General features: G+C 43.7%; 19 protein-coding genes and 1 long non-coding RNA gene across 30 annotated transcripts; 13 read left to right on the forward strand and 7 right to left on the reverse strand.

Annotated features, from left to right (window-relative positions):
• Positions 1–24,699: 24,699 nt before the first annotated feature.
• C1QL2 (complement C1q like 2) lies at positions 24,700–26,866 on the reverse strand. Its single transcript, XM_086751005.1, has 2 exons — positions 26,150–26,866; positions 24,700–25,503 (listed from the first exon to the last, which is right to left on the reverse strand). Exons 1-2 carry the CDS (start codon positions 26,810–26,812, stop codon positions 25,324–25,326), a joined length of 843 nt encoding a protein of 280 aa, XP_086607131.1. The 5' UTR covers positions 26,813–26,866; the 3' UTR covers positions 24,700–25,323.
• A 29,133-nt stretch (positions 26,867–55,999) lies between these two features.
• Positions 56,000–82,314, forward strand: STEAP3 (STEAP3 metalloreductase). 2 transcript variants are annotated; one of them, XM_086750728.1, is made up of 5 exons: positions 56,000–56,162; positions 69,994–70,477; positions 70,944–71,471; positions 73,026–73,190; positions 78,887–82,314. In XM_086750728.1, exons 2-5 carry the CDS (start codon positions 69,995–69,997, stop codon positions 79,175–79,177), a joined length of 1,467 nt encoding a protein of 488 aa, XP_086606854.1. In that variant the 5' UTR covers positions 56,000–56,162; position 69,994; the 3' UTR covers positions 79,178–82,314. The 2 variants fall into 2 exon arrangements, with proteins under 2 accessions (XP_086606854.1, XP_086606853.1); XM_086750727.1 differs by lacking the exon at positions 56,000–56,162 and adding an exon at positions 59,033–59,073.
• A 7,441-nt stretch (positions 82,315–89,755) lies between these two features.
• C6H2orf76 (chromosome 6 C2orf76 homolog) lies at positions 89,756–100,909 on the reverse strand. Of its 4 annotated transcripts, XM_086751112.1 has the most exons (7): positions 100,890–100,905; positions 100,241–100,403; positions 99,039–99,191; positions 97,325–97,375; positions 93,196–93,233; positions 92,977–93,058; positions 89,756–89,941 (listed from the first exon to the last, which is right to left on the reverse strand). In XM_086751112.1, exons 3-7 carry the CDS (start codon positions 99,169–99,171, stop codon positions 89,865–89,867), a joined length of 381 nt encoding a protein of 126 aa, XP_086607238.1. In that variant the 5' UTR covers positions 99,172–99,191; positions 100,241–100,403; positions 100,890–100,905; the 3' UTR covers positions 89,756–89,864. The 4 variants fall into 4 exon arrangements, with proteins under 4 accessions (XP_086607238.1, XP_086607239.1, XP_086607237.1 ...); XM_086751113.1 differs by lacking the exon at positions 100,241–100,403 and having other exon boundaries at positions 100,893–100,909; XM_086751111.1 differs by lacking the exon at positions 100,241–100,403 and having other exon boundaries at positions 100,890–100,909.
• A 243-nt stretch (positions 100,910–101,152) lies between these two features.
• On the forward strand, positions 101,153–104,457 carry DBI (diazepam binding inhibitor, acyl-CoA binding protein). The gene is made up of 4 exons (XM_086751115.1): positions 101,153–101,310; positions 101,434–101,551; positions 103,333–103,395; positions 104,165–104,457. Exons 1-4 carry the CDS (start codon positions 101,302–101,304, stop codon positions 104,236–104,238), a joined length of 264 nt encoding a protein of 87 aa, XP_086607241.1. The 5' UTR covers positions 101,153–101,301; the 3' UTR covers positions 104,239–104,457.
• A 9,250-nt stretch (positions 104,458–113,707) lies between these two features.
• On the forward strand, positions 113,708–115,320 carry TMEM37 (transmembrane protein 37). The gene is made up of 2 exons (XM_086750929.1): positions 113,708–113,728; positions 114,318–115,320. Exons 1-2 carry the CDS (start codon positions 113,708–113,710, stop codon positions 114,888–114,890), a joined length of 594 nt encoding a protein of 197 aa, XP_086607055.1. The 3' UTR covers positions 114,891–115,320.
• A 6,573-nt stretch (positions 115,321–121,893) lies between these two features.
• On the reverse strand, positions 121,894–140,883 carry SCTR (secretin receptor). The gene is made up of 13 exons (XM_010126769.2): positions 140,839–140,883; positions 136,802–136,928; positions 133,790–133,900; positions 130,000–130,103; positions 129,611–129,708; positions 128,499–128,631; positions 127,118–127,271; positions 126,974–127,034; positions 126,360–126,429; positions 123,545–123,636; positions 123,311–123,449; positions 123,088–123,129; positions 121,894–122,070 (listed from the first exon to the last, which is right to left on the reverse strand). The coding sequence occupies exons 1-13, from the start codon at positions 140,881–140,883 to the stop codon at positions 121,894–121,896; spliced, it is 1,353 nt and encodes a 450-aa protein (XP_010125071.1).
• A 7,430-nt stretch (positions 140,884–148,313) lies between these two features.
• On the forward strand, positions 148,314–169,893 carry CFAP221 (cilia and flagella associated protein 221). Of its 2 annotated transcripts, XM_010129607.2 has the most exons (23): positions 148,314–148,476; positions 148,927–149,027; positions 150,050–150,136; positions 150,242–150,337; positions 150,754–150,854; positions 152,787–152,890; positions 154,923–155,082; positions 155,609–155,732; positions 155,819–155,930; positions 156,152–156,260; positions 156,845–156,932; positions 158,634–158,723; positions 159,670–159,765; positions 160,993–161,083; positions 162,786–162,913; positions 163,352–163,432; positions 164,489–164,596; positions 164,737–164,913; positions 166,352–166,510; positions 166,915–167,009; positions 167,557–167,643; positions 167,846–167,965; positions 169,435–169,893. In XM_010129607.2, exons 1-23 carry the CDS (start codon positions 148,338–148,340, stop codon positions 169,556–169,558), a joined length of 2,577 nt encoding a protein of 858 aa, XP_010127909.2. In that variant the 5' UTR covers positions 148,314–148,337; the 3' UTR covers positions 169,559–169,893. The 2 variants fall into 2 exon arrangements, with proteins under 2 accessions (XP_010127909.2, XP_086607160.1); XM_086751034.1 differs by lacking the exon at positions 148,927–149,027.
• A 21,986-nt stretch (positions 169,894–191,879) lies between these two features.
• On the forward strand, positions 191,880–223,781 carry ESYT3 (extended synaptotagmin 3). 2 transcript variants are annotated; one of them, XM_086750793.1, is made up of 23 exons: positions 191,880–191,935; positions 198,067–198,108; positions 199,319–199,453; positions 200,014–200,090; positions 204,236–204,302; positions 204,927–205,016; positions 206,040–206,095; positions 208,871–208,991; positions 209,959–210,132; positions 210,661–210,743; positions 211,201–211,249; positions 211,913–212,002; positions 212,865–212,927; positions 213,017–213,085; positions 214,342–214,407; positions 215,760–215,846; positions 216,671–216,820; positions 217,348–217,790; positions 218,955–219,044; positions 219,615–219,746; positions 221,235–221,340; positions 221,940–221,989; positions 222,902–223,781. In XM_086750793.1, the coding sequence occupies exons 1-23, from the start codon at positions 191,903–191,905 to the stop codon at positions 222,936–222,938; spliced, it is 2,310 nt and encodes a 769-aa protein (XP_086606919.1). In that variant the 5' UTR covers positions 191,880–191,902; the 3' UTR covers positions 222,939–223,781. The 2 variants fall into 2 exon arrangements, with proteins under 2 accessions (XP_086606919.1, XP_086606918.1); XM_086750792.1 differs by lacking the exon at positions 191,880–191,935 and adding an exon at positions 192,094–192,378.
• Positions 223,782–224,271: 490 nt separating this feature from the next.
• Positions 224,272–235,827, reverse strand: CEP70 (centrosomal protein 70). Its single transcript, XM_086750848.1, has 16 exons — positions 235,668–235,827; positions 235,086–235,185; positions 234,804–234,927; positions 234,326–234,506; positions 233,842–234,011; positions 232,567–232,626; positions 231,848–231,947; positions 231,362–231,450; positions 230,928–231,002; positions 229,730–229,832; positions 228,798–228,968; positions 227,994–228,140; positions 227,293–227,461; positions 225,915–226,029; positions 224,877–224,956; positions 224,272–224,479 (listed from the first exon to the last, which is right to left on the reverse strand). Exons 1-16 carry the CDS (start codon positions 235,674–235,676, stop codon positions 224,418–224,420), a joined length of 1,755 nt encoding a protein of 584 aa, XP_086606974.1. The 5' UTR covers positions 235,677–235,827; the 3' UTR covers positions 224,272–224,417.
• A 145-nt stretch (positions 235,828–235,972) lies between these two features.
• FAIM (Fas apoptotic inhibitory molecule) lies at positions 235,973–245,012 on the forward strand. 2 transcript variants are annotated; one of them, XM_086751313.1, is made up of 5 exons: positions 235,973–236,022; positions 239,030–239,165; positions 239,537–239,765; positions 241,225–241,274; positions 242,738–245,012. In XM_086751313.1, the coding sequence occupies exons 2-5, from the start codon at positions 239,055–239,057 to the stop codon at positions 242,885–242,887; spliced, it is 540 nt and encodes a 179-aa protein (XP_086607439.1). In that variant the 5' UTR covers positions 235,973–236,022; positions 239,030–239,054; the 3' UTR covers positions 242,888–245,012. The 2 variants fall into 2 exon arrangements, with proteins under 2 accessions (XP_086607439.1, XP_086607438.1); XM_086751312.1 differs by lacking the exon at positions 235,973–236,022 and adding an exon at positions 236,960–238,373.
• Positions 244,915–255,503, reverse strand: PARP9 (poly(ADP-ribose) polymerase family member 9). Its single transcript, XM_086751310.1, has 10 exons — positions 255,411–255,503; positions 254,847–254,886; positions 252,224–253,056; positions 250,636–250,863; positions 250,338–250,556; positions 249,298–249,373; positions 248,470–248,844; positions 247,507–247,658; positions 247,029–247,203; positions 244,915–245,813 (listed from the first exon to the last, which is right to left on the reverse strand). Exons 1-10 carry the CDS (start codon positions 255,423–255,425, stop codon positions 245,506–245,508), a joined length of 2,421 nt encoding a protein of 806 aa, XP_086607436.1. The 5' UTR covers positions 255,426–255,503; the 3' UTR covers positions 244,915–245,505.
• On the forward strand, positions 255,493–263,972 carry DTX3L (deltex E3 ubiquitin ligase 3L). The gene is made up of 5 exons (XM_086751311.1): positions 255,493–255,729; positions 255,975–256,207; positions 258,116–259,657; positions 260,399–260,616; positions 262,930–263,972. Exons 1-5 carry the CDS (start codon positions 255,555–255,557, stop codon positions 262,997–262,999), a joined length of 2,238 nt encoding a protein of 745 aa, XP_086607437.1. The 5' UTR covers positions 255,493–255,554; the 3' UTR covers positions 263,000–263,972.
• Positions 263,973–265,166: 1,194 nt separating this feature from the next.
• LOC104477778 (protein mono-ADP-ribosyltransferase PARP14) lies at positions 265,167–287,212 on the forward strand. Of its 2 annotated transcripts, XM_086750486.1 has the most exons (19): positions 265,167–265,359; positions 265,484–265,590; positions 265,673–265,706; positions 266,631–266,690; positions 268,368–268,565; positions 269,598–269,885; positions 271,767–272,003; positions 272,916–275,170; positions 276,573–276,806; positions 277,072–277,293; positions 278,288–278,378; positions 279,672–279,812; positions 281,271–281,333; positions 282,374–282,541; positions 282,877–283,083; positions 283,177–283,770; positions 285,379–285,524; positions 286,069–286,243; positions 286,468–287,212. In XM_086750486.1, exons 1-19 carry the CDS (start codon positions 265,167–265,169, stop codon positions 286,755–286,757), a joined length of 5,703 nt encoding a protein of 1,900 aa, XP_086606612.1. In that variant the 3' UTR covers positions 286,758–287,212. The 2 variants fall into 2 exon arrangements, with proteins under 2 accessions (XP_086606612.1, XP_086606613.1); XM_086750487.1 differs by lacking the exon at positions 266,631–266,690.
• Positions 287,213–288,731: 1,519 nt separating this feature from the next.
• On the forward strand, positions 288,732–310,483 carry LOC104475880 (protein mono-ADP-ribosyltransferase PARP14). The gene is made up of 17 exons (XM_086750489.1): positions 288,732–288,930; positions 290,037–290,176; positions 290,268–290,301; positions 292,525–292,785; positions 293,399–293,635; positions 294,684–296,971; positions 298,554–298,790; positions 299,024–299,242; positions 299,708–299,771; positions 300,756–300,905; positions 301,605–301,667; positions 302,999–303,166; positions 304,450–304,656; positions 304,745–305,353; positions 305,901–306,046; positions 307,352–307,526; positions 309,128–310,483. Exons 1-17 carry the CDS (start codon positions 288,732–288,734, stop codon positions 309,415–309,417), a joined length of 5,487 nt encoding a protein of 1,828 aa, XP_086606615.1. The 3' UTR covers positions 309,418–310,483.
• Positions 310,484–310,626: 143 nt separating this feature from the next.
• Positions 310,627–327,768, forward strand: LMLN (leishmanolysin like peptidase). Of its 2 annotated transcripts, none has more exons than XM_086750491.1 (17): positions 310,627–311,173; positions 312,267–312,364; positions 312,453–312,483; positions 313,181–313,263; positions 313,741–313,858; positions 314,716–314,894; positions 316,352–316,457; positions 316,712–316,806; positions 317,686–317,803; positions 318,867–318,974; positions 319,738–319,814; positions 320,450–320,560; positions 321,292–321,424; positions 322,037–322,196; positions 322,948–323,078; positions 323,811–324,021; positions 325,193–327,768. In XM_086750491.1, the coding sequence occupies exons 4-17, from the start codon at positions 313,241–313,243 to the stop codon at positions 325,285–325,287; spliced, it is 1,665 nt and encodes a 554-aa protein (XP_086606617.1). In that variant the 5' UTR covers positions 310,627–311,173; positions 312,267–312,364; positions 312,453–312,483; positions 313,181–313,240; the 3' UTR covers positions 325,288–327,768. The 2 variants fall into 2 exon arrangements, with proteins under 2 accessions (XP_086606617.1, XP_086606616.1); XM_086750490.1 differs by lacking the exon at positions 310,627–311,173 and adding an exon at positions 311,628–311,968.
• Positions 327,769–329,459: 1,691 nt separating this feature from the next.
• On the reverse strand, positions 329,460–345,867 carry LOC104473240 (glycerol-3-phosphate dehydrogenase 1-like protein). The gene is made up of 8 exons (XM_086750492.1): positions 345,674–345,867; positions 339,938–340,115; positions 337,843–337,983; positions 336,468–336,606; positions 334,737–334,849; positions 333,170–333,403; positions 332,913–333,019; positions 329,460–331,579 (listed from the first exon to the last, which is right to left on the reverse strand). Exons 1-8 carry the CDS (start codon positions 345,712–345,714, stop codon positions 331,483–331,485), a joined length of 1,050 nt encoding a protein of 349 aa, XP_086606618.1. The 5' UTR covers positions 345,715–345,867; the 3' UTR covers positions 329,460–331,482.
• Positions 345,868–358,728: 12,861 nt separating this feature from the next.
• On the forward strand, positions 358,729–398,410 carry OSBPL11 (oxysterol binding protein like 11). 2 transcript variants are annotated; one of them, XM_086751180.1, is made up of 13 exons: positions 358,729–359,075; positions 376,269–376,337; positions 377,430–377,605; positions 378,293–378,372; positions 379,390–379,572; positions 381,721–381,922; positions 385,157–385,302; positions 385,732–385,872; positions 387,834–388,332; positions 389,932–390,118; positions 394,297–394,479; positions 395,094–395,247; positions 396,707–398,410. In XM_086751180.1, the coding sequence occupies exons 1-13, from the start codon at positions 358,921–358,923 to the stop codon at positions 396,782–396,784; spliced, it is 2,253 nt and encodes a 750-aa protein (XP_086607306.1). In that variant the 5' UTR covers positions 358,729–358,920; the 3' UTR covers positions 396,785–398,410. The 2 variants fall into 2 exon arrangements, with proteins under 2 accessions (XP_086607306.1, XP_086607307.1); XM_086751181.1 differs by lacking the exon at positions 358,729–359,075 and adding an exon at positions 359,412–359,500.
• A 3,175-nt stretch (positions 398,411–401,585) lies between these two features.
• Positions 401,586–433,133, reverse strand: LOC104478544 (TGF-beta receptor type-2-like). Its single transcript, XM_010118916.2, has 7 exons — positions 432,995–433,133; positions 414,743–414,893; positions 411,288–411,490; positions 407,450–408,258; positions 407,204–407,345; positions 405,927–406,054; positions 401,586–402,088 (listed from the first exon to the last, which is right to left on the reverse strand). The coding sequence occupies exons 1-7, from the start codon at positions 433,044–433,046 to the stop codon at positions 401,876–401,878; spliced, it is 1,698 nt and encodes a 565-aa protein (XP_010117218.2). The 5' UTR covers positions 433,047–433,133; the 3' UTR covers positions 401,586–401,875.
• Positions 424,025–433,120, forward strand: LOC147600175 (uncharacterized). Its single transcript, XR_015258972.1, has 4 exons — positions 424,025–424,342; positions 424,689–424,754; positions 430,560–430,672; positions 432,997–433,120. It is a non-coding gene; the product is annotated as an uncharacterized LOC147600175 (long non-coding RNA).
• Positions 433,134–442,397: 9,264 nt separating the features above from the next.
• Positions 442,398–478,966, forward strand: SNX4 (sorting nexin 4). The gene is made up of 14 exons (XM_086751089.1): positions 442,398–442,584; positions 443,643–443,758; positions 455,746–455,884; positions 455,961–456,110; positions 457,228–457,275; positions 461,216–461,271; positions 465,786–465,858; positions 467,432–467,493; positions 469,010–469,075; positions 473,149–473,238; positions 474,390–474,489; positions 475,044–475,189; positions 476,586–476,700; positions 477,020–478,966. The coding sequence occupies exons 1-14, from the start codon at positions 442,486–442,488 to the stop codon at positions 477,065–477,067; spliced, it is 1,308 nt and encodes a 435-aa protein (XP_086607215.1). The 5' UTR covers positions 442,398–442,485; the 3' UTR covers positions 477,068–478,966.
• Positions 478,967–501,005: the final 22,039 nt, after the last annotated feature.

Here is a 501,005-nt window from a genome sequence, read left to right on the forward strand (position 1 = left end):
TAGCCTATTATATTTTAGCACAGGCATAAAATATTGTTCAGACAGTATGGTTAGTCTGAAAGAGTAAATCTAACTGCTTTGAAATGGCCTATTAGGAGATGAACTCCCAGTTTAGCTGCAGGCAGAGAATTAATCCAGTGCTTTTCTTAGTTCCTCAATGGCAATCTTCGCCACTAACTAAACGCTCTTTATTCAGAGGGATGTAAAAAGGGAGTAATCTTCAGAAGGAGAAGGGGCAAATTAAACAGAAATCAGAGGGGAAAACATCATTAAGAGATTCTGACACATGACATTGTTAGAGGACTTGTGTCTGGACTCTCCTTCCGTGGCAGAAATGGAGACGGGGTCAAATTCTGACTTCAGTCCAGGGAAGCGTTATACATACCACTTACTCAGCCTCCTGCATGCCGTAAAACACAATGCCTGCCTCTGCCCTCTGGCTTAGTATATTGTAAATATTCAGTTATAAAAAGGGACACCCCGGGGCACCCCTTCCCAGGGCACAGCAGCTCCTGAGTCCTGGGGGGGTGCCAGGGTGCCAGCCCCCCTCCCACCCACATGGGCTCCGGCTCGTTCAGCAGAGTGCTGCCGCTCAGCGCTTCTGACCGTCCCTCTGCTTAACCTCCAGCCATGGGAGTGGTGTGAGCCTGTGTTTGGCTGCAACACCCTCTCACGCCTGTGCAGATATGTGGTTTTTAATAAACAAATGGTCTCAGCTGCTCCAGAGGAATTCATTTCTATTCTCCCTCTGAGCCACTCCTCTCTCTAGCACCTGCCTTTTTGGTGCTTGCCTTTACTTTACAAGTTTAATGTTTGTCTATTTAATGTCTGCTACTCAGCAGTTACTTCTCTTGCCACTGATGCATCACTTGGCAACTTCTGCAGGACAGGACCTGAAATTAGAGCCACACACGTATTTACAAGGCCCAATTAAACACCTTCCAGCAACTTGCTGCCTTCCAAGTGTGTGATGGGGGATTTGCACAGGTCTCGACTCATCCCGGAGACATCACAGCTAGGGAGATTTCCCACCGAGCCTGGCCGACGTACATTGGTGCGGTAGTGGCGGCACCCCAGGGAGATGAGCAGCGGCAGGGTGGGTGCTGAGATGCTGCAGCGTGGCCAGGAATGCTGCCAAGAGCCACCCCAAAGCGCAGCGATGAGCAGAAACACCCTGTGAAGTTGAAGAGATGCCAAGCTGGAGGTGCCACCTCCTGCCCAGGGTGCCCCATAAGCTGTACCCAGAGGCTGTGCCCGAGCCCCCAGCAGCGCTGGGTGCCCAGGGACCCTCCGGCCTGGGAGTTTTGGCTGCTCCCCAGGAAGGACGTGTGCTGCAGCAGGACCAGGCTGCTGTTGGTGAAGGCAGGCATTGCCACCCTGTGGAGAGAGAAGAGGAGCGGTGAGCTCGGCTGAGGAAGGCTCTTGGCATCACCTGGCACTGCCACCTCCTTGGGACCCCACAGCTGGAGCCTTCAGCTGCCCCAAAATGCCAACATGGAGGAGGCTCGCAGGCCTCTGTCATGGGAGGGTTGGGGTCCTGCACAGCAGGTCTCTCCCCCCATTGCTGGTGCCGCAGGATAGCACAGCCAGGCACCCAGCTGCTCCCACCAAAATGTGCCCTTGAGCTTGGTCAGCCTCTGCATCCCCTGGTTCAGACCATGTCCCAGAGGAGATGTGGTCAAACAGACGCCCACTGAGGTTCCCGAGGTTCCCCAGAGAGCTGAGGAAGAGCGCAGGGTAAAGCATGGGGTCCCAGCAGTTCCCCAGGGCAAGAGCATCCCATGTTTCCCTTTGTGGCTGCCCCGGGACAGGTACATCCTCCAATGACTCCAGAGGCTGACAGGACCCGTGGTACATCTGAAAAAACAAACTGCAGATCAAATACCTGAGAAACAACCACCTACCGGCAGCACCAGCACTTGCTGAAGCAGTGTCTGGAGCCTTTACATATCTCCTGTGACAAATCTCAACACCATTTACCATGTGGCAAATCCACCTCCATCCCCCTTGTCCCTGGATGATGGTGAGGCTTAAACTCTTCTCTGCCTCCCACATCGAGAGGTCACTTCTTACTAAAACACATTTATTGTCTTGACGGCTTCTCTTTGTGTAATTATCTGTTTATCAGCCACCAGCCTACTCTTACTAACGTGCTTGCCCCTCTTCTTTTTCATTCATTGTGCCTGATTAGTCTTGAAGACAGATGATATCAGGTTAAACGAACTTCCTGGGCCAATCAATCAGCTCTGGAGATGGCACCTTGTGTTGCTCGATGAAACTCCTCGATTGCCCTACCTGCGCAGGGTGATTACCTCCCCCTTCCCCCGGGACTGCAGCAAAAGGATCCAGGAGGCATTTGTTTTGCTTTTTTTAATTGAAAGGTGAAAACTCTCCTAATTAATGATCTGACTACAGGGCCTCATTGTGTCATTACTCCTTATTGACGGAAAAGAGCTAACAGCCATCGGATAAATTAGGGCAGGCATGTTCGGACTGTCACGGTGCTCCTAAATTACACGTGTTGTCTTGTGAAGGACTGAGCATGAAGGGGCTCATAAAGAGTGGCTTGGTGACAGAAAGGGACACCAAAGATTACTGTCCCCTCCTATCACATGTGTCTGAGTTACACGTCCTGGTGGTAAGCCAGGAGAGCTTTATGTCCTTCCTCATGTCCTCTCAGGAGCCGTTCCAGAATTTCTTTTGCTGGTAGGCAGGAAATTTTGACATCACCGCTCCCATTCTTCATGGTTATATCCATCTCTTTTCTTACCCAGCATTTTCCTCTAACTGCTACACCACCATGTCTTTGTCAGAGGGAGCACTCAAAGACAAGAACTCCCATCCCTGCTCACCAAGCACTCCCAGCCTCCTCTGTAGGATAAGCTCTACCCTCCACTCTCTCTCAGTCGTTCCTGTAGCTATTCCAGGATGAATTAATCTTTCTTGAGGATGTGTGACCCAAATATGCAGTATTCCAGGCAAGGACTTATGCTGGTAATGATATCTGACTTTCCTGTATCTGGGGAAAGTCTATCCCATCCTAAGGTCACAGTTGACTGTTAAATACCTGGAGCAAACAGTTGTCCTCGCTAGCTCCCAGCCCCTAGCATGTGCCACAAGCTCCCAGCACTCTTGAGTGCCCAAATGCAGGACCTGGCACTTCTCACAACATTTCATTCAATTTCTGCTGGTTCTTGAACAAAAATACTGTGATTCTGCTCTCCACTGACCAGGTCTCCTAAATGTGTCTCAATGGCTAATGTAGTAAATACAGTTTTGGCTTTTTGGGCCATTAAAGAACTGTCATTAAAAAAAAAATCTGTCCCATAACCTACCTTTCAGAAAAGTCTTTATTAAGCTCCTTGCTTGCTGTTGTCCATCTGTAAATCAATTCCCTATCAACCTTATATGTTCACCTTCGAGAACCAACTTTTCTAGTTTCACCAACTAAAGTACTTGCAAAGTACTTTCTCAAGAGTACGTTTCCAGGGAGGAGATTTACTGCCTTTGTGTTGAGGGTGTTTGTTAGGTTAGCCAAAAAGACAGAGAGAACTCAGGTTAATCTGGCATGAACTTTCTGGCAGCACCTTGCAGGATTTTGCCTTGCCAGCCTCCCTTTTAAACTGTTTGGGACTCTGATCCCTTGTCTACAGAAACCAAAACTGCCTTTTGTACTGTTTCAGTAGTCTGTGGACCAAATCATCCTTCTGGCAGCAGCCTCTGAAACATCAAAAAACTTGCCATGTTCAAATCTTTCCCAGATATCTACCCTGTGTGGTGCCACTTCCCACTCCAGCCTTGTTCTCCCCCTAAAGACATTGAGGACACTCAACCAGTCTGAGGATAAGAGGAAGAGACAAGGAAATAACACTTGCCTTTCAAAAAAAAATTGTATTTGAAGGGAAACTTTCTCCAGTTGCATGAAATCCCCCTTCACGCAGAAAACTGGAGGGTTTAAAGACTTATGCAGACCTTTCCACTGGAGGATCAATCCACCGGCACATGCTGGGCAAGCACCCCTGTAGTTGGCATCTACTACTGGGTGCTCACACTGTACTGTGCAAGAGGCATCACGGGAGCACAAACAGTAATCACGAAGGTGTCTTCAGGGCACATGAGCTGTATACGCATACACACAGCTATTTAAGTGCATTATAAAACGTCTCACCTTCTGAACCACTCCAAACCAGCCATGGGGATTCTGCAAGCCAAGCAATTCTGGGGTAAGGAGATCCAGGAAAGACTGGCGTTTTTATATAGGCAATAAATCCTACTTCATGAAGAAACATGTTGAGGCAAAATTGCCAGTGGCTGTTTTAATAAGTATTTATGATACATAAAGGGATTTGATTCATAAACACAGTAATTATGTCTTTACTACAAAGCAGTACAAATATACAGCCTCCTACCTATTACATTGAAACTGTAATTGCAGCTCATTAAAGAATATAAGCAAATCAAAATTAAAAACTTGGAGGTGGGGGAGAGAAGTGCTACCCAAAATCTTGGTGGTTAAACATTACGGGCTTTGTGTTGTGCCATTCAATCAGCCTAAATACCTCCTGAAACAGAGTGAAGCCCTGAAGATCTGGGTGGTGTTCGGGCAACCCAGAAGAAGGCTTTGCTCACCTAGGACTGAAGTTTCCAAAGAGACCTATTGACATAAAAGGCTTAAAAGAAACCTTGGCTTTAACCTCAGGCGAGTTCAAACTCTACCAATGCCTTCCACACAACTGCAATTGCACCACCCCAGCCATGACAGAGCCAGAAAGGAAGGTTAAAGCCTTCCTCATCCAAACACGGCCAAGTAATAGACTGAAATAAGCATTTTAAATCCTATTTAAGTGCAGACGCCTGAAGACAAAGTCTTTGCATTGTGGCAACAGAGAGGTGTAACATCACTCTATTCCCCTACTGCAGGTAGCAGGTATGTAGAGGGTGAATTAACATCACATAGAGAAATAACAGCACTGGGGTCCAGGCACTGGTCACAGAGGTGCAAGAGCTTACTGAAATCCCTGATGGTTTCATAGAATCATGGAAGGGTTTGGGTTGGGAGGGACCTTTAGAGGCAATCTAGTCCAACCCTCCTGCAAGAAGCAGGGACATCTCTGACCAGATCAGGTTGCTCAGAGCCCCGTTCAACCTGGCCTTGAATGTTTCCAGGGATGGGGCATCCACCACCTCTCTGGGCAACCTGTGCCAGTGTTTTATCACCCTCACCATACAAAATTTTTTCCCTACGTCCCTCTCCAGTTTAAACCCATCTCACATGGCCTTTACCAGGACTCCTATGGGTTCCTCGCTGGGATTCCTTCAGCATCTCCAGAATTTTAGCCCTTTCCTCTTTGCCACGTTCACTTAATAGGTGTGATTTTGGGGTGAGGGGGTCTGCCTCCTCCCAGCTGCAACTCATTCCTGGCTAGTTTGGGTCTCTGAAGGCATTGGCCTCCACTCACTGTGTTCAGGATGAGTTCTTTGTGGTCCAGTACAGCTCTCATTGCCCCAGGTCACTTCAGTCCCAACACCCGCCCACCTTGGTGGCCAGCCTTGCTACCAGAGCATCTCCACAATGCACTGGAGCACCACTGGAGTTGTTGATGCAACTTTCCTACCAAACGTTCTTTGGTTTAATCGTGTTCTTAAACTACACAAACAAAATCTCTGCACCACGATCAATTATTTAACAGAAAATGATGCATTGAGTTAGAAACTAAATACCATTTAATATGCTTCAGGAATTCTAATCAAGAGATTTCACTGTATTGCTAACAAAAACTTTAACTTTGCGGTGTTTTAAAATCTTCCTTGAATATAGATAAGCCAATATCTATATAGTTTATTTTAATGTCTGGAATTATTTTGCCATTTTAATGTAATCAGTCTTTCTATTTTGAAGAGGGTGCCCTTGTAGGTTATTTGTTTTCCTTCTGTTTTGCAAATTGTTCCCTTTTCAAGATTGTTTGTTTAGTGTCAGGAGGTTATTAAACAAACCAAGCACAGTCCTTAAACTAATCAGCTGAAAGTGACAATAGAGATCAGGAATAATTCAATATTAAAGGGGTTACTTTTAAAATTGATCTGAAAATGTAACGTATTGAGGGGGAAGGGGAAGCACACGCACATCTCTTATTAAAGTTGAAAAGATGAGCTGGAGGGACCAGACACCTGAAGAGCATGAGCCAGGAGTCCCCGCTGATGGGAAGAGTTGAGCTCCAGTACACCACAGCTGATTTCCACGTTCATCTATATGCTCCCCATGAGAATGACTCCAGCAAAAACCCCAGGGGCCTTGCGAAATGAAGGCAAGGGCTGCCTTTCCACCAGCATTTGCTTTCAGTCGTTAGTGATCTTCAGGATCTTACCCCAAGTAGTTCATGTGCTGCCATGGCGCAGGGTGGACCCTGACTCACGAGCTCAACACTACAACTGGTCTTTCTAAGCAGTGAAGGCTGAGGGATTTGTAAGCCTGTCTCCCTCCAACAGGCTGCTCATTAGCTAATTAAACAAATCACTGCAGGTTCCTGCCCACGTGACTTTTCACAGCTTTTCTCAATGCCCCCTTTGAAGTACTGGGAAGCGCATTGCCTCAGGCGTAGTGATGTTCTCCGTGGTTTACTCACTTTCTCATCTCTCTCCAGTTGCTGGTCAAAACACAGAAGGGGAAGGAGGTGAAAACCATCCACTAAGGGACTTTCTGAAGGACTTTTAGTCTGAGTCACTTTGTCAGGGTACTAATACTCATGTAGCAAGGACCAAGGATCCAGCAAACTCCTAGCACTGTAAGTGGCATTTTCTATCCCAAGGGCTTTACATCCCCTCCACTGACTTCTGCTTGGAGAAGGCAGTACAGGCACAGGACCTCTGCTGACCAGGTGTCCTTTCACAGAAGAAGTTCATCCCAGACCACCAGTAGGTTGCTGCGGCTGCCAACCTGGTCTGCAGATCACCTTGGTGATCAAGCTCAGCAACCCACAGGTAGGAACTGGGTTTGTCAGCAGTTACAACAAGAGTCAGGCCGTCGCTGAGGATTTTCAAACTACCCAGCCGGTAGGTCATCCTGGACCTTCCCTAATGGGACATCTCTGTGGTCTCATTTGGTACCTCACCAGAAGGTCACCGCCCTCATGGCTTCAAAGCGGGGTTCCTCACCCTGGCTGTGTCCCCACCATGCAGAGCATTGCCTCTCCTTGTGCAAGAGGACACAGTGAGCAGTATGTGAAGCACCTAGGAGCTACCTGCCCAATACTGCCCATACCAAGAGCCTTCGCGCCCACCAGCCAGCTATGAACAACCCTCGCGTTGCCTGATGTTCAGTTTAATCAGCTTAATGCTCCTGATCAAGGCAGAGTACAGAGCTCTGGGGTCCCTGGTTTCCAACACAGCTTGCAGAGAAGCTGACATGTTGAATTAACATAAAATCACCCTCCTATCATCATTTTGGGCAAAAGGTCCTCCAGCCAGGCTATTTATTCCAGAGACACGCAGCACAGAACATGGCATGAGTCCTCTGCTGGCACTCGCTCCCAGTGCTAATTGTTTGGGAAGTGTCACCAGGACTGTCGCTCTGCTCATGTTATGACCAACTTCGGGGAAATTAATTTAAAGGGAGCAGCTGGTAACAGTCCTGCGCTTCCAGACGCGGCTGTGCCGAGCCTTACAGTGCGTTTCTGTCTCGCATGAGGATGCAACAAGCAGTGGCAGAGTCCCTGTGCATGGGACTTGGTTTTTGTGTCTTTAATAAAGAGTCAACACCTAAATTTTTACCTCTGTAGTTCAGGAGATGCCTAGAAATCCCCCTCTGCCCCCTCCACGGACCGGCAGCTGCTGCTGCGGGAATTGCTGGCTGGGCACTTTCATGATGCTATAAGTGGGGTTTGGGGATTTGGGGGCTTTTTTTTCTTCTTCTTGATGTCACTTGAAACTGGATGTAAGCTGAAGTGAACAAAATAAGCCATTTGTAGGTGGTGATTCAGTAAATGTCCTGGTCTTGTTGTAACTTAAAACTTCCCTGTTTATTTAAAGCAGCTGAGGGGAAGGAAGGAAGGGTGGAAGGGCAAAATCTGGCAAGAAAGCCGCTTTTGTAAGCCTGGGCAGTGAGTGCTGCTGTCTTTATCGCAGAGGGGGGCTCTTAAATGCAGAAATGATATAACCACTGAGCCAACCATCAACTAAGTGCCACTTTCCTTTTTTAAGCTATTCTGGTTACAGTTGTCTTCAGAAAAGGGAAATAAAATACGCATTAAGAAAGACCCACAATCACAAATGAGGAATAGGACACTGCGACGAGGACAAACAACACAATCTAAGTCACTTTCTTTGTTACAATCCTGGGATAAACAAAGCTGCTTAATAAATATTGATATTGTTTGTACACCCTGCCTTTGGAAATGAATTGCAGAGCGATGCTCTAGCCCCTTTCCCTCTCCGGAGAGACACAAAGCTCAACACACGTGCGTGAATATGCACCCCAAACTATTTTTCAAAGAAAGCTGGAAAACAAGTCCAGAGCACCATTAAAATATCCATAATGGGTTTTGGAAGTATTTAGCTGACACCATCCTTTACTCAACTGTCTCTGTAATGCCTAGGAAAATCAAATTTTCCCAGCACAGAATAATCATGGCAACTCTTATGCTGGGACCAAGCAGTTGCCCAAGGAGTTAATGCAAGGTGGCTCCAAGTGTCCCCTTGGATAATCCCCTTTGGCTGGACAGGGCTGCTCCCGGGCAGGTTGCCCTGCTGTAGCTCTAAAGGCTCCCTGGTAGACCTGAAGCTAGTTTGTTTTCCATCCCAAATTGGTCTTTGCTTTCCTTGGGAGAAAGCCTACCAAGTTAGGTCTTGGCTTTATGTTTCAAGCTAGTATCACAGAGCCGAGCATCACTTTTTCTCCTGTGTCTCCCACCTCTGTTCCATGTAAAAGCTCATCCATTGCTATGGACTCAGCTTCTCTTCAAATCGCTCAACACCGCTCCCAAAAGAGCTCTGTGCCCAACAGCCAGTCCCCCACGCTGGCTCTAAAAAAGGACACAGTGACATTCCCACAGCGGTGTTTGGTCTCGCTCATTCCAGCTGAAGCTTTTTAAACAAGTGCCGATGTTTATGTAAATATTGAAACAAAGCTCCAAGGCTGGGAGGCCAAGTGCCTCCCCTGCAGTCACGGGGCTGGGATGCAACGAGCTCCCGCTGACCAGGCCACCCCACCCGGCATCCTAACACAGCGTCCCTTAATTCACAGCACGACCAGGAATACACAGAAACCACCACAGCGATGGCAAAGGCACAGTTAAATCGCTTCCGGGCTCCCTTCCTGCTACCGTCAGGAGCCGTCAAGCCAGTCCTAACTCCGGCCGGCATCTCCAGCACAGCCGTGGGGAGCAGCGGCTTTTTTCCCTCCCATCTCCGCAGGCAAGGACGATGCTCCCCCAGCACCAAGGGCACCGCTGCCACGTCAGGCGGCTGACTGTTGGCCAGACTCTGCAGTTTCCCCCATCCTATCTTCTGCAGAGCCACTGCAGTAGAAACCTGCAAAACAAGAGGCCAAGGCGATGTGATGCCACAGCTTATTCCTATGGATGAACTACTAATTCCTTCACGGATTTAAAAATAATGGCCATAACCCTGCCAAAGTCCGTAATCCCAAATTGTGATGATGTGTTGGATTTGGTGAGGTCCCAGCCATTTGGCCCCAATGCAGCACCCCAGTAACACACAGCAGATGGTCACCAACAAAGTCGGTCTACTCCTCCTTGCTGGAGCAGATGAGGAGGCTTCAGTGAGTTTGCCGCAGGCTACCAGCACTCCCACAAATGGTCAGCCATTTCAAGCCTCACCAGGAGCTTATGCTGCTGGAGCTGAACGTGACTGTCTTTGGTTTTGGCTTGAGATGGAATTCCAGACCCTTGTGCACATTCCCATGAGATGCTCTCCTCGGAAATGCTCGAGTTCCCCATGGTCGAGCTGGAGCAATTTAACAGCTTTCCAGGCTGGGTTTGAGGGCAGCTGCCCCTTCAGCTGGAAGTTTCCTCTTCACAGCTGATGGGTGGTAGCCATGTGCAAATCCTCTTGTTGCTGTAAAAACTCAAAACAGCCTAGCTTCAACTCACTTCAGTAGCTCAGACCTTGAGAAAACTACCTTCCCTGGAGGTTTAAGATAACACATTTGCCTTCTCAACTCAATAAAGCTGGCCATGAGTGGAGATCTCCCAGCTGAAGGGACAGTTGCTTCCTAGACCACCCTGGTTTGGCTGCTTGCAATCACAGGCCCATGCCTTGGCCTCCATCAGGCAGTTACACCTCAGCCGTCGGCTCCAGTATCCACGCCATGATGGGCTCAGCCACAGCAGCTGCATGTTTCGGGCTCTGTCTGACCGCTCTTCACCAAGCACTGACCCTCATCACAGGAGAAATGTGGCTGGTGAGTGGAGGTGCTTGGGACCACAGACCCAGCTGCCCTCTGCACCCTGCTCCGATGGAGGGAGAGCAAAGGGGTGAATTACACCCACCAGAATGGGGAGGGAGAGCAGAAAGCACCAGCCTGAAACAATGCTGACGTCCTTGCACAAACGCAACGCATATGTGGACCCACAGCCAATGCACCTTCCATAGTCGTCATGCAAATGCCAGTGCTGGGAAGTGGAAGCGTTGGACAGGAATTCGATCTTAGACCAAGAATAAACCCAGTGGCACCCACCTGCCCCTGCCAAGGCTTTGCTGGGTGCTGGAGACACCGGCAGTCCCTCTCCCCTCCCCTTGGCAGGGCTAAGGATTAATTTGTGAAGCTACTCCATTGTCCCCCCATATCTTTTTTTTAGTGCATGCCGCAGCTGTTTGTTTTCTCTGCTAGTCAGATGATGACAGGAACCACTAAAAACCATCTTCTAAATGTGCATGTCTTGTTTAAACTACCTGGAGGTGTTTAATTACGGCTTAGCTGTAGCACACACTGCCGCTGCTGCTGCATCTTAGTTTATATAAGCGCCTGGGCGAACCCCAAGGCTCTGAGCCCTCTCCTGCTCTACACCGCAGGGATTACATAGGGATAGAAAGGATATTTACAGTGCCCTCCGCCCCCCTCCCTGGTCTCTCTAGCAAAACACATTGCTTAGCATCATTTATCCTGTGTATTTTTTACCATCACCTTACCAGCTTCTCTGGTGGTGGAGAGGCAATTTGCATTTAGCAGCCTCCCTTGAAGACAAGAAAAAAAATTAATATTCAAGTGTAGATAGTGCAAGAGGTACGAGACAGTGTAATACTATTTGCTCTCACACTGACCATGCATCATCCCCCCCCCAGGTTTTTGTCCACAAAGCCTCTGCAGACTCAGTGTGCGGATTTCCCCTAACAGAGCCGTTTGGGGTGAAACCATCCAGGCCAGTCGGTTCACGCGCAAATCACTACACAACCAAGCCCGGTGGGGTCTGCAGTAACAGATAAGGTTTGATGCGCTCTTCTTCCCTTTCCCCATCCATGCACTCCTTACGCACAGGGCATTATTTGCTTTAGACTCTGATTTTTTTGCAGGTCACAGGCCCCACTGCTCTAATCTCTCCAAATCATGCTGCTTTTCCTCAAGCTTGATGTGTTTGTTATCCCTCTAATTTTGGGTTGAGATCCAGGATTAAATCACACCTGAGAGATCCCCACCATGAAGTAAAAGCACTCAATACAGGGGTGGGGTTTTTTTTCTGGTTTAGCTTATTGGGAATATTTTTAAAAAGCTTTACCCTGAGGATTGCTATTAGCAGATATTTCTCCACCTTGCACCAAAATTTGAGAATCACAAGGCTAGGACAACAGCATCAAATCCTCATCTTTTCTCTCCCTCCCTGCTCCATGCAATGAAGAACAGGCTAATGTTGGCTTGAATTAAAATAATTTAAATCAATAGACAATAGAAACCCCTTTTGAAGTAGGTGGGGGTTCTGCCGGGGTTTTGCCCGCTCTGTTTGAAGCACAGCCTCACCTCCCCACCCTCTGCCTACAGGGACTTCCACTTCCCGCACAGGCTAAAATAAAACCGTCCCGTGGAGATCACACCCCCGCGGCCGCGCCTGGACTGCCAAGACTGCACCAAAAAATGCAAATTCGCAGCGTGGTTATTTGGGGCTGAAGATGCTTTCACTTCTCTATTCCAGACAGGCACTGTTTATAGGAGTGTTTACAGGAGGGATCCCTGAACGCAAAGCAAAGTGACTTGTGTTGCTCTCCGTGTCGATGCTTACAGGTCCCCTTTTCTCCATAGGAGTTGAAGGAGGAGAGCATAGAAAAGCTGGGAAAGCCCGCAGGCAGGTGGCCATGTCCCGCGTACAGAAGCAGGGAGCAGCTAACGAAGCAATGGGGCAGCAGTGCGAATGGAGAGAAAGAGGAATTGCCGTGCACAGCAGAATTCAAATCTGGGGAACTCATCACTGCAGGAGGACAGTGTGGACACCAACACCACACGTGGTTTGGAAAGCAGACAAACTCTGCTGTCCAAGATGTGCCAGCAGTGCAACCCTTTTGTGACAGAATGAGGGGTAATGGATTTAAAATAGAGGGAGGAAGATTCAGGAAAGGAAAATTTTTTTTACACTGAGGGTGGTGGAACACCAGCACAGGTTGCCCAGAGAGGTGGTGGATGCCCCATCCCTGGAAACATTCAAGGCCAGGTTGGACAGGGCTCTGAGCATCCTGATCTGGTTGGAGATGTCCCTGCTCCTTGCAGGGGGGTTGGACTGGATGGCCTTTGAAGGTCCCTTCCAACCCAAACCATTCCATGATTCTAACTTCTGCAATTTTTTTTTGTTAACCCTGGACTGTGGCCCCACCACACACCACACAGGCAACAAACACAAAATCATCCCCCTCCCTGCTGTGAGCAGAGGACAAACAGCACGGGATGGAGACAGGGACCAAGGGGTACGGGTAGGCAGCAGAAAGCAATGGCAGTCAGCTGGGCACCCCGACTCCAGCCACATTTTCATGGACACCAGCACACAGAGGACAAAGACAGCATATTGTGGAGGAGGTGAGATGAGTGACCCAGCCAAAGAAAGGGTGATTCTTCTTCCTAGACACACATATGGATCATGAAGCGAGAGGCTTCCAGGGGAGGCTGGAGGAGGAGCCCCCCAGCAGGCAGGAAAGGCAGGCACTGCCGGAGCTGCGCTCTGCTAGCCCACTGTGACTCCACCAGCCTTGAAGTGTCACCCAAGCTACACAGCTAACGCCAGATTTTAGTCAATATTACTGCTGGACCATATGGACCAGGTGCCAGGGGGCAGCACAGCCCACTGTTGGCCACCACAAGCCACAGCAAGTCTGTGCTGTGCAGGAGAAGCAGGAAAACCCAACGCACTATTTCCCTGTGCCAAGCCCAGCTCCATCTTTCTGTCGATCACTTTACTGACGTAACTAGTAAGTTCACAAATCCAATCAAACACCAGGGAAGAGCCAAACATCACAAAACCACCAGATGAGGAGCCAAAAAGAGGAAAAAGAAACTTTTTTTTTTTTAATTTAAGCCCAGAGTCAATCTGGGAGAGATATGTAATAAATATATTAACTGGGTGTGTAGTGAGCCCAGCAATGGTCTGCTAGTTCCGCAGTACCTCTGCCAGCTTTATCTGACATGAATTTCTAATGCAATTGAATCTGATTTCACTTCCCAATGATCTCATTTCAGCCACCGTTGCATATCCCGCCACCGCCCCGTCGCGTGAAGCCGGTGACGCCGGCTCAGCCGAATGTCGAGCCAGCGGTGGCTGATAGTGCTACAGCCTCCTCCGACGGGCTCAGCCCGGCAAGGCGCTGGGCTCTGCCCAGTTTGGCTGCGAGGAGCACGGGTCCTGGCTGTGGCTGATGCATCACAGGAGTCACTGTTTGTGACTCTTAATGCAGCGTGAGTCAGCACCGCCACTGTCAACTGTGTCCTGCGGAGGCTTAAATATAGAAACTCCGGCCCAGGACGGAAATGTGGATAGTCACACTGTTGTGAACGAAGTAAAAGCAAAGTCAGGCTGAGACTTGAAAAGTGTGAATATTTTTACAGTAGCATTTTTTTTTCCTTTTGAACAAAGTTAACATTTTTTTCCTTTGTGATCTCAGCAGACAGGAGGGAAAAACAAAAAAAAATCCACAAGCAGGGTACTCAAACTATGCTGTTTCCTCCTTTCTTTCTACATTACAAAGCTTTTCTTGCAATGAACACTACGTTTTCCACACATAAAACTGGCACACCTGGAAGAGCACTAGGATTTGAAGAGGAGACCTCAGAAAGCCCCCCTGAAAAACAGAGATGTGGGGCAAAGCGGCTACAGGAACAGGGAAATTAAGTGCCAGGGATCCAGGGAATCAGAGCTTTGAAATAAACCTCTGCATCACTCACACACGGCCACTGATGGTGAATTACACGGGGGAAAGGCTTGTGGTTGCGTTGGTTGTTTTTTTAACAGACCACACAGATAAAAAAAAACAGTGAAATGTTCCGAGGCACCCTCACTTTGCGGGGAGGCACGGCGGTGGAAGCAGCTCCCCTCGGGCTCAGCCCCATGGTGCTGAGCTCCAGTGCACCAGGCACACGCAGGCAGGGCCCCCGCAGCTCAGAGGTGTCGGAGGTTCTCATATCCCTGAACTTCAAAGGGATCGGAGCGCTAGATGCCTTTGGAAACCCAAACAGCAGGTCCAGGTTTGCATCTTCTTAGTGTAGATGCAAAAATGATGTGCTCAGGCAGATTTGTAGAGGTAATGCCAAAAAGGGATCCTATGTGGTGATAACACCTTTGCACCATCACTCAATAGGATTTGGGGAGATCCCGGGCAGCACGAGCTGTGGCAGCCTGGAGCTCTGAGAACGGGGATGATGCAGGGCTCAGCTCCAGGGAAAAGCCCTTCCACCAGCACCACCCTGCTCACACCCCATCACCCCATGCACCTCTGTCTCCTCCTCACCCCAAAACCCCTGCACCTCAGAGCCTGTAAGGGATGCTGTCTGCCACTTGTCCCTGCTGTGACACCGCAGCAGGCAGCAGAGCAGAGCACCCTGCCTCCATCCCCCCATCGCCAGCCAAACTGGCCATTCCTGGGCGCCGCACGCCCTCTCTTGGGCAGTGACCCATCCCCAAAAGCATTGCCTGCAAAAAAGTAACCCTGTCCAGAGGGGAGGCAAGCTGGGAAGACCCTAACAGGAAAATCTAGCCCTCTCAAAATGGACCCTACAGAGATGTAGTCACTCCAGTGTGCAGTGACAGCATCACCTGGCACAGAGAAAGGCACCACAGTTCCTTTGTAGAGGGCTGTATGACAGACGGGCAGGTGGGCATATATATAACCCTGCAGATAGGCAGGGAAAGAAAGGGTGATGGAAAATCAATAATGCATATGATCTTGAGGAGTCATCTGGCTTGGCTCCTCATCCCAACACAGCTATGCTACAGCCAAATCTGATGGATGTCTAACGCACTGAGACCTGTGCTGGAGATCCACAACCTTCCCAGGCAACCTGCTCCAATGCCTCACCACCCAAAAGCATCTCTTTCTGTCTGACCTTGCTGCTGCTTTTCAAGGCCCTCACTCTCCTACCCAAAATGAGCACAAAGAACACATTTCCCTTCCTCTCCTGCCTTAAGGACCATCCCTTGTGCCCCCTACACTAGGCTGCATTTTCTAGATTGCCAGACTGGAAAAATGGTTTTCTCCCAGCCATCTCACACCTTTCTGGTGGCAAGATGCCCATGAGTGGAGACGGCTCCAGGTGAGATCTTCCCAGAGCCCAAGAGAATGGATTTTCTTCACGTGCCTTGCAGGCTCTGCTCCAGTTTGCACATCTCAATATGTACGCTGGCCTTTTCCACAGCATACTCAGTCACCTCACGTTTAGTCAGGGGTCTCCCGTATCCTCTCTGAGAAGCAGCTCACTGGCTGCTGTTCTCAACCGTTCCTTCTGCTCCTCTGATTTCCCGCCACATGTCCATGCCATGGACTGCCTCCAGGTAGAGGCACCTCTTAAATTCTCTCCTGTTTTTCTTACATCCCTTTACTCTGTTTTGTCAAGGTCATTTTGAATTTAACACTCTTCTCTGCCTTCAGAGATTTCACAGACAGGTCTTCTACTAAATCAGTCCCAGCAGTAAGGACGGCACTGGACAAGGCAGAGCACAGGGCACACTCCAGCACTGTCCCACACAACACTGATTCTCCTGGCAATGCATCATCCATAACTGGTCCCACGGTACGTTACACAATGGCCTCTGAAATCACTGTATAGGAGATTCATCTAGGACCAATATTTGCAACATTGCCACAACTGTTTTGAATGTAATTTGCTACAGTTGTAGATCATTTTGTTATTTGTCAGCAGCTTCGCATCTGCTAAATACATGGTTTTCTCTGCATTACCTGATGCTGACTCTGATGCATGCCCAAGGAGTTGCTACCAAGAGAGAAGCCTGTGGAGAAATACATGGGAAAACACCAGGCCACTCTGCCCCAGAAGACGTTTATTTGTGCCTTGTAGATACAGTGAGTTTAAAATGTCTGAGGGGACAGTAACTGACCTCAGTTTGCAGATAGGAAGGATCACTCAGTCCTACCCCAAAAACCTCCATGAACCACAAGCCATATTCCTCTCACTCCACTCCCTCCAACCACCAGTCCGTGACAGCTAAGACAATTTTTTAAAAACTCAGCTCTGCCATTGTCCATACTTCCACTAGACAGCACAGCTCATGGATTTGTCAGGCCAGAGGGGACTCTTATATTCACCTCGTTTGACCTTCTTAACCAATCCAGGCTCTTGTATCTCACTCAGAGAGCAAATCAAGTGACAAACACTTGCAGATACCTCAAAATTTAGCTATTGCAATGAATCCCTGCCTACCCGACAAGTTTGCTTTTCTATTGCTTGGAGAAAGTAGTCTGAGAAATCTAGTATGAGAAGTAAGCTCCATTTTTCAATTTAAAGTCTGCTGGAACACAGAGGTTTCCGGTGGCTACAAGCTGGCCTAAATTCATTCCCCAGACACCTTGCTTCCATGAAACAAACTGCTTCCAATTTAAGACCCAGCTAAGAAAGTAAAACTCAGCAGTCCTATTAGTCCTCTAATAGAAAATAAAAAGTAGAAGGACAGCTTATGGTTAGTTGTAGGTAGTTAGTTAGTGCACTAACTCAAAGAAAATTAGCTTGGACAAGCTATGAAGAATTTCGCTTCATCGTTGTGCCTGAAATCAAAAACACTATCTCTGAAATCAGAGATAGCATCTTGTATATTGTTCATCTTCCATTCTGTAAAACCATCACACAGCCTCTGTATACACAGGGATCATACCACTCTACAGTTGCTCCAATTTTACCTCTCTGGCTTTTTTTTTCTTCTTTGAAAGGATGGTAGTGGGAAACGAAAGAGGAAATCTGAATTGCAGCTGTCAGAAAACACCAACCACAAATTAATTCAGCAACTATGTATTTGATTTGTGCTGTTCTGAAGTAAAAGCACATCCATCTCCACAGGCTTCAAAGACTGTACATATCAATACAGAGGCTTCTTGATTATGCCAAGACCAAATGGAATAACTTAATGAGAACTGAGAACAGTAACAAAAAAGACCACCATCACAAAATCCCAACCAAAGATTAAAGCTAACCTCGATCCTACCCTATTAAAGCCACTGAGCAGCTGCCTGCCAGCTTTGACAGGGACCAGACCAAGCCCATAGAGGACATCCAGTGCACCAGCCTTTTCTTGAGCCCTTCTACCTGGAGAGCAGAGCTGTTACAAATCTAGGGAGGCTAATGAGTTCAAATGTGAGGAAAAACAGGTAGCAAAACCTCACGTGAATGGCATTTTCAATTAAGTATTTTGAGACTAAGAGGCAATTATTCCTTACAATGCCCCTCTCATTTTTCTGGCTTAGGGAAAGACGTTGGAAAAGATTCAAGCAGAATTTATCTGGATGCTGCAAAAGGCAATTTTAGGCAGCGAGTCATTGCAGGGTTCAGCAGTCATGGACTCTTGTCCTGTTTTAAGTTGCCAAAACAAGATTCCCCTGGAAGAGGGAAAACATTACATCTCTAAGCAGCCTTCCTGTCCCATCTCCCTGCTCATAGTTTTGAACAAACTTTGTTCGAGGAAAGAGAAGAGGAGGCTCCGGGGAGACCTGATAGCGGTCTTCCAGTACCTCAAGGGGGCCTACAAGAAAGATGGGGAAAGGCTGTTTAGTAGGGCCTGTTGCGATAGGACGAGGGGTAATGGTTTTAAAATAGAGGGGGGTAGATTTAGATTAGAAATTAGGAAAAATTTTTTTACGCTGCGAGTTATAGAACACTGGAACAGGTTGCCCAGAAAGGTAGTGGATGCCCCATCCCTGGAAACGTTCAAGGCCAGGCTGGATGAGGCTCTGAGCAACCTGACCTAGTCAGGGATGTCCCTGCTCCTTGCAGGGGGGTTGGACTAGATGACCTTTGAAGGTGCCTTCCAACCCTAACCATTCTATGATTCTATGATTATTTAGATCACCCAATCAGAAGTGAATTAAACCTAAGACCTGACTTGCTTTGATCCAAATACGTGTTTCCTTTACAATCAGTTTCTCTTTGCATCAGTTTGAGCCTTTCTTAAGGATCAGCTGGAACATCTTTCCACCGTAATTCTGAAAGCAATATAAAGTGTGAATAGCCTTTGAGACACAGCGAATGCCCAACAAAGACATGCTTCCGTGCCATCCTCCTACCCCCCACCGACAGCCAAGGCTTTGGGAGAACCTGATGCAGCACCACAACTTGCCCAGCCTGTAATGGTCTAACTGGGATCACAGCAGCACTCTAACTATGCACAGCAGTCTCCTTTGGAGACTTCACAGCTCACGCCATCAATGTGTAATAACACCATGCATCGTGAATTATGGAGTTGCTGGAATCGATGGGATTTTGCATATTAATTGCAAACACACCCAAAAAGACAAAGGAATTTATTGGCTTAATTAGTGTTTCAGCTCTAATAACGTTCAAGTTTCATCCTCATGCAAATTGATAAAGACCAGCACCGTGTTACTCCTCGAGGATGCTTTGCCTTTTGAGAGGGGATGCTAAAGTTCCTGATCCAAACTCTCTCAGTTGCAGTGATGCACTCAGCAGGGTCCTGGCGGAGCTTCGCTTCGCAGATATTTGACACCTCTCTTTCCTAGGTAGGCTGCTAGATGCTGGCAAAAGGAGCTACCACACCCTCCCAGCAGATGCTAATGGTGTTTTCCCTGAAAGGTATTTATGTAGTGACACTTACTGGGCAGGACACAAAACAGACCTGGATCGTTTCCATCTCCAGTGTACAAAGACTGAGATTCCTTATAATTCGTCCCCAAACACTACATAACAGGAAACAGTTGCCACACCGGCAATCTGAGGGTAGCTACATGCAATGCACTTAAGGATTGATTCTGACTCCTTGGATGGTGAGAAAAACTAAGTTTGAGAAGAATTAGATCAGTGTACCTGCGAGCAGACTCCGGCCCTTGGGCTCCCAGCTCCCAGGAAGGACAGCTCTATGAAACGTGAGGTGCCAGGAGAATGAGAAGCAAATGACAAGAATTCAACTGTATACCAAAACAAAACAGAGAGAAACCCACCTGGATCTGATCTCCATCACCTCATGCATTCACATGCTGCAGCACAGCACGGCTGATGCAAAGTTTCAGGAACAGCATTACAATGATGAGAGATGAGCAAGACACTACCTGAAAAGTAGTTTCCTCCCCAAGGAGTGAAAACATTTTCCACATTATCATACCATCAAAATTGCATCTTAAGACTAAGATCGGACAAAGAATCATTGTTCATAAAGCCTGTGCAGAGGATAGCTCACATCTTCAAACAAGTTATTCTCCCGGGCATGTTTCCCCTCCATTCTCAGCGGCAGATCTCTCCTCGTTGGGATGGGGATCACATCACAACACTTAAGCAACAAGCAATTTGTTGACAAAGAGAAATGGCACCAAGAAAACATTTTAGCTGCATTCAAGACTGGGCTTGGGTATTTTTTTTTGTTTATTTTTCTAGACATGATCTGGCAGCTGCAAGCAAGAAGAAGAGCCAGGATCATGTGAACGTCCCCGCACTGGGAGGAGCGCAGCCAAAGGCTGCAGGCAAGCCATGCTCTCCGTGTCACCGTGCTCACAGCACACTGGAGGAAATAATCCTGCATTAATAGGGCAGCAGATCAGAGGGATCAAACAGGCCTTTTCTGTTTCTACCCTAGCTCGTGCCAAAAAAAAACAAAACAGGAGAAAACGCAACACAGAGCAGGATATGTCACCAGCCGCCTGTGAAGAAAACCTACTCCCATTTATTAGAATACAGAATTGTGCCACACAGGATAATGGTTAATTGAGGCTATTTTATAACTGGAAGAACCCAAAGAAGATGGGCATTTATGGCTTTCTCTACAAGAAAACAGGGCCATAACTCCCAGCTCCTTCAGAACTATGCTCTGCCAAACCTTGCAAGCGAGAGCCCGCAGAGCACACTGTGCCAGGGACCAGGACGCAGTGGTGGCTCGGCACCTGACCTGAAACCACCAGGCTCTCCGGGTTTCAGCCTGAAACACAGGGGGAAAGAGGGGAATTCCGATGTCTGTTCAAACCTAGGACATCAAATCACACCGCAGCCCCAGCTTCTGGCGTACCTGGGAGTTAATGCCACCATCCTCCAAGCTATTCCAGGGAACCAGCACTGTCCTCCACTGGCCTCTTCATAATTCATCGTTAAGGCCAGTAACAAACAAACCGATCCTAACTTAGGAGGAGTCGGAAGGAGCTCAGATCTCTGCTTTAATCCCCCATGCAGCCTTCAAAATCAAGCTTGCTCAAGGGCGAGTAGTGGGCTCAAGAAATAGTCTAGCATCTCCCCCACTTCTGCTGTGGCGCCTGCTACGTGACCAAGGGATTAACTTCTGAACTGGCACGGGCTCAGTCTAGAAAAACAGGCCCCCATTTGCATGTTAGCCGTAGCTTATCGTGAAGCTGAACCGGTTTCTGCCATTACACATGAAACCAGCTGAGAGCAGGCTCTCACCCATAAGTGTCAGGGTGTCCACAAGGTAACAGGTTACCTCTCTCATCTGTAATTAATCTTCCAAGCCTCTGCACGACGCAGGCATTCATGGTAAAAAGGACCCAACTCCTTGCAGTCTCAAAGTCAGTGAAGATTCAGTTAGTCTTTATTTTATTCTAACAGGCTCCTTTATCCCAGAGACAATACTAAGACACAGGATCTTATCAGGAATTTTTTCCAGAGTTCAGTCCAATCACAGTAAAGAAATAAAAACAGCATTTTACCAAAGAAAAAGGTATTTAACACAAATATATTAGATTTAAAATAGGTTTATATGCCATTTTGCTTCTGTCTGCCACAGACTCCTTTAATATAATTAGTCTGTGGCATAAGCAGAAAAAGATCGCTCGAGCATCCACCAAACCCACCTCCCTACTTGGAGTTCACAGATTAAACCTGTCCAGGCACCATAAGCCACTGAAGGAGCCAAGCAAGGAGATAAGCAAGCATTAAATCACCGAGAAAAATGCCCAGAGTGAGTTTCAAAAGCAGTAAGCCCGAGACCAAAGCGTGGCTCAATGCACCGGTGTAACGCCACAAGGCACAAAAAGCAGCACTTTGCTTTTCTAACAGCAAAAGGGAAAGAGGAGAACCCAGAGAAGAGGCTGTCCTGCCCCGCTGTGGGCCAGCCATTGCTCCACAAAGGGATGAGCATCGAGGAGAAAATCTGCAAGCCCAGATCCTGGAAAACACAGACCTGGCACCAGCTTTTGCACGGGACAGCAGACACCCACCTGTTCTTGCAGCACAGGTATCCTCAGCAAATTCCTCAGAAAACAGCATCCCCATCACCCCTCCCACCATGTTTTGTGTGCTTGGATGTCTCCCTGCTCCCCTTTTTTCCAGAGATCTCTTCCATAACCAGTGCTGCCCAGGCATGGTACAAGGGTCAAGGATTCACACCAGCAGCGCAAAGATCAGGGATCTGTTGCTGCAACATCTAAGTTGCTTTGAGAGCATGAACACCTGTCTTTTTTATTTTAATCTTAATTTTTAAATTATCATTTTAACTTGAGCATGCAGCTGGGCACAAAACAGATGTACCCTTTGTCTAAAACTCTGACCTTCCACACCTTTCAGGGTGGTTTCCCTATTCGCATCACATCTGATCACCTCACAATTTTTAAAAGCATTTCGTTTTCTCATCAAGAAAAATAACACTTCTGAGGGGTCAGACCTCCAGAGCAGACACTGGACAATGGTTGTCTGAGATGCCAGTATCATTTCGGAAAGCGAGTCCCAGAGAAAGCTGAAGCCAGCCTCTGAGTACATACTAATTCTCTTCCTCTGATCCAAACCAGGGGACCAGGGTATCCCCGCTACAAACAGCCCCTTCTCTTTGTGCCATGAAATATAAAAGCATAGAACTCAGGGACCACATCTGAGGGGAGGACTCAGTGGGAGCCCATGGGGTGGGAAGCCCACCACAGGTGACCCTGCTCCCACCCACGGCCACCCACAGCACAGGGACTGCCACCTCCATCTGCAACCCTGCCTCTGCTCCTCTGGACAGCTGCACCACCGAGCACTAAAGTTTTTCATCTCCCAATTGCTTTTCTGTGTGTTACTTCAGAAAAAAAAAAAACACAAACCAACAAACAGATCACCCAATCCACACACTGGGCTCCTACCACGACGCCTAGGATGGAGGAGCCTGTCCAAGCACCAGCACCACAAATGTCAGGTGAGAGCCATCAACCCCCCACAGAGGCAATCTTGGGGGTCCCTGCGATGAGGAGAGGAAGCAAAAAAAGCCTGCGAGCAGCCTAGAGAGACGTTCACTCTATCGATTGTGTAAACTGTCAGTGGAGCGGCAACGAGCCTCTTTTTTTTTTGTTTCTATCCCGGGGAATAATCCAGCCTGATAATTAGTACATAAGAGATAAGTGGAAAATGAGACATTTAGCGAGGGTGGTTCGAGCCTCCTCATGACATTGATAATGTGCAGATACATAGATCACTGTCGGGGCAAACCGCCACTGTGAGCCTGTGTCTTCCCATTGCCTCATCAATCCATCATCCGCTTAGCTACTGACACCTTGGCAGGCACACACCGCCAGCCCTGCATTTGAATTGCGAGGAGCAGGCTCCACCAGGGAATACAGATTTAAAAATCTAAGATTCAGATTTGTTTAAGTATTGTGAACAGCAATTCCCTTGCAAGGCATCTTCATTGCCCTTTTGCCAAGGGGGAACAGTTGGGTCTTTGTTAGAAGTACAAATTGCTTCTTAATGCAAAGGATAAAGCAGAGCCCAGGCACCTCCTTAGAATTCCTCCTGGCTCCTGCTAATGCTGCTGCATGTCAATTTTAATTTTTTGAAATTTAAACCGAGAGCTTTGTGTCTAAGCTCCATTTCATCGGAGGGGAGGGGAGGAATAGTCAAAAAGGATTACGGATCCGGGGAGAATTGAGGATCCATAGCAATTATACTTCATTTGGGTCTCAGACATTGGTTTTAATCATATTCTAAATAGTACAAATCGACAAGACATTAGAGATTGATAAGTGCCTAACACATGTACCTGGTTATGAACTCTGCTTCCCTCGGCTGGGGGGTGTTTGAGGACAGGGCGAAGGCAGGAATTGCTTTCTCTCTCCAACCCTCCTCTTCCAGCCAACGAGAAGACAATGCCCACCAAGGACTAGGTAGAAGACAGAAGAGACTGTAAGAGCTTGGTCATCACCGGGCTGCCCCAAAGCGGGGCTGGAACACGTTCATCCCGCCTGTGGTTCGCTTTCCTCCTGCACAGCCAGGGCAGGGGCAGAGCAGTCGCGGGCTGGCTCCTGTCTCTCTTACCTGTGAAACCACACTAATGCTGCAAAGGGCGGTAAGCTGACCGGGAGGTAAGACCTTCAGGAGGGAAAAATTAAATGACAAGACAATAAAATGGAAGTAAGAGGTCTTATAAATCAGCTTAGCTCTTCTAGCTTCAGCAGCACAACCCCGCTTTACCCAAATGGAGGAGGTTACCCACTGGGGTGAGGATGAAGATGCACCTCCTCCACCAAAGGCTCAGAACCGCACACACTAGCTATACACCCGCGCACTTTTAAAAGGGCTAGGATTTACCGAGGGCCAGCAGGAGAAAATCTTTCCAAGTAGTCTGAATCTGTTGGTCTTCGCTCAGCTTTCTCTCACTGCCCATCTCAGGGACTGTGCAGAGCCACCTACGGTCAGGTGCGGTTTCCAACCCATCCACGCACAGACTCTCTCCCCTGCTGCCTCCTTACATTTGTCAAGCGTGTTACAGAAACATGGCTTTCCATAATCGCTGATTAAACTGCTTTTCCTGTACTTCACTAACCTCTAGATCTGGCTCAGACCCAGTAAATCTGTTCAGGAGATCCGCTCCACACCCCCACTTTCACCTCTTGATGACTGTGTGCCGCCTTTTTACGAAACTGCGCAAAGGTGAAGCTTTTTTATCTCTCCCTCTGCATCTCCCCAGCCTCCTTGGACCGTGATCAAGACCCAGCCAAGGTGCCCCATCCTAAATTTAAATTTTGCTGCAAACCTGAAGGACTGAAGCGACCCCACCCCTTACCTCCCACCCTCCCATGGGACCACCACAGCACTCTTTTGCAGCACTGGAAAAGACAGACAGCAAGAAGGCATTGTCTAAAAACATAATTTAATGTGGTATTTTGGTGATTGTGGTCAATGACCAAATTCTTTTGCAGACAGGAACAGGTTTGACGTTAATGACACCATCATTCACATGAGCATTGCATTGCACAGAAAAGAAAAGTCTACACTTGACCCCATACAAATAAAGCAGCAGAGGAAAAACCAGTCATGGTCCAGTCCCTCTTCATGAATAGTTGATCTGAAAATTCATCATAATAATTAATACTCATTGACAAAAAAAACGTGACCAGTTCAAATTCCATGTGCGGCACAGTCCGAACTCAGGGCACTCTTACATCCCAGGAACCACTCAAGAGTTTGAAGCTGCCGAGTTCCTCGTGTGACACACAAAACACTGAGGCTGACAAAGGGAGAGGGGGATTCAGAGCAAGTGGGGAGGAGTAAAGAAGGGGACCGCTTTGTTTCACTTCTATTTCATTTCCACAGGGGTGAAAAAAAAAAAACTATACAAACTGATAATGAAGCTAAAGTGACCTGTGGAGACAGCAGACACCAGCAGGAACAGTGGCACGGCAGGGTACAGAAACACAGACCAGCCCCACGCGCACTGGTGGCAGGGCCAGTTGCGTGGCGTCGCTTGTTGTGTGTTAGTCGGGGTACAAAAGAAAGCCAGAGAAAGTGCTGTACTTATTGTTGTTGCCTCCGTGTGCTTTGCCCCCGTCCAGCTTGACATACACCTCGTCACCGGAGTCCAGGTGCAGCACCACGCTGTTGCTGGCGTAGTCGTAGTTCTGGTCCGCATCTTGGGCGATGGCACTGGCCCGCACCTGCCAGCACCACCATGGGGTATCTCAGCCCCCCAGCCCCTCTTCCCCAGCCCCCTGAGCCCCTCTTCCCTAGCTGTTCCACCAGCCCCCCCATTCCCTCTTCCCCAGCCCCTCCATCAGCCCCTCCATGAGTCCCCCCAGCCCCTCCTCCTCAGCCACATGAGCCTCTCTTCTTCAGCCCCTCCACCAGACCCCCCAGACCCTCTTCCCCAATCCCTGCATCAGCCCCCAAGTCCCTCTTCCCTCGCCCCTCCATCAGCCCCCCGAGTCCCTCTTCCCCAGCCCCTTGAGTCTCTCTTCCTCAGTCCCCTCAGGCCCTCCCTCCACCAGCCCTCCAAGTCCCTCTTCCCCAGCCCCCTCAGCCCCTCCACGACCCCCGTGCCCTCCCTCTCGCCCCCCTCCTCGCTTTTCCTTCCCCCTCCCCACGCCCCTAGCCCGGCAGGAAAGTTTAGAAGCCGGGAGTTCGGAGTTTGTCGCGCCTCTAAAGCCGCTCCCCGTCGGTTTTCCCCCCCACCCCGCGCCCCGACGGCGGGGAGGATGCTCCGGCTGCTCCTTTCCCCGGGAGCGGCGGCGGCCGTGGGAAGGAGGGGACACAAACAGACACACAGCCGACTCGGGACGAGGAGGAGGAGCGGCGAGGACCCACCTGCCCGTTCTTGCAGAGGTCGGCCCACATGCTGGTGCCGTCGCCGCCGCGCATGAGGATGTGGTAGGTGAAGAAGTAGATGCCGCGCACCTGGCAGGTGAACTTGCCGCTGGTCGGGTCGTAGTGGTTGCCCAGGTTGGTCACCACGTCGTCGAACTTGAGGACCTCGTAGCCCTCGTGGGGGCTCTTCAGCCCCACGTAGAAGGCGATGCGCGGCCCCCCGAAGGCCGCGCTCAGCCCGCCCGCCGCCTCGCCGCCCGCCGCCGCGGCCGCCGTCGCCCCGCCGCCGCTCCCGCTGCCGCCCCCCGGACCCGCCAGCGCCAACCCGGGCAGCCCGGGTTTCCCCGCATCGCCCCGCTCCCCCGGCGGGCCCCGCGGACCGGGAGGACCCGGTTCCCCGGGGGGTCCGCGGGGTCCCGGTTTGCCCGGTCGGCCCGGTTCCCCCTTGGGTCCCTGGACAAAGGGCGGCGGCGGGGGGGGGCCGTTGGCGCCCAGGTCCTGCAGAGCCTCCACGGCGGCCGTGCTGCCGGGGCCGGGCGGGCGGGCGGCGCTGTACGGGTCGCAGATCATGCGGCAGGTGCCCATCATCTCGTAGTGGGCGCCGGTCCCGGCGGGGGCCTGCAGCAGCAGCAGCGGGACGGCGACGAGGAGGGCGACGGCCATGGCCAGGGCGAGCCCGGCGGCGGCCACCAGCCGCCTCCTCCGCTGCCACAGCCGGGCGGCGACGGCGAGCAGGTCCTCCTTACCGTGGGAGGCAATGGTGGGGGGGGGGGGGGTGTGAGGGGGTGTGGGGGGCCGGCCGCTCTCTGCGGGGGACGGCAAGACAAGGCGGTGAAGCCCCCGCCGCCTCCCCGCCCGGCCCCCCGCCTCAGCCGGCCGCTCGCCCCGCCATACCGCTGCCGCTCCGAGGGGACGCGGAGCCCCCGGCCGCCCGGCGGGGCTGGGACCGGCCGAGCGGGAGCCCGGCTCTGCCCCTCGCTCCCGCGGTGCGGACTGGGGAGGGGGAGGAAGGGGGAACGGGCCCGCCCGCTGCCGTCGCCGCCCCGACGTGGGGGGCGCGGAGCCGGGCGGAGCTGGGCGTACCCACCTGCGGAGCGCGGGGGGCCGGGGCGGAGCTGCCGCGGGGTGGGGGTGCTCAGGGCTCCGCTGCCGCTGCGGCCCGCGATGCGCCCGGCTGCCAAGGCTGGCCCGCACGGCCCCCCCGGCGGGGCGGGCGGCGGGGAGGGCAGAGGTAGAGAGGCGTCCCGCACACCTCCGGGCTCTCCTGACCCCGACGGCTGGCACTGGGGAGGGGAGATGGGAGGAGTCTGCCCGCCCCAGAGGCACTGACATCGGCGGGGTCCCTGTGGGTACCGCCCAAATTGCGCCCCGCTGAAACCGGGACGGTCGGGGACGAGTCGCATTGCCCCGTTCACCTGCCGTTCGAAACCACTTCCTCCCTCCATCCCTCATCCCTCTATCCATCTCTCTATCCAGCCCTCCCTCCAGCCCTCCATCCACCTCTGCATCCCTCCCTTCATCCCACCATCCCTCTCACCATCCCCTTCTCCATCCCTCATCCCTCCCTCCATCCTTCTCTCCATCTCTCCCTCCATCCATCCCACCATCCCTATATCCCTCCATCCCTCCCTGCCCGCAGCTGGGGAGTGAGCCGGGAGTGAGCCACCGCTGCCGAGCCCCACCGCTTTCTGCAGGAGAAGGTCGCAGAAAAGCCCCATGAAGGCAGCAGGTTGCCCCAGCGTGTTCCTTGAGCCTTCCTCAGCCTCCCCCTGCTCAGGTTCGGCAGCCCAAAGATGAGCAGGACAACATCGCAAGTGGATCGTGCTCCTCAACACATCCAATTGTAATTAAAGTTCATTACACCCGTCCCAATTTCCCAAAGGCAGACAGGTGGAAGGGGAGCCCTGGGAAGAAATATCTTTAGCAGAGTTTATGTTGGGTTACAGCACAGTTTTTTTGTAGGTTCCCCTGCCTAATGATGGGTCCAAATCAACTGGGTTTTCCCCCAGTCGAGAAATTGTGATGAATTGCCTTTGATTTTCTGAGTAAATGGCAGTGGTACAGCGGGAGCTCCCGCATCATTCACTGCCTGCAGGGATGTCCCCTGGGGAGAGTAAGTTGTGATCTTACCCCCGCATTTCATAGCCATGGGTTAAGCACCTTTCCCAGAAAAAAAAAAGCAGAGAGTGGCACAGTGATTACATAGATTTCCTAAGGGCAACATTTCGGGGTCCTCTGCTTCCTTGGTGCACAAGAAGGGTGAATTTCCAGTGGGTTCACCAGAGCTGAAGGCAGCCTGTTTTGTCTTCAAACAGACAGAGCTGGAGGTCGAAGGAACAGTCTGATCCAAGCCTTGATGAAGCTGATGGCCTGAAGGCATCATATGCAAATGGTGACATCCAGGTTTCTTCCAAGAATGGCAGAAATGCCCTAAAAGAACTTGGGACTCTTTTGTTAGCTTTCCTTGAAATTTAAGGAGGGGACATCAAGGCTTTCCCATCTGGAATGCATGCACTTCAGGACCAGATCTCATCTCAGTTACATCCCTGTGGGTGTCTCGTGTTTTTTCCTGGACTTATTTGGGCTTTGCTGAGATCAGGTTCCAGCCCTGCCCCTCCAAACCTCTCTGGTTTTTATTTTTTTTCAACATTTGAAGCTGGAAGGGAAATTAATCTTGTAAATGAAAACCTTTCCCTGAGAATTGCGTAGTCATATTAGAGTAACCGTGTCTATTACTTAGCACAATGCAGCTACATGTTTTAAGAAACGAGATTGTGACAAAGATGTAAGTCCTTTTCGTCTCCTCTGAATTAACAGTTGCATCCCACAGTGTTATTAAAAGCCCCTACCCTTGTCTAAAGCCTTGTAAAATGATTTCTAGTAGTTGTTTCTGTTACAGCCCTAGGATAATTTCCCATATATTAACCGTGGTAAACACAAATAAATTCACAAATAAATTATGCTGCTTTGCCAATCATCCCTACTTAAGCTTCTATTAATTTCCCTTTTGTTCTGGTATTTGTCACTAGCTCGGCTCCCCCCCAGTCTGTGAATTCTTGCTATTCCCCCGGAGCTCTGCAAACCCCCCTAACGTCGCTTTTTAATCGCCTGTTTTCCAAAGGCAGCAGCCGCACTGTCGCTTTTCTAACCCTTTTCTGAATAATTAAGTTCCTGTATCATTTGGGCTCTGTTGCAACTTCCCTATTTGCATTAACTCGCTGCTGTAATGAGGTGACCGGTGCTGGGAACTACGTTCCAAGTGGAAGCTCATGAGCCCCTTCTGCAAAGCCAGGATAATTTTCTGTGACGGGATCTGTTACTCACACGGATCAACAAGGACAGATGGAGAAGAAGAAATGTGTTCTAACTTTCAGCAGGACAAAACTGGCACAGTTCTTAATAAGGACAATTGAGCACTTGAAGAAGCGGGCGGAGAAGATTACAGAGATATTAGAGTTAGGATAGGTGTCAAATTCTAGCAATTTTGTGTGGGAATAATTTAATTACTCCTCTGTGATGCAGTGATATGGACTGATCACCTAGTTAAACCCTCCATCAGACTGCTTTAAGGTAAACACAGTGTGACTTTAACGTGTGCCTCCAGTAGAATCTACATTCCTGAGGACCTGCAGTTCTGGGCTGACCGAGGTGATGTGCCCCAAGAAGGAGCACTGTCACCGATGATGCTGCTGGTGCCACCCACTGATCCTGTGCTAGTTGTCAGGGATGTAGTCACAAAAAGGCACGCAGCAACACTCAGCTTACAATCTTCATACAGGCTGCTGCTGCACTGTTAGGCGACCGCGTTCTGCATGCGGTGGGATGCACCACAGCAGTACAAGGAGCAGGAAATGACCAAATCAGCTAATCAAGCAGTGTCTGACGTGCAATCTGCCCTGCAAGGGGGTTCCTTTCTTCATTTGAGGTGATGAGTGCCAAAGCCCCTCGGTTTGGTTGAAACCCAGCCGGCAGCCAAGCCCCACACAGCCACTCACTCGCTCCTTCACAGTGGGATAGGGGAGAGAATCGGGAGAGTAGAAGTGAGAAAACTCATGGATTGGGATAAAGGCACAAGCAAAGCTACTTCCCATCGGCAGGGAGGTGTTCAGCCATCTCCAGGAAAGCAGGGCTCCATCACGCATAGCGGTTACTTGGGAGGACAAGTGCCATCACACCAAATGTCCCCCATTTCCTTCTTTTCCAGCACAAATCCAAAACATAGCCCTATACTAGCTACTATGGAAAAAATTAACTCTATCCCAGCCAAAACCGGAACACCCTCTTAGAGTTATGCACTTCACATCTTTCAAGAAGTGAATCAGGTCAGTGATCTGTTGCAGGCTGCTCAGGGCTAACAGGACTCTGGTGCCTTTGGGTGTGCCAAGGGAGAGAGATAAAGGCACCCACAGATCATCCCTGGTGAAACGCAAAAGGTGCCTGGACCTTGGCATTAGATGATGGCCAAGCAGGAGCTTTGGTAATTGTTGTTGTTGGACAAAACAATAGTTTTAGCACCTAAAAGCTTGCATGGATCTAACTCAAAACTCCATTTTCAGAGATGGTGCAAGGACTCAGGAGCCTGGCTGCTCAGGGAAGTGTTTGACAGGTCAGGCACAACTCCCAAATGTCATGAACCCAGACACTTTGCATCAAAGCTCCAAAGTTCCAAGGACACATAAATTTCCATCAGTTACCTCCTCCTTAATTTCTGCTTCAAGGCACAGCCACCCAGATCAGGATGCCAGTAACTCTCAGATGTTTTTGCTCCATCAGATCCATCTGCTCCATCAGCTTCACCTTCCACAGGCATTTCCAGAGGGTGCCTGCTGGATATGGTCGGGCCTCTCACTGCTGTCACATGCTGCTGCATCCAAGGTAGTGGTCAGGACACCAACCTGGGATGTGAGAGACTTGTTCCAGTGTTTCACCCATTACAAGATTTGGAGCAGGTTTTTAAAGCTATCTTTCCTGTCTTCCAGGAGAATAGCCTCAGTCTTCCAGCTGCGGGGTGTCGTGAGCTGGATATTCTTCAGCTTGTTCTCTAGGATTTATTCTGCTGTAAAAATAGTGAAATATCTGGGGCTGAGCTCTCAAACCACACCTGCCCCCACAGCTGAGCCACCCTACATGGTACCACCAGAGTCTGTCCATCCAGGAGGCAAACAGGACACTCCTCCAGGCTGGGGCTGGCCGGCTGTGTTTCACAGGGAGGTTGTCAGCAGGGTGACAAGGAAGAGATCTGGGTTCAGCTCGATTTGCTGCCTGAGAAATCCCAACCTGTGTTCCCTGGGAGGCTGCCACAATCCTGCAGGGTAGAAGCTACCCAGGGGAGATGGGGAGGGCAGGGAGGAGAGCACCGCATGCCCTTACCTTGAGTCTGCTCCTCTTTGCATAAAAACAATTAAAGATTCATTGAGCTAGGAGGAAAGGAAGACCAAAGGTGAGTATGATTTTAATTTAGTGGTGCGGGCACCTAACTGATCTGGAGTTTAACTCATCCTCCAAGAGCTGTTTGTGAATTCCAGCCAGGAAGGTGAGGTACAAATGCCATGAGAAAGAGAGCGGGTGGCTCTGGCCCACTCCCCGTGGCACGCACAATTCCCCTTCCTGAAGTACCATCCCAACTGCTGAGCTAAAGACTCTTCTGTGCTGTCTCACTTTCCTCTCCGAAGGTTTGTTTGGTTTTTTTTCTTCCTTTTTTCCCTTTCTCACCCACACATCCTCAGCACAAACTCCTCTCACGAACAGAAGCACATAGTTTTCTCCACAGCCAACAAGAGCTGGGCCGTTCCCTGACGAAATCTGTAACCCCAGCAGAACCTGGCAGGACTCAGTCCTACTGAGGTGGTGGAGTTCCTGGGCACATGTGCAAGTTGACCATTGTACACTGGAAATTCCTGGAGACTGAAGGTAGATATCTCCCCAGTTAGCTGCCTCTAGGCTTGGATAGAAACTGAGGGAACATTTTCATTTCAAATTTAGGTGCTTAAATTCTGCTTTAATCCCTTCTTTTGGTTCCTTTCTGGATTTGGCTCTTAACTTGAAAATGTAAGAAGAGCTGTACCAGCTCAGTCCTCTTATTTAGCAAAAATGTCAAGATCAAAGTAAGTCTATGGTGATACTTCCTTGGTATTTTCTCTCAACCTCCAGCAATCCATGGCTTAAGGACTTTCTGAGCTGTAGTAAAATACTTTTAGAAGGTGAAATCAAGATTACTGTGAGTAAAGGTGCAGACCTTGTGTCAGTACCCTCACCCATCCCCATGAGTAGCTTTGTTTTGACATCTTTTGTCATGATTGATGGAAGTTATGGATAACATTACCTTCTGTTCCTCTGAAGTGCTTCATTCATTGCCTTTCTCACATCACAAGACTCACAGATATTTCTCATTGGCAGAATTAACTATCTGAAACTCCGTGTATTCAGCAGCTAGTAAAACATAATATACATAGTCCTTATGCTAAAATGTTCACATTTCTTGCTGAAAGCAAATTTGAATCTGTTAATGTTCAGAATGTGTACAATATTATTTCCATTCACAAAATATAAAAGATAAGGATACTGATTATTTTTGCTTAATGGAGGAATAAGTTTAGAAATTGTTAGGTTTATTGTATTAACTGCCATAATTCCCCACAAATACTGTGCACCTCATTTTGACCTAAACTGGGATTTCTGACAGTACTGGTCTTAAAAGGACAATGCTGGTCACTTCCATTTGATGGACCCAGTGGGTACCTGGGGTCCTGCACAGCAGAAAAAGCATTTTATCACATAGAACAAGGACAAGAGCTGGCTCTTGTCTCACTGTCTGTAAGGCAGAGTTGCAGTAGCCCACAGAAGCTTGTGCTGCTGTAGCAAGACATAAAATTTGGTCCATATAGCCAGAATCAGGCCCCCAATACTGGCACAGCATCTATTACAGATCCTGCCCAAGGAGAACTTCACGTACAATCCCAACGGACCTCGCAGTTGGATGGGCTTTGTCGTATGTATCAATCATGGTGAGCTGCTGCTATTTGCACTTTACCATATCCCCTTGCTGTATATGGAAGACAAAATCTGCTGGCTCTCTCTCTGCGAGGAAGTGTTTTGGCAAATACGTTTAGCTGTTTGTCCTGGTTTCGGCAAAGCAGTGTTGTGGTTTAGCCACAAAAGAGCAGTTTGCAAACCCCAGACCTGCCTTCAGGGCGCTGCTTGGAGAAATACCAAAAGGGGTGGAGAGAATCAGGGAAAGCCAAATGCCTTTGTATCCCCAAAACAGGTGCTGTTCACCAAATTCAGGAGAACTCAACTTATATTTTCCAGAAAAGATCAATCAGAGTGACTGAGCCTTGCTTCCCACTTTTGACTCAGTGGGAATTTTGCCTTTGTCTTCTCTCAGAGCAGGATCACACCCTGAAGTTAATTTATCAAAGCTTAGACAAATTCTGTGGGAACAGAGAAACCTCAGATGACGACTGAAGCTGGTGCTGAAGATATCTGGTCCAAACATACATGGCTGCTCATTTTCCCAAGAAGCTGTTAGGAGCTGTACCGGAGCAGCAGCTGATACCCGGCCCCGGCAGCCGAGGTGATGGAGGAAACACTACAGGAGCTCCAGGCTGCTTGGGAGCTCCCCGTTCCCAGAGCAGGTCTTCAGCTGAAGCTAAAGGAGGTTTAGAGAGAAATAAATCTGTCCTTAACAGAAGGCAAGATCCAAGAACCACCACCCATCAAACTATTGGGTTTGAATGATGTCTTGCTTAAAAACAGTCAATTAAAATGCAGCAAGAGGCCGCGTTTGCTTGCCCTTAACCAGCTGAAGGCTGGCATTCGGGTCACAGCGAGAGCAATTTCAAGTCTCCTTTCCTAATTCTCTGCTTCTCAGTGTGTGTTTACAAACTGCTTGAGGAGAAACAGGTTGGCCCTAGATTTGTCTTGTTCAATTTGTCTCCTTAGATAACTAATGCTTTTCCAGTGTGACTGTTGGAATAACTCTGCAGTAGCTATACAACCCAGCATCTGCTTTTTAAATTGAGCTAGGGCTCCTTCCATACAAAATACAAAATAATGACATAATAATTAAGCACATTTATGGTAAACATAAAAGTAAGCCGAATTTGGAAGTCTAGCAGAAGAAGGAGATCCTCCCCTAGCCTTCTGAATTTACCATGTGTGCACTTGGCCAAGCTGCTCAGCAATGTGTGTCTGTATGAAACCAAACCCCTGGCAGCCTTTCCAGCTGGAAGTCACCCATCTCCCCTCCAAACCCGCTGAAATGCCCGGCAGGACTCAACTCTCAAGCCGTCATGACTTCAGAAGAGGGAAGAGGGAGGCTGGAAGATCAGAGCGCTAAAATCAGTCCATTTATGCAGATCCCTTGTCTTAATTTAGCAAAATTTCCAAACCCAACCATGAGGCTGATTATTTCTACTCTGTGAAGGGAAAAATTGCTGCAGGGAGTTGATGTGCATGGGCAGCTGGTTTCACTAGGATGAAAGACACATGTTAAAAATGCTTTTGAAGTGCACTTGGGCTTCCCTCTGGGAGTTTACTAAACCTGCAGTCAGGTACCAGGGAGAATTTGTCCCCTGAAGGCAAAGACAAGAATAAAATCAGTAAGAAATAATAGCCAAGAAATAATAGCCAAACCCACAGGTGTGACAGATGGCGTCAAATGGACATCTGTTGGAATAACATTCAGTTACTATGATAAACTTTTACCTTACATCCCCTCAAATTAAACATGTTCCTCTGCTAATCGCGTAGCATGAAGAGGAAGATGTGAGGACTGGAGACCCAAAGCTAAGGACATCAGGAACTGGCTTTATGCACAGTGAGCAGGGTGCAAGGGCTGGAGGAAGGCACCTGGACAAGGTGAGGCAGATGCTCCGGCTCCGCGATGCTTTGCTCTGGTTTACTGGTGCCCAGTGGAGAGGAGTCATTCAGCTGAGCAGAGGCAGCTGTAAGTTTTGTGCGGAGGCAAGTTGCTTTGTTACGTTCAGATAAACAGCGCCAGATGAAGAGGTTTGGGCTCTTCTGGAGTGAGGGTGAACTGGGGGTGTTGCCAGAGAGGAGACAGAGAGCTGGAGGAAAAGGGCAAGGACAGTCAGTCCCAGCGCCACGGCATGGATCAGCCAGACGAGGTCACGTACCTCTGGGATACTCAGGGAATCAATAACCAGACTAACGGTGAGAACCGTTTTTGAAAAAGCCTGGTTAACATGAGGGAAAGAGTAACTGTGAGAGAAAAACATGGATTTCTGTAAAAATGAAGCTTTAAATAAGCACCAAACCAAAGTAGGCAAGACGGCTTTGTGAGATTAAAAAAAAAATGTTTGATTAAAATATGGTGAAATTGTCCCAAAATATGTAGCCATCTATGATGACTCTTCAATATAAAGCCAAATTAAAAGCCTGACAATGGGCTTTATTTAGAAACATCCTGACCTTTCTCGTATGACTCTTGTCCTGCCTTCTTGTTACTTGTCATTCTCAGTCATTGTATCTTGCTTAAATGAAAAGTGTAAGCTCTCCAGGGCATAGGACTGCATCTCTATTTTTTTTATCTGCTCTGTACAACAATGCATGCAGCAGGGAGACTCTTAAAACTGTTAAATAAAACACTTAATCTCCAATTTTGCAACTTTACTGAATTTCTTCATGAGAAAAATATAAACTTGCTAGTGTGGACATTAGTAAGAAGTTATTTGCTCACATAGGTAAAAGTTAGGCTAGACAATAACCACAGAAAAGCAACGCTGTCCTTGGTAATGATGTTCATGAAATTGCAGGACAGTTTCTGGAGGCGAGCAGTGGAAGCCCATTGCTGGGGATTTTGAGAGCATGGTTGGGCAAAGCCAGAGACCGCACTGCAGGGCTCGGTGCCCTGCTGGCAGGAAGACGAATGAGAAGCCCTAACAGTCTTCTCTGTTTTGTTCTTCTATGATCCTTATAAGAGAGATTGATGCTGACAGCATCCAGGTGGTGCGTCCATGACTCAGCTGTCACGTCACTGCTTACGGCTTGAAGCCAGTGAGTCAAGGAATGAAAAACAGGTGGAAGGAGGAGGAGAGTCCTCCCAAAGTGCTCACCTCCAGCCATCTCTCGCTAAGCAAGCGGGGCCAATTGCAGACCGCAGGGACACGGAAGAAGGAGAGGCAATGACAGAAGGAACGGCTGGTCACCTTCCTCTAAGGGCAGCAGGGTTGCAAGCCATTCTCCACGCCTTACGTGGTGTGGAAGAAAAGCCTGGTGTGAGTTAATGGACTTCTGCAAGCCAGAAGTGTCCACCCTATGGGGTAGGGCTGAGGCCTGCTGACTCTCTTAACTCTGCTCCATAGGCAAAGCTGTCGATGAAGTAAATATTAAATCCATTGAGTTTCGTTCGTGTGAGACAGAAAAGGTAACATCACAAATGTCTGGCCATGTATTTTCATCAATACAAACTTTACCATTATGGATCTGATTTAAAGTGTCACCCTAAATCCTGTCCTGAGAATGGGTCCTCAATGTGCTAGTGACTGTGACAACAGACTCTATTTCTCTGAAAAGCAAGGAATCCTAGAAGACAGAAACAAGACTCCTTGGAGGCAGACTCCCAGGTTCAGGTAGCTTCCGAGACACTGTTTCCTGTCTGGAAAGGTTCACAAAATAAATCCGTTAGGCCTGACGTCTAAACCTGAATCAACTTTTTTTTTGCCACTGCCTTGATTGCAAGGCCAGCCTCTTGTAACTCACAGCAGCAGAAGGTCAATGGCATCTCTAGAAGGTGGATACTCCACCACCGTCTCTACCTTTGGGCACCACCAATGTCTAACACATGGAAATCTCTCCAGGGTGGGAAGCTCCACAACCTCCCCAAGAAACCTGTTGCAATGCTCCATAATCTCTACCATTCACAAAACATTTTCCAGCATCTGACCTTAATTTCTCTGCTGCAGTTTAAGCCTCTAATACCTTCTCTTATCCATCACGGACAGAGAGAGCCAGTGTCTCCCTTCCTTTTGGTGGTAGCCTTTCATGCACTTGCAACTGCTACCTTGTTTCCCCGGTCAGTCTGTGCTTCAGAAGCTCAGTCCATTCCACCTTTCTTCATCACTGTTTTTTTTCCAGAGCTCTATTCATTCCTCCTGCTCCCCCTGGACTTTCTCCCATGGTCTACATGTTTTTTTGATGTGCAGTGCTCAAGACTGGGCACAGGAGTCTTTGTCCAAACCTTTCTATTCATCTCTTTCATAACAGCACGTCACTGTCAACTGGTATCCAGCTTGTGATCCCTGTCTCTCACAAACCCTTCTCCAAAGAGCAGTCTGTGCCCTCTACGTCCCTGAATGCGTCACCTCCCGGTTGTCCCTGCTAAATGACATTCTGGTCTCCTTCCCATGTGATCCTTGATTTACAACTGTTATTCGGACTTTTCAGCCTCTCCTTCAGCCTGCCAGCTGTCACCACCTGCTTTTAAGTTTAATAAGTGTTCCCTAGCCCATCATCGGTGCCTTTACCAGCGGCATAAATAGTACGAGTCCCACCTTACCTTTTGGCAGTGACCAGCTGATACCTTCCCTGTCCAGCTCTGTTTTGTAGCCATCCTACAGTGTTTTGGATGTTAGTTCCCTTACAAGAATATCATGTGTACCACGGTTAAAAGCTTTTTAAAAGTTGAGCTGTATGGCAACTACTGCTTTGCTACACACACACAAAGGAGAAAATTTTATTGGTGTGACACGACTGATTCTTGCCAAAAAGAAAAGTGTGCTGGCTATCATTTATCTCTTTATTACATGACTATTGTATGTTTCGGTAGCTGCCTGGAAGCTTGTCATGCATTGGCATCCTCTTGTGCAAAGTGCTCTGCAAACTCAGAACCAAAAGGTGGATCTTGCACCAAGAAATTTACAATCTAATTCATCTGAATTTTTCCCCAAAAAGAAAATGCCAGCTCCTTCCTTATCAAACTTCACATCGAAACATCTAGGAAAAGGATGATATTCAGTCTGCAAGGAGTCCCAAACAAGTAGTTATTACTGGCAGCATCAAGACCCATATCTAAGTCTTGATTTTAACCACATTACGCCTTGCTTGAGGCTAAAAGACACAATCTGTCTGCATCCCACTCACTGTCTGCTCCCTCACTGTCTGCTCCACCTAGGACGCGAGTCAGGCAGTTCTCTGGTTTTCAAACCTGACTGCTTCCAGTACGAGTGACACATCTTATGGTGACACAACTGCTGCAGGGTCTGCAGGAATTGTCTGAAAGCCAAGAGCTCTGTCCAAAGGAAGGAAAAATGGCAAGGATATTGTTATGTGAAGTGAATGAGTAAAAGGCAACTCCAAGACTGCAAGGCACAGTGAAAACACGGCATTTTGCACTGTGCAAAGTAAACCAGTTTTTAAAAGCGCTAAATCATGGCACCGGTTGTGGTGAGCAATGAAACTTTATCTTATTTTATGGAATTTTGAACTTCACAGACACAAGGAAGATCATTATCAGGCTGAAGTATTCCAGCCACGCAGTCCCTAACTGTGTGTTGGCAGAGCACTTGTGACAGCAAAACGTGAGCTCTGCTGTTGATTCTGGAACCAAAGAGTTAGTAACAACTCATGTTGTTTATACGTGCAAAGCATTTGGAATTAATTACAGTTTGTGCTCTCTTTAAGTGTGCTTTTAATTATTTTTGATTAGGATAAAGAGGATAATTTTCTTTTACCAAATTTCAGGATATTTAGAACATCTGGAAACTAAAGCAATACTTTGCACACTGGGTTATTAGTGTAAACTCCAACATTTCCACAGAAAATGCTCTGTGAGTGGGGAATGGCTGAGGCACCTGGCATGACATGGATGACTGGAACCTTGGTGCCACGGAAATGGCTGGACATGCAAACCTTTCCAGGAGACAGACATGATCTGTTGCTCAACCACACACGTTTGCCCAAGTTTCAGGTGTTTAGAGGTCACAGTGCCAAAAAGTTCAAATTGGAAACACTTATTTTACCCATCCACCTTGCCTCCTCCAATGCAGCAGCTTTCTGAGATGAAGTGCTCATGAGCCTGCCATCAGCCCTGGCTGGTCTGTTCTGGCTCAGCGTAGCAGGTGCCCATGCAATGCAGGTCATCCTCCATCTGTCTCGCAGCTCTATTAAATCAAGGCTTTAAAGGCTGCCATTCAGGGCCCTCTTCCCGTTCTGATGGGGACTTTGCTGAGGTGGACCCCAGCCTGCCTGAAGATGGAGCTCACAGCTCTAGCAGCTGGCAAAACCCATCTCCAGAGAAGAGGCGGAGGTCATCAGCCCGGAAACTGGCCAGTGTGGGTGGCCTCATAGTGCCTTGCTCAACTTTGCTGTCACACCCACAGCTCTAAAATCTCCCCTCTAGCCCTCATGGCACATGAAGCACACACTTTCATGAATAATGTTATAACAGTTCTACTTCTCTGTGGGATGAAGGGCAGAGAGAAGAGAAGAGAAGAGAAGAGAAGAGAAGAGAAGAGAAGAGAAGAGAAGAGAAGAGAAGAGAAGAGAAGAGAAGAGAAGAGAAGAGAAGAGAAGAGAAGAGAAGAGAAGAGAAGAGAAGAGAAGAGAAGAGAAGAGAAGAGAAGAGAAGAGAAGAGAAGAGAAGAGAAGAGAAGAGAAGGAAAAGTCAATGCAATAAGTCCAGCATCTTCGTCATGGGACCACAGCAAGTGTATCAGCTTTTATCATGGAAGGACCGTGCTACAGCCAAGGATGAAGCCTGAGCAGGCTGGTTTTGCAGTTGAACGCTGCCCTAAGGCTCCATGCAGGACCTCTCACCATGTTGCCCCAGATCCATGCTGATGGAATTGGGAAGCAGGCACGGATGGATGCCAGGGATTTACTGGGAGTACAGGAGGCTGCTTTAATATATGGCACATAAGCCATGAGAGTGTTAATGGAATTTATACTGTAAAAAAATCATCTCCACACAAAGTATGGAATTACTTGGGAGGATTTATTCAACAGACATAAAATCCAGTGGAAACAGTCTAACCTTTCTAAGGCTTATTGTTTTCTCTCTATTTATGGAAATGTCTTAATTTATGCAAGGTGAATGCCAGAAAAAAATCCTATAGATTTAGTCAGAACCTAGCTCTTGCTATTTATAGATTTTCACAGCTATATTCTGCTCTTGTTTACATCAGGAGTAAAATTATTTTAAGTCATTTGGCCCAATCCAAAATCATCTACATGACTGTGTTGAATGGGTACCAGCACTGTGGTATCAGTTGACCTCAAAATGATCACAATAATGAGCAAAAAAATGTGAAGAAAAAAATGTAAGTAACAAAGAACATTAAAATAATGCTTTATATTCTGCTTATCCTTGTTGTATATTTTACGTTAAACATATATCAAAGTAACACTCTCCTATCCTTGCCTGTGCGCAAGCAGTAAAGGCAGGACTCCCTGAGGACAATGGGGTTTCCCTGGGGCCCCCAGGAGAAGATGGTGCTTACTCCTTGGTGGCGAGGACGATCTTTAGCCAGGTTACTAAAGAAAAGATGACACTTTTCCATACTGTCTCTCCATCAGTGCTCATCCCATACCCACAGTTTCAACCAAACTGTGACAATGTCCTTCAAAAAATTATGTTCCTACAAGAGCCGTGAAAATCAGAGATGCATAAATTGGTGCTCTGGTGAGAGGAGATGGTCTCCCCAAGGGTTACACCATCTCTGGCAAGACTGGCCAGCCGTCCTTCTTGACTTCCAGCCAGTCACCAGGAGTGTCACACGCAGGGTGACATTGGTAGCACAGAGGGAGGAGGTGGATGGAGGGGGAAAAACCACACAAATCCATCGGAAAACAGGCTTCTGTTCTTCATCAGCTAACACATCTTATTCAGTGCATCTAAATCCTGCACAAATTTCATCCTGTACTTTTCCACAGCTGTATAACTGAAGCATCTTAATTTCTTACAGACACTAACGAATGCAACCTTAAAATGCCCTCCTGAGGTCAGCCGGGGTTATTAACTGGAGGTGACAATAAATGAGCTCCAGCAAATCTTGCTCTGGTGGGTTCCAACACCATCACCCCACTCGTCTGCCTGAGACTCTCCCCAAAGTCACTGATGCGCAGCTGGCAGGGGGGAACCAGGGCTGGCCCCACAGCTCCTCCAGCTCCCAGCCCACATCCCAAAACCGGGAAAAACAGCACCAACAGAGACTGGTGTCTTGTAAAAGAAACTTGTAAGTCGACATCTCCAAAGCGCAGTGCATAATGGAAATGTAGGAGGAAATCAAATTACATTGGGCAGAGAATCTCTGCCCTGGCCTTTGGAGACCTTGCCCCTGGAAATGAGTTTGAAGTGAAGCAGTGTGTCTTTTCCTCTGATTTTTAAAAGTAAATGATTTTTAATGCTCCCTGATGAGGAACTGTCCTCACCCCATGGGGCATGGGAGAGTCCAGGGTAGGTGCAGGCAGCACAAGGGGAAATTTGGGGCTCAGAACCCAGATTTTGCCACTCTGGGTGGTGCTGAGCAGAACGTGGTGCATCCTGCTGGAGAGCCAGCCCTAGGGAGGCACAGACACAGGCTTTCTCAGCGGGTTTCCCTGCTCTCTCCAGCCAAGGCCAATGAGGGTCAGCTCCCCAGGCTTCGGAGGAGCACTCTCTACCAGGCTTTTGGAGCATCTCCTCCACTCTCACTAGCACCACTTCTGCTTTATTTGTTGTTACCCCCCATCCAGTGCCATTTTCCCCACCTGCGCTGTGTCTCACTCCTGCCCTCCCTTCTCCATCTCTGCTCCACCTCCACCTCGGTTCCCTCATACCCCAGCTCCCATCCCAGCTCTTCAGGCTCTACACCTCTCCCCACTGTGTCCAAATCCACTCATTTGCATTGCTACATACAAGCAAGTATAAAACGTGTATGTGCCAGCCACAAGCTGAAAAACTTTCATGCAAAGAGCTAATTTTTGATAAAGTTATAATCAAATTAAAACCATACTCTTATCATGAAAAATTTTAGAATTCTTAACTGTAGAGGTCGCAGTCTGTATTACTTACAACAGGACATGGACTAATTTCTACAGCATTCTGTGTTATAGAGAAATCTGAAAACAATGTTCATATTTCTTTTATTCTTCACTCCATTGAAACTTCCTTTCAAATCCAATCAATGTTAGCTGAAAGTAATGTTTTGCCACAAAAAAAAAGGACTTTCAGATTTGTTCTGCTTCCATCATTTCAGTTATACTTTTCACAATTATTTTGAATGATGCCCTGCAAATTCTACTTTGTGCTATGAAATCGCTTCAGCATCTCCCATCTCTCTGAACTCATCTGGTTTCCCTTTGCTGTTATCTCATCAAACTGTGCAACATGGTCATCTCTGCCTTTTCCATAACACAAATCAACCCAGAATAGATAGAGGGAAAATATTAGTAAACATGAGTCTTTTCACCAGGATCTTACACATGCTCTCTAAACGCTATCCGATGTAGCGCGTATGTAGATCTGCCTTTGAATGCATCATTTAGGGGAGATGCCTGGAGGATTCCCATCCTTCCGAGCTTGCCAGCGCTGCCGGCACTTCACTACAAACACATTTAGACAGATGGGTGGGCAGGACGGCTTTTACAAACTCCCAGTCAGGACTTTTTGCAAAAGCTGCTTTTGCCTGCTTAACAGTTATAAAAATGGAAAAGAGGAGGGTGGAAAACGTATCAAGCGGTTCGTCTGCATTACTGAGCAGTTTTAATTGCTTGTGCATCGCAGCTGGCACAGTGATGCAGCCCCGCACAGGGACGGAGGGGGCTTGTTGCTGCAGGGGCACCGTCCGTGAACCCCACAGAGCCACCACGAAATTCCACCTCAACTCCTATCCCCATTAACAGTAAAATGCGTAGAACAAAGGTGCTGAAAGGATATAGTGGGGTGCCCAGGGAGCCATGCCTCCTGCACCACTGCCATTCCCACCGCACGTCCCCAGTGCCCATGGCAGGGCCACCGCAGGGATCCCAGCCCCACATCCTCCTTTCCTTCTCCCCATTTCCCATAAGAGATGTTGGCCTTAAAACAATGCTGACTTAAATGTTTTAATCACTGGTACATAGTTCCTCCTCCTGGTTTTGTTATTTCATTGACAATTTGGGATGGCTTTGCATATTAGCATCAGCACTACCTTATGCAGTGGCCATCAGAGGTTGAACTTGTCACAGCTGCATCCCAGTGTCACACCAGTAATCCTTTTCTAAGTTAATTGGCCCGGGGCATGCCGCACACACTGTTGCATAAAGCTCTGGTTTTACCTCTCCGGCAGCGTGAACCAGAAGCCAGCTTTGCTCTGGGGCCAATGTCCTTACTCTGGCAGCACAGAGCCTCCCAATCTCGCGTCAGACACCCCAGCACAGTCACACCAACCAAGCCTGGCACTGTGCAAGCAGCCTGCAGGTCTGGGTGTCAGGATGAGTGCACACAGCTAAAAATAGTTCGGAAACTGCAAAACGGGAGCATCCACCTGGACACCACGAAAGCGACTTTCTTCCTTCCGGGGATCCCACGCAACCAGTGTCTCTGCAGAGTCAGGGCCCCGCTGCTGGGCCTCTCGGGGATTGCCCAGGGGAACTGCACCCCTCCTGGGGTCTGCTGCCGGGGTCCCCGCTGCCCCGTGAGACCTCCCTGCACTGCGTGCTGTACTTCGACGTCACAGCTCTCCCCAAATCACGCTCCATTTCCTCAGTGTCCTCAAATCCATAGAGTGCCAGGCAAGCTAATGTAAGGTTTTAAGTGTCTGCCAGAAATAGTTTCCTCCTCCCTGCCCTCAGCTTTGCTCCTCATATAAAGACACAAGATGGTATATTTTGAAGACACTAATGCACATCTATAGATGAACTGTATATTATCCTATAAATTGGGAATTAAAGATCTCTAACTCTTCCGATAGCACCGAGACAGCAAATCCATGAAGAAATGTGTCCTCTTTTCTGTTTCTCAATAGGTCATGCCTGCTTGAATCCCCAAAAATGCCTGGTAATCACCCCAGCCGTGTTTCCAGTGGTACCAGCATGTAAAACGTGGGCTTATAAACCCACAGAGCTGGGCTTCCTGGAGCTCCAGATGTCCGCAGAAAGACTGACCGACTCCCTGCTGCTTGGCTGAGCAGTGACGTGACCCGCTGGCTCTGCCAGGGTACTGCAGGGCTGAAAAGGGCTACATGGCGTCCCATCCCTCCCAAACCCATCAGGACCTCGAGCCAATCCCATGATCCCCATCAGTGCCGCGAGAGTTGGCACAGGCAACCAAGAGCTATAAGAGTGGCTTCAGCTGCTCCGTGCTCGTGATGCTCAGCCGTGGACGTCCCAGACAGCACAGGTTCATGGGCTGCCCACGTTTCCTAATCCTCATGAGCAAACTCTTCCAGGAACGATTACTAGCCCCCAACAAAGGTCGTGCTCTGTCAGAGCTCCCTGTTTGTTGCACTGGGATGCGTTTTCTTTACACTTGCATGTCGCTGCTGAGGCTCCGTTATTTCCATGGGTTTTATTTCTGACAAAGCATTCCCATTGGTAAATACCCACTGCTCGCTGCTGAGCACAGCTTTCAACCACTGTCCCTGCAGCCATGGGAGGGGAGAGGAGGGGTGAGGAAAGGAGCCATCTAAATCCACACGCAGCAACCTGACTGAGTGGTTTCCACAGACATTGGGAACCCCTGGACCTCCGAGGAGAGGACCCAGAGGAGCTCAGCCCGTTCTCAGATGCAGCATCCCATGCAGGCAGCATGTGCACTGACCCTGCTATCTGCTTGGGCTCTGCTTGATCTAGTATTGGGAAGCGGAATTCATCAGTGTATTGAGTGGTTTCAGTTCTGAGCAGGTGAGGCTTCAGACGAGCAATCAGGAGGAGAAACAATCTTTTAAAATTGAAAGCCAAAATGAAGAAATGAGTGCTTTTCAGTCGCAGTCTGCAAAGCCCAGCACTGGGGTGCCAGGACACCCGAGGGACCAGGACGGCTCCTCTCCTTGTGCTCGTGCAGCTCCATGAGCAAGCGGGGCAGCTCCTACCTAACCTGCCACTAACCTCACCCGCTCTGCGATCATTTTTCCAGGAATCTCTATTACCTCCCTCATCATCTTCCTGTCAAGTCTCTTCCCTGTCTTTTGATCCTCCTTTTCCCTCTCCTGGCTTCAGAACAATGCTTTCCCTCTTTGCCAGCACAGAGGCCCGGTTCTCCGGCAGTCGCCTAGCTGCTTGTGTGGAGTGCTGGTGACATATTGTGGCTAGGCTGGTTAATCACACATATTCTCAAGAGCTATCAAAGCTGGCTGGACCTGAGATCCCATCTAACACAAAATACTCATGCTGCACCCCCAAAACCTACACAAGGCAGCAAGGGCTGTGGTTATTCGCCTGCTATAGGCCCAGCCTTTGCCTGGTACAGTTAAAGGTTGAAGTCTGAAGGATTCTGCACAATTGATCTGTAATTACAATTATACACACGCATGGAGTATATATCTTGACCTCAAAAATGTTCTGATTTAGGCTCAAACCTGATTATATTTACATATAAAATTCTCAGCTTACCGCTGCTGGCAGGCCCTACAGTTCAGTAACACTCTTAATTAAGGCCCTGACGGGGCTCGGTGTTTAAGGCTATGCTTAAATCTATTGATTTAATAAAATTAAATATGCTTAACTATTTATTGCTGACTAGTGTAGATAGGTGTGGGTAATCCATTCCATTCACCCTGCCCACTTCTAGGGGCAGATGCTGGCTTTGTGTTTAATTTGTGCATCGTCAAACAGGATGGTGGGGCCAGGCTCTTTGGCACTACAAATAAGATAATTATTTAACTGACATCGTTATGTTGATTTAAGGCAAAAGGACTTCTTGCATACTAAAGCATGTGCATAAATTTTTATCAATTTATTTACTAATTGTTATCAATTGTTCGAGCCTGTGTTTATGAACTTTACCAACCCAGAGCCTAAATATACCCCATGTCAGCAGGTTGAGGGCAGCCCCAGCACCTTCTGCTTCCAGAAAAACAAGTTCAGGCTACAGCATAGATGCACAGCGGTACCCAGAAAATATTCAAGTCCTTCCCTGTGCCCTCGTGCCAAACTGACATTTCAGAACTGCAATGTCAAGTCATTTAAATACTGCCAGTTTATGCAGCATCTCAGTTATCCTTTAACAGTATACCTACTTTTTCCTCAGAAGAGAGCGGTGTCTAATCACGTCAGGATTTTCTTAAGTAATTCTGCCTCAGGGTAAAGAGTATTTTTTTATACAACAGCGATGGATCTATATGGCTTTAAGAGGCAGATTCTCCTAACACTCAGGGCCTGGCTTAGAGGAGGCTCCTGAACTGATTCTGTCAAAAAGCGTTTGCATTTTCTCCAGGGTGAGTTAGCAAGGGGAAAAAAACTAAATGCGTTTTGACATTTGTATTTCAAGTGTTATCCATCAAATGTGCCAGGACCAGATCACAAATTTCCTAAAGATTGTCATGGCTATCCAGCCTATCAGTAGCAATCTGGAGCTCATATACGATCCGGGCAGAAAGGCACATTGATAGAGTGCAATGACAGATTTCACATTAGGGCAGGGAGGAATAGGGCGCAGCTAACGGCATCTTTAAAATTGCACATGGGTCTTCTTGGTCAGTGAGGTCTGACAGGCCAGTTTGCAAAAATCAGAAAAGAAACAGAAACCAGAAGGTTGCCCAAGGCCATGGCCATGCTACCTAGAGCTGATCAGTGGTTTCGTCCCGAGTCTTTTGTCCCTTACGTTTTCTGCTGCTGTGGGCAAAATTACTCTATAGGAAGCCTTGACCTTTCACTTCCTATTTATCTGTTATTTTCAAGCAACGAATATCTTCCAGTACCCATTTCTCTGAAATCAGCTAGGGGCAGAGGGACTATGCAGGGAAAGGCAAGCAATGCCACTGGGGACTGAGGGATGCTGAGAAGCGGAGCTGGCCCAGGACCCACATCTCCACAAGGGATGCAGCTGAGGCTGCAGAGCCCCAGCTCTGGGACTGCTGGAGCATTGTCCTGGGTACCTGCTCCATCAGGACAAATGGCACTTACGGAGGACATCGAAGAGCAGCCTTGCATATGCCCGTTCAAAATCAGTGACAGCAGAGGACACAGGCTGCTTAAATTTTACATTGCTTCATCTATTTAGTCCCCCAGATTCATTATTGATTCCACCTGTGACATTACACAAAAGCCCCCATCGACCACAGGACCATTTCAGATGATTTCTGATACTCCAACAGCATCAAATTAGATCTGCTTCAAGGTGATTTGCCAGCTCTGCCTCTCCATCACCCAGCGCGCGGCTGTTTCCTAAGCACCCGATTCTAATGCTCCATTTTAATACCATGCAGGGAGGAGATCTGCAGGTCCCGTTATTATATGAAATTAAAATTCATTGCGCTGCTTACATTCCTAGGTTTAGTGTATTGGTACCGCTAGCAAAACAGTGAGAGCCCACTGAACACAAGATGTCACGCATTGTATCAGCTACACTGATTTGTAGATGAATGCACAAATTGATGGCACACTGTACTCTAAAATTATAATGAAAACACCAGTGAAATGTAGTGCCGTGTAGAGAGATACGAGTTGTTCCTGGGGTATTAATGGTCAGGTCGAACTGGGGGAAAGAGGTGTTGGTGTGTTTGTTGCTGAATGTTCTTGAGATCCCGTGTGGTAAAGTGATGCTGGCCTGTTTGACCATGGGTGACCGTGTTCGTCCCAAGGTTTTCCAAGAATTCTCAATATCCAGAGTCCTGCTACAGATGCTGTCAACCATTTAATTATGGATGCTTCATCACTTGTGGTGGGTTAGCTCCTAACCTCCTCCAAACACAAGCATGTACTTTTAGCAAAACCTGAGTTTCAGAGCCCAGGCAGTGAGCTCCCAGGTAGCTTCGATTTCCCGTAAGGTTGTCCCTGCACAATGAATACCTCTCAGTTACAATCCAGGTGGATGGAAACAGGTTTCAGCAGTTGTTTGTTTCAGAGCCAGGGCAGGGTGTGCCCACATGAAATGTTCTGGAGTGAACTCCATTTTTTCAGGGTTTGAGAGATCACTTGAGTACCCGATGAGCTGAGGACCAGTTCAACAAGCAGTATTTGCAGGAGGCACCACAATTCCCCCCGTGCCGTATGACATGGAGCATACGCACCATAGGCATCTTGCATCCCCCAAGGTTTCTGCGAAGGATGCTCTGCAAAGCACTGAACCTTAAAACCAGTTGACACTGAGAAGCAGCCCCTCTTTTCCCTCCCAGTTTAATTCCAGCCTGATTCTGGTAGCTTCTGCCCCTACAACCTCTAACTTACACTGCACACAAACACTAAGCTTTTGTAATCCTTCCTCTCCAGTGGGTCAAGATATTAATCACTGACACCACAAACAGGAATCATTGGCCACCGCAAGATTGATGGAGTCCCTGGAGCCCAGGTGGGATGGCGAGGTGGCACACAGAGTGACTCTTAAGATACAGCTACCATCCATTTCAGAGTATTGATAGATTTCAATATCAGCTGTGTACCTGCTATGAATAGTTTACAAAATTTAAGGGACTTTTAATACTCATGTTTTAGCTGTAATTTCACTTTCCTAGCAAAATCTAATGTCTTCTGAATCCAGGGCCACTGCTGACATAAACAGCTCCTGCTTCTCCATTCAAAAGAGGCAAAAATAACCCACCAATAATAAGGAATTGTCCAGTCCTGGCTAGGCTAGAGTTAACTTTCATGGAGCTGGGAGAGAAGCTGGAGCTGGTGGCACCTATGGCCGGGGACATAGCTGGGACAGGTTACTGATTAGCCAACAGCTGGGACAGGTTACCCAAATGAGCCCCAGGGCTGTTTCACATAAAGCGGGCATGGTGCTGAGGGGCAGGTTTTGCTACTGGGGAGGGAGCTGGGCATCAGGATACCCTGTGAGCTGTTGTACTGTAAGGTATGTGCTTCAATAATTTCTGTTATTGTTTTTGTTGTTTGGGGTTTTTTATTTTTATTTTTATTTGTTCCCATCTCTGTTTTCTTTTCCTCTGTTCTCTTAAGCTGTTTTTATCCCAACTGAGGAGTTTTGCCTTTCTTTCCTGATTATCCTTCCTGTCCCACTGCAGGGGGAGCGGCGGGTGAGGGTGCAGTGAGTGAACAACCGTGTGGTATTTTAGCTGCTGAGTGGGGCTAAACCGTGACAGGAGTGTAAAGGGTAGATTCATTTTTTAGCATCGCCAGGATACAGAGACAGATGTGAGTACTATGATACAGCCTCATCGCCTGTGCTCCTGGCAGATATCACTGCAGAGCAGAATAGAAACATTTCCCTAGTTTGTTATTTATTATTATTGTGGAATCAGAGGGCTTTACAGGCATCATAACCACTGGGAATAAACTGTACAGTGCAATAAGGGGCAGTTTTGTGAATTGGCAGGAACAGCCCCAGGAAGCAGCAAGCATGCTTGCTGGAGCAGTAAGGAAGACAACCCTGGGCAGGAACAGCCAGAGCATTCAGCCCTGGAACAAAAATCAGCACTTCTGCTCTGAAACGTCTTCCAACTCATCCCAGAGCAGCCAGAAACTCCTGACCACCCCTGCACCTCCAGCAACAGCCTCTGGCCTCACCCAAACAGCCCCGAGAGATGTGTCAGCAGTGGGGAGTGCACTGACAGCCTAAAGGAAAAATCAGGGGCAGGGCTGAGCACTTCAGGAGATCTTACTGTCACCATACCCAAATACCATCTTCTTCAGCTGCAGAAATGTCCCCTTGCCCGGGATCCCAGAGCATAAACACCAAGGAGCAGGACTGATCACATGACTTCAGGAACTCCCCTCCATCAGAGCATCAGCCAGGCTGAAAATGATGCTGAGCACTGTAAATGCCCTGACCATCCCTCTGTCCAGCAGCAAATCCATAATGCAAGTTCCCTTTGGAGATGAAATCAAGCAAATAACTCCAGAAATCCTCAGCCAGGTCATCCCAGGACACACCATAACCAACCCTAATGGGTTAGATAAATATTTAAGTCACACATTAGCTTTCTCACCAGCTACTTGTAAGGCATCCAGATCAGTGGGAGCCTTGGGCTTTGCAGCCCACCAGGGAGATATGAACCTGCTGGAGAGCACAGAAATCACTCCTGCCAGTGAAGAGAAGGAACAGGCACCGGAGGGGACGAAGGGGCGTCCAGCAGCGTGCCAAGAGCTGCACCTCATGCTGGTACAGGACCAGCCTCTCGTGGTTCCGGTCTGCTCTGCTATCGCTGAGCTGAGCCAGAGACTCAGAGGTATTTTTGGTATCTGCTTGAAAATACATTAAAGCCCTTCCTTTTGATGGACACATTTGCAGTATAAATAGTTATGTCCTCTTTATTTCACTCTGAGGTTTAATTAATATATAAATCAAACGCTTATAAAACTCACAAATGCTTGGGAAGATGTAAAATTTAATTAGTTTGCCCACACAACTCCATATGTCAACTGTTAGCTCAATTACTCTTTGCCATGAAATACTGACTGTGCTTTCCCATATTAGTAATTTCCCTCTATCTCGGAGTCATGGTTAATCAACACCCTGAACTCAACACACACACTGGTGTTAAATTAAATATTGAGCACAAGGAGCAAGAGCCTCCTTAATGAAATCACAGCTGAATTTTGCTCAGAAACGAGATCCTCGTGCAATATTGGGGCAGATTATAATCTCTGGGATGTGGGGCAAGTTATCACCCCACTCCAGGATGTGCTACAGGACCAGCTTGTGAGAGGTGCACCGCCATGCTTACACTCTTGCACGGAGTGCTGGAGGAAATACATCCCTGTCTGGATTTTCTCGGAATGGGAGAGGGATTGAGTGGATGCTGGTCATGCAGGGACCAGAGGAGATGAAGGAAGGCTGGGGATGAAGCACATGGCAAGGCTGGGTGGGGAGGGGCAGGCAATAGATACGCTGTGATCGGCTCACGCATGTGCCAAGTGTGGGTGTGCAGCAGTTAAAGACGGTGACAAGCTACCAGTGTACACATTAAACACATCAAAAGCACGTTTAGGTCAGCCCCAGTCTGGCAGTGAGAGCCAGTACAAATAAACACCACCACCGTGTTAATTCCTGTTTCTAAATTGTCAAGTGATGACAAAATTTCAAAATTGTAATTTGGAAAAGGGACAACAAACTCACGCCGTCCCCAGCACAAAGGCTCCCTGAGAGCCCCTCGGCTCGTTCGCCGCAGGGCACAGCACGGGTAGCACAGGTCTGTACTGAGCTGTGCCGGCTCGCACGCCCATGGCTTTCTCCCTGGACGGCCATCCCGCGGGGTGACTTGAAAGTGACCTTTGCTGGCTCGGCCACGGTGCCCAGCGCACTTGGCTGCTCCCAGCACAATAGCTGGCTGATGGCATCACATGGGCTCCTGGCAGAGTCCATTCCATGGAGGCTGGATCCTGCCCACCCACGGGAAGCAGGGGGACGTGGCTGTGGCACCACGGCTGCCATTGGGTGGGGAGGAGGATGTTGGTGGCTGGACAGGCTGAGGGTGCAGCAGTCTAGTGGAAATTAAGCAAGCTGGAGGGGAATACACTAAAGCATTTCTCCACCTTCAGGATATCTCCCTTGGAATAAAGATGCCTCGAACTCTAAAAAAAATACTTTAAATTAAGCTCTTATTCTTCCTATTTGTGCCACTTGCCTGTATATAATTTTCCTGCTTGTGCTGTGAATACAGACTCTTCGTTTTCCCTAAAATTTTTTTCTTACCCATTTTGCTTTCAAAAGGTGGTGCAGAAGCAGAGCCCAACCGTGGCCACCATGCACGAGTTGCCAGCGCTGCCTGTCCCCATGTCTTCTGCTCAGAGCCATTTGCACTGGGCTTTTACAGTCCTGGAAATGTTCCCACTCGCTTTCCTTCCAGGGGTGAGAGCCTGCTTGTCACTAACTCCCTGATTTGCACACAGGGTTTGCGTTTTCCTCCCCTCTCTGTAAGGCAGGAGCTGCAGACCTCACCGAGATGATGCTAGGAAGCCGTAAGCCTTGGGTCAAGCCCTCCAGTTTACCATACACCGTTCACATCTCCCCTAAGCCCATGAGATCAGGTGAGAGACCCATTTTCCTGTGTACTTACTGTGACCATCTCAAAAAAAAATTTATAATTTGAAGTGTGAAACCACTTTAGGGTGGTGGCTGTTGGGTTTGGTTTTTTTTTAAAGCTGTCATGATATAAACAGAACTGAAACCCAGATGCAAAATAAAATAATTTTAATCTAACTTTTTTCTTCAGGCAATCTGCTTGTTTCTTTAATTCAAATTAGCTCTTCATATTCAAAATATTCAAGTCTCATTTTATTTAATCTTCTTTTTCAATTAAATTCAATTGTCTGTGATCTTCTTAACTTCCTATGCTTCCCTGCATTTCTAATACAGACAAATTTTGCATTTGTTCCTTTCACTATCCTTTTTTTTTTTTTTTTTTTTTTTAACTTGTGACGTTTTGCGTTACGAAACCATCTTCCAGCAGAGACGACCGGGTGAGAGCAGAGCCACGGCGTGCTCTGATCCTGAGGCATGCCTGCATTGCCTGAACAAAAAAAACCACTTAGCAATGGCTACTAAACCAGCACTACTGGGAGGGGGAATTTATTTTCCGCTGTCCGGCTGCCTGGGCTTGATATCGAGGGGTTCATGCTCCCCATGGGCAGGGAGGAAACCCAGAGCTGTGGGACCGTGAGGCTGGGGTAGGCTTTCCACCTTCACCAGCCAGCACTGGGTTAGAGGAAAAGGAGCATCCCTCTGCTCTTTGAAGTGTCCCTTCAAAACCCAGCCTTTATGTCTTTAGCCTTTCTAGAGGGATAAAAGGAAGTTTTTCGTGCACAGCATGGTGTTAAACATGGCTTACAAGCACCAGGGGAGCTCACACCAAGTCAGACTCCTGGTTTCAAGTGTCCAATATTCAATGCACGGCAATTCCTGCAACAGAACTGCAGGGTAGTTCCAAGCTATGCAGAATATGTTTTTTTCTTAATAAACCTTATCACAGAGCCTTGCCCAGGATACCCAACACTCCAGACACACAAACACAGCCCGCTGCCCCATTTCAGGTCCAAACTTGTCCCTCCTACAAGCCATGCACCAACTCTGAAGTCCCACCTGGGTCGCTGCATTCAGACCCTACCCCTGGTCAGACTAGGGGGACCTGAGGAGAATTGGGACCATTCAACAGAGAGAGAGAGAAAGCGGCTGTCAGCAGGAAGGAGAAATGTTGGGATGGTTTTGTCTACAGCTGTGAAGCACTCAGGGAGTAGAGTGGGGAGGGGATGCTGGAGGGAAGGGGCCAGGATGGTGGCACTACCACCCTTGGAGGTGGTGAAGGTGTCACCCATCAAGACGACTGCTGGCAGTGAGCAGATGTCAGACAACACTTGTAAAGGGAGAAACTCATGAAAGCTGCAGCAGCCAAAGGGTAAACCTCAACATATAGAAGTGATGTATATTGCCAGCCACATCTTGATCCACCACTTCTCCAAGTAAAAGGCAGCTGGGAGCACCCTGCCCCGCCCAGTGGCCACCAGACCTGGCATTTGCGGTGAAGATGCTCCTGTAGGATTTGCTCAGTTATTGCACTGTGGGTGTTTTGCTGCCTTTACGCAGTAGCAAACCCTGGCTATTTCACCATCAGTGTCGTCACAATGCTTTCAGCTCTTCTGGAAAGGTTATGGGAACCAGAGGACCAGTGATCAGGTGAGAAATTCAGTTTCCACTATCTTTTTTAAATACTAATAAAAGCCTAGTCTCTCTGGTTATGATAAAAAGCTGAAAGCAGCCCCCAAGTGTATTTCAAAGATGGAAAGACCAGAAGGCAAAGAAAAAAGGCCCCCAAATTTATTATTTTGTATAATCAGAGTATAATTGGAGAGCAGACGCTGTCTGCAGCATGCTGCCATTGGAGACTCCAGATTTTTAATAAGAAATCCATGGGGGAATTAGATGCTGTTTCGGTGGTGCTGTGGCTGATTTACAGAGATGCACCTGCAGCCAGAATCCATGCCCCAAGTCACAGTATTTCACCAAAAGCAAAAAAAAAAATGTAGGTGCTGTTTGTAAATCCCTGCAAAAACTGGGTCTGCAGTGGAAGCAGTGATAGCCCCTTAATTATAGCAGTGCTTGTGGGAGCTGTGATAATTAGGAGTTTCTGGTGTTCTGGAAATCAAAGTGGTTTCTATTCTCTTCTTTAATTAAATTCAGGCTTTTATCTATGAAAGTGAAGATGAATTAAGGTTCTGCTCTGGGCAAAGTTCAACGATGCCTGTGCAGCCCCGGCAGGGTGAAGCCAGCAGACCCCAGGACTTGGGCAACATCCCTCACACTGCAGCATCCCTGGTTCTTGATATTTTGGGGAAAATGAAGAGGAAAGGCCACAGGGAGATGTGCCCCAAGCAGGACTTGCCACGTCACACGTGTATCGCAGGGACCTGCTGTGTGGGGATGTGCATCCGTGTGTCCGTGGCAGAGGACAGATCGCCTGCCAGGGGGAATTCGTGCTCTGCAGATAACGGACACCCAGCACTATCACCTCCCCGCACTGGAAAGGGCAAGCCAAGCTGCGTAAAAATCATAGGATTGGTAAAAAAATAATGATTTTTCATTTGTTCGTTTAAAGCAAATTAATGTTATAGGTCTTTTTTATTTTGCCCTGTAAGGGTTTGATTTTTGGGAGGTTTTGTCCAGCAAACCCCTAGGGCTGGGAAATCACACTGAGAATCCATGTGACTCTTAGAAGATGACGACAGCAGTACAGGATTTGTGGTAAAATCATGCGATGTGGCCAAAGCGGATGCCCTCACAATGGGAAATCACACATGTATGGAGGGCAGAGAGAGGTTTTTAGCTGTAAGTAAAGCCTCAGGCTTACAGGACGACCTCCGTACTGGAAACAGGAGGGTCCGCCAGCCACTGGAGCTGACGGCAGCAGCCAAAGCCAGTGTACTGCAATTAACCCACACAGCTAATTAATTCAATCCAGCCCTGACAATGTTATCAAAGAGCCGCCTGGAAATGATCCCTTATGTCAAAGTTTATTTTTATATCCAGTAAATCAGGGCTCATCCCGGACAAGCCACGCTCTGATTTGGGGTGAGTTCACAAACCACGGGCTCAGCACTAGAGCCATGCCCCAGAGCAGCTTTGCGTTGAATAAAACTGCATTTCAACATCCACTCTCTTTCATTTTTGGTCTTTTTCTCCTTTTCCTACTAGATGGCGCCTGCATGACAGGCAGGGATGAACACAGCAGCGCAGAGCACCTCTACCGAGTCTCCTGCATGAAGAGCTGATAAATGACATTTTTCTCCGAAAAGCCAGGCAGTTGCAAAAGCGATAACCTGCCAGGAGCCGATTAGGGGAACGAAGCCATTTTCTGGTAGCACCACGTTAACCATGCTTTCCAACCAACCTCCCTGAATCTAGGGTACCCTGTCTAAGTTCTGTATGGACGCTTCCAGCCTGAGCATCCTCCTGAGCACCCTGGCAGCACGTCCGTGCTGCCAGGGTGCTCAGGAGGATGCTCGGGCTGGAAGTGTCCGGCACGACTGCGCAGCCACCCGCACTCAGCCAGGATACAGCCAGCTCTGTCCCAAACCACTTCTTCACCCAATGAAGATGCTGTTTGCTCACCTCCAGCTTCACAGAGCCATGGCAGCTCACCCCACTCCCATTTCTGCAGACCCCGGCTCATTCCCCCTATGTATGCTGTTTCACAAGCGCATTGAATTCATTTCAGGCCTCGGCTTCCTGGCAATAATTAACCACCCGTTATCAATTTCACCTCCCCTGCATTGGACATGCAGCTCTCCAGCTTCTCTGCTCCGGAGCACCATCCCGGTGAACCTGCCTGACTCTCCTGGGGTGCTTATAACCCAATTCCCCAAGCCAAACTGTATCATCAGGTCCCAAGGAAGCAGATTCCAGCCCAAAACACAGCTCTGGAAAGGCCAGAGGAGCAGCTACATTTACTGACCCTCCTGTCAAGCTCAGTTTGATTTGCAAACGGTAAGTGCCGCTCGCTGCTTCTGGATTTTGGGAGAAAGCGAAGCCATTCCCTTGCTGTGACAGAGAGGGTGGCAGGCTGAGACAGTGTCCCCGAGCTCTGCTTTTGTCATGGAACTTGCTCAGGTGCAGCCACTGCTGCCCAGCACTGCTGCATCAGCGGTGGGCTGGGACAGGAGGTGAGCTGGCCCGGTGCACCCCTCTGTATGCCCACCTCACATGGCTCGAGCATCCCAGCGAGAGCCCCCGAGACACAGCATGGGAGGTGGAGGCTCCCCACGGCTCCCTAGCCCAGCAGCCAGGAGCTGCCGAGGTTCATCTGCTCACCCGTGCCACGCTGTGCTGGCACATGGGCACCAGTGGAGCCTGCCAGCCCCGGCCCTGGGCAGATCCAAAGCAACTGCCCAGCCCCATAGAGGGGAAGGATGGGGAGGAGGGGACGGCGGGGGCACGGCCAGCTGGGCACAGGGATGCAGATGGTGCTGCTGGACCACTGAGCGATGGGCCAGGAAAGATGAACGCTGGGAGAAGAACAGTGCAGCTGACACAGGGAAAATACTTGCTCAGGACCAGCAAGGAGAAAGCAAAAAGAAAAAACAAAAAACATATAAACCCACAAACACCAGTCAAGTCCAGCACAAGCCCCGCACATTGGGTATCTCCAGGTAGAAGAGAAATAAAGCTGCCTTGCAGGCCTACATCAGGTCACCTCGTCAGAAAGACGATTCCCAAGGGCATTTCTTGAGCAACCAATACAGCCAGTCAAGGACTGGGAGCTACCGACTGAGATGGCTGTAGGGAAAATGGAGCTGCAGGACTCAAAATTCTGTGAAAAGGAAGTGAAATCTCAATAAAGAAGTAGATTTCAGTGCTTTGAAATAAAGGAACCGCAGAGGGCTGGTCATTCCCCAAGGAAATTATCATAAACCTGTAACAACAGCCTTGCCCCGCGCAAGGGAAACGTACGCAGGGAGACCCACAGGGTGCAACTGCGGCTTCACAGAAACCTGAAAGATCAAAGAGGATTCATGTAAAGTGAATCGCAATGACCAAGGCAAACAAAGCAACAATGGCAGGTTCTACAAATAAACGAAAAGGCAAAATTTGCCCTTTACACAATGCGGGAGTGCAGGTAACAAGACACGGAAAGCGCAGGCAAGTCCAACGGTTTCTTTCCTTCAGTGTCCAAGCAGGGCTGATCGTGGCGCACAAATTCAGTACCATTAAGACACGCGTGAGGAGGCTGGCGCCACAACAGGGAAAAGAAGGAGGTGAGGAGTCATCTGGGTCTCTTGGCTGCATTCAGCCACAGATGGACTTCATGGAGGTGTGATGAAGTACAGATATCCCAACGATCCTCCTCGCCCTAACCATGCCAGTAGGTTTTCTCACCTCTCCAGTATCGCCCAGCACCCAGAGCACTCGCAGCATCTCCAAGCCTCTGAAATTTTCTCTTACCCAAGGTCCCGGTGCCAGGAGCCACCAACGCAAGCTTTCTCCAGCAACCCCACATCTTCGACACAGCTTCTGTACCTCACCCCATGGATGCGAGAGGTGGTGGGTACCCCCCGTGAGCCGGGACAGCCCCGGCTGGCAGCTGGCCCTTTTTGTGGGCAGCACAGAGGTAGGAGAGGGGGGACACTTGTGGAGGACAGCAGTGAGAATGGGCTGAGATGGTTAAACCACAGCCTGCCCAGGAGAGGGGAAAGAAGTGGGGTTCGTTTCATCACAGGAACACAGAACCCATGTGCGAGGTGGGCACAGAGGGGATGGCAGTTAGGAAAGATCAGGAACACCTTCCTAACTGCAGAGGCGGTGAAGGATGTCAGGCTGGGTTCAGAGGCGCTGCACAGGCTTCAAAAACGGATCGCACCAGCATCTCCCCAGCTACACCATGGTCCAGGGATGCATGGGACAAACCCTCCGGATCCCTCCCGTCTGTGCTCCTTTCCTCTACTGAGTGAGTGAACAAAAGCTCCAGAGGGGTTTAGGGATTTTTTTTTTTTTTTTTAATCCCTGTGGGTTTGACCCAGTGTTTTTGCCTGAAGACGCTACTTTTAGTGGCAGCTCTCGGCAGCCGAGCAGCACGCTACTGCCAGCGTACGGGGACGGGGCTGCACGGCTGTGAGGAGTGGTTGGAACAGGACAGCTCTCTCCCGGCGCGGGGGTAAGAGCCATTATCTGCTCCACACCCCGTGGCACGGCTTTTAGGAGCAAGTGCGCAGCCCCTGATAGCAGAGGGAGAGGCGCGCTAAGCCGCACCCTTCCATTAAAATGAAACAGTGGCTGGCTGGGAGACGCAATTGTAAATAGAGAATTAAGGTCTGCCTGCGGCTGCTGGCTGAAATGGACCCCGTGTCTGCTGCAGCCCCGGTGGTGATGCCCTCCCGTCCCTGCGTGTTTAACCTCGGCATGGCACTGCCACCCGAGCGGACCAGGGCTGGGCCATGTGGTCAGCCCGGCTGTGCCGTGCCAAGTTGGGCCAGGTTAATGCCAAGCCGTGCTGGCCCACACTCAGTCCTGCTGTGCTGGGCCATGCAGTGAGCCTGGCTGGGTGGTGTGGGGCCGGACTGTGCGGGGCCATGCCGGATCGGGCCGGGCCGGGCTGTGTGGGGCCATGCCGAGTTGTGCGGGGACATGCCGGGCCGAGCCGAGCCGAGCCGAGCCGTGCCGGGTTGTGCGGGGCCATGGCGTGCCGCGCCGAGCTGGGCCGTGCCCGGGCCGGGTGGGAACATGCCATGCCGGGCCGTGCCGGCCCGTGCCATGTCGGGTTGTGCGGGGCCGGGCCATGCCGTGCCGTGCCGAGCGGCGCGGCGGGCACATGGGCAGGAGGGCGGAGCCCGCGGCCTGACATCACCGCTGCCGGCTCCCTGCTACCGGACGGCTCCGCTCGCCCGCCCGCCGCCGCGCAGAGGTGAGCGCCGCGGGGGGATGGACACAGCGGGATTCGCCTTTGCGGGGGACAGCGGGGCGCGGCGGGGCTGCCCCCGCCACCGGGGCCTGGCGGCACCGGCTGGGCTCGAACCGGTAGCCCTGGGGCCGCGCCGGGCGTGCGGTGCGGTGCGGGGGGTGGCTCGGCCCGGCTCGGCGGGGGGGTGCCCGTCCCGGGTCTGCGGGGGTTCCGCCCGCCGCGCTGGGTCCCGGGGCTCCGTCCCGCCGGGCCCCCCTGCGGCTCCGGGACACCCACGGCGGGGCTGGGGAGCGGGGACCGGTCCAGCCGGGGCGGGGGGGCGCGGGCAGGGCGGTCTCGGCTGTGGCCTTCTGGGTGCGACTGTTGGGTTTGGGGCTGGGGCCAGGTCCCGGCCAGAAATGTCCGAGGGGACCGGTGTGTCCCAAATCCTGGGAAGGGGCTGGTCGGACGCTGGTCCCCGGCGGGTCCGGGGAGCTGCTGGAAGGGCTGTGCCGTGTCTGTCGGACACGTCCGTGCAGGTACGGGAAACCCCCTGGCACCGGGCACCAGCCCGCCTGAAACGGGGCAGATTTCGCAGTTGGAAGCAGAGCGGTGCTTCGGATGGAGCGGGCGGGTTTGTGTCCCTCAGACGGCACTTTGCACTTCGGCTTCGCTTCTTCATTCTCAGTTCTTCAAATGCTTTGAGGAGATGAGTGGCTTCTTCCAGAAGTCAGCACTGAGATATAAAAAGCACTGAGATATAAAAAAAAATCTTGGGAGAAATCTTGGCCGGGGCCCACGGTCCCCAAGAGGCGAGCAGGGACCAGGCGTGGGGTTTCTGTGCCGGTGTGAGGGCTTAGGAAAGGTACGGGGGCTGGATCCTCTGTGGGGGGGACTTCAGCATTTGGTCCGTGTAGGGGTAAGGAAGGACGAGAGCTGCGAAGGAACTGGAGAGGTGGCTTTGTAGTAAGACCACCCCACAGGTGATGTGACGTGGGGTGGGACTGTCTCCATCCTGTGACCCCTGGCTGGGGTGTCACCTCTGCCCAGGAGTTGCGGTGGGGCTGCAACGGCCCCTTTGCTCAACAGCAGGGAGATTGGGGGAGAGTTGGTGCTCGTGATGTCTGTACCCCGCTGAGGCGAGCGGAGGAAGGATGGGTACTGAGGACCCCAGATCACTTCCCTTAATGTATTCTAAATAAAACCAATGCACAGAAAAAATGCCTCCCGTGGCAAGAAACCAAAACTGAGAGACAGCGGGAGAGGAAGGCCATCGCCTACAGCATCGATACCTCTGTGAGCTGAGGAGATGGAGGACTAACAAGATTTAAATACGATATCAAGCTTAAGTTTTCTCCTCTTTTAAAATTACATTTGCTATGAAAAAAATGTACAGTAATACAAGATCCCATAGTTAATTGCACATATTTGATTTCCTCCATAATTGTACAGAAGAAAATGTTGATGACTCAACAAGTCTTTGTTTAAAAAAAAAAGCACAGCAAACCCCAGGAAAACATGCTTTTTGAAAGCATAATTTTTTGTTGTTGTTGTTTGCTTTGCTTTTTATGTTTGTTTTTTGTTTGTTTTGCTTTTTATTGTTAGGAACTATGCTTTGACTGTGACCTTGTAACATCACACCCATAAATAGAAGCAGGTTTAGATTCAGGGGAAACACATTTTTTCCGATGGTGGAAGAAGTAGGCCAGCCACGCCGGCTCGCGAGAGATGCGGAAGGCAGTGGCAGCTGTCTTAAGACTTGTCGCACACCAAGAATTAAAACCCACCAATTGATTATCTGTAAGTTTACTGACACTGATTAGAATTAGTTTTTTGTCAAACCCACGATGGAGGCAAATGCTGATTATATCCAAATTTTAAGTTACTGCTTCTTCACAGGACAGTTTTCCCTGCAGCCCTATAGTGGATTAAGCAGCTTCCCATCTTCATCTAAGTTTAAGTGAATGTAGCTTAACTGAAAGGATAAAACGTTTTGAAAGCATGTCAGTGACGCGGGAGCTTACGTCCCGTTTCCAAAAGCCCTTAGGTACTTTGGGGCCTAAATCATTTGAACATTTTGAAAAATTTGCCCAGGGTTTAAGGGACTGAGACAGAAATTCCTCCCATCCTTTTTCCAGGTTCTCAGATTTTCAGTGAGTCTCTGTAAAGCCTTCATTGTGGTAACATTTGCGTGTGCATTTCCATTTTAGTTTGTATGAATACCTTTTGGAAAAAAAATGTCCTAAGAGCTCCCCATGGACCGTAGGCTTCCAGAATCAGCATCTGTAGATAACATGTCCACCACAAAAGTATGGTGGTGCCAACTACTGATCATGTGCAAGCACTAATAGATACCAGCAGGCATTGCTTCAGGTACTTAAAATAAATTGACTTCTCCCTGCGAGGGTGTGCTTGCCAAAGGTGGGTGCAGGAGGCAGTGCTCCAGCAGAGCTGGCTTTAAAAAACACATTAAAGACCATCAAAGAAGGATGCTGCCTTCTCTTGCTTTTCCTCCAGCTCCTGCCAGATCAGTAACATTCCCTCTTCTTCCTCCTCTCCCTCTTCCTCCTCACCTGCTTGAAGGAGCGAAGAAAAATAGGAGAGAAATGTAAAATAGATGGCCAGAACGGCACACAGCAGACGTTAGCAGCTCGGTGTTTCAGCAGGAGGGACCAGGTGAATTCGCCTCCCTGGGCTGAGCAGCGAGAGCTGGCTCTGCTCTCCGGGGTGCCAGACCAAAGACATGTTTCTGGCAGACACAGGCAAACAGCCGGGGGCAGGACGGGGAAGGCAGAGTGCTGTGGGGTCCCAGCATCTCCGGGCTGTGAGCTGACTTGCGGTGGAAAGCATCGCTCACCCACCCATCTGAATCCCCCAACAGGGCTACCGGTTGCATTCGCCCTGCCTCCCAGGAGCTGCTGGGAAAGGCAGAAGAGGTAGAGTGTGGCCCTGCACCAGTTTCCTTGCCTTTCCTGGGCAGAGCACCCCGTTTTCACAGCTGTGCGTATTCAGGGCTGGCCCAGAGCTACCTCTGTGTGCTGCGTGCTCGAGAGAGGAAAGCAAGAGATCAGCATGAGTCGGGCTGACCCTGTGCCGGAGGTCGTGTCTGCCCTCCACCCCAACCTGCCTCCTGGGCCGTCTTCTCTCCCTGTGTGGTCCTGTGAATCCTCGGAGTCACCGTGAGTGGCAAAATCAGAAAGGCGAGGGAGTGCTGATCTTGGAGACCCTTCTAACAGGCGCTGCGGCGCGGGAATAGCCAATCCAAATATTTTCATGCACACGCAGCGCAATTCCTGTGCGTCTTTCCTGGACAGAAATAAAGAGGTTTTAAGCAGCTGGAGCATGCCAGCTCCCTGCAGTGACTACTGTCAGGTCTCGCCATCTCCGAAGCCCTCGAGCTCCCAGCAGAACAGCACACGCTGCCCGGAAAAGAGCTGAAGAGATTTTCCCCAGCTCGGTTCGGGCAGGAGCGCGTCCTCCCATCGTGTCTGGCCGCAGGGCGTTATTAGATCTACCTGAGAAGCTTCCACCACCTGGGCTTTTGGCTGCTTCCCGGCTCTCCCTGCGCTTTAGGAGCAGAAGGCTCAGAAATGGGTGAGTCGCTGTGAGATGCTGGTTAACTTGTTAAGAGCAGCAAGCAAATTAAGACCCCAAAAGAAGGCAAGAGAAGCCATGCAGGACTTCTTTACAGCACATGAAGTTGTTGTAAACCATCCCTTTATGTCACTTGAGAACTGTGAGACGATAAGCAGGGAAAATAAGCTTCTTATTCAGAGCCATGTCAGCCAAAGTCACGTGTGCTGTGGCAGCATCAGCACTGCTCTACCAAAACCCTGTCTTGCTTCAGATCTGTGCTCTCCACGGTCTTATGACGAAACCTCTGGGCTTCCCAGACTTTCAGATTCCCATTTTATAACATTTTATTACAGGGCAAATCCTCCTCGGGCCTTTCATTACCCTATGGACACGGCAGGTACAGGCAGCAAGATCTTTGAGCAGAGGAAGCTCTGCAGACAAGGACTTTGCTGCAGAGAAGTGGTAACTGCAAAGGGAGGCCTTTGCCTTCAGAGAAGAGTTTGGGAGAGGAAAGTTTGGAGCAATCTGTAGCAGAACCTGTTGGTAACTGTGCTAAAAAGTACATAGCTTGGATGAAAAGAGCAAGCCAAAAGTTTGTTTTCCAGTTCCGTATTGTAGGCGGGTGGTTCTTCTGCTCAGCATTAATGTTGCCCATTTAATCTTGGGAAGGGAAATTGTCCCTGCAAAGTGACCACAGGCTAATGTATTTCTAGAGGAAAACTGTAGCCAAAATGTCTGAGCTTGTGTGGGAAAAAGAGACTGTTTGCCCTGGTGGGAAATTCCGGTAGCCATTTCTCCTCCGCTTTCCCCTGTTTTGAAAGATGTTTTTGAATTTTGGTCACAGTGAAGAACATCCCGTGGTCAGGGACGTGCCTTTGGCTTCACCACTGGCTTCCAAAGCCAACATCCTCAGTATTTATCAATGTTTAAACCACAGGGCGTACGGAGTGGGGAGGGTCAGTGCCTGTCAGCCCATGTTTTCATTAGCGGGTGATGGAGTCGGGTGACACGTCCTGCATTTGTAGGTGACACTGAGCTGGGAGGGACTGGAAATGTTTTAGAGGAGGAGAGACTAAGAATTAATGATTGTGACAAGTTGGAGAGATGATCTAAAGAACCAAGGCACATGTTACGTCCTGTGTGGTGGGACCGACTGACCACGTGGACACCGGGTGAGTGACCGGCCAGGCAACGGCTGTGGGGAGCCAGAGGACGAGGTGATGGGCACCATGGCCCATGAGTCAACAGTGTCACACAGTTGTGCAAAAGCAAACAGTATGCTGGGATGAAGAAAGAGAAGTGGCACATTGGGGAAGTGGTGTCTGTGTTTTGACCGGCAAATTTTAGGGGCTTGATTGGAAAATGCAGTTCTGGACGTCCTTCAAGAAAAGTGAGAGCAAAGAAGAGAGGCTGTTTTTGAGTAGCTATGTAGAAAAGAGTTGGGTTTCACTCTTGCAGGAAAAACTGAAGGGAGACATGACATCAATTCTCAAAATGCAGGATGTGTCTGCAGAGAAGGAGGGGACAAGTCGTTTGCCGTGTCCTTTGGGGGTAAGAGAGGAAGCAGTGAGGTTAATTGGATCGAGAGATAGAGGGGAGGAAGCTGGGCTCTGCAGGAGCTCATGGAAGTGGTTGTAACAGATAAACGCCTGATAGATGAGATAGTTGGATAAATACCTTCCCCGGGGACATGCAGCAACCCGCGGGAGCCCACGGTAGGTCTGGGGTCACAGCAGCCCCACGCGTCCCACAGCGGGCCTGGGGTCACAGGAACAGCCTCAGCGCCCAGCGATGCCTGCTGAGGGCAGGACCATCTCCCCTCCCTGCCCTGCGCATCCCGTGGGCAAAGGGACCCAAGGACGGTGGCGAGGGGAGCCTGGCTCCTCGTTTCCTCATTTTCATGGCCTGGCTGGCGTCCCGGGTCGGTTTGCAACATGGCTTTTCTGGCTGAAGTAATGCCAGCGACGGGTTATTTATTCCTTTTGCCAGTTCCTGGTTTGCGCCATCGGGGAGTTAACTCTGCTTTGGAAGAAGAGCGAGGGAAAGAGGCAGCGAGCCTGGTTTATGCCCCTGCTCCTTCCCTCACCTGCAGAACAGAAGGGTTATTTCCAGTCAGCCTGGGCAGGATGGAAAAGTCTCTCGAAATGTGGATCAGAGGTGGGGTCAAAGCAGCTTAGGATAAGCCCTTTTCTTACTTAAATCTGTTCCAGTCCCAACAGGTCCATGGTACTTGCTCTGCTCCTCGGAGGGACACTCTGGGTGTGAGAATGAAACTTAAATGTTTTATTTTCCCTGGAAACAAAAGAGCTGTAGCCAAAGAGTGAGTATTTCTGCTCACAGCAAGGCCTGAATGGAGACTTCAGACGCTGAATACTCCCCTTGAGGGTTAACGCAGCAGGAGATGCCAGCCCTGCTCTGCAAACAGAAGTTGTAGGGTTTCAGCTTCATGGTTCAAAGGTCCCTTGGTGCAGACTGAAAATCCCCTGGGGGCAGAGATCACCCCTGTCCCTCCGGTGTGTGTGTTTGTGGGACCATGCTCCATGGAGGGGCTGGGATGGAGAAAGAGAAATGGCACATTGCCCAAAGGGACCGTCCCGGTGCAGAAAGCAGGATGTTCCTCTGCAATGACTTGACCAAGGGCTTGGTACATTTGATTCCTCCTGCGGCTTGCTGGTCTTTCGACCCACGTGCTCATTAGGGGATGTAGATGATAATCATGTGCTTTATCTCAAATAACCCCCAGCGCAGAAGCTGAAGCACAGAGGAGGCTGTGTGATGACCTGCACTGAGTTGAATCCGCAGCCACTCGAGACTCAGCTGTGGTCGGTCTGAACAAAACCTGACCTCGGGGGAAGACACAAAAGCAGTTCTTTTAGCCAAGGCACTGCTGGCTCAGGCTCAGAGATGAGCTTTAGTACAAAGAGGAACCAGTTTGGTTGCACTGGACAGGACCATTACTTGGAGCTCCTTATGAGATTGCTGCCCTGTTCTTCAGCACAGTTTGACTCAGTGATATGTTAAAACACTGCTTTTTTAAGTAGAGTTATTGTAGAACTAAGTCATCCTTTATCTGATGAATCTGAATACCAAGGCAGTGAAATGGGTCTTGATTTTTTTGACCAGAACTGCAGTGAAGGCCATGCCTTGCCACCACAGGTCCATCCTTCTTCAGGGTTTGCAGCTCAAACACGGCCAGGCTGCGAGTTACAGGAACCAGCTGGGCTATCCTCCTGTACCAGAGGAAAAGAAAGGGGCCCAAAAAGATGGTCTTCTTGTTAAAGGCTTGGTCAAGGATATCAGAGTCTTCCCAGGCAAACTTGCTGGAGTCCTGTTATCGTTAGTATCTTGGTCCTCCACGTCTGTTGAAAGAGGATAACGGCAGAACCGGCTCCCCGTTAGTGGTGGGGGATGCTCTGCTCGGCAGATCAACTCTGCTGTGAGCCCAGAGACACCTGAGAAGGCTCCTACAGCCTGGCTCCGTCCAGGACGGCTGTCCTGCTGCAAAACACGAGCAAGGCTGCTCAGTGTGGGCAGAGAGGCAGAAAAACCTTGTTTGCCTGGCGCTGAGCCTAAGCTAACAGCCTCTGCCAACCCCCAGGTGGAAAATACCTTGAATTATCTGCGTTTTTCTTCTGTGAGAGCCCCTCCCTCCCTCTGCCTGGGCAACAGAGATTTGACTGCTTCGTTTCACCCAGCTTTTGTCTGTCTGATCCCATTCTTTGCTGCAGGAGTGGCCTTCTGGCCAGTTTTGGTAGAGTGCCTGGCAGAGCGGAGCTCCTTGCCCTGCTCGTTGCTCATCACTGCTGTTGTCCTGCGAATAAGCGCAGTAATTGCAACGCAGTGGTGGAACTGCACACAGGGACAAGCATGCTAGAGCTGGACATTGCATCCCTACCCAGTGATGCATGGGTGTCTTTAATATTCTAGCTGAAGGACAGCTTTGCATTGTATTAGATATATTAATTAGGAAACTGCTTCCTGGTTAGGATTGAAGATAATTTACTTCCTCTGGGCTGTGCTTTACATCATCTGGTAGCTTCCTCAGTAAGAAACCGATCTCCTTGAATTGCACGTGCCATAACTCAGCAGGGGTAGAGAGTTTCCGTGCTAGGGAAGATCAATACGTGAGGTTTATCGGAGGCTGCAGGATGCTGAAGATGCGCCCGAGCGCTGTGGGATTCACTCTTGGCCTCCTCAGCCTCCGGCTGACTGCACAGCATCCCGGCCACGGTGCTTTGGGCTGGCTTTAGGTGGGTTGACCTTGCGATGAAGAATTAGCTTTGGAAGGGTGAGTTTTAAGCAAGTAACACATTGTTCATAGGTGCAGAAAAAGCAGCATGAACGGGGTAAGTCAGGGGAGGCGGTGGGAGAGGGAAGGTCTGCGTGCTCCACAGAGATACAGAAGTGAAAAAAAACTGTTGCCTAATCAGACACTCCATTTCCAAGCATCTGTTAGGCAGAGACCACGGTGTTTGTCTCGGTGAAATGCATTTACGGTGAAAGAGGGATTTTTCTCCTCCTTCCTTGGGAGGCTTTTGGTGCATGGCAGTGATGGCAATGCGACCCACGGCCACCGGCGACAGGGACCAATACTGCTCCAAAACCCCAGCAGTCAAAGTACAACTAAAATAATCACACCAAAATCCGTGGAAAACATTTTGAGGCTCCTTACTTTTCAACTATCCTGCTGACTTCAAAGGCCATTTAATTCTGTCATCCTTTTAAATCAAAATAACTGGAGACAGCAAAGCTGTTTATCTCCAAACATTGCCAACATCTCTCTACATGTTCTGTGGCAGTTACAGGGCTGAGAAAACACACTACAAGAAAATTTGCTTGCAGCAAGATTTGCATCCCTGCGGGAGCACAGAGAGAGCTTTTGAGGTGCTTCAGATTGATTACAAAATGAATCTGCGGGTAACAACCACTTTGTCACCCTGAATGTTGATTTCTCTCTCCTTGGCTGAGAGCCAGGGATGCGTCTCTCTGTTTCGGGATAACATTTTTTGCGTGCAGGTAGTGGAAAAGGAGGCAGGGGTGTAGGAAAAAAGCTCATTAGGCTGAACAATAGTGTTGGCCCTAGAACAAATAGTTCTGCTCCACGAATAAAGGTGGAGCAAGAAGATGTGTAAAAAGTAAAGCAGTGAGCTTTTGATAAAGCATCTGATAGGAGGAAGCCAGAAAAAAAAAACAACAAACAAAAAAAAACCAAACAAAAAAAACCAACATCTTTTCAGATTGAGATGCTTTACTTTACATTAGGGGTTTTGTGGTACAGCTGGTTGTGGACTGGTCCGTCTGTGTTGCTCTCCAGTGTTCCTGTTCCCCTTGTGAGGTTGTTCGTCACCTCAAGAAGTCCCAGACATTCCCTTCTCCTTCCTCACCAACGTGTTTCTTTTCCAAACTGACAGCCCTTGTCATCTCTCTCACGCTTTCCCTATCACCCTCTTGCAGTTTTATTCCCTCTCACACTTGTTTTCTCCTGAGAGCACTTCTTCCATGAACATGTGTCTTTGGTCTCTGGGACAGGGGGTTCTTGGTGAGAGGCAAGGAGACCAGGCACACCTCTGCCTTACAAACAGTGTTGTCACCATAGGCACAATTTTTTGTATCCAGAACAGTGAATTGTAGTTTCGCCGTCCATCTGCTGAAGGTGTTTTGTAGGCTTTCCAGGACGAGCAGGACTGAGAGATCATGGTTGCTTTGTGAGAGGTCTTCTCTCCCAGTAACTCTAACTCTGTTTGATGCCAGGGAACATGAAGCTGATATTTTGAGACTGTGACGTTCAGATCTTTTTTTCTGAGTGGTTTTAACAAATTTACAGCTCATTGAAGTATACGTATAGTTGGGGGGGATTATGCCCGTTGGCAGCTCTCACCATGTGCCAGTAGCAAATTTTGGTGCTCTGGCACTTTGAGTGAGGAGAACCTTCTGCAGATTCTTTTCAGTAAAGACTGACTTCCTAAACAATCATTACCCACAGGCTCCATCTTCTCAGTATTCACTCCTTTTCCCAGATCACTTATGAGCATGTTGAAAAACACAGATCCTCAGGGAAATCCCTTGATAACCTCTTCCCATTATGAAAATTATTTCTTTCTTCTTACCCTTTGTTTCCCATTGGTAACTCTTCATGCAGAGGTGCCCTTCCCCTTTGCACCACTTCTGTTCCAATCCCAAAAAAGCCTTGGGTGAAGGCTTTTCCAAAAGCCAATGAAAAACACAGCCTGTGCCAGGGACCAGGTCACCCCGTCAGAGTGGTCACCTTCACTTTGAAGGAACTTGACTGGCTATAAGGCAAGACCGCCCACCACCAAAACCAGGTTGTTTTGGCCCCAGCATATCATTAGTTTGTTAATTATGGTGTTTATTATAATCTCTACCAGTGTGCCCAACACAAAAGGCAGATGTCCCAGTGTGTAAGTTCCCTGGGCCACCTCCTGAGTCCTTTAAAAATCTGCCCTTAAGGATTCAGCCATTCCTTAAGGGCAAATTTGCCATTCCTTAAGCTGGGAGGCAGATTTGAACCGCCGGTGCCACAGCCCAGGAGCAGCCTGGCCATTCCCTGCCTGAGCTTCATCTGTCCTGCGGGGCCAGCCAGTGTGCAGCCCGTGAATTTATTGATCTGCTTAAAACCTTTCCGTGGCCTCAATATCTAATCTGTTTCGGAGAGCAGAGTGTTACAGGGCAAAATTCATTAACGGGTTGTAAAGCTCATCAAGATCTTTCATGAGCAAATCCCATCATGTTTTAATATATTTTTTTAAATGTCACGAGTAAGTTCTCATTACTCACTGAAGAGCTGAAGCAAACAGCGCTTGCCAGACCCAAATATTGGAACAGGCAAAGGCTGCGACTCTCTTCATTTACCACTTTTAGGGCGCTTTCATTGCAGCTTAAACTCCCTGCCTTGATCCTGCTCCTCCCAACCAGAAGCCACCCTCCTAGCTCTCCCAAACATGAGCTCAGGGATCCCCATGGACCCCTGGCCCTGGGCTTTTCAGAAGATGCCTGCTGGCTCCTTGGGGCTCTGAGAGCTGCTGGTCCTGCACACTGTTAGTATTGAAGAAAAGCAAAGGATGGATGAACACAGTCTCGAGGTGCTGGATCTCACCAACACGGGAAACCTTCCTAACCCCCTTCGCCTCTGACCCACCATGGTGTTTTGTCCCCCTCCAATGGTGCTTGTACATTACTGCACACTTGCTAGTGGGTTTGGCAGATGGGTCCTGGGCTACTGGGACCAAACCCATGTGCACTTCTCTACAAGTGGCCCAAGTGGCATTTTTCCCCATGACCAGAGATGTGCTCTGGGTCTCTGTAAGAACTGCATAATAAACTTGCATTTCCCCTTGTTTTTCCCGCCAGGATGTCCAGAGGAGACATGGCCAAACCCCTCTTGGACCACCGGAGCATGGAAGGTGACCGCAGCATCACGCCTGCGGCCGGCCGCACCATCGGGGTGCTGGGGAGCGGGGACTTCGCGCGGTCATTGGCCATCCGCCTGGTGTGCTCCGGGTTCAAGGTGGTGATCGGCAGCCGCAACCCGAAGCGCAAAGCCGGCCTCTTCCCTTCTGCAGCAGAAGTCACCTTCCAGGCTGACGCGGTGAAGAAGACAGACATCATTTTTGTGGCGGTTTTCAGAGAACATTATTCCACCCTCTGTGACCTGGCTGATGTGCTGGTGGGCAAGATCCTGGTGGATGTTAGTAACAACACCGAGATCAACCATCACAAAGAATCCAACGCTGAGTACTTGGCTTCCCTGTTCCCAGCCTGCACCGTGGTCAAGGGGTTTAACGTGATTTCTGCGTGGACGCTGCAGTCAGGTGCCAGGGATGGAAACAAGCAGGTATTGTTTTCTTCTGACAAGGGCCAAATCCCTCCTGTTTCAGCAGCTGAGGTCCAGCAGTATCAGCAAATGGCCTTCGGCTCCAGGAGGGGTCTGAGTGCTGGCTGTGACATCCAGAGACCACCCATAGCTTCTGCGTTTCTTTGCTCAGAAATGAATGAAGTACCCCCACTTACTTCATGCTGTGTAGTCTTTGGAGCCTCTGCCTAAATGAAAAGTATTATTTAATTGTCTATTTATCTAAACATCGCCAATAACAGAAACTGGTGGTGCACACAGGAAAGGAAACCTGCCCAGGAGAGAAGTCTTTGGCAGCCATGGTAGATCCCCACCAGCAAACCTGCCAGGAAGCATGATGCTCAGTGGAATAACGTAGGCTTCCTCTAGCACAGCATCCCTCTCGACGCACTTGTTCCCAGCAGCCTGATCTCTCTTTGCCCTCTGTGTATCTTTCTGTTCATTGCAGGTTCCCATTTGCTCAAATAACCAAGAAGCCAAGCGCACTGTAGCAGAAATTGCTCAAGTCATGGGATTCACCCCTGTGGACATGGGCTGCATGTCATCAGCCTGTGAGATCGAGAACATTCCCCTGCGACTCTTGCCAGCCTGGAAAATCCCCATCTTTTTGGCTCTGGGGCTCTTTCTTTGCTTCTTCACATACAACCTGATCCGGCAGGTCATCCACCCTTACATCAGGGAGCAGAAGAACAAGTTGTACAAGATCCCCATCGAGGTGGTCAACACAACGCTGCCTTGCGTGGCCTACGTCATGCTGTCCCTCGTCTACCTGCCCGGCGTGCTGGCAGCCTGCTTGCAGCTCTACTACGGCACCAAATACAGGCGCTTTCCTGACTGGCTCGACCAGTGGCTCCAGCACCGAAAGCAGATCGGTCTCCTCAGCTTCTTCTGCGCGGCTTTGCATGCTGTCTACAGCTTCTGCCTGCCCATGCGCCGCTCCCACCGCTACCAGCTAATCGAGACAGCCGTCAAGCAGGTAATGTGGGCTCTCTTCAGGTCAGCTCCTGTAGTAATCTACACACATCCAGGTGTTGGGTAGCAGGCTTATTGGCCTTTGTATTCCCTTTCCAAAGAATGTGTGGGACAACGGGAATAAGCTGTTATCTGTTTGAGCACTTCTCCCGCGAGGCAGTGGCAAGTGCCCATCTGCACCTCGGACCATCCATCTTAGCAGGGTGTTGCCCATGCACTTACAGCCAGGGCCAGGATCAGACTCCCCCACACCATTGCTCCCCAAAAGCACAGACAAGCCTTCGAAACCAGCCTTGCCTGGCACCTGGTGTGCCTGAGGCTAGGGCAGAGACAGGAAAAATGCTAGGAGGGGAGAAATCCCTCCTAGTTGAGTTCCCCTCAACTTTTCTCCCTAGATTTTGGGAGATCCCCGTTTGCTTGCACTGACGTTCACAGTAGGTGCCTGCTGGAGTGACCAAGTCATAACCCAGAGGGTTTGTGTTGTAGAAGGTGTGTCCTCACCGCAGTGTGCCTCCAGCAGTTTAACAAAATGCTGGTGAAGAGCTGGTCGTAATCTAAGAGAACGAGGAAATGGAAAAGGACTTTATTGCCTTATTGAGACTCTCGGCAGCCATTATCCAGTGTGAGATTGCTGCCCTCGGGCAATTCAGCCAGCTCTGTAACTCGGCAGTGCCACGGGAAAATGTGATTCTGCCCTTCTCCTGCCTGTGGCTTCTTGCTGCTCCACCCTGCTCCCTCCTGGGACGGCGCAAGCTTCGTGCAGCGGAGTGGGGAGCCTGATCAAGGCATTGCCCCATAACCAGTCTGCTCGCTGTGCTGGGGTATTTGCCCGAGTGTTTCCAAATGCTCGTCCCAAGGGAGGGAAGGGGCCATGGGGGCAGCAGGGAGCAGGACGGCTGGTTTCAGCAGCAGTGCTTGTTCAAAGCATCCATCAAGCATCTCCAGCCTCTCCACTCCAGCCTTGAGCAGCTCCTTCTAGATGGCCACAGTCGAACATTAATCTCAGGCAAGCATCCTGTGTTCATTTCCCCTCTACCTCCTGTTTTCTAGCAACATCTTTGTTTAGTAAATTAAACCCATTTAATGGGCTAAAGAGGACGGTTCTAAATGTTCCTCTTTGCCATGCAGCATAAAACCCATCTTCCCTTCCATTAGGATGAACAATTTCCCCCCTAAATGCACTTAAAACAAAGGTTATTAGGAGACTACTGCATATTCAAGCATCTATATTTGTTTTCATGGCTTTACACTGACTTCTCATTCCAATTATCTTTCCAAATGCGACTTTGGGGCTTGCTGCTGTGGTTACAGGCTGTGGGAGCTAAGAGCATTCAGCGGTTCTTCCCAGCAGGCTCCAAATCTGGTCTAGTTTGGCCAAAAAGCGGTGGGATAAATGAGCATTTCCAGACCTCCCAAATAGGCAAGTAGTGCTGGAGGTGTGACCAGGACCCAGTGTTCATCCAGGAAACCTCCTTCCAAAACCAAAATGAATACACATAAAATTCAGTTCCTCTATTTCTAAGCGCTCCGTTTTAACAAACCTTCATTGTCATGCCAGGCTATGGAGAAGAAGATGAATATCTGGGTAGAGGAGGAAGTCTGGAGGATGGAGATTTATATCTCCGTTGGAATAATTGCCCTGGGCTTGCTGTCGTTACTTGCCATCACTTCACTTCCATCCATCGCAAACTCTCTCAACTGGCGGGAATTCAGTTTCGTTCAGGTAAAGTTGACATTTGCCGATGCCAGGGAGTGATTTTGCAGTCACAGCCGTGGATCCCCCCGCCTGGGAGGTGACACAAGGGCAGCGGGATGTGCTGTGTTCCAGGGGCTGCTCTCGTGCAGGGCTCGCCCCGTCTGCCGAGGGTGCCGCTGTCTCGTGGGGAAGGAAGAATGTAATGTGTCAGGGCATCCACGTGAGGATTAGCAGCAGGCTCTGCAGGAGGGACTCTAATGTCTTGGCTGAAGTTCTTTCTCACCCTGCATTTAGCAGCATTAGAGATCCTGAGGAAAAAACAGTCTGGGCCTTGCCTGCGTGACACCCCCCTGCAGAACCCCTTCCCCTTGCTCCGTACCCGGGAGCAGAGCTGCCGTTCACAGCTAAAAACCTCCTGAAGTCACGCAAGGCAGAAAGCCTCAGGGTCATTTGGAGAGGGGGCAGGATTGTCTGGAGCTGCTGCGGAGGGGAGACAGCTGGATGGGGGATGCAGATCTGCCCTCCCATTTCAGGGAGAGTGAGCTTCTGAAAAGTTAACAGTTAGGAAAGCACCTGGGAGGACAGCACAGGGAAAGGTCAGGTTTGGCAGAGCTTGCTTGTACCCAAATATTGAATAGACAGGTTCAAAAATCCCTAGACTGCTCTATAAAAATGCCAGAGCTCAAGAAGCACAGAGAACTGGGTGGGATTTCAATGAAAAGTCCATGTCTGATTCTAAAAAGTTAATTAGGAGTGTAATTTTTCTTTCTCCAAAGTCACTCAGTGGTTTAGGAGCCTTCTTTCCCCTTGCAGGGATGTCCAGGCTCCCAAGGGCCAAATTCCCATAGGGACCTGAATCCACGATGTGGGACATTCACAAACCCCAGGCTCGGGGGCTGCAGCGCTCTCAGGGATGCGCTTGGAGCCAGGCGTAGGGCTGACTAATGGGGACAGCAGGGAATGAACCTTCAAGTGTTCCCTGCACATTAGAGCTCAGATTGAGGCCAAACTCCCCAAATTCCACTCACCATCTCAGTGTCGTATCCCATGGCCTTGAAACCCCTTGTTACTTGTGTTTCCTACATCGCTACTGCATGGCATGCACTGAGTTTCAAGTCCTGCTGCTGTGCCCCATGTGGCACCCTGACAAGCATGACCCCCCCATGGGTCCCTGTGTCCCCCCGCATCCCTCCTGCAGAGCCTCCCCCGCGTGTCACATCTAGCCCTTCAAAAGGGGAGGGCAAGGTTTGGGGACACGGAGGTGAATATTTATCATCCAGCCTCTCCTGTTGGAGCTCTTCGGCAGCATATAAATAATTCAATAGTCATTAGAGCAGGAGTTTGAAGTCTGCTCCCCCACAAGTGCCCCCATCACCAAGCAAGCAAGTCAGTTGGCTTTTTTTTTTTTTTTCCTCTCTGGCTGTGGGCTAGCGAGTAATTATTTACACTGAGTAGAAGAGCTTCTCCAGGAGAGCTTGACCCCAGGAGATCGTCCCTCGGGGAGGAGAGAGACCTGGCTTTAAACCTCTCCTTCGGATCGGACAGCAGGAGCATATTAATTCTCACCACTGCGTCTCAGGGGAGGGCTGCAGCCACTGGGACATAGGATAAATCGATCCTGGCGTAGGCATCTCACACCAGGAATCCCAAATGAAGGGAGGTCTCTCCTCGCAGCCTGGGAGGAGGCTTTGAAATCCCCTGCATCTCCCTTTGGCTCCGCGGGCAGCCCGGCAGCTCTCTTGGAGGGTGCCAGCGGTGCGTCACGGAATAGACACGTGGTCACGGCAGGCAGCACTGCCGTCTCCTACCAGTGTACAGAACACGACTGGCGCGTCTGCCCTTCGGGACCCCTTCCCGCATCTTTCTAGGGGTATGTCAGCACTGGAACCAGACCAATACGTGATGCTCGGCTCCAAAATAGCTCTTGGCTGCCCCACATGGGAACCAGCTGGCTTAGTCCATGGAAAGATACTCACACCTATTTCTGTCCGCGTGGGATAAAGCATGACAGTGTGATATGATGTTAGCTTCTTAGCTTCCTTTTTTTTTTTAATGAGGCCTCTTACAAATGATTCACTCTTCAGTAAGTTGGTGGTGCTTTTCTTGAGGAAAGAGGCTCCAGAGGCTAACATTCACACGCCACAATGTGATCCTCCCTGAATTAATGCACACTGGCACAATGTAAATACAAGGGGTGAGGCGCACGGCTGCTTTCTCAAATATTTGGGATGTCTAGCACTTGGCCCTTTTACAGCGAAGCAGAGGCATCGCGGCTTCCCGTGCCTGGGAAAAGTGAAAGACAGGGAAAATGGGGAGCGCAGCTACCCCAGCCAGATGTCTCCCAGAAAACGCAGGAATTCGTTGCCGTCTCAGTTGAACTGGCTAGTGTGTTTGAGAGACACTCTACCAAAAGCCACATTTGAGAGAGGGTTGGGGCTTGTTACAAATCCAGGAGCCACTTCAGTCCCCTCCTTAGCCGGAGCTTCCCAATCTGACATTTTCCAGCAGCAGTGCGTGCATGTGTATCAGTGTCACGGGATACTGCCACGCTCTTAAAATACAGATCTGTTGCCTGACGGGCCAAAAATCCCATTTGTATTGTTGCTAAGGTTTTAGAAAAAGAAATGGGCAATTTTTATAGTAGTTCCTGCACACATACAAATTTCAATTAAATATAGGTAAACTGGCTACACAGTTCCCCTACCATGTCCAGTTCTGATTAACAGAAAACGTACAGAATCTAGGCACTGGATAGCAGGAATGATTCATGTGTAATTCAACTTATAGGAGACATTTTTAATGTTACCTGGTGATTTACAAATCAACTCTAGTTGGCTGAGAAGTAAAAATGTGTATGATTGCCTTTACCTTCCCACCCTGAGAAGTCCTGCTGGAATCTGAAGGTTGACTCGACCTGGTTTCTTTCTTCGCTCATGTATCGCAAGATCCGAAGAATCTGTCATCAGACCTTTTCTAACCCCGCTGTCAAAGAAGTGAGAGCCAGAGCCGCTTTCACAGAGCTAATGACTTCATGGGACTGACGGCAGCAGAAGTCAGGAACGTATTTGGGTCAGGAAGGGGCTGTTTGCTTTGGATGCTGCCCAGACATTGCTAAATAAGCCACACGCGACTGAATCACCTTCGCTGATGCATTACAGGGAGCCTCGCAGACACCAAGGCAATGGGGGGATACAAGAGTTAATACAGAGCAGAAAATAGATGCAAAACCTGCATTAGGAACTTCATGCAGGCATCTTTCTGAAGGCTTTAATACTTCACATGGGTGGTGGTCCCATATCCCCCATGCTGTGATGGTGAAAAAAAAAACCCCTGCCACTGTTTAAAACAAACAAAAAAAAAAAACCAAAAACCTTCATAGCCAGAAACTGCATTGAGAGGATAAATGGGAACAGACCTTCAAAACTCGGTGCTGTGTGAGGGCTGAGCACGTTGGCAAATGGGCCCCTGTGGGGTGCTCAGCTGGCTCTGCATTGTACTGTACTGAGGATGTATTGAGCTGTATATCCTCAGCTAAGCTGCCATCAGCAAAACTTTTGTCTTTCATGCACTTAGAGATCAACCTCTGCCTGGCTGACAGCTTGTCTGGTGGGTGCAGCCATGGGGCCCTGCTGACCGCAGGTCCTTCAGCCAGCCGATGGCATTGGGACTGCGCCCGGGCACCCCCTGCCCAGCCCCAGCACCCAGGCTCTCACCAGACAGCCCTGCGTTTGTGTTAGGAGCGGATCAGCCCATTGCTGCGCTCCGAGGAGCTGCCAGTGCTGTTTCCAGCCACCAGCAGCTTATCCATGCGTTTTTCTGCCAATTAGCTTTTTTGTTTCATGTGCCTTGACAAGATCAGAGTTGGGGGATGACAGATAAGCTATGGGTCAGGTCCTCATGTTAGGTTCAACTGCAATCACAGTGTATTCCAGTGAACTCCTCCTTAATTTTCCAAGTAAAACCAATCTGCATCCTGTTGGGTTTGCTGCTGGTTACCACTTTGGCTTAGGAATCTAATGTGGCTTCTGGTAAGAAGAGTGGCTGTCCCTGGAAGAAAGGAATGGTGCAGTGATACACGCTGGACTGAAGATCAGTTCACAGGTCTGCTCCTGACTCCTGGCACGACCTTAAGAAATGTTCAGCTGTAACACAGAGAGAAGAGTTCCCTAACTTGGCAGGGTGTCCTACGGGTGAAATCTTGGCAGGACTCAGTGACACCCACATGAGTGCCTGATAGGTGCTGTAAAAGTGAAGTGCCCAGCTCTGGTAGCACGTTTTAGAGCTCTCCTTCCCTTCCCTGCCCTGTCCTCTCAGCTGCCTAAATGACTAGCTCTCTAAGTTAGAGGATCTTTGGTCTAGTTTGTTGGTAACAACCTTTTAAAAAGTTGACTGGGCTTTTAAATAATTTCCCAGAAATCAAAACTAGGAAGGGATGCTTTGAATTGAGTCGTTTTCCAGCTGAGATTACTTTTTCAAGAGAAAATTGTGAGAGCTCTTCCTCCTGTCTTGCCCTGGTCCCCTATTTCCCTGCTGTGTCCTCTTTCCCAGACATACCTTCAGGAAGACTGCTTCTTGCTGATCCCTGACTAGCTGCACCATATCTTGACTTGTAAAGGCTTCCTTCTCTGAGTTAGGGACATCAGCAGCAAAATTTTCCCTGTGTAGGCATCTTGAAATGTGGTTGTTATTGCAAGCTTAGACCAAGCATTCAAAGTAGGGCAGCAGAGCAATATGCTACACCCGTACTTTTCTTTGAAAATACAGCAGCAAAGGCTTGTACTGGAGATGCTTTCAGGAGTGAGAGCCCGGCCCCTGCTGAGTGCCAGCAGGCAGCGGGAGCTGGCAAGCTCGGAAGCCACCACCTCCGATGCAGGCAGGAAACCACCCATGAGGGGAGCACAGTTTAAAACCCCTCCTGAGAGCAACCCTCAGAGGGAGCAGAAAATACGCATGCAAAGTGCTTGGGAGCCATGATCTCAGCTGAAAATGGGGCAAGTGCTTGCCTGCAGAGCGGGGACTGGGTCCTTGCTGCCTCCCCAAGTGGATAAAGGGCTCTTGACTCCCATTTCAAGGACTTAGTCCATCACAGCCTGACAGTCTGGCTCACGAACGAACACAGATCTCTAGGACAGAGAAGGAAACCCTTCAGGGCTGTTGCTTACCTCAGACCAGAGCATTTCTGTCTCCGCAATCTTATTTTCCTGTAGATGACAGCAGTTACCTGAATGTGTCTTTGCTCTGTGCCAGGCTGCAGCCTCACTGACTTCTGACAGTGCCAACTGCTGGTCCAGAGCCACGATGCTGATGCTTCACCCCGCTGGTCAGCAGCCGCTCACCAGCCATGAACCAGCACGCAGCGGAGCCGGCAGCTGCGGCTCGGGAGGAGAATTTCTGACCTGCCTGTGGTTACGTGCTTGGCAGGGGCTGGGGGCTGCTTCGCGTGGAGGCAAGAGCCCACCCCTCAGCCGAGTTGGCAGCATCTTCCAGGAAACTCCTGCTGAGTTTCTAATATCACACTTAACCTCTGATTAGAAAAAGAAAAATGCAGTCTGGCATGCGACCCGAAAGAGGTTTCCAGTCGCGTTTTATTCTGTCCAAGAAACACAGGAATACTCATTGATTTCTCTGTGCCGTGTACGCTTACAGAATAGAGTTTAAAAATACAGGAAAACAGACAGGCACGAGGTCCTCTACTAACTAGCATGTGTTTCTCTTCCTTCTAGTCCACCCTTGGATTTATTGCCTTGGTAATCAGCACTCTGCACACACTCACGTACGGATGGTCGAGAGCCTTCGATGAGAACCAGTACAAATTCTACCTGCCTCCGACCTACACCCTCACGCTGCTCGTCCCATGTACTGTGATCCTAGCAAAAGTCATCTTCAACTTGCCCTGCATCCGGCACAGACTTCTGCGAATCAGGAGAGGCTGGGAGAAGGGGAGATACGTGAAGTTTGTCCTGCCCAGTGCAACGGGGGAATATTCAAGCGGGGAGACGTCTAGCAATGTCTAACAGACCCCGGTTGTGACAGAGGATTTCAAAGCACTATCAGCATTTCTATAAAGGTGTTTCTTTTTCTTAAATATGTGTATGTTTTGGTATAATTGTATTGTGGGTAAATAATAAAATTTGGTGACTTTAGAAAATGGATGACCATGAAACTAGTTTAGATAGTAGTAGTTAAATTATATGCCGATTTTCTAGGACAATTATTGCCTTAAAAATGACCATGAAAGCCCAGCTAGTAGCACTCATATTCATGGGAAACTGATGTACTCTGTTAGTCAGATCAGTCACTTGAGGTACTGGCTGGCAGCTCCTCAGACCAGTGTTTCTCGGTTGCTTCCCTAGCTGCTCTCAAAAATTTCAATGCCTTTTTTTTTTTTTTTTTAATATGAAGTAGCACAGATTTTTCTGGGTTTTATGACAGCAAAGATATCCTGCCTCTTGAGTGTCTGGATCAATCAAGGCAGTGAGGTTTAGAAAGATGAATCGTCTCTGGTTTTGGTCTCCTCAGTGAACAGCATGGACAAGTAAGAACAGCAGTATCCATGTTATGTAGCATCTGCAGATTTTAGTAAAAGCATCCAACCTGACAGCAAGTCCCAGTATCCATGTTCTCTCAGATACAGGCAGCACTTCTGGTCCTGTAAGCTGTGCCTGGTGCATGTTTATAAGCTACAGAAATGAAGCACCTTTTCCAGCAGTATAAAAGCATTTTAAGAGAGAGATGTCCCTAACATCACACATCTGGGCTGCACTGCTCTCTCCGAGATGACAACTGCTGCTGCTGCATGTTCTCTGTTTTACTAAGCTGAAGTTTTAGGCAGTATTTGGTGGAAATAGAGCGAAGATAATTATCAGAAAGACCTGCTGCTTCACAAAAATTACATGGCGAAAACCAAGGCCTTCCAGCTGGCCTTACATGAAATAATAGGGTGAAGCTTTTAGAAGTCATTGTAACCTGAACATGCCCATTTACGGAGATAAAAGAGCAGCTCTAAACCCATTAGTTTCAGTAGCAATGATAAGATCTTCAAATGGTCTTGCAAAGGGATCAGTGAGTCTTGACCACAACGGGAAAGTACAGCAGTTGTACATGTTGAGCACAGTCCTTCATTGCCTTGCACCTTAGAAAGTCACGTCTAGATCACAAAGCAGGTCTCAAATGCTCTTCAGACTTCACACCCACTTTGGACAGGGTACAGGGCAATGAAGAATTCTGTCCTAATTTCATTTTCCACCTGTCACTTCCTATCCCTTCAAGTTCTTGCTCTTTATCAGAATAATTCTTTAGGTTTTGGACATCCAAATCACCAAACAGAGAATGGACAGCCATTCACAAAAGCTCATTTAAAAGCAAGCAATCGAGATGACACAAGAAGACTACCTCAGCAAGGTCAGATACGAGGACATGGCTGGAATAGCCTCATTTTCCTACAGTTAAGTAAAAGAGACTCCGTGTTCAGTATTGCTTTGAAAAACGACAGCTGAGGTATGGTTTGTGGGATAAGAAAGTACTTGTTTTTAGACCGGTTAATATAAATGGTGGGGTTGGGGGGAGAAATGATCAACTTTGGGGCACATAAGCCCTTCTACAAGCCAACATTGCTTCTGTAACCTGACTGATTTCTACAGGGACAGAGGATCTTAAGAATTCCCTGTTTAGCTCAGATAACCAGAGTGAGTAATATTCTCCAAGTGATGATACTGAGGGATTTCAGTTCTTGCCTAAGGCTTACAGTAAAGTCTCCAAATGCCACTTCTTTTCACTGAATAGAAAGAAATGAGGGAATGCCCAGGTTTCAGAATCAGCTGGGTTTCTTATTTATTTATTTAGGCAACACAAGGAAGGTACCATTCTTTCCCACTGTCCCCTTCAGAAAGCTGTAGTTATTCAGGTTTCCCCATCCACCTCCACAACCAAACTCAGATCAGCCCCTGATCAAATCACTTACAAAGCAGATTGATTACCTGGCACTATTTATTTGTGTTTGAGTGGTGGGTTAAGTTTCTGCATGGATTTGAGACAGCTTCACCTGAGTATAATCCCACCCACTCCAGTTTAACTCGTCCTTGAGGGAAAACTGGATTCAGCAAGCTTGTTCTAGTCTTCTCTTCCATTCATCATCAAAGTCAACATAAAAGCCTCAGTTTACACTGGTTATAACAGTGTATTCCAATGCCTCTTTTTCCCACCTAAGTTTCTTTTCACATCTGTAGGTCAGGCAAGACTACTGCTTGGTAGCAAAAAAAAAAAATATTAGAAAAAGATTAGGAGGCAGGTAAAGAACATTACACAGGCTTGCAGGCTTTGTCTTCAAGGGGAAAGGTGTGGGTTTATTGTGAGTCATTGCAAGGTTACAGACTCACCTTTCTGCCCAGCTGAAGTAAGGTTTACACCTTTGCTTTGTCTACATGACCTTCACGCCCACGCACCCTTTCCCACTGATGGCAAAGGGACAGTTTTCACGAGCAGAAGCAGAGACAGGCACCCAGACCTACCCAAGGAGCTGACTCCATTAGTGAGTCACCACGTGCTTTTCAGACGGACCCAAGCCCACATGGACAGATGAGCCAGTTCAAAATCCCCACAGCTACCACAGCTCCACAGCATCCAAAAAAAAGGGTGGTCAAGAATTTCCAGGTAGTGCCTGTGCCAACACACTGTCCAACCAGTCACCATCCCTTTGAAAGGCTGAAACCAGTTCCTGTAAATGAGAACAGCATTTCAAATGGTGCCCTCTGTAGGCGTCTGGTCCTCACAACCTTGGACACAACAGTTCGAGTAATTTCTTCTGATTCTGGAACTCTGAAAAGTAGTTTGAGGATTTTTTCAATTTATCTTTTCCCTACACATTTTTTTTTATGTGGATAGGGGGTTTAGTGAGGTTAGCTTAAAATGTACCAATTAACTGGTTTTGTACTTGGAGTTTCTCTCTGTATATATGTATACACACACACATATATATTACTGCAGAATATATAGCTGGAATGTAAATTCTTTATATTTTTATTTTCTGTATTGCCTACTATGTGCCTCTGGGATATGTAAGAACCAACTGAAAAGCTGTAAGAGTGAGGCCAGTTTTAATCACTGGCATCTGTGGTTATATTAAAGACATTCTGAACAGTTCTACGTAATTGTATCAGAACTCGTTTGGGTCTTTTTTCCCTCCTTCCCCTGAACAATACCATTACTTTCATGGCAGTAGTAGAGAGTAATATAATTATCCAGAACTTAACCACTAGGAAATAAAACCTACTACAGCCACCAGCTGTTTAGAGTCTCGTTATCAAGGTAATAAGTGAAAATGATCACTGTTGTGACCCAGTGCATCGGAGCCTCTGTTACGGAGTTCCCGTGCACGCGGGAGGGCGCGAGTGCGTACAGACATGCATTTCATTACAAAACGCTGGTGATACGACACAGCAGTTGTAACACAGGATCAGACAAGCTTAATTCACGAGACAAAAAGTGCTGTTGATACGGAGCTCAAGGAAGACGGCATTCCAGGGTTTATGGGGCTGGAAAGAAAAAGGGAGTTTTAATACTACCAATTTGTTCTCCATTTCTTAAGTCTTCTCCGGAGAAGTGGCATGCCAGATCAACCAACTTCTGGACCTGCAGTGTTGCATTTTAATAAGCTAATTTGTAAGTTGATTTTAATGAGTTCATTTAAATTCCTGTGCTGAAGATTAACCTCTGAAGGTACAGTTCTCCCACTCCTTCTGTTTTATAGTATGAGGCTTTTAACAGTGCAATTGGGTTCTTGCTCTTCAGGGATTTACTTAGAAAGTGATGTATCACACTACAATTAAATTTTTACAGGGATGCACTTGCTTCAGCACCTCTATGCAATATATTTCCTCCAGTCTCTCCAAGATGGCCAGTACAGCTGTATGACCTGCTACAATCAGCCACAAAAGTCTAGTGTTATCCTTGAGCTCAAAATTTCACACACAAAGCTAGTGGGATCTGCGGACGGTGCCTCAGGTTTGAAGAAGATTTGTTACACTAGGACAGTTTTCTTTTATCTTTTTATTGTGCCTTAATAAGCAGCATCAGTTTTGCAGAATTTCTGCACAAGGTTTTTTAGCGCAAGTCAGAACCACGCTTATTTTAAAGTTGAGCATGCAATACACGGCAGGAAGATACCATCTATGATTAGAGACAGTTCTCGTTAGCAGAGCGTGTGCAGGACTTCCATCATCAAAGACTGAAAATAACTGTTGTGTGTGGCCAGTCAGGAAGATCACATATTACAAGCCACAGTATTGCAGGAACCTTTCAAAGACTTAAAGTGGCACTACTGCAGTCCTCCTAGAGAGATAATCTGCTCTAGATTTAGAAACCTCAGCACTGGAGGATCCACTACAGCTGGTGTTCTCCTGGTTAGTTACTCTCCTTACCTGTTTCCCATACCTGATCTGCAATTAGGTAGCCTCAGCTGCTGCTCCAGCATGCCAGCCTGCCAGCTTAAAGAGATATCTATCATCAGGTGTCCGCATTTCAGTAGCAGTTTTATTCAGCACTCTAGAAAACAAAGTTACTGTGCAGGATTCAAGTCTGTTCTCTGCAAAACCAGGTTTATTTGATTTGGGAGGGATGGGGCAGTGGAACAGGGTGAAGAAATTGCCATGATACTAACTGCTATGATCCGAGGCTTTCATTTCTAGACTGCTGCTTTGGTTCTAAAACTAACTGATGTCCTCCAGTTGGACGGACACAAATACATGCATAAAGCCAAAGGTGTGACCTTAAAGTAGTGTGACAGACAGATACCACACCTTCCATTTTAAAAATCTCAGTTCACTGAAGAAAAGGGGCTTCCCAAACTGGCCTTAAAGAATACGTTCCCTGGGCTTCAGGTTAGAAAGCAGAATTAAACCTTCTCAAGATGTGAAATGAGAACAGATAACAATAGTTCTTACAGTGATTGCTGACATTCCTGGTACACAACACTAAGTCACTTGCCAGAGATCAGAAATGGAAATACAAAGGTAAGTTCTTATATCAATCTGTCATACCGAGCTCCTGAATGTATTCACTACCAACTGAATCTCACACTCTTCTGGCTAGCTGCTCTCCACTGCAAAGGAGAGAATCTATTCCTATCAGACAGACGATGCTAGCAAACAAAATTTACAATCCATATCTCATCAAAAATACCCTATCTACAGGAAGATGACAGCTCTCTCCCCCACTGCATCACCAGCCCAAACACCCACCTTGGCTCTCAGCTATCTACCAGGCATGCCATGCTTCAAGATAAGGTCCTGGTCCCCAGCAAAGCAGAACTGGGTGCTGTGCAGAACAAAGAGAACGGAGAATAACACCTCCTAACAAGCTGCACCACTATGCTGGCTGCACCCATGCGCACAGTAGTCTCCCCCTGCAGACAGCACAAGACTTCACAGCTGCAATCTCCCATGCATCACCTCTGGATTGTGAATGGTTACTGAGAGCTATAGCAATAGTTTGGAATCAGTAAGCAGTTCTCATACACAGCAAGCTGTGGTAAGCTCCTAGCGTGACACCAGTGCTACGAGGCTAGAAGAAAGGAACTAAAGCAGCAACCCAAAACAGAAGGAAGGAAGAATTTTGGTCACCTAGGCTCTACCTGTCACTTAACTTCCTTCTCTTTGATAGTGTCCCTGGCATCTGCAAGCTGCTGCTAGAAAAGTGATAGGAATCTCAGCAGAAATCTCCATTGCACCTTGTCCTTGTCCAACAATTCAAATTTACCCTTTTAACCAGGCAGCATCGATGCACACTTCAATCACTGACAGCATAAAGCTGTGCACAGTGCTTGGGTTTCGGCTCTGCAACTCATATCCCATCTCAGCTCATCGCAGCTCAGAAAGCATGGCCCAGGGAACGCAGGGCCAGGTTCTCCTCAGCCCTTGCACTACATGGAAGAAATAGTAGGAGCTTAGGGTCAGAAGCATGGAGGATACATTTGTTGCATGTTTAAGCTGTATTGCTGAAGATGTTTTGCTCTGCTTTGTGTGTGTGTCTGTTCTGGGTGGCTTTCCTTGTGTTTAAAAAAAAAAAAAAAGGCATACTTAAAGCCTACCTTACAAAACCTCAGCAAATTAACATTGATCTTTTCCAGACAATTCTTCAAATTAATGTTCTGCAAATGCCTCCTCACAGCATGCAAAGGTTTAGATACGCTGGAACCGGCTCCGCAAAGGATGCTCTCTAACAAGAGGACTTTAAGCGCTGATACCAGTTCAATTTGCCACTTCTTGATTTTAATATAAAAAGAAATACTCTCTGCAAGGAAGGATTCAGCTTTCATCACCAGAACTTTAGTACAGACTTTGCAGGCTAAACCAATTCACAGATAAGCACTTTTTATAAACATTACATATTTATTGGCTTACATAGGTTCTGGAGAATGAAAGAACAGGCTGTGCTGACATCTGGTGGCTTTCTCTGCAGACAGTTTATGACAATAGGTTTTGGCTTTGCGCTGGACTTTTTTTTTTTTTTTTGCATTCCCATTGTAACTTCTCTCGTTTCCTACCAAGATACGAAGTATTATGATAAAAGCATTTCTGTTTCCACTGACCAGTGGACAGTGTTGTCCTATGCAAGTCCTCCTGTAAAGCAACAAAGCATCCTTTGTTGTGCACTATTACCAACAGTGTAGGAAAGGTCTCCTCTCTATTTCTCCAAATAATGTACATTCACTGCCACAGGAAACGCTGCTGTTGCATATCAGATGATGTGCAAATCTAACCATTAAAGCGCTGCAAATCAGCAGAGGTGGCAACAAGAAGAAAAGGGAAGTGGCTGGGAAAACATGCAAAGGAGTGTCTGTGTCTCTAACTCAACAAGAAAGGTAGTAGGAAAAAGTCAATATCCTGATAACATGAAAAGTAGCAAAGCTGTCTACTGGGCATTGTTGCTTGACACATTAATCGTTTGCAAATCTGTGCCAAGTGGTACTATGAAAAGGAAGTAATGCAGGGAGGATCGGGTGCCAACCAGCAAGCGGCGGAGCTCAGTCTAAACAATAAGCAAAAGTGTGCACTTGCCTTAAGCATTTGTAATGCCTCCAGCCGGCTGAAGCTCCTCTGAAGCCAGGATCATGCCAGTCATATGAGACAGAGAACAAACGAGTATCGCATGTTCTGTTTTCTCAGTCTTCTCTGAAAATCTCTGAAATCTCTGGACAGTCAGGATTTCTGCAGTTATTAGCTTGCAAGGACAGGACCCACGGATGTCCTGTCACGGCTGTGGTAACTCTTGGGCTGTTACTTGCAAGCTTGTTTTTAAGTAAAGAATCCGTCAGAGGATGTGCTGAATACTCCCAGGGAGTGAAAGAGAAACACCACAGCCTACAACTTATCTCCAGATCACCTCTAAGGCAGAATGTTTACATCAGATAAAGCAGTTCCCTAACTTTAAAGGTGGTGCATATCAGATCTTGATGACTTGTCAACACTTAACTCAGCTAGAGCCATGTCAGCAGTTTTCTTAGCTCTTGCTTCTTCAAGAGGCAACGTAACTACCGCTGGACAGAAAAATACACAAAAATTGTCATGTGCAAAAAGCATAACATGACAGAGCCAGAAAAAGCAAGATGCCTATTCCATCACTTTATGAGTTCAATTCCAAAAATGAGTAAAAATGCACCATTTTCATACCTTTAGTGGTATAAAAAGCAGCACTACTCCAGTATTTCTGTGCCAGGAGTGTTGCGCATTCAAGATTTTGTGTGTTTATTCAGTTACACTATTACTTCTTCTTCATGGTACCTCCTTCCCTAATTTCCCCTCTTCTCCTTCAGTAGCTATTCTTCCACACCTCCTAACCAAAACTCTAGTCTCTCTGAAGCGATTTTCTTTCTCCAGCACCCAAGCCCACACACTCCCCCTGGCTTGCAGTTTGCCTGCCTTTCCCTGCTACAGTGCAATAACCTTAGTAGCTGCATCTTATTTCAGCGTCCACTTTGGATGCTGTTCTTTTTGTTTAAAAAAAAAAAAGGCTAGTGAAAGGCTCCAAGGACAGTATACAGAAAGAAGAATCCTTATTAACCCCAGGATGTCTAAGAACACTAGCAAAGCTGTATGATTTACCCTACTGCACATTATGCAGAAGCTACATTTGATTAACAGTAAGTGTAAACCAGTGCAGTTCATTATCTCTGCCAGGTTAACAAATCATGGTGCCAACTTTGTAGGTGGTTTCCTTCAATAGAAAGAGAATTTCACAACAACATGGGCAAAGACGCCTCAGACTTTAGCAATTTATTACCCGGTGTTCACAGATTTCATTCAGTACTCAGTGATCCTGGGATCAAACCCACTTTGAGACGAGGCTTTACCACACCCCACTGAAAAATGCTGCAGCAGCATCTATCTTAACAAGTTCTCAGTTATTATCTATGGTTTTGTGGGGTTTATTTGAAAGAACCATTATTAAAGGTCCAATTTAAAAAAAAAAACACAGTAGAAAAACACTTCAAGAAGAATCCAGTTTAGAAGTATGGCCATTGAGAGCATTACAAAAGGCTCTACTGTGCTGCTGCAGAAAGGAGCCAACCAAGTGCCATTGCCAAACTGAGCTCACAAAGCAGTAGCTTAACTCTTCCTTTGGAAAGAGAAGCTAATCTGGAGTGCCAGACACATCATTCTGGAATATTTGCATGAAAACATTTACCATTTTCTTGTTGATGTAGAAGTGCTCTTTCACTGTGCCACACTCGATGTGGCACTGAAGGTTTGTAACTGTACTAGCCCAGAAAGGACAATTGTTACAATTTAGTGGCTCTTTCAAACATAAATGCCTTAGAGAAAAGGGATCACAGAAACAATCCAAATCTGTCTGAGAGGGCTGGAAGCCAAATTCAAATCCCCAGAGCAAGAGGAAGAGAATGACAATGTTTGCTCAGTCTGAGAGCCTGCGTGTGCTGACGGACATCATCTAGAAGCCTTGGTGGGACAGTCTGAGACATTGATCTCCCCAGTATGCCATTTACTTCTTACAAAGTTACAAACATGACAGACTGGGTAAGAAGGTAGCTGAGACACGGGCCCATGTTTGAGGAGCAGATGCCAGCAACAGAAAGGCGGCCTGGACAGAACAAGCAGAGAAGTGGTAAGTTCTCCCCACAAATTCATCAGAGCATGTATAAGAGCGCCTAAATCCTAAGAGAACACAGGTGACTTCAGTGACACAGGACTCCTCCTTACAAGATAAAGATACAATCATCACCCTTTTAATCATAGATGACAAAATGGTAGACTGCTGTCACATGAGAATAAAACTGCTGGAAGCAAAGCTGTTGGTGAGTAACACCAGCTACCGAAACCAGCCTAAACCAAAGAGTTGTCAGGAAGGATAAAGAAAATGAAGTGAGAACAATACATAGAGGTTTCTTTGGCCCTACATCTAAAGCAAAGGGAACCTATATTTAGATACTTTGGAAATCGCACATCTGCTTTCACTATCACACGTCAATTAAAAAAAAAATCATCAAAGCTCTCAGAAACAGTAAGCTTACTTCTCTGGAAAGTCTCTTGTGGAAATGGTGTTGTCAGCTCTCACCCAGAGCTGAGGGTAGATGTGTGGCTCTAAAGCAATTGCACATGAGGTCTCATTTAATTTAGCAGAGCCTATGCGCAGAAAGTCTGCTAAGGCAGAGAGCCAGCATCACTTCTGCTTCAGTGAAGAGAGGTTTAAAGGCACCGTATCCCGTCCTGGTACCCCCTAAAAAGTAGTTTCATAAGCAGTATCTAGCTAAAGGTACTTCATTGAATGCATGATTATTTTTTCTTATTCTTGATTTGGTTAATGTAGTAGGACAGCCTGGAATTACTAAGAACTAACATAGTCACAGAGTATTTGGCTCTTGGAAAGCAGGAAAGAATAAATACCAGTCTTGAAGACATGTGGCTCACAGAGTGGGGCTCTCTTCGCAAAAATGCAATAATTCAGGTCTTATTCTTAAAACCAAAACCATGAGCTTTCATTCCATTTGGAAAAATGCCCAGTTCCTACTTAGGGACAGTGATGTCCTGGCAGAACCCAGGTTGCTACCTCTTACATGAAGGTGTCTCCATGAAGTAAAGCTAGAAACAGGCGAGCTGGTCTTTGAACACAAAAGCCTCCCAACAGCCGTTTGTCCCTTTCAGCATGCTAAAGGGGGCTGGAAGAGAGTATAAAGGAAAGCATCCACCAGTGAAGAGCATGAAACACTTGCCAGTCCGCACCACTTGAACAAAAGAGACCTAACATAAAATGAGAGAAGTAAAGCTATGACTTGAAACGGAGAGATTTTCTTCTCAAACTCTCTACAATATCCAGTGATTTGGTCACGTTTCCATTTTCATTAGAAGTTAGTACCGTGATGGAATCTTACTGTGCAATGTATAATCTCCATATGTAGCTAGTGTCTGCTGTAGGCTCTCACCAAGAACGTGTGTCACAGGTCAGAGATTGTTTGCACTGCCTGCATCGGAAGAGGCAAGCAAAGGAAAAAGAAAAAAAAGTAATTTCTGTCCCTCAGTTTTCCTTCTCTCAGTCTTAGCATATTGACAGAAATTAGTTTCTATAGGAAGGGAATTGCACTGTTTGCAAAGCAATCCTCTAGGATTTATTGATCTTTAAGAAAAATCTCATTAAGCAGAATAACAAAAATGTACAACAGGTATGGGAAAACAAAACAATCTCTTGGGATCTTCACCAGGCCGAAACAGGATTAGCTTTGTAGTTTCTGTAATCTTCCTCACAGAAGAATGCTAATTCGGTCTCATTTGCTAGAACAAATAAAAAATTAAATATTTAGCACACCAGTAAATTAAGCACCCAACAGCCAGCTATTTAGAATTTTCAAAGACAATTGGCAACTTTTTGGTCAAAGACAATTACAAATCACCACACACTTTTTTTTCCCCTTCATATTTTTGCAAAAAAAGATTCCAGTATTAAAGACGTTGTTGAACCTTGTTAAAAAGAAAAAAAAAAACCACACAAAAAATTCAAGAACCTGAATATATAGAAGTAAATACGCACACAAGACCCCTCAAGATTTGTTTAACACAGCCTTCAGAATTGTTTGTATAAGCATTCAGCAAATTAAGCAATTGTATTTCTAACGCCTTCAAAAGCTAGAAAAATAAAGAAGCATGATTTTCTCTTTTTTTTTGTTCATTTTTCTGTCAGGAAAGGGAAAAAGAAACTATTTTTTCCATTAAATTAGCCTGTAGGTATAATAATTTAATACTTAGAGGATCAGTAGAATATTTTACAGATCACTTTACATTCTCCCTCATGACCCATCAAAATATGTGTCTGAAGAAGTTAATTTTTTGCCCTGCTGATGATTAATTCATGAGGCTTCAACAATATGCAAAGTGAAAGACACAAATTGGCTTCTCCAGCAATACCTTCAAATACCTCTAATTATTCACAGGGGATATGGCAGAGCTAAAGGACCCACAAAGGTTCAGAGCAGTCACAATTCTTTCAACCCAGTAGGTCAAGGACTTCCTCTTCTAAAACAATAAGTCAGCAACATTACTAATTCAGAACAGAGACAAATCTGATGGAAAGCCCTCACAATTATTAAACATGGAATTCTTTAAGGTGCTGAGCCAATAAGTTCCACATTCATTTTTTAAATTAAACCTGAAGTTAATGAAGTCTGCCTGTCTTGTAAAAAAGAAAAAAAAGGAGCAGAGGGGTTTTAGAATCTCAACTAGAAAACAGACAAGACTGTTTGCAATGAATACTGAACACTTTATTAACATACACCCTGCTTTTAAAAAAACAGGCAAGTATTAACTTTGCTGACTAGATAATAATTGTAATAATAATCACTACCACAGAGGCTTTCCTGAAAATACTTATCTAATGTCCTCATAATTTATAAGTCTCTAGCTCAACCCTGTAAAGTGCCAAGGGCAATCTACTGCAGCTTAGAAAGATGTTCTGTGTGTCTCAGAATTTCTTGGATTTTCTAATAGCAATTCCCTGTTTCATTCTAGTAAATCTCATCCAGAATAGATATTGGAAGAATGCAGTATGTCAATAGGAGACTTGAAATCTTCTTACTGATTTAAGTGAAACTGTACAAAATGAGGACTAGTGGTATATGCTATCATACATCACTTTTTTGCTTTACTCTTTTTCACTTCTTTGTTGAAGAAGGAGGACTTCTGCTGTAGTAACAAAGATCTCACTTCTAACTTAGCTAATTTTCATATCAAGATACACTGGAATGTCTCAAAATTCAAAATGGTATAATGGCATGGTGCATTTTACAAAGCAGGAGTTTTCCTTTACTATCACAAATACGCACGATATGCTAGTGACTAACTGCTGTTAACTATTCTGAAAAAAAAATTAAAAGCAGCTTTAAATTGTTTTCTGCCCTGAATAAGCCACCCCTCTCTTTGTATAGAGACACAGAACAGGCTGGTCTATTCCCATTTCCTTTCACTATAACATTTACTCTGATGTTTTGATATCTTTTTCAAGATCACATCCAACTGTTTCACTGCTGAAGCCTCCAAGCTAGTTTCAAAGATGGATAATACATACCAATATTTATCAATACCTTTATCAAAGAAGGCAGCTCTGAACAATTTAATTTCTAATTCAACATTTGGCACTGTCATCAGTCCCTCTCCTGAATTGCATTGCCTCTTATGCTTTAGGTAGATAAAAATCATGCTTAAATGAATCTTCTGCTAAGTAAATTACAAATCTATAAGACCTGAGTGCCAGTAATCCTCCTTCCTGAGGAACCTTTTTTTTTCCCTTCCAGATAAAAAGACCTATTTTGTTACAAAGAGCCAGAGAATAACTATAATTCATATTACAGGAACACCCAAAGACCTTTAGGAAAGGTATACTGAGGCCAGTTGCAGTGCACCCCAGAGAAAACCATTAAAGGGACATCCCAAGTCACTTAAAACCAGAAAGTAAATGGCAGGAAACAAAAGAGCCCAGAAACCTATGAGAAAGAAATCCTATTCACTAGCTGGGGAGCGATCAGAGGGCACCAGGAACAGGAGGGAGTTTTCTCTGCGACACCCCTGCACTTAGAGCACAGGCAGTTATGCGTTCCAGCGAGGCAAATCGGATTCAAATGAGTGAATGTCCATATCAAGGTGGAATGCAACTACATCCCTTAAGTACTCTGCTGCCACAAAGTCATTCAGCCACGTTTATGAGAAGCCCAAAGGACATCCAGGGACCATCAATTTTATCATGACAGTCATTTCTTTACATTATTACTAAAAGACATGCCCTATATGTAGTCCCCTGTCAAAACGTGAGAAATCAGGTCAAGTTTCAACTCTTTGCTATGTTCAGCACATTCTCTAAATGATACTGCTTGAGCTTTCCTGAGCAATCTGGCTATCAGGCACTCTATGCTGCACATTAAACAAATCTAGTCTTATTTCATTATTCTGTGCTGGTTCCACTACTTACATTTCTAACCAAAACATCAGTTTAAATGTTACTGATAAGACTAAGCAGACACGGTACTAATAACCTACCTGTCAATCATTTAAAATTACTCTCAGCAGAATTATAAGCATACCCTCTAAAAATCACAATTTGCATTCTGAACATTTGGAGTGCAGATACCTGCTGCCCTCAGTTCAATGATTTGAATGTACATTATCCCCCCTCTTCTTCCCTGAATAATTATCAAGTAGTGTAAAGAGCATGAGGAATAGCATTTACTTTTCAGCAGGCTATCCAAACATAATCAACCAGTTATCAGTTTAATAACAACCACAATGAACAGCACCTTCAGTCAATACAAATGTACTCCTACCTACTCCAGCTGCTTTCAGCGTACTGTCTTCTTTCAAAATCAGTTTGTCATCATCTTCCAAACTCACTACAAGTTCACCAGTCTACAAATCAGAGAACCAGAATACAAAGATAAGAGTAAGAATTTAGCGAGTGTCTCTGCCCCAGTCTTGTTTCACAGTGCAGAGATCTGCCTTCATTAAAGCATGTGAAAGGGGAAGAATACAGCTAATAATCATACCTTAGATTTGTGTGCCTGGTGAATAATCTTCATTGTATCTGAAAGAAAAGACAATGTTTTCCTAAAATAAGGCTTAATAGGCAGGTAACACTGAAAGCTGTACTGGGGGAAGGAGAGACAAACAAAGGGGTAAGGATCAAAATCTTTTATTAAGAATCATTTGTGTATTCAGTCTAAAAGAGGAGAAAACATCTTAATTTCCCAGTCCTGCAGCCACAGTCTTAAACCAGTCAATCCAGCATTAAGGTACCACATCCTACTGGGCTTCTGTCTGCTGGCTGAATTTACAATAAGTAACTAATGACCATCCCAATAACCAGTCAAAACACATCATTTTAAATGCCAGTTAGGGTGTTTTAACCTAACAGGTTTTACACATGCAACTGGGGCAGGACAAACAGCATTTATGCACTGTCAACTACTATAGTTAAATTGATAGGCAGCAAGTGATTAAGACACAGTAACCTGACCATTTCAGATCCTTCCTTGAAATTTTCTTTCTCAGGAAGAAAGCACTCACGTAGAAATTTTGTTAAAGCAAGTCCATTTTCCATGAGCACGTACAGCCTCTCCTCTTTTTACTGCCATACCCTCTTCAGTAATATTTACCTCCAATATGTTTGTGCAGTGTAGCACTTTAAGAAATTATGCTATACAAAAAAAAAATATCACTTTCCTCTGGCAATGGGGGGAGGGCTTTGTTAACAGAAGGGGAAAACAGAGGAAAATCATGTGGTCACTAAAGCAACCAGATGGGTGCAAAGATCCAGAGTGAATGGAAGTCAGAAGGTGCCCGTGCAGCACAAAAGAAAAAAAATTAAAAAAAAAAAAAACAAAAATAAACTCCAAAGCCTCTGTGTTTGAAGAAATTTAGAATAACACATCAAACCCTTAGCAGCAAAGAAGCAAAAACCAGTTCTCTTTGTCTGCTCATTTTCTGTTCTAGTCTGGTTTTGTGTGTTAACTGAACGCTACATGTTGAAATAGTCTGGTAAGAAAAGGATGCAAGAAATTTAAATATAGGCCAAAACAACTTTCAAACTACTGAGAGCAAGTATTCAGATGTTCAGAATAACAGAGATAACATTCCCATTCAGAAGTTTGCTTCCATACCACTCTAGCCCATTTTGAATGTTTTATTTAAAACATTACAGAAGGTGAAAACTACTCAGTATTCCCACTGCAGAGGTGACTGAAAAGGTAGCCTTCGTATGCTGTGTCTTTAACATGTGTCTTGCTTCTAATGCTGAAATTAGTAATTGCAATATTAGAAGCAAGACACATCATAAATTGCAGTTCCTGGATCCATCTTGCATAGAAGCATTGCAAAAAGACCAAGCAATCACAGCAAAAACATACTGCAACCATGAAACCTTTCTACCACAGCAAATACAATCCAGCCTCTGCCTGTTAGTTTTAAGCTTCTCCATCTACTTTGTCAAATCTCCTTTTCTCTAGACTTTGCCCAGTCATTCTCTGAACTATTGTCTCAATTTTATTTCCTCACAACTCCACCACTGGCATCCAGCAGTTTACCGTGTCTTTATCCAAGCTATTAAATGGTTTCCCTAACTCCGTTACAGAGATCAAACTACAGTCTTGTCACATTCTAGCTAAAAAGCCTTCTCAACTGCCTTCTCTATTTCATCCCAATTTAGTCCCACATTCAATTATATTTTTACCTTTCCTTTTCTGGTAATAGATCTTCCATGACAACAGATAAGAAATCACTTTCTAAGTCTGATTCTGTGACGTTCCTACCATATTGCTCCACATTCATAGAGGGAGGGGCAGAAATAATTGAGAAGCAGCTTATAAGACAAGTTGGCACCCAGAATGCCATCATCAGTGAAAAGATGGCAATGACAGGGTAGGAAGATGAGAAGATTGACTGAGGAGAGTTCTAGACCAAGGACAAGAACGATGTGTACAAAGAAAGGAAGAGAAAATGAAAGTCATAAGCTTTGAGATGTGAGTTAGAGCACCAAGTCAAGAGGAAAAATGTCATGGCATTATATATGATGTTGAGGGAACAAAGTGGTGCTGGATTCTGGAGAGAAGGAAGCTGAAGTAGGCACAAGGTGAGACAGCCAGGTCCAACTGAGATTTCTGGCACTCCCAAACAAAGCAGAAGGAAAAATCTGACTCTTACTAGCACTGTTCTTACAGAAGTCTCACTGCTGTTTCATCACCAAAATACAAGAAAGACAGTTGAGTACACAAGACACGCCAAAAACATGAACCTGGATGATTCACAGCTTGAGGGGAAGGTGAGGAACTTGGCTTTGAAATTTTCTGTGTGAAAATTTCCACACAGCTAGCACCATCCCACTAAAAGTAGGCCCCCACTAACTGGTGTAACAGGTTTTAAAGTTCTGCAGTGTTTATCACCCACGTTATGCTCAGTCCTACACAGCACAATCAGGTGCTCAGCCACAACATATGCCTTGGGAAAAACTACACCAATGCTCTAAGTGATGAAAGAACTAGCAGCAGGGATAGGCAGCACCAGGAATACAAGTGATAGCAGCAGTCCTAGACAGGAGACTCTCATCTAGCCAAAGCCACAGACATTAGGAGGAAGAAGGGCACCTCCAAATTCAAACTTACAGTTACTTAGATTTTAAGACCTTAAATAATGTATTAAAAATCATAGAATCATAGAATGGTTTGGGTTGGAAGGGACCATTTAAAGATTACTGAGTTCCAACCCCCCTGCCCTGGGCAGGGACACCTTCCCCTAGACCAGGTCACTCAAAGCCCCATCCAACCTGGCCTTGCACACTTCCAGGGATGGGACATCCACAGCTTCTCCAGGCAACCTGTTCCAGTGCCTCACCACCCTCAAAGTAAACAATTTCTTCTTTATATCTAATCTAAATCTGCCTTCTTTCAGTTTAAAGCCATTACCCCCTGTCCTATCCCTACATGCCTTTGTCAGAAGTCCCTCTCCAGCTTTCTTGGTAGTCCACTGTTACAAACTAGAAGGCTGCTTTAAGGTCTCCTCGGAGCCTTTTCTTCTCCAGGCTGAAGAACCCAGCTGTATAAATGATAACATATAAAATAATAAATAAATAATTACAACGTTCAAGTCCTTGCCACTGATGTTTCATAAATCTTAATCCGTAACTTATCTTCTGCTTTCATTTTGCACAATCTGTTTTACCATCAGCAGGAACACAGAATTAAATGCTTGGCCTTTTTTTTTTTTTTTTCTAATAGGCAAATAGAGTCTATTGCCATTCACATGTATTAGGTAGGTTCCTCGTTTGATTCTTTGAACTGCTGTAGAGGGAGGAGTTTGTCATCTCCAAGAACATAGGAGACAGAGGATCACTTGCAGCAACCCTCCAAGGGAACTTTCAGAATTGCCAAGTTTAGGAAAAGATATGTTACTGACATCCGAGTTAACAAACTCCAAGAAAGGAAGTAATTTAGTCTATTTTGAAAGTATATTCTGTCCCAAATAGATTAATGGCACATGTTCATGCCAATCTTCACAAAAAGGAAATAGACACATAGCTTTACATTAAAGGATAGAGTCAGCCTAAATTTCATACCAGGCTATTTCACTCAGTCAGCTTGTATTTAAGAGCTTTCACATCTACTTTGAGAAAAGTTCCCCTGCTTATCTTGTATTGTGTAAATTATTTAAGTATAGAAATCTTAATCACTGTCCATTTACTGCACTCAGCTCCCACTTCACCATCCTTTCTGACTTCACGGTTAGTAGATACTGAAATACATAAGCACAGAGAGAACTAAAATTTCAAAGGGTCTAAGATCACACAGAGCTCACTAGAGTAAAAAACAGAGTTAAAAGGCACTTTAAAAAGTAATAAAAAATTAATACCAAAAGCCATCAGTATCAATTAGCAAATAATGATAACATGCAGCCTAATTCAAAGATTAAGATAGAACTTCAAAATAATGGTCAAGTTCTGTAGACATGATCCCAGTGGCATTACCCCAGCTACACGAGCTGGACGGAGTTGCAAATGTAGGCAGGCACTGCCATCAGCATGAGTATTCTACAGCAGCTGTATTTTAAATTGTATCAAAACTGGTATAAAAGATTATGTCTGCATTTTACAGCAATCAAAGCAAGAAAAGAAAAAAACACACCTACCATACTTGTAATTTTTAAAAGGAGGAGGAAGTCCTGTTCTTGAAGGCACATCTATTAAAATAAAAGCACCAAGTTAAAACAAAGTTATCTTTTTTATTTCCAATATTTTATTTTCCATTATTGTGCAATGCATCCTGGACATCCTTTACATCAAAACAGATCTGCAACACAGGAGACTTGTTTGAGCATAAAATACAAAACCGCAACCTTTGGCTCAGATTCTGCCGTTACCCGTATCTGATTAACTTTATCTGGGCATGAAGTCCCTCTGAACAAAATGACCCATGAGGACAGAGAGTCAATGCAACTAGGATATGACCATGGAAGTCTGATCCTTCAGAAATCTGCCAGGAACATCCTGTTAATGGTTTGCACAGCATCTCTCTCTACCTTACATAAACAGCTGACAACTGTCATTCACAACCGAATTGTTCAGTAAGCACAGGCATGTGAACCAGCCACAAAAAAAGGAAGCCAAACTGTAGAAAATTAACTCTTTAGCCACACGCGGGACAACGCTCAAGTAACTGCAAGAGCCAGTGTTCCCAGAGACACCCAGGGATTTAACCAGGGCTTTGAAAGGCCCAGACACCTGCAGGGTGGCTGAAACCATAATTTCATCAGTAGTTTAACAATTTATCTCAAATTTCCCCTTCAAAACAGACTACAGTAAGAAAAGAACATGGCTGTTCCTGGAACAGCACTATCCACCTGTGGAATGAGGTTCCAAAAAGTCTTGTTCAAGACACTAGCTTTGAGCTGCAATACCGCACACATCAAAAGCAAGTTTCTTAGCATTATTTTTTACTTTATTCTTCATAACAGCAGCTGTACTGTATGTTCTGAAAGTGCTTGTAGTTTTCTAAAAGCATCCTAAGATCTTACCATGTCAACCACTGTCTACAAGCATGGAAGTTGCTGAAAACACAGTACAGCTGTAAGGCCCAGGGCAATGTCCTAGGAGTTGCTCAAATGTTATCAGCTAAAACAGTTTGAGACTTGTTTAAGCTGACTTAATGAAAAAAAAAAAAATCAAATGATGTTATTCTGTACCCTTTGAATGTCTCCATTTGGTGTGTAGAAACACACCTGCAAGAGTAGGGTAACACCCTAACTACTGAGTCGCTGTGTGGGCTGGTCTGCATTAATTAACTGTGAGACATACTGTCACTTTCAACCAGGCTTCTAAAACATAAAGCCCAGAGTTGAGTAAATCTGCACCACAAAGCTCAAGTTGGAGACAGAAACTCAGAAGCAAACATGCACAGTGTCAAAAACAATATTTCAAGATCCTCTCTTCTCACAAATAGCAAACAGACTTGCGTTCCCACATTCCACATATTGGTGTAGTTCCTATGGATCTCTCTAAATTCTATTAATTTACTCCTGTTAATTTATGAATAGCTGCCTGACAGCACCACTCAAGGAGCCTGAGGCGCTGAGCCAAATGCAGAAATCCCCTCATCTCTTTTTGACTAAACGTGGGGATTTGGGCAGGGGGAGCAGTCTTCCCAAATTTAGGCATGGCAAACTGACCATGGAAGCTCTTATTAACTCCAGACCTCTCAGCCAAGGGAGGAGAGCGCACAGGGGATGTCAACACAAATCTGGCATCACTAACAAAGCTGCAGAATTCCCATTCATTTGCTCCCCTCTTGTGCAGGGACGGCAACACATGGGACTGAAACGAATTAATAAGACAATCGCCCCTTACCCTTCCGCACAAAATTAATGAATTGCTTTACTGTCTGATCCAAGTTAACTCCATGATACACCACAGGTCTGAAGTTCCGGTGTTCAAAAGAGCGAACAAGACGGACTGTGATGGTTGAGCTTTCTGCTGACATGAGAATTAATTCTGAATAACCTGGAAAACATCAGAGAGAGGAATTATTGCCTTTCCTCTGTGTACAAGCACAGCTAGAAAACAAGGCGCAGGCGGGCCTCATGCAAAGATTAAAAAATGGAAAGAAATTCAATAGCATTATGTCTTTCAGGACTTCACTTTTAGTATTTCTCCAGAAGCAGTAACAGGATCCCAAAACAAACAGGTTACCTAGGATATCATTGATACTGCACACCACATAGTCTGGTATTTGTACCTGTGCTGTGTATTACAGCACCAGACTCCATATTAAATAGACAAAAACGTTCTGGATAAATGCAAGTATGTTGTTTGGGTTTTAAGTGACTGAAGACTACCTGCTGGGTGAGTAACCTTGTGCTCTAAAAGAATGTACTAACGTGAACAAAACCAAAACCTTTTTAATACACTTATGTTGTAGAGAGCATAATACCCTGAAAAATGCCTAAGCTCTTACACAACGCTGATTTTCACCTCCCTACAGAAAGTGGAAAAACCTCCCCCGCATGCACATGCAAATAATTGTCCCGGTATACTACAGCATAATTAAGGGCTTTAATGTAATTTGTAATAGTAGGTCTCTAGAATGGCTCTACAGAGCTTTTACCACTTTTAACAGAGAGCAGAGCCTACAATGGAATTGCCTCACCAAGCCGAGCCCCTCTCCAAACAAGCCTACGCATTGTTCTGTTGGGTTCTTTCTCTCCACAGGAAAATGAGCTATTTCCTACCTTGGTACCCTTCTCTATTTTTGGTGCTGGGTATTCCTCAACAACCTTGCTTTCTGGTCACACGCTAAACCGCTGTGGCTGCTGCAGCAATGAACAAAGACTGCAAAGTGCTGCAACATCAGTCAGGGGCACAAGACGACCTCTGCATCTCCTATCCTTTGGCAGCCATTTCAGTCACCGCTTCCAGTCCTGCAAGGGATTTTCTCACCTATTCATCCCTTCATGTTGGTTTTATTGTGTGGCCTTTTTTTTTGCCTTTTTTTTTTTGCTGGTGAGGGGAGATTATTTAAGCACCCTGCCATTATGCAGGTATCCAGATACCTGCCACTTTCTGCTGTATCCTGGCAAATTAAACTAGCAACATTTTCTTCAAATGCTTTCTGCAAATGGAAACACAGATCTTCTGCATCACAAGGCAACTTGCTTTTACATCCTCTTGGCTAATAAATCACAGAGCTCCGATTCCATTTTCATTGTAAATAAGCTGCGATACACAAATAAAAGATGCCAGTCAGGAAAAGCATAAGCCTCTGCATCTGAAAATAACTATATTAAACAGTGAAGACAGATATTTTCTTGATGCCATTCCACATGAAGGTCAGGATCTGGGGGGCACAGTACAGAGTAAAGAAAATGGAACAGTATTCAGTTCACTTTCTCCTGAGCAGCACGGAAAGTTGTAGAAATACAGATTTGGGAGCACGGACAATTAGAAATCGCCGATTTTCACATTTACTGCACAGACCCAGCAGGCTGGCCCACCCTATGCAGGGCTGAGGCTAGGCACGGGGGACAGCACGGCAGGCTGCCCCCAGGGCGCTGACCGGACCAGAAGCACCGATGCTCAACGCCTCTCGTAAGGAGGAACCTCCCGCGGGCCTGCCCGTCCCCGCACACGTCCCCGACACCAACCGCCCCCGCCCCGCCCGAAAGGGACCGTTAATGGCCCGTTAACGGCCCTCCGCCTTACTACCGACTCCCCTGCCGACACTTCCGGGCCTCTCGCCTCACCCCGCTTCACACCCGCCCCACCAATCACGTCCTTTCGGTGCCACCCATCGCGCCGAGGGATTGGCCGAGGGATTGGCTGCGAGACGCTGCGAGACGCCCCGTCCCCTCCCCGAGCCGGCGCGGGGCTGGGCGGTGCTTCCGGCGGCCTCGCTCCCCCAACGGCCTCGCTCCCCCAACGGCTGCCATCCCGCGCCGTCTCCGCATTGGCCCTTTGCCTGGCTTCTCCCCGCCCCCGGCCGGCGTCGATTGGCCCCGCGGTGCCCACGGCGCTGGGATTGGCCAGCAGACGCTACGGCGAGGGGTGAAACGGCAGAGAGGCTGGGGCGGTGCGGCAGACCTTAGGCGGTCGGGATCGTGTTGGGCTCGTCGCCATGTCTGAGGTACCGGCTGCGCCCCTGGGAGGGCTGTGGGCAAATGGGGCGGGTACCTCCCTTTCCCCCTCTGGCAGGGGCAGCCTGCGGGTGCTCACCCCCGCCCCACCTTGGGGCTTTCCTCTCGCCTAGGCTGCGTTTCAGAAGGCCGCTGAGGAGGTGAAGCAGCTCAAGTCCCAGCCAACGGACCAGGAGATGCTGGACATCTACAGCCACTACAAACAGGCCACCGTGGGCGACGTGAACACGGGTGGGTTACCGCCTCGATCCGGGGCGGGGGCCCTGCGCCTCCGTGGCCGGGCCCGCTGAGGCCGAGCTGGAGGCGCTTCGGGAGGCAGAGCCTCTCCCGTGTTGCGCGCCTCGCTTCGTGCAATCCCACGGTTTGGCAAAAATGACTCGGTACCGACTTGGCAGGGGTTTGTATGCAGGCAGGCGTAGGCTGACCTGATAAGGGTTTGTGCAACTTGCGGTTTTTAGATTAACCCGGCTGCAGTCGTCTAAATCGTATAGCGATGGTCTGAGAATCCTTTGTGATAGCTTTGTGCAAATACTAGATTTGGAATTTTCTGAGTAAGTAGTTACCTAGGTCATGGGATGCTGCTTTAATAAGAACACTTCTCAGTTAAGCAGGCTTTAAGAACAGGGCAAGCTATCCAAGTGTGGAATTGCAATACTTAAGTGAGGAGTGGTTAGTTAAACTGAATTAATTGCTAAAAATAATATTGGAAAGCCAAGATAGAAGCCAAAAACTATGCAGATATATGTAACAGACAAATCTTTTCTAGGAGCTGCAACTAAATTTCATGTCTTGGAAGGACTGTAGCAGAAATATCTCTGTGGGTATGCTGTGCAAAATCTCTCCTGCTACTTCTAGGCTACGCTTCTGTCACTGGCAGCTCAGCCTAGAAGGAAGTCTGTCTCTTGACCTTGCGTAAGGCTTGAGTAACTAGAATTAGAAAGGAAAAAGGTCGTTTGTTTGGAGCACTGGCCTCCTGACCCAGTTGTTGGTGAAGTTTATTGGGTGTCAATTGAACTCCCAGCTGGCAGTGAAGTGTACAGGAAATAGTAGGTATGGGTGCTTGCAGTCTCTTTTTCCCAAGATATAGGCATAATGGAAGGAGAAGAGAATTTACTTTGGTTTTAAGATACAATCCTTGTGGTGTGGCTGGACCTTAGCTTTATTAATGTTTGCCAAGGTGAAGTGGTGCTATAGAGCTGTTAATATACGAACATTTCTGTAAGTTGCTGCATTCTTGTGAAGCAACAGCTGACAGGCATTGGCTAGAAAAGCAATTCGTGTAAGAGTGAGCTAATAGGGTTCTTGTTGGAGAGAAGTGGAGCTGCCAACTAGCTCTGCAGGTCACACTGCCATGTGAGCAGTGTAAGGGTATTTTTGTGGCTGATGTACAGGATACTGTCCAGTTCCATTTGTTAGTCCTAAGAATTGTCTTTAAGAAGACAGAGAGGAAGCAAAACCAGAGGGGATTTTGTGTGAAAAATAACCATATACACATCCATATCTCATTCATTTCTTCTCTATTTGGCCACAATGTAGCCTGCAGTGAAATGAGTTAGAATTCAGAGCTTATACCTCTTGATGACAGAACAAATGAAGAGCTATATGTTAAAAACATACCATTAACTTGATGATAATGAGTTCTAAGCTGTATGCTACTAGCTTTTGTTTTCATGTAGTGGACCTTAGGCCACTTTTGCTGTACTTGAGAGCTGATGTTCTTTAATTTGATAGCTGTCACGTGACAGCAGTCTCTTTAGAAAGTACGATAAAACCAAATCACACTATTTGGTACTCTTCAGTTCAAATGCTGCTGTCTTAAGGGAACTTGACAGGTAAGATCTCTGCTGCCACTAGTAGTGTTCTGGCATGCCCCCTTGAGGTCAGCTCTTGACTACAGATTAGTAAGTAATAGCTGGAAAGATGAACCATTATATTTTACCATCGTTAAGAGCTAAATAGCTTTCAGGAAATGAGTAGGTGAAGTAATTCTACTGTTATCCTGTCTCTCTCAGAACGCCCTAGTGTGCTGGACTTGAAAGGCAAAGCAAAGTGGGATGCTTGGAATGCATTGAAAGGTGAGTTTCTGCTTAAAGAAATAAAAATGAATAAATAAAACCACAGGCAAACTAGTCAGAAAATTGTATGTGGTTCAGCAAGAAATAAGTGTTGCCTTGTAAGACAAGACTTCTAGAAATTCAAAGTGCTGTGATAATAAACTCTTGCTTTTGATTGCCTCTGCAAGGTGGAAATAATCCTGAAAAATGTAGCCTGTGTGAAAGGGAATTAAGATGCAAAATGTCCTGCTGGCCCAAGATGTTGCACAAAGGAGAGAACTGTAGCAGCAGCAGAAACTTTAATCTCTGTTTTCCAGGTCCCAGCCTAGTACCCCAGAGACTGAGCTCTCCCTCCAGTTGCTGTGTTTCTTCTAAAGCTTTCCTAACTGGAAGATGTGCAACTGGGCTCTCTGCTCTGAATGAGGAGCTGCACAAGTGATCTAATCTATGAAACTGGAATTTTTCTGGTGTTTTAAGGAGCCAGCACTACATCTAAATGCAGCCTAAGTTGACTGAATAGCTTTCCTGTAATAGTGAAAGCCGTTAATAGAACTAATATACTGTTTGGTTGCTGTTTGTACAATTGTGACTTGCTTCAAACCACTATTTTCTCATGATTGCTGAACACATTTGATTAAAACTTTAATACTAGATTCACAGCCAAGGGTCCTTCTTAGCTTCTTTGCTCTCTGGTAGTGTGCTGCTGTGTGCAGCAAGGAATTGACTTGCATGCAAAAGGTATTTTAATCTGTAAGAGGTCTCTGACTGCTTCCTGTGTTCCATCTTTCAGGAATGTCCAAAGAAGATGCAATGAAGGCATACATAGCAAAAGTGGAAGAACTAAAAGGCAAATACGGCATCTGAGGACTGGATATAGCAGACACTTGCACACCTGAAACTTGCCTTACTTCTAATACTGTGGAAAACTTGTTTCTGAGAATAACTTTAAATGCCTAGTATGTCATAGTTGGTTCTCACACCTGTAGTTCAGGGGAGGTTGTGTTCTTGCCTAATGTACTGACATGTCATAAATTCCTTCTGGGAACAAAATCTGGAACTCATTAAAGTGCATTTGTTAATTTAGCTGTTGTGATGGTCATCCCTTTGAGATTATTCTGAGCTTATCCCTTCATTGCTGTGTTGCAGCTATCAAACACGGCTCTGTAAGGTGCCAGCCAAGCTCTCTGGTCCTTGTGCCACTAGAGGGGGCTCAGTCATCTGTGTTTCCTGCAGTGCAGACTTCTGTCCAAACCAACCCGATGATATCTGATACTGCTTTGCCTCCTTTCTTGTCTAGGTAAGCAGCAACACACAAAAGCTGGAGGACCACAAAGATTATGTGAAGAGGCTGGGTCTAATGCTGTGTGTACCAAGAACAAGGTGCTTGATACTTGTTGCCCAGGGCTTTTAGAGACTTAGTCAACAACAATTGCCAAATCGTCTTTCATAAAACACTTCTTGGAGGTGTTATTCCCCAACAACTATGTTCTGTAGAAAAGGCAAATATCTGACAGCTGAATGCAAAACCTTCCCTGTGGAAAGAAAGGGTTTTGCAGACAGTGGAGGTGTTGATGCCCCTGATGCTGTGCCACTGTAAATATGAAGTACTGTGCTGCCATGCTGTGAGGTGCAGTGAGAGGGGAATGGAGTACAGAGTGGCTTAACGCTGACAGGGCTGTTCAACCAGGAAAACTTACAGTGGTCATCAGCAAAAGCTGTATTACAAAACCCACGGTTGTGACCACATCTTGTAGGCATTTAGCTATTTCTGTCTGCCTAGCATAGTCTGTTAGAGTTGCTGAGGCCAGAAAGGGAGACTTTGTCTTTAAAATGGGACATTCAACTATTCCAGTGAAGAGCATAAGAGAATGAAGTCCCAACCTGGTATGGGAATAAGGCATTCTAATCCCCGCTGTACTGGCTAGCATCTGAACAGGTGAGGGCTTCAAATCAAACTGCCTTCAGATAAGCAATTGATTTACAGAAATACATAAGGATTAAACCTATCATTACATACCTGTCTAGGTAAATACATAGTTCTGTAGTAAGTTACACAGACCTTGCAGTCTGTAGTATCTAACTTGCATTTTCTTATGCCCCTGGTAAGAGATGGAGATAACTTTACTCACATGCTATGAAAAACTATAACTTCTATCTCTGCTGCTTTTTGTGAGGAATGATTTTGGAGCTACTTGTTCACCCTTTAAAATGCGTTAGGATAAAGAAGGGTTTGCTCCCTGTTCCCAAAAGGAAAAACGTTTATTGTTCTTCTGGGTAAATAATATAAGCCTTTGGGGTTTTTTACCTCCTCTTGTATCCTTTGTTACTTATTTGAGATTGTGCTAATTACATTCACCTTGTGAAAGAGGGGTAAGAGCAGCTGTTCAGCATAAGAGATGATTTTAGCTCTTTCCCAGCCCTCAATTCTGCAGCCAGCTCCATCTTCACAGCTGTACTTTGTGAAGCATGTTATCCTTGGAGGATTCTGCCAACTTGTAGCAGAATGTAAGTCGTACTGGCAAATGCTCACACTTCTGCTCTGGTTTGCTGAAACTGATGTGCTGTGAGCATGCTGTGCTTTGCTAACATGCTTTCTTTTAAGACGGGTGTTTTCACAATTTTTGACCGCTAAAGCAGTGGATTTGGATTCTGTCTAAAGAGTGGGCTGGGATTAGCAAGTTCTATATCCTAGTCCTCATTTGGCTATATTCCCCCCGTGAGACTTAACTAATAGTTACGCTGCTGCTCTACTTTCTCATACCTGTCTGGCATTAGGAAAACATCGCTATCTACATGGTGCTTATCCCAGAGAGGACTTGGTCTTGGCCAGGCTTTTATACATTGCCTTACACTTAAAAATAATGCTGTTTGCCAGTGACAGATCTCGACCTTGAATGTCTCTATTCAGGTACTTTATTTTTACTGTAGTAACACGTGCTTCCTGCTTGCAGCTTCACCTTCCTTAGGAACATAACATCAGTTACCTTACCGTTTAGCTTGCCCTTGGCAACAAATCTCCCCTTTGGCAATCAACTGTGCATCTTGGGAGTAAGATGAAAAATTCAAGTTGTGGAAGTAAGAGCTATGCAGTGAGAGACTGCACAAAAGGCACAGAGGGAGAAGCAAAGGTACTGATGTCTGTGCACAGTGTTTGTGACAAGCAGCAGCACAAGAGTTGGCTGCACAGCCATTAACTGTGGGGGTACTGCTACTGCAGGAAGAGTACTGAAAAAGACTGGGCTGAGTCAAGGGGCTGGTTTTTTAGCAGCAGGGTGAATGTAAATTTATGGGATGTTGGGCTGTCTGAAAACATTGCTAACTTACTGACTGCATAGTGCATGCTAGTATAGAGTATGAGACTCCTGGGCTGCATAAATAATCCTTTGGCAGTAGCGATGCTAGAGCAACAGTGCTTTAAGGACATCTGCAAACAGATTTGTAGGTAGAGGTAATTGCTTTTATTAAACTAATAAAGTGGTAAAAATAGACAACCATTAACATATATAGCCTTGAGATTTGAAACAGGAGCAGCAAGCCTCAACTCAAAGTAGAACTTCGAAACCATTGCTCTGTCTGCAATAAGGTTTTCTTCATGGAGGAACAGATGTGTTTTGATGGCTGGGCAGTGCTGCAAAACAGGGGATTGTTCTGATACCTGTGCAGGGAGTTGTTGCTATTTCCTCTGTATTAGATCAAAAAAAGGCCAGCAACATCCTGATCCTTGCAGTGTCTGAGAAGGGGAAAAGACGTGTGCTGAAACAAGCCTGACATGCAGGAGGTCAGAGGCCAGCTGGCACTCAGGCTCTCGGATTTGGTTTGCTGAGTTTGCAGAGTGTGCTGGATGGAATCTGGACTTTGGATATCGCAATAATAAATGTTAACTTGCGTCTGTGATAAGACAGTGTTCCTTCTATCGCGCCCCTCCTATTAGTTCTTGCAAAGAGAAACTAGTTGATTGGCACACAGTGCAATTAGAGATAAGCTGAAAAGGCGATGTTATTTTCCTTGGGTTTTTTTTCTTGTAGATTTTGCTTGCTCTCACCAAACATATGTGAAGGTGCAACACCCCTAGCACAGATTTAACAGATCTGTATTGGTGTGTTGCTTAAGGCCTGTAACAGATTTTTCAACCCTGCAAAGTTAAATCTTCTGTTTGACTAAAGAGCATTCTGAGGCTGATTGCAGCGTGCAACTGTCTGTCAAAGTGCTTCAGTCTTCATCTGGAGTGATGCTTGTTTCACAATTCAAGTATTTTAAACTTTGCACTTATTTGACCCTGATGATACTGCTGAAAACAAATGGCAGTTGTATTTGCTGTTGTTTAAAATATTTGTTCTGCCCCCTGAGTGTCCAGAGCAAACAATATTGGGCAACACCACTTTGGTGTGGTTGGGCATTTAAGTCATCTTGAGGGATTGATTATAAATTGGGGGAGAGAAAAAAAGAAAATGTATTTTGGCTTGAATAGGTTTCTAAGTACCACAGCTGTCACCCAAAAATGGTTATGCAGTCTTCCGAATTGCCAAAACTGCTTAGAGGTAAGACAGGTTGATATTACGTAGACATCACACATTTGAGCGCGACTCACAGTAGTAAACTTGGAAGTGTAAAATAGGGCAAAAGACAGAATCTGATTCTTTCTTTTCCCCTACCCACAAGTATTTGAAGTATCTTCAGACTCAGGTAACTGGTTTATAATTAGCCAGTCTTCATCTGCTCATTTTATAATTAGCCAATCTTCATCTGCAAATAGCATCGATCCATTCTAGGTATGAGTCTGTCCTCATCCCTTGTGGAATGAGCTTGTATTTCCTCTAGAACCAGCAAATCTGTGAAAGTTAAACGCAGCTTGGCTGGGTTATTCTAGAAGAAAGAATTCTTGCGGAGCTTGGCTGCAATGGTCTTTTAATTTCCATTCACCTTTTCACCAGTGGCTACTGGATTTTTGGTTAGTCCCAGTATGCATATCTTCATTTTCCACGGTCTGCTGTTCCTAATACTTGTTAGAGCTGATTCATCTCTTACAGCCATCCTGTCATCCAGTGTAGTTTTAGAGCAGTCCTTTGATGTCTCAAGAATACCTGAAGATGTACAGAGCTGTTCTCAAAATCATTCAATTTGCCTTGCTTCTGATGTTTCAAAGCCTTCCTGTACTTTAGACTGTGGAGAAGCCATTCAAAAATCCAGTCTCGTTAATGAGCATGGGCCTGGGGAGGAACAGCAGGTTGAAATTTCTGGAGTTTGATCAGCTTATGAAAGAGGTGATATGAAAAACTGCCTGGAGGTGGAATCAGTGGCTCAATGAATCCCACCCAGTCCTTATGTTAGCAAGGATTACTGTGGCTCTAAGTACTGCCACTGCCATGAGAAGCTTCTATTGTTACGTAAAAGAGCCCAAGCACTGGGATACTGTATGATGTCTCTGCCCAGGCCCTTCTAAACCAGGGGTTTAGAATGTTCTGTTTGCAAGCCTGGATTGCCTTGGGCAGGTGATTCCACATCCTGGGAAGAATTAAAATGACATTATGTGGCTAGTACAGCCAGGGAGACACCTCGGTTTGCCTCCACCAAAGTCTGCAAGACACTGACTTGTACAGCGTTCCCCAAAAGGCTGAGATAGTGGTATGCCATCTCCTCCTGACAAACACTGCTTGATTGACTACGTTCTGAACCTGAAAGGTGGACTCACCAGTTTAACATGCTTGATATTTTAAAATTTGAGTATTTAGCTGCATTAATCTGAGTTCTGACTGAGAGATGATGTGTACATATGACAGCTGGGAAACTGAATTATTTCCCTCAGCTAACATAGTACTGAAATATGGACCCACATTTTTCCAGTAGTGCTAAAAAGGCTGAAGCTTTATTTTTTTTATACTGGGTGTGTATTTCAAAGCATCAGTTTGTTGCAATGGACAGATGTAATACTTTGAGGTATGTCCTAAGCCAGTGTAACAGTTGCCTGAGGTCCCTGAAAAGGGCTGAATCCAGAGCAGAACGAGTAAGCACCCAGTGTTGGGTCTCTGCAGTATGATGCTAATGTAGGTCCAGAAGTTGATCAGAAGTGGAAAAACAATGCTTTCCAGGATACAAAATGTATTCCTTTAAGCCTGTCCTGCTTGAAGTCTCTTCTTATTCTTGGAGTTAGTTAGGTTGGGCGGTAAAGTCAGTAATGAACTGGCACATTATCAGCGTGTTTCTAACCCAACTGTGAGTGCCTTAACAGGTACAGTTTGATTCGGATGAACGACAGGATCCTTGGTGTGAGCATTATTGCCATGTCCAGCGGCCCAGGTCTGTCGCCCACGTCCAGCAGTGGGTGGGAGAGCCTGAGGCTGCAGGGCCCCACAGTAGCCCCAGGCTGGGTGGGCACGGTCTGCCTTCCATTGGCACTGAAGAGGTGTCCGGGCAGGAGGCAAAGTGAAACCATCTGGCCCCAGAGCTTTCTCCTCTGTACATGCTTAAATACATCTCTAGGGTGAGGCTGTCCGCTTGGCTGCCGCGACCTGCAGTGATGGGAGGAAAATCATGAGCTAAAGTAGTTGTGACAAGGGGTTGGTCCGAGCTGTATGGGCCTCGGTACAACCCAAAACCCCCTTATGTTACATATGCTGCCTGGGGCACTGTCCGCCGAGGATGACTGTGCCCACGTTCCCAGAAGCTGTGGGTCTTGAGCAGCTTGCTGGCAACTTGCTGACTTTTTGTTCCATTCCAGCAGCTCTGTTGCAGCCCAGCTAGATTGAATCCAACCTGAGCTGAATGCAGCTGCTTCAACTTGGAGATTCAGTTTACTGCTGGAAGAAAAAAAAACCTGCAAAGGAATGGTGACACAAGACAGCTAGCCTCTTCCTTTTTCCTCATAAAATTTTCTCCATGCTCACTTTTTGGAGAAGATACAAAGAAAGCCATTTTGCCCCTCATAACATGCCTTGTGCATCTCCCAAAGTCTCAGTCTACAAGACCCTGAAGATCTAATTGCCTACAAAATCAGGTCAACTTCTGTCTGGAAAGATGCTTTGAAATAAGGATCTGATGAAAGTGAGGGTTTAAATGCCTCGCCACATCAGTTGCTATGCCAAGAATGAAAGATGTGATCAGAACGAATTTTACTCAGAGAAAAGCATTTACAAAAGTAACCAACTTTGAGATTAAGTGAACCTGATTAGATGAACCTGGACTGGTGGTGACTCAGTCACTTGTGTTCTGCTTTACCTCAAAGTGAAATACTTCATTGGCTAACCGTTCCCTAAGCCCCTAGTGACTCTCAGACTTCAGTCCTGAACCTTCTCTGCGCTTCTGCGGTAGAAAAGCTGGAACAGATTCTTCACTGTTAAACTTCTTATGATTTTAAATGAACCAGATTAAACTATGTCGATGTTTTCCAGCAATCTCTGGTAATTTCCATTATTTATGAACACATTTCCCTGAAAACTTTCTCTCCAGGGATAGGATGTGAAATACCCACTTAAACAATAGAGAAAAGGGACTTTCTAAACAAAATAATGAAACTGGCAATATACCAAGAACTCTACATTAACACAGCTGAACCAAAAATACATCTGAAATGCTTTGAAGGTCATTTACCATGTTATGTCAGTAACATATTTTTCAGGCAAAAAAAAAAATTACTGTTTTTCCTTTCAAAGTACAGAGCTTTTTATTGTAAAACACTGTTTTCACATACAATTTTCCAAAATAATACTCTTTGAGGCATTCTTCCACAATTTGTCTTTTCTTCCGTCAATTCTCTTATTTTATATTGAAAAGACAGAAAATCTATTTGGCTTGTTCTGTTATGAGACAGTGAAGATAAACTCATTTTTCCTGTTGGACAAGGGTGCACAGTTCTAGCAGGCTTGATAAACCCAGACATCTTTACCAGAAGGTATCTCCAGCCAAGCAACAGCAGAAGTAAAGAGCTCATAAACTGTCAGCAACTGTTTTATTAACACACCTGGTCGTCTTCCCCTTGGTGACTTCAGTGAAGAGTGAATCTGAAGGTACCAATTTAGTGCTGATACTAATTACATGTCAAGTTTAATTCTGGTTTGTATTTTATATTTGGGGAAACTAAATTAAGTACAAAATATTAAAGCAATTTTGTGTTTGCAGCAAAAGTACCATCCGCAAACCGTCCTTTTCCTCAATGAACCAGCTTGGCAGATAACTGTGTATCTACTACAGCATCCAAGAATGACAGGGAGCAGTTTTGGTTTCAAAAGTAACCACTTTAAATTCCCCATTTGACAAAGCTTTTTCTGCACATGTTGACTCATGTGAGCCTTACCACGGGCTTTTACAGAAAAATGTTGTCTTGTTCAGCAGGATACACCTCACTATTATTATTTTTAAATTGTGAAAGTCATTAGGAGGACTCACATGTTTTAAAGCCAGATCGATGCTTGATAATTTTGCTAATTAGAAGCCAAATTGCCTAATGCTTTGCAGGATTGAGCCTGTGTTACAGAAAGCGTAAGTCATGTGAGGCTTTTGCCAGATAAGCTTTGGTGTATTTTGTCTGGCCCAAGCCTGCGTTTGCTTAGTGCTGTATGCAAGCAGCACACAGTTAGTGCAGAAAATGCATGTTGTTCAGTTCATGCAGAAAATGAGACAACAAGGCCTGTTTGTGCTTTTTAAACCAAAAATACATACATATTGTTAAATTTGGAACTTCAAAGTGGAAGGGTGTAACAGCAAATGTGTGTGATCGGTGTGAACACTGCGATATGGAAATGCTGTTTAACTTGTGGAATAAATAGCCCAGGATGTTCATAAAACCATTCTATCATCTGATCAACTGAGAATGAAAGGGATGTGGCAAGCATCAAGTTTGCTAGCTTGGATAACATGTTCAGAAAACAAAAAATGTTGCAGACCACAAACCCACAAAAGAAGATTTAACAACAGGCCTTGCAAAAATTTGCCATGTCTTGCAAAAGTGGAAAATCCCAATTCAGTGTTTGACAGAAATATAATCCAATCATGTATACAACTTTGAAGAGAAACAATTAAACAAAAGATTTTGCAGGAAGAGAGAGAGAAAAAGGTCAGAATTTATCACTAAAAGTATGAAAACTGAGGTAAACATATTGTTCAGAACACTCATTCTTACTACAAATAACGTTACAGAAAACACCCTCAGCCCAATCAGAGTGGATATATGTGTATTTTTAAAGGAAGCTTAGAAAGCCCTTGGAAAACTGTTTAGAGATTGAAATAATGAGACAATCTGTATAGACAACAGATCTGTTCAGAAATGGAAGCTGGAAGAAGCGTAAAGCTATGATAACTGTCACCCCATGATGGAGAAGGACACCCTTCCAGCTCCTTTCGGCTAGAAAGGGAAGGGTCAAATTCTGGACCTGGGTACATATAGAGGAGGCCAGGAACAACGACCTGAGGAGCACATCCACTGGAGCCTACGGAGCAACTGCAGACTCTCTGCTGGAATCTAAATCAGAATTTGGCAGTAAACAAGAGTTTCTGATGACAGCAAAACCCAACTTCCTTGGGCTTTTTTAAAAGCTGTTTCGGACACTCCTTGCAAAAAAAAAAAAAAAAAAAAAAGCAAAGCAATCAGTAACTCGCCACAGGATGGCAAAGCATGAGTGAGAAAAGGAGCAAAGGCATAAAACTTTATGAGCAGGGACATTTTTGCTGACGGTACGGGTAGAGGTACGTAGGGTTGAGTACGCTGGTACCAGATAAGAGTGCTCACAGCCCAAGGTGAGAGGCTGAAACGGCAGCGGGCAGGGAGGAGAGCCCGCGTCCCAGCACTGTTGAACGTGAACACGGGGAGCAGATACAGCTGGGGAGCGGGAGGGGAAGGGTGGGACGGGGCCTTAGTGCGTCCTGTGCCGTAAGGGCAGCGCTGCGACCCCCGGACCCTCCCCGGGCCCCTTCGCACCAGATGACAGCCGCTTCCCAAAGGCCTGCAAACGGCCCGTGGGTGGGCGGGCAAGGGGGCCCGGGGCTCGCCCCCCGTCCCGCGAGGGCCTGGCATCGGCGCAACGAGCGCTGCCCCGACGAACGAGCTGCCCGGCAACCGGCGGCCCGAGGGGACGGGGCGGTCGCGCTCCCGGCCGGGCGCAGACAGGCCCGTACCCCGGGCCTGGGCAGCACTGCCTTGCCCGGCAGAGAGGAGCGGAGCAGCTCGGCTTTGCCTGGCGCTTCCCGTCGGGGCCGCGCTGCTGACTCAGCCGCGGGGGAGCCCAGAGGGGGGCCCCGGCCCCGCGGGCGTGGCGGGCGGGGGTGAGGGCGGGGCTCGCCGCCCTCCGGGGGAATAAAAAGCGACGGCCGCCGCCTGGCCAGGGCTCTCGGCGCTGCCGGCAGCATGACCGCCATCGGGGCACAGGTATGTCGCGGCCCGGCCCGGGACGCGGGAACGCCTGCGGGGCCGCCGCTGCGGCTTCTCCCCTCCCGGGAGCCGCGGGGCGCAGACGGCCGGATCCCCCCTCCGCCTCCTCCGGGTCCGGGATCGCTGCTGCTGCCGGAGCAGGGAGAGGAGGAGAGCCGGGAGGGCTGTGGGAAAAGGGCAGTGCTGGTAACTGGGTTAATTGGGTGCCCCCCCGCCGCTGCCCCACTTCTGCTGCTCCCTCCTCCCCCCGCCATCCCAGGGGCCGGCGGTTTCCTCTAGCCCTGCCAGAGCAGGAGCTGTGCCGGAGGAATCCCGTTCGGCCCGGAGCCTTTTGTCATCCCGAACCCGGACCTTGACGTGGGAGCATTGTTTGTCCAGCCGAGGAACCGGGAGAGCTTCATCCACCCTTCCTCTCCCCTGGGTACAGCCTGTAACGGCATTGCCCTCCCCTGCGGGGGGGGGTTGATCTGCACAAGCAAATATTTTAAAATGCTAAAGCCCCACAGCTTTGTACCCCCGGTTCCATTTCACCCTTAAGCAGTGCTGTTAACTCAGGTTGTTTTCTTTCCCTCCGCTACCCTTTAAGGCGCAGAGGCTGCTGGCGCACCGCAGACCACAGAAATCCTTCTTTGAGACTCTCATCAGGAGCCTGATCATCTTGTGTGTGGCAATAGCTGTGGTCTTGTCGTCCATCTCCGTCTGCGATGGCCGCTGGCTCTTTGCAAGGGGCCAGCTCTTCGGACTGTGGCACTTCTGCACCATTAGCAACGGCAGCGTCCTGAAGTGCGTCACCGACTTCAGCCTGGCCAAGGTGGAGGGGCTGAGCGTGGGGGTGATTCCCATAAGAAGCATGGTGTCCTTTGCTGTTGTGGTTGCCATATTTGGCCTGGAGCTGCTGATGGTGTCCCAAGTCTGCGAGGACGCCAACGCAAGGCGGAAGTGGTCAATGGGCTCGGTTCTCATCCTTGGCTCGTTTTTGCTGTCGGCTGCTGGGGTTCTGAGCTTCTCCATCCTCATGAAGGATCACCTCACCTTCACGGGCTTCACGCTAACGTACTGGTGCGAGTTCATCGCTGCCTTTCTGTTCTTCCTTAATGGGATCAGTGGACTTCACATCAACAGCCTCACGCACCCCAGGAACAGGGTAGGCAAAATCTAGGTGCAAAGGGTGTTTACCTCTGCCTTTGTGTAATCAGCTTTACCAATTAGACTGGAAAAAAGGGAGTCTAATGAAGTTTGAAAAGGACACACTGTCTCAAATTGTGTGCAAGAAGGGGAAGCATGAGTCAGTCTTGATGCCTGCAGAAGACCTACCCACCCACTGGTCAGCGTGGACGGCTGCGCAACACAAGCAAAGCCGAGACTGGGACTGGCTGCTGCTGTAATGCAGTTTTCTGGAGGAATTAATCCATTCCTCCAGATTAAAGAATATTAAAGAAGAGGATATCCCCTTAAATGCACAGAGGGGTGGCAGACTGTGATCCATGCACGTGGGCTCTTTTGAGGCTTACACAAAGCCTGTACTGCTATGGGATTGGTGTTGCCATGCTTTCCCCCATACTCTGGAGCCTGTGAAGAATGTGACACAATTTTGGTGTCTCATGGCTTTGCTCTGTCTCAGGGAGAGATGATTTGTGCCTGGCCGTGCTCATTGGCGTGGAGTGTTAAAAATCCTTACGGGATCTCACACTTCCATTTCCCTTCCAAAAGAGCAGGCACACAGATCTTGATCTGGCCACCTGTTTTTTTGTTTCCTGCTGGCACGTTCCCTGTCTCTGTCCTTCCCCCTGAGTTTTTCAGGGACCCCTCTGACAGAGGTGCAGGGAGATGTAGCTGTCTTGGGACCAAGGGCAGATGTTGGGAGATGCAGGTGTATGGAGAAGGGTTGCAATGCCTGTCTTGGACAGCAGTGCATGTTCCTTTCCTTGCGACCTCCCCTGACATGCTGTGGGACACGTGCCAGTCGGTAACCCAAACCAGCTCCCCCGCAGCCCTTGCAGAGTTCTCTGTGATGGCGTATTGCTTTTCCTGGTTTCTTTTTTATCCCTTTGGGGCAAGAGGGACCAGCTCTGCCAGGGACTTTAGGTGGGTGTTGTGGCTGGGCCAACCATGCTGAGACCACTGCACCTTCCAGGGTGTGTTTTTGTTTGTCAGGGTTGCCTGCTGAGACAAGGGGAAATCTCCTCATCCTGTAGCATTTCTTTTGGAAGGAGAAAGCTCTAGGTCCTCCTGACTAGCCTAAGTCCTTTTCATCCCCAGATTAACAGTGGGCCTGGGAGGAGAAGCCCACGGTTGCCTAAGAAGGGGCTGATAGGGGCAGCTCTAACCTGTTGCAGCTGTTGGAAATCCAAAGAGACATGGCAGAAATTATATGAAGCCTGGTCTTCCTCTTGCCATTGCCTGAGTCAAGATCTCTACAATTGCTACAGCTTTGAAGCTCCCTGTGCTGTCTGATGTATACATGAGAGAAGACCTCAGCAGACCTCATAGGTTGATTGCCTCACATGTGTCCTCCCTGTCCAACATACAGGACTCCATTGCCCACGGACAAAAATGTCTTCAGAGTATTTCAGGGTCTCTATTTTAAGGTTTGTTTTGTATCAGCTGGTAAAACTGCTTAAGTCCTGCCTGAGCATACACCCACACTTGCTGAATGTGCTCCTGTGGACTTGCTTGCCTTCATGAGGTCTCTGTTCCTTCTCAGATTTCCGTAGCTTTTTAAGATAACGCTCCTAAGCCTGTTTTGCAATGCAGTGTCGGACCAGGCTTGCTCTGGACAACTGCCAGTTGAGCTTTTGCACGAGTCTGCCCATCTTTTTGTGAGATAATGCACAGAGCTGTGCTCCCCAGCCAACTCCTGAAGCTCTGGCAATGTTTGGGGCTCTGTCAGGGTTTATTGACCATCTCTCAAGGATAAGGACTCATGCCCTAACCTGCCTGTGGAAAATGGCACTGTGATTGTGTCTTTCTTTGTGAAGGTGCCTTTGATTTGCTGAATTGTACTGTTGAAGATGTGCTAGTGGGCTGGACTTGCAGATGCTTGTGTGAACAGTCCTGTTAGCTTTAGCAGAGCTAGTTATCCCAGAGAGTCTTCAAGGTCCAATCCCAAACTGTTGCACTGGTGTTACCAGGTGGTAGAGTGCCTTAACTGACCAATAAATCAGTTGTGATGCCTAAGGGTGCCCGTGCCAGGCCGGACAGTTCCCCTACACGAGGTCAAGGGTGCCCATGGCTTGTCTAGAAACATGGATGTAACTTCAAAGTGCCTTCTTGGTGACATCCAAAACTGGAAATCCATCCTACATGTACTTTTCTTCATGCTAATGGGAGGCTGTGCTGCCAGCCACTTCCCTGGGGAAGAGGAGAAGGCAGCTATAGCCAGACTGAGTCCCAGTCGGGTTAGAAGGAGGTAGTGGACAATTGGCCATTGAGTTCACCCAAGGCTTGATGCAATTGTGAATGATTTTGGGATGCCCTCTGCTAGCTGAAGAAGAGGCCTTTTGTTGGGGGTAGGGAATCCTCTAGGGAAAATACAGCAACCTTTTTTTTTCCAACTGGCTTTGTGTAGTACTGCTTGACTTACTAATGTGGGAAGAAGATGTGTTTTGATGGTTAAATACTACAAAACAAGGTTGATTGTCTCAGACATCCTTATCTACAGCAACCTCTGCAGCAATGGGTAACTGTTCATTTTCTGAAGCCTGTGAAACTGTCAAGCAATATTCCTCAAGTTTGTTAAATAAATTTCTTTGAAATAAGATAACTGTAATTCTCTCTTTTTATATTTAGATATTGGGGTGCAGATTTAAGGGGATGAGTGGGGTTTACATAATCTCCCAGGCACCATTCCGTGTGTTTACCCAGCTAGACCGATGAAGAAATGACTGCTTGGCGCTTTGCCGAGCTCCGACCAAGGAAGCCGAGGCCGCGTAGCCGCTGCGCTCTCCTCTCCTTTCCTCTCTAACGTGTCCACACCAACCCAAGCAGCCAGCGTGCTTTCTTGTCTTGCAAAATAAGGGGGGCAGTCAGCTGTGCTGCTTCGTGGGAATTGCAGATAACCTTGTAGGCTCTTAATGATTTCCTGCTGTTGCATGTGCTCTGTTTACCAGCTAAAGAGCTCTTTCCTGTGTCCTTCACCTCCCTTTTCCCACACCGCACCCTGTGTCTGAGGCATCCTTGCTTTCTTCCCCAGCTTTGCTTATTTGGCCTGCAAGAAGTGGTATCTGAGCACAAATGTATTTATATTTTTTTTTTTCCCCCGAGCTCATTGTACTAACAGGTTTAGTTAAATATCAGGAAAACAGATTTCCAGCTTCACCACTGAATTAGTTTATGCAATTTCAAGTAAGTTAATTAGCACCTGGTGTTCTCTTTCTGATGGGAGAGGCCATTGACCTGTCTCAGATGGTTTAGTATGTCTTAAAAGCAGGATAACGAACATCACCTCTTGTTAATGAGCTGTTTAGACTTGCTCAGTTACTACCTTTAATTGGAAACTTGTGCACAAACCGTTGCTTGTGGATAAGAATAAGGAAATAATGGTAGCTGGCATGCTAACTAGGGAGGCATCCTGGACTATTGCTGGTATTTTGATTTTTAAGCCTACAGTACCTCCCTTAGCTGTGCTTGGAGGGACACCTGGTTTGGGGTTTCAGCTTTGATTGCTTTTGTGAGTCAGGAAAAGGTGATTACAGGAAGATGACTGTCCTCACCTGCCTTCTCTTTCCCTCTTGCTGGGGTCTCTGGTAAGTAGGTAATGGCTTTTCTAAACCTTCCACATCAGCTTGCACATATAAGAAAGGTCTCTTTTGTGGGTGAAAGAAAGGTCTGCCCCAGGGGGTGTCCTGGAAGGGGTGTTTACTGGATTCCTGGGGTCTCTCACCTTCACATGGATCCAACTCTTCTGAACTGGAACCACTCTCTGCCAAAACAGTTCCTTTCAGCTCCCCCGATGCCCAGCGAGGCGTTGCACAGTGTAATTATTCACTGCACAACAATACTGCTGCTTGGCTCTGACAGTTTTGCTGGGAACTTCCTTGTTGCTGTGTTGGGAGAGAAAATCCATTAATCACTTCCTCTTAAATTCAGCCTTAGGTTTTAGATCGCTAATGTTTGAGCTGCAGGAGCTGTTAGCTGTGCCGCCGGCTTGCAGAGCTGCCACTGGCTTCTCGGGGGACCTGGAGTGAAGAGCCAGGGGCTGTCACCAGTGTCCCCAAGCAACGATAAACACTTGTCTGACAGATTGTACTCCAGTTCTATTCACTGATGACAAATGCCTGCTTTACACTGAATACTGAGGAGCAAGTGTAGAGAAAGGGAAGTTGGTGAACTCTGAATATGGAGCTTCTGTTCAGCCTGTGTCAGTAGTTGCAGGCCACCGACGCTGGACTCTGCGTGCCTTGCACCCGTTCGTATCTAGCTTTTTGCATTGCTTGCTGAGATTTACTTCCTTGTTCTTCTTCATCTGCTTGTAAACATGACAGCATTTCCAGAGCTAAGTAGCTCTTTTCTTCAGTACAGTTAACCAAGAGAGATCCCCAGCAGAGAAGGGTGCTTTGGCATGGCAGAAGATGGGTGAGGTGAGAACCCATCCCACTATGGTGGTGTTTGGCAGAAGCTTTCTACATCCAGGTCACAGCATCGTAATGCCTGGAGCCTTCTGCTTGCTCTTCCCAAAGAGGCAAGGGCTCCAAATGCCAACTGACATTGGGGGATTTTGTGGAGCCTCAGGTCTTTATACAAACCAGGCCAGAGCCCGATGCTTGAAGCAAATATGTAATACAGAATCTAAGAATGCTTGCTTTTTTTTTTTTGTTATTTCCAGCAAGTCAAATAAAACCAAAACGGCCATGTAAAACAATAACTTATAGCATAAGTTGTTGTTTTTAAATACAAAAATGAGCAGAATTTAATTTCAGGGTATGTGGTTTGCCCCAGTTTCACCAGTCCTCCTGTACAAATAAGTATCGTGCTCAGTCTGGGCTCCACCTGACTTTGTGCCGTTAGTGCTGGTCCTAGCTACGCACTCTAGGACTGACCTCTTACACCACCTTGTAGGAGAACCAATAATTACATCAGATCTAACTCATTATGTTATTGTGTCTCTGAATTATATTTCTTAATTTATGCTGAAAAAAAGCGCTTGCATTTAAAACTAACAGCTGCTTTTTCATTCTCAGACAGGGAACACAAGTTGTTTCACTCTTCTTGGTCTTATTTGTAGGCCAGAGAGAAAATTAGGCTAATGGTTGGATCTTTTTGGAAGTATCTGCCTTGCTAAATGTGCTGGGACAGAGTGAACTGCTGAGAAGGTTGGAGACCCTGCTTGGCTTGGGTAAGTCAGTGAAAAGCAAGATCTTTCACTCAAACGTGCGTGGAGGGGCTTTCACTTCTCTCTCGGTCACGGGACTGATCCTGCTTCTGCTCTTCCTTCCCCTTGCTTTGGCCAAATTCTAAAGAACAAAGTCAACTCAAAACTTTGCCATTTCCAAAACTTTAAAACTAATTCCTGGAAATGCTTGCCAGTTCAATGCTTTATATTTTAATTTTTTTTCCCTGGTTTTAAAGAGGTTCAACTCTCCCACTGCTGGGTGACCAGGCGAAGCCAGCCAGAGCGAATCTCCTGCCTTGGTGCCCTTCCTTCCCTGGCTGTCGTCAGCGGTCCTGCCTGCACTGCCTGCTTCACCAGGGAGGATACAGGCTCTGCTGTTGAACTGTCAGCACCGGCAGAGAAAAAAGACATTTTTCCTGAATCTCAGAGTTTGAAATAATGCTACTAGCACTCAAAAACCTGCTTCTACACAAGTAATTTAACTTTGAAAGCAACCTTTGAATTTCTTTGCATGATTGCCTTCTGGTAAAATGGCAGAAGTCTGCCATGAATAAAAGCTGTTAGAGCAGTTTTGGTAGAGCGACTGGGGAATGCTGCTTTGGGGAATGCCACTTGGTCAGCATTTGACATACCATGCACGTTTGCCAAAGTCTTTTAGGTAATCTGGAGGAGGGAGGTGATAAACACCATTGCTTTCAGTTCAGTTGTCTTTGCCCTTGAAGAAAGGCAAGAATTGCCCCAAGTGGGGAAACGCAGACACAAAATAAAGTAGGAGGCTTGATCACATTTTGCATATTAATTCTTTTATCCCTTTCCCACTCAAACCAGGGAAATTTGCCTAACAATTTTATCCTTACCATAAAGCTGTAATAGAAGCTCAGATACCTTGTGACAGCGTATTACAGTGCAGGCTTGCAGATTTCAGCATGCTGAGTGATCATAGTCTCTAAAGAGATATTTGCCAGCCCCTATGGTGGTGTTTTTCCCACAATATCTTGTAGTGTCCAGTTCAATGGAGTTTTAAATGTCTCAAAGGCTTTCATTGCTTCCCTTCAAAGACTAGCTGGACAAGTCTCAGAGGTACAGACACAATAGGAAAGAGCTATCTTACTAAAGTTTTCTTGGCCACCCTTGGAATATACTATAATAGCTTTCTTACCATTTCAAAAAGATATGAAGATCCAAATTGGACCACTGTTATTTCTGAGGTCTCCACTGTTGGAAGAGGCAAATTAACTATCTGAACCTGCCACTGGAGCACACCTAAGCAACAGATATGCAGTCAGAGAGGAAAGAGGAGCTCGGCTGTGCTTTATGTTCTCAGTGTCCATCCGTCACCACAACAGAAAGACTTTGAATCTTGGTAAATTTTAGGGATGAATTAATTTTGCATTTCAGACCCATGAGCTGTGTTAAAAGATGGCACGTAACCTTCATTGTACAAAATTGAATATCCTCTCGGCTTCAGCAGCAGAAGAAATAGAGAACATCTAAAACTCACCAGCCTGGCTTAGCCTGGAACATGTTGGAGAGCCATATGGAAAATGAAAGGTCACGTTTAAGGTAGACATAGCAGCTGAAAAATACTAATGTGGAAAGAAACACAAATGACTGTGGCCAGAAACCCAAAGAAGAGCATAATGTTTTGGCCCATTTTGTCTTGCAACATAACTCTGGTGCTACACAGGATATAGATGAACAGATGTGCTTTCAAGAACTGTTGATCGACAGCCAAGTCCCGTTTTCGGATACATACACAAGACTCCCAGCACGGTCCATGGGACTTAACCATGTGTATCTGAGCACAGAGGTACCCTCCAGGCATACAGTGTTAAAGCACCCCTGATCTTTGGAGGGTTGCTCTCCTGTGCTCTGGTGGGCTTGACCTCATCATCTGCATCTCTTGAGTTAAGCCACTTCCTCCGTTACTCGCTGAGGTGCTGAGATGCTGACGCAAGTGTTTGCTTAAATGCCACTGCCTCCATTTTCTCTGCACTTCCAGCTGAACCTAGGTAGAAAGGTCACAAAATACTTAGTTCAGCTAGTTTATCTTGGAGCCCTGCGTTGCGGAGAGCAGTATAACAGGAAAAGGAGAGTGGGTTACCTTTGCCAAGGTTTGTATTTATTTATTTAACCCCCAGTTTAACTGATTAGGGTAGGGCTTGTTTCTTGTCACTTCTAGTGATACTGTTGTTGCAGCCACACAATTTTCTGTTAACTTGTTTTTCTGTTTAATTGCAGGTGAAACTTCACAGAGTCTAGTTGGCCTTAGTAAGTGTTCGGTTTAGATTTTCCCAAGATTTTTATTTTAGTTGTAAAAAATGGGGCATTTTGGCTTTCTCAGGTAAAAAAAAAAAGCAGATTTTCTTCTCAAAACAACTTTTTCTGAACCCTGTTAAAGGATCAGTCAAAGTATTTCAAACTCCTCCTCCATTTCAAAGTGACTTTTTCTTCCAACCTCAGGCACAAATGTTGTTTTTTTTCTTTCCAGTAACCTCAGGTTCTCCCAGGTTTGGATAATGTTTCCCCCCACCTCTACCAGCAGCAGAATTTCAGAGTGCAAGTTCTAGCCCAGAAGCCTAGGAGTTATCATACAACTACAAAGGAAATGCTCCCTCTTCCAAAAGCTTTACCTTATGAAAGTCCTAATAAACTTGGACTGGATACAGCTTTTGATAAATTCCCTCCCAAGGATCAAGCAAAGAAAACAGCTGTGGGATGACAGATAATAGCAGCATACGTCAGAACCAGGTGAGTGTCAGTGTGACTACGTGCGGGATGGTACTCCCACCCTCCGTTCCCAGACAGCAATAATGCTGTCTGATTTACGAAAGGGCTTCAATAGTTGAGAGGTGAAGTTTGCATCTGGCATACAATTACTTAGGTTTGCCAGTCTAGGAGGTATTTCACAGGTAGGCAGCTGGGAAGAAAACCCTCAGATAAACCATGTAATTAATTGGAGAATATCCTACTGATTAATTAGGCATGCATGAGCAATAGAAAATGCTATATACACAAAACTCACCTCACCATTAAGAAAACAATAAAGCACGGCCACGACAAAGCCCTAAAAGATAAAAGAACCATAGTCACAGAATTAGAACAGCAGTTTCAGGTTTTGAACATTTTTTGATGAGGCATCTCAAAGGAAATCAGACAGCTTAGTTTTGCCATTGGGACTCTGCTCTCTTGCAGAGTTATAAACTCTTTTTCTTATTTTACAGAAATAATAGCTTGTCAAACATTACCTGGAATGACCCAAGAGCCAATTCGAAAAACAGCTGAATTTCCATTGTGCCGCTGCTTGCATCTTCAGGGAAAAAAGCAAAGATGATGTAGTGGACCCCAAAGAGAGGAATGAGGAGGAGGGTTGACTTTGCAAGTCTCCTGAGAATGAAAACAGAAGGGAAAGCCAGTGTAGAAGGAGCAAGAGGAGCTCTGGTGGGCTCACACGGCATAAAGTTGTGATGTAAGGGACATACTTGTATTGGTTGAAGTCACTGCTCCGTCCTTCAGGCGAGCTGAGCTTCCTCATCAAGATTCTTAAAATGTTGACAAAAAGAATGAAATTAATCTGGAAAAAAAAAAAAAAAACAACCCAAAAGGAAGGATGTGAAAAAATGAAATAAACAACAAAACCAAATGCCCAGTAACCACTTAAGTCACTGCTGGGTATCGCAGAGCCAGTTTGGGGTGTTTTGGCTGAGCAGGCAGAATAGAGAGGCTGGCACTGGCCTGCTCGTGTCCCTGTCCCCATCCCTGGCCCTGCCTATCCAGCCTGCCCAGTCACCCTGGGCTTGGGTGCTGACTGCTTTCACTGCCAGTTTGCTGCAGCTTTAGTTACAGGGATTTGTTTGGTACAGATTTGATACAGATTGGGGTTTGTTACCCGGGCAAAAATCACCCAAGGGCAGGGAGACCAGGAGCATCGGTAGGATCCCTTCTGGCTGTGGAGTTCAGAGAGCCTCTGCGCAGTCTGGCCCCGCTCTGGATGCCAGCAAAGGGGCAGCATGGAAGGTACTGCTTGCTAACTGGGGCTGCAAATGCCATTTGTTCTCTGCCAAAAGACACAGTGAGGTTTGGGATGATGGAGGCAAAGTAGCTAAAAGTGGCGACAGGAGAGAGTCAACACTGAAGTTCTTCCTTTTGCATTTTCCCCCTCTCCAAGGGTGGATATTGGATAAAAATGCTGGTCTGCTGATCAGTTTGGGTGAAGGTGAAGCAATAGCTGTTTCTGGGCCTTTGACCCTCAGGCAAAGAGCGGGAGTTGCAGGGGAAGCAGAGCTGGGCCTGGTGTTCCCACCAGCAAGCTGTACCAGGGAGTGACCTCAGTTTTATCTGCCCATCACATCAGGGCTCCCACCATCACCCTGCCCTTCACCCACCACCCACAGCCCTTTTGCAACACCCTACACAGTGGCAGGTCCATAACCCTTCCCTACGCCTGGAAACACCATCGCAGCAATGCATGGTGGCTTGTACATGCCCGTGGGTGTTGGAGCAGGCCTCTGAGGTGGTGGGTTATCCTAAGAGAAGAGGGTCTATGGAAGATGGGACAGACCCAGGATGTCCCTGGGTTCCCTAAATTGTTGGACCAACCGTGGCTGCGTGGTCTGGGCTGCTGAGGGTGTCTGGAGAGGGCTGGAAGTTTGGGGAGCTGGGGAGGGGTGAGGAAAGGAGCAGAGCTGGGAGGTGCTGGGGATGGGGAACATGAAGGAAAGACTGAAATATTTTAGAGGTGTTGGGGGGAGAAGGAGGTTCAGGTCTGGGAATTCTGCGGTTTTTAATTGACTAGGCCAGTGGTGGCTGAGTAAAACTTTTTGATGATGAAAACTACTGGGGAAGAGGGGATGGGGAGATTCCTGCTGAGAGGGATTGCCCGCAGGCAGCACAGCAGTGAATGTCGGCCTAGGAGGACAAAGGAGGTTATCGGCGTTGATTTTCTGCCCTTTGAACTGCTGAGGACTGTGGGCTGTGAGGAATCAAGAGATTAGATCTGAATGCTGAAGGACTGCTGTTTGTCTGTCTGGGGCGATGGGCCTGAGAAAAGCCTCTTTTAGGTAAAAGCAGAGTCATGCAGGCGGCTCCCGCCTTAAGCGGCTGAGCTAGATGTGATCAGGACTGTGAGGAAACTTGGAAGGGGATAGCGAGTGGCCCGGAAAAGATAAATTCAGATTGTGCTTTTCACCTTGCAGAATGCCTGGGCCTTGTTGGCATTTAAATATTGCTGAGTAGCTCCTGGAGCATAAGGGCTCTTCCATTAAGAAAAATAAATGCTGTGGCCTGGTTAAGTTGAACCTGAATCACTTGTGTGGTCTTGTGGGGGTGAAGGATTGCTCAGGGGTAAATGGGAGCAGAACTTCAACCTTAACCCACCATCTCTGCTACTTAGGTTTCCAGGAGTGCATGCAAGTGCTGCAGCTTGTGTTTTGCAAACACAATTGCTCCTACTGGCAAGACAAAAACCTCAACCAAATCTTGGGTTCTCACTTGGAGTGTCAGCAGGTTACTTCAGAGTAACTAGCAGCTTGGGTGTTTCTATACTAGGTCTTCAGATAGATCATTGCAGAGTGATCTGCCCCAGATCATCTCCATTGGGCACAACTATCTCCAAGAAGCAGCTCGAGCCCCTTGGTACCTAAGGCTCTGAAGGTGAGCACCAGCAAATGCTCCAATCGTAGGTGTTGAGTTTTATATGTAGCAAACTGTTCTTGACATCGCTACTGCCTTGTACTTGGCAGGTTCACACTGAGTTTCAATGCCTGTGCCTTATTTCAATGAGCAATACCGTAATAGCGTAATTGCAGTCCACTAGCATATGGTGTGTGCAGCCTGTGAGCCGCTTTCATCGCTGAAAACAAAAGCTAATGGTCATGTAAGGCAAGTTGGTTTTGGCTTTGCTGAGAGGGGTAGTGACCGGGAGACACAAAGGCGATTGTACTGAACTGTACAGCCTTCTCCTCCAGAGCCTTCCTTGAAACAGTCCAAAACAAGCTTCCACAAGCCAGCCAAGTTCATATGAAATCAACAGGATGTGGAAACCTGATCTTTTTCAGGCTCTTGGTTCCTGGGAGGACGCTCTAGCTTTCCTTGTGAACTTAGCTTGGGGGCATTAGTTGCTGACTAAATCCTGCTGAGCAGAAGTTGCTTAAGCAGTAATTCATGTGTCACACCAGTTCAGGCACATGTCTAAGATTAGTTCATTAACACACTTCTAAAGCATGTTGAGTAGATGATCTCTGACTTCACAATATTTGAATATACAGTTTGAATCTATTTGTCCCAGAAAAGACTTACAAAAATAGACAAAACTACAGGGCCTCTAATGATCCACCAGGTATTGGCATTACTGTTAATGTCCCAACACCTGTAAAAATAGAAGAGAAGGTGCAGTCAGTTATCAAAACACTGGTGTCTTTTCAAAGGGCTTTAGTCTGTTTTGCACTTCAGATAGGCCCCTATTCCCTTCTTCTACAAAATTAATTTCTTGTTCTCACTTTGCTGCACAACATTTCTCACAGAAAACTGTCCACCTGCACAGGACAAAAGTACATCCTGCCCTTAAAGTACAACCATTGTTCAAAATTTTGGAAGGGAGATGAGAAAGGAACAAAGTTTCACTGACCAGAAAGTCAAATACAGATGCTGAAAACATTGTGGGCTGAATTCATACTTGAAGGTTACCTCCTACCCTCGAAAATGCTGAAATGAAATTTGAGGCTCTTTCTCAGGTTGTTCAGCTGGACCTCTACTGCCGCTCACGCCAGGATCCAGGCTCGCACCACAGCGGGGTGGTGGTTGGTTTGCTTGGCTGCCAGCAGTTAGGAATGAGCAGGACCCCGCGGAGCAGCCTGCGCGGGGGCTGCGTGCTCCCCACAGCATGCCACCTTCCCCCGCTATACGCAACTTACCCGATATTTTCATGGAGGTGCCTAGCAGTCGCCCATGCAGCCACAAACACAGTTGGGCCACCTGTGATTGGAAAAACTTGTTACTGCTCTGCAAGTCCATCCCAAAGGCAAAACAAACCCCCTTACTGAAAAGAGAAGCAGTACCCCATCCAAGGGCGATGAACCGCCAGAGGAACTTCCTTTCCGAGAAGAAAGAAATAACCAGGAGAGTATGGAGGTAGAGTCCCTCCACGAGGAGCCAGCTGTAGTTGGACATGATGCAATACTGGAAGAAGACCATGGTGAGCTTACACCCAGCCTGAGGAAAGAGAGAATAATTAGCTTCTGCCTGAAGTTGTGTCTACTTCTAACAGAGAGAGAGCTGTAAATAACTCTTGGGAAATAGAGATTTTATAGCAATTGGGGAACTAAATGGGTGACTTTGAGAAAGGCAGTCACATGACAAGAAGGCAGGGCTGGCACTCATAAATGGACTGATCAACCGCATCACTAGAAAGAACCGAATGTGTCATGGACCCATAGGTTTGAGTTACAGTCTCACTTAGAGGTGTTTCACTATTAGTACCTTATCAGTATCAGTAGCACTAATGTCACCTTAGAGAAGCACATTAATGTATTTGTCAGTCTTTTTTTTTCCTAAGAAAAAGAGTTGATAAAGACAAGTTAAAACTTGCTCAAAATGTTCTTGTTCAGCAACAAAAATACAGCAAAACTGGGGTGGTAAAACAAAAAAAAAAAACCCAACCTTTTGTTTTTGTTTTTTTTTTTTTTTGTTTCCCATCCTAATTCTTATCTTTTGGTTTAAAACATTGAACATTGTCTCCAGTGCTTACCTCCCCCCCTGCCCCTAATTTTCAAGATATTTTGCTGCCAATAAAAAGGAAAAAACAATTCAAAACATGGGAGGTTCCTTTTCCAGGCTCTCCAGGTGCAAACCCATATCTTACTATCAGGTCTCACGCTGCTGTAAAAGTCAGCAATATTTAGTTTGTTCTCTTACTTTTTCTACCAGCCCCAACTACCAGGATCTAAAATCTGTGTAAGAATCTCCACCTTAGTGGCGTATCTTGTGTTCACAGTCTGCCATGTTGAGCCATTTCAGCGTCGATGTGCTGAACTCCTGATGTCTTCTGTGGCCATCTAGTCAACGCAATCAAGATGATGAATGCAGGTACGTACTTCAGACTGACCTGGATGTCCTCTGCTCTATAGCAGGCATCTATAGCCAGGAGGAACTGCACCAGGGTTTCTTGGTGTATGCTCCAGCCTGGGCTGCTTTTGCATCCTCATGCCTCCCTGACCAACATAGAATACTCCCAAACAGGGAAATCTCAGCCAGGAACAACCAACACACAGAATCAAGTGACAGAGAAAGGGACAGGGCATATCTGTCTTCTCTATAACCCTGCATGCTGAATAGAAAGCTGGGATGGAGATTTCTTTCCCTGTACACTAACTGCTGCTAGGATCCTGCTGGGAAACTGAGGCATGGAGGCATGGAGCAAGCTGGAAGGCAGAGGGTTACCGTGTATGCCCCACAGTAATTTATGTCTTCAGAGGAAAACAAAACTGCGTCCTTGATGAAGTTGGACAAGGCTCGCAAAATGAACGATGTGAAGAGATGCATGTGGATGTAGTTCCTTGTACAGCGAAGTCTTCTGTTAAAAAAAGAGAGAGAGATCCTGTGAAGTTACATTCCTAGCCAACGCACATAGCTTGTGGCTGTAAACAGCAGCTTTCAATCCTTATTAATGCTAAACTGACAAATTAAAAATGCTAGTTTTCTGTCTGTGAAAGGAAGACTAAAGCATTTCCCAAGAGGGATATCCTAGGAAGGACCTTAAAAAGCTAAAGTCACATCTGCTCCACTCAGGTACTAAAACAAGCTGAATGTTGCCAGAAGAATTGTGATTTCATGCCAATATGCTTGGTTTGGCCTCCCTCCCTCCTTTCTGGAGTAACATGAACCCAAGGTGTTTATCCACACCTGGGTGGATTTATTTGGTGTGCCTGCACAGTGCACTTGTGCCTGCAATGTTTTCTGTATTAAATCTCCACATAATCCAGATCTGGAGGCTGTGCAGCCTGAAGACAAGTTTGCAAAGTAGTTGGGGTTCCTTCTGTCTGGAGGTGCTTCTCTCACACTCACTGTAAAGGAAATTCATTTCCGTGAATACGCAACAAATTACAAATTCCAGGTTATAAGGATGCATGAAGGTAAGCTAACTGTCAGATTGCTGCTGCAAACCTGAAACACCTTCTGAGAAGTCAGTGCAGCAGCACTTAGAGCAAAGTTTTAGCCACAGTCTCAAGTGGGAAAAAGAACAGCAGGGGGAGAACGCTCTGCTGGAGCAACATTGAAGTAATGGGAAGACCTCAGCAGGGAGGTGGCACAAACACCAGCCTGCAAAATACGTCCAGCTATATTTTGGAAAGGACAGGAGAGCATGATATAAGGAGCAGCCCTGACATCTTCTGGGAGACAAGATTCAGAGATTGGTTTTGTCACTGACTTTTGTGAAGGTTTTCAGAAATACTTCCATTTTTAACTTGCCCTCAAAGCCAACAGAAGGATCTGTGTTGGCTAAGATGACCAGAACTCCTGGCCAAACACAAACCAAAGATTATTCTCCTCACCTAAAAGAGACCAGGACCACTAAGGCTATTGTCAGCGTCACAAGGGAGGTGCAGTATCCGATGGTGTACATGGTCTTCAGAGTCATGAAATAGGAACGCTGCAGGGAAACATATTCACATCTTTACCTTTGACTGTCTGGTAGAAATCAGCCCATACCAAGAGAAAGGTTTCTCCTCCTATTCAACAAATAAATTTTCTTCTAAAATCAGCTACTGAAGTTTTACCCGGAGCAACCCATTCTGATCATTTGGAGGAAGCATTTATGCTGAAAAACACCAGTAACAATAACCCCACCTGAGTTAAATCACATCATTCAGTCTCTCCTTAACATGTTCCTGTCCCAGGGCCCCAAAGCAGCAGATCTGTGGTCACAGGCACTCAGACTCACTCTTGCATCGTTTGTTGTGTCATTGACGTTGTAGCCACAAGCGATATCAGGTCTTGGATATGGGTCTGACCAACCCTCACTGGTACAGTTTCGGTAGACAAAACCTGTGTGGTGACAAGGAAAAAGACAAAGCCAGGTGTGATCATTTCCATTTGTACCTTTGTTCTTCTTGGGGGTCATGTAGGGTTGATCCATGAGCAAAGAGAATATTTTCCTCCAGGCAGTGCACTCTGTATAGCTGGAGGTGAAATGCAGCTGAGTTAATTATGTTGACACTTGCCCAGTGTACTTGTGTGGGTCAAAATATTGTTTGCCAACTCAGGGATGACTGTGATGGATGTGTTTTTATTAATTGCAACATAAATAATACTGTACGGTACATCTGGTGTTTCTTGGCCGGTATTCCAAGATCAGCAAACACATTATTTTTTCAATCACAGATTCATGCTCCATGCAAACTGGATACTTTCCTGAATGCTTCCACCTCTTTACTGTGGTTTGTCATGGTCTGAAGAGAACACAATACTTTAGATGGTCACGGATTTTTGGTGAGATTTAAATGAAAACTAAAAGGCTTGTCCCTACAGCCAGATCTGGGCATTATCTTACACTGTTGATTTCCTCGCTTACTTGCAAATTAAAGGCTAGGATGGGACATGGTTGAATAGGACAGGTTTGAACACGTCTGTATTCATGTTTGGCACTAAAGTGGAAGTGGGAACTCCTGCCCTACGCACCTTACAATCTCATTGGAAGAAAGTGACCCTAGCAGGCATGTAGGTTATGTGCTGAAGAAAAACTTCTACAGAGAAGTAAAACCACTGCCCACTGTCCTAATCACATGAATCTTTTGGGTAGGAGCCGCACTTTAGAAACATGGAGTGAAATCCTGGCTTTGCTGCAATGGTAATACAAACAAGGACTTAGAGAGGGCATGAAATCAACAGCTCTTCTTAGTAGGAGCCTTGCCAGAAGGCACCATAAAAGTCTATTTTTGCCCACACATTTAGCTATGGGGACTCTAGGGCACCTGGTTCCCGCAAAACATCCCCACAGTGCTGAGGGAACAGAGGGAGTGCATAGCGGTGTTTGGCACTGCTTTGTGCTCTCTGGAGCCCTGCTGGGACTGTCAGGACAGAGTCAGGGCTCCTGCTACCTCTGGGCTAATTCTGGTGACCTGACAGCATGTCTGCACTTGGTTTGAACCCATCTCTGCAAAACTGCAAAGCACAGCAAACTTGCTGAGATCTCCAAGCGGGAAGAGCTCTGGGTGTGTCAGTATCAGAGTATTATTCTGATGCTTTTATGAACACCTTGTTCCAGCTTAGCATCTTTGAAAGGGCTAGGCTTGCTTTTTAAGCTAGGTTTTCTATACCCTGCTGCAGTGCACGCAGCAACAATAGGAGAGAAACAGCTCTCCCAGTTCTCTCCAGCCTGCCTTGGCACCCAGCAAGGGAGTGGAATGGTGGCAAATTCTCAATTTCGGCTTCAATTATTAAGACACATGTTCTTACCTCAGAGCTTGTAAACATGCCTGTAACTGGTTTTTGCTTGAAGATGTCAAAGTAGATCAGATAAGAGAGGAGAAGTTCTGGGTTGGTGTGTGCATGCCACTGCGTTATAGGCTAAGGATAGACGTATTATATGGATGGACGTCAGCACAATTTTAACAATGCTACTTGCTTATGGGTGACACACTGGGGAAGCTCTGCTTGAAGCAGAGTTGGGGTCTGCAGTCTGTCTAACTATTGGCACTTGGTATTTACTGGTGCCTTGGAGGCTTTTGGAGTTGCCTAGGCAAGGGGCAACACTGGCTAAAGTGATGGCTGTGGAACTGGGGCCATCTGATGTGGCCTTCTCCTCTGCTTCTGAATTCCCAGTGTCATCACACCTTTCCTCATGTCTTGCCTGAGACACAATGTTCGGGTCTAGATGTGAACTTCAGTTATGTTACTCGGTTCTAGATTATTTTATTTCTTTGGTCTGTTACATGGGAAGGGGCCAGACAGTCTGGGCTGCAAATGCAAGTCTAGATGTCAGCATAAAGCTCAACAGCACAGAGACCAGGGTTTGGTCAGAGCTCAGAGCTGTCTGCGTTCCTTAACGTATGGGTCTTTGGCATTTGTGGCTGTCCATCTGCTTTGTAAGTGGTGAGGAGAGCAAACTTTTGCTTTTTTTCCAAGCAAACAGATCTTTGTTTTTCCCTTGTAAAGTTGGTTCAAACAGGGCAACGACTGTGGCAGTAATTAAACGCATGAGTCACAAGCCAACCACAGTATAAAATCAGAGAAGAATGTGGCTATGAGAATGAGAATAAACTATTGCTGACTTTGACCCAAAATGCCAGATGTAGAGACCAAAATAAGATGCAAATGCCAATGGACCATGACTTGGGTTTCTGTTTTGAACACGGTCACTCTGGTTATTGCTTATCACAAGTGGTTCAGCTCTCAGCTTCTCGATAAGGAGGGCAACTAAAGTTCAAAGCTGTTAGACTATCTCCAAGATAATGCAATGCACATTTGAGATGTAATTATGACCTTTGGATGTCCAAATTCCTGTTTTCCTCCCCAGTACGAAGGCCAGAGAGAGGGAGTGGTTCCCTCTAGTGGCTCTTCCAGCAGAGATTTCATTTCATACATTTAAGGGCTGGTATCACTGCTGAAGATTCATGAGTGCACACCAGTCGGATGATTTCCTCAGCTGTCTGTGTCTCTGTGCAGTTTATCCTCTGTCTTTAAACCAGATTATAGGATTCAATGAGCAGCTACTGTTTGTGCGTATAGAAAGCAGCATGGTATTTATTTTAATCTGAACAGCTCATGCCTGATTTTATTTAAAGAGCACTAACTACTTCTCCTCTGATTTATCTAATCTTTATTAGACAATCTAATACTTTGTCTCCCGTTCCTCCCTCCATAAAATGAATCTGTCTGCTTTCGCGTAAGTACTGGACCTCATTAATCCGTGTCCTATAACCGAAGAATGCAAAACCCTCTTCTGATTTGAATCATTAACTCACTAAAGAGAAATGTAAGCACATTTCTTGGGCATTGCTGAAAAGTAGAACTAAACAGAAAGCAGGCAGAAACTCCTACTCAATGGCTCATGATTACTGTAGTATACTGGGAACAAATTTCACTTAATTTCTAGCTTAGAAATCCCAGAGAAAGGACAACAAACATTGCTTGAGCTCATCTCTTTTTGAGAATGTTGTTTGGTGAGCCATGAAACCCGGGTTCCCGTGAATTTGTGCCACTTGTGTGGAGCCTGTCATAGCCAAGGGATGAACCCCCAGTGCACGTTTCCTCTTGATGGAGGAAAAAAGGGATCTTTTCCCCCTACCTGTCTGGCTGTTTTGCTAAAATTTATATGAACATAACGCTGTGTGAAGTTTTGTCCCCGTCAAGCTCAGCTGAGATCAGCCACTGGCTCTGAGTTACTAGAAGAGGAAAAATGGATAGAAATACATAAACACAGAGCCTCAGCGGAGAAAACTCTTCCCCTTAAGAAACCATGCTAAAAATCTACTTTTCAGGATAGCATTTACTTCCTGCATTTTTCTCCACCTGGCTATAGAAAAATAAACACTTAAAAGATCTTGCTACTTTAATTCCAGGCTTTCCCACATTTAACTTAGTGTTGGAAATGGAGCTGCTGACTGACCATTGGTCTTTAAAAGAGGCAGGGACAAAATTTCACTTCAAGTTCAGAACTGACAGTGGCATCTTTGTAAATAACACCTTTAATAAAAAACATTTGGGCAAGAAAAGCATACTTTTAGTGTTACCTTTTTTCCCAGTCAGCAACTGGAAGAATTCAGGGCAGTGAGCGTTGACAGTCTGTCCCACTGCGGATGAAGGCCAGCAGCTCATGTTATCCCACATTCCAGCACATCTTCCTGGGGGGGCAACAGCGAAACACCATACAGCATTTCCCAATGACGAAACACAATGAAACTTCTCCGAGTGATGAAACACGATGAGACATCTCCAAGCAACAAAACACCATGCAATGTCTCCCAAGGATCAAGGCAGCTACGGGAACAAAGATGCTCCTACTCTGAAAAGCAAGCTGGATGAGACAGAGCAAGTCCTATTGAGACCTATCGAGACCTGGGTAGGACAGAACAGGTCCTGCTTGTTTCAAACCAGCCCTAGCAAGCTCCAGGCCTGTTCCATTCTGGCCATTGAAACTGGAGCCCCGCTGGGCTCCCTGCAGGCATGAGCCTGTGGCTCAGTTGCCCTCCCTGCACCTTCTGCCACCTGAGGCCTCCATCAGCTGCAGGGACTGACCCACACTGCCCAGATTCACCCCATTTCCCTCTGTTAAGTGCAGGAGCTGCTTATATTAAGGATGGGCTTGCTGTGGTCCCATCCTACAGTCAGGGTGTGAGGTGGGCTTTTTAAGCTGTGCCCTCAGCTTGGCTGTGTTGCCTTCTGGCAGGGCTGGTAGAGACGCGTCAGGGAGATGATGGTCAATGGAGCACAGCGTGACAGTGATCCCAACTTAGACACCTTGCTTAGGTGCTTTAAGCTGGCATAGATGAATTTTAGCCTGTGTTGCAGAGTGTTAACAGAGAGGACCTACAGTTGATGCCCTTGTGCCACAGAGAAACTGTAATTCTGTTTTTTCTTATTTTGCTCTTCTCCAGACATAGGCTGAAATCATCCAAGCTGGTTCTCTTTTGCCTCTACTCACTGTCATTTGTTTTAGCAAAACATTCTCTTTGGGTTTTGTAACATGATGGGCGAAAAAGAGGCCACTGGAACACACCAGGACCACCCTACACCTGGTGGGTCCTGCGGTGTCCCGAATGCCCTGAAAGGAGAGGGGAGGAAGCACTGAGTACTCTCCTCAAATGCTTTGTTCTTTGTAAGGCCAGCCTCCAGTAGCCTGACAAAAATATTTACATTTCCAGAAATGTATTGATTTCTTCCTGCACAACAGTCCTAGTGCATGAAAATACAGAGCTTTCAACAGCCAGGGCACCTCAGCTCTGGTGCCCAATGTTTATATGACTTGGTAACTTCAAAGCAATAGTTTAATTGCAAATAAAACATCACCTTGGGTGATGCCTTGGATTTATGCCTAGCTGTGCTGCAGTATTTGGGTTAGCAAACCTTCATGCCAACACCACTAACATAAAGCCCCCAAATCAGACTCAGTGCACAGAAAAACCTATTGGGATATTCTCCTCCTGGGAGGAGAAAACAAAACCCAGGCAAGCCGTTCCTCCTGCAGGAGGGCATCTCGCCAGTCCTCAGGGAGCAAAGCCAGTGCCACCCAACCCTGCCTACTGCTCAAGTACTTTGTGCTTGATTCACCCATTTTGACAGCCATTGGAAATGCTTTCTCAAAGATTTAACATTATCCTATACTTCGAACTTCTTTGGGGAGAGTGGCAGAGAGGGTAGAATTATTCCGTTTTAAAAATTTCCACTAACAAAAGGTTTCAGAAGCATTTTAAAGATTTAGATCCAACTTAAAACTAGATTAAGTCTCTGCTGAGGAGCTAATATTTGTCAGAGATAAAACGAGTCCATCTGTACAATGGTACTGCCTGCTAATGCTAGTGGCGGTCCACAGCCTCACCGTCCTGTGAAGTTTAACTTGTTTGCATCTTCAGAGCCCTGATGCAGAGGAAGTGCAGAGCTCAACAGTGGAGCCATGTCACAAGATCAAAGCAGAAAAATAGACAGGCTGTCAAACAACTCTCGTTTTTGGTGAAGGGCACCAGGGAAGGAAAAAACCAACGTTGATTTATTCATATCATCAAACTTCTTATATGCAGTGAGTGTATCTGGTGACCTGCCATAAGGCACCCTGTCACTGCTACGTGGGCTATACTCCCTGCTACACAGGAAGGCTTTGAAACAAAGAAAAAGCCCCAACCCTTGCTCCACATGGTATCTTATCTCTGGCCAGGACACCCTGCATACAGCACATCTCATGGGAACTCCCTCACTTTCCACACTGGTGAGGACCTTGCCACAAAAGTCACACAGAAACAGTTCAGTCTGTGAGATGCTGTGAATGACACAAACCCATCCTTAGTGGTGATGGCTGGTCACACACAAAAACCAGTCGCCTCTGTTGGCTCCATCCAACGTGCTCTGTGAGATGCTGACCCAGCATTTGCCTGAGGGAGCTAACACTCAGTTCACAGGCAAGCTTCAATAATTGCTTGCAGTTATCTCTCTGAGACTCCTCACACATGAAGGCATTTGCTCAGCTGTGAAAGGAAAGCTGCCTACATGATGAGGACTCAGTACCACAAGACCTTCTGAGGCCAAAAAACTCCTTTATATGATGATAAATCCTCTCTGAAATGCAAGAGCTCTGGTATGTGACAGTAAGTTAGAGCAAGGAGGAAGCCACGAGGACCTTCAGGCCATGTGATTTAAATGTTGGCTGCTGGTATGCATTGATTTTGAAGGCAAATAGAGTTAAGTAAATTTGCACTTATTGGGCTGACATTATAAAAATACCCTTGTCCAAGATGAGAAGAATTCCAAATCCTCTGCAATTTGCAAGATTTTCTTGCTGATGTCCTCCCTAGTTGTGAGGGCTGCAGTTGAGCAGCTGAGTTAGAAGGCTCCTACGACTCTTGCTGTCACTGTAAGGTCAAAATCCTACTCCTGCAGCCATATAACAGATCTTACCTGTTTTTCTGCTCTTAAATGAGAGATGTATACAAGGTGCATGCCTCCGATGGGAAGGAATGTGAGGGTATCTGATTTTGAGGCCACCCGGCTCACTTGAGAGCAGGTTTTATTGTGCACATTCGTTCAGCCTTTACCTGAGCTCAGAAGCAGATCGTTTTCGGGCGTTCTGTTCTTCGCCTCCAGGGACAGAGTCTCAGCACAGTTTTCTTCCTCCTTTTTCAGGACACTCAGGAGGTCACAGACAGGCGGAACAGCTCTGATCTGCAAATTTTAAAAGCAGTGAATCACTTTTCCTCTTAAAACTTAAGTCCTCTCAACAGGATTTACCCTTCTTATGTCCACATTCCCCACGCAACCCTATCAACTGATTGTGGGCAATAGTTCCTTGAAATACAGTCAATTTCCTTGAAATACAGTCAATTTTCCTAATTAAGTCTGCTTTTTTATAGTAGCAGCAGGCAAGCACAGACTGAGTTTCTGTCTTGTCCCTTTCACTGACATTACTGTTATTGAGAAAAACGAATGTGTTATTCTGCTAAATTAAGTACATGAGCAGGATGCTCTTCCAAAAGACTGCAGAAACATCCAGGGCACTGCTGGACTCTCCTAGAGCAACAGAGGATGAATGACTCGCCCCTGGCAGAGTTAAACCATAGACTTGCCAGTTCATTTTCCGGGACAGAATTGATCCAAATACGTCCAGCAGTTGCAGACCACCCAAGCCTGTTTCACTGCTACTGATCAGGAATCTGCAGGAAGAGCCAACTTAAAAGCAGAATCTCACCCAGATTTTTGCAAGAACCTAGATGGTAATTTGTCCTAAGGTCATTTTCTCACCTTTTCGTCTTGCCCCATCCTCCTCTCTCACAAAGCAGTGTGGAAATGTTGGTCTTAACTCAATCCTGATGTAGCAATTAAATGTGCGGTTTATGTTATATGTAGCTGGACCAAAATGAAAGTACAAACCAGCTACTGACCATTAAAATGGCATCTATTAAAAATAATTGCAAAATTATTTGCAGGACAAGGTCCCAGTTGTTATGTCTCGCAGTAAAAAAGTACTTTTACCATTTCTATTATTTTACCAGTTCCTATTATTTTTTACAATAAAAATACTGAATATAAGTGGGTTCCTATTGTAACAAATTAGACAATCCCCCCCTCATGAACAAAACAAAAATCTTTATAAATTCCCACTATGGAAGTTAAGTGTACATAACTTTATATATATACACATGTATATACACACACAAAAGATTAAAAGCATGTCATCAGGATGTATTATCTGAAAAGTATCAGATAGAATTTTTTTATGTACTTTGTGCAGGAAAAGTTAACCTGGCAACATCATATTACTACTCAACCTAATGAATCTTGTAGCATTGCTGATCATTTTCAGATTAGATTTAGGAGACAGAATGATCACTGAAAACCTTGTAATGAGAACTATCATTTTTCTGCAATTAAATTTTAGCCTAACAGACATCAATGACTATATTCCCACTCGTTTCAGCTGGAAGTATTCTGGGTATTGTATTTCTGAACAAAGTTTGATCTTTTCAGCAGTGTATCATGCCTCATCTAATTGGTCTGCCATGTTTAAGTTCAGCATCTTTCTCCCTTGTCTTTGTGCATCACAAAATAAATAAACTAAAACCTATTTGGTTTTGCGTAATGTAATGACTTTTCTGGAATCACACATGCAAAGAATTCAAATCAAATAACCTATCCTCTGCTGGCAGGATTTAAATGCATTTTTAATTCATGTAATATCTGAAAAAAATAGATTTTAAAAATGGATTGAATTGTTGAAAAAAATAGAAATGTCTGACTGGAGTAACATGCCTAAAGATACATAATTGCATTTAGAAGTTTCAGTTGTTAGCTGAAGGCTGAATTTGATAATTTCTAAATATTGACAGATTTTTAAATGTGCATTACTTATCACTCTCTATTATTATCTATTTGATTACCAATAGTAAAGCAATTTAGTAGATTTTCAGAGTTCACAAGTACAAATGTGACATTTAAGACCTGCGACATACTTCTGCTGTACTATCTCTGTCCAAAAGTTGCCTTGAAAATACATTAAAAAACAATATTTGCGCTGAGCATTCGGGTGACCAACAGAACCGGCCAGGTTTGCATGCAGGTCGTTCAAGATGATACTGAACGTACATAAAAATAAATGCTAGGAATCACATTAGTAACAATCTCAGAAACAGGAAAATTCTTCATCTTAAAAAAGCTTATACATCTTGTGGGCACCGTTTTCTTTTAAGAAATGTAGGTGCTAAGAAAGCTTTTGTTCTAGAAAGAGATTTAAAGCCTATGTTATTGCTTTATAGCTAGAATGAGGCCACACACTTTTAGCTTGTCCAGCTGTGAATATCACAGCATTATTTTCTTACACAAAATGTGTTGCTCAAGCAGGAATATGGTGTAGTTAGTGCCTTACAATGACTGTTTTACCCCGCCAAGTGATGTCCACCCTATTCTTCTGCTCAGATAGATACCACTGCCTGGTAACAGACATGTGGGTAATAGGATTTTAAACCCACAGAAAGCAGAGAGCCTTCAGGTGCTGGTTTAAAGACCATGTTTTCCACAAACGCTGTCCCTGGGTCGGTCTTTGCCAACGCTGGCATCCAATGGAGCAGGCTGGGCGCGAGCGGAGCCATCGCGGTCCGGCACGGCTGTTTGCTGAGCGACGCGAAATCCCGCTTCATGTGCCATGGCCAGATAACCCCAGACGCTACCGACTGCGCTCAGTCTCACTCGTGTTTACCGCCCACAACTGGGAGCAAACAGCCTGCCACTGCGCCTTGAAATCGAGGAGGAAAATGGGCTCCTCTACATGCGGTTTCTCCGTCTCTTCCTAAACAGTTCACCGAAACAGCTACCAGCACACAGGCTGTCAAGATTTTTATGAGGGGCCAAGACACCCTCATATTTTGTTTAAAGAAAATACGAGATACCGAAACCATTCCAAACAGAAATAGCTGTGATAACTAGATGTCCAGAACGGACAGAAAGCTGCAGTTTGTGGTAACTGATCGCAACAGCCAACTACAGTTTTTAACCTGTGAAATGAATGGACCTAAACACTATTTAATATAAATAATATTTGCAGCCACAGAATTCACAGCCATTTAATTACAAAGTAAGCAGTTTTAGTTTAATAAGAGGATTTAAAGAGAACAAAAGATGCCTAGCAAAATCAAAATAGGTATTGTGAAGGATTAGAAAGAGAACAAGTGGAAAGAGATGCTCTTAGCGGTACCCTGAGCAATGACATCTATTTACAGAACCCTTTAGGTAACACCTAAGAATAAAAAACCAAAATGACAAAAAAACCATCACAGGCACTATTTTTATTGTGGAAGATGATCAAAAAGCAAAAAAAAAAAGTTTGCAGATCGCATTCACTCTGCAATTAAAATATCTAGGCAGAGCTCAGGTTTTCTTAGAGTTAGAACCAAATCCCCCGTTGGGATAAATAGCTTGATTTTTCCATAAGTTGTAATGAAACAGTGATTTTTTTTTCACATTTGCTGAGAGTTTGATCCTTTCCCAACTTCTTGCACCCAGGCTGGACATATTTCAGTCTTGATTTTATGTGCTTTCACAATATGAATATGCTGAGCAGCACCTGGAGCTCAGCCCAGGTTCAGCTTCCCAACCGGTCTGAGTGCCTGGAGCTCAGCAGTGACAACGGCCACATAAATTCCCAGTGAATTGGTAAAGCTAAAAGAAAGAAACCAAACTTTGTGGGTAAAACACTGCTTTGCATTCCTTCAGTCTGAGTCAAGGGAAGTATTGGTAGCGGTGGGCATTCCCCCTTACGGGGTTGCTTGCTGGTGTAAATCAGCAAAGCTTCCCTAAATGGTATTAAATCTTCTCTCACAAAACCTGCTGTGTTTACCAAGGCAGGTTAGTAACTGCTGTCTTTATATAGGTAGGGAAACTGAGGCATCCAGCATCTAGCCATCTGGCCATTGTCAATTAGCACAGGAAGCAGCAGAAGCAAGAATAAAATAAAAAAAAAAAATCCCAGATTCTACACAGACCTTTTTAAACAAAGACACCACGACTTCACAGAATAGAGGCGCACTTACTCAGACAACATGTGATTCCATGCATTTGGGAATAAATAGTTCTGAGCACCTACCAGGACAGTTGAAATGCAGAAGATGATCACCCAAATGGTCCACATAGTCAATCACAGTCTGTTTCCTTCATCCCTCAAGCACCAGAGGTCACCGGGCTGTCTGTATGCTCTCCAGTGTGGCTCCTAGCTCCTTTCACTTCATCTCTTTCCCTCCTCACTTTTTTTTCTTCCCAGTTTTGATCATCGTTAGCCAATGTTTCTCTCCAGCTGCTGAGCCCTAGAGAGCATCAGCAATGACAGGAAGCCCTCATCCATCCTCCAAGCTCTCCTCCTCCTCTGCAGAAGTGTCCTCTCCCAAGAATAACAGCACCTCTGTTGAGCATGTTCTTATTATCGTCTGCCTCGCTTCCCGGCTATTATTCACTGTTATCGACGGGTGTCGCTGGGGAATGATCGTTCCTCCTGCTCCCATGATAAGGGACCAAGCAGGACTCCTGTGTAAGATGTCAGCCCCACAACAGCAGAGGTAATCAATCAAGGGGAAATACAGCCCTGGAATAAGTGCCCTGCTGAGAAACAGGGTTGGAGGAATGTGTTTCAGGCTGCCTGCACTGCTTCTGCTCTTGACAGCTCTGCACATGCCTCCTGCGGCGAGTACATGTCCCCGAGAGCCAGAAGTCAGGAGGCCGGCAGAGCCTGCTGCAGGAGAGCCGGCTACCCACACCTCCCACCCAGCCCAGGCGAGGACAGCTGCCGGAGCTGAAGATCACCTTGAGTCTAGGGTAGGCATCAGAAAAAGGGCAAACAGGCGATCTGCTCTTCCCACCCCTTCCATAGAGGACTCTAAATGCTCCCTGGACTTCACCCTCTCATCCAACATCCAGAGAAACAGCCTGTCTGCATTTTCTCCTGATGCTATAGGTTGCAAGATGTCATTGCATTTGGATCCCTGTGGTACCTCGTTGGTGGGATGTAGATTCCAGATGTCCTGGGTTCCCCATAAGCAATTCCTCAGCAGTCTCCTTCTCTGGCAGCAAAGTGCTCTTTGCTTTTGCAGGTTTTGTTTCTGTGGCAAAACTATTGTAAAGGGGCTGTGTGCTTCCCCTGGGTGTGGGCTCCCAGCTGCCAAGGCGGACACTCCAAACCCTTCCTTGCCAACTTCACTTATAGCATAATAATGAATATGGCTTCAGAAAAGAGCCAAAGTTTGCACCATACACTAGTGCTCTTTCTCAAAGCACTGCAATCCTCAGGTCAGCAAAGCGTCTTGAAACATCTTTTACCACCTATGCCAATTTACCACTGCCCATCACAGGTCAGATATGATGAGGGGCTGCCCAGAACGCAGGTGTGCTCCTGATCTATCAGTAAAGTCAATGACTATGGCCATAAAACATATGGCTTGTTACCTGTGCACTGAAAATCCAGCCATCGGATTAAGCCAGTCATCTGCTGAGCAGTACAATGAAGGAATCCGGGTTTCCTAGTGAGTGCTGCCCTTTCCCATGCCTGCTCTGACCACAGTAACTCCAGCTCATCTCTGTATGTGCTCCTTAGGACTGCTGAACTGCAATGCTCTCTGTTTCCCTACACACCACCCTCATCTCTCCCCACATTCTCAGAGCAGGAGTTGGGTAAGCGGCAGCACTTGCTCTAATCCCACGCTACGTCTGTCCTGCCCAGCTGCCCGGTTCGCATGTGTGAAGGGCAAATGTTTCAGTCTTCCTTGCCCCTGTCCACACTAAACTTGTAGGAACTTTCATTTCTTGAAGAGCTCTGCTTCCCCACAGAGTTTGGTTGAAATTGGTCGAAGGGTTAAACAAATTGTTAAAAGGGGGTCTGAGAGGAAGCCAGACAATGTCATTACAGGAGTCTGAAGAAACCACACTGGCAATGCTGCATCATCTCGATGGGGAGCCAAATCATTCTCTCTCTTCCTTTGGCTCAAGGAATATTTTATTATTCCATTCATGTTGTAACAGCTTCCCCTGAAAGCCACCACTCTTGCTCAACTTTGTGAAATTGAGGGAGCTTTGCTCCTGAATGTACTTGTGAAGGTGAGGCATTTTCTGAAATAGGCAATAGTTGCCCAGAAGTTTCGGAGAGACGATGTTGGATTTAAACAGCAACGGTGTGAATGAAGAGCCTAATATTTTGTGACCTGCCCATTATATTCATGTGCAGGCTGAGCATTTGAAAGAAGCTGGATGCAAAGTAAAACCTGGAAAATTCTCACCTGTGCAAACCATTGCGTGACTCGCAGCGCAGCACATGTCAGCTCAGTGGAACAGACAACACGGGCTGGGAAACCTAAGAGCAGCAGCAGACTACAGAGAATTATTAATAAGAATTCACATATCCTGAAACAAGCTGTTTGTTTAATTAAACAATGTAGCACTGCACGTGGCTGTGTGCATCTATATTAATTCCTACTCAGTATATTCATTTTAAATTTGTCACAGCTGCAATTTCTTTCAAGTCTGTAATCTAAACCAGGAATGAAACATCAGAATTTGTTCATGCAATCTTGAAAGACTTGTAATTGTAAATTTAGTAGTAAATAAAATAAATTACTTCACTTTGTATTGCTCTGATTGTAGTATTGTTTACTTATCAAACACTAACCAATTTTGATATTCAATATTTATTAATACTTAAAATTTCCATTAGTGCTTCAGTCTAATAATTAATTTTTTTCTCGCTTCTTTGCTAAATAATTAAATTGTTTTCAATGCCTCTATTAGAGCTTGACAACAGGGCCACACATTTTTCTTCTGATGTTTGGAATACAGAGATAAAACTGAGGTGACAATCACCTATGTAAATCCCAGTTCACAGACTTTATTTATACCAGCCACCCCATGGAAATCTGCAGATTTGTTGACTAATAATCTCCTCTTTTCACCTACCTTTTCCTTTCTCTCAGGAAACTTTAGAGTGCTTTTCAAGAGGTGCCTCATATTCAGGTCCTCTAACGTGGAAGCGGAAATGGATTCTGGTTTACACTCAACTATCGCTGCCCAAACAGACAGACGTACATGTGAATTGTGTTTCTGTGGGAGGAGAAATACATTAACATGCTATTTGCTGTACTCTGTTCCCGCAGCCTTTTTCTTGGAAACAGGAACAAAAACCCAGCAAAGCCATAGACCTAAACAAGTTCAGCATGGGGCCCTGTGATTAAGCTCTGGAATTGGCAAATCCATTTTCAGTGCCAAACTATGCCACACAAAAAACCATAGCATTTTGCAGAGACATCTCCCCTTGGCCTGAGGAGCCAATTCAGAAAGCCCAGCCCCCTGCGAGGCCTCTCCAGCAGATCCCTTCTGCAAGAGAAAATAATTTCAACCATCTCCCCAGCTTGACAGGTGGAGAATAAACTGCCTGCCTTAGTCTGTTTGCTCAGCTGAGGTGAATGGATAGCTTGGAAAAGCGCTGACGGAATTCACACAAAGACAGTGTACAGGCTGGTCCTGAGCCTTCTCCTAAACCCAGCTGGAATACTGTCATCACTGGACATCTCTCTCCAGCCTTGTCAAGGGTGTAGGCACCATTCTTTCCTCATCAACAGCAATTACATTTTACAAAGTATGGGAACCACGTTCTGGAAGCTGAATTTTGTGATCTGAAGTTTTTCTTCCTTCCTTTTTTAGTCAAATTGAGTGTTGCACTACTTCTGGTCACATTTTAGAAAAGCTGAAAGAGAAGAATTTTATTCTTAGAATATGTAAGGCAAAAAAAAAATCTGGAAATATTTCTGGCTTTCTATATTAAGCCTATATTTAAGACATCATGAAAAAACCGACAGGCTTTGTCCCAAACACACATTGATGCCCAAGACAAACATCATATACCCATGGCAGAAGGAGACAGGGCAGCCGATACTCTCAAATTTATTTTTTATGTTACCTAATGCAGGATATCAGTGCAGATATTTTTGGTATTAATCTTTCTCTTTGCCTTCTCCACTGACTCTGTTGGGAGCCTGGTGGGTTTACAGGTTTAGGATTAACAATTACAAGGGTTTGTCTACACAAGCCAGCCACGTTGCTGTGTTTAATTCAGTGTTTCTCAGTCTCATTGATCTGTTCAGATTGCTTGTCTGAAGGAAAAAAAAAAAAAAACAAAAAGAAGAAAATTGTGCTTTCCCTTCTCCTCTGTACACATGCACGTCAAAGTAAAATAATTCACGGATGGAGCAATATACTGAAAAATGTTTTAGAATCACAGAATCATGGAATAGTTTGGGTTGGAAGGAACCTTTAAAGCCCATCCAGTCCCACCCCCCTGCAAGGAGCAGGGACATCTCCAACCAGATCAGGTCACTCAGAGCCCCATCCAACCTGGCCTGGAATGTTTCCAGGGATGGGGCATCCACCACCTCTCTGGGCAACCTGGGGCAGTGTTCTACCACTTTCAGTGTAAAAAAGTTTTTCCTAATGTCTAATCTGAATCCACCTCCCTCTATTTTAAAACCATTACTCCTCATCCTATTGCAACAGGCCCTGCTGAAGAGTTTTCAGGATCATGTTTCAACAGACTGCTGTTTAATACTGAAAAGTGGGAATATATAGGTAGTAAAAAAAATATATGGTCTTTCTTTTAAAAAAATACTGTAATAAAACTGTCAAAATCTGGTTTAAGTAAACATAGGCCTTGACAGACACCCCAGGATTATGTGCGCTTTAGCAAGGAGGAACGATTTACGTGTTAACAGAGCGTGGTTTTGAAGAAAAAAAAAGTGCCTCTGCCGTGCCTGCGGCCACACTGTGGATCCTGAAAACGACGCTTACTAGGAAAAGAAAAAGGTGGTTTTTTTTCTTTTTTTTTGTACTCGTGCCGTCAGAGCCAGCTGAACTGCACCGCTCTGTCCCTGGCGGAATTCCCCCTCTCCCCGCCTCGAATCGGCACCTCCGATCAGCAGCAACCCCCCCCCCTCCAGCTGAGAGTGGTGCAGCCCAGTTGGGCTGCCCCGTTGCCTAGCAACTGGCGCGGCCCGCCGCGGCGCGGAGGTGAGGGCCAGCCCGGACCGGACCGGGCCCTGGTCGTGGAGGGCGCGTCCGGGTCCCGGGGGCACCTGAGTACTGGGAGCCGCTCTGAGGGGAGGAGCGGGGTTAACGCGGGCTCCCTCCGGGCCGGGAAGACGCGTGGGGCGGAGAGCGGGGGCGGGGAGTGTCTCGGCCTGCGCGGCGTCGCTCGCAGAGGCCCGAGGGGGTTGGGCCGTGACGTCCGGCTCCCCTCCGGCCGGGCTGGAGGCAGAGGAGGGTGCGGCACCGGCAGCCGTACCCCTTGTGAAGGCGTCGTTAGCCTTTCTGCCGGCTAATGAACTCTGCTAGCCTCATTATATAGAGCGGACCTTAAAAGCGCGTTTTCCGCTGCTCCTGGAGCACGTCGTTGCTTTTTCACGCGGTGTGTAATGGCATCAAACTGCATCCCTTTCTGGTGGTGAGGTGTGCTAGGAGCTCTGGGGCACACGAGGGGGTGAGAAAGCCCAAGTGTTGACACAAGAAGGGCCTCCCAGGCCTGAGGAGATGTAGGGTGAGTTTTGCCATTGCGTCCAAGGGAACCAGGATTTCACAGCCCCAGAGTTCTGTTGCTGGAGAAAAAAAAAACAACAGACAACAACCCAGCATATTAAGGATAGACACAAATATCCTGAAAAGCTTAAGAACATCAGTCTCTCCATCAGAGATTCCAGGACTTTGGCACATAAATGTTGGTTCTGTATTAGCCCTTTGAGGACTATTGCAGTGTGGTACTAAAGTTGGAGAGTGGTGGTGGTGTCACTTTACATTACTGATAAGGTGACACTGGGAATCCTTTGCTCGTGTTAGTCTGTCTACAGCTTTTCAAAACTTGTATTTCTGATGGGAAGTGCTGACTGAGAGACGGAGGATGGCAGTTGTTTAAATTAAAGTTGAACAACATGAGTGGAAAGAATGCAAGCCTTATGTTTAGAATTTTTTTAGCATGTTTTTGTCCAGGTTTGGTTGGTCTCACAACCTCAGAAGAAATTTGCTGTTGTGCACAATAATACAGTTCCTCTTACAGATTTTCTGTTGCAAGTGGAAAACTTGTACTTGGAGCCATGGAGTGGAAAATATTATTAAGGCCAGGGTACTAGTAGCACATTATTTTAAGCTCCTTGCTTATTTGTTATTTAATACTGCACGAGGCCATAAATCAAAACAGCACTTTATGAGCTTGAAGCACCTCTCAACTTCTGCCTGAAAGATCTAAAGTAGACTAGAAAACCAGGCAGATACCAGAGATGATTCTGTAAAATATAATGAGGAAGGTGGTCCTTGTCAGTCCTCAAAAGTGCTGATGTAGGTATGCTGGGCATTCCTTTGATGCTCTCCTCTGTCCTTCCCTCAAACTTTTATTGATCAGTGTTAATTTTAGGTTGGGACCCTTTAAGGTCATTCAAGCCAGTATGAGAGTGTTAAAACAAGGAAACAAACACAGTGTCACTCCTGGTGCTAACGATTCAGCTTTGAGACTGTTGAATCTTAAAGTGCTGCCACAGTGTGGATCATACAACCAAACTCTGTTGTCCAAGCAGCTTGTCAGCCTTTGTACCACTGCTCCAGGAGGGGGAAGGTGCCTTGTGACCACAGCCTGGCAGGAGTGGATGAGCATTGGATGAGTTCAGCTGTGCATTGATATTAATGCGGCACCATCCTGAGCTGTGCACCCACCTTCCCGTTCATGAAGAACAAATACAAAATGAAGGATTTTCGACCCGCTTTTTGAGGGTTGAAAAACCCAGCATGGCTTTTGAACTCAGTATTTTTTCCAAAAGTATCTTGTCTTTTTCTCCATGCAGTTCTGTGGTTCATAGGACAGCCAAGGGCTATGTACTAAATTTATGAGGATAACTTCTTGTGGATGGATTGTATCTGGTGTCCTTGTTGTGTAATATTTGCGCTTGTCATTAGAGAAGTTTATGTTCTGATAACTGTGCTTACTTAACGCAGGATCTATAATACCCATGGCCTTCTGGGTTTACAGTTATCTTCACTAAACAAATAGCCCAGATGATGCTATCCAAACAAAAGATTCAAATGCCAATTTTCTTATCTCTCATATTAATATTTAAAAATTAAAAATGAATCTGCAAGTTAACAACCCAAACACTCTGGAGAGATTGGAAGAACTTTTCTGCACAAATCAATCTGGATAGTGGTATTATCTGAAGAACCATCTCTCCTTCTCTGTACTGGGGGATGTGAAGGAAGAGAGATGTTTTACACAGTCCTGAAAGCCAGATGTCCCCAATAAGCCCTAAAACAGATGAGCATGATCAAGGTGCTAGGGCTTGTGATGGGATCAAAGTTTTCTGGAGTCACTCTGTCCTTGTACTTAGCACACACACAGTAATCTACTTCAGTAGGAAAAAAAAAAGTAACTCCCTCTTCTTAATGGTTTTTTTTGGCAGTTTTAGGCAACAGATGTTACCAGTGCAAGGAAAGATATTTTGATCATTATGTTATTTTGATTCGCCCCCCAGGTGCTGAGGAATTTTAGTACCATTTGGACTTCATTTCTGTCCTAACATGGACGTGATTCAATCAGCCTCCACAGAAATCACGGTCGCTAAGAAATCCTTCAGGAAGATACCCAGTGTCCTTCTGGGCAGCCTAGTGGAGGAACCCAATAAAAGACATGCTGTCCCCAATCATCTGCTGGAATCAAGTAAGTTTCGGCTCTCCGACTGTTCCCAAATCTTGGAGCGATCCTAGGAGGCACTTTGCTGTTATTTTTTTTTTTCACAACTCACAGGCAAAACTCCCATCCTGTTGCTTAAATTGCATCTTCCTGTGAGCCCAAATCATAGGAGAGGTAGTCAGGAAAGAAATAGTGGCTGTATTGATCTTGGCTGGCCTTAGAGTTTCGGGGTGGTTTGGTGAAGCCATGATGCCAAGAGATAAACTGATGAGAGGATCATGGCTCTGCTAGGGTAGTAGGTGTTGCCTTAATTTTCCATTTAAAGTCATGCCTACTTAACAGGAGAAATAATCTTTGTTTCATTTGTTTCTCTAATACATTGGGTGCAACATAAATACACTTAATCCGTATAAGTAACAGTCATCGTGTGTTTCACCCGGTCTCCTTTTCTCCCTGCTTTATTATCCATCTCTGTAGAGATTTATTCAGAGCTTCAGAGGAGTAAGGTTGTACAGGCTGAGCCTGCTGTGTTGCACTATGGAGGGTATGAAGTTGGAAAACATCACCAACAGACGCTGGTAAGTGTCAGAGCAGGGATCCTCTTGGGGCTTGTAAAAGGATAACAGAAGCTGAGCAGACTGCTTGTGGTCATGAGGTCTTTTGCTCTGTGGAGTGCTCTAAAAAGCAGCACTTAAAATCAGTGGCCCTGCGGTAACAAAACAGGCGAGTACCATGCTGTGTGCATCATTCTCCTTTCCAGTCTCTGTTTTACCTTTCTGTTTCCCGTGTCTGCAGGCAGTGTTAGTAATATGTGACTCGCACATCAAGAATGAAGGATTCGTGCTTTAACTCCATAAGAGGCTGTTTTCAAAATGTACTTGGACCGACACTGTGTCTGCAAACATGTTCATTGGTGGGAAAATTTTGAAAGCACCTCTGGCCTTCTGCCGAGAGCAATATAATCTAAGGAAAGATTCAGTGCATAGCTTTGATTACCTTTCCTTGTGAATAGTTTGGGTATTTCCTTTTCTTCTCTCTGCTTTCCTTTTGTCTGCCTTCTTTATTCATGTGGTAAGTGTTTTGAGGCAGAGATTGGGTGATTATGGTGAACTAGATTCTCCAGATATAATGGAAGAAAACAAAATGCAGGAAACTTTACAGGCTGAACTGTGCCCATCCAAAGGTTTTCTTGCTTTTCGATCCAAAACAAAACCACAGAATATTACATCATTCCTGTTGTTTCCGAGCTCTGTAAAAGCAAAGTGAACAGGTTGTTTCATTTTTTGTTACTTTTGCACATAAGGAAAACAGGGCCAGAGTCTGATTCAACAGTAGTGTCTTCTTTAACAAGGCTAACTGTTATTCCTAGGTAAGGAACTGTGACTTGGTTCCAAAGAATAAAAATGGAGAATGCAAGATTTTACATAACTTCCTTTTAAATTCAGAGAATATTCAGAATTATTTCTGCTACAGTATAAATTGTTACTTCCTTTTTAATATGGCTTCTTTGCTATGGATAGTCTCACAGAAAGTGCAGTTGGCGTTCTCAGTTGACATATTGTAAAGTGTTTTGTGGTTTTGGTTTTCTTTTGTTCTACAGAAGTTGATAAATATTTCTGGCGATGTAATAAACCTTCACATAATACCACCTCAGACAAAGTATTTTCAGATCATATACAACAAAAAAGTAAGTGTCAGAAAACCTTCACACTACTCTTTGCATGCAGCACTGGTTTTGTGTCATATAAGTGGCTTTTACATGCATTCTATCTTGTTGTGGGTCATTTTCTAGCACCGGCTTGTCCCTGGCTTGTCATATACAGTTACTGTTGATTTTTGTCCTGATGAGTGGCGATATTACTATGACTGCATCCGAATTCACTGTCAGGTGAGGATTTATTATAAAATATATTTACAGTTGTAATGGAATGAAACAAGTATTAGGACATCATGCAGTGTTTCATTTTAAGTATTTAAATTTTTTCTCTCTGTAAACATCCCAGAGCTGTGGGTAGAATATCTTCCTTATTTTGTTATTCTTTGCCAGTAGATTAGTCTCTGTGCCACACTGATGCAATGTCTTAGCTGAGCAGGCTTGGAGGAGCTCTAGATTGTTGCTGAAAGTATGGAAAGACAGGTGGATGCTGAAATGAGGTAGAATATCAATATCTTGAGGTGCAACACAGTGATGATCTTGAAGACGTTTTATGCCCACTTACTGGCCAGATACTACAGAAACTTTATCTTTCCATAACCTTTATTCATGGTAAGAAATAAATATTTACCCTCTATTTTTTTTTGCAGGGAGAAGATACATTATTGGTTCCTGCGCATGCTTACCCTGCTGTGAATGTTGTAGAATTTCCATCATTTATAAATCTGTCTGATGTATCAGTTGGTAAAAGGTGAGTTAAGGGCAGACATTTGTCCACATTTTGTGAGACATGCACAAAATGTGAAAAATCTCATTTTCCTCTGTTTGTACATCTTAACATCTCAGAAGCTTTAAGGAAGCCAGCTATCATCTGAACTGCAAAATAATTCCATATATGAACTGTTTCACATGCATATTCACACGATAGTAAATGCTGTGCAAACTAAACATATACATAAATGGAACTGGGGTTTCAGCTAGTCTGAATTGGTGCTGACTTACTTCATTCATCGTATGGTGAAGCAATATGGCTGTTGTTCATAATCTGTACCCTCCCAAGTGCTATATCTTTTTAGTGTTAATAAGTCACAAGTGAATGCATCTTCATTTCAAGATGAAAGGTTCTGGAAATGAAGGTATGAGCTGGTGTAGGTGTAAGTGATAGCAGATAGCTAACCTCAGTGAATCCGTGAGAAGTGACATTACAACTTTCTCGCAGGACTGAATATAACTCCTGACTTTCTGGGTGCCTTTAGGCATGATGTGATTCTGTTTATTTGCTCCATTTTTATAACAAGTGCTGAAGTATACAGAATTTTCATATGCTTGGAATACAGAGAAGACATTAGACAGAGTCCAAAATACAATTTTAAATAATGGGGAAAATTTTCAACAAAACCAGGATCCTCAGAAATGCCCCTAAGGGAATTTGGAAGAGTTCCTGAAGAGAAAACTGATGATTTCAAACCTTAATTTTTACCAATATTTTTCATCATTAGGCTATTAAAAACTTTGCTAAAAATGAAAACTCTCTGAAATGCTTGGTGCTGTACAGAACCCAAGGGTTTCTGTACAGTACCAAGTGACCCCAGTCCATAGCCCACTGAGCTCAATGGAAAAACTGCCTTTTACTTCCGTAAGTGTAGAATAAGACCTATATTGTACCACCCAGCTTTCTCCTTAGATACACAAGGTCCACAAGGCAACAGGTGGCATAATTATCTTGTTTTTAAGGCACTTTGGTTACTGTACAAGCTGCACTATACCTTAAACCAAATTGCCTCCCCAATCTGCTGTTACATCTTCTCCATGAACAGGTCATACTAAGGCAGAGAAAAAAAGGACTTTGCTATTATCGTTTATTTCCTTGGGCATTTTAAAATGTGCTCTCCAAAGGAACACTGTGTATAACATTCATTCTTTGCTAATCAGCAAGATAAGATTTCAGTCAGACAGTTTACAAAAACCAGAAATAAGGCTGGGTTAATTGGTCTTGATTTGTAGGATGGTGGGTAGTGTTACACCAATGCTTTTGTGCTTCAATTTGATATGTGAAGATAGATGCATACAAAAGCCCGATAGCTTGAGAAGATGTGTGCTAATACCCCTCACACACCCAGCATGAGACATAACGGGCTTTTATGAAAATCAGTCCATGGCATCATTATTTCTACGGTGATTAAAGTCCAGTCATTCCAATGTGTTGGAGTTTTCAACGCTTTTGAAGACTGCACAGTCTTTTCTCATCATCTTCCACAAGGAGGGCCATGGGAGAAGGCTGATTTCATGTTCTGTACTTATTGTTGCTCCAGTTTGGATTTTTTGTACTTGATAGATATTGCAGTTTGTAAGAATTTGAGGATACACATAAATAACTTCTAAAAAGTAAATTTTATAAATTTTTCTGTAATCAGATTCTGTATGGATAGGAGAAAGTAAGTCAAGATGTAAAATATCCAGCATTCAAATCAAGATTGCGCTCTCATTTCCTCACTGAGTGAAAGATCTGAAATATTTCACTATTTTGGAACAACAAGGAATTGCTATTTCCACATTAATAAGTAATCCATCCCTCTGAACACAGATAAATTCAGTGCATGTTGTGTATAATATAATTTCCCAGCTTGTAATTGATGATCAACTGTAGTTTCATTAATTTCTTTCTTCCTTTCTCTCTTTTTAGTAGGGAGTATGTTATCCCGTTGCAGTGCAGCTGTCCAATAGATTTTGAATTCCACATTGATTTTATTCAGCCTCACAGAGCCTTCACTGTCCAGCCAACATCTGGTAGATTGAACTTACTTAAAATTCTAAATGTTAAGTCTGTACTTATTAAGTGTAATTACTTGTGACAGTATATTGTGACAGAAAAAGCTTTTACCTCAGAGTGTTTTCAGGTAAATGCAGGCTGATAAATATTAGTCATATACAGCCTCATGGCAGATAGCCCTCTGTGGCTGGTAGGTTTCTTCTGTCAATGCCCCGCTACAAACCTCTGGCAAAATACGGGACGCCCCAAACTGTCCGTCCGGCCTTTGTCTGCTCTCTTTGCTAGTGTGGCCTTGGGAAAGGAGAGAGGCAGGAAGCACAGCATTCACCTCTTTGTCACACCTTTCCCCAAGGGCTGTCTTGCTCCTGCCCCGTCAAAGGAGCAGATATCTGTCTTTGCAGAATAGGTACGCATCATGTTACTTGATTTGGGGCACAGAGGAAATAAAAGGTGACCTCTGCACTGCTGCAGCTGTTTCATAGGACAGCAGCGGATATTAGATTCAGTCTGGACCTCTATGTACAGACTTTACAAGATGCAGGGGCTTTTGGCTACGGTATGCTCAGCTATTTTCGTGCTTAGTGCTGGAGAGGGCTCTGTCTTGAGGCAAACATAACCATGTGCCAGATCAGTTGCTGTCATTGTTACATTTGCCAGGTGCTGGCAGAAGCGTGTAAGTACCCGAGTGTTCTGACAAAAATGTGTAAGTGGATGAGACCTGGGTGCGTAATTCACTTAGGCAGTCTGGTCAGTTCCGTAAAAATACATAGAGATCTCAATAAATAAAAACCTTCATGAATCTGGCACTTAGTGCCATTTGTGACACTGGAATTTAAACTTTGATTGTTTACACACTTCAGTAAAAGTTGCTGTTGTTTCTGTATGTGCAATGCTATAAATTTGCCCTGTCTTGTCAGATGGATTTTAATTCTTCAGAGGTAACAGTTGGATTCTATCAGATGTGTGGTTCACAAAGATGAACTATGCTGTTGCCTTGTTTTGGGTCATTCTCTCTGGATAATATTTTTTCTTACTTTGTGCTTAAGGAAGTTTTGATATATCAAGGGAGGGAAGCAACAATATTACAATTGAGTAAAACTAGGGAGAAGTTGTAAAATTAATCAGGAAGTTTTTGGTTTTTTGCACAATTGTAGACAAAGTGACTGGAACTAATTCATGCTTTCTAAGTTGGCTTAGTTCTTGGGGGAAAGGGGAACAAAAATATCCCAGAAAAAAACATAAATTCAGTAAAAGTTAAGTCAGAAACTTTGGTAGCTAGAAACTCTGAGATGCTGAAGGCCGTCTGAAAAGCACTAAGAAGCTTCAGCTCCTACTTAAACCATTGTGCTCTGAGATCAGTAATGATGAAATACTCTAACAAATTCCACATACGCTCAAAAAAAGAAAAACAGCAGTCAAACTAAATGTTGTTTAACACTACAGGATGCACAAAATGAGGCAATGGTCACTTTACAGAGATAAGAAATTAATATTTCTGATGAGCTGAATAAACTCCCTCATTGCAGAAACGCTGAGGAACATCAGGGCTTGTATCCTGGGCTTGCACTGAATGTTTAGGGATATGAAGGGTGGTTAAAGTGGTTGAGAAGATAATGGAATAGGTAATAAGGAAGTAAGACCAGCTAGAGACAGGTAATGCATCAGATCCAGGTGATTCCCCCAACCTGGAAGAGCACAGAGGAATATGTTTATAAGGCTTTGCTCATGAAAGCAAGAAGTGCTAGAGACTTAAGACTGGCAAATGCGAGTTAAGAGTTTCTACATATAAACAGGCAATCATTTTCACAACAGTAGGAAATATTGTAGTCTTACTGTCAAATCTTTCTGCTATTGCAAAACATCTCCCATTATCTAGCAACGGATAGTTCTTGAAAGACACTTTGAAATCTGAATTATTTTCCAGGCCTACTGCAATCCATTCAAATGTTAATCTTATTTAAAAAAAAAATGTAGTCCACAATCAATTTTAGCATACTTGAGTGGGCTCACCTTAGATGGACTCTTATTGTTTTTCTCCTCTGATCACAGGAATAATTCCAGGCAATGGGAAAGTGGAAGTAACTGTGAAATATTCCCCACTTGAGTATGGAACTGCACAAATGACAATACAGTTACAGATTTCACAGTTTCACTCAGAACCCTATGTATGTGTATTCACAGGAACATCAACACCACATCTGGGTCTAATGTATGTGTAACTGACTGATCTTTGAGTATTTTCACCCAGTGCAAAAAAAATACCTATGTAATAGGCTCTCATGCCATTTTGCTGTGATCATTTTAAGCATTTGTATCTATGGAGACTTAAAATGCACTAATGTAATTTAACTGTTAATACATGTACCTGTTCTCTTACATAATTTGCTCAGAACGCCCTTAATCTATATGAAGTGAAACTGTACCAAAATAAAAATAATGAGAAGTTACATATTCCTAAAGAAGTGTTGAGCATCCTCAGCTTCTATTATGCCTACTCTATGTTATTCTTATTGCTGAGACCTTGCAAGATACAGGGGGTTTGAGCAATGAGATGTTTTGGGCTGTACTTATTTTTTTACGAACTGTGAAGATTAGAAAGTTTGGTTCCAGTTTTAATTTGAGAGAGAAATTTCCAGTCTCCTTGTATATCTAAAGGGGATGTAAATGTATGTATGAGACTTATATGCCATTTACAGAGAACTTATAAGAGCAATATCTGTCCTTCTGACACCCAGAAAAGAACATTTTGACAAGCAACAAATTCACCCAGAAAGAAAAGCTGCGTCTGCAGGAAAATACATGGTGTGGAGAAGAGACCAATTCAGCCAACTGCAACTGAGGCCTATTCAAAAAGTTAAGGTGTGAAGAGATAATAATCACAAGTACTTTTCTTGTCTGAAAATCTTTCTTGTTTCTATTTCCTCCTATTAATTGCTGTCTTATAGGAAATTGAACACCAGAACCTCAGATTACCCACAAACTTGTCAAATCCATATGCTGTAGCTACTGTTTTGAATCAGGAACCAGGCAAATTGAAGATTAAGGACATGAAAGAAGGTAATGTAATTAAGCAGCATAAGCTTGGTTTTAGCATTATTTCTAGGTTTCTGGTGAAGAACTTAACTTGAGAATTGCTGAGGTGATGTTATTGCAGTCTCTGTAAGAAATCTCACCTTAACTTTATGTGTTAATGAGTTCAATTATCATAATGGGTGGATCTCCCAATTAAAAATACAGTCTAGTTTGAGCTGTGATATGATTTTCTGATATTCTTGCAGCCCTTTGCCAAGGCAGTGAAGGGATGAAAACAAGACAGATGAAGGAAGCTGTATTTCAACTAAAAGTCAAACAAAATGTTCAGGAAGAGGAAGCAAATCATCTGAAGTGGTAAGTGTTAGTTAACCACGTGAACAACACCAGAGTTTACTTAACTAAGGCCTCTATGAATGTTGTATGCAATATCCACTAGTGTGTAATGCTGGCATTTCGTGTCCTGGTAGGTTTGTTTTACAGCTAAGTTACTGTTCATTTGCTTTCATTTTTTTTCTCTCCTGCCTAAGAGCAGTGTCTGTAGTAATCCATAGTAGTACCCAATGAGGTACTGATTGTGTGATAGTTGCATTCAGAAAGAAACCTGCTGAAAACCTTGTTCACCTAACCTTGTTTTCAGGCATCTTATCTTGTGCCCTTAAGGGCAAAGGAAGCTTTTGCCATGGTTGTCCATAAATCAAGGCTAAAGTGTATAATGGAGTGAGCAGAATTGCACATGTACGTTAAGTGGCGTAAAGCAAAGCACATAGTTGTTTGTGTAAGTAGACCGTGGTTTCATTTGCAATCCACAGATCTACTCTTATGCTGAATGTTATGGACCCTTAGACACCTTAGGAAGAGGAGAATAAGTCTGTTAGTCGTTAAATAAAGCAAACTGTACATTAAGTAAAGCATTTTTCTTGCCTCCACTGTAAATGCAGGCAAGTTCATAAAGGCAAAGATCCAATCTCTGTGGAATTAAAAAAAGAGATTATTGAAAACCGACAGAGGGAAGAAGACCAATACAAGGTTAGTCTTTGCTGTTTTTTCTATAAATTTGAAATCAAACTTACACTTTCAGATTGTGCAGTGCACTAGTGAATTGTATCAAGCTCTCTACATCTCCAGTTTTTCTTCATACATAATGCAAACCTATACTAGCTGTACTTCTTACTGCAGTTATGTCTTTGTTATGTCTGTGTATCAATGTTTCTGAGGTGATTTTATCTTGGAAGTAGACAGAGCAAAGGATAAGTTATTAATGGAAATGTAACTCGATATTTGCCCAACCTAGCACATGTGCACCAGCCACCCAGCCACATCACAGTGCAATATCGCAGAGAAATCCTATCAGCACCATGCCACATCCAACCTTCTGTTTATATTGTTCCTCTCTGAAGAGCTGATGTCCTAAATGGCTCACAAAGAGCTAAACCCAGGGTATACTCTCATGCAGAGCCATGAGGCTCTGTTATCAGGCTGTTCTTCTACACCTTCACCCTCCTTCTCTTTCATTTCTTCCAGTCACCCCAGACTGCGAGCCATTTTCCATGGAGGTGACAGCAGCAATAGTTGGTGGCAGGAAATATTTTTCCCCATATAGTACAGCCCTCAGGGACAGGTGTGGCTTGTCCCTCTTATCCTGCCTCCTGGATATTCAAGTAGCTTCTGACATCCCACTGACTTCCAAGTAGCTGTTTACAGAAATTATTTAAAGATGGGATAAAGGCTTAATTTATGCACTGAACTAGGCACTGTGAATTAATTCCAACATTATACTTAATACCAACAAAGGAGGAAACGAGTAAATAGAGGATCTAAAATGTGAGATTGTTGTATCGCTGAATTAGATGTGTGTTAACTTTGTTTAGAAACATTTATTTACTTGCCTGTTGACCATGGTGGTTGTGGAGATCTCTGGCTGGTTTCACAGTTGTCCCCACGACTTTCTGAAGAGACATATTTTTGCTTGTGCTGTCAGTTTGTTCACCTTGAGTGCCATTACGCCTCACAGAATATTTATTATCCCTCCATCATTCGCTTGAGCGACCACTATGCTGTACAGCTTGGGAGTGAGTGTCCTGGAGACCTTTAACTGGTCTGTCTTCCATTGTCCTAACTAAAACCTCAGTTGATGAAAATCATGGGAATGTCACTCTTCAAAATAATCCCAAAGTCTTTGTTTAAGACATAATTGTATCTTGGAAATGAAACAATAGGTAAGTAGGACTGAGATGGAAGAGTCACAATGAAAAGAAGCACTGTTATTCATCTAGCATGCCTGAACGCTGAAGTGATATCAGTAGTAAACTGTTTCACACATGAACAGATTCAAGAGCTGGCGCCATTGGAAACCGTGACAGGTGTTCACAGAACATGGGAAAGCTGCAGGAAATTTCTTTAGCACTGTCATCTGGGAAGATCTGTTCAGGTGCTAACTTATGGTGTTCATTCTGTAACCCCTCTCTGGCTGATTCTGGCTACACAAAGTGAACTGTGTTTCATTAGGGCAGGGATCTGATTGAAACTCAGACCCAAAAAGACGTTATTTTACTTTGTTTGACTTGCTCGAGGGTTGCAATACTCCCTCCCTAGAAGTGAATGAATTCTGTGTTTTGTCAAGCACCTCCAGAATGTTACATTGTGAGTGAATTCCTCTAATTGTAAGGGAGGAAAGAATTCACTGGATGCTTTGTACTAATGTGATTGTTCTTACCCATGACAAATTAGATCCAAAGAGGTGATCCTATCATAGAACAGGAGTTTCAAAGGAACGAAGTAGAAGTTTCTTTCAGACGTGTTATCCGGCCCATTGACCAGGTTTGTTTATATGTTATTATCACCTGCTGTATGTTATTACCACCTAATAAGCTAACAAACAGCCATAGATATTTGGCACTGAATACTTTTCCTTCTAATATTCCTATTTCTGTGCCAGTGTCTTATTTCCCAATTTACTTTTAGTACAGTATAGCAAGCACTGTGCTACATGCACAACTCAACTTCTGAAGTTCTGATCTAATATGAGAGACAAGTGGAAATCTGCAGGCCTAACCTGAGATTCATATTGTTTCTGAAAGTTGTCTCAGGAGTAGCTTTGTCATGCCTAAACAAAAGCTTAAGTATGTGTTGTGGTTTTGTTTAGTGAGGGGGGTCCTATTCTCTCGGAGGGTGGGGGGAGCGAGAGATAGACTGCATAGTCTGGTCCTGATCGGGGCTGAACTATGACAGTATATCACAAGATTTACAACCTTTACCTGCAGGTCAGATTGACAGGAACCTTTCTGTTGCTTAGATATTTTTGTCCTTCTCTGTTTATTGGAGACAGGATACTAGTTTTGCTGGGCACCTGGTTTGAGCCTTTATAGCGATTCCAGCTTCACATCTGTGCAAGATGAAGCATGTACTCAGTAGAGACCAAGTCCATTCTCTCCCCTGTCTGACTGCCCATGTACTGCACTGTAGTTGTAGTACCTGGTCATCATTTGTGTGGCTGCAGACCACACAAATGCATTATCTCTGCATTCCCCCATACTGCATCTGCAAATATTTAGTGATTACCTCCCATTAAGCCCTGCAGTGAAGGTTTCTGTTTAAATGCCAGTACTGCAAATGTTTTCACTTGAATTAATTTAAGTGTTTAGAAATAAAATATGGATTCAGGCCAGGGAATGGTTTGGGCTGGAGGAAATTCCTCCCTTGTCTAGTTGTAAAAGAGGTGTCCTTTTTCTTTTCTGTTTCTTTTTTTTAAAAAAATACCATGCAGCATCCAAGTATCCATCCCACATTCGACTTGCTCCGTAATGACCCGTGGGAGAATAGAAACAGGATGCTGAGGAAATTCCAACAAGCAGTATACAAGGTAACATGAACAACCAGAGTGCAGTATGATGGCATGACACCTTGGAAACAGCACAAGAGAACGTGCTAACTAGCACGTAAGGAGTCTCCACAGCTAGCCAGGGATTTTATAGTTTGGTAAATATGTCCCTACTTCAGGAAATAAGGATCTGGAGTAAGTTTTGTATTCAGCCAGTGCTTTCAACTTTCTGCTGGTGGTTAGTATTGCAATCAATACTAAACAAATGCAGATGAATTTAGATTTTTTTTTTTTTCAAAGTAAAAAATACTTTACATAAAAAAGAGAAGATTTCAAAATGCACATAGAATCTTTGCAATGGTACATGGTGGGAACACGGGAAACAATGGGCATACATTCAAATAAGAGAGGTATAGACCATGTATGTGGAAAGCCTTTTTCACCATGAGGACAGTCAATCATTGGAATGCATTGCCTAGAGAAGTTTTACAGTCTACATCCTTGGACGTTTTCAAGACCAGACTGGATAAAGCTCTGAGCAACCTGGTCTGATCTCATTGCTGACGTTGCTTGGAGCGGAAGGTTGGACTAGGACCTCCTGAAAACCTTTCCAGTGTGAAAGCTAAAGACGAACCAGTAAAATCACTTGTGTCATTTGGTTTAAATATTATTGTATCTCCACTGCACTTTTCCCAATAAATCTAAATGCAGCAAGCAATATGGAAATTTCCTGCTCTCCTAGTATTCAGTTTGAATATTCTTCTCCAGTCTATTCACAATATTAGTCTCAATACGGAGGTCCTGAAATGACATGCTCTTTCCTGTATTGCACAAATAAAGAAGTGATTAAATGGGCCCTTCCAGAATTAAAACTTAGGACTCCTCATTGTTACCCAGTGATATATGGCACTATGCAAATTGCACAGTCTACTACCTATTCTCCTCTTTCACAAACCACAAGTATTGATATGGCCTCCCAAGGATTAGGACCTATCCAAAAGAAGTCTAATTAACCTGTAAGACTAAATTAAGGGTTGTACTGGTTTTCTTGTGTAATGTCTCTGTAGAATTGAGATCCATTCTACATCTCTCCGTTCCCATTTTCTCCCTCCTGAACTGAAAACTATGGTAAAAAATCTGAAAAAAAAGATGTCTGAGTGAGCTCTGTAGAATAAATACAGTTTTATTCTGTACATTGTACATATATTTCTATGGCTGTAAATCTTAGAGTGTTTGGCTTAAAATTAATCTTTAAAATCATTCTTTCAGATTGTGATTCAGATTCGGCTGAATCGTTTACTGCTTCTGTTCCGTGGGCTAACCAGAGAAGCCAGAGGTTTGGACGCAGGCTCTGTGTCTGGTAAGGAGTAGAAGAAGTTGATGTTTTGTCCATGAACTATGATAATTCAGGTTTTACTGCAGTATGTCAAATGCGTTAAATACATACTGACATGTAAACATAAAGACAGAGTCCCTAGAAAGGAGTCTCACAAAATCATTTAGGTTGGAAAAGACCTTTAAGATCATTGAGTCCAACCATAAATGTAACACCACCAAGTCCACCACTAAACCATGTCCCTAAGCACCATGTCAACACATCTTTTAAATACGTTCAGGAATGGTGACTCAGCCACTTCCCTGGGCAGTGTGTTCCAATCTTTTGATAACCTTTTTGGTGAAGAAACTTCTACTAATATCCAATCTAAACCTCCCATGATGCAACTTGAGGCTGTTTACTCTTGTCCTATGGCTTGTTACTTGAGAGAAGAGACCGACAGCCACCTCACTACAACGTCCTTTCAGGTAGTTATAGAGAGTGATAAGGTGTCCCCTGAGCCTCCTTTTCTCCAGACTAAACAACTCCAGTTCCCCCAGCTACTCCTCACAGGACTTGTTGACACTTCACCAGCTTCGTTGCTTGTCTTCAAGTAAAAAAGAGAAGTGTGAAAAGGTAGAAATGGCTGTATTCAAAATACATCTATTTTTCATGCACATTATTTAATAGATTTTAAAAAGTGTGAGTAACTCTTCTTAGGAGCCTTGTAGCTTATCTGCTTAATAATAGGGCAGAAGTTGTGGATGCTCCATCACTGGAAGTGTTCGATGTCTGGTTGGATAGGATTTGAGCAACCTGATCTAGTGATAGATGTCCCTGCCCCTGACAGGAGGGCTGGACTAGGTGAGCTTTAAAGGTCCCTTCCAACCTAAACCATTCTATGATTCTACTTATAGGCCTGAGGAACAATGAAAGAGCAGATGGGATGATTTGAGAAACAGATCAGGTGGAACTCAAGAGGTTAGAGACATAGGATAAGAGAAGCTCATCACATGGGGGATGGAAGAGAGAAAGACACCTGAATGTGTCTGAACGCAGAGAAATGAGATGGTAGGAACTGCAAGAACACATGGTTAGGTGGCCAGTACTGGACTGAGTTTTCCTCCTTATAGTTTTTTCATACAAGTGCTTTCAAGCAACCACTTTTCTTTATAGTGAAATGAAAGTGCAGGCCTGGAAAAGTCACTTGTTCTTAAACAGTCATAGAAGGAAACTGGCCTTGGATGGGAGTCACAGCTGGGTATACTGGGAACAGAAGACAATTTGTGTCTCTTGTTTCCCACTCCCTCATACACACACAATTTGACAACTGCTGAAACACCTTTCCATACCAGGCCTTTTCCTGGTTCTGCAAGTAAGCACTTTTGACTCCTAGTATGCAGAATTTGCAGGGATGCTTCAAGTAGAAGGTATAATGGCAGTTAGTGTAAGAGAGGCCTTCTAACTTGTCTCTGCCTTGCTGAGCAGATTGAGGTTCCATGCTGGAATGAGGGCTGTAATGTCCTTTTAGAAATGGATAAATTAGATCTATCTGCTAGTCAAGGTATTGTGCCTGCTGTCTTGAAGATGTGGCATTTCAAGCCTTTAGGAAATATTACCTTACTTTTAATATTAAAATTACTAGAAACATCATGTCTTAGAAAGAAATATATTTTGTGGCTTGATTCTATTTTGAAACAGTGTATTAAGATATGTTACAAAATCTTAACATTTCCATTTATGACAGAAAGCAGGAGTTTCAGCAAACTAGAGAAGAGTGAAGAATGTAAGGACTTTTCTTTCAGCATATCTGAAGACCGTATATTGCCTTTTGAATTCCCCTTTTACAGTTCCCATGAATTGCACCGTGATTTGGTAGGTATAGTAACTAAAATGGTGGCCGACACTTAAGATAGAATTTGTTGAAGACATTGGTCCCAGGCCCAGTAATGCCTTTATGAAAATTTCACAGTGTGACTGGTGTTCTGGGGTTCTGACAAATTAGTTCAGGACTTCAGGTTTACTAAGGGTTCTACTGAAAACAGTAAAAAAATCTTTGCATTCTCTTAATTGCATTCTAAAATTCTGAGTAATACATTAATGGTCAGTTAGTTAACATCCACAATTTTTCAGAAGAAAAGAAAGAAAAAATAACTGAAATGCCAAAGTATAAGAAAGGACAGGAGAAATATAAAATGAAATATTTGTGTAATTATTTTCATATCTTTTCAAGTAGCTGTGCTGATGGATTACTGCCAGTGCAAAACAAAATGCCCACCATATTACTGAGTTTAAAATACTGTATTCTTTCAGGCACCTGATGCTCTTGGCCTAGTTCCTATTGAGCCTGTAGATGTGAAAGTCAGACACATTATTCCTTTTTACGACTTGAAGGTGAGTCAGTACAGCTCCTTCAGCTGTATCGTGTTTCTCTCTTTCACTAGTCCAGTTAGACATGTGTTCTGCCTCATTCAGTGGCACCAGTGTGCAGCCTGATAGAAATGCTGCCTTAATATGGCTGTAGGATTAGTATGCTTTTATTAAAAACAAATCTCACCTATTTCCATCGGTAACAAGCTTATAATTAGCAGTAGTCCCCTCTCTCCAGACAGAGAGATGAATTACCTCAGCTGAAATTATTATATCTCAAACAACAAAATCCCGCTATGGATTATGATACTGCAATCCCTGACTGCTACATGGTTTTTCCTTTGATTTTAGAGTTTTATAAAAGTGACATTATAAAAGTGTCCTTCCTTTCAGAATGTAATGGAAGTCTTCTGTTTATTTGGCATCCAGTCCTGCATGCTTAGTTCCTTCATTCCTGCATAGGAAATGCAAACATCTCCTTCTTGAAATATATAATGGTTTTTTTAACTTTATGAGTTACAGAAACATTTTTTTTTCTCCTGACTTCTAAACCATTTTTTTTCTCCAATTTTTAAATAACAAAGGATCAAATTCTGCACCACATCAAAGTGAAAATATTTCCTTGGGTTCAAACCAATGCAGATTTTGGCTCAATGTCCACTTCCTTTTTTTCAGGTGGTATAAGAAGTCTAGTAGACTAGTAGTCTAGCTTTTTTGTAGCATCCTTTCCCTTTATTACACATTAGTTCATCTATCAGTGTTACATATATTTCTCAATACAACTTTTCTCCACCCCATTGAGTTCAGTATATTTGATCAAGAAACTGTTAAATCCATGATCCTTCACAGAAAAGCGAGAATGGAAATAATCCTTTACACACTCATTCAGCTTGTCCTGGTGAAATACAGCTCCTCAAAGTTTTGGTCATATATCATGTTCCAGAACAGTGATCCAAGTATCTTTTACCACAGAGATGTGATGTGTTCCTGATAAAGCTGGAATGTTCCATTCCATCTGTGAGTTAATCAAAAGTGATTATTGGAATCTCCTGCAGCACATCTTTTTTTCTTTGCACTTAGGTTCCTCAGCATTGCAACATTATGAAGTATCAGCCATTTTGTACACACTATGCAGCCACAAGTTACAAACCTCGAAAACTTTCCCGACCACTGAGGCAGGGAGCCGAGGTAACAAGTAATCTCAAATAAAAACTTGGCTGAAGTCACTCCCAACCCTAAATTACTGCAATTATTTGATTAGTTTTGTCTCAAAATTTTATACCAAAAGACTTACTAGACTTTGAAAACCTGTGTTTGTGTTTTTCAAGGATGAGTTGGTTCAAGTAGTTGCTTCTCCTGAGGGGCAGCTTAACCTGGTCTCCCAGAGGACGGATTTTCACATACCACCCCCAGAAGAAGCAGCAGAAAGGGATATCAGCCTCTTAAAACTGGTTCCTCCCCAAGCTTTAGTCTGCCCTACGGAGAGCAGCCCACTTCGCATTTTTGTAAGTAGAAGCTGACTTCCACAAAGAACCTAAGATAGCAGGGGAAAACGTGTTTATTTCATCAGAAGCTTGATGTGAATTTGGCAAGCAATTTTCTGACTCGGATTGGTACATGAAACTATCCAGAGTGAGAGTAATCCTTCAAGGGGCAAGCCTTGGTAGGTGGGAGTCACAGAGGTCATCCCACTGAGAAGGGCGCCATTTCACTTTAAGGTGGAATTTGGTCAGTTTAGGGGAGGGATGATACGGCAGAGTTGCCAGTGGTGGCAGAGAACCCTTCCAGTCTAGCACTTCACAAATGATTACTGATCCCAGGATTCACTGGAACACCATGGAGCCCCTTCCTTCTTCTCCATTTGTTTCCCCATTTAAATGTTAGAACAAAAGCCATGATTTTGGCATCTCAGTCCTTCTATAACCTCATGCTCTTGCCCAGGTAGGTAGGACAGGTGCAGTCTTTTCCTTCTGTTCAGCTAGGGAACTGCAGTTCTACCTGATCCTTAGGTAAACTGAGAAAAGTGAAGTCAAACTTTTTGCTCACATTGAGGCCTGCTGCCTTAGTTTCCAATAGTTCTCATAGCATCCTAAAACCACATTTCCAAACTGTTAGGCACAGAGACTTAAAAAATCACAACCACGTGCATGGGAGGATTTTCTGTTACTTAATTGTCATGTAGATTGTGCTACTTGGCACCAACTACAGAAGGTATTTCCCACACAGTGCAACACAGCCTGAAGGTCCCTGAGGTGTCTCTGAGCAGGCATGGGTACAGGCAGCATCTCCAAGCCAGCATGGCACTGTGCCTGACTTAGGTGGCTCTATCTTTCAGCATTACTTAACTGCAATGGCCTAGTGCCCAGTGTGCTACTCTGGTGGTCTTGACATAACGTATGTGATACAGACTTGTCCTCACTGCATGCAGCCAGGCCTCTGGTGGACTTACTGATAAGATCCTCTGTGCATCTCTTTCATCCTTCTGTCACGTCAGTGTAAGAGCCAGGCACAGCCTGATCCCACGCTACCCAGCATTCGACTGTATTCAGAAGCAGATGCTAGTGCAGTGAAATAGATGACAAAATGCTCACTGGCTTCCACCACAGCGAGACCAGTTCCCACTCTTGGATTCTGAACTGTTCAGAGAATCAGCAATGGATTTTGGAGTAATCAGGCAATAGTTTTTTTCTTCCAAACTTCAAAACAACAGTTAAATTGCTGTATTTTAGACAGCAGAGAGCATGGATAAACCAGGCAGATTATGGGTTTGTGATGAGGGGAAGTGACAGGAAATGAAGGGTCACACCAAACAGCACTGTCACAACGAGACAGAGGTGTGCATCTGGGGAGACTACATTAATTGTAAGAACTGAAATTTCGTCAATTTAGTTCCTTATGATGCTCAGAATGATTTTTTTAAAATAAACTTTTCTTTATTTTTAGAACCCCACTCCAGGATTAGTTCCAGTTTTAACTCCTTTGGCCTATTCTGAAACAAATATTGAATATCATCTTTGTCCTCATCCAAAGTATACCTTTACCAAGGAATGTCCCAAAGGATCCAGTATTCCAGTCACACAAAAGAAATTTCTACATCACAAGGTATGGCGTTTTGGATTTATTGTATGAGTACCTGGCTAGGGTATGTTCTTGCTGAGAATATGCTCCAAGGAATCAAAAAGGAACATGAAGTCACCCTAGATAGAAAACCTTTTCAAATGATGCATGCACCTAAATAGTCAATACATGGGTCAGAATATCTTATTCTTTTTAGGCTTTATCTGTGTTTCGTATTTATCCCTGAGTATTTCTCTGCTCTTTCCTTCTTTTCACTGTCTATTGTATTTTCATGACCTTGCAGTGGAGGAAGCATCTTTTAAATATGGAGAACTGCAGCTCCCCAGATTACATTCTCAGCCAAGAAGTCAAATGCTCTGTCCTGCAAGCCTCTCTCCCGTCTGCATTATGTGTTAGAGGTCTGATTGCTGTACCACTTGTTGTTTCAGGAAGTGATTTGTGGAGTAATGGAATGGAGAAAATTCTTACCAGTGGTGTATTCTACTTTTTCTAACACTCCCACATTGATAAGCACAACACCTGGGTAAGAAAGGATTTGAATATACAGTGCCACTACCCTGCATCACTTTCTGCTGTCTGTAACTACCTTACCCAGGAACTAATCCCACAGATAAATTGGGCCTATGAGTGGAATTAATTGCGGCTCAGAAATCCAAAATCAACAGGGAAAACCCCTACTGACCTCCTTGAACGGTGGGTTAAGAACAGTATCATTAGAGCAAATGCCTAGCCCTGGAAGGAGAGTTCCAGTCTGAACTTTAAATACCATCTGTCCTGAATGCTTTTCGATTCAGTGCTAGAAGACCCTGAGAGGTACAAACTCGGTCTGTCCCGCAGAAGTATGAATCGTAAAACCTTTAACATATGGGCACCTGCACCCAGTGGTAGCCAGCATTTCTCAGGCTCATGTTCCCTCATATCACAGCAGTTTCTGGTGTACTCAGATTTTCCAGGAATATTTGGAAGTACCTGATCTTCATTGTAACTACAACTACTGTGAAGCTTCAAAATATAAGCATGGAGTGCAGTTAGTCTCTGGGCATCTTAAACTAACACCATTTCCATCACAGGGATCCTTACAGTTTGGATATGCTTCCAAGAGATCTACCACCAATGCCATCTGACTTACCTGGGAGAGACAGCGAGATCATTGGCCAGTACGTTTCTCCTCAATTTTGTATTCAGTGTGATTGATTATGTCTTACCCACTTGTATGGATGTGTCTAAACGTGTTCTGAGAGATCCTCAAAGGCAAAAGCACAAAGTCTGTTTTGCTTAAAACACACTTTTGTTTTTGTTGGCTAAAAAATACTTTCAGAAGGGTAAAGCCCAATTGTTCTTCATATTACTAATTTTTAGTGAGACAGATGAAACTGAGTTCAAAATGATTCTTACTCCAGAGATGGTGAGAGCTGAATTTCCACAAATTGGACAGGCACTCTCAGAAGAAGGCAAAGAGAAATCAGCAAAAGAAGAAAGGTAGGTATAATTTGAAATTAGGGGAGAGGAATGGGAAGGAATCTTCTAAAGACAAGCATCCCCTTAAGAGTTACATAGAAAGTCAAACTGAGATGCTCTAGGTGCTCCATGATGAGTGGGATGCAGATCTGGCACTTTGAGCAAATTTGCATTGCAGATGCAATCTCTGGATTGGACTTCAGCAAGCAGCTGTAAATGTGACACACTGGCTGACTTCACTGACTTCACTTTTATCAGTATGAGCTAACACTTGAGGCAGTTTTCTTGCCTTTACAGAGTTATTCAATGTTCTTGGACTAGTGGCTTTTCCTTTTCAGTGACCCTTTTGTTTAGATATTTATTAATGCTGGCAAAGGAATGACCCCTTAAAATTTGCTGCTGCCATGGTGCTTTTTTCTCAGACTCTTCGTAGGAGTGGGTCACATTTGCTATGCTGTCCGAGCTTCACACTCCACCCAACACACATTGTGTTTTAGGCATACAGCACAGCATGTAAAATAACTTGCATTCATAAACACAGAATTACCTAGTTCTTAAAATGTTGTAAACTGGCCACTGTAAGGGCCATCAACTTTCAGAGCCATCAAGAGATTTGAATGTCTAGTTTTCTTTAATTTTAGAGGGAAAATATTCAATTGACATTCAAATACTGTGCAACCGTCAGCCATTAAACTTTAAAACAGTGCTGCGTATTATGAGCTCTCTGACAAACACTGATTGCTGTATTGTGATTACTACAGCATTGATTGAAAATAATTTGCTGTAAAAACGCAGATGTGTCAGACTCGGTGTTGCTTTTTCCATTTTGTGACACTCTGCTTGTCAGAACATGGGGATTTGGGATAGCTTGTGTAACTAAAGAGTGACCTTTCTCTCCACAGTGATACAGCCTTGGATGGTACTTTTTCTGGGTAAGTACTTTTATAACCATAAGGTTCTTTGTTTTTGAAATTTTAAATGTTTTCTTCAAAAATGAAAATACTTTCCTATACTAAATGCCTCTGGGTATTATATTGATATTTAGTTGCTGAATGAAGTCCTAATCCTTTTTTTTTGTCACTGGAAGGTTCTTTGTTGTTATTGATGGGGTGATGTTTCACTAGATGACAAAGAACATTGCTCTTCTACAACAGTTTCAGCATTTTATCCTTAAGGCAAATCAGTTTTTCATGTGGATGCTCTTGTTCTGGCCGTTACAGTGTATTTTCCTTCATAGATAGAATGTAAAACTCAGTCTAGTGTGTGTTTACCTATCAGATGGTTAGCTTTCCTAACTGGCCAAGCCAAGAATGAATGTTCTTTTCACCGTTTCACTCCTTTTCCAGTTCTATGTAAGTAGTGGACTACCCTGTGTGTTCATTGTAAAAAAGAGAAATTATGTGTGAGTGTCTCTTCCTTTGTTTTTGTCAGTATTCCTAAGTAGCTCCCCTGGCTAAATAAATAAAAATCACATTTTAAACTTCTTGCAGAGACCTGCACAACCATCCAGATGGACATTTTCAACCCCAAAACTACGAGCTCAGAGAGAAGGTTCAAAAACATGTGGAGAAAATGAAGCTGAAAGCAGTTAATAAAACTCTTATTCTGGGATAAGAGTAATTTTACAAAGTCCATGGTTTGGCACTGCTTATCCTGTTAATGTGTGAGGCCTTCTATGTCCCAGCTACATGTACGTAACGTTCAGTGAGGTCAGCAACTTCTTATGCAAAGAGAAGAGAACCACCAGTAATGCCATCTCTGTCAAGGAGTCTCACTGTGACCATACCCCAAACACAGGAATTGCTCCAATGAGAATCCTCAACTGTGTACCTGCTCATTTTGTCCTGGTGTAAAGGACCAGAAAACCACAGTACTACCATGTAAATAGTTTGGCAATTAATTTACAGCCCACTGTTTTCAAATAAAATGTGAAAAGTCCTCATGACCAAGTTCTTCTGATTTTGTTTTTTTTTAGTTATGACCTATCCTTGAATTCTTGCAGGTAAGTCACTGGATCTCAGACTTGACTGTAAATCATACACTTGAGATTTTTAATGGAAGGGAAGACTTGAACACAGTTACTGTCCACAAAGATAATGTCCAAGGAGATGTCATTAGCTGTTCAGGGGTTTAATTCAACGCACAGCTCTCTTGACAAAAGGGTACACGGACTGGGGCGACGAACTCCAGAGCCTCGTGAGAGACCTGTAATGCTTGCAGTGTGTTCCCTGGGAAAGGAGATTTCTCAGCATATCACCTTTCAGCTGAGATGTTTCCTACTTTCTTGTGGGTAAGCTGGACATCAGACAAAATTGTTTTTATCCATAATGAGTTGATGGTTCTTTTTGAAGAGTCGTCCAGCCTATTTGTACTGAAAAGCACTTATCTTCCATACTAAAAGGCATGGAAAATGCAGCAATGCGTACTACATTCCTAGGAGCCGTACTTCTTTCCAGACACACTTAAAACCCCTAAGAAAGTAAGTTTGTTTCAGAGAGAGGAAGTCAGTGTAGAAAAACTGTATAAAGCCCAGGGAGACAGAAAGTGGGAAAGCAAGGTGAAAATAAAACTGCAGAGTAGCCTGTATTATACTAGCTACATACTGTCTGCTCACTTCAGAGAAATAAAAAGCTGTGAAGTTTCTGCTATCTGTCTAATTGGCAAGGGATTGTTCAGAATGCAAGTCTGGATATCTGCAGAGTTCTCTGATTACAAACAACAGCTCAAATATGTAAACACAGCTTTTTTCTTCTGCAAGTCCTGAGGAAAGCAGTTGATCTTTTAAGAGGTGCACTGAGACTTGAGCATGTTTCTTAACATGACCATGACAAAACACGTTCTCACAGTTTACAGTGAAAGCATTCACAGCTCATAATTCACAGTTTAGGTTAAATCAAGCATAGATAACTCTTAGGAACTGTTATCTGCCAGCTAAATATCGATGTCTAGTAAAGATGGAATAAGTGTTCAGAAACAATGGTGATTAAACATAATTGATCTCTCTTTCTTACAACAGTATCCTCTTTCTTCCCTTCTCCTCCACAGAGTTTCCTGATCCTCCCAAAGTAAATTGCTCATGCTTCTCCATTCTCCAGTGGTAGACACCAGCCTTCAGATAAATGAACCTCCTTTCTAGTTAAGTAATCCTCCTTTCTGTGTTTCAAGGCTTTTATGGGCCAGGTTGCAGTGTACAGAGAAGGTAAGAAGCAGCTATTACTTTGCCCTAAAGTGTTCGTAAAATCCAAAGGGACAGCGAGTGATGCACAGACCTCTGTGCATTATGTCCCTCCAGGATACCTCATAATATGAGGCTGACTCTTCTCAAGGTAATAAGCTATCAGGGGCAATCCAGCTGTGTCCAAGAACATGAAATTTGGCAAAATAATTAGAAGTCTTAGGTTTTCATATATGAGGCCACTTAAGTATTCTCCTGGTTAACTACAGAATACTTTCAGAACTGGGATATAAACTATAAGAATTATAACATGCAGTTGGAGGTTATTCACAGTTCTATGCCTGCTCAGTGTTTTATGAAAAGGATAGAGATATTACAGAAAATAGAAAAAGGAATGATGTAATGGAAATTGTGCTTTTGGTGTAACATTACCCAGTGCACTGGAATATTTCTGACAGTTGTTTTTGTCTGGATTATCATTTATAATGTACTGAACCAGAGCATAAATTTTGGAGTGCATTTTTATGTGTAAAAGACATATACAGTTGTCTTTAACAGATTGCTAATACCTGTTATTAAACACTCAGATGCCTTATAGGGTCTTTTTAAAGGATCAACTAGCAGGATTCAATAGCAATTGTGTGAAATGTCAACATTCAACATCAGTGCTATTTAAAACAGGATTAGTGCAAACTTATAGCCTTAAGGTTATGTTTTTATAAGCTGTGGAAAAGAGTTTATTAAAGCATCTTTAATGTGCTTTCTTATGCCTCTGCTGAAGATGCAAACCACAGTCTTTTGAAGGAAATGTTGCATTCAATTATAGATTAATCCCATGAATGTGCAGGTTGAGTTCACATACAGATTGCAAACTAAGATCAATTAATATGTTATATATAGCCATATTTCCATACTTTCTAATGTTAATTAGTGGATTGCCTTGTTTTGGGAATCAAAGGGCTGCATTCTTACTGATGTAAGTGGGAAAGTAAGAATGTGTAAATTGATATGCAGAATGTGACAAGCTTATTTCCGTCCACTGCAGATAAAATTGCTGCTGCTTCCCTTGTTTGGAAAGGATTAATTGGCTAAATGATAATGCAACAGTTTTGTCAGTTAAGATATATCCATGTTGCCTGAAAAAGCCTGTCTTATAAGCAAGGTTAATGAGTTGTACTGATGACTTACGCTTTAGCTTTTCTCCCTTTTATTACATATGAAATGATCATTAACCTCTAAATCAAATAAAAGGTGCATTTTAAAAATTAAGAAAATGTTAATGTTTTTATATGGACATGATCCATGAGCTTAAGTGCTCAGTAACTGGGTTATTAATCTCACTTACTGTTCCATAATAAGAGAGAACTCATCAAGGTCTTTAAAATGTAAATTAATTCTATTTTATGAGAAGGCTGGGAGAAAAACAGCAGTGTGTGTCTGATGTAAAGAAGTGGGTGAAATTATATTTTCAGCTCATAAAAATAGTTTCATGAACCCCAAACTAAAGAAACCTTGTTGCCTTTGGATTTGTAATGCAAGGTTCGCTATTCCAAGCTCCAGTTAAGTTTTTCTTATGGTCTGGACATTTATTTGGTCTCTCTCGTGCACAGATTTTCTTGTGCCTAATAAGAGCTGTGCTCACACTGCATCCTTTGCCTTATGGAAACACTATGAAGGCTTCTCTCCAGCTGTTTAACTATGGAGGATTTTAACTCTTGCTGAGACCTCTCCTGCTCTTTCAGTTTGGTTGGAAGTAGCCATCAGGTTTAGAATTTATTCAGCGAGGTACACACAAACACTGTCATTGCCTTAGAAAGCTGGATAAAGGCAGAGAAGAAGGACTTCTCTGTGTACTAGTGAGGGTAAATTTCTTTGTGAATGTAATTGTGCAGTGCTGCTCTGCAATGAGTAAGCACATCATTTGTACAATTCCTGCAGAAACACCAAACAGGTGATGTGCTGAGAGCTTCTATGACCTCTGAAAACCAGAGCTGTCACTGATGTACCTAGGTTTTGCGTAGAAGTTATTTTAAAGCAGAATTTGTTTAAAATTGGGTTTTCCTCCTCTGTTTTCTGCTTCTCCTGCTGTCAGCCTGCGCACTGAGTGCCAACACTGGTTACTTGGAATGAGTCCTCATCTTCAAGTGGTTGTGGCTAGCGGTATAGAGTTATAAGACATCCTTCTCAAAATCTTTGTGGTTTGTTTGCTGGAACATTAAAAGCCATCAGAGGACTTTTAAAGCAGTGAGCAGTGTCTACAGCTGTTTGGTCTGGTGGCACCGGAATCAACTTGTTTTGGTTTGGCCCCAGTCACCACACAGTTGCTCGCCCTCCCTCCCTCCCCTCAGCAGGATAGGGGAAAGAATTGGGAAGAAAAGAAAACTTGTGGGTTGAGATGAAGACAGTTTACTAGAATAGCAAAGAAAAATGACAATAATAGGAAAATATAGGGATACTAAATATACAAAATGAAAAATGCACTGTTTCTCACCACCTGACGTCCCGATGACCAATACAGCCTGTCCTGAGCAGCAATCATGGAAGCAACACTGAGTGGCAAGCAAAGAAGCAAGAAAGAGAGAGATGCCCTCCCAGCCAACCCCCACTTAGGTACTGAGCATGACATTTATGGCATGGAATACTCTTTTTGGCTGGTTTGGGTCAAATATTCTGACTATATCCCTCCCAGCTTCCTGCACCTGCACATTAGTGAAACCTGGGAAGCCAGACCGAGTCCTTGGTCTCTTTAGCAACAACTGATAACATCAGTGTGGTTATCAACATTCTTCAGATACCAAATCCCATACTAAATCCAAAATATAGTGGCTACTGAGAAGAAAATTAGCTCCATCCCAGCCGAAACCAGGACACAAGTCGTCTAGCCTGAGCAACTTCTTTGACCTCCTCTAGCTCTGCCTGCTGCCAAAGCCTGATCAGTGGAAGCTGCTCTAGTGTAGGGCCCTGGAGAGCCATCAGGAATACAGTACTACAGGCACATACAGTTCTTTTCTGGGCCTTGCAGTATGGGATATTGTCAGCAGCAAGGTCTTAGTGTGTGCTTAGAAGAGACCTCCTGTCATTCCCTGAAATGGAGTCCCATTCATACTGTTCCCACAGACTGAAGGACTTAGTCAAAATTGTCTTGTGAGTCTTAATTTTTATGGACATCTGTCGTAGTTCAGCCTGGATCAGGACCAGACTACGCAGTCTCTCTCTCACTCCCCCCACCCTCCGAGAGAATAGGGAGAGATAATATAAGAAAAACGGCTCAAGGTTTGAGATAAGGACAGGGAGAGATCCTTAAAGTTACCGTTACGGGCAAAACAGACTCGACTTGGGGAAAACTATTCATTTATTACTAAAAACAGCAGGATAATGAGACAGAGAACAAGATAACCTCCCCCCACCTCTCTCTCTTCCCGAGCTTAACATTATCTCTACTACCTTCCCCTCCCGAGCGGCACAGGGTGGGAGAAGAGGGAATGGGAGTTGCGGTCAGTTCATCACGTGTTGTTTTACGCCGCTGCTTCATGGTCAGGGGAAGAACTCCTCACATTCCTCCCCTGCTCCATTGTGGGGTCCCACCCATATGCCACAGTCCTTCCTGAAACTGCTTCGGCGTGGGTCATCTCTTCCACGGAGTGCAGTCTCTCCAGAATGGCTGTCCCAGCGAGCCCTCCACGGGTCACAGGCGCCTTCAGGCATCCACCTCCCCTGGTACGGGGTACTTCACGGGCTCCAACTGGATCTCTGCTCCTCCGTGGGCATCCATGGGCTGCAGGGAGACAACCTGCTCCACCATGGTCGTCACCACAGGCTGCAGGGGAATCTTGGCCAGGAGATGCATTACTCCTCCCCCTCCTTCTTCACTGATCTTGGCGTCTGCAGCTGTTCCTCTCACAAGTTCTTCACAACAGGCAGGCAGACGCCTCTCAGAATCTCTTCACATCATCCATCTCATCTCCTCTCCACTTCTTGCAGCCGGGCTGGGCCCAGTCAGGCCCAGCTGGCCACCTGGTGAGAGGCCAGAGGGTGAGGGCTGCAAGGCCCACGAGGCCCGCGCCTCCCCCTCTGCGCCTCTGCCCCCACTCAGCTTCTTCACATCTTCTCTTCTCTTCTCTTCTCTTTTTTTTTTTCTGTTTTCCCCTTCTTAAATATGTTATCGCAGAGGCTTTATCATGGAACATTCTGCTACCAATCAACTCAGCCTTGGCCAGCAGCGGGTCCGACCTAGGCCTGGCCGAGTCCACTGAACAAAGGGGAGCGACTTCTAGCAGTTTCCTACAGAAGCTGCCACCTTAGGCCACCTCTCACTAAACAAAACCACAACATCTCAAGTAACATGTGACATTTCTATGAAGCTGACATTTGTCAGAAGTCTCCCATAAATGCTGCTGTATGGTGCCATCCTTTCATTGACTGTGTCCCACTGTGTCCTCTAAGAAAGCTGGATTCATCAAAAACAAAATCAGTGCAATATCATGGCAGCAACTTCAATCACAAAAAAAAAAAAAAAAAATCCAGAAATCACACCATTTGGCAAAAGAGGTGCCAGACACATCTGATAGGGCTATCTTCTGTCACTTAACACCTGCAGAAACTAATTGGTTATGAGGGACTTCCCAGGTTATGTCTGTATGACCACAGCAGGGACTGGAAAATTAAATCAAGCAGCTCCTGAAAAACTCCAGGTGATTTCAGAACACCTGCAGGAAGTATTTTTCCAAAGCACTGGTACATCAAAAAAACGTCTTCTGATGAGCTGCTCACTTGTGCCAGGTGCTGTTTAGTTCCAGCACGTTCATGTTTTACCATCCGAAGGTGAAGTTGCATTTAAGTGAGTGAGGGATCTCCAGTGTGAAGAGCAATAGCATGTCCTTCTGTCCTTAAAGAAATAAAATTTCCAGGACCCAGTCCTACTGTTAGTTGAGCACATCTTTAAATGGTTACAGTTATTCCTGCTGTTGGAAGGCCTTTCTAACTACTTCAGTCAGGTTCTGTGAGTTTTTAATTGCACAAGGGACTGAGTTAATGGTGCATTATTTTTAATCAGTTAATTTTGTCTGGCTTCAGAATTCTGAACCAAATTATTCCTCCATCACCAACTAATTACTGGTTTATAATCATTTCACAGTGTGGAGTCTCCAGTAATCCAATATGCATTGCCTACAACTCCACAATGCCCTTTGTCACCTCAGGGATATTGGTTGTATGTACTGTTGGCTGAGTTTCAGAGCACCAGATGAAGAAATCAAGGCTTATTTCCCTCGAGTGTGGATTTCCATGATTAGTTCTCTGTATGCTACCCTGAAAATGGACATCACATATCAAGAGAGAATTGCTTTCAAATAATTCTCTCTTTGCTTCCCTGCCTCTGAAGAACCTTTTCCTGCAGGCAGCATCGTGTTTCAATGAACTCGCTACTTCTGGTTGCAGTAGGCACAGATGATCCCATGCAAGCACTGTCAGCAATCACGACAGTCATTTTGTATATTGGTACAGGAAAGGCAGATACAGCTCAGGATTGATTAACAATGTTCACCACCAGAGCTAGTAACTGAAAAGCTTCTGATTCCCCTTGCAGCTAACAGAACAGGGAATCTCAAATTGCTGAAGTTCAGCTCTTCCTGCTAATAACCCCTCCATCTCAATGTGAGGAGTATTTCCATCCACTGCTGAAATACAGCATAATTTGTACTGCAGTCTGACCTCCCACCTTAGCAGAGACGTGCTTGAACACTGCTGCATTTTAGAGTGCAACTCTACTTCTTCAGAATTAAAAGTTAAAAGTGAGTAAAAATAGCGGTTATGTATAATGAGTGATCATGATTAGTTGATTAACCAGCAGGAAGAAAAAGAGTGGAGATTTGAAAGACCACCCCTGCGTATCAGCATGAAGCTTCAGCTGATGTAAACTGATCTAGCCATCTCTTGAGAACTCATACAACTTTTAATATTGTGTTGTTTGTATTTAGGAAGTGAGGGAAGAAGAGGTCTATATGATTTCTGTGTTACAAATGACTGTCAAAAGGCAAGACTGCTGGCCAGATCTTGAGCCAGTGTGCTCAGTAACGCCAAACACAGACATTTAAAGCTTGAGCCAGATCTCCAGAATATCTGAATTGGTTTTGATCAATCTGCATTGCTTTCTCTTTTACTTCTGTTTTCTGAGCTGCAGGTTATGCTTAGAGTACATTCTCAAGCTTTTTCTGAAATTATGAGAGCTGGAACCTTCAAATATATGAAATTAAAAACTGTGTGGCTTAATCAACTGCAAAACAGTCATTTATAACAGCACCAGGCACTGCGAGACTCCAGGCTGTTACTGCTGGTGTCCTAAAACTGGTATTTCTCTCCTGATATCAAGAAAGATGAACCAGCTTCACCTGAAGACTGATCTGGGGTCTGGTCCTGTTTTTATAGGAATAATTTGGCCTCTGAAAAATCACAATGTTTAGATGTATTCTGTCTGCCAGTGTTGTTCGAAATTACTGGCTGTCATCTTTGATGCTTTCTGGTCCAAGTAAGGTGCAGGCCTCAAGAAAGATTCAGCAGAATACCTCTATGAGCATTAAACTGTAAACAGCAGAGTCTGTGTTAACATTAAAACTACTTTTCTGCCATTTCCTTTGGAGACTCCAGCACTGTCTTGGTCAGAAGATGTTCCTGATCACATCCAGACTGGGTGTGATAACTGGGGCTATGTCTAGCCATTGTTGAATTAATTATCCTGATGTATTATTTAGAAGACTCTGTTTACATCAATGGGCAGATAAAAGGAAAGTTAGTTTTGCAAAAGTGACATACTGAATTTTCTTCAGAAGTTTTGATTTTTGACTCTGATCTGCCTTGGCTGAAAACAACAGGCATTTTGTCACTGACATCCATGGCATTAGTTTTAGCCCTTTTAGGCTATGGTGTTTCCTGCTACATTAAACATCTGCCATTGACATAGTCCTGAATTTAAGGTGATAGATTGAAACTTGGTACCTGAGAGATCACTTCATCCTGCTAGGCAGGGATTACAGGAGGGGCCTGAGAGTAGCCTGCTTTCCTTGGAGAGCCTTCACTTTGTTCTGCTGTTAAATGCTGTTAAATGTTCTCTGTTAAATCCTGTGTGTTTATAATGGCATCAGATGCTGCTTCGAGTCACTGAGGGAGCAGATGGCGAGGAATTCGAGTACCTATCTCCCTTTGATACCCCTGGCAGTGAAGCATCCAAATATCTTCATAGATTTGAGCCAAAGAGCTCTGCCAGAATGCAAACAAAGGAATCTTTAGCCTCAGACATAGCAGCAACTTGCTGATCGTGGACAGTCCTCCTTTCAGCCTCTCAGACCCCACAGGATGCTTGCTGTTATTGCTCTGGAGTGTGTTAGGCTCCCAAAGGGACAGAGCAGCATTACTAATTTATACTAATCACTCTAAAAATAACCAAAAAAGCTGTGGAAAAATATCAGGGAGGAGGCAACGGAAAAGCACAACTATCCTATCTATTCCAATCCCGCAAACATACCAGATCACAGTGATAATCTCCTTTTTAATGAAACGTGGTGACATAACTTTGTAAGTACAGTGAAAGATGTCGAAATTTGCCACTCTGTGTACTGATGACGTCTCACACAGGAGAAGTAAAGCTATTCATGTACTTTTGTGAAAGAAGTGGTGAATTATTACTGTGATTATGATTGTTATTTAAGTCAGTGTCTGTTCCAGGAGTTGAAGACTGGTGTACAATTGAATGTCACTGCTAAGGTGGATTTTATGTATTAGATCAAAATAAATATTCAAGGTAGGTGAGAGAGAAAGTGGAAGAAAGTGCTTTCCAAAAGGACAAATTGAGAATAGATAAAGTCCATGAGAGTGGCTCAGCTGAAAAATATTTTCCAAAAGGGTCTCTTCATCAAATCAGAACAATCCAAGTCTGATAGAACGTTGATAAAGAAAACCAGAGGGGGACATCTGTGATGGAAAGAGTTGCCTGTGTTTGATCACTGGATTTTTTGGCTGTAAGTGAAAGTTACTGGCTGAGGCTGAACGTACTGACCATGCAAGAGGTCGTGATAGTGTCTCCTGTCCCTAAGATAAGTGAATATACTAGTCTGTCTCTGTTAAATTCTGCAAATGTGAGGGAGTGATGTTTGCAATCTGATTTCAGGCCCCTGAAAGTAAAGAAATCCAGACACAATGACATAGAGACAAAAATAACTGTTTACATTAGCAATTATTTGTTTAACCTGCAGGCAGAGCTCACATCAGTTTAAAGTCATTTATACACAGGTCAGCACTAGAAAGTCTTCCGTATGTCCAGACTCTTGTTTAGATTTGGCTATCTCTTATCTTTTTCCCTTTGAGTATTTGCTGCACTTGCCATGTGTAACAGCAATAATGTCCATAAATACCCAACAGAAGTCTGACAACACAAAGCTTTTCACTGACAACAATGGAATAATACCTTCTTGGCATGGAGCACTCTCAGAAAGCCTGTTTACAGGTAGTCTACCTCAGGCGAATTCTTACGCTGCCAACAGTAGGACAATCCTGGAGTTTCAAGGAGAATACCCTATAAATATTTTAATTTTATCACTCAATATAATACTGGAGTTACTGGTCCTTTTTCTTCAGCTATGGTAGCCAGATCTCAGGAAGCTACTTGGCTCTAATGGGTCCTTTAGCTGGAAAGATTCCTGGTCACTTGTAGCGCTTGAACCACTGAATGCTTTAAGGAGTACTGCCTTTTACAAACATTCCGCAGAAGATTCTTTTTCAAATATGTTCTTCCTGTGACTGACATGTAATGTGACAGTTTTGCGTTTTCTTATGTTGTACTAGAGACTGCCGGGGAGATATTTTGTTTCTTATAAAAGTCTTTCTCTCTTTTATCTTTGCTTAAAGATGTGATTATACTTCTGGTTTTCTTCAGCAAGAAAGACCTGGCTGTTTTTCAGACCCATACAGTCAAGACAACCTGTTTCCAACTGTTTATTTGGAGATTTAAGTGTTTGTCTGAGAAATTCTTAGCATCTTTTCTTTGACGAGATTATCTGCAGCAGTTCAACTCTAAACAGATCAGAAATCATTACTAATGGAAGTACCCATATCATCACCTTATTCACATCTCCAAGTAAGTTCGCATTGCAGAAACCAGATACTAATTTATGAAAAACCTGCAGCTGTAGACTTGAGCAGATATCTCAATGGCTGTTAGGAATCTCAGATTGGAGATGTTCTGATTTAGATCCTGATTCTGTATTAGGCTAGCCAGAATTTCTGAATTCTACAGAATTTCTGTAGAACTGTATTAGTTTCTCTCTAACCCTGTTAGCTACATTCTGTATGGGCAAGATTTTAAAAAAAAGGCTCTAGCTATTTTGTGTGACCAACATTAGACACCGCAGGAGGGGTATGAATTTATGGACTCCATGTGATTGTAAGGTGTCTCCAGCCAGGCACTCAGAATTTCTAGTCAATTTTAGAATTTGGCTTGAGTAATTTCATTAAAAAGCAGCAATTAATATCAGAAAACTATTTGATAAAAAGCTAACTGTCTCTGAGCTACACATCTAATGCTTTTTGAAAGCTTTTGACTTAATGTATTTCAGTTTGTCTGCAGCTACTTGAGTAATGTAAGAGGGAACAGCTTGTTTCCTTTGGAATGCAGATACTATTTGTGAAATAGCCTTTCCAGGAGTGAGTCACTGATGGAAGGAGGAAGTTCATTTAGTATGTTCCCATGAAAACTGCAAAGACAAAACTGATTTTTCAATTTGTCTGAAAGAAAACTGAGTTTTGACGAAGTCTGGCAGTATTAAATGTGGGATCTTCAGCTGCCACATGAAATAAGCTCTTTCTTTCCTTTTGTTTTTATTTTGATAGCACTCAAAGCAAAAGATGATACCTGGATTGTCAAAGGTTTAGCACCTCAAGCTGCTGAGCCAAACTCAGTCCTTGATAGAAACAAGTACAGTATGAAGTATTTGATCCAGTCACATGTAATTAATTCTGAGGCAGAGCCATCTCCATGGTAGTAGGGGATCTGGCAGTAGAGAGTGCACAGATTGTAAGTCCAGGGAGTGGGACATCAGGCATCCACGTAGAGCAGTTCCTTCCTGAGCCTGCCCAGGGTCTGGTCTGGCTGTGAGTTGTGGAGCCAGACACCGTTTCTGCTTGTGCACATCAGATGTGCCTCTGGACTACATCCATAGGCACAGAAAGGACCTCCTGTGAGACACCTTTCACCCCAGTGAGCTCAGATCACAAGTCCTGCTGTGAGAACACAATGGGCCAATTTCAGCCCTGGAATTCAGTTCCACACAATTCAGTTGGTAGTTGCCTGATCAGCTGAAAGTCCTGTTGGGATTTGCTGACTTCAACTAGTAATTGTCATGATAGGTTTATTTTAACTGTAGTCAAGGTCAGAGGCTTCATCTAGGACCCTTCTTATTACACGTGAACCCTTATTAGACCCTTCTTATTAGAGCCTTCCTTTTATAGACTGTACATCTGAAATCATGAAACCATTCAGAAAAAAAAAAGTTCTCTTGAGTCCTGATTGACTCATGACAGGTTCCATTCAGCAGAACATAATGTTTTATCTTTCCTTCTAGGCCTTTTCAGTGTGTTTTGCCAGATTCAGGCCTGCCCTCCAGTGAAAGTATTTTCTGCACTTTGATCTGACTTAAATTTTCTATAAGAAAAAGCATTACTGAAAAACACCAACCAAAATCAGACGGTACTGCTGGAAAAGCTAAAGAGTTTTCAAGGAGATAATGAAGTCTAGTAGGCTTATGCTCTGCTCCTCTGAACAAAGATTTTGTGGTAACAAACATACTAGAAAAAAGCGCAGGAACTGGAAAGAAAAGAGATTTTTCAGCTATAAGCTAATTTCCAGGAAGAAAACAGATGCAAAAGAGCTTGGACAGAGAGAAGGAACAGAGCTGCTATTGAGTTTTCAGTTTGAAATCCATCATGACTTTGCTGGCTGTGGTGCTCAGAAGAGGAATGTTGTCTCAGTAAACAGACTCTTTGTCTTTTTCACACTCACTCTGTTGTGAATGGCACTTCCCATCTCACTGGATTTTATTGGTAAGTGGGGTAGGACAGGCTTTTGTTACTACTATTAGCCTACAGCCTACATTGGAACTCTCTGGCTCTGCCTTTTTTGAAGAAGCGTCCCCAGATGGCACTGTTTGAAACAAATGGAACATTTTAGCCTTTTGCAAAAGAACTCACCTAAAAAAGAATTTTTTTATATATAGGGACTCAGTTTCTATCTGTGATTTCTCTTGCCACCACAGTGGATGCCATGAAAAAGATAGTGGAGCAGTTCTGCTGGTGGAGATGTACAAGCAGAGCTGGTTTGCCATCTACCCCCCAGCCACTGTAAATGGGAGCATGAGGGAGCGGGGTGCACAGCTGGGAGGGCAGCTGCCCTCACAGTACAGCCGCTTCACTGGGCAGGATGGTTCAGTGGGGTGGTCTTAGCCCTTGCCTTACTCCCACCTTCCGGTCCCCCAGCAATGTGTGATGGAAAGCACCAAGCTGTGATCATACCCTGCAAACCTTTTAATTAGAATCACAACAGAGAAATAAGGGGGGGGAAGTTTTAATTTGTTTATAATATATGAAACTCAAATATTTTAGGAATTCTGAGTGGAAGAGGAGATACTTTTTTTTTTTTAAATAGGTAAAATGATCAACCTTTCTGTTTTCGGTGTCTACAGGCTTTTCCATAGGCAACTACTGGAATCAAGAGCCCCTAAAAGACTGGAAGCTGATTGGAAGGTAAGGGGAAAAAACATGGAGTTACGTTATTTCTCAGAAGGAAGTCCTGCAGTGGAAGACCACCAGTGTCCCACTGAAAAACAAAGAGAAAAATATCTGTTTATAATGATAGGGTAACTTTATATTCTTCTAGCAGCAGAGAATTTGTACTCCCTAGGACTGGGAAGGTAAGGAGAAAAGTTAGGGACAACACCAGGAAAACAGCCCTGTTTTTCTGATGGTCAGAAAATAGCGGACATACCCTTTCTGCAGTCTTTTTGGCAAGATCTCTCAGCTGAAATGCTGAGTAACCACAATGATATTTTCCATTTATTTGAGAGCACTTCTGTTCACACCTTTACCGTTAAAATGCTGTTCTTGGAAGAGGAGATCACTTCCAGCTATGCACACTCCCGGTCAGTGTCTTCTTTTATGATATTCCTCCAGCGGAAGGTTTAACAGATGACTCAGTTTCAAATCCAAAGACAGCAATCACATCCAAAGTTTGACTTCAGTGATTTTGATTTGCATACCTGAAGATTTTTTGCCAGAAATATTTGATGTCCAAAACAAGGAGCTATAGTGGAACAGTGATCTCTAGCGAGAACTTTCTGCCGCCATCAGTAGCAAACTTGTTAAGGATTTAGGAACTAACATCACTCTCCATCAGCTCCGTGTTTTCTGGTATGTTATAGGTCATATTCTTATACAAAATACCAGACCTACAAACTTGACTTTCCATTACTTGTCTTTACCAATAATATCTTTCCTGTTTCAACCTATTTCTCACTTACACTGCCACCTTGCATGTGCTGTCCCCCAGCAGTACAAGCCTCAAATGCTTGTTTGTCCACTTCTCTGAGCAATATCTTCGCATGAACCGTTTTGATTCCTGTCTCCCACTGAAATTGCTCCTGTTGGGTACACAAATGTGGAACAGTCTGTGAGCTTTTGTAGCTCAGTGTTCAGTCAGAACGTGACTGAATACTTGCCCTTGGTCCATTGCCAGGCCACTGTGCACTGATCCTGACAGCAATTTAGGCTTTAAATTCTTTCCCAAGAATATTTTATAATGACATTTTTTTCTCTTCCTCTTTTTTTCCCAAGACCTATTTTGCTAGGGTTAGTCATGTTTGTTGTATAGATGTCTTTTTAAATGGAAGTGAACTGACAAAAAACTGACTCACATAGCTGAAGTCACTACTAAACATACCTTAATCCATCTGATTTCTTTGTACGCTTGCTGCAACTCCAGTTGTTGTATCTATCTTTAAATTAGATCATAAATTCTTCAGTAACTGGCCTATATTGTGGGAGAATATAAATAAATTAATTCAGGAAAAAGTATGGTATCACTAGCGATCCTTTACTTTTTAGTTTGAATTTACTCTGAGAATCAACAGTATTTGCCATCTGAAATGAAACTCATAAAAGAGCAAGATTATATCAACTGCTGCTTTTTTCCAAAAGAAAAAAAACCTACTATTTTCATTTGGAGTTTCTATGTTTTGGGGTTTTTTAAACCTTAGAAGTCTAAACACAAGAACAGTAAACAATTACTCCAGTTAGCGCAAGCCCAGATGTAGCGCTGGCTTCCCTGATTCAGTACCACTCTCTCTCCTGCTTTCTGAATAAGACCAGGACCAAAAATTCACAGTAAACATTGGCTTGGAAATTAGAGACCAGCTAGGATTCCTCACTGTATCGCTGAGCCAGTTGTTTAACTTCTCTGTCCCAGTCTCCACTCTTGGAAATGCGCTTTAATAGCATTAGCGTTCTGTATGTTGAACTGCAGGTCAGACAAACAGTTGCAGTGTATTAATTGGGCTCCACTAGATGTAATGGAGCCAAAATAGTTTGCAACAGCTAATGATGTGTTTCCGGTCATTTATTCTGATATCCCTCAGTGTTAAGCATTTGCTTACTTTTATATGCACTTCTCTTTTTATCCATAATGGAGGGCATCTACCCTTGATGCCCTTGCACCACTTATGTCCTTACCTACTACTTACACACTTTTATCACTTACCAAAGATCTGGGTGACAGAAGAAGTCTTTGGGAAGAGTTTTCGCTAGGACATAGTTTAGAGAGCCTCCCACATCATCAAGGATACCTGCATACAAAGGTGAAATAGGAAAGACTTGGAAAATCTGGGCTATTTTAGAAGTCCCACGCTATTGTATTGCTGTCAGTGACTGATCTGAGCAATGTGGTCAGCATCAGGTGGGATCCTCACAGATTAATGCAGCAGTGTAGGTGGTGTCTCTGCTGTTGTCACCAATAAAATATGTATGTACATTTTAGATATATTCAGGGCTACTAACACCTGAAGAGATGGCAGGATCTCAGTCCTGGCCAGCAGAGGCCACTAAGAGATTGTAGGAAGAGCTGTTGTACAAGGTCCTGGAGGCCTCCTTCAGCAGTCTGGCTGCTGGAGATAGCATTTGGGCTGGGGATTAGGACTCTTACTAAAAAGAAGGAATCTTCTGAGGATTTTCAAACTCTCCAAGATTTTTACAATAATCTTGGAATGAATATTGCTTTTGCCACTGGTCTGCACTGTGAGTGGGCTGATACTTGCCAGCAAAGAGCAGAGCAGGTGCAGAGGGAAAACTATTTATAAAAAGAGATCCAGGACACTCTTCTATGTGTGCACAGTGCTAGGGAGGACTTGGTAACTGCACCGTGCAGTTTGGTACACTTAGCTAAAGACAGACTGTCAGCTTGCTTGTGTCAGGGTTTAATGTCCAAGCTGAGATGTTGCCTGTCATCTCTTTTGGATGGACAGTAGTAAAAGCTCAGGTGTCTGTGTCACAGGGATGCGGTGGAGTGGCTGAGGTGGGCTTTGAATCTGCTGAGTTTACTGTAATCTCATTTGTCCCTTGATGGGAATTTTGTGTTTGCAAGCAGCAGTGTTAGCTTACTCCAAAGCTGTTTTCTTTCCTCAAGTTATTCTCAGTCCCTTTGGGTTTTATAAAACCCACCCAATACCATTATGTCTTTCCCTCATCCAAACAATTAATTGTTCTGTGCCTAACTTCATTCATTTCTAGGGTATGCATTGCTGCAAAGGGAGGAGCATTGGGTGAAGGAAGCTGATTTTGGCTTAGTAATCTACTTCCACGGTACTGTGCAATTCCTGTAAATCTTGAGCTTGTTTGTGCGCTGCAGCTGTTCATGACGAGCTGAGAAAACTCATCTGAAAATTCACAGTGCATGTCTTCAAGTACAAAACTCTGGCACACAGCAGTTCTGCCAGCTCAAAGAGGATTCAGGACACTATTGGATTCCGCACTGATTCTGCTGTGAACAGGGTTTTCACTGACCTTTTTCTGAAGCTTTGAAGGCAGCACTTCCCCAAATTCAGGTCTTCATTTTAGAGCATTGGCTCTTTGCTGAAAGCACAGTCTGAAAGCAGGTGGTAGGAGCTCTTTCGAGGGAGCACTTCTATCAGGCTGTATGTATTTTCCTTTCTCAAAGAAAAGGCTAAGCACGCTAAGCAGAAACGCAGCAGGAGCTGGGAGGCACAGCCTTGCAGAGAGGCGAGATGCTGTCATTGCTCTTTGGCAATAATTTGGCTTGAGCAAAGTGGCTTCTGACTGACTGAATTCCCAGCTCTGTGCCAGCCTGGCTGTGCCATTGCAAACTGTGCAGGTGCTGTCTTTGGCAGCCCATGCTTCAGGTGGGAGACAGCGGGCAGATGTCCCTGTGTCAGGATCCATTACGATAAAAGGATGTCTGAGCAGGCAAAAATGCAAACAACATTCCTCATAGTTTCACATACGTTGCTCCTGTTTTTACTCCTGTGTTAAAATGATATTTCGATAGGTCTGAATCGTATCTGCATCCCACACTGTGTCAAATACAGACTACAGGCATGAGGAGTGCTCAGGCAAATCTGCACTTTAAATGGACTTTATTAAAGGTGCAGTTGCAGCAGAAAGAAAGGAGCAGAAAGTGTCAGTTTTTACCTCCCTCCTTTCCTTCTGGCGAGAGAAAGTGTAGCGGATGATGTATCCATTACTTCTTCAAAGCCTGGTGTAAAGAAACTAGCTTCATAGGGACCGTGTTACTAGGTAAAGCAGGTACAGTTTATCAAGAAACTCCTTTGTTTTGTGACACTTCAAATGGAAAGTGTCAGGTAAACAAGATGTAGCCCTCTAAGAAACATAATCAAGAAAGTTTCTCCTTCCTGGTTTCACCATTGATGGGGAGGTAGCAGCTGGGACACTTCTGTAGTTCATGAATTACTGTCCTCCACTGCTTGACACTTTTAATGCGCTCACAAAGGTTGAGTGTTCAAATTCCTTAAAGAAGAGGTTTCTGTGAGCTCAGTCAAGTCTTTTAAGCACTTAAAAGACAGCTATATGTAAATTGTACAGATTACAGACTAAGCTATAAATTATTAATAAGCTTGTTCAGGAACTTCACCGTGCACTTGAAAGGCAATTTTTACAGCCTAGTGTGTGTCAGTAGCCTGTATCAGTATGCACTTTCACTCAGCAAAGTAGAAAAGGATTTAAAATATGTAGAGACAATTTTTTTTTCCCTACAGTTTTCTTGCTTGCCTTTCATTAACTGACATAACAAAATCTATAAAATATTTTACCCTCCAAGAAACATGTTCTGCTATTTTTAGGCTGAAGACATTGCACCTTGCACTCACAGATCCTGTTGAGGATACAGTTGTTCAAACAGAAAAATGGACTAAATTTAATTAAAATTTAATTAATAAATTAAATTAAATTTATTTAATAAATAATGACAAAATTTAAGCCAAACAGATTTAACAGGCTGTGCTTCTGAGATTAAAATGTGTAGGAAAATAGTATTTTAATGTAATATAGTATATATTATAATACAATAATGTAACATAATACAACTTTGCCGAAGTTGTACTTGGCAAAGACTTTTAAAAGTTAAGTGAAGTTCCCCAAACTCATTGCAGTTCTCTGCTGATTCTGTTATGTGTGAAATACAGTCTAATTTAATCAAGATTTGACTTTTCAGGTGAGAAATTATTTTTCCTCAATCCAGATTATATAAATTACCTACCAAATCCGGTCTGCATGCCGACATCAATGGCAGGATGCAAAGCCACCTTGTGACAGCATCCAGGGATCTGTCCTAGGCAGACAGGCCGTAAGCTCTGCTCTAGCTCTGTTTCTGTAGCTCACCTTCCTGAAGTCAAAGCTGTTGTGTTCAGCAGGTGGCACCAGCTGCTCGTGGGTCACTGAGAAAATCTGAGTCGTGGCCAGAACCAGGAAAATGACAACTTCAACACACAAACCGCCTCCAGAAGCACTGGAAAATGCTCTCCTCACTGTAAGGGAAGTTCATTTTTTCTCTCCCTCTGCTGCCATCATAGAATGCGCTTTGTATTCTCTCACATTTCCGTGCCTTATCTCTGCAGTTAGATAATTTGTGTATACAAGACACAGCTTTTCTCAGTGGTCTGCTCAAACAGGCTCATTTTAGCTGCCCGGCTCATGTTTATTTTCTGAACAGGACCAGGCAGAATGGAGGAGCCACAGCTTTCCCTGGGGAAATGCACTCCAGACTCAGTGGGAGTGTTTGCTTGAGAACAGAGAGCAGGAATAGATACAAGGGTTTTGCCCTATGATAGGCAGAATCTGGGTACGGTTTTGCTTGGCAGGGTGAACAGTGCATGGATGGAGAGTGTGAACCCAGAGGAAAGTAAACAATAATTCCTTGTCAGGTGACAAGGAGTGCTGAAATGGGCAACTGCTTTAATCAGGTCTTGATACAGAAGTCGTTCTGCTAACTTAAGGAGTAAGGTTTTATCCTTACATAAGTGTTTTCTATTTTGCTGTGGATGCACAGAGAAAAGACATACTGCACCTCTACTATTTGCTAGCTTTGATGTGAGAATTTCACACTGGTCACAAACCCTGAAGTCACAAGAAATTTAGAAAATCATCTTCAGTAAACCCTTTGATATCCCATTGGTATGCACTTAAATCGATATTTCAGATTCATTCCTTTGCATATTCGCTATAGTTTAAAAAAAAGCGTTGGCTCATAACTCCCCACCTTTAAAGTGGGTTGCCTTGGCCAGCTTGAGAGACAGCAAATTTAGTACTAATACATTTTCAAAGCCCTGCAGTTTCTGTAGAATCTCTGTGTCATAACCAGCTACAACATATGCTTTTATCATAGCATTAATAAGCTACAGTGGTGATGTCTAATCAAGTTAAATCAGAGGTGCAGGTTGTCACAAGCCGGAACAATAGCCTTGGGTCATTCCTCGGTGACTGTCCTGTGTGTACTGGGAGAAACAGGTTGTGGCATTTCCCTGTAACTGGAAATAACATTGGCTTCAAGTGGCTTGGGTATCTGGTGCTTGAAAGCAGTCTGCTGCAGTCAAGGTCCTGCTTTCCCCAGTAGGAAATTGATAGGTCTTAAGCTGTCCTCTTGATCGGTGATTCAACGTTTCTCTGACATTTAAGAAAACTGCAGGAAACAATTACTCTTTAAGGGGTAACTGCTATCCATCACAAACAGAGTTAACAGAGGTCTCAAGGCTGTTGGTTTATCTTGTTCTCATGAGCCCAGTATTTGGTTTGAGAACAGCACTCTGTGTAACACGTGATAGAAATAATTTTTTCACCTCTGCTCTTCTTTTTCTTTTGTTCAACTTTTAGTAGTAGGAGCTTAAGTTTAAATAGTTCTTATTTTATTTCTGTAACTGTCTGGAGTTCCTAGAACCTATTTAGATCTAGAAAAGAATTATCTCTTCACAAGGTAAAGAGTTGGCAGCAAAGGAACAAGCAGTGCTCAAGAGAGCATGGCTGTTTCAGAGCTCGGGGTCCTGGGGGACAGTACAGGATGGGACAGGGAGCTCTGCTTTCATGGAAGCATCTCCTTCACTGAGCAGCAGCTGTGGTCTGTGCTGCAGGACTGAAAGTGCTCTGTTCATTTGCACGGAGGGAGCTGTCTTATTATCCTTTGACCTGAACCTAGGTTTTTGTGATCAGCTGAGCGAAGAATAAGAAAAAAACCAAAAAATTGTAGTTTATTTCTGAAATTAGCCAGTATGTGTTTCAGTGCATTCCCACTTTTTTCCTATTCAGTAAGCTGCTACCCGTTGGTGCTTCAAAACTGCTCTCAATTTAGCTCTCTGAGCTAAATATCTCAAACTCTGAAGAGTAGTAATTTGAAGGAGCAAAACACTGCATTTGCCTTTCATTGTAGCTTCTCCTGGTAGCAAAAGCAATGTTCTAAGTCTTCAAAGCACTAATAGAGCCCCTCCTTTTTTATAAGAAGCTTCTCTTTTTCTGAAATGTCAGACTTCGAGGCTGAGATTATCCATGTGAAGTTTCACCCCATGGCTGAAATGTCATACTGAAAATATTTTATAAAGCTTTAAATGGCAGTGAGGAAAAATAAATAACAGGTCAGCCTCAGTCTTTCGTCACAGAACAAAACTGGGTGTGTTTTTGCATGTAAATTAATCTCCTGATATATGTAGTTGTGCAAACCATTGTGTGTTTTTTCATGTATGAAAGGGCAGATACTCCTTCAGCTGTTAGATCCATCAGTTTCTGGTCTTTCTTCCCAGCTTTACAAGCAGAAATGCTCTCTGGAGTCACTGGTCCACTTGCTTTCAATGGCAACAGGAATTGCTGTTTAGGGAGAGAGCGTGAGCTCAGTCATTTTCTGCAGTCCTTTCTTCTCAGCCTCCCCCAGTATCCACAGCTGTTGCACCCAGGGTGTTAGGGAGTGCATTTATGGGCCTTGTTGTGGGAGAATTTATCTAATCCCCGCTGATACTGTCTGCCTTGCAGCCTGCTCCAAATTCTAGAGGTTTACTGCCCACTGTGTGAAGAAGTACTTTCTTAAGTGTGTTTTATAATGATTTCTCTTTGCAACACCCCCAGGAAGAAGAGCACATTCATCCTCGTTTGACAGAAGGGAAAGATTAGGGGGTTTGTTTCTAAAAGTACCTGTTAACAGTAGATGTCTCATGCATGAGTTTGTGTAATGTGAAGCATCTGAGGCTTGTTTTTTTCATATGCCTGAACCGATTTCTATCCCAGATCAGTCATGCGCAATGATTAACATACAAATGAGGATCACTTGCAGTATTGTTTGATTTATTGACTGACCCATCATTAAATACCAATTCCATGGCAAAGCAGAGGCCAAACCTAGTTCTCTCCAGTCATGGCCAACTTCCTTTTCTTGGAGGTTTGTGTCTGGCTGACTGTTTGTTATCTTGTGCAGCCAGTATCAAAAAGGGACCACAATAAAAGCATCATTCATCACAATAAATGGCATCATTCATGGATGTTCCAGACTTATCCACTGAACAAAGAGTAGCATTTGGCTGATCCAGGAAAAACTGCTGTGGAAAACACAGTGTAGAATGGTGCAGTTACAGCCTGTCTCTTAAGGCATGTACAGAAAGGTATAGAATTAATATTGCTGGGAGTAAAAGCATCTCAAAAAGTGTCTTATGGTTCCCAAATAACGCTGAATTCCCTAATGCATAATTCTCAGTATTTCAAAATCTGAATCCCCACAATATCCTCACCAAAATCAAAAGAGGAGGAGAAAAAAGTACTGTTACTCTTCCAAGCAGCAAGTATCCAGAGCCAACAGGTCGTTTCTGCATCATGTCCTTCTGTATCAAGCAACAAGCAATCCCAGTGGGGTTTAGTCAGGTCCACTGAGAGAAATGGACCGCAGTCACGGCTCTAGCAAGCCCAGCCCCTCCGGGGGCAGCCTCCTTTTCAGCGGTGCGTGATTCCCCATCCTGCAGCCTGGAGTGAGGCTACCCCCGGGGCAGGTGGGAGCAACCCCTTTTCAGCAGCTGTTGATCAGCTGGTCTCTGCCCTGCTGTGCGCATGATGAGTTATAGAATCGTGGAGTGGTTTGGGTTGGAAGGGACCTTTAAAGGCCATCTGGTCCAGCCCCGCTGCGAGGAGCAGCGACATCTCCAACCAGATCCGGTTGCTCAGAGCCCCGTCCAACCTGGCCTTGCGTGTTTCCAGGGATGGGGGGCGCCACAGCGCGGCTTGCCCCGCCGGTGCGTAGCGGCGCGCTCGCTGGGGGGCGCCATAGCGCGGCGGGGCGGGGCGCCGGCGGCGGGGCCGGGCCGGGCGGGTGCCCCGGCGGCGCGGAGCGGGCGCACTCGGCAGGGGCGACCCCGCGGAGTCGCGGGGGGGGGTCTCTCCAGCGAGCAGCATGGGCCCCGCGGCTGCCTCCCGCCCTGCCGCCCGGCGGTCGGGCTCCCTGCCGCGGCTGCTGCTCTCCTCCGCCGCGCGGACGCTGCTGTGGCTCGGTCCCGTCTACCTGGCAGGGTACCTGGGGCTGAGCGGCAGCTGGGTGCTGCTGGGGCTGGCGCTGTGGCTGTGCTGGGGGCGCAACCGGCGGTGGAAGCGCGACCGGCTGGCGGCCGCCTTCGCGCTGCTGGAGGACGAGCGGGAGGCGGTGTGCCGGGGCCTGGCCGCCCGGCACCTGCCGGCTTGGGTGAGCGAGGGCCGGGGGGGCGGGGGGGCAGGGGAGCGCGGCTCCGGGAGCCCCCGGGAGTCCCCGGGAGTTGGGATGCTGCGGGCTGCCTGGCCAGGGAGCGCCCGGTGAGAGCAGGGCGGAAAGCAGGGTTTCCGTCCCGAGCAGCCGAGGGGCACGGGGGAACAGGGGACAGCGATGCCTTGGACCGAGCGGTGACGCCTCTGGTTTTTGAACTCTGGCTCGGTAAAGGGAGGACCGAACTGGAAGTTGGTTTAGTCCAGAAAACGTGTGTGTTGCTGTAGGCGTGCTTGGGAAACGGACGGCTGTGTCCCCGCAGAAACCTTCTTTCAAATACGTGCTGTTGCGTTGCAGGTGTTTTGGTGTGGGCAATACTTATTTTAGACCCTCTCTTATATAAAGTTTTCTCTCTTCTTTTTAGTGTCATTTGAAAAGCCAGCCCCTGTTTCTTCTTCATGTCTGTTCCTAGCCTCTCTAGGTTTTAAAGTGAAGAAACTTGAAAATCTAACTGTGTGTTTTATTTTAGGTCTTTGGTTGTTTGTTGGGTAGCCATGGTTGGCTAATGGGAAAGGATGATGAGGGAGTTATTTTCTTCATCATTTGCTTAGCTTTTAAAAACGTGTCAGGGACTAGTAGGGAAACGCTTTTCATGTGAGAAAGAATATCAAAGAACTCTATTTGTAAGGAGTGTTGCATGGAGACATTTATAGTCAGCAAACTGTTTTATATAGCCTACAGCACTTGGCTCCCCTTAACACTGTGGGAAACGAAGGCAGTCGGCGCTTCTGAGAAGTGAGGCCAGGGTCTCCTAGCAGAGCTGGTGCAGCTCCCCGCACATGTTCCCTCCCGCCGGGCGCAGAAGTCTGTCTCTGAATGAGGTTTCTGCTTGTTTGTATTGACAGAGCATTTAAAACAGCTCGGAGCATTAATGAGCGTGGTGGTGTCAGCATCAGGGCAAGAGCTGTGAGAAGAGTGTTGTGTTTTATCCTCAAGTGCCCTGAATCTTGGTAATGAGAAATTGAGTCTCTTAGTCATCGCTGAAAAATCAGAATCGCCCCCCAACACACACACGCAATCTCAAAAGTTCTTAGGTTTGGCGGCTGAAAGTGTCAGGCGTCGTTAGTGCATGGGCAAATGGTCGATGGAAGGGATTATTGACAAGGCTGCGCCCAGCGCCCTGTGTTCCCCAAGCACAGGAGAGGTTTTGACAAACGAGGAGACGCCAGCAGAGCCCTTCAAGCTGGTCAGGGGCTGGAGCACCTGGGGTGTGAGGAGGGGCTTGATGGAGCTGGGGCTGTTCAGCCTCCTTCAGAAGGAAAGGGTTCAGGGCGGTCTCGCCACTGTTTCCCACTGCCTAGTGTGTGCTCGCAGAGGAAATGGAGCCAGATTCTCTTCAGAGGCCTCGCTCCTGACGTTGTGAATTCTTGGAGCTGGCTGCTGGAAGGCAGGATGTAGGACCTAAGGATGAAGGGGCTGCACCATGTGCCTTTAGTTTTATCTTTTATCTATATTGCCACTTGTCCTTTCCCTTTTTGTGTTGATAACTTTTTTCTTCATCAGTTGGTGTTTGCTTCCACAGCATACTTGTACTTCATGGTTTTTTTTTTTTTCAACTCCTCTTCCTCAATTTGATCTTCTACTTTATCCCTGCACCAGTCTTGGACGCTGCTTCTCACCTGCTGTCTATGCAGTTTGTTTTCTGTGGTGTAGTCTTTTTTTATCTTTCATTTTTGCCTTTCAGTGTTCATGAGCCTTGAATTGAAACAGCTCTAAAAAAGTCCTTTGCGTTCTTCTCTCCTGGCATGCAGAGGTGGGAGTAGGAATACAATTCAGGCTATGGAGAGCATGGGTTGGATTTGCAGTGTTGTAATCCTAGGAAAGGTTCTGGAGGTGTGAAGCAATGTCAGTGTCTTGGAGGACTGGTAAATAGTTGTCTCCTCATGTGCCCTGTATTAAAATGAGGAGGATCCATCCAGTGAAGAGTTAAGACCAGTCATTGGTGGCCCTAGTTGATTAAAAACCATTCTTCCTAAGAGCAGTGCAGTGGGTCCTTCACATGTGGCTCAGGTTCTGCTCCGTCCTGGTGTCAGCTGTTAGGAGATGCATTCACATTGCAGCCTTTCCGTCAGGAGGGACGCTGGGAGGGTTTCCCTCATCTACTCAACCATCTGCTTCAGGGTATTTGCTGGGTTGTTTTGCAGCACCAGTTTCTTGGCTGAAACCAGCCAGTGAGTCTGGAAGAGAGGCATTCCTGCGCTAGACAGCTTACGTGGGCAGGCTGTGCTTCCTTAGGAAACCAGGCTGGAAATCTGCTTGTGTCAAGCAGAGTCAGATCTGTGTTTTGGAGAGGTGAGACTTTCTGACTTCAGCCTGTGCATCCTTAAGCCTGACTTGTGAAACCAGTCAGTGCCTGGAGCAGAGGCAGCTGGGCTTCCATCTTCCTTCTGGCTCCTGGGGGTGGTGGTGACTTCTCCATGTTGCTTTTGCAGCTGTAGGAGGTTGCAGGTGGGAACATCCAAATATGGTGGGTTTCTCCCCGGTGTTAAATTCCTTTTACCAGGAGAAATTTATGTTACTGGATACAGAACAGTCCTTTTACAACTTCACCTGTTAATTCCTTTTTTATGCAAGAGGCTTGTTTAGATTTTTTTTTTTTTCCCCTGCACAGGGAGCTAAAAAACTTGTCCCTTAAAATAAGGAAAAAAAAAAAAAAGAGCCACCAAAAAACCTTGACAAAAGCCCAAACAAAAAAAACCCCTGATGGATAGATTGCTGTGTTGTATTTGAACAGAATGGTACTATTGTGTCAGACAGACATGGGTTTTGCTATTGCTGATTGTTGGTATGGCTTGCTCCAGGGCAGGGTGGAGCCATGCAGAAACTTAGACATTTTCTTTACTTGCTAGTAATTGGCCCTAACCTAGTGGTTTTGATCTTCAAAGCTCTTTTCATATGCTAAGTAATTTTTGCAACATTCCTAAAATATTGACAAGAAGTATCTCTGCTTTTGTAGATGGGGAGAACTGATCTTGATAGTGTGACTTGCCCAAGGCTACAGGAGTAAGTCTGATTCTGGGACAGTGTTAACTTTGGCGGCTCTTAGTGGCTGGTTCTGGGCTTAGAAGGAAGTGTTTTGTGCTTCTCTTACCTGTTCTGATGACAAACTCGAGGACAAGGCCTTGCTGCAGGGGCTCTCACCGCTAACAAGGGACAGAAGTGAGTCTCAAGTCCAGAGCGTGTGGTTAAAAAGTATAGAACTGCAGATTTTTTTTTTTTTTTTTCCAAAAACTATTAGGACACAATAAATTCTTGGAGTAAGCTGTTGGGTCAAAAAGAGAGGTTGGTAGTATCACTGGGCTGAACTAGAGTAGAAATCATCTTGTGCTAGCAGGAAATGCATATTATGGGAATAACCTGTGGGTAGGAAAGGCTTTGTTCAGAGCTTATGTCCTACTAGACAGTGAATAATCGAAGTGCAATACTTGGATGCCCAGCTCTGCTTCTTCTGCAGAGCTGCTCATTGAATTCATACCGTTGAGTGCAGCTGACTTTTGGTATTGGGAACCCGCTGAAATTTGGTGTCCTTTCCGAGTAGGCAGAAAGCCTATTGAAATGAAAGTCAGTTGTTGTGGTTGCTTTTGGAATTTGCTGTGGGCTGTCCAGTTTGGGTGTCTGTGGCTCAGTGAATTTGATTTTGCTTTTTCTTAAGGTGAGTCCACTTCCTCCTCACAGTTTTTGCCTGTTTCCTGATGCTTCTGTGTGCTGTTCCAGTTCTCCTTGGCCACTGGCTTGCTTCTTGGTTGCCTCTTGCATTCACATCTCTAGTAGCTTTGGCTCCAGTGAATAATCCCAGCCAACTTTAGTGGTTTATATTGTGCTGCATTTCTACCCTTAACATTGGTGGATGTCACATATGGCCTGTGACTTTCTCATTGGGAAGTGGTGGGCTAACTCTTGTCCTAAGTCCTGGTCTGTCCTTCCTTTTGGGTCACATCCCTCTCCTCGCTGTAAGGTCTTTTGGAGAACAGCTTGTCATGCTATTTCCATCCCTCCTTCACCCTGCCTGTGACTGATCCGGGACTGTGGCACAAATGCTGCGGCACACTGGTGCTTGGCCGTGGTTGTGGGAGCTGGCAACCAGCTGCCCTCAGGCTACCCAGGGTTTATGTGCCCTGGCTGAGGACCTTTTGGTGAAAGATGAGAGGCTGGCATCTGAGGTCCCTTGATTCACATAATCCGCCTTACTGTAACATGCCAGCCGCATTTTATTGGTATTGATTGTCCCTTCTGGTGCTGTATTCTCACTTTATCATGCAAATAGAGCCGGGTAGGCTGACATTTCAGTGAATTTGCGTTGTCTTATTTAATGGAAAAGTTGCTATTTAGAGCATCAAAAGAAATTGCTTATAAAGAATATGCTAATAGCACTTTGGTGTTTTAATGTAATAATTGGAGATAATTTGAAGCATTATTTGAGCAAGGGAAATGGGCTCTGCAGTCATATATCAAGCTGGAATAAAAGGCAAGCTGCTGTCCTCTCCATTTGAACATCTCTGAGCGCCTCTCTGAAAGCTGGTGAATTAAACAGCAAGGCTACTACTGAAGAGTGTAACTCACAGCTCTTGTATGAGGAGGCAGTGTATTGTCCTACCCGATGACTGTTACCAGGCTAGATGATAGTCGAAGGAGTCCCTTTGTGTTCCAGTGCTCTTGTAGAGCCGAGCAGGGCCCGAATGCCCATTCTGAGAAGCTGCTGCACCGTCCCCTTCTGCAACAACCTGCTACCAGCTTGTAGCAATGGCTGAAAATGCCACATCTGTAGACTTTAATGTGTGATTGTAGTAAAGAGATTGTGGCTCTTCACTCAGCGGCTTCTTGGTGAGGTCTGAGAGATCAATTAATTACTTGTGAGCGGCCTCATATCTGACTGTCCTGGTGGTGATTAAACAAGTAATCGCTTCAGGAAAGGGGAGGGATTTTGTCATGGACACATACACTTCTTGTTGGCATTCGATGTGTCCAACTTGAAAACATGACGCATGACTGACTACTTCAATTTAATTTGTCCTTAGCATCTTAAAAAACTCTGGGAGGTGAAAACACTGGACTGTTCCATGTGGTAGTGTCTGCTGCTAGGCTTGAACTCTTACAGCGCTGCTTTTCCATGAAGCCATTGGCACTATGTTAGTATTAGTGGAGAAATACTGCTGCAACCAATAAATTGAGTTTCCTAAGCAGGTTCTTGTTTTCCAGAGTGCAGTGTCCTGATTGAGGTGAGCCAGTACAAGAAACAGGTCCTGCACAGCTTGTGATCTTGAGGGGAAGTAGGTTCTTGTGGCTTCCCAAGGCGTGACCAAGAGAAGGATGAGAAATCTAATGGGACTTTACATCATGAACAGGATATGACACTTCCTTTACTCATATATATGTGCCTACAGGCATACTGGTACATCAGTACACGTGTGTTCTTTTGCCTTTTACTATTTTTTATTGCTTTATTTGCCTTTTACAATTCTTCTTCAAGGAGGTAGTAAATTATATTCTGTGATTCTAAAAAGGATCTATGAGGGCAGAGGGATCTCTGCTTACTCTAAAACTTGTTCCATGCTCCATAGCATCTTCTGCATGTATTGCAGTATGCAAAAAGAGATGGCATGTGGCACTCACTTTATTTTTCTTTACATCCAGGTTCACTTCCCTGATGTTGAACGAGTGGAGTGGCTGAACAAGGTGAGGAGCTCTGGACTCCAGTTTGTGAGGCCATCTACTCTGAGCTGCATCACAGCACAAACACTGCGGACCAAGTCTGGGAAAATTATCAAGTCACTCAATCATATCAGTGTCTGTACTTGAGTCTTGGAGCTGGTTAAGTGTAGAGTAGTCACTGAGGTTTTGGTGAGAGCTGAATGTGTGCCTGGTTGATACAGGTTTGATGAAGTTGACCACAACACTTCATTCTGAGGTTGAAAAAATAAAAAGCTTACGTGTGTGTATGTGTGTGCATATATATATATATATATAGAAATGTATGTGTGTGTATATATTTATATCTCTTCAATACTTAAAGGGGCCTTATAAGAAAGATGGGGGGAGACTTTTTACCAGGGCCTGTTGTGATACCACAATGGGTAATGATTTTGCGCTAGGAGGTAGATATAGACTAGATATAAGGAATACATTTTTTTACAATGAGAGTTGTAGAACACTGGCACAGGTTGCCCAGAGAGGTGGTGGATGCCCCATCCCTGGAAACATTCCAGGCCAGGTTGGATGGGGCTCTGAGCAACCTGATCTGGCTGGAGATGTCCCTGCTCCTTGCAAGGGGGTGGGACTGGATGGCCTTTAAAGGTACCCTCCAACCCAAATCATCCTATGATTCTATATGTGTGTATGTATTATTATTATTTTAGCAAAAGTAATGGCATCTCCTCTTACCAGAGAGGTTTACAGAAAGCTATGAGTCAGGTGCTCCTGTCAGCAGGTGTAGTCAAACTCTCACTGGAACTGGACTCTGTGGAATTCAAAGCAAACCAATTGAAGTTGCAAATCATCATTCAGTAACTATCAGGTTTTCCTTTTTAGCAAACTAGCTTTTTGATGTAAAAGCTCATCTCACTCCTTTCTAAATAGACTTAACTCCAGGGAGCTTTGTGACACTTTAGAGTAATTAGGAGCTTTGCTGGCTCAGCCCCTGTGGTTAGAAGCAGTCAATAGACTGTGGTGCTGAAAACTCACCCTTCATTTCCTAAAACAAATTACTTTTCTAAGGAACTGAGATGGATCCTTTGATAAGGATGACTTAAAAGAACAAAAGTGACTTGGTATTTTGAAAGGACAGACATTAATAGCCAAGTGTTCTATGATGTGTGTGTCTGTTTCTCAACAAAAGGTATCTTACACAAAGAATCTTCAGTGTGTTTCTGCTTTTGCTGTTCTTTAGGTTCTTATACAGGCTTGGCCATACTTTGGGACAATCATGGAAAAAGCATTTAAAGAAGTTCTTGAACCAAAAATCAGAGCAAAGAATGTACATCTGAAAACATGCACCTTTACCAAGATCCACTTTGGGGAGAAGGTAGTGTGAAACCTTTGCAATGCTTCAAGTTGAGTCTTTTCCAAAAAATGTTGATGCAAGGGGGAGAGCATCCGTCTGGGAGTCTGAAGTTCAGCTTTTTATAGCTGTGAGTGTTTAACAAGATGGTATTGGTACAACACTGCTGCCTCCTTTGTTCCCAACTTGTGTTTGCTTGAGCATCTTCACTGTGAAGGAAGGATCATATAGGAGACGCACACATCCCTTTCCACTAGTTGTCAGTATCGTGAGACTGGAGATAGAAAAAGGGGCATGTATTCACATTTCTTTCTGTTATACCCTCGTGACAGGAGTTTTCAGTGCATCCTAAGGCTTGCAGTGTGGGCTACTTGTACCCAGCCCTGTATTTGAGGACTGCCAAGGCTGTTCACGCTTACTCTTTAAGGGAAAAACTTGCGTGGTTTACTCACAGTTTACATGCAGTTGTGCAAAGTCTTTAATGAATGCTTCTGTACTCAAATCAATTGGAGTGAGCAGGACTTTTTACTTGAGCTTAACTTGAAAGATATTGATATGCCATATCTTGTCTGTCTTTATTTCAGTGCCCTAGAATCAACGGAATAAAAGCCTACACCAAAGAAATTGACAGGAGACAAGTTATCCTGGACCTGCAGATATGGTAACATTGCATCATTGATTAAGTAGATGGTTCTTAATCCACTGCCCATTTGACATCTGTGTGTGAGTTGTCATGCTGGACTGGGCATGCAGTCCACTGAGATCAGCATCAAGTGGAGAGGTCCTTATATTAACCTAGAAAGATATGAAATAATCTGTTCCACAGCTGGATATCCTCAGTACTTACAGAGGTGAGATGTTGTGCATCAGCCTTTAAGTCAGAAAACAGCGTCACCTGCTCAGGTCTAGGTCTTACCTACTCTGGCCCATTGCTGCTGCCGCAGATGTAAGAGTGTGTCCCTTGACTTTGCCATTCGTGGCAGTAGGAACCCAAGTTTTGGAACTCCATTTCCTGTTCTGACAGCTCTGAGAGGTCTTGGGCGTGAAGGCGCTTGTTCTGTATGTTCCTGTATGCCCTGCTATGGTTCCTCTTCAGTCCGACCTCTCCAGTTGTTCTAGAACTACTTGCACTTTTTATTTTTTAATTCCTTCCCATAGATTAATCCTTTTGTTTTACTCACCATTTATTTCATGTGCCACCCCAACACACTTGCTTTTTTTGATTACAACTGTTCTCTGAGCAGAAAACTGCCTCTAGCTCAGTTAACAACAGCAACAAAATTAGATAAAACATTTGATACCTTCCAGGCTGTTTTGAATGAGCTTGTGTGTTTTGTTAACGTCTGAGCCACTGCAGAGCTAAACTCTCTCCTGGTTTAGCCTGGAGAATGGAATTACTGGGGGAATTACCACTTGCATGCTGCTGTAGCTCTGCAAGTTTAGTGGGCGATTGAGCTGCCTAATTTAAATGGCTTTTCTTCATGGTAGTGCCAGGAAAAAGTGGTGTGAAATTGTGGAGTGTCTTGGCAACAGCACAGAGCTGCTCAGAACTGTGCTTGCTGCTCTATGTGGCAATGGTGTGGCAGCATCCCCAGCCCCGGCAGAGCACTGTTGCTCCCTGCAAAATGACATGCTTGATTTTCAGCCAGAACATGCTGTGCTTCAGTGCTGTCAGTGAAGTGCTCCTTGTTATAGCCAGACCAGTTTTAGGGCCTTTGGCAAATCATTTGTGCTTTCCACATTGAGATGGAGGGATTTGATACCTTTAAGGCTCTGCAATAGGTTGCTGCTGTTTTCTGTTAACCTACTTCTCCAGGCTGCTTCTCCCACATACTCATTTTCACTGTCTTTTAACAGGCCTCTGCAGAGGGATTCCCCCACCTCCTCATTCCTGTCCCTCTGGCAGACCCATCAGCATCTCCACACTGGCCAAGCACTTGTGTTCCTCATCCTGACAGTAGCTTAACCTGAACTGTCCTCTGATAACCCAACTATTTTCTGTATTCAGGCAGGAGTGTTCAGACTACCTTGTCTCTCTGATGAGGATCTCTTCTCCTGTGCTGTGTTAAGGACCCAGCTTCTCTTATGTTAATACATTGACATTGGTTCCTGCAACTGAGCTGTGTGGTGTGTGTTGTACGGTCTCCACAGGAGGTAGTGTATTCCCTTCCAGGAATGGGGAGAAGCAAATCTGTGAGCAGTGGTGTTATTTACCTGCCTTTTTCTGGATTGCCAAAGGAACATGTTTGGTTTTTTTTTTTCTTTAATTGAAGAAATGGCCAATCTCCACCTTTCCCGAGTGAGGCAAAAGTAGGCTCTCTTAGCTTCGTGAGTTGCAGTGAGTATCTGCACTGGTGCAGCTGGTGCTGGGAGAAGAGCTGGTTAGAGGAGATGGACTTGAGCTGCCCTGGCGTGAGGCTGCCACCCTTTGCGCTACGTCTCGGTCACTGCATGCTGGTGAGGTTTCAGTGGCTGACCCTGTCCACAGAGCTGGACAGGTTCAGCCACATCAGGCTCTGCAGAAGTGATGTGCTGTGGGTGGCAGTGTGGTGTGCTTTGGCACGCTCAGACCGCAGCAATCAACTTCCCTCCCTTGGGTTAGGTTTCGGAGAGGCGTAACTATGTCGCAGTGGACATTAAAGGATTAACATTGTCTGCATGTCATAAACATGACTCCTTTGCCTTAGTGCTTGCTAGCTGTAATTTTGTGGGAGTGCCCTCCTTGGAGAACCCACGTGAGCTGGGCCTGTTGGCTGGTTCGCCACTGCATGCAGCACTGGCCGGGGCGGCCGCCGCTGGGAAGGCCAAGCAGCCACTTCACGCAGGGTGCTGTTATCCTGGTGGGCAGCACTCCTACCTTGGCAGCAGCTCTGCCTGCTCCAGTGCTGAGCTACCCTTCCTTTTAGGCAGTGTCTTGCATCCAGAAATCTCAGCATGCTCTGTACATGCTTCTTGCTTTCAGTCTCACAGCAGCACAGTGATGCAGTAGATCTGGTATTGCATGGAGTTACCGAAAGGAAGTCAAGAAGCTGCTTTAATTAAATCTGTTAACAACAGCTTACATGTCCATAGCATCAGAGCATTGGGAGTGGTTATGCAAGCACTGTCTCATTACAGTATTGACTGTCCCATGGGAAAGGACTATACCTGAGATTTTGGCAGGAATAACAATGAGGGTTGTAGAACACTGGCCCAGGTTGCCCAGAGAGGTGGTGGATGCCCCATCCCTGGAAACATTCAAAGCCAGCTTGGATGGGGCTCTGAGCAACCTGATCTGGTTGGAGATGTCCCTGGTCCTTGCAGGGGGGTTGGACTAGATGGCCTTTGAAGGTCCCTTCCAACTCTAACCATTCTATGATTCTAAGTGTTAGTGGAGAAGAGACATTTGGGACTGGAGTTTTTGACTCTGTGGAAAGGCATAAAGATTGTAAATTGAAACACCACAGCTATTATTTGTTGTGTTGGGCACTGGCAGCAGCTGAATTAAATCCTCTTGGAATAATTACTGCAAATTGAGGAACTCATTTTGGCTTCTCATTTAGACTTCTATGGTGACAAAGCTCTATTAGCACCCAGTGTAATGAGCTGTAAGATGTCAAAATTGTATAAACTAATAAAAGTAAAAATAAGTTAGTTTAATTACCTGACTAGCTTATAAGGGAGATTGTTTTAATTTTGGTATGGCCTGTGATGTTGGTTGTTTAAGAAATGAGAATGCTCTAACATTAAAGGCTTTAATCTTTGTTATAAGCTTTTCAAATTCTGTTAAGTGCCCATCTGTAAACAAATATTTAAGACCTTTGCTTGCTAAAATGGAGACAAATTCACAGGGTTACACATTCTTGGCAGGTTTTTTGAGGGAGAGGGAATTGTCTATGTGCAAATTACAGCGTGAATTAGTGGCAACTGCAGCACTATTTGCCCATATACATGTGGTCAGAACAAAAATCTTGTCCTTTTTCTTCAATTATAGGGTGAAATTATGCTTGCAGCCAGTAAGCACATCACATTCACTGTGCTGAGGTACCCTTACACCCTGCTTTACCTGCAGGGTGTTTGTGTGTCTGCATCCATCCAAACAAATCTGCTAGGTTCTGCTCCCTGGGAAACAGCGATTGAGTTCTGCATGAGGTGATGTTTGTACTTTTGTTAAAGTCTAAGGAGATTTCCAAATTGCAAAAGTACCGCAGTTGGTGTTCGTTTTATTTAAAGCATGATGTTCTCCATGGCAACTGACCAAAATCTGATCTAAGTCGTTGTCTTTTAATTCAGCCTCAAGGAAACCAGGTTATTGTTAGTGATTTAATTTGTCCTTCAAGTGAGCTTTTGGGTTATGGGCTTTTTGGTTGTGGGCAAGGTGAGGACCCCATATGTAATGGCAGGATGGCTCTGGGATCAGGATCAGCTTAGGAGCTGAATTCCCAAGTTGTAGGGTGGGATCAGGCCTTTGGCAAAGAAAGGAGCAAGAGGGAAGCTGCTGTGACTTTGAATTTTGAATGAGCCTGTTGATCTCTTCCTTGGAGCAAGCTTGCCTCAGCCAACTGCCAGTTTTAGGAATAGAAAAGTAACCTTGAAGTACAGATTTTGCTTTGACATTCTGCAGGTAGATCAGTGTCCCAGCTGACTGCAGGGAGGAGATCTGACCCTTGTCTAATGTGCTCAACTTTCCCTTTTTGGTTGCTTGAAAATTCATCTCTGCCTGTGTGGTCGTGTTGTCAATCATTAAACTAATTTATACTCTGTACAGCCCAAAATTTCTCATTGGACTATTGCAAACTGTGGAATAATGTGAAAATTTTCTTTCAGTTATATAGGGGACTGTGAGATTCACATGGACATATCGAAATTTAATCTTGGAGTGAAAGGCGTACAGGTGCGTGCAGTGGGAACGTTGTCTGTTCAAGGCTGTGTGTGACGGGAGGTAGCATGTCCCAGTGGGGAGGTCATGACACTTAACTGGGAAACCACCTACTGGCAGGCTAGGGATGATTTGCTTTATCTCCTTGTGTTTTGGCTGTGGAAACGATGCCTTCCATGGAAAGCACCTAAATACCTTTTCTAAGCTTCTTAGTATGACTCTTAAACAGGGTCAGTGCTAGAGCATCGAGCTTGTGTGGGCCAGCTTCTGCTACTGGAGTTCAGAGGAGCTGTGTATTGGTAGAGAACTTCAAAAGAGCCAGTTCTACCAGGGTGTTCACAAGCTGGTGTAGATTAGACAAACAGCTTGTTCTTACAATGTTGAAAGCTAATAGGCAGATTGCTCCATTGTATGGCAGTCAGGATTGCAGAGAGACTCCACAAACTTAGAAAGCATTGCCTGATATCAATAGCAACGGTTTGGAGGGGAGGAGGTTATCTTTGCTATTAAATTGTAAATAAAATTACTTCAAGTAGGATTTTTTTAAAATTATCTCTGTCACTGAAAAGCTCACAGTTTTGAAACTGCATCCTGAGAGTACCTTCAGACTGAGTTTTCCTTGGTGTGTTCTGTTTGCAGTTGTATGGGACATTGCGGGTGATACTGGAACCTCTTCTAACCGATGCGCCTTTTATTGGAGCGGTGACCTTGTTTTTCATGCAGAAACCGGTGAGTCAGTAGTGAACTGCAGTGTGCAGGCTTCTTGCTTTTTGGACTGTCTTAATGCTTGGATAGGTCTTCAGGGAGTGACACAAGCTGTCCATCACTGGTCACCCAAACAGCGGCACTGTGAATGCCTCACAGTGCAGATGTTTGAATAGCAAATTCCTGGTTGTTCAGTGCTCCTCTTGAACTCCAAGAGGACAGAAACAAATTTGCCCTATTCTTCTGTAGTAGTGCCCAAAAAGTGACTTGCTTCACTCTAAGAATGGGAAGACTTTCCCATGGTGACAGCACAGGAGCCATTTCCTAGGCCTTTGCTGCAAGCTTCCTGGCAGGTGGGTTTTAAATATTCCCATTCATAGATTTTAAATGCAATCATCTTTGGGACTGTTCAGTCATGGTTGTGCTTTGAATATTTCCCTGTTTAAGGTCACGTGCTGTGTAGTTGAATTGTGGTTTTATAGCACGCAGCTTTGCTTGCTTGTGGGTTATCCTCTGCTGAAGTTCATGGAAGTCATACGTTTTTGATCTTGGCTGAGGGGGGTTTTATGTTTAGATGTAGTAGCATTATTTTAGCACATTAAAAAAAAAAAAGTTTGGGTGAATAGAAATACAGACTCCTGAAGTCAGGTGGTGTTTGTAAATCCCCCTGCCTCAGGGCGTAGGCCAACCACTAAGTGAAAGGATGAGGAAACAACTTCAAAGTCTAGGTAGAGCTGTTGGATTGACTATGCATGACCCCAGGGCATCTGCCAGGGGCCATTGCTCCAGGACGGATGCTCTGTTTCCTTATGCTTGCAGGGTAGGCCCCAGTGATACCCTCGCTTCAGGTATGGCAGGTAAAATAGGTAAGGGAATCGCTACCAGCTCTTGCTTTTTAATGTATAGATGCAGTCACTGGTGCAGGTTTTGCTTTCTTCAAACAGCTGGCTCTGGTTTAGAAGCATTTGCTTCCTCTTTAAATTCTACCTTTGTTCTGAAATAAATTTTAATGATCCTGTGTCGTTTTTCTCCCTGATCATGTTGTAGCACTTGGAAATCAACTGGGCTGGCATGAGCAACCTCCTGGATGTCCCAGGGATTAAGTGAGTGTCTGTTTTGCTTCACTTTATTCTTCTTTTAAAAGCGTTTGGAAGTTGGGACAGCTTTCTCCAGTAATGACCAAAGTTATTCTCGAGAGTGGTGTGTAAAACGTGTTGCGCTGATAATCATACCGTCATATGTGGGTTTGCAAAACCTGAGGAGGGTGCTTTTAACATTCTGTCAAAATTGCTTCAATCACTTTGTTGCTTTTGGGACTTAGAACAGACATAGTAAATCCCCAAAACTACAATCATCTATAAAGTAAAAAATGAGCTCTTCTGTTTCCCGTGTGCTGGCTGCTTACAAAGGCAGATGAGCAGACCTAGGTGACAGGCAGTCTGTGCTTATGTTTGTTTACCTTAAAGTGGAAAAAGACTAGGTATCACAAAGTTGCAGACCCTCTGAAAAACTGAAATACAATATGAAAAAGAAAACTGCATCAGATTTCTTCTTTCAGTGTCATCTGCTCACCCTTTAGGTTCTTCAGAAGATGTAGCTCTTCCCCAATGCCTCTTGGGCTGATCTTGTACATAAAACTTGCACAGCAAGGATGAAAATCTTAGAAATTTTCAATACTGTAAGTTTCAAACTGTTTTTCCAGGTAGGGGATTCACTTTGTCCTTGTTCTTTAGTGTAAGGAGAAAATTCTGTTACACAAGAACAAAATATATTTGGTTACTCAGCCATTGCCTTTTTCCCTTTAAATGCAAATACAGACACTTCTTTGCCCTCTCTTCCCCTGCAGCTCATGGTTTGCAGACTCATAGGAAGTGGCTGGCTACTCTAGGTGCCAGTTTATGCATTAAAGGTTCTCTGAAGATCTTTGATGTTGAGTGAGAGGAAGCTTTTTCTCTTAATTTGAGGCCAGAGTGGCCTTTTACCCTGAAGTTTTCCCTGAGTGCTCCAGTTCTTATCAGAGGAATCAATCTGTTCTTTTCTAATATGGTTTCCTTAATCCTTGCAGGGAGAAGGTATGTAGGTGTTCCAACCTACAGCCTCTCATATAATTAAGTGCAAATTTGGTGTCCTAAATTTTCACTCCCTGGTTCTCCCACAGGGATTTGAACACAGAAGCCCTTGCTTGTTCATCAGCACTGTGCATGAAAGCCGGGAGCAAAACATGCCTGATGGCCAACAGGCTGAAGTACAGGTTGAGCAAGAGCTCTCCCTTTCAAATGAATTGGGCTTAAGAGAGTAAAGAAACCGGATGCAGTCGTCTGTCCTCATGTACAAGCTGTGTTTAGTTGGGTGTACCCTGAGACTTGAGAGAAGGAACAATTCTGTGACCTTCCTGTCAGGACTTTTTGACAGGAAAGCCAACAGCCTGAATAAGGGCTTCCAGGCTCCTGGTTTCACGTTTGGAGTAGGAGAGGACTTTCCTTCTGTGTGAATCCAGCCTCCTCTGTGAACTGTGACAATTTTGTGGCACGGTCTTACTTTGAGAAGCTGCCTTATAAGGGCTAGATTTATCAAGAGGGTGAAAGTCTTTCAGATGTTTGGTGCTTTTGGGTTTTCCTCTTAATATTGCCTTCTGCTTGTGTTAACTTGTAGCGATGTGTCAAAATCCTCTCATTAATCACCTGGAGAGTACCGGATGTCTGTGATAGGCATGTACTTCTTGCTCAGGAGAAATAGGTCAAAGTAGTTGTCCCCACCATACAAATAGAGCAATTCTAAAGAAAAGATTTAAACTGAGAAGCTAAAAATGCATAAGTTTTAATTGGACTGGGAAGTTCCCTGAAGTCTGAGACAGACAGTAGCCTTGGTTCAGCCAGTGTGATCTCCTGTGTTCCAAAGGTCTGGTTACTTCAAACAAGGTTTTCCTTCTTACTGCAGGATATACCAAGATACAGAATCTCATCTTTTGCTTGGTCTTCTATAGGAAAAAAAAAAAAAGCCAAACTCATTTTACTTTGAATGTGGCTGGCTTCTCCTTCTATTTTACAGTCAAATTTCAGCATGTGGCCAACAGCAGACAGCAGTGTGCTCTGGGGCCATGTTCTAAGTCTAAAACTGGACTGCCTCGAGTTTGTATGACTTGTTTGGGTGCATGACGATCTCATCCTATGGCATAAGCTCCCGCTCATCATTTACAACCTGCTAGAGCCAAATTCACATCCAGTCCTAGTAACCCTAGACTGGAATATCCCTGTGTGCAAGTGAGCACTTGCACCATGTGTGCCATAAGGCAATGGCCATTATGTACAGAGCAATAGGGAGTCAGATTGAAAGGGATCTTGAGAGCTTGCCCCATGCTCATATTCTCCTCTGCAGCAGCTCAACTGGACATGAATTATTGACAGGAGACAGCCTAACCTTCCACAGTCATCCACACTCACCACTGGTGATTGTTGCTGGTGTTGAACTTTCCTTTTCCTCTGATTCTAAGCTAAATGTCACAAGCATGAGTTTCTTCTGCCCGTGTGCAGTTGTACATAGGCACTCTTTCATAGAATTACAGAATCATTTAGGTTGTAAAAGACCCTTAACATTAAGTCCAACTATAAATCTAACTGCCAAGTCCACCACTAAACCACGTTGTTAAGCGCCACATCTACAGGTCTTTTAAACACTTCCAGGGATGGTGACTCTACCAGCTCCCTGGGCAGCCTGTTCCAGTGCTTGATAACTCTTTGGGAGAAGGCAGGCAGTATCACTCATTTTGCAGTGCTTGTTTCTTTCGTTGTGCCCCATTCTTTCATTCTACCTGAAACTGTGATCTATTGTAGAGATTTAGGTTGCTTTTTTTTTTTTTTTTTTTTTTCCCCCACCTGCAGTGTGATGTCAGACTCACTAATTCAAGACTTCATTGCTGCACGGCTGGTTCTACCAAACAGGATCACGGTGCCCCTGAAAAAGAACGTGAACATTGCCCACTTGAGGTTCCCTATCCCACATGTGAGTGTGTGTGTGTGTGTGTTTGTTTTCCAGTGAGGGTTGTGCGTTTGCTGCAATGTGGATGCATGCAAGCTTAGTGTCTTTGATTCCTGCATCAACTGTTTCAGCCTGGATTGTAGGTTTTCTGTAGGTAATATTTCAGAAATACGTCGTTCATAATTTGGGGGAGGGGTGGTGCTGGGGAGTCCTACCCTCAATACATGGCATACAAAGTCTGTTTAGACACTGAGCTCATTTACCCATTAGTCTCATTTGAGAAAACCACAGATCTTCAGTTAGAGAAGGTAAATACATGAGCAATGAGCATCAGGCTACATAATTTTTTTCCTAATGCTGTGAAGGGGTGTAAATAGGCAGCTCAGAGGGTCACATCTTTTTGTTACAGAAAAAAAAATCAGGAAAAAAAAACCCCAACAACAGTCTCCTAAATGCTTGACATACCCAGATCTTCAGTCTCCTTCATCCATCAAATACTTAATATGCTTGTTAATGAGGGTAAATATAAATGAATGACAAAGGGATGCTCCCTATTGCAAACCTGCATCACCAGACTGAAGTTGAATGGCCACTCTGCAAAAAAATCAGAGCCTGCCAATGGGTGTTCAGTTTCCCCTTCAGTCAGTAGGAATTGATCTTTACACTTGATTTGACTGTGGCTGTAGTACTCTGTGCCTTTGTACGTTTCTAATTTGAAAATAAATTGAAGAATATTTCCTACCCAATTATCTAGATTGGATTGTGTATCTGTTTAAGGGTTAGTTTGTTGGTTTTTTTTTTTTTTTCACTCTAGGTAAAAAGTGTTTTAATACAGCTGTCACTGGAAATATACTGCATCAAATATATGTCTTAGCAGAACTGTCATGTTGACTACCCTTACTGCCTGAAATAACTAGTTTTAGGAGGCAGCATATTATAATTATCCAAAGACTGCATTTTCATGACCAATTTTATGTCTTATTTTATGCAGGGAGTAATAAGGGTTCATCTGCTAGAAGCTGAAAACCTTGTCCAGAAGGACAGTTTCCTTGGTGCAATCAGGGGGAAGTCTGACCCGTATGCTCTTCTTCGCGTCGGCACGGTGCAGTATCGAAGCAAGACAGTTTCCCGAGATCTTAATCCCATTTGGAATGAGACGTTTGAGGTACTGAATCTTTTGATCTTTCCATCTGTAGGATGCACAGCTGTTTACGTCCCTGTGCTTGGAGGACCTTCTCTTAGCTGACTGCACTGGAGCAGGTGGACTTCCTTGTTACTTGATCGAGGCGTTTCTGTCCCTTACACAAGTTCAAATTTACATTGCAAACTTAAAATGTTACTCAGGTTGATCTGATTTACATATGTGGGTTTTTGGAGGAGGTGCAAAGCACTGCTTTAAATATCAATCAATGCAGCAGTTTGTGCAGCTGTAGTCTACTCAAGCATTGATTCTTCTATGCTTATTAGGGCTACCCATTTGAGGGGTTTAACTTGTTCAAAACCATGCAAACTGATTTTGAAATATTTTCACCTATAATCTGTTGTATTTGTTATGTGATTAGCCACAAAACAGCAGGGAATGTCTTTGATGTGTTATACAGCTGTGAAGTGTTATGTTCTTGTCCACAGCCTAAGCCTATATGAACCTATGTGAATGCTTCTCATTTTTAATCAATACCTCTTTCTCCTCCAGTTTGTTGTTCATGAAGTGCCTGGTCAGGACTTAGAAGTGGACTTGTACGATGAAGATCCAGATAAAGATGACTTTATGGGCAGGTAAATTAGCATGACCCTTGCTCAGGGTGCAGTAGCCTCTGCAACAGGATGCCTAGATTGTTCATACTAGAGATTTAATATTGAAGGAAGCTATTCCCTTTATCTGGATATTGAAACCAAGCTATTAGTTCCTAGTGTAACTAACTTTGAACAAGGCAGAGAATGGTCCCAGAGTCCTGCAGGGAATCCTAGGAAGCCATTAGAAGTGATAGTTACTACACGACTTGAGATTTACCTCAAATTTATTTCAATTGTGGAAGTATTTCAATGGGGAGACTTCAGAAGTGTAAGTGTGTTCCAACACACACACGCACACAGGTGAATTGTTACACAGGAGAAGTTGTTACTTGGAACAGATTTGAGCACGGGCTTTTTTTGGTGGCGGTTTCTTCTACCCCTAACAGCAGTATGCTGTATGCCTAAATATGCACTGAAATATTTGCTTTTTGTCTTTCAGTTTGCTTATAAGCCTAGTGGATGTAATGAATGACAGAACTGTTGATGAGGTAAGGATCACAGCTTGTTTCTAAATGTGGATGGTGGTATATGCTTACATGTACTCATTCGTGTTCTCCCTCTACTACTACGTTGTTTCTGTGTGCTTAAAGCTTCCTTGCACACTTGCACTGTGGTATTTTCACCAAAAGAAGAAACCTTCACTCAGAAAACTTAAAGTAGCCATTACAATAATTTTTACAATCAAGCTGGTAACCTCAGACAGCCCTGAGGTTACGCTGAGCCAAGAGTGGGGTGTCTTGTGTTGATGTCTCGTGTCCTGTATGTACCAGATGTTTTGTACAAGGCTACAGATAAAGCTTGGTGAAGCAGTCTGATGGCTGAGGGAAGAAATTATCCAGTCTTATTGTGGTTCATCCTGCAACCCAGCACTCTGCAGTCAATGGCAGAGTGCCTATCTTGGGCTGCTACAATGGAAATATCCATATGCTTTGCATGTTTCTGGGAATATTTTTGTTTTTTTCTGGCTTGTGTTTCTAAGCAGATGGACATGCTACGATCTAAGCATCAAAAACGCAAGCTAAGGCACTCAAAGTACAATTCATATTGTCTATTGTGCATAAGACTTAGAGACTGCAACATATATATATATATATGTATGAAAATTATTCTGCCTCACTGTTCTCAAGTTACTTTCTGTTGTCTCCTTTTAGTGGTTTCCCTTAAGTAAGACAACAAGCGGGCACTTGCATTTAAAACTGGAGTGGCTATCACTAGTTAATGACCAAGAAAAGCTACATGAGGTGAGTGTATTTGCTTAAAGGATTCAGATACTCTGATCCCTGTCCAGTAATCAACAAAGAAATGTGTAAAATTAGGAACCCTAGGCAAACTCATGGTGTTTATTTTTATCTGATGAAGTTTTGATGGGATTTCCAACCCTGCCTGTCCTGAAGAGGAAGGGTGTTTGTTTGCCTCAGGTCCCTTGGTAATTCAGGAGTAACTCAAATCTGGCAGCTCTTTTTGCTTGAATTAGCAAAAAGAGCTTTGTTTGACTCACTGCAAAGTGGCCTCTCACAGTTCCCTCCTTTGATAATTTTTCCCTTCCCTCTTCATCTAGGATCTGTGTAGGACTCCTGTCTATAACCTGGACTAGTCATAGACAAATGCCCAGCGCTGGTGCTTGGTAGGGCCATGGTTCCACATGGTGTCTTACTTGTTCAGCAGAATTGCTTGGATAAAGCCCACCTCCCAGGGAGGCTGTTTCTTTGTAATCAAGCAAAAGCATTTGAGATCCACTGAAGTGAATAACACTTGTTTCCAGGCTTTGTTCTGCTGACGCTGGATTACTGATGTTGATGTGTGTGGTTGAGCATGTTTTCGGGTGTCTTGCTACACTGGAGAGTCCAACCAGTTCTGCCCTAGATAGACTGAAAAGCATTAAAGCCAGTGGATTGAAAAGATGTACACATCTTCTTACTGGTCTGCTTAAAACTGGCATGTTGTACTGGCTTGTGCTCCTCTAAATTGCAAGTTTTAGAAGAAAGGTGAAGAGCTGCTTAGCTTTCAGAAACTGTCCTTTGAATTTGTGTTGTGCCTTACATTGTCCTTGATGGGTGATGGTGCCTACCTTGTGTTTTGTTTTGTCTTTCCTGACCTCTGCAGGATAAGAAGGGTCTGTCTACAGCTATTCTGATAGTCTACTTGGACAGCGCCTTTAACCTTCCGGTAAGTACAAACCACATGCAGGCAGCCTTCACTCCTAACCTTTTTTTAAAGCCCACAAATTAATTGTTTTTACTCTTTTACAAATTCAGAAAAACCACTTTGAGTATTCAAATGGTGAATGTGGAGCAAAGAAGATCAAAAATAATAAGTACCTCAAGGTAAAAATTTATATTCTCCTCCCATGCTTGCAAAACAACATTCTGAATTATGCAGTATCATAGCAACTGGAACTAGCTATGCTTAAAAAGAAATAATCTCTTCACTGTCAGAATCTAAGTGACCAGGGGTTCAAAATAGTGATGGAAAGCCCATCCTCACTCCAGTGAAAGTCTAGGACATCCGAGGGGGGATGCAGCACAGAAATACTTGATTGTGTGTGGGGTTGTCTTTATTTTTGTTTTATACTTTGGATGGAGAGCCTCCAGACATCAAACCAAGTCATATCATCCTTTCTGCTGCTGCAGGGCTTCTTTCCATGCTGAGCTGTTCCAGCTTGTCCTCCCACATTGGGATGGGAGGAATGTGCTTGTTTGTGGGAACTTTCTAGTCCATTGGAGACCTAGCCACCAGATTCCTTACTCCTCAGTTTTAAAGGGACTCAGGAGCCACTCTGTCATTCATGCCTCCTCTCTCTTTGCTTCTGTTTACTTTTCCCCCCAAATACTGCATTTTGCTACTGTGGTGTAAATGGTGGGTATAGGGAAGAATGTCATCCTCCTTTTTTCTTGAACAAGCTACACACAACCACAGCTCTGAGAAATGGATAAAGTTTCCAATTCTCTCTGAGTAGCTCCCCTCCTAGATGCAATCTTTACAATTTAGATGGATTACCAGCACTGTGATACATATCACATTCCATAATCCTTAATTTTGGACTTCATTGGTCCACTTTGTATGCAATGTTGTGCCAAGACCAGATCCTCAGCCTTAACTTCTTGTACAGTTAGTGCAGAGAAGCACAGTACAAGAGGTTCAGTGTTATTGCTTCTGGAAAGGAGTTATTACTTGATGCTGGAGACTCACTTCTAGCTGCTTTACAGCAAGTCCTGAGCCTTGGAAACCAATTCAGAGAGTCCTGCTTCATTCAGGAATGATGAAGACTTCCCACTGAGCCTTCAACTCTTTTTTCTGTTTCCTTCCAGCTTCTGACAAATTTTTAGCAGCTCACCTATTGAATACATAAAACATGGTACTCTTAATGGTAGAGTGTACTCTTAATGGTAAGACTGTGCTGTGTTATGGCTGGAGACTTTCTTGAGTACTGCACTCTTCAGATGCCCCACGTCTGAAAACTGTTGTCAGTTTTCCAGCAGTTTATTTCAAGTAAGAGTAGTGTTTGATATTGCTTCCAGTAAGCTGTAAATGTCTCTTCTTTTTTCCTTCCTTCCTTTTTTTTCCTTGTATTAAATGACAGAAGATGGAACGAGAACCGTCCTCCTTTGTCCTGCTCACAGTAGGAAACAAGACTCAGAAAAGCAAGGTGAGGCTGTTTGACTCTTCTGCTTTCCTTAAATGCTTTATATTTTATTGGTGACTATCCCCAAGTAGCCCTTAGGAAGGGTAGGACTAGTGAAGCTGATGTGAAGAGCTGTAGTTATGGTGATAGCTGGAGAAACTGGGAGGATCAAACAGCAGTGGAAGCACTGCATCACTGAATTGTGCTTGATTAGTGGGTGTCTGATCGGCTGCTGTACAGATGTGTGGTGTGCTCATGGCCACGAGGTTGTGTTGGTCAAGTTACTCTAGTTCTACAAGGGTTTAAGAGGAAAAAATGGTAGATCTCCAGTCTGGCTCGTACATTCTCAGGACACAGTGTCATTTGCATCAAACTGGCATTTGTTCCCTCATCAGGGCCTCCTGGCTCCTGTGTTTCACAGTTTTACTGAATGTTTTTTTTTTTAACCTGGACAAGATGTATCTGGATTTCCTCCCACTTCATTTTCAGTTCCTTTTTCATTATTTAATATTTATTTTTGCCTGAAGAGTATGAGCAGCAGCTGAGTTCTGCCCTCCCGGTAGCTGCCATGTTTATTGCCCCACAGCTGGATGTGGATGAAGGCAGCCCTATGTTCTTTTGGACACCCAACAAATAGGAATGAGCATACAGGACTGGCACTTATTTTCCTTTGTTTCTTCCACCTGCTCCATCCAGAAATTGGGTTCTGCTTGCATTTTTGCCTTTTTTGGCTTTTCCTTTTCCCTACCGCATTGCCTGCCTTTCCCAAGCTAGGTCAGACTTCCAGCTTTCCCCTTGCTGCCAGCACTCCTGGCCTGGCAGAAGCAGCTGGATTATGGAGCAGCCTGAACCCACAGCCCGTGGGTGGTTTCCATGCTCTTTCATCCTTGAAGTGGATGGCAGTGAAGCTGTGCCCTCCTACTCTTCACACGAGCTCTACACCCCTTAAACTGCCCCTCAAGCTTTCCTGCCCTTCTCTGCCAGCTCGCGGCAGCTTTGGGAGCTGGCTCCGGGCGCCTGCAGGCTGGAAGCAGCACTCTGGCTCTCCCAGGGTGGAGAGGTGGGAGGGAGGGATCACTGCCTTGCTGCAGGTGAAGCAAGCTACTGGTCCAGGCAGCACTGGCTGGGACCAACTGCAGCTCACCAGACTTGTTCTTCTGCATTTACACGCCCCGCAGAACTTGTTCTGGTTTTGCCAGAGACTTTGCTTCTGCACGCTTCTGACCTGGGAATTTCATTCTCTCCATACAGCTGGGGTGTAGCATCACCGAATAGCACAAGAGGGTCGCTCTGACTCTCTCTGGTGATCAGTGCTGTGATATTCTTGGTTGCTTACAGAATAAGCTAACATATATGCCACCATCTTCTTGTTGCAGACATGCAATTTCAGCAAAGATCCCACGTGGGGCCAGGCTTTCACTTTCTTTGTCCACAGTGCTCATTCCCAGTCACTCCATGTTGAGGTGAGAGAAAAGCCTTTCCTTTGAAGACTGAGTGCACATCCATAGGAAGAAACCTTTTTTAATGGTGGATGTGATCTCAGTGCTGGTTGTTTCTGTGTGCTTGTAGTGGGGTCCTCCTACTTAAAAGGTGGAAGAAGCACCTGTTGTTGCACAGGCGATTCTCTGTTAGGTGATGCTCTAGGATCGTGTAATGCATATCTTAGTTTGAAACATGGGACATTTCTGGCTGCAAAGTGCAAAGGAGGTTTTATACAGGTCTGTGTGTAGTAAAGCCATGAATATTTTGCTGTCAGAAATCACAGCCTTCATAATTCTCAACCAGAGTCCTATCTCTTCCCCTTGGTATTTTGACTTGTTAAAAATACTGTATCTCACTAGAACACGTTGCAGTCACAGCCAGTTCTATGGCTGTTCACTCAGCTACAGAAGTGGATTTGAACTTAGAAGATGTATTGAGGTTAAATAAGTTAAACAACCCATTACCTAAAAATGTTGTAAAGGTTTAGACCAGTTGTTATCCCATCTGCTTGGGATACTTTCCCCAGAGCCAGTAAAGAAAGTAAGTAAATCGCAGGGAGTAGTTTTTCTGTGAAGGCAGTTCCTTCTCTGCATAGTTAGAGATGGGATATTTACTCCAAACATACTAATTTGTTACACTCCTGAAACGTTAGCATCACCCATCTGGAAGTAACCATACTTGATAGTATGTCCTGCAGTAAATAAGCTAATTTTGATTTCTGTCTGAAATACCTTCTTGATATGCTTTCCAGTTTGCCATCTAATAAAAACTTTTTTTTTTTTTTTCCCTCCCTTCCTGCTCCTAGATAAAAGACAAGGATCGGGACAGTGCCCTGGGAACTTCAGTGGTATGTCTCTCTCACTTACTTAAGGACCCGAACATGACTCTGGATCAGAGATTTCAGCTGGATCATTCCAGTTCAGACAGCTTCATTAAGATGAAACTTGTGTTGCGGGTAAGTTGTTCTTCGCTGTATTCCCCCAGCTTCCCCAGCGGAAGCAGCCAATTCTAACTGGGCAAAAGAGATTAAAGGTAGGTGTGGAGAAATGCAGCTTTGCTTTACAGCTGAGTAGAAAGAAGTGTGGCCAGGCCTTGAGAGTGCAATTAAGAGTGCATGGTGGAGCTGAGAGTATCTCTGAGGCTTCCTAAAACTTAGTGCAGTGCCGTTTCTGCAAATCTTCTCATGACAGTAAAGAGTTGGATCTAAGCTGGGGAAATCAAAGCTGCTAAACAGTCAGAAATACTGGTCTTAGGAATTGTTTTCTCATTGTTCTCTGGATCAGTGTTTAGACGCTATTAAAAACATAACACAGTAGGACAAGGGAAGAGAACATCACAGCTAATCCCACAGGCCTCTTTCATATCTAATGGCAGATTGCTGCTGTTACAGTTTTGTTGTGAAATTTCATCCTAGGTGGTAATGCTGGCATTAACCCCACTGCTTTGGGAGCAGCACTCATTTATTTCTCTTGTGATTTTTAGGCCTTGAATGTTGAAGAACCCGACCCACAAAGAGTGAAGGCTGGTGTCAATGCCTCGAAGCAAGGTCCTGTGCGTGTCGTGGAGAAGGGTGGAAACCAGCAAAAGTTTGTCTCCCCACCAAAACCAGAAGTCTCAAAAGTCCCTCCTGTGAGCAGAGACTCTGCAGCGCTGGAATCCCTGCTGAAAAAGGACAGCAGAGAAGACCTGGACACAAATGAGAGTTCAGCAGCACCTGTACCAAGTGAAACTGTTGCTGGCCTTAATGAGGCAGAGTGCGAGCAAAATCCAGAGCATCACCCATCATCAGCATTGCATACCAGAGCAGCAGCAGCGCCCACGTTGCCAGTCGTACGGGAACTGAGGCTTGCACCCAGTGTTGCTTCGCTGGGTTCTCTGCCTTCTTCTTGCTTTGAATTTAGCAGCAGCAATCTGGACCTTCATAAGTAGGTGTTCTTCCAGCTGAATTGTTCTTCTCTTGGGAAGGGTTGGGTTTTATAGATCGCTGTTGCATACAGTTGAATTCAAGACTTTTAAGTCATTTGGAGTCTTTGATCTCAAATCACATTACAAAGAATTGACCTAAGTATTCCAGTCAGCAGCAAAGCAAATTATGGGGTCGCTATCAGATCAGGTGTAAAGTGAAGGCATTTCTTTCTCTGGCTCTGGTAATAGGTGCTGCAGGTGTTGGCTTTATATTGTTTAAGAGCCTCTCACACAGAATATCCTGGGTCCCATAACACTCATGATTTTAGCAAAAGGGTATTGGAAGTCTGAATATCCCACTTCTGTAAAAACAGAAACTCTTGATAAACATATCTGGCTGCTTAAAATTTTGGATGCTGTGTTTTATCCAACAAATGTTAAGACTCTCATAATGCTGTGAACAAAGGCTTTGTGGATAGTTGTGTTTGTCCTTCCCACAGCGCTCAGTGTGAGGCTGCAGGTAGTCTGCTCTGTCGAGGAGGAGAGAGCGAATCTGTCTCCCGGGGCACAGAACAGAGCTAGGAGAATCCTTAGTGAACTGGAGTAGCAAAGACGGTTCATCTCAATTAAGAGAGCACCAGAGCCGTTACCAATCTGAACATCAAACCCAGCTCCAGCTGTTCAATCTAGTACTTCTGGACTGGCAAATTCTCTAACTCTGAACATCCAGAAACCATTGTAAAGCCGTTTTAAAGCAATGTTTTGGATTTAAAACCACTTTAATAACATGCAAAATTATATAAAAGGTCTCATTTTGCACGTACAGACATCCTTGAAGGAGCTGTGTAACATCCTAACCTGTGCTTTGCTGCTCCACCTGCAGCAGGCCAGTTAGGTGCTTTTTTGGCCATTTATGCTGGGGGACTGAAATCGAGTACCTGTATGGAAGGCTGGCTAGGCAGTGCTGGCACTAGCGGTGGTCTCTCTGTGGATCCTCTGTGGTCCAGCTGCTTTCTAGACAGCAAACCTTGGGATGTCAAAAAGAACAATAGTGCCCTGAAAGATGTTTTGGTTGAAAATGCATCAACAACTTCTGAAGCTCGTGTCCTGTTTCTTGCTGCTAGGTCTTTGCATGTGCTCTGTTAAATAGCTGTATTTAAAAGCTTTGCGCAACTGTCTTACAGCGGGACTGAAATGCCTCTGGGAGAGATTCAGCTCACGGTGCGGTACGCTTCCGTACGGCAGAGTCTCGTTGTGCTGGTGAATGGCTGCAGGTAACACTGACAATTGCTTGTGTGTATCTGTAAAGAAAGAGGGAGAAGCTCTCTGAGCTTGTGTTGAACATCCAGCAGAGCCACAGCAGAACCACGTGCAGCGTAAGCTGCCCAGCCAAGGCACCTTAGCGTTAGCTGACTTCGATCTGTGTGTCCTGACTGAGCTCAGGCAGGTGGAAACCACCAGCTTTAGTCAGTGCCAGTAGCAGGTCTGTGAGAGTGACCGGTGAGCAGAGCTCTCTGGAGTAGAGATACTTTCACTTTCATCTGTCAAAACTTCCTCTGAACAGCATTGGCAACTGATGTGTGTCTTGGGACGCCACGATAGGCATCACAACAAGAATTGACACCTATGACTGAATTTGTAGATGTTAATTTAGGAATTCCAATAAGTGGCCACGCACTCAGTAGTGAAAATTTTAACTTCACATCCTTAAAGGTTTATTTGCTTATGTCACAGCTCCCAGGATAAAAGCTTTTGGCCCATGAGCCTGTGAAGGGTGGGTCTGATTCTAAGAGAGGCAATGGGAGAAGCTGCCTTGCTTGTCAATGCTGTGTTTCTTTTAACAGAAACTTAGTACCCCCTTCCAACCGTGGAGTAGATCCGTATGTCCGTATATACCTGCTTCCAGATAGAAGATGGTCAAGCAGGAAGAAAACTTCTGTGAAGAAGAAAACTCTGAACCCCCAATACGATGAGAAGTAAGAAAATGCTAATCATGATTTGCTGCTGAAATGGTTATGCTCTCATTCATTTATGTAATGAAAGGGCTTACATAAGGTACGCTCCTGTTGTGCCTAAGGACTGTCTCATGTGAACATTTGCAGGTCTTCTGAAAAAAAATGGCACTTTAACTATGATTTGGAAATACCTAGGGCTGGGTTTGCTCTGCGATGGTGGTGCTAGTCCCCCTGTAGGAGAGCACGCCTTGTTCCCACTCCTTCCCTCATCCTCGCAGGTGCAGGCTGCACTTGCTTCTTTGCACACAGCCATTCCCCTACCGATGTTTAACTCCCTGTCACTGCAGAGGCAATCTTCCCATTTGGGCACCTCACAAAGCCTCCTTCTCTGTTCCTACTTCTTTGCCCGATTCTGACATCTTTCCGAAAGTCAAAGGCAGAAATACAAAGACTGGACCATTCTTTGGACAGATGGACGGATGTTGTGATCAAAACCTGGTGGGAGCGAGGTAAAATGCTCCCGCCTCTTTGCTGACAGCATCCTGTCCATAGCTTTGCCACTGAAATGTAACATGTTTTGTATAAAACCAGACACAGTTATGCTTAGAAGCAGAGTTCTTTTGAGGGGTGGTTTTAATCCCATGTTTAGAGGAAGGTACACATATGTGAAAATAAGTTAATATTGGGTGATTCTGGGTGGTTTAGTTTTTTTTCCAATGTTGGGTCCTTTCTGTACATGTCAGCATAGGCCAGAAATTGAGAAAAGACTTTAAAAGTATTTCATCTTAACCCTCAAAACACTAGAGTTGTGGATTTTGCTTCTGCCTAGTCTCATGTACTCCACTGATTTGTTGCCAGCAGAGCTGTTATGAGCTCTCTTTTTCCTCATCCTCAGTACTGAGGTGTCCTGTACATCCTCAATTAAGTACAACAGGCTGAGCAAGGCTTAGCTCCAAAACACCTTACCTGTTTTACAACTCTGACTTGAGGAAGAGCTATTCAGGGGGCCAGAACTTAAAGGGTTTAGTGTGGACAAAACTCACTTGACATTAGATGATGTATGCCAGAGGCATGAGTCAGAGCCATTAAAAATTTAATTGCCACAGGTTTCAACCTTTGTCTTCCCTTAATGTGGTATAAGCCTACTTTGTAAACCTGGGGGGTTGGCTCAGCTATTTCCTGTGAGTAATAAAGGTTGCATGGAAAACATGCTGATCTTCCATGAGGGGGGAAAATGATGGTAAATAGTATTTCATCACGGATGCGTGTTTTCCTCCTTCCCCCGGCACGCTGAACAGTCTGAACAAGTGTCGTAGTCTTTCACGAGGCCTGGAAGAGATTTCTTACAATGCGAGTAACGTGTAACTACAGAATTGCCTTTCTTGTGTCTTCCTTCTCTATTGAAGTTCTAGCTGCTGGTGCTGTATTCTGTCCCTGTGTTCTGGCCATGGATGCTTATAGGATTTTAATTTTTGACTTAAGTCTCTCCTTTCGAAACTTTACTTTTAGGTTTGAATTTTTTGAATCTTTGGAAGATGTCAAGAAAAGGACACTGGACATTGCAGTGAAAAACAGCAGGCCATTCATTTCCCAGGAAAGGAAGGAGCTGGGGAAGGTAAGTTTAAAGAAGCTATGCTACTGATTTAATAGAACTGAACAGTGTGAACGATTCTTGTAATCCTGAAATGCCGTTCCAGTAACTGAGTAATAGGACTGGCAATCTGGAAACAACTTTTCCTGCCAAATTTTCACCTGAAATCACGCTGTATCCATGTGGAAGCTTGTGTGTTATCATGTGATGCATGTGCCATGCTGCTTCATTTCGAAAGGGTGCTCCTGAATTAAAAACGTGGTTCCTGGGATCCGCTGCCCCTTTGGGGAATGGCTCCAATAACACAAACACCAAGCTGAGAAGGATGTGTGATTAAAACTCAGAATTTGCCAACGGTGCTTTAAGCTTTCTGTGAACAACTGTGATGCTGTGAAAAGCAAACTGCATCACTTCTTCAGTGATACATAAATTTCCAAGTAGAGCTAAGAACCTGAGCTGCAGGGCTGAGGCTGGCTCATCCCTGCGTCCTGGGAACCTTTTCCCCAGAGCCGGGGCTGCAGCCCTAGAACTTGGAAGTGGATCTGACTTGGGGGGAGTGCTAGCTTAGCTAATCAATTTATACGCTGAATAATATACAAAGAAATAAAATTTGCTTTTTAAAGGTGCGGATTGACTTGTCACAGGAGGATTTAATCAAAGGTTTTGCACAGTGGTAAGTTTTCATCTCCATACTTTCAAACCCTGCAACTTGCTTTGCTGCCAGTTTGCGTGACTGCTTGAAGTGCTGGTAAATGGGCTATGTATCTTGTGAGCAAGAAGAATATTTGACCTGCAAACGCAGGACTAACTTGAACTAATCTGGTAGTTTTATCATCTAAGCTGTGTGTTAATCCAGTTGCTAGTGCAATACCTGTGAAACAGTTTTAATAAGAGGCCTTTATGTGAATTACAGTCTTCAGCATATTTTAAGTTACCATAAAAGCCACTGGGACACATTAGTAAAAGAATTGTTTATTAAAGTAACCTTGCAACAAATTTTAACTTGGATAAAGATCTTAACTAAATTAATGCTCTGATCAGCAATATATATATATATATATATATGATAAAACTTTAATTACAAAGTGTTTATAGAAACTATTATAATAAGCCACTTAGTTTTGCTTTATGTTCATTGTGGTTCAGACTTACACCTTTAAGCATTGATTTGAGGCAAAGATAAAGAACCAGGGTTGGTTTTTTTTCTTTCCTTCTACGTCTGTAGTTAATGGCAGGAGTTTTTCCTTCTTTCTCCTTCAATGGAGCCCAAGGAATGAAGTGTGGGTAGTCCTGGAGCTTGCCCATCCACATGGGCAGTGAGCCAGTACTGGTCAGCAGGATAGGAAAAGCAGGTTCCCCTGGCCCAGCTTGCACCAGCGTCTCATGTCACGATAGGGCAGGGAGAAAAATGACACATCCAAAGTTTCTCGTAAAGAGCTGAAGTTGGAGGCCATCTCTGCAGCCCCCTTTGCCATGCTGCCTGTAAAGCGCAAGCAGTAAAGCTGCCCGAGTTTTCTCTTGTGCCAGTTAAAACTTTAAAGAAAGTCTTAAACTGCTGTCATTACTTACTGTGTCTGTCTTGCAGGTATGAGCTGACAAGGAGTAGACGCAAGAAATACTGATTTCTTCTCATGTACATAAGTTACTAATTTTTGAACTTTATATGAATGTACATATCTCGTTTGTAATTAATGTGTTTTGAACAGTCACTGCAAATTTGAAGCAGTCTCCAGCTCAGGACATGTAAATTTAATGATCCTACTCAGAGGCTAGCTCCTACTAAGTTTAAAAAAAAAAAACAAAAAAAAAAAACAAAAAAAAAAACCCCACCCAACCTCACATTGGGAATAATTTTTCTCAAAATAACAAGTCCTTTATTTTTGCTGTTTCTGGCATATCTCCCCCAAAGAACCCTTAACAGTGAATACTCTTCTTAGGGAAGTGTTGCACCTGGAGATAATTTAGACTGTCAGCTGAGCGTCATTACTGTGCTTGGCAGTCTCCTTTCCCCAGGATCCTATTCATGTTGTTTTAACATGAAAGCTTTGTACTTTTAAAATAATGTTTAAACAGCATTCTTCAGTTGTAGTGATACAGCACCTGTTGAAAGAAACTGTTTAAGACTAATAGCAGTTGGTTTTTGAGAAACTAAGAAATTGGTATTCCACTGTTTGAAAGTATGATAGCAGACTGTGGCTGCAGGTATGTATATAATGAGCTTCCAAAAGCGGGGATGCTAGTTTACCAAGGTGCCATTAAGGTTTTAGTTTGAGATGCCTTAACATGTATTGTTCTTTGTTATGGTACATTTCAAAATCTTGTAAACCTTGACAGTAAAGCCTTCTGCCTGAGGAACAGCAGTTTTGTAAACTAAGCTTTATTAATATTCGAGCAAAATATATAAAAATATTTTTGGAAGTTTGGTGTACTTGTTTCTGTACAATAAACTTATAACTGTCTTGCATAAGAAACTTGATCTATGCCTTTTTAAAACTGACTTCTGAAATATGACCATGGCAACTTCAAATTGTGCTAGGCAGAAACCCATAAACTACCACCTGAAGCCAGTTTGAAATATTTTTGGCCTAGATTACATTAATCTAGTCTGTCTCAGCCCAAAACCAGAAAGAATACTCACTGAATAACAACTTGCTCGCATCCCAAACTTATCTGAAGATGTAAACAGCCTTTTAAAATATGATCTTCAGAAAACTAAGATAGGCAAAGGAGGAAGTGTTATGGCTAAGGCAGTTAGAACACCTTTATCTCATACTTAGTGTGTCAGCTACATTCAAAATGCTTAGAGGTTACAGTATGTCTGCCCTTCTGCTGGGTTCAGTTACCTAGACTGACACAGAGTGTATTGGTTCTCTCTCTGGGATGGAGTAGAACCAGTTGATAGCAGTTATAGTAAGTTTTTCTTTAATTGACCATGAAACAAGCATTAAGAAAAATGAAAAAATGCAGTAGCTTTTATTTATGTCAAAAATATGAAACTGTTGAAGAGGGTAACAAAGGTTTGAGGTAGCTGTAATGTCATATGCATCAACAGGTACATTCACAGGTAAGATAAATCCTGCTAGAGAAGACCAGAGTAACTCTTAACTAGCTATCAATTTCAAATTTTGCACAGTAGGTAAAATATCGTCCGGGTTACTGATTTCTGAAACAGAATGAAAAGCAAAATGGTAAGGAGCATGTACCTAGAACAGCTTCAAGTTCAGCCAGAGTTCTAACTTAAATGCTAGCAATACAGCTAGTGCATAAAATAAACTCCTCACACCTTTTAATGCTTTTGGAAAAAAATCTTAATTTAGCTTATCTTTTACGTAATATGATTGAATATGTGCAACTTCATTTTCAATGAAAAAAAAATGTATTTTGGTCATTTCCTGAGGAAAGAGGGAAAGAAGAGGAGAGTGAGGCAAAAGTTAGCACCTTGCCTCACATCCTCCTTGTGGTTTAGCACACTAGGAGGAAACAAAACACATTAAGTATTTAAAGTTTTAGGAGGAAGCTTTGGCATGAAGATAACTACAAATGTTGCAAATATTACTCACCTAGAAGACAGAGCAAATCTTGAATGAGAGCTTGAAATGGTGGAAAGAAGCATTCGTGTTCTTCTAGCTTATTGATTATACTGAAATGTGCAAGTGAGACTGTCAGGTAAAAGGTCCAAGGCCATTTTAAGTTCATCTCCTTGGCTGCTTTGCAGTACTATGACTTTCTGAAAACACAGCTACTTACTAGTATATAAAACCAGCTACACCAAAAATGTGTTCTCCGGTTCTGAAACCTGCAGCCAACAAGTGTTAGCTGTCAAAAGAGAATCTCTAATTTCACTGTTTATGCCCTATATACATCCTTCCTTTCCTCCTTACACGGCACCAGGTAATTTTTGGACTGGAACATTAGTCTGTGTATGCTAAATATACAGCCTGGAGGTGGCTGATATAACTTCTTCAGAGGTGGAGCAGGGAATATTTTAGAAGCAGTTATTCTCTAGTTAAAACTGTGAGGAGTGCAGAAAGGTTGAGGGAGCTGGTATTGTTAACTCTGCGTGTGTCAGACTTGCTGCCTGCTCCAATTAATTTTTAAAATGTTTGCAGAGCACATGCCAAATGCAAGCTCTTACAGTCTGCTACCAAGTATATGTATGTTCTCACATGTTGAAGATAGAACAAGATTTGTCCGGTTCCCAAAATATTTCTAGGCAGCTTGAGGTATATGTTCTCTTAGCAACTGATGCACTTCACTGTTACAGTTGAAACCTTGCAACACTTTCTCCTCCCCACCCACATGCAATATTTGCTTTGTCTCCTTATGAAACACTCATCCTCAATAAGCTTATTTAATCACCTTATCCATGCAAACCAATAAGATGTTTTGGAACCTTCTGGCCTTAATTTTTCTCTTGGCCAGCTTTGAAAATATTGAAGATGTGTTTCATGTAAGATAGTAGTAACTCCTTTACTGTCACAGCTCACTGACTTTGTAACAAATTATTAAAGATTCTTTCAGTATCAGTTTTAGCCAGTTCTCTCAATCACTAAATTTAATGTTTGAAGAATGGTCACCAATGGAACAGCCCCACATACCTGTGGATGTCTTGGGTCCCCAGAAGCTGCTGTACCTGCTCAGTCACATTCTCATTAATTATGTCACACAGTTTCCCAACAGTATCCACTACCACAGTGGGTGGAGCTGAACTGTCTGTGGAAAAACAAACACGTCATGTTTCCTATAACAGTAATAACAGGAAAGTATTTTAGGCACAATTCAGCTCTTGCAGGTGCCCAGATTTTATTCATTTTTCACAGATCCAGGTATACAGGTTCCATCATTCACAGAAAATGGAGTGCCTATGGTGAGAAGTTAACTAATGTGAGCTAGGAATGGTGAATCTCTCACTAATCCTTTAGTGGCTAAAGAACTTGTCAGAGCAGTGTATTTTCACAGCAGAGATGTTAAAGTGTGCCCTACAATGTCAGTCGAAATAAGCCAACTGAAATTATATATAGAGAGAGGGTTATTCTTTATGTTCCTGTAACACAGCATAGGATGGCATAAAGACTAAGCCAACAAGGGATCTGCTCAGTAAATACTTTGTCAACAGCCAGAACTTGTTTTGGTATTGAGTTTTACCTGCTTTGACTGCTGTGACTGAAGGTAAGAGGCTCCTTGTCCTTCTGTCCCTCAATTTCAGAAGAACTAGGCTTGGAGAAGGCATCCTCTGAGCTCCACTGGTTTGCCATTATTAAGGAGACATGAGGCTTCCTTATCTCCTGTGCTGGCTGCAGGCAGGTACACTGCTTCCATCCTCAAATGAGGCTCAGAAGACCTTAGTAGCCTAGGAGCTTTGCTTTTGGGCTCTACACCCTACAGCACAGCCAAACCTTTAAAGCCAAGAGCAGCAGCAGCTGCTGTTCTCCAGAAGTACAAACCAGAAGAGAATGGGTACTGGAAAGTAATCTGAGTACTGGCACTGTATTTTTGACATTCAACAACTTTTTTTTAAGTTTAGCAGCACAAGACAGACATTTCTGAGCACTGGACATAATTACATTTGAATGAATTACTGACTAGAAGTCTACAGCTAAGGTTGAGTTATTTTTTCTTAAACTTATTCCCTTTCAAGTAGAGAATGAAAGATGGTCAAGAAGAATTTTATGAAGCCAGCTCACAGGAAACAAAGCTTTGTGAAAAACAAACAAAAAAAATTTAAATTTCATCTGCTATTCCTTTCTTCTGTCTCCCTGGTATTCCTCATCAACTGCTAAAGGCTTACAAATAATGGGGTTTTGCTATTTAAACTCCCATTGACAGCAACCTATTTTTATCTTCCCAGTGAAGAATATACCTGGTTTACTCATTTCTCAGTGGTTCGACATATTTTCTGTGGAGAGAGCAGCCTTTCACTTTTCTTCTTCTTCCTTTGGAAACAGTCTGAACAAATGCTAGGTGGTAAGTCCTTACCTAGTTCCAGCAGCTCATGAAGATTTCTCATAGCATTGGTCATTTCCCCAAGCTTTGTGTAAACCTCGTTCATTCGTGGATAAACGCCATTCAGAGAATTCACGTCAAACAGCTTCTGGAAGTGAGAGACTATTGCAGACAGGGTTGGTAAGGACGGTGTCTGGCTGTTCTGTAGCAAGCAGAAGGAATAACTCCTCAATGTTATTGCTTAACAAAGCAAGGATTCTTTTAAACCGTAAAACATTCTTAAAATTAGTCTATGAAGAAAAAACAAGTGTAATCTCCTTTATTAAATCACAGCATTTCAAATATTGTTAAATCTGAAGACATTTTAAAGAGTTTTCAGATACAAATATCCAACAAACCAAAAATACTCTTTTGAAAGCTTTCTTCTCTGTTGCTTAGTAAGTAAAGTATGTTTCCGTATTCTCAATGCTGACTGAGAAACAGACAGAACTACATTGCCCTGAGACTACAGGGCAATGCAAATTCATCGCTGGTCAAATGACTTTGACTAATACAGTTTTCCCCAAGGTTAATTTATCCATTATGTTAAAATAGTCTTTGACTATTGAAAATATTCAAATAGCTATTTCTTAAACCCCGCAAGGCTTTCCAATGTGCAAATCTAATCACCGTGTGAAGAATGCATTTAAGGATTCCACAGTAACTTGTGATTACAAACCCCTGGTAAGAGTTACCTTTTCCTTATGTTCTATTTCTTCCAAAATCGCATCTACTATGAACTGGAGGTCTTCAACTCGTACGGATTCTCTGTTATTCTGTGGATCTGCAGTGTGCCAGGGCACCAATTCCAGAGACAGTTTTCTCAAGGACCTGTGCAAATCCTTGTAAAAGAAGGGAGGGGACACAACTTATTTTAGTAACTGCTTAAAGTTGATTTTATTACAGAAATGGGCTGATTTTCTGTTTCTCATACGCAAAAACATTGCAGTACTGGAGACAGTAAGGCTTTAGTTTTCCTGGAATTTAAGCACATTATCTTGCTTACATTCTTTGATTTAAAAAGAACACTGGTAGGCTAAAAATTGAAGTACTTCATATATTAGTTTCAGTGAAGTAAGAAATATTGGTCACAGAGTTTTGTTTTAAACAAAATTACTTAATTTGTATTTAGATCAAAAAGCTACTGTTCTGGCAAGACAAAAGGAAGAAAGAGAATGCATCATCCTTAATGTGTGAAGTACATAGGACTACAAAGCTTAAGTGTCTTCTTAGTGGCTCAGCCAGTGAACAAAAGCATTTGGAGGATATACAGAGAGAAGTATCTCTGGCCTGTAGGCACACTGCACAGTTTTCACTTTACTATGGTTTTAAAGTGGTATATAAATGGACAGCAGAACTATTTTTAAAACTGAACACCAAGTCAGGCAATAACAAAAGCTACACACACACACACAAAAAAATCCTACGTGTAGGGAGAGACCAAGGGGTGGTCAGCAGATTAAAGGAAGAATACAAAGCCAAGTATAATAATGCGTTACCTTTAGGGCCATCAGCTGATCTGCCCACATTTCTATAGTGAGTGGGAGGTGCTCAAATCCACATTCCTGTCCATTCTCTTGAACATAAATTTGCACTGGCCCTTTACTGCGCCTGTATATTAATGGAGGAGCTCTTGGACTTCGCAAAATAGAATCAATATGGGACAATACCTTAAACACCAAATAACAAATATTATTGCTCAAATACATATGACGTCTTATAGAATCATAGAATGGTTTGGGTTGGAAGGGACCTTCAAAGGTCATTTAGTCCAACTCCCCTGCAAGAAGCATAAGGTTCTCCACCAGTCATGACTGTCTAAACATTAAATCATAATTAGCTCCAATAAGTTACTGTCGATGAATTTCACAGATGCATTCAGTATGTAATAGATGCAAAGATCTTAAAATATTCTTGCTAGAAGATACATAATAGTAATGCAAATATACTTCCCTTTGAGGGATATTTAACATTTATCCTCTTGAGGCATTGTTACATCCACAGTTTACATTTTGCTAAGTTTTATTATATTTGCTTTTTTTTTTTTATTCAAAGAAAAAGAAAAACCACTATCTCCTCCGGCACGTTTAAAACCTAAGGATCCTAATAACATAAGGATTCCTTTTGCTCAAGGTCTTGAACAAATCCCCTATCCTGAAAAGACTTCAGCTAAATCTTTGATTTGATGTTTGCCAACATATTCTCTGTTTCCTTGCTATATTTTCAGGTAGTTTACACAAAGATATAACAATTAAGAACAAGCCTACATTAACTGCCAAATCCAGAACATTACGCATCTTGCGTAGAGGACTTCATGTGAACTCTTAGAATCAAAATAGCATGCTTCAGTTTACACAGTTAAACAAAACTCATGTCTTATATTTCATTGTAACGGTGTTAGGTACCCACAGTACAGATAAGATTTGTGTACCTGTAAGTATTGCTGGCAAACTCCCTGCAGCTGACCAACCCCTGTGATACTCTCAGGTTCTTTCTTTTCTTCTGTTCTTTCTCTGGTACTGCTCCCCGAAGATCTACACGCCACATACACACAGTGTGTTACACAAGTAGCCTTAGCAGGAGATACTACTTTCAACTTGATTAAAGAACCAGGTATGTAGCACATATAACTTACACCTAAAAGTAAAATCTCAATTTTATGATGCTTGACACTAGAATTCCATCAAACTGAACTAGCTGAAGAATATAATGCCTAATGTAAATATCATTAATTTATCTCAAGTCTCCAGGTTGAGGTTATTCCAGACTGCATGCTAATTTAGAGGGGACACCACCAGATGTACAGTTCTTCTGTTACCAGAGTTTCTACTGTGGCTGAAGACTTAAAATCCAGAATTTTACTCAAAAGGGTCAAATTCCATGCTCACAATCTGTCTGCTTCTGCTTGAACATCTTTCCTGGCTTACCTACCCTCCCTTATAGCTGCCTACCTTCCCTGTCAAATTCTCTAATATCTAAATCGTCCCCACTGGATGAGAGAAAAGACCATTTAAATAGACATGATGTAAAATGAAGAACTAAACATTTTTAAAGTTTAAGTTACGTCTTTTTCAGGCTACAAAGTATTTACCACTCAGTATACATATGCACAAATGATTAAGGGAAATTACAGATAAAAACACTTTGTCAATACTGGATCTCTGATATCTTCAATGTATCTTCTTAGTCATATTTCAGAAAAAAAAATCTAAGATAATTTCTAAGAATAATATGAACATAACTTCAGTAGTTGCAACATTTTGCCGACTCATACCTTTTCATTCATAATCCATAATGTAACCAGTAGCTTGCTTTATAGCTCATGGAAGCAGCAAACACCACAGTTTGGTCCTGTCCATATTGCCTGCGACAGCACTCAAATCAAATCCAGAAAGACAGACTGAAATTCAGAAAGACGCACTGCTGTGCCCCATTTGGATACCATGCGATCATTTCAGAGGTTCACAGGGTGTCTTCAGAGATACAGTAGCATTTGCTGCCCATAACCAGGCTCCGAGGAACAGTTATAAGGTACATGCTTTATAAGCTACTATCCACATTACAGGTTGCAGAGTATCTTTGCCTTAAGTTTAGAGGATTCATGAAAATTACTGAAGAGATATACTTACTGGATAGTTTTCTTTAAAGTTTTCTCTAGTTTCTTCACTTGGTGCTTGTAGAGTTTTAATTCCTCTGCAGTTGGTCTGTTAGAAAGAAGAAGTACCATATCATATGTCTCGCATTTAAAGGTATCTATAAAACTCAGCCAAGCAAAAAAGTAAGAAAGCTTTGCCAGTGCCGCAACATCATTCTGGAAATGCAATTCTGCAACATTTCTACATGGCAGCAAGAAGAAATAGCAAAATAACCGCTAGCAGTTGTTGTTACTAACAGCGTAGGAAGGAAAGGTTGACTGTTGCCGCCATATCTCACTTCTATGCATGGCCTTTAAAGGCAGATTTCATACTCTACTTTTACAATTGCTGGTGCTTTCAGTTTATTCCTTTGTAATGCAAAGTCTACTGAAGTCCTCTTACAAAGAATGATACTTATCCTTTCTCACCTTATTTCCAAGTCCTTCTTGAGATTTATATTTTCCAGCAAAAGCTGTTCATTCCTTGCTTTTGTTTCAATGACTTGTTTCTGGAAAGACTGCAGCACAGACTGTGTTATTTCTTTTATTTCACTCATTCCATAATCAACAAGCTTGAACACTTTAAAGTACGTATGTGATAAGAAGGGTTCCCATTTGCCTATACAGCAAGACAGTATGGATGAGGAATTAGTCAACTAAGGTCAAGAGCCTGCTGCATTAGACCACAGGTGGAGAACCTGTGATTAACAGGGTCTATTCAGTCCCCAGCAAAGACCACTCACAACACAGTACCCAATCTTTGCATAATGACAGCGAACCCTGCCCAGAGAGGTTACAAACTAAGAAGACATGATAAGAACAAGGGAATAGAAATCAAACGCATATGTTTCTATGTGGCTCTTGAAGGGTTACCATTTAGAGATCTGCACTGACTTATTCTTTGCAGTTCCATACCGTGAGCAGTGCTCTATAATTAGGAGTAGCATCTAGATTTAAGAACTCTTCCTTGCTTTTTACTTCTCTCTGTACCTGGTCTTCATCTTTCTTATATTGTCTGTTTGGAAGAATAAATTGTTTCAGCTTACTGTAACTTGATTACCCCAAAGATCTAAATTGGCTTAGTTAGCAGTTATATATGATATTAATGTTTTCATAAATTGCACAGTAAATAGAACAGAAATTCCGCCCTAAGATCCACTGCTCTTCTCTTATTTTTTCTGGGAAGCTGTTTCACATACTAATTAAGTGCACTTATTCCTCAAGAGAAATTCCAGTACAAGCAAATCCCATTTCAGTTTTCAAGATAATAATCTCAAATTATAGGAATGTCTCAGGTATCTGCTTGTTGCTTTATACCATGTAGGGACCACAATAGAGCTAAAAAGCTGGTATTCCTTTTGATCAGTTGACTGAGCTCTGCTAATGCAGTAATTCTTCTGCCTGGGAACCATGGCAAAAGGGGAAGGGGGAAAAAAAAAAAATGAAAGAATCATAGAATCATCATGGAATCATACAACAGTATTATAGCTCAAGTGTCTAAATACCCCCAGCTTCCTAGCTGTCCTGGCTAGTGACAATTAGAAAACAGAATATTTGCCATTATAAGCTTTAAGAACAGTAAGGAGTAAGAAATTTTTGAACAGTAGGGCCACAAGGCATTAGGTAGGACTTACCTTAACTCCTTTTTAATTTGACTTATTTGAGATTCATAATAATCAATTAGACACAGGAACCTGAAGAAAGGAAAAATGGTATTTTGAATTTCAGATATTCTAAAAAAAAAAAAAACATGCCTGAAAGATACTGTGACCACCCCAGAGGAACAGGCCAGCCTACAGACCTACACCACAGTTCAGAAGTGACTGCATCAAATATAGTGGGTTCTCCCTCATACCAGTCACAGTTTTCCACAACAGAGAAGTAGAGACATTAACTCTACTAGACTAAAAGTGGCAAAGTTATTCAAGAAGAAACAAAAGCTAAATCCCCCTGACAGCCTCCTCATCTCATGATTATGTTTATCCAGCAATCCTAAAAGTGTGGCACAGTCACGAGTGCTAGGGCTCAGCAACCATTGCGGGAGGTAGAGAGCACAGGTCCCACATAGCCCAAGAACATCCATCTCCAGAGAAACTAAAAGTGCTTTCAAAGTAAGTGGCTGCAAAAAATAGAGCCACAAAAAGCTGAACAGTTGAGAAACTTCCTTTCCTCTTGAGCACTCTGAGATTATCTGTTTTGGAGAGACAGTTGAGGAAGCACAGGGAACCAAGTTCAGTGATCCTTCTTCTCATAGAGTGAGGGCACGAGAAAAGGGTTGCACACACCCAATCCCTTTTAAATGCTTCCCAGGTAAAGGTCACAAAACAGCCCTGGAAAACCAGGTGACATCAGCACAATAAAGTGATGGCTACCTGAGGCCTAAGAATTGTCCAATCTCTGATGACAGCAGAACTATGGAGGTCTTCCTGTAAGAGACACAGGCTTGGAGTACTTTCTCAGAACTGTCACTAAAGCACTTGGGAAGCCTTACAGCAAGCCTGCAGTCAGTTGCAGTTCAGAAGTGACTGCAAAGTGGACAGGATTTTTTTGTTTTGAGGGGACAGTGTTTGTTGTTTCTTAATTTACATTTTAAAATGTTAGAACCCCAGGATGAGATCACCCTGGGGTTCAGATACTGCAGTTCAGAAGAGAAGGAATCATTCCCTTCTCTTTGCTGACATCTAGCGTATACAGAGGCTAATATTTTTTTTGCTTTCTGCCTTAGATTTATCCAGCTTACATTTATTATACAAGAAAAATTCACTGCATTGATGTACCTTTACAAAAGCTTGCACACTCACGGTGTCCAGCTTTTTTTCATATAAATATTAAGAACAGTTACTTTAAAATCAGTTTCTTCATTTAATGTTACATTTAATGTCATTCACCAATATAAGAAAATTGCTTACTGCTGATCTAGAAGAGAGTTGGGAGCTCTTTTGCAAAACTGACAAAACATTTTATTTTGAGTAGCAACATGCTGTTGCTCCTCCATCCCAACTTTGCACAGCTCCTTCTGCAAATGGGTGATAATCCCTTCCTGTTCTTGCAGCTTTTCCTGCTGCTGTTGATATTTTGCCTGTGAAGAGATAATGGGAGCATTATGAAATTATTCTAACCCACAAGCTGGAGATTATACTATACATGCCCAAGTAGGCACCTGGTCCTAAAGAAGATTAGTACTTGGTTTTTAGCCATACTGAAGAGACAGTGGGAGAAGGATACAGATGTTTTTCTAAGTATGGCTAGAAAATTCTGTATGGATTGAAAAATTCTAGCTATAAATAGTCTACTAACTCTAGGACTCACGTTTATTTTGATCAATGTAAATATTTTTAGAGTTCTTAAAACAAGTCAAAACTCTGAATCCTCAGACAGCACTATCTGAATTACCTGTGAAACCTGTTGATCTTTTTGAAGTTCTTTGACTTGAATCTGTTGCTGGCAAACTTTAGCTATCGTCTCATCTTCCAACTGACAAATTTTGGACTTAATGTTTTTCACTACGTTTTCCAAATCATTAGCCCGTTGTTCTTGTCGAGATGCCCGACCTCGTTCCTGTCGTACTTCATCTCTGAAAAAAAATAAATAAATCCTCTATTTAAATTAAACACATTTCACTAAAGACAGAGAAGGAAGCACAGGCCGGACAAACATTATCTGATGACACTCAATAATAGCCTGTGGCAGCAGGTACGGGAAATACGCTGGTATGGGAAGCAGCAGCAGAGGAAACAACATGAGAGCTCAAAAGGAACCAGGCCAACATTGCTGGACAAAAATCTCAGGAAAAAAGTGTATGACAAGAGCTCCACCTGGCAGGAGATGGACACTGGTAACACTTTTGCTTTGCATTTCCACTGTGTCTTACCTAAGATGATGATTAGCTTCCATAAGTCCCTGCATCATTTTCCGTTGTCGGTCGGTGTCTTCCATCAGCGTTTTTAATGCAAGTCTTATCCCTAGAGAAGACTGACTGTCTAAGACAATCATATCTGAAGATATATAAAATAAAGTCATAATGAAAGGCTTTTAATAGCTGAAGATCACACCTCTTCTACCATTTGGAAGTGACAGCTTTAGAGATGCCTTATGAACGTAGGCTTACCGCTTGCAAATACAAAAAAAAATTGTAAAATTTATATTTCCTCACCTGATATATTTCTGCAGCTTTGAGGGGCAACAAGACTCACTGGTTTCAACCCATGACGCATTAACAGCTTGTTTAAGTTTTCCCATTCAGCCTTCTCCTGCTGCAGTTAGAAGGGGAAGAAGAGACAGAAACCTGAGTCCTCAAGATCAGCTCACGGTCTCCTGTCCTTCCCGTCGTGCAGGCAGCGCTCAAACACCCCCAAATAAAAACAAACCCACCCCAAACTCCCAAGAAGCCCCAGCCACCATAAATAGGCTTGTGAGACTTTCCAATAGGATCTGCAAAAAATATTGGAAAAAAAAAAAAGTGTACTTAACAATACCCAGTTTTCCTGATCACTATTAACAGAAATATGTGCAACAGGTAAGATTTACATTTTTAAAAAGCCCAGAGAATGGGCCCTTGGGTGACCCCAACGCACCGGGGGTGCGGTGGGCCCCGAGCCCCTGCCCCAGCCCCGAGAGCCGCCCTCAGAGGACGCGGGTGGCTGCTGTGGGGGGTTAATTGTGCGTTTGCTTTCTTCTTGTTCAGTCTTTAACTACCACGCAGCTAACAACAGCCACCTCGGGTCCACCACGGTACCTCTGTCATGGCGAGGGCCGCCCGCTCCCGCACCGCCGGAGAAGGGGCAGACCGGGCCCCGCACCGCCGCCACAGCCCGCAGACGGCCACCGGGATGCGGGAGAGGAAAGGAGCCGGTTATTCGTACGCAGAGCCTCAGGCGATCCCGGCCGGTGGCGGGACACAGTCTCACAGCGGGGTGCTGGCCGCGGCGGGAAGGCGCGGAGCCGGTCGGGAGGTAACGGCCCGCCCGCCGCCGGCGGGGCGGGGACGGGAGGGACCGGGGGGAGGCGGGCGGCCGCGGGGCGGCGCTGGCAGCACGCCGCCATTTTGAGACGCGGGAAGCCGAGGGGGAGGAGAGCCGAGCCCCGCGGAGGTAGGAGCGGGCCGGGAGCGGTGCGGTGTGGGGCTGGGCTGGGCTGGGCTGGGCTGGGCTCGGCTCGGCTCGGCTGATCTCCTTGCCCTCGGAGCCCTGATCTCTCCTCAGGCACCGCAGCGGGCGGGCGATAGGCAGGAGCCTGGGAGCTGTCTTCTCTCACCGCGGCCTCTTCTCGGCCGGGCTGAGGCAGCGTCTCCCCGGGCTCCTTGGAGACCGCATGGCCGCTAAAGGAGAAGGAGGAAGCAGAAGGCAGACGGCGTCTCCGGCGGCGTGCGCTGCCGCGGGCCCGGCCCGGAGCTGGGGTGGGACGTGCCGGGGAACATCCCTGGCTGCCACCGGGCCGGTCGGGGCTCCGCTGCCTGAGGCTTGGGCGAGCGCGGCCCGGAGAGGAGCCGCGTGTTCTCGCTGGGTAGGGAGGATCACGGCGAGCAGCGATGGGCTGTTTGAGGAGGGATTTAGAAATGTCGCTGTCAGGACTTTAAAAAAAAAAAAAAAAGGCTATTTGCTGCAATAAACGTGGGTGGTGGGGAGAAATTTGGAGTTTGTATACTTCCTGGCGCACCATCCCCCGCTGTCTGCTGTGCTACCAGGCGTGGATTAGGTGGATACAGAGCAGTAATCCTATCCTATTTTTCAAAACAAGCCTCTGTGTATAAAGAAGTAAATCTCATTTTAGGCTACTGGCTTGATTAACAGAAAATGCAGTGAAATGGGACGCTCGGCGGTTACTACAAATCTGTTCCCTTGGATTCGAGCCATTGAGGGAATGTCAGGGCTGATGGCGGCAGGCATCTCCTAGGCGTGTCGTAGCGTACAGCTCTCCCTTCAGAGTCTGACGGTATCGATTGTCCTTCAGAAAACATAAAGCTGGCCTAGAGTTTGGGTTCAGGTTTAATGAAAAACAACAACAACAACAACAACAAAGTGTATTACCACATTACCATTATTTGTTTCTTTGATTAAAAAAAAGGAGATTATGTTTTCTGGGATGTTTCCTAACCCTTTCAGCATTGATCCCAAATTATCCACTAAAATTCATGCAGCAGGGTTGCCAGAGAAGATGCGGTCTCTGTTGCTTAGCCTGTAGACATGCTCCGGGTGCCACCTCTTCCATGCCTGAGGCCACATCTTGGGTCGACTGGATGGCAGGGACAAGCGTGAGTCTGTCCCGAGCCCCCCGGTGCCTGCTCCTTCCACGGAAAGGGGGAAGTGCAGAAATACCCTGCCCGATTTCCACCGTGTGCCAGGGGATGCAAAACTTCACAGAAATCAACCTGCAACTTTAGGAACAACCAAAACAACCTCCTTGGCATTTATTAGGTGGTGTAAACTGCTCGCTACTGTGAGAATTAAATCCTTATATCCTTAAAACAGTTTCACCACCTTTATAACTTATTTTTCGGTTTATAAAGAGAAATGTGTGTAATTACTGACAAAACCACTGACAGTAATACAGCAGTGTACTTGAGCATGTTTTAAAACAGAAGCTTAAGTCAGAGTGAAGCAGGTTTACTTTTTAACTGCACACTCCTCTGTTATGCTGAAGAGAGATCCTAGAACTTACAACTACTTTTATTTCATTTTTCACTGAAAGGTACAATTTATTTAAAAAATCACTTATTTGCACTTACTTAAATGATGGTTATTGATATGCACGGACTTATTGCAGATAGCTCTTACACAAATTAATCTGTTTACTGAAAATGCTAAAGTAAAAATATCACCAGTATTGTAAAACACAGTCACGATCTAAAAAAAAATCCTAAGTAAGAAAAAAAATTATTTATTTGTGGTTCACATAGACTTTATGACTGAAATGCCAGGTCGAATTGCTGATACGATTGTTGATAACTACTACAGTGGCCTGGAAAAACTAGTAGGTTGAAACTGTTGCCTGTGCTATTTCACTTTCCCTGAGGTGGCAACAGTCCCTAGTTGACTGAGATGGGCAGCTCTCGATTCCGTAACCGCTGTGGTCAGGTTGTTTGTTTCTAAGCTTTTGCTCCCAAGTTAGGCAAACCATTTTTCCATCAGATAATGGACAAATTAATGATGTGCTAATAAAGTTAGGATAAATTGCACATACTAATTTTGTAAAAGAATCCTTACATTTGCCCTTTTGTCTAAGGAGAAAACTATATTTGTATTTCATCATATAAACAGTAGTGACATAACACTTTTTTAAATGCCCTTTTATCTTAAATGGAGAAAACAAGGAAAATTTAGGCCTCAACACTTCTCTGCTGCTATTCTGCTTTTCTTTTTTTCTTGCTGCTAATTGGATTAAAAGCCATTTTGCTTACTATGGCATCCCGTGAGGAGATTACTGTCTGTGAAGATGAAGTAAGGTAAAAAATCAGAACTGTGGTATGAGCAGGTTTGGAAAGATATCCACAGTTCCAGTGGTCACTTATGACTGTATCTAAACTTTTTATATTACTTAAATTAAAGGATATCTTACCAGATCTCCTCCTCTGTGGGTGTTTGTGTGTGCAGAGTTGCATTTCTGAATGATGTAGGTAATGTTTATGAGAAAGATGATAGACAAATTTGTTAAAACAGATAATAGCTGAACTGGACATCCTGACTATTTTTCAAGTTTAAAAGGCTAATACACTTTCTCAGAGAACAATCAAAATGCTGTATTTTAATGCCTGGCAAGAAACCACAGAAATGTCCAGGAGCATCTGAATTCTGAGTATAATTTTGTAACCATACTGTCATCTGAAATGGAAGTTTTAGAGGTTAGACAGATATATATGTCTTTGTTGGTGTTTGTCAAAGTGAGTCTGTTCCACTGTCTGTTTATATTTTGTGATATTTTGTCATATTTAAATGTTTGAAAAACATGAAAATATAAGCAGTTCTCTAAGTTTATTCTTTCAAGTTTCATTTTTCACTTGTAAAAAGCGATTTGCCCTGAAGCAGTAAAGCTTTGAACTGTAGACATCAGTAATTAAACTCTTTCAACAACAATTAATTTACTTTGTTGGTGTTTCCATAGGTCTCGGTACAGCCACTTAGAGAAGATGACAGATCTGGTGGCTGTTTGGGAAGTAGCTTTAAGTGATGGTGTTCATAAGATTGAATTTGAACATGGGACCACTTCAGGAAAACGTGTTGTCTATGTTGATGGAAAGGTGAAATTGCTATGTGCTCAAAATTCACTGTGATACAGGTTATATAAGTGCACTTCCATTCAACAAGCATCAGAACACACAAAAGACTAATAAATGCAAGTGAGGTATATTCAGTTGATTAACTTTACCTAATTTAATGAACTCCATGATTCTTTTTTTTTCAGTTAAGTGAGTATTCATGAGTATTCAGTAAGTGCTTTGCTGTCCCTGGGCAGAGGCACTCTAGACATGCAAAATGTCATGTATTCATTCAATGTGAAATAATAGTTAAGTATTGAGCTGTCTCCTGAGTTCTAGTTCAATTTTTTTAATACTAAAACATGTACTCTGGTTTATCAATTAATACCCATTGTCTTTGTTTTATTCTACAGGAAGAAATAAGAAAAGAATGGATGTTTAAACTAGTGGGTAAAGAAACGTTCACTGTTGGAGCATCCAAAACAAAAGCTACCATTAACATTGACGCAGTTGGTGGCTTTGCATATGAATATACTTTGGAGATCAATGGAAAGAGCCTCAAGAAGTATATGGAGAACAGGTCAAAAACAACCAATACTTGGGTACTGAGCTTGCGTGGTACGGACTATAGAGTTGTTCTAGGTAAGTAAACACTGAGTGACTTCATGTTGCTGCCTTTGAATAAACTTGTATGCATTTAATAACAAGTAATTAAGAGAAAGCACACTTCAGTGGCTAGCACTATTACAGTGTAAAATCCTGGGTGGTCTGGAAGTTTGGAATTAGATGCCAGACACAATCTGAAAAGTAATGGTCTTGTTACACGTGTGTGAGCCTGCCGTCAGTGTTCTGTTCTACAGGAGCATGGTCTAGATCTAAAAAAAAGAAGGTTGGAAGGAGTTATGGCTCCTGTATCCATAGAGTTGCCATAGCAAGGCAATTCCCCAGGGGAAGCGTGTTATAGAAGTGTTATCTGCGATGTGATCAAACCTGCTGTGTGTATAAGTTTGTTAACCAGGCTTTCCTTCCAAAAATCGTAAGCCAAAGTCAAAGAGTCTTTAACTGAAGAAGTGCGACAATGTTATTCTACATTTCTGATAGATGAATCAGCATCCTTTTTTCTGCATCACTTCTTAACTACAAATTTCATCTAAAACCTTCAGATTACTTTTTTCACTTTCTTAATAGCAAGGCAATACATTTCTTCTCCTCTGTCCCTGCTTTCCCAAAGATGTTACAAGCAGATGGGAGGAAGGGATTCCCTGAGGAATTTGTCCATGGCATCTAGTGGGAAAACTTCCACTTAGGTATTGCTGTATGGTTAGACCTGAAGACAAGAGATCTTGGGCTATGATTTCTTAAGCCTCAGGACAGAATGAACTGCCCTAAGATGAAGGGGAGCAGGGAAGAAAAAGAATTGTAATGCCAGAAACAGATAGTCTCCTCACAGAGTCTAAACCTCTCTATACTTGCTTAAAAGGCAAGCAGTGTTTGGCTCTCTACTGATGTCCTGTGGATGACAGTGTCAGTAATGTGAATTCTAGAGCAAAGTAATTTAAGGAGGATGGGCTGGGAGAAGTAAAAGAATATTCTGTTTCAAATGAAAAAAAAAAAAAACAAAAACTAAGATTGATACTTAAAGTGATACTTGGGTTTTCAAGGAGATTTTAAGAATACAGTTTGAGGGATGTTAAATAATGCTGCTTTTGCATTAACTGATATTGAAAAAAATGTAAGAGCTTCCTTGAATAAACAGCACTCAAATAATTGTCAGAAATGACTTCATTTTTCTGTCTTCAAATTTTTAAGAATGTCAGAATATCTCTGACGATATTCAGAACAACCCAGTGTAAATAGCCAGGGCTAGGGAGGCGTGAAAATATATGTATGTTCATAGCAAAAGTTGTTTGCCCATTGATGACAGAGCCTCCCTTCTCTCCAATACGAGAACAAGCCCTGTAGCCCAGGTACTGTGGCTAATTAGGAAGTTCTTTTGGGAATTTAAAGTAAAATTCAACAGCAAAATATTCCTAGATCTTCTTGTCTGTAGGGGGAAAAATATATTGTTCTTTCTACTCTTTGTTTTCTTTTTCCTTCACAGAAAAGGACACTATGGATGTGTGGTGTAATGGTCAAAAAATGGAGACAGCGGTACGTGATCATTTCCAAAGGCTTTTCACAGGCTATGGCTAGATAACCAAAGCTTAGCAAAATAACCCACAGAGGGGCACTTTACCTCACTTTCCCGCAGAGTATGAGCATATGCCTAGACGGTCAGTATGCTGTTAGTCTGTTCCGAATTTCCTTCACTGTATTTTATAACTGACAGTATTTCAGTTAGAATGCCAAGCATCTATCTATTTAGGGATAAACAATGCTTTTTTTTACATTCTTTAGACAAGCAGAATCTATCTTCTGGGTCAGTTGTCCAGGGTTTTTAGAGAGAAAACTTTCAGGGGAGTGGGAGGGACTTAGTTTGATGCAGAGTGTAAAGCCACCTCATCCAAACCTGCTCATGTTAGTGGTGACTGAAAGTGGAACACCCGTAGTCTGTTATGACTCACGATTTTTTTCCATCTGGAGATGCTCCCTAACACTTAGGGCTTAAGAGTCTCATTGGAACAAATAAGATTTTTTGTCTTTCTGTCACATCTGCATTAATTTTTAGAGCAGGCTGACAGCTAGAAGGCTTAATCTATTTGGTGTCTTTTTATATTATGATGGCTTTCAATATGCATACTACGTAGGCTTCCCCATCCTTGAAGGATGTGCTTTCTCACTAGAGAGTTGTCACTGTGATTACTACTGCCACAAGTAAGCCCCTGGATGAGTACAAATTGTAAAATCAACAGTTTTGCTATACTTGAGAACAGGATGAAAAGACTCACCAAAGGTTTCTTCGGTAGTCAGTGGAAGAAACATTTTCTCTTAGTGAATCAGAACTTCTGCTCTTGATGATTCTCAGCCTTTTCTGTAATGTAATAAATGCACTAGGAGATATTCTTGCAAGTTACGAGTACAGGTTTAGTTCTCAAACTGTGGTTGCATTAGAGCAGCACACAGATTTTTCTGCTCTCCCAAAGATGATGGCAAAAACACAGCCATGCATGGCAAAATACATAAGAGGAAATTACATAACTGCAGCAGGAGCTGTGTATCCGAAATACACAGCTGTTATACTCAGTTCAGGGATCTCTGTGTCCTGCTGCAGGAGGCACCACTAAATCCTTCACATTTTACTGCCACTTCAGCATAGGTTTGTGTGGTACGGCTGTACTGCAGAGCTTGGAAGGAAACTGTCTTTTCTATTTTTGTTTCACTGACATGGATCAATGATATTAATTCACAGACTCTAACTTTACCATTTCTGATTATGTGAAATTTTGATTGTCATCTAATACCCACAAATCTTTAACCAGATGCCTTGACAAAGCCCTGGCTGAGATTCTGCAGCTTTGTTAAACGCTTGCACTGTATTTGTCCCAGGTACCTACAGCCGCTCTAACTACGGGAACTACAGGGGATCTTGACTTTGAAAACAGTCTGATGCACTCAGGATTTTATCTTAGTAAAATAGCACTTGTCTGGTTTTATTCTTGTCTCCTTTCTTCCAGGGTGAATTTGTAGACGATGGGACTGAAACTCACTTCAGTGTTGGTGATCACAGCTGTTGCATTAAGGCTGTCAGTAGTGGAAAAAGAAAGGAAGGAATTATTCATACCCTTATTGTGGATGACAGAGAAATCCCAGAGGCTGTGGAGTAGCCTCTAGTTAACTGACTGTTGTAGGACTAAGACCAGGGACTTTCAATTACTGTGGTAATTATTTTAATACGTACTACTTGGTACATCTAGTTGTGCTGGATTTATTTTCTAGTTTCTGTATATGAAATTATTCTTTTTGAGGACCAGATTAAAAAAAAGATATATATATAGCTTCTTACATTACCAGTTTTTAAAAAAACTATATATATAGAAGATATATTATATCGCTAAGTGCAGAGAGCACAGGTGAACTTAAGTAGAAATTATATCCTAGGAAAAAAAAATCTCACTATAATAAAATGCAAGACAAATACTCAGTAAGACTGAATCCTTATAAATCGTGGGTGGTATGTGGAGGGAAGAGGGAGCATGTGCTGGGCATTTGAATAAACTGTTAACATTTTCTCAGTAAATATTTTTTCTGTTAAACTGACTACCCGGTCTTTCAGATGCGGTTAAGAAGAGTTACAAAGTTAATAAAATGGTTATTAATGAAACACATTGTTACCAGTATTTGTGTAACAGTGTTACGCAAAATAATACTGTGCTATGAAAACTGGTTTTTATTTCAAGTAGGAGAAAAGATGTTACATTGTGCCAAAAAAAATTCCTTCTGTTTTTCTGAAAACTGATGCTTGTTAGAAATTTGTTGCAGTAGTTCAGAAACACTGTAATGAGTTTTTTTCAAAAAAGAAAACAGGAAAAAAAAATCCTGCCATGAAACTCCTTTAAAAAATGAAACCTCTTGAAGCCAGCTGAAATAAGAGCTTATTGTTTTTCAGTTCTATCTAACAAATCTTAAATCTACAGCTGTGTGTTTTCCTGGCAGTACTGCGTGAATCAATAAACATGAGGAAAAATGGGACAGAAATAAAGGAGAAGAATTGGTTGCTTAAATGGAAAAGTTAGAATAGGAATAGACTAATTCTGTTTTCAAACTTCCAGCATACTATCTAAAAGCAACCTTGGGATTTCTGCAAGATCAAGACTCACATACATTAGATGGTTCTTACAAGTTCACAGGAGGCTTTACCCAGTTAACGTTACCCTAGAGCATACCAGGCTCTCCCACTACAAAAGGTACCCTTTTGCAACAATGTAGACATAGCGACTCTTAAAAATAATTTTTAAAATTCCTAAAAGTATGAATATATTAATTTAAAAGTTTGGTTTGCAATGGTTTGAAAAAATTTTCCATTTGCAACCTCATTTAGAGCTCAGAATTAGACTTTTATAACTTAATTTCTTTTGGACTTGTAAGTGGTTCCTAGCACTAGAACTACTGTCTTGGGAGTTGCAGGTGCAGTACAAATGTGCTGGGAGTTCATTAACAAATTATTTTTAAAAGTTTTATTAAACACTACTTTAATCTATGTTTTGGGATTCAGACTGCTCTCCCTTAGCACAACGCTTCACATATAGATGAAATGCTTCTCATATGACAATGTTGTTGGTTTCTAATAGTTTTATGTGAGCCTTTCTTCTCCCCAGATAATTACAGTTTTAACCATAGGTGACTCTTCAATCTAGAAGCAGACAAGATGTTGACAGGTGAGCCTTTATTTCTGTATTACAGCACTGTTACAAGCAGTTCAGGTCTTTAGTTGAGTCCATAAATGGTGGTTTTAAATGCTTCAGATTGGACAAATCCGGTAGCAGCTTTTAGTTGAGGGCAATACATTTGTTTTAAACCCTGCTAACATTAGATGTAGTTTCAGGCTTTAGTACAGAAAGTTTAAAAGTACCCGAGAGCTGGACTGAACCCCACCGTATAATAGCTCTTAGACTTTCCCATTTACCGGTTTCAGGTCACTACAGAAGCAATGTGGGGATATCTAGCTACAAGGTTGACACTATCATCTTTAAAAGATGTTGGTAAAGGTAGATGAATTAAAGAGCAATTTCAAGCTGTATCTTGAACCAGTTTGTAGCCTTTCAAAGAGACTGAACACCACTGAGAATCTGAAGCTCAAATTCAGTCTAAATCACATTCTTAAGACTATATGAATAAATAACAGGTTAGCTGATAGTGTCATTCATACTTTTAATTTTGAATACATGTATCCACAATCCTTGAAATGTCTTAACTAATAAAAACAATAACAGCAACTACTGTTAGAAATCACTATATGTATGCAGTAGCAGGTCCCTAAGTGGGAAACAGCTTTTACCTGATACGTTCACCTAGTTAAGTAAAAAGAAGATTTAAAAATCAAAGGCATAACAATGATTTCTTGGATTTCACTAACATATGCAGTATCTCAGATTAAGAAAATGTAATGGAAGAATGGCAGTCTAGGCAAACATCAAGTGTATAGTCACAAGCTCTGAACACTTACAAGGCACGAACTAAATGACCAGATAAATGTTAAACAGTATTTTGTGATGCTTTCCCCTCTGTTTCCATTCATACATAATTTTGTTCTAATCTCCTGAAGGTATTGACTTACTTTTTTGGTTCATGGATATGTCAGAGCACTTTGCATGAGGTGCTTTGATCACAGCACGTTACTAGGTAGAGCATCCTCTTAAAATCTAAGTACCAGACTTTGTTCTGAGGGGGTCTTCACAATAGCTACAGTTCTGATTAATTCTTACTCAGGATGGTGCCGATTTCCTCAGACGGCCATATACCTCTCCCTCACTTGGGAACAAGTAAACAAATATTGTGGAAGGGCCGCAACACTGTTGCAAATGACAAAGGTGTCAGGATTGTTTACATCATCTACTAAGCTGTCATATACCTTAATGGCATCTCCCTCCACTGCCGGTGGCATAATATAAGACGGCTTGCCTTTAGTGCATAAGCCTGTTAACACATCAGCCTCAAACACGTACATTTTAGAGTCTGTGTCCCATGTATCTTTACCCTTGATTAGGCTTTTTGGGTTCTTGTTAAAGTAGATGCCAGCTCCATACTTTTGTTCTGGAAAAAGAAAGAAAAATTTTCAGAAGACAACAACAACAACAAAAAAAAGCTTTTAACAATCGGTTCTTTTGAGATGGTAGTACTAAGAGACTGCTTCATGATTCAGTATTACATTTTAGGTTACTGCTCAACGTGTACCATCCTTTTGGAAGTAAATTTGCATTAAGTGGCTGTGATGCTGGCACTGACCTCCCATTGAAATCATGAGCAATGACAGCCAATGGTCTTTCTGATTTAACTGCCATTCCAGCAGTAACCGTTTGGATTTAACTGTTAATCCCGTGATAGAAACATCAAGGTATAATGTATTTATATAAACACTTCTGTCATCATATAATGGGGACTCCCATAAGCACCAGAGAAGGTAAGATTTCAATAACGCAAGCTACAAAAAAAGCTGTGGGATTTATAAGGAGAATGCTGCATAGACATGCTATTACAGTATCACGTGGAAAAGTGTAAAGAAATTAAATTAGAGCATAATCCTATTTATTACTTTGAAAGTGTGAAAATGTGCCATGTACACCGCATAGACAAGGAAAGGCAAATCGCCACTTTTTGAACAGTTTATTGCCTGAAATCCCAATTGTACATTTGACAAGCAAAATATCACACCCTTCACCTACTGCAGGAGGATGCTTATAATTTCAATTTCTAAGAACATCTATCTACTACAGTATTTCATAAGCACCACGGCTTTCTTCCTAAGTGTACTCTAGCTTGAGTGGCAGTCTGCTCAGTCAGCTTCTCTGCTGTCTCTGACCGCACCTGATTTGAGCAGGGCGTTAGGCTAGATGACCTTCCAGCCTCAATTATTCTGTGATTCCTTTGAATAGGCTTTAAAACATCAATCTGCTGAATGCATGTTTGCAGCAAGTAGATAAGGATGTTGACTTTCTTTAAAGAGTGATGCAACAAAATAAAACTTGGATATGGTATTTTGTGTATATTAACAATTCTGTCAGCAGTGTCCGGGCTAGGCTAGAATTCAGGCTTATCCTCCCAGAGCCTTACTGACTTTACAGTATCAGGAAGGAAAACCAGAAAATCCTACTGTAGATAAAAAAGTAAGCTCACATGACTCCAAATGCAGGTAAGAAACAGTTCTTGTTTAGGAATGTCTTTTTTTTTTTTTTTTCTCTCTGATTTTAATCCATCTTTAGTAGTCAGTCACAGTTCATTTTGATTAAAGATGCCAAAGCAAGTTATTACCTCTTGGTGGAGAATACATCCTGTGAAATCCAGTTTGGCACACTGAGCTACAGAACTGAGCAGGAACATGCTGGTACAACTTGTGGGTTGTTTTGGAGGTACCTTGTTTTTCTTCTATTTTTTTTTTCATTTGTTGGAATGCAGCAGATAAGAGAGGATTATGTATCTTTTCAATCTGTAATGTAAATAATAGTGTAGTATAAGCAAGCAGAGACCAATATCCATGAAATTCATGAGTGCTCTGGCCTATAGATAAGAGGGCCTTTACATTAGAATTTAACCACACTTTTTGAGTGATTGTTTACATTATGTTTACTCCTAATAAGGTATTTTAATGACTACATCTATTTTAAGGATTAGACGGATTTGATCTTAGTTTTTAAGAGCAGTATCTTGAAATAGTTAATCTGAGTTTTTTAAACTTGTTAGGCCAAATATATCCATTGAGATTTAGTTTTTCCATGAATACCCTCTTTACCTTGAGAACACGAAGCCCAGCTTTTTCAAACTGTTTTTGTCTGTCTTTAAACTCCTGAAGGTGTGATTCCACTGGTGAAATCTGTACAGACTTAGTAGTTCTGTTTGTCTTGTGAAGGTGTCCTTCTGAAAACTGACCTGCTTCTGGTTGGCCTGGATACAAATAAGGGAGTAGAATTTTCATATATCATAATACCTGAAGCAAAAGCAAGGAGGAGGACTCCAGTACTTGAGTCTGGTAGTTTAGCTAAGAACAAAGAATGTTAAACATTCTCCAAAATAATGCCAGAAGCTAATATGGAGAGAGGGAGAGATATATATATATTAATTTACTCATTTTTTACATTTATTAAAGAAACCAGAGAAAGAGAGAGAATCACAGAAAAGCAATTTATCTTCACTATTACATCTCTCTAGAGCCCAGCTTTCATATATAATGGTATCTAGGTTGAATGACTATACAAACATGAGGAAAAATGGATCACTCAGTAGCTTTCTGTAACGCCACTAGTTCTATCAACTGTTAATGAAAGTGAAGGGCTCTGTAGAACAAGTGCATTGGTGGGTCCAGCAACAGTGGTCCAGCTGTAGCTGGCAAAAGAGCTCAGCAAAGGTATGTGTTAATTAAGTGCAAATTTTCTAAGTCTCCAGTGGCCAGGCTTTAAAGTTAAGCTGTCCTGGAGAAAGCCAGCATTACATCTGGCCGTACAACAACGGCCAGCTCCTCTATAAACTGTGCCGTACTGGGAATACTGCCGAGTGAGTAACCAAAGCTAACAAATGGTTTTTCAGGGGGTCATATGATAAAAGCACAGTGATATCAGTAATTAAGGCAATGCTCAGTATGTGTGTGAACTGAATACACATCTGTTCACTCTCAGCAATACACCGGTGTATGTTGCTTCATATTTGATCTTATTTAGGCATTTACTTACTTAGTTAGTCACTTATTTACTTTACATACCTATTAAGTACAGCAGTTCCTCTTGTTTGGCTGTAGTCTTCTCTTGCATACAGAGCAGTAATTTTTCAGTTGTGAGCACTGCATCAATCACAGCATCAGGGGGGCCCTGAAATTCCAGTCTTGCTTGTCCACCTCTCACTTTTTCTGATACAGATACACTGGAATACTGCTCCCGAGATAGTTCTGCAAACTCTTTTTTACCAAGGCTAAAAATGTAGTTGTTTTCAATAACAGCACGGTGACTTTCTTGAATTTGTACCATGCTTTGGATCCATGATTTTGCTGCTTCCAATGCTGTACATATCTTCCCTTTAAGTTCAATAGCTGGTTCATTATTTGCAGTCTCTCTTATGTTTTGACTGCCTGACTCTGTACCTGGAAGAAAGTGACTTTTTTTTTAATACAAGTGCATTGGAAGAGTGAAGAGCTTTCAAGTGCTGTCACAAATTCCTATACGTAATCCAAGATGTACAGTGCAAGAAACACACCACTCTTCTGGTATGCTCAAAAAAGAAGATACTAGATACCAAGAGGTAAGGTTTCCAGGAAAAAAAAAAACAACCACACATACAGAATTTCTTTGTTTTCCACTAAATCATTTCTAACAAATTAGGCAGTGACAATGATTTTTATGTTTGAAAATCTTAAAGGGAGTACCCAGTTCCATTCCTACTAAGCTAAAAATGCAAAGCGCTCACACATTTTTGCCTCTCCTTTTCCCCAAGACACATATGCACATACTAAAGTTGTTTTTAAAGGAATGTGATTTCAGATTCTCAACTCTGGAGTGCTCATTCATTTGAAATACCCCTTCTAGTCATTACTTACCCAAATGACCGCTTGTGTTGTAATACTGTTTTTTTTCCAGTTTGTGTGCTGCCAAATAACATTTTCTCTGGAAAACCTTGAAGAGAAGAGTTTAGGAGCAGTTTGCAATCTCTGTTGTCAAATATGTGTTTTGTTTATTCAAAACTGTTAGATAAGCATTTTACAGTCGTACTTACCCCCCACCCAAAATTCTGAAATTGTTAACAGCTGACATTTGTCATCTTTTCCCAAAATGTTATTCCTGACAATATCAAATGCATTCCTGTTCTTCTATGTCTCCTAAGGTAAGACACCTTACACACTGAGTGGCACCTTTACTAACTCCTTGTGATTGTGGCACATAGCTGTCATACAGCTTCCTTTAGAGTTTATGGATCTGATCTGAGAATCATGGAATGGTTTGGGTTGGAAAGGACCTTAAAGATCACCTAGTTCCAACCCACCTCCACCTAGTTCTTGCACCTGTTGAAAGAATGGATGGTTGAAGTGAAATGGGAACAAAAGCAAACTCTGTACTTTTATAATAGATGGCTATCTAAAATATTTGTGTATTAATCACATCGGCCAAATATTCAAAAAGTGGAAAATGGTGCACTGCACTGCAGTTGAAATTATCCAGTGTCAGTTTGCAACCCTTCTATCATATTATGTCATATAATAGGATGTTGATAGTGTTTTGCCCTAGGAACTTCATACAAAAACAATTAATTAAAGACATTTCCTGAGGAGGAATAAGCTTATTCCCTAGTGAGTTAAGAGCAGACTCCTTTTTATAAATTCGCTGATAGTCATGGGAATTTCAGAGCTCTCTCCTCTTGCTATTAGACCACAGGGTGAATACTTCAGCTTTAGTGAAGAGAAAATAAAGTTTTGCAAATATCGATAATACCTGTTAATGAGACACATAAAGGGACCTGCCACTTAGAAATGTTGTAAGTAGAATGGAATTCAGATTGCCTTAATTTGTGGTCATGTATGGGAATATTTTTACCAGTTTTTTCCAGGTTTTCCTTATTGGTAGTTAACAACAAATTTGTTACCTGATAGGCATCATTGTCATCTGGGGACACGACAAACTGCACATCTATCTTCTTCTCAGGATGCATCCTGGCAAAATTTAAAACCGCTTCAATCATAATCTCTGCAAGTGTATCAACAGGCAGTATGTTTGACCAAATCTCATTTGCTGGAAAAGAAACTGTAGGAAACTGCTTGTTCCCGACACAGGACAGGCATCTTGTCACTGCAGCTTTTAATTCCTGCAGGAGAAACAAGTGGTTTAGTCCACACATCACTCAACATGGAAATAAATTAAAATCCAATCTAACTGATCGTCACCTCACACAGTAACACTCTGTGGCGGTATGGTGGCCATACAACATGCAGTACAAACTGACAGGGCAGTTTATACCCTTTTGTTACTATGAGTTCCTTGTAAGACGAAGAATATCCAAGATGAGACCGAACTTCATCCTGAAGAGCTGAACCCGCTTTTTGCAGCAGTCCACTGGAAACTGGAGAGCAAGGCTTGCCATTCGCAAATATAGAACTAACAATAGCTGTAGTCTGGAAGAAAAGTGTGCAAAGTTTCAGTATACTTCGAGTTTACTATTTGCAAGCTTTGCTACTAGACAGCACACTCTTTCCAGGAAAAAAAAGTCTTTAAAAAAGCCTGACTGCAGCAGAACAGCTGTTTGAAAGGGCAGCACTTTTTTCAGAAGCCAACAGTGTGTAGAAGACGTGTTCAAGTCAGAGTGTATTCAACAGAATTATTACTGCAGCTATAGAAACGACCCATATGCACCTCATCAAATGCAATTCTGCAGCCAATTAATCAATAAGCAGAAGAGAACTGTGGCTATGTCTGTTAACCCAGCCCACACAGATGCTCCCCATGTTAAGGTAGCAAGTGCTTGTCACCAAACTAGCGGTGTCAGTGCACACAGGGCAACGGCAAAGCTATGGTTGCTTCCAGTTCCCAGTTGAAACAGCAGATTCCCATAGTAGGTCTTCTGTATTCAAATCAAATATGTAAAATGCAAGAAAACTTGTTTACAGAATGCTGATAACAGCAGTAATTGTTCTGACTTTAATTGTTGAAGATTATCTAAAGATAGAAGACTTTAGAGCATCTTTTCCTCATAGACTTGAAGGCATATGGTATCTTTCAGTGCTGTAGAATTGGTTAATAAAATTGCCCACAATGACAGCTTTATGATCCTTTGCTCTCACGTCAAAAAAATGAACTTCCTATTCAATTAAGATACTTCTTCAAAATAAAAGTTAAGAATTTTTTAAAGATACAGTACTTGCTAAAAGCAAATGCCATTCCTGTGATGTAGCTTCCAGTGTAAGAGCTGTGTTGGATTAGTATGACTAAGCTCATATATTTTGCATCAGTTTTTCTACCTAAAAAGTTAAATGAATCAATTTAAATGATGCAGTGTTTAAAGGTAATGTGCACATCATCTGTATAATTTATTTTCAGCTGTTTCAGTGTTTACTGAATAACTCTGGTAGTGGCACCTATGAGAACATAAATTATAGGGAAAAAAGCAAGGCAAAAAATAAGAGTAGACTTCTAGGGAATGCATGATAAAATGTGAACTCCCATGATGTTATAATAAGAAGATGAACACTAACATAGGGATATATTATTATTTATCATCTAATCTTTAGATGCTTCCTATTATACCATATCAGCATGTACCCAAAAAAAGAAGTAAAAACATTCTAATGTTTAATATCCATTTAGGAAAAAAAAACCAACTCCTTCATGCTATAATGTATTTACCATTTGTAAATTCTCAACAGGCTGAGAAGTTAACTATTTTGTGGACCGATATATGTTCTGAACTCTGGGGCTCCAAATCCTGCAAAGACGTGGGGGCAACTCCACATTCAACATATTACAGGACAGACTTACCTTCTGCTCTTCAAGGAGTCCTCTTACGATGCGCAAGCGAATGCCTTCCTGGATGATGAAAGCTGAAGGCTGGCTTGGTGAAGCTGAAAGAGTTTCCGGAAGTGAATCGGAATCACCCAGAAACCTTTCACAGGCCTTCTTCATTTCTGCAACTGTAGGCTCATAAATGTTCACCAGGCGGATTTCCCTGAGACAGCTTGGTGGACTTGCCTCAACAAACTCCTTTATAGCCATTACAATCACTTGAGCACACAAACTGACCGGGAAGCCAAACAAACCTGAACTTACCGCTGGGATAGCCACAGACTTTATAGCATTTTCTGGAGCACTAACATAGCTCAGAACATTCAAAATAGCTTCCTCAAGTAGGTCACAACATCTATCCCGTTTCAAATTGGACCACTTTGGACCAACTGCATGAATAATTTTCTTACAAGGAAGCTTTCCTCCATTTGTCACTGCTATTTTGCCAGCTGTGAGTTTTCCATAATTTTCAATATAACGATTGCTTTGCTTTTGTATTTCTTGCCCTCCAGCATTCACAAGGTCTAAAGCAAGGCCTCCTCCGTGATCTAGAAATTCATTGGCTGCATTCACCAAAGCATCAGCCTTGTGCCTTGTGAGATCATCCTTACAAACACAAATATCAATTCCATGCTTTAGTTTTTTCCTGTATACTTCAACAGTGCATTCTGTACTTTTGAAGGTCAATGTACAAGCAAACTTTTTGTAAATGAGAGTACTTAGACGGTCCTCTCTTTTCTTAAGAACTTCATAGGCATCTTTATTGATGGGGATCATCAAGCTGTCCTCATCCATTACCATGCTTGGCCCTAGGATACAGAATAATATAAAGTGAAATCCAAGATACTACTGTCGAAACATTGCTTTTTATATAGAAGTGTGGTTTATAGCTCTCAATTTTATCCTACTGCCATTACTTACCAATACTTTTTTTTGGCATAGTCTGATCTCTATCCCCTTTTCATAGGCTTAGAAAGCCCAACTAAGAAAAGAAATTAAAGTCTTGGGTGTTGTTCATTATTCTCCTCAAATTAACCTCCCCATCTAATAGCTCCTTTCCCACCTTTCCTCAAGACCGTCTACTCTTTCCTTCCAACGCCTTATGAACCACAGCAGTGTGAGTTTCAGTAAAGTGAAAAGTTCAAGGACGTTCTGTCAGCTTAACATATTTGAACTCTGAGAAACAGTCAGTGGTGTCCATTGTTTCCCGTAAGCCTGTGAATACTTTCAGTTTCACCTTTTCAGTCAACAGCCAGCTCCCTTCCTGAACACAAGCAGACACGGGAGTGGCCAGCTGTTGATCAGTATCTTCAGAGAGACCACACACCCTTCTCTGAAGAAGTGTGTCTTCAAGATGATCTCCTTGTGACCCGGAAAATGCCAGACCTGGTAAAATATGCCCTGAGCCCCCAGACAGCTTGCTCAGAGTCCTCTCAGCAGAGGGATTTCCAGCATTTAGCCTGTAGGTCCCTTGGGCAAATACCTTTTCCTTAGAAGTGATTGATCGCTTCTCTTTCCCTCTTCTTCCTCCAAAGGGACTAAAAGATGACAACAACAATATCACTGAGCACGTGGCGATGAGGGTTTGCATTTGCCTTACTTGAGGGGGAAGCTTGGTTAAGATGTATCTCCTCCTGCTACTTCTTCTCTCTCTCTGTTCTGTTTATTCTCCCCACCTTTAGGCTGGCACAACCATTGTCAGGGACATAGTCTTAAATGAATTGGTGACATAATCCGAATTAAAAAAAAAAAAAAAAAAACAAAACAAACCGCACCACAAAACTTTGTTTGATTTAGAGCACCAACCTCAAAGTCTGATGCAGCAGCACAACTGAATCAGCTGAGAATAAATGGTAAGAAGGAAGAAAAAGGAGCAGACAAATATGAGAAGAACGTCTTTGAAACAGATGCTGTTAAAGGGCTTTGTTAACAGGCTGCAGTGCTACCGTGATGCTGATTTCTCCACTAAAACTCCAGTTGAGAAAGCAAATGTGAAAAGCCACACCATAATCAGAGCTTCGATATGCTTGTGAATGAAGAATGCCAGAGAGATCTTACCCTAAGTTTTGTCTTTAATTCTGTGGCTCTTCTTTGATCTGCACTTAAAGCCTGCAAGCAAGTTCCTTTGTAAGGAACGTATAAATTCAGGAGGGCTTTTTTTAAACCACTTTTGTTGGAGAACAAAAATAATGGTAAAGAGTGGAGCGGTTTTTATATTACCACTACGGCTATAGAGCCCTCTCCTGGCAAATGTCCGCAGTGCTATCTGCAGTAGTTCTGTTAGCGTAAGTCAATTTGTATTGGCTCAAACGTTCCTCCAGGGTACGCTACCTGCTTGTAAAGAGTCTAAAGTTTTGCACTTAGAAAGTATATACACTGATTCATCAAAACACTTCTGAGCTCTGAGTTTTAAAAGAGAAATGCAAGCAAATCCTGTTGAAGTAATTAATAACGTTGATTCATAACCCTGTGAAATTCATACATTTCAGGTTGCTTTTGGCTATCCCAAGTCAATGTTTCCAAGTTTGCTGTCTGTAGCTGTCCATTTCCAACTTAAATACAGGAACACACTTTGCAGATAGCTAAATGAGAGGCTTACCTAAACCGGTCTTCTTTTCCACGGTCTCTAGATTGCAACTCTATTGTAAAACAAAAAAAAAAAAAAGAAAACAAGAAAGAGAAATTACATTACTTCCTGACGGATTGCGTTCTTGCAGGAGCAGCAAAGAAAGCTGGCAGCACCACCTTTTCAAAAATTTGTGCCAAGTCTCCTAATATTAAAAATGCAATTCAGAGCTGAAATGACGGTGACCGGACCCCCGCGGGTGAAGTTACCCACAGTTTCCTCTAGCTCCAGAGGACCTGCGGGTGGCGAGAAACCGGGAAATTTTACCTCATCCCGAGAGCCAGGCCGGAGAATAGCCAAAAAAAAAAAAAAAGAAGGGTTTTTTTTTTGTTGGTTTTTTTTTCTCTCAGTGCCTAAAACGGTCGGCCGCGGGGCGTGTTAAGCCCCGGAGAGCCCGTCCCGGCCGGTGGCACAGGGGCACGTCCCTCCGCAGCTCCCCGGGCCCCCGAGGCAGCCGCTGCCCAGCCGAGGGCCGCCCCGCGGGGGGAGAGGCGCCAGCCCCGGCCCCTCGGGCCCTCTCCCGGCCCGCTCTCTTACCTGTAAGAGCCCCATTAACCGCCGGTGCGCGGCGCGGCCGTCTCCCCGTCAGCGTCGGGAGCTGGAGCGGGGTCCGGGGCGGGGAACGGCGGCCTCGGGCGGCGGAGCGGGAAGCGAAAGCGAAAGCGGGCAGCGGCGGCCATCATGGCGGCGTCGCCGCTGCTGGTGCGGCTCTGCCCCGCGCCCGACGCCGACGAGAAGGCGATGCTCAAGCTCCAGAGCTACTTCCAGTCGGGGAAGCGGTCGGGAGGCGGCGAGTGCGATGTGCAGGCGGGCCCCCAGCCCGGCACCTACTGGGTGGTCTTCCACCAGGAGCGAGGTACGGGGGAGAGGGGCTGGGGCGGGCGGTGCCGCCCGCTCCGGCCGCCGGCACTGAGGGGAGTGGGGGGGCTGTTCGCAGGCAGAGCCCGCAGCAGCGTGAGAGTGTGGGAAATGGCCACCGAGGGCACCATCTTGCCCCCCAGGGCAGGGCACGGGGCAGGCGAAGGGCAGGTGGTCTCTGGGGTCGCTGGTAGCCGTCAAGTTTTCAGGTACCTTTTTCTGCCTGTCTCCAAATTACTGCAGATAAGAAGAGCGTGGAATCCCGCATGGATCACGTCTTGGAAATTGGTGCCAGACGCCTGAAGATAGTCATCCAGCCGGAAGACGGGGACCTGAGCAAGACCCCATTAACGGAGCAGGCCTCCTCCAGCCATTCCCTCCCTTCCAGCTCTTCCCCACCTCCGCAGAGGTTTCACGAGGAACAGCAGGGAGCCGAAGGCTGTGAAGAAGTGGCAAGAGAAGTCCTTACCAAAAAGGTACATCAGGAAGAGCAGTGTCACGACCTGTCCCACTTGTAGTTCCATGAGCCCTTTGCGTTGCTTTATGTTGTGCTTCAATACTTCACACCAAGCACTTGTCATTTATGTTATGTGAGTCACTAAGATGGGGGCAGGGAGCAACTTTTGAGCACCGGACCCCAGGTCATCCATACGTGTTAGCAAGCAGCATGTTCTCCAGCGTGGCTTTGGCGCGTGCCAACCACTGCACCCCACAGCAGCACCCTGGCAGCTTTCAGGGCATAGTATACTCCAAGGACTGCTCCCAAAAGGTGGAAAAATTGCATGGGATTTCCATTGACCTCTAAGACTATTTCAGCATGTTTTGCACCTCCAAACAGCCCTAATTACTTCCATCCCTTACCTCAGTGTTAAAAAAATTTGCTCTGATGGGATGTAGCGCAACAAACGTTATTTCAGACACTTTGAACTGTAAGTTATGCAGAGAAGGAAAGATCACCTATGTTTCAGGGACATGGGGTAGGGCTAGGCTACATGTTATGTGATGTGGATGTGGCTCTACCAAGACACTGATGTCTCGCCCAGAGGGTTTACTCTGTTTTGCGTAGTAGCACAGATGTAGCTTTTGAGGTAGAGCATGTGCTAACATATTGGGGTTTTGACATCTGTAGCAGTATACTGCAAATTTCCCTATCCTTCGGTCTGTGCAAAGTAGAGATGTGAACATGTTTTGCTATTATATTTTAGAATCCAGTTTTTTGCCTTCATCCTGAGTTACTGAAGAGTGATTTTTGGGATGTTTTTAAAGAAAGATACTAGAGAAAACTAGAAAGTCTGATATAATTAAAGAAGGATGTAATATAACTTACATGTGCTCTTGAAACATATTTTGTCTCTGTCACCCAACACTAAGGGGACAGGCAAGTTCTTTTTGGGATCGTTGTCAGAACGGTGATGACACTAAGTTGTAGTTTCAATTAAAGCTTTATTTTTTTAACAGGATTTTATGATTAGCATAGCATAAAATTAATAATTAGAATAGCACGGGATTTCTACAAGCAGAATCAGTATAGTACAAATTTACAAGCGTAGCACAGAATTTTATAGCACAGCTTAGCTTATGGTTTATAATCACCTGGACCCTCTGTAGATTGGGTCAAGTCTTAATACTTGGCCTGTTGTATTGATATAACAATCATAATCTAGACTCGACAAACACATGAAAGAACACGAGTCATTCACTCAGCCCTCAGAGGAAGCAGCGGATGGTGGAGGTGTCCCTGGCCACTGGAGGATCACGTGTCTCACTGTCCAGCAGCAGTTGCGGTCCAAGTTCCCCACTTAGGACTTGTAACTGCTTGATTGTGTATACAGTGCTCTGTGCACTGTTACACCTCCCTGTTCTGGGATGGGGTCTCACCACCTGGTTGGCAGGGTGCCTGGGACCTTCAAGGCCAGTAAGAAGGGGAGTAGTTGGCCTGGTGCCCAGGAACCTTGAGGCCGACAGGGAGGGGAAGAAGAAATCTGTTTGCTTTTCCTGCTTGGTGTGCAGGACCTTTAGGGCCTGATAATGAGGGGAAAAGGGACTGATATGTGACTGGCTTGATTTTGCCTTCTAACTGTCTTACCAGACGTCAGGAGCAGGGGGTACTGGTCTCAAACTAAGTAGCAAAGTTATTATCTTTGTTCCTGCGATGCTGATGACATTAACAAATTTCATTTTTGCTGCTAAGTCAGAAGCAGATTGCTTTACTTACGTGTGTAATGTCAGTATACATGACATAAAAGAAACACTGTGTGCAAATATGTCTATAGTAATCTGGCCTTACTGAGACGGACAGCACTCTTCTTTACGCAAAATATAGAAGCAGCAAGCAGAAAACCTTAGAAGAAACAAATACTGATATCTTCTTGTCTTCTCTTTAGATATTTCTTACAGTATCTGCAACTTTGGATACCAGTATGTTCACTGAACAGCAAAGGGAGAAAATTACCATTATATGTCCAAATTTAAAGAGAGAAAGAAATCCTGATATTGATGGCTCTGAGAAATTGACGGGAGATTTTACAGATATTGAAAAAGCTTATCACTACTTTAAGGATATCCTTGCTGGCAATGACCCAAACCATAATTTGTCATGTTCTGAAAGTAAAAATGGTTTGGAAGATGAAAATGGTCCGAATTCTGAAGAAATGAATGATCTTACAGTTCCGTCAGCTCTCCATGAATTTTTCAGTCATACCTGCAAAGCACAAATCAAACTACTACACGAACGTTTTGGAGTGTGTATAAGAAGTAAAGATAATTATGATGGAACTACATCATTATGCTTCACTTCCAATAAAAGTCCTGCATCAATACAACGAGCTAGTGATTTTTTTATCAGAATTTTTCAGAAAAGTGTAGAAGATCTGAAACAGGAAAAAATTCCCATAACAAACAGTTACACATTAAATGAGACAGTAATGAAATTAAATGCTAGGTTTAGTAATCTTCTTGCCAAAGAGGAAGAGAATCAATTGGTACTCCGTGGTCCAACAAGTGAGATTTTAGCTGCCAAAAAATTTCTAGCAGAGGAAGGTGAGAACAGCCAAGCTGAAAAGAATGTGAAGATATCATCTAAACTGTACAGCTGCAGGAATGGAATTGAAGTTGATGCTTCTGAATTTAAATTGTTGGAAACAATATTAAACAAAGAAATTGAAGACATTAAAGACAAATTTGATGTGGTAATGGAAAAGGAAGACAGTTCATATGGCCAGAAGGTGCACATCATATTTAGACCTAGGATCAAAACTTCTGATCTGTCTTCACATGCTGCTGAAAGTTTCATCAATACATTTCAGAGTGCTGCTACAATGTTAAGAGAAAAACTCATCAGCTTGAAGCTTTCAGACGATCAGAAAAAAACATTAAGTATGCTACTTAATGGAAAACAATTGGAAGATCTGCATGTAAAACTTAAGAAGGAGGAAGACAAATTAATCTTAAGTGGTTTACCAAAGCATCTTGATGCTGCTGAGAAGTGCATTATGGACCTTCTTAACATTGAGGACTCAACACAGACTAAAAATAGGACACCACTGTCCTCTGATCGCAGCTATCAAGAAGCTACAGGAGCATCTGAGAAGAAATACAATGGCAGGCAAAAGAATAATCTTTCTTCTGAAGGACAGTCTGAGGCAAAGACAGAAGAAGAAGGCAAAGATGTGTGTCCAATTTGCATGGACAGAATTAAGAATAAAGAAATACTGAGAAAGTGCAATCATGAGTTTTGCAAAAGTTGCATCGACGAGGCCATGACTTACAAGCAAGCTTGTCCTGTTTGTAATACCATCTATGGGCTCGTGGAAGGAGACCAACCAGAGGGAACCATGTCAAACAGAACGATATCTTTATGTCTCCCTGGCTATCCCAAGTGTGGTACTATTGAGATTACGTATAGTATGCAGGGTGGTATTCAAACTGTAAGTATATTTAAAGATTCATAGAAGATATTTTTCCCACAACAAAACCAACATTTGATATAAAATTAACTATTTTTTTCATTTTCATGCATGTCCAGAAGAGATATTTCTTTGTTCTGTACAAATCTGCAAGTATTTAATTCGGTATTTTTGGGTGCGATTAATATAGTAGGAATTAAATAGTCAGATGGTAGCCCTCCACTTCCTATGCACCAGGGAAGAGCTACCTGTCTTTAATTTGTACACTGGGAATAACTGAACTGGACTCTATAGAATGATATAATGTTAACAAAATTTTGCAAGTGTAATGAGGATTCTCTGAGACATCCTCTCAGCTGCTGACACCAATGGACAAAAATGAATAGCGGGCTGGCTGGTAAGCTTTCCAGATGAGAAGTCAGCTCATGTTACGTGCTTAGAGTCATGACTAGGACTGACAATGGGGTGAATGAAAAAGTTGGGGAAGGGGTGATGTGTATTTGAGAGAGCAAAGAGGAAAAAACAAGTTTGAAAATAAGAATGGATGCATGAGTGATGACCAGAAAATGTGGATGAAACTTACATTAAAAAGAATTTATCTAATGAGGAAAAAAGTCCTCAAAATCAGTCATCAGTCATGCTATGTCCTTCTGAATCAAAGACAGGATAAAAAATATGGCGAAAGCTGGGATGTGTGATTTTCACACTTTCAAAGCATTTATGATATACAATGTGATTTTGTTTTGTTTCTCTACAAAACAGAGCAACCATCCAAACCCAGGGAAACCTTATAGTGCAACTTATCGAACAGCATATTTACCTAACAATAAAGAAGGGCAAGAAATTCTGCAGCTCCTCAAAAGAGCCTTTAAGCAAAAATTGATTTTCACAGTGGGGCACTCACGTACCACCGGTGCACACGATGTTATCACATGGAATGATATTCACCACAAAACTTCCATCACTGGAGGACCTACCAAGTAAGTAGTCTTCTCTTCTCATAATTTTATTGCTACTCAAATGTGGCAGGGAGGCTACACTGAATATTTTCCACATTAGAGCTTTCAGGTTTTGTCACTTAGTGAAGTAATTGTGGAATGCTCTACGGATCCAGACTTAAATTACTTTCTCCAATTTGGGCAGTTGGAACAACTTAGATGACCTTAGTCTTCTGTTGCCCCTCCGGCCACTCATTTGCCAGTGAGTTGCATAAAGCACCTACTCAGTTACTAACTGCTCTGACTAGAAACTACTTGCAGTACAGGACAGGACAGCAAGCTCTTGATAGCAGCTAAGGTCGGATTTCAGCCTCTTCTGTTACCTGCTGTTTTGCACCTGGATGGGCTGGTCCATTATGATCCCAGTAAAGACAGCACTTAGCCTGTAAAATATGATTTGAAATTCTACTTGTTAGAGCTAACACCAAGAAGAAAGAGATTGTGGTATAGATATGGTTATGTCCTTTTAGATGCTAGGAGCCCGGAGTTGCATGGCGTTCAGCGGCCCTCCAGTCAGAGCACAGGATGCCATGCCAACCCTGTCCATAGAAAAGGTTACCTTATTTCTGTTGTTTGAGCTATTGCAGGATTTTCTTAGTGAAAGGCAACTCTGTTCAGCATTTCTTGAGGACTTGCTGTGCTTCTAGATAAAGGCAAGGACACACAGATGACTTAATCACCGGTACTGAGTGGGAGCTGCCCGCAGCATCTCTCTCGGAGTGAGCTGGCTGAGACTGTCACGCGGCCATGGGATGTGCGCAGCAAAACACAGGCCTGAAGGCCACACGGCTCATGCAGCACAGCGTGGCACGGGCCTGGGCCTGCCCCAGTTAACTGTTATGTGGATCACTAATTCCTCAGTTTATCATGGTTTTCTGGTCAGGATCGCTACGTTCCACCTTCCGATGCACATAGAATTGACCATTCTTAAAAGATATGGTTAACTACGGATTATATCAGTTGTCATGGTTTAACCCCTGTCAGCAACTAAGCACCACACAGCTGCTCGCTTACCCTCACTGTCCCCACTGGGATGGAGGAGAGAATCGGAAGGGTAGAAGTAAGGAGACTTGTGGATTGAGATAAGAACAGTTTAATGATTGAACAAAAATAAAATATATTATGAGTAGTAATAATAGTAATGAAAAGGAAAACAACTAGAAAAGAGAGAAACAAAACCCAAGTGGAAGGTGTCCCATGGCAGGGCGTTGGAACTAGGTTATTTTTAAGGTCCCGTCCAACCCAAACTATTCTATGATTCTATGGTAAGCAAGTGATACAACCGCTCACCACCCGCTGACCGACACCCAGTCAGTCCCTGAGCAGTGATTGCAGAGTGAAACTGAGAGCGATCTCAGAACAATCCGGAGTAGCAATCTCAGAACAGCGATTTCCAAATTTCTGCCCACCAGCCAACCCCTCCTTACATACAGAGCATGACATCTATGGTATGGAATACTTCCTTTGGCCAGTTTGGGTTAGCTGTGCTGGCTATACCCTTCCCAGCTTCTTGCACCTGCACATTAGCAAAACCTGGGCAGCTGGAAAAAGTCCTTGATCTTTTAGCAACAACTAATAACATCAGTGTGTTATCAACGTTCTTCACATACCAAATCCCATACTAAATCCAAAACACAGCAGCTACTGGGAAGAAAATTAACTCCATCCTAGCCAAAACTAGGACACAGTAAACTGTTTGGCTCCTGGAAAAAGTCTTACAGAGACAAGGGGGAGGCTTGGAACAGTCTTTCAAGCTTGTAGCAGCATCTCAGGGGCAGGTGTCTTCCTGCAAGCTCTAAAGATTTGTGGACTGGATCCTGGACTGGGATCATAAAAGAGCGAACAGTAGCAGTTTTACTTTATCCCCAGTGTCTGCCCAAATGCTCTCCCTGGTTATAACTTGCTTCATACACACTTTTGGTAATGTGCTCCTGAAAATCCAGAGGTGCCATTAGATTCGTGTTCTGAATGCTCACTTGGATACGCTTCAGGTCTGATTTTTAGAAAGATACATGCTGAAGTGCCCTATCATTTCCAAGTGAGACAGCAGGCAACTTTGAAAATCAAGTTCTTTTTGTCAGTTTGGACAACCCAATTCAGCAGCTCCTTTTCTTAAATTTTTAACTTTACACTGTCTGTACCACCTCTCTGACCTGAAAAATAGGGTTTGTTTTCTCTATAGAGGAAAAAGTAAATGCATACAAATTGTGAAGTGTTTTAAGAGATTTTGATGGGAAGTTTCTGTGGAACTGTCAAGTGCTTCATGGCAGAACAATTCTTTTCTTCTTCTCTTAGGTTTGGTTACCCTGATCCTGATTATCTGCAGCGGATTCGGTCAGAATTGAAAGCAAAAGGAATTGAATAAAGAAATTTATCAACTGTCAGCTCTTAAGTGTAGTGACTGAACATGTGGCAGTTAATTTACTATTCAAGCACTAAGAGAAGAGAAATTACTTTCTTCAGCTGCTGTACTTAAATCACTTGTATTTCGCAGTCAGCTAAGTAATCTTTTTTCAGCAGTATGGTTTTTTTTACACATCATTTACTTGCTTGAATAATGCTTCCCTCTGTGAGTAACCTTTACACAATTTGGGTCTTGTGAGTGCAGCATCAGTTCTTGTTGCACTTGTTGAATATCAAATTGTGTATCTTATTTTACCAATGAATCTGATCTGCACTTTTCCCCACAAGTCTTCAGTCTGATGACCAAAACGGATAGATCCACTACTAGCTTTTATTCAATCAAACACGTACTTTAGCTTTGTGTTATTACATGTAATCCTAGATAGCATTATGTAACCCATCTGCAGGATAATTTTTATGCAACTGTTAGTATCAGCTGTGATCAGGCTATGATCTTTTGCTTCTTTTCCTTTTCAGGGTAGAAATGGCATTAGTGGTTTGGGTTTTAAACATGAAATTAGTATGGATAATGTTATGGGGGGAGGGGTACATATATGCTGCTCTATTTTTAACCCTGCAGAAGTGCCGAATGCTCACAGCCACGTGGGAGCAAATGGAAAGCAATGGTGCTTGTGGCCTTCTCTGATAATAGGGTCCTGGTTCTGTGCCTTGCATTGTGTTTAAGCTCAAATACAACTTCTAAGTCAGCTTTGCAACTGTAAAACTATATTCTTCCCATTGCTTCCGATACATGGTTTGAATTGTAGTATAAAGATACTTTGTTGCTACTCTCCGCTGTCTAAATAGCCTGCTGATTACCTTTGTGGTGGTGTAAAACAAATGGCTTTCACTTAATGCAGCCATAATTGTTAGTGAGTTAAACTATTTTCGTTAGGCTATTGAACTTAACTAATAAATGAAATATAAAAATCCCATCTGCTTCGTTCTGAATTCTTTTGTACAGGTTTTTCTTCCTATTTTAGGTATGTATAGTTGTATATATATTTTTTTTAATGTAGGAGCTTCCTAGCAACACTATGATTTGGGGTGATTTGGACCCGATGTCACCTGCTATTTTATTTTTAAGATTGCCACATTGTGAGTAGGGAGTACTATTTTACCATCTTGACTTTCAGATTTCTTGGATTGGGCACTGTTTGATTTCCGTGTGGGTTGGGATGTCTTTCCTGCTGGGGTTTTGTTTTATTGCAGAATCATAGAATGGTTGAGGTTGGAAGGGACCTTTAAAGGCCAACCAGTCCAACCCCGTTGCATGGAGCAGGGACGTCTCCAACCGGATCAGGTATTTTCAAGTCAAATCAAGTCAGTTAAGGTCAGGTATTTTGCCTGGGTTCCAGCAAGGGAGGAAAGCGTGTACCTGGGCTAACTGTTGCAAGAACAGTGCATTAGGAAACAAAAGAACAATGGTCCACCAAGAAACAAAGGCATCGCCATGGGTCTGCTCAGCAGTGTGTCTGGTGACGTGAGTATTTAGTTGACATCTACCTGTGCTTGTCATATTTATTGACATTTGGTTATTATCCATTTCGTCACTGAACTTTCAGTGAAGTTGGAGGGAAAAATTTTGTTTTTCTGCTATTTTAGTGTCTTGTATTTGGGCACATTAGTAAAATATGCAGCAAGAAATAGCTGAAAACTGCAAGGGGAAGCCCAGAGCACTCGGTTGACAATGTCTCAGCTAGCTGACAGGTGGGTCTGAGGAGAATATTGTCCTGTTGCAAGCTCACACTATTGTAAAAGTATTTCTGACAGAGAATGATGGAAACGGGAAGTTTTACTTCGTGTCAGAGCGAGGTCTCTGTTACCCGCTGCCTGACCGTGGTAAGCCCAGGTTTTGGGAACAGCTGTCTCTGTAAAATCGGCTCCTTCCGCGGCCCTGTGGAAGGGCCACGCTGTGTTCGCGACCCCCTGAGCACAGCGGGCTGTGTAAACCGGCCGCTTTCCGAGGCCGCCGAGCTCTCGGCCACCTCCCCCGCGCCGTGCCGGGGGGAACCGGGGCCCCGGGCCGAGCCGCCCGCCCCCGGCACAGGGCGGAGCCGGGCGCCGCTGGTTTCCTGGCTGAGGAAAGGAAACCGAAAGCGGCGGGGTCGGGAGACGGAGAGGCGGCCATGGCGGGGCAGCGGCCGGGCACCTTCCCGCTGCTGGTGCGGGGCGACTGGGGGGCCCCCGAGCCGCCGCCCGCCCTGAAGAAGAAGCTGCTCTGCTACTTCCAGAGCCAGAAGCGCTCGGGCGGCGGCGAGTGCGAGCTGCGTGCCGGGACCGGGGCCGGGCATCTCCTCGTCTGCTTCGCCCATCCCGAGGGTGAGCGGCCGGGGCGGCGGGGAGGGGGCGCTGATGGCCGCTGACCACGATTTGGGGTCGGAGGGTGGTGGGGATGCGGCCGCCACCGCCGCCCTCCCCTCACCGGTGCCTGTGGTGTTGGCAGTGAGGCAGCGGGTGCTCGACCGGCGGGTCCACGAGCTCGACTGGGGGCCCAGGGGGCTGCTGTCGCTGCTGGTCACCGAGCTGCCGGCGGACGGCGACCCCGCGCAGGTGAGGCGGGAGGGCGGGCAGCGCCGGGCGGGGGGAGGCGGGCGAACCCCGGGTGACCGCTCTTCTCTCGTTCCGCTTGCAGGAGGTGGGATGGGCCGGTGGGGCCGAGGCGACAGGTAGGTCTGCGTGAAGGGCGGTGCGGGGCTTCAGCGCTCGCCTCAGTCGTGCTGAGGCCTGGCCCGGCGCGGGGGGGTGACAGAAACCGGTGACCGGGCCCTGTGCTCGTCGAGCTCTCGGCTCTCTCAGTGTCGCTCTTCTTCCATTCTCCCCCCTTCACTTGTTAAACCACAAAATTCACATAATTCATGAAGCACAGCTCTGAAGTAAGCTCCAAGGCATGCATAAAAACTGAACAAACTAACTTTCCAGGCAGCTTTTGTTGTGGTCGCAGCTGGCATCGCATGCGTTTTCCCTGCGGGCCAGAGTTTGCTGCTCATAGGTAGCACACGTATCTCTACGTGCAGACTACTTATTTGTGCAACTAAGGGTGGTGCACAGGTGAGGACTGAGGGCGCAGACTAGAAGAGAAGTCTGGCAGACATTACCGTTATCTTTTGTTTTCTAATTTAGCTACGCTCCTTATTGTTTTAAACTAGCAGGTAGAGATGTCGTGCGGAGTCAGAATACATCATGATAGATGGTTTTACAGAGGTGCCTGGTTTCTGAAGGTGTTTCTCTCCAGAGGAGAGATGTCCTCAACATATCTTTTGTTGGATGGCACAGGTTTTGTACAAGGACAGTGCTGTAACGCATGGGAGGACCTGCTCGCAGTGTGTCACGCAGCATAACTATGTGCTAGTTTGTTTTTTTAATGTTATGCCTGAGGCTTCTTGAGCTTAAAGAGTCTTTCTGGAACCATGTTCAACATAAGATTTGAAAAAAAAAGTAATACATGGAAGTCTGTGATTCTGTTAGTGTCAAGTGAAACTAAATTCAAGCTGTGTTAGCCCCTGGGTCTTCAAAAGCGTGACCTTTTTCTTTTTGAAGTACTTGGTAAATGAGAAATCATTGTCATTTATCTCTAATTAATGAACCCCCAGTGTCTCATCCCACCTGCCGGAATGAGGAGACTCCTGTGTGCACTCAGCAGGAGAAGACAGGTGAGTGTGCCACTTACCATGCAGAGACCACTGTATTCTTGCTTCATGGGTTTTCATTGACCTTTATGCTGCGATAGTGCCCTCATCACCTGGGTGGCTTGTGGTGTTTGTCTAATGTAGTGTGGAAACCATGATGTCAGGCTAAAATAAATAATACTTTTTTAATGAATCCCTTTAGGAAGCTCCCCATTTCACTGGCTGCCTCAGACAGGTCAGTTCTTTAGGGAGAGTATGCAGTGAATGCTGACCTTTGTTCTGGGTGAGGCTGTCCCTCAGGCCTTCCCAGCTGCCACCAGCCCTGGAAGGGCAACCAGGGATGGAACACCAGTAGCTGTGTACCCCAGGTACACCTGAGTTCCTGTGGCAGTCAGGGTGTGTAGACCCATGGCCACCCACACCAATGGCTGGAATTGTAAATGGAGAGAATGCGTAGACAAGATGGTTCCCCTCATTGTGGATTTGTGGAGAAGCTTTCATAGCCATTACTTCTGCTGTCCTTACCTGGTGATGAATGGAAGCCTTTTCTCCTCACCTGTTGGTATGACAACTCATGCTACTGATATGCTCAGCTTGTTTGGGATTTAAAGGCTGTTGTGGGGAAAAAAAACCCCACCCACCTGAATTATTGTTTGTTTGCCCGTTCTTTTGCCTCACCATACCCATGATCTGAACAAAAAGTGGTGTGAAAGCTTGGAAGATAATCATAGAATAGTTAGAGTTGGAAGGGACCTTTAAAGGCCATCTAGTCCAAGCCCCCTGCATGAAGCAGGGACATCTCCAACCAGATCGGGTTGCTCAGAGCCCCGTCCAACCTGGCCTTGAATGTTTCCAGGGATGGGGCATCCACCACCTCTCTAGGCAACCTGTGCCAGTGTTCCACCACCCTCAGTGTAAAAAATGTTTTCCTTATGTCCAGTCTGAATCTGCTTCCTTCTATTTTAAAACCATGACCCCTCGTCCTATCACAACAGGCTCTGCTAAAGAGTTTCTCCTCATCTTTCCTATCAGCCCCCTTTAGGTACTGGAAGGCTGCTATTGGGTCTCCCCAGAGCCTCCTCTTCTCCAGGCTGAACAGCCCCAACTTTCTCAGCCTGTCCTCACAGGAAAGGTGCTCCAGCCCTCTGATCACTTTTGTGGCCCTCCTCTGGACCTGCTCCAACAGGTCCGCATCCTTCTTATGTTGGGGGCTCCAGAGCTGGATGCAGTGCTGCAGGTGGGGTCTCAGGAGAGCGGAGCAGAGGGGCAGAATCACCTCCCTCCCTCGACCTGCTGGCCATGCTTCTTTTGATGCAGGATGTGGTTGGCTTTCTGGGCTGCAAGCAGACATTGCCAGCTCATGTTCAGCTTCTCATCTACCAGCACTCCCAAGTCCTTCTCCTCAGGGCTGCTCTCAATCCATTCTCTGCCAAGCCTGTATTTGTGCTTGGGATTGCCCCAACTCATGTGCAGGACCTTGCACTTGGCCTTGTTGAACTTCATGAGGTTCTTGTGGGCCCACCCCTCCAGCCTGTCAAGGTCCCTCTGGATGGCATCCCTCCCCTCCAATGTATCGACTGCACCACACAGCTTGGTGTCATCAGCAAACTTGCTGAGGGTGCACTCTATCCCACTGTCCATGTCCTTGTTTTTTTTTCTTAACTTTTGCTTAAGGCATTAGGGTGTGATCTCTCATTTCAGAATCATGTGAGAAACCAGAAGCAGAAAAAGCGGCCTCTAGGAAATCTGTCGTAGTAGTAACCACGGCCTCTGGAGAGGAAATAGAAGATGAGATTGTGGAAATGTACTTCGAAAATAAAAAGAGGTCCGGTGGGGGGACCATCGAGTCCTACATCAAAAAGGATCAGCAAATTATCGTCACCTTTCAGAATGAGGAAGGTATGATCATATGTCATGGGTATTATATTACTAAAGCTCCCTTTTAAAAACAGGCCTTTGCTGGTGCTGGGTCTCTTTGTGGGCACCGCTCCAGCAGAAATGGCGTATTATTCCCGCAGAGCGACAGAATTTAAAAGGAGTAAATGTGCCTGTCTATCCAATGCAGATGTGAGTTTCTGACAGTGTTTATAATAATCCACAGGGAAAGAAGTGATTCTCTAGACTTGTCCCAAATGCTCAAATGCTTGATCGAGGCTCACGGAGAATAGTGCAGGAGAAATTATGTCAGGAGCACTGCAGAATAAGTCAGCTTTAATTCTAGTTCAGGAGACTGGATAAAGCATAGTACAGTATTAACTGCAGACCATAGGTAAATACTATTTTGTTGTATTTTCTTTCATATTCATTTCAGTTGCGAGAGTTTGGGAGACTGGGAGAAAAAAGAGGTAGTAAACGTTATGTATTTGTAAGACAGAGAGGTGAATGCTCACCTTTGCAGAGAAAATTATTTTAAAGTAGCCTCAATTTATCTCTAGTTTTCCTATGTTTGCCTCTACACTGAAGTGTTGTTGGCTGCTTGTTAGTGAAGGATGCATGCAAAAAGAGGGAACTGTTCATACAGGAGAAATAGTTAAATTTAGTTGAATATACAACTAGTCAAATATAGGTAATAGTTAAATATAAGTTAAATACACAGGACAAGCAGGGTGGAAAACCCTTTCTTTATTTGCTGTTTATCAGATGTTACAAATCTGGAGAAGAGTTTCTTGCCATTGAGGGCAGTAGAAAGAAGGTAGCACTTACCTCAAAAGTAAATTTATATTTCTCCCTTAGGATGCTGGGGACATCTAGATCATAGAGTAGCTTTTATCCTGACCCTAACTTTTAATGTGGTTTTACCTTATTTGTTTGTTCTGTAATATGAGAAAATATGGCTGGCCAGATTTTTAAAGTAGAGTGTAATATAACATGTTGCTCTGCTGTGGTGGGAGAGGAAGGGAAGATCACATCTTTGTTTTCCTGTGGAACTAGATGCCCAAGAAGTTTTGCAAAGGAAGCATCACTCGGTGAAGAAAATCGATCTGTTTGTGAAGCCATGGCAAGTGGAGACTCTCCAGGAGCCGTCCCAAGCAGAGGACTCTCAAGGATCCCTGCCTTCCACCATAGTTGTGCTTGAAAATGTGCAGGAGAAAGTAAAAGACTGCATGTTAATTATGCTGGTAGAGAACATCAGTGGCTTGTCAGAGGATGATGGTGACTTCAGCTTGGAAATAATACCTGAAATATGTGCTGCTGTAGTTACTTTTACTGGAAATACTGGTAAGAAGGAGTCAGAGTTGCACGTCTCTTTTATTAGCTACTTGTGTCTGCGAGGAAGGCTAAGCAGGAAATGAATGTTTTCTGTCATATGTTTCAGGTTTAATCTGATATGTGTCATTTTAAATAATGATTTACTCTACTAAAGTTAATGACACACCTCTTATCTGTAAGGTATAGAGGCCGGTGTAAGTCAGAAGAGGGCTTGCTCTGACTTGGATAGTAAACGGAACAAGTAGGACTAGAACCAAAGTGTAACTTTATACAAGCAACAAAAGGATGTACTTAGAACAGATCGATGATGAAGGCTCTCCTTGCCAAAAGGAGTTGGATGTGTAATAAGTTTGTTTGGATTTGAGGGAAAATTGAACAAGTACATGGAACAGAGCTTTTAAAGATTATAAAATAGATTGCATCAGGCTTGGGAAATCTACTGTAATAGACTCGAGGCTGGGAGAGGATTATGGAAGCAGCCTCTTCTTACAGCTGATCTCTAGATACCTGCTGTGGCCATTGCTGGAGACAGGAGACTGGGCTGGATGGATCCTGGGATGCTGAGGCAAGACCAGCTATCGTTATGCAGAGTGGCCGTTGTCAGTCACGTTAGGCATGGAATTAACACCGTATGCTTTGCCTGATGCTGCAGTACCAACTAGTTGTTAGGCTACTGCATGCCCGCTGTGGTTTTTCAGTGTGTTTGATACCATACGCTTTTTCTGCCTTATTAGCAATTGATGACAAAGGCATCTTCCAGGTGATGGAGAGGTGTCTGCTCCTACTTCTCAGCAGTAAGAGGTTGGGGGGACTTCCCTCGGTTCCTGCCGAGGTTTATGGTTGATGTTATTAACAAATTCCATCCTAGGACATAGGCAACAGTAAATGGTATGGTAAGACCAGATTCAGAAACAGTGTAAGCCAGTGCTTTAGCTGGTCTTGTAGAGATAACAGCACTGCATTACCAGGATCTGAATTAAACTGGTAGCAGTGAACTGGTTGTAGGATTCTTTGAGTGCTGCTGCGCTTGAGTCCTTTTAGCGATGGGGTGATTTTACATGTGCTTGATTCTGGGTGAGGAGGTGGGAGAGGAAAGAAGAGAATTTTGTCTTCTGTGTGGAAAAACTGTAAATACCTTTAGAAGGTAGAACGTGGGGCAAACAAGTTATATGCCACTTTGAATCAGCTTCATGGGAATAGTTGTATTACTGGTAAGAATGAAGCTGCTTGGAAATCTTAAAGTTTTGAAGGGATTAGTCCATGGTATAACTAAACCAAAGAAGTTCTTAGTCTCTGAGAAGGTGTAGGATTTTCTGCTTTAGAAGTCAAAAATTATTTGCCTCTCATATTGTGGTCCAGTCTCAAATTTTTGGTGTAACCTTTAGGAAATAAGTAGATCCTTTAAAAACTCAGTTGTGTGTTTGCCTGACAGACGTATGTGACTTGACTATCTTTTACCATGATGATAACAGGGGGGGAAATTGCAGAAAATACAATGTGTTTATTGTAAAACTGAAAGAATCCAAATTTGTTGACTTTTATTTAATTGGTTGTGTATAAAGCCATAGCCCAAAAATGAACCTGATCTTATTTTCTTTTGGGGTTAAAGACACCTAGTGCTACTCAGCAGGAAAACTAGTGACAAATTCTGGCTACAGTAGTTGTAGTCAACAGTTGTGATCAATCATGTGGTGAATACTGGGTGACAGATACTGAATATGTGAAAGAAGGAGCTTTGTGCGCACCTCTGTGTTGATAGGTGCTTTGTAATTCAGTGCTTTGGTCAATGCACACAGCGATAGTCCCTAACATCATAGTAGAAAAGTGAGCTACTAGTTTGATCTTGGTTTTTGTTTTTTTTCTTTTTTTTCTTCTCCCTTCTCTTTCTAGATGCAGAAGAATTTGCTAAAAAGCTTAATCAAAACCACAGAGCAAAGCAACAAAATATTACTGCACGGTGCCTTGAGCAAACAAAAAGTGTTAGGGCTGAAAACATACCGCCTAACACACCCAGTGACTATATAACAGTCTACTTTGAAAACAAGAAGAACGGAGGTGCGCAAGTGGTGAGTGTTCAGCAGCTGCCTGATGAGGATGCAGCTATCATCACATTCAGTGACTATAAAGGTAATGCAGAAATAGGAATCCTTTCTTTCTCTGAGATGCTTTCTCTTAAAGATCAAAATGTGGGTTTTCTAGAGTAATGGCTACTTTGCCCTCATAAAACAGCAGAGCTGGTGCTGTGTCAGCAGGTCTCTGCTAACTGGACTGCAAGGTTAAGTTTTGGACCAGCTGAGCATGAGGCATAGAATTTTTTCCTGTTTATGCATGTTTATTTCACCCAGGCCTTGATCCTTAGAGTTCAGGTTACTGTGTGAGTTCAATAGAGAAAGCACAGCCCCACGTTGTGCAGGAGACTTCTTCCCCCTGCCTTCACCACCAGCTGCCCCATGGCAGTGTGTGCTGCCTGGCTCATCTAAGGACAATTTCTTGGACAGCTTTTTGGCCGGAGAGCAGGTGCTATGGCTTGTCCAGGTGGTGACAGAAACATGAGCATCTGTGGAAGGTGCAGGACAAGGGGCAAGCTAGAGGCATTGCAGCAAAGGGGAGACCTGAAGGGAAGTTGAAGAAAATAGCTCCTCTTTTTGAGGGAAATGTGATTTGATTTGGAGGAGCTGTGATTTGATCCTGCTAAGTAACAGCCCAGACAACTACTGAGTTGGGCAATTCAGGTACAGCATATGACAGAAGAGGGGGCAGAACCAGTGTTGTCCGTGCCTCCTCCTGGAGATGGACACCGTTTGTTCTTAACTGTCTCTCTCTAACATAGTTTTTGGCATTTAAAACCAGTAACTCTTCAGTAATTTGGAATTATTTCAAAATCTGGGAAGGGGGGGAAACGAATGTAAAACTATTCTTAGAAATAGCAAACATTATGTAGAAAACAAAGGGTTTTTTTAAAAAAAAAAAAACAAAACAGAAGATACTTGTTTTTAAGTGCTAGCATTAATTGTTTGGGTTTTCATTTGTTTGTTTTAGATGTAACCAATATCTTGGCAAAGCAGCATTCACTCAACAAGACACCAATCTCTGTCTACCCTTACTACGTCTCACTGGGAACAGCTCTGTATGGGAAGAAGGGGCCACAAGTAAAGAAGCCAGATCCAATTACAGTGCCTCTGGATCCGTACGTCTGGTATTACTTGCATTTAAAGAATAGGCTAATTGAGGCAATAAGTTGTGAAATGGCAAAATGTAATTGTGAGCTAACATGGCCTGAAGCCCACTCTGTGGACCCAAAAGTTACTTTGCATCCTTCAGCTGCTTTGTTTAAGCAGAAGAGATTAGTATCTCGATTGATCAAGACATGGAAAGAAAATGTTTCCACAGCTTTTTCACATAGCATATCGAAGTACAAAGCAATTAATTGTCAAATAAGCGCAGAGGTGTGGGAAGCCATTAGAAACAGCTTTACCCACAATGAAGCTCTGATAATTCCATCTGCTTCCCAGGATAATCTTCTTGTAATGGGCGAAAAAGAAGTTGTAAACAATATTGAACAAGAACTGAAGTTTCTGATAGAAAAGGCCACCAGAGAAATTGAAAGGGAAAAGCAAAGAACTGAAGAAGTGGTGGTAGTGGGTCCGGGGGAATATGCAATTTTACAGAGTACTGGTTTTGAAGAAAAAATTCGCATGGAGTTCCCAGCCCTGCAGATAACTTACGATAATTTGCAGAAGGTCATTAACCTGTGTGGAGTGCCTGAGGAAGTTTATAAAGTAAAAGGGGAAATACTGGAAAATGTACGCAAAATGACACAGAAAACAGTTAATATCCACCCTTACATTTTCCAGTTTTTGGAGCATATTGATAATGAAACCCTGTCACAGAGCTTGTTTATGTCAAAACAAATTAGTGCCTTTTATGAGCTTGGCACAGAAGCTGTCGTCTTGAAAGGGAGTGCTCCTGAAGATCTCCTAAAAGCAGAAGAAGAAATAAAGAAGGAACTGAACTGCAAAAGCATTACTTTGGAGGATGAGTCGGTCCTCCAGAAGAGGGAATGGAAGATGCTCACCAAGGAAAACTGCTCTAATGAAGCTGTAACAGTCACACAGGCAGAGAATCAGGTCATCATTGCTGGTTGTTGTCAAGCAGTAGAAAAAGCCTTTGAGGAACTTTTTAACTTTATAGATGAAAACACGCAAGTACAAAAGGTCATAGGAGGAAAGCCAATGGCGGTCATGATGTTTCTTGAGAAAGAGAAGACCAAAGTTTGGGGTGACTTACAGAATAAAGGTGTGAAAGTTGACTTTAGCACACAGAAGAAATGTAGAGTTATATCCTTGAGTGGGCCAAGAAGAGAAGTGCTGAAGGGAGCCACCTTAGTTGAGGAAATTCTGTCTGGCCTGCATTATAAGCGTGTAGTTATGACAGAACCAGGAGCCAAGTCGTATTTCAAAGAGCGAGAACACTTTTTTGTCACCAGTGTGAAACAAGACTTTAAGTGTCTAGTCAGACTGGAAGAGCCGTCGGAAGAACAGCTGGAAGAACAGCAAGAACATAGTGATATAGGCAAGCCCCACAGGCAGGTGACCGTAGGTGGAATTGTAATAGCGGTTTATAAAGCTGACCTGTGTGCTTATCCTGTTGATGTTGTGGTCAATGCATCTAATGAAGACTTAAAGCACATTGGGGGCCTTGCTGAAGCACTGTTAAGAGCGGCTGGTCCAGCGCTGCAACAGGAGTGTGACGAGCTGGTGCGGAAGAATGGGAGATTGCAGGCCGGGTGCGCGGTTATCACGGGCCCTGGGAAACTTCCCTGCAAGAACGTCATTCATGCTGTTGGGCCCAGGTGGAGTAAGGAGGAAGCAGAAAAGTGTGTGTTCCTGTTAAGAAAGACAGTGAAGAAAAGTCTACAGCTAGCTGAAACATACAATCATCGTTCTATAGCTCTGCCTGCTATAAGTGGAGGGATTTTTGGCTTCCCCTTGGAACTGTGTACATATTCGATTGTATCCTCCATCAAGGAGACCTTGGAAGAATCCATGAGGGACAGCAGCTTGAAGGAGGTTCATCTTGTGGATGTTGCACAGAATAACATTCAGGCTTTTAGCAAGGCATTGGGAGAAGTGTTTTCGGATTATTCACCTTCCCGCAGGCCACTGCATCAGACCAGTACAGTTCATCAGCCAAGGAAAAGCGTAATTACTCAAAATAGCAAGAGGTTCCCATTGGTAACAACTGAGGAAGGCCTTGATATCATACTGAAAATAGGAAACATTGAAGATGCTACAGTAAGTGTTTTAAATGATCTGTTTTTAGAATATCAAGTGGTTTTGTTTTTTTTTTTTTTTAAAAAAAAAAAAAATGCAAAAACAAAGAATGACCGACCTTAGACCATCATCTATAATTAGCAATGTAACATGTCTGATATCTCACTGAAGTTGGCCATCACTCCTGATAGTAAGAATTGCTGTTAGACAGCTGTCTTACAGGATAGATACAGATGGCATTGCATTTTGTCATTTACTAACACAGAGGCACACAGATCCCTGTGCTACACGGTACATTGCAGTTTAGCAGAAGCAACTGAGATCAGCAGGAATGGTTCTGGGGTTTGAACCTCCCTGACTTGACTTTGCTGGGCAGGAACCACCTGCACGCAGCATTCACGGTTCCAGAAATCCTCATTACGGGAGCGTGGTACGAGGCAAAAGCAAATGGAGTGCTCAGTGTTGGTTGACGGGAGTATCCCGCAGTGTGAGAGCAGCTGGGCTGCTTCCAGATCCGCTGTGGCCCTGAGGTAGCGCAAACATGCATGTCTGAGCCCTGGGCCCACAGCCAGGCTGGTTCTCCATGCATCTGTAGGATATTGATCTGGAGAACTATTATCCATTATGTCACTGGAGAATATGGACATGAAACATGCAGTTGCTATTGCATTTCCTATGGAGAACCAACTTCACTAATTGATTTCCAGTTGCCTCCAGTATTGAATTGCCGTTAGCTGGCTGATACCTACTTTACTGGGATCATCAATACTGGAAACAACTCCTTTCAGAACCCTTTCTGTAGTGGCCAGCGAATGCTTTCAGGAGTGGATGCCTCCCACAGCTTGTGCATGCAGGTCCTCCAGTTGGCCAGGCCAGAATATACATTAAAATATGTACAGAGGTCCTTCCTGAGGAGCTGAGTATAGTGCTTGACAAAATGTTCATAGCCCTTTGTATTTCTTTCCCTTATATGTTACTGCTTTTCTCACTTCTTTCTCCTTTGCTTTCCTCCAGTCTTGTTTGTCTTCAGCTTTTCCTTTTTCCCTAGACCAGCCATGCATGGGAGGTCCTGCTCACCTCAGTGAACACAGATTTTTGATCTGCAAGCTTCTCTTGGAGAATGAACTTGCATAAATATTTTTCAAATGGAGGTAGAATGAGTAGACCAGGAATGCAGAATTCTAACTTTCTCCCACCGGGTTGAAGTGAATTTCACTACTAACTTGGCTTTTGTGTTGCTTTGGGCAGACTCATGATACTAGAATTGAGCATAACTTCTGGTTTATTCCAAAACTTCGTTTGCTCTCAGATTGCTGTCTCAAAAAATTACTTTGTAAATCAGCAGGCAGGCTGTATTTGATTAATCAGTGCAAAATTTAAATTTGATACTTAAAGGCTAGAGTTTTTGCTTGTGTTTTTTCAGACAGACATTGTTGTCATCAGTGTTGACAAAGATCTCCAGCTTGATAAAGGGCCACTCGCTAAAGCTTTGCTAAGCAAGGCAGGGCCGATGCTTCAGACAGACCTAAAAGAAGAAGGCCTAGGAAAAACACCTGATAAAGGATCTGTGTTGAAAACAAAAGGTTACAATCTAGGCTGCAGTGTTGTTCTTCATGCTGTCGTACCTGCATGGTCCCCGAAACACGCATCTCAAAAGGTATAAAGGTTTTTATTTGCCTGAAATCTAATTTGACTGGGCTTTGTAGTGAGTTTAGTGCCACTTTTCCTTTGAAATGGGGGACAGTGTCACAGGAGAAGAGAGAGGTTGGCCTGTTCTTTTTTTAACTGTGTGGCTGGTCCCTTGTTGACTAATACATTCCTTGTGATGTATGCAATTGTTGTATTTATACCAAGAGGTAGCTACATTGTACATACTGGAAAAGATTACTTTCAGTAATTGAAAAAATAATTGTGCTTTACAGGTCTTGGGCGACGTCATCACAAAATGCCTGGAGATTGCTGAGAAACTGTCTTTCAAGTCAATTACTTTCCCAGCGATTGGGACAGGGAATTTAGGATTCCCAAGGTCTGTTGTTGCTAAATTACTGTTTGACAAAGTGTTTGAATTCAGTAGTAAAAATGGAGTAAATTCTCTTGAGGAAGTTCACTTTCTGTTGCACTCAAAAGACACAGCTAATATTCAGGTGAGTTACCGTGTTTTTCTTCTCTGTTAATGCTGTTTTATTTGGCTCTGCCTCCTGATACTTGGCTATCTGATGATCTCCGAAGAATCCACAGGGTGCTTGTTCTTATACTAAAAAAGTTTGCGGACAGTCTGTCTTGTCTATATTGAAAATTCTCTTTTTAGGTTCTACCACTCATAGTCACCTGCCTGTCCTATACAGCTCTGCTCCCTTCCTGTTCTTTTCTGTTCCCTGGCAATAATACAGAAAGTGTAATTACTCTTTATCTCATGAACTTGCCTAATTCTTCAAGACATAGGACTTGCCTACAGATAAATTTGCTGCAACTCCTGCATAGATGCCTTCACTCTTGTAAAAAGGAGTGCTTTCAATGCAGCGCTAGTGTCTTTCTAGAAAGAATCATTGTGCTAGGATTGCTGTGCCGGTGAACATCTCCGTTAGAAATGTATCAGTATTCCACATCCCCCTTTCTTCAGTATCACGTTAGCGCAGATTTTCTATAATCCCGCTCAAGTTACTCATTTCACACCTGAATCTCTCAAAAGATAGCCGTCACGCTGTGAATTAATGGCCAGATTAGTGTTTCTGCATCTGCTGACTTCTGCTATTCTATGCAGTAGCTAATACATTTTGAAAGAACAAACTTGAAGGCTACTCTGTCAAAGCCTGAGCTATTGTGCATAGAGAAGGATGGCATCAGCTGCAGGACTTGATTTAGAGAGTAAACTAGCTCCTCAGTGTATGGATGGATTAATGTATCCCTCTGGAACGGTAACAAGGTCTTGGACTTATTTATCAATTCTGTCTGTTGCTCACGCTGAAGAACCTTGCTCTCTGAGAACAACAGTGTGTCAAGACTTGCCATCAGTATTATGGCACATGGTATGAAGTAATTTGCATTAAGCTCTTTCTACATGTTTTTTTTAATTTACTTTTCAAACCTTTATTTCTACTGTGTAATCTAAAGACTTCTGACTCTACTTTCCTTCTCTAGGAATTTTCAGATGAACTTGAGAACAGATGTGGAAATACTGTGGATGTTGAAGTGCAGGAGACTTCTCCAAATAAGGGTAGGCAAGGCACAGGTAAGCTTGTTTCACAGGAGTTGTGTGCCTAGTGGATTTTAAAAAAAAAAATATTTTAAGTAATCCAGGGAATGCATTCATTATGGATGTTTAGATGTTTGTTTGGTAAGCGTGTCATCCCCAAAGGCCAAGTAACAGTCGAAGGGGTTGCTGTAAAGGTAGCATGTAGTATTTTCAGGTTGAGTGTCTGTAATGTCTAAAACAGTGTTGGAAATTATAAGAAAAAAAATGTACCTGTGATTCATTACTGGCTAGTGCCTCTACGAATCAGGACAGCAGAAGCTATCATGTGCCAAGGGCACAAGCAGGGCTTTTTTTTTTTTTTTTTTTAATCACTGAAGTACTTGGTTAGGTTGTGAACAGGTTGCTGCCTTCCTATGTCCTGGGAAGGCAGGTGAGCTCCTGATTCCCTCACTTCTTCACTGACCTTGACATCTGCAGCCATTCCTCTCACAAGCAATTCTTCACAATCAGCTCAGGCAGATGCCTCTCACGTTCTCTTCACAGCTCCTCCCCCACTTCAGCTTCTTCACTTTATTTTTTAATTTTATTTTTTGAATTTTTTTTTCCTGCTTCTTAAATACGTTATCGCAGAGGCGTTATCGCTGAACGTTCTGTTGCCAATTGGCTCGGCTTTGGCCAGCAGCGGGGCTGCCGTAGGCCTGGCCGAGTCCACTGAACAAAGGGGAAACTTCTGGCAGAGTCTCACAGAAGCTGCCACCGTAGCCCCCCCTCACTAAATAAAACCAATGCAGGAATGCTCTTAAGTCTTTTATGTGTTCAGATGAATAGCAAAACCAAACTGAAATATCTTTGGTGTTATCCAGCCTAATAGAACTGCAGAGTGTAGAAAATTAGTTATGTGTTGAGAACTTCGTCAAGTTTTTATGAATAAAGCATAGGTTAAAAGTCCTTGTGACACAGTAGAGAACCTGCCTGAAAACTCTGAGACAGGCACAAGAGTGAGACTTGGAAAGTTTGCTCTTGTACCTTGGAGTTTCACAAAGGCTTATGTAGTAAAATGTCATAAAGTAGTGGCTGTATACTAGGTGTGCAGCAAGACCAGTTTTTTTCTGCCACGTCAGCATGAATAACAATGATGGGAACAGGTAAAGGTTGATCAAAGGCTCCTGTAAGAAGGAATAATTTCCAGTTAATGCGGCGGGCAGTCCTCTTCACTGCCTGAGTCTGGAGCCAAGCTGTGCTCTCTGTAGATGTTGTTCCCATGAAGAAGTCCCTTATCTCTTACCTCATTGCTCCCTTCTGCTCAGGGTCTGTATTTCTTTCCTGCAGCTTCCTCTTCAACCTCAGAACAGAAGGTACATGAAATGACGGTTGGCTCCGTCGTGTTCCGGGTGGCAGAAGGTGATATTACCAAGGAAGAGGGAGATGTCATTGTAAACATAACAAACCAAACCTTCAGCCTCAAAACAGGTATTTTAGTTGGTATTATGTGTGGAAAACAGTACGTGTGTGTTGTGGGTGGATGCCGGGTGCCCACAAAAGCCACTCTGTCATTCCCCTCCTCAGCTGGACAGAGGAGAGAAAATGTAATGAAAGGCTCCCGGGTCGAGATAAGCACAGGGAGAGAGCATTCACCGGTTACTGTCATGGGCAAAACAGACTCAGATTGGGGAAAATCAGAGTAGGATTATGAGAAATAAAACCAAACCTTAAAAACACCTTCCTCCCCACCCCTCCCTTTTTCTCACGCTCAACCTTTTTTGAAAAATCCTCCTGATTTTCTCTACCTTCTCCTGCCCCAGCAGCACAGGGAGACATGGAATGGGATTTGCAGTTGCCGCTCCTTCCTCCTCAGGGGAAGGACTCCTCACGCTCTTTCCCTGCTCCAGCATGGGGTCCTTCCCATGGAGACAGTCACCCACGAACTGCTCCAGCGTGAGTGCTTTCCACGGCGTGCAGTCCTTCAGGAGCAGGCTGCTGCAGCGTGGGGCCCTACGGGGTCGCAGCTCCTGCCAGCAAACCTGCTCTAGAATGGGCTCCTCTCTCTGCAGGTCCACAGCTCCTGCTAGGAGCCTGCTCCAGCGCAGGCTTCCCACAGGGCCACAGTTTCCGTCAGGGGCATGCACCTGCTCTGGTGTGGGGTCCTCCACGGGCTGCAGGGGGATCTCTGCTCCTCTGTGGGCCTCCATGGGCTGCAGGGGGACAGCCAGCCTCACCATGGGCTGCACCACGGGCTGCAGGGGAATCTCTGCTCTGGCGCACCTCCTCCCCTCATTCACTGACCTTGGTGTCTACAGAGTTGTTTTTCTCACATATTCTCACTTCTTTCTGCTGCTGTTTCTGCAGCAGTTTTTTTCCCCCTTCTTAAATAACTTATCCCAGAGGCACTACTACCATCGCTGATGGGTTCGGCCTTGGCCACTCCTGTAGCCGTGCTGCTACCAAAACCTTCCCGTGCAAACCCATTGCAGTGTGGCTGGAAGGGCTGGATAAGGAGAGTAGGAAGTATTTTTTCAGTGTTTCAAACCCTTTTGCTTCACAGTGTGGTTTCTGTTTTGCTTCTTAGGGTACAAAGTTGCTTGTTAATCTGTGTTACAGGATGGCATGTTTATGACTCTTGCAGAAAGAGAAACCAATTTTTTTTTTTTTTTTAGAATCTTTTTATAGAACATCTCTCAAACTAAAGGAGATGACAAACCTCAATGAGGTTTTGACCTCAGTAAAATTTTAGACACAACTTTGAATTGAAAAGCATAAGCCTAAATTTTAGACAACAGTACTTCAACAGTACTTTTCAATTATAACCTTTGCTGTTTTAAAGACTGAGATATTTTAGATATTACGTGGTACACAGTTCTCTCTCAGATGGGACTTAAACAGCATTAACAGTAGTAACACAGTGGATTCATGTGCCTCTTCTCATTTAAGGTGTCTCTAAAGCAATTCTGAACGGGGCTGGAAAAGCAGTTGAAGATGAGTGTGCTCAACTAGGTATGGTATGACATTACTGACCTCCTTTCTGAAGGTGTTCATGCACGGCAGGGAAACTGAGGGGATACTTTCTCAGTGTGTACCCTACATCCATCTGTATTCGCTGACGTAAGACAGTGCATAGTTTTTAATCACTTAATGTGGTATTTATTAAACACCTAATGAGGGAAGGAAAAGAAAAATCTTAAAGAAGAGAAGGTTCCTAAGCCTATGTAAAGAACGATATCTATTCATTATTGTGTCCTCTTATTCCAATAAAGCTTTCTATGATAAAAACAAATCAAATCTACATTGAACTGAGCCATGAGCAAAGCATGATGTTGGCAGAAATATTAATAGAGAAGCTGTATCTCACTGGAAGCAACTGTCTACCTGCAGCTCCTTTTGTCATTCCCAACTGAGAAAATACGTTTGCTTTTGGCTTAACCAGCAATCGACTGTCACATTCTCTGTGTGACCAAGAGGGAAAACTAGTGAAGTTAGGTTCCTGCCTCAGAAGAGACATTTATTTGTAGACCAAATTCAGCTAGTGAACAGCAAATACAATGAATGGGGAGTAGGGATGGAGAAGTAAATGGTTTAAAACCCCACAAAATAAGGGATGTAGGAAAGAGGCTGGTGTGGAGGTCAGCTGGAAGACCAACCAAAGGAGAGCAACTGTGAGGAGGTAAGAGATAAACCTCCTGAGAGGGTAACTCAAGCTAGGGAGCCTGAGGGTAGATGCCATGCTTGTGTGTGCAAGAAGACAGAGTGTGGTACTTGTCTGCGTGAATCTCTTCAAGTCTGCAGAGCAAACTTGACAAATAAAGGCCCACAAAGTTTTTATTTTCCAAATGAGGCAAGTATTTTACAAACATAAAATTAATCCTTGGGCCTTGAAAGTGAAAATAGAGAGAGGGTGTTGCACAGTTTGTGGAAGGAGACTTGAAGCTTATTCTGAGGCATGCTTGTCACTGTTCCTTGTCTCCTAATGAGGATTAGCGCAAATCTATATTGTGGATAATTGTTGATTGATTACGTTCTCCTACTTAATGTTTCAGCCTCACAATCTAACAAGAGCTATATCACCACTCAAGCAGGAAACCTGCCGTGCAAAAAAATAATTCATTTTGTTGCCCAAGATGATATCAAGGTGCTGGTCTCCAGAGTGCTTCAGGAGTGTGAATTACAGCAGTACACCTCTGTCACCTTCCCAGCAATTGGAACAGGTCTGTGTCTCCCTTTTAAAATGGGTTCAGTGCATGTGATTCTACAGATCTCAGGGTTCAAGCAATGAGTTTGATTTATCTGGAGGGGTTATTCTTTGGTGAAAATATATTCAGAAACCGCAGATTTTAAATTAGATTAGAAGCTTATGAAGTCCTAGAATGTTTCACTCCTTGCAGTCAGATTTTGCTAAATTGCCCACCTGAAGTTATTTCTGACTTGTTTATGATCCAAGATATTATGGATATGTTCATAATTGTTCTGTTAAAAGATGTTTTAACCATTTGTAACAGTTATTAATGCTTTTTAAAGGCAAAATATTTATAACTTGTTTCAGGTGAGGCAGGCCGTGATCCAACTGTAGTAGCTGACATCATGATAGATGCAGTAACTGAATTTGCAAGAAGTAACTCTGCTCCATCGGTGAAAACTATTAAAGTTGTCATCTTTCAGCCACATCTGCTGAGTGTGTTCCATAGAAGCATGCAGAAAAGAGAAAATTTTGCTAAAGCAGCAGCCAAATTATTGATTTCCAAGTTAACTTGTAAGTAGATGTCACTTAAATACAGGTTATAGATCAATCTGTTTAGCACCAGCTGATAATGCTTAATGCTGACATTTGTGTATTTCAATGTAGCATTCTGGAGTTCCGACAAACAACCCCCAAAGGAAGAAAACAAAGCTGTTCTGGAAAATAAAATCGACCCAGCTGTTGTGCAGATTTGTGGTGAAAACAAAAACAAAGTGGAAGAAGCTGAAAAGTGGTTGAAAAGTGCAATTTTAAAGGAACAGTTTCAAACAGAAATCAGAGATGAGTCTATCTCTGATTTTGGTAAAGCAGAGAGGGAGGAACTGCTTAACCTACAAAAGAAATTAAATATTGCTCTTCGTTTGGATAGTACCTCTGTTCAAATTTCAGGTGTTGAGAAGGATGTCTGGATTGCTTATTCAGCTATTCAAGATATGATCCACAAGATAGAAACTGCTAAGCAGGAAGAGATCAAAGCAAAATTTTTACAAAACTTAATTGAGTGGAAATATTTGGAAAACTATTCCTACGTGCCCTTTGACTGTCTCACAAATATGCACTTGGAAGATGCTTTCAGGCAAAAGAAGAAACACCTTTCAGTCGTCATTAATGAGAAAAAATACACAGTGAATATAGAAACTAAAAGTGCTGTGGATGACCAAGGAAAACTTAGATCCATTATACGTGTTGATAAATCTGAAGGTAAGTAAAAGCATTTTGACTGACTGATGTTCCTATGTTAAAACTAGGTTGCATCTAGCCTAGGAGAGTAAGAAATGGTAAGAATATGCAAAATATTGTTAGGAGCTTTGTGCATGTCCATTTCTGGAGAATGTAGAAAGGATCTGAATTGGGAAACTAAAATAAAAGAATCCTGCAGTTCTTTGTATTCTGCTCTGCTCTTGTGAGACCCCACCTGCAGTACTGCATCCAGCTCTGGAGCCCTCAGCACAGGAAAGACATGGACCTGTTGGAGCAGGTCCAGAGGAGGGCCACAAAGATGATCAGAGGGCTGGAGCACCTCTCCTCTGAGGACAGGCTGAGAAAGTTAGGGCTGTTCAGCCTGGAGAAGAGAAGGCTCCAGGGAGACCTGATAGCAGCCTTCCAGTACCTAAAGGAGGAAAGACGAGGAGAAACTCTTTAGCAGAGCCTGTTGTGATAGGACGAGGGGTCATGGTTTTAAAATAGAAGGAAGCAGATTCAGACTGGACATAAGGAAAACATTTTTTACACCGAGGGTGGTGGAACACTGGCCCAGGTTGTCCAGAGAGGTGGTGGATGCCCCATCCCTGGAAACATTCAAGGCCAGGTTGGACGGGGCTCTGAGCAACCTGATCTGGTTGGAGATGTCCCTGCTGCTTGCAGGGGGGTTGGACTAGATGGCCTTTAAAGGTCCCTTCCAACTCTAACTATTCCCTGATTCAAAATTTTTGGAAATGTAGGTAATGTGTTCTGAGATTCTTAACAAGCTTACTGGCAATAATTAGCTCATAAGGAACTACTTTTTTCTTACTCATCCATACAGGACTTTTCCTACTGTTTTATTTTTCTTTGTCCTGCTATGACTCGGTTTTACAGGGGCACATTTTATATCTTAATGGGAACAACTTTTTGGTCTATCTAAAACTTGAAAGTGAAAGTGGACAGGTTTAAGAAACTATGCATCTCCCAGTGCTTTAGTAATACCTCCTGCACATATTTTCAGATTTCTTTTTTTGGTCTCTTAACAATAAAAAAGTCACTTACTAAAAGGATTTCATGCTTCTAATTGAGGGAACCTAAAATGCTGGATATCTGTAGCATATGCATTGGTCAGTGTTACTGTTTGATAGCACAGCTAGATACTAGGCCTTGCATGAAATGGAAGAAGGGATGAAAGACTTCTGCTTTTCAGATGGAGAGTATATTCTTGAACTCTTTAATTTTAAACTGTTTTTGTTCCGATGCTTTGTTCCTAGTCTCCTAGTTGCTGAGAATTAACTACTCGGTGTTTCTGCATTTGCTGCACATCCTTGAAAACTTGCAGGGAAGGCTACTGGTAAAAGATGTTGCAAAGGATCCCTCTTTAGCTGTGAGGAACAGATTTGTCTAGGAACTACCAGTTCAGCCACTTCAGTTGCCAGTGTGGTGGCAAACTACAACACCCTAATCCTTTGGTAAAAGACCCATGGGAATACTCTTGGCTGACAAAGACCAGTAGGCACTAGTGATAAGCTAGATGTATGGGCTTTTAGAAGGGTTTGCAGCAGGGCATATTTCATTTTAAGCAGAGGATTTAGGTAAAAGTAATTGATTATATTTCTTCTGCAGATCAAGAGTCAACAGTGCTCCCTGCAACATGGGACGATATGCAAAACCAACGACTCAAAATAGTGGAACTAAAACCAGAAGCAAGAGAATATAAAGATGTGGAGGAAAGGTTTCGGAAGACCTGTCAGTCATTAAAAATTGAAAAGGTAAAAAAAAAAGCATGTCATTGTTTCTGTGCATAAATACCTTGATAATAAGAGATGAAGAATACTAACAACAATGGAAAACCAAGTTCCACTGGGGTACCTGAAGTTAGGCAAGTCTTTATGGCTGTCACTAACTTTAATCAGCATCCGTTTAATGTTACAGTTGAGGTATTTGGAACAACTCTTAAGCAGTTGCTTCTTCAGCACCAATGGAGAGTGCTTTCGATTTAAATTGGTTTTACTATAGTAGAGCACATCATTTGCTGGCTTAAGCCATGTGTGCTTTGCAGGCAGGCATGTTTTCTGTGCCCCAGAAACCTGCAAAACTGTCCTATATTGTTTCCCATGGAGTGTTTCTGTCATGTTTTGGGCTGGGTTCTGCTGCCTATCACACCAAAGTTTGGAGTGATTTGACAAACTTACTTCATGATCTGGTATTGGAGCTAGGAGGAGAATCTTGGAAACAGATTAAATTGTTGATACGCTGATATTTTTCGTGACAGCAACACCAAGGAAACTAATGTCTTACTTTCAAACTTTGCAGATTGAAAGAGTACAGAACCCCTTTCTTTGGAAGGCCTACCAAATAAAAAAGCTTGAAATGGATAACAAAAATGGCAAAAGAAATAATGAGAGGCCTCTATTTCATGGGACAAGTAAGGAGTCGTTAACCTTAATTAACAACCATGGATTTAACCGGAGCTATGCTGGAATGAATGGTAATATGAATTTCAAAACAACTTTTGTTTTCCTGAGTAGGGCTAGGACTGATTTGCCATGCCATCTGTCTACTCCTGCCTTGTATGCAAAATTATTTGTTTTGTTAAATCTCTCTATTGCAAATAAAAAGCAAAATTGTCAAGAGCATCACAGGCTCTGAAGATGGCAGATAAGTGATTGCTGCTAATGAAGTGCTCACAAACATTTGTTTTTCTGACTACAGCTGCAAACTTTGGAAATGGAACATACTTCGCTGTGGACGCCAGCTATTCTGCCAGTGACACCTATTCTAAACCAGATGTGAGTGGGAAGAAGTACATGTACTTGGCTCGAGTCCTTGTTGGAGAATATTCTAAGGGGACAAGAGGATCAATTACTCCAGCACCAAAAAGCGCTAGTAACTCTATAGATCTGTTTGACAGTTCAACTGATAATGTGAAGCAGCCATCCATGTTCATCATATTTAATGACATTCAAGCTTACCCAGAATACCTTATCACTTTCACTAAGTAAGCATTTCGATTGCAGCTAAGATTGCATGTCTTTCAGTCTTTGTGTAGCCCAAAAACACTTACAACAAAATACACAACAAAATAAATAGTTTTATCAAATAAATGTCTTAGTGCTTGGCTACATTGAAGCAGCCTCTGGCAATTTTTAATAGTACTGGAATAGACTACTTGTTTACACTCAGAGTAACTGAGCATATTTAACTCTTGAGCTCAATATTTTACAGAAAACCACTGTTAGATGACATATCAAGCCATTATACTATATTAGCCTTTCCATGCAGCCTTACAGCCATCCTCGTTGCACTAGGAAAGGGGGAGTGCTGGCAGGGGACTGGAAGGGATTTTTCAGCCACTGACCTTTCTGTGTTGCCTTTCTGATGGCTTCTTACACTCTGTAAATGACAGGCTGCATCATGAATTATGATACACTGGTTTTCAATAAAAGAACTAATTGTAGTTAATGGCTTGTGTTTGTCTAATTTAGCATTGGTTGAAAACCAATGAACTTGATGTCTCAAATACAGATATGCTTAGTTTTAATACAGTAACCCTCCCTGGCAGGTTCAACAGAAGGTTATAGAAGTTGCCTGAGTTATTTCTATATAGCCTAAGAGAGACAGGAAATTTAATTTTGAGAAGGTGTTTCTGTTGCCATATACCAGCTGCAGCAACCTTTCTGTGATCTTGAGGAGAAAAGAAGAAAAGTTGCTAAGGCTGATAAATGGGTTATCTTAAAGGGATGATCATTAACAAGCCAAACTTCGGACTTCCATGTTGGAGGAAGCAAAGTAACATAATCTTTGTAGTACATTGACGGAATAAAAAATACGCCTCTCAGGCTTAGATATTGTAAGATCTAATGACAAAGTAGAGTGATGCAGCACCTCCAAATGCTAAAAACCCTTGAATCTTCTGAATGTATCAGGTTTGACTTCATATTTGGTTGGATGATTAGGAGAAAATCTTCCAATACTTGCTTTGCAGAGTTAGGTTGCAATGACTTCAAAGTTTTACCACGGGTTGGTGTATCTACACGAACAATAATCACTGCAGGGTAAACATTGCCGGGGGACACATTTTCTAGGACAGGCAAGGTGAAATAATGTGAACCTGCAACTATCTTAGAGTGTAAGCATCAGGCTGTTCATTCACACCTCCCCCCATCGCTCCCTCTGCAACAGGGCTGGAACCACTCGCTTCGGGATTTATTGCTTTGATTATGTCAGTTTTCTAACCGCTGGAAAAGTGCTGACAGTTGAATTCCGAGTGCTTGAAATAAAGATACAGGCGTGGGGGGCAAAAGTCTAAAGTTTTGCTTTTAAAGTAACTACATTCAATCGATCCCTGTAACAAATACCTGCGGTCGCTGGTCCACCCAGTGTGACAGGAGCCAGAGGTGCAGGCACGGGGTGCTTTGTTGCAGCTGAGGGGTCACTTGTAGCGCTCTGAACTTTCTCAAGGAGACAGTAACGCATCTGTTCTCACGTTCTTCGTTGCCCCAAGGAGCTGTGGAGGCCAAGGTGTTTTTTCACCAGTTCTTGCGTTACAGGTGCCTAGGGCATCAAGCACGACACAGAAGCCAGTAGCGCTGGGCTCTGTCCAGGTGATAAGTGAAAAATGCTGCTTCTCCAAACGAGTTTATTATCATCTAAACGCCAAGGGGGAGGCGAAACAGTACGAGAGGATCTTGCTCCTCCGGCAGTGTGATGGGCTTCCAGCTCCCTGCACGGGGATGGAGAGGACATTTTACAACGCGGCAGAAGTGCCTGGGGCAGTTTTGGGTGTCTTACGAAATTCTGGCAGTGAAAGCAGCGTTAAGCGTGCCGCTGGATCCGCGGAACCAGCCCGGGGCAGCGGAAGAACCGGTGACGGCCCCGGCCCCACCTCGGCCTTCGCCCCACCCGCCCGTGGCGTCCGGCCCCTCCCGGCCGCTCAGGGAAACGAAAGCGAAAGGCAGCGAGGCCGGGAGGCGGCCATGGCGGGGCAGCGGCCGGGCGCCTTCCCGCTGCTGGTGCGGGGCGACTGGGGGGCCCCCGAGCCGCCGCCCGCCCTGAAGAAGAAGCTGCTCTGCTACTTCCAGAGCCAGAAGCGCTCGGGCGGCGGCGAGTGCGAGCTGCGTGCCGGGACCGGGACTGGGGCCGGGCATCTCCTCGTCTGCTTCGCCCATCCCGAGGGTGAGCGGCCGGGGCGGCGGGGAGGGGTGAGGGGCGAGGGGCTCCGGGACGGCGGGGACTGGAGACTGGGGACCGGGAACCGGGGGCCGGAGCGGCCGAGGGCTGCGCGGCTCCCCCCGTGGGGAGGGGCCGCTGTGTGGCTCCTCACAGGAACGAGCCTGTGGCAAGTTGTCACTCACGAGTCGTAACTTTCTGCCGGTTAAAATACCTATATATTGACTTAATTATTGCGTGTGATGTAATGTGTACTGCCTAGTATGTACTCTACAAGTCTATAGCGTGTAACGTGTCATATATATCCTATAACATGCAATGTAGAGTATATAATGTGTATTTGCTATATATACGCTTCAATTCGGTGCCTAGTGCTAGCCTCTAGATTGCATTTTGAATAACACTAGGCTATAAGTTAATAAATATATCCTACCGGGCCTGTATACATTTATATTAATTTTGAAGCACAGTAGTATTCGCTAGATTGCACTTGGAGTAATAAGGCTCGTGTTAATATAACTTAATACATATTATAACTACAGATATATATTAAAAAATAGTACGTGTTTAGCTTGCATGTATGTATATAAACTTGCAGCAAGGTGGAAAGCGTTTAGCTGCAGTTGTGTTAAATGCATATATATGCATGCATGCACACACATGTGCATAAACACACATATATAGACACTTTTTTGTTTTTTCCTTCCTTACCATGCTTCCCAGTTGCTGACTCACCCAGCTGGTAAGTTCAGGACATACAACCTCAAGCCGTTTTGGCACTGACTGGAAGAGGGTGTGCAAGGTGTGGGGCCGGTACTGGGGCCCCCAGCGCAGAGCTGCCCGCCAGACACCAGCCAGGAAATGTGTGGTGGAGCAGAACTTTGTGCTTCTGGTGGTTTTTTTTTGCAGAAATAATATCCGCTGCTGTTCTTCTGTTTTTTTTTTTTTTCAGGAGGAAAGGCTCATGCGTGCTGAGTTAGTGTTAAGAGTTTAAAGCCCTTTCATTTTGTGGGGCAATATGTGTGTCCTAATGTAATGGTGGAAAAGCAGTACGTAATTTAAAGTTGTCTTCCTTGTCAGATTGTCATTGGGTTTTTTTTGGTTTTATTTAGTGAAGCAACGAGTTCTTGAGAGACCGTCTCATGAGCTGTATTTGGGAGAAAAAGGAAAACTGAAGTTGATTGTCACAGAGCCTGAAACAGCACTAGCTGCTGAAGAGGAGGCATTCAGAGAAAAATCAGTTACCACAAAGGTGAATAAAAATTGTAATCCTAAGCAGAGCTTTGAAGTAGTGGTGAGGGTGTCAAATCAGTCACTGATATCTTGCTTTCTTTTTATTTTAGGCTCTGCATGCCACGAGCAACCTTGAAACAAAAGGTAAAATGTTATCCATCGCTCTGTGTGCTGATTCTCCATAAAACAAAAATGTTGGTGCTTTTCTCCACACACAGCTCCAGTTCTGCGGGGAGTTGTGCTGAAAGTTGTGCTGCTAGTTTGGCAGCCTGGCGCAGGTGATACAAGGAAAGATGTTTGGCCAGGGATGCTGTAGACTTGATCACCAAGGATGGAGTTCACCTTGCCGAACCTAGCCCACGTGCCTGGTTTTAGCTTCTAAAACAGCCTTTGTAATCAGAGGAGCATGTCCAGAGAGAGATTTAGTTCTCTTATCCTACATAACTGCTCTAAGATCAGATCTGCGTAGAAACTCCTAGATTGAAGGTCTTAGGCCCAGGCCTGGTGTCTCTGTGCTCCCTACAGTTCGGAGAGTCGTAAAAGCAACCGGTGCATCTCTCTGGTGCCTCAGTGACTTCGGTTACGTCCTCTTTCATCAATATTCTCACAAGCTTTGTGATTCAGAAAGCAATCTAGAAAACAGTGCTGCGCACCCAAATATACGCGCAGCTGTGAAGAGTAAATACCCATCCCCAAGAGAGACCAGTTAATCAGGAAGCTCTTCAGTAATTACCCTTCTATCTTTTCCTTTCTGTATGAAGTCTTGTTTGGTGCCATGTTGGGTGATTTTCCTCCTTCCAAAATTAGGTACTCAAAGTTGTCATCTACTGTTTTTTAGTTATGCTAGAGAGGACCCTGAAAATTTCCAGATGCTGCTCTTAAATCGCTTTGTTGGGTCAACCTAATGTTCAGTTTTGGCTTTTTTGTACCGGCTTCATTGGACATAGTGGAGCAGATGATTCTCTCGGCAATCTGAAAATTAGTAACTATCATCTGTAGAGCTTTTGCTTCTGCGGTTCTTTTGTTTTTCTCTTGGTGGGCTTATGCTGGTAGGCCTTCAAAGGCAGCTGTCTTCTGTAAATGTTATGGGTTTGGTATCAGTTGTTGTGCCTCGGGAGAGCTTGTAAATGCAGCGAGCAGGCAGAGCCAGCCTGTTTGTGCTGCCACCTCCTCGAGCCTTCCCACCCTGCGTCTCTGTCTCTGTCCTTGGGGCTGCCACCCACGACTGGCCTGTTTGGCACTGCTCCAGGATGTAAGGATTTTCTGGGTGTTCTTGAGTAGAAGCAAGTAGAGACCTTACCCTCTGCCCCCCCATCCCCAGTCAGGTGTACAACTGCTCCACTGAGCTCCTCTGCCCTCAGTTGCACGTGTCCTCTGCCACGGCCAGAGATGGTGGCCCTGGAGGTTTATACAGAGGGTGGTGAGCACCAGGGTTTCATTCGATGTTCTTCTCCCCACTGTGGTGCAGGGGTGTGCTGGTTTACCAAACTGAGAGGGGCTTATGCCCCCTTTATGTGTTTGTTGGGGCAAGGAGTGGGGAGCTGCCTTTGCTTGCGAGTGTGGCCATCTGGAGCATCCTGGGGCACCCTATGGCCTCTGCCAGTCTCCTGCCACCCTGCAGTTGGACAGTTATGTTGCCACATACCTAGGTGACACTTTTAGTTTACTCAGGCATGCAGAGGAGCACGTTGTTCCCCTTTGGAGGTTCTCTCCTGCCTCCACCCTCATCCGTCTGCAAAGCTGGAGATGTGCCTTCCTCTGGCAGCTGCTCGATTTCTGAGGTACTCAGTAGGCACCCCTGTTATATTTTCTGACTGTAAAATTTTGTTGCATCCCTGCCAGCCTTCTGTGCACATAGGTCCTTTAGTGCTGCCATGCCGCACTGATGGCAGGGCACAGTGGTCATCAGGAGGCTTTGCACTGAGTCACGCAGAGCTACTGGTGGCCTATGGTGCCTGTGGATGTCCCGGGCTATGCTCAGGCTGGCTATGCCTGTGCCCGGGCTAAGAAACGGATGCAAGGGCTGCAGGGTCTCTTGCATCCCTTACCAATGCCTGAGCAGCTGGGGCCAGTTATCTCAATGGATTTTATTTTATTTATGTCTCTGACCCAGAGACATTCCAGTGACCTTGGACTTGTTTACTCATGGCTAATTTTGTGCCACGAAAAAAGCTGCCCGCAGCCCTGCAGAACATCGCATCTGGGCTGGTTTGGATCCCACAATGTCCTGGAGTACCTTGCAGTATTTGATCAGTTGGGTGATCTCTTTTCTTAGGAAAGGAAAGGAGAGAAAGGGTAAGCGAAATCCGCTTACTGCAGGAAATGTGTACCAATATGTCCTGCAGCTTATTTCTCTTTCTGTTAAAGTTGATGTAGAAGCCTTGCAGAAAGCAGAGAATTTTGGCCTGAACCGTGGACTCCAGAAGGAAGCTGTCTCAGTGGCCAACATCGCAGAAAAGTCTGCAGAGACGTCACCTTCAGTGGTGTTTGAAAACATACAAGGATGCAGTCTAAACTGCTTACGTATGCTGTTGGAGAACATCAGCGGCCTGGCAGTAGATGATGACTTCACTGTGGAAGGAATACCTGAAATAGATGTTGCTGTAGCTACCTTTATAAAAAGTATCGGTAAGACGGGATGAACACCATCATTCATTTCCATGTATATGTATGAATAATGGCTTTCAGAGCTTGATTCCTTTCCCGTTAGAGATTCAGATAGCTTTTAAAAAAGTACCTGGACTGTAGTCTCTCAAGAAAGATGTAAGTCTCATATACAGCTCCATGAAAATGCCTGTGATCCAAATGTTACACTGAAAAAATGAAATGGTGGCATCTTCATTAATTTAAGTTGGATAGTAATGTTTCATTGTCTCTGTCTTATTTTGGGTTAGATGGAGAAGAATTAGCAGCGGACTGAGTGTGGAGATGCGTTCTGCAAATTACTGAAGTATATAAAGTCTTCATTTGAGAAGACAGTGAAACAGTGAGAAGTGCTCAGTTTACACAAGAGATGAATAGGAGAGGAACAGAGACACAGGGGTAGTGAATAGCAGAGAATAACATGGCTGTGTGCATTTCCCCTTCTGTATTACAACATAGAGTTATTTGGCACCAAAGACAGTTTTGCTCCAGATAAAAGGAGAAGTAGACTCAGCTCATTTCTCTGCCAGAAGTGGTAGCCAGGGCTGATAATGACCCAGGAAAGCACGGTCAGTTTATACTGCTCTTCTGTTTACAGATACTGAAGAATTTGTGAAAAAATGTTCACAAAACAGGAGAGTTAAAGAATTCAAAGTGGCTGCCAGGCTTCTTGAATTGACCCACAGCATCAAGGCTGAAAACATACCGGCCGGCGTTTCCACAGACTACATCACCGTTTACTTTGAGAGCCCACGGAATGGAGGGGGGCCTGTCTCAGACGTCCAGCTCTTTCCTGAGGAGAACTCGGCCATCATTACTTTCTGTGATCACAAAGGTAATGCTGTCCTTCGTCTGACCAAAGTGTTCCCAAGCGAAGGACCTGAAAGAAAATGACTGCAGTCTGGGCGTTAGGAGGAGCCTGGCTTGCTGTCGCTAAAGCCAGCGTACACTGCCCTGTTCCTGGGAGATGCTCTGTATTTAGAAATACTGCTGCATGTCTAGGGTTTCAGAATCTCTCTGTTTTTTTTTTTTTTGTGTTACTAAAGGCTCATTTGAATACCTGCTTTGTGCATGGGTTGTTTCCACTGATGTTTCTTCCTCATTCACTGATGTTTCTTCCTTTTATCTGCAGTACAACATTAATTGTACTCACAGGTAGAGGAAGCAAGATCTGTCAATGACCTCAGCTTTCACAGTTAGCTTTCAGAAACTAATTAAGGTCAAATATTTTCATTATCAGGGATGAGTAGAGCTAAAGAACAGTCTTGTTACTGTGCCTTGTGTCGAATCACTGTCCTGTTTTTGTGCCAGCACAACCTCTGGTAAATATCTCTGCGTTAGGAGACTCCTGATGTAGTAAATTACTTTACTTTTAATTAAAGATATCTGCCAGGTGGTTGTTTTTCTTCTGACTCTGAGTTTGCTTTTGTACAGTAAGTTAATATGTAATTTGGATCATTGTAAAGTCCGTGCTAACATTATAACTCCTTTCCTTTGTCCATTCCAACTGAAATGGGGGATAAAAAAAAGGTAAAAATGCATTGGCACAAAGAATTTTCTTTTAAGTTGAGAGCGAGAAGGATTTCATAGTAGTACCTTGGTATGGCCCTGCTCTGTGGTGGGGTTTCATTAGGAAATGAGAGCAAGGGGTAGCTGTACAGATAAACACAGGCACAAACATATTTACTGAACTAGTTGGAGCCAAGCCTCTTATCTTGTCCCCTACAGAGTGATTTGGAAATCAGAAAGACATGAAAATAGCTCTTTCAAATGGAAAAAAAAAAAAAAGTTATTTTATTCCATGTAATAGTTCTAAGAACAGAGCGATTTGCTTTGTTTGAAGTTAATGACATGTGTGTGTTTGTATGTATGTGCGCTTTTAGATCTAACCACTGTCTTGGAAAAGCAGCATTTACTGGAACAGACACTGATTTCTGTGCATCCGTATTACCACTCCCTGGGAACAGCTCTCTATGGAGAAGAAAGACCAACTATCAAGCTGCCAGACCCCGTTGGGGTACCACTAGATCCGTACGTCTGGCAGTTTTTACAAAGGCAGGCTAAACTGATCCAAGACATAAACCAGGAAATGGCAGTTTGCCATTGTGAGCTAAAATGGCCACAGAAAGACTGTGCACACCCAGAAGTTCTGTTGTGCCCATCGTCGTCTCTCTCCGAGCGGAAAAAGCCAATGATGAAGTTGATCAAGGCATGGAAGCAAGATGCTTCTACTGAATTCTCACGTATCATGTCACGTTACATAGCTATAAAATGTAAAGTAAATTCAGTGGATTGGGAAGACGTGAAAACCAGATTGGTGAAAGATGTTGCTTTGATCATAACTGATATTTCTGAGGAGATGGTGGTGATAGCAGGCAACAGAGCAGCAGTGGACAATGCGGAGAAAGAAGTGAGGGAATGCATGGAAAAGGCCATGAAGCAAAGTGAAAGGGAAAAACAAAGCATAGAAATTTCTGTGTCAGTGGTCCCAGGGAAATATGCTGTTCTGCACAACGCTGGGCTCGAAGAGGATATTTGCAAAGAACATCCGTGCTTAAAGATCTTTTATGATGAAACAAAAAAAACTATTCAGTTGTGTGGATTACCTGCTGAAGTATATAAAATCAAAGCTAACTTACTGGAAAAGATATTGAACATGCCGTGTACGTCAGTTACCATTGATCCTCATGTTTTCTTCTATCTACAGCGTGTAGATCATAAAATGATGTCAGAGACATTATTCACTAGGAAGAAAATCAATGCTTTTTATGAGCTTGAGGATGATACTGTGTTGCTATTTGGAGATGGTCCCAAAGATCTTTTAGAAGCAGAAAAGGAAATAAAGACAGGCTTAGAATGTAAGTGCATCAAAGTGGTGGATGGTGAGGTCATTAAAAAGGAGCAGTGGAGGAGTCTTCTTGCCTCCTTGCATAAGAAACACAATTCTTCCCAGGAAACTGTAATCATTGATGAACCTATTGGAAGAGAAAATAAAGTAATTATTGCTGGGTTTTCTAAGGCTGTAACAGAAGTTTTTCAGAAACTTGATGATTTTATAGATAGAAACACACAAGTGGAAAAAGTAATCCCGGCTAAGTCAGTTGTGGTAGTACAGTTTGTAGAGAAGGAAAAATCCAGTGTTTATCTTGAATTGAGGAAGAAAGGTGTAACAGTACATTTTGACACCAAGACACTGTGTATATCCCTGAGTGGACCAAAAGCAGAAGTGCCGGCAGCAGTCACCACGTTTGAAAAAATTCTCTCATCCCTTTACTCAAAAAATGTGACAATTGATAAACCAGGAGCCAGACAGTTTTTCATTGAGAGGAAAGATTCATATGTTGTTGAGGCAAAGCATAAGTTCGGCTGTTTGATTAGGCTAGAAGAAGAAGAACAACAACAACAGAAGGGTGAAAAAGTTGATGATAAAGAGAAAAGAAAGCTCTACCACAAGAAAATGCTGCCAAATGGAGTTGTAGTAGCAGTGTATAAAAGTAACTTGTGTAATTACCCTATTGATGTTGTGGTCAATGCATCTAATGAAGACTTAAAGCACATTGGGGGCCTTGCTGAGGCACTGTTAAGAGCGGCTGGTCCAGCGCTGCAACAGGAGTGTGATGCGCTGGTGCGGAAGAATGGGAGATTGCAGGCCGGGTGCGCGGTTATCACGGGCCCCGGGAAACTTCCCTGCAAGAACGTCATTCATGCTGTTGGGCCCAGGTGGAGTAAGGAGGAAGCAGAAAAGTGTGTGTTCCTGTTAGGAAAGACAGTGAAGAAAAGTCTACAGCTAGCTGAAACATACAATCATCGTTCTATAGCTCTGCCTGCTATAAGTGGAGGGATTTTTGGCTTCCCACTGCAGATTTGTGCAAACTCAATTGTATCCTCCATCAAGAAGACCTTGGAAGAATCCATGGGGGACAGCAGCTTGAAGGAGATTCACCTTGTGGATGATTCAGAAGAAGCAGTTCAGGTTCTGAGTGAGATGGTAAAAGAAGTATTTTCAAGTAAATCATCCCCCTCAATACGCTTGGAAAACCGTAAACCGAGAGAAAGCCGCAGGGAGAAGAGAAAAGAGAATCTGCAGATGGCTAGAGGTAATCCGGACATGATTACAACAAATGATGGACTGCGTATCCTAGTGAAGGTGAAAAATGTTCAGGAGGCCACGGTAGGTCTTTAATTTTTCAATCCCTTTCTAACTTGATGTGAAGATCTTCTTTACATTTAAATGGAAAAGGAATGACCGTAGGTTATATTGTTTTGCAAGGCAATTACTATGTAAGGAAACAACGGTTACGTGCTACTTAAACAAGGATGCAAGCTTGCAAAACTGATGTATTTCAGGTTGGGGCCTGTCTCTCTGCAGCTGTTTCTAGTGGGCAGCTTTGAATTTCGGAATGTTTCATTTTCTAGGTTTTATTTGTTCTCCAGATCTAAGGTCAACATGTAAAACAGTTTGCTTTTTTTTTCTAAAAGGGAAATATTTTAATACTTTCTAAAAGTATTTATATGATCTGTAGCTATCTAGGTTGGATATTACGGGAAGTCAGCACTTCTCTGTGCTGCTGTTGAGTCATGCTAACAGGGGGGATGTTGCTTATTTTTTTAAGTTCCCTTCTTTTGGATGGGTTAAAGACACAGTCTGTGAAGAAGTTACTGGGCTGTAGAAAAGCGACCCCAAAGAAGAGTGCATGCTTAGATTGTTTTGCCAAGGTCTACACCTGAGGCTACTTCATTTTTTTTTTTTCCTCTGGGTTTTTTTTTCTTCTTTTTGCTAACAAAGTGTTTAACTACTACTTGTGTAGACCATCAAGACTCAATTTACACCTCTGACGTAGTTTTTCCTTTATGTTTTGTTCTTCAGCAATGCAAATAAATCTTGATAAATCTCTCTTTTTCAACAGCCCCTGATTTTGATACTTTGGGAGTTTAGAATCTCCCTAAATTATTATTGTCGTCTTATTGTTTCACTATTAGTTGCTTCAGTTGTCGGCTTGGTGCCTATGAAAGACTATTCCAATAAAAGAGCAATGCTAGATGTAGAAAACCCTCAGTATGACACACATTTAAATACTTTCTAATTAAAACGTCACCAGTAGAAAAAAGGCAAAGCAAATACCAGACTTCAGGGCTTTGCCTGTTTTACTTCATGAAAGCACAACGACTTTCCTTCACCTGGTTTTGGTGCGTGAGGCGCTGCTTTTCTGATAAGGTGTAGACAATCCCACTTCAGTGAGAAGGAGGGAAGGGACATTAAACTTTTCTGCGTTATGTGTACCTTATACAATATGCATATTTTTGCATCTTGTGATGATTCTAGAGAAGAAGGAGCAATACTGCAGCAGTCCTTCACAAGGAAATGTAGGACATGCTGGCTCTGGGAAGAGGGGATGAGGCAGACTGCCGAGGTTGGGTTTATTTCACCTGCCCGGACATTGGCGTCTGCTTGGGGACGAAGTGAGTCACAGCCATACCTCCACTGAGGGCTGGACAGCGATGGATGGAGGGATGACCTGCTCACACGTAGATACCCGCAGTGTTGGTACTCACAGTGGGCCTGAAGCTGCCTACCGTGGTTTCCTACAAGTCCAGGAATATTCGGTATGCAGAAGCTGTGCTGAAAACCAGATTATTTCTCTGTTGGTGTCTTGTTTCTCGTGTTGTGTGTTGCTTTGGTAGTGCTGTTAGTCTCGATGCATATTTTTACTTGAAGTCTGGCTCTAGATATTGTCATTGTAATTTTGTTGCAGACGGATGTTATTGTCAACAGTGTTGGCACAGATCTGAAGTTTGGTGTGGGGCCTCTTTGCAAAGCCTTGATGGAAAAGGCTGGACCCATGCTCCATGTAGAGTTTGAAGAAGAAAAACAAAGACAGGTTGTTGGTCAAGGGAGCGTGCTTTGCACCAGTGGATGTGCTCTGACCTGCAAGTTTGTGCTTCATACCATACTTCCCATGTGGGATGGAGGAAAAGGACAGAACCTGAAGGTACATTTTAATTACTTTTTTAAAATTATTTTGAAAACAGATTTATTTGGGGTCTTATCCTGAAGTTTCAGGATTTAAAATAGTTAATTTAGATGACTCAATTTACTTCTGTTGGAGCGACCTTAAAGATGCCTTGATGTACTGAGATCTTTTCCTTATGCCAGCGTAGTCTCTATGGAACTAATCATAAATGATTTTCCCTTTAAAAAAAAAATCTTTGCTGTGTTTTACAGATCCTAGAAGGTGTAATCGATTCCTGCTTGAAGAAAACTGAAGAACTTGGACTGAAATCGATCACTTTCCCAGCAATTGGAACTGGAGGATTTGCATTTCCTAAATCCATTGTTTCTAAGTTAATGTTTGATGTGGTATTCAAGTTCAGGCATAGTCACGCTCAGTCTCTCCAGGAAGTTCATTTTGTCTTGAATTCAAAAGATATAGATAACATTCAGGTAGTTCTTCTCAGGACAAAGCTGTCTCTGTTACATGCTGTTCTAATTACACCTTAACAATATATTTTAATTATATTGCTTTCTTAAGGGAATAGTTTGGCACTTTCTTACTGCTGTGGGCCAGTGACAGTGGGATGTCTCTCCAGTGTCTCATTCAGTGTCTCTGAGATATAAACTCTCAGCAAGCACAAGCTGCAGACAACATTGGCCTTGCTGCTGGCACTATAAATACCTGTAGGTGCTCACTCGTCTTTTGGCAGAGGAGTTCTGGCAGCACAAAGGCAGTATTTGTTATCACACTGTCCACGCTGAGGCTTCCATTGTTGTTAATGATGCCTAAGCACAACTGTAAAATGTGTCAGGTGGCTCAGCAAGAGCTACATGACTGTTAATATTAATTAGAGAAATATTTGGTATATAAGCTCTGAAATACTATCTTTGGTACTTTTTTTTTCCTCTTCTTAGGCTTTTACCAGTGAACTGCAACGTAGGGTAGCTGAAAGTTGCGGTGCTGCAGCACCACAGTCAAGTAAGTTGTGTAGGGGCAGGAGGTGGGACATGGGAGCATGTAAATACTATGAACTGGTTTTATACGTATCAGGGAAGAGTCAAAATACCACCAAGATACAGAGCATTTTTTTTTTCCTCCTAATGGACTGGTGTTCTTAAACTTCATTTGTGAAAATCTTAAAAAGGAATTTCTTTTGTTGAGGGCATGCTCATCTCTTAGTGAAGCCAGTCTTATCACATGGAAGAGGATATCCTGGTAGGAGAACCATTAGTTTGTCCTGCTGAAATGGTATAAGAACTTGCTTTGCCAAACAAGCCATAAATACCATGTATTTCTGTACCTTTGATCTCCTGTATAGAGATATACAGGATGGATAATTTCCTTTCCATTTATTAATTTACAGTGGTGTGACAGTAGCAAAAACATGAGTGAACTGTATCAACATCAGAGGCTTATTCAAAAGAATATGTAGCTCTGTCTTCTCAGTTGCTCTGAGTATCAGTGAGGTGAAATTAAGCGAGCAGATAAAATATGAGATAGGTTTAGACTAGAAGTAAGGAACAGTTACTTTTACTTTTTTTAAGAGTTACAGTTACATGTGGGAGGGTAAAGATGAAGTAACTTGCAAAAGTAGTGTGATGTGATCTCCATTACTGGCAATGCTTAAGCTGGATACTCCATTTCTTGTAAGAGTTAATCCAGGAAACTGTTAGAGAGCTGGTCAGATCAGATAACCTCAAGAGTCCCCTTTATATATAATTTATATTGTGTGAATTTACAGGAATAGAAACGGTTTCACTTTCACTGTACTTAAACAGGAAGAATATGGCACCTTCCTGCTTTCAGAAATGGAGTGAAGAGAAAGGCGGGGACTCCCTAGGTCCATCAAACTGATCTAGAGCATATTCCTCAAAAGGCTAAGTTGAAATTTCCATCAGTGGAAGATTATAATACCTCAGACTAGAGGAGAAGTGTTTTAAGGTGTTTTTCTTTCCCTTGCAGGTTTCATTAGGCCTGTTTCAACTGAAGGATTGGGAGTTCATGAGATGCAGATTGGTGCCATTACGCTCCAAGTAATGAGTGGAGATATTACCAAGGAGGATACAGAAGTTATTGTAAACATATCAAATTCAACATTCGATGCCACATCAGGTATTGTGTTGAATTTGTAGCTCTTTAGTGATAAAATTGTGCTAGTTTTTAGACAGGGGGAGGGGAAAGAATTGTCCATGTGTGAAACTCTTATGAAGTATTTTTCAGATGAGAGAGAGTTGTGATCGGTCAGGAAACAGATCTTAAACAGGTTTTTGACATATCCTGAATATGTCATTTTGTTTCCAAACTGCTCAAACAGAAGGCATTTGACCAGATTTTTCTTGTTTAAAAACAAAAATGCTTAAATAAAAGGGAATTTTTAGATCAAATATAGTTGTGCAAAACTGCTTTTGTCCTAATATGTCCCAGTATAAGCCAAAGCCCTGGTTAAGTAAATTGACTTGCAAGGAGCAGAGGATTCTTTGGTGACATTGTGACTTGTGAGCATGAAGGACATCAAATGGTATTCAAAGCAATCGGAGATCGGTGAGGGGCAAACTGTTGGCTGGTGGAATGATGAAATAGGAGTTATTCTTGTCGATTTCTAATCAATAATGAAGGCAATGTTCTCCTTGCAGCCAGTACAGTATGTCATGGAGGGCACTTAGGGGAACTGGCAAGGTTTTGCACTTTGTGAGATCTTGCCCTGTGAGAATTTTGGGTGTTTATAGAGTACACAAGTTGGGTGTAGAGTCTGGAGTAGAAATAGCTAAATTGACTTTAATGAATGCATATGCTTTTCTTGTATAATTTAAGGGGTCTTCAGAGCAATTATGGATGCTGCTGGCTCCCAGGTAGAAGAAGAATGTGCTCAATATGGTATGTGAAAGCATACTATTTTGTTTGATTAATTTTTTTTTTTTTGTCCTTCCTGAAAACTTAAATTTGTTTTATAATTCTCTACTGTGATGGTATAATTATTGTATCTAAAAAAAAATAGCTTTCACTTCTAAGAATTCTGAAAAGTCCTGTTGTTGTTGTGACACCTGCTTTAAGAATTTTCCTTTTCACAACTGAACAAGAGATGGCCATAGTTTTCTGATGCTAATAAGTCCTTGGAAATTAATCTAATTTAGGTTCTTTACCCCTGAAATTACTTATGCATGTTCCTGACTTAAGAACAGAAACAGTTGCATTGACTTGAGCACAATTTTAAAGCTCACGTATTGTCAGCTACAGGAGAGCTGAAGTTTTGAAACTGAGCAAAGTGGTGTGGAAGACTGTCTTTTGGTTTAAGCACATGCAGGGCTGGCTTTTAAAAGCTAATAGCAAATCTGGGCTTATATTCATAAATACATAATTATTTTTTAATTGAAATAATGTAACTCTACTTATCACCCTGACGATGAATTTGTCTGTAGTCTGCATTCTGCCAGACCAGTAGAGCAGTAAAATCCCAGCTCACTGTGGTTTACCCCTACGAGCACAGGAAGGAACATGTTCTGGTTGCATAAATAAAATATTCCTGCTCTGAGTCCAGAAGTTATCCAGAAAACTCCTTCTTGAAAGTTGTTTTTTCCAGTCTTTGGCTCTGCAGGCTGTCCCCATTTCTCAGCCTGATCAGTCGTTACCTCTGTGACCAGTGAGGTGGTATGCAACTCTGGTTCACCAGTCCATTCATCCTCACAATGTGACTCCACGTTGAGGTGTTTGTAATCAAACATGAGGGCTCTGAAAAAAATACAAACGTCTTTTTAATGAGTTGATCATTATCTTAATGATATTATTTTAACCATTCAGCTCTGCTGGAGAATAAGAGTTTAAGCTTTCAAGGAATAGGTGGCCTAAGAAAGGATTTCTCATAGAAATGAATTGTGCATGTTCTGTTGGCATGCTTGTAAATAAAAGTGAGCTGTATTTAAACTCAACATGAATTCTTAAGTTGTACTAAATAAGAAACTACTTTGTAGCAGAGATCTTGGGAAATGAGAAAACACACAGTTACTTGAATTCCTTTCTCAAAGAAACTCTGCAATCAAAGTATTTACAGAGAAAACTGGAATCAACTAAAACTTGGATAATACAGCTCACAGTGGATTTCTTTCCACTTTTCCCACTTCTCTTCTAACATCAATGTAACCAGCTCTCTTATCGGAAGAGATAGCCACTTTGAAAATGTTATGTCTCCTTCTTTATCTTCTCTCTTCCAGCTGGGCTGTATGAAAGTGGCTTTGTTACTACAGACAGTGGAAACCTGTTGTGCAGTAAAATAATCCACTTGATTCATGATAACAACGTGAAGAAGCAGGTCTCCAAAGTGCTTAACGAGTGTGAACTAAAGATGTACAAATCTGTCGCCTTCCCAGCAATTGGAACAGGTTTGCATTTTCTTAGGAAAGCAATGAGGGCTGCGATGGGGGATAGTTCAGAAACTGGGACGAAGTTAATACCTCTGGTAAGAATAACAGTATACTTGTACAAGAAGCTCCGTAAATTGATTTGTGAAAGTTCATTGTGGTAAGTCCAAACACTACCTGCACACTTCAAAAATGCTCCTTTTTTTTTTTTGGAAGTATAAATATTACAGTCAATATTGATTGAGCAAGACCACCCAAAGAAAAAGTATTGCTCCATAAAACACATTTTGCCCCAAACCAGACTGAATATCTCAGCTGGCCACCCTGCACCTCTCTCCAGACTTCCCATAGACCTTACTTTGGAATTTCAGCCCCACGGAAGGGCTGGGGTTGGGGTTTGTACACAAAGAAAGCTAGAGTTGTCCTGACACCACAGCCTTGCCTGGCTGACTATGGAAATTGTGGGCTGGGTACAGAATACCTGCAGTTTACACCTTTTATAGGTCTTGTTTCAGCCTCCCTGTTCCAGCAGAGGGCTAGAGCTAAGCTAGCTTAGTTGGCTTAAGCTTGTGATTAGTTCAGGGAGCGGCGCTTGAGGAAAGCAAGGTATCCTTCTCAGACCAAGCCTCCCCTTGACTGGAAAGAGAAGTTGCGAGGTAGTCCTTGCTCAGCATGGCAGGTTAGGGTAGGAGCTGGTGCGTAGATCAGTGTTTGGACTCCACAGTGATAGTTCTGGCAGATCCTCCAGACTACCAACGTCATCTGTGTGCTGGTGTCACGATGGCTGTCCAAGGGATGCTGTGGCTGAAACTGGCAGGAGTCCCACCAATGTTTCAGGATAAGCGTTAGGTTGCACTTCAGGCTCCTTGTAGGGGAATGAGAGCAGTTGTTTTGAGCTTGGTGTTGTTGTTTGTATGTTGAAATACACTGCAGGCTTGTGCCAAAATCCTCTGCTGATTGTCATTTGGTTTTACTTTGGTACCTGGTTTAAAGATGGAGATAGTTAGTGATGTGTGGGTTTAAAAATACCGGGGGAATGCAAAGGCTGAAGTGCTTGCTGGAGCCTCAGAGTAAACGGGGTGGAAACCCAGAAAGGCTTTCCGGGTCTGTGGAGGATTTCAACTCTTGGAGCTCACAGGCTTAGGTGGAAAGCTGAGGTTAAACTTGGGGCCTTGGCCAGAAAGCATAATGGGGGAGGAGAGAGGGACACCAGTCTGTATGAGCTGGGGACACGGTCTCTGTTTTCTGGATGCTGCCTTGATGTAAGTACTGTTAACTGATACGTGCCTTTTATTTTCCTTTAGGTCAGGCAGGACAGAGTCCAGCAAAGGTAGCTGATGACATGCTGGATGCTATAGTGGAATTTGCAAGCAAGAGATCGGTACAGCATTTGAAAAAAGTTAAAATAATAATCTTCCAGACAAACATGCTCAGAGACTTTTACGAAAGCATGAAGAAAAGAGAACATTCAAATGTATCCACAACAGATTCATTGTTCTCTATGTTTAAATGTAAGTAGGTGGGTTTTCCGTGTGCATGGGCGCATAAAACTAAAGATCTTTCATTTAAAACTAACAATTAACATGTATTTCTTCACAGCATTGTTTTGGGGCAAAAAACAATCCACTGAGAATAAAAAGCCTATGGTTTTGGAGAAGAAAGTTGATTTAGCCACATTTCAAATTTGTGGAGAAAGCCAAGAAAATGTGGATGCAACTGAGTCCTGGATAAATAATTTAATTTTAAAGGAACAGTTTGAAAACAGTATTTCAGATGAGCTAATTGAACATTTTGATGAGAAGCAAATTGACGCTTTGGAAGATCTCCAGAGAAGAAAGCACGTTACCATTGAGCTTGAAGATAAACTTTCCCCCCCTCGCATTACAATTTCTGGTATTAGCAGGGATGTTTGTTTTGTTTATGTGGAAGTTCAAAAAATGATCAAAAAGATTAAGGATACTGAAGAAGAACGATCCAAGGCAGAACTTGCTTATAACTTAGTAGAATGGAGGTATCCAGGAAGCAATGATAACTTCGTTGCTTTTGATAAACTGACAAATATGCAGCTGGAGGATGCCAAAATAGCTAAAAAAAAACATCTTACTGTCAAAATTAACAGGAAGAACTACAAAGTGGACCTGAATACTCTACAGGCTACTGATGAACAAGGAAAAACTATACAAATTCAACGTGTGCCAAAAAATGAAGGTAAATTGCAGCTTTGTTATAAAACCTCCTTTAATAGCGATTATTGAATTATAACTCTGATAAATGCAAATTCAGATATTCCAAAGTAGTAAGCTATTTCATAGCTTTTCCCTTCCCCCCCCTCCCCTCCCCCCCACCAGACATCCCATAGCCAGCAGTTCTAGTTTCATAATCAGTGGCAGGTATGACTGAAAGCGGAACATCTGTTTTTTAAATACAAATATTGTCCATACGTATGTGACTAGCGAGCGTGGATTTCATGCTGAAGTCTGACAAAGGAGGTGGTGTATGAAGAATGTGTAAAATTCTGTGGTTTTCAAACTTATTTTAGTTAGATATTGGTATGGGAATAATTAGACTGGAGAAAATGTAAAGTCTTAACGGTACATTACAGAGCCAGTGATGTACTGAAGAGAGAGAGTATTCTTGGAATAAAGTATTGCCTAAGGTACTGTCCTCTCAGCCCTCTCTATGCAGTCAGTTTGTAAGCCGTGCCTGCAAAACTGAGCTAGGCACCTGTGATAAAAATGCAATCTCTGTTTTGCAGATAAGAAGTCAATAGAACTCCCTCCGCAGTGGAAAGACATGCAAGGGGAACGGGTCAGACTGGTGAATCTCGATCCATTTCATCTGGAATACGTGGAAGTTCAGAACAAATTTAAGAAAACCTGTCCCAACTGTGTCATAGAGAAGGTGAAATCCTATGTGGGGGGAGGGGGGAATGAATTTTTGGGATGAAAACATTAATATACTCTCCAAATATTTGTTTGTAAGGTGTCCACAAACTAATACACCTTTCATATGTCAGTCTCCCCAGCACTGTACAGAATGGATATAAATCAAATGAAATGTCTTCAGATTTGCCCTGCCATTTCTGCCTTCTAGTAATGCAAAACCAGTGACCATCAGTTTTACTCCGTGTTGAACTAATTTGTTACTCACTGGTTAAGATGGTATTTCCAATTAGGAAATTCTATATTGAAGTGGAAGCATGAGCAAACGCATTCAGAACACAAAGAAAAATACTAAGTCCTTGCAAACTGGTCAAAAACCTTTTCTACTATTTTACTACTTCTTCCCTGTTGGTGCAAGAGCCTTTCAGGCTAGACTGTTGGTTTTAACCCAAGTGTCAAGATTTGATCCTGCTTACTGAAAAGTCTGCAACAAAGTGCACAGAGATTTAATTGCCAGGGAGAAGATGGAATTATTGAGAATCAGGAGGAGCAATAAATAGGAGAAAATAGAATGAAATTGAGAGTGAGAATGTGTTTGAAAAATTTTCTTCCATCATGAGGTTCAATGAGCATGGTCACTAAGACACCAATAGAACAAGATATTAATGTACAATAGGAAAAAAACCAGGTAATTACATGAAGTCTTTTTCCACTGAAAATGGAAAGCTGTTACAGCAATGCCTTTAGGATTATACTTTGATGCAGATACACTGTTTCCCCCTGAGCTACAGCCATGCTGCTGGCATAGAGAGACAGCAACAATTTATTTTTATATAGGAGTTTTATGAGTTGCTAAGCTACACAATAAAGGAAGTAATTTTGACTTCCAAGCTGAGATCTAGAAGAGAAAATTAAATTCAACTTAATGCTATCACTACAGTCTACCATTTAGTGATAAAATAATCAGCAAAGATGATTGGGATGTACAGGAGGCACCTTACATCACTGCCCCTAGCAGTGACACAGCAGCCTATTTCTAAAAATGACAATGCACAGCTATCGTGATTGCCTGTGTACCTGGTTTACTAGGCAAGACAAATGCATGCCAAAAATAACCAAGCTTGAAGACCTCTTGTAAGCTACTTTGGTTTCTGTTTCTTTTAGGAGGCTTATGTATTCAGTTCCCCAACTCAAACCGCACACTAACAGGGCATAGTGAAACTTGCTGTTATTCTTTCCGTTTGGTTTGGTTTTAATGCTTCCCTGCCGTGATAAATATCGGTCCCTGCTGGTATAAATATAGTTGTGTTTTGTAACTTTGCAGATTGAAAGAATACAAAATCCCTTCCTCTGGCAGACGTACCAAATAAAAAAAATATCTCTCTGTACAAAGAACAAAAATCAAAATAATGAGAAGTTGCTATTTCATGGGACAGCTGCATCCTCATTGAGCACAATCAACCACAATGGATTTAATCGTGGGTTTGCTGGAAAGAATGGTGAGTCATTATGCAAAGCAGTTAATTTCCTAGTCATGTATGAGGTGCTAGGCAATGTCCATGTTGTAGTGCTGTCAGCACAACATGAAGACTGAATGAAGCTGGAGAACAAAATAATAAACACCTCAAGAGCATAACCTATAGGGACAGAGGAATTAACCTGTTCAGTTAATGCCTTTTTCATGAATGCCACCATCTAGAGGGTATCAGAAAAAGCTCACCTACTCTGAAATCAAGCCTGGGCAGCTTTTGAGAAAAGTTTTGTATGATCTGCCTACAGAAAGGAACAAGGACTGTTGTTCCATGTCCGCAGCTGTGATACCAACCACTAGCTGCTGGTGTCTCTCTCTTCTTAGCCTAAGGCAGGTAGCAAGGTAGAGGTGCAGGTACTTCTCCTGTTGCCTCCAGAGATAAGGACGGCACAAGCAATCAGAAGATCCCACTCCCCTACCATTTTTATGCAAATTAAATCAGTTGAAAGTAATGAATTTATTCTTCCTCTTCAATAGTTGCTAGGGATAACTATTAAACATTTAGCAGAAGGACTTTCTGCATTAGTTCAAATATTGTTTTGTCCAGTTCCTCTAGTACAGTCGTGTTTATTATTTGGTAGCATTCAAAGATGAAGGACAGGATCCAAAGAAGTGGAACTTGGGCTGAACTGAGGTGTTAGTTGCTCTTAGAGGTCTTGCAACCTTACTTCAGAAGTCCTTACTTTCTATTCTTAATGTTTTTTTCCTTAAGATTTAATTGTACATGCCTAGGTCTGACTTGATCTTGAGAGAACCAGACAGCTTAACGCAGGTCTAGTTGATGCTTCAGCGTGGTCTGGATCCAAAAGTAGACATTTCTCTAACTGGATCCTCGAGAGGTACTTAAGCTGATATTTTCTTGAGAAAATGAAGCCCAACATACACAAAATATATCAAGCTGTGCACAGATAGAAATGGCAGACACCATTTTGTTTTAAAACACGACCAGAGGAGATGTAGTTTTGCTTTCCTGCTCTTTGGTAGTGCCAGGAGGTTGGATTTACTCAGGAAGCAAGAGCCCTTGATCCCTATGCCCTCTGTGTATTGACATCCACCTCTCCATCTGAGCCACAATTTACGACAGGAAAGGCACGCTTCCCTGCTGTCCGGCTGGGTAGCCATGCAAAAATATCCAACAATCAGACCAGCCAGATAGGAAGGACCTGTCTGGCCTGAACAGCTTTCTACCACTGTTAGAAAAAATAAGTCTTTCTCAGACAAAGAAGTGTGATTCCTCACACTTCAGAGGAGAAGTTAAACTAGAAAACTGTAACTACAATTACATGGTCATTTTAAGTTGAAAAGGCTCTGAAGATCTGCAGTTTGGTGGATTGCGGGCCAAACAGAGAGAGGAACTCCTTTCACCACTCAGTCAAAACCTGAGTGTAACTGATCTGATATCTAATGGGATTCATATTTGATTCTGATACAAAAGATTATTACTAGAATTTGCTGTTTAAACACCAACCAAATTTATAACTTCTGCAGACTAAAAATAAGGGGAGCTTTAGAGATTCTTACAGGAATAAGAACACTAACTATACTTGAAAACGTTGTCTTTCCAAACAGCTGCAGCCATTGGAAATGGAACCTACTTTGCTGTTGATGCAAGTTATTCTGCTCAGGATACATATTCCAGACCAGATATGAATGGTAAACGTTACATGTACTTGGTTCGAGTCCTCACTGGGCAGTACTGTACTGGGAGCAGAGGGCTAGTCACTCCTCCACCAAAGAACCCAGCAGATCCTACTGACCTGTATGACAGCGTGGTTGATAATGTGAATAATCCAACAATGTTTGTCATATTTAACGACATTCAGGCATATCCTGAATACCTTATTACTTTCAGAAGATAGAATATTCTTAATAGTCTGGAAAATTTTAGTGCCTTCTACATGTGGGAATTAACAGGGCAATTTTTGATTCTTGTTTACATCTAGGTTTCTTAACCGAAGTGGTTACTTTATCTATCCATGTGTTTAAATGTGTCTTCAAATTATCAGCACAATGAGGCCGGGACAAGCAACTACTTTAGAACATGGTATTTCAATATTTGCATTTCAAGTTCAGTTATACAGAGGGGCTCTGAGCAACCTGATCTGGTTGGAAATGTCCCTGCTCCGTGCAGGAGGCTTGGACCAGATGGCCTTTAAAGGTCCCTTCCAACCCAAACTGTTCTGTGATTCTATGTAGGCAAGAACTGTGAGAACAGCCCTGACCTCTTCCTATGCAAAGCGGAGGGGATGGGGTAAGAGAGGGAGCTGCTCTGCCTTACTTATGGCCTGAAGTGAGAGGTGTAGGGTATGTCAGTAGAACTATGCATGTTCCTATTCCAAATATTCACCGTAAAGCGCCAGGTGGCTGGCTGCCTGTGAGGATTTATTTAAAATACTCTGTGTTTTAAACCTCTCTTGCCAGCAGAGTTTTCAGTCATTCTCAAGTATCCACTCTCTTTTGTTGGTGCTAAGAGCCCCAAAGGAAAAAAAAAAATCCAATACTGAACATACACTTTGCATTCATTGTTTCACCCTCCTTATGCTGTTTGGCATACTTTGTTATTCCCTCGCCATAAATTCCTGCATTAATACCCGTTTCTTCTAGGCATTTTCTATAGTCCCCCGCATTACATACATACAACTTCCACGTAGAAAGTAATTGCTTCTGGAAATTTCAAGACAGTAAAGAGGGACTCTTTATTTCTTCTGCTCAGTACCAAAACACTAACCCTTCTGTAGAATTACCAATTTGCAGGGAGTGCTGTACAGGGGCATGCTCAGTTTGGAAATTTTTAAAGTTCTGTAAAGCAAGTAAATAATGACATTTGTACATCTTTGGAAGCTGTACACTTAATTACAGTGATAATCTTAACTGCCAATCAAAAACCATATACATGTCATATTAATAAAAGTAGTTTGAAACAGGTACGTTGCATTACTGAGTCGTTGTTTACTTAAAGGTACATACTTCAAGCAGAAGTGTCGCTTTACATTTGACTATTTTTATGTTACAGTGATGCTATAAAATTGTTTCCTGTATTGCTTGTGTGACACATTTGTGCATACGGACTCCAGGTGAAATTGTTCTGCTGTAGCCCAAAGGAGACGTGTGCTGCAAATAGCTGTCTGGATGTCTTAAAACTCTGCTCTGCTGTTCTGATTGCCTGCAAAGGGGAAGAGTGCTTATGGTGTCTGTAGATGGCAGAAGCCAGTATAAAATTTCTGCTTTTCACAGCAGATGCAACACTTCAGATGAATGTCTGGTGTAAAGTCCCGTTCAAAGCAAAATGGAGTCTAACCCACTCTTGTTTTAATAGATTTTGCTCCCTGTGAAAAGGGAGGATGCTTTTCTCCCTTCTCTGTTTTTTTTGGGGGCGCTTTTCTATATTGCAGAAACACTGCAGCAGCCAGAGCGACTTGGGCAGCCGGTTTAACTGAGGGCACCAGGCGTCTCCGCCGACTTTTCCCTCTGCGGTCACCGAGCTGCCCGGTGAGCTGGGACCTGCCACTTTCTGCCTCTGTGGCCCTCGTCGTAGTTGAATGCCTTGGAAAGCAGCAGGAGATGCAGGAAGAAGTGCTACAAAAACACAGACAATTTTAATTCCCGGTGGTGGTGGTAATTTCTTTACCAGTTTCTGTAATTACTGAGGATGCTCTGTCATATAGCATTTGTGGACTGAGAAGCTGGGAAAAGGCTGTGTTGCGTATGAAAAATGAAATCCCAGTGCTGGGAGGAGCTGGCCGCAGGAGGGCCTTGGCTTCCAGGCAATGGGGTTCCAGAGCCAGGGCCTGGAGCAAACTCCTGAAGGCGCAGGGCTCCCGGGGAGAGGACGACGGGCCTTGCTGAGCCGGGGCCCTGGCACCTCAGCCCGAAACCACTGCACTGAACCGGCTCGCTGGGCACTGCATCGCCCCGCGTTGCTCTGCACAGTGCTGCGCTGCATTCCATTGCCCTGCACTGCACTGCACTGCACTGCACTGCACTGCACTGCACGGGGCTTCAGCGCCCGGCACCACACCGCACCGCATAGCGCTGCGCGGCCTTCTCCCCCCGTCACCTTCACCTCACCTCCTCGCCGCCATCGCCCCGCCCCCGGGGGCCTCACCCCTCCGTGAGCCGCGCCCAATCAGGAGCGCAAGTCGCCTCCGCCCCTCCCTACTCCGTGCTCCCCCTTCGCCTATTGGCGGAGAGCGCTAGCGACGGCGCGGCTTCCATGGCGACGCGGCGGAAGGGCAGTCGAAGATGGCCGCCGAGCTGGGCGGCGGGCGGCCCTGCCCTTACCGGTTGCTGCTCGCCGCTTTTACCCCCGCGCTTCTCCTCCTCGTTCTTCTTCTGCTGCTGCTAAGCTGCGGCCGCGCCGCCGCCTCCCCCACTTCTCCCTGTCACCACCGTGTGCCCAGCGTCGAGGAGGTGGGGTCGCCGTCGGGGCTTCTCAGAGGGCAGTGGGGGGCGAGGGGTCTCCCGTTATGGGGGGAGCACCAGTCTGTCCCCTCACGGCTGCCCCGGGCCGCGCTGGGCGGGGTGCGGGGCGGTTTCTGGCAGCCCGGCGCGGCAGTGCGTGAGGAGGAGGGCGGGAAGCGGCTTGGCTTCGAAACAGACGGAAAGAGGCTCTCGCAGGCCAGGAGGAGCGAGGGGCCTGGGGGCACTCGGGGGTGTTGGCTGTCCAGGTGAGCTGCCTAATCCAGCGGCGTGTTCCTCTCCCTGCCAGGTTGTCTATCAAGTTCCTCTGAAGGAAAATCATGTCTCGAAGAGGAATGTGGATCAACAGCTAAGAATCAAGATTATATATGACAGAAGTGTTGAGGAGTGAGTATCCTGTTGTGATGACTTTTTTTTTTCCTCTGTATCTGAGAATGGAAACCCATTAACTAAAGCCTACTTGTTTTATTTATAGTTTGCTGCCTGAGAAAAGACACCTTATAAAGGTATGTTGTATTTGCTTCTCTCCTTTGTTTGTACATATTTCATTATGTGGATGAAGTTAAGGCTTTAATTAAAGGCTTTGAATACCAGCAAATTCATATCCTCTAGTCAGGGAAACCAAGGCTTTGTGTACACATTATGCCTCCATTCCAAATACTTCCCATGTTCTGACGAATGTTGTTTGACAGGTGCTTGCTATGTCCCAATGTGCAGGGATTTCAGTAAGTGATAGGTATATAGTTTGGTTGGTTTGGTTTTTTTTTTTGGCATCATTAGGAGTATTTTAAATATCTTTCCTGGCTTCTTTTGAGAAACCGTGCAAGTAAGGAGTAAAAAGTAGTGCAGCAGTCAGACTTGAGCATTACAGAGAGACAGGAGCTCCTGCGAAATTTGTGATGGACAGTTCCCAGTGACCAGTAAATTCAGGGCTGAAATAAATACAACCTCTTTGAAGATGTATATTCAAATCAATAATGGCTTCCTTCTCATTTTATCATTCTGATAACAAAATATGGGAATACTGGAACAAAGAATTTCCTCTATATATTGATAACAATTGAACATTTTGGGAAGTCTGGATTTCCACTATTCTAGTATACCACAACATTTGGGAAGTTTCGTGTAACTTGGTAGTTCATGCTTGTAAGATGAGTTATGTCCGCACTGCTACTGATTGACTTTTATTTTTGTTCTGTTCAGAACAAGCTTTTTCCACAAGCTATATCTTATTTGGAGAAGACATTTCAAGTGCGCAAATCCATGGGTACTATATTACTAAGCAGGTATGTAAAAGTTTGTTGAAAATCACTTGCTATATTTGATATTTAACATTGTGTTGTATTGCCTTTAAAATAAGAATAGAACAAGGTTGTAAGAAATGCCCTCCTGAAGCAGACTAGTGACCCATCTGACCCAGTGGTGGTAGCAGATGCTGTTTAAGGAGACCACACAGATCTGTCAGCCTTCCATAGTCAACATCTACATTTGTTACGTTAGAGATTTTAAAGGGTATACATGCTGCCTGTTTCCTTTTACGTGTGTGCCCGTTTATGAACCTGTTCCTTGTCTCTCTTTGAATCTATGGCTGTTCCATTGACAACTGTGAGCATTGTGTCTTCCACAGCAGGGTCAATAACATTCCTCACCATGGAAGTTACATTAAATATCTGTATTACAGTGGTGTTGGGTGCTGTAAGACTATTCTACAGTTTCTTTTTAATAATAAACCAGTGCTGACTGTCTTTTATGTTTGATTGAAGGCAGTGTCAGACAAACCAATATTTAAGGAGGAAAGATGACCCTCACAGGTATTGCCGAGGAGCCTGTGCAAGCCATACAAGATGTGGGCCAATTATAGTTCCTGAGAAACACCTCCAAGTAAGTGAAGCCATCCAAGTGCTTCTTAACCTTTGAAATATTATTGTTTGTGGAAATTAATAAAAATGTTAATATCAATACCTGTGCATAAGTGTCCTGTTTGTGGGAGATCACAAAGTTTGAGTGACAGAACAGAACAACTTGAGTTAGTGGGATTTTCTTTAGTTTATTCTATTGAACCCAAAGTCAAGTAGAACTGGACTGTTTACTGTTCTCTAAGCCTGTGTCGTAGTGAACTGTACAGAAAGGATGAGATTCAAAGCGTGTTAAACTGCTACTAGTCACTTGTTCACTTGGTCAATGAGTGAACAAGGTCTTTTTTTTCAAGACCTTACTTGAAGAGGTTTTCCACTGAACCGGGAGCTTGGTGCAGGAAATGCTTTTAACTTGTTTCCTTGCATGATATTTTGATTCAGCTACTGTATGTGATCAGTATAGTTTTTTTTCTTTTTCTTAGCTTGAAGTTTCAGCTACAGTATTAAAAATGTACCACATTACATGGGAAATGCAATTGCAATGTATATTATTTCTATAAGCCCAACATTTTTTTTAATTTGTAGGAAATAAAGGGTGCTAATTTTGGGATATCTATCTTGGCAGGCTTTTTTTTTTTTTTTTTTTTTTTTTTTCCTCCCCAAAAGGAGCTACCTTCCTTGTGTCTAATAAATCAAAAGAGCTAGTAATTTGAAAGTTAGTTCCTTGGCTCTGGTTTTCTTTACTGTCTTCATAGGGAGTTTTCTCATCTACTGCTGTCTTACAATGGGATTTATTCTTGGCGTCATGCTAATTGCATTTTGTGATGCAAAATATCTGTGTGGCTAATGTATTTTAATTGTTTAATTTGCACATTGTGAAAGCAATGCAGGATGTGCAATGAGAGTGAATGGCACTGCAAACCCACTGGCTTACCTGACCAAGAAGGAGTTCGAGATGCTGACTTTGTACTTTACGTTAGTGCTCTCACTACTGAAAGGTGTGGCCATGAAAATATCATTGCATACGCAGCCTACTGCCAACTGGAAGCTGAAATGGACAGGTAAGTATTCCCTCTGTTGCAAATTCTTTTTTTTAACTAAGCTAACAAGCTTTTTGATTGTTTAGATGTGGAGTTTAATTATTTGCCTGTGTTGTATAATACAACAAAGCAGAAGTCATTATTGAAATAAACAAGCGCTATATTCATAGAATTATAGAATAGTTGGGGTTGCAAGGGACCATCTAGTCCAACCCCCTTGCAAGGAGCAGGGACATCTCCAACCAGATCAGGTTGCTCAGAGCCCCGTCCAACCTGGCCTTGAATGTTTCCAGGGATGGGGCATCCACCACCTCTCTGGGCAACCTGGGCCAGTGTTCCACCACCCTCAGTGTAAAAATGTTTTTCCTTATATCAAGTCTCCTAGTTTAAAACCATTACCCCTCATGCTATCACAACAGGGGCTACCGAAGAGTTTCTTCTCATCTTTCCTGTAGACCCCCTTTAGGTACTTGAAGACCGCTATCAGGTCTCCCCAGAGCCTTTTCTTCTCCAGTCTGAACAGCCCCAACTCTGTCAGCTATAGGAGTGGTGCTCCAGCCCTCTGATCATTTTTGTGGCCTCCTCTGGACGCTCTCCAACAGGTCCAGATCCTTCTGATGTTGTCCAGAGCTGGATGCAGTACTCCAGGTGGGATCTCACCAGAGCAGAGGGGCAGAATCCCTTCCCTCGACCTGCTGGCCACACTTTTGATGCAGCCCAGGATGCGGTTGGCTTTCTGGGCTGCAAGTGCACATTGCTGGTTCTCATTGAGCTTCTCGTCTGCGGGCATTCCCAAGTCCTTCTCCTCAGGGCTGCTCTCAGTCCATTCTCCAACCAGCCTGTGTTTGTACTTGGGATCGCCCCAACCCAGATGCAGAACCTTGCATTTCGCCTTGTTGAACTTGGTGAGGTTCACATGGGCCCACCTCTCCAGCCTGTCAAGGTCCCTCTGGATGGCTTCCCCTCCTTCCTCATGTAAAACCACAAAACCATCAAATAGTGCTTAACTTGCAAAGCTGAAACATTTAAGTCAAAGCTAATCCTCCACTGTTATTGCCTAAACTTTATCTCAAGATCCTGTTTCTGTTGAAATGAATGTCATAGTTTCACAAATTTAAAGGAGAATGCAAACAAGCCCTACGTGTGGCTTTTGTTTCTAGTTCGGTTGTAGTCGTTGTGACAGACGCTTTGTATCTCTATCGTGTCTTACCTAAAATTCAGATCTCTTACACTGTTACACTAACACCTGTGCAGAATACTGAATATAGGGATTGATCCCATCCCTCTCCATTTCTACAGTAAACTAGTCGCTGTATTGTTAACAGACTATTTATAAATGATCGGGGAAGTTGTTTGGAAGAACTTATTTTTACATTAGTCTCTGTTTTCTTTTAAATCTTCTGCCTCTTCAAGTGACTATGATTTGAATTTGCTAGTATTTTACTAAAAAACAATGTAACTTTAAAACTGTCTTCCAGGCCAATAGCAGGATATGCTAACTTGTGTCCAAATATGATTTCAACGCAAGCTCAGGAATTTGTTGGCATGTTGTCTACAGTGAAACATGAGATCATCCATGCACTGGTAAGGGTTGGTATTATAAAATGTGTTTCCCTGAAATTTGTGCCTGCTTCCTCACATACCTCCAGCTTGTTGCAAGAGAAGGGTGTTTGGTGGAGGAAAGCTCTTACTTTACCTCGTTCAATTTGAGTGATAATTGCCTTGAGGTGCGGTACTTCGGTGTATCTGCGGTGGGTGTGATAACTCTTTCATGGCATTTGACTTTGTATATGAATATCTTACTAAAGGTTTCTGGGTGCTTTGTTCTTAACTTGAAGGGTTTCTCTGCTGGACTCTTTGCATTTTACCGTGACAATGATGGAAAACCTTTGACAACAAGATATGCAGATGGACTCCCTCCTTTTAATGAAAGGTATTTATTTTTTAGACGTCTTGGTACTCCCATTGAAGGATGTATTCTTGCAGTCAGCCTGTTGAAAATCCAACTTGATTCCTTTATTGAAATGCATTGCTTTTGTTATGTTCAAACATTGGTGTGTTGTTTTTTGTTTTTTTTTTTTTTAAGTCTTTCTTTACATTGGCATTGAGCACTTGTGTCATCCACATCTATGCATATATTACAAACTAAGGCAGGATTTCATTAATCAAGAAGCTTGAGGTTAAGCAATAAAATTACCTATGCCTAAATTTTGATGCTTTCTGAACACCTTATTAAAATGAGACTTCTGTTTTCTTCGTCTGTCTAATGTCAGTGCAGTTCATTTTTATTTAAGATATATATCATTCAAGGTTTATAGCTATGCAGAACTGACAAAGTGTTTACTGTATGATTTTTCTGACTTGTTATTGAATTAAAAATTTGCGGGTTTTTTTTTCCCTCTCTCCATCTAGTTGATATGGTAGAAATGTTCTTCCAGGTGTTTTTTTTTGGTTTTTGGTTGTTTTTTTTTTTGTATATGGAAGGGTAGAGAACTCTTGGTCTTGTTCAGCTTCCTTTTTATAACAGGAATTCTTAGGATTTTTAATTTCTTACACTTTTGTTAACTGTAGAAAATACGTCTTGAGTCTACAGACATCTTTTTAATAATCTTACTTTGTCTTATTAAATCAGAGTTGTATAGATAAGGAATGCATATCTTATGGAGGAGAAATGTTGCATATTAAATCTAAACTTCAGGAAGCATGAGGAAGTATAGAGATTATTCATTATTCTCTTTCTTACAGAGAGAAATCTTTGCACAGTAGTGTGTATTAGTGGGAAAGATTTCTAACCAAAATGTTCTTCTTACAGTCTAGGTTTGTATCAGTGGAGCAATAAAGTTGTTCATAAAGCAGTGAGATTATGGGACGTACGTGGTGGCAAAATGCTGCGTCATGCTGTTTATCTTCTGATAACACCTCGTGTAGTTGTAAGTGTGCATTAACTTAAACTTTTACAGTTTGTATGCCAAGGTTACCATCACATTCTTGAGTCATAAATATTTCTTATTCTTTAAGAAGTAATAACCTAACATTGAATTCCTTTGTCTTGAAAGCATGGCCCAAAGACTATGCAATTGAGAAGGTGTAATTAGTTGAGAATGTGTATCCAAAGTAAGGTGGAAGATGGTTGACAGACTGTATAAAATAAATAAATTGACATAGTAAGAGACCATGAAGGGATTGGGAAGTAAATTATAAAAGGTTAAGCAAAACTGATACTGAATAGATTCCTTAATCCTACTCTTAAGATGTTTTCCTGCAGACTTAAGACACCTAGTACTCCCATTGGTATTGGAAATAAGTTACAGTGTTAATCATATTTGGCCACAAATAATCTTTTTGTTTGTTTTAAATCTAACACTATATAGAGTAAACTTAGTTTACCTACCCCTGTTTTGAAAAGTGGCCGTGCTGGTTAAACTGTTCAGAGCATTAAAGGTGCTCCTGGTAGTGCCGCACTGGCATGGGCTGGGCTCTGGACCATAAGACCACAGCATTTTTGTGATGCCTCTTAAGATTTTTCAGATGTTTTGCAGAAAACTTCCCCATGCAAAACTAGTTAACAGTAACAGCTTTTGATAGAAAAGTGGTTTTTCTCCGAAACATTTGACAGAAGCAGGATTGTAGTGTTCCTACATTGTTTGAGTTTTTTGGTTTTTGGTTTTTTTTTGTTTGTTGTTTTTTTTTTTTTTTTCATATGGTCTTTAGTGTGTGTATGCTATTCTTAGCTAATTCTGTTGCTGTTTTATTCTTGTAAACTTCCATGCTTTATTTCCAGGAGATAAGTAGACAGATTGTTAGGCTTTGTGTCGGGGTACTTGTTGGCTTAGTCAGCCTCTGAGTAGGAGAAGTGTTTTGCATTCAGAGGAAAACAAGATGGTAGAAACAGGAATGCTGACATACTTTTAAAAGATAATTCTAGAAGATTAGGACTACATGTGAGAATCTGTCTCAGTATTTTGAGAGTTTTGTTGAATGTTTTATTTTTAGGAAGAAGCTCGAAAACATTTTGATTGTCCAATTCTAGAGGGAATGGAGCTTGAAAATCAAGGTGGCATGGGTACTGAGCTCAATCACTGGGAGAAGAGATTGTTGGAGGTTGGTCCTGAGATTAGGAATGGGGAGAGGTGTGGGAACGTCTGCTCCCTCGCCTTTATGTTTAAGTTTATAGTGGTACCTACTAGAGCCTTGAAAATGCAGCTGTATCAAACCTCACTGAAATATATCACAAACAATATTAAAGTACAAATACTTTAATGTTAATTTTCTAGATAAATCTATCCTTTTACTTTATTGCTAAGTCTCAGAGTATGAGTTTGAGATAAGCTGATTACTAAAAAAACTAAATATCTCTTACTTTTGTCTGCCATTTACCCTTTTGAGAAGGTATGCTCCCTTTTCAGGGGAAAGAGGGTATTCCTTTGAGTCAATTCAACTTTGTCACCCTCTGCCTCTTATACATCAAATATTTGATCACTCTGTCTATTCATTATCTTGAGTTTGTCTTTATTCACGTGGGGTTAGTTTTTGCCGTCTCTACTCCAGAACCTCATCTGATCAAGGAAACACTTATTTCCCTCCTGACATTTAAGCTTATTTTTATTTATAACTTCGTGTTGTGTGATATTTTTGGCAGACATTGGCCATGAATAACGTTTAGCTGGAATTTGGAATGAGGTTTCTGATTTCTATAATTCTGAAGCTTTGTAGGGTGGAGTACTTCTGGTTCCTTTTGTGAAAGAGATTGGGATTTGATTGTCAATAGTAAGAAGAGACTGGAAATAAAATACTTTTTCATAGGAAGTATTTCCTTACAATAATGATTTTCATTGGCTTGCTAATAGTAACTGGTAACTTTCAGAATGAAGCAATGACTGGATCCCATACACAGAATCGAGTCTTTTCCAGGATCACCTTGGCATTAATGGAAGATACAGGGTAAGAATTAATAAGAAGAGGTTTTTTTGTTGTTGTTGTTAATTTGTGTTTTGTTTTCACTGTGCTTGATTTCATTAGGAATTGATGCACTTGTGCTTATCCATCTGCAATACAGTAGATAATCCGCATTACATTAGACAAGGAGATACACCTACTATGTTAATTTTTCTTCATGTTTTTCAAAACTCATCCATTCTTAATCTAGCCTTAAAAACCCTTGCATTGCAATGCATAGTTCTGTTTGTAGTGTCTGTTTATTTTTTTCTTACTCTAAGTCCTCTCTCAGTCCCATGCAGTACATATTGATTATTTTTTCAGCTCGTGTAGATAGAAAACATACATGGAAGAAAATTTCATCTTTCTGTATGCATTGTTTCTCTGCAGATTAAGATTCATTGCTGTTGAACAAATAAGTAATAAAATGTTTTTTTTTAATTCATTAACTTTTTTAATTCGTTGACTTGAAAAAGAATGAAATTAGAATATATTTTGTTACAGGCAGGAAGAAGTACAGTTTCCTTCTTTCTTTATTTGAAGACCTTAAGGCATAGTATGGCATCTTTGAACTGCTGTCTTATTAATCAGAACGCTGATTTTTTAAGTAACTATATCCTTATTTCAAAATACCTTTACAGGTGGTATAAAGCAAATTACAGCATGGCAGAGAAATTAGATTGGGGACGCAATAAAGGCTGTGACTTTGTAATGAAGAGCTGTAAATTCTGGATCGACCAAAAGAGACAAAAGTAAGAATACAGTCTTTTTAAAAAATATAAAGGAAACCCTGATGCTTGTTTACATTTGTCCTTCAAATGCAACTCAGTAAAAAGAAATAGAAGTACATACAGAATAACAAGGAATGCTGTTCTAAGTACCTTCAGCATCCACCCAGGAAGGAGCAGACGCATCCCACCCAATAAATACAGAGCCGAACATCTTAGGGTGTAGAATGCATTTACGCTATGAGAGGGCTTTAGAGAGGAGGGGAGGGACTTAATCTAAAAGTGTTTGCTTTCTTATTTTGTCCCTTTTAACTGGAAATGCAACCAGTATCATTTTGCATTACTGGATTGTACTTAAAGCAACAGAAGATGATAGCCATCTTCAAAACAAAGCCTTCCTTGTTTGTTTGTTACAATACTCACACATTTCTAGGACACAGCTGGATAGTGGGCTTGTTTTTCTTGTATGTTTTTTTTCTTTGAAGTTTACAAAGCAATGTCATTAAAACTAAATAGGTGAGTACACTGTAACTTTGTTTGATGGCTTGATATTCTTTAAATTACAAAGGTCATAACCAGACAAATAACAATAATTAACTTCCAGAGAAGAAGTCGGTGCTTCTTTGTGTGATTGACTGAGTGTGGGGGAGAGTGGGAACAGACAGTCTTGACAGACTGCTTAGTGAAATTATGAAAAGCAGTTAAAGTGATCTAATGTGGAGGTTTGATTTTTTTTTTTTTTTTTTTTTTTTTAGGAGGCAATTAATCAGTCCATACTGCGACACTTTGAGGAGTAATCCTTTGCAGTTAACCTGCAGACAGGACCAAAGAGCAGTAGCAGTGTGCAACTTGCAGAAGTTTCCAAAGCAGTTACCTCAGGAATACCAGGTATAATGGATCTTACTTTACAAAATAACTAAGTATTTTTGTTCTTGTGCTTTGCAGCCAGGTTTGGTTGCATTTTATTTTTTTTCTTCTTCTGAACTAGTAGATAAGAATAGATGTTGTGGAAATTGTTTGCTTAGTTTATTATAAGGAGTCTGGAGGCTGAAAAAAAGCCTTGGGATCTTAATAAAACAATAAGGATGTCTCTTTGCCATCTAAGTGAATGGAAACGTTGCTCTGTAACTGATGGAAACATTGCTACATAACAGAAGTCCCCCAGAATGTTTTGTTTGTGATATTTCTTCACCCAGACTGCTGCCTTGTGTCATTGCATGCTAAGAAATTTGTTCTGTTCCATCCTGGAGAATGCTATGATTGCAAAGGAGGGGCAGGGGAAGGGGTGGTGAATGATACATGCAAACGTGAATCTCTCTGCATTATTTAGGTATTCTTAAATACTTCTGGCTCATGTGGTTCATATGTATTGTAAGTTGTTGTTAATAGCATTCCTGAGTAGTTGATGTTCTTACAGCTGTAGTGATTGGTTCTATTTAAAAACTGGTTGTACACTTGTCTTTGCACAAACTGCTTCACTACCTATTTTTTTTTTTGCAGTATTTTGACAATCTTAATGGAGTACCAGCAGAAGAATTGCCTTATTATGGTGGCTCAGTAGAAATTGCTGACTATTGTCCCTTTAGTCAAGAATTTAGTTGGCATTTAAATGGTGAATTTCAACGCAGCTCAGACTGTAGAATAACTGAAAACCAACCAGGTCAGTCTTCAGGACTTCGGTATGGTATTTAAGAGACTACATTTGTTAATCTGGAATGGACTTGCTGTATATTCAAACTAACTGGATGTGAAATTAGTTTTATGGTACTAGCTATGTAAAAGCTGTGTTGGGGTGAGAAGCACAGCACAACTGCCTTGTACACCTAGGAAGCAAACACTCACATCTAATACAAGAATTGCATAAGAACTGAACAGGAATTAACCCCCAATGGTGCAAATATAAGACAAAGAGTACAGGTGGGGGTTGATTGGTTGTTTTTTGAGTGAAAAAGAATTCCACTTTCTACCTTTGTAGATCTTTGTTCAAGGCAAGGAGCTTTGCGAATTACCAGAACATGGACTTGCCTCCTTAGGGTAGTGCATGAACTTTCAATATTGCGAAGCTCCAGACTGCTGTAGGATATTACCTGTCTGTGCAGTTGTCTCAAAAACAAACAAATAAACACTGTCTGCCCTCAAGCCAGCAAGCACAGCTGCCACTCACTGAGGGCAAACATATCCACATAGTGCTGATGGAAAGTGCTTGCCTTTTTTTTTATTTTTTAAATCTTGGATTTCTTCCCACCTTACATTCAAGACATCCCAAATAGATGATGATAAATGGTCTGAAAGATTCCAAAAGTAAACCTTGAACTGCGTGTGGAGACATTAACTAATTATAGCATATTAAGTTGATGTGGAGTTTCTGTTCCCCTAGGAAGTTGCAATTCATTATATTCTTTCTACCTTAGATCCTACCAAAAACTATGGTGCAGAGAAGTATGGGCCAAACTCTGTATGTCTTATTCAGAAATCTGCTTTTGTCATGGAACAGTGTAGGAGGAAACTCAGTTACCCCGACTGGGGTAGTGGATGTTATCAAGTAAGTATGTGTTGGGTTTTTACTTTATTTTTTTAAATAACACCAAAGGAAAATGTCAGGCATAAAATGTGGGCTGCCCGTTAGAACTGCTAGAACTTCGCACCTGGACACTTACGTGATCTTCTCTGCCTTAAATCACTAGATTATATGACATGCCTTGAACATAAATGTCTTCTGACTATAAGCCTGTAGTTCGGATCACGCATCAAGCTAAATGTGTGGCCGGTGGGAAGGCTGTGCGTTACTTCCAGGCTTGTTAGGAACTTCATCTGTATTATCCTTGTGACACTTTCTCCATAGTTAAGTAGGAATACTTATATTGGAATCTTCTGTTGAAACTTAATATTAATTAGTCGCTCTGATTTTTCAAAGGTGGAAAGCACTGTGCATGTCACTTATTTTTCATTATCCTCCTTCTCCTCAGGACTGTCTCTCTAAAGGTGTCACTTTCAATGACAGCACAATTCTTAAAAAGTAGTCATTAGCAGAAGCTGAATTTTACCTGTTCTCAGTTGATCTGCATAATTGCACGAGAAGAGTACAGTCAATACTTTAAAGCATTGTTTAGCCAAATAGTTGCTCTGAGTGCATTAATGTACTTGTGTTTGATCTATGCTGTAATACTGGCTGCTTACTGAATGTAGTATTTACTTATTGAAAGAACCTCCAACCCCCAAAACACATTTCTGATAAATCGTGATACAGACTTCACTTTTATTCTTTTATTTTAAGGTTTCTTGTTCTCCACGAGGGCTGCATGTTTGGGTCAAGGACACTACGTACTTATGCAGCCGCTCCGGTCAGGTATTAACTGTGAGCATTCAGATGAATGGCTGGATACATGTTGGGAATCTGATTTGCCCAGCCTGTTCAGACTTCTGTGACTCCTGTCCTCCAGAGCAGGATCCTCCAGCTTCTAACTTAACAAGAGCTACACCAGTCGGTAGGTTGCCTTATAATTTGCTGAAGTGAAACTTGATATTAAATGTCTGAAAACACTCAAGGTTTGTGTCAGCTCTGACTGTCAGGGGAAAAGGAAAGGAGAGCCTTGGCCTGGCTGTTCTAAGAGTACTCACTTGTTTAACTTCCCATTTACAATGTTAATGGTGTAATTCAGAACATGGAAGTTAGGTGCCAGTTTGCTTTTTGAGGGAGGAAAAAAGCTTAATTCACTGACTATCAAGTAATCTTTTGTCAAGAAAAGATCACTTTCTACAAAGCCAACTGATGAAAGAGAAGAGTCTTGACAATATTTCACACTAGTGGGTTATTTTTAAGCCTTTGACCAATTCTTTAATTGTTGAACGTGCTGTCTCTACTGCTGTTTTCAAGGAAAAAAATAAATCTGTTTAGGTAAACACGTGATTCTTTTCTCAAAGGGATGTTCTTGGGTTTGCTTGTACCATTTCAAATAGTTTTGTTTTTTCTCAGAGATGGCAACATTTCAGTAGTTGGTGGAATGATTCCTATAGATAAGATTTTAGCATGAGAAAGCTGTAACCTAGGAGATTCACAGCTCTGGCATCTATTTAAATTCATGCTTAGTGTTTCTCACACATATATGCATCTCAGTGTGTGGATGTATATAAAATGTTTACCTTCACGTCTTTGGCTTTCTTAAGCCTCATGGCTATGTTATTACCTACCTACGGATAAACTTCTTGATTCATGCACTGAGTTTTCCCCCCTCATTTTTTTTTTCTCTCTCTCTTCAGCTTGATGTTTTGTGGCTTGAGTTTTTATACAACTTGCAGCCAAAAAGTATTCGTAAAACAGTCTTTTAAGAATCTTTGGTTATGAAATGCTACTTCTCCCTCATTATGCCCTAGGAAACTTCTTGCACTTTTCTTGCAATACTGATAAATTTTTTTCATTTGTTCTCCTAATTGCTATTAGTTAAGGAATGTAGAAATTTATTTAATTGTAAAGGGAATAATACTGTTATTTGGTTGATTTGAATTTATAGCCTTGACAGCTAGAATAAATCAGTGCAGATCACTGCAAATATGTTTTTGTTCTTTGGTGTTTTTTAATGTTCTCTTTATTATTTTATCTTCTTTTTAAATATACAGTTTATAAGCTTTATGGTGTTTTGGTTTTTTTTTTTATTTTAGACTTATGTTCCTGCTCGTCTAGCCTGGTTGTAACCCTTTGGCTATTGATGGCTAACTTAATCCCCCTGCTAACAGGATTATTTCTTTGTGCATAAAGTTAAGCACTGGGCAAGAAGATGTTCCAAGATGATACACCATCACGTTGCACTCCTTATCGTGGAGCATGGAGTTTTTTCTCTGCAGGGAACTGTCTTCTGCTGGACCTCATCTCTTCTGGCAACTATCGGTGCAGACAGTACTCAGGGAGGTACTGACAAAAGCAGCCAGAGTTTGAGAGGAGGAAAATTTACCTTGTTGTCTCAATAAGTGCCAGTATTTTCCTCAGTTGCAACCTTTGATTTTTTTTGACGCAGTAACAAGATCCACTATGCCAATCGTGTTAGGCTACCTGGCAACTCACTCAAGATTTGAAACGAGAACTCTTCTGTAATAGATCTGAGGGTTGTTTTTTTGTTATGTCCTCTGTGTGACTGGTAGCAAAGCATCCTCAAACTGGAAATATACCTCAGTCAAAGCCATGTAAAAATCAGTTGTCATCACTGCTAATAACCCAGGCCTAAACAGATGAGGGAATTTTTTGTTTGTTTTGTCAATTCTTAATATTTATTGGGGGAAAAAATAGTTCAATGAGACAGACCAGTGGTTGGCAAGTGTCTCCACAACTGGATTCTGCAGCTTTGAGGCTTCTCAGAATTCATACTAGTTTGCGGTAAAGCAGTTAATTCTTGGGGCTTGCATAAACCTTCCTGTGTGCACAAAGTGGAATTTCAGACTAGTAACCAAGACAACTGTCTAGAAATCCTCTTCTCATTTAGCATATGCCAGTTCTGCTGTGAAATTTAGTACATCAAATGTTTGAATATTCTCAGAGTAATTTCCTAGGCAAATGCATTTCAGTACTGACACCCAATCTGTAAAATCGGGATAGGTTTTCTGATTATTTTTACTTTTGTTGGTTTGGTTCTTAAATAATGGCATTGTTATTTTTTAAATACTATGAACATAAATGCAGCTGTTCTCATTTTTTGTTGCAGGGCAAACCAGTAGCAATGGCAGCTATAATCTTACAGGACCATATTGACTTCTCTAGACCAAAAACTACATTGAATGTGTAAAGAAAAGTCTAATCTGTCTTTTTTTTCTTCTTTTTTTTCCCCTCTACTTTTTCTTTGACCTATAAATACTATGGATTATTTGAGTATTTGTAATATGTTAAAGAATCAGACATTTTGAACCACACGAGGGCACACTTTGGTACAAAATTAGTAACTTGACAGAATATATAAGAGGAAGGAAATGAGCAAAATCTGTCCAGCTAAGGACAGCTGCTCTATAGGACACTTGTTTTTATTTGTTTCTGACTCTATAATGTGTTACAAATAATCCTGTTTGGAGTGAAAGAAACTCTTATGTGGTCCAGTCCATTGTCTGTCCACTTAGGATAGTTTTCATTCTTGGAAAAGTGTTAAACTTGAGGGAGCAGATGTGCCCAGGGCACTAAAACATGCAAATATAGGGAGAAATATGATGTTACTCTGCTTCTTAAATGTGCTGTGATGTTAGAATTGTCAGTGGCTAGATGGCTTTCCAAAATGAAAGGTAGGAGGATGAAAGGGGTAGGGAGTAAAACTTCTTTAGCTATGATTAAACTTCTTTAATAATAGGACTTCCATTGTAATTGTAGGAAAATCTTTGTGCCTACTGGACTTGGGTTTTTTTATTTTTTATTTAAAGAAACTGTTACGACACTACTGAGGCGAGTAAGCTGCAACCTAAAACTGTCTGAAGGCATCACAGTTGAGAGAGTACCTTGCGCTGGGCTAGTTCCCCTTCTTAACTGCAGGTTAAGTTTGCTTTGAATTATACAAGGCCTAGGCTAGCCTTAAATAGGTGTTTCTGAGAAGCAATACAGATTAGGAATCAAATGCTTTAAATGTGTACAAGTTTGAATGAAGAAACACTCGGATTAATAAGTGAACACTGATTATTTTAATATATGCACAATCAACAGTCGGTGTAAATTGATTCCTTGAAAACATAAAGGTTTGAGAATACATCTTAGGTCCCAGAGGTTGATATTGTCTTTTTTGTCTGTTGTGCAATAATACAGTTTAAACGGTATCGGTCAACAACAATGCTTTTGATACTTGAAAAGAAATTATTGGTTATTTTTTCTTACTGTGAAATAATTGCACTGTCTGAACTTTCTGGTTAACTTTATACCCGTTAAACTTTTTTACTGGTGTTAATTTATTGTGCTCGGTATTTGATATGCTAGTCTCCTGTCTGTGAAGTGTGAAATTTGTCATATTTTATTGAATATTTTTATCTTCTACACAGTTGTTTATCATGAGGGCTTTCCTTCTTTTATTCTCTCTTCCTGAGAATTAACTGAAAGATGGCTTAAAAAGTCGATGCTTACCTACTTCTGAATTGTATGCGTTAATTAAAGAAAGAGGCTGTAGTGCATTGTACCTACAGGGAAAAAATCTGCCTGTCAGAGCTTTTTTGGTCAGATTCACCAGTACCTGCTGAGTAGCTGCATCAGTGAAGTAAAACGATTACTGCCTTAATAATCTGAGATTTCAGTCGTAATTTCTTTGACGTGCAGCCTTTCAACTGGCTGTGAACTGCAGAACTGGACGTGACTTTGGGGAGTCGGGGAGGGAAGATATTTTAGTGGGCAAAATCCAACATGTTATATCCTGTCAGTGCGTTAGCAGCTGTAGCCATGTTGGAACTGCCAAGGAATGTGTCGAGTTCAATTTAAAGTGAGAATGAATTGGTGTTCATCAAAAATCATATTTGAGTAAAACTGACTACCTCAGTTCTGTTTGTCTTTGAGTTAAGCTTCTAGCCTGCTGTGAACTTCCAGATCTCAAGATTAATTAAGTCAAAATATGTCTCAGGTTTTTAAGAGCAAAATAAATATGGTAGGAAGCATAAGCCATTTCTGAGCGTAGAACACAGCTAAAATCGTAGCTTAAGCCAATCAGTTATGTAGCCTTAAGTGTAGTTTCCCCAGTAAACCTCAGTATTGCTTTTAAATAAATACAAAGTTTGCAGGCAGCTACTTTAGATGCCCTGAACATATTGTGGCAAGCCTATCCTATTGCATCTCTTACCTGTGAAAACTTTGAAATACAGCCCAAATAAGCCTTTGTATTTTCACCTGAGTAGACAGGGCAGCAGGAGCCCTGGACGTAGTGCTAAACGAGTTAGCTTGTCTGTAGCAGAAACATTCTCAGTATATAATGTCCACAGTTTTAATATTTTAAAAACATTCCGTGTTTGCTTATGGAAGTAAGTTAGTCCTGCGGTCTGTTTTCAGCCCAGTAGTTCAAATCTATAACGTTGCAATCGGAAATCAAGGCAAGTCATGCTTCAGGAACACATTTTTCTAGTGTTTCAGACAATTACAAGGAGGGAGGATAGCTTTTGGCTGGAGTATGCAGCAAGTAAAATTACATTAAAAAGCAGGCAATTAATTCCTCTTGAAGTGAGCTGAGGTCTTGGGAGACTGTCAAGGCCTTGGATGTAGTTTAATTACCAAAAGACAATTTTGACCTCCATTAATTGACTGTTGGTCCAATGCAGCTCATTCTGTCTGCTGTGCAGTAGTAAATTAGGAAGACTAGTGTCACTTAAGAGCAGACATATCCAGAATCCCTTACAAGGGCCAGTTGTTTTTAAAAAATCTTCCTGTCCTGCAAATCTTTCTGCTTGAATATATTTCAGTAGAGAGGGAGGCGTGTGTCGTTTCTTCCCTGCATTTCCTACCAGTGACTTTCAGCCAGCTGAGCAGGTCAAGGTCTTTCCCCTGCAAGATTTACCAACCAGCTTTCACTTGGCTGCATGTGAATCACTCCTTAGGATTTGGGTCTATTTGTGTACTAAATAAGGTGATCTTACACTACCAGACTTTGAAAAGGCAGCATTTGCACTCTTGATGTGAAGCTTACCTTGGAGATAAAACAACTTGTTTTGAGAGAACTGGCTGACCTTGAACATGTGTTTTCTATTTTAGTAGAGAATGTAAATATAGAACAAACTATTTTGCATAGATTTTTGACTGGATCGAGATATAAGGGCTAACTTTTAATTTATGGAGTAAAAATGTCCTTATTTTACTGTATTAAAAAAAAAAAGTCATACAAAAGAAGAAAAAAATGTTCATCAATAAAATGTCTGTAGAAAACTGACTCTTCCTGTCCTTTTCTTTGAGAGCTGACAATTATTAACCGCGAGAATAAGCGCAATGAAGGACCACCATTACAACAGTCATTTATTTTGTGAGAATTTTGAAAAATGAAATTACATCAAGTCTGCATATTGATCACTTTATTAAACTGTTATTTAATACACTGTGAATGTAAAATGTTCTCTGATATTTTTAACTCGTAATGTGACATCAGAAGTTCAACCTGCCGGTGAAGTAGGGAGGTTCCTGAACTCTCTATCCCATCCTCATGTATTTGATATTTAAAAATTACGCAATATTTAAGTCTCTTTCCAGTTGGAATGGAAGATCATAATTCTCTGTTTTGTGTAAAGGACTTGGCCACGTGATTCCCATTTCAGTGGGAGGAATGTTGGCGTTGCCCTGCGGAGCCCCAGGCCGTTGGCTGTGACTGGACTCGGAGCTGGAGGAGGTGAGCCACCTTTGCTGCTGCTCAGCAGGGATCAGCAACGCTGCAGCCACTGTTTCTGGTACCTGAGCCAGCTTTGCTAGACTAGGATTTTTACAATATATTTGTAATTACAAGTAATACATTTTTATATACACATATATATATTACTCTGATAAATTGGAAAGACAGAACAACATTCCTCTAAAATGCAGAGTGGAGACATTCTATAATATAGCTTTTTTTTTTTTTCCCTAAGCAATATGTCAGTGAATACATAGAGATTAAAAAAAACCACTCGCCTTCCTCTCTGCTATTTTGGAAAATCAGATAAAGCAAAGCAAAAGTAGGTTATTCTTCCTTTTTGATTGCCTTTTCTCTAAATAGGAGACTTTCAAAAGGGTATTAAAGCTTATAAAATGTGCCACTGCTCATTTCCTAGATGGCTTTAACTCTGAAAAACATCAGGTATGTAAATTTACCCAAGTACATCTATAAGGTTTAAAAACTTTTATGTTTCTAAAATTAACGCCATTGGTAGTTAAATAAAAAAAAGCTGGTATCTGCACCAGTTTGTGTTTAAAAATCAGAAGCAGAGAGATCTCTCTTGCAGAATATAAGATCCATTGCTTAAGCTACAGCAGGATCAGGGCGTTAGTCCGCAGTCTGGAAAGATGTGGGGAGCTGCACTGGTGTCAGCCCAGTGGAGTTAAAATGCAGCCTGGTTACAAATGCAATTTTACAGGATTTCTGTGCGTCTGCAGCGGTCATTTTCATGCATGTATAAAAAGTCAAGTATCACAGAGGATTTTTGTCTGTTACTTGTTATGTCCTCAAAAGTTGCAAGCTGAGTCGTGCATATATCCTCCTTGTTAATCTCCAGTTCTTCCCCTCTCGGATAGTTCCAATCAATGACTAAGACTTGCTGAGAAATCTTCATACTAACATAAATATATGTGGTTATTGAAATTTCTTCTGTATTTCAGCAGAGTACAGTAAGTATAATGAAGGTCAGACGAGGATTCCTGATTTTAAAACAGACAAAAAAAGCCCCAAACCCCTGCTTTCTCCTCCCCCTCCACCCCTTAAACTGCTGAACATTCATGTGTGTCTGAGCACAGTGACAATATCTATTTTTTGAAAGAGGCTTACACTGGGAAATGAAATTAAGGAAGGACTAAATGTCACAAAATACAAAATGTTGTTTGTGTTTGAAAGGTATTATGGAAACGCAACATTTGCCCATACGACTGCATCTTTTTTACTATGTTTTTTCTGTTTGGATGACATCTTCAGTTTTTCTGCATCTTGTGCTCTTCTGTAAGTAATATTAATAGGCAAAATGTTGAGGCTCGTGTGAGATGGATTGATTGAACTCTTGTTAGGGAAATTATGAGGGGAACTGTTGGCAATCAACAAAGCAGTTGTAGGAAAATACCCTTATTACTAATTCAAATAAAATTGTACATTCCTTTCCTGTTCCTCGAGTATAGTGTTGAAATTAAAGGCAGAATTTTACCCCCAGAATGAGGATATCAAAATACATTCTCTGTTGCTTTTACAGAAAGTCTTGTCACACAAGTGTTGCTCTACTTTATTTGCTGTGGAGTGGACAGAAGTCCTGGAAAGATGAGAACATGACCAGGTGAGGAGAGAGGGTCTCTAAATGTGCTCTGGGTGGTTCTGCAGGCACGCGATGAAATCCTGGATCGACTGACCCTCATAGCAGATCTTGTAGATAGTTGTAAATAATGGAAACCTAAAAGAAGTGCATAGCAATGAAAATAGTTTTCAAAAATAAATAAAATGGAAAAAAAAATCTTTCTTTTTTTTTTAATGTTGCATTAAAAAAAAAGTGGAAACATTTTCTTTGTCTTTACAATATAATTTTAACTTGGAGGTACCTTTACTGGAAGACTAGAAATGACCAGTACAAAACCAAAGCAGTAGGAAAAAAGTAGGGCAATTATGAGGAGCTAGGGGCAATTTTGGGGGGTGACAGCAGAGAAGAGCTGTTTTGGAGCTAAAATTCCTATCCAATGTTTCCATTTACTGAAAATAATCTTGAATTGCATATCGCCTTTTTCCTCCTGTGTGCAAAATGCATGTATTATTTAAATTCATTACTGATATCTAGAAGACTAAAAAGAATGAAACTGTATAATGATTTTCTCTCCCTTGCTTAAAGGGTTCTTTTCCTTTTGCAAGCTGCCTTCGTCATTATGGGGTAAAAAATGAGTCCGCTGAATGACTGGGAGCTGAGTGTGTAACTAAGTGCAATTACAGGGATACTTATTAGATCAAGTTTTGATTTAAAGTTCATGTCCTGTCAAAATGAGCTTTTCTTTTCTGTCATTTTTGAAAGATAATGACACTTGACTCTTTCATATTTGTTAAAATTCTAATAGGATTTTTTTTAAGTATTCATTTAGCAGTATTTGACTTCTAAGTACTGCTAATGCATGAGAGGGAGTGGGACGGAGGGAAGTTTAGCTCTTCTGTTGTGTAAGCTGAGACAGAAACTTCAAATTGTAAATAGTCTTATATTACTGCAAAGAAGTAGTAGTACTTTTTATCTCAGCATTATTTGTCACACTAAAGCATTGATATCAGCACATACTGCCTATTCAATGCATATAATTTTTTTTTATTAGGAGTATCCTCCTGAGTTTTATCCTGAGATAACCCAGGTAACGTTCGCACTGAGAGCAATATTGCTGCCATCCGTAACGGTGATATACCGAGAACCAGAAACCCTTTGATCATATTTGCAAGCTGACTCTGTGTATGGCCTTCGCTCTTGTTGAGGGGGATGGGGATGTCTGGGTAGTTCCTTTGGATTATTGGGGTTTTTTGTTTCCTGTATGTCTGTGGCTTGGTTTTTCTAATGTTGTTTAGCCTTCATCCCATTCTACTGATCACAGCAATGAGGGGTCAGGCTAAGCTGAGCTCTAATGGTGGTCCAAGATATAGAAAGCAGTTGTTATTGAAACAAACAAGATAATTAAACACAAGTACTGTTAAGGAGGTTATGAATCACCCATTGTTTGTTCTTGATTTAGGTTTTTTTTTTGTTAAATAAAAGCACTTACTTATTAAGCATGTTTTTCTGTTTCAGAATCTTGTAGACTTCGGCTGAGGTCTGAGGACCTTGCAGCTTTTGTCCATTCAGCATCTCATTTTCCAGTTCCTCAATGGACTAGAAGAGAGGAGACTGATTACTTGGATCAGAGGGGATACTGCTGCAATACCAGCAGTTATCAAGAAGGTAAACACCTAATGCTGCCTTTGTAGAGCACAGAAGGATTTCTTCATGAGTTAGTGTAAAATATTTCAAAATCCTCCTTACTTTTCCCGTGCGAGCAAAGGCTTCTGCTACTTTTCTGTTGCGTCCTCCGTAGCAGGTAGTGATTAAGTCGGCAACGCCGCAGCTTTCCAGAAAAGTGGCTATTGATACCGGTCCCCTGCAGAACATCTTGGCAAAGGCTACCATTTCCATAAGGCCCAAACGTATAACTGCTGCCTTTGTGTTATCGCCAAAATCCAGTCCATCGCAGAACCCAGCTCCCACTGCTACGATGTTCTAAAAACAGTTTAGTGTGAAATAGAGAGGAGGAAAGGAAACAGTCAGGCAAGACGTGCAGTTCATCAGAGTGCACTGAGCTTGAAGAAAATCCCACAAATGTGTCTTCACCAGAACAAGGTTCAACTTCCAATAGCTGTGAGTTTATAAGGGAGGTGGACAGCTAGTTGCTGTTGAACAAAAGTAGCTGGACTTCTAGAAGGTTTTTATAAAGTATCCACTGTTATTTCCATGGGCAGAAATTAAAGCAGCTTGTTAAATATCGTAATACTGCAATCGCGTAGAGTGTATGCAATTAATGCCTTGTTGTCTGCTAGTTCTGAGTTAGGGCTCACTGACCTTTCTATTTTAACTATTTAAAATATCCCACAAGCAGTCTTGCCTTTCAAGGTTTTCTCTTTCTCTCTCTCATTTAAACAGGCCTGGGTTCTATGTACAGGGGCTGCAGTAGATCAGATTTTGGTTTTGCCTGTAAAAGCAGACAGTAGCATTGCCCTTTTCTACAGCTCTAACCAAATCTCTCGGGATTCTAGACATCTTTGCCATTGTCCTGTACACCTCCCTTCCCACCTCCCGATTCCCACCCCTAAATAAGTCCCTAAATAAGTGTAGTTCACTGTATATGGGTAACATGTCACCTAGTACTGCCTTTGAAGTGTTTGCTCCAGACATGCACATGCCCTAGTGCAGATTTTTTTTTTCTTTCCTAACCAGTAATCATCGCTCCTCTAAAGAAAGGTGAATTACTGAAGTACAAATGATTGAATATATAGCAAAGTACAAAGGATCACAGGCTGGAGTCACTTTCAGCACATTTAAAAGCAAACTCCGAATCTCCTTCGAGTGCCCCCTCACTGGAAACTTGGTGGTTTTGGTATCGTTTCTGATCCAGCCTGGCTGGATCGCTGAATGCTGCATAGATGTGCTGCCAACACAGAGCATCGCTTCTGATGCAAACTTTCTAGCAGGTTACTACTTGGACCATGGAAATAAGTTATTATTGGAAGCCACTATATGTAGTAAGAGTCTTTGTTCCATTTGCTTACAACATCCAGACAAGAAAATAGAGTGGACTAAATTCTGCCCTCAGAAGCAGAGGTGTCTCCAGTACAATAAAGATAAAAATACAACTATTTGGAAATGCTTTGCCAGCAGTTATATTTTTAAGTAAATTTTCTTTTTTACAGATTGGAAAACTGCCATGTGAACTATATGTCCACGGTCACTCAATCACACGGTGGCAGGACTCATATTGGACCCTGTAGCTTACAGAAGATTCAGGTGAGGGTAGAATTTGGCCCTAATAAAAACATTTTGGTTTGAAACCACTCACTTTTAAGGCTCCGCAAATCTCCACTGTATCAGAGTCAAGCACCACGGTAATCCTGAAATTGGGGGTCTGCATTAGTTCTTTAAAGATTTCCCCTTGTTTTTTGTTTTTGCACCCTGTGGGAAGGAAGGATGAAAGTTAGAGTGGTTTTGCAATGTTTCAGAGTGCACACAATTAACCGAAACGTGAAATGCAGTCCCAGGGACCACGCTAGGGTTTGTGTTGCTAAACAAGAGATCTGTGTGACAGCAGTTCCTGCTGCTGGAAGCTGGTGTCAAATGTATGCAAGTCTCAGGGCATCGACCAAGGGTCGCTTAGTAACACTTTAAAGAGCTCAAAAGTAGATTGTCCCTAATGCAGCTTTCTGTCTGGGAAAGCTTGTATAACCACAAACCTTGCAATGATAATATTTACAGATTGCTTTGTACAGCACAATGGTATAATTTCTGCTTTGAAAATGTAAACTGGTGTAATTGCTAAGTATTATTATGGGGCGCAAATGATTAATGCCCAATTAATTCCCAGTTACAGGCAGATCCACAGATGATGAAGTTGAATGTTGGCACTGCTGGAACATTTCTGTTACCAATTCTACGCGGATCATGTATCGTCATTACAGCGCTCGCCCTAGGCGTGGAGAGGAAGGGTAGAGAGCCCTCAGTGGTAAAGGGGCTGAGGTTTGCCTTTATCCACAGAGCCCCTGGCCAGCTGAGCAAACATTTTTGAATGGAGTTTCACTTAATTGTTAATTTTAGCTTGGTTTCCCTCAGAGAGAGTTCAGCAGTGAGTAACTAGCTAGTAAACTTTGGGTTTGCTTCTCGTTCTTCACAATAATTGATGTTGGGGGATACTCAGTCTCTTTGAGGTGGCTGTTGCTGCGCTACGTGGTTTTCCATGAAGACAAAAGCAAGGGGCAAAGCTCTTTGCACAGTCATCATCACCGCTTGGCTTCAGACTGGGCCAGCAGAAGTTAAATTCCCCCAAAGGAAATTAATATTGCTCAACTCTCCTAATTGTGTCTAGTCCTCTTTGTGCCTAGTTGCTCTGCCAGCAACAAATGCCCAGTAGATACGGTTTTCACTATTACTGTAACATTTGTAAGGCAAAGGAACACTATTGCAACAACAATTTTTTTTTTTTTTTAACTTTCCTTAGCTATAGAAGGATGCAACTTCAACTTTGACTGACTTTAAAAATCAATGGGTTTTTAAAACTACTGGATGAAGTTTCCAAATCAGGTCAGACCTATTTCTGGGAGGATCTGAGGCGATGTCTTGGCAAGCAGTCTGAATGAGAGGGAGGAACAGAATCTTACTGAGGTTTGTGTTTTGGTTTTTTAATTTTTTTTTTTTAAAAAAAAAAAAAAAAAGAAATTTTAAGATGGAGAAATACACCTTGGAGAATGTGAGCTTCTGATTACATTTCTCTTTGTAGACTGTGTAATGTATCAGCTGCCGATATGCAGCTCAACACTGAGTACAGACACAAAAGGTGGCACTTGCCAACTCCTACAGAAAAGGGATTAAGCTATTAAGTAATTTTTTAATGGATTAAATTAGCTCTCAGCACTGAAACCTGCTGTCAGTTTGGATCTGACCCCACCAGCACCAAACTCCCTGGCAGTAGCGCTGCCTCTCTGACTGAGCTCAGCAGGCACTGCAGCCCTCGGGACCCACCGCATCCCCTTGCTTCCTCCGCAGCTAGCGGCTCTAATTTGCTCTTTGCAATAGTTACCGATGGTGGTTTCACAGAACTTCTCATCAGCCACTTCTTTGGCTATGTTGGCCCCCATAAGCACACTGATTTCTATGTTCAGTTTCTCTCGAATGAGGTCAGATATGAGCTTCAGGCCGTCAGGACCCTCATCGATCCCCTGAATAAAAGAGGACAGTCAAAGCCAAGTTGTTAGAATAGGAAAATGACAGCAATAGAGCACTGGTAAAGCAGAAGGTGTCCTACTGCCTGCAGCTCTCTGGTTTTAATTGGAAGGATTTGGGTCTTATATTCACTAGCATTAGCCATTAATACAATTGCTCTGGGTTTGTACTTGATAACTGCAAGTTCAGGGAGAAGGTCGCGACAGTCAGGGTAACTCTGCAAGAGGCCTCACATGCAGTGCTGCTGTCCTGAGGCTTTCTTTGATGCTGTATTTTTCCTTTGTCTTAAATTCCTGTAGTACAGAACCAGACTTTTAAATTAAGCCTACAAGCAGTGGCTTTTTTTTTTTTTTTTGCAAGATCTCAGTATTAATCTGAGTGCTTCATTGGTTTTAAAGAGCATGCTGAACTGTCTTGGGGTGGGGAGTTTTAAGCTAAAGAAAGAAGTAAATTTGCAGGAACTGCCTTCCTCTCCCACTCTCCTCCCCTCTGTGAACTGCTGCTTGTGAGATAGTTTCTATGGGGGGGGCGGGGGAAAAAGGGGTGAGGGGGGAAGAGCTGATATTGCAGTCTGAAACTTGAATTACACTTCTTTCATTACAATATAAAATTGGATATTTCCTGTAATGCAATCAAAGGAAGCAGTAGACTATATTCCTATGTTTTGCCTCTGGCTTTGAGATTCTCTTAAAATGTCAATTCCTTTTAAACTTAGGATAATCTGGTAGCTCTAACCTTAAAAAGAGGTTCCTCAGTTCATGCCAGATTGAAATTGCTTCAGTCCTGCAAAACCATTAGTGTTACCGTGCCATTTTAATGCTGCCAAGAGCAGCTTTAACATGTACTTGGAAGAGGCACTTCGACCCAGCGCTCTTTCCAGTTAAGAGTTAATGGAGGCTGTAGTCTGATGAGTATTTTTGCTGGCAGCAGCACCAGCTTACGCAGCCCTCCCTCTGCCCGTTTTCACCTCTGTGCTGGTCCAAGTGGGAACTGACCCAGGCTAAAGATGGCTGGCAAAGAAGGATACTCCTAGCCCAGCTGGGTTGCCCCGTACTCTCCGCAGCCATGCGAGCAGCAGAAGGGCTGGCAGAGGCTGGGTAAGTTTTAACTCTTGCAGAAATAAATGCTCATGTTCATGCAGAGCATGCAGCTGAGGGCTGGAGCTCCTGCCCTTAGGTTGAAGCTATCTATTTACTCCGGACAGACTGAGTCTCGTGGAGATGACAACTTACCTTGATCAGGGAAATCCCAAATGCCCCAGGTTTTATCTGGCCTGCAATCTGCTCACAGATTCGTCCAACAAATTGATGTGGCAGAACAAACACTAAAATGTCTGCCTCGTTTGTTGCTTCGATCACATCCGGTACAGCCACCTGGGACAAGAGCGACAACCAAAATGAGCCCCAGGTAGGAATCCTCACATCTTGCAAGATACCAGCATACCAAAGGCATTGCAGATGCATTGCAAATGTCCTTAATTTTAACTAGCAACGTGGTGTAGCTCCTAGCTCTCCATGTGAGCAGCTACAGATCTCTCCTGAAATACCCAAAGCAGCGTAACTATTTTAGGCTTGGATTTTTTTGTAATTTTGCTTTTAACTTGCCTCCCATCCCAGCCCTATGTGGATAATCTGGGTAACTTTCTAAACTTGCAGCATCCTGGGAAGCCTCTTTGCTGGTTCAGCTTCTTCAGGTGGTTTGTGAAGATACTGAGCAACCCCATATGGTTCTTCTGGAATGAGTGGTAGCACCAGGGACCATGGGAGCAAACCAAGGTGGTGAGACAGAGCCTCTTCTGGCAGTCTTTAGTCTCCATATTCCTGAGAGTTACTCAGGAATAAACTGTATCAAAAGTCAGAGATAAAGATGCATATCCCCTAAAGATTATAATAGTTTTAAATATACAGTGATTTGACTAATAGTTACAAAAACCTATACAACATCCTTAATAACTAGCACGCTGTATCTTCCTCCGAATGCTAGCACTGCTCAGAACAACAATTCAAGCCAGGTGACGGAGGTGAATTTGAGCCTGCTTTCACAAGCAGTTTACAGTCAGAGAAAACATTGCCCTTGGATGCAGCCTTGGAGCACACAGCCTTTAGAGCAAGCGGGATTCCCAGCGGGAGAACCAGAACTGCTGCCAGAAAGGCTGCTTCTCTGGGAAAACAGCCCAGTGGGAGCAGGGCAGAGGCTGGCAGTGCTGTACAGACAGTGCTCCTCTTCTCCAAAATGCTGCAGAGCAATGCAAGGAAAAAAATAGGTTGGTTTTTGGTTGGTTTTTTTGTTGTTGTTGTTGGTTTTTTTTTTGTTTGGGTTTGTTTTTTTTTTCCCCTCAGAGATAAAGATGTGAGAGTCCCTCCAGGCTTTACTGCAACCAGCTGATTTCCACTGGTAAAGCCTCAGACTTTGCTATAGGCAGGATGAGGCTGATCTCGAGCGATGACAAGCCTGTTGATCTGCTAGAGGGTTGTAAAAATAACAGTGACAAGTCCATTGTAACCCAGGAGAAGTGTGCGCCAAGTCCAAACCACGAGAGTGCAAATATGCAATCGCAGCACTAAATGGCTCACTAAATATAACCACTCTCCAAGCAAGGAGACCCACCACGTGCAGTGTCTTAACTTCCTTTTACAACTACAACTGTTCCAGAAAAGCAGTGCTACTCTCTTTAATTCACAAAACAGTGGCATTTGGCAAAATCTTGAACAGTCAAAAACCCTCACTTTGCTTGCTTCTGTAGCAGTAAATTACTTAAGTTGATCAATTTCAGTAGAGATGCATAACTTGGTATTTTAAATGTCCATGAACATTAGATAACTTATTTTTTTGTGCAATTTACAGCATTATTAATTACAGCAGTGTGTTGCTATCCTGAAATCACCCATGAGATGACAGCTCATGATTCATCTCCTTGTAAGCCACAGCTGTTAGCTGTGCTGTTGATTTCTTTTTTAGAAGAAGGAAGAGCAGTAGCTTTCCCTTTTTTTTCCAGGAGATGCTGTGTGTTTGAAGTATCTCAGCTCCTTGCAGGCAGTGCTCTGCCTGCCATTTCTAGACTTATGCTGATTTCTGCCAGAAAGGAGGATGGTTCATCACCAGTGCCTGACACAGCTGGGTGTTTGAAGATGCATGTGAGAGACCAGACAAGCAGAAGTCACAGAAGTGGGTTATACTTCAGTGAGTTATATGTCAGTATTGGAGAGAGTTAGCTGGCAAACCATAATGAAGCAGTGAATTACTTGCTAGTTTTAATTTTGCCAGATGTTGCCTCCCTTACAAAAATATTTCAGTGATTTTATTTTTTTTTTTTCTTTCTCAACTTACCACATTTTTAGGTATCTTGTATCCAGGCAGATATTTAACATTTTCGTGTTCCTCGTTGATTATTTCTGAGAGTTTTCTTCCATTGATCATCTCTTCAAATACCCACATCTTGACAGTAGGATCAAATCTGTTGGACTTCTGGACATTTTTGCCAATGATTCTTGCTATGGCTGATCCCCTTTAAAAAGAAAAAAAAATGAAATCACTAATAGGAAACAAAGAGTTTTATTGTGAATTGGAAACACAAATTACTTTACACGTACTAACTCATAAAAGGCCTGTGCTATAAAGCTGTTCCGGTGCTTCCTACATTTATCAGAAAGCTTTATCCACTACCCTCCATCAAAAACCCCTCAGTTTAAAACCACAGAAAGTAGAACCAGAGATAACATAATTGTAATAAGGGATCTGAAGTCATAACAGAGATTATAGAGTGGGAGTGTGATGTACCATCAACAGCACTAAAAATACAGTATCTGGGATTAAAATATCTCTTGCTCCTCGGATAATTTTTTTTTTTTTTTTGAAGACCAACAAATGTAAAATAATCCAGGTGGTAAAGCAGCACTGAACGATCTTGCTGTCTTTGTGCATCTCATCTAAAGTAGATGCATCCTACTTTCCTACCAGTAACCAAACAGTTGCAACAAGGATTTTATGTAAGAGCTAAATCCTCAGAAATTGTTATTTTCTTAAAAAAAATAAATCTTCAACTTGATGGTTTCTCTCTGTTGTTCTAATTATCACTGTAACAGGATGTGAAATAGTTGCAGCCTGAGGATATTTGATATTTTAACCATCCAGTTTACTCTTCTTCAGTCATGCTGAGCATTTTTTAATCTCGGTTCAGACAATAATTTTATTTTCCCAGCAGCACTGCAGCCTTGCAAACATTCACTTATTTTCTTGGCAAGAGAGAATTAAAAACCCTGCAGAAAATATTGGAAATATTGCTTAATGCTCTTTAAATTACATGAGAAGAAGGGGTGATTATTTTTACTCCTCTGTTCCCTCTTTCCATCTTAATACTACTTTAATCTTTCAAGTACCAGCCATTTTACTAACACAACTGAAAGAGGAGCTCCAGTTGCAAGGCTCTTGTCCTCTGACACCTGCATGAGCAGGATTTAGCTGTGGTGTGCTGGAACTGCCAAAGGTCTCGAGTGTATCGAAGACGAAGTCCAAGTAGGTCTGTGCTGTCAATGGTTCAAAGGGAAACCACGTTGTAACTGGCTCTCCTTGGCTCAACCGTATTTTTGATGTAACAGCTTTGCATGAGGCTGAATTGCTCAATAAGTAATAAAAGCATAAGGGCTTCATCTTAATCTCTAACGATAAAGAAATCAGGTTTCACTTTGCTTAGCTGCTGAGCTGCCGTGATTCTTTCTAAAAAGGGATGACTGGGTTTGGTCCTTTAAAATATGTACAGAGATGTTTTAGGGGGCAACCTTTACTGCAAGAGAAGTATTATCTTTAAAATGACTTATAGTCTGGTTCTCTTGCTCCCCAGGCTCCGATTGGAGTCTCCAGCACAACCTGGATAATGAGCTTAGACCTCAAGCCTATTCACAAAAATAACTTTTCTAGCTATGTTCCAAGTTCATATGATTTTCTGTTGAAAGATGCAGACTCCAGCTCTAACCTCTGAAATCCTGAATGGGACTCGCAACTCCCAGAAGATAAATCTGATCTTCCAGCAGAGCTGTCGTTACCACCATGCTCGAATATGGCCACTCAAGGGGCAACAATTGACAAGATATCGGTGAAGGTATCTCAGGCATAAAGGTTGCTCCATAAATGACAGTATTTTTCATTTCGTTTCTTTTTAGATGAATGAGGATTTGGAGGAGAAAGGGTTTAATATTTAAAAGACATTGAGCAGTCATCAGGGAAAATACCTCGCCACAACCCATCAAACAGTTACAAACCTGGTGCCCCATTTTACTTCATCCATTTACAATTCAGTCACCACTGACCAGCCTTGGGAAGAAAAATTGCTTTGTCTGTGAAGGCGGTGTTTGGTAGACTACGCAGGCTTGGCCGAAGAGGGCTGCTCATGCAAACAAAGCCAAGGACGCTTGTGTATGAAGATTTTGCCATGGATTTATTTTCTCCAAAACTCAATTTAGTGAAGATTAACAGAAGGCAGAGAACTCCACTGAGATAATTTTCAAAAGTAAGTGAAAAATGCAAATCAAGGTTTTTTTTTTCCCCAATTATGTTAATTCATGTTGGAGATGATTTATGTTTTGCTAAGAAAAATAAATCTTTTATCTGGAGATCTCCTATCAGCATAATGAGAAAGCTTTGATGTGCAATAACTCAAATAAGACCCATTATGTACAAAGGTGAATATGAAAGTGTGTGTGCTGTACATCAGATCCAATGAAAAACAAAGCTTAACAGACCTCGTGAAGCAGCTTGTCCCTTACTTACACAAAGGGCAATCAAATATACGTATGCTGTTCCTAACGATCATGTCTTCCTCCAGTCTCTTTCTTAACCAGCCATTCCAGATTTTTAAAATTATTGTATCGCTCAGGTTGGAAGGGACCATGAGAGGTCACCAAAGTGGGAACAAAACTGAGTTCAGATGGTTGCTCAGGGCTTCGTTCAGTCAACTCTTGAAAACTCTCCAAGGACCACCTCCTCTCTGGGCAATCTGCCCCAATGCTTTATTATTCTCATAGGCTTGGGTTTTTTTTTTCTCTTTATATATTGAGTCAGAACCTCCTCTGGCTCAATTTATGACCACTGGCTCGTTTTCCTTCTGCGCGCCCCCATAAAAAGCCTGGCCATCTGTCCATGTTGAAGACAAGAACCTAGTTCAAGCTGGATCCTCGCCGAGGATGCTGCAGTCCAAATGAAGCGAAGAAGATCAGGAGAGTTTTTGGATTCTGAAGGGCCAGGCAGTGAATGAAACCTCTATTTTTTAAAACCGCTAACTGAACCATGATTAAGGTAAACACAAACCCTCCTGCACCTGGCTGGCAACCGCAAAATGCGGTGCAGCACTTACTTCGCTCAACCACATCACTCGTGGGTCTCCTGGCAGTGTTGACTTAGTAAGTCCCTGCGACCTGCTGAACTTCTGCAGCTGACATCAGCTATTGCAACATGCCGCGTCACGTGTCAGCCACATCTCTGAGCTGCAGGAAAGACTCACGAGCAGTGATCTGAACTGTCATCCAAATATTCAGGAGGAACATAAGAAAAAAATGTTTGCCAAGGATAAACATTGTATTTCTATGTTGTGCTAAGACAACCTGTTCTGCCACAGAGGCTATGAACAGATGTGATTTAAACACCAGAGCACAATGTTTATCTCCTCCCCGGAGATTTTACAGTCTAGGTATCTGGTAGGAAGCAAGAGGTGGCAGTATGAATACGTAGACGGTACGGACTGAGCTGGAGTCTCAGTCCCATAACTCTTTCCAAGTTTGTAGGTACATGTGAAAAAAAAAAAAAAAAAAAAAAAAGAGAACTCCCTAAAGTACAGATCTGGAGGAAGACAACTAAGTGGCTCTGGAGAATGTCTTATGGCAAGGGGACAGCCTGGGAAAAGCAGGTGCTTGCTTGAGGACGCAGCAAGAGAATGATGAAGGCTGGCACTGAGGGGTGACCAGGTAAAAGCTGATTCCCAGATGCACAACCATGGCTGTTGAGGGGCTTGGAAGTGACACCGAGCTGCCTGCACAGGCTTGGATGCCTGTGGTTAAGGTGAGGGAGAAGAGGGCAGCAGGGGAGGAATGCAAGTGCTGGAATGACGTGGTGAAAGCGGCAGTTGGGGAAACACTGCTGCAGAAATTATGGGGCAGGACCGTGTCCATCAGGGACAGAGAAAGCCAGATGCATGATGATGAGTTACTGAAGAAGACCTGGCTGTGCAGTTACACGCAAAAGGCTGTATCTGAGAGATGTCATGCACAAGGAGCTTGTGATCTGGAAAGAGCTTGCATGTGGGGGCGCAGAAGGCAGTGGACTGGTTTTGCAAGGCAGGAAGGCAAAGAGCTATGCTTCTACTATGCTGCGTTCTCAGCAGCTCACAAGCAACCGCTCCCTCACCTATTGATTTTTTTTTTTTTGCATTTGCTTCCACTTAGATATTTTAAAAATCTTAAGGAGCTTGCCCTCCTTGCACAAAAACAATCCACAGAACTACCTGAAGGCTGGGTTTGCTAATCCCAAGTGCATGCACATACACGTTGTTCTATTTGTTTATGCTCAGCTCATGTAAACCGTAAGAAAAGTGAGATGGAAGTCCAGTGAGAGAGGGTTTGCTGACTTGTGGACGAGAAGCTCCATGTGAGCCGGCAGTGTGCACTTGCAGCCCAGAAAGCCAGCCCCATCCTGGGCTGCATCAAAAGAAGCGTGGCCAGCAGGTCGGGCGAGGGGATTCTGCCCCTCTGCTCTGCTCTCCTGAGACCCCACCTGAGTACTGCATCCAGCTCTGGAGCCCCCAACATAAGAAGGATGCGGACCTGTTGGAGCACGTCAAGAGGAGGCCACAAAGATGATCAGAGGGCTGGAGCACCTCTCCTGTGAGGACAGGCTGAGAGAGTTGGGGCTGCTCAGCCTGGAGAAGAGGAGGCTCTGGGGAGACCCAATAGCAGCCTTCCAGTACCTAAAGGGGGCTGATAGGAAAGATGAGGAGAAACTCTTTAGCAGGGCCTGTTGTGATAGGACGAGGGGTCATGGTTTTAAAATAGAAGGAAGCAGATTCAGACTGGACATAAGGAAAACATTTTTTACACCGAGGGTGGTGGAACACTGGCACAGGTTGCCCAGAGAGGTGGTGGAGGCCCCATCCCTGGAAACATTCAAGGCCAGGCTGGACGGGGCTCTGAGCAACCTGATCTGGTTGGAGATGTCCCTGCTCCTTGCAAGGGATTGGACTAGATGGCCTTTAAAGGTCCCTTCCACCCCAAACTATTCTATGGTTCCATGATTCTGTGACTTCAAAGGGCTCTGTCAGACCCAAGAAGCTCTGGAGAGCTGTGCTTCTGTCCAGGCTAGAAAGGACCGAGCAGCAGCAGCTGTATCCTTACGAATGGGGACAGGGATAAACTGGGGACCTGAACACAAAGCCTGTACAAGGCCGTGTCTGCACCAAGATGCAAACCGACGCGCTGAGGAGGCTGGAAGTGAAAGGTGCCAATAAACCGCGGCTTTAAATGAAGCCTGTGCCCTGGTTCCTTCAAAGGGATGCAAACAGCACCGCTGCTCCCTGCACGGCTCCAGGTTCACGCTTCAGCTGCCTGGGCCCCGCCACGGGCACACGCAGCCCCAGGGGCAGAGCCCCGCTCCCCTCCCGGAACCTCGCTGTGCTGTCACCGGGCTTCACACGGCCCCCGCACCCGGGGCGGCGGAGCAGGGACCTCGGGACTCCTCCTTCCCACCAGCGTCCCTCGGGGCCGGCGGTCCCCGTCCGAGGAGCCCGCAAGGCTGAGGCAGGACAGGTTCGGGGCCGGGGGCCGCGGCATCGGGACCCTGCGGAGCCCGCCCTCCTCTCCCCGCCTCCCCCCGCCCGCGACCTGTTGCGGGAGCCCCCGGCAGCCGCGGAGGAGAGGATGGGGGGGAGCCGGCGCTGGGAGGACGAAAACGAGAAGGAACGGGAAAAGGGGGGAAAAAAAAGGGAAAGGGATGGGGGAAAAAGGGAGGGCTGGGGAAGGGAGGAGGGCAGGGGAGAGACGGGGGGGGGGCGGCGGAGGGACCCCCCCGCGCTGCGGCACTCACCAGTTCCCCGAGCCGACGATGCAGACGCGGAGCGGCGACATCCTGCGGGCTGCCCGCCCCAACGGCCGGCTGCCGGCGGTTCGGCCGCGTTCGGTTCCGCGCGGCTCGGCTGGGTTCGGCCCGCTTCGGCCCGGCTCGGCTCCGTTTGGCTTGGCACGGCACGGCACGGCACGGCTCCTTTCGGCTCGGCCCGCCTCGCCTGCCAGCACCGCCCGTCCTGGCCCGGCCCCCAGCGCCTGCGGGAGGGGACGGGCGGGAGCGGGCGATGTCCCCCGGGGCAGTGCCAGCCCCTCCCGGCCCCCCCGCCCTCCCCCGGCGGCGGCTTCATTGCCGGGCCGGTCGTTGCCCCAGGGGCTGCCCTGAGAGCGCTGGAGGGGGAACGGGGAAAACGGTGCCTTCTCCGACATTCACGGCGGATGGAGGGGGGCGAAGCCCGGCGCTTCTCGTGGCGTGGGACCCCCCGAGGGATTCTGTAGGGTGGGTGAAGTGGCGGAGTTTGGGAGGGGTGCAAGCGGGGCCCTTAGGGGCAACGGGAAACATCCCGAGGTCCCCCGTGTCCCGCCAGACAGACGCAGAATGGCGCACACCGGGGAGGGGTGATGAGCACGTCTGCAGAGCCCAATTCAGCTGGTAACCCATGGGCCGTGTCACAGCTCAGTATTTGCGAGGAGGGACAGAACAGAGTGTTGTTCCTTTTCCCCTGCATCTTCTAATCGAGCGTGGCGCCCTACAAATTACCGCATTTTTCACCCTTCAGCCCTCTGCTACACCCGGTCTCCTCTTCACAGCAGCCTCCTCTCTCATTTTTGCGCCCAAGAGCTGCGTTTGCTGCCTCGCCTGCTTCCTCTCGTCCAGCCGTGCCCTCCTTCCCCGCCAAGGGGCCGTAGGCTCGGCAGTGACCGCATCCGCTGCCCTCACACTGGGGCCCGGCTTGGTGTGTTTCTGGCTCTGTGACAAGGACGCCAACCCCCACAATTTCATAGAGGGAGGCTGGCGCCAGTGTTTTAGAAGCCCATGGGTGTTCCTGGAGGTACACATATGTTAAGGGCACCTGCTGTTGGCTTCATCAGCTCAGTATTTGGTGCATCCTGATGGTGGGGAGAGTGTTTGGGGACGTAACAAACAAACTTGGGCAAAATCCTGCAAAAGAGTATCTCAAGAAAATGAGCAGGACAGGTTGCTGAGAAGGAAGGTGTAGCTGGGACCCTAGGCACGCGTGAAGCCTGACGGGTTCTGCACGAAGAGGCACTGCCTACACGCACAGCCAAGGCACAAGAGCCATTCTCCGGTGCCAGGTGCCATTTCCTCTGGTCTCCTGCTTGTTCACCATGATTTGCTCTTTCCCTGGCTGTACAGCTCCTCTGAGCTGCCTTCTCCCCCTCGGTGAAGATCAGCTGTGGAGGTGAGGAGAAGCCCTCGTCCTTCTTGCCCCAAGACTTCTCTGTTTGTTGCAAGCTCTTCTGTCCTGGTGTTTCCCAGGCCCCAAGGCGAGGACGCCCTGTCTTCTGCCACTAACACTTGCTGCAGAAGGTATCCCTAGTCTATATAGTATGTAAGTATTGCAAACTCTAATGGTTTTATCTATATTAACGTGGAAGCTTTTAATTACAGAGGGGAACTGTATCAGTTTGGCGGTGTCTGGACCGATGGGTTTGTGTGCCCTCCACTCTCAGGTTGCCATGACCGTTTGGTCGGTGCACAGAAGCTGGCAGGGGACAAGCAGGCAGATGGATACGGCAGCACTTGTGAGGAGCAGAGGACAGAGCCTGGGACTGTGAGTGCACGTGTTAGCTTATACATCTGTGACACTATCTGAGCCGTATAGCACACGCCGGTGGATGCTGACGGCTGTTGTTTTATCAGGCAAGGAGAAGGATCCGTTCCTTCCCACAAAGGCACAGTGTTTGTTTTTCACATAAGCCCACGAGCACTACCTCTCAAGTGTGAGTCATTAGTACATAACAGACATAAAAGCTCAGTCCGCTTAGTAGGGAGGATAAAGAGAACCCACTCGAGGCTACCTCCACCCAAGCTCACCTGATCTTCCGCACCTCATGGCTTGTGCACTTGCCGGCAGCCGGAGATTACACGGCTGAACAGTTTTCCTCTGCCTAGCAGCTGCTGCAAACAGAAAAAACCTCACCATCAGTGCTGCAAAGCCAGGGCGGCTGACGGGCATTTCTTCTAAGCCAATTGTGGCTCTCGCTATGGTGGCAATGCGGTCTTTGAACACCCCCAAAAAATGCGATGGAGAAATGCCCAGCTTGGCAGGCAGAGGATGGGCCGGGGGGGGGGCGGGGGGAAGGAGGGGTGGGTACTTTGTGGAGGGGGACCTGAGGGCAAGGTAAAGGGTGACGCGCTCTGCCCTGTGGCGTGGACAGAGCCGCTGGGTGCTTTGCTCCCTTGGGCACTGGCTGGTGATGTTTGGGCACCCTGCGCCACTGGGTGTGCAGGGTAAACCAGGTGAGTATGGGAAAGGGCCAGTCTCTGTTCTCCTTCCCCGGGCTCGCTGGAACTGGCCTGGAAGGACACTCTCTGCCCAGTTCCTGCTGCCAAGTCACAGCGTTATCGTGCTCCATCTTGAAATTGGTTAGTTTTTTTTCTCCCCCTCTTCTTCTACTGAGGAGCTGTTTGAGACGGCTACTCCTCTCACAGAGAGAGCCCTTCTCTTCATTTCATGTACAATTGTTGCCCATATCCAACTAACGGCCACCTGCTCTAGCACAAGCGCTGTCTATAAATGTGAATGATTCTTCTTTCCTGGTGCTTATTCCCCTCCTCTGCTCACCTTAAACCCCAAATGTCTTACAGAGAGGAATTGGATCTCTTCACTTTGCGAAGCTCAGCAAGACAAGCTCTCTTATATCCTCTTTTCTCTTCCTCTGATTATCCATATGGCACATCTCTGCACCTGTTCCAGTATGTTCCAGCATGAATTCAGGCTTGCTGAACACCAATAACCTGAATGATGCCCTAAAATCTCAGCGGAATTTTACCCAGTGCCTTGTAAATATTTACTTACTGTTCCTGGAAATATGTGGCTTGCTACATGTAAGATTGCATTTACAATTTTAATAACTACATCAGGCACATGGCTCTTCCTCTTCTGTTGTTCATAGCGGATGAATTTTAATCTACAGCAGAAATTTTATCAATCTCCTAGTGCGCATCCTTGCATTTTATGCTGTTACATTTCACCACATGTCTGTTACTAGGGCGTAACAGTCATATAATTCTTCCTGCAGGATTTCCTCTCCATTGAAAATGTCTCCCAACTTTGTCGTTAGCAAATTTCGTTATCCAATTCGTCATTTCTTGCACCAAGCTAACAAATTAAATTATTCAGTAAGACTGATTCCTCCAGTCCTATAATTTCGCTATCAATCAGCCCCATCGGCAGTTTTCACCGCCAGTACTACATTCCTTTGGCATTTTAGAGCGTTTATGTTAATCCTCATCTCCTTGAGTTTAACTAATAATTGTCTAGGTAATACCAAGTCAAATGCTTTACCAAAGTCCAGGTTGATAAGATTTATTAGTTTTCCTTTGTCTGCAAATGCAATTATCTTATCAAAGAACAATATCGGGTTAGTCTACCTACAACATGCCTAGCTTGCACTTTAACCTGTTTTCTGCTTCCCCCCATGTCTTTTGTTCCTCATGGCTAACATTTGCTCTAAAAAGCCTATAGATTTCAGTGATGGAGATTATTTAGTCTTCTGAAGTGAAGGGTAAAGAGCTCTTGAGTTTTGTGGCTGTGTTGCATGTGGCAATTTCCATATCCCTGCCCTTTAGCCCGTTAACTGTGCTGCCTCTGCTCTCCGGGGTTACAATTTCTTCCTTATGGAAAATGAAGCAATATATTTCTTTAGCTTTTAAGTGTCTGCCTTGCTGTTACTGTTGGTGAGCCTTTCCTTTGTTTCCTTTGTAATCATACAGCTAAAATCCTTTTGTTCTTGTTTTCCTTCCCTGTGCAGGTTTGATTTGTTTTGATTTTCAGCTACACCTTTAATTTTGGACATTTGAAGGATAGTTTTCTCTGCATATCAGCTCCCTTCTCCTTTTTTTCACTAGGCTTTCTGTGTATTCCTAAGATGGAATTTTTTATGAAATGATGAACTTTCATCCCAGTTCACATCCTGTGTGGTCATATGGAACTACGGGTAATATTCTGCCTTATTTTGTCTGATGTCTTTGGCGAGCAGTAAGATTCAGGGCATCTCTTCTGTCTTGTGACGACTTGGAAGCAAAGCAGAATATTAATTTTGCACTCCCTAGGGTGGTGACCAGACAGCATCACTCCTTGGCTGTGACTGGGATGCCTGGGGTTCTACTGAAGAACAATTAAAATTAGCAAGAGGAAGTATTAAAAATAGTAAAAGAAAGAGAATTATTTGTAAAATGCTAGGCACTTGCCTAGAAGCCACCTGTCAGGATAGGAAAAAGCATAATAGAGAAAGGCAAGGTCTAAGAGAGGAAACAGAAGGCAGGAAAGCAGCTGAGTTATTACTGTACCCGCAAACGGAGCAGCTGCAGAAGCAGTTATAGGAAGAAAAGTTGGAAGAAAAGACTGAGAGTATGCTCATGATACCTGGTAAAATTTTTAATAGATACAGGAGCACAGATTTCAATACTAACACAACAGGATGCTGAGAAGCTGGGTATGTGACCCAGATGGCAGAGAGTTAAAATCACCGGAGTAAACAGAGCAAGGGTTATTTGCCAAACTGTGAAAGTTAATTTATGGCTCCCGGGTGAGACGTGCATGCCATCTACTCACTTTGTGGTTAAAAATCACGATGAAAATATTTTGTATTTCGATATTTTGAATGGCTGAACTTGACACCTGCCGGACAGCTGGGTGTGGTCCTTCAGTTCCGATCTCAGCCCTGACAGTGACAGAAATTGGGAGGCTGTGGTGCGTGTGCTCCTGCAGCCCCTGCACTCCTTGATTCAAAGATAACTAAAGCACCTCAATAGCCAATTTCTGCTGCGGCACAAAATGGAATTTCTGAGGTAATAGCAGATTTAGAAAAATGACTCACTATTTCCAGAACCCACTCCCCCTATAATTCACCCGTCTGGCCGGTCTGAAAGCCGGACTGGAGATGGCGTCTGACAACTGATTATCAGAGCCTGAATGCCAACACAGCTCCGCTAACGGCTGCGGTACCCAATATTGCAACTTGAACAGCCACACCACAAGCAGCCGCACACCCATGGACGGCAGTGTGATGCTAGGTGTCAGAGATGACAGGTTTGCTATGGTCCCCTTGCAGGAGGAGGACAAAGAGAAATGTGCGTTCACCTGGGAAGGTGTACAATACACCTCTAACAGACTCCCACAGGGACATAAACGTTCACCCGTGATTGCTCACGCTGCACTTGCTGAACTTTAACAGTCTCACTCCACCATGCACCCAGTCACTGCGCTGCGACTAAACCACTGTGGAACCATACTCTGTCCGTTAGAACATAGTGTGGGCCCAGCAAAACAGGAACAAATGGGAAACTATTGATATCCATGCATGCCTTGTGCAAAAACAACCAGGATTTATTTGTGAAAGCGATGCCATTAAAGCCCAAGACATTTGTCTCGACACTGAACAAAATGTTTGCCATTTTGAGATACATCCCGACGAAACCTCTGAAACTCTACTTGTACATATTGGAAATGGATGTGTTTGTATGAGAACATGTATGATTTTATATTTGTAGGCAATACCACCGTAGATATAAGCAATCACACAAATATCTGTGTCTGTAATGTTACTGAAATGATGGGATTTGATTTTAACTATTCAACTCCTGTCAGGTCTCATCAATCCTTACAATCTAATTATACATTCCATTCTACAGTTTAATTATACAGGTCCACTCTGAACTTCGTGACTCAGTGGGAGGGTCCTCCTTATCCTTTGTGTCTCTGGTCTGTCTGAATTATTCTAACTTGAGTGTAACTCAACAAACTTGGGATGTTTTTTCCATGCAGTAATTAATAGAGTGAACCCTGCCATTCAACTTTGTTAAGCTGCACTTTTACAACATCGTATTAAAACCACTTTTGCAGACACCTTTGACAGTGGTTCTTTAAGTGGTCTAAATCACCCATTTGTGACAAATTGATGTAGTCAGGAGGATCCTAAATCAGGATTTGAGACATTGGCATTGCTATGAATACCGGCCTCAGAGAAGGAGAAGCTGAAAATTGAGCTTTTTTGGCCAAATCTTGTGGACTGATGTCAGCAGGACTCAAACATTTCGTTTCCTCACCTGTGGAGCCATGGGTAGTGTTAAGGTTGGCGTAAGTCTGGAGTTTAGAACACGGGTTTCCAAGTTCAGCCTGGGTGTGTGAGAGGAGCCCGCCTGCTGAGAGTGTCCACAGAAACCTTCCCCTGGCTGAGGTCTGCAGACCAGTAAAAAACGACCACTCTACACAAACTGCAAGCACCGCACCAGACCCTCACCTTAAGCTAGATAGCCTGGTGGATGGTATTAGCATCAAAATTACTCGTATATCACCAGCATCTTTGTTTTCCATTGGAAGAATTTTGCACATAATATAGAAAACCCACTAAATTATTGTATGCTTAATTACTTTTAATTATAGGTAGTAAATAATAACCATTTATACTGAGGTAGCATGTAATATCTATGTAATGTCTCCAAGCAGCACTTCCAGGATGTTAGGTAGAAATGAATGATGTCAGTTTATGTCCCTAAGAGCTGCCAGTCCAAATTAATTATAGCTTTACAGCTTCCACATGGACTTCTTACAGTCTGCTTTTACTGACTCGTGGGATCCAGAAAACAAATCAGCAGTGAATTTTTTCTCCACTCATTTTATTTAGTTGAGTTCTCTGCTGCAGGTTCTGATTGGATTACATAGGAATAACTTTTTTTTTTCACACTTAAATTAGTTCTCCAAAAAGTTGCTTAGCAGAAAATTAGACTGGATTTTAGCTCTATAGGAATCTATGTAACTCCAAGTAATTTAAGTAATTCAAGCAGAACAGACTGAGAGTCCAATCGTAAACCATCTGTACTCTTTCGGGCTTTCTGTAATCCACTGGAGGTTTTCAGCAGAAGCAACAGGACTACAGCAGAACTGAAAAAAATGCATTTGCCAGAAGAAAAACAGTACCGGTAACTTTGAGTTAATTTTCTATAAAATAGATGTGGAACCCCAGGCAACAGACATACAAAGACTTTCCAGAATCCAAATATACCTACTCTGTAGGCAGCACAGGCTGCAACAAGAAGGAAGGATGTCATTTGGAAATTATGAAGTGAATGCAGAATTGGTTAGAGTGTGCAGACACCAGCAGGAGATCTGGTAATGAGAAGAGCTCAGTATCAGTATCCCACAAGCAGAGCTTATACAGAAACATAGCAGTCAAATTATGAAGGGCAGGTCTGCCTACAAAAATTCCCAAGTGCTTTGGCTTGGTTTCCAAACTGATCTTATTATCATAGAATCATGGAATAGTTTGGGTTGGAAGGGACCTTTAGAGCCATCCAGTCCAACCCCCCTGCAGGGACATCTCCAACCAGATCAGGTTGCTCAGAGCCCCGTCCAACCTGGCCTTGAATGTTTCCAGGAATGGGGCATCTACCGTCTCTCTGGGCAACCTGTGCCAGTGTTCCACCACCCTCACTGTAAAAAATGTTTTCCTGATATGTAATCTGAATCTACCCCCCTCTATTTTATCATGATACACCTGGAAATGGCATTTGACTGAGAAAACAAGCAGCTAAACACGATAATGAGGATCTACAGCAGATGGAGAGATATTCATGTTGCCATAGAAACCGTGCAGAAAAAGTGTGTAGGAGTAAAGCATGGCACGAACATGCTTCTAGAACGGGCTGGTGACTGAAGAACTGAATTCACTCAGCAGCTGTTAAGGTCAGTTGAGATTAACAAAAACACATTAGCTTTTCCGGAAATTGAGAATCATGGAAGAAAGGAGTCCTTGCAGTGAGCTGCAAAACAGTTGAAGACAGCAATGCCATGTTGTCCCACAGGGTAGGGCAGAAAAAGTCTTTAGAGAAAGGCTGGAGGCGGCCCTGAGACAGATTAAAAAGCTGAGAAGCCCCTCAACCACAACCACACCCTGTGTTCTGCTTGTGTCTACCGAGCGCACGCTGGTCCCAGGCTGGTGGTAAGGGGATGTGCTCTCCTTGGCCTCCTCTTTTCTCCCTGCAGCCAGTCCATACGTGCCTGGGAGGTGACCCAGCCCGGCTCATTCAGTACCTGCTCCCTTTCCCCATGTGAGAACCTGTCGGGTGGTCCCACAGTGCTACAGGGCTGACTCCTCAGTGGTGGACTCAGATGTGGTTACATTTATTGAACAAGAAGTCAGGCCCTAAGCAGACAATGTGTGGTTTTGAATTCCCCGACACAAAAGGCTTGAGTAGGGGGCTACCTGGAGGATGTTTGTGTTTCATGCTCTATTGGGGTGAATAACACGGTGGAAAAGATCCCCTTGAGCTCAGGAAGCGGAGTCACCCAGGGGCTGTTGAGGCAAGGCAGAAGGCAAGCCATCCCATGGTGCAGAAGGACCAGACAGAGGTGACGGGCTCCAGCCATCACCCCTTGTGCTAGAACAGCCTGCACTCTGCTGCAGTGGGCGGTGAGGCAACACCCTGAGCTCTCTGCCTGCTCATGATTTGGAGGGAAAAGGCAGGGAGGTGTCCCTGTGTGACTTGAGCAAGCGGAGGGCTGGCACTCGGGGAAGACCCAGGACGCACATCCAGCTGGCAGCAAGCAGCTCCAGCAGACTGATGGATTAAACCCTGCCTGCTTCCAGAAACCCCGGTGCTTCATGCTGGGCAGCTGTGCAAGCACAGGCAAATGGATTGAGACAAAGTGCTCATCAGTGCTGTGGCTACGGAAATGTCTCGAACTCTGGTCATAACACGGTTATCTCCTGCTGCTGCTGGGGAGCTGCCTCTCTAGGACAAGCTTTAGTCTGTGTCGGGACTTGGAAGTCCCTGCCAAGATGGAGTGTACGTGCTTTAACTGTTCCCAGGTGGTGGGGCAGAACCGTGGGCTGTCAAGGTCTCAAAGATAAAGGGCAACATGAACATGCTGATCACAGCTTGCCGGTGTGGAGAGGGATGGGACTGCCGTGGTTTCCGCTTTTGTGTGATGACTGCAGAGCAGCATCCCTTCTGCTACTTTTTCAGCCCCATGGCTGCATGACGAGGACAACAGCTCCAGGCTGTGGCAAGCCTCTCTTCACACAGGAGCATTAAGGAAAAATAACCGTACACAGGCAGCAACTCCAAAGAAGCTGCTCTGGAGGCAGTTGCAAGGTCCTTCAGCCCTGTTCTTCACTGAGCTCCCAGGGCACGGTCCAGAGGGTGCCTCACAGGGGGGAAGCTATTGGGATTACACTCCTGGCTTCCAGCCAGACCAAGCCTTTGCTGCTGCTCCAATTGACATTTCCACATCTGGATCATGCTGGGGTGATGTAATGCTGGAGCCTGGAGCATGACTCAGTGCAAAGTCACACTCAGTGCAACTGGAAATGGTGCCAAATGTGAGCGTGAAAAGCACGAATGGGTTGTGGACAGGGAGGGAAACTTTGTAAGCAAGGTGAGCTGCTGCCGTCTGTGAGTCTGGTGCTTTCAGCTGGACCTGCATTACAGCAGAATGTGATGCATAGGGATTGATAGAGAAGAGCAAGGAAATTAGGAGACGACTGACAGTGATTGAAAAGCCCAAATGAAAAAAGGTTTTGACCCATTAAGACTACAGAAGGACTAGCGAATGACCATTTAAAGCAAGCACCAGAGATCCTGCGTGTCAAATAGAGCAGTGTTTCATACAAAGCCACAGACCTAGTCACTGAGTGGTATCTGTAAAGGTCCAAAATCAAGACATTCTGTCAAATGATCTCTACAGTGTAAAATACTTGGGCGGGGGAGGTGTGTGTGAAATAATTTATGTTACATTTACCTGACCTTACCGGCCATTTTCACCTGGTCAGGAGAATACAGCCGAGCACTCTGTATGTTGAAGGAGAAAGGCTGTTCTAACCAAATTTCCTTTCTTGTTCTTGGGGCATGGCGTCTGCAATTTTAGAAGGCAGGTATATTTCATGTTCATTATCTATGAGAGCCCAGAAAATATTAAATGTTTCCCAGACTATTAATAAACTCAAGTATTATTTGCCTTGAGAAAGAATCTAACCCTACGAACCATTGATTGTACAATTAACAAATGCGCATGTGAAGCTCTGTTAGCAACTGGTCATTTTCTCATTAGCCAGCAGCTCCCCCAGTTCAACAACAATTTTGAAAAATCACACTCCTCATGCGATAAAGGCAGGCTGTGCTTCTGGTCTTCCTTTCCCAGGACTGATGTCATTCCTCCTCACGCCTACAGAGGATGTAGTTCCCTTAGCAGAAAGGAGCAGTAGTTATCTTCTGTGGACCAGCTATCAGAGGAGGACTGAGGTTTAAAACTATGTCAAACTTCATCTCATCCAAAGATACTTTTTAGGTCAGGGAAAAAAAAAAGCAGTCCAACTGACAAGGGAATGGCAGAAAGCTTGTATCATCATTTCTATTTTTTTTTAAAAAATACAATATTTAAAAGCATTTGGTGATGAAAAATAGGCTGGATTTTAGAGATTTGATTTTTCAGCTTGGATAGGTCTTGCTGTTCTGAAGAACTGATGCTGATCTGAAGAAGTGCTAAGCATGTATAGCCAGACTTTAAGCTTTGGAAGAAATCAGCAAGAGTGGTACATGTTTTTTATCAGATCCTGGGCAATTTCCTAAAATTAACAGAATTATAAATTATGGCAAATTTGGCAAATTTGCTTTAACATGAGTTATAATAAAATATGATCTACTCCAGCTTGTAGCCATAATCAGGCCTACAAGGATTTGATTTGACAAATGTCAATAAATGTAGTTATCCTTTTCACGCTTTCCTAGTGCAGATCTGCAACTGCTCCTGGGTTCTTTCTCCGCATTTAGAGATCATGGCGAGTGGCAAGGCTCAGCCAGACTGCAGGCAGGGCACTGCTGTGGGACCTCAGTGCTCTCCCTCTGCCACGCGTGCAAGGGCCAGGTTTGGATTTTGGCCATTTTGAGCAACTGAATTGTTCTAAGAAGAAGACTGAGGGCAGTGAACCTGAACACAGGTTATAATTAGTAGCAGCCGTGAAGATAAAAGGCAGCTTGAACTGTAAATCCTTAGCAAATGTGGTTAAGCTGTTTGCCTTTCTATGCTATTAAGCGTTTTGTCAATGCCATCTTACGACAGCCTCTGGTACTGCAAATGCAACATTTCAGACAAAAAAGTAAATGCACGGGGGAAGCAAATCTGAGTTTACCATCCTGTGCTCAGGGACCAAATGCTCAGGGGCTGTGGAAACATGCACTCAAGACCACTGGTCCGTCCCAGGTATTGGAGAAGTACTAGGCGGAGGAACATCCTACTGACCACCTGTGATGGTTACGAAAGGTCTAGCATGGGTGAAGCTATGTCTCTGTTGGGGGAAATAAAACACACAAGTGGAATTATTGCCTGAGTTGCTTTTGCTTCAAATTTTCACAGGAAAATTTCAGCAGAAATTTTCAGTGGAGTTGGCATGCATTACGATACCATGCAACTATATTATATTTTCAACTAAAATGTCAAGTGATTGGCAGATGAAGTGCAAACACATTTGGAGGGCAAGAGGAGTGCATTTCTGGCCAGAATTTTCTTTAATGGAAAACGTGACTCTGCTGATCTGTTTGCCTGTGGTTCCGCAGGAGAAAAATGCAGCTGAAAATGTCCTTTTTCTCCTGCAGTGACAAGTGTGCTTCTAAAAAGGCAGAAGCAGGGGATTTTATGCCTATGCAGTGGTCATATATTGTCTCTGTAAGAAAGATTATAGGTGTAGATGCAACAGGCAGTCCTTGCCTGCAGTCTGTTAGCTAAGTGTGTGCGTGCCTGGCAAGGAGGGATGGATATGGGCTAATCTGGAACCAGATTAAAGCTTATAAATGTATTTTAAAGATGTGATGCTTATAACATGCTATCCTTATTTCACGGCCAAAGGCAAAGAAGTTTTCAATGTCACTGGAAAAGTGGAAATGTGCTGGTAGGAGATGGGAAAGTCAGGGCAGCTTCATGGTGTATGAAACTGCTACCGGGGGGGTGCTCTGGGTAGATGAACTATTTGTCTGAAATATGTTCGCCTTCACATTTTGCTCCTATGTAGATTCTTATACAGGGCATTTTTAGCGTCTTTTTTATAATGGTTGTTCGCAATATTATAGGTGTGTAATAAAAGAGCTGGAGAGAGGAGAAGGGAGTTTGGATGAGACGGGATGTGGAGCAGAACGTCAAACTCGCTAACCACGGCCATGTCTGATTCTGTCCTCCTCTTCTTCATGTGCTGATTGATTAAAGCCAGAAAAAGGATTCTCTGCCCCTGATTTTAAGAAATAATGCAGCCGCAGTTAACCACGTTTTGGTTGTCCAAAAGCCAAGCCTGGCCTGAAAGATTACACACAACCAAACCAACTTCACCCAGGCAGCTCTGCTGTCATTCCGTGAAGGAAAAAAAATCTGGTTAGCTGTTGCCCATATGCAGTAATTGGAGCAAAAATCGGAAGAAAAATGTATTTCCTCTCGCGGCTAGGATGTGCCATGGCGTTCCTTGGTCATTGAACTGCTGAATTCAGCCCTGTTTTATGGGTCTCTGTGACAACGCTCAGCAAGATCCCAGCCAAGGGCTTTCATGTCCCTGGTCATTACAACCTGTATACAAGACAGCTTGGATCCCTCACTCTTCTTATTCCTCTCTTTTTTTTGGGGAGGAAGAATGCTTGTGGCCATGAGTTTAAAATTATTTTAAAGGTTTGCTATTGCTCTAGGCGCAGTAGTAGCAGTGAGCGGCCTAGCATGGGCACTGCTGCCCGCACTAAAGATGGCGGCGGCGCTGACCCGGAAGGGGCGGCCGGACCGGGCCGCGGGGTGAGGGAGCGGGAGGGCGGGTTTCTCCAGCCCGCCGCGGCCGTGCCGGGAGCTGAGCCGAGCCGAGCCTAGCCCAGCCCAGCCCAGCCGGGCGCGGGGGTGCCGGCAGCCGCCGCCATCGCAGCCCGCATGGGGCGGGCGCGGCCGGGCCGCGGCGCGGCCTGAGCAGGGCCGGCGGGCCGCTGGAGCGGGCTCCCTCCCTCGTTCCCCGTCGCTCTGGGCCGGGGGCGCCCCTGAGGGGCCGGGGAGCCGCGGCGCCATGCAGTGCGCGGACCCCGCGGCGGCCATAAAGGGGCCGGAGGGCGAGGGCAAACCGGAGCAGCAGCAGCAGCAGCCACCGCCGGCGGCGGTGGGACAGGGCGGCGGCAAGAGCAGCAGCAGCGGCGGCCGCGGCGCCAAGGGCTGGCAGTACAGGTGGGCGCGGCGGGGCGGGGTGGAGTGGGGTGGGCTGCGCTGAGGTGGGGGGCTGCGGGCCCGGGAGCCGCCGGTGCTGCGGAGCCCGGCCTGGGGCGCCGGAACCGCCCGTCCCCCCCCCGCGCCCTGCCCGCCCCGAGCCCGGGGCGGGGGTCACACGGACGGACAGGCGGCTCCTCCGGCCCCCGGCTGAGTCCGGCCGCTGGCTGTCAGCCGGCCCCGAGCTTCGTGTGCCTCTGCGGGGCACAAAGCCCCGTGTCCGGGCTGCAGATGCTGCCGGGAATTGTGCCTTTGCTCCTTCCTTTCAGTTCTTTTTTTTTTTTTTTTCCCTCGCAGAGTGTGAAAAGTGATTTGAAGTTGCTGAAGGCGCTTCACCGCTTCCCAGCCTTTCCAAAAGGCTAAACTTTGTACCGAATTTGAGCTCGGTGTGTCTTCTTAATGAACTTAATGGCAGTCTTTTTTTAATTGATGCTTTGTATTTGTTGCTGAGAGCAAAACTCGGAGCATGCACTGAGTTTTTGTCTTGCCTTATTTAAAGAATCGCTGTGCTTAGCATAAATCCGGGTGATTACTCAGGTACGGAGAGGAGAGTGGAGATAGGCGGAGAAGCTGAGCACACAGCGTTAGTTGGATATGGTTTAAAACTAAAATGCTTCCTTTCAGTTACCTGCCTGTGTGTTCGATAGATTTGAGTGATTTCATGTACTTTTTTCTGTTGTGCTTTTTGACTGAAAGAGTTTCCACTCACACACTGATCGTCAGCCCTCTAAAGCATTGCTTGAGAGGTTTCCAAATCTCTGCTTTTAGGTCTCTCCTCCTTGACTGGAGTTCTGCCATGTTGCTGTTGAAAATACTGCTGTTATGTGAAGTTTGCACACTTCTCCTTCAAATGGAGACTCTCCAAAGCCGTCATCTGCCAGCCCAGATGGACTGGCTTTCTGTTTCCTGCATGTGGAGACAGCAGAAGCGGAGTGTGGTACATCTGTGTGCGCTGCGCGGGACGGAGGGCCATCAGATGGCGTAGACAAATGAGCACCCAGGCCCGGGCGGCGCAGGCACTGGGTGCCTGGTGATTTTAATAGGGAACGAACAGCTCAGTCATCGCTGAGAATCTGGGTCACAAGTAATTTACCTTTCTATTGCCACAAAGAAAAGTGGTGATTTCAGGGCCAATATTTCAGGCAGTGAAATAGGGAAAGCTTCTTGTCAGATTCAGTTACTGGTGTCTTGTCTGCTGTTTCCAGTCGCTTCTAAACTTTTCTTTTTTTTAAAAAAAAAAAACCAAAACCAAAACCCTCTAGTTTCAGTATAACTATGAATTTTCTAATGAAAATTGCTATTACTGTGACCAAGCGCTTATTGTGTGTGTGCTTCACACGTGAAACACAGCAGTTAGTTTATGCAGTCAAATGGAAGTATGTTATATTTTTATGTGGAATCGGGGGCAGTGGAAAGCATGAGATACCTGATTTGCCAGAACCTCTTTTTTTTTTTTTCTTTTTTTTTCTTTTTTTTTTTTTTTTCTGTAGTATGTTTGAGATGGTGGTCTCAGGTCAGTGCTATGTGTGAAATTCCACTTTTAAAAATTATCCATCCCAGTATTTTGTTTCTTCTTTCAGTGCTGTGGCTTGTCGGGCAAAAGTTGAACTGACTGTCTGAGTGATAGACAGTTTGGTGGCTTGACAGCTCTAAGTGGGAACTGTCCATGTTATTCCCTGCAGCTATCAATATCTGGTTTAATTTGCTCAAATACTCTAGTGCAAATTATTCTGTCTTTATTTTTCTTTCTAGATCATTGGGACAGGTTTAATGTACTAATTTTATTGTTGTGGACATTTGAGGTACCTCACTGTTAATCTCTTCTCTGTTGGGAATCAATTATTTGCTCCTATGTTTGTTTTGTTACCCACAAAATATGACCTTGCCCCGTTCCCTTCCATAGGAAGTTCTCCTGGATGGGATGCTGTAGCTTAGTTTTCACTTTGTGGATTACTTCTATTCTAAAATGTATTTGACAAAAGAAAGACCCTCTAATAATGAATCAGTATCTAAAATATGGCGTTTAGAAACAGATTTGCTAGGAGCTTCTGGTGGAAGTTTGATCTTTAGCTGTTGTAGCACAGACTGTGAGCAATGCATGGTCGCGCAGGTTGACAGTAGGGTTCTGAAGTACTCCCTTAGCATAGGCTGAGTTTGGTGCTCATGTGTAGCTCTGTATTTGGTGAAGCATCTTGTCAAAACAGCTCTGGCATAGTTGTCAGACAAATGGGACAACAGGTACTTTATACTTTAATGCTCTGAATGGAGAATTATGACTGTGGGAAAAAAAAATGTATCTCAAAAACTTCTGGAACCTGAAATAATGAAAACTGAATCTCTCAAAGAGGTGGAAAGTCACACATCCTTGGGATAAAGTGCATGTCTAGCAAATAAAAAATGAAGCAGGAAGTTTGACTTTGTATTTTTGTAGGGGAATAACAGGGAGATTTAAAAATTGCTCTAATAGAGTTAGACCAAACATTTATCACAGTGGTGAAGAGACAACCAGAGGCTGTCATACATTTCGGATGATGTGAAGATACAGCTGAACCTCTTTACAAGCAGAAAGTCTGCAACCTGTGTATGGTGAGTTCAGGCAGCCGGTACACCAGTACTTCCTTTGAAATTTGTAAGGGCTCAGTTTCTTCAGAGGGCAGGAAGAGATTTTTTTTTTTTTTTTTTACTTAATAGAAGTTAAGAGTTCTTGAGAAACTGCTCTTCTAGACATCTGACAGGAAATAATCTTTTTTTTTTTTTTTTTTTTTTTTTTTTTTTACTTATGAATATACCAACCCTCAGCTTCATTTTCCGAACTGGGGTGAGGAATGGCATGTATGTTAACTTGCAATTAAATAGACAAAGAGAACCTAAGAGGCTCTGCTGCATGCTCAACTCTTTATTTTAATTTAGAGAAACAGTTACCATAAGGTGAGACTTCTGAATAAGTTCAAATAATTAACACTTTCAAAACAGCTTCTTTATTCTCAAGCTAGGAAGTAAGTGTTGAGTTGCCTATATAAAGAATTAGTTGCATTCAACAATTCTGCTTTTATTCTTGACCATCTTCATTTGTTTTTTGCCTTGCTCTAGGTTAAATGAACAGAGTAGTTTCAAAGCAGCGAGAGAAAGGAGACAGCTTTGGCAGGTACTTCTGTGACATGTGAGTCGTAGTCATTCAAATAACATAAACATTTCACAGTCAGAAAGCAGAATCTGTGTCTATGAGCTAAGTACAGAGCTGGTCAGAATATGTGCCAGCGAAGTATAACAAGTCCTTTCAGTGTTGAGGCTTTCAGATGGGACTTCCAGAGGCACAGGGCTTGAGGGGCTTTCAGATAATTTTGAGGGAAGTAACTTGCAATAACTGGTTCAAATTTATCTACAAAATTAAAAGTTCAAAGCACTGTGGTTGACTAGAGAAACAAGATTGTTTTTCCCAGTTGGAGATGTACTAATGTGCCATCCTCTTGCATTTTTCATAGTAGTTCTGCTGTCAGATACATAAATCAGTTCAACTGCTATTAAAAGGATTCCCAGCGTTTCTTCCCTTGCTAGTAAAAATACATGTAAAATATTCATGAATTTCCCAAATGATTGCTGATTTTTAAGCTTAAAAGATAGGTTTTGAAATATATCTTCTTTTCAGCTCTACGTGTATTTTTGGAGATAACTGCCTTTGTTCCTTGTTTCTGAAATGGTTTTAGCATCTGCTCACTATGGATTTAGCCATGTATATTTATAATATTTATAAAATGCTACAGATTATATCTTTTGCTCTTCTTTTTTTTTTTTTTTTTTTTTTTTTCTTTCTTAAGGAGCCAAGTTAACTTCAATTAGCTGTTCCTGAAAGTTTATTTAAGTGCTGCAGGGTTATTCACATTTGTGAAATAGTACAGAAAAATATTTGGATGAAAGTCGCTCCTAAAGAAAGGAGTCAACTTGCTAGACTATTATTACTTTTTTTTAAGAAGATTTGTTTTTGCTAGGGGTGACAATGGCAGGTAAGAGGGTTTCTCATGCTGGGTGGATTCTGCTGCTTGTTAAGTTATAAACTTAAGGCAGATTCTCTTGCAGAATTACTCCATGTGGCTTTGGGCCAGAGTAAGAGAGGATCAGAGTAAGCAAACGGAAATGCAGACAGCAGGGAGAGGGTTTTGGTAAAAAGAGTAACATTGTAATTTTTTTTTTGTTATCAAATGCAAAAGGATAACAAATTTAAAGCAAGTGAAGTGGTACCAATCTTCTTTTAAGAGCTTTGTTTACTTTGCAGCTGATACAGTGTAAGCACTCTTCATAAATACTAAAAAAAAAAAAAAAAGGAGGAAACAATTGCTGACCTTAATTCAATCTGCTGTGTTTGAGCAGGTCAGCATGTGATAACATAACAGAACTGGTAGCTGAAACACATAAGTATATTTTAATTCTGCCTTTTGAGGTGATCATGAACTCTTCTTCGTAAAGTGATCCCATAGAAAATGTGTTTTAAAGGAAATGCTTATTTCTGAGTTTAATCCCAGTTAACTTGGAAGGTGACTGACAATCCTTTGCACTTCAAACATGTGGAAGCAAAAACGTGTGAGGCTGAGCTAGACTGTGGAAGTGTTTATCATTTTTATTTGTGCTATCTTGCAAAAAGGATCTAATTAGTAGTAATGAAGGGAAGTATCTTGAAACTGATATAATCTTCTTGAGTGGATGTTGATAAGAATCCTTTTTATTGAGGGTGGCGTTGATGTCAGTCTTAGTTACAAGACAATGTATAGAGTTTTCTAGTTTCCATGCATTTCTAGTCACATTCCAAGAATGTTTGATCTTGGGAGGATAAATTTCATCTGTTTGGCCTTTAAAGCTGAAACCAGCATGGTAGAAAAAGATACAGGAGGTGATGGCAGCACAATGTTCGACGATGCTTCATGTTGCAAACCTCTCCCTTGAAGGTCCTCCATTCTTGTCTCTGGTCTTAAAATTTTTCATCATAGTATTGATGTAAGCATTGAATTCTTTATAGGCTGCAATAGAGTGTGTTAGCTGACCTAATTAACTCTGGGCTCCTGAGAACAGGCCAGAATTTAAGTTAAAGTCCCTATGACTTGATAAGTAGAAGAGAAACCTCCCAAACCTTTGTGTAACTGTTAGTGTCATCCTAGGATAGTTCTCTCTAATGCTGGTAGTCTGGTACTTCTTTTTTATTACTTACCTCCTTTGTCCTGAGTTTTCTCTCAGCACTGCTTAAAACTTAAAATTCTCTGAGATTCTAGGGGGAATTTTTGTATATTTGCTGTACCTGATGACTGTAAACCTCTTCTTCATTGTGTGCAACCACAGAGAGAGGGAGAGAAAGGCTGTAATTCTGTGGTGTTACCTGGGAGGTCTGGCGAGGGCTGCACCTGCTTTGACTTTCCTCTGCTCTTACAACCCACTCCACTTCATTGGTTTCCCGCTGTTGTTAAGAACCTGCCAGCATTGTGACATCGAGATGCTGGCTGCGGATGGGGATGGGGTTTCCGCTGCTCCTGTTAGGCTTCTGCTGGCAGCTTTTGCATTGGCTAGCGGCTGTGATATCAAGCTTGAGTCAAAGTGAGCCTGGATCTTCCTTGCTTCTGTTTCTGGTGATCTGTGGAGATGCCTCACCACTGTGTGGCCTTCAGAAAGCCCTGGCTGCTCCCTTTCTGACTTGTTGCTGGCCTTTTGAGGTGTGATGAACTGAGTGCTGAAAAGAAGAGTTTCTCAAGTGATTGCTGTGAAATTCAGAATTTATTTTTGCGTTTTTGTGTGTTATATTTCTTTTTATTACTAAAAAATCAGATTAGGGTGGCTGTCACATTTGTTTGGTATGCTGGAGGGAAATGGCTGGAAAACCTGGTGCCTGAATTTCTTCATCCTCATTTGAATCTTTGCTTAAAGTGTGTACCATATTCATAACACCAATTTAGAAATACTGCACTTTACGTAATTTGCTCATTGGAATAGACAAGAAGACCGTGGTTAAAACGATCAGCTGATTATATCCACCTCAGGATCCATTCTGTATTATTAAAATTGTAGGGTCACATGAAGCTGATTTTACCACTTGCTGAAGCCCCAAGCGTTTTTCAGAAGGCAGATGAGCCATTCATGTTGACACATGTATTTGTGACCTGGAAGAATGGAGTTGGAGCAGATGAAAGCTCAGATGCATTGTAAATTAAGAGAAGTAAATCAGTGTGTGAGGGATAATAAGTCAACAGAGTTGGGGAAACAGGTTTGAGTGATTTAAACAGGAGCTTCATGATGGCTGGTGTTCTTGTATGGAATCTGAACCAGGTCAGCAAGCTCTGGGTTCCCTTCTCCAGCCTTGTGTCCCTCTCTTTTTTCCCCAGAGCATCTCCGTGTTGCGTGGGCAGGTTGTAAAACTCGCTGGGGCAGGGATATGTGGGAGTTGGTTCTGGCATAGCAGGATACTTGTGTTAATACTGAGGTGTTTGTTTAGAGTTCAGATTAAGCTAAACTGAAGCACAAACTTTTGAATAGCTTCTAAATAGCAAATGCTTTGTGCTTTCCATGGAATAGATTTCCGCGGGAGTTAATGGCTGTTACAAAGGTCTGTCCTCCTCTGAGTGCAAAGGGTATGTTTCAACTTCACCTTTTCTGATGTAATTATGTAGCAGCAAGTTAATTAACATTGCCTACAAAGTTAACATCCTGCTCTGCCACACACATTCTCTCCCCAGAGAGAAGAAGAAAAACAAACTGCATGTGACTGACCTAATCACATTGCTTAATGCAGAAGCAGAAAGCACCAGCTGCTGCTGTTAGGTTATCCTAGGTAGGTTCTTGTGCTGTACTCATCGTACCATGAAAATTAAGGCATGTGTGCAAGGACCCCTGTTTACTGAAGGATGTTGCCTTGGCGTGAACTCTGTTCACCTGCCAGTGCTGATGAATTCTCCTTGTAGAAAATCACTGGCTGCTGGTAATGCTGCCAGACAACTTTCTTTTCATGGTGCTTGCAAAGCTTGTACCGTTTCAGATTCTGTACTGTGTGTGTAATGCTGAAATGGGAGGGGAGGGCAGGCTGAAATGCTGTTACTTCACGTGTGTTAAGTTGACAATCTTGTATTTGACAACCTGTAATGCTTCTCCTTGGACAGGAGTACCAGTGTCAGAGGGAAGGCTTTTTGCCATGGGTGTGCTTTTTTTTTTTCTTTTTTTCATTCTAGGTGTAATTTTAATTTTTTTTTAATTTTTTTTTTTTTGTGACGCTGGAGATCTTTAAAATCTGAATTAGTGTTTAGGCACTGGCAGGTAAGTTTCCTGAAGACCCCAGTGTACATTGGGAAGTTGATTTCATTTGTTGCAGTGGAGATGCAACAGAAAGCATGAGGCTTGCTGTGCAGAACTGCAGGATGCTATATTAAGGAGCTGGTTTCTGACCCTGGCTTTGACTTCCTCTGTGGTAATACTCGTATTGTTTAAACTCGTTTTCCACTGTAATCACTAACTATGTGTTCCTCTTTTTTTTTTTTTTTTTTTTTTTTCCTCAGAGGCCTAATTTGGAACAGTTGGCTCTGACTTTGCAAAACTTTCACAGGGTCACAGCTGCAGCTGAAGTTAGCAGAAGCTGTGATGTGAATGTATGAACAAAATAAGATAAAAACTGGGCCATAACTATGTCAGAGTTAGAGAGGCTGAAAATTCATTGTTCCTCAGTTCCCTTTATGAGATTATAATGTTCTCATCCTTTTATTGTTTGGTACATGACTCCTTCATAAATGTTGATGACAAGCACAGGAGAAGAAAACCATAAGGAAACTCTTTATTAGCACAGTAACGCCAAATGAATAATACCTGATGCTCATTGCATGATGTAAGTGAGCAAATTTGAATAATTCCTTGTCTGCGAATCACTGTCCACTTAAAGCACTGAACAAGAAAGTAGTCTTGCTCTTCTTATGTATTATCATAACATAGCTGATTAACGCATGTACTTTAAATTAGTTTAAATCTTCTGAGCGCCTTATGCCTCAGTTTTAATGTAGGAATATTTTTGTTTAATTTCTCTGGTTCCAAGAATTAAAGAATAATTTGGGTTGGGAGGGGCCTCTGGGAATCTGTACTCCAGCTTCCTGCTCAAAGCAGGGCCAGCTTCCAAGTTAGAAGAGGTTTTTCGGGGCCTCTTGTTGAGTTTTGGGAGGTGCCACAGCCTCTCTGGGCTCCTGACCCAGGGCTTACCCCCCCTCATTCTGAATAATTTTTCCTTGTGTCAAACAAGGAATTGTTAAATTTTTTTAAATTTTTTTTTCCTACAATTTGAGACCATTGCTGCTTGCCCTTCTGCTGTACATCTCTGAAAAGAGTCTATCTTCTCTCCATGTAGGAAAGACAGTGGTGAGATCTCCGTTAACCCTTCCCTGGTTCTGAAGAAGGTTGAACAGACCCGGGTCCCTCAGTCTTTTCTTGTCTGGCACAACATTCCTAGCTTGCACTGATCCATGGATTAGTCTATCCCAGGCGCAAGGCTTTGCATTGCATTTGTTGAAGTTCAGGTGGTCTTGTTCAGCCTGTTCCTCTGTACAGTCAGGATCCCCCGGAAAGGCAGCTCACCCTACTGCATCCTGACGGCTCCTCTGGTTTTGGTCTCACTTGAGAGGTTGCAGAGAGTGCATGCTGGTCCATTGGCCAGTTTGAAGGTGTTTAACATTAGTGACCCCTGAAGTGCACCACTTGTAATTGTTTGCTAGTTAGGCTTCAAACTACTGGACGTTGCTTCTTGAGTCTGGTGGTCCACACAGTTTTTTACCTGTGTTGTACTCCAGGCTTATCGTCTTTCTGATTATTTAGATAGCATAGTCAATTAATTGTGTTCTTGCTTGGAAGGTGGTAATAATTGTTACCCTCTGTACTTAATCTGAAGTGTCTCAAAAATGGTGCAAAAACAATTAAAAAGGCAAGAGGCTTATCTGGAGTAGCTGATCTGGTGTACTTACCTACATCAGGGATGGCAATGTGTAATTGTCAATATAATCTTTTGAAAGTCATAATCACAAACAAATCTTAATACTGGAAAGGCATATCTTTATATTTCTGATAGGATAAGAGCTACTAGACTAGAAGGGGACCAAAATGCCTTGGGATGGAATGCATAGGAAGCTAAACCATGCTGGACTGCACATAGAGCAGAGTTTTGCTCTACTGCTTTCTGTGAATAGTCCACCGCTTTCCAAGCTGGTAGTCCAAAATTTCAAAGATGCTCATCCATCAGTGTGTTTGACTTGCTTGTGTTATGCTAGTACTGTTTGCTGAGCAGAGAAGCTTTAATTTGACTGCTTGAGCTTTCTGAAACTAGACTTCAAGGGAAAGTTTGGGGTTTTGGTAACACTAGTGTGTCAAACTGGGCATTCTGGTGTGCTGCTGTAAACTGGTAACGTAAATGGTAACAAAGCTGCAGGCAACACTCATGCTCCAGAGGTACAAGGGGAAGACCTCAGACCTTTTGAGGTGCCTGGCTTTGTATGCTCTGGCTGTAAAATGTTGTTGGGTGAATTGACGGTTATTTTTCCAGTGATAGCTTGAGTAGTAGTAATCATTGCAGAAAAATCTGCAGAGTTGGCTACTGACTCTTGGGTCCAGCTTCAATTGTGTTATGCTGGCGTAAATCCACAAATAAATTGTATATGAGTGGAGTTCTTGCTGACTTGAGGTGTTCGTGTATGTGCAAGAGAAATTGCTTAGCTGAAAATCACTGCAGTTTCTTTCCAGGCAGGTGTATTTTGAGAGCTAAAGAGCTCTCTAAGTCATAAAGTAGTTAATCGGCTTTACAGTGGTCCAGTGAGAGCAGTGTTTTGCTACTTATTAATTAAATATTCTCTCTTTCCTTTTTTTTCTCTTGCTACCCTGCAAAAGCATTACCATACAGTTTCACTTGTGTATAACTGACCTGTGGCATTAATGCACAGAAGAGGAGAACTGAATGCAAGTTTAATTAGGATGGTTTTAAAAAAACCTGTAAGCTTGATTTATCATTCCCCTTGAGTGCTAGTACTGGTAGAACCTTTAGGTGCGAAACACAGCTGCCATGTTGATAGCAGGGGGCTAGGGAAGCTGGGTGGTGGGGGAGCCCCTCAGCCCTACGTGGGAAGCCTGGGCTACATTATGCTGGGCTCATGGACAGCTGACAGCTCGCTTTGGCTCTGCTGCACCCTCCCTTCGTGGCAAGCCTGCTTGTCTCTTCCATTGCATGTCTGTGCTCTCAGGAATTTACAGAGGTACGTGTTAAGAAAAGTTTTTACGTCTAATGAGGATGTATGTGTTGTATGAGGTTTAACAAAGCCAAGTGCTGGGTTCTGCATTTCTGTCACAACAACCCCATGCAACACTACAGGCTTGGGGAAAAAAGGACCTGGAGGTGCTGGTCAACAGCAGGCTGAACATGAGCCAGCAGTGTGCCCAGGTGGCCAAGAAGGCCAGCAGCATCCTGGCTTGTATCGGGAACAGTGTGGCCAGCCGGAGTAGGGAAGTGATTGTGCCCCTGTACTCGGCACTGGTGAGGCCACACCTTGAGTACTGCGTGCAGTTTTGAGCCCCTCAGTGCAAAAAGGCCGTTGAGTTGCTGGAGCGCGTCCAGAGAAGGGCAGCAAAGCTGGTGAGGGGTCTGGAGCATAAGTCTTATGAGGAGCGGCTGAGGGAACTGGGGTTGTTTAGCCTGGAGAAGAGGAGGCTGAGGGGAGACCTTATTGCTCTCTACAACTACCTGAAAGGAGTTTGTATGAAGTGGGTGTTGGTTTCTTCTTCCAAGTAACTCACAATAGGATGAGAGGAAATGGCCTCAAGTTGCATCATGGGAGATTTAGATTGGATATTAGGAAAAATTTCTTTACTGAAAGGGTGGTCAAGCACTGGAACAGGCTGCCCAGAGAAATGGTGGAGTCACCATCCCTGGAGGTGTTACAAAAACACGTAGACGTGGTTTAGCAGGCATGGTGGTGTTAGATTGACAGTTGGACTTGATGGTCTTAGAGGTCTTTTCCAACCGTAATGATTCTATGATTCTCTGTTGCTAGCACGCTTGTGGCCAAGTGGTGGCTGTTCTGAAGTGTCCTGAGGGTCTACTGTCAGTGTTCTTGCCATATTGTTGAAAGTTTTTTCCTTACATTTGTTGCAACTTCCTTGTTTCCTTGCAACTTGTTGGTTTCTAAACTTATAATTGACTAATTAAACACATGAGCTGAAGAGCAGTGGCTTTACTGCCACTTTACAGTTGACTGTAGGGCACTGCTGGTGCATTGCACAGCAAGATCAGGGTTTTTTTTTCTTCCAAAAGCCATTTGGAAAAGCAGAGCTAATTTATTGATGTAGATACTCTGTCAGCAATGTAGAGGCTTCTGCCTTACCTTGTTGGGCGTACTGAGGAACCCACACTTGCACCAACAAGCCGTGGGACTGGAGTGTGCTCAATGTGGTGGTAGTTTCTTGCCAGCAAGTGATCTTTGCAGTTGCAGAAGATACGCCCAAAGTTTCCGTTGCTGACATAGGTTTTTTTTGTTTGGTTGGTTGTTGTTTTGTTTTTCTTTCTCTTTCCCCTGCCCTTCCCCTCCAAAAAGGGGAATCAGTATGTGGTGGATAAGCATTTTGCAGTGGCCAGTGAGGAAAAAGCAAGCTATTGCAGATGGCGAGCCTGTGGGCAGATAGAGATCAACAAGTTCAGTGAAAACAGTTACTGCTTTTTTCAAACTACGTAGTCAAAACCACTTATTGGTTTGCACTGTTATGGTCCCAATTTCTTTCTTTCCTTTTTCTTTGTTTGCTAGCTTTTAATCTGAAGACAGTCTCCTTCACCAGGTTTTTGCATCTTGCTGTGAGCTCAGTAGAAAGGAGCCTTTTCCCTTGGCTGGGGCTTGAAGGCACTGTCACAATGCTGGTGGTGGCAGCTATGGAGGCTGGATCTCCCTTCGGAGCCCTCTCCAACATCTACATGGGCTCCAGGCTCCTGGCTGTCCTTCCTGCTGGAAGCAAATCCACACATACTCAGCTGCCACTTCAAGCCAGGCCTTATGCAAGTCTGTGGGGAAGCCTTTGGCCACTGCGTTTGTTCTTCTAACAGCTGTTGGGTCTTCAGAGACCTGGCTGCTCAAAGTATCCCACGCGGTGCTGTCTGGGTCCCAGCAAAATTAAAATAGTCAGAAGGGCAGTCTTGGAAGTTTTTTATAATCGCTTTCCAGATGGGCGTAACTTTGTGCCACTGCTAGTGACAATTTGTTTGTGGGGCTTCTGGGGAAAGCTGTATTGTGAAGGGTATGAAAAAAGAACAAGGAGGCCTTCTCACATCGGTATTTCTTCTTGGAGAACATATTGGCCCAGTGCTTGTCAGGTGTGAGCCTAGGTGTCTTGGCTGAAGCTCCTGGAAGGTGTCATTCTGGGAATACTGTTCCCCAGCATCTGCGTTCAATACTCGGGTGCTGCACGTAAACAGGATACAGGGGGAGCTTGGCCCGACCATCGCTGTCTTATTCCTCCCCCAGGACAAGAGACCAGCCTGCAAGACACTGACAGCTGCTGCAACTTCAGAGGCGTACTAGAAAAGGATAAATGAACTAACAATAATCCTTTGTGAATGTTTTACTTCTATTGTATTTTAGTAGCACTTGGGTATGTAGAAATCTGGCTTGTGGTAAACACCTTTGAAGTTGGGGAGGGAATAGTTTTCAGAAAAGAATATGAATTGACTTGTAATTTTTCATAACCTTCAGTCATTTGCTTACAGGGAGAGTTTCAGTATATCTCACAATATTTATAGAATTAAAAAGTGTGGTAAATGGGCAGCCAAGTCCAGTGGTGTTCAGCCTTTGAAAAAACCTGGATTTGGAGAAAGGCATTGAATGTGCTGGGCTGGAGTTCAGGTGTTGTACCATGAGTTCCTCATGAGGTATCCTCACTTGAAGTAGTCCAGTAAAAGTTAAAATGGATTTTTTTTTTGTACATCTTTAAGGCTGTGACAGGTCTGTTGCAACACTTAAACTTGTAATTCTTTGAGAACAGGAGGCATGAATTTCTACATAAATGAGGACTTCAGAGGTTGTTGACTCACTGTTGCGGAGCTGTTGCTTTTCCTTTGACAGTCTGAGGCTGGCAACAGCAGCTCCTTGGCTATGACAAGATAGATGTACCCAGAGGTGCGTGTACGTGCATGTAGGCAGCAGCAGGAACGCGAAGGTATTCCTGAAGTGGGAAAGGATCCCGGTGCAGCCAGGCCTCACTGTCAGTGTTGAGATAAGTTGCTCAGTGGTTTGAGTCAAATTCACTTCTGAAATGTTTTCTAGAAAAAGAAACTCGACGTGGGAAATTGCAGGGGCTTCTCAAGTACACAGGTGACTTTGAAACTGCAGTAAAACCTGTTTTATTAGAAACAATGCTGGCAGATCTTGCTCGTGTTTCGCTAACTGTGGTTATCTATGAGCAGAGGCAGTGCCTGAACTTCAACTTCTTCTTCTCAAAATCTACCATATTAAAAGTTTTCTGTAGTGCTCTGAAGAGCTTTGTTTTTAATTCCATAGTAGTGAAATATTTCTGGGGTTTTGTGGTGGTGGTTTGTTGGGTTTTGTTTTGGTTTTTTGTTTGTTTGTTTTGTGGAGTTTTTTGGTTTTTTTTTCTTCAATCTTGACTGACTTACAGCACTGCTTTAGCAGCAACAAATATTTTAGTTTTTTAACCCTTACTGTGGAGGCACTAATCTTAAAATCACTGAAGAAATGCTCTAGTTCTAATTCTGTGGCCTTGTTGTTCATAAATAATACTGAGAATGTTTTTCTGTATTCACAGGAAAGTACTAGTGCTTACCCAGAAGATGATTAGGAGGTTAACTGTGGTGCTCTAATGGGTTTGTACAGTTACAGGATCTACCTTTTGTGAATTACGACTTGTAGAGTGGATTTAAATCTTTTTAGCGTATAAAATTGTTAATTATTTAAAAATAAGCCTCAATTCAAATGTTAAAAATTCCCTGGCCCACAAAGTGTGGGAATTTGTGCTGGGAGAGTGTGATTAGTGCCTCTAAGGGCTGTGCTTTTACTCCTTTCTGTTTGCTTGTTTGTTTACCTCTAGGCTTTGTACTGTCAAGGGAAGTGTTTTAAGTATCAGCCAAGTTTCTCATACCTTTCAGGCAGGCTAATCCATTACTTGCATGGGTGCTAAAAATTTGCCCAACCTTTGGCGGGGTGAAAACTAAATAGTCTTTTCGGTTTGTGGAGTTCTATTACAGGAGCACGAACACAATTAAGGAAAATAATTTAATCAATATTGTCTAGCCTGGCAGAAAATCAGAAGACAAGAGGCAGCTCATTTAGCAGGGACCTCCATTCATGCTCCATCTCTTCGGTCTTTGGCTCCGCTAACATTCTCTGGTCTCACAAAAAGCAAGCCACAGCTCAGTCTTGTCCCTGGCAGCTGGCATGTTGTATTCCTCCCTTGCTGCAGAGATTAGTCCATAAAGGAATACGCCACCATCGCCTTTTGGGACTACTGAGGCTAGAGATAGGAGTTATTGAAGAGGAGGTCTTTGAACAAGTTTGTGTCTCGTCAAAGTGAAAATCTGAGTAGTGAGGAACATGTGGATGAAGGAGAAATGTAGTCAAGTGCTCACTGGGTGTGAAAGTACACCGCTGAGAGGGCTGGACTCCCTTCCACAGCTACTTTTTTTTTTTTTTTTTTTCCCCCTTCTTTTTTCCATATCAGTTGTCTCATCAATTACACTCAAATAAATTTTGAATAGTTAGGTGGGTTGGAAGGGACGTTTAAAGGCCATCTGGTCCAACCCCCCTGCAAGGAGCAGGGACATCTCCAACCAGATCAGGTTGCTCAGAGCCCCGTCCAACCTGGCCTTGAATATTTCCAGGGATGGGGCATCCAGCACCTCTCTGGGCAACCTGGGCCAGTGTTCCACCACCCTCAGTGTAAAAAACTTTTTTCTGATGCCTAATCTAAATCTACCCTCTTAAGTTAAAGTTGGTGAATAACTTTAATCAAAGACTGTTTAATTTACCCTTGACAGATGAATGGACTTTCAATGGACTTTCAGTACAATCCTGCTGTATTCTTTGCAGTCTGAAGTTACTCTTTTGATTTTCTTGGGTTCTGTTAAACATATCTGTGATTTAAGGAAGGAATAAGTGGAAGAGTGCAGCAGCTGTAGGCTGAGTGTGCAGGGCTCTGCACCATGCCTGAAAAGCAAGGGTGAAGTTTACATTCATTAAAACTGAAAAACAATTAGCTGTGACTAGAGACAATTTTCAGATGATTAAAAACCAAGCTCATACATTTTTATGACTATGCAGTCTCATAATTTTCACCTAAATTAAGACAGTGAGCAAGTCTAAACTGTACTTTCCTTGTATGCCAATAATAACAAATGAGAGGCGTCTGCAGAGGATGTCTGGTTATGTCTCCTTTAGGATTTTTGTACATTTGAAATATATGATAGCCTGAGTACCCTCTGCTCTCTCTTTATTTTTATCTGTAGTACCACTTAATGAGCTATTAGAAATTAAATTCCTAGATAGTCCTGCTGGCTGCTCTCCATTGCAGGATATGACTACAATACTGATTGCAGTAATAGGCAGAACACGTATTTTTAGTTTTAAATGTAACATTAAAATTCAACAACTTGGGGTTTTTTTTCTTCAAAAATGTACATTCTTGCACCTCTTCTTTGAGTAGTATTACTGAATGGCAGTAATGTGGCATTGATTCGTATGGCAGTGATTTCCTTTGAGATCATCTTCCTTAGCAGCACCCTAAGTAGCTTCCTTTAGGATGAAATGTAGTGTGATGTGTTGTATTTATTGAATTGTCAGGTATCTAACTAAGCTGATGATAATGACGCTGTTTATAAATGAGATGTAGACAGCAGCTTCAGCTATTATTTGAAATTTACACCAGCACTTGTTCTGACTATGTTTGCAACCAAAGTCCACTAATGAAGATGATCCCTTGGCTCTACCAGTCCTATTTTCCCCTATCTTTCTACTCTTGCTGATATGGAGGTACTTGACCTCTTAATGACCAAGACAGGCTGCTGCTCCAATGGTCTGTGAATAATTTTCATTTATTCATCAACATACTGCAAGCTACAGAAATTTTAATTTAAGATCTAAATAAGATGACTTAAATGCAAGTTTTTTTTAAAAGCAAATAGTTAGTGTCTGATATTTGCGTCATTGTTTCAATTATTCATTGGAATAATTGGAACTTTTTTCTCACGCTGGACCTGAATTGTCTATCAAGAGTGTGTTCTTCAATGTGGGATTGCGCCCTGCTGTAAGAGAGGAGAGCATGGCAGTGACATTTCTAGAATTACGGGAATGTACAGTATAAAGTAAGTCTTTAAACTGTGGTGTTAAGATGGTTAGTTTGTAGCCATGAGAGCTGAAAGCCTTATTTAGGATAATTGATTTTCAGAAGTGGTAATGTAGTGATATTAAGTCTCCATGCCGCATGCCCTCGATGAGTTCACAGTTCTGGTGGATGTTGCAAGTTGAGGCTTTGAAAGAGAAGCTACCCGATTTTCCTGCCAGGCCAGAGGAGATGTTTCGTCTCCTATTTTACATTTCGGAATATCGTGATGTGACCTGCACTCACATGTTGTGTTCCGTGGCACATCTGTTCAAGAGCATGACTGTTCGTGTAATTGGGAAGGGTTCTCGGCACCAAGGATAAGTAAAACCACGTTCGTGTAGGAGTAACCAGGGACTGGTTTTGGTTGGTGACCATTATAAAAATTCTGTTAAGCTAGTGAAAGTTAATTTTGTTCAGGAGTCCAAAAATACAATGCTTGCTTAGAATAGGGAGCAGGAAACAGAAGCAGCATGGATACTAAGTCTTTAATTACCTGAAACTAGTACAAATGCGTCCAGAAGTGCCTGCTGAATAAAAGTCAAGTATTGGTGAAGCTAATTATGCCCTGAAATTATCTGGAGTTTACTAAGTCTGGTTAAACTGTCTTAGGGAATTATTTTAGAAATGAGGCTGCAAAATCTGTTGTGTTGGTCGTTCTATTAAAATGGTATTGCAATTCTAAAAATGAAAATGAAAATTCATTTTCTGAGCATACATAATGATGATCAAAAGCTGGGAAGATCTGAAGTTTGTTTGGTATTGTCTGATTGCTTTTTTTTTTTTTCATAGTGATCACATGGAAAATATTTATGGCTACTTAATGAAATATACCAATCTCGTCACTGGTTGGCAATATCGGTAAGTCTTTTACAGTGCTTTGTAGTAGTGTTGGTCTTTGCAGCATCTAAATTAACATGTTTCAGATTTTTTTTTTAATACTACTCGTATTTGTCTTTTTCAGTTAGGAAAACATTATGGGAGAGTTGTGTGCTTTTCTCAATATAGATTAAGCTAACATGTAGATGAAGAATATTGTATTCAGGCATGAATAAGAAAAAAATGCATTGGAAGTATGAAGCAGTTAACTCATTTGGTGGTTTAGAACTATGTAAAAAGCATGTGCAGCATTATTTTTTTTTCTCCATTTCCATTTAAAATATTGTCTCTTTTTTTTTTTTTCTGCTTTATGCCAAATCATAACATGTTGGGTGTTGGGTTTTTTTGTTTTTCTTTTAAAAAGAAATTTATTTCCTGGAAGTTCTAACTCAATAAAGCTTTTCCCTTTAGTTCCCCAGGATGTCTGTCTGCCCTGGAATAACTTGCTGTTCTTTGGCAGGTGAAACTCCTGGTCAGGCTTCCAGCTTGATACTGTCCCTAGAGCAGCAGAGTGCAACCAAATTGATATCGGGCAGACAAGTCCTTAGCATACCATACGGCCAAATTCCTGTGCTACCACTGGCATGCAGTGACTTGTGTCAGTACACTTATCGTTAGACTCAACTGAATAGCTGAAGCATAATGTCCACTTCAGGTTTTTTAAATCTGTAATTGCTTCAGTTTCACAGTTTTGTGTCTTGACTGTTTTGTGTCTGGGGTTCTTTTACTCTTAATTTATGTAGTTTAAGGATGCATTAAGCCTTAGAGATTCAGGATATTCTTTTAATTCCCAAAATCTTGCAATAGCACTCTTCTGTGGGCACAGCTGTTCTGTTGTGCAATCCCTGGTCTCTGAGAAAAAATTGGTAAGAGCATAATTTTTGTGCAATCTTGTTGGAGCTGTTCTGACTGTCTTTAAGTCCCAATCACCTCTGTGCTCCTTGACTTCTCCCACTAGCGCATCCCCTGACTCCCCCTACCCCCTTCCCCTCCCCATCCCCCCCAAAAAAAAAAAAAAAAAGGAAAAGAATGAACTGTTTTTTATGTAGTGTGTCTACTTTGTTATCATTGCAGATTTTTTGTTTTAAACAATGATGCTGGCCTGCTGGAGTACTTTGTGAATGAGCAGTCTAGACATCTAAAGCCCAGGGGTACCCTGCAGCTAGCTGGAGCTGTAATTTCACCCAGCGATGAAGACTCTCACACCTTTACAGTCAATGCTGCCAGCGGGGAGCAGTATAAACTAAGAGGTAGGACCTAGATTCCTGGGCAGGGGATCATTCCACTAGAGGACACTCCTGGCTCTCACCTGTGGCTGCTCTGCTGGGCTTGGCAGTGAGGCCAAAGCAAGGGAACTTGTTTGGCAGACTGCTGCAGTGAGAATTATATGTGAAACTTTCATCCTGCTCTTCAGTTAGGAACCATCCTTATTTATGGATGGTTTCATACTCTGTGTTTGATGACTTTCAGACCCTGAACTTAAGATGTGTGTTGAACAGGGTTTAGCCTTCATGTATAGTGTCCTGTAACTATACAGGAGTATAGTTTTCTGTATCATTGTACGTGCTGATGCTTGCAGAGAACTGAATTATTCCTAATATTCAATATGTTAGCCTTTTTGTGGCAGTTATAGAAGCCCATTCTCTGATTTTGTAGGCTTCAGAAATCTGGGCTAATACCTTCTCGTACTTCTTCCCTTGAAGACTTGCTGTCATTTCCTAATTCAGGGTACCTTACTCTTATTTCAGGCGAAACGTGTGTGAGAGGAGTTATTGTTAAAGTTATTTCAACAATTTTTTTTTTTTAAAAGAGCATGCCATTTATGTTGAACTTTATGTAATGTTAAGTCTTCTGGCTGTTTTAAAGAATTAAGCAGTCTTTTGCCCATATTTCAAAATGTCTTCATTTACATAATCATTTTGGTTTGCTTTTATTAGCTACTGATGCTAAAGAACGGCAACACTGGGTTAGTAGGCTACAGATATGCACGCAACACCATACGGAAGCTATTGGAAAGGTATCGTATGACTGATATTTTTGTGGGTAAAAATAATTTAGAGTGGTGGTAGATGTTGCAGACACAACTATCCTGTTATTTAAGACAAATTCTACAAAAGGGCATGTACTTCAGCTCAAAATTTAGGTCCAGGAAAATTTTTCTGAGTGATAGCTGACTTGTATTAGAAATATGCTTTAGGAATGAAGCAAAGTGAATTCATTTTGCCTCTGAAGAGCTGAATGGTCCTCCCTGAGCAGGTACTGGTGAGCTGGTATTTGAACGGAAGGCAGAGCTGAAAGATCAAAGCTTTAGCCCAGTATTTTCCAGTGGTTTTGCTTTTTTTTTTTTAATGGGTAATCCTGTTAATTGAAGCCTTTCAATTTTGAGAGCTTTTCTTTTTTTTAACCTTTACTGTTAAAAAAAAAAAAATACTCAATGGCCCACCAATCCATTTAGGATGAATGTTTGAGAAGCAAGTCCTCAACACTCTGTCTATGGATTGTTACTTACATTTGCTAACCATGTGGTGGTATTTTATAGGACCTCCTGATTACCATAAACCCATTCTGATACCTGAATAAAACCTTGCTTTTAAGATAAGATCAACATCTTATCTTATCTTAAGAGAGAAGTTCAATAAATAGTTCTAAACAAAATCCCGTTCTCTTAAATGTGAGCTCTGTCCTTGCATGATCTGTTAGGAGCCAGTTTCTAGCACTGTTGCAGATCAAGGACTAATGTTCAAGTCAGGGAAGTGATACATATTGATCCATCTAATTTCACAGATTGTTCATAATTAGACCAAAAAACAGAGCAACTGTCAGCAGATACTGCAAAATATTTATTTAACAGTTGCGACTAATATGTTATTATGACTTTGTCATCTGTCCTTTCTCTCAAAAAAAAAAAATTAAGGATTGAACTGTTCTGCTGTATCTTTCAAATTAGAATATTTGCTGGCTTTAGGAATTAGAATATTTGCTGGCTTTAGGAATTAATTGTAAATATTTCTCAATTTGCTTATTTATTCACTAGAACAACCCTCCTCTGAAATCTCGCAGCTTCTCTCTTGCATCTCAAGGAAGTGCCAACTCTCCTGGTGTGCAGAGACGACTCAGTCAAAATGCAGTTTCCTTTTTCAATGTTGGACACCACAGATTGCCAACTGGAAAAAGAGTTCCTATTATGCAGCCAGATCACCTTGTAGATGTTAGAGAGGTTTGTATGCCTTAAATTATCTAATAATATTTTGAAAGCGCTGTCCTATTACTTTTAGGATTGTGTTGTTCTTAGTTGGCTATATTGTGGATTGCATGTCCTAAGCTATTATTGCATAGCTGTGTGAGGATAAGTAACTTGCCTTGGCTAATTGTTTAAGTATGTGGTGTATATTTGATGGCTTTTGTGCTCTACAATAATATCCTGATGCGCAAGATGGAATTTTTCATGTTGCCATCCTTGCAAGTCCTAGCGCTACAGGTGGCAGGGGAATAGCTTTAAGGAAGTATAACATCCCATACTATGATACTCCTATATCATACGCTGTTTTCTTCGCGTGTCAAGCTAGAGCAGAATTGACTAAGCTGTACTTGTATCTCCTGTGACTAAGGAGGAATTCTGAATGTCAAAGTTAGTTTGCTTGCTTACCTTTTTGAAGTTAAAATGCTTGTTGGATATAATACCTACAATTTTATTTTAGACATAGTTAAAATACAAGCATGCACCTGCCCTTTGTTATTTTAAGTTACGCTTGAGCATAACACAACTTGAATACTTGTAAACTACTAGAAGTGAAGATCACCAGAAGGGTTGTAGTGATTTGTCAACGAGTTGTCTGTGTCCTTTTTTGTTTTGCTTTTTGGGGGCTTTTGGTTTTTTTTTTTTTTTTTTTTGTTTTTTTTTTTTTTAATCCATCACAGTTTTTCAAAGTATAGGAAAAAAACCTTGCATACAAAGACTTTTATCATGTTCTCTATTGGAAGAAAATAAGAGATGTGTTCTGATAGCAGCTGGTGTGTTTGCGTAGGCAAGGCTGTGTAACTGCGTGTTTTACTAGCCTTCTGCCCTGTCACCCCTGAGACGTGCTAAGGCTGACTGCGCACAGTTAACTCTGCTTTCAAAGAGCTGATCCTCTGTAAATTCACACCGTATTGTACTACATAGCCAAGCCCTAAAATGTTCCAAATACCACATACTGTGAACTTGGACGAATACATATTGCTTAAGTATTTGTTGCATAAAACCTTCCAGGCAAAGGTACTGGGGAAAAAAAAAAGAAAAAATCAGTAAGATACTGCTAGGAGTGGTGAATTAAAAAACTAGGTAGGGCCACAGCAGTTAAACACATGCATTCATCTTAGATTCTTTAAAGAAATTATTCTTCTGCTCTATTAAATCAGTCTGGTTTTACATTTAACTTAACTGCTAGAACATGTAATGGTCGAGGAGTGGTGCTGTCCAGTAACATTAGTGCTGTTTGTACCCCCCCAGAAAAGGGGCTAGCAGGTATAGAAGTTTGCTTTCATCCTTGTAATTCAAAATCAGGCAATATTTTACTTCTCTGAGTACGCAAAGGAAAGTATGTAGGTTTTTAGAACACCGCAGTGTGCTGCTTGATGGCTGGTGTGCTTTGCCGCTGTACCTCTTGCGGGCAAACGTGCTGTTGCAGGTTCTGTGATGTAGGGGTGTGTGGCTCTGTGTGGAGGAAAGGAGCTTGAGGGAAAGCAAGGGAGGCAATGACAAGAAGAAAGCTGTAATTTGAACATGTAATGAAAGTGAAAATCTTACTTTTTTTTTCTCCCCCTTTGCAAAGTAAACAGTGAGATAGTGACCCTAAGCGTGGTGGCACTGCAGGCAATAAATGAGAATCCTGTGTGGTTTGAGTCAAACTGAGTAATACAGGTCTTTTCCTTTTAAGTGCTGGATCTCTTCTTGTAGGGAGTGAAAAGATCTTGATAGGCACAGATAGAGCCTCATAGATCTTCCAGGCTGTGCAGAGCGCACAGACTGTGTGGGGGGTTCCTCCCTGCCCCCGACCTCGTCCCTATCAATCAGTCATGCAAGTGTTTGATATTTACTGCAGCAAGTATCATGTTCAAATTTCTCTCTGCTTTTTTTTGAAGTCACTTTGATATTCTTTTGCTTGTTGTTAAGGTGCCATGTATTGCCATGGGGATTTCATCATGCATTTAATGACGCTTCAATAGCTGCATCAAAGAAAAAACAATACAGTTAACTTTACATATATCTGTTATCTTGTAGTTTTATTACAGTCAGAAAATAACTCGGGATTCTCTGTGTGTACAGTTAAATGTGTATCATGCAGCACACCTCCATCACCTGATAAATGACTGTTTTGTTTGACAGATGATGTCTCAGGCTGAGGGCCAGCAGAGAGACTTGATCAGGAGCATAGAATGCCTCCCTGTCTCTGGTCACCTTACATCCTTGGATCAAGACCTGTTAATGCTGAAAGCAACTTCCATGGCAACCATGAACTGCTTAAATGACTGTTTCCATATTCTCCAGTTACAACATGCTTCTCAACAAAAGGGATCCTTACCAGCAGGTGGGTATAGATGCTCACAAAGAGCAGAACTCTGTAACAAGTATGAATCCTTTCCTTCTTGCAAAAATGCTTGTCCCACGAAATACAGTTTCACATGGGCACAGAGAACTGCCAGCTGCCTGGTTTCTTGTGAGTTTTTCCAGAGTCCGACTTGCTGGTTGGAGTCCATGCCTATTGTATATTTTAAAAAATAACTTATAATATCAAGAATTGTGTGGCAGCAGCTGTATAAATGTAACATCTAGTTGTTGTGGAGGATCTCGCAACAGAAGGAAGTACATAAGGCACCACAACAAGAAGCCTGCCTTTGGGTTGTAACTGGCTGCTCAGGAACAGTAATAGTAGAGGGGAAATTTTATGGAATTGCAGATTCTAGGATATATGATGTCCAGTACAGCTCTGTCAAATGTCATGCTTTCTGACTTTTTTTACACACTAAATACCTATTATAAGCATTTACATGTATGTGGCTTTCATTTCTAGTTAAGCATTAAAATACAAAGCTCTGCATTTGCACAGGTTATTATTAATACTGTTTATACATCAGCATTTTTGTTTTGAGTTATCATAGTCTAAAACATGGGCTGAGCGTTGCATTCCGTTCTGAGGCCAGAGCAGACTTGTAAGCAAATGCAAATTGGTTAAAGGTAAAAAAAAAAAGTAATCTCTCTTCATAAACAACCAAACCCCCCCAAAAAAAACCCAAAAAACCCCCACAGACTCTGAATCCTACTGCTAATGGGTGTGGAATAACATGCATTCATAGACAGCAGACAAATATGTTGCTATGTCTGCACAATCGATTGCTTCTGTGCAAGTAAGTGCTTACCAGAATCGTTCCACCTAATTCAGTGTATGAACTGAATGTGTTCTTTCCTGTTCAAAAATTCTTTTGCATCTTTATTTTTTTTTCCCATGTATTTACTTCTGGCTCTTTGTGAGCAAAAAGCTTTTGAGGATTCTCAAATGCTATTCTTACACAACAGATAGGATAGATATGGTAAGTATGTAACAAAGTACACTCATAAGTTGTCTCTTACGTTGTCTTTCCCATATTCCTATCATATTTGTGGTACTTGCTTTGCCAGTGCATATTATTTCAAAGCTGTAATTAGTTTAACTTCTAAGATAAAACAGTATGTTGTATAAAAACTACAGAAAAGTAGTTTGTGATTCTTAAATCACCACAGGCATTAAAGGAGGATAGGATAAATTAACTTTTTTACTGTATTTCAGTTCAAAATTTCATTTTAAAAATGAAAAACTGGATGTCACCTCTCCAGATCTTTGCCTGAACTCCAAAGTTACTCACACTGAAAGAACTCTTCCTATTCCATGTAATTGTTTTCAACTATTGATACATAACTGTGGGAGATGCACATCAGAAGTCTTTTTTTATTTTCATGTGTATGCTACTAAGGTGGTTTTTTGACCCGTTACTGTATCTGGGGAAATAAGAAGGGTCCAAGGAGCATCACTGTAATAACTTTATGAAAAAGATAGGGGCTTTTTTTGATTAGGGGCTTTTTTGATTAGTGTTTTTGTTGCTTTTTAATTTTTTAAACTATGCAGGGGAACGCTCAATTCATCTGAATGCTATTCAATTGGTATGTGCCTGTTAATGGACAAATCTAAAAACACGTGCTGACAAGTGTTTAAAACAAAAATGAAGTCAAGACTTTTAGGGGACAAGGAGATCACAAGTAAAGAGAATAGCTTGTGCCTACCAAAAATAGCTGAGAGCAGATTTGAATATGGTCTTCCAATGGAAGAGAAGTATTAAGGTGGTATCCCGTCCACTCACAAAGATTAAAACACAACTAGTAGTTGAAATAACTTAAACCCTCCTCAAATTTGACAGGGAAAATTAAATACAACTTAATAAATAATGTTATTTTAGAAGTAGCTGATAAGGAGTATAAGAGGGAGGCTACTTGTTAAATTCAGGGTAATATAGAGGCAGTGAGTGTGGATTAAATGCAGCCTAGAACATGCAATTAGAGATTATTGTGTGGAAAGTTATAGCTCAGAAAGCACATAACGGTTCATGAAGAGGTTTTAAAGATGAGTAAAACCTTTTCAAAAAGATAAGTGTGACAGTGACATTCTGAGCATCTCATTTTTTTCTTCTTTGAAGCTTCTGTTTAAATAGCTTAAACTGCTGATAGAGTCTTGTTTCTCACTATGGAGTGGCTTAATGAGTTAAATACTTGATGAAAATACACTGTCTTCCTGGGGGAAAAAGTTGTCTGGTTCCATTAGTAAAGCTGGACCTTTTTCCTGCCCCCGCGTTCCCAATGGAAATGCTGCTGTTTATCTCAACTGAGCTTACTCTGCCTGTTGGGGCTGGGGATGTGACCTAGTTCCAGGTAACACATGTCTGGAAATAAAGGATTGTGTATCATATAGGAAGAGACAAGAGCCACTTTAGTGTAGAGTTCCTAAGCACAACAAACTGCTGCGTGGTGGTAGAAATTCAGGCTTCCTAATAATTTCTGTGTTTGCAACCCTGCCAGGATGGTTTGGCATTTTGTATATTCTTCAGTAAAAACTGATTGGAGTCACCTGTACATTTATTAGCCTCTGAAAAAGAATGGAACATTTGTATTATTAATGAGGAACCTGATCTGTTCTGATAAATTAGCTGGGAGTAACTAGAGATCCTGGAATCATCAAGTGGGTAATAGCTTTCCAAGCCCTGCAGCTTTTTTTTTTTTTTTTTTTTTTAAGCAATTATTATTTATTCAACAGCATGTGCCTGCCTTCTTAGCAGCTGAGAAAAGACAAGTAACCTCCTCAGAGAAAACACTGGCAACAAAACTTTTTCTACTTTAGCTCTTTTTGGTGTAGAATTGGGCTGGGTTTCAGAAGATAAGTGGTGGGCTTTGTTTCTTTTTTTGGGTACCAGTTAAAGAAAATTGTAAAGGTTACTTAACATTCCTGTGATACTGGGTTCTTCCTGCAGTATCTGATTACATCTTTCATGACACCAACTAGTTTCTCCAGTCCAAGTCGCATGTATTACAGCTCGCCAATCGCAGTGTTTGTGCTAATGATCACTGAAGGTGGTGTATCATTGCGCCACCTTTGTTTAGTTGCCGCTGAAGGGATTGGCTGCAGGAGGAACTGGCTGCTTTCAGTTCATTTGTAAAAAATAGCTCTTTTGTGAAAACTGCTGTATACTGACCTTACAGAGGATGAGCAAGTTACAGCGCAAACTTTCTTTTGCTTCAGGAACGACAATCAGTTGGTTGGAACCGAAGATATCTCTGGCAAACCACTTCAAAAATGGAGCAGCTCAGAATTTCCCAGCAGAGATAAACAAGCCAGCATCTGTCAGAGAAGAGCAGTCCATTGCAGAGCCCTGCCAGCTAACAAGGGTAAGGTAATGTGACCATCCCATTTCTGTGGGGAATTATTCTGAGGAATATCTGGAAATGTTTCAATTGCTTCGCTATTTTTGTGTATGTTAGATTCTTGCTGTTCTGTTAGCTCACAAAACTTACAGGAAAACAGGTCAAATTTGCTTTTAAGCTTTTTGTTTTTCCCCCCGACCAATGTGAAAGACGGAGAAATCTTAGCCTGAATCCTCCAGATGAAATCTGCACTGAGTTACTTTAATGCCCCTTTAAATTCTTCAGTTGTTGTTTATCTTGGGGGGTAGATTCCATTGTGTAGCTCTCTGCAGGGGTTTGTTTAGTCTTTTTTTTTTTTTTCATACATGGACAGTTAAATACAATACGATGTCTTTTTTGGATATTGTCTAGCCAGTCACATCTTTGAGCTGATGTTTATGGCTCTTATCCCAGGAACCTGAAGAAATAAACCCAGATGAGGAGCTGGAGGATATCTGTGATGATAAAGAAGATGATCTAGGAGCGGTGGAAGAACAGCGCAGTGTTATTTTGCATCTCTTATCTCAGCTGAAACTTGGCATGGACTTAACAAGAGTAAGTAACTAAGTATGAAGACTGGCTGCAGTAAAAGTGAAGAGTCATTTTAAACTCGGCTCCTGTATTGAGCAATGTTGAGTTTAACATGAAATTGTAACCTGTAGCAACTTGAGGTCCCAAGATTCCGTGTCCCAGTTTGATGCAGGTTTTAAGTGAAATGTTGAAGGAGTGAATTTTTTTTTTAATGCAACTGGCCATATCTTTTCTATTGCTTTCTCTTTGTGTTTTCTACTATGTTTTTGTTGGCTTTCCTATAGTGGCCTGTTTTCTTTCCTGTGTTTCATCTTTCCATGCTGTTTTCTACGGCCTTCTCATATTTTTGTCCTTCTGCTTTCCTTCCGTGATCTTTTTTCTCACTTGATAATGCTTTTACACACGACTTACATAACCCTAGGCCTGTATTCATACTGCTACTGAAAACAAGTTTTCTTTTGGTTCCCCTTCTCTATATCCTCAGACATCTGTGTATGCCTCTGTGTCCTATTCTCATTTCTGTGTTTGCTCGCAGCTATAACAAGCAGGACCAAAGTTATACTGGAGAAAAGTGGGTTTGACGCCTCGGTACAGATCTCAAAAGCAAGCTGCTTTGAAACGTTAATGCTCAGTTGCTACTTGACAACTTGGTCAGCAAATCTGGGAAAATCAGGCTGCTACCAGCTTATGTTCAATTCACTCCTGTAAAGACTTCTTACCGTAAGCACTAGATGCTCTTAAAGAAAAAAAGGGATTTTACAGTGGTGTGGAATGAGGAAAGCACTCCCTTTCTTGGAATTATGGATTATAATAGGTTTTTTTCAGGCTATTTTTTTTGGGCACTAGCTACTTGGCCACTAGGAACACTTGTAGTGTGGAGTGTAGATTTCACAATTTGGAAAAAAAGGTGGTATGAACAGGCCCTGCTGCTTGTGGGCCAAACTTAAATCCCTGCTGCTTAAGCAGGAATTAAGTAATTTTTTTCACTTATATTGAAGATATCTTGTTCTATTAGTTGAACAAATTGTCAAGTCTGTCTCTCAATTGTAACTTTTGACTGTGTATGTAGAACTGTCTTTTGTTCAGAGCAGGCAAAGCACTGAAGTGCAACCAGCCTGACTTCAAAACAGGTAATGAAGTTGTTAGAATCACATTTAACCTAAATATCACGATACTGAAATGAAAAGTGACTTTAATATTCCAGGCCAGTGTTGCAACAACATCACAAGTGTGTTCAGCTTAAGTAGTATATCTGTTAAGAGTCTTGTGTCTGTGCTCTACCTCTTTGAATGCAGCTGATTTAAATGGACTGTCTTGATCTCATGGTTGAGACACCGTGTGTTACTCTTTACAACAGTTAGTTACGTCAGGTTAGTTGCCACTACGGGGAAGGAAAAGACTGATGATACTGTACAGTATAGCTCTTGGCCCAGCAAAGGACAGGACTGCTGTTTTTTATAGTGGTAAATATAACAGGCAAGTATAAGATCCTCTGCTCAGAGGTACAGGATCAACCTGTGCTGTGTTATTTCTCGTAAGTGCTTGTCCCAGTTGCTGTGGTGAGAGCGACTGCAGGCTCTCAGGAACACTGGCTTGGCTGCTCTTCTCTCCGTTAGAAAAAACCTTTCCTTAGCTCTGCTCTGAACCTTCCTTGCTGTAGTTTGAGCTCCTTCCTGTTTCTTTTTTCCTCCAGGCATACAGAAAACTTTCTCTTTGCAGTTCTTCCATGTTTTTTGAGGAATGCTCATCCCTTTCAATCTCTTTAGTCCTAATAGTACTTACTGGGCTTTCTTCTCCTTGTCAATTGCTTTTCTGGGCCCTCCAATCACTGTATTTTGCTGACATCTTAGAAGAGGGACAAGAAAGTTCAATCTGAAAGTGTAGTGTCCAAAATAGGACAGAATCCTCCACCTGAGAACTTTCCTTATAAAAATGTCTGCCTCTGTTTTACTTACTAGAGCTTTCTGGGTTTTCTTTTATTTCAGGTGGTTCTTCCCACTTTTATTTTAGAGAAGCGATCTTTGTTGGAAATGTACGCAGACTTCATGTCCCATCCAGATCTCTTCATTGCAATCACAAATGGCACTACCCCTGAGGAGAGGATGATCCGCTTCGTTGAGTATTATCTCACTTCATTTCACGAAGGTCGCAAAGGAGCTATTGCAAAGAAACCATACAATCCAATAATTGGGGAGACATTTCACTGCTCCTGGAGGATGCCGAAGAGTGAAGTAACCACTGATGCTGGCAGTAACTTCTCTGCTCACTCCCCCTCAGAGCAAGTAACTCTGTCTAAAGATCTGGAAGGCCAAAGAGAGCTGGACTATTATACAGTAAAATTTGTAGCTGAGCAAGTGTCCCACCATCCTCCTGTCTCAGGGTTTTATGCTGAATGTGTAGAGAGAAAGATGTGTGTCAATGCCCATGTCTGGACAAAAAGTAAATTCTTAGGAATGTCAATAGGAGTGACAATGGTTGGTGAGGGTAAGTGTAACTTCTGTCCTTATTCATTTTAGAAAGTTGTTAAAGTATTAGTTAGAGAGGAAATTTGATGTTGTATGTTTCTGGCAGAAATACAGATGAATACTGCTTAGCAGTTTTCTTTCAAAGACTTTTAAAAAAAACTTACTTGCAGAGATGTCAACTGCTACTGTGGATTTTCAGATTATTTTTTTAATGTACTTTTGTTTTTCCTCTAATCTCTGGCATCTGTAAACCTTAATGTACAGTCATTCAGTGATTTCTTACTTTACTGTTTACGAATTACAGAAGATATTACAGGTCCTCATTATAAACAGTAAGTTTTCATATGGGGGAAAAAAAATCTAGATAGGTTTATACTTACTTTGCCAAAAATCAGGATTATATTTGGAAATAAAACTTTGCCTTTTCAACCAAAGGGCAGTTACTGTAGTTGGAAACACTCATAAATATCAGTTTACAAGCATTAGACAAACTAACTTACATCAGACATTTATTAAATAGAAGTATTGTTCAATTTGCATATATCGCGCTTACGTATCTTACTATGCAAGTTTTAATTTTAACTACAGAAATTGGATCCTTTAGGGACAGAGAAGGGTAGCTGCCCTTGGACTGTCATTTCCCTTTAGCAGCAGTATTTACTGCAGGAGCTGAGATGGCATTTCCCTTTCTGTGTCCCCTGTGTATATTGCCCAGCAACTGGGGATTCCAGGCGCTTGCATGTGAACTGCATATGTGGCAGGGATGTGGAAGGCACATCTCAGTGCTTTGGCTGTACTGGGTAATCTCTGAAGTTAATATCTCCTCTAGGACATTTCTCAAATCATGTCATAACTGTTCAGAATTTCTCATGTTTTTCATACTTAGATCAGATGCACCATGGTAATGTGCTACAGAGGCATGGGTTGATGCAGGCAGCAGTCAGTTATGCTATGTTCTTCTAATGGCAGGAGGTAGATCTTGTGGGGTTTTTAATAGGAATAAACCAAACCCACCTATCTTAAAACCTAAAGAAAATTCTAGTTTTCTATGAGATTCTTGACATTTATTGCAAAAGCTACTGTCAGGAAAGAGTTAGGTTTATCTTGGCAGAGATGTGCAGGTAGGGGAGGATTGTCTCTGCTACCTGCCTTCAGATAGGGTAGGACATGTTACAGGGAGGGAAAACAGAACAGGAGTATTGGCCCTTTCTCATAATCTGCAGTTCAGGATATTCATTCATTACTTGCTTTTGGCAGTGTGAGTCTTGTGTGGCCATGCTCCAGAACCATCAGTAAGAGAGTGACCAGCCCTTTTAGATACTACTAAAAAGTATGTTGCACAGCACAACGTTGTGCTTTATGGAGAATATTATTAGGATTATTGTCTGTTCCAAAGAGAAACATAAATGCATGTTACTCAGGTTAGTAATTTCAGGAAAATATTTTTATCTAGAATCTGTAATAAGTGTCAGTTTCATGGTTTTTTTTTCGTGGTGTTTTTTTTTAAATGTGCATGAGGAAAAGTAGTCAGATGTAGTATTGGCTGTCTGTTTCAATACCTCATTTGGTCTTTTCTAAAGTGGTACTGATTTAGGGGTTCTTGTATTTCTTCACACAGGTCTCTTAAGTCTCTTGGAACATGGGGAAGAATACACATTCTCTCTGCCCTGTGCATATGCTCGGTCAATTTTAACCGTTCCCTGGGTAGAACTGGGAGGAAAAGTCAACATTAACTGTGTGAAGACTGGGTATTCTGCAAGTATTAATTTTCACACCAAGCCCTTCTACGGTGGCAAATTGCATCGGTGAGAACTCTTCTATTTTTATCATGTAATACACATTCTAGAACTGCAGTAGCTGTGTAAATCCCCTTTTCTGTGTACTGAATAATACTGATTTGGTAGGCTGAGAAAACAGTTTTTCCTGTTCATGAACACTTGAGTTATGACTGTGCTTTTAAACAATATTATGGCGAGACAATTGCATCTCATGTGATCCTCAAGGCAAAATCAGGTTGAATTAAAGACAGTAAGGAAAATCCGTGTTTGTCTGACTCTGTGTTCAAACCACTGTGAAAACAGAGCTCCTGGCTGCCACAGATTCTCTTCTTTCTGATAGAAGTTGGTTTGCTCTCCATTCAAAATGAGGTTGATCTTGCTATCTTAAAGGGCTGTGTGTTGCAAATCGTGGTTGCGCTGCAGGGAACGTTAGTAAATAGTCTTCTGTTACTTATTGATCTTGAGATTTCTGTATAAGAAATGTAAGACTATAAAGTTTAAGCAATTTATAGAAAATCTCTAGACAAAAATCCCTTTTTAAAAGACTAGTGGCAATTCCTGTAGTGGTAATTCTTCATGTCTATGCATTTTTAAAAACTAACAGGTAAAAGAAAGAAGATCCAGGGAAAGCTTGCTTGGCATTACTTGTATCAGATTCTAGAAGGTGTGTGTACATTTGGTGCAAAAGTTTTTGAAACTCACTAACATTGATGTTTTAGACATTTTATAGTAAGACTGCTGCAGCTTAGCTTTGTACTAATACAGAGGCTGTTAATTGAGGAAGGAGAAAATTAAGTAGTAATCACACAAAGAATATCTTATTCCATTTAGTACTTGTTTAAACCTTTCTTAGATTAAATGTGTTAGAGATAATAGTGAGATATGTAACAGCCTAGAACATCAGAACTTCTTAAATAAGGGTTGCTTTCACAGGTTGCAGAAAATCAGCAGTCTTCTCTAAATCACTTCTCCTGAAACAGTAAACGATAAACACAGCCCTTACCCTAAAGGAAAACAAAAAAAAACTTCCCGAAACTTCCATCTTGAAGTGTTTTGCCCCATAAATTCCCATACATGCTTTGAATTTAAACTCAATGGTAGCTCCCCTGTCCCAGTGGCATCTGGAGAACTGAAGCTTACATGGAGCTGTTTCACTCGGAACAATTCTAAAGTGACACATGGTTTGGGATTTTTGTTTCGGTTGCTTACCATGTATCTTCCACCTTGCAATAGCTCCTGTTGTGCCATAAAAAAAAATAAGCGATAGGATGCAATTTTACTTCAGTGATTTAATTTTGGAAACTGTTTTGTTGTTTGTCTCTCTGAAATTAGTCACAGATGCAGTCTTTTTAAAGACAGATCTGTTCAAGGTACTGTAACTATTGAAAATTTGACGCGGTGATGATTGGACATTGCCAAAAGAATCTCTTGATGGGGAAGCAACAGCGTTGTCATGGTTACACAGTGCACAAGTGAGTTGCTATGGTGATGTTATAGATTTTTTTTTTTTTTTTTTTTTGGTAGAGTGACCCTTGTTGTTAGATCTCAGCTGGATATTGGCTGCTTGATCCTGTACCTCTTTAGCTTGATGAAATAGAAGATGATGATAATGAACAGCTAGGCATATATCAATCATGCCAAGCTTACAGATAAATGCTAGCAGATTTTTATCACCAGTACTAGTTCCAGCAGATACTACATCGGCAATGCTGAGAACAGTTGTGTACCTCAGAGCAATGCAACTTGAAGAAAAACAGGTTGCAATGGGAGTTTAATGTGGCAGCTCGATACTGCACCTTAGTAGTGAGTGATAGAACCTTGTTTACTTTAAGCTGAGCAGAGACAGTAATTTGATTGATATTCAAATACTGCCTGTCAGTATTGTAACCACACAGTGCCTGGAAAAATTAAGCTCAAACTTCGGAAGATGTAACTGCAAAGTATGAATGGGCTGGTGTCTGGCATCCTGTGGGTTCAGTCTGTTCAGAGATCTCTTAGGAGGAGGACAGGGACTTCAGCGTGTGTAATAGCTTTGGTGAGGTGTAGAAGTCATAGGATGAAAAAGCAGCACGAAAAGAAGGCTGCTTGTTTGTCACCTACTCTTTCAGTTGTTTTCAGAAACTGTTAGCACTTGTTAACTTCCACCAAAAAAAAGCTTAATAGTTTAATGTAAATGTGCTTTTATTGCTCATGCAACATGTTCCAACTCTGGCCTGTTTTCTTGAATGAATCTTAAATTTTTGTAATAGAAAACTATGCCTGAGCAGCACGTACGTATCAGTCTGGTTTTTTGGAAGATTTTTCTAATAAGGTTCAAGTTAGGTTTGAGCTGCTGAACCGTGATGTGGCTCCAGCTGCCTCCCGCATACGCGAGATGTGGCAGAAGCTCTGGCTGCTGCCTCCTGCTGTGAGCAGGCTGTGAGCTTTCCCCGCTTGCCCTCTCTGCAGGATTCTCTGCAGGGCTGGTTTGACAGGCATCCAGCATCTCTGTGCCGGAAGGTCTGGCCCATGATGCTAGTTTCATTGCCTGAGAAATTGATTTCTCTGTTTTGATGCTGGACTCAGAGGGGGCAGGTGGATGTAGACACAGCTGGAAGTGATCAGTGCATGTGGAAGAGAGGAGATGGCATCTACTGCACTTCCTTCTTCCTCTGAGCATGGTACCACATGGCCAGGATGGGCAAAGTGGAAGCACAGAAGAGCTGCTTTCTGCTCCTCTGTATGCAGTTGTTCAAAGAAAATAACCGCAAACCACTGGTGTGCAAGTCAGCTATTAGTAGCTGCACGTAATGTAAATGTGAAAGGAGATGTAACATGTACTGTGTGTGAGCGCTGATGAGCTGCGGGAAGGGGAACGGGAGTGGTGTGTTGTAGAGAGCTTGTGTACAGGTGATTGCAGTTTAATTTGAGCTGTAGATTGTGTCCTTTGTGAATCCTGCAGCACCTTACAAGTGAAAATGTCTGAGGTCTTGTTTGCATAGTGTGCAGACCCTTTTGTTTCTTCTTTCTGGGAGAAAACTTCTGTTTGAGGGTGATAACTCACTTGCCTAGCTATGCTCAGGAAGCTTCCACTCCTTGATTCAGGATGGAGTGTAGGGAGGCCTTTGGATCGGTCTTGATGCTGAGAAGAAAAATATGCATCAGTGTGTGTGATTATGGTGATACGTTGAGCATTCGTGCAACACTTTGAATGAAATATTTCATTTTAGAGAGACACTTTTAATATCTTATTAGCAGAGGTTTCTGTGGAAGACACAGGAAAGAATCAAATAAGATTAGAATCATAGAATGGTTTGAGTTGGGAGGGACCTTTAAAGGCCATCCAGTCCAACCTCTCTGTAAGGAGCAGGGACATCTCCAACCAGATCAGGTTGCTCAGAGCTCCGTCCAGCTTGGCCTTGAGTGTTTCCAGGGATGGGGCTTCCACCACCTCTCTGGGCAACCTGGGCCAGTGTTCCACCACCCTCATTGTAAACTTTTTTGTTGTTGTTGTATCAAATCTGAATCTACCCCCCTCTATTTTAAAACCATTACCCCTTGTGCTATCACAACAGGCCCTGCTGAAGAGTTTCTCCCTGTCTTTCCTGTAGGCTCCCTTTAGGTTCTGGAAGGCCACTATAAGGTCTCCTCGGAGCCTCCTCTTCTCCAGGCTGAACAGCCCCAACTCTCAGCCTGTCCTCAGTTCCCCTGATCCCTGGTTTCCTACTTGCTTTCTACTCTTGTATGTCTGCTGCTTATGTGAGCAACGTAAAAATGAGACCGTTGACACATGAGAAGTAAAGATGTGAGATAAAATGCCAGCAGATAGTGAGATACATTCTTGGTAGAAATTAATTTTTATCTTTTAAGTCTGAACTACACATCTGATATGATGTTTCAAGTGGAAATGATGAAGTGCTTATTACATGTAAACTGTTCAGTGTTAGTTTCTTTTTCATTTTCAGTTCTGTTAAAAGATTTGAAACAAGTTTAAGCTGAAGCCAAGAATGGAGTTTCCTGGGTAACATGAAGAGAAGTAGAGCAATGAGTAAAGTCACTTTGCTCTTTGAGCTTCTTTGTGCAAATGTAATTCAAGTAACCAACATTTTTCAAGACAGCGTGACAAGTTTGCAGACTTATTCAGAACGAAGTTGAGTCATTATGCAAGGACTAGTCCTCAGGTGTCTTTAGCCAAGGCCTTTTAAAAATAAAAATTACTTTCCTAGAGTTACGGGTGAAGTGAAGCAGAACACAATGAACACAGTGGTGTGCAGAGTGCAAGGGGAGTGGAACAGCGTGCTTGAGTTCACTTACAGCAACGGCGAGACAAAATACGTGGACTTGACAAAGCTGTCTGTGACAAGAAAACGAGTCCGGCCCCTTGAGAAACAAGGACCGTTTGAATCGAGGTAGAGTATGTGTTTACTGTTGTCTGACTCTTTTTGTCCCAAGTAGTCTGTGAATGCCTTAGGAAAACCTGCAAATGTAAATATTATTTGTGGATATTCTTAGCAGCAGTGATGCTAATATTTTATTTTTAAAAAAAAAAACCAAAAAACAAGTGCATAATAAAAAGTGCAAAAACAAGTGCAGGCACATGGTTATCTTCTCTCTTTTATTCATGGACAGAGTTGTCTTTTGAGTTCATAAAGTGCCTGCTAGAACAGAGCCTCCTTATTTGTGTTGGTTTTAACCATCAGCTACACAGTGGAGCAACTTTTGACAAGAAACTGCTTGTTGAATACACTTCCGTAGCAACTTTAAAGGGTGTCCAAACAGACATTACATTGGCACAGACAAAACCTCAGAGCTGTTTCTATCTGCTCCCAATTGCTAGGGTAGCTGTAAGACTCAGCTGTGAGCTCTGCCACCTGCACTGCACCATCGTGCTCCAGCCTGGGTCGGTTTGTTGTGCGTAAGTTGGAGGGAGTGCTCCTGTCCTGAAGTAACTGCATGTGGTGATCCTGTAGTTCCAGGCAGGCTGAGAAAACTTTTGAAAACTAGTTAACAACTTGTTTTGTAGGAGGCTGTGGCAGCATGTAACAGAGTCTTTGCGGGATGGAGACATCGATAAGGCTACAGAGCACAAGCGAGCCCTTGAAGAACGACAGAGGAATGAAGAGAGGCTTCGTGCTGAAACAGAAACACCTTGGTGTACTAAATACTTCCTTAAAGAAGTAAGTTCACAAGTAGTTAGCTGTTAGTGAAGGCAGAGGCAGAGCTACAATGAAAGCAGATGCGCATATGGGTCCCTGTCTTGTCAGAATAGAGTATTTGGCCTTAGATCTTGCAGTTTAGCTCCATGGGATCCACAGGAATAAGGTGACATAAGCACCCCCAAGCATGTAAAGGTCTGACTCTACCCTTCACTTCCCAAATGCTTTGGTTTGGCAATTCCTTTGCAAGAAAATGTTTGCCTGTTTTGTGGTTCTGTTTCTTTTACCAAGCTCTTCCATGTGGCACATGAGAAACAGCTTTACATGTACACATGTAAGCAGACTGCAACAGTAAATACCCAAAGGAAATAATCAGCAGTACTGACTTTGCTTATGCTGTGTTCATGTAAAACCAAGATATTACTGTTAGAAAGAAGAAACATGATTTCATTCTCAACTTGGAACTTCTTGCTTTGTTGTACATTAAATTTTGGATGGAGCTTGTTTGTTCAATGACTTCACCTGTATTTCAATAATGTTAAAAGTATTTAATAATAATAATAATTATTATTATTATTATTATTAACAAGGTAAACTGCAGACTGTCCAGGAAGACTGGGTGCTGCCAGTATGGTAACTTTGAAATAGGCTTTCCTTGTGATCAGATGATGAGACCCTGCTTGTGTGGAGAGTTTTTCTGAGCCCTGTGCAAGGGGAGGGAACTCAACTAAAATTTATGCTACAGCATAAACTACTACACTAGTTTACATTCTCCTTGTAGTGAAAGCTTTATCTGTTAAACGGCAGTAACGTAACTCCCCTTTCTTCTTCCCATATCTGTGGTCCAGCAAGGGTTTAAAACATAGACGAAAAAGTTTGGGGTTTTTTTTTTGTGGGTTTTTTTTTTTTTTTTATTTTCTTCAGGTTTTGTGTTTTACAGTTCAGGACTATCTGTTAGCTCCAGTAAAGCTTTGTGTTCTCTAAAGCTATGTTAGTGTGATTAGCTTAGATCTAGATATTTATATTGTTAGTATCTAGATTTAGAAGAGGTGAAATTCTGTTGCTAATCTGAGATACAGATCTACTCAGAAAATGTTTAAACGTAATCCTGAGCCACTTCATTTCTGGGTAAGCAGTTAGGCTGTGTTAGAGCTGGTAATCCTGGGCATCTGCCTCTCTGCTGGCTTCTTGTTTGGCTTTTTAAAGTAATCTGAATCATGGAGCTGTGAAGAGCGACTCTCCAACAGGGTTAATTACAAGTGCAGTCGATTCCCAGAGACTGCTGTGGCTCAGCAAGAGTCCCTGCGCGTTCTGAAGTACTGTCAGAAGCCTGCTCATTGACCTCTGTGTCTTAATCTGCGAGTTAAAGGCATAAGCTGTGTCCCTCTGGTTTTCACAGCTATCAGTCTAATAGCTGTGTGAAGGGAATTCTCCTGGGACAGCGTCTTTATTATAACCATATTTTCTCTTCCCATTGCAGGGAGATGGCTGGGTTTATCATAAACCCCTCTGGAAAACAGTCTCTGCTGCACAAACTCAACAAACGGACGTTAACTAGAAAACCTGCTTTAATATGAGTTTTCTGATTTTCCTCTCCTTTTCCTCTGTCACTCAAAACACAGTAATCACACTGAGTGTCCCCTTTTTATGTAATTGTGAAAGTTTAAAGGAACATAAAGAAATAAATATACTAGGGCACTTTAAAGCTATTTAAAAAGAAAAAAAAGCTGTAGAGACAAACTTGCCAGGTACATTCAACCAACTTGTTTTTTGTATGATCCAAGAGATTTTATCAGAATTGTGTAAAATTCTCCTAAGTAGATCTGATTGCAAAAGCTGCCTAAGAGAAGAAGGAACTGTTGGATTTTGGAGTAACATGGGAACTTTTTCCAGAATCTTTAAGCTCTTTAATAAGTGAAACCTGCTCGGTACCCATGTAGACAACAGCAACCAAAAAATTGCTGCTTTTATGCCCAATGATCAACCTTTCTGGCGAAAACTGGAGGGATGTTTGGAAGATGTGCCTGAAATCAGTGTTAAGAAACAACTGCATCGTCATGACGTTTTTCTTCAGAGAGAACATGTGCATGCATCGGAGGAATATGGGATATATGTAGAGACTACCTTTCTTTTTTATGGATTTATAAAAGCAATTAGTATTGTAACCATGGAGAAATTTTTCCTCTGAAACGTTTTAATATACTTGAAATAATTGACTTGAATTGGAAAAGTAATTTGAACGCTTTTCAACTCCTAATTTTATTAAATGTCTTTGAGTGACTGATTTTTCTCATGTTATAATGTAATAAGGTTTGGCCCTTTTTTTTTTTTTTCTTTTTTCCTTCCTTCTCCACCTTCCCTTCCTGAGGACTAAGGCTTTCAAAATGAACAGAAAACTTACAATTTTGTATTTAAATTTCTCTGCCCATCTAGTCATCTCAGAGGCGAAGTATCAGTGTTACAAACTGTCCTTTGGATGGTTTTGGTTTTTCTCCTGTGGTGTTATTGAGAACAAAGCAGTGAAATGTGACCTGTGAATACATGGACTGTAGGTCCTGGTTTTTCATCTTACCATAAAAAAAAAAAAGCTGATTATGCTGAGGACTGGGTATTGATTTGAAACACAATCAGATATCAGGAAACTGTATTCAGGTACAAACTTCCTTTGTGGTTTGGTTTTTTTTTTTTTTATATAACTATTTTATTAAAGTTTAAGAATTGCTGGCAATTAAGAATAGTACTTATTATGGCTTTCGTTATTGTTGTAACTACAAGCTACCTTAATTTTTCCAACAGTGGTGCCTTAATCTGTTTTTTCTTCTGATGTAGTCTTCCAATCAGTGTATATAACATTATCTGCCACTTCCCAGCCATGGCAATGGCTGCACCTGATCCAGCATCATGAGAACTCACAACTGTGTGATCTGGTAAGAAGTTTTCCATGGAGAAGATCTAAGTGTAAGAATGCATCAGAAGGTTAAAGTAACCATGTTAAATTTCAACACATACTGTAAATTGTGCAAAAAAAAAAAAGGGTTTAATTTATGCACAACTATTTTGATCCTCTTGTACGTTTTTTTTTTTTTGTTGGTTTTTTTTTTTCTGTGAAATGCACTGAGATCTCAATGCGAGTCATAGTCCGTTTGTGAGAAGTGGGGGTGGGGATAATAAAACTACAAAATGATTCATTTGTTCTGTCTGCTTTCCTGGAGATCAGGTGACCAAGAAGAGTAGGTTGTTGCTATCTTTTATGCTGGAGACCTGTCTGTCTGGGCTTTCCTTGGCCCTTAAAGTGGGATGTTTTGGCACTGTGCACTTGAGTAGTAACTATATTCTCCAGCAGAAGAATGTTTTAGGCCCTGCTGTCTTGTTTGTGATATTCTATACAACCATCCTGTTATGTTAGTTTTGGATTTCCATTGGGCATTTTCATATTTAACCAGGAATAAAAATAAAAATGACAACAGTGGGATTAGTACCTCCTTCTTTCTGGGTCTGTGACACATCTGGAGTGTGCTCCTCGGCCAGTTCCAGGATGTGGGGTAGGAATCGTGGTGATGTGTGACCTTCCATGGTTCACTGGTACCTCCACCAAACTGGGGATGGTGAAGGGGCAGACAATAAATTGACAAGACTGAATATGTTTCATAGTTGTTTTAGCTGTGTTGCATGGCAGATTTGCTTTAAACAAACAACAAGGGCTGTGGTGCAAGGCCCAGCTTTTAATATTGCAGTGATCAGAGCAGAAAACAAACCTTTATCAGCTGAGCATACTCCAGGGATCAAACTTGTGCTTATTAAAATGAAGAACTATGACTCAGTGACTGAGCTCTGCTTAAAATTTTGATGTGGGAATTTGTCAATGTGATAGCTGTAAAACAGACTGAAAAGCTCCCATGTTGACCATAAACCCATTTGTGCTCCTTATATAATGTTATTAGTCAAGTTATTTCTCTTCCACCCTCATCTGGTATGATGTGGTTTCACACTAAGAAAGCTGTTGCTAATTTTGTTGTGTAAAAATAGACCCAACACTGAACAAGTAGTCTTTTTAAAATATGTGGAACGATTTCTTTTAACATGAGGGTGCTGCTTAGGAGGGAAAAAAAAAAAAGTAAAGCCTTGCTTTGCTCAGGTGATCACAAGAACTGGAATGGCTTCCTGATGTGGATTTAGTTATGATGCAAATTTCTAGTTGCTTCTAGAAACAAAGGACATGGCTGAAAACAGTTTTTAAAAAAATCTACCCACTGAATATCCAGCTTAAATGGTAAGACATTTATGTGATTCTTCTGAGAGTTGCAAGCACCCTACAGACTAATGGATGTATTTTTAACTCTGACCAGATTTGATTCTCTTGCGTAACTGCTGTTGTTTCCATCCTGTACCTTCTGGAGTGAAGGGAAAGGCTCACTGCTGCTTTCTGTCTAGATATTTGCTAGAACCACAGTGCGTTCAACGAGGAGCATGGCAAAGTGGAGGATCTCGGTTTATGTTCCCTTTGGTCTTTTTAGCTTGATTGGGCTCCACTGAAGTTAAGAGCAAAATTCTTATTGATCTCAGTGGTTTTAGGCTCCTTGAGTTATAAACAGATCTTGGAGCTTAAATAAATGGCTCTCTTCAGAGGTGCTGCGTACCCTTGCTGCTCATGGCAAACCAAGGGTGTGACAAGTCACTCCTGTTTACCGCAGGCATTCAGGCTGCTGAAAGTTTGGTTCTGGACTGGGTTTTCATGGAAAAAACGCAAAACATAAATCAGTGTTCAAGGTTTTAGGCATAAGGAGGGGAATAGATTGATGTTTTTCAGCATATTTACAGTATAAACTGTCAAGCCTAGGATTAAATCTCTGTCTCCCCAGGAGAATTTGGATTTCAGCTATCAGAATCAGAGATGCAGCCTTCAATGTCTAGTTTGCACGGGCTGATCCCCCCTCTGTCCCAATCACCTGTGGAAGAACTTGGTGCAAAACTTGGTAGGGGAAATTCTGCACTGAATATTGTGGGAAGGAAAGGTTGGACAGCCTGGGGGGAGTTCGATGTGTTTCCATTGTTTTTTATCTCCATGTCAGAAAAGCTGCCCCGTGGTCTTTCTCTTGGGCATCCATATGGTAGAGGAGGGGTTAATGTATTAAAGAAATGTGACTGAAGCCAGGTGGGTGGAAAGGGTGTGTTTATGGTGACCTGGGGAGGATGTGCTTCAAGAGAAAAGGGTTAGCTTGAAAAATCAAAGGATGACAGGAGGTAGCAGCCAGGTGGAGGACTGGTGAGAAGGAAAGGTATCCTCATGGTTGTAGGTGGAGACTTATACATGGTAGCTGAGGTAAGTTTTTATTATTTAGATTTTATGCAACCTAATTCATTCCCCCTCTGTCCTTCTTCAAAGGATTTAGAGACAATTTTGTTCTAGGCTTTTAATTTAGGAGCTGTGGAAACAGTTGAAAGAGGTGGAAACAATATCGAGAGTATGTATGGTTTTCTCCCTTCTCCCTTGAGGGGTTAATCCATGCCACTGCGTGCTGGCAAGCAAAGTATTTCTGAGGCTGTTCTGAACGATGTACCTCTGTGTAGCTGAGTGTCAGGTATGGACTTGCAGGGCTTCTTAGAAGCAGCTGAGGTTTTTATTACCTTTTGCTCCCAAGGGTGGAAGGATTAAGACTTGCACAGTGCCTGGGTTCAGAGCGAGGTATGACTTACCTGTCCTTAATTGCCTTTCCGCTACAGAGGCAGCCTGGCTTGGTCTGGTGGTTACGGGAGGAAAGGTCCCAGTTCTGTCTGGTCATGTTTCTTCAGGTTGAGTCACACAGCAGAGGGGTGCGGGAGAGCTGCAGGAAGTATTATCCAGCACATTTGTGTGGATGGTATTACTGTGGCACAAATCTGTTGGCTAAAGGTGGCTGGAAACCGGACTGATACGGGGAAAGAGTTGTCCAGATATCCTGTATGGAGACGTCTTAGAGTGGAACATCAGTGTCTACACTAGTGATGCGTTTTTTCTGGTCAAGAAACTTCACATACCCACCCGAACTATCAAGTACACCCAGGAATTCTCCAGTGAAAAAAAGGTGTGCTGGAGTTGCAGCAGCTCAGGCTTTTGCCAACTGGATTATCAGGTACCTTTACACTGTATTAAGAACTGTCTGATCAATGAGTAATTTTCCTGGGTGCCAGCATTTTTTCCACGGAGAGTATGTTACATCTCAAATGGTTTCTTTTCTGCTGCCACAACAGGTTTTTTGTGTGTGGAGGCCAATAAAAAAGGAAAATTTGAAATTGTCTGCATCTCTGCAGAATAAGCAGTTAGAAAAGAAACTTGTGATGGTGATATGGAAGGACTTCAAAAGATAGACATGGAATTCGGGTGCTTATTAATAAAAGATTAAACATTATTATTTTAAAAAATAATAGAAGGAATGCTTTGCATCATTATACATTTAAAGTAAGTACAAAATCAGTTCATATATAACGTTGCACTTTAACAAAGTATTGATTCCACAGTTCACTGTATCTGTGGGAGGAAACAGATCTTATAAATAAGTTACGTACTAGATCTTAGTTCCATTTTGGAAAACGGAGCGAGGTTTTTTCCCATGAGCTAAATGCTTCTCACGCATGCTCTCATTTCTCGTGATGAGGCCTTTTGCCTGCTGCGTCACTGCACGTTTCTGCTCCCGTCGCTGTCCTGGTGCTCCTCGCCTGGAGAAGCTGTTTTGCTGGCCTCGTTGTCCATGTTGTTGTTGAGGATGTCATCACAATCCATCTGTGCCATCAGGTTGAAGCGCTCGGCCACGCAGTGGGCGGTGAGGCGAGCCTCGGGGTCGTGGTCCCAACACTCTGTGATGGTGTCGCACAGAAAACGCATTCCCTGCGGTCAGAAGGAATGAAATTAAGATCAGAAGGCAGGAGGAGGAGGAGCTACAAGCTGATCTAATGCAATTGCAGCGTTTTGCTTCCTACAGAAATGCTTTTTTTTTTTTTGGCCAAGCTTAAGCACAAGAGGAAACGGCCTTGGTAAGTTGTGGCAGGTGCTAACACTTGCACCGTTCCGGGCACTGCTCGTGTTAGGGCAGCAGCCTCGGCTCACCTGGGATCTGGTCCCAAGCATTTCCCACGCTCCCTGGAAATCCTCCCTGGGAGCTGGTTTGTGTTGACTGTGGGGCTTAAATAGGGACCAGAAAGAAACAGGCCATCCATCTACTGTCTCACTCTTGCTCGTTCAGATCAGGGCAGACTAAAATTGGGAGGGACAGGAGAGGTGCCGACGGTGACCCACAGGCTGGCAGCTGAGCCCAGGTCTCTGGGTTTCAAGCCTGTGCCCTGGCTGTTACACCTGGATGCAGAGGTTCAAAGGCAAGTTTGGAATTAAACTTCTGAAATCTGACTTCTTGTTTTAGCAGCTTTCTGAAAGGGTACGCTGTGCCAAATAGTCATTGCGGTGTACACCTGAACTTTGCTTTCTCACCACAACATAGTGTCTTGGTTTAGGTGGGATTTGGTACTTCTCGGTGTGCTCCAGGAGACGTTCAGTTCCTCTCAGTTACAATGGCTGTGTCTCCCAGTTGTATTTTTTTTCCATTTGCGTAGTGCTCTGAAGTGACTCCCAATATTTTGGGCTTAAAAACAAAATGGCAGTGTTCAGCTGGTATTTTTCCCACCCCTAAGCTAGTAACACAGCTAGCACGAGAAGCTGTGTTGAACCTTCCTTTGCCTATATAATTCCTATCATGTGCTATTGCTTTTTGCCTTGTTGCCCAACAAGGTTGCAACCCAGTGGAAAAATCATTATTCTAAATAAAGCTTCACTTTTTTTTTTTTTTTTTTTGTATATTGCTTAATTTGCAATTAGGAGAACCCAAAAGTCTCATATGGCCCAACACAAAATGGTGTCCTACAATGCGAGTGCTACAGACCGGTACCATCAGTGTCATCTGTCTGTCTGCACCTTTCTCTGAATGCGCTGCTTTCTGCCCAGGTTCGTCATGCTGAATCTTCCATAATGGACACAGATTAGAGAGAGCAGGATTGTGCAGTAAAACTGACAGATGGTGTTTCAGTACCTCTGGCATCACTCATTCATTAGCTTAGTTGAAAGGATTTGAGGATAATTGATTAACATGCAAAAATGAGCTAGCTTAGCTGAAGCTTTTAAAGTAAGCCTTTTCTCAAACACAACATGGTACAGTCAGATGGTTTAGTCATTACATTTTCTGTGCTTGTTTGGCCCTGAAATCGTGACATTTATTTGCAGCTCGCCTTGTAAGTAGCGATGATGCTCTTTTGAGTGGTACAACTGGAACCCCTCGTATCGCTCACAAAACTGACTTAGTTTGGGTTTTATATTTGATATTTCAGATTTCCAAAGGATGCTGAGTTTTACAAGTGTATTTTTAGTGGCAATATTGACTTAAGCTCCCACTGCTCCTTCCTGTCCTGCACCAGCCCTTTGGTTGTTCTGGTACAACAGTCTGTTCAGCTGCTCTGTGAACCAGATCCAGGAATTTACCTGGCTTAAATAACCACTTTTTTTTTTTTTTTTCCCTGGGAAACTTTGAGGATAATATTCTTCAATGGGCTTCATTGTGCAGCCTTACAAACAGTTGCCCTGGAGCTGTTGATGTGCAGCAGGCTGGGTGAGTCAGCTCTGTCAGGGAAATGAATGCTTACGTCTGCTGAAAATCTTAAACTGTGGGCCAAGAATGTTCATCCTCACTTGCCTGAGAGGGATCCTGATGGTTGAAACGTGGAAGTAGCATTTGGAGCTCTGCATCAAGCTTGGTTTTATTTGTGGGAACATCTATGGGTGCTTCTCGTTCAGGTGAGTAATCTGTCACCCTTTCTTGGTGCCACCCAAGGCTTCCTCCCGCAGGAAGTCCACGGCCCCAGGAGTGGCACAAACTGGTGGCTTTTCTGCTGCTTCCCAGCAGATGGTGCTGCCCTGTGCCGCATCCTGGGGAGACCTGTTCCAAAAGGCCCAGAAAATCCAAAATGCCCAGAAAATCATGTGAAGCCAGGTTTGTAAGGAGATGTTTATTAGACCAGCTAATATTAGAGGCAAACTTCCAGGAACACAACATGGCTTTTCTGTTCCTCCTCCCCAGTGAGTATCAGGTGGTCTAATAAAAGTTACTGCCTTATAAACCTTGCTCTGTTTACCTGCTAGACCAGCCCAACTACAGCAACATTATTTCTCAGAGGTGATTGCAGTCAGCCCTTCTTCAGCTCACCAAACAGCGCAGTTATGGTCAGGCTCTAGCAGAGTGTGATTTTTTTTTTTTTTTTTTGAGAACCCAAGCCTCTCTATATTTTTCCTGTGGTTTCAAAATTTATCAGAGAACCTAAGAGGTGAACATCTGTGATGAATACTCAACGGCTTCAAATATGTAGCAGTGTGGATTGAAGTTCTGGTTTTTGCCTTCACCAAGGAAAAAGGCTGGACGAGCTTCAGAAATGGACTCGCTCACTGATAAACTCACTGGTGGCCCAGCAGAATCCGCAGATTCATTCGATGCTGTTTGCAGCTTTGGTCCATCAGGTTGGTTGTGAGTCTTTGGAGAAACACGGTTTTGAGAGGAGATATTGTAGGGAACACGTGGCCTTCTAAGATGATGAAACTGTATCTTTCCTCTTGAAAAGCCTGGCTTTATATGCCACCCAGGCAGAGCAGAAGCAGTAGCAGTGTGTTTTTTGGGAAATACTGCAAAATAATGCACTGAATGCGGCAAGGCTCTGTGAGCCAGCAGGCTCAATGTCTCATCTTGTTTTTCAAATGAACTGAATTGTTGATCTGTGGATGGTGTTTTTCCACAAGACACGTGAAATTTAAGAAGTACCAAAGTCAGGAAAGATTTGAAAATCAGGATCAGCGTGCCTGTTACCCCTTGTGTCCACAGTGCATGGAAGAAAGTACTGGACCTGGAGGAGAAAGGACTGTCAGGGCCAGGCGGCAGATGGTTTCTGGAGCTGGTTGGTCTGGGTGTGCTTGGGGATGGTTTTAACAGGGCACATCTCATCATTGCTGAAGTATTTATATTCTAGAGTGCTGGGTTATGCTGTGCTGAAACGCTGCGCTTCAGCTGAAGGCTGGTGAAAGACTTCCCCTTGACAAGACCTGAGCCTAGCATGTTCCCTGCTCCCAGCTTTACATGTGTTTCCTGGTTGTTTCACTCAAGGGAGATGCTTCCCATTTTGGCCTTCCTGCAGAAGTCCTTCTTCTCACATGCCAAGTCATGAGCTCTCATGTTAGAGGTAATTTTGAGCTTGAAATGCACCTTCCTCCCCTCTGTCCCTGCTGTGGGATGGCTGTGTGTGAGGCACTGCGTGTTTCCTGAGCTAGAGCTTTCTGGATGTGGTAGTTACGGGAGAAATGGAGTTGGGCTCAAATGATTTTTTTGTTTTGTAAGTATAACTTGCACCGAAATGCTGTATTTTGCTGTTTTCTGCAAGATAACTGAATACCATTAGCATTCATAACGTTTCCTGATCAGGGCAATTTATTAATCATTAAATTTTGCTGTACCCCTGGCTTTTAAACACCACGGAACCGGGTCTCTTTGTGGGCTCAGCCAGCCAAGCAGGACCTGTAAGTAGGGTCCAGGAGTTCTGCCTCGTTTTGCCTTGATTACAGTTGTAATGATTTTTAGGCCAGGTTACTGAAGTGGGACAACATGGGTCGCTCTTTTCTGAAGCAGCTGCTCTCAGCTTACCTGATGCACCAGCCAGCTGCTCGGGATCTCGGGGCGTCCTCTGCCATGCAGCACGATGTCCCTCATGATGTCCACGCACGGCTGCTCCTGGACTTTTGACCCAAAAGGCAGCTCATAATTCTTTACCTCTGCAAGGAAGCAACAGCAGCGTTACAGGATGTTTTTCATGCGTTCACTGCTTTGCTTTGGTACGGTCCACCGGATGAGAATAAATTTGTTTTCTATCAGTCTACAAAAATAAACAGATCTGGAAACAATTTAGAATTTGAATGCAGAAATGTAGTGCTGGGTTTTCATGTAGAGGCTGTTTTCAGAGACAGGACCGAGGAACCATCTGTCCACCTTCCTGAACCCAAGAGATGCACTACAAAGGACTTGGTCTGCCTTTCGGTGAGATGTATTTTGAGCAGGTAAGATGTGTTGTGCTAGTGAAAGATGGGAGAGGTGACTACGGGACCAGCATCCAGATTCCTGCTGAGGGCCGGGATTGGATTAGAGGAGAAATGGCTCTTCCAGAAGAGTAACGCCATGTCATGGGAGGCCAACGAGAAACTCCTGCTGCAGAGGTGAGAGAGAAACCCTGGCTTCCGTCAGCTTCTACCTGCACACAAATGCAGGTGAAATGAGTGGGGAGGGATGGCCCAGGACACTGACTCCGGAGCAAAGGATGCATCTGAGCCAGGCAATCTGACCCACGCTGCCGGGCGTGGGGCAGGAACCGGAGAGAGATTAAAAGAGGAGGGAGGGGGGCAGGCAGGGTCTAACAGCAGGGCAGTTAATTAAATGTTTTGCTACACGCAATTTCAGATGCCAGGATGTGGCTCTGGGAAGTGAGGGGGGACGTGGCTCTGTTGGAGGCTGGAGTTTGTGAGTCCCCATTGCAACATAAACTCTGCTGTTTGGGGGAAAAAAAAAAAGTGCTTGTGGCCAGGGAGGGGGAGGCAGCTTCGGCTCTTCCTGCTTGGTTTGCTTTGCGTCGCCAGCACCGACTCGGATTTGACTTGGCGGCTGGCTGGCTGTGAGCAGGGGCTGGACCAGAAGACCCCCTGGGTCCCGTCCTGCTCCTTGGCCACTGAGCCGGCCCCCTCGAGCCACAGCACGTAGGGCAGGCAGCCATGGGGGAGGATCTGCTGCCAGCTCTTAGCACCCCTGCAGAGACCCAAGCCACCCCAAATCAGGTCCTGTGCCACTGCCGGGGACGCAAGGGTGAATCACGTCCCTCTATGGGGAGGAAAGGAGCAAAAAGACACATGGCAACCCCGGTGTGATGCTCCTACCTCCTACCACTTCACATCTGGAGGCCATTTCCCACAAAACGAGGGCCATGGAATAGACATCCATCTGCTTGAAAGACTCGAGGTCTTCCAGGTTCACCCTGGACTCCAGGACCTCTGGGGCCATGTACCTGGCGGTGCCCACCTGCCCGCAAAGAGGAGAGAGGCATTAGCAGGGGTGGGCGAGGACTTTGGTCGTGGGGTGACTAGGGGTGGTTTGCAAAGGGAGGGCCGGTGGGTCATACTTGCCTGCCCACTGTTGGCAAAATCGTCCACCGTCAGAGAAGGGTCAAGGCGTATGGCAATGCCAAAGTCACAGAGCACGCACTCCTGCTCATTCTTCACCAGGACATTGGTGCTTTTGATGTCCCGGTGGGCGATGGGGATTTTCGGCCTGCCACAGGCAGTGTAGTCGCTGTGGAGGTGGGCCACCCCGCTCACCAGGGAGCCTGCCATCTTCTGCAGCTCCATCCAGCTCAGGATGTGGTGGGAGAGGTAGTCCTTGAGGTTGCCCCGGCTGTGGTAGGCAGTGATGAGCCAGTACTCCCGGCGGGGCCCCACGCCCCGGTCCTCAGCGGTGAGGAACCGCAGGACGCTGTCATGCTTGAGGCTGGCGTCGGTGAAGATCTGGCTCTCGTTCTTCCAGGACGAGTACTCCTCGCAGGGGAAGATCTTCACAGCCACCGTCTCATACTGCCCTGAGCGGCTGTGGCTCAGCTTGGCCCTCCACACCTCCGCGAACTGCCCTTTGCCCACCATCTCATCCAGCTCGATGGGGAGCAGCTCAGCGGGGTGGCTGCTGGCACAGGTGGGGCTGGTGCCGGCTGGGCTCTCGTCCATCAACACGGACAGCTTCTCTTCCCGCTCGGCGGACCTCCCCGGCTCCGGCAGCACCGGGGGCTGCCCCGGTTTCCCGCCCCACGCCTTGGCTCTCTTGTGTCGCTTCTGCGTGCGGCAGAGGTAAAATATCACCGTGATCATCACCGCCACCAGCAGCGGGGGCAGGAGGCTGATGGCGGCCACCGGGATCACCTCTTTGCTCTGCAGCATGGAGTAGCCTGCAGGGAGGAAAGCAAAGGCGAGGGCGCTGCTGCCGCGGGCCTGCGACAGCTCGTTTTCATCACGCGGAGGAGGAAAATATGCGAAGCCGTTAATGAAGCGCAGCCCTTTGCGGGGCCGCAATGCACACTGCACCCGGTGAAGAACCCAGATGTAGGTAATTATTAAGGGGGCCGCTTGTCTGAGGTCTCAAATTTAGCTCCATTTATCAAGCAAGGGTTTAAGATGCCTGCCCGCGTTAATTGGGCCAGGCAGTGCGGCACGCGAGACCCTGCTGCTGATGCCAAAATGGCTCAGCTGCTCTTTGGCGGCTGCAAAGCACCGCTTCTGCTCACGGCGAGGGGTGCCAGGGTGGAAGTAACAGCGATAAAGCTGAGGCAAGGCTCGGATGGAGCAAATCTCTGAGGGGGTTTGGGGCTGGGGCTTTGCTGGACCCCTGTGGCACAGAGAGAGCCAGGAGGGATGCTGGGGGTGGCAGGGCAGCGGGCAGGACCAGGTGGCTTTGCAAAATAATTATTATAAAGGAGCATCGTTACAGCAATGTTAGCGTTTCCCTCCTTATAACATCAACCCCCATCAACCGGCCGGGCATAGCTGCTTTTGTTTTATTTCTTTGAAAGCCCTGTCAGGACCTCGGCTCGTTGAGGGGGGACGCGCACAAAAAGCCCCAACCCTCGCACAACGTATAATTGTCTCGATCCTTTGATGTTCGCGATTCCTGGAATAAACATGCTGACTTCAGTAGAGATATTCAAGTAAAATCTTACTCAGAGGTTTTTCTGCCAAGTATAATAACCCAGGGGAAGAGGGATAAGAATCATTCCATAAGCAAAACTCTCGCTGCTTGACCTCAGTGTGTGCAGATCATAATTCAGGCTCTGGAAAAACAGAGCGTTTAGCTATTTTCCTTGGCAAATCTCAAAAAAATGTGCTGCAGCTAATTTCTGCAAGGCTGTGAAAGCGTTTCTAAAATAGGCATCAGGTTCAAACCACAAGATCAACCTAAACTGATATAAATCAATAACTAACTGAGGAATATGTTTATTTTGGAAAGCGTTAGGCCTGGATATCACCTACTGCTTTAATGGATTTACCCGATGCTTAAGATCCCATCTTTGAAACGCTAAGAAAGAGAAGATATTTTTAAGGGAGTTGCGTGCACGAGTCCTGCAAAGGGGAAGTTAACACAGCTTCGGCAAATCCCTTCATAAGGATGCCCCTTCCCCGCGCCAGCCCTTGGGTAGGGAGGGGTTGCAGGATGGCTTAGACCCCTTCCTTGGAGAGCAAACGTAGCTGCTCTGGCGATAACCGCTGGTCTGTAAGCCCATGCCTTGCTGAGCATCACTGCGCGGGTCTTTCCATCCCTGCTGAGGGGAGATGGACCTCCAGGGCCAGGCTCAGCCAGCACAGTGGTGGAGAGGACTCTGCACGCTCAACCCTATCCAGCATCATCTTCGGGTATCTGCTGGGCTCCTGCTTGCATGGCTTTAGGAAATGATGCTGCTGTGTGTTTGCTGGGGTGGTCTCTGAGCTCTGCCCAGTGCTAGGGCAGTGCCACCAGCAGCCTAGACCTGAAAGTATAGCTTAAGAAATCAAGTAATGGGGAAAAAAAAAAAATCTCCTTCCGTCAGCTGCTCATCTGTATTAGGTATCTATCTGCTCGACGTTTGTCTATACCATTGCAGATGACCGTAAGTCAACATTTAAAATGCAAATGATCCCTTAAAGCAGAAGAAAAGGAGGTAAATGGGGAGAAGAAAAGGAGAAACGGAGTCTCTGAGTCTGGGGCTTCCCAAGCAGGTCCCACAACCAAGTCAAAGAGAAGATAATTATTTAAGGCCCGCACTGCTCTCGCTCCGAGTTTCGGCATTTGACGTGCCGGCTGGCAGCAGGCAGCTGTTTGTGGTGAGGGCGGCATTTCCAATGAGCCAGTTGTCATTTTTGGTGTGAAATTACATATTCCAGCACTGGCTTTGGGATTTGACTATCTCTCTCTAGAAGTCTGTGTACCTGTTATGTTTGGCTTGGGAAGCAGCAAATTTAGCATCATTTGCCTTCATTGAAAGTGGCATGTTTGTTCTGAGAATTTGCATTTTATGTGAATTTTTTTTTTTTCTTTTTTTCCTTGCATTGTGGGAGAAGCTATGCCGCTGACTTGCAGGTTATGCTTAGGCTCATTTTCAGCATCTCATTGCTCTGCAATTATGGAAAATCAGAGGGGTTTCACTTTGCTTTTGTTGCAGGTCAGATTCCTGACGGGCACTTGGATAAACCTGGTCCATTTGGAGTCAGGGAGGTTTGCACACGCCCCTGAAGGTCAGGACCTAGCTGGAAATGTTTTCAAGGTATAGGACCCTCCAGAGGTATGGAAATGAGCTGCCTCTCAGTTTTCCCTCCTGTGGGTTTACAGCTCCTGTTGGATCTCCACCCATCTGCAGAAGCACCTACAGGCATGCCAAGCCATGCTTGGGTTCACGTGCAGCGCCGGGGCAGCTCTGGCCATCCCTGCCCAAGAGAAATGCCGCTGCAGAAATCCCTAGGAGAGCAACGGGAGGCGCCGCCGTGTACCGAGCCCCGTGGCCCGGCACTGCCACCTTTTTGGGTTGTAGCCACGGTGGACACCAGCGGTTCCTGTGGGTGTGCTGGGGCAGGATTTGCTCTGGCGTGATTTATTTAAAACTTTCAGAGCATTGACAAGCTCTGGGTGACATCAGCTTCTGCGTTTCCCGGTTGATCCGCCCTGTGCTGAAGCGTACAGCCTACCAAGAGATATGGTGGATTTTCCATCGCCTGATGTTTCCAGACCAAGGCTGGAAGCATCGCTGAGAGGGATGGTTTAGCCACAGACAAAATACTGGATTTGGTAATGGGGTAAAAATTGTACCTAGCTTTTATATAGGGAGGTCAAAGAAGATGCTGAAAGAGGTCCTCCTGGCATTGCATCTCCTGCTCTATTGGAAATCTGAGTTATTTGTCATTAACGTTGGGTGCTTCTCCCCCCATAAATGACATTAACAAAAGTACTCACCATTGGTGTGGTTTTCAAAGATGAGTTTATCGTTGCACTCCTGCTCGTCCACGCAGCCGCAGATGTAGATGATCGCATCCTCGCTGGGCTGATGGGCCATGATGCAGCGCGAGGTGTTGTAGTTGGGGACCATGAGGTTTTCAATGGGGCGTTGCGGGTTGTGGCAGAGCGTGCTGATCCTGATGCTCTCGTTGTCCTGTCTCCTGCGCGTGCCAAATGAACCCACAAAGGTCAGTCTAGCGCATTAGCCTCCGTGTCACCTGTGTGTCGTCTTAAACTTCGTTTTAAGATAACTTGTTTTAAGCTGTGTAGGAAACGACCTGTTTGCAGTGGCTCAGGTATAATTCTAATTATACATGCTGTGGAGAGGGTTTGTTAAAGCTCTTTCTTTTCACCATTTGGAAGAGATAGAAATCTTTAGCACATGCCAATAGTAGGATGTGAGCCAGAGACTCCGCTTGTTTCCAGTAGATAATTCACCAGTTCATAATCATGCCTTGGGTCAGGTAGTGTCAACCCTAAGGCTGAGTGCCCTGCATGGGATCTGGGGCAAAATCCCTCCTTTACCAATACCAGTTGCTAGGCCAGCAGGCTTTGGGGCTGTATAGTCCTAAGGAAACCCTCCAAAATGAGGGTCCTACCTCCTATGTCACCTTTGCCACAATACAAGTCATAACATCTTTGCTTCAGGAGGAGCTGGGATCTCTGCTGCCCAAATTTCACCTGTGCAGGGGAGAGGTGGGGGACGTGGGGGCCAAAACACCTGCTTGCCAGTGACCGCTTGGCTTGCGCTTGCCTCTTGCTCCTCTCAACCCGTGTGTGCAGGTGGAGCCCGTAAGCTCCGTCTCATCCCCTGGGCTCTCTCTGGGCTAATTGTTGGTTGTTGAGCCCTGTCTTTGCAGAACCATTTGCTCCTGCCTCCAGTGACCGGCGGGAGCAGAGCCCTTCCGTCGCCTGTTGGGGCTATTTCTAGAAGCAGCTTGACCTTTGGAGCTGCCAAATTATAACATGAAAGCGATACGTCTCCCGGACCATGGGGCTGTGTCTGCATTTACACCACGGCTTCAGACACCGAGTGACTACGAATGAAACCTGCTCTGTCAGCCAGTGATGTCCCAGTCCTCACCGGGCCTGGGGCAGAGGAGGTAAAAGCGTAATTTCTTGGCATTTCTAGAGAATTTCTTCTTTGTTTCAAAAAGAAAGGACAGACCTGCTCTTTTTTTTTTTTCTTTCTTCTTTTTTTAACTGCTGCATATTTCTTCAGCTCTGTGTAACAACCCCCGTGTTGGAGATGCACACAAGCGTTGAGGAAATGCAGTGGGAACAGCAGCTGGAATATTTCAAGGCCTATTACCTGGATCCTATTACAAGGTCCTTAGAACTTTTTTAACCACCGATGCTCAGTAGCCAGGTTAGGTCCTTCTCGTGTGCCACGTTTTTTGCTCAGCAGTACCTAGATCAGGCTCCTCTTAAAGCCATGAAAACGTGTCACATATAGAGCAAAAGGATGGGTTTGGCTCTGGTTGTCGTCCAGCTCCTCAAGCACATGGTGCTCATTTTGCTGGAAAACTCCAGCTCTCCCAACAGATCCGAGCAGTGTTGGCTCAACATGAGGGAGCTTGGCAAAGAGGGTCTGGCACAGCCACATCCCGGCGCGTGGGAGCTCCCTTCTTTTGGTGTGTGGTGGAGTTGTCCTTGTTGGACACATGGCTTCATCTCCACCTGTTGTTTACTACGCTGAGTGAGGGAAGAGGTTTGGGGAGAAAGTTATGGAGATTCTCAAAAACTGGGGTGCCCAGCTGGATTTAGGAATGGCCAAGCATGAACTGGGCGAGGGGTGGCCAGCCCCTGCACGGGAGACAGTCTCTGCTTCCTAACCTAGCAGTGCAAAGCAGGATGGTGAAGGTATGGAGAGGTTTCCCGATGCCTTTCGGGTCTGCTGGGAAGTCAGAAATAAAAGCAAGGGAAAGAACCCAAATTTGTTATCCTCTTCCTGGCAGAGGGCATGGAAAGTCCTGTGGCCTCAGTGTTCCCTCTGTTTTCTTGGGGTTCCCAGATAACTTGTCAGAGGAGCTTCCAGCTGAAGAGTCCCAGGAGGGTGCGATCCCTCCTCCGTGGGCTGCCCAGGCTGGAGGACATCAGGATGTTGCTCATGAGCATGGGGCCAAAGCTGCTCCTGTGACTGCGATACCCATGCAGAACAAGCTCACTTTCAAAGGTATATTTGGATCATCTGAACAACGGGCAGCGAGGCTGGCTTGGAGGTGAGGTCTACCTACAGGGATCTCAATCTCAGGATGGGGTGGGAGATGCTAGGAGGAGGCTGTGGGGCTGGCAGGTTATTTGTGATCCTGCATCTGCCTCACCCCATCCGATATGTGGTACAAGGTGCAGCCCCATCCCATACCATGAGATTGCTTTCCTGGTGTGTGGATTTATGCTGCAGGGGTCTTACTTTTTCCTGTACATGTAGGCTGTCAAAGCAAAAGCCCAGCGAGACGCTGGATTGCCTACCTAGGATTTAAGGTGGCTTCTCCATGTCCATGTAGGGGAATTTGGGGCAAGGAGTGGATTTTTTTCATTTGTTTGGGTTTCTTGTTGATTTTGTGTATTGGGGTTTTTTTTTAAGTCCATAATGCAACAATTATGTTGAGGCAAGCTCCTACTGAAAGCGGACCATATAGCATTCACGCTAATTAGCAGGTTGAGATAAAGCCTAACGATAAGTGCTTGGCTGGCTTTCAGTTTGGCAGCCAAATTAAAAGGAAAAGAAGAGAAAATAATTCTGGGCAGACTCAAAATGGATGTTTTTTCAGCTTTGTTCATGGGGACCAAAAAAGCTGGGGGAGGTACTCTTCCGGGCAAATGATGCAGCGTAGGCTTGGTCTGCAGGGCAAGATTGCATTTGCCTTCCAGGCATCTCCAGAAGAAGCAGAAAAGGGCTTTTGCCAGGGGATGGGAAGGTTAAACCTAGTGGGCTAAACCCCAGTGAGGTACCAGGTCAGATGTCCATGCACCGGATGGGAACAGACCTCAGCTGCACTCCTGCATGTGAACCAGGGTTTCAGCAGTGTGATGCAGGAGGACATCATGGGTTTGGGGGTCAGGGCTGCTGGTGTTGCCCAGTGAGTTCAGCTGGTAAAGCTAAATTCAGGGGTTTATGGGGGTTTAGAGATCCTGCAGCAAACTTGCCACAATTTATGTTGGGCACTTAAATGCTTTATTTATTTAGAAAAGAAACTGGTGCTAATTATACAGCAGACCAAATAACTTTTTACTGCAAACTGTAATTTTGATTATAATGGAGTTAAAGGGAGAGGAAGAGGAAGTCTTGAGTTATTTTAATGGGCAATAATTCCAGAGCAGGGGTAGATTCATGTGCATTCCCATAAGCTGCCACCCTGTGGACCCCTTTTTCCCCTGCGTGCCCCCTTGAGGAGGGGATTGCCACTTACCATATGGCCACGCAGATCTCGTAGGGGTCCTCGCAGTAGGAGTTGAGGTTGCAGTTGCTGTAGCACACCTTCTCCTCGCAGGCCGGCAGCGTGGAGTCACACCACTTGCACAGGTTGGTCTTCAGGCTGCGGCGGGCGCAGGCACTGCAGGCTGTGGGGCAGAGAGGTGGTGGAGGGTGAGCGTGACCATACGTGACCAGAGTGGGGAAAAATAACCACCATTTTCAGTGATTTGCCCAACCAGTGGAGAAGGAGCCCAAATTATCCCCATTTCTACATGCATTGTTTATAGCTTTCATTTTGCTCTATTGCTTGGTCAAATGTCCTTCAGATTATGCTAAAGACTAGAGGAGATAGAAGGATGCTGGCAGTACGGAGGCAGGTGATGCTGCATGAGAGCTTTGCAGAGCCTGGGAAGCCCCAAAGAACTGTGTTTTCCCTCCACGTCTCCCATACCGTTTATCACCAAGGGGAAATTCACTTCTTCCTCTACAGCCTGGGCTCAAAGCAGCATCTCCTCTCATCCTGAGTGTACATAGTGTTGGAAAAGAGACAACTCCGGGTCTCTGCGTGCCTGAAGACTTTATTTATCCCCCTCCCTGGAGGGAGAGAGGTGCTGGGGAGGGATGCACGGCCAGGCTGGGGCAGCTCCCTCCTCTCCTGCTGCCTCCTCATCCTCCCTCTGCCCATTCAACGAACCCAAGCTGGGGAATGTGTTTGCCATCTTCTCCCCAAACATCTGTGTTTTTGGCAATAAACGATGGGCTGAGACTTCCCACACTCTGGTGCGACAAGGCCTGCTCTGCCCTGGCCCAGCACTAGATGCTCTCCTGCTCCTGGAGCGTCGGATCCGGCTGCAGCGGCAGGAATAACTGCTGCCCATGTGGAGTTGCTCTGCATGTATCTCACAGGCATAAAATTATCTCTATTTTTATACAAAGGGTGAATGAACTACACTTGGTTAAGGGATAAATCTCAGCTAAATTTAAACTTCCTGTTTTAAGGCTGCTAAATGTCTTTTTTAAATCTTATTTTTAAAAAAAAAGATACCAAGTGGCATATGTAGTAACAGATACTTATAAATTTTTACTTAAATGAATAGACTCAAGCGTGTACAGGTAGGAACATGAACTACAGCAGTCAATCTTTTGAAGGGTTCGGTCATCCATCCTTCTCCGGCTGCTGCTTCCCTGAACTGCTACGGAAAGGGCAGTCGTGGCTCGCTGTGCTGCCGCAGCCGTCACAGGGGGTTTTTCCATCACCAGCCATCAGTTCGAACAAGAAGCAAACTGCAAAACCACCGTGTGGGCTCGAAAAGCCTCAGCCCCTGCAAGCAGGGCCCTGCTGACACAGGAGCGTACCCACGGGCGCACTGAGTCTGTGGTGGTCACATCTGTGACCTGCCCGTGGCCAACGGCCGAGCCTACGGTCCCTCTCCTTTTTAACGCATACACTGTCCCAACAGCAAATGGGCATTTTTAACTCCTCCGACTCCCAAATCCGGGGCGCACAGCTGGCTCTGAAAGCATCTTGCATGCTTGCTCCACTTCCCTCTCCAGCCCAGACCCCCCTCCTCGAGACAGCTGTGAAAGAGCTGCTGGAAGGCTCCCACATAGAAATAAACCATTTACAAGCTCCTGTGGCCTCATAGGTAGGGCCAAGGTTAACGGCGGAGGGAAAACCTGGCTGCAGAAGAGAAGCCGGTTGCATCTGAATGCTGGAAGGAGGAAACTTTGGTTTAAATGACCCAAGTGAGGCTTAAAATGCAGCTCGACAGGGATTGTGTCGTGCGAGGCGACAGCGAAGCCGGGAGTGGAGTGAGTGAGGATGCTGCTCACAACCTCTTGCTTAGCATCTCCCCCATCCATGGAGCTGCTCTGGCACCCGGGGATTTTGTGGGTGACATCAACAGACCCAGCCCCCCACATCCATCCACGGGTCAGCTACCAAAATTGTGACTTCAGCCAGGAATTGAAGCAGTTGCAGCCAGCGTGAGACACCCTTGCCTCCCCGCCTCGCTCTGCCAGGACAGGACTCACAGGATCCTGAGCAAAACTCCTCTTGAGGACAAGAGTTTTGGGGACAGATGAGAAAAAAAACATTTATGTGGGGCTCTGGATGTACAGTGACAGCCACCGCACTCTACAAACTCCATCGTGGGAACAGAGAATTGAAGGTAAATTGGTTTCTCCCCCTAAAACCCAGCCCCGCCACACCCAGGGCTGTGCTGTCGTGGTGCGGATCCCATATTTGTGCTTTCGCCCCTCAGCTCAACCCATCCATGCCTGGCTCATGCTGTGCTTGCAGCACGCTCGTGCAGGACCGTGGGCTCAGCACCATCATCCCAAGGATATTTGGGGGCCCTGTGGAGGAGAAGGAAATGGACAAATCCATGTTGCCGACGTTGCTGATGCAGAAGAGCGATGGGGTTTGTTATTTGTGTATTATACCCACCGGGTATGTTATTGACTTATTTATATTGAGGGTTTGCTTGGGATCTCAGAGCAAAATGTCAGCCCTGGCAGTTTTGTACCAGCGCACATGGTGGGGATCTTGACTTGGCAGTCGTTTGCACTGCAGAGCAGGGAACCAGAGCAGATGAAAGAGTTAAATGTGGAAACAAGATCCAGAAATACAGCAGTAACCGGACAAAATTCTTTGGAGACAAATTGTTCTAAACCAGCTCAGGCTGCGATTCTGTTATCTGCTCTGCAAGAAAGGTCAGAGCAGGAATATCTCTTTTGTTTCTCCACCTCCTTCTTCTCCTAGGAAGCTAAAAAGAAGAGCACAAAGCTCACTGCAAGTTTCTTCAGGACTTTATGTCCTTGAACCATTAGCTCGTAGGTACAATTTAACTGCCACATCACTCATCTTCGCCATGATTAGACCCAGATGAACACTTTCAATATTAATACTCGGATGATTTAATAAAGCTGCACGAGCAGTAAAAGTAACAATACACTTCCATAAAGGGGTTCCAGATGTTGCCAAGGCAAATGCTAAACATCAAAATACAAACTTAAAAAAAAAAAAAAAAGACAGAAAAAAAGCTGGATAAGCAAAACTTGGAACAAACTATAAACTAATTAAATGTGGGTTAAGTTTTCCAAAAATAAATTGAAGCCATAAGGATGTGATGTGAGCCAATAAATAGTACAGTTAGTCAAAATTATTGCGGAACGACAGTTGGAAAGATGGTTTGAAGTGACCGATAGGTGGGCTCACAGTGAGCTTGGCTTTCCATCAGTAGGAAGGCTTGTTCTCTTGTGCATGATCACAGCGGGATCAAGCCTCCTGGTATCTATAACTGGGACCCCAGAGAGGTTACTGAGAGAATACGAGCTGATTTTCAAGTAGTGGAATAAAGGAAAAAAACTATGCCAAAAGTGCCTGAGTCTCTCCTGCAAGAGCAGTGGGGGTGATACCACCACCCAAGGACATCTCTCTGCTTGGCCACCTGCAAGGCCCATTGAAGCACCACTGCTGTAGTCAACAGCCCATCCTCTTCCCCCACAGGAGAGTCATTTAAAACAGCTCTCCAAGAGAATTTCACACCAGTCCTGTCACTGCAGCCGTGGAAGCAGTCAGCTCCCAACAGATGAGCCTTTTTTTGCTCACTTCCCAGGTGCTCAGCTGCCAAGGGTGACTGCAGCTGTAAAATCCGGCGGGATAAACAGAGCTCTAATTAGCTCCTCTCTACCAACGTGGCCCTGCATAGCAGGTAGGTCATCCACCACCTTACTTTGGCTCCAGTTTTCTGCAGGCTGCAGTCCCCCAGGAGGGTGAATCACTGAGGAGCAAGCCTGGGTACACGGAGGTGCCTTCGTCACAAGGAAGGAGAAAAGGCTTCATAGCCAAAGCGCTGGCATGTGCAGGTAATTAATTTTTGCTGCAGGGCAGAATGAGCAGTTTTAGTTCTCAAATATTCTCTCTGGTGTGCTGTTTTGCGACAACTAAACACCAGATGGGCTTAAGGAAAAGCGCTTGGTATGAGATGCTAAGGCACTTGCACCCCTCTGGCTCCCCTTGTCCCAAGGTGGAAGGGGACTTTCCATGCTTTAATGGCAATTTGCCCTTGGATTGCTTTTATTTTTCAAGGACTAAGAAAAAGGTTATCATTTTTAGGTCATAAATGCTTTACGGTGAGGTCTACCCTTTCTTTTCTGTCTCTCTCTAAGCACCCCAGGGTGGGGCTGACGCTTACTCAGCATTTGCAGAGGGCTTCCAACCTTGCCCATACTGCAGCGGCTCCGGGAGCTCTCTGCGTCGTCTTTTCCATGCAGGTCAGTCAGCCTGTAATCCCCAGGCTTTGCACTTGGAGAGACTGAGGCCTGGGAGATTAGCTGCCATGCTCCGAGGCTTTCTCTGATCTTACGAGAACAAACAAATTCCTTCCCTATTATATATGGTACTTCTTTATAAGATTTAAACAACAGCAGGGCTGATGGGCTCCGCTCTCTCGCTGGCCCGTGTGAGAACACCAGGACCTTGGTGTTCTCCATTGGCAGGTTACTCCTGAGCCTCCGCAAAGCAACCATCAGTGCTGTGGATGGGCCGTGTCAGGGTAATTCCTATGGCCCTGACTTCCAGGAGATCCCATGTAGGGTCAAAAGGCCCCAGTGTAATCGTCCAGAGTTCACAGATTTCCTGCAGTCTGCTCTGGCTTGAGCTAGATCTGATCTGTCGGAAAGCGCCCGCTCTTGCTGCTCTGTCCCTTACTGCTGCAGGATCTCCCCAGAACTAGACCTCCAGCTGTTGTACTTTTATTTCAGATGGAGCTTGGCTTCCTCCAGCTCAGTTCTGTTCTCCAGTGATGGGATCTGGTTCTACTTTCCGCTGCTGGACCAAAGAGCTTTTTACCATCAGGCCGCTGTTCTCCACCCATATGTTTTACAAACACTGTATCTTCGTCTTCATAGGAGAGGTAGGGCAGACCAAATGGAGCTGAAAAAACTTATTATTCCATTTTTTGCCCTTACGAGGCGCAAGCCCCTGGCTCCCGCAGGAAACCCAGCAGCGCTCGTGCTGCATTCATTTCAGAGGGCCAGGCTCTGCCCTCAGGTATGTGGTCCCACATCATCCTGCGTAATAAATACTGCACTTGGCAGAGTACAGTATGGAGCAAGGAGTGAGCCAGTAATGTTTCCTGGTGAATAAAAAAGGACTGATTTTGATTGCGTTAGACACCAGTGCTCCCCGGTGCCAGAAAGACACGCAGTATACGTTTCTGGTTTGCTTGGACCTTCTTCAAACAGGCTGGTAACTGACTTATTCCAACACTTATTTTTCCTTTGTGAAAATATCCCTTTAAATTAAGTGTTTAGCAAATACCGTTTAGTCCCATTACAAAGTAAATTGGGTATGGATCGTACCAGCAGACTTCTCCAATCTCTTTCAGATGCTTAAATTACATCACGGTCTAACTTCACCCCGGGGAGAGACGAGCTCTGCAGAATATTGTCCGTCCTTCTGCTTTGGTAATCTCCGGTCTTTCTTGGGTACCTTTCGCAAGTGTCTACATGTCCGCGCAATGACTCTGCTTTTGGGGTGTTGGGACGTTTGATACAGAGGTGCCCTAGGGTCGTGCCCCAGCACTGTCTGGATGAGCTGGATGCTCAGTGGGGAGGGTTTGGCTGGAGTGGTTTCTCTTTGATTTTGGCCGGTTGATGTCTGTGCCTCTGGGCAAGGACAGAGGGAGTGCGCTGGACCCCACACTCCTCCAGCTGCCCTTGGAGCCACTCATTTCCTCCATCCACCATGACATTCCATCTTGATCACACCCGAGGCACTGAAATTAGGTAACACCAGGGACCCTTCCCCTCCAGGAGAGCTTGAGTTTCTTGCCCCAGATTTCACTTTCTGTCCCCCAAAGCTGCTCCTGCTGGGACAGCCCATGCTCCATCCCTCTGGGCCCTTACTCGTGCCGGAGGTCTGGGTGCTGATGCGGGGTCCGGCTGGTGCCCACGCCAACGCGGGCTGGCAGGGAGCAGGGGTGCTGTCGCAGGACAGCTGGGCTGGTGGGGACGCCTGCGATGGGAGGGCCACACGGGCAATTATCTGCCATATTGTGCTCTCACTTGTGTTTAAAAACAACAACAGCTCAACTGACTCATAGATCCTACGGCCTCTGAGTCATTTTTTATTTCTGGATTTCACTGCTCTGCCCTTTGCAATGAAGGGAGTTGCATGTGCGCGCACACACACACACACATATCAAGTTCACATTTGTTTTTCCCCTATAAAAACAAAACGATTTCCATATCATTAATGAAACAGAAATTATTTGACTTTGCGTACCCTGGCTTTTATTTTCCATTGTATAAACTTTGTAGATGAAATAATGATGGTTGTAAAGTAAACTTCTCTCTTTTCTTTTTTTTTTTCTTTTTTTTTTTTCTTTTTTTTCCTTTCCCTTTCCAGGCAGCCTCTTTTCGAAATAGCAATAGGGAGTCACTTACAAACTTGGCTTGCGCTGAGCCTGTAGTAATTAACCCCTTCATCCCCAGCAGTTCCTCTGTTGGTGTTTAACCGCAGCGTAGGGAAAGGCAGCAGCAGGTCTCCACCGGACTACAAGCAAAGCGAGGGAGCAGAGCAGGCAGAGAAATGTGGGAAAGGAGGAGAAGAGCTGGTCTGTGTAGAGCAGCGGAGGGTGATGCACCCATCGGTTGGCAACTTTCCTGGGAGAGCTGGGGCACTGGCATGGCAGAGGTTAGAGGTACGTGCGCTCTTCATGCACACCCCATTTTTCTGGGTGCAAGTAAGCACCACCATTTCGTGTTTAGCCTGGCAGCCCCGTCCCACGCCACCTCTCTTCCTTCTTGCTCCTCAGGGACCACCAGCACTGACATCTCAGCGCGATGCCCTCTCCCCTCCGCACCGCCACTGCGGAAATAATCTGTGGTAAATAACATAATCACCAATCTTGCTTTTTCTGTTTACAGGGCTGTTACGATTTTATGAAGTACCCAGAGGAAAATTAATCGGGTGAAGTAATCCCTTCCACGAGCAGCAGATACAGCTGGAGCCGGGCGCGTGAGCACATGCCTGCCTTGCCCTGCGGGAGAGGGTTAAGCGACCCTGCCCCAGGGAAGTGTGAGCTCTGCTTTTTGATAAATCCTTACCATTACACACGGTCTACCCGGGCAATCTGTCTGTCTTCAAGGCTTACAAACATGCCACAAGCGTTTTTCCTAATCGCATCTATCAGGCAGCGGCACAGCCCTGCATCCCCCCCCAGCATCGATTCGGATGCTTCGCCGATGCCTGGGTGGGTTAGTGACACCGGCGAAGATACTGTTACTCTTCCCAGACTGGGTGATGTGTTTTATATTATTTCTCTTGGATTTATTAAGCATTATGTAACCGGCTAACCAATCCCGCATGCGACGCAATCGCGGCTGATTTCATGTCAGTGGAAAGCAAACAAAAAAAAATGTTCTGAAGTGGCTGAACTGAAATTCATTTCCACATGCAAAGCAATTCCTGGAGGATCTTCTCTGTCTCCAGGCAGCTACTTTGCATCCAGGCTCTCATGCAACCCATTAGAAGAGAGTTACGGAAAAATTGCATGTTGTACAAGACACAGTGTTATAAGCCAATCCTCTCGGTTTACTCTCCAGATGAAATGATTAAGATAAAGTTTACTTTACTTAACTATTTTTAAGTATCTTTGTGGATTTCTGCTGCTCCTTGAAATGTGTTACGCTGGCATATTGTTTCTCTTTTAGCTGGAGAATTCCGTCAAATGTCTAAATTACTCGCCAAAGAAAGTTTGGCATTGAAGTTTGACAAAACAAAGCAAGCCAGCCCTGCCATCCTGAGGTCCTGAAGCTCAGCAGGACCCAGTCCAACGTGATGGGGAGGATGTTCTGCCCTTGCTCAGCTTTGGAAGGACTTAAGTACAAGGTGAGGCACAAACTATACCCCGTTAGACTTTGAAGTCAAGCTCCTTCAGCAACACTCTTCTTTCTGGTGTTACAGACAATGTCCTTCCCATTAACACCAGTTTGCACCCTGAGATGTTGAGCTGAGGATGGAGAAATATGTAATGGATAAAACACAGACCTAGTGCCCCTGTACCATTTTGGGTTGTTTGTTTTTTTTTTTCTCAGTGTCTTTGAAACATTCAGCAATGTCTGAAAATGTCGTATTTCTGAAACCATTTCGCCAACGCACTCAACCTTCAACGAAAAGTCGGTAAAGTCGGTGGCTGGGGGGAAGGCCGTTTGCATGTTATTTGCGTTATTTTTCAGCCAGCCCCTAAATTACCCAAGCACTGGCTTCACCCAGGCCAGTCGATGCTGGTTGGCACGTTCACAGCTCCGTGTGGGTATGTCACTGCTGCACCCAGCCTCGTGCCGACTCACTAGATGAGCAAAGTTGTCCAAAAACATTGCAGGGAGCCCATGGGTTAGGGCCACTCTGAAGGCTCACTTATCCCCTGGGAGATGAGAGGGATGCCCTACATCCTTCATTGAAAAGGAGGCTGAGGCTAGTGCAGGAGTCCCTCAAGTCACACAGCACACCAGCTTAGCACAGGGTTTTTTCACCCACTAAGTGTCAAGTGTGTGCTGGCTGTTGCGGGTTGCTGTGTAGCCGGTAGCTCCAGAGTTGTTACCATGCCAGGAAAAAACTGCCCTGGCAAACAAAAGCAGCTGTGAGTTTGCCCAGTGATAACGGTACTTATCCCATCAAGGGTTCAGCAGCCGCTGGTTAAGTACTGGGCTACGAAAGTCAAACACGAGGAGCTATGATGCAAATGAAGGCTCGTGGTTGTCCTGCATCTGAAGGTTCAACATTTTGGCTGGCAACAAGTCCCTTTCATTGCACATAATGCCCCTATTCCTTCCTCTTTTGTATCTTTTGCCATCCTTCCCACCTGCACATGGCATTGGAAAAGTCCTGAAAGAGCAAGCTAAGCCAGCAGTGCAGCCTGAACAAGTTTGGGGTCTGGGAGGGGAAAACCCCCCACAGCTGGGGGTCAGCCTAAGTAAAAACCATATACCGGGACATACCAGTCCCATGTGCTTACCTCCACCAGCATCACACCACGGCCCCACCACCACGGCATCTCCCACCAGCCCAGATGGTACGCGAGGGGAACGTGCCATTTCTCTTCATTGGATGGAAAGCAGAGCAATTTATTCAAGGCCTGAGGAGGGGGGAAAACTGCTGAGTATGATGTTCATAACCAATTTTAGCAGCTCTGCCAGTGCTTCTGCTTATCTGGGGCTTTGCAGGGTAAAGCAACGCACTGGCATGTGCCACGTTGTGGTGTGTGTAGGCTGCTGGTGGGGTTTGCAGAGGGTTAAGCCAGCATGTCCCCAGTGAAAACTGACTTCTGATGACTGGGGATTTGCACACCATATTCTCAGAGGGCTCTGCCATTTCAGCCCTCTGAAGAGCGCTCTGCCGTGATCTGGTTTTGACTAAACCCTGGTCTTAAAAATGAGTCCCTTCTTTCCACCTCCCACGCCGCTCGGGAGAAGGAGTCACAGCCTGGCCATGCACGGCTGGTGTGAGCTTGTCTCGTCGCACGCTGTTGCAGAAGTTGCTGAGGGTTTAACAGCACTTGCGGGTCTGGGAGCTGAACGGCACAAGGTAAGAGTCAACCAACTCCATAATGCTGTGGCCGTCATTTTTGCTGCTCTTGTTTCTCTAGAGCTACCAACAGCGTATCCTATATCCTATTTAACTGCAGCTTCTGCATCTCATTCTCAAGAAGATGCAGCAGAGATGATTTCCCCTCTCTATGCAGAAAAAGCAGCAGCAATGACCCTGACAGCAAATGCAGCTGAGCTGCAAGTCGGTTGCAGACGTTGCTTTGTCTTAGCTATTGCAATTCAAGTAAAACTACTGCACAGCAGTTGTTTTTTGTTGGGTTTTTTTTTTTTCACTATTATCATCATATTATACACTGGAATTCAGTTTTGTGTATATTTTTCAGGCTCTACAGGAATCTTGGATCTCCGTGAATAGATGGAATTGAAATTTAAAGATATCGTCCAAATAGGTAAACACGTCAGAAACATTATCTGGGTCACATTTGGGCAACAGGGTTCACTCTGTTTTAAGTGCAAATGGTTTACTGATGATTTAGATTAACTTCCTGAGGAGTGTTTGAAATTCCTGGCACACGTTCGGTTTACCATCTGCTAGAATGACTTTGATGAGCCCACAAAGAGATGTTAGACTGGAGCTGCTCTTCATATCTCGGGTGGACTTTTTGTGATTGACTAGTTTGTACGTTTTTGCGTTTGCATTATTCTGATTCTGGAGGAGAAGCAGGGCTTGCAAGGGACTATGCAATGAGCTGCTGGGGCAGAGATGTTCTGTTAATTCTGTCAATGTGCTGTCATCAAGTTGTTCCAGCACTGCCTGCTCTTTATATCTGCTAAAATTATTGTGTAGAGTCGCGTTTTGCCCTCATTTAGACCGGCTCTAACAGTAATTAAGTAATTTGTGCTGTCAGAGGGAACTTGAACTTGAGGGTAGCCTGGATTACAGATGCTAAAATCTTTCTTGCTTCTCCTAAAGAGTCCCACATTTAGCACCAAAATAGATTGTGTTATTCTCTTTCATTTCTTTCTTGATCTCTTTAAAAAATATCTTTTAAGAAGCTTGTGTTGTAACCCACCGAAAAGCACTGCCCAGTCGGGTTGAATTCAACTTGATTATTTTACATTTTTCTAAAGCAGAAGAGAGCCACGGCAGGTGAGCAGAGGGAGCAAGTTTTTGGAAAGGAATGTTTGCAGGAATGGGACCAAGAGTCCTGTTGAGAGTCCCGTTGACAGGGCATGAAGTGCTTTCTCTCTGCATACGAAAGTAACAGGAGCTTGCGTGTCTGCACGATGCCTCTCCAGAGACCCCTCTTGCAGGAGAAGGAGAGGGTAACCCAGGTCCCAGCCCCCAGCCAGAGCTCCAGCACAGCTCCAGGGACTCTCAGTGGCTGGAGGGGATGAGGCGTGGGGGGCAAAGCTGCTCCTCCAGCATGGAATGGACAAAGAGGGGAATGTTCTCCACCATCTCCCACTCTGAGATCTCATCATTTCGCAGTAGTGCGTTGCCTTTTCAACTCAGCGTCCTGCCCCAGGATACTGCCTGAAAAACACCACGGTCTGAATATCGCTTCTGCCCAAGAGTTGCCTCCCAAGTCGCAGCCTGTTGCAGAGGTAATAGCCCTGGCAAGACTGAAAGAAAAGCTTGTGCTGCTCTTTTACGAAGAGGTGGGCACGGGGCAAATATACAAAACCGGAGTAAATGTGTGCTGAGGAGATCTCACCCAAATAGCCTTTGCCTCTGGTAGGAACGTCTGCAACCATTTTCTACCACCAAGTGCCTTTTGACATATTAAAAACATGGCAGGAACTGAGCTCCCAGGGGATCCATTGGTCTTATTTCTGTGGACGCTTGTACCATGGGTCTATTTGAAGAAGGATGATTCATTCAACTGCTCATTGCTTTATGTCTCTGTGTGTCACTTCCCATTGTAAGAAGAAGGGTCTTGTTTGCTATCACGGACTGGCTGGGGCTAATTTTGGGATAGATCTAGCGTGGAAAAAATGCTTTACGCAGCAAGACAGTGACTGATTCAGTTTCTTCCATGCTTGATGCTGGTGTTTAGAGTCTCCCAGGCAAGAAGTTTTATCAAATAACATCAGACAGATGTTCCTCATTGTGTCCCAGCTGCATTGACTGGCGACCTGCTCTGTCAAACACTTGTCAGGGGACCTGGGCGTTCATTCTGCACGGGTGGCATTTTATTAAATGATCCACCTGAAAAGAGCAATGGATCTTTGTAAAGAAATATCTATTAATTGTAAAGACCCTAGAAGCGCTTGCAGTCATGGCATCCCAAGAACCATTTCTGGGAAAGGGTCAGAGTTCCTGATTTTGCAGGAAAAGAGAAGAAATTCTTCTCTGGATTTCCCATACCAGGCACGGTATAAATTCACACTGGCAGTATCAGCTTTCTGATGGGGTTCATGGTGTGGCAACGCAATGCAGGAGGCAGTCAAGCCTTCTGGTTTGGAATGGCTGAAGTGAGAAGGAATCAGTATCAATATCTCTGGGTTTTACATTGCTGATCTAAGGAAAAGGCCCCTCTTAGTGGTCTAACAACCAGCAGGCCAGGAACTTCAGCAGATGTCTGAGGTGGAAGCTGCTGGGCATGGCTTTCTTTGGACCTCTGCTTACCCAAATGAGCTGAAGATTTGTATCTGGCGCACAGTTAGCGACGTGGAGCTAAAAGGAACATCTCCATCCACAGCGTGGCAAGATGAGAGGTCTCGCTGCAGGCAGATCACATCCAGTATGATGCTGCTTCAACCACTTTGAGAGTCATAGCCAAGTTGTGGGTGGAACTGGACCATGGGACTTTTCAAAATGACTTTGCAGCTGACAGCGCTAGAGCCGCACATCAGCTCCCCGTTACAGCTTGTTCCTGCTGATAGCTGCAAATTGCACAGTGGAAATGTTGCAAATGTCTTTTATTTCCAAACAACAACCCTATTACTATTCTAATCTTGAGTTCAGCTGTAAATAATCCTGTCTAGTTAAGGGTAACACTTGGGTTGAGGTACATCCTCGGAGCTGCGAGAATCCACGTGGGTGACAGCCCTCTGCCCTGGGGCAGACTGGCGGGCTGCGGTGCGCAGCTGGAGACATTAATTGCCCCAACGCTGTAGTATAAATCAGCTGTCGTTTGTCAGGCCTGTTCCTGGCTTATCAATGGGAAGCAAAACAGTGCAGGAACAGCTCCGTGACAGTGTAAGTCCTGGAGCGGCGTAATTGGTGGGAGCATGGGTTGCAGAGGGGATCGCACGATAAGCGGGCTCTCCCACTTCTACTAAAAGCTTGACAGCTACCAGCAGCTGGTAGGAGAGTTTCAGCCCTACATGGGCTGTGACAAAAATTTGAACCAACTGACAAGCAAGAAATATGACTCTGATGGACCTTACAGATCCTTTCCAGAGGCAGGATCACAACGCTCGTCTCTGAATTCAAGGATGTGCATGTGAGCAGGGCCAGGGCAGCTTTCAGCCACCCCTTCATTTCCCCTGAAGATCCCTAAGGAAATGTTATCCTACAGTTGGGGTCCAGCACGGAGATAATGTAGCCATAATCCACAGGTCTGATAAGGCAGGCAGCCATCACTGGTGTTATCTCCCCTCGACGCAGAGGCCCCTTCCAGCGCGAGGCTTTCACTTGGCACACAGCACTGAACACTGGATGTGAAAAGAGAAAAGTGTGTGGGAGCTGCTGATTTTGTCTCCTTGGTGGGACTGGGTTGGTTTTTTGGTTTGTTTTTTGTTTTTTTTTTTTTTTTTAATAAAAAGATCAGATGTTGTGCTTCCTTGAAAACACAACAATCTATGGGAGAGTTCATTAGTTTACGGCAGGTTGCAACGCTGTGGAGCCCGGCTGAAAGCAACTGTTATTGCAAAGAGTTATCACTAAGGGGAGAGGAAAATAATGTCCTGAGGAAATAAACTCTGTGGAGCAAAACATGAAACAATATAAAGCTGTGGAGGACAGGCAGTAGAGTTGGATACTTTCTCAGAATAAAAGCCCCCAGTCACCTGTTTTTAATGCCAATGTTTGCTTTCTGCATATTCAGTGAATATATGGGATACATCTGTTCAGGACTCCATCTCTAATGGGAGTAACAAGTATCACAATTGCAGCTGGCTGAACTTTTTTACTACTTGTACACAAAAATGTCTTTGTGACCATCATTAAGTAATGATAACAGCAGTAAACCACCAGTAAAAAGCAGCCTTATTTTTTTTAAAGAAAACGATCTGTTTTAATTTCAAGTTCCACAGAATTATATTTCAAAAAGGACTTTCCTCTGCAAAGCCCCTCACTAAAATGCAGATCTGAGCAGCTTTAATGATGACCAGCCTATCTCAAGTCTGAGCAAAGCTGGAGATGTAAGGGGAGAGGAAATGCCAGCTTTCATAAATCTGACATAGCTGTACACTGCCAGCTTTCCTAGTCTTCAGTTAGTCTAACTTACACCGAGGGCTGGAACCACAGTATCAGGTTTGGAGAAGTGTAAAAGATAATTCAAAATAATCCATCACTTCCCTTGCTTGTCTTATGCCACTTGCAACACTACAGAGGACTCTGGTTTTGCATTGTCAGGTTTTTTTCTTGTGCTTTCCCTTTTTATTTACTCACTGGAGAATTTGTTGCAATTTTGTTCTTATTTACCCTCATGGATGCACAAGTTTCTCCTTCAGGCAGTGGGATGCTGCGCCTGCTCCCAGCCCAGCTACCTGCACCCAGCTTGCGTGGGGCCATTGCAGCCTCTTGCTTTGTTTTGAGGGTGGTAATTTCTTCCTTGCTGTTCTGGCTGTCTTAAAACAACACCAAAGCAAAATATTGTGCTGCTTGAGAAGGACTGTCCCAACCAACCCTGCAGCCCTGTGTCCCAGGGCGGGCAGCACCCACCTCTATGTGCTGCGTAGCCTGGGAGGAGAGGTCTGCTTTGCTGCTCCGGCTCAGCCGTGGACCTGCAAAGCCCCTTTCTGCAAATGGATGTGTTTGCCTGTGAAACAGTGACTCTTCCTTTGTCCTCTTTCCTCCCTCATCTTCTCACCAGCTCAGGTTTCAGCCCATGTTCCTGAATTGTGCATGTGTTGGTCTTGGGGTGCAATCCTGACAGCTCCCCTGCCCAAGGAGCAGGCTGGCGTTTTGGAGGCAGTATGACCCCTAGTTTTAGCTCTGGTGACCTTAGAAATAAGAGGCTGACTTCTTGAACGAGCTGCCTGAGGAGCCTGGGATAGGTCAGAGATTTCTTGAGCAGATCAAAAGCCAGAGATGTTTTTCTGACAGCCCCAGAGCTCCCTGTCATGATTTATGAATTATATACGCTCTATATGTTTAGCCAAAGAGGCTCACTAGGGGAACAGGAACAGTTTGTGCAAGCAGGAAAGAGCATGTGGCTTCAGAAAGCCACCATCTACCAAGAGATACCCCCTCAAATGCACTCTCTGCGGAGCCATCAAAGTGCCTCGAGGGACCATGGCAAAGGGAGCCCAGGAGACTCACAGTAAAAGATGTCAGCATATTTTAGTGGGCCAGCATTTTAATGGGAGACCAAGTTATGGGGAAGCAGACCCAAATCCCAAGAGCTGAGACCTCTGGACTCAGGGCAGCAGACCTGCAACTTTCCCTTGTTTCACAAATCTTCTTTCTCCTTCTTTGGAGCTTCTGCAGATCCTGTGGAGTACAGCTCTCCCTTGGTAAGCGCTACGTGCCCCAGCAGATTTTGAGCTTCATGTCCTGTTTTGGAGGTTGGATGCCCACAGGCACTCCGTCGTGCTCCTGGGGCTCTTTATGCCCTGAGAGCTGTCGTCACACCAGTGCCACTTAACTCACGTTCTTGAGGTTGTCTTAGCAGCTCAGAGAGCTGTGGTGCTTTTCTCTCTCCTCTGTGAGATGAGATTTTGCTCAGCCCCATGCTTGTGTGGCCTGACCTGAGCCTTATTCCTGACAGACAGAGCACGAGAGAGACTTTCCCGATTCTGATGCAAAACAGGGCAGGCAAACTCCTAATTATTAACTTCAAGGCCAGAGTGTTTCCATGTGCACAATACAGTAATCCCTATATCACATCTGTAACTTCTAGGTTATAGTCTACCAAGCAGATAGTCTTGCAGTCATTGAAGGCTTTTGAGCAAAAAAAATCCACCACATCCTGAGCCTGAGTAATTACCTGCTGGAACAACTTTACTGTGTTGTGCTCTAACACAAAAGCACCCGGTTTCAGCTTCCAGCCTGTAAATCTTGTTTTTCCTCTCTCCCACAGAAGAGGAAGCCCTCTGCCAGAAAGCATCTCCTCGGGACCTGGTTATAGAGGATGACTAGCTCACCTCCCAGCTCTCTCCTGGCCAAACGAAAGACACTGAAAGCCTTCACACTGTAAGAAAGGTTCTCCAATCCTGAATGACCCTGGTATTTTTTTTTGTCCTGGGCTAGGTAAATCCAGAACTGTGCCCTGGAAGGATTCCCCGCTCCCTTGCATGAGGGTTTGCGTTAGCAGTGGTGCAACTACAGCTCCTGTCAGAGAAAGCCACATGAAAAGGCTGCCCTCCCGCAGCTGCTGCCACCAGGGAGAAGTTTAAGGGTAGATATTTTGAAGCCTTGCTAGGGCTGGCCAGGGAAATCCAGTAGCTGAAATTTCAGCAGTCTGTCAGACTACAGTCCTGTTTTCCACCGCGTATTGGACGGAAGCGGTCAGATGTGCTGCCTGATGACCGCTGGACCATGCTGGTGATTAAAGGGATAGAGACAGGCGGTGTAGGGCACAAACTGGGGTCTCTGCTGCCCAGGTGTAAACTCTTAAGGAGAGCGGCAGAGTCCCTAAAGATGTTCAGCTGGCCTCGAGAGAGTTATTCTGGGACACCTGAGATGCAATTTGGCTGTGTTCTCTATGGAAAGTCTTCAACTCCGTGCTAAGAGGAACAACATTGCTGCTGTCACCAAGCTCGCGCTGTTACTCTTTAAAGAGACACTGGATGAACAGCGGGATTTGTTGCTTGAAGAATAACTGAATGTGTCTTTTCTGTCATTTTGGAGCAGTTGCTGTTCCCTTCTCTCTCAAATTGGGCTCCCGGGCTACTTTTACGGTCTCAGAATGGCTGTACAGTCGATCTTAACACGATACACAAGGGAAGTGGATGTAGCTCCAGAAAACATACATCATTGTTGAGCTGAATCAGAGAGAGTGAGCCTTGGTTTATTTATTTTTTTTCCCCCTGTACAGAGGCAAATTTTGTCATCATATCACTCACGTAACCTTTCAGATGAACTTAGTAATCATGATATGTTTTGGTTTGGCTTCTTTCAGATTAAAACCTTGCCTTCCAGAAAAAGGAAACAATAAGTTAAATAACTCCAAAATTAGGTATTTCTGAAGGATAATTAGCGGTCTTCTTTCTTACCAAAACCAACCCAAGACTGTGCTTTAAATAATACCTTGTAGTAATTCCTTCAGTTCTGCTCCAAATGCAATTAATTTAGCAGGATGTTATCAGTATAGCATTTTAGGGTATTATCTACAATAGTGAAAACTACATATTTCCACAACTTTTTGAAAAAATCAACCAGACCTTACGACCTAAATCCCCCCATCTGGGTCCCCCTGCTTCAACAGTTGCACCAGGGGTTGTATTTGCCTACATCCGAATTACTGACCGACCGTATTCTTTAATTCCCTATTCCTGTAGACAGGGGGACCCCTGTAAAGTGAATGCAGATACAAACCCCTGCCCCCAGTTACTCCGTTCAGATGCAAAAATACTGGAATTATAATCCTCCTACTTCATCGCTTTGAGCAAAAAGCCATTTTAGTTGCATTGAAGGTTCTATAGCGAGGGGAACAGGTCTGTGTTTGTAGGAGTTCACCGTAAAAAGTGTCATTGTCTGTGCAAATATATAAATATATGCTATATAGGGATATATGTGTGTATACACATACATAGGCACTGTATATACAGAAAGACACACACACATACTTAGGAGATGCGTATCTAACACTCACTTATACACAAATCTATTCTCTGTTATGAAACAATCATCAAGATATAAACAAGAGAAGTTAAACCACGGATGGGCATGTTTTCAAGTGCTGCTGGAGGGTTTTATCTACAGTATTGAAGAAGTGCTATCAAAACCTAAACAGGGCACTTATTACAAAGAAGTCTTTACGTAAGCGCTGGAAAGGTTTGCCGAATAACCAGATGTTGTTGCAAAGACACTTCTCCTCCCCCTCTCCCCACTTCTTTCCTTCCTTAATAGTTCGATTAATTCTGCACATAAACCGGGGCAGATAAAAGTTCTAAGCTGCAAACTTCACCACATCTGGACACTGTCGAAGCCAGATTGTTAAGCAGTGCATTTCAGTTGCTTTTAATCTCCCTCAATAAAATAAAAACTTCCAACAAGTAATGCTGACCCATATATATTTTTACACTGTAAACACTGACATCTGCGAGCTGCTCCAAGCGAGCACGCAGTGCTTTCCACCGAGGTGAACGCTCGCCCTTCACCGTACGAGAAATACACAGCTGATGCGGTCGTAGCAGGGTATTCCACTAAATTCTCAGCTATTTCCAATTCTCTGGCTAATTGCTGTCAGGGGAGAGCTCAAAGATCAGCTATTTTCCTGGAGGAAGGAAAAATAAACGACCTCTCGGAGTACGTTGCTTAGCGTTGTCTAACCAGAAGCATTTTTCTACTCACAGAAGGAGAGCAGCAGTAAGGAAAGCAGACCCGGTCTCCTCCAGTAACCCATTTTCTGGATCCTGCCAGCGACCAGAAACCCGGTTTCACGGCGTTGACCAATTCATCTTCCCCGGGTGCAGCCAGCCTCCTGCCTTTCTGCTGTCAAGCCCGGAGCCCCCAGTTCGCGAGGCTCCCGGCTAGGCTTGCCGGGAAGGCGGATCCAGCCGCTAAAGCCCAGCTGTGTGTGGGGTCCGCCCAGGAACTGCAGTTTATGAACAAACTAAGCCTGACTCTCCTCTTGAAATATATACAAATATGGGAGGGGGGAGCCGGGGGAAGAAGCCTGGCTCTGAGAAAAGGAGGTTTGATTTTTTTTTTTTTTCCCTGATGACAATACGGAGCTGCTCCCGGCTCTGTACGGCCCAAGGATCTTTGAGCGGGACCTAATGTCTACTGCGTGCATCTAATCAAAAAGGCATGGGTGATCCTGCGTGCCTCTTTCATCTGAATAAAACACGGAAGGTAACGCTTCAATACACTGAGCTGCCATTAATTCGCTACTTTCCCCCCACCTTTTAGAAATTAACTCCACCATTTAAGCAAGCTTCAACGGGCTATATTTTTTAATAGGGATAATTGGGAGGTTTAGGGCAGCGTTTTCAGAAAGACCACACCAATATGAGCTTAGCCTAAAGTAGGTGCTTTCGACCCATTAAAGCAGCAGGTTTTAAATATATATGTTTTCCTGAATTAGGGCCTAAAATAATAGCATAGAGCATTTAAATAGCTCCTTTCTCCCCAAGATTTCTAACTGCTTTACAAAAACTTGTAAGAAATATTATCCCCACTTACAAAAGGGAAACTGTGAAACGTAGCAGAAATCTGACTTGCCTTGGTTGTTAACGCAATCAATCAGTGGCAAAAGGAGAAGTAAAATCCTCAAACTCTTGCCCTATGATCTACCTCAATCCTTCAAAATGTGTTAAAATAATGATTAATGTAATCAAGTGTGGCAGAGAATGAGATGTTGTTATTAAGTTTGCAGGCAAAATGCCTGCCCTAAGGTGAGGCTAAGTTTTTGTAGTTATTGATAAATACCTCGATCACTCTTTAACGCATACACAGCATTCTACTTTGGTGTCTAATTTGGCTTTTTTTTTTAAACCCATTTTACACTTCATCTTTGACTTCATTAATCAGTATGCGGTGGATATGTGGTGTATCTGTATATGCTTGTGTGTATGTGTGATCGCTACTGGTGAGTGCTTTGCTCCCTTGGACTTGAAGATCCTTTCTTTGTGTGAATCTTTCTGATAAAACTGCACCTACTTGTTTTGTAAACTATTTATATAAATTATTCTGTTAGGGAGTTAAATAATGGTATCTCTCTTCCCTTCTGAATTTAAAAAGGAAAAAGGGGAGGTGTTAGATGAGGTACAGACACAGCTGACAAACATGAAGCATCTCTCCTACGCCCTGGCTACACCAGCACCTTCTGCAGAGTTGCTTGGTCTGGTCCTGCTTGCTTCGGGGTGCCCAGATGCAAGCCAGCTTAGCCTGTCCTCCACGGAGAAACAGCTGGATGTCCCTGGGATAACAGAGCTGAAAGCTGTGTGGATGCCCTAAGGGAAGATACCACCTGGGGTGCCCAGAGGACGACTATCTGGAAGAACTGGATGTCTATCTGGAAGATAGAGGATGTCTCTCTGGAAGAACGAGTCTAGAAACGAGTTGGCCTGAGCAGGGGAGCTGCCTCTTGCTCGCAGCCCTGGGGGACATCAGCTCGAGTCCTAGGCAAGATCTAACCTTGCTCTCCCTCGTTTGGCTGTCTTTACATCAAACTGGGCATCTTTCCATGCACTATGTAGTGTTAATCTAGAAGAGGTGGGTTGGCTTGAGTCACAACAGCTGAGGTATGGCCTTTTAGGACTAAGGACAAGCAAATGTTTAGCACAATTTCAGAAAAACGTTATTTTCCAGCCAGCATATTGAAACTTCCGGGTGCACAGCGGTGTCTTTGGGTGACCTGCCAACTCTCCTCTTTCTGGTTCAGAGCATTTCAAAATGCCCGCAGATTGCTCAGACTGCCGACTGGATTTTCAGACGTGAGCCCTCCTGTGTGTTACAAGGCAGCTGGATGATCCTTGTGTTAGGAACGTCGCAGATTATTCACGATCCATGGGAGCTCTCTTTAAAATCAGGAAGAATCCCCCGCTGCCTAGTGAAACTTGGAGAGAAATAATGTCCCCAGCAGGAGCCTGAAGGGGTTTTAAACAACGGTGGACATTGACAAAACATGTTGTGTGATTTGTAAGTGCGAGGGAGACAAGGGATATTTTTTTTTTTTAGCAGCAGAACTTGGGAAGGCAGTAGGAAGCCTGCACAATGTCCCTGCAGCCGGGTACCCTGAGCTGCAGGAGCTGTGTTTCCAAAAGCCCAAGCAATCCCAAACAACTTCTGGGCCAAACTGAACCCTGTAAAATGCTTTGTCCTGTCTGCAGAATAATCTTAGGGAGAGACTTGGGGCCAGAGATCACTGAAGTGAGAGGAAAGGCAGTAGCTGTCTCATGCGATGGCATCTTTACGTGGCAGTTGAGTTTCTACAGGAAGCTCTGCAAGGGGAAGCTTTTGGGGACCGATGTTTGTCCCACTCTTCCTAAATAGCTGTACTTATTTCTAGATAGTGTTAGAACTGCTGTGTGGTAAAACATGGTCCCATGGTGACATAGGAGAGGGTTTGCTTTCATAAACTGGCTGCTGGGCTCTGCAGTCTGCTTTCTGCACAGAGGGAACCTGTCTGTTCATCCCTTGCTGCATGTAAGATTGCACAGAGCTAGACGTGTCCTCCCGTAACCTGCGTTTTCGGTCCACTGAGCTGAGGCTCTTGTAAGCAAACCTCATCTGCAAAATAGGAAGAACGTGAGGCTGGGAGCCTGTTTCTGTCCTAACGCTATGGTGTGAGTCACCCTGGGTTGAGCAGGGAGCCATGCAGCACGTTCCCCACTGGCCTGGACCCTTCTCTGACCAAAAGCTCTGTTCTGGAGCCCCTGCTCATTTCTGAGACCTTATCCAAGGTGAAAATGCAAACTAAAAATCTACCAAAGTTATTTAGGGAAAAGTGAGTAAGAACTCTGCCATTTAGCCTGAAGTGTCCAAACTCACATTACAGAGCTTTGCTTCCATGAGAGAACACAGTGACCTTTGGAGTAAGACACTGGGGAGGAAGAAGAGATAAATGGTTATTTTTATTGTTGGCTTGTTTATGCCTTTTGGTGTAAATTCCCCTGCTCCTCTATTAGCGGTCTGGACAACCTCATAACTCAAGACAGGCTGAAGGCTGGATTTAGGCTGAGGAACGCAAGGTCTCTGCAGGGTGATCTCTAAGTTGCATTGTGGGAGCAGTTTTCCCAGAGTTCTCGTTTAGGAGCTGGAAGATATTTGCTAGAGAAGTAAAATAAAACTTTGGCCACCTGAAACAATACACCGTATATTTAAAAGAAGGTTTCAAACAGCCTGGGTTTCCACTGTGAGAGGCAAGGCTCTGCAATCAATCAACAGATTCAAAGCTCCCAACGTAGGTACTGAACACCCTTGTGCAGGGTAACACCACGATGGACATGGGCCAGACCCAGGTGAGTCAAACCGCTTATTCTTCCTGGGGACAAAGACCACCTTCACATGACAGAGGACATGAAGGGAGAGAAGGGCAATAAGGGAACCGGGTAGCCACATCCCAGACAGTGCTAACGCTCCTCAGCTTCCCTGGATCATCTCCATGCCCACAAGACCCCAGAGAACATACCAGGGGCATTGGATTTAAAACGACTGACTATAACAAAAGGTGTGGGGTTCACTTCTGCATCAGAAGATGTTCCCTTGGCCCTCTGGATTGCTTGCATGTTACATGGCTGGACTAATATCTGTTGCACCTGCTTCGTTCCTGTTGATCTGTTGATACCAGCCATGATGCTGGGCTTCCGATAAGGTCCATGAGTTTTTCTGTTGTGAAGAGAATTTTTCTTGTTAAAGTTTTAAAAGACAGGTCTAAGGAAAATGGCTACCTGATAGGATCACTGACTTTGTTCCTATTAGTGAGCACAAATCCATACTCTTAATTTGTGTGCACATATTGAGTGGTTGCATTGAACTACTCCCAAGTTGTCCTGGCAGTTAATTAAACCCCAGGAATTTCAGTGTCACCACTTCTGTGTCTTATAAGCACAGCCTTGGTTTCACTGTGCCATCTGCAACAGTTCCCTGAGGAGGATGTGCACCCTGCACTGTGGCTCTGATCCAGCCGGTGTCTCCATCCTGCATTCACAAGGATAATGACTCCAGTTCTGGGAGGGTCGAATAAATTCAAACACCATTGCCTGGTGGGCACTGAGGGTGCCCATCACGCTCTGGAAAAAGTTCTCATTACCTTCCTGCTGTCACAGTTTCACAGTGTTTTGGTGTTTGTTTGAGCTTGTGTATGTGGTCCTATGATTTGTGGTCCCTGCTGCTGCTATCATGACTTGACCTTTGGCATTTTCCATTCTCTTGCTGCAGCTTGTCCCAGCGATGGTGTGGTAACCTTTGATGGTCAGATAGCACGAGGAGTGCAGCCAAAGCCAGCAATGCATCCAGAGGCACGCAGCCAGACCTCCTTCGGGCAGAGGTGGCCTTGTCTGTGTTGCCACAACCACTTCTTCTTAGCTCTGCCAAGCTCCCCATGTTCCTGCATCTCAGCTAATGCTCATTTTGGTAGCCACACAGGATAAATGCATTTTCTAAGTGATGCCTGTCTTTTATTAGAGTCTTTCCATAGTCCAGAAACATTGGCCTAACTTCTCATTTCTCTCAAACTGCGTGCAACAGGCTCCTTGACCAAAGCTGCATCAAGATTAAGTAATGGCCTAATTTGCCCATCTCTACCATTTACAATGTTATTGAGTTGGGTTTTTTTTCCTGCTCAGTTCTGCCCTGAATCTTTGTGCTTTCTCCCTACGAAGTTTTGAGTTTTTCTCACTGCTCTCTTTTTGCTGCTTTTTAAGCCACTTTCAGTAAACTTTCATTCATACTCTTGATGTGCTTGTACAGATTCTTTCAAAACTGTGCATTAGTTTTGGCTTTCTAGTTTATATGCTGAAATGGATGGAAACCACTGCTACCAATTTCAGTCAGAGTGGGATTGGGTGCTTTCTTTTCTCCTTGAAAGACACACAGATTGCTTTTCCGCTCTCTGCTTACCTTTCCGTGAGTTTTTGTTTCCCTGAATACTGAACAAAAGGTTGATTTTCTACTGTTTAATGGCCATTTCACGCAGCCATTCAGATGACAGAAATAAGTCTATGAGAAGCCCAGACTTACATGAGGAGAGGATTTCCCGTTCACTCTTTTTTAACTCATCCATGCTGAAGGAGCTACTCATGCATTTTACCGACAGTTCCTTGACATTCATTCCTCCACTGTGTTTTCTTAGGGAACCTCAGCAAGCGGTGTTTTCTGCTCCATCCATCATACCAATGACATCAGACGCAGATAGACGCCAGGCTCGTCAGTGAGGATCAGCCTTTCAAGACCAAAAGCACAAGCTGGCAACGCTTTGGCTACCGGACACCTCCGGTTAGCAAGCACCATCGAGTCTGAAGGAATTAGCCTGTAGAGGGAGGGATGAGCAGTTTGACAGCCTGACTCATGATCTCTGTATTATTATTACTGGTAGTGAAATTATGATAGGATCCAGGAGCCTGAACCATGGATCAGGAATGTGCTCTGGAAGGGAAAGTCATCTCGCTTTGGCTTGTGCTGTGAGGCAGTCTTAGGGCAGGCCCACACTGGACTTTTTTTCAGCAGCAGCGAAACTGGAAGGTGCAAAGGGTGGTCAATCCCCAGAAGCACGCTAGAGACATGCTAAAAAATGTCCCCTAAAATATGTGTGGTGTGGATGGTGGGTCCTCAGCTGTGTTGCTCCATGAATTTGCTTGTACTGTACGTCTCGGCCTGTGAGCACCGCCACAGCCGGACACTGCACGGGCACATAGATATGTGCCCCTTGTCAGCAGGGGTACCGGCCCGTTAACTCTGTCTTCCTGAGGTTATGGAAAGGCTATGGGTGTTGGGGACAGATGCAAAGCACAGGCACTTGTTTAGGTGTTTTCATTTAAGTTCTCAGTAGCAAAGTGATGTTGGTACTTGTATTATCATTTAATTCTAACTACTTCTTGGAACTTGGAGGATGAAGAACTCTAAATGAAGGTACTGAAAATTAGTGTTGTGACAAAGCAGAAGTTATCCAAATTGTATCCCATGAGTATGGCATGTATTTTTTTTTTTTGTTTAAGATGTGTTATATGCTAGAACAGAAGAGACTGTCAAAAAAACCAAGCAGGAAATGTAACACACATAGCTTTACAAAAAGCACCAGAGAGCTAGTTATAAGTTATATACCTTCCTTACCTTTCTTCAGTAAAAAAAAAAAAAAAAACAACAGTTTATCCAGAGTAAGAGTAGAATTGGAAAGAATGGACTTACAGCCTAGAAAAAGATGGGGTCTCTGTTTGCCAGAGCCTGCACAGGGAGTCAGGAACACCTGAGAGGAGGGCAGTGGGGAACTCTGCTTCTACCCATGCAGTGCCATGGCTTAGAGAAGGCATACTAAAACTTCCAAAAGAGACCATCTGTGTTTGGTGAACTTGAACTTGCTTTCTTTCCTGTAAGGTGTGTAACTCTCTGGTAAGGAAGTCAATAGTACTTTGATGGGAAAAGGTTGTTTTTGAGAAAGTCTACCTCTTTGATGACAGTTCAGAGTTGGAAGGGACTTGTAGTTAGAAGGTTGAGTTGAGCTTGCCTTCTTGCGGTTGGAGAACAAGGCATGTGCTGCCTAGTGAAGATGCTGAAGAGCAGGAGGGTGTCCTGGTTAGAGTAACCTGCAGGAAATCAGACTTGTGTCCTGAGAAGAGGGGGTTCAAAGAGAGACTGACTGCAGTAGTCGTTGCACCTAGCTAGGGGGGAAACACTAAAGCTTATTTTGAGCAGTAGTGCAAGTCCTGGAAGTACTCCTGAAAGCAGTACTGTGCTTTCAGGACCATTTTTTTTCTGTGAAAAAATACTGTTAGCCCACTTTGCAGGCTGAGGTGGGGAAATGTAGCTCAGGAAGAGCACTTTGTCAGAGTCTATGGTGCTTACTGAAGACGTCTCCATTGCACACTGGTTTGTCAGGATATGTCACACTCTCCTCTAAAGCTCCCCAGGCTATAACATACATGAGGGCTACCCAGGCTGTTGGCAATCTTGATTTGGGCACTTCTGACATTATTCTCCTCCTACATAGGTAGTGTTTTAATTCTTCTCCACATGTCTTAATACAGTAATATTAAGAAAATTCAAAGCTGAAAACAGTTTTTGAAATGACAGAATGTTAGACCTGCAAAATATTACTGTACTTTATTGATAATGTTTCCATAATAAAAATATTTAATACAAAGTATGATATCCTGCATGAGCTTCACATAAATATTTCCATTATATAGCTGATATGGATCAGAAAAATTTCAGCATGCACATCCTGCAAATGCAAGTGTAATTGATACAAGGTATGTATCTTAATGTACATCTTGAGTAAACATAAGAAAACCATACCCTAATGGAAAACAGACTTTGTCTTATAATGTGCAATCATGCTTTTACATCTAAACTGGACTTTGGGTTTAGAAAACAAATCCTAAATCAGTCTTGTTCAGAGGACAAATCAAAGTTCACATACTTGTAAAAAACTTTTGTTCTAGGAAAGCCTTTTGTGGAAAAGCTTGGGAAACTCCATCCAGCTACAGTGGTGGAGGGGTGGGAAAGGAGGGACTGAGGTATCAGTTCAAACAATCTGAGGAAAAAGTTGAATAAACATTGAAGACAACAGAATAGAAACCAGACGCCAAATACTAATTCATGGAGTCTTCAAAGGGGATTTTTGAGATTTATTTTAATTGTTGTTGAAAGAAAAAGATTAATTTTTGGATGAAAAATGTATGCAAATTCAGCTCTGGTCAACACTGAAAAAAGCATTTCCTACTAAAAGCAGAAAAAAAGCAGAGCAAAGAAACGTGTAATATCAATTCTTTAATCCCCTGAGGTGGCCTTTAACCTGAGTTTGAAAAGGGTAGCAAAAGAAAAAAAAGCTACATGAGAATAATAAAAAATGTAGTGCCTGAATCAAAGGACATGAATCTGGTGCAAAACCAGGAAATCTCAAGGGAGTGATGCGATATGTAAACCAGAGAATGATGGGGCTCCCGAGTGTCCAAAATGATGTTTGGAGTACGAGGAATAAATGGGAAGAACCTCTCTGTCCAGTTCACTGGCCCCACAACGACTGCGTGGGCACCACAGGGTCATGAGGGAATAAACCCAAAGGCTGTAATAATGACGTTTTATTTATATATATATATATATATATAGTGCAATAACTGATGTTCAGTAGGAGCTGCGGGGCAGACTTGCCGAACATCTCTCCAAAAAGGCAGAATAGGAATCACAGGAATCCACAGTAAGTGTTGTTCCTGCTCAATGAGAAGAGATGAGGCAGCTGGGGCTTTTATTAAGTAAATGACAGACGCTTCCCCAGAGCTGAACTTGGAGGATTTTAACCACTCGGGTACCTCTTGGGGAAGCATGGTGGGACAGGACACACCTCGGTGTTAGCCAGCAGAGATGGTGGGCAGGAGAATGCACTTCTGGATGTCCTGCCACTGTCGGGAGGGAGCTGATGGAAGAGTCAGGGCAGACGCAAGGGTAAGTAAAAGCAAACACAGCACAACCAAGTCCTTCACTGCTTGTAAAGGAGTGAGAGTGAGGAAATAATGGGCTGGTGGGCTTAAAAAAAATAACTCGAGCCGCCTAATGTTAACAAACATCCTGTGGGAAAGTTAATAGCTGCTGGAAGAGACTCTATAAAGCCAAATGACAAGTTCTCCTGCTACGGACAAAAGATAAGACACAGCATGGGTGCATCAGAAACTTGTCAGTGACCTGAGGACTGAGAGAGGAACAACAACAAAAATAAATCTTAGAAATAAACATTTACAACAGTACAAGTGCCCAAGGCACGGCGGAAGGGCTGTCCCTCTCTGGGACAGGAGGCTCACGCTGCCCGGCTTTGGGCGAGCACAGCGTTCTAACAACGAGGGGTGTCTCTGCTCCCGTGTTCACAAAGAGGTTCACCGCCCGGTACCCAACGAGGCGATTTTTGGCAGAAAGCTGGGCAGGACGCCAGAAGCCCAGAAAGAGCTTAGAGCGAGTCAATCGACGAGCGCCGACCGGCGAAGGCCGAGGTCCGGCGACGCTCCCCTGGCCTCAGCCCGCTCGGCCCGGCCTCCCCTCGGCGAGCCACCTCCCTCCGCGCCCCGCAGCTGTCGCTGTCGCCCGGCACCCACCCCCGCCCCGGCCTCTGGCTCTAGGGCCTGCGATGAGTTTGCCCGCCGGAGCCGGCCTCAGCGCCTGCGCGGAGGGAGGCGGCCGAGCCCCTTATCCCCATGGAGAGCGCCGAGGCCGAGCCGAGCGATAGCCGCCCGGAGGAGGACGGCCCCGCGCCCTGCAGCGGCCTCCCGGCTCCGGAGCAGCCCGTAGCCACGGTGAGGGTGCGAGGGGAGGCGGCGGGGCGGCGTTCCCCCGCCGCGGTCCGCCGGCTTCGGCACGGCCTACTCCGGCGGGGTCGAGCACCGGTCTTTCCTGAGCGTGCTGCCCGGCCGCCGCGCTGCCGGCCCGGCTCGGGGCAGGCGGGGAGGCGCGCGGGGCTCGGGGCTCGGGGAGGCCGAGGCCGGGCCGTATCCCGGCGCGGCGGGAAGAGGCTACAGGTGGGACGAGCCCTCGCTCTGCCTGCCTGGGGCCGAGCCCCTGCTCGGGGGAGCCTGGGGCAGAGCTGGGCAGCCCGACCCTCTGATCTGCGGGGTTCTCCTTCCAGCCCCGTTCTGACCGGTGTCAGAGGGCTTTGTGCACCGCCTGCCCTCACCTTTACTGCCAGATATTTAGTTTTATTTATTATTACTAATTATCGTCTCCGTTTGTTTGCCCCCTTCATTTCACAAATAAATCCCCCTCACTGCGCTTTTCAGCTCTGCTTTTCCGGGCTGGGTGTGTTGTCCTGACCGACTTCTGCCTGCCAGTGTGTAAAAGATAACGATCCTCCTCTGAGAGATTAGAAGAAAAACATCTCGGTCCAGATGTATTCTGTTTCCTGTGAAAGGGGAGAGGTGGTTACGTGTGTCCCAGGTGTCCTGGGGAGAAATTCACGGGTCGTTGGGAAGTGTTTGGGTAGAAAGTACTGGTGTTGGTTTGTTTGTTTTTCAAAAATGTTACTTTGTTATCTGTAAGGAAAAATATTTCTCCTTCTCTGTATCTTCCCAGCTTATTACGGCTTTTGGTGTTCGAAGCTGTCTATATGTTGTTTTTGTCTTGTTTTGGTTTTGTTGTTGTCGTTTTTTTTTTTTTTTTCCCAAAAGCAGGTTTTCTGTTTTCCTTTGCAAATGTAATACAGAACATAGGTATAAAAGGAAGCCCTGCCAAAGCCTTTATTCTATAGAGACCAGTCTTATTTGAACAAGTGTGGCTTGAGAGAAGGGGAGGCAGGGTTGGTAGCCTTTGCTTTGTGTGGCTAATGTTACATGAATCTTTATTTTTCTTATCTAAAAAGATGGAAGACTGCTTGGCAAAAAAAATGGAAATTACTGTTTCAGAAGCTGAAAAACGGACTGGGAAGAATGCCATGAACATTCAAGAAACATACACTGCTTACCTCATTGAGACAAGGTGGGTGACGAGAGCTCGCTCTCAGAATATGTGGATTTGCCATTTTAAACAGATTCTCCTCCCTCTCACCCCTGAAGATATTCAGGTACAGTTGATGAGAGGATTTAACTGGTGTGTGATTTGTTATGCGATTATCAGCCTGCTCTGGAGGATCTTTTCCTGTGAAAACTTGGCATCTGAGCTCCGGTTCAGTACTAATGCTCGTGTTGTGTGCCTGTGTACTGTAACTCTTCATTTGGAGCTAGGTGGAAAAAAGTGTGCTTGAAAGATGTTGCTTTAATATGGTGTCAATAACTACTTGGTTATTTGTTAGACATGGGCTGGATAAATGTATATACATAGGTGTGAGGTTGTAAGTGCAGCTTGTATGAGAGAGGCTGTGCATTGCGGTCTGAAGTAACAGGCTTGTTTGAGATCACAAGAAAATAAAAAGTCTCATGACTTGTGTCATGTAGTCAAAATTTACTGCTCCACTAATATTTGAAGTGTTTTGCTTAATCTGATCACCACATACTCCTTGTAGATGCTCTAAGGGTTAGAGCTAATTAACTATTTCCTTCCTTCCTACTAGCTTGAACTTTCACTGGAGAACTTATTCCTTTCAGTCTTTTTTGTGTTAACAAGATTAATAAAGCAAGTATGGTAAACATGCCTGGTACCTCAAAGACAACTTGAAATTTTAAGTATTGAGTAGTGAGCAAAACTTTTAAAATCTCTTCTAACTTATTGTTACTTCCCAAACACTCACAGATGACTCCTATTATGTACGATCATGTTACTCAGCTGAAGCAAGAATTTCAGAATTAGACTTTATTAGGAGTTTTGTCTCTCTCTTCTTTATATGAACAGTTTTAACCTTTGGGCCTTGCCTCAGGAATGATCTGCTGTATAGATAAAACCTTCTGAAACAAAGCAGTTGCATTTTGTGAAGGCTCTAAAGAGTTCAAATTGTAATACTATCAGATAAGTCTTCTAGTTACTAGTGAAAGGGCTTTTTAACTTGCTTAACTAATGAAGGGACACACCAGTCACACTGCCTGCAGAATACTCTGATACACTTACTATGTTTTTGCTAATCTTTTGAGAATAAAATCCAAACCAGACATACATTATATTTTTCAAATATTGTAGCTCTTTGGCCATTGCTCAGATGTTTTTTAAAAACAAAACAAAACAAAAAAAACAAAACAACTTTTGTGTGTTGGTATTAAAGATCACATCTTCTCACATAAGCAATGTGATTTTTTTTTTTTCTCTTAATGGTATTTCTGAAGGAAAAGAGAAGAAAATCAGAATCATTGGTGTCTGTGATACGACGCGTACTCTGGGGGCATCTTTATGCAGCCCCAGAACATGCTGACTGCATCTCCTTTCCCAGTCATCCTTACGTTACTTTAGATTCACTCCTGCTGCTCTTTCCCAGTGGTTCTTTCATAGTGGCAAAACTGTGTTTTGCTGCTGAGATTGCTTTCTTTCATTAAGATTTATTTTATTCTGCGGTCAGCAAATACCAAGACCAATTACATGTTTGTCACAGAGCTATTGAAAATGTGGGTTTGTCACATCTCTAATAAAATAGGTTCTCTATTTCTTTTGCTGAGAAGGCAAAATTTCTTGCATAAATATAATTGCTGGCTATTAAATGTGCTTCCTGCTGAGCTTGTAGCTGTAGGTGGGCTTCACAGTAATTTGTCTGTTGGTAATAAGATATTTTGTAGCTGAAGAATAAAACTCAGATTATAGTAATAGAAAAGGAAGACCACTTAATAATAGTTGTATTACATTTATGTGAACTGGGGTTCTGCTGTTACTGCTATCTAGGATTTGATTTCAATTTGAATTGAGAAATTGCTTGCATCTGGGTGAATAAGAGACACCAGATACATGCAATTACAACCACTGGATATTTATTACAGAACAGGAGCTGAGAATCTAAACTTTTAATGTGTTATTTTCACTAGGGCTGACGAAACTGTTTTCAAAATGCAAGTGGAGGTGTTGCTTCCTTTTTCTTTTCAAAATGAAAAGATTTATTACTATTCTCATGTTTTCATGTGGCTTTTTTTGATTTTTCTTTTTTTTTTTTTTTTAAAAGTTATGTTATACCTTGATGTAGATCTGTTTCTTTGAGACAAAACAAATGCCACTGCTGTAAACAGCAGATCCTCAGCAAATTCCAAGGGTCATGCTTCCTGAAAGCATCCCCTTTATTCTTGGTTTACACCTTTCTGCATTAGCTAATCAGATTTTTATGGTGAGCTATTTCCGTTCAATTAGTCTTGAAGTCACCTTGTTTCACAGCTTCTGTTAAACTATACAGTTATTTAAAAAAAATTAATTTTTATATTCTCCCTGTGAGAACAGAGGAACACTTTCACCTCTGTGGGAAATGGCATTAAGGCAAGTACGAATTTTTATAGTTAAGATGTGTAGGTAAATATTCCTTCTTGAGATGCAGATGCTCAGCATATCACTTGCTTTCTGTAAGGGAAATTGCGAATATCCAAGGCCTTACCTAAATTCAGAGTTTCTTGCTTGTTAGAAATTTAGGCAGCCATGTCTTATACCAGAGTCTGTATGAAACTTCAAGAATTGAGACAGAGGTCTTTTCCAACTGTAATGATTCTATGATTTTTACACTAAGATCATAAAATCCAACAGTCAACCCAGCACCACCCAACACTAAACCATGTCCTGAAGTACCATGTCTACATGTTTTTTGAACACCTCCAGGGATGGTGACTCCTCCATTTCCCTGGGCAGCCTCTTCCAGTGCCTGATCACTCTTTCAGTAAAGGTGTTTTTTCTAATATCCAATCTAAACCTCCCCTGATGCAACTTGAGGCCATTTCCTCTTGTCCTATTGCTAGTTACTTAGAATCATGGAATGGTTTGGGTTGGAAGGGACATTTAAAGGTCATCCAGTCCAACCCTCCTACAAGGAGCAGGGACATCTCCAACCAGATCAGGTTGCTCAGAGCCGTGTCCAACCTGGCCTTGCATGTTTCCAGGGATGGGGCATCCACCACCTCTCTGGGCAACCTGTGCCAGTGTTCTACCACCCTCATTGTAAAATATTTTTTCCTAATGTCTAATCTGAATCTGCCTCCCTCTATTTTAAAACCTTTACCCCATGTCCTATTGCAGCAGGCCCTACTGAAGAGTTTCTCCCTGTCTTTCCTGTAGGTCTCCTTTAGGTGCTGGAAGGTATGTAGAAGTAGGTACTTGGGAGAAGAGAGCAACACCCACCTCACTACAACCTCCTTTCAGGTAGTTGTTGAAAGCAATAAGGTCTCCCCTCAGCCTCCTCTTCTCCAGACTAAATAATCCCAGTTCCCTCAGCTGCTCCTCTTAAGACTTGTTCTCTAGACCCTTCACCAGCCTTGCTGCCCTTCTCTGGACGTGCTCCAGCAACTCAACACCCTTCTTGTACTGCGGGGCAAATCCCAGAATTCAACTCCTGGTCTTGTACTCTTTTTGTTTTTCATGACAGAGCTGAAAGTTAGTCAGAATGCAGAGCATCTCCAAGTGCTCTGTGTCTGGACTTTTAATTATGGTACATACAAGGATGACTTGTTTGCTTTGAAGGAGAACAGGAAAAAATTATCCTGTAGTAATAGGACACTTCCATTCCATTGAGTTAACTTTGCTTCCATCCCTACTGACTTTCAGATCTCTAGCCTGGTCCTCCTGGTCACACAATATGACAACTAAAGTGTGGGTGTGGTGTTTTTTTTGGTTGTGTTTTTTTTTTTTTAATATGGCTTTAGGAAAAAGTAACACAACTTTGTGCAGCCTGGTAGCTGACTACTTAATAGCAGGATGCCTGCTTTCCAGTCCTACTAGTCTTTACTTCCTTTTGAAGTAATTTGACAGGGTGGCTCACTATACTTGCTTGTTACTCCCCCAGTGTGGCTGGGGAGGTTTTACTAATCTTATTTCTGCATTCAGTGTTTGGAAAGTTTTCCATTAGTTTAATTGTGACGTGAGTGATACCTGCTTCTCCCTTAAGACCTTGAATTACCAATCCAAAGTGTAAGGATTTCTAAAGAAAGGGGTTTTTTTTTTTTTTGTGAGAGAAATGAACTTGGAAATCACTAGCCAGCCAGGTCACAGTTCAGTGGTAGCAAAGCTGCATCATGGGATTTCAGGAGTTTTTACTTTTGTTATGTTTTGTCTGAGTTCCTGTCCCAAAGTCTCCTGTTCCATGTTGGGCTAGGTGAAGAGCTCAGGCATGCGTTTCCTGGGGAGAGGCACAGAATTAATGCCCACAGAGGTATGCTGTCTTCTGATAAAACAACAAAATGCAGATTTCAGTCATTGAGTCTCAGGAAGACTTGTCTGCTCCCTCCAAAGGAGGTATTAAGAAAAAAGGAAGAAAGTCTGGATTCAGCATGAGCTTTAAACAAGGGAGAGTTAGGAGATGAAAGAAGATGGAGGAGTGGAAAACTTATTTTACTGATGGTGTGTATTTAATAGATACTGTGAATCATTAACCTGCCTAGTGGATGTGTATTTTAGTTAAATACAGCAAAGTGGGTGACAGTATCAAAAAAAAAAAAAAAAAATCACCTGGCAGTGAAAAATCTTCTGTCAGGAGAAGTGTCTCTTCATTGTAGAGCTTGCCAGGTAACTTCTGGGGTCTTACAAAGTGCATAATTGATCTATAATGATTGTTCTTCAGTCTGTTGAGAGGCCTGAATGCAGAGATCATTTCTAAATAGCTAATGGAAAAAGTTGCCCAGCCCTCCAAAATCAGCATACAGAGAAAGTGAACAGCCCTCTAAAATGGTAGTGCCCTACGGAGAGAGAGTGACCCTTGCCCGCTGGAGGGGAGTGGAAGTGTCACTTCTCACACACTGGAAGGTCAAAGGCTGAAAGCAAAGTTACTGCTTCTGCAATTGAAGAGGTGATTGCTTTTACAAGGAAATAAACCAATGTATTTCCTTCTCGTCTGATTTAATATTTTGCAGCCGTTCCTTTTTTTTATTGCATTCAGAATTGTTTAGTGGCTCATTTAAGATAATTAGTTTTAAATGGGAAATGGGAAGAGGTTAATTAGATGGACTATAGCTTTTGCATTGGCACTTTAAGTTAAGGCAAATGAACATGACTTTTGGAGTAATAGAATCTTCTAATCACTTATGATAACATCAGTTATGAACGTAAAAGCTGAAGGCTTCAATTTTGTCTTTTAATTTTTTTTCAGGCAGGTTAGTTCATTCAATGAATAACGTGCATTGTTAAAACTGTACTTAGAGGGGAAACATATGGTTTTCCTGCCCGAAGACTGTACAAGTATTATATTGTGTTTTTAAAACCAAAACAAATTGAGAAGTTTGACTGAATGTCAACAAGTGATTATAATCTTAATTGAAACTGGTCTGCAGTACTTGCATTTAATGGTGGGGTTCATAATGTGGTCTAAAAAATTAGATGGTAATGAAGGTATTAAGTGTAATGAGTACCTTTGTGGATTTCTACTTCCTTTCTGGAACGGGGTTCCTGGGGAGAAATGCTGTTGTAATTGGTGATATTTTATGGTCTCATATGTAACCAGGTGGAGACATTTTTGGTGTGATTAGAAAAAAAAAAATCTCATCTTGCTTGCCTGTCCCAAATCCATCCTTGCAGTTTCAAACTCTTATTACCTTGTTGAAAAGGCAATGCTGTGGACACAGGCTCACAGTTGAGGGCTGTACAATACTTTCTCACCAGAGCTTTGCAGAGAACTTTGCTGCTCCCCTCCTTTACCCAACTCTGTGGCATTATGTGGTCTAGAGAGCAAAATCTGGCTGCTTTTACTTTATCAAAGCCTAAGTGTAAGGGGGAATCTCAAACAAGTATTGATATCCTGGGCTGCATCAAGAGGAGCGTGGCCAGCAGGTCGAGGGAGGTGATTCTCCCCCTCTACTCTGCCCTGGTGAGACCCCACCTGGAGTACTGTGTCCAGTTCTGGAGCCCCCAACACAAGAAGGACATGGACCAGTTGGAGAAGGTCCAGAGGAGGGCCACGAAGATGATAAAAGGGCTGGAGCACCTCTCGTATGAGGACAGGCTGAGAGAGTTGGGGCTGTTCAGCCTGGAGAAGAGGAGGCTCCGGGGACACCTGATAGTGGTCTTCCAGTACCTCAAGGGGGCCTACAAGAAAGATGGGGAAAAGCTGTTTAGTAGGGCCTGTTGCGATAGGACGAGAGGTAATGGTTTTAAAATAGAGGGGGGTAGATTTAGATTAGAAATTAGGAAAATTTTTTTTATGATGCGGGTTATAGAACACTGGAACAGGTTGCCCAGAAAGGTGGTGGAGGCCCCATCCCTGGAAACGTTCAAGGGGAGGCTGGATGAGGCTCTGAGCAACCTGATCTAGTGGGGGATGTCCCTGCTCCTTGCAGGGGGGTTGGACTAGATGACCTTTGAAGGTCCCTTCCAACCCTAACCATTCTATGATTCTATGATTCTATATTTCAAAATGTGTCTTAAATTTACACAAGTGGGTTAATTTAAAAAGCATAGCTTCTTTGTTGGGTGCTACACAGCCGCCCTCCTGAAATGTTGTCTTCACCTTCTGGTCACTAAACTGAAGTATCACAGCCTGTTGAAGAAACAGCTAGAACAGGTGCTGCTAGTGGCAGCAGGGATGTCCATCCTGCAGAGAAAGGGCAGTGTGATGGCAGACTCCTGGCTGAGGCATAACTGTTAGGGTGCAGCTTTTTACAATGAGATGGTGGGCAAAGAACAGCCAGACATATCCCTGGACAAGTGTCTACTTACCTGTTTTCCTGTCACATCTGCTCCCTTTACCTGTTTGCCTCTTAACTGCTTTTCACCCAAAATAAGAACTGTGTTATACAAAAATAAAAGCAACAGCTACAACCAAAAAAAGGCAGCATTCACGCTTCTGGGACAGTGAGAATAATTGCATGTTAGAATAAAGGAACTAAGTATGATTTGAGAAGAGAAATAACGTCAGGCTGCTTAACGCAGACTACGTTGAGGAGGTTGTATCAGATGCCATCTACCTGAAAAAGAGCAAAGGCCACAGGCGGGTTTGACTGTCAAGGTTCTCTAGTAGTAGTTAAATCTTTTTCCTCGGTATAATGTGAGGCTTGTGTATCCCTCATAAGGGTTGTAAAGCTTGGTTAACTTAGACTTGGGGAAGCGTAGCCTGCTGTCCACAGATCTGCTTTGTCAGAATAAATTGACAGTAGGCTTTGGATCTAGTAAACTTCCCTAGTGTGGGCAGGGAAGATGTGGTGAGTGGCACGATCTGGTCTGGTGGTCTGCTTCCTTCCTCCTTGAGATCTTGAAGCCCCTTGTAGACTTCACGTAACAGGGTGCCTGCATCTCTATTGTGGTTTGTTTTGATGTAGAACTGGGCTTCTCTGTAAAGCTGTGGTCTTCCCTTGCTGAAGTGCTGCACTTCTAGATGACCTTTTAAAAATTTTCGTTCCTGCTTAATTTTCTGTCTGATATTTGTGTGTGTGGACTGAGATGTTGCTACTCTGATTACTGGATTTTTTTTTTTTCAAGTTTTTAAACTAACTGATGTGTTCTTGTTAATTCTGACAAATACAAAGCTGATATAGCAGGCATGCTAAGGAATTTTTGGCACAGTTAAGGCTCCATGTGGTCTTTGCTGCTTCTAGTCAACTCTGCAGAACAGTCATGAAGCATTAAAAGCATAATTTACACCGGAACATGCTCTTGTCAGAAGGCTGTGATCTCTTATGACAGCTTACTGATGGTGTGTTGACCTGAACCCTTACAAATGATAAATGGACTGCTACACTATTAAAATATGTGGTGATCCTATTGGTGTATTTGCCTTCCTTCAGTATTTGTAGGATAGGAACATGAAATGTAATTCTCTTCTAATCTGTTATCCCTGCTACGGAAGTAGACCATGTGTAGTTCTCCAAACAGAATTGAATCTATGAAGTCACTTTAAAATTTCTGAAGACATTCTTCTTGATTTTATTTCTTTTTCTCCTGTTAGTTTGTAGCAGAGCGCTATTCTTTTAGTTCTTTTCTCACACTTGTGGTGTTAAAACTATTGAAACTTATCCAATGATAATGTGACTCTCTTGACTGCAGGAATTGGGAGTTTTAAAAAAAATAACTTTTTTTAAAAAATAAAACTGACTTAGCAAAAATGAGTGTGTGGAGGAATGGCAAGCCAGAGCAGGATGAGTTAAGGCAAATCAACTATGGAAGACAAGCTGCTTAACTTTGTACTACTAATGTCTATTACTGCAGTTGTATTTAATATGAGGGTGCTAGGTTGAGGCCACTTACAAATGGCCAAAACTTGGGATACTTCTTTTCTACCATCTTGTGAAGTTGTATTTCTACAGAAGCGCACTTGAAAATGGAGGGGGAATGTCTGGGCCAGAAACATCCTTGAAAGATAAACTCCTTTTCATTTTTCTCTGTGCTGACCTCCTTGATGTTACATGTTATTCAGAAAGTGAGAAATAAAAAGCTCAGACTTGCACTGCATTGGGAATTGATTGTGTTAGAGGAAGAAGACAACACTTAAATACATACTGTGTTGAAATGGAACAGCTAAACTAACTTTTCTAAGTACTTCCTATTCAGGAGGTGGAAAACTTCAATGTTTGAAGTTGCACATGGCAATGTAAGCCCATAGAATAAATAAAGTGGAGAAGAAAAATAATTGTGGCTAGCAGTACTTTTCCTTAGGGGCTCATATTGACAAGAAAAATAAGAATGATATTTAAAAAATGAAGTGAACTCCTCTTCTTGCAGTTTACCTTTGGTGGTAACTTCTCAAGCCTCTGTAACCTTACTGTATGTCTGAAATGTGTTAGGCTGCCGTAAACTGTCAGTAGCATGTGCACACCTAGCCTGCCTCTAGTTACGAGGTGATGCAGTCAGTCTTGAACTTCAGTTAAATCTTAAAAAATGATGAGTAATGAAACTCTTCTGTTACAAAAAAAAATCAAAACTGTAAAGAAGAGCTTGTTAAACACAACTCCTGTGCCAGGAAATGGTTATACATGGGAGTGACAGAATCTTGATAGCAATGGACCAAATGCATCCTGCAGATTTTCTTCCTTTCTCTCTTTCTTGTCTCATAGAAGATCCATTATATTACAGAGAATTCCTTGTTCCAGATCTGAGATCTGGATCTGTAATCTCTCTGTGTTTAGAATAAGGGTGGCCACAGTCTGTGTCACTCTGCAATGTGTTTCCCTGGCTCTAGGTGAATCTCGGGTGTCATCCTGCTGGTGGAGCAGCATCTATGCAGCACAGATGGATCCACCTGGGATGTGGCTGAGTTCTTGGGGAAGTTGTGGCCTCTGTTTTTCTCATCTCTATATTCATGTTTGCTTGTGCAGTACGTTCTCAGACAAGGTCCACATAATCCCATGATGTATTGATGGTAACAGTCTTGCTTAAGGGTTGATAACACATGCAGAAATAATGCTCTTGAAACCTGTGGTGTAAATCAGTGCTGATAGCTGCTGAAGCTGGAGATTAAAAGGGTCCCTGATTCTGAAGTACTTTCATAAAAGTGTCTTAAAAGGCCAAGTTGTTTACCAAACCCTGCTGGGAGTTTCTCCTCTAGGAAAGTGAGGGTTGTGCCTTCAGCTTTCAACTAAACAACTAATCTTCTGGGGCATAGTAGGCTAATTCTTTGTCTGCTTAGATTTGCCTCCAACTCAGTAGTAGTGCAATCACTAGATACCTACTTTTAGCTGAACTGTTCTTGAAATGTTTAAATTTTGCAATGTCCACTTGGGGAGGAATGCTGCACAGCCTGTCAGCCCAGCGCTAAGCTGAGTTTACCCTCTTCAAAACTGTGTGGCTGCAGTTGCAGCTTTGTTGAATCGACAATACTCTAATGGGGAAGAATTCCCTGGGATGTTGGCAGCGCGGTTTAGTGGCTGTCAGCAGAGCATGCTCACCTTTTCTTAATCTGCAGCAGTTTGTGTTGAATGCTTATGAATACATCCTATTTTCTTCCTTCTTGTGATTTTTTTTTTTTTTTTTTTTTCTTTTAATACAAATTCAGTCACCTAGAATAAATGTCCTTTCCACAAGGCAAGGATAGACACACAGGAAATGTTCTGCCTTACTCATTTAAACAAACTCCTTTTGCATAATTTTGCATTATATTACTTCAGCCTCAAGATGTAACTATGCTTTTTTTTTAATTTTTTTTTTTTTTTTTAAAACAAGAGGATATAGCAAGACTGTTCCTCTCTAATGAGAGTTCAGAAATGGGTGACAAAGACTTCTTGTATTTTGTTTAAGTGTATTGAGTAATTGGGGCTGCTCTGGAGTGGGATTGTTTGTTTTTCAGTAAGGTTGTTAGAAATCCAACCTTGTAGGTTAAGAATAGCTTAAAAATCAATAAATTGTGTGCTATTTAGATATTTTAAAAACTTTCTGGAGTAAAGTTCTTATGAATTCAAGAACTGTATTGCCTAAGTTCTGCTGGAAGAAATAATGTAGTACCCTACTCTACTGAGTAAGTACTTGTAGTTCATAACTTCCTGTGCCCAGCTCTGGGCTCCCTAGCAGAAGAAGTATGTTGACATACTGAAGCAAGTCCAGTGAAGGGCCGTGAGGATGATTAAGGGCTTGGAGTGACTGATGTGCAGGAAGAGGCTGAGAGAGATGGGGTTGTTCAGCCTCTGAAAGAGGCAGCTCAGGGCATCTCAGCAATGTGTATATGTACCTGGTAGGGGAAGTAAAGAAGATGGAGTGATGCACAGAGAGTACGAGCAGCAGCGGCCACAAATTCAAATATAAAAAATTTCATTTAAATATGTAAGATCCTCTCTATTGTGAGGGTGGTCAAACGTGGGAATGGTTTGCCCAGTGTGGTGGTAGACTCTCCATCCTTGGAGATACTCAAAACCCAGCTGGATGTGGTTCTGAGTAACTTGCTTTGAACAAGGGAGTTGGGAGGGACCTCTGCATGTCTGTAGTACAGCTTCAACTAATCTGTGATAATCTCATAACATAGTTAATACTGTTTCATGTAGGTTTATACCAGTGTTTTGTATGCTAATTAGTAATTTAATATGAGTGCTAAGGTAGGCATAGACATCACTGGTTTCTGTTAAGTGCCTTGTCCAAGTTATCTCTCTGTGTTTATTCTGGCATATGCTAACTGCCAAGAAGTGTTACTGACCTGATGCTTATTTTATGATATTGCAAAGTGTTTCTGTTGCTTTCAATGTCTTGTATGAAAAATGATTTAAGTTTTTATATTACTTTTCAATTCTATAACATTCCATGATTTCTCCTTTTATAGTAATATAAAATCCTTTAATACCTTGCTAGGTGATATTGGCTTTGAATTTTCAACAAAATATTCAGATACATCAATTTTATACCTGCTTACTCTATCTTTAGCTGCTTAAGACTACATGACTTTGGTCCTTAAATAAAAAAAGATACCGCTGTGAACAAAAAAAAAATTGGAAGTGTTTTGAAATTTGCTACGCTTTTCCAAAAATAGCCTTTAAAAGTTCTTAATATTTTTAAAGCTGTATTTTATACTATTTTAACTGTTACAGGCAAGACAATTTTTATCCTCTGCAGTGAAGACTTTCCCATTGAACAGTAAATTCCTTCTTGTAATACTGTGTATTCTTCAGCTGCTTATGAAATCATGCTGGCTTGGAGCCTAACGCTGTTCCAAGAGAAACAGGTCTAATTCTGTAGTGATGTGGACTGAGTCACTCGTGTGACTGTTTTACTTGACTGTAACCTACCTGTTTGTTTCTTGTGTTCCTGAAAAATCGGAGTGCTATCAGGCAGAAATTATAAATACCATTAAATGAAGTATGTAGACATGAAATTAATTAAGATTACTTTAGATTATGGGCAAGTTTTGCAGTAATCATTACTGGATAACTATTTTTAGGACCGTTGCTGTAAGTACACTGATGGTATGAGGGAGAAGGCGATAGCTTACTAATGCTCAAATTTGCTGTTTTATCTTTCAGAGCTGTTGAGTCCCAGAGTGAGGGACAGTGCGCCCCAGTGGACTCGCTGTGGCGACGTTACAGTGAATTTGAGTTGTTGAGGAATTATTTGTCGGTTACCTACCCACATATTGTTGTTCCACCTTTGCCAGAAAAAAGGGTAAGGAAGCTGAGGCTGCAGCTTGCTTTGTATTGTTTGTTATTTATTTACTGTTGACACTCTTTTGTTTAAATAGGCTGACTTTGTTTGGCATAAGCTATCAGCAGATAATATGGATCCAGACTTTGTGGAAAGAAGAAGAATCGGTTTGGAAAACTTCTTGTTACGTGTGGCTTCGCATCCTGTTCTTTGCCAAGACAAAATCTTTTATTCATTTTTAACGCAGGTATAGTAAAGTGATATGCTTTCTAAATACATTCTTTAGTGATTATTTATTTAAGATAATGTCCTCTTGCTCTTCTTCCCTCCCTTTGACTCATAGCTTGTTCTGTGTCTAGAAAGATAGACAATATGAACAAAATTGAGGTGGAAAAGCCTTGTCCGTCCAAAACCTTAACAGCTCACTGTAGTTGGACTTCTAATGTACCTTATGACTTTTTTTCCAGTTTCTTGTTTTAAGGCTCCTAAGAGAGAATGCCCACCTCTTTGGAACAGTGTATTGGGAACTTAATGTGTGTTGGTTGGGAAAGCTTCCCTAGAACTAAAGCTAAAATAGTTAGCGTGCTATACTGCTGGCTGCAGAGACAGTTCTGGCTTCCCGTTCGCTTTTTTATATCCATTGCTTCTTTAGCTTTGCTGTTTGAATCATGATCTATTCGTATGTGTTGTGGTCCAAAACCAGTACAATAGGTTATCACAAAAGTTGTGATCCAGTTGTCAGCTAAAGCATTGCATTTTGCAGGTTTCAAGTCTAGTAGGTGTTGGATGTTTTTGGATTGTTTTTTTTTTTTGGTTTGTTTTTTTTTTGTGGTTTTTTTTTTTTTTTTTTCTTCTGTGTTTTGAGAGATTCCCAGGTAGTGGGCTGAGCAGATATGTTTACTGCAGCACAGTGTAGTGTATAGATGAACCAGTGTATGGGAAGTGAGAACAGTGGACAACCAGCCACTACATACAAGCGAGGTGGCTGTGTGTGCTCTGTAAACAAGTGTCACCTGTATATTTTCTGCCTCAAGCTGCAAAGGTCCTTCGAGCCCCTGATGACCTAATAGGCAATATATGATAATGACTTCTTTTTGAAGAGCTGAGGAGCTACTTTAGACAAAGCTGTGCTGCTCCTGCCCCCAGTTGATAGAATGAAGTAATTGAGTAGTGAAGAGGAGAGGTTTTTTTGGGGGAGGTTAGTGTGTAAGCACAACATAATGACATGTTTGTTATTCTTAACCCACGTTCTTGAAAAGAGGCAGAACCCAGGCCTACTGGAGAAGCTCTTCTGGTATAGGGATTTGCAAAAGCTGTGAGACTCTTAATCACTCAAACTGAATGTTCTTTTCCTGTATTTTTAGGAAGGTGGATGGAAAGATATGGTGAACGAGACTGGATTTCAGTTAAAGGTAACTACTGAAATTGTTTGTCTCATGACTGCTGTGACACAGAAATACTCCAGCAAACATGTTATATAGGCTGTTTATGAAAGGCTATTTGCTGTTAGAATGAGTTAAAGGCATTGCTCTATGTATACTTGTAACTACAAAAACCAGTGGTGTCCTTAGCATGTAAGAGGTAAGACTTCAGTTTTTAAGTTCTCTAGCAGACTTGTTAATATGTGCATATGTTTGATGCTCAACCTTGTAATTCTGCTAGTAATGTAGAATTATGATTCTTAGAAGCTTTGAAACTAACAAACCTGAGCACAAAGCAGTGCCTTTGTATGTTGTTAGTTTAGTTTAGCATTGTTTGAGTGTCAGACTTAGCCTAGTAAGAGGTGCAAGGTGTCAAAAAAAGAAAAAAGAAAAAAAGTCAAGCAAAAGGGTCTGAATTGTAGGACTTCTCTACAAGGATAAGTTGCTGAAATGGACTAAGAGATGGATTTGGTGCCCCTTAACTGTTTAACAGAATATGTCTTGAAGTAGTACTTATCCCCATTGCCATCAGTGAGTTCATGGCTGGGTAAGCTGCTGGAAGGCTTACAGGAGTAAATGATCAAAGGTCGTGTGTCTGTACAGGACAGGAATCTGTGAGAAGCTGATAGATGGCTGGGCTGTGCCTGGAAAAGTTACTACGTGGAGACAAATAGAGCTTTTGTTTCGTTGTAATGTGATCGACTCTCATGAAATCACAACTGAAAACTAGGTGGATTGTGAAGAATTATTCTGAATAGTGAGAGCTAAAGAAAATAACTGGTGCTCTTATCCTCAATGTCCAAGGGGCTTTGATACTGACATTTAATGCTGGTAACGTAAGTTTACGATAATTCTCTTCGATCATAGTAGGGCTTGCGTATTGCTAGTACTCGTAATGCAAAAAATTTAAAGCTCTCAAGCTGTGTTTTCCTAGTCAACACATCTTTATTTCAGCTTACACTCACAGTTCAGAAAGTTTGTGCTGGCAGGGTATGTTCAGGGGTGCACGCAGTGGTGTGTGTATGAAGTAAAACTCATAGCAGAATACTGAGAATATGTACCTACCTGAAACTATATTGTAGATTAAATGAGAGATGAACAAGTCTGGTGTTCCTTCTAGATGTGATTGTGTGTATAGTTTCCCTTTTACAGTTCCTGTTTCCTTAGGAAAGAAAAATAACTTTTTGCAAAACCCTGGGAAAAAGCATCCTTCCTTTATTCAATATCTGAAGTATAAACCCCTCAAGATCAGAGGTTATTTAGTACTGCACCGGAGGACAAACCGCTATTCACTATGTGTCTTAGACTACAGTCAGACCACTGGTTTATGTGCTGCCTCTGTCTCTGCTGCTGATGCATTAAAGCAGGATGTGTCTTTTGTCCCAGGGGGTTTGAACCAGGCTAACTAAACTTTAAATTAGGCATTAATGCAGTGCAGCATGTTATAGCTGAATGTTGATGTTTGAGGCTTTGTTTACTTTGCCAACTGTCATTAAATCATGTCTTTCCTCCCTCCCACCCCCAGCACTTAATTGTATTCTTTAAGGGATTTGTCACTTGGGATTTTAACCCTTCCTTTAGGAGGAGAAAATAGCCCCCCTCTCCTTAATTTACTTAAATGATTATAGGATCATAGTAGGAAGTAACTGTCTGAAATCTCCTTGACTATGCCTCATTTGATGGAGAATTCATCTCTAAAATGCTTGTGCATATTAGTCTTAAATCAAGTTTAAGACTAGTCAGACACTTTTCTAACTGTAACTCTGTGTGGTGCAAATGCTCAGAAGTGGTGTGTGGGAGTTACTCACTGTGCTGTTAGCAGCAAGAAGTAAATAACCCTACGTAGACGGTTGAGCACTGGCAAGCTCTTGGTTCCTGCCTGACCATGCTTGTGTACTTACTCAGCAATTCCTTCAGAGCACTACATGTGGTTGTGACAAAAGGCAGTAACTTGCCCTGTAACTGCAATGTAGGAAGTGATCCTTTTTGGGTGTAAACCTGTTGGAGGCGCATGCTCTCCTGACAAACTCAGTGGCTTTGGTGTCTACTGTTTGAACATAAATACAGTATTTTCTGAAATAGCTACTTAGAGGAAAGGACTCTGATTTAATGTCAGTGTACATAGGGGGTGTTTGTACTGTTGGAGAATGTGTGAGGAGTACATGTAGGTGTGTCTGAACAACCTGAAATCGAACTGGCATGTGCAAAGACTTGTGGGGTTAGAGCACTGGAGGCACAAGGCCATGCAAGCCTGGATAGCAGTCAGAATAAACATGAAGCCTAGGCTGGGAGATGGAGTTACTGCAGTGTTTTGTGTTCCTTGTGCTGTCTTGGACATGCTTCCCCATGCTGCCTTTGTCTTCCCTTTGCAAGATGTTCTTAGAGGAGTGCTGCACATGGCAGTGACAATGAACCTGTTTTCTTCCAGTATCAGTTGTAGTCTTACAGGTTTCATTCACTTAGCTTTCAGTTTGTGGGCTGTGTTTTGTATTGGTTGGTTGGTGGTTGGAAGAAGGACAGCTAAAGTTAGCAAGACTTCTATCAGTACCTCTCTGAGGAAAGAAACTGATTTTCCCTCAGCTTGGATGCTGTCCTAAGTGTTCTTCAGATGCGGAGGTGGTTCCAGGTGACAGGAACTTGCAGTGATACTCAAATGTGGATGTTCTGCTTAGCCCCAGTGCAGTGGGACGTGGAACAGTCTCAAACTGCGCCTGTCTAATTTGTAGAAGTTACAAAAAGGGCCCTAAAGGAAGGACTGCATTCTTGGTTTGGGAAAACACTGTGTTCCTTTTACTGTCAAATTCAAATCAGCTCTTCAAGCTCTGAGTTGTCTGTAACAGTGCACAAAATACTCCTGTCATATACCAGCATTAAAAAGTACTGCTGAAGTAACTTACTGCTAGTAGTTGTGGCATAATCCATTAGCTAAAAGAGTACACTGTAGGAAATCTATACACCTCACAAGATGTGTTATTTATTGGACTTTCAATGACAAGAGGGATATTTTGGTCAAAACTGAACTCCATCCATTTTACCGGAGTTGGAGTTTTCATGCGGTATATACAAGCCCTGAGTGAGCTGTATACAAAATGCCATATACAAATGAGAAGTTGTGGTGATGTGGGCCCTCTTTGGATGAGGCTGGGACATCTCATCTGTATTGGTGTCTTATTAAGAGTAAATACCCATTGCGGAGTTTAAGGTTCAATTAAACTGAAAAAAACCAAAACCCTGAAAACAAACCCTTCCATACTACTGTTGCAGTAATTGGTAAACCAAGATCTCAAAAAGTGAAGTAGCCGCTTACCTTTTTAATTAGGTATTGAACTTTCTTCTGTAGAGATTTATATATGCTCTGTTATAGAGAAGAACATTGCATAAAAAAATAGCTCTGTTCTGATATACGAATTACATATTTTCTGTGAAGCCAGTCATAAAATAAGAGAACACCATATATAAGATTTTGATTTCACTAGGGAACTGTTCTTAGTAATAAAGAGCATATAGAGGTCATTCTACCACAGGTTTTATTTGGTTTGAAAAATATAAAATAGCTTGTCCATATGGTCTTATGTTACCTAATTGCTTCATCTAAAAAGAATGTAGGGTTGTGTATCTTAACTCCATGATTTGTGTAACATTTTAAGAAGGGACTATTTTTGTGGGATTTGACTTCGACTAGCTTAATTTTAGTGGGTACTGTTTACATCCTAGTTGACCAAAATAGCTTAGTTTTTTGACTTTTTTTTATTAAAAAAGTGACATGCAGGGCACCTAGTGTCAACTTGTTCAATGTTTGAAGATTTAAATATGCCAGGAAGGAAAGATTTTTTTTTTTTTTTCCTAATGGTGCTGCCAGAAGGCTGATATTTTTTTGTCACTGGAATTTAATTGCATTAAATTAACAAAGCTTTTTTTCCCCTTTTTTCAGGCAGATTCCAGATTAAAAGCTCTTAATGCAACATTCAGAGTGAAAAACCCAGACAAGTAAGATTCCACATCCTTCCTCCCTTTCTCTTTTTCAGTTACAACTGTAACTTCAAATAACAGAATATTCTATATCCTTAGAATAAATTTAGAAAAGAAAAACTAACTTTCTGCACTTCTAATCTTAACAGAAGCCCAGTAAGTAGGTAGTGTGAAAAGGTTCGATAAATCTTATTTCTAGGAGCAGGAAACATTCAGGAAAATGCCATCACTTTATGCAAAATGAGTCTTTCCTTTTAGCTAGATTAAAAGGAATGGACAAAAAAAAAAAGCAGACTCAGAAAAAGGACATCGTAATATTTGTTAGCAAAGAATTTTTTCCAAGTGGGAACAGGATACAGATTGATAGTAGGTCTTTCAAAAAATCTGCTAGCGTACAATTCTGGACGCACGCACCCTGGGGTTGCAGTTCATAGTTCTCTTCAAGCTGCCAATTTTCACAGATGCTTTTGGACGTCTAGAGGTCAGTTGAGCTCTGTTTTGGTTTAGGAAGCTTTGGGACAGGCACTAGAGCAATCTGCTGCATAAAAAAAAAAAAACTGGTCAGAAGCGTAAGGATGTGTAGCAGGATGTTCATCATACCCTAGGTGATGTGAGGCGGGTAAAATGAGAGTTTCTACTTCTGCAGTAGTTAGAAATGTTAGTGTGCAGCAACAGGTTGAAGAGATGTTGGAGTTTGCCATCTGTAAGCAAAGGAGACCTGGAGAGGTGCCCTTCTGGTTCATCTGCTGTCCAATGGTGGCAATAGGAGATGCTGTTTAGGGAGAGCCCATGTGCCTGACTGCTGTCTGTTGTCTGCTCCCTTTATACTTCCCTAGCATCTGTGAGTATTGTATTAAGGATGTTAGAGGGTACGTACCTTTCTAAACCTCTTCATAGACTTACCTGTGAATTGGTGCAGTCCCTCCTTTTTTATTGTGTTTGCTTTTGCAGCATTCTGTGGCAGCAAGGAAGCTTTTATCTAGGGTTTAGTATAGAAGATAACATTCACAAATGAGATTGAAAGCGGTTCTCTCTGTAGCTTCAGGGGAAATTGGCCCCTTGTTTGAATGCTTCATCTTCCATCACTTTGTCTGTGGCTAGTAGGATTTAGCTTTTCCTGCTTTCACGGCAGGGAAACTTTGACAGTAGTATGCCTGTAGGCGTAGGTGGGCAAGACTGGTTAAGGCTGTAATGAGGCAACTTAATGTTTTAGAAAGCAAAACTGTTGTGAGAAGTGGCTTGGTAAAAGGCAGGAAAAGAGTTAATACAAGGGAAACGTGAGGAAGGGCTTGTAACAGAAACAGTCCCTGAATATCTGTCTCTGGATAGAGACTTCACAGCACTCAAGAGATATGGCACATGCTTTCTCTTGTGTTCTGCTACATAGCTTCCAAATTGAACTTTTGGATACCAGTTGTTAAATAAAGTTATGCTCATCAGTTACTTATTATACATTATTTATTTATTTATTTATTTATTTTTAAATTCAGTAAGAGCCTTTTAGCATAGCATGCGTGGCCCTAACGGGAGGAGTAGTGCCTTGCTCTGCCTAGTGCGCTTGGCTTGAGCTGCCTGGGATCTGATGTGTAACCCCTCTGCACGCTACCTTTGCTTGTGTGCGTGGGTGGTAAAGGGGGTTCAGCAAGCTCACCTTGCAGATCTGGCTGCTGTGTGGAGTGTAGGCTTTCAGCTTCCTGGACCAGGAAGAGTTTGGGTGAAGAACAGCTGCAGCTCCCAGTCTGGATTGCCTCATGGTGCAGTGGAGCTGCACCCTTCAAGTTAGAGCAGCATGAGGAGCTTTACACAGCTGAAAGGATGCTGCTCTAGGAGTTCAAATGTAGACTGGAAACTAAACCCCCTCCTGTGGGAAGCAATTAATATATTTTATGGTGAAATTATATGATGATAAAAATATGATACTCTGGTACTCAGAGGTCAATTTGTATTTACTGCGGACCTCTCTAATTTGGCCTCATGGCACCCATCATCTTCTTGTCTTTCTGTGCTTTAATCAAAACAATAGCTTTCTTTAGAAAACACTAAGTCTTTTTCTAAGGCAGATTTTTTTTAAAGTAACTTTTTTTTTTATATGATTAGTCAGACAAGTGGCTTGTTCTTTGATAAGCAGTTCAGTTCTTGTGATTTCTTCCTTCACAAACTGGGAAAATGGTACTGCCTTCCCTGTTACAGGGAGGAGTACTGCCAAGTAAAATGCATGAAGTAAATAACTTATATTGAGATGCTACTGTGAGTGAAATTTTCTTCTTTGCCAGTACTATAAAAGATACTTTTGAGAAGCCGGGTGGTGCCCCTACACCAGTGTGACCTGATCTGTTCTTCATTTTTATCTGAAGTTCTAGTTAATAACTCAAAACTTCTTAAATATCTAGAGTGTGGGTAATGTTGCAGAACCAGTAAAACCAAGGAACGTGTGCTAGACTTGCTTCAGTTACTGCATGCCAAAATGATGTCTTGTTTCACACTTCTACTTTTGTGGTGTGCTGGAAAGTAAACATCCCTTTGTGTGCCTTGCTAAACTCGGTTTGGGAACTACTTTATAATTATGTATTTTTTTTACATGAGCAGTGAGTAGGACTTAAGCAAACACTTGAGAAATAAACCTTTGAGCTGCAATGCCACCAGTCTTTTAAAAATGCTTTTTTTTCCCCCTGGAAACTAGTATTTGTGAAACTTTCAACCTTCACAAAACACTGGACAAAAATAGCGTCACTCTAGTTTGTGCTGTTTTGAGAGAATAAAAATAGAACAACTTGGGTCTGAAGTACTGGGTTTTATTATTATTATTATTTTGTTTTTTAATGGAGGAGGAGTTGTCATGCGAGAAGATGTATTGCTGCTGGAGTCCGGGATACTGAAATTTCTCTTAGGTTCCTGACTCCTGCCTTCAGGGAGTACGGCATTCCTAAAAGCTTTCTTGCCACAAGACAGGATAAATAAAACTTTTCATTATAAATTTCTGGAGTGGAAAGGGGAGTCTTCCTGGGCTGAAGGCATGCTTTTTAATCTTTTGTTTTTAGTTCAATTATTTAAAAAATCTTCACTGTACGTGTCTGCAGCTGTCCGACATGCAGCCCTGGTGCATATTTTATAAAGTGTAAACTGAAAAGATTGTTCTCTAAACCCCACTGTGCAGATCAATGACTATTTATTTTTCCCATACAGTTTCTCTGCTGACTTTTAAATCTTTTAATGTACTTTAACCCTGTGTGTGTCATAATCTTATAAAAGATGCTCCTTGGAGATCAAAAATGCTAGAAATGGTAATTAGGCTCCTACTTCCTGAATGTAAGGAGGAGAATATTTTGGGGAAAGACTTCCTGGCAGGGGAAGAAGTGTTAAATGAAAAACCCTGGAATTTCATATTTGATCACCCAAAACAAGTGACCTGACTCATTTCAGTAAGACCTATTGGGTACAAATTATTCTGAAATAAAAAGCCTGACTGTGTGCCTGTGGTGGGTGGAGGGGTGAAGGTTTTAATGCTTGAACATCAACCTGGAAGGTTAATCTTTAGTCTCCCATTCCTTAATTCTAGTTGTGTTGTTCTGTGTGTGTTTATTTTCAAATCATTGTTTAGTCATCTAGGTAAAGCTGTTTCTGGTTTCCGATCTGGATGAAATACATTCTTGTGTACCGAAGCAGGTCGTGAGTTAGACTAGTGTGTGATAAGGGAGGGTTTACATATACAGAAGTGGCTGTTGCTGTGGCTTAGTTGGTTACCTGTCAATAGCAAAGCTGTAGCAACTGATTCAGCTTCCTCGTTAGCACAAGTGAAATGTATCGACTCAAACTACCATCAACGCTTAACTGGGGTGATGGATGAAATGCCTCTTTCCCTCATGGTGGCAGCCCAGCAGCATGCACATGGTCACTTGCGATGGACCCTTGTTAAGATGCGGTGACTTCATTGCTTTTAGCTGTGCCTGACTCCTGTGCAGGTCTCACCAGAGTTTCATATAAAACTAGTAACAGTTACCATATGGCTTGGCCTCAGAGGAACTGTGATAACTGTGCATGCTTCCTTGAACTTGTGAAAAGTTATACTTCAAAGTGGCTAGGTGGCAGCTTGAAAGTAAGGTATCTTTGTCAGGTCAGAAATGTGAATAGATTTTTATTAAGTAATACGTATGCTTCAGCAGATTTTGGCTTTGTACTTATTTGAAGCTTTCCTATTCACTCATACTTGCTATCATAAATACCATTTTTTAAAAAACTCAACACAATGACGTAGTAATTTCAGTTAATTACTTATATTTCATAAAACCTTCTCTTAAATTGTTCTGAACCTTGATAATTTACATTAAAAAAAAAAAAGCAGTTATACAATGTTGGGTTGCCCACTTTAGGGAAATGAAACTCTGTAGCCATTTCTTTAGGAGTCTTCAGCTAATTCCACCTCAAGATACTCCACGCTTCATCTCCCTGTCTGTAGCATTGTGACTCTATCTTGCGTACTGTGAAAGCTTGCTTTCATGATGGCTAATGATGTACTATCTGTTTCTTGCTCCCAGGAGATTTACTGAGCTAAAACACTATAGCGATGAACTGCAGTCTGTCATATCACACCTTCTGCGAGTCAGAGCTGTAAGTATTTCCCATGTGTGTCGTGACAAATAGTATAATATATTTCTAAGGCAGTATTTCTTTTTCAATGAAGAGAACTGGTGTATGTGCCCTAGAATAAGGGCAGTTTTGCCTGAGAATGTCTGCCTCTGAAGCGTGGGGCAGCAGATGGCAAGGAAATGGGTACTGACTTAATACAGATTTGGGGGGGGGAAGAGTTCCAAATGTGGTGGTTGAGTTTTACAGTCATTGGAGGAGCAAACACATGCATGTTGCTAATCTGCCCTCTCCTCTGATGGTCACATATCAAAGGGAGGTGTTTTAAAGAGGATCGAGATGTCTGCTTCTTTCTACTCAGCAGACAAAGTTGCTTTTGCTGAATGTCTGGGCTGGGAAGTTCTGATCAGAAAATGGTGTTTTGAGGAACATAATACATTTTCTGTATTATATGTCTGTCATTGGTTTTCCAGCACTTGTAGCATGAATCATGTATGCTTCCCAGCACACTTTTTCTTTTTATGCTTATTCTTTGATCTCTAATGAATAATGTTCTAATTATGAGAACAATTATGTCATGCATCAACATAGTCTTTGGGTTAAAAATGGAAGATTTTAATTTTTTTTTTTAAAGTCACAAAAAGGAAATGGGAAATTACAATTCCAATAATGAGGAACAGGGTACTGGTTTTTGGTACATTCAACAGGGATTTAATTTTTGATGGAAACGATGTGGCAGAGAGGACAGTAATGGATTGCCCTGTTGAGCTGAGGTTCTTGAGAGTGTTAATCACTGACAGCGCCTTTTTTCAGGGCTGTAAGCACATGAGATCTGTTGGGCAATTTGCTTATGTTTTATTCTTGCTGCTTTGACAGACCAATAAAGGTAACCTTTACCAAACTTCAGTCTCATTCATTAGTACATCACAATTACAAGGCCGTTATCTGGATTACAAGTTGCACTTCTCAGTGTACATGTGGTCTTTTCTTGTGAGGTTGTTGCCAGCACCTAATGTTGGCTGCAGCAGGTACTGATTCTCCAAGCAGCTAAAATAACCTGTCTAGTTTGAGCAGTAAGTTCTGCGATGGATAGCTCATTTCCTTTCCTTCGTTTTACTGAGCTGGATGGAAAAATCAAGTCACTTGTTAGAATTTTGCTGAAGCTTTCTGTACAGTCTTGGTGACAAGATGAACTTTTGTCTTGCAATCTTTGTTAAATAAACAATAAGAAACAATAAGTAAGCAAGTAAATTTGACATTATTTGGGTAAAGGAGGCTATGTCTTATATCTGGTTATCAAAAAGTGAAGGTAACTTGATTATTTGTGGTCTCCATAGGCATATCCTATACGTGAGCCCTTCCAAATAAATACTTCCAAATAAATATTACTTTTCAATATAGCCCTGATTGTGACTTCAGTCTTCAAAGACTTAATGCTGTAGACCTTTCCTTCAGTAGTGGCTTAGATTAGATTTAGGCCTTATCTTGTTTACTTGTATAAAAACATCAAGGCTTTAGCTTGAAGTTTGTATGTGGGTTTTCACAAAGTAATTGCACTTAATGTTGATGACCAAAACCTGACTCTAAAATGTTTTAGAGGGTAGCAGACCGGCTATATGGTGTCTATAAAGTCCATGGCAACTATGGAAGAGTATTCAGGTAAGAGTTCATCTAGTTTTTAAATAAATATGTAGAGAGATGTGGGGAGAGAGAGAGAGAAGAAAATTTGTTTGTTATATTGTTATACTTTTGAAAAGTATATCTGAAATATTTCAGAGTCTGCCTTGAAAAATTTCGTATTGCAGTGCTAATGAGATTTCTGTGTTGGATATAGCAATCTCTGGATCTGCTGAGTGTAGTCTCTAGTGGAAGACTTTAGCTTTTTTTTTTTTTTTTTTAGTATTCCAGGCCTTTGGGACTTTTGCTGTTGTGTTGGCGTTCTGTTTTTTTCCAGAAAGTAACATAGTACCTGTTTTTATGTAGTTGTCTCTGAAGAGCTTCTAGGTCCTTTTAATGGTTAAAAATCAACAGCTATATCTATTCAATTTTGGTACCTTTTTAAAGTGAGTTTAGCAATCGTTTTTTGATTTATGTGAGTCAGTTGTATACTCAAGTTTTCCATCTCACTGGAGAATTAAAGAATCTAAACTTCTAGTTAAGGGAAACCTCCTGCTTCTACACACTGTTCAAGTGCTAAATTTAATTCTCTGGGTTAATGGATTGCAGATGTCTTTCTCATTGGGGGTTTTAAAGTGAAATTAGGTGTAGTTCTGTAATAACACAAAGACAAACAAATGTCAACATCAGCAGAGTGGAATGTTTATGAAAAAAGTGAAGGACAGAATAGATTTATTAAACATAAATTACATGAAATAAAAGGGAACTCCCTCCATTTATCTTGTAAAAAAGAGTTGTGGATGTAATTCTTGTAACTAAGGTGTCCCATAAGGTTTCACAAAGCTGAGAAGACCATTAAAATTGCAGTGTACATACTTGGGTGTCTATAACAATCTTTTGCTATCTTTATTGTAACTCTGTTTTCTTCTTTATCTAAATGATCTCCCTAATGTGAATAGGTAGTGGCAGTAATAAAATGGTTGTAAGTTGATTTTTATGTATTTATTTATTTATTTAAAATTAATAGAACTAAACAGCAATCTACTGTGAAAACAGAAAACAACATATAGCAAATGGTTTCAGGAGCAGTGAAATACTTGCAAATGTCAAATCTTGCCTTCTGTTTTTTAGAATGAGAGGCTTCTATCTGAAGTGTTGGAAGTCTGGAAAGCTGAGTTTCTTCTTGATAAGCATATTAGACCAAATTCTGTTCTCTGAAGTTCCCTTCACACCCCCCCTCACCCTGCCGTTATTATTTTAGGTGCTATTACCTTTTTTTAAAAAAACCCCTGAGTTTTAGCTATTTAAACAAGACTCTTTCTGCTCAAAACCAATCTCAAACTCTGTTTATGAGGATGAGCTTTGGCAGGGACAATTTAACAGAGTGCCTTGCCACATTGCCCATGCTGCTTAGAGGAAGAAAACAGTTTGGCCAAGTCTAACTTTGAGGCAGTTTCTATTCAGGTGTCAGCTGGAAAGAAACTATATACAGGATGCAGCTTATTAACTTCCTTTACCCTTCATGTGTGATGTTGTTTCTCGTTTGTTTTTCCTACAGTGAGTGGAGTGCAATAGAAAAGGAGATGGGGGATGGGTTGCAGAGTGCTGGCCACCACATGGATGTGTAAGTACTGACTGAATATCTGATAGTTTGATGTAAGCCAGATGTAGAACTCTCCCTCTTTCCTCTCTTTTCCCGCAACCCCAGAGTACATACAAGTAGTGCACTGAGAAAGTTGGGGGTGCATTGTTTTTAGGTGTACAGTGCTTCAGTGACTTGGATGCAAGCACAATTTTAGCATCCATGTACTGTATTAAGTAGCTCAGAAGGTCTCAGGAGAACCAGAAGGGTTTCTTTTTTATTATTATTTTGAAATTGTAGGAGTGTTTGGAATTCTTCCAGATTTTCTTTTAAGCTACTATGCCAGAAACTGGTGGAATACAACTTTAATGTACTGCAGACCTGATGGGATCCATTTGGTTTTGATAGCAGCATTTTGTACCATGCAGTAGATGGTACACAGATTTGGGCTTAATTACAGAAAGTTAAGAAATTTAATTTATCAGCACCAAAACTCCAGTGTATTCTTGAAGCAAATACTGACTGGATGTAATAAAGTAGAGAATCCTCCCTCTTTGCATCTTTAGAGTCAGTTGGCAAAGTACACAAAGCACAGTCTTCAAAATAAGAGTCTAGCACTTCAGAGTGCTTACAGAAGTGGTATTTTGGGCTCATGCTTTCTGCTTTCAGGTAGTCATATATAGTAAGTGAAACAGTATGAGTTCTGGTCACTCTGATTCCTCTTCTATAATCGCATGACACAGATAAGTGACAACTCCAGCAAGAAATGGAAGCTGTTCGACACTTCTTTGTACAATATTTTTACTGATAAAGTGTAATTTGTGTGGTAGTGAAGTTTTAGTTTACAGTGCAGACTTATATAAGTACTGCTGCCTGGTTGTAATTGGTGTTAATGCCTTGTCAAATAGAAGGACTTAAAGAGTGATGCCAACTGCCCTCAGCTTCTTCAGAATAATTCTGTTTTTATCAGATCTTTAACAATTTGACCTCCCCTGAATAACTTATTAACACTTCTGTGTTTTGACTAACATGGTGGTTTGCACCCCGAAAAATAAAAGCTTTTTAGCCGAGCACTCTGAGAATAAATAAATGGAGAAAGCATTCTGCTTTCACAATAAAATAATTGAAGTAGAGGTGAAATACAATGTTAAGCACCTAGTCCAGTATCCAGAAATTGAAGAGATTATGAAAACATGGTATAATATAGAGGAGTTAAGGAGGTGCAAGAAGGTTTTCAGTGGTTCAGGTACACCACGCTAAGATGTCGGGCACCTATAAATGGATAACCAACTAATAGAAGTGGGTCTCGCTTCTCAGTCAGGACGCTGAACCCTCTCCACACATCTGAGATGTTTCATGTTTCTGTCTGTAACGCAGTTAAAGATCCAGAGTAATGGCAGTGACTTTCTGGGTAACTTTAATCACTGCATGAAGTCTGAGGGACCTTTCATTGTCTGTGATCTCTTCTGCTCTGGCACCCTCATATAACAATAATCTCTTGGTGACCATCAAGCAAGAAGCAGGAACTGTGAGATTCAGGAACTCGTGCAGTGACCTATGTGGTCTCCTACCAGTAAGGATCGTATCTATGGTCTCTTGAAAGTGTAACTTACCAGTTGAGTTACTATTCCCATAACATTAGTTTTCTGTTGCAATAAACTCCTGTCTACTTTCAAGAAGGTTGCCTAATATAAATGTTTAACTTCAAGGCTAATTTAATTATTCTATACCTACCCCATATACTGTAGTGTTTACTAGATGTTTATTTAAACTTTTGAGTTTTTATTGTTTAGTAATGATCTAAAACAGCTTAATATTTGGAGAAGACATGCTGTTGTAGAACAGGATGAGGCTTGCTAAAGTGATGGAAGGCAACAGAGTATGCTGAGAAAGCTCAAGTGAATGGCTGCAATTCTGTTATTTAGAAGATCAAAGAAAAAAATGCCAGACCTTTTGACTTCTGTCCTTTATCCTATTAGTAAGTGATTCTTTATCTCTGTATTAACTAGCCTGTCATTACAGGTGGAAGCAGGGGTTTAGTTGATGACTCCCATGAAGAGTGGGAACATTGGTACCTTTACTGCAGTGTTTCCTCTGAAGATTTTCCCTGGTTTGCCTGCCTGCTTAGGACAAACCAGTATTTAAACTTTGTCTTAGGCGGTGGGAAATATAGCTTGTCTTACTACTTTTTTTTTTAATCAAACTTCTGTAGTATTATGAAAACCATGTCTAAGTAAGGTGGGGGTTTTTTTTGTGGATTTCTTTTAGTTTTTGAGTTGTTCTGCCACAGATGAGCTCTAGCGCTTTTCTAAACTTAGGACTGACTTGAAACTGAAAAGTGGTCCATCTGCTGCCCTGAGAAATCTAACTGCTATACTAAAATGAATGCACTTCAGAACAGAGGGTAAGCCACTTATGACCTGTGTGGCTGCAGGATTTTTTCAGAACAAGTATATTTTTCAACAGTTTGGACTTTTTCCTTATGTTGATTCATAATGTAAATTCTTATTCTGCCTGTTCTTTTATCCCTTCTACTTATACTGATCTGCTGTCACTGGTCACTTCATGAGTTATGCTTATTTATCACCAGTAGCCTTGGTAGGGCTTTTTCTGGGCGTGCCGTGTCTTTGATTTTGCAGAGCATCCAAACAACTTATCTTGCTTGCAAACTTATAAGAACAGATGGGCATGCCTACAACTCTTCTTCAGGCTCCACGCTCTTCCGCTTACTCTGCAAGTGAGCCACTCCCTCTTTGAAGAGCCTTAGTTTGCATCCCCTACTGAGCAGGCATGAGATGATGATAACTTTCAGGAGGAGTGTCTCCTTAAATTCCCAGGGGTCTAAGTGATGCTGTTGTTTCTTTTAGAGCTTGCAAGAAGGATTTCTTATTCTCTCCCAAGTCATGTTACCTGTTCCAATTCACCTCGAGACTCTGCCTCTTCTTCCATAGAACCAGTTACTGGAGAGACACAGGAAGAAAAGTAAAAACTCAGACTTTTAAAAAACTTTCAAGCCAAGAGGTGCTGTAATCAACATTTTGGTCACATTGTGCTGGTCACTAGATGAGCATGGACATAGACTTGCTTCAGAGAGCCTGCAGCTGTGCAAGGGATTGCCACGTTCTTGAGAATCCAGACTGAGCTGGCAGAATAGATGAAGGTGTTTGTTACAGGATCTCATTCATTCAGTTCATCTCCAGTGGCACACACCCTGTGTTGCTGGCTGAAGTGGCATCCTGTTTCTGTCACTGTGCCAAGTGAGATGTGCAGTTACCTCTTAGCTGTAGGCCTCTCCCTGCAAATGTGTCCAGGCATCTTGGTTAGTGAGAACCTATTAAATACTGTCTAATAAGCAATATAAACTAGAAAAGGAAAGGGTTTTTTTCCTGTTTTTGGGAGACATCAGGCTAAATAACAAAACTAACTGAATGCAAGAGCTGGAAAGTTGGTCCAAGCCTTTGTACTTCAGGTTTCTCCCTAAAAGGCAGGTTTCAAACTTCTTGTTGTTCTGAATTTATATGCCTGACTTACACAGCAGACAAAGCAACCAACATTCAAGGGGCTGAAGGACTTAATGTCACGGTGTTCAGAGCACCACTGTGAGTTATGTCCTTCTCAAGTTGAATAATGAACAATGAAAGCAGCCTTTTACATACTGCCCCTTTGCTTTTCAGAAGGGATGATCTTCATGTTCCTGTGCCTTACTGCTTTAAGCCTTGGAGGATTTCTTCTGCACCATGTCTCTTTTTTTTTTTTTTTTTTTTTTTTTGTCTTGGTGCTGTCTGTTGACAGTCCACTGAAGAAAAGGAATATATTGTTTTTGTTTCCTGTAATAAAAACTGCCTCATCTTCAGCAGGAAACACGATAGGTCTTTTATTTGTCAAAAGATTCATTGTAGTAACAACCAAAGAAACAGGCCTGCAGGAGTGTTTATATTAGCTTATTCAGAGTTTAATTAAAAACAAAGGAAAACCCCTTTTAGGAAGTGCCTTTCGCTGTTTTACTCTGTGACTGATGTTCCTGTCAAACAGGTGTCCTCCCTTGTTACTGTATGTGTAGCCCTTAAAGGTTAAGTTAAGGAACTTTATATTTAACCGTGGCTGGTTTTTGCCAGATACGCGGCTTCTATTGATGACATACTGGAAGAAGAGGAACATTATGCAGATCTGCTGAAAGAATATCTCTTCTATGCTGAAGCACTACGGTATGTACTGAAGTGTATGGCTCAAACGGAAGCTGTAGCCTTTCCTCTAATGTTATATTCATGTTGAAATGACAGAAATGTTAAATCTCATATCTTGTGGAAGGTAATGCTGTTTATTCCTCTGGTTACGCCGTTTCCTTGGCTTCTGGTGTAATAGTGCCTCAATGTGTGGAAAGCTTCAGCTTTCAAGTGAGGTAGGCCAAACAGAGCTGCTACAGCTATTACAAATTCCAGCAAGTTTCAGAGTGCCCTGTATAACTTTCATCTGCAGTACAATATTGTGCATCTAAATACTGATTTTTGTTTGTTTCTGTTTTTTTGGTTTTTGGTTTTTTTTTTGTTTGTTTTGTTTACGTTAGCCTTTACAGGGCTGTCCTCCCTTACAAGTGTGGATACAAAAGCAAATTGCTTTATGCTATAAGATTGCACCTACAGCTATTGTGCTCTCCGCAGGCTGGCTCTGAACCTCTTGGAGAGGTTTGGTAGTGCTGTAGAGATTCGGGTTGACAAGTGTGATGGCTGCTGTGTGGGAACACGGAGCACTAGTAGCCTCTCCTGGGAGATAAATGTGCATCTGGCAGCGGAGTACGGATGTAGCATTGTCAGCCCACACAGGACTGGGACTTACTGCAGGTGGTCAGAGGAAACTCTCCTCTTTTCCAGATGAAAGGCACCATATGAATCTAGGAGCACAGTTTCTTGTTTCATTGTTTAAAAAATAAAATGTGGAGAGTTTTATGACTGACTGCTACGTTGCTGCTGTGACAGGTACCATCTCCAGGTACCTTTTGTCATAGTTGTGATTTTTCTGTAATGTATTTTAAATAAAACTCTTTTACTGTGGTGTCCTTAAGTAGATGGTAGGGCTCGTATTGCTGAGAGTATCTTGGAATGAATCTAAAAAGAGGAGCAGAAGAGCGGAATGCTACTGTACTAAGAACTGTCTTTATACTTGGATCCAAGCTTGCTTAACTACAGCACTTGCAGAGTTATGCGTTCTGTGATAAGGCTGCTGAATTTGAGCTAGATAAATAACTGAATGTGCTGCTTGCCAGAAAAAAAAAGCATGATGCCATTTGTAAAGTTTAAATGGAGGGAAACGTAGCAAAACAAAGTATTATGTGACAGATCTTACATTGCTTACTTTTCAGGGCAGTTTGCAGGAAACACGAACTCATGCAATATGACTTGGAAATGGCTGCGCAGGACCTAACATCTAAGAAACAGCAGTGTGAGGAGCTGGCAACAGGAGTGAGTCTTTCCGCTTTCTTCTCCAAGATGCCTCTTTTTAAATTTATTTTTTATTTGAGCCAAGTTACTTAGAATGACATTTAAATGGCACTAACATGCTGGCTGCTGCTTATGAGAAGCAGTATCATATGAGCTGTAGGCATCTGAGGTTTAAAGTAAGTTGGTTCTTGGTGACATAAGCTGTTTGTACCAAACTTCTTCTATTGAATACTGAGCAAGTAAAGGGTTGCAGGAAGTATGACCTGAGCAGAATGCAAACAACTCTGTCTTAAAGATCAAAATCCCACCCATGGCAGTGGAATGACTCACTTATGGTCCAGTCCACAGACCAGTCTTAAGAGTTTAAACATGAAGTTAATTCCTCACCGCTTTGCTCATTCTAATGTGATCCACCATACCTGTTATAGCTACTTATCAATGGGACATTCATGAAATGGAAGTTAAAACCAAAAATCATCTGAATAATATGAATAAGCCCAAGCTGGTGAAAATCACATGATGACTTGTGGCTGTGCTCAAGAATCCCAAACCTGGAGTGTCTTTGTTTTTTGTAGACTGTGAGAACATTCTCCCTGAAAGGGATGACCAGCAAGCTCTTTGGGCAGGAAACTGCGGAGCAGAGGGAAGCCAAGATAAAGATTCTAGAAGAGCAGATACAGGAAGGAGAAGAACAACTTAAGTCTAAAAATCTGGAGGGCAGGTAAACAGGCTTGACTTTTTCAAAGAAAACACAGGGCTTGGCTTAGCAAAAGTCCTTGACTTGAAGCTCTTGAAGGTGTTTGTATTTTATAAGTGTTTTTAATATATTCTTGGTGTTTATGAGCTGTCTATAAAAGCTCCTGTCAGCTGCAAGTTGTGAAATAAAGTACAGTACATGCAGTTAGCTCCTGGTCTGAGTGTATGGCTTATGTAAAACCTGATGACTTTCCCAGTTACTGAGCCCGCTCTAATGGCTGACTTGCATGCTTTTATGTTCAGCTAGCAATACGTTTAGCAGGTGGGCTCGTAGGTCTGCAGCTGAATAGCCTAAGACTCAAAAGCTGATTTGCTTCAAGTATAGTATTTATTTTGGTTTATGTGTATGGGTTCTGAGCTCGTATTCTGCAACTTCTCATATGGGGCACAACTGACTCCTGTTTGAAAGAGATTAGAAGTTCTGATGAGTTATGTTTGAGGAGCTGCTTCTTGGTGCTCTAATGAAATTTTCTTCAGGAATGCAAACATGAAAAATAGAACCAACATTCCTAAAGCAATGTGATTGTGTCAGAACATGTTCCTTGTATAACACAAGGGGTAAACGTGGTATCTCCTAATACGTTAGGATTAGAGCTGGAAAGATAAGACTAGTTCATGAATAGTTCAAAACAACAAGACGCTCAGTAAATGCGATTTCTTAATCACTTTGACAGAAGCACTGGAGATCTGTTTTTGTAGCTCTGGAAGTAATTTTCAAGTGAATACTTGCCTTGTGTGTGTAGTCCAGCACACGTGAAAGCTATGAATTACAGAAATCTACCTCCATTTTATATGGAGGAGACCTGAAGACACATCACCAAACCAACAAAATGAATTCCTCAAGTGAATTGTCCAATTCAAATTTGCATTGTAAATATTTGTACTTGAGTGTCTCAGATCCTGATGGCAGTGAGTTTTCACATTGGAAAGACCAAGATTCTGATTTGACAATCAACAAGGAAACGTGCAATGTTGTTGCTGAATGTTAGCCTAAAGATACTTAGTTACCCCAACAGAATCTGAGGAGAAAAAGTGTATTTTGAAATATGCTGGTTCTATGGGACTGTTGCTTACTGGGGAAAAAAAAAAAAAATCTCACAAACAACCAACCCAACACATCCTGTGAAACTGGTTCTCTAGATTAAAACCTTTAAGACGATGGAGAGAATTAGGTAGTAGTGCCAATTATAAAATGAGGACACTGTGGGATGCATAATAACTTCAGAACTTGGTTTACTGACTGAAAGATGGAGCGCTTTGTCATACGTAGCTTGTCTGGTGAGGGTTCGGAGGAAAGGAACGAAAATCAGCTGAAGATAGAACATGTAAAACACTAACAGAAACATTGCTTTTAATTCCAGAGACTTTGTGAAAAGTGCCTGGGCTGACATTGAACGGTTCAAAGAACAAAAGAACCACGATTTGAAGGAGGCGCTTATAAGCTATGCTGTCTTGCAGATTAGCATGTGCAAAAAGGTATGTACGTTTGCAAAAGGCCAGGCTAGTGTATATATCGTATCAGCAGGGGATCAGATGCAAACTTTCAGTAACTAGGAACATTGCAGTCACAGAAGGTTGGAAGTCAGTAGCGTAAAACCTCCCACATATTCTGTCCTGCTCTAACTCAATCACATGTTAATGTTGAAATATAATAGGCAGTGTGGTCCAATTCCAGTGTGGTCTTTCCCTTATTCTTGCGTGAAGTTCTGTGGGACTTTCTTGTAGAGGCTTCTGTGGAAGAAGAGGTTTGCAAACAAAGTATATTTCCATCTATTGATATTTAACTTTTTTAAAGGGAATTCAAGTTTGGACAAATGCAAAGGAATGCTTCAGCAAGATGTGATCGTCTGGAAATGAATTCCTCCTCCAAGTGCCAGAGAACGGAAGCACAAATGTATAACACCAATGTTAATTTGCTACATGACTTACATATAAATCATGAAATAAATGAGTTGAGTGGGTAGTTTTTCTTTCTGCTGATTGTAATTGTTAATAAAGGACAAAAAGGACATGTTATTAAATGTTTAGCCCTGACTGCCACTTCTGTGGCATGTTTTATATGTGGTAGCAAATAATTCAGGGGTAAAAGAGTTACTGAAAACTACAGCTCTGTATTGGGGCAAAGGTATAGGGAAAGTTATCACAGAAAGTATGAACTGAGCGGTTCTGAGACTTGTAAAACACCGTGCTCTGTGATGTGTAGATCACTTCCAGATGCCCTTCTTTCTAGCCCTTGCTGTTTAGAATTTGTTATGCTCAAGGGTGCTTTGGTTTCATAATGGGACACACAGTTGTGTTCTTGAGGGCTACACCATAAGAGGACAAAAAATGAAATATTGTAATGCCTACGGTTCATATTTAAATGCCTTTGCACGTCCTTAGAGAAATGTGCTTTCCCAGAGTTCAGGTTAAGCAGTCTCAAGCTCCTGAGATGTTTGAAACTCTCTACAGTAGAGGTGTTGTACAATGGTTTGATACAATATTCTGCATTTACTGGTTCCCACTTAAGTTTTTGATATGGGCATTGATTTCTTATCAAACTTCTTCCTGCAAGTAAAGGAGACTGGTGATCCAGCTGAGCAGCAAAACCAAAGTTAAAGCTGGTATGATGTGGGTGCAACTTCTGTTTGGTTTTTTGGAACAGTTTACACTAGATGTGAATCTGGCCTGGGGTACCTCTTCTTGTGACTGAAGTGGTTTGGTTCTTAAAAGAATAGTTCTTGATGAAGATGCTGAAATAAAAAACCTGGTGCAACTTCTGTAGTACTTGAGAGCAGTGATGTGCAGAATCCGCAACGAACCAAGGTGTCTGTTTGGCTCTTGTAATGATGTTTCAGTGTGTGTATAGGTGTGCGTGTGTATATATATATTTGTGTGTATATATATACACCAGTATAACATGATTTGCAGTTACAAGTACTTGCATTAAATGTTTCCAATGATGAAAAACACTTACGACTGTCTAATATTGGGCTTTTTCTACATACTTACCTAATGTTCCTGAAGTCTTGTGGAATTTGTCAGGCTTGATTGCTAGTCCTAAAGGAAGCTCTGTAATAGTCTGTTGAAAAGTGTATTTAATTATTCTGGATTATAACACTACTCAGACTTTGATTTTTAAGAGATACTCCAGCAAGTCTTTAAAACTTCTTTTCGTAAATTATCAATAACGTAGTTACAGATATGTCCCATGTTACTTTTGTCTCTGCAGCATTTCTTTTTAATAAAACCATTGAAAAGAATTTGTAGGCCTGATATACACTACAGCTTAAAACTCTGAAGTAAAATGCTGGTCACTCTGATAACCCGCGTTGGCTTTTTCAAAGCATATGACAGTGACACTCCTGGCTGAGAGATGATGTTGGGCAGAAAGAGGTCTCTCGGTATAACATTTGCAAGGAGAAGTGTTGTTCTGTTCAGAGGTTGCGGTATCCAGTTCTGGTACAGGCTGGAGGACTCTTACATTCCAAACCAAGAAGTTGCACATTTGATGTATTCAGTAACCTTCTAAAGGGGTGGTGCCTTAATACAATACCGTGAGGCGCTCAGAGTAGGTATTTTTCATGCACCTTGATTTTTGGTAGATCTTTCTGGTGCCTCTTTCCACATTTCACTTGCTGTACAGCTTATTAAATGTATTAGTATGCCTTTTTTTCCTTGCTAGTTGTACTAAATTTAAGAAGGGAACAAAACTGTTCTTGTAAGTTTTGTGCCAAATAAGCTGAATAAAATTGCTCTTTGATATTTTTGTTATGTTGGTTTTTTTTTTTTTTGTAAAAATGCTCTCTTCTCAATCCTGACAACTACTATTCACTTTCTTAAAATCGCTTCTTGTCCATCTTGGCTCTCAAATGGGCTCCAAGCTTGGGTTTAAAATTTAAGTAGTAAATTGCCCAGAACTAGCCTTATTTGCCTTTTAGGTGAAGAACAGAGTGTTAGTGCCAAATTTAGGTACTGGTTACAAGCCAGCTTTGATCCCTGCTTTATTTTTGCCCAAACAGAAGTAGCTGTCTGAATTTCATGCATGTTTTTGTCTAGGTAAGAGAAGACACATTTGAAAAAGGTTTGTGTTTGACAGAAATTGGGTGAAAGGTAGGTTAAGGATAATTTTCAATAACTTTATTTCTCTTACTTCTGCTCTTTGCAGAAAAGCATTGTGTGTGGATCTTAGCAAACAGTGAAGGCTTCTCCCTCTTTTAGCTTTCTAACTTTTCAGAGGGAAATCGTCTAGTTAATGGCTGTTTCCATGTGCTTAATAGAGTCCGCATGACAAATGCGCACTTATGAAGTGTGCATTTTTCCAGTTACAGTGCAGATATAACTTCGGTAACTCAATCCACTTTGCCTCAACAAGCTTCCTTCAGTTGTTTGGTGAACCAGAAATTGGTGGAAGGCCTTGCAAATAATAGCAGGTAAGTAGACCATTTTCTCTTAATCTCAACAAAATGCTTGTATATGAAAGAGTTTACCTACATGGATGATGTGATTTGCTGATGGAGCTGTCACGTCTGTCCCAGGCAGCTTTGCTGGGTGGATTATCACTGTTGAAGTGATCCCTGGCCTTCGCCATTGCTAGCAGGACCTTGACTTGTCAGTACATTGCAGTTGCTACTGTTGTCTGCTCCTGAAATGTAGCGAGGGTGAGGGGGCCAGCTGAAATGGAAAGATAATGTATGTTTATGAACTCTGGGTTTTTTTTTGTGGGTTTTTTTTTTTTAAATATATTATTCCAGTATCTGGCCTGTCAGCCAAAGCAGAGTTAACCTAGCAGCTGTGTGCAGGGACTACCTTGGCAAGCACAGAGCAGATCTTGGAGCTCAGGTCCACACTGAGGAGCTCTGCTTGTGCTGCTGAGCCAGAGGGAAGTGGCAGCCGTAGCCAAACACATGGCGGAGCCAGCGGAGCTAGGCTGAGGTCCCAGAGTGCCTGTGTGCACTGCAGCCTAGGAGAGACCTTACTTTCCTGGATGACTCTACCCCTGAAATTCTTTTGTGCATTTGGGTTGAAGAAATGAGAGAAGACTGGCTGCCGTAGAAATAATACAAACAAAGGAAGCAACCAGAGTGAGAGCTAGAAAAATGGGAGCACAGGCTTTGGTGCCAAATCCAAGTACAGCACGCTGGTGCATCGCCAGCAACAGCAGCCCCCTCTGTAAGCAGTTGCTTTGCTGCTCTAGCGGAGTTGATGTCTGCTCATGTTTGAGTGCTCCAGACTGACAGGTTCCCTCTAGCTTCCCCAGCAGAGCTGGGGTTTCTCAGGGCGGGGGGATCCCAAAGGATCCGTGCTCTTGATCCAGCTCCTGTGGAGACCTTGGCACTGCAGGGCTGGAACTCCTGTGAGCTGCTTCCCTCTAGTGGGTGGCCACTGGGGAGGGTGGAATGCTCACTGTGATGGTGGCAGCCAGTGAAGGGTTTCTCTTTAAATGGCAGAGGCCTTGGTGTCCCCCAGCTGAAATGGGGAGGTTTTACATAAATCCCCTCTCCTCCTGCCTTGAGCAGCCTGGAGAGCCTTGAGTTCCTGCTTAAGCAGAGGGTTGTGACTTGTTGGCTGCCGTTTTCTGATGCTTCTTGGTATGACATGGTGTTATCAAGAGGATTTAGCAATTGTGACTTCTGTAGGATCAAATGCAGAAGAGAAACGAGAAACTTTTTTTTTCCCTCTTTTTTTTTGTTTTTTTTTTTCCCCTGCCTTTGTAGTTGCTTTTGATGGCTTACATAGACTGGCTTTCCTAATGCTGTATTTTCTGTCTTTAAAAGAAAAAAATAAATAAATCTTTGCTTTGATTGTAAGAAGGAACGTAAAACAAAACAAAAAGCCAAATTGGAAAGGATCTTGGGTGAATTTGGAGGAAAACAATTCCAGACAGTGATAGTGAAGAGTATTTGGAGGTAAAGGGAGATGGCACCATGCTCGGAGAGGCAAGGCAGGGGTTAAGCTGTATGCAGGTAAGGGAACATGGGGTTTTGAGGAGAGAGGTACAAGAGGATGAGCAGACAAGAGAAGGTGAACAGGCAGGAGGGAGAGCAAAGATGGGATGGGTGGGAGGAATGGGAGAGGAGAACAGATGGAAAGCTTCTGTACCTGCAGGCTCTGCTGAAAGGGAAAGCAGGACTGCGTGGCCTTCGCTTTGCAGGGGTAAAAAAAAAAGAAGTGAAGGAGGTAGAAGCAGGAGGTAAGGAAATGTCAAGAGCTGTCAAAGACACAACTATGTAATACTAATGATAGTATCTAGGCCTGAGTGAAACTTGTGGTGGTGATTGTGGTCTTAAAGATGAGTTCAGCACTGATAATTGTGTAACGTTTCTCATGGAGAGATTTAACTTTGCCTAATGTTTTGTATCTATTTTTAATATGATTGCTTTCAATTTTCTGAGTAAAAAAAAATAGGGGAAGAAGCTTCAGTCTTCAAAAACCCAGCATAAACTTTATGGACACGCTGATCCCACAAACAGCAGTGTGATCAGCTGTGTGATCTGAGGGCCTGCTGGCTGATGCGGCTGTAAAACGGGCTGCCCCACGTACCGCAAACATCCCGGGGACTGCGGTTAATGAGTAGCTTCTTCATCTGCAGCAAAGGTTTTCTATTACCTGTATATATCATGGCACGTGATAACACCAATTACCTTCTCTTTGGAAAGGAGCTGTAAGTGGCCACAGAAGATGAAAAGCGACTCCGTGGTGAGCTCCCCAGGATGCGAAGCTGGAAGACGGTGTAGCTGAAGGGAAAACCCAACCCCGACCGCCCTCTTGTGGGTCTCCAGCACGGGGCTGGAACAAAACTGCGGCAGGAGGGAGGCAAACGCCACCTTCTCCCCTCCTGCCGCTCAGAGGTGCGAGGGATGTCACAGCAGCCGTTGCCTAACGGATGCCTAAATACAAAGAGATGGTTATACTGGAATGGATTTCCATGCGGGATTTAACGGTGAATTCATGTATTGCTGTAGTTGCTGTGGACAATACCGTGTGTCACACTGGGGTTTGCAGCTTGCGTGCAGGTTCCTCAGGTGCCTTTCATACCTACTGTGAGTTAGACTTTAAAACACGGGTTTCTGAGCTAGCAGTATTTTTATTATTTTTCTAAATACAGCTTGGAAGCGATGCTGGCTGCATGGCCAGAAGGAATGACCTGTGACCGTTTGTGTAAGCTGCACTGCTGTATAAAAGATGGCAAAGCCACCCTTGCCCAGTGCTGCTTTGATTTAGGATTTTCTGAAGCGTCTGCTCTCTGATCCCAGCTTCGAACCTCTCCAGTGGCAGAGAGGCCAAATCTCGTGGTGGTTGTTCCAGGGGCTAAAAGCAGGGACTTTATTTCCAGTCTGGTTTGTCTGCTTTTTCTTCCAAGCAAAAGTTGTAGGCTCCTGCCTGCTTACCTCTGATGGCCCTGGATGCTCCAGGGGCAGCAGGGAAGAGCCGTGGGCTCCTTGTGCTGCAGCGAGATCCCTCCTGGCCCACGCGGCAGAGCCACGCATCCCTGTTATCACGTGTTTGCCAAACTGGAGTGGGCATTGCGATAGCTGCAGCACCATTCCCACTCCTGTGTGATGTTCCCTGCTCTCCTCCATGGATCGTGTCAGCCCCTGAGGCCACCACTGCTCGCTTCAAGCCACATCTGGTGTTCCCACTGTCTTTCAGAGCGGCTCTTCCTCTGGCCCAACTGCGCTGGAGCTGCATGGAGCTGTGCTGGGTCTGCTCATTTGCTTCCATCAAGTGACTCATGTCACTGCTTCTCAGCAGTGCAGCCTTCTCCTCTTCCAGAAGCTTCTTAATCTTTTCATCTCCATCACCCGTGGCCTCAGTAGCGCTCTCTCTGCCCAGGCTGCTGGTAAGATGCTAACCAGCACTGAGCCAATGCAAGATCCCAGTGGGACCCTGCTCCCTCAGAGTTGCCGTTTCCAGTTACGTTCTGAAGCCTTTGGCCAGATTTTAGTTTATTTTAAGGAACGCTAGGCTGGCTCTCTGCTTTCTTACTCAGAGCAGGCCCGGCCCAACCCAAGTGAGGAAAGCTGCGGTGTGGTGGATTGCTGCATTTATACTATTGCTCAATCAAGGAAACAGCAATCTATTAAAATGAGAATCAACTTGGCAAGAACTGTTTTCCATGAATGTGTTGATTGGCATTAATCTCTTCTAACTCTATATCAACTTCTTTTTTTTTTCCCCCAGGGATTACTGACAGGCCTATAACAATCCAGTCTCTCTAACTATATCTTTTCATCGACAGGCAAAATAATAACCTTCTTTCTTGTGGAATTTCTCCTGAAATTCAAGACTTGTTGAAAATCAGCATCCATGGTTCAGAGGTGTTTTGTGTTGGGACTTTTACAAGCCTGAGAAGAAGCTACACGGATCTGCAGACACAGGCATTAATTTAAGAAGCTTGTCTAGCAATGCACCCCGAGTGTGACTCAGGAGAAATTATCTCCTCGTGATGGAGCCAACGTACAGCTATGGCTGATGAAGAGTGCACACAGAGTAGGATTTGGTTTTAGCGTCCTTCTCAATGAAGTGAAAAGAATATCCTTATGCAGTTTAACGTGTTATTAACATTATAACTCCATGTTGTTGCTGAGGTTTGACCAAACTCCCCAACATCTCAGAACTGAAGTGCTGAGTTAACCTTTGAACCATGTGCAGTGTCAGGAATGTTCACTGGTGGAGGGGGTTCATTTATGGACCAGGAAACACCACTTGATCTGGGAAGCTGAGCTATTAGAGGAGACGAGGAATCCTGCCTTTAAAATCTAAAATCCTTCTCAGTGTTAAATCTTCCCTAAGTACATCTTGCTTCCATGTAGATAATTGATGCTTGCTGACCTCTAACTTCTCTTTATGGTTGGCTTTACCATTCCTCCCCTCTCCAGAACACTTTACCTGTTTCTAAGTAAACAGGTAAAGCCAGGATAGGGATTTGAACGTGGGTTCCCTTTTCCAATTGCAGGGTGCTTACTCAAAACGCTTGGAAATAATTGCTGGTGATCATTCACTTTCTGTTCAAACTCTTTCTTCCCTGCTGATGTAGTTACTGCTACTTTTAGCCTTAAAATGCTAAATACATAGTGTTTAGCTGGGTCTTTCTCTGTTTCCTTCCAACAAATATAATGATTGCCATTACAAAGCAATTTAGTGGTTGCTCAGTTTCATGTTACTTTTAAATTTGAAAACATTTCCTTTCTCTCTCATGTTGACGTCAACTATGGAGCTTCCTGCGCTGGAGTTAAATGAAAGCGATGGTAAGCCAGGAAGCGGGACCTTGTATTGCCAGCAAACGTGTGAGCAGCAGAACAGATGCCTTGGTGGTGGTCCTCAGTAGATGGTCCTGGAGAATTTTTGACTCGATTCAGCTGAAGTTTCTCCTTCCCCTCTATACCATGCTACTGGAGTGGGATGGCTTTTACACTGCGGTACTGGATCAGGGAGCTGGGTCTAACAGAGATGGTGCCAGAGGGTCACGGGACAGCAGGTTCCTGGTTTGAGGGGTGTTGGCAGGATGCGTCTGCTCTCACATGAGCGGAGGGTGGTGAGCTGCCGTAGGAGCCTGCCTTCGGGACCTGGTAACGTCTGCGTTGCAAGATCTCACTTTGAGTATGAAGATAGGGATACAGAGGGGAAATTAGCTGTTAATAGGAGCAGGGTTGGAGATAAGCACGGGGAAAGAAACCACAGAGCTCTGCAAGCCCAGCTGGAGGCTTGGGTAAGGTTGGGTTTGGCAAACACAGGCTGAGCTGCTGGAAGAGTTTGTTTACAACTTCGGTTTTCAGGGCTGACTTTAACATGAGCCTGCCGTGGCTAGGAGACAGCCCTGCTTGGGAGCTGAGTTGGGGTTACATTTTCCAGCTGAGGAGCAACACATGGGATGCAAGAGCCCTGGCCCTGAGCAACAGAGCTGGGAGCTGGCACCTCAGGTCAGAGCGGCCTGTGGGGGGGGGGGAAGGCACGTTCTGGTGTCCTGGGCAGGCTGAGCTGCCTGAGGGGGAGTTGTTGGTTCAGAAGTGGTTCCTACTGTCTTTGCTCCTTCCCTTCCTCTCTTGCCACCTACCTTTCTGCCTGCTTTGGCACGTGAGTCTTTCTGCCAGGTGTTGGTAACGCCGCTGTGCCAAGTTTGTGCCTGCAAATGTGTCGTAACAGTTGAATTTGTGCCTTATCCACTCTGCGGCACTGCTGTGCAGGCAACTGGCCCGTTTCCTTCATTGCTTTTGTTCTGAACGTCCTGACTCAGTGGCTGCTCCCCTTCATCCTCCCTTTGTGGTAGCTCAATCCCTTTCAGTATTGCGCCCCTGGGTGCTGGGTGTGAGAGGGAGACGGTCACATCCCAAGGTAGGTGTTTGAGGCAGGTTGAAGGAATTGTTCCCTGGAGATCCTTCTCTGTCTGCTTCAACTGCACAGGGAGCTGCAGAGGGAGAATTAGATTTCAGATGTAGAATAAGGAACAGAAGCTGTCGTGGATTGCTGTGGGTTTGCTTTTGAAGATTTTGGCCTCTTTTTGTCTGTGAAAATTAAAAACTGTTCATTTTACACAGCCACCTTGGATTCGGTCCAGAAACACCAGCTTTGCTCTTCTTTCAGAAGGGGAACCCCTGTCTTATAGATGTTTCTTTCTTTCACCCTCAAGAATTTTAAAAAAAAAAAGAAAAAGAAAAAAAAGTTGCAAGTGAGCGTACCTCTGGTACCTGGGTTTATGTGCTTGAAGTGCAGGACACTGATCCCGGAGGAGCCAGACGCTGGCGGGAGCGCTGGGTGCTGTGCTGTACAGGTGTTTTCCCTGGCAGGACAGCTGCAGGCTGGCAAGGAACAGTTAACAGGCGGGAGCTAGACTTGGTGCGCGCAGAACAGCTGCTAATCTGCAGACGAATGTGTTCCAACAGGAAAAATAAATCTTGTCCGTACCTGCGCTCGTTTGCTCCCGCCGGAGCCAAATTGCAGCGCTGCCTGTCAGCCTGGCCTGGGACGGGCCCGCGGGCTCCTGGCACCAAGAGCGCCGGCCGTGTTTCCTGCCTGGCTCCAAGTCAACGTGGCTCCTTGGGTCGGAGAGTCTCGTGCAAGAGTGCAGCCGGGGGGGGGTCTGTACGCATGTGCGAGGGCACCAGGGTAAAGCGACAGCCCATACGCGGTTTTGCGATGTGATCTCTCTCCCCTCGCGTTGTCGTCAGCGCTCGCTTACCTGCCCCATCGCATCCGTGGCGCTGTTTGCGAATCGCTGCTCTCCAGCTGTCCGTGCAAACGTGCGATTCACAGCCGTGTTGGCGTTTTGTTTGTCTCCCAGGTGTTTGCAAGCATACCTGTGAGTTCTCTCCAAATCTCAGCGTTTTGGCACAAATGCTTATTGATGTCACGGTCACACATGTGCCGCTCCCATGGCGGGTGAGCCCCCGGCACAGCTTCGGTCACTGTGGGCATAGGCGAGGGAGCGCACAAAGCAAACCCGTGCTACACACCTTGTTCAAATACGTGTCTTTTGATCCACCAAGCTTCAGCAGAGAAGTCCAAAACTAGACTAAAAGAAAAAAAAAAAAGGACAAAGATGCAAGGTGAACAGTTGTTTCTGGATTTCTCCTTCTTTGGCTTTCTTAGCTAGCCCTTAAGTTTTATTTGAAAATCAGGTTATTCATCATGAATTTTTGGAATTGAAATAAATCTGGAGACCTTTGCCCCCTGTGCAGCAGTTGTTGTTACGAGACAAGCATTTGCAAATGGCAGCTGGTCCATTGCTATCAAAAAAAAAACCCTGGAAAGTTATTTAAAGAACTGAAAAGAATAAAAAGTCATCTAAAACCCAACAACAACAGTCTAATACATACTCACTGTTGACCTTGCCTTGCAAACTGATGTATTGTCTTTGTTACAACCATGAAAACAAACTCTTTCAGCCCAAGTTTTTCCTACTAGACAGTGTCTTTGAGAGAAACCATTTCAATTTCTGGGCCTGGGGAGTTAAAATGACAGAAATAACTTCTTTGCTTATGGCTAACCTGTCAGAGGACAGGCAGATCTTGGCCATCACACTTCTGCCCTCATCCAAACTCCCTTACTATTTGGAGTGGAGAGATGTGAGCTTTTCTGTTGTACGTGGCTCCAGATGCAAAGCTTTGTTCCAGCTGCTCCAAGAGGTGTTCTGGATCTCCTGCTTGGCTGGGGACCATCTCCAACAGGAACCTCAGGAGCAGAGCCTGGACTTGTTCCTTCTGTATGGAAAAAACAAAACACCCCAGGCGGAGACCGTTGCAGTCAAGGTGATCCTCGCGCCTGCAGCCCTCTTCTGTGCTGACTTCTTCCAGCCTAGCTGCAGATGTTTCTTCCTCTCCACTTCTTGCTTGAGGTCAGCAACAGTCAGGTCCTCGTTTTCTTCAGTTTTGTAATTTTTTTTTTCCCTCCAATTATTTGATAATTTATCTCCTTGTTCCTTGTGACCTGCTCTTTGCCTCATCCTTACTATTTCTGTCATTTTTTCAGAGCAGCTGAAGGAGCTAAGCTGCAGGTGAGTCCCTGCCATCCTGGCTGTGGCACTGGTGGTGTGGATGTGACCATAAATCCGGAGATCCAGAAGGATCTCCTCTAGCAACAGCCACATCCTTGTGGGGCTGCTCAAAGCAAATAATCTGTGATGCTGGTTGGGCTGCTAAGGTGCAGGTCAGGGGCAGATGAATCGGAAATCGTCGCAGAAAGATGAGGACGTGCTAGTTAGCCACCTCCATCCTCACGTTGAGTGCCTACAGCACAAAGCAGGGAAAGGAGAGAGATGGATCTAGTTGCTGGCAGTTCACTGAATGGAACACTGGAGGAGCTGTGGCAAAGGCTGTCCCTGGTTTCTGGGGGTCTCTCTGCTCAGGGTGAGGCAGACAGGCACGAGCAGTACCCATCGAGGCTGTGCTAGCCGTGGAAATGGGGACACTGCTACAGGACACCGGTAGCCTCCGTGGTATTTTGATCATGCCTGAGTAATTTATGGTTGCAAGTTGGTGCCAATGTGAGATACACTGGGACTTGTTGGCATCCTTGAACGCTATTTTAAGAGGGGCTCAGATTTGTGTCCCACTGCACTGCCAACAAAGTTGACTTAAGCAAATTTTCCACCCCTTGGGGACACACTTTCTCCAGAGTAAGGGCTGTACCCAAAGGCTGGGGTGGCTTCTCCTTGGGCATCTTTCACTGGGAGGTGCACAGGAGCATCTCTTGGAGCCAGGGAAGTGCCAACCTGCCTGTCCCTGCCAGACGGCTGCTAAAGTTCCAGGAGGAGGAAGGGGAAATAGGAAAAACTAACTGCCTGGTGCTGCGGCAGCTGCAGCCTCCCCGCTTTAGGAAATAACCTGACGGTAAGTTCCCTCTTTGTACCACCGTCCCCTAAACTCGCGTTTCGTACCAGCTTAGTGCCTGGTGCCTGATGCTGTGACTCTGGAGGGAAAATCCTGCTGTGGGATGCTACTTTGGGTTGTACAAAGAAGCATGCAAGTAGCTTGCGATTCATGGGATGGCAGGCAAGGCTCTTTTGGGCTGAGGCTGCCTGTATTTTGTTCTCCTTGTGGGTTGCCCCACTCTGTGACTGTGGTGCTGCAGATGGCAGCTGCTCCTAACCTCTTCCTCCCAGTGCTCTCCAGCAGTTTAACCAGTGCTGTCCAGTAGCAGACAGGGTAATTCCCAGGATAAGTGTGCAACTGATTGGAAAACACGCCAGCTGCCATGGAAGCCTCCTTTCCTGTGAGCGTGCTCCAGTGCAGCCCACGGACCTGCGGGCTCCTCCTTCCCCACCCATTGCTCTCCCCAGCTGCCGGGGAGCGGGGACTGTCACCATCCCTGGCTGGGACAACTCTGGGGCTGGAGGCCATCTGCTTGATGGAGGTAGGACATCTCCAAAAAGGTGCCTGCTAGCTGGCCCCTGCTTTGCTCTCCTTCAGTTCCCCTGCTTTTCATATTGTGTCTTCTTATTCTGCCCCCCCCACCCCCGCTTTGCTTTTCCAGGTGCAGCTCCTGGCTGCAGCCGCCTCCTCAGGCTCACCTTCCAAAATCCTTTATTTCACCCCACAAAGCAGGTGCTGCAGCCGGTGTGGCCCCGCGTCCCTCGTGCCATGTCTGCCATACCCTGGCTATTTGTATCTTTTGCTAAAGCCAGGGAATCTTATAAAGGGCCTAGAATAAAACCCAGCTCCAAGTTAGCATGCTTAGCAGTGTGACAGCAAGCAGTATCTTATCCCACACTTCCCAGGTTGGAAAAAGTCCCTAGGGAATAGATCTGGGTCGCTGGCAGCTTCTGGTGAGCTGTGACGCGGCCTGAAATGTCCCTGTGGGAGGAAGCTGTTTGAAGAGTGATTGAAGGGCTTTAAGGTGTTGCGGGGGAGGCCGGGGACAGGCAGGACTCACAGCCATTTGCGCAAGGGAGAGCCCATCTGCACGGAGCCTACAGGGAAGCGCAGCATCACAGGGGACCAGTTCCCCTCTGGTGGGACTGGTGACCTGTGGGAGGGGGGATGCCATGACAGGGGGGATGCAGGATGGAGCTGGCAGCGTACAGGAGATGACAGCCACCCCGGTGTTACGAAGCTGGCTCCCGGGGCACTGCTCCTCGAACGGGGCTTGTGAGCTTTTTTCAAGGCCTGGCTGCTGTGTCAGTGGTTCTGGGATCACACAGGGGCGTGTTGTGTCTTTGGAGCAGTTTGTGAACAATTAAACCACAATTTGTGCCAGCATGACTGCTCTTACTCGCAACATGATGACAACTAAATGAAGTGCAATGTTTAATGACCAGTGTCTCATTTTCTAGAGGACAACTGAGATTTCTTCTTCACACACTGATGCAAAATTTTTTAAACTTAAGACCTACTAAGAGGAGAAGGGGAACGATTTATCTAAGACAAATCACAAAAACTTGCTAATTCACTTAAGTGCATGCTCTGTGTTGCTGCTGTTTTGCTGCTACAGGCTTTACTATAGATCTGAAAAAGTGTCCACCATGCAACAAAGTTTTGTTTTGTTTTGGTTTTTTCCTGGACACTGCAGCCATGACCCTTGCTAGAAACTATGCAAACACCCCGTCGTGTCAGGGACAGCCTGACCGTGCAAGGTAGTGCTTTCTCCAGCAGCTGCTGATCGGGGTCAGGCACATGGCAGGAGAGGACCACAGCAGCTCCCTGCTCTCTCCTCCCCAGATTTCCTAGCTGCAGTAGGTGATTTAAGGTTAACATTCCTTCATTCACTAATTTAGCTGTAGCTATAAAAAAAAAAAGGAATGGTAAGAGGATGTGCAAATTCATCAACAAGAGCTGGAGAACGTTATATTTCTGTTGGTGGTCGTGTCTTTACGTATTATAACAGACGGGAGGACCTCCAGAAATCTCATTCTTTTGACAGCTGTCTCCAGCACAAGCAGGTCCTCATTTCCAGCAGGACCTCTCAGGCGGCACCATGATACCAACTAGTTAGGAATGATTTGATGTATTAAAAGATTTGATAAATTGAGACTATTAACCATTGCCAACAGTAAACAGCATCTGTGGTTTTCTTACTCTGTGTTGTTTTTAAGGGCTGTACCACCCCGAGCCGCTACCTGTAGGAATTCGGGTCTGGTGTAGCGGTGAGCGGCTGGTGTTCGTCATCAGCTTCAGGATACCGCTCCTGCAAGGTCAAGTGAAATTATTATACCATTGCCTTTTTCTACTGTAGGTTCAACAGACACATTCTTACAGCTACAAAGTATTATGAAAACAATCTTTTATTAGACTAAATTTGAAGCTGCAGTATTAACCATTTTGTAAGCCTATGACCAGCGTTTCTGTGGTGAAGACACAGCGCCATCCTCTTTCTGCTTTAAGCCAGCCCGTCTCCTATTTTTGCATTCTATATTTTAACGTTGTCTCACCCTGTGCTACGCCCTGCTCTTCTAGTCCTTTTATTTGTGATTCAGATAACTTTTGTATGACCAACGTAATTGACTTCAGTAACACATTCTACTTAAAAGAAAAATGATGTTTTGAACTTGCTTTGTGTTTTTTCACCATCCTCGCCTCAAATGGTGGCGAGGCACTAAGTAAGAGCTGGTTTTCCTCCTTTTTAAGGACGTCGACTTACTGATTTCTATATGAAAAATCCCCCAACATTAAGATGACTCATTAGCATGCACAGCTATAGCACAGGATGTTTTATTTTTTTGACAGCTCCAGCTTTGTAAAATTCTCTGTAAACTGTGGGGAAAAAGTAACCATTTTGGTACATAGCTGGGCTGTACTATAGACAGACACGTTTCCCAAGCAGGAACCGATCTGCAAACCATTGCCATTTTGCAATGCAATTAGGAATGAGATTGACAGCTGTATCTTTAATTAAATATGCTAAGTGAGTTGATCAAAAGTGGTCAAGCTGACAAAATGAAAGTATCCTTGATCTACATCTAAATACACATTTTTCAAAGGAAGATACAGCTTTTAATCAAACCTTCATATTCCAATAGCTGGCATTGATTTCAGCCAGTCAGCTTGCATCTACTGCTGTTGATAAGACATCTGATAATATGTTGGGTTTTTTTTTTTAAAAAAAAAAAAAAAACATTATTTTTTTTCCCCCAAAGATTTATGGATTTTGGGTCACCTTGTCAGGTTTGCCCTTTTGTATTCAGTGAGTGACCCAGAATCTTCAGCCCCTATTTATTTATTTGTTTTTGCCATTTTGGCAAGGTTATTCGCTAGATATTTTATCGGGCTATATTTCTGCTGTGTTTCTGGCTTCTGAAAACTCAGGCTCAACTTTGGCAGTTAGGACCAACTGCACGACTGCCAGCAGCTCCAGAACCCTTTGTAAGCTCACCGGAGGGGCTGCAGGAAAGCAAAGCTGCCTCTTGTCTTGGGATGAGGCTTTCCCCCACAGCTTTGACCCAGAAAAACATCCAGTGCCTTACCTTGTAGTTTACTGGTCATATTTGTCCTCTCCTATTATGTCCTTTCATCATCTCACCAGCTCCTTTTCCACTTGACCTTTGAAGCACTGATGGGATATTTTCTTCCACCACTTACTGCAGCTCCTCTCAGGCTGGGCAAGAGTCTCTCCTTCCACCCAGGGACTGTTTTTTCTTCATTTGCTTGTCTGGTTTGATGTGTACACATCCAGCCAGCAAACAAGGGCAGTTCACTTAAAAAACAAAGATGGTTTTATTTATTACAAGCCATTTTATATCATTTATTTGACTTTTAAATTATCCTCAGCATTAAACTCTCATCTGCTTTGCAGATGGAAAGCAGCACTTACCGAACAGTCCTTATTTCTGGGACATCCCCAGCCCACAGTCAAACCATTTTGATGCTCTTCTGACTGTTTTCATTTTACCTTGTCCATAAGGCTCAGCCAGGCTCCCTGGACTTCCCAAGCAGGTGGTAATCTGTATTTCTGAGCTGGCATTATATGGGCCAGCCTCCTGACTTGACCTCCAAGGGTTTCTGAATCTGCCTGGGCGCGAAAGGTGAGGGTGTGCTGTCCTCCAGAGTCTCACCTGCAGGATGCACTTGGTCCTCCTTATTCCTCAACAAAGCCTTCCACAGGCTTAAGCCAGGACTTCACAAATGCTATACCAGGTGTGACACTCTAGAGCCTGTAAGGCCTAGGAGACCAAGAGAGATGGTGCTCTTCCATCAAGCAGGTTGGAAGTTGTGTATGGTTTGAAAACTGCATCAGTGCTGTTCGCTGAAAATAGTCTGGTGTCGCTACATCACTAGCTCTGATGTTAAAAAACAACTGCTGCCACCAACGACATCTATGGAGAGACCATTTTATGTGCAGCACCCCTTCTTTACCAAAGTGGACCCACGGAGCGGAGCTGAAGATGGGCCTCTCTCCCTGTGTAAAACTGTGATGTATCAGGGTTACAAAGGTCACGTTTTCCTTAATGCCACAGACAGCACCACATTCCTTCCCAGCAACTGGTCTCTTAGCTTTTGTTTTGTGTGTTAAACAAAATCCTGGCAAAATTTCTGGTATGACTCCGAAACGCGTCCTCAATCTGATGCCCCTTCGAGTTCAGTTCTTCATAGGCACTAGCTAAAATGTATAAATAATTGAAAATTCAATGCTTGGAATTATTCAGTAATAAGTAAGTTTAAGTTAACTTTGGGTATGACTCTGCAATGAAGACCTTTGCCCTTCTGTTTATAGGTACTGTCAATGCTGTCATCCGGGTTGGAGCCCGTTTGTCACTGTTTGTTCGTTGCTGGATAAACTCGACACACAGAAACAACTAGGTACACCTCCTTGATACACACACCGGGTTTTCTTAGAAAGATAAGGCGGCCAAAACTTTGCAAAGTCTGTTCAAGTTACCGCTTTGGGGCAAAGCAGGCTTTTTGGCTCAGGACGCACCGTATATCTCAGACAGAAAGTGCTTGGATCAGACCTGCCCTCCATCCTTCCAGCGATGTACAAGTACGACCAGCTAGTCCTCAGCCTACTGCGATGGACAGCGTCCTCTTCAAAACAAGCAGTCCTTCTTTCTGGCCCTTTTGCTATCTTTTAAAAAAGCAATATCTGAAACTCAAGGTTTTCGGCTGCTTTCCCCCATTGCACGCCTGTTCCGCAGCTCCAAGCAGCTAGCTGGGTTTGCGGTGCCAGTTCCCTGTGATTTGGGGGGCTGCTGGCCGGGATGAGTTTGGTGGCTCTTGCCTCAGTCCTTGGGCTGGCAGGAGCACTGTGGCTGGTGGGAGAAGCCTGTGCATCCTTCCTTCAGTGGCTGGTCTTGTTTTGCCAAGGAACAGCTCTGGAGGGACAAAGAGCAGCTGTAAAGGGCCCGTGGGGGACAGCAGAGAGGGGTGCAAAGGGCTGATGTGAGGCAAGCTGAACCAGGCTTTGTTTTTTTTTTCATAGACTTTAAGGTGTCCCATGTATCTATGCTGGTAAGCCATTTTTTTTTTTTCTGAATCCTTTTGTTTTTAGCATCAAGGCTTTGGATGTACCACAGCAGAAAAGTTCCCCATTTTAATCTCTTGTTTTGTACTTCCTTTGGTTGTTTTTTTTAGGTTTTTTTTTCCTCCATTTTAAATATCCCACCTTTAGTTTGATAGTTCAGATAAAGTCCCTTTATTCTACAGTACAAGAAGAAAAGTTCCTGATCAGTCCCTACCAGACATTACTTCATGTACTTTTATTCTGTCTCCCTTGTTCTTCTCTGAAGATAATAATCTCAATCTGTTCAATCTTTTGTGAATTGCCATGCCCTTGATCCTACTTGTAGCTCTTCTTTGAATCCTCTGAAGTTCCCGGTCTCTTAGAGATGGCTGGAGATGGCTCGACCACAGCAGTCTGCTTGAGGTTGTACCACAGATCCATGTCAAAATACTTTATCTTTTTATTGTTCTTCATCCTATTTTATTTGCTTGCTTATTTTATCTGCACACTCAAAGGATGCAGTTGTTGAGCAACAGAAAACAAGGTTGGGTGGCACTTGGGTGCAAAGGCAATGATCTAGGTTAATTCCTAAAGTGTTCCTTGTATATTTGTTCTATCTGTTCATAAAGACCTCTGGTGACTCCATAGCTCTCTAAGCCATCCCAGTGTTTTGTGACATTTGCTATTAGAAAGGCAGAAAAATACCTAACCTAAAGCTTCCTTACTGCAATTTACATCTCGCATATCTCCCATGGGCAGGGAAAACATCTTTTCCCACAGGTCTGTGCAGTCTCTTAGGTATCTTAGCAGTTTGCCTTTTCTCCGAAATGTGTAACATCACGCAGGCACAACGAACTTTCTTGGCCACCATGTTGTCCATTCATCTAGCTTTTCTGAAGGTCTCTAAAGTTTCCTCCAGTCCTCTCTGGGGTCTGGTTAACTGAACAAATTCATACCTATGTTTTCTACTTCTATCTATCATATCCCAGTTTTCATCTTTTCCCAATGTGTACTGCAACAAACAACATGAAATGGATTTAGGATGGAAGGCTGAGGCCTTTGCTGTTCACCTGATGCCCTGATGAAAAGTGACCACGAACCCTCCTCTCTGCTTTCTGTCTCCTGGACAAATTCTAACAGCATAAATGGTCCAATATATTTCGGAAGACTAAGTAAGTTTGTTTTTCCTTATTCCTTACCTTACTGATGCAATCAATTCTAAGAGATTAGTGAGATCTGATTTTCATTTAAAAAACCTTGCCTACCATAACGTGACCTTTCAAATGTTTTGAAAGACCATTCTGACCGATTGGCAGGAAAAGATGTGTGGCTGCAGAGTTTTCTGGCAGCCCAGTTGCTTCAGCTTCTGACAGCCATGGTTACGCTCTATGTGATCTGGAGAACGGTTAATAGGTTGTCTTGTTCCAACATTTCCTTATTATTCCAATGCAATTTTTAGAGAGGAGACCAGTAAAGGGAGGGTAACTCTATGATGTTTTTATTATAAGACTGTAAAACCCTAAGCCCTTCCTTTACTGCAACTGAGCAATTAACTTAGAGAGTTCCAATTCCAGCCTTTTAAGGCTTTTTTACTTCTTCAAGAAGCTCTCCCCCTTTGGTCTTCAAGGTCTATTTGTGCCATTCTCATTTTCCCTTTCTTCACTGCCAACTGAAATGTGAGATTTTCCTTTCTACTGGCTCTCATAGATTCAGATTTCTATACTCTGCTGGCTTTCCAATTGGCTCAAATAATGCATGGAAATGTCCCATTTAGAATAATGGCTCGATCCTTGTCTCCCTGGGATCTGGGTCATCTCCAAAAGGCTTAATTTTTTTTTTTTTTTTGTTGTTTTTGTTTTCCTGTTTTCATTTTGATCTTTTGGTTAATAAGTATCAGCCTCCCCTCGTTATCACTGCATCACAGCCTGGGATGCTCTTCAGATCTTTTATCGAGTAAACGTGAGACTGGCGAAGAGGTGCGGATCTGAATTTAAAGTACAGTAGTCGCTTTGCACAAACTCTCAGTGCATGTTAAGTGGTGTGATGTAGCCTACAACACTTCAATGTAAACTATGAGTATTGACACAAAGTAGCTGGTTACTCTGCACTGAGTAACCTCCCCGTACGGACAGGCCTCCAGCTGAAGGTTCAGCTGATGCTATCTTTCGAATCAGATCCACCGTAATACTTCAAATGAAAGAACTCTGCTGCAGCAGGACACTTGGGAAAGATTAAGATGAATTAAGTAAAGGTGTGACATTAAATTGCATTAGTTAAAGCCCACCAAACCTCTGTGTGGATGCTCTCTCTTTTAGAGAGAAAATATCCCTGGCTTCCTTTATATTAATTCTGAAACACTTAATCCTAAAATGTTCATGCTGGGGTTTAAGGCCCTCTTACTTTCCCATCTGCAGTTAATTCAACTTAAATGTCTGAGGTAGACAGCCAGTCTCATCTAAGAGTAGATGGTTTGCTGCTCTGCTTATAACTTGTGTTTTAAGGTGGAGAAATTTGTTCTCTAAATTCTGCCTCATTGTGTCATTTGACAATTTATGTTAGGCAGAGTACTATTATAATTTTTGTTGCTTTTTCTGCCTATTAGGCATCTCAGCATGGGACATTAAACATCCTCTTTTCTTTTAATCTGGAGATTTATAATGCTAATTTTGTAGGAATGCTGTGTGGGACCAAGTCAAACATATTAGAGATATCTGAACGTCTTCTGTCTACACAAAACCATCTTGACTAACACTGACCTGCTATCTTTCTTTTTTTTTTTTTTTTTTTTTTTTTTCAGGCAGGTATATCTCTCATCAAACCATTACTTTTCATTTTCCCTGGGATTTTTGCAGTGTCTTCAGCTCAAATTTTAAAGCACTTCAAGCTGTTGTATTGCAGAATAAATGAATCGGTCAAGTCAGGCGTGTTTGTGGCACTAGACACTAATCTGATATAAAGACTTCTTCAGTGCTCAGGTGGAAGCTGAACAGTCTTCACCTCTAAATAGACTTGGGAGCAAAAAAGATTTTGGAAGAGAGCCAGGTGACTCTCATGCACCTTCTCCTTCTAACTGTACAACTGTGTGACTGATAGGATTACGATTGATTCCTGATCTGCCAGCACTACAAGGCAATGCAGACTCAACTGAGTCGGCCTTACGTGGGATCATGAATTGAAAGCCTGCTATAAAAAAAAAAATAATTAAAACAGAAATTCAATCAGGGATGCTGAAATGAAGAGGAGTAATTTACAGACAATGTGAGTGGATGCTCAGACAATGGAGTAATTTAATTTTCTGCACTGAAATTTGTGCTAGTTAAAGTGTTGGTGAAATATTTGAATTGAAAAAATGGATGGAAGGAGATTTTTCTAGCTTTCAATAGCAATTGTTCCCTGATTGCATCCACTGTTGAAATGTCTAGGCATTTCTGAAGCATCATTCATTGTAACACTGGCACAAACTAGTATTAACCAGGGCTACAGCGACCTTAGTGGTCCAAGGAAGGAGGAGGAGAGAAATTGAAGGCATTTAGTTTTCTTTCCGATTCAGCATCTGACAGCTCCATTTAATTCAATGGGATATTTGCAGTTTTGAAGCTACACGTTTTTGGCTCGGTTGCTGAACAGGGAATGAGGCATGAATCTACAGTAAAGACTAACCAGTGTTTATCTCCACTTATGAGATGACAAGCCATTTACAATAAAACAGTTACATTTATTTCTTGCTCTCTATCTTGGGTTTAGTTCCAATGACGATTACTGTTTTTAATGCAGTCATGATTTGGTACTCACTTTTGTCAAAGGGTTTCCAGGCAAAATTGCAGGTGATGCCCAGCGCGTAGACTGGTGAGACACGCAGACACTAAAGCTTAAACTAACTTTCGCATGAAAAGAAAACTCAAGTGAAAACACATCTGTTATCTCTGAAAGTCAAATTAAATCTCATCCTGCATCAGAGTTATTAAATTCAATTGTTTGACGATTCCACAAGCACAGAAAATGCTGCTTTAGCATTGTTTGGGAGGATGAATTGTGTATTTCCACACCTTAACACCTCATCCTTTCTCTTGGATTTACCTTGATTTTGAACTTTCTGTTTGCAAATACCTTTTTTTGAGAACATAAAGATTTTTCAGGCAGTGTTCTCCCTACGTATATTACTGACTCTTCACTGATAATATTAAGTCTGTTTCTTTCGAGATACAGCACGGTTCTAAAATACTCAGTACAAATATTGATTGTTGACATGCAGATTGCTTTTCTATTTCCTTTGGCCTGATCCTGTAACCATGTACAGACAAAAATAGCTCAAGAGCTTTTAGAAAAGCCAGTTGTGTGTGTGTTTGAAGGAATGAGACTATTAACTGTGAACTGTGACATCCACACAGGGAGTGGAGAAGATGTTGTTGTACCCCTGTTTTACGTGGGGAAGGAGCAGCAAGGAAAGCATCCCAGGTAAAGTCAGTAGGACAAGCCTCATCCCTAGACTATGTACGTTGCTCCAAAGGCACAGATAAATCGCTATGTGGACACGGGGAATTGGAGGCGGGGGGAGCTACACTTGATGTTTGTTGATTTACCTGTCTGTGGGCTGAATGGTTGAGCAGTAGGCCCACGTTAACAATATTTTTAAAGAAACAAAATACGTAATTTTAAAAACTGGAAAGGGATTTAAAAAGAGTTACAAGGATAAAACAAGACCTGGAAAAGAGAGTTAAAAATTCCAATACAAGGTCCTTAAACCTCATAGCTAAAACTACTTTTAGGAAGCTCAGTCTAGATGAATTCAGACAAATATGAAGGCTTAACCTTAAGAGTTAGGCTAAATGGCCACCTTGAAAACCTACCTAAGTGGTGTACCTCTGTCTTGAATTCCCAGACTGGATCTTTCCAGATCTGCTGCTGCTTCATTAGAAGTTACTGGCTTGATGCAGAAATTGCCGAATGAAGTCCTCCAGTCTGTCATGCAGGAGGTCAAACCAGACTGTTCTGCTTGTTCTACACAGTTACTTCTGAAGCCACTTCCTGTTTAAGACCTTTTAAAACACCCATATATTCTTCAACGATTCCCAAAAGCCACTCTTCTTATTATATAGCCTATTTGTGCTTCCTATTTTTCTTGGTTTCTAGATTTGTACAGAAAAAGGAAGTAAAAAAAAAAAAGAGGAAAAAAAAAGTGCCTTTTACTTTCCACTATTTAGCCCTCCTAAAAAAAGGAAACTGAAACGTACTGTGCTCCACGCTGCACACACATTGCCTTTTATAGGGTTTCTCACAGGTGGGCAACTTCTGGAATTCAGGAGGGAGAGGGAAGACTATATTAAAGACTATTAAATTTTTCCCTAGGGAAAAGCAGAGTTTGTCCGCTATTTACAGAGCGGCACAAGAGAAAAAAAAAATAAGTCAAAATGTAGGCGCTCCTTTAAGCTTCTGAACCTACTGACTTTATATATAGCTTTTATATTTTGCTATGTCACAACGCTAATATTAATAAATAAACACCGCAGTATTAAATGTGTGTCAAAGCCCTAATACAAACAGCGCCGCAGCGCTGTGACTTGGTGAGGAATTACCATCACCTGAAAACACGGGTGGCAAAGAGGTAAAGGGCCAAGGTCTGACGTGTCCCTTTGCTACTCCTGCCTCGCTGCAGGGGACTTCCAGATGAACAAAGCACTGCGAGATCCTCAATGAACTCGACAGTTTGTAGGTGCTCAGTTCCTCTTAAAACAACAACAAACTCCATCCTCACCCAAACTGACATTTGAAAACTGGAGCATGTCTTGATTAAGGTCATAGAAGAACGGTAGGAGAGTAATGAACAGAACCCAAACACGCTGAGTCTTACTTCTTTGCTTTAAGTACAAGGTAGTCATTCTTCTTCATATTACGCTGTTAATTGCCAAACAAATTTGTTTGAAAAGCAGGTTCCAATTGATGTGTCCTTGGAGAACGACTTGTGCTCACCCTGCAGAAAGCTTTAATTCCTCAGTGTACTTTAAAATAAGGTTTTAGTGCTGAGCTTCCTGACTCAGACTTAATGAAATTCCAAAGTTTTTTTTTTCTTTTTGACAGGTAAAAATTAATAGAATCGCCAAATTAATTGTCTTTGAAGGCAAAAAGAAAAATCAAAGCTGCATAAATGTACATCTTCCCTCAGTTTCTAAAACACTATTTTTGGAAAATAAAAGTTTCCCTTTTTATTCAGCAAGCACATTAATGACACTTCTTGTATTTATGTAAAACTGTAGACTGCATGAAATGTAGCCACGTTTTATTAACTCCTTCCTCTGTTCATACAGATCGAGTACTCAGTGCAATTATTTTTAAATATATGCATTGCATAAAGTCAGGGTAGACCTTGAAATCAGGGCTTAAAGTCATGAATATTTTCTTCTTAATGCAATTTATTACACTGCAACTGGATGGCACAATCTACAACCTGCAAAAGGATGCAGAACCTTATTAACGCATTTCATGAAAGGAACCAGAAACTCTACACAAAGCTGACTCACCAGGCAGACACATCTTACTTCTAATAGAACCTGAAGGAAGGGCATAAGCCTTCTCGCGGAGACAGGGTGATCCTGTAGGACAACCTGGGAATAACGAAGCTTGTAGCAAAAAGCTTTGGGCTGCCGCTGATTGAATGACTCACAAAGCTAAGCCCGACGAAGCTGGTAAATTTTACCCAATAAAGCTTATGCAGACTTTGGCTTCAATCCAGCAGAGCACTTAAGCACATGCTTAATTATAAGCAAGTGACATAAAGCAACTTAGTTAAGGACGTGTTTAAGTGTGTTGCTGGGCTGAAGACTTTATGTAGAGAAACGTCAGATGAAGTTGGGAGATGCAAGAGAGACCAAGACACAGCCAAAGTCGTAAAGATGCAGACAGTTTGAGTGGAGAGCTCTCCCAAGGAACGTGTGGGC

The sequence above is a fragment of the Chlamydotis macqueenii genome, chromosome 6 (assembly GCF_036417535.1).
Source record: "Chlamydotis macqueenii isolate bChlMac1 chromosome 6, bChlMac1.mat, whole genome shotgun sequence".
NCBI lineage: Eukaryota > Metazoa > Chordata > Aves > Otidiformes > Otididae > Chlamydotis > Chlamydotis macqueenii.

What these genes read in the sequence shown, in the direction of transcription:
- C1QL2 (XM_086751005.1), bottom strand. Translation starts at nt 26,812, where the DNA reads ATGGCCGTCGCCCTCCTCGTCGCCGTCCCGCTGCTGCTGCTGCAGGCC. An exon ending in ACCTCTGCAAGAACGGGCAG is followed by an intron (nt 25,504 to 26,149) that starts GTGGGTCCTCGC and finishes TGGTGCTGGCAG; the next exon opens with GTGCGGGCCAGTGCCATCGC.
- STEAP3 (XM_086750728.1), top strand. Translation starts at nt 69,995, where the DNA reads ATGTCCAGAGGAGACATGGCCAAACCCCTCTTGGACCACCGGAGCATG. An exon ending in CCAGGGATGGAAACAAGCAG is followed by an intron (nt 70,478 to 70,943) that starts GTATTGTTTTCT and finishes TGTTCATTGCAG; the next exon opens with GTTCCCATTTGCTCAAATAA. An exon ending in TCGAGACAGCCGTCAAGCAG is followed by an intron (nt 71,472 to 73,025) that starts GTAATGTGGGCT and finishes TTGTCATGCCAG; the next exon opens with GCTATGGAGAAGAAGATGAA.
- C6H2orf76 (XM_086751113.1), bottom strand. Translation starts at nt 99,171, where the DNA reads ATGTCAGCAGAAAGCTCAACCATCACAGTCCGTCTTGTTCGCTCTTTT. An exon ending in CATTAATTTTGTGCGGAAGG is followed by an intron (nt 97,376 to 99,038) that starts GTAAGGGGCGAT and finishes TTATTTTAATAG; the next exon opens with ATGTGCCTTCAAGAACAGGA. An exon ending in GCTGAAAGCAGCTGGAGTAG is followed by an intron (nt 89,942 to 92,976) that starts GTAGGAGTACAT and finishes TATTTGTTCTAG; the next exon opens with CAAATGAGACCGAATTAGCA.
- DBI (XM_086751115.1), top strand. An exon ending in CGTGGGCGACGTGAACACGG is followed by an intron (nt 101,552 to 103,332) that starts GTGGGTTACCGC and finishes TGTCTCTCTCAG; the next exon opens with AACGCCCTAGTGTGCTGGAC. An exon ending in TGCTTGGAATGCATTGAAAG is followed by an intron (nt 103,396 to 104,164) that starts GTGAGTTTCTGC and finishes TCCATCTTTCAG; the next exon opens with GAATGTCCAAAGAAGATGCA.
- TMEM37 (XM_086750929.1), top strand. Translation starts at nt 113,708, where the DNA reads ATGACCGCCATCGGGGCACAG. An exon ending in TGACCGCCATCGGGGCACAG is followed by an intron (nt 113,729 to 114,317) that starts GTATGTCGCGGC and finishes CTACCCTTTAAG; the next exon opens with GCGCAGAGGCTGCTGGCGCA.
- SCTR (XM_010126769.2), bottom strand. Translation starts at nt 140,883, where the DNA reads ATGTGGACCATTTGGGTGATCATCTTCTGCATTTCAACTGTCCTG. An exon ending in TCTGCATTTCAACTGTCCTG is followed by an intron (nt 136,929 to 140,838) that starts GTAGGTGCTCAG and finishes TAAAATTTGCAG; the next exon opens with ATCAGAGCTGTTCCGCCTGT. An exon ending in AGTGACTTCAACCAATACAA is followed by an intron (nt 123,450 to 123,544) that starts GTATGTCCCTTA and finishes TTTCATTCTCAG; the next exon opens with GAGACTTGCAAAGTCAACCC.
- CFAP221 (XM_010129607.2), top strand. Translation starts at nt 148,338, where the DNA reads ATGGACGTGATTCAATCAGCCTCCACAGAAATCACGGTCGCTAAGAAA. An exon ending in GATGTATCAGTTGGTAAAAG is followed by an intron (nt 150,855 to 152,786) that starts GTGAGTTAAGGG and finishes CTCTCTTTTTAG; the next exon opens with TAGGGAGTATGTTATCCCGT. An exon ending in ATGAATTGCACCGTGATTTG is followed by an intron (nt 162,914 to 163,351) that starts GTAGGTATAGTA and finishes GTATTCTTTCAG; the next exon opens with GCACCTGATGCTCTTGGCCT.
- ESYT3 (XM_086750792.1), top strand. Translation starts at nt 192,094, where the DNA reads ATGGGCCCCGCGGCTGCCTCCCGCCCTGCCGCCCGGCGGTCGGGCTCC. An exon ending in TTTGGAATGAGACGTTTGAG is followed by an intron (nt 210,133 to 210,660) that starts GTACTGAATCTT and finishes TTTCTCCTCCAG; the next exon opens with TTTGTTGTTCATGAAGTGCC. An exon ending in ACCAAGAAAAGCTACATGAG is followed by an intron (nt 212,003 to 212,864) that starts GTGAGTGTATTT and finishes TGACCTCTGCAG; the next exon opens with GATAAGAAGGGTCTGTCTAC.
- CEP70 (XM_086750848.1), bottom strand. An exon ending in ATTATAGAGCACTGCTCACG is followed by an intron (nt 231,451 to 231,847) that starts GTATGGAACTGC and finishes TCTGTGCTGCAG; the next exon opens with TCTTTCCAGAAACAAGTCAT. An exon ending in TTTGCCAGCAATACTTACAG is followed by an intron (nt 228,969 to 229,729) that starts GTACACAAATCT and finishes TTGGTGTTTAAG; the next exon opens with GTATTGTCCCATATTGATTC.
- FAIM (XM_086751312.1), top strand. Translation starts at nt 238,330, where the DNA reads ATGGCATCCCGTGAGGAGATTACTGTCTGTGAAGATGAAGTAAG. An exon ending in GTCTGTGAAGATGAAGTAAG is followed by an intron (nt 238,374 to 239,029) that starts GTAAAAAATCAG and finishes GTGTTTCCATAG; the next exon opens with GTCTCGGTACAGCCACTTAG. An exon ending in TTGTCTATGTTGATGGAAAG is followed by an intron (nt 239,166 to 239,536) that starts GTGAAATTGCTA and finishes TTTATTCTACAG; the next exon opens with GAAGAAATAAGAAAAGAATG.
- PARP9 (XM_086751310.1), bottom strand. An exon ending in GACTCCTTGAAGAGCAGAAG is followed by an intron (nt 250,864 to 252,223) that starts GTAAGTCTGTCC and finishes CTTTTCTTCCAG; the next exon opens with ACTACAGCTATTGTTAGTTC. An exon ending in CTGGGCTTCGTGTTCTCAAG is followed by an intron (nt 247,204 to 247,506) that starts GTAAAGAGGGTA and finishes TTTACATTACAG; the next exon opens with ATTGAAAAGATACATAATCC.
- DTX3L (XM_086751311.1), top strand. Translation starts at nt 255,555, where the DNA reads ATGGCGGCGTCGCCGCTGCTGGTGCGGCTCTGCCCCGCGCCCGACGCC. An exon ending in TGCAGGGTGGTATTCAAACT is followed by an intron (nt 259,658 to 260,398) that starts GTAAGTATATTT and finishes TCTACAAAACAG; the next exon opens with AGCAACCATCCAAACCCAGG. An exon ending in ATCACTGGAGGACCTACCAA is followed by an intron (nt 260,617 to 262,929) that starts GTAAGTAGTCTT and finishes TTCTTCTCTTAG; the next exon opens with GTTTGGTTACCCTGATCCTG.
- LOC104477778 (XM_086750486.1), top strand. Translation starts at nt 265,167, where the DNA reads ATGGCGGGGCAGCGGCCGGGCACCTTCCCGCTGCTGGTGCGGGGCGAC. An exon ending in CTTCCCAGCAATTGGAACAG is followed by an intron (nt 282,542 to 282,876) that starts GTCTGTGTCTCC and finishes AACTTGTTTCAG; the next exon opens with GTGAGGCAGGCCGTGATCCA. An exon ending in ATTGATTTCCAAGTTAACTT is followed by an intron (nt 283,084 to 283,176) that starts GTAAGTAGATGT and finishes ATTTCAATGTAG; the next exon opens with CATTCTGGAGTTCCGACAAA.
- LOC104475880 (XM_086750489.1), top strand. Translation starts at nt 288,732, where the DNA reads ATGGCGGGGCAGCGGCCGGGCGCCTTCCCGCTGCTGGTGCGGGGCGAC. An exon ending in GAGCAACCTTGAAACAAAAG is followed by an intron (nt 290,302 to 292,524) that starts GTAAAATGTTAT and finishes TTTCTGTTAAAG; the next exon opens with TTGATGTAGAAGCCTTGCAG. An exon ending in AAAATGTTCAGGAGGCCACG is followed by an intron (nt 296,972 to 298,553) that starts GTAGGTCTTTAA and finishes ATTTTGTTGCAG; the next exon opens with ACGGATGTTATTGTCAACAG.
- LMLN (XM_086750490.1), top strand. Translation starts at nt 311,801, where the DNA reads ATGGCCGCCGAGCTGGGCGGCGGGCGGCCCTGCCCTTACCGGTTGCTG. An exon ending in TGATAACACCTCGTGTAGTT is followed by an intron (nt 317,804 to 318,866) that starts GTAAGTGTGCAT and finishes TTTTATTTTTAG; the next exon opens with GAAGAAGCTCGAAAACATTT. An exon ending in AATAACTGAAAACCAACCAG is followed by an intron (nt 322,197 to 322,947) that starts GTCAGTCTTCAG and finishes TTTCTACCTTAG; the next exon opens with ATCCTACCAAAAACTATGGT.
- LOC104473240 (XM_086750492.1), bottom strand. Translation starts at nt 345,714, where the DNA reads ATGTCGCCGCTCCGCGTCTGCATCGTCGGCTCGGGGAACTG. An exon ending in ATCGTCGGCTCGGGGAACTG is followed by an intron (nt 340,116 to 345,673) that starts GTGAGTGCCGCA and finishes TTCTTTTTAAAG; the next exon opens with GGGATCAGCCATAGCAAGAA. An exon ending in ACAAGATACCTAAAAATGTG is followed by an intron (nt 337,984 to 339,937) that starts GTAAGTTGAGAA and finishes CTCTTGTCCCAG; the next exon opens with GTGGCTGTACCGGATGTGAT.
- OSBPL11 (XM_086751180.1), top strand. Translation starts at nt 358,921, where the DNA reads ATGCAGTGCGCGGACCCCGCGGCGGCCATAAAGGGGCCGGAGGGCGAG. An exon ending in GCCAAGGGCTGGCAGTACAG is followed by an intron (nt 359,076 to 376,268) that starts GTGGGCGCGGCG and finishes TTTTTTTCATAG; the next exon opens with TGATCACATGGAAAATATTT. An exon ending in CAAGGACCGTTTGAATCGAG is followed by an intron (nt 394,480 to 395,093) that starts GTAGAGTATGTG and finishes CTTGTTTTGTAG; the next exon opens with GAGGCTGTGGCAGCATGTAA.
- LOC104478544 (XM_010118916.2), bottom strand. Translation starts at nt 433,046, where the DNA reads ATGGGTTACTGGAGGAGACCGGGTCTGCTTTCCTTACTGCTGCTCTCC. An exon ending in ATTTTGCCAACAGTGGGCAG is followed by an intron (nt 407,346 to 407,449) that starts GCAAGTATGACC and finishes CTTTGCGGGCAG; the next exon opens with GTGGGCACCGCCAGGTACAT. An exon ending in GCAGCTGGCTGGTGCATCAG is followed by an intron (nt 402,089 to 405,926) that starts GTAAGCTGAGAG and finishes TTCTGACCGCAG; the next exon opens with GGAATGCGTTTTCTGTGCGA.
- SNX4 (XM_086751089.1), top strand. Translation starts at nt 442,486, where the DNA reads ATGGAGAGCGCCGAGGCCGAGCCGAGCGATAGCCGCCCGGAGGAGGAC. An exon ending in TTCTATGCTGAAGCACTACG is followed by an intron (nt 473,239 to 474,389) that starts GTATGTACTGAA and finishes CTTACTTTTCAG; the next exon opens with GGCAGTTTGCAGGAAACACG. An exon ending in TCTAAAAATCTGGAGGGCAG is followed by an intron (nt 475,190 to 476,585) that starts GTAAACAGGCTT and finishes TTTTAATTCCAG; the next exon opens with AGACTTTGTGAAAAGTGCCT.